Here is a 456,438-nt window from a genome sequence, read left to right as displayed (position 1 = left end):
TGTGTAGCTTTCTGAAGAAAAGTGATGGGGCCCAGCTTAAGTGGCAGCAATCTTTCAGGGAATTCGGCCTCAGGGGCTAGAAAACAGAAGCAACTAAACCCACCTTATACCTCAGCATCTGTCTCAACCACACCCCTGGCAGGGTGGGTCTGATGAGAATTAAAGGCATCACATCACTTTATGCCAATGGGAGGCTGCAGGTTGACAAGTGCCACCTGCCAGGAAAAGCACAGAGTAAAGAGGCTTCGTAGGAAGGTCTGACAACCTGCTGGGTCTCACCCTCAGTGAAACTTGGTACTGCATACACCCTCCCTCTGGGACTTGGACCTGTCTGGTTGTGGAAAATCTGATTGGGATCTATCATATCTGGGGAAACTCTCTTCAAAAAAAAAGGACCCATATAAGGCAGGGCAACAGCCAGAAAAACAAGAACTGAAAAATTCTGATCAGTTAAACAGAAGCTATGCTAGAGCTCTAGAATAAGTTGAACTGAATGCCAAAGAACAGAAAAAGAAAAAATCCAATTGTTCTAGTTTCCTAGCTGCCAGAATGCAACATACAAGAGACAGAATGACTTTTCAAAAGGGGAATTTAATAAGTTGCTAGTTTACAGTTCTAAGGTTGAGAAAATGTCCCAATTAAAACAAGTCTATAGAAATGTCTAGTCAAAGGCATCCAGGTAAAGATATCTTGGTTCAAGAAGGTCGATGAAGTTCAGGGTTTCTCTTTCAAGTGGAAGGGCACATGGCAAACACAGTCAGAGTTTCTCTCATCTGGAAAGGCACATGGTGAACACGGTCAGGGTCCCTCTCTCATCTGGAAGGGGACATGGAAAACACAGCATCATCTGCTAGCTTCTTCTCCTGGCTTCCTGCTTCAGGAAGCTCCCTGGGAGGCATGTTCCTTCTTCATCTCCAAAGGTTGCTGGCTGGTGGACTCTGCTTCTCATGTCTATGTCATTCTTCTCTGCTCTCTCTGAATCTCCCATTCTCCAAAATGTTTCCTCTTTTATAGGACTCCAGAAACTTATCAAGACCCACCCCAATGGGTGGAGACATGTTGTCACCTAATCCAGTTTAACAACCACTCTTGATTAAATAACATCTCCAGGGGGATGATCTGATTACAGTTTCAAACATACAGTATTGAATAGGGATTACTCTGCCTTTATGAAATGGGATTTTGATTAAAACATGGCTTTTCTAGGGGACATATATCCTTTCAAACCAGCACACCAACCAACAAGAAAACCTTAGGTAAAGGAGTGAAAACAACCTCCAGAATAAACTAATCAAGGAAATCAGATGCCCAGACACCAGCAAAATATTATGAGTCATACTGGGAAAACTAAACTATGGCCCAGTCAAAGGAACAAAGTAACAAACACTTCAATGAGATATTGAAGTTTAAACGACTAATTAAGGATGCTATGACAGACTTGCAAAATCACATCAAAAATCAAATCAATGAGATTAAGGAAGATATGGCAAAGGAGATGGAAGGATATAAAGAAAACATTGAGCAAACATGAACTCAAGCATTTGAAAACACAAATGGAAAAACTTATGGAGATGAAAGGAACAATAGAAGAGATGAAAAACATAGTGGAGATCTACAGCAGCAGATTTGAAGAGGCAGAATAAAGGACTAGCAGACTAGATGACAAAACATTTGAAATTCTACACACTAAAGAACAGATAGTGAAAAGAATGGAAATATATGAGCAGGGTCTCAGGGAATTGAATGATAATGTGAAGCACACAAATATACATATTATGGGTGTCCCAGAAGGAGAAGAGATGGGAAAGGGGTAGAAAGAATAATGGAGAAAGTAATCACTGATTATGAAAGACATAAATTTATAGATTCAAGAATTGCAACATATACCAAACAGGATAAATCTGAATAGACCTACCCCATGACACTTACTACTCAGATTGTCAAACTCCAAAGAAAAAGAATTCTGAAAGCAACAATAGAAAGTGATACATTGCATGAAAGGGAAGCCCAATAAGACTATGTGTATTTCTCAGCTGTAACCAGGGTGGCAAGAAAGCAGTAGTATGATATTTTTAAGATACTGAAAGAGAAAACCAGCAACAAAGAATTCTATATCCACAAAAACTGCCCTTCAAAAATAAAGGTGGCTTTAAAATATTTTCAAACAAAAAGACACTGAGAGTTTGTGAACAAGAGACCTGCTGTACAAAAAATCCTAAAGGAACACTACAGGTGGATGGAAAAAGACAGGGGAGAGAGAGAGAGGTTTGGAGAAGGGTGTAGAAATGCAAACTATCAAAGACAGAGGCAGAGAATAAAATATGACATTTAAAATCCAAAAGACAAAATGGTAGGAAAAAAGTACTGCTTTTACAGTAATAATATTAAATATTAATGGATGAAACTACCCAATCAAAAGACATAGACTGGAAGAATGGATTAAAAAACAGCGTCCATCTCTGTGCTGTCTATATGAGACTCACTTGTACACAAAGACAAAAATAGATTGAAAGTGAAAGGCTGAAATAAGATATTTCACACAAACAACAACCAGAAAAAACAGGGGTAGCTATACTGATATCAGACAAATTAGACTTAGACTTAGAGTCATAGAAGGACAGTATATATTAATAAAAGGGACAATTCTTCAAGAAGACATGACAATCATAAATATTTATGCACTGAGCCACAATGCCCCAAAATATATGAGGCACACCCTGATAACACTGAAGGGAGAAGTAGACACCTCTACAATAATAGTTGAAGACTGTATTAGTTAGGATTCTCTAGAGAAACAGAATTAACAGGAAACACTCACAAATACAAAATTTATAAAAGTGTTTCATGTAACCATGGAAACACAGAGTCCAAAATCCGCAGGGCAGGCTGTGAAGCTGATGATTCCAATGAAGGGTCTGGATGAACTCCACAGGAGAGGCTTGCTGGCCAAAGCAGGAAGAGAGCCTGTCTCTTCTGAATCCTCTTTAAAAGGCTTCCAGTGATTAGATTAAGCATCACTTATTGCAGAAGACACTCCCTTTAGCTGATTACAAATGGAATCAGCTGTGGATGCAGCTGATGTGATCATGATTTAATTCTATGAAATGTCCTCATCACAACAGACAGGCCAGCACTTGCCCAAACAGACAAACAGGTATTACCACTTGGCCAAGTTGACACATGAACCTGACCATGACAAAGACTTCAGTACACCTCTCTCAACAATGGATAGAAGGTCTTCACAGAGGACCAATAAGGAAATAATGATGTTGCATAATATGATAAATGAACTAGATTTAACAGACATTCATAGAACATTACACCACACAACAGCAGGATACACATTTTTTTTTTCAAGTGGATCATTCCCCAGGTTATAGCACATGTTGGGTCACAAAGCAAGCCTCAATGAATATAAGAAGATTGAACTTATGTGAAAAACTTTCTTGGATCATAATGGAATGAAGTTGGAAGTCAATAGCATGAGAAGAGCCAGAAAATTCACAAATATATGGAGGCTAAAGAACACGCTTATAAACAACCAGTGAGTCAAGGAAGAAATTAGAAGAGAAACCAGTAATATCTTGAGGCAAATGAAAATGAAAACACAATATATCAAAACTTATGGGTTGCAGCAAAGGTGGTATTAAGAAGGAAATTTATTTATTGCCCTAAATGCTTACATTAAAAAAGAAGAAAGAGTTAAGACTGAGGAATTAACTGTTCTGAAGACAAATACTAATGACTCAAAAATGTATTTAAAAATTATGCTCAAATTAACAGGCTGTTAGAGAAATGCAAATCAAAACAGAAAACAAAAATTATAAAAAACAGAAAACTACAAGTTCTGGAAAGGATACGGACTTATCACAGTTGTTAGGAATGTAGAATGGTGCAAACACTCTGAAAGGCAGTTTGGTAGTTTCTCTGGAAGCTAAGTATAGAATTGCTATATGATCTTGCAATCCCATTACTAGGCTTATATTTGGAGGACTTGAAGGTAGGAACACAAATGGACATTTGCACATCAATGTTTATAGTGGCATTAGTCACAATTGCCAAGAAATGGAAACAGCACAACTATCTATCAACAGAGGAGTGGATAAACAAACTGTAGAATATACATATGATGGAATATTACATAGCAGTAAGACAGAATAAAATCATGAAGCTTGCGACAATATGCATGAACCTTGAGTATATTATATTGAGTGAAATTGACCGTAAATGAAAGGACAAAAAATGTGTATGGTTTCACTAATATGAACTAACACTGGTAAGTGAACCTTGAGAGTTAAAGTTGAGAACACAGGTTGTAAGGAGATAGAAAGAGAGTAGAGATTGGGCATTTGATGCTGAAGGAGTACAGAATGTTCGACAGGACTGATTGTATAGATCCAGAAATGGATAGCACAGTTCTATTGGATGGTAGCTCAGTACATCTGAAGGCCCAATTACACTGAGCAAAGCTTAGTGTGAACATGGTTGAAAGAGGAAAACAATGGGTATGAATGACCCCAGAAGAAAGATAGAAGATAAAGACTGAGACTGTCTAACTTAGCAAAACTTAGAATGGTCAATGATGGTGATTAAATGTGCAAATATAAGAACACTTTTATATGAGGGAGAACAAATGAATGTCAATATTGCAAGATGTTGAATATGGGATGGTTTATGCAAAAAATACAATCAATGCAAACTAGAGTCTGTAGTTAACAATAACAGTGTAATATGATTCCACTGAATGTAACAAAGGCAATATATGAAATCTAAATGTCAATAAGAGGGGAATGTAAGGGAGGGGTATGAGATTGTTGATTCTGGTGTTGGCATTTCTTCTTTTTATTATTTTTTAATTTTTAAGTTTTATTTTTTATTCTTCATCTATCTTTTTCTTCCTCTTCCCCTTTCTTTCTGGAAGAAATAAAAATGTTCTTATATACATTGTGGTGGTGAATGCATAACTAAGTGATTATACTGGGAACCATTGATTGTTTAGGATGAATTGAATAAAACTGTTTGAAAAATAAACAGAAAGATACAAGTGCTGGAGAAAATGTGGAGAGAAGTCAGTGAGGTGGTTCCACAAGAGGCTAAGTATAGGGTTGCCATATGATCCAGCAACCCCGTTATTAGGTATATATTTGGAAGAACTGAAAGCAGGGACACAAATGAAGATTTGCACACTGATGTTTATCCAGCAGTATTCACAACTTGCAATGACTGGAGATGAGCCCATGGCACACCTATGAAAAGAACGGTGAACTGTAGTCCATACAATGGAATATTGAGTGGCTGCAAGAAGGGATGAAGTTTTGAGGCATGCAACTAGGTGAATGAAACTTGAGGACAGTATGTTGAGTGAAATAAGCCAGAAATGAAAAGACAGACACCATAACACCTCATTAGTATACTATAATGTGCAAGCTCTAAGAATTGAAACTGAAAGCAGAGATTATCAGAGGAAGGTTTATTGTAAAAGTTTCTATATTGTAAGCTCTTACAACAGACATCTATTCCTGAGTTGTAACAGTTATTTCTAAATTCCGAGATGCTGAGCTCTTTGTGTATAACCTGGTAAGTTCCTGGACCTTTGGGTAACTGTGTGACATTTAAGACTCAAAGCTAGAGTTCTAGAGTAGACATTGGGCATTTGATGCTGAAGGAGTACAAAATGTTCAACAGGACTGATTGTATAGATTCAGAAATGGATAGCACAGTTCTATGGGATGGTAGCACAGTACATCCGAAGGTAATTACACTGAGCAAAGCTGAGTGTGAATGTGGTTGAAAGAGGAAAACTAGGGGCATGAAAGACACCAGAAGAATAGTGATAGTCAGCATTACCCCGTACAGCAACTGTTTAAAAAGCTGAAAAGGAGATTAGACTTCAAGTAGAGATGTGAATGAAGCTGATCTATTTAGAACTAAGGTAAATCAGACTGAAAGGTAAAGGATGATAGAGACTGTGTTTTAAAATTTCAACCTCTGTGCAAGACCAAAGGAAGAGATGTTTATTTGGTGCACAAATTTATATTTTCTGTAGCACACCATCTAATTTAACCTGTATGATCAGTTTATTCAAAAACCATAATTACATGGAACCTTGAATAGGGATCATGTTGGTTTGCAAAGGTCAGTGTGATGCCCCAATACATCCAAGAGTATTTGCAAAGTCCACTTAAGGGGCTGGGGGAAAAAGAGGAAATATTAAACTTCCCCTTCTGAGGAATTCCTGATATTCTTGCAAGCATTACAAACTACCAATTTAATGAGCTGAGCCTTCAATCTTGGGGCTTGCCCTTATGAAACTTATTCCTGTAGCAGAGAAGCTAAGTCCACTTATAATCATGCTTAAGTATCACCCCCAGATAACTTCTCTCTCTTCTTTTTTTTTTTTTTTTACATGGGCAGGCATCGGGAATCAAAGCCTTCTTTGAATCAAGGCAAAGCATTCTTGCCTTCTGAGCCACCATGGCCCACCCCAGGTAACTTCTTTTGTTGTTCAGATGTGGCCTCTCTCTCTCTAGGCCAACTAGGCAGGTGAATTCACTGCTTTCCCCCCTACATGGGACATGACTCCTTGGGATGTAAATCCCCCTGACAAAATGGGACATGACTCCTGGGGATGAGCCTGGACCTGGCATCATGGGATCAAGAAAGCGTTCTTGGCCAAAAAGAGGAAGAGAAATTACTCAAAATAGAGTTTCAGTGGCTGAGAGATTTCAAATAGCAGCAAGAGGTCATTCTGGAGGATAATTCTTGTGCATTATATAGATACCCCTTTTTAGTTTTTAGCTGATTAGGATAACTGGAAGGAAATACCTGAAACTGTTGAATTGCATTCCAGTAAGGCTTGATTCTTGAAGACAATTGTATAACTATATAGCTTTTACAGTGTGACTGTGTGATTGTGAAAACCTTGAGGCTGACACTCTCTTTATCTAGTGTATGGACAGGTGACTAAAAATATGACAAAAGATAAATAAAAAATAGGGGGATAAGGAGCCTGTGATGTTTTGGGTGTTCTTTTTCATCTGAATTTTTATTCTTATATGTATTTTTTTGGAGTAATGTGATGTTCAAAAATTGATTGAGGTGATAAATGCATAACTATAGGATGATACTGTGAACTGTTGATTGTGCACTTTGGATTATTATAGGGTGTATGAATATATTTGAGTAAAATTGCTATAAAAATAATTTTAAAATACATATGGGACTTCTCCCAAGATTGATTATATACTGGACCATAAAAACAAGTCTCAACAGATTTTGAAAGTAAACAATCTTAGAGAGTATATTCTCTGATCACAATAGAATGAAATAGAAAAGGAAAACAATAAAGATTCTAGAAAAGTCTGAACATCTGAAGAGTAAACAATCCATTTGGTCAAAGAAGAAATCAAATCACAAAATAAATTGAAATTATTTTAACTGAATGTAAATAAAATTTAAAATATAAAAATTTGTGAACTGCAGCTAAGCAATGCTTAGAGAGAGATATATAAATTTGAGTATCTATGTGATGAGAAAGAAAGGTCCAAAATCAATAATCTGTACTCCCTCTTAAGGAAACTAGAAAAAGAAAAACAAATTAAACTCAAACCAAAAATAGAGGGCATAGAAATAGATGAACAATAGAGAAAAATCAATAAAACCAAAGCTGATTCTTTAAGTGATCAATAAAATTTATAAACTTCTAACTATGTTTATCAAGAAGAAAGAGAAAACACAAACTACCAATTTCAAGATTGAGAGGGCAACAATGCAGATCTTAAGGACATTAGAAAGATAATAAAGGAATAGTTTTAAAATAAGTTTATGCCAATAAATTTGGTAATTTAAATGAAATGAACAAATTCCTTGATAGACACAAATATTAAAACTGACAGTAGAAGAAATAGATGATATGAGTAAGCCCTATATGTACTATAGAAATTGAATTTGTAGTTTAAAAACTCTTTCACAGAGAAGATCTCAGGCTCAACTTCACTGTTGAGTTCTATCAAACATATAAGGGAGAAATAATACCAATCCAATCCAAAGGTTTTTAGAAAATAAAAGGAGGAAATATTTCCTATTTTCCGGACACTATTACCCTGATACTAAAACCAGACAAAGACATTAGAGGAAAGAAAACTATATATTCATATTCTTCATGCATAGAGAAAAAAATAAAAGTATGTATTAATAAATTGAACCCAGTAATGTATAAAGAGGATAATATATCATGACCAAGTTAGCTTTATTCTAGAAATGTAAGTTTGGCCTAACAATAAAAAATCAATTAACATGATTCATCATAGTAACAAAGGAGAAAACTACATAAGTACATTAATGGATGAAGCAAAATATTTGAACAATTCAATATCCATTCATGATTTAAAACATTCATCAAACTAGGAAAAAAAGGGGGAGAACATCCTGAACTATTTCAAGGGCACCTATGAAAAGTCCACAGATAGCATCGTATTTAATGACGAAAGACTGAATACTTTGTTCCTAAGATCTAAGACAATGATATCCACTTTCATTACCATTTTAAAACATTTTTCTGGAGGTGCTAGCTAGGGCAGTAACATAAAAGAAAATAAAATTAAATTAAAAATCCAGACTGCAGGTCAAAAGATTCCAGGTGTTCTATCTCCAAGAAAATAAAATACACACACAGAACCATATCTGTCATGTTTCCTTGTATTCAGAGGAGGTTTAGAAAACTGGGGAAGATGTTAGGGGCTTAATTCATGATTGAATACATAGACAACTAGAAGCCAACCTATCAAACAATAAAAAACGAACTCCATGAAAACAATAAGAAAAGAAAATGAGGAATAGAATCATAGTATATTGCATAATTCTACTATAAACAGTATTTACATAGTTGTAAAATTGTAAACATGGACTGTTAATTTAATCAAAATTAGGATACAGCTATATTGATTTGATACAGAGATAAGAAGTGTGGATATGAGTATGGTTGGGGTGGAGGAGGATCCTGAAACAGAACTGATTGCTCATCTTCCATGTGGAATGTCAGTAGATAAAGCCAAAATTGAAAAAAAAAAAATCATGATTTAGCTTATTATTTAGAAGGCTAGAGATGAACACCAAAAGGCACAGAGAGTTGAAAGCGTCTGTCTTTGGTGGAGTAGTGAGTGGGTGATGATGGATAAGGACGAGGGACTGCTGTGCTGTTGTTTCAGGTAATGTCCTGTAGCTTTACATGCATCTCTTTAACTTAGTCTTGGATATTTGACTTTTTAAAAGTAAACAAAATTTTAAAAGAAAGAACATTTAAAAAAAAGACAATGTTGACTCATTAATATTTTAAGACCTCAAGATTTAGAAACGACAGGACAACTGGATGATACATTTTATAGCAGTTTTCAGAGACATGTCAAAAAGTGTCATTGTTCCATCAATACACATTTATGGGCCCTCTCATTTCCAGGTAAACTGTGCTGGCAATTGCAATCTTCAAAATGAAAGACACCATCCCTACCTTGGAGAAGCTCATATTATATGAAAGTAATGAATACTAGTGATACAAAGTAGTAACTGCTATGATATGTATCAAATTCTATAGAGTCACAGTGGAGGAAGGAATTCTGCCTAAGGAGCAAGGGACCGTTTCAAAAGGAAGCAAGATAACATAGACTTAAGAAATGAAGTTTTTCAGGTTAAGGCTCCTATCATGTGGGTAACTGCATCCCCCCTCCCCCCCCCCACTCCTCCAGGACCATCATCACCCATTCCTTTAGGACCTGCAGCTCAGCATGGTTCTTTCTTACATACACCCCTGAACTTTTCTGTGGCTCCCTCTGATACATTATTCAATTTGTACTCAACTGTAACCTCTTCAAAGAGGCTTTTCCCTGTCCTTCTGTGGTGGTTTGAAGTTGCATGTACTCCAGAAAAGATCAGCTTCTCTTAATCCATTCCTGTGGGTGCAGACCTATTGTGAGTGGGACCTTTTGATTAGGTTATTTCAGTTGAGGCGTGCCCTAGGTGGTTCTTAATCTCTTACTAGAATCCTTTATAAGAGGATAAAATACAGAGGGAAGACACAGAGAAAAGCCCCAGAGAAGCTGGGAGAGAAAAGCCAGAGGAGTTCAGAGAGAAAAAGACAGAAGCTCAGAAAGATAACTACGGACAGAGAAGCCAGAAGCTGAAAGCAGCGAAGCCCAGAAAAGAAGCACCAGCAGATGCCACCATTGACTTGGCCTGGACAGAGGCGTCCAGATACTGTCTGATGATGCCTTGATTTGGACATTTTCCAGCTTCAGAACTGTAAATTTATAAGTTAATAAGTCTCCATTGTAAAACCCAACCCATTTCTGGAATATTACATTTCAGCAGCTTCAGCAAACTAAAACACCTACTTTAACTAAAATATCACCATGCTACCATCACTCTCTTGTCCCCTCACCCAAAGTGATCTGTCTTCAGAGCACATATCTACCTGGTATTTTATTACATTATACATATATTTCTTGTTATTTTGTTAGTTGGCCTCCCAACCCCTCTGCTGTTATCTTGACTTCTGTCATCCTTATCTCTTGCCTGGATTGCTGAAACAGTCTCCTCCTAATTTGTTTCCTTGGCTTTCATCCCTCCACCTAGTCTCCAAACTGGAATGAAAATTCTATAAGAATAAGAATTTTGTACTTTTATTTGTCACTCTATCCCCAGTGCTCAGATTGATGCCTGGCACATAGACATACTTGTTGAATGAGTAAATAGATGATGAATGAATGAATGTCTCAGGCCCGAATGTCTCTGGCCCAAATGTCTCACCCGAGTGCTGACCCATAGACTTGGATGCTATCAGACATCTTGGCCAAAAGGCATGCCTCCCCCTACCTGACCCTCCCCCTGCCTGACCCTCCCCCGGCCTGACCCTCCCCTGCCTGACCCTCTCCTGGTCCATAGCCTCAAAGTTTTTCAAGGGGCTGAAACTAATCATTGGCTAGACAATTCTGAACATCTCCCTCTCCCTTATCCCTCCCACAAGCATCCAAATAGGCAATCACTAAACTAAGTTTTATTGCTAAACGTGTCTCAAATCTGTCTGCTCCCCCACCCCCTCTGCTGTTACCTTGATTTGATCATCCTTACCTCTTGCCTGGCTTATGGAAACAGCCTCCTTCTAATTTGCTTTCCTGGCTTCAGTTTTTTGTGCCTCTACCGAGCCCCCAAACCAGTGCTATTCGTAAGATGCAGATGAGCTCATATGACTTTCCTGCTTGAAATGCTTGCCCTTGGAAAAAGGTCCAAACTCTTTTGCATGGCTCCTAAGCTTTTCACCGTCGCTCATGCTGGCTTGCCCAGCTCTTCTATGGTCACTTGCCCAGGCTTGCTGACCCGAACATGGTCTACACCATCCAACTAACTTTTGTCCTTGCTGCTGCCTCTGCTTAAAATATATCCCACCTCGCTATTCCAATTTAATCAGATGGCAGGGGCTCTGAGCACCTTCCTTCTCTGCTGGGTGTGGCTACAATGTCCTGTACCCACCCCTATGAACTTAAATCCCCTGGGACTCTAAGCTCCAGGAGCACAGTGCTGACCTATGAAAATAGGTCTTTGTACTCCCAGTTCCCAGGAGATACTTAATGGGTGATGGAGGAATGAATGTATGAGTGAATGAATGAATGAATGAGTGAATGAACTGATTTTAGAATTTAGCTGTCAAATGGAAAATGGACGGCAGTGGGCTGAGTGGGAACACACTGTCTAGTGAGGAGTTAATTGACATATGTCAGACAAGGTGGAGAGGGCTGGACTCAGACACAGGCCACAGGGATGGAAATGAGGAGTCAGAATCAAGAAACTTTTGTTCCAAGAAAACAAAAGATATTTTATGAACAAATGAAATTGATTGAGCACTGTGTATTTTGTGAAGGATGGTTCTGGTGTTTTAAGTTTAGACAAAGGGCTGGAAAGCCAGACATACCCCGTGAGAAGCAATCAATCAACAAACTTCATGAAAGCGAGACAAGGCAACTGAAGTAGAAAAAGAGGTTAGCAAGGCACAATGAGTTTCTGATACAAAAATAAAAGAGGGTGTTTTAACTGCTGAAGAATTGAGAGACTGACAGGGAGAGGGAAGATTTTAGTGCAGAGGAAGCAATAACAAGAAAAGTTTGCTTTGGCCCTTATTATAGCCATAAAATTTGCAGACAGCCTACAATGTTATACTGCTTGGAAAATAATCCATTATTCAAGCCACCTTCTATTTGGATGAGAGAGATATAAAAGTAAACAAGCAGGATTCTTGGATTTATTGGGGGGAATAACTAACTCCCAGGGTATACCATAGGCTCAGCACAGCGGCCTCCTGCCATTTGCACTTGACAGCTCTTGACCCCCAATATGATGGTGCTGCTGAAGGTGCCCCTGGAACACAGAAAGATTCCCTTGGAACATAGAAAGATTCTGTTTTGTCACCTGCACTATTAGCTAACGTGAGGAGACAGAAAGGAAATGGAATTTTCCAAGGGCCTATTGTGTACAGGAGACTATAGTTTATGTACATGTTTCCATCCCCACTTAAAAAAAAATAAACACGAATGATTATGCTACCTTAGCTGACTTCAGGATATTCTTTTGGGGGATTATTTTCTTCAAAAACATTGTAAACCTGTGAAGATATTCTTTTCTGAATAAAGAACACGCTATAAAGCATTAATCAGTTTAAAAAATGTGCAGTTAAAAAGAAATCTTCTCCCACTCCTGATATTGAGGTCCCATTTACTCTCTCTAACATCCTTCCAAGATGATCATATTCATTTAATCAATTTTACATATGTATTCAAAACCCATTCAAAGTACACCGGACAAACATCAGTTTACTGTGTGTCTGTTCTACAGTTTATATTTTTCATTTAATAAATCTTGGAGAGTTCCCCATCTTAGCACAAATTGGCCTCATTCCTTTTTCTGGTCACATAATATTCCACTATGTAAATGTATCGTGTTTGACTTAAAGAAGCCTCTATTCATAAATATTAAATTTATGAGTCTTTATATGTACGTAACCTCTCATATAGCTAGCTATAATTGGGTATGCTAATACTGTCCATTAAAAATATAATATGAGCCACACAAGTAATTTAAAATTGTCAAAAAAAAATTAAAAAAACAAAAAAAAATTGTCTAGCTCTCACATTGAAAAAAGTAAAAGGAAGAGGTGAAATTAAATTTAATAGACTACATTTAATCAAGCATATCCAAAATATATTTCAACATGCAAGTGATGTAAAAAAATTACTAAAGAGATAGTTCACATTATTTCATTTGCACTAAGTCTTTGAAATCAAGTACGTATTTTACACTTAAAGGACATGTCAATTCAGGCAAGGGCTCAGTAAACAGAGGTGGCCAGTGGTTATCTTATCGGACAGCACAGATATATACATTCCTTGAAGTGAAGTTGCTCAAAGGAATAAGAGTGGTTTAAATGTTTATAATTGTGGGGCTGTGTGACAGTGGCTCAGTGGCAGAATTCTCACCTGCCATGACGGAGATGTGGGTTCGATTCCTGGTGCCTACCCATGCAAAGAAAAAAAAGTTTGTAACTGTGCCAAATTGCCTTTCAAAAGACATTACACCTAATTACACTACCCTTAACAATTTGTGAGAGTGGTTCCTCACACAGTTTACCTGTTAGGTGAAAAGTGGTAAACCGCTAAGTTTTAATTTGCATTTATTTTATTACAAGTGAGATTGAGCATCTTTTTATATGTTTAAAAGTCTTTTTTTATTTCCTTTTCTATAGACTGCTTACATCCTTTGTTCAGTTTGTTTGAGTGCTTCTTAGTAGATTGGTCCTTCTTAATTTTGCATTTTTTCCAGCTTATCATCTTCTGACTTTGGTTATGGTTTTGTTTTGCCAAGGAAAAATGTTTAAATTTTTATGTAGTAAAATACAAATCTCTTATGGCTTCTAGTTTTGCCAAACTTGTAGAGGTCTTCATCTAAGTTCTTTAAAAAAAAAAAAAACTTTTCAATGACCTCTTCTTGTTCTTACAACACACTTATGAAAGAGATGTCATTATTTCCACTTCTTCCCAACTTTGCCAATTCTACCAAACTTGGTCTATAGATTTAACACAAACCCAGTCAAAATCCCAACAAGTTAATTTTTGGATATCAACAAACTGATTCTAAAGTTTAAATAGAAAGGCAGAAGAGACAGAAAAGCCAACATAAAGCTAAAGAACAAAGTCAGAGAACTGACATTATCTGACTTCATAACTCACTATAAAGCTACAGTGATCGAATACTACAGTATTTCCAAAAAAAAAAGGACAAATATAATAATGGAACAGAATAGAGAGCCCAGAAATGGATCCACTCAGATATAGTTACTTGATCTCTGACAGCAGAGCAAAGGCAATTAACTGGAGAAAGAATGGTCTTTTCAACAAATAGTAGTGGAGCACTGGATGTCCACATGCAAAAAAATGAATCTGGGCACAGACCTTACACCATTCACAAAAATTAACTCAAAATGGATCATAGACCTAAATGTAAAATGCAAAATTGTGCAACCTCTAGAAGATAACTGTTCTAGTTTGCTAGCTGCTGGAATGCAACATACAAGAAACAGAATGGCTTTTAACAAGGGGAATTTAACAAGTTGCCAGTTTACAGTTCTAAGGCTGAGAAAATGTCCCAATTAAACAAGTCTATAGGAATGTCTAATCAAAAGCATCCAGGGAAAGATACCTTGGTTCAAGGCCGATGAAGATCAGGGTTTTTCCCTCAAGTGAGAAGGCACATGGCGAACACAGTCAGGGCTTCTCTCTCATCTGGAAGGGCACATGGTTGAACACGGCGTCATCTGCTAGCTTTCTCTCCTGGCTTCCTGTTTCATAAAGCACCCTGGGAGGTGTCTTCCTTCTTCATCTCCAAAGGTCACTGGCTGGTGGACTCTCTGTTTGTGGCTATATCGTTCTGCTCTGCTCTCTCTGAATCTCCTTCATTCTCCAAAATGTTTCCTCATTTATAGGACTCCAGAAACTTATCAAGACCCACCCAAATGGGTGGAGACATGTCATCACCTAATCTAGTTTAACAACCACTTTGGATTAAATCACATCTCAAGAGAGATGATCTGATTACAGTTTCAAACATACAGTACTGAGTAGGGATTATTCTGCCTTTATGAAATGAGATCTTGACTAAAACATGGCTTTTCTAGGGGACACACATCCTTTCAAACCAGCACAATAACATAGGAGAAAAATCTCAGTGACTAGGTTTAGCAATGACTTTTTAAATACAGCACTAAAAACACACTCCGTGAAAGAAAAAAATGGAAAGTTGGACTTTATTAAAATAAAAAACTTCTGCTTTGTAAAAAGGGGGTGGTGGTGGTGGTGCGAAGGTAGTTAAAATTCACTGATAAAATTCTCGCCTGCCATGCTGGAGACCCAAGTTCAATTCCCTGTCCATGCACTTCCCAAACAGACAAGCAAACAAGCAAAGGAAAAACCAAATAAAGCAAAAATTCAATAAATGGTGCTGCAATAAGGGGATACTCACATGGAAAAAGAATGAAATGTGACCCCTGCCATACAGCATACAAAAGAAAAAAAAAAACTGTAAAAAAGTTAGGCTTTATTAAAATAAAAAACTTCTGTTAAAAACGCTGTTGGGAAAATGAAAAGATAAGTTGCAGACTGGAAGAAAATATGTGTAAGACACATATCTGTTGAAGAACTTTTTCCAAAATGTGCAAAAATCTCTTAAAACTCAACAATAAGAAAACAAAGAACTCAATTACAAAATGGGAAAAATACCCATACAGACACCTTACCAAAGAAGATAAACAGATGGAAAATAAGCATATGAAACAATGCTCAATATCATCTGTCAACTGGAAATTGCAAACTAAAACAACCGTGAAAGACCAATGCATACTTACTAGTATTAAATCCAAATCACTGAAGACATCAAAGGCGGACAAGGATCTGGAGTAACAGGAACTCTCATTCATTACTGACAGGAATGCCAAATGGCACAGCCACTTTGGAAGACAGTCTGGCAGTTTCTTAGAAACCTAAACACAGGCTTACCCTACAATTCAGCAATTACATGCCTAGGTATTTACGCAAATGAATCAAAACCTTATGTCTCCACAAAAACCTGCACATGAATATTCATCACAGCTTTATTTATAGTTGCCAAAAATTGGAAGCAACAAAGATGTCCTTCGACAGATGAATGGATAAGCAAACTGGTTTTTATCCATACAGAACAATATTATTCAGCAATAGAAAGATACGTGCTATCTAGCTAGGAAAAGGCATGGAGGAAATTCAAATGCGAGATTGCTAAGTAAAAAAACAGTCTAAAAATAAAAATGCTACATACTGTATGACTCCAACTAAGTGACGTCCCAGAAAAGAGAAAACTATAGAGATAGTAAAAAGATCAGTGGTTGCCAGGGGTTCAGTAAGGGGAAGTAGCAATGAATTAATGAAGAGTCAGGCATTTTGGGAGGGCAGTGAAACTAAGCTGTATGATGTATAGTGGATGCATGATATTACGTGTGTGTCAAAACCCAAGGAGATGAATAACACAAAGAATAAACCCTAATGTAAAAAACTATGGACTTCAGTTAATAATAACATATCGATGTTGGTTTGTGAATTGTAACAAATGTACACACTAATGCAAGATGTTAAATAATGGAAAAGTCCCTTGAGGGATGGGAGAAAAAATATGGAACTATTAAACTTTACCACTAGGGAAAACCCTGATACTATGTTAAACATTATGACACCCACATCAATAGGCCTTGATCTTGAACTTGCTCTTGTGAAGCTTATATATGTAGCAGAGAAGCTTAGCCTACCTATAGGTATGTCTAAGAATTACTTCTGGAGGACCTCTCTTGTTGCTCAGATGTGGCCTCACTCTCTCTAAGCCCAAATCCGCAAATGAAATCATTGCCCTCCCTCCGATGTGGGGCATGACATCCAGGGGGAAAAGTCTCCCTGGCAACATGGGAGATGACTCCCAGGGGTGAGCCTAGCCCTGGCACTGAGGAATCAACAATGTCATCCTGACCAAAAAGGGGAAAAGAAGTGTGGCAAATAAGGTATCAGTGGCTAAGAGAGTTCAAGTAGAGTTGAAAGGCTATTCTGGAGGTCACTCTTTTTTTTTTTTTTAAATCAAGAATTCTCCACTTGGGGAAGTTGAATTTTCACCCTTTCTCACCATGCCCCCCAAAGGGACTTGGCAAATACTTTTTTATTCACTGTTCTAATCAATCTGGGATTTATCGGGGCATCACTCTGGACAAAGCTACAAAATCTCATGCCCTACTGGAGGTCACTCTTTCACAAGCTTCAGTTAGACATTACTACCTATCATAGCTTGCCAAACCCCAACCAAAACCATTCCTGCCAACCCTAAAGAACACCTAGGGAGTTCTATAAGATTCTACAAAGGTTCCGTGCACTAAGGTAACTTTCCCAAACCTACAACCTCCAGATGGGAAGGCATCAAAAAGGTAGGGAAAAAGAATAGAAAAGTAGGGGGAAAAATCATTGCAAATGAATAGAAGACTTTCAAGAGTTGGGGGCTGAAAGGAAAAGCAAGTAACAAGCTGCAGTCACATTGCAAAGAGCCCTGGCTTCCAGACCATAGAGTTTGCACATTTTTTGCAATCAGCAGGAAGTCACTGACAGGTTTTGTAAAAGGTAGTGACATGATTGGAATCACACTTCAGGAAGATTAATCTAGCTGCAGTGGGTAAGAGCTACACACTGAGGATGGAAAGAGAGAGAGGGAGAAAGGGATTAGAAAGAAGCAGTTCATCAGGACACCAATGCAATGGGCCATGAGAGGAAAATCAATGCTTCTAATTATTGTATTATAAGAACATTTTGTATTACTCAGTCGGAGCATTCACCTTTTCCACCAAATTTTACTCCAAACAGTGACTTCGGTTATTTTCAAAACTCAAATTTGTCCTTAAAAGACACAGGCATTTGCCCTTTCAAGCTCTGATGCAACTTCAAAAAAAACCTTAAAAAAATTGTTTTGTGCAAAAACATCAATGCTGGCATAAATGAATAGCCTCCCAAGTGAATACCTTGGGATATGTTCTGTGTTTTCTGGTTTTGTTTTTTTTCTCTTCCTTTTTAATCAGCCACTTTATAATCTCATCTCATGCCAAAAACAAATTTCAATTACCATTAAGGGAGAAGAAAGTCTGCTTTTCTTGTGTGTGACTCTTAGAGAATATATACTTGTTAACCCATATGTCTAGTTAATAGGTGAGCCTCTTCAAAGCAGACTGGTCTTTGGGAATTGTCTTAATTTTTAAAGCAGTATCTGTCAGAGCTGAGTATGAAAGAATGAGTAGGTGTTACCCAACTGCAAACTGGCTTCCACAATCGTCAATCACCAGATTGTAGACATATGTTGCTTTCTCTTATCCTCCATTTCTCCCCACATATTTTGGAAACAGCATCTATTCTTCTGCTTCCATTTGGGTTTATTCCTCCTCTCTCAAGCCACACGATTCTGCTGGGGCCGTCAGGCACAATGTCTGTCCTGGCCTGGAAATAGGTCCACGCTCTAGACTGGACCAATCAGAGTCCTCTCCTGAGAGCTGTCTGTTACAGCGGCAGAGAGAAGTCGCCCCTCTGTCCTCGGAGATAACGTGAGGTTGGACCCACTTATCGTCTTCTCTCTCTCCATGGACAGGAAGCCTGTCCCCAGTAGAGGAGAATGAGACCAAAACACAGAAAGACAGGAATTGGGCAAGAGATGGGGAGAAATTGTAATAACATCATTTAAGACCCTGAATTCTCCCTTCTCCTTCCCAGTAGTAGGAATGAACAGATTTTGTAAGCTGATTCGATTTGTATTTCAGTTACTTGCAACCAAAAGAGGCCTAACTGCTGGTCTTCCTAAAGAGTTCCAACTCTATGCAACAGATGACGTCTGTCTTCACCTACTCCAGATTTGTGATGAGCAGATCTTCGATAGCTTTCTCTTTCTTACTCGGTCTTTTCTCCGTATTCCCTTAGTTGTTATTCCACTTTTCTGTCTCCTCCACCTTGGGCTCCTCTGGTACTCTGTCTGATAGGTGGATTCCTCTGTGGTTTCCACCCAGGCACTGAAGTTTGGAATAAATTCCAGTGTATCACTCAGCATGGTTTTAAGAATAGGACTTATTGGGAAATACGGGGATTTACAAGCCAGGGTTCATCAAGAGAAAGAAAGACATAGATACTCCTCTTCTCCCTTGAACCCTCAGAGAGGTATGCCTGGGCTGGGCAGTCTATCGGATGCTCAGTCTGGGTTAGTATCCCAATCCAGAGTCTTTGCCTCCTGCTAGTCTGTCACTTTTTAGGGCAAGCATTAAGGAATAGATATGTCAGTGAAAGAATGAATGATTCGGACAGCAGGAAATCAGTATTTTGTTGCTAATTGATGACAACAGTGATCTGGGACAAACCAGAGTATCTGCAGCGCTAGCAGTGCATTCATGCTGCCAAGAAAAGGAAGCCACCAGACCCAAGCAAAGAAAAACAGGGTGCAGTCCCCTCTCTAGGAACAAGGGAGCTTTGGTCCTTGGCTCCAGCTAGCTAGGATGAATACCCAGGATCATCTGGGGGCCCTCCTGGTCTTTGTAACAGAGGCTTCTTGTCCTCTACTTGACCTCTAAATATCTGTGTTCCCCATGGCTTGGCCCTTGGCCCTCTGACTTTCATGCTATGCCTTTCTTCCAGGATGATGATATCAAAGCCTATGGCTTCAGCAGTCATTTTTACGTTACTGATTCTAAATCCGATATCCCACAGGCATCTCGAACCTTACAGTAAAGTTGTTTTTGACACCAAATCTGCAGGTTGACCCACCACCCTCCATAAAGACTAAAGTAATGATATTTATCATTACACTCTCCTCCTCCACCTCCTTTCTCCCTTCACAATCTCCAATCACGAGATTGTATGGATTTTAGTGTCTAAATATCCTTCAAATCAGACCTCTACTGTGCACCTTAACATGCCCTTCCTGAGTTCAGACTATCATTTATTCTAGGCTGGGATATCAATGTTATTTCCTAGTGAGTACTCTCCCTCCAGTTCTGGTCCTTTCTAATATATGCTCCACACTATTGCCACGGGATCTTCCTATAAGGCAAATCTGATAATGTCATTCATCTCCTTAACATGCTTCATTGGTCCCCTTCATTTTCCAGATCAAGTTTTAACTCCTTAGCTCAGTATACACATCCTCTCATTCAATCACCCAACAGTCATTAAACACTTAGCATGCCCCATGAGATGAAGTTGATGGTATAGTTACAGAGAAGGAAACAGAAAACAAATCATAAATATGGTTTCTGCCTGAAAGAACTTCTACTTTTGCTTTTGTGCAATGGGTTTCAAGTTCTTTGAAGAAAGAATTTGAGATGTCAATAGCAGAGATATTATAGAAACTTATAAGACAAATGTGGTGATTCAGGCTTTCTTCACTCTTTCTAATTCTGTGGAAAAACAACATCAAACAGATAACCCAAGAGACCCCAACCAGGTACCTGCTTATTCTTACCACTCATACTTTTAGCCATTTTGTTTGAGCTGTGATGAGGCGCTTCCAGAAAAGATTAAAGGAGGATTCAGCCCAATGCGTGACCTTTTGCATTTCCTGCAGTTACTGACTGATATTAGCACTTATGGGGGCTCTGTCACAGTAGCTTAGTAGCCCCTAGTCCTCCTCGGAGAATGCTTTGCCTCCTTCCATCCACTTAGGTTCGCCTTTGGGTCAGATAACTGTCCTGTGTTTCCTAAACACAAAATAAAAGATGCTTTTGTATCACTTGGTTTCTAATAACATGCCACAGGCTTTGATGCAACACTATAGGATTATAGTATCTAATTGATTCTGTGCATGCTTTGTGTCTACTCCTATAATAAAAGGTTCATTAGGTTTGCTTTATGGGTTTTTGCATGATTCTGAATAAGAACAGCTGTTCATTTTAAAACAGAGAAAGAATAGGAATTATATCAGAGGGAACAATCCTTCACCTGATGACCTAATGGATTTTTTTCTCTTCTAATTTCCATTAGTCTAGACGCATCTTTTGTGGGAAAAAACTATTTGCTGTTAATTTGACAGCTGGAAATGTTCGCTGTGATTCACCTGGACTTCCGTCACCGATTTCAGCTGGTGAGGAGGGGGGCGCTGGCTCATAGAAACTATTTTTGAGGACTGACTAATGATGGTTTGAGGGTGACTCACAACCCAGGAAGGTGTGCATTAAGTAGATTGTTGAAGTAGAAAAAAAGAGTTGTTTGGTATATTTCCTTCCTCCTGCTGAAGTACTGCCTGGGAAAGGGCTTCCTGGGTGCTAATAAAATTGTTTTTATCTGGATCCTTGTTATTATTTCTGCTCAATTGGGATAAATTCATTGAGCTGTATATGTAGGATTTGTGCAATTTTCTGTATGAATGCTAAACTTCAATAAGAAGTTAAAAAATTAAATGGTGACATTCCCTCCCCTCCACAGGATAAATAGAAATATGTGCATGCACACATGCTTCCCTTTCACACCAAAGTTTAATTTTTCTAAATGCATCTTTCTTTTCTATTAGTCTATACATTCTTTTACTTCTTAACTATACCCTAAATTCCTTAAGGGTAGGGCAAATGTCTTATTTAATTTGTACTCTCTATGGGACTTGGACATAGAAGATTAATAAATAGATGCTGAACAAATAAGAAAGAATAAATGACTAAATTAAAGAAATTAGGAAGAGGTTTTAAATGACTTGGAATAGAGTAAGTCAGCATCCTTTGCAGTGTACAATACGATATTGCTTATGACTATCTTAGCTTTATAGGCAGGTTGAGTCTCATGAATGTGATAACAATGAAAAATAATGCCTGATCAACCAATCTAGACCATTCTTCAATATTCCAGATAAGTGCTGGGAACAGTAAGGACTCTGTTATTTAGTGACTTCTTCACAGTGTTATAGCTACAGATCCGGAGGGTAAGGAGGAGTGGTGACACAGCACAGCATGGGGGCCTGGCCTGACAAAGCTCAGTTGATTTTGTTGGTTATTTTTTAAGTCTTTTTCTTAAAATAGATTCCCATGCTCAGCCCGTTGAAGAACACAAAGAACAAGTAGAATGTTTAAGATGTTTCTAGCGAATAGCCTTTACTACTGTTTTTATATTTCATTAGGTTTTAGAAAGTCCCTCTGGAACCATGGATATCATGCCATGATCTGAGAAGCAGGAGGAGGGGAAATATATTAATTATCTGTTGCTCTGTGACAGATTACCCCAAAATGTAATGTCTTAAACCAACAATAAACATTGATTTTCCCTCCTCATTTTCTCAAATTCTCTTTCTACAAACCCCTAGATATATTGGATAAATATAATAAATATTCCTGAAAAAAAGAACAATAAAGGGTGGTGCAATAGTGGCTCAGTGGCAGAGTTCTTGCCTGCCATGACAGAGACCCAGGTTCCATTCCCAGAGCATGCCCATGCCAAAAAAAAAAAAAAAGAATAAATCTCCAATGAAAGAAAGGAAGAAATGATACCTAAGACAGTGAGCATGTAAGCTGGCAGTCGCACTGGGTAAAACTTTTGGATTTGTTGCCCGTAGGTGGCAGTGCCCGGGAAGTTAGACTTGAGATGCGTGCGTAAAGCTGGGACCCTCAGAAGACTGTACGGCAAGAGAACAGCGGCCCGCCCTGTAGCCTGCGAAGGTGTGCTTGTCCTAGTCCTCAGAAACGGAATATGTTCTCCTGTATGGCAACAGGGACCTAAGGCTGCAGAGGAAATTAACGTAGTTAATCAGCTGACCCTAAATTAGTGAGATTATCCGGGGTTCTACAGGGTGGGCCCACGATCATCTCCAGGATGTTAAAGGAGGGAATGAAGGCAGAAGAGGTCAGGGCCTGCCACGGGGGAAGGCCCCGACCCAGCGCTGCGGGCTTGGATGGTGAAAGGGAACCACCAGCCTCCTCCAGGGCTAGAAAAGGCAAGGAAATGGCTTCTCCCACTCAGCCTCTTGGAGGAGTTATAAAATGCGACCCCGATTTGAGCACAGAGTAGCCTTCTAACCTCTAGAACTGTATGACATTAAGTTTGTGTTGTTTTAAGCTCCCCAGTTTGTGGTAATTTGTTATAGCAGCATCAGAAAACTAATACAGACTTCATCCTCCATAACATGTTGGGCTAGAAAAACTCTGTTCATTAGCATAGTGAAGACCGGGAATTGTATCTAAGGCTCCCAGGGCTCTAGGGAAAAAAATCCCCCGAGAGTTGTTACCATGAGCTTGCACTTTGCTACTTGTAGGATCTGGGACTCTCAGGATGAGAATTTATTAAATAATTGCTCCCAGGGAGAGGTTCTTAGAAAATGCAAAGGCCCCTCTGAAAAGACACAACCACAGCCCTGGCCAAACAATATTTACACAGATGAGGTTCAGATAAAACCTGGTCAAAATGACAATCTGAACTAAAATAAACCAAAAAAAAAAAAAAGAGGAAAAAATAATCCAGCATAAACCAGATTAAGCAGACACACAAACAGCAGAATCAATACCCCAAAAGTATCCTAACATACAAAAATCTGTTTAAAATGCTTGATAACATAAAAGGAAGAAGTGGAATCATTAAACAAGATGGTTTGAGAAAAGAACAGGCAGATTTGATCCAAAACCAATTAGGAGTTCTAGAACTGAAAAATGTAGCTTTGGAAATGAAAATGATATGGTAGATGGGTTGAACAGCAGATATGATAGAGTTAAAAAGAGAATTATCTAACTGAAAGATAAATCTGAAAACACTATCCAGAATGCAACCTAAAAGGGAAAAAGAAGAATGGAAAATCTGAGAGCAATGAAAAGACAGAGAAAATAGAAGGCAAAAATCTAAAACATACTTAATAAGAGTTCCCAAACAAGAGAACAGAGTGAATGGGAGAGAGGCAATTCTTATAGAGTTTATTGTATATATCTTAAAACCAATAGCCTTGCCAGGTAGATGCTGATGAAGAAAATGAGATGATTTTAAATGGTCTCGTGACTCCCATTCCTAACATCATTCAGATACTGACAGCACACATTGAATAATTATTGCCATTCGCCCCTATATTGCATCCTATAGGTTCATCTCCCGTGAAGTATAATTTTCCATACTTAAAAACCTGATACTTTTAAACATATAAAAGGAATGTAGGTCAAACACTTTATTCAACCCATTAATTAATGAGGGAACTTGTAAGATGGCAAGACCTATTCAAAGAGCATTTTTAAAATGTCAGCATAAGATTGCTAGATTAGACACGAAACTGGCTGACATCCTACAGGGCAATAAATGATAACCTTTGGGTGATCTTCTCAACATCTGGCATTTCTCAGGGCAAAGTTCGCTTAAGTTGCTGTTAGACAAGAATCATGGTACTGTCATCAGTTTTGTACACGTTCACTTCTATACTTACCGAGATGTCACATTTCCTAATCAGTAGTAAATAGCCCAGTTTAAGATTTAGATAACTATCCCCAATCCTACTCAAGCAATTTAGACAATGCCCAGCACTGCACTGAAAGGATACCCAGTAAGAGTTATCTGTTTTGCCTATTTCCAAGTTTTGGTTAATTTTCTTAACACTTCATTGTGTTAGAAATACTCCTCATAAGCCCCACTAATACATTTACTATTGCTGAGATGAGCTCTTCATTGTGCTTCCTGTAGTAGGAAATAATATGGATGGACTACTTAAATAAAATCTGCAAAGTTAGTGCATGACAAGATGCCTGCCTTCTATGATAAATATTAACCTCAATGCCACAATTGAGTGGCATTGAGTACAGGGTGGCTCAATGCAGTGGCAAAAATCACTGTGTTTTCCCTGCCCACTTTCAACCCAATCTCCCTATTTCAGCCAAAGTGATCTGAAATGCAAATCCGACTTGGTGATACTGGCTTCAAATCCTTCTGTGGTTTCCAAGACTCTGTTGTTCCACTCCAGCCCCTTTTCTCACAATCCAAACACCACCATCCCAGGCTTGGGCTCCAGCCAAACTGATCCCTCCATTTCTTGAAAAGTCACACTTTAATTTGCCTTTACGTCTCCAAGTATTTTCCCAGTCTAGAATATCTTTCCACCTCTTCATCTGGCGGTTTCTTATTTTTGTACCTGGTATTAGTTTTAAAGTTGTCTTAACCCAGGTTTCCTAGACAACAGAGTCTAAGGCGAGAAATCATCTCTGATGCTTTATGGAGCTGTGGCAGAGTGTATAATCCGAGGGCAGCAAGTGTGAGAAAAACATTGAGTGAAGCAAGAAAGTATGTGCAGCAATGTGGAATGTGTTATCACGCTGGCCGCTGCTTCATGACGAGCCCAAAGAGATAGCTCAGTCTGCTCAGCAGAAGCGGCTGCTGCGTCTTTCGGACTCTCAGGAGGGCGGGACAGAGAAACAGAGGCTCGGGGCAGGAGGGAGAAGGGGCATCTGCATGCCCTCATCCTGTCTGTTCCTTATTTACCACTAGGCACATTCACTGTAGTTAACTTCCCCACTATCCCAGTTTGCATCTTCTGACCCATTCTGCAGCCCCCCACGAGAGCACATCCTCTACCCAATGGTGGAGTGTTTGGAGCAGAGTGGGAGGGTCAGGATGTGCTAGTTCTGGTCCTCTGAGAAGCTGGTGTCAAGACCAGGTTAGATGGCAAGAACAGGAGAAGCTACAAGGAAAAATGGAAAGAAGTGGGAGAAGGCAGGGAAATGATATCAGGCTGTGATGGAGAAAGGACCGAAAGTTCTAAGAAAGCTTCAGTCAGGTTGATGGGGAACCCTAGAACCGAAATGACCCATGAAAGGCATCCCAAGTCTCACAGAAATGGGCTTAGCACCCCAGGATCCCTGCCTGGCTTAGTGGTTGGCTGAGAGCCTCTGGGGAAGCCTGGCTCAGTGCCGATGCAGTGGTGCCTTCTCAAGGTGCAGAAGCTGGGGCCGTGGGTCAGCCCTGCTCCTCTCCGAGGTACATTTTCATGGCCTCCGCAAGGAACTCAGATCTCTGGCTGAGTGGCAGATGCGATGAGGGAGAGCCTGTCACTCCCAGGGCCCTTGGGGTGAGTTCGGGGTGTTTTCAGCATGGCCCAAGGTAAGGAGTGGAGAGAATTTGAATTCTTAAATGAGATTTGTGCTTGACTCAAAAGTCAAGGTAAGTGGTCACATAGATTCAGGAGTCGTAACTGTTATTTCTGAGATACTGAGCTGTTTGTCTAGAACCTGATCATTCCCAGAAACTTTGGGTATTTATTTGACAGTTGAGACTCAGAGTTAGAGCTCTGAAGCTATGAAAGTCAGCACTATCCCGTACAGGAGCTGTTTAAAAAGTTGAGAAAGCGATCAGACTTCAGGTAGAGATACGAAGGAAGCTGATCTGGATAGGATTGAGGTAGAGCAAAATATAGGGTAAAGGATGACATCGTCCATATTTTAAAATATCAACTTCTGTGTGAGACCAAAGGGAGAGATGTTTATTTGGTGAAAAATTTATATTTTGGGTAGAGCATTACCTAATTTAACTGGTATGGTCAGTTTAATTGAACACCACAAGTACATGGAATCTTGAAAAGGGTGTGAAATCTTGTTGGTTTGTCCAGGTTAGTGTGATGCCGCAGTATATCCCAGAGTAATCTGGGCAGTGAATAAAGAAGTATTTGCAAAGTCCTCTTGGGGAACTGGGGAGAAAGGAGGAAATATTCAACTTACCCATTTGGAGAATTTTTTATACTCTTGTAAGCAGTGGGGAAAACCAGATCATTAGGCCGAGCTCTTGATCTTGGGGTTCACCCCTATGAAAATTATTCCTATAAAGGATAGGCTAAGCCAACTTAAAATTAGGCCTAAGAGTTACCCCCAGAGAACCTCTTTTGTTGCTCAGATGTGGCCTCTCTCTCTAAGCCAACTTGGAAGGTGAACTCATTACCCTCCCCCTATGCAGGACATGACTCCCAGGGGTGTAAATCTCCCTGGCAATGTGGGACAGAATTACTGGGATGAGCCAGGATGTAGCATCAAGGGATTGAGAAAGCCTTATTGACCAAAAAGGGGAAAGAGAGAAATCAGACAAAATAAAGCTTCAGTGGCTCAGAGATTTCAAACAGAGTTGAGAGGTTATCCTGGAGGTTATTCTTATGCATTATATAGATATCCCTTTTTAGTTTATGGTGTATTGGAGTGGATGGAGGGAAGTACCTGAAACTGTTGAGCTGTGTTCTAGTAGCCTTGATTCCTAAAGACAATTGTACAAAGATATAACTTTTACAATGTGACTGTGTGATTGTGAAAGCCTTGTATCTGAAGCTTCTTTTATCCAGGGTATGGACAGATGAGTAAAAAATATGAATAAAAAATAATAGGGGGGTGTTCTAGTTTGCTAGCTGCCAGAATGCAACACACCAGAGATGGATCAGCTTTCAATAACAGGGGATTTTTTTAGTTAACATATAGTTCTTCAGAGGAAAGGCAGCTAACTTTCAACTGAGGTTCTTTCTTACGTGGGAAGGCACAGGGCAATCTCTGCTGGCCTTCTCTCCAGGCCTCTGGGTTCCAACAACTTTCCCTGGGATGGCTCCTTTCTGCATCTCCAAATGCCTGGGCTGTGCTCCAAGTGATGAGATGAGGTATGCTGAGCTGCCTGGGCTGTGCTAGCTGACCTGTCTCATTTAAGCACTAGCCAATTAAGTCAAACATTATTCATTGCAGCAGGCATGCCTCCTAGCTGACCGCAGATATAATTAGCAACAGATGAGGTTCACATGCCATTGGCTCATGTCCACAGCAACAGAACTAGGCACCTTCACCTGGCCAAGTTGACACCTGAACCTAACTACCATGGGGGTAAGGGGTAAAACAGATTGGATAAATGGAAACATTAGTGGTCAATGAGAGGGAGGGGTAAGGGGGGTATGGGATATGTGAGTTTTTTCTTCTTGCTTTTTATTTCTTTTTTTTGAGTGATGCATTTGCTCTAAAAATGATCATGGTGATGAATACACAACTATGTAATGACATTGTGAGCCAGTGATGGTACACAATAGATGGACTAGATGTGTGTGTTTAGATTTGTCAGTAAAAATATATATTTTTAAAGCCAAGGGGATTCCTCCAGGAAGCCTTCACACCATCCTCCATTCTAAGTTAGGGGCTCCTGGCTAGTGATCCGTGGCCCCTCTATCCAGCACTGCCATGCCTCCCTGTGCTGCATGTTCACTGGCCGTCTCTCTTACAGTGGGCGCATGCAGGCAGCGACCACATCTGTCCAGCTCACGGGCCTGGGAGGGGCACAGGAGGGAAAGCTGAGCAGAGAGCAGAAGCCCGGCCTCTGCCATGGCACTGACTGTCAAGACATCAGTGAGCCGCCCAGTCTTCTGTACGTGAGCTTCCCCATGTTTAATGTGAGTCACCCTGAGGTGTTACGAGGGGAAGGCTTGTAACAGATATGGGACGGAATTCTGCATGGCTTCTCAGAATTTTGACCAAAGCCCCAAAGATGGGATCACGGTGATGAGTTCATTCACCCCCCTCCCAGGACCTGTAAAGAGACGGCCAGCAGCTCCAGCCCCGCTCTTTCCCACCACCCCCATCCACTCTACCTAAGCAAATGAGAGTTCATTTACAAGGAATTTGTAGGGGAAGCAGAGCACTATGGCTTTTCTCCTCTCTGCATGGGTGGGGCAATGAAGACGGTGTTCTCCGTTGTAAAACAAGGGAGCTGTAGGAGAAGTATGGTGAAGAGTGGGATGCCTGCAGTAGAGAAAGATGGTAGTAACTTAGCTTCATCTGGAACCACCAGAAGCAGATGGAGATACTGGGAGATAAGAATCGGTGCGTGTTCCCTTTGGTTAGAGGCTTCGCTTTAACCCAGAGTGTGTGTTTCCTGCCTTCCGCCTCTGCAGGCGGGTCTGGCTGGGGTGGACATTCACATCAGGGCCAGCGCGAGGACAGGGTGGGCGGCGTGAGCACACAGTGCTGGGTGGGGCAGATGCCATGGACAGGAACCAGCTCTGAGCATCTTGAAGGAACCCCTTCCCCCGAGATGGCAGCCTTCCTGAGTTAGGGGACCCCACAGTAAGCCTCTGGATGTACCAGGGGGCGAAGATGTGGACGCTAAGGGGGCACTGAAGAGGTCAGCTGCGAAGTGAACTGCCCCTATCAGGAAGCATGCAGAGGTCCCCGTGGAGCCTCACAGGACCCTCAGGTTTCCCCTCGGCTCTCCCAAAACCAGTGGTTGGGGGTGCCTGGCAGAGCAAGCCAGGTGAGGGCATCTGAGCACGCGCCCCACACCTGGGGGCGGCCACTCAGCGGGCACCCATCACAGCACCACAAGCCACATCAGACCTTCACCCCCACCGCATCATCCATCTTCCAGGGCCTCATAAATCCAAGAAGGCAGAAGCTTCCAGAAGCAGCAGGATGAGATGATGAGCGGAGGGGAAATAGTGAGGAAGAGTTGAGGAGACAGTCCATGTCCCCTTCTCACTGGGTGGCAGGCCTGCTGGGAGGACAAACAGAAAAAAATTTGAATCGATATTTTTGTTTATTCTAGACTTGGTTTGTAATACTTGAAAATGAATCTGAACTACCCAAATGGGATATATATTCACATATTGAAAGTGACTGAAAAACAAAAGGGAGACCCTGGCAAGGGAACCTCCAGGGGAGGAAGGCTCAGCAGAGCGGATCGGAGGGTGGCATGGGTGAAAATAAGTGGTCACAGCACCCCCACCCCCACCCCACCACCCCATTTGGAGGACTCAGGGACAGTGGAGTAAAGAGAGAAATACAATATTTAAATTTATGAAGCAACAATGCAATTTCCACTCTGGTTGCCAAAAATCTTTTATTGCATTTAAAAAACAAATTTGAAAAGTTACAGGATTTCTGAGGAAATGACAGAGTAGGAAGCTCCAGGAATCCGTTTTCCCACGAAAACAACTATTAAACAGGCAGGAACTGTCTGAACCAACTATTTTGAAACTCCAAAGTCCAGAAGAGAAGTCTACTGCATCCTGGGAAGAGTGGGAGGAAGAGGCACATAAATTATGGTAAAAACTAAAATTGCTCTGTCTGCATGGCGGCTTCAGCCCCCATCCCCCGATTTCGAGGCAGGCTGCTGCTGGGCCCATCCCTGGCTAGCTACTGCTGAAAAAGAAAGGCACGTGCAAATGCTCCTCCCCAACAACTGGAATGGTGTGGTCCATCGCAGATCACATCTTTTGATTATTGAGTTCAGGTGGCTGGTCCATGCCCTGAGGCCAGTATTATTTCAACCCCACCCTGAACAAAGGCAGCCTGACTGGACAGAGGTGGAGGCAGTGGAGATTTAAAGATGCAGCACTTCTTCAGGGCTACAAGAGACAGTTAGCTGAAGGGCTGCAAGTGCTAGGCAGGCTAGGAAAGCTCAGTTTGGGAAGCCCTTGGAGAAACTTTTGAAGTTTTTCCTGCTCCTCATAGCATTTTGGAATTGGTCTACGACCTCTTCACGGGTTTCTAGTCCTCTTTTATCTGGGAAAATCCTTTCCATTGTGTCCCTCATCCAAGAATTTGCCCTCCATACAAAAGCAGCAAGGGACAAGGAAGGAGCTTTTAAAACTATAGAAATGGACAGACTGGGACAAAGTCCTGCCAGTGTCAAATACTGAGAGAGGGGTTTCTATCTTCTGGGAAACAGAAGGTGTGTTATTCAAGATTCTCTAGAGAAACAGAACCAATAGGAGAGATCTGTAAATAGGAGATTTATAAAAGTGTCTCGTGCAACCATGGGAATGGAAGAGTCCAAAATCCAAATGGCAGGCTGTGAAGCTGGTGGCTCTGATGAAGGGTCTGGATGAACCCCACAGGAGAGGCTCACTGGCTGAAGAAGCAGCCAAAGAGTCTCTCTTCTTCCTTAAAAGCATCAACCAACTGGATTGTCTTGTTGTGGGAGACATGCCTTAGTTGACTGCAGATGTAATCAGCCACAGATGCAGTTAACTGACTGATGATTTAATACCAGCCTTCCAGTTTATCAACGAGCCATGAAATATCCTTGCAGTAATGGTCAGGCCAGTGCTTCCCTGACCAGACAACTGAACATAATTACTTGGTCAAGTTGACACCAGAAACTAATCAACCCAGGGGGAAGACAAATTTCTGGAAACAGGGGCACTCCAAAACAACTAAAAAACAAAAGTCCAGGGCAAGACAGAGACCCAGAAGGACAGTGAAAACCCTGCACGCGGCATTCACCTTGGCAGACTTTCCTGTTAGGAGGGCCAAAGCTTAAGAAAAGCCATCTTATCACCAGCTGGTTACAAAACCAAGAAATAGACATCACAGGGAGAAAGTCCCAGAATTAGCATTTAAAAATATTTAAAATGTACACTGTGCAACAAAAGAGTACAAACAACAACAACAAAGAAACAGGAAATGATGGCCTATCCAAAGTAAGAGGATAAAAATCCAGAAAACACCAACAAAGATGCATGTGTGCACATACTGAACAAAGCCTTTAAGAAATGATCTTAAAAATGCTCAAGGAGATGAAGGAAAGTCCAGAGAAAGAACTAAAGGATATCAGGAAAACAATGAATGAGAATCTAAGTTAAGGAGGTGGAAATTTTAAAAAGGGACCAGATAGAACTACTGCACTTGAAGACCAGAATAACTAGAATGAAAAAATGCCCAAGAAGATTTCAAGAGCAGATTGGAGCTGGCAGAAGAAAGAATCAGTGAACTTGAAGAAAAGACACTTGAAAAGAGTCAGACTGAGGAGCAAAAAGAAAAAGGAAATACTATAAGTGAAAGTAGCTCAAGACAGCTCTGGGACGCCACCAAACACACCCCCACAAGCAGGACGGGATCCCCAGCATGAGCAGAAGGAGAGAAAGGGCGGGAGGAATAATGGCAGAGAACTTCCCAGACTTAGTAAAAGATGTGAATATTCATATTCAAGAAGCTCAGGGAACACCAAGCAGACTAACAGGAAGGAAAACACACCCTGTCATGTACTGACTACAGTATGGAACGCAACAGGTGAGTAGAGAGCTCTGAAAAACTGCAAGAGAAAAGCAGTGTTACACACGTGGGCGTCCCAATTAGATCAGTGCAGTTTCTCATCAAAAACCATGGACGCCAGAAGGCAATGTTTTGAACTACTTAAAATGCTAAAGGAAAAGAACTGCCAACCAAGAATTTTATATCAAGGTATATTTTTCTCCATGTTTATCCTGTTTGATGTTCTCTGGGCTTCTTAGATGTGCTTATTCACATCTTTTGTGAAGATTGGGAAGTTCTCTGTCATAATTACTTTGTATATTCATTCTATAACTACCAAAATGGTCACCTTACACGAGTGTTTATTTCTTTATGCTGCTTAGAACCAATGTCTAGTGTCCTTTCCTTTGAGTCTGAATAATTCCCTAATCAGGAAGACTGCCATCTCGGGGGAGGGGGTTCCTTCAAGATGCTCAGAGCTGGTTCCCATCCATGGCATCTGCCCCACCCAGCACTGTGTGCTCCCGCCGCCCACCCTGTCCTCGCGCTGGCCCTGATGTGAACGTCCACCCTAGCCAGACCCGCCTGCAGAGGCGGAAGGCAGGAAACACACACTCTGGGTTAAAGCGAAGCCTCTGACCAAAGGGAACACGCACCGATTCTTATCTCCCAGTATCTCCATCTGCTTCTGGTGGTTCCAGATGAAGCTAAGTTACTACCATCTTTCTCTATTGCAGGCATACCTTGTCATATGCAGACCATACTATAGAATGCAAAGGACAAGGAGAGAGTTCTAGAAGGTTCTTCCTATAGGAAGCATAAAACTAATGATAAATCATTAGTGGCGTAGGGGCAGAGGGGTATACGGCAAAAGTATTTGTGCATGCTATGGAAGTTAAGTTGGTATCAAACCAAATATGATTATATATTTAGGATGTTAAATTTTAACTCATTGTAACCACAAGGAAAAGAGAGGAAAAACATATCCAGATAGAAATGAGAAGGCACTGAATAGTACAACACAATAAAGCAAATAAATAGAGGTAGGATTTAACAAAAGTAAGGGGAAAAAAAGGCATAAAGCTTACAAAAGCTAAATAGCAAAATGGCTGAAGAAAATCCTATATTAATAGTAATGACTTTAAATGTAAATAGACTAAACTCTCCAGTCACAAGGCAGAGGCTGGCAGAATGGATAAAAAAGCCTGAACCAACTATATGCTATCTGCAAAAGACTTAATTTGAAGTCTAAGATACAAGTAAGCTGAAGGTAAAAGGCTAGAAATAAAATAAACCTTGCAAGTAGTAGCCATAAGAAAGCTGGGGAAACAGCCATCTTTGTCCTTCACAACTGTTTTTGACTTAGAGTCTATTTATCCAGTACTAGTATAGCCCCCCAGCTTTCTTATGGTTACTACTTGCAAGATTTATTTCAACAGTCGTGAAGGACAAAGATGGCTATTTCAGTTTGCTAGAGCTGCCAAAATGTAATGCACCAGAATTGGGTTGGCTTTCTAAATGGGGATTTATTAGTTTACAAATTTACAGTTCTAAAGCCATGAAAATGTCCAAATTAAGGGATTAAGAGGAAGATACCTTCTCTGAGGAAAGGCTGATGGCATTTGGGTTTCCTCTATCACATGGGAAGGCACATGGCGACATCTGCTAGTCCTTCTCTCTTGGTTTCTGGTTTCAATGACTCGCTCTGTTTCTATAAGTCCTTCTTTCTACCCCCAGGGAATTTCCTTCTTTCTCTTTGTGTTGCTGCCTCTTATCCTCACACACAGGACTCCAGTAAAGGATTAAGAGCCACCTTAAATTGGGTGGGTTACATCCCAATTGAACCAAAAGGTTCAATAGGTCCACACCCACAAGGATGGATTAAAAGAACATGGTTTTTTCTGGGATACATAACAGCTTCAAACCAGCACAATGGTCATTATATACTGATAAACAGGACCATTCAACAGGAAGCCCCTAAGAGTAGAGCCCATAAATATATGAAGGTTTGGAGGGAGAAATTGCCAGTTCTGCATTATTTGTAGGAGACTTTAACACACCACTACCAATAATGGATAGAACATCTAGTCAGGGAATCAAAAAGCAAGTACAGATACACTAAACCAACCAGACCTAACAGTCATATATAGAATATTTTACCCAACAACAAGGAAGACACATTCTTCTCGGGTGCACATGGATCATTCTCCAGGAAAGACCATATGTTGGGTCACAAAAGAAGTCCAGTAAATTTTAAATATTGAATTATATGATGCATAGTCTATGACTAGAACAGAATGAAGGTAGAAATCAATAACAGAGAGAGAAATGGGAAATTCACAGATATGTAGAAATTAAATAAATTACTCTTACAAACAACCAATGGGTTAAAGGGAAAATCAGAAGCAATATTAGGAAACATCTTGAGGTGAATAATAATGAAAATACAACATGTCAAAACTTATAGGATATAGCAAAGGGAAATTTATAGCTCTAAAGGCTTAATTTCATAAAAGAAGAAAGTCTTCAAATCATGGACCTAACCTCAAAACTGGATGGACTAGAAAAAGAAGAGAAAACTAAACCCAAAGCAAACAGAAACTAGAAAATAATAAAGATTAGAGCAGAGATAAATGAAATAGAAAACTAAAAAAAATTAGAGAGACTCAACAACATTTTAGCTAGATTGATAAAGAGAAAGAGAGAGGGGATACAAATAACAAAAATCAGAAGTGAAAAGGCAGACATTACTACCAAACCCACTGAAATAAAAACGACTATAGAAGATACTATTAACAACTGTATGCAATGAATTAGATAACCTAGATAAAATGGACAAATTCTTTGTAACACTCAAATTACTTGCCTTAACTGAAAAAGAGATAGAAGATCTCAACCAAACAATTTTTAGTAAAAGGATCAAATCAGTAATCAAAAACCTCCAAAGGAACATCCAGGACCAGATGGTTTCACAAGGCAATTCTATGAAACATTCCAAGAAGACTTAACTCTAATTCTGCTCAAACTCTTCCAAAAAATTGAAGCGCAGGCTTTACTCCCTAACTCATTCGGTGAGGCCAACCTCACCCTCATACCAAAGTCTGATAAAGATAGTACAAGAAAAGAAAACTACAAACCAACATCTCTTATGAATAGACATTCAAAAATCAACAAAATCTAGCAAACCCAACCCAACAGCATATTTAAAAAAATTATACACCATGATCCAGTGGCTTTTATCCAAGATATGCAAGGTTGATTCAACATAGAAAATGAATTGATGTAACACAGCACATTAACAGAATGAAGGGGGGAGAAAAGATCATCTCAATTGAGCCTGAAAGGCATTTGACAAAATCCAGCACCACTTCTTCATTTTGAAACACTCAGAAGACTAGGAATGGACACTTCCTCAACATGATAAAGAGCATATAAGAAAAGTCCACAGCTAACATATAATTAATGGTGAAAGACAGAAAGCTTTCCTTCTGTAAACAAGAACAAGACAAAGATGCCCTCTATTAACACTCTTACTCAACATTGTAATGGAAGTTCTTGACAGAACAATTAGGCAAAAAAAGAAAGAAAAAAAAAGAATTAAAAGGCATCAAAATAGGAAAGAAAGAAGTAAAATTTCCCTATTTGCAGATAACATGATCCTATATACATTAAAATCCTGAAAAATCCACCACAAAAGTCCTAGGGCTAATAAATGAATTCAACAAAGGGGCAGGGTAAAGGAACAACACCCAAAATCAGTAATGTTTCTATACGTAAGTAATGAACAATCTAAAGAAGAAATAAAAAAAAATTCCATTCACAATAGCAACAAAAAGAATCAAATATCTAGGAAAAAACCTAAGAATATAAAGGATGTGTACAAAGAAAACTACAAAACATTGCTAAAAGAAAATAAAGAAGACATAAACATATGGAAGGCCATTCTGTGTTCATTGAGTAAAAGACTAAATACCATCAAATGTCATTAGTAGCCAAAGCAATTTATAGATTCAATGCAATCCCAATAAAAATTCCAACAACATTCTCAACAGAAATAGAAAAGCCAATCATAAAATTTGTATGGAAGGGTAAGGGGCCTGTATAGCTAAAGACATCTTGAAAATGAAGAATGAAGTTGAAGTACTTGTACTTCCAGATCTTAAAACTTATCATAAAGCCACAGTAACCAAAACAGGATGGTACTGGCACAGGGACAGATATATAGGTCAATGTAATTGAATTGAGTGTTCAGAATTCAACCCTCACAGTTATGGCAATTGGTTTCTATTTATTTATTTTTTGGCACGGGCAGGCTTCGGGAATTGGACCCAGGTCTCTGGGAAGGCAGGCAAGAATTCTGCCACTGAGCTACCATTGCACTGCACGGGACAACTGATTTTTTGACAATGTGGTAAAGACCACTCAATTCAGAACGAATTGTCTTTTCAACAAATCGTGTAGGGAAAACTGGATATCCATTTGCAAAAAAAAAAAAGGAGGACGACTCCTATCCCACACCATAAACAAAAATCAACTCAAAATGGATCAAAGACCTTAATATAGGACCCGGAACCATCAAACTCCTAGAACAGCATGTAGGGAATCATCTACAGGAACTTGTGTTAAGGAATGGTTTCTTAGACTTTACACCCAAAGCACAAGCAACAAAAGAAAAAATAGATTAATGAGACCTCATCAAAATTAAAAACCTTTGTCCCTCAAAGGACCTCATCACGAAAGTAAAATGACTTGGGAGAAAATATATGGAAACCCCACATTCAATGAAAGATTAATATCCAGAATACACAAAGAAATCCTTCAACTTTACAGCAAAAAGACAAACAACCTAATTTTAAAAATGGGCAAAAGACTTGAATAGACATCCCTCCAAAGAGGATATACAAATGGCCAGAAAGCACATAAAAATGCTCAACATTATTGGCCATCGTAGAAATGCAAATCAGAACCACGATGAGATACCATTTCACATCCATTAGAATGGCTGCTAGTATAAAAAAAACAAAAAGGAAAGTAACAAGTGTTGGAAAAGATGCAGAGAAATAGGAAAACTTATTCATTGCTGCTGGCAAATTAAAATGTGTGCAGCCGCTGTGGAAGACAGTTTGGTGGGTCCTTAAAAAGTTTGGTAAGAACTACCATACGACCCGGCAATCCCACTTCTAGGTATATACCTAAGAGAACTGAAAGCAGGGACTCAAACATATATTTGCACATCCACGTTCAAAGCAACATTATTCACTGTTGCTAAAAGATGGAAGCAACACAACTGTCTGTCAACTGATAATGGATAAGTAAAATATAGACACACACACATACACACACAATGGAATATCATTCAGCTGTATAAAGGAATGAAGCCCTGATACATGCCACAACACAAATGAATCTTGAAGACATCCTCTTGCATGAAATAAGTCAGACACAAAAGGACAAATACTGTCTGACCCCACTGCTTTGAAACAATTAGAAGAAGCAAGCTCATAGAGTCAGAGTCTAGAATATAGGCTAGCAGGGTCAGGGTGGGGATAGGGATTAGGGAATTTAGGCTTAAAATGTACAGGGTTCCTATCTGGAATAATGGAAATGCTTTGTTAATGGTAGTGATGAAGGCACACATTGTGAACACAATTAACAGCACTGAAATTTAGATAGAATAAGATTAAAAGGGGGAAATGTTAGATTGTATCTGTGGTAACAGAATAAAAAAAATTTTAATCCATAGAGCTACAATACAGAAACAGTGAGCCCTAAATTAAACCATGGACTTGTACAATTATAAAATTATAGTACCATCAATTGTAATAATTGTTCCACACCAATGCAAGGTGTGGTAGTGGGGTGGTATGCAGGGACCCTGTATTTTATGCATGGTTGTTCTGTAAACCCGCAGCTTCTTTAATAACAACAAAAAAAGTTAGATATGTAACCATGCCTGTTTTCTGCAAGGACTTTCAGCAAAGAAACTTTTAAGTTGTAGTTAAAGTTGTACAAGATGTTTGTTTAATAGAATTCACAGGAATCTTTTAAATGTGCCTGAGAGAAGAATTTCTAAATGGTCTAAAGTTTGTGCTGTGTAAACAGAACTCAAATTCTAAACCTTAATGTTAAACTCAAAGTAAAAAACAGATTTAAATTAATAAACACATTTTGGTGTGCAAATATTAGGTGCGTTACCCATCATTTAAGACCAAAATTGGCAGTGACTCCATCCAGCACACTACAGAGATCCTTGCCCCCTGCCCTCTCACAGTCTTTTTGGGAACCATTTGGGAATTCTAGGTTCCCGCCATTCTTATAGCACCTCTGATTCTGAATTCTTCTGTCTCTTCCCTTACTAAGGAAGGCATCAGCCCACCCTCACCATGGAACAACCACATCTCCCTTAATCCACTATGTATTCCTTATCTCACCGAAGCCCTCTCTGTGGGTAGCGGGAGAAGGGGTTCTGGATCTCTCTGCTGCTTCCCGCCCTTTTCCCCTCAAGGTCGACCTTTTCTCTTGTCACCTCCCCTTTGGCCTCCCCAAGAAATTAATTTCCCATTACCTTGACCTTTAAAACAATTTAGGCCACCGATTCCCACATGCTCTGGCATTCCATTACCTAGGCTTAATGAGTTAGAGAAACAATTGCCCATTTTCTCCAGTCTTACCCCTCAGCTGCTCTGAGAGCAGACAGAAGTTTAAAATTTCAACCTTGCTCTCTTCTGCCTGCTACCAGTCTCTGAATTTGCTCAGCTGAAGCAAGTGAACAGATTCAGAGGTAACCGAAAAGTAACAAATAAGTCACTCCCCAACACCCCCTTCCTTATTTTGCTAGAAGGCTGGCTGAGGGGGGGATCCTGCTTGCTGTCATACTTTGGAGGGGCTTCAGGGAAATTTCAAAGGAGGGAGAAAATAATATATTTATTTTTCCATTAGATGAGCTATGCCCTTCCTCCTTTGAAAGAAGAAGCTGTTAAAGTCAATTTTGGTTTTAAATAACAAATTGTTGTCCTCTTCACTTCACATCTGTCACGTGAACTCCTGCCAGAATACATTTAATAAAGAAGTTCACCCTAAGCATTAATTATGATACCAATATACCAGTTGTATTCCATTACAATATAACCTGCACTGGTGGATTTCAGAGCTTCCCCAGATTTAATTAATCCTCTGATTTGCTAACAAAATCATTGCTTCTACCAGATGTGAGTTTAGGTATCTAATCTGTTCCTTAAGGTCACCTCATTTTTCTTGAAAATGTACAATTATAATTTAACATTTCAGATCTTTCACATTCCCTATTAAGCAATTATTTTGATTACTTCATTATCTTTCATGTTTTCTCCTAGACTATTTAGATTGGTTTCTGCCTACTGCCAGCCCAGTGTAATTCCGACGTTCTCTCACTCCCTTTATTAGCACGATCTGCATTAGCAAGGGATTCATTTTCATTCTAAAGACTGAAAACAATTTCATTATCTGATAAAAATTATCTTCTCATTTGCCATAAGAAGCAATTCTCCTCATTTATGGTCTCATTAAGCATTTCATCTGCCCAATAAATCTTCTCAATACTTCCTCTTTCCGGGAGTAATTATTCTTGTGGTTCAACTAACACTATCTTAGGCTAGGGAGTCCCATTTTTGCCTTCTTTCCCTTCTTTTCTTTTCCTTTCCTACTAGAGGAGCTGAATTATCTCCTCTCTGAACCCTTGATGATTTTCCTCTGTTGCTAAAACATTTCCTTCAGTCCTCTGCTCTAATCTCCATGCTGCTGTATTGTGAATAGTACGTTTTCTTTTCTGGTTCCCTTAATGAGCATGTTAAGCGCTGGGGGCACGGCTTACAGGTCTTCATGTTTTCAGAGCCTGAACTGTGCTGGTACATAGCAGTGTTAAAAAAAATGTATATCAAATAAATAAAGGACTAAATATGTGTACACACTCATTTTAATCAAAATGTGATTTTCAGTTACTTGAGAATTTATTCTTTTCAAGATACAGGGGAGAGAGATAGGGACACCAAAACAACTTGATACAGAAATAGATCAATTTCTGGGCAAGTTGGAGAGATATACAGATATATAAGTGACCAAAGAGAGTAAACTGCCTTAGTATGAGCTCAGACATCTTTGAAGCTACAGGAAGCCAGGTGAGCAAAAGCAAAAACTCAAAACAACATCTGGGATATTTGGAAACATCCTAAATGATCAGCTGAACTGGAGCCTTCTATGCAAGCGAGATACTGAATCATGCCTATTTCTTCTCAACAAATGTCTAAAGGCTGAAAGATGTTGCTGGAAAAATTCCTCATTCTGATGTAACACTCTTGGATTCACTTCTCAGTTTTCTTCATCTCTAGAGGAGGAAAAAAGGGAAATTAGTACTTCATTACACCATGAGTATGTTAAAAATATAAGGAATGCTGAAGTAGCATTCTGTGGCATTGGGGTCAATCTCATGGGAATGCCACCGAGCTTCTGTTTGCTGCTTGAAAATGGGCCTCCTAAGGACCCAGAAGTAATCTAGCAGATTTTGATGTGTTAAGCTTGAAATGCTACTGAACCTCTAAATGGAGATGTCAAGTAGGCAGGTGGCTGGAGATCAGGGGAGAAGTCTAGGCTGGAGATAAAAATTCGGGGGATTTTGGCAGATAAATAGTATTTAAAGGTGCAGGAATAGATGGCAGAAGCTAGGAGTGCATAGAGAAGAGTAAAGGGAACATATGCCAGAAGGGAAAGAGATTTTCTTGTCTAAAATTCTAGTCAGTTAGCCTCTTAAGCCAAGGGTCAGCAAACTATGGCCCATGGGTCAAATGTGGTCTGGCATCTGCATTTGTTTGGCTAGTGAGCTATGAATAGCTTTTACATTTTTAAATGGTGGAAAATAGAAGACTATTTTATGATGCATAAAAATCGTGAAATTTGTGGTGGTGCGACAGTGGCCTGCCATGCCGGAGACCCGGATTCAATTCTCAGCGCCTGCCCCTGCCAGAAAAAATCATATGAAATTCACATTGATAAATACAACTCTACTGGAACGCAGTCAGTCATTTGTTTCACAGCTGCTTTCACATTACAACAGCAGAGTTGAGTAATTGCAACAAAGATTGTTTGATCTGCAAAACCTAAAATATTTACTCTTTGGCCCTTTAAAGAACAAAAGTAGTTGACAAATGGGATTGTGTGAGAATGGGAGTTGTGGAATTGCTATGACCACTGTTGCTACAATGAGGAAAACCAGCCCAAAGATAAAAATGTCATAAAAAAAAAAAGGGTGCTAAGATACTTGCTGAGAAATAGAGCCAGAGCCCAGAAGTGATCTTGATCTTCTGGACTGAATCAAATCTGAAACCTACCTTACGTTTGGAGTTTTAATTACCTGAGTGAGCAAATTTATTGTATTATTCAGTAGAGGGTAGATTTGTTATAACCCAAACCAAAAGATTCTTAACCGTATGTTATAATACACAGATGGAACCTGAGCCATTTTTGCTCTTAATATATCCATATTTGACTCAACTCTACCATTTCCTAGCCATGACAGTCCAAAGACTTTCCCATGATTTCTATGAATTTGTGCAGAATGACATACTCATGGTCCTTGTTCCATGAATACCATGTCTAGGATAGACACTGTCTATTTTTCACTCATATTACCCCACTAGTGGTTTCCAAACACACATTCATATTTTACACCTATCATTTTGTCAGTTTACTGATTTTTCTTAAGGTTTGAAGGATCATTGAAAGGGAATGCTTCGTCCACTGTCTAACCTCCTGCCATCTCACGGCTATCCCAATATGCTCTCCCTCCTCTCCATACTCTGTTATTCCTCCACTTCCAAAGAAATGAATTGCTGTCTTTGTAGGATGGCCAAACTGTCTCAGTTTGCCTGGAACTGTCTTGGTTTGGGACTGTCCTGGTTTTAGCACTGAAAGTCCTGCATCCAAAGGAATACCTCAGCCCGGGGAAAACTGCGAAGGCTGGAGTGGTGGATGGACTTGTGGACTCCAGCGTGGACAAGTTCTTGGCTTTGGTCCACTTTCTGGTGGGTGTGGACCCATTGTAAATAAGATCTCTTCAAGGGGTCACTTCAGCTAAGGTGTGGCCCCGCTGAATCAGGCTGGGCTCTAACCCAGATCACTACTGTCCTTCATAAGCAGAATGAAAGTCAGACAGGGGGAAACCATGGGGAGAAGCTGGAAGTCAGAAGTCAACAGAACACGGAGGTCTTTGGGTCTCCAATGTTTCTGATGAGAAGTCAGCCATAATCCTTACTTTTGTCATTTTTTTTTTTTTTTTTTTTAGTACTTTGTGATGTGTCTTTTTCCTCTGGCTGATTTTAAGTTTTTTTACCCTATGTTTGGTTTACAGAAGTCTGATTATGATTTTTCCAAATGTGTTTTCTTTCTATTTATTCTGCTTGGAGTTTGCTAAATATCCTAATGTTAATGTTTTTAATCAAATTTGAAAAAATTTGGGGGCTATCTTTTTTTTTTCCTGTTTGCCCCCATTCTGTCTCTCCTTCCTTTCCAGTACTTCAGACTCACATGCGTTAGAATACTGGTTATTGTCACTTAGGCCGTTACAGCTCTGCACATATTTAAATCATTTTTCTCTCTGTGCTTCAGTTGGCTAATTTATATTGTTTTGTCCTCTTTTGTCCTCAAGTTAACTGATTCTTTCTTCTCCAGTGCTTAATTTGCTGTTAAGTCCATTCAATGTTTTTTGTTTGTTTGTTTGTTTTATAATATCAGATATATTTTTCAGTTCTAGAATTTCCATCTGGTTTTTTTTCTAGTTTTCATATCTTTTCTGATAGTCTCCATCTCTTTATCTGTTACATCAGTAGCTTCCAGTTTATTCTTTTATGCATGCATATAATAGTTATTTTGAAGTCTTTATCTGATATTTATACCATTTGGGACTTCTGTGGCTCTACTTGCTTTGACTGATATTTTCCAATGCAATTTTATTGAGATATATTCACATACCATGCAGAATTTAGCAAGCCTCTTTTCCTCTGCTGGACTTGAACTCCAAAATTTAATTTTCCAGCTCCAGGTGTCTCCTGAGGCTCTGCACAGCTCCTACAGCCTTCCAGCACGGCTTTCCCTAGGTTCCCTGGAAGCTCATCATGTGAATGCACAGTTTGAGAATCAGCTGATGATTTGGGAGATATGTTTATAGATTTAGGGGTGCCCCAGTTTGTGGCTCCCTTTTCTGGCACATCCCACTTTAATTTCTAGCTGCTCTGACAGTCTCAAACTGACTTCTGAAACCTTAGTCCACAGAAACAGTCTCTCCGTGATTGAGCACTCTCCCTTCTATGCCGTGCAAGGTGAGGAGCTGCCCTCAGGGGAAAAGCTGTCCGTGGCTCTCACTGAGTTTGCTTCCCTGATTTCAAGGAGCATGTCCCCTCCAGTCTCTGTCTATTTTTGGTCACTCTCCAAGGGCTTCAAAAGTTATTTATTTATTAATTTATTTACTTACTTATTTATAATATTTTTATTGAGAAATCGTCAAACACATGCAGTCCATCCATAGTATACAATCAGTGGCTAACAAATTCATTATATAATTGTGTATTCATCACCATGATAATTTTTTAGAACATTTGCATCATTCTAGAAAAAGAAAAAACTCGTACATCCCATGTCCCTTACCCCTCCCTCTTATTGACCACTAGTATTTCAATCTACCCAGTATTTACTCTTTATCCCCCCCATTTTTAAAGTATTTTTTATCCTTATTTTTTTTTAACTCATCTGTCCATACGCTGGTTAAAAGGAGCATCAGACACAAAGTTTTCACAATCACACTGTAAAAGCTATATAGTTATACAACCATCTTCAAGAATCAAGGCTACTGGAACACAGCTCAACAGTTTCAGGTACTTCCCTCCAGTCACTCCAATATACCATAAACTAAAAATGGATATTTATATAATGCATAAGAATAACCTCCAAGGTAACCTCTCGACTCAGTTTGAAATCCCTCAGCCATAGAAACTTCATTGTGACTCATTTCTCTCTTTCCCCTTTTGGTCAAGAAGTTTCTCAGTCCTATGATGCTGGGTCCCAGCTCATCCCAGGAGTCAGGTCCCATGTGGCCAGGGAGATTTACACCCTGGGGAGTCATGTCCCACACAGGGGGAGGGCAGGGAGTTCACCTGCTGAGTTGGCTTAGAGAGAGAGGTCACATCTGAGTAACAAAAGAGATTGTCTGGGGTGACTTTTAGGCATAATTATAAGTAGACTTAGCTTCTCCTTTGCAGGAATAAGTTTCATAGGAGTAAACCCCAACATCAAGGGCTCAGCCAATTGAACTGGTTATCCCAACTGCTTGCAAGAATATCAGAAATTCCCCAGCTGGGGAAGTTTAATATTTCCTTTCTCCCTCACCCCCAAGGGGACTCTGCAAATACTTTTTTATTCTCTGTCCAAATTACTCTAGCATATATCAATCGGGGCATCACACCAACCTCAAACAGTTATTTTAATTCCATCTTTATGTTTACAATGTATTTTTAAAATGTATTTTGGTTTAGAGTTCATAATTGTTATTGGCTGATGGTAGTTCAAAGAAAACTACTCTATTATCAGAAGTAGACTTCTTATTACTTAAAAAAAAAAAAAAAAAAAAGTCCTGGCCTTTAGAAATTCTTTCAAGGCAGAACTGTATTTCTCTGAAAGTGTAACTAATAATATAAGAATGTAAAAATAGCAACCACTACTTGTTATTGAGCATTCAATAGGTGGCAGACACTGTTTAAGGTGTGTTATCTGTCTCTACTTTACAGATGAAGAAACCGAAGTACAGAGAGGTTAAGAAATATGCCTAAATTCCACAGGTGGTAAATGGGAAGGAAAGCCAGGACTCTAACCGAGACTGTCTGATGACAGAGCCAGCTTTCTTAACCACTATACTAAGCTTTTATTCTAGTATTGGCCAATTGCTTCTCAGTGGAGATGGTTTAAAGCAGATTTACACTTATCGTCGATAATTGGACTGAAAAACCTTTAAGATGCTTTTAAACCTATGAACCATGGTTCCATGAAAACTGTAATCCCAAACCAGAAAAAATATTAATTTTATCTCAGATAAATTATTTTCTCTCAATCAGAAATCCTGAAAAATGTATGCATGAAACAGCATTTCCATGTATTCTCAGCTACTGAAGAATTGCTTCTCTTTTCTCCATTTTAGACTTTTTTCTAGCACCTCATGCAGAAACACATATTTGTAGTTGTGTGCTGTGTTCTTTCTGAATGTTGTGTCAAGATTGATAAACCAACTTCAAGCAGGTCAAAGAATCAGACTTTGAAGTTCTGAAAAGTCACCTATTTCAGTTTTCAGTGCTATCCTAAAAATATTTGAAAAAAATTTTCAACCAGTAAAATTGCTTTAAGAAAAAAACAAACTGCGATGAAGTATTTCTCCTCACACAAAAATAAAAAGTGATCAGTAAAAAATGATCCTTTTATTTATCTCTCTTAATTTCCTCCCAAATTGTTTTAAACTAGTTGATCTAAAAATTGATATTGTTTTTGCAGAAATAAAATAAATTTTAAATTCTTGAATAGTCTACAATCTTTGAAAGAGTCTAAGAAATATTTGCTATTCCCTGTGAGCAGTTTATTCTCCTGAAGACCCACAGGAAAAACTATTTCCTGTATTAGTACTAGGAACGCCAGCGTTTCTATTGAACATGTGTTGTGCTTTTTCCCTTACACGGTTAATTTTGGATTGTATTGTATCTGCTTATTAGCATGTGGACATACAGCCAAATCTGTGGCTGATCCCTAGTTCGTGTAAAGGATGCAATGATATCATTTTAAAAAATTAATTCAATTTTTTAAACTGGATCCATCTTACTTTCCTGCCTTTATTTTTTCTTATTTAAATTAATCCTATCTTTGCATTTTGTTAAAAATGAACCTTTGAACAATAAATGAAGAATAGGCAAATGAGAATCTGAAAAAAATATTCACAAACTATATGAAAAGGGCTAAAAGTCTTGATAACCTTGGAAATGAGCAAGAAAAGGTGAATATATAAGCAAAAATTCAGCAAACTCCTGACAAGGTATAGAAATAGAAAAAAATGCTGTGGACCAATAAAAAAATGCTAAAAACATTTAGACTCAGTAATAGGCAATGGAATGCAAGTCCAATCTTTTATGGGAAACTCCTATAAAAATTTGGAAGGGAGATAAATTCATCGCTCCATGTTAATCCACCTAATTTCGGCCCTGAGATCAAGGAGGGAGACAGTCACGCAGAGAAGTATGCACAGTAAAAAGAGAGCATGACAAGAGCACGTAGGAGACATGGAGGCCGCAGGGAGGAGGCGGAAGAGGAGGTGCCGGGCAGGGTCTGGGATGAGGGGCTGGGATCATTAGATGTGGTTTTTGACGCAGGTACTGCCTAACTGGCAAACTTCACATGCACAGTCCTTTGAACATAGCAGGCACTTCATGCAATATTTTCTAAATAAAAAGAGCGAGTGCTCTAGTTTGTAAAAGGTCCCAGAATGCAATGCACCAGAAATAGAGTGGCTTTTAGAAAGGGGAATTTACTAAGTTGCAAGTTTACAGTTCTAAAGCCATGAAAATGTCCAAATTAAGGCAAAGCTATTCAAATGTAAAAATTAAGGAGTTCAGGTAAAGATACCTCAGGGTTTCTCGCTCAGCTGAAAGGCACATGGCTTTCTCTTCAGACTTCTTCAACGGCTTCCCCAGGGGTGTTTTCTTTGCTCAACTCCAAAAGTCTCGGGCTGTGTGGGCTCTCTCGGTTCTGGTGCTTCTAAAGCTTTTTCCCAAAATGGTTCCCCCTTAAAGGGCCCCACCTTGAATGAGAGGAGATATATTTCCATGGAAATCATCGAATCCAAAGTTAGCACCCACAATTGGGTGGTGACATCTTCATGGAAAAAATATAAAAAAATCCCACCCAGCAATATTCAATAAAGATTAAAGGACGTGGCTTTTCTGGGGTACATAATAGCTTCAAACTGGCACAGTGAGGAAGGGCGTTTTATCAAGAAGTGAAGGATTTGATTACATATATATATACATGTTGGGTTTTTTTTTTGACTTCCTGTGACCATTACCATATACTTTATTATTAGCAAGGAAAACTCTGGACCATTTCTTTTGCTCTAATCACATTCAATATTTTATCCAAATTGTAACAATATTTTATCCAAATCATGAGACCCAACACCCCCAACTTGGGGATTTCCCTGTCCACCGGGCTCTGAAAAGGGCCATCTTGCCACCTGAGGCCTCTGGGTAGCTGCTGCAAACCTCAATATTCGTTGTCAGTGTGAATATTGCTTTTTCTAGCTACTTGGAAAGAAAATTAGATGTACTATAGGAAATACATTAAAACGTTAACATTTGTTGTTTCACAGCCGTGCACTCCAGCATAACTTCTATTTTCTACTTTGTACCTATTAGTACCCTACAAGTTCTCTACAATAGGTCTGAACTGCTTTTTATCATGATGAGAAAGAAATCAGCTGAGGAAATACTTAGGAATCTTGTGGGGGAGAATTAAATTTAGAAAATTGTGAAACTACTTAGGAATCTTCAAATTACTTGGATAGCTACTGAGTTGTCACTTAGTGGACCATTTAAAGGTATGGTCTGGGGTGGTTTGACCTTGGTCAGAATCTGGTTTTAAGGCTTCCTCCATTTTAAGATATTAAATAGAAAATGTATAAATGTTATCTTAATCATGAAGCAGTATCAACCGTCATTTGTTTGCAATTAATCTTGTGTGCCTCCAGAGCTCTAGTTAAAAGTGTTTTACTTGTTGCAATAAAATTTCTATGTCACTTAACCCAGCCTTTTTAACTAATGAATTTAATTATGAAGAAACTGCCATCACTAGAGCCTTCTTAATCATGCCTGTGTTTATGGCAAAAAACCAGTCTGTTGCCATGGAAATTTTAGTGTCGAAGTTTTAACTAAGGCTGTACTGAAGCGTAAAGCAAGAACAGGGAATGAGTCTTCCCTGCAAAGAGAAAACTCTTCCTTAATGTATATATATATATAATATATATATATATATATAATATATATATATTTAAATTCTTTTATTGTATAGTATAACATATATACAAAGCAAAGAAATTAAAAAAAACAATGGTTTCCAAAGCACTCTTCAACAAGAGGTTACAGGACAGATCCCAGAGTTTGTCATGGATTACCATATGATCTTCTCACATTTTTCCTTCTAGCTGCTCCAGAATATAGGAGGCTAGAGGGCTTAAATATTTTTTTATCATCACAATCGACTTTTTTTTCCTTCTTTCTTTGTGGAAAATAACATATACAAAAAAGCTATAAATTTCAAAGCACAGCAGCATAATTAGTTGTAGAACATATTTCAGAGTTTGACATGGCGTAGTAATTAGGTGCAGGTGTCAACCTGGCCAGGTGAAAATGCCTGGTACTGTTGTTGCATACATGAGCCAATGGCACATGTATCTTATCTGTTGCTGACTACATGTGCAATCGGCTAGGGGTCGTGCCTGCTGCAATGAATGATGTTTGATTTAACTGGCTGGTGCTTAAATGAGAGAGCTCAAAGAAGCACAGCCCAAGCAGTCCAGCATCTCTCATCTCAGCACTCGCAGCTCAGCCCAGGTCTCTGGAGATGCAGAAAGGAATCACCCCGGGGAAAGTTGTTGGAATCCAGAGGCCTGGAAAGAAGGCCAGCAGAGATCAACCTGTGCCTTCCCGTGTAAGAAAGAACCTCAGTTGAAAGTTAGCTGCCTTTCCTCTGTAAAACTATACGTTTTTAACTAAATAAATCCCCTTTTATTAAAAACCAATCCACCTCTGCTGTATTGCCTTCTGGCAGCTTTGGTAGACTAGAACACATGGGTTACAATTTCACAATTTTAGGTTTTTACTAGCTGCTCTAAAATACTGGAGACTAAAATAGAGATCAATTTAATGATTCAGCATTCATAGTCATTTGTTAAATTCAATCTTCTCTGTATAACAACACCATCACCTTTGATCTTTCCAACCATCTCTTTAAGAGTGTTTGGGCTATGGCAATTTTAAATTTCTCATATCAGAAGGGTCTGTCACTAATATGGGGTAGGGAGATGGAACTATCTGATGTTCTGGAAAGGTAGGGCTAGGTTTCAGGACTTACCTGGACTAGGGACCCATCTGAAGGTTGTAGGTTTCTGGAAAGTTACTCTACTGCAAGGAACCCTTGTGGAATCGTACATATTTCCCTTAATATATTTTTTAAAACATTGAAATTACGGATGGGAGATGCATTTTACAAGTGAACCTCATTTTGCATAACAGGCAGTTATGTGAAAAGTTCTGCATATATCTAATGTTGGAAAAATCAAATAATTTAAAATATAACTGGGGAACTTACAATTGATAGGAATTATAGGGAACTCCATCTCCATTAAACATTTATTGAGATTCTACTATCATATTAAAAATTGACATTGTCATAGATTGAATTTTCTAAAATTGGAAACATGTATAGTTTAACATTAGTTTCAAAATGATTTTTAGTTGTCATTAAAACCCAAAATAATGGAACCAGATGTGAACTACTCAATTATAGTTGCATAATGAGAACAGAATCTTAACTCATTTAATAGTTATTTACTTATAACTATAAGAAAATAACTATTTTATATGTTCATATGCCCATAAACATACAAAATTTGCCAGTCAAAAAATTCAGAGAGGTAAATGATGTGTTTGCTTTTAATTTGTAAAATATGTCATGTATGTGAAAAAGTAGGGATCAAAATAACAAACACCAGCTAAAGAAAAGTTTACAAACACAAATGAAACTTTGTGAGAGTTCTTCCCAGACCTCATCCCCTCATCTTCATGTAAGAAATAGCCACAAGCCCAAATTTGGTGTTGACCATTAACCTGTATTAAAGAAACATTTTTACTGCATATATGTGCATCCATAAATACTATATTATATTGTTTTCCCTCTTTTTAAACTTTTAATAATGATATTTACCTATATATATATATATATCCTTCTATAATTCATTTTCTTCTCACCTTGTTTGTGAAGTTATGTCTAGTTCGAAACATGTTTCTTTAGTTAACTCACTCAAAATAGTATTCTACTCATTCCTTCATAACTGCCATATAATATCTATTGTATGAGTATTCCATTATCTATCCATTCTCCTCATGGGGCAAACTTGGTTTCTTTTTTTTTTCTTACTACTGTAATCAGTGTATCAGTGAACATTTTGTACAACTCTCCTTGGGCACATGGGTGGGAGATTCTTTTGGAAATATACAATAAGCATTTCAAATATGAGAACAAGGAAAAGACTGTTGGGTCCATCTTTTCTCCCTCCAACCCAGAGTTAGGGGCTTATCTAATCCTATGGACACGCAGATATATCATTTTAGTTTTTCACAGATTGAAGACATCCTTGGTGACATTATGTATATTCACCTAAGTTTCCAGTCTTTATGGACACCTTGGAGGAACCAAGATACATTGACAAACAGTCATGTACCCAGCCTCAAGCTGAAGGGAACTCAAAGGAATACGAGCAGGGCCACACTCCTCTAACACCCTTGGGCTAAGGGTATAAAATTATGCTATGAACTTACAGCGATCCAAATAGTATGTGCCAAAGGGCACTATAAAGAGCCAAACAAGCAGGACACCATGAAATGCCCTGGGAGTTCTCACAGGCAGACATTGTTAAATCCTGTCATTTGAAGTGGCATTGAAGAATTAGCGCTATTCTGTCATTTTGTCTGGAAGGAGAAGGGTAATGCAGACCAGAGGCAAAAAACAGTTCCAAATACGTTCCAGAATTGTACCATCTTTTTTTTCCTCTGCAATCCAGTAAAGGAGAACAAGTCAGCTGAGATGGGGAATCGTGTGAAGTGCCTCCAGATGAACAAGTGAACTGAGACCACTGCATTTAAGCCCCTGGATAGTTGGCAGGTGGTCAATTTCCAAAGCAATCCCTTGGAGATTGATATGGAGAAAGACATGGGAAGCACCCGAGTTTTATTACCTATCTCTTAGCTGCTGTGCTGGTTCCTATTTCCTTCCTTTGCTCTCTTCCCTCCCTCTTCTCTTTTTCTGTTTCCCTTCTCCTCCTTTCAGTTTGCCTCCCATCAGTCTCTGTTATAATTAAAACAAGCAGAAAATATTGGAGGTGTCTACTATCAAGCATTTTCAGATATACACAGATAGTGTATATTACAGGGGAAAAAAAGCAGTTGCAAATTGTGTGATTTTGTCTTTTAAAAAATTGAAAGACATTTCTGAAAATAAGCATATCTTCCATCCTGGTAAATTTTGAATTTATTTTTTGTTGTTGTTGTTGGTATTTCAGCTCAGTTCATTACCATTTCCTCACTGCTGTACACAAAGTTTCAGCCTCAAAAGTGAGTGTTATTCCTATTTTAGAAGAAATGGAGGATTTCTGTGATGATAGTTTAAACTCTGGAAACTGTGAATGCAGGGTCTGATGCAGTTTTAGACAGTGTTTCTCTCAGTCAAAACAACACCCAAGAATAACAGTCTCTGTAAGAAACTGTAAAACTGGAGAAAAAGTAAAAATGTATTGCAAGCTTTCTGTAGTAGCTGGAAGAGCTCTGTCTTCCCCAGAACAAACCATTCAACTGGATAAAGAAAACATTAGAGTTCATGCTCCCCTGGGATGTCCATTCAGGGCCACAAGTCATTTTAAAAAATCTGGTCCCTGGGCCGATGATAGATATTCCGCTTTTAGCTGAGACTCAGTTACTGTCTTTTCTACCTTGACTTCCAAGTTTCTCAGAGCAGTGGAATGGGTGCAGTGGCAAAGAAAGCCAGCTGGCAAGTAAAAGCTCAGTTTCTCTAATCAGGCAGACCTGGCATTTAAATCCTGGCTCTACTTGTCACTGTGATTATTGGGCAAATTAGTTAACTGTCTCAAGCTTTAGTTTCCACATCTATGAAATGGGTGTTACTCTGCATCATGGTTGGGATTCTTGTGACAACAGAGGGAAACGACTCACTTGCAGTACTTAGTAATACTGTGCCTGGCATGTGGAATGCTCCAGAAAGGGCAACTGGGAGTGGCAGTGGTCATGATGGTGGCGGTGGTGGCAGTACCTTTTCCCCTTCCTTTTAGGGCCCCACAGTGCCATCCTGCCAGCGTTACAGCCAGCCATCTTCAGAGTTTGTGATGAAGAATGGAAACTGGGCATATACATTCCCCGGAAATTCACATTAGGCTGATGTGAGTGGCCTCAGTTCTCCATCATGCAGCATTTCCCTACCTGTGTCTGGTATGTAGGTAATTTGTAGGGCTTTTCTTTCCCCTGGAGGCTAACCTTTTCATAATAAATTAAACTTCCTGTTGAGAGACACAAATCCCTTCAAAGCATTCTCTATCGGGCAAAGAAATCTCTAAGTCCAGCTCCTGAAGTGGAGGCCCTGGAAGACCCACTCTGTAAGGAATGGCTTTTCTGCTTGGACCAAACTGATTTCACATGAAGGAAGACCGGCAGGCAGATATTTTCTGCATTCACTGGTAACATATTTTGCTCTTTCTCTTTTTCTTGCACCGTAACATGGTTTCCTATTGCTCTCCTTCACTTTCATTTCTCACCCTTCCGTTGTACCTCGCATTCTTGATTTCCCTGAAAGCCAGGCCATTATTCATTCCATTCATTCCTTTCACTCATTCAACATTTTTTGAATATTTATGAGTGCCAGGAACTGACCACTCCTCCCCCTAGTCACCTGTGTATTGGTACCCTATCACTTACTGCATCAAACCCAAACGTTTCATTCTAGTTCCAATCTCGGAGTTTGTTGTTTCCCATCATGACTGCCAACTCCAGATAGGTTGTAGGCGAGTCCTTTGCACATACGCTATATCCATTTTCACTTTCATACTTCTGTTCTCTTATGGCAAATTTTCAACTCTCAATACTCTTTTCATCATTAAAAACCTTGCTCAAGACTTGATTCCTGTATGCAATATTCTAGGATGATTCTAGCTTGTTTGTTTCTGGACTTTGGAATTTCACCGTGTGTTAATTTCGTTAAAAAATCAGGGACAAGAGGATATTGTTTTTTTTTTTATCATCAAGTAAGAACATTTTAAAATGCCAGTACCATTTCCTATCACCACTACTTTATACAAGAGAGCCCATTTTTAACACCACTAAGAAGTAGGAAGCTAATAATCTCAGAATAAAATGCAATATGTTAAACACATTTAGCTTTAGAAAAATCCATTATTTATTTTTTCATTTTACCAGAGTGTCATTCCTGGGCCAGCATGTGCAACATGTTCATGTGCGGCATTGTTGGATAACAAAGGGAGTCAGAAATACATGGTCCTCTTCCATTGTGGCAGAGAAATGAAACTTTTAGCAGTCCAAATATTACTTTATATTGGGCACTGTGCTAAGAATCTTATTACATCATCCCAGTTAATTTGATCCACACAGAAGTCCTTTGAGTGGATAGAATTATACCAATTCTACAGATGAGGAAACAAGGCTTAAGGAATTTAAGTTACTTCCCCAAAGTAGCAAAACCAGTCAGTACTGGTTTTGAAGTTAATATTCAAATTCAGGTTTACATCATTCCAAAGCTGAAATACCATGCAATAATGCCTCTCAGAAGTATAAAATGTGAAAGGCCTAATTTGCTACAGATTTATTCTCAAACTATCTAGACAAACTGCCAAATCTGAACTGACCATATGTGGAGGTTTAAGCCGCCACTGTGAGATGTTTAGCAGCATCACGGGTCTCTAACCACTGGATGCCAATAGCGTCCCTTCAGCCTTGTGACAACCAAAAATATCTCCAGACATTGCCAAATGTCACCTGAGGGGCAAAACTGCCTGGATTTGAGAACCAACCATTAATCTAGTCTTGCACTTTGGACATGTCCAAAAACAATCCAAACACAAACTACCATATACACGAATAACTGCAGTGTGCATTCCATGTTTTCTAGGCATAGCTCTTTAAGATAGTTTTAATAAGCAACAGCATTGTCAAGGAACCCAAATATAACTTAAAATACTCCTCAAAACCTTGCTTTTTAAAGAAATTTATCTTGTGTTAGAAAATGACTATATTTTGGTTTTTATAAGAGAATAGTCCGTAAAATGTATTTCCAACCAAGAAAAACAATATAATTAAATTCGTCATAAGGTTACCATGTGAAGGCTGTTCATGGAATAATCGACACTATCCAATTGAAAAGGCTTCCTCCTGATATGATACAGCCATTAGCAAGATCAAAAAGTCTCTCAAGGTTCAATATAGATGGCAGCGAGACATCAAATGGAACCTGAGGAAAAGCACAAACGTGTTCATGAAAGCCACTGTTTAAAACTGTTGACTGAACCTCTCAAAATACCCAAATTCCATACAATTCCATACAATAGTTGATATGAAACACATTTAAATTCTGCCTAAGATAAGACCCCAAAGTTTCATAAATCTACTCTGCTAAAATGTTATGCATGTCATTCTATGGCCTGCTAAGATTCAGAGGCTGGTCTACAGACCAGCAAACATTTCTGAAAATATGGAATACTTGTATTTTTATAGTCATTGTACACGGTTCTAAACATAGGGCTTTTGGCCCCATTCCTTTTCTTGTAACACACTGAGCGGTGGACTGCCCCCCTCCCAGCCTCCTCTGAGGAAGCCCTGCAGCAGGGCAGCAGCACGGCGAGGGGAGCCGGACCCCACCATCCGCAGAGGCGCCAGGGACAGTGACCACGGCCAAGGCCCCGCGTGGCCACGTCAGGCCGGGCAGGCTGCAGGCCGGGAACTGACCTCGTGCGACCACAGCGTCGGTGAGCTGGCTGGGGGAAGCGCAGGGGGAGAATAAAGATGAAGGCGGGGAGACGCGTGTTTACAGGGACCCACATCAGGCCAATTCTGACAAATACTTTGGAAGACGAATGCGCAAATGCCATTTAGATGGCCCACAATGAATTAGCTGCTTGGGGGCCTGACTCCTGGTAAGACATCAGAGGACAAGTTTTATTAATTTCTTGTCTACTTGTTAAATGAACCATCTATTCCTTTTATTCTCAAGCAAGCATAATGAACCTAAAAGGAGAGGCTCATTTTCATTTAATGTTTCTTTACTTTATTAGATTTAAAAAATGACAGTAGTATGGCACTTTATATAACTTCAAACAATCAAGAAGCAGATACATAAAAAATTAATACTATTCCCCCTCCTTACTCCATCTTGACCTGATCAGTGCTAACCTGTTTGGGGAGTATCTTTTTTAATCCTGATCCAAATGTATATTCATGTGAGTTTTCGTTTCCTTTTTTTCTTTGTTAATTAGGTTGCACTATTTGCTTTGTCAGTTAGCAGTAAGGTAAGAAAAATCCCTCCTTAATCAATTCAAGGTAGCAGAACTACACAGAAGTTAAGGGTGGCATTCAGGGGTAAGACTGCCTGGTTCAAATTCAGACCTCCCCACACATCAGCTACGTGAGGCTGGGTGAAATATTTGATCTGTTTGAGCTTTACTGTCCTCACCCATAAAATGGAAATCAATAGTTCCTCTAGCATATTGCTGTCACAGGACTGAATAAGTTTAGACATGCATAATACTTAGAACGGTATCTAGCCAATGACAAGAACTCAGCAATAGCTATGTATTGTTATTATTGTTGAACACATCCCTTTTAATGGCTACATAACAATTCATGGGATGGCTGCATCCTAAATTGTTCAGTCATTCTCCATGGAGGTGGTTTCTGGTTTTTGTACCTGCTTGTTCATCTCTATATATCTTTGGGTACAGGTGCTTTTATTGCTATATTAATGATTCTCCAAAGTGGTCTGGATTAGTCAAACAGTATTTATATTTTACATTTTCAGTTATTGCCCATTTGTTTTCCAAATAGGTTATGGCAATAAACACTTCAACCAGCAATGTGTGAGGGTTTTCCCATACCCAAGGTACATACTATGGGATGTTATGAATCTTTCTTTTTTTCAATTAAATTGTTATTTTTCATTCAGAAAAAATAATGGGGAATATTTTGGCAAGTTAGTACTAACTAATATGTTAAAACTACCTTTATTTATCATGATTATTTAGATTACATCTCATGATCATTTAACTACACAGAATATTCAGTCTATTATATGGTAATTAAATATCTCATATTCAATTCAATATCCTTTAGTAAATGATTTTCAAAGTAGTATACAAAGAAATAATAACCTTAACATATTTGTATTTTCTTTTGTGCTAAATCTCTCTTATTGTGGACTTCTTCCCATGTTAAAAAATGGGATGGTATGAGACAAAGTGACCAAGTAGCAGTCCTCAGCATTAGAGCTATCTCCATGACATAATTCACGTACTAGTTACAAATAGAGCGCTTTGGTCTGTGACCCTTGTCACTGAACCTTCAGAAACAAGTGGCCATTTATCTAAGGATGAAGATTAATTGCTGACTTTATTTATGAAGGTCACAAATGAAAGCTTTGGATCAGGAAGACAAGATAAAAATAGTTGTCACCCAAGAGTTATTAATCCTTGTATGTCCTAAAACGTCAGGACCCACCCTGGTGTTATTTCTCTTCTCTTTCTAAACACTCCAGGCATTTTAAGCCCTTTCATCTTTTAGCAAACAGGTCAAATACTTCAAATTCCAGCTATTTCTACCATGCCAAAACATAGCATCTATATTTTCCTATTGCTGAACATAATTTTTTAAGTAAACTTTTGTTTGAAGTACAATATAAAGGTAAAAAGAGCAAAGAAATCATAGGTGCACAACTTGATAATCTGGGGCATATTATGTAACCATCACCCCGGTTAAGAGAGAGAACACAATCAGCACCTAAGAAGTCTCCCTGGAGCTCCTTCTTAGTCACTAGCCCGACACCCCACCCCGTCCCCAACAGAGTAACCACTATGTTAGCTTCTAAATCATTAGTTTAGTTTGAGATGATGATGATGACGATGAGAGATGATGATAGATACACACATACAGTACTGTATATAAAGTCATACTACTATTAGTAGTATATTGTGGTATACTATATTATATATTACAGACAATATCACATAATATATTATATACTATAGTATATATATTATATGCTATATTATAAAGTATACTACATTAGTACCATACTAAGAGTAGTGTGTGTACTAGTCTTTTGTGTCTGCCTTTTTTGCTCGATGCTATCTATGCTCCTGAGATTCATCCATATTGTTGAGTGCAACAACAGTTTTTCATTCTTATTGCTCCATAGTGTCCATTGTATGAATATATCACAATTTATTCTCCAGTGGATGAGCATTTGGGTTATTCTGAATTTCTTGCTATTAAGAATAAGCTACAAGGAACATTTCTGTGCATGTCTTGTGGCGCATGTATGTACACATTTCTGTTAGGCAGATGCTTAAAAGTGAAATACGCTAGGTCCTTGGGTATGAATATATATATTTTTTTCACATGGCCAGACATCGGGAATCGAACTCAGGTCTCCAGCATTCCAGGCAAGAATTCTGCCAATGAGCCACCATTGCAAGACCCAAATGTATTCATTTTTAAGCTGATTCTACCAAGTAGTTTTCTAAAGTGGCTGGCCAGTTTGTATACCCACCAGTAATGTATGATGGTCCAGTTATTCCACATCTTCACAAACATTTGATAATATCACTTTTTAATTTTAACTGATGGTATATATATTCAAATATATCTTTATGCTTTAAGTGTCATATCCTGAAAACTAATAATACTGAACATGTGAGTATTGGTTACTCAATTTATATTGAGTTGTCCTTGACAACTTGTATATGTAGATATATGAATTATTAATATATTCTTGATACCAATCTTTTGTTGGGTATATGTAGAGTAAATGTTTTCTATCACTCTGTGTTATGCCATTTCACTCTCTTAATGGTGTCTTAAAGTATAGTCCATTTGTGACTCTTTTCCTTTATGATTGGTTCTTTTTGGTGGGTTCTACTTATGAAAGCTTTTGCCACCAAGGAAGTCATGAAGGTAGTCTCCTATGACTTCCTCTAGAAACTCTATTATTTTTCTTTCACATTTAGTTGCACAATCAGTTTGGAATTGATTTTGAATCTGTTGTGAGGTAAGGGTCCAGATTCATTATTTTTTTCATAGAGCTATTCAATGGATCCAGACCCACTTGTTGAAATCACTTCTTTCTTCACTGTACTGCAGAGACACCTTTGTCATCAACCATGAGACTAGATACATGTGGATCCATTTCTGGACTCTCTATTCTGTTCCATGGATCTATTTATCTATACTTCTTCCATACCACACTGTATTTTTGTAGCCCTTTGATATGGCTTGATATCTGGAAGTATAAGTCCATCAATTTTGGGCTCCTTTTCCTGGATGGTCTTGATTATTCTCCAACCCTTGCACGCCCATATACATTTTCTGATAACACTGTAAATGATAGCTTGTTAAAATGTTCATTTTCAAATTTCTTTTTGGCTTTACAGAAACAAGATTTATTTTTGCATCGATAGAGTACATAGCAATGTTAAGTTCACGTGTTCATTCTAAAAGTTTATTTAAAGATTCTTGGATTTTCTATGTGCATAAAGAGAGCTTTATTACTTCTTTTCATAGTGTTTTTGTTTTTATTTTCTTTCCTTAGTTCACTGGCTAAGTGATGACAGAATATCCATAATACTTGATTGACTTTTCAATTCAAGGCAAAGGGGAAAGTTTACTTAATAATTGGCATTGTAAAATTGCATCATTTGGGCGGGCCGCGGTGGCTCAGCGGGCAAAGTGCTTGCCTGCTATGCCGGAGGACCTCGGTTCGATTCCCGGCCCCAGCCCATGTAACAAAAACGGAGAAACAGAATACAATAAAACAAGAAAATGTTTAAAAATGTTTCCCTTTCTTCCTTCCTTCCTTCCTTCTATCCTTCCTTCCTTCTCTCTGTCTTTCCTTTAAAAAAAAAAAAAAAAAAAAAATTGCATCATTTTACTTTCATCCTGTACTACTTTATACCTAGGTATTTTATAATTCTGTCACTGTTGTAAACGCAGTTTTAAAAAAATTTTCCATTTTTAAAAGGTTATTCCTAGTGGAAAGAAAGTTATCAATTTTTATATTCAGGTACTTTATCAGATTTTTAGTTTTAATCATTTGTAATCTAATCTTGGGTTTAGATTTTACAACTATATTATTTACAAATAAATATAATTTGTGTCTGTTATTGCTTCATCTTTATGCTGCTGATTTTATTTTCTTCCCCCGTTGCACTAATCAAAACTTTCAAAATTATGTTGGGTTGCCAAGGTGATATTAGGCAATATTGTCCTTAAACCTCTAAGTAAATTAGCAATAGAAGGAAACCACCTAGACACGGTAAGGGTAATTTATGAAACAAAGATCTTATTAAACAGTAAAATACAAAAGCCAGTGTCATCAAAATCATGAAGACCAGTTTTAAAATGCACTGGGTGAAAATGCTAAATTCCTATCAGATCCAGAGCACATTAATACTATAAATATTAAAAGAAAATGAATGCGCTTTAGGGAGTCAAAGTTCTATCTTCCTCTCAGAGAATTCAAGATGTAAAAAACTAAAATAAAATTTACAAGATTTAAAATGAAATCATACAGTTAAGAGATTGAAGTACTCATTTAGAGATATTTCTTGACCCTGCATCCATTCCATCTTGATTTATCAGGAAATCTAGAGTGTGCCCGCATCAACCTTTAGGCAGTGAACACACTGTGTGACTTGCCCTGGTCCCCACAGCTGGTCTGTCTCCGAGCCAGGACTCAGGCCCTGGAAAACTGTCCCTCAGAACCTGTTCCCACTACCCTGCAGAGCGCCCCTTGCCGGGGGCCTCCGCTGTGCCCTGAACTTCCTTCACCCTGACTGTCCCTCTGAGGGGTCCAAGGCTCCCCAGGAAATTTACCTTCTCCCTCAGTCTCTCTCTGCCCACCTGACCTCAGTCTCCTGTACTCTTCTTGGCACCCTGGCATCCTAAACACCTGCAATTTCCCAGCTGCAGCTTTTGGAAACTTGCAGAAGGTTCCAGGGCTTCGGCGGACAATTTCTCAAATGAAATTAGGTTTCGGGTGAAATTACTGAATTTCTTTCATTGTCATTCAATAGAGACAAGATTGGCAATTGTATAATCATAGAGGATCTTTCATTTTTTTTGTAAATCGTTTGAACACAAAATGTCCAATGTAAGGTACCAGGGAACCTTGGCTCCTTTCCCTGGAAGAAGAAAGACTTTGTGGAGAAAAGGGAAGAAAACAGCTTGACAGGTAGCAGGCCGTAAATTAGTTCCAGTAGGTCATGCATTAGAACTTTATTACAGAAATGGTGGTGATTTTTGCCTGCCGGGAGAGCTTAAAAGTCTGAAATAGTCAGAGAAAGGGAAAGGAAGTTAAACAAGTTGGGGCACACTCCAGGGGTTCATTAAAATCAGGCTGGGATTTGAAGTTGTTGGGGAAGATTTGACAGCCATTGGAGAGTTAAAGGTTATCTGCTAATGCTTTATTTTATATGAGTTTCTAAATGCAAACTAGAGTCTATAATAGCGAACAATGTTATTACTTCTGTTCTTTTGTTTCAAAAATTCTCCTTAATTGAAAGGAAAAATCGCCATCATCAAACTGCCTATGATTTTTCTCAATCCAATGAGTTCTTATTGAGCATCTACTTTGGGGTCTCTTCCTCCTTCTTTCAGGCTAAGTGTCAGTTCTCATCAATTCTCAGTCTTCAATGACTGGGAAAGAAGGGAGGAAGCTAAATTTCCACTGATCAATTTGGTTTGCTTGCTCTCGTAATTTTTAAGCGGGAGACTGATCAACTGCAAGCTTTGTGATGTGGATGGATTTAACTTTGCCTCCTTTCAAGAACTTTAAAATGCAGAGAGAGCAAGCCATGAAAAAGAAATTTTAAATAGCTTCAAGGTAGAAAAGCGAATACTGTCTTCATCCAGCATTTTCACATAAGTTTCTCTACTATGTTTTCTATCTCTTCTTAATACATCACCTGAGTCTTTGAAGTTAACGATTTATTGGATTTTGTTGGAGCTGGGGAAAAACACACCTTCCCATGTAAGAAAGGATAAAATGATACTCGGCTCACTTAGGAATCAATATTGAGTCTGACTGGTAACCCATCTAATAAAAGTTCCAGATGAAAGGGAACTAGATATATTTGGCTTCACTGTACTATATATGATCAAGAGAACCCTAATGCCAGAGAGAATAGATATTCTCCTTAATCTACCAAAATAGCATGTAACTCTTAGAAAGGAGATAAGGGCTTTTATACAACTCTACTAGACCACAGGAAATTTCACACTCTGCTGAAAACAGTATTATGTCTTCATCATTCTAATTTTTTGTATTAAGAAAACTTTAAATATGACAGAAGCAAGTTTTTCTTTTTTACACAATTAGAGATGAAATGGTCATATTGGTGAGATGATGGGAATCTTCTAAAATTAAATTTTAAAGAAATAAACATTATTATAAAAGGCATTTTGCAGAGAACAAGAAAACGGAAAATTAAAGACGGATAAGGCATTTGTGCAGGGAATGGGTTCAACTGTTACAGTGTCTAAGAACAGAAGGATAGATTTTTCTTAAATTGTCATCATCATCACCGCTTTCATCATAATTACTCTATGAGGACTGAGCCCTGGCAGTGCATGGTGTTGCCTTGCTCTCTTGAGCAGAGTTTAAGATTTCATAAATGGCATTTCTTGCTCAGACACATTGTGACACATGCACAGAAAACTATTTCAGTTGAATCCCAAACATTTCCACACATCTCACATCTAAGTGGATTCCAAAAAGGTTTGATTGCACAACAGCCACATTACTGGAATACATGCATAGCACCTCCATGGGAGGAGAGCTATTGAAGGAGAATACATTCAGTGGGATGTATGTTTAAAAGTCAATTTTATGTTATATTCATAGTTCAGAGTCACAGCTGGCATAACCATTAGGGAAGTGCTCTACCAGTGAAGGTCTCTGGGACTAGGGTTCCTCCTCTGTACTCCTCCTCCTTCCCTGCCCTCCATCTCCTCCCTCCCCTCCTCCTCCTCCCCTGCTCCCTTCCTCTTCCCTGCTGCCCCTTCTGCACACTGTGCCCTCTGACTCCATCACAGGTCCACCCATGCATCACCTTATGAAGTGACAGAGTTGACTGTGCTATCACCATTACAGGTCTATGCTTTTCATAGAGAAATATGAAAAAAAAAAAAGAGACAATCCTTCAAGGGCATAGTGAAAGTATAGGCTGTACATGTCCTCGCTTATTCTGACTTTAAAGACAAGTCCCAGAGAAAAGAGCCTTTTAATTCTGACACTATTATGGAGAAGAACAGTTGCTTTCTCTCCCAGGAAAGCATCTTTTATCACATAAAGAAATAATAAAGGTGCCACTCAGGGGAAATTCCCTTTACAATTTCAAAAGTTCTAATTAGAACAGGAAGCATTAGTAACACAATGAATGAAGTGCAAGGGGCAAAAAAATTGGATGCAAGTTCATGGCAAGTTATAATCAGGATTTAGAGGGGAAAAGTTAAAGGAAAAGGTTTCTTGGATAGAGGATTAATGGAAACACATAAAACTGAGTAGCTATTCCTCATTCCTTTGGAGACATGAGAGTCTAAATTCTGATACGGCACTTTGATGGATGCACCATGCCCGCCACAGAGGCAGGCTCTGGTCCTGGCCCCTGAGTCCATCTGTAAACAGGATCTTGGGAGATGCTATTAGTTGAGTGAAGGAAACTGAATCAGGACGGGCCTTAATCCAGGACGGCTGAGGCCTCACAAGCAGAAGAGTCTGGACACAGGCAGGAACAGGCAACAGAAGGAAGCAGAAGGCCCCACGACAGGGACAGACTGGGTCATGGAGTCCAGCAAGTCCACAGCAGAGTGCCACAGACTTCAGAGAAGGCTGCATCCGGTCGACACCCTGATTTTAGACTTCTAGCCTCCGAAACTGTGAGACAATAAATTACAGTTGTTGAAGCACCCAGTCTGTGGTATTTGTAGCAGCCCCGGCAAACTGAGATGCTTGATGATTTTAAAGTGTTGCTATCACCCTCCCCATTTTTACTGGAAAAATTGTTCCTTTGGGAAAGAGAGTATGCATTTATTGAGGACTTGATAATGTTGGAACCTGCATTTTATAGAGTTTATTTCACTTGTAAATGAACTGTTATAATGGAGCTCAAAAGAAAATGTGATTGAACCATAGGTCACATTGCTTAATGTATTTTTAATTATGAGTGGGTGTCGTGTGCAGAATATTTTTTTTTACTTCTACATTAGAAAATAAACCTTAAACCAGAAAGCATATTTCCTACTTCCCTTTGAAGTCTTCAGATTCTAATTAATAAGGATTAAGTAAGTCCTCTTATGAACTCATCGCTATTCAGATATCCTTATGTTTTATTAGTTTAGTCATTACAGCAGGTCAGGTTTCTGGGAAGCAGACGCTGAGGTGGAACTTGGTTTGCAGGACATTTATTAATGAATATCCTTGAGACCAACACCTATGGGGAAAGGAATGAGGCAGGATGGGGCAAAGGGAGAAGTGGGGCTGTGATGTCACAACAAAGGGCTAAGCCCCCCTGAAAGGTCCGAATCGCGGGGAGAGGCCAGGCCTTCCATCCCCAAATGAGCCAGGGCTTGGACACAGGCTTCCCCTGGGAAGAGGCCCAGCCGTCAGCAGGGGGCACTTTCCAGAGAGGGCCAAGAGCTGAGGGCTGTGAGCCAGAACATTCCCAGGATGAGGAAAATACATTCTTCAGTCCTAAAGGGGAGCTAGAGCTGGGGGTTCAGAACAGGGTTCATGGCAGGGATGCATATTTAATTCAGTGGTAAACCATATAAACATTAAGCAAATGATAACAAGACAAAATGCATACTTGTTTATAACCAATGCAGAGTAAAAGGAGATTTAATAGTAACTAAGTAAGAAATCTTGCTCCAAATTTCCAGGTGCTTCTTTTCTGGGTCATGGTAAAAACAAGTCTAATACATTTCCAGTCTCGCTTCTATCAATCACTTTCTTTGATTACCCTTAGGAACACTCACCCCTCTAGAGTGTGAGGAGGAGAATTGATTAAAGAAAAGTAGGAAGTAGACTCAGACATAATATCTTCCCTCAAGTAACATCTTCCCACAAATTTAAATATGAAGAAATTCAATAATTTTACTTGAAGCCTAATTTTACTTGAGAAATTCCCCCATGGAAGCCCTGGGACCGTTCATAAAATTTCCGAAAGCTGAAGCCAGGAAAGTGCAGATGTTCAGAATGCTAGCTTGCGGACAGAAGGATCAGGAGACTGATGTCAGCTGGGAGTGAGAGGATTAGATGAGTTAATATATGAAAATCACAGCACCTGGCTCACAGCAATTACTACATAAATGGTATTTGTTATCATTTGTCTTCTCATTGTTGTTGTGAGGCCTCAAAGTGAAACATAACCACAGCACGTGTGGCAAGGCCAGAGGTGGAGGTGGCTCTTGCACAACCTCAACTAGAAACAGGAATCTGAAGTCATCTGTGTATTAATTTCCTATTGCTGCTCTAATAAAGCTAGTGGCCTAAAACAACACAAATTTATTCTCTTACAGTTTTGGAGGTCAGAAATCCGAAATCAGTTTCACTGACTGAAGTCCAATAGCAGCAGTAAAATATCAGCAGGACCAGTTTTCTGGAGACTCTGAGGGAGAATCTGATCCTCTACCGTTCCCATCTTCTAGTGGTTCTCCATTCCTTGGGTTGTGGCTCTTTCCTCTGTCTTCAAGCTGCATCTCTCCAATCTCTGCTTCCATCATCATGTTGTCTTATCTTCTGTTACCAAACTTGCCTCTCACAAGGACACTTACAATCACATTTAGGCTCACCTGGATAATCTAGGATATTCTTTTTATCTTAAGATCCTTAATTTAGTCACCTCTGTAAAATCCCTTTTTCCATGTAAAGTAGCTTCACAGGTTCTGGAACTTAGGGCATGGACATCTCAGGATTATTCAGCTTAGCACAAAGTGTGATTAAATGAGATAGGTTAGTTAATAAATATCTCATATTTATATCATATCTACTCAAAAGAATTTTGGAAATTGAACTTACTGAATTATTTCTGTTTATAAATTCATGGCGTTCCTGCAAATGTCTATTGTGCAGGGAAATATTAGCACTCACCATAATATATACTTGCTCCCTTACAATTCTCTATTTCCCTGCAAGTTAGATTGAGACCAATAGGGTAAAAGCAAAAATTATGATAGCCATCCCAGATTGACTTTTAGGAATGGTCACCCTAGTTTACTATACAAACTAGGATATTTTTTAGAGTGAAAGGGGAGTATATTAATCATTACTCCAAATGACGTGGCATAAATTGTGACTATCTCAGGCAAACAAGGATGTATGGTAACCCTACTTAAAAGCAACCCATGAAATTCCCCAGTCCTCTCTTCCCCTGCAGTAGCACCTTGGAGATCAGGTAGTCTATACAACATAGCCGCCAGTTGAAGGAGAGTTGCCCAAACCACACTAGACTTTGAATGAGAAAGAAATATTTATTACTGCTGAGATTAGGGGGGTTATTTATCACCACATCATAGCCTACCCTTATCTTGACCAAAACACTTATAACCTGGGGAGCTAGTTCTTCCCTTGGTGCACTTCTGAATAGGGGAAAATTCCATCAGCCTAAGGACTTACCCCCACTTAAAGGTCAAGGCTTTGAATCTTAGCATCAGAGTTACAGGAGCAAAAGCTGTAACTGGATCCACTGAGCTGGGCTCTGTCCTAAAGGACTTCCCCAGGTCTGTCTGTGGGCTTTTGACCTGGGATACAGAAATGGAACTCCAGAGTTCTGACAACCCTTGGCATTTCTTGATGCTGTTTTCTGAAGGGCTCACTGGGCTTAACTTCCGGCAACTAGAAACAGCAGGCTCTTTTGTAGAGTGAAGGCATTATTAAGAAGGTGGACTGAAGCTTTAATTTTATTCATGGGACTTTGTTGTATAGAATCAAAGCATGACAGACTTTGTTAATTAGCAGCTCCTACTGCAGTAGCAAGCCAGAGGGCAGACCTATGTGCACGGTATGGAAAGAATTACTGCTCACGCTGATATCTTTTTTTTTTTTGAGAGAAAGTATATTTAATTTAATTATATAAATTGTAAAATGTTATGAAAATAGTTACTTTTTTGAAATTAAGGTTTCTGCTTTAGTGGATCCAATGAATAGAGATGAGCTTTCATCCCCAATAAACATATCCCAGTCCCAAGAGGGCTGATAAACTTCATAGATACATTATTTACTTTCTTATAGTTGCCAGGGCCTCTAGGAGACACATCACATCTTGCTGTTTTTCTGGATAAATCAGTCCTTAGACCCAAACTTCCAGACAGTCTAAGAAGGCCAACAATATCATCCCATATGATTTTCAGTAATACCACTAATTTTTTGGATTTAGGAAGGAGGCATATGATGGGGAGGGAGAACTCCTCTATTTACTGATATCTGGAAAAGCTGTAATACATTTCATAAGGTAATTATCAGTTCCTTTTAATAATTGCTTTGAAATAATAAATGACATTATATTAAATAGTTTATATTAAATTTCCATGTACTTGTAGATTTTTTATGGCCCTTCTTCATGATAAACATGACTAGGTAATATCAATACACCATCTGTCTTCATTTGTCATTACTTTCTCTTCTAACTTCACTTTTTTACCCATATATCCGGTCTCTTTTCTTCCTTCTCTTTGCTTACCAAAACATTTACAGCTAAGTGAGACAGTCCTGGGCTGCCTTGAGAGCAGAAAGAATGAAGAAATGACTCCTTTCCAGAAACTGGCCAGGACCTCTCAAAAGTGGGTTTATCAGCTTGTATAATCAACAAATCCTGGTCAAATTTCAAGTCACAACTGCATTCATATTTCTTTGGCACCATTCTTTCTCAAGACTTTGATTTCTTTACTGATATCAGTATACATCACAAGTGACTACAAACCACTCTTAGAACGTGGCCCGTACTGATTCATAATTTCTTAGAATCTGAGTTTTACAATTTGCAAAACAAAACAATTACACATAGATTATTTCCATTAACTCTTCTTAATATTTCTATCTTCAGCCATCAGCCTTTGTCAGTTAATATTAATAAGAGGACATGGAGAAGAAGGGACAATAAAAGAGGAGAAGGAGGGAGAGGACGGGCAGGGCTGGGGGGTAGGGATACCATGCTAAGCATCAGTGACGTTTGCTGGGTGCCAGCTCCTGGGTCAAGTTCACTCACTAATCACAATTCAATAAAACAAATCAATTCTAAATATTCATAAGGATTTTTCAGTTTGTCAAAAGATAGTTTAGGCTCTCTAGGGAATTACGCTGAGTGAAAAAAAAAGGCCATTCTCAAAGGGTTACATGCTTTATGATTCCTTTATACAACATTCCTGGAGTGACAAAATAATAGAAACGGAAAACAGATGAGTAGTTGCCTGGGGTCTGGGACATGGGTGGGAGGTGGCATGAGGAAGTTAGGGTAGCTATAAAAGAGCAACAGGAGGGATCCCTGTGGTGAAGGGACTGTTCTGGATCTTGACTGTATAATAACATCAATATTCCAGTAGTGATTCTGCATTTGGAGTCTGCAGGATGTTGCCATGGGGGAAAGTTGGGTATAAGGGACACAGAATCTCTGTATTGTTTCTTATGACTGCAAGTGAATCTATAATTATCTCAAAATAAAAAGTTTAATTAAAAAAGGATGGTTAAAAAGGGCTTAAAATAATATTAAGAATATACCTATTAATGGTCATTTAGTCTTTTGAAAAATTTGAAAAATTATCCAACATTTAGATGGGCTAAAAACCAATAGAGAGTTGCTAATGGTCAAATGAGCAAAAAGTTCATTTCACAGTGCTTTAAGGGTGGGGAAAAAAAAGATGGCCACAAAAAATAATAAAAAAAATAAAGACAGCCACAACATATTGAATGTTTACCATCAGCACTGTACTGGCACTGTACTAAACACACTATATGCTGTTTCTAATGTAATCCTACCTGAGGAGAAGCTATCATCCATTTACAGGTAAGGAATGGGGAGCACAGAGAAGCAAAGTGACTTTCTCATTGCCATATAACTAATAAGTGGTGGAACCAATGATCAAGCCATATTTTATCCAACAATATGCACTGCTTCTGAGACCTTCAATACCATCCAACTGATCTGAGGCCTCCAAGGATAAATGAGCTGCCCATGAGGACAAAACTGGGACTAGAACTTGTGCTCAAGTACTCTTCCCACTGTACCATGCTACCACAACCGGGTAAGCAAAGAACAAAAAGATGGACATTAACGGTCAGAGATAGAGGCAGAATAATGCAAAAATCCCAAATAATAAGGATCCAAAGTAAACTAGGAAAATTGGTGAATTTATACCTGCTCCTTCTTTGTGTACTTATTTAAATAATTATAAAGAACATCTATCAAAAGAATTTCAAAACATTTGCCAAGTGACTCAGAATTGTGAGGCAAAAATCAAACCTCCTGAAATGAAAATACAATTTCATTGGCAAAGGTCCTGTTTTTTAATCAAGGTAAAACAAAACCATTTAGGAAAATGAAGTAAATGACACTAAACACTTAAATAAGTTTTTAGCAAATGAGAGAATGAACAGGTTTGCCAATGATCCCTTGCGTCTTGCCTACTTTGAAGTTCTAAAGTGACTAAAACTTCAGGAAATTGTCCCTTTCCTGAAGTTTTAGATCCAAAAGGAAGCCGGACTTGGCTTATCAAGCACTTCCAGCTATTTTTACAGTAAATACATAATATCAGGTTCATGATTATATCTTGTTCTAAATTATATCCAAGTATCATTATACCCCTAAATTGCACGCATAACAAAAGTACTGGTACTTTGGAACACAGATGACACAAGGCTCTTGGTTTCTTGAGAAATGAGAGCATATTTCACCTTGATACTGTTGCTGGCAAATCTGGGAGAGATGGGCATTTTGAAAACGCTATAAACAGCTTAGCCTTTTCTTAGCATTTTTGAAGAGTACGTTAATAGCCTGGCCTTTTCTTAAAGGCTTTCTTTTTCCCTTAGCCAAATTTGACAGTTAGAAGTGAATAGTTAGAGGATGGAATCAAAGTCAGCACTGCGTTTTAAAAGCTGTGTGGAACTGATGTCATTTGGCATTGTCTTCAAAAGAATATAGGAATATTAAGTGGATGGCTCATGAACTTACAAAGGATACTCTTCACTTGAGGACAGAATGATAAAACCTTACAGAAGAAAGATGCAATTCTATATGCCTAGAAAGCCTATTCAGACAGCTATTAGCAGGTCAAGAAAAAAAAAAAAGAAAAACTGTAACTCTCAACTGAAAGAAGCTATATTCATATAATTAATTTTTAATACTTGGTAAACACTTGCTACAGCATATGTTGAACTCTGTGCTTGATGCTATAAATGACAATTAAAAAAAATTTGCCATTACTATCATGTGGGAAGTTTTGTTAAAAAGAAACCAAGAGGCAGATAGGGGCTTACTAAAATTGGCCAAAGGAAGTTAAATAGCCTGCCACCACCTTGTAGGATTTAACAACCTAACAGAAATGAAACTGCAGCTGTCCCACACAAACAGGAGCATACACAAGGACATCCAACACCCAAAGGAACTATAGATTATTTCATAAGTGCTTTGAGGATCCACCTAGTTTACTGTCTCGACCCTATAGACAGAAACATAACCAGAAACTCCACGGTCATTTCCCAGCATAATTTTGGAGGGTTGCAGACTAATTTAAAAATTTCCTGAGCAGGTTCCCGGGAGCAGCTGCTGCTGAGTAAGAATAGGCCTAGAAAATGGGAGTGTTTTATTGGATGTTGTGGCAGATTGTATTTTCCCCAAATACTGACTATAATAACTCCTGTTTTGGGTGTTATGTGGAAGTTCTTTCAGTGATGAGGCACAAACACAGACAACCAGCCAGTAGAGAAAGCAAGAAAACATAGCTTTGTTAGATCAACAGCCAACCCTAAAGGGGAAGAAAGGAGAATGAGGGATGTGGAGGGGCCCCGGGCTTACTTAACCTATGCCACTGCCAGGGTACAAGGGTAGGTGGAGGAGGGGGGAAGACAGGAGCTCATAAAGGCCCCAGGTGCTTGCCTTTATGGTGACCGGAAGCGGAAGGGCAGGGCTTTTCTGCACACACTGGGGATTGGAAGTTTCATACTCAATGGTACAAAAACCCGAAGCAGCAAGGGTTGTATGGAGAAGTTGAGAGCAGACTCTTATCATCCAAGCCACATGGAGAATTAGGGCTTGCTAGTAAATTATGTGGCTTGGAAGGGCAGAAGCAGCATGCTTAGCTGCAGAGTAGCTAAGGGTGGCTCTGATCATCCTAGCCATATGGAGGTGTGTGCTTGGCTAGTTTTGCTAGCTGGAGTTGCATCCAGGGCCGGGCTAACTGGGGAAGCCACTTAAGGGAAACTTAGAACTAAGCCGGGCAGGATGAAGTTTTAAAAGAAAAAAACCTTTTTTTTATGCCATTACAGCCCCCAACCCACCTTCTCACAATCTGACTGTCACACTCCTCCCATCAAGGGTGAGGCTGTGTCCAACCTTGGACCTGGGTGGATTTATAACCACTTGGATCTGCTGCCTCAAGACCTAGAGAAGGAGGGCTCCTTTCTTGGCCCCCAGGTCACCTATTCTTCGCGTGCTGTCAACGTCTGTTCCCTACCATCTTCCTTAAGGACTTGCTCTCTCTTCTACATAGGTAACCCCCATCTCACCTTATCACTTTTAACTGCTCCTATCCTAACATCCTCCTATCCTAACATCCTCCCTTAAATCTGTTGTCTCTCACTAGCTGCTCCTTCTGCTCTTTCCATCCATTCTTATTCAAACCTTCTTAAAGATTCCTCCACAAATGCAGGTGGGCAGTGGTGGCTCAGTGGCAGACTTCTTATTTGCCATGTCGGAGACCCCGAGTTGGGTTTCCCGCACTTGCCCACGCAAAAAAAAAAAAAAAAAGATTCATCTACAAATACAACCTTGACATTCTCACCTCACACTCAGTCAACTCCCTTTAACATCTGCTCCCTCCCTTCCAGGAAAACAATCACTGAGTGGTAGCTAATTTGAAAATGCAGCTTGCTGCTTCTGCTTTTTGTACCATATAGCACAAAACTTCTAATTCCCAGCGTGTGGAAACCCTGCCCTTCCATTCCGGTCACTATAAAGGCAAGCACCTGAGGCCTTTATGAGCTCTTCTCTTTCCCCCTCCTCCACCTATCCTTGTACCCGGGCAGGGGCTTAGGTTAAGCCGAGTTGGATTTGAATTCTGCCTCCTCTACTGACAAGCTGTGGGCCCTAACTAAGCTGCTGCTTCACCTCCCTGTGCTTCAGTTCCTTCATCTCTAAAATGGGGATAATAATCGTAACCAACTTCACAGGATTCTTGTGATATTAAATGGGGCAACATATTTAAAACACATAACAGTGTCTGCATATGCCACATGCTCAATAAATATTAACTACTATTATTAGTAATATTTCATGTTAATAATTATCAGATTTTTTGCCAGGTGCTATGCTAGGTCTAGCTAAAAATCTGAACTTAAAAAATGATCCTACTTAACTCATGCTGTTCATTGCATCTAAAAAACAACAAAAAAAAACCCAAAACAAAATAAAAGGAAAAACAACTAAAAAAACCCCACCGACTTTAAAATCTTATGAGATCCATTTTATCTCTTGGTCTAGGATAATCTATTTTATCTTAAAGCCAGTATCTGCTTCTAGAAACCTCCTCTCTATACTGATTCTTTAGGATATTATCTTTGCAGCAGTGGAGGTTTCTATATCATTGTTCTAAGTAGCTGTTAGTCAGCAAGTAGTGATGGATAGGTAGCTGTATAAAATGACTTAGTCCTTTCCGTGGTCAGTCTCCGCAAGAACAGAAAGTATATGCATCATATTTGAATCCTTCCTAACATCTAGTAAACTGCAATAATTCAAACCTGCACAGGCAATGAAAAGGAGGCTTTATTGCTGGTTCACCAGAAATCACATGTAATGTCATTCCTACTTCCTGATTAATCACTAAGGCCATGGAGCACATATTCCCTTCATCTCCTTGCTATCTCAGTTTCTTTTTGTCACAAACTGTGTTCAGCATTACTGTATTTCAATTAGGAAGAGGTAATACAGGCAGAGGTAGTTTCTAATAGGCATGTTCTGTAAGAAACAAAATAGCACAGCAAGATATCATCCTGGTAAAAACAAACAGCTTTACTAAGGCATGCAATTTTATTAGTCTAACAGTTTACTTCTGGCAACAAGCTCATAAATGCCCAAGTTCCATCACAGCACTGTGAGGTAAATCTTGCTTTCGATGGAAGGGGGGCATGGGGTTCAATTGGGATGCACCTTCTCTTGGATAAAGAGGCCTTTTACTCCTGGAACCTCATGCTGGAATCCTTCTAATCCTTCCCTAACCTAATTCCTATATGATTCAACAATGATTTATCTTACAAGCAAGGAAAATGATTCCTAAGTTTTTTTTCTCTACCTTTACACATTTGCTCTCCTTTTCTATCAATATTTCAATAAAAGTTTGGATCCTGAGTATCTGTGTGCAGTTCACTGAATGGGGGTGCAGAATCCACACACGGAAGTTAGGCCCACGGCGGGACGAAGAAGGACATGAGGTGGCTAACAGCTCTTCAACACTTACGTGCCCTAGGCCGTATGCCAATACCACATCATTAGGTTTAACCCTCACAACAACTCTAAAAGATTGCCTTTATTGTCCCATTTTACATATAAAAAAATCAAAGCTTAGGGAAGTTAAAGAACTTGCTTAACGTCACACAATTAACAAGATTCAAGAGTGCTAGGTCTGTCAGAAGCCAAAGCACATGATGCAATACATCCCGTCTTATGATGACAAATTTTTTCCTCTTTTTTAGCTCGCATCAAAGCTTTATGTTTTAATTTTATTTTTACAAATACTCTTCCTTCCGTCAACATGCCCATCCCCCAATCTGCTTTTTATCTCTGCAAATTTGCTATTTCTAGTTATCTCTTATAAGTGATATCATACAAACTTTGCATTTAACTTTCTGAGGAACTGCCACATTGCTTTCCACAGTGACTGCACCATTTATATTCCCCCCAAGAATGCACTGGAGTTCTACTTTCTCTGCATCCTCTCCAACACTTAATTTGCATTTTAAAAAATAGCAGCCAGCCTTTTAGGTACGATGTGGTATCTCACTGCGGTCTTTCTCTTTTTTTAAAGAAGTTGTTGTTTTACAGAAAGATCATGTTGAAAATATACAGTGCCCATAAACCCACCCTCATTGTTAACATTGCATTAGTATGGTACATTTGTTACAATTGATAAGAGAATATTATAATTGTACTAGTAATTATAATCCATAGTTGACATTAGGATTTTCACTGTGATGTACATTCATAAGATGTTTTAAAATTCATATTCTAGCAACATATATACTACCTACAACTTCTACTTTCAACCACATTTAGATATATACTTCAGTGGTGTTAGTTACATTCACAATGTCGGGGTATCATCAACACTTGTTTTAGTTTGCCAAGCTGCTCAAAGCAGATACCATGAAATGCATTCGCTTTAACTATGGGAATTTATTAATTTACAAGCTTACAGTTTTGAGACTGTGAAAATGTCCAAATCAAGACATCGCCAAGGCGATGCTTTCTTCCCAAAGACCAGCAGCGGGTGGCCCTGGACTCCTCTCTCACATGCAAGGCACATGGTGGCTCTGTTGGTCTCTTCCTTCCCTCCCAGGTTTTCTTGCTTTCAGCTTTTGCTTTCTTGGCCTTCTCTCTCTTTGTCTGAATGTCATTCTCTTATAAAGGACTCCAGTAAAAGGATCCAGACTCACCCTGAATGAAGTGGGTCATACCTTAAGTAGACTCACCAAAAGATCTCATTTACACTGGGTCCACGCCCACAGGAGAGGATTAACTTGAAGACTATACCTTTCTGGAGGTACACACAGCTTCAAACCACCACATCACTATATCCTACTTTCACTCAAACAGAAACTCTGCACCAATTAAGAATTAACTCCCCATTGCCCACCTTGGCTCCTGGTAACCTGTATTCTAGTTTTCAACTCTATGAATTTACTTCTTCTAATTATTTCATATCAGTGAAATCATACAATATTTTTCCTTTTGTGTCTGGCTTATATCACTCAATATTTCCCCCATGGCTACTGCTGTTGAATATTTTTTCATGTGTTTATTGGCCATTTGTATATCTTCTCTGGAGAAATGTCTACTCAGTTCCTTTGCCCATTTTTTAATGCCCATTTTTTGCCCCTTTGTGGTTGCATTGTCAAAGTTCTTAATACATTCTGGATCTTAAGCCCTTACCCAATTATGGTTTGTAACTATTTTCTCCCATTATGTATATTGCCTTTTCACTTTCTTGGTAATTTCCTTCAATGCACCAAAGTTCTTAATTTTGATGAAATCAAATTTATCTATTGTTTCTTTGGTTGTTTGTACTTTCGATGTTATATCTAAGAATCCACCACTGAATTCCAGGTCATGAAGATTTCCCCTATGTTATCCTCTTGTATTTAGGTCCTTGATCCACTTTGAGTTGGGTTTCATATATGATGTGAGGTAGGTGGCCATCCAATTTTCTCAGCACCATTTGTGGTACAGACTATTCTTTCCCCATTGCAAGTACTTAGCACCCTTGTTGAAAAGCTATTAGCTATAGATTGAGTGTCTATTTCTGGAGTTTCAATTCCATTCCACTGATCTATTTGTCTATCTTTATGCCTGTACCACACATTTTTTATTATAGAAGCTTTGTAGAAGAATTTGAAATCTAAGTCTGCATTCTCTAACCTGTTCTCCTATTACAAGATTGTCTTGACTCTTCCAGGTTCTTCACAGTTCTATATGAATTTGAGGATTAGTTTTTCCATTTCTGCAAAAAACGCTGCTAGAATTCTGATGAATTTGGATATTGCTTTTGGTACTATGGACATATTCTTCCACTCTACGAACACGGGATATCTTGCCATTAATTTAGGTCTTTTTTAATTACTTTCAGCAGTGTTTGTAGTTTTCAGTGTACAAGTCTTTTGTATCCTTGGTAAAATTTATTCCTAGATATTTTATTTTTTAGACACTGCCATAAGTGGAATTGTTTTCTTAATTTCCTCTTTAGATTGGTCATTGTTAGTATACAGCAACACAGTTGACTTTTAGATGTTGATTTTATACCTTTCCACTTTGCTGAACACATATTATTTTTCTGTGACCTATTTTTTTTTAAAGCTTAACAGATTCATCGAGGGGAGAGAGCAAGGAGAAAGCAAGTGGAAGAAGGCAGGTGGGAGAGCAGAAGGGAGAAAGTAGGTGGGAGACCGAAATGGCTCCTAGGGAGCCAGCAAAAAGAAAGAGAAAATGGCTCCCTCTGTCATCTACTTTTAATTTTTTTTTTTTTTTTTTTTTTTTTTTTTTTTGCATGGGGCAGGCACCAGGAATTGAGCCCGGGTCTCCAGCATGGCAGGTGAGAATTCTAACACTGAGCCACCACCACACTGCCCTCTGTGGCCTGTTTTTTTTTCTCTGTGAACTATTTTTAACCACAGTTTGCCAAATTAGATTTATGCTTGGATATATTATCAGTGGGCTGCCACAATAAATCTACATATTTCAATTATAAAATATTAAGTTCCACAGTTAAAAACTGGGAAAGGAATGAATAGCCAAATGAATAAAAAAGGAAAGATTAAATTTCAGATGTGTAAAGGGAAATCGATTCAATTCAAAACACAGTGACCAAATGATGCAGTGCATAACACACTTTGAGAATTCAAAGATGAAGATAGCATAGTCGCTGACCCTAAAAAGCTAATGATAAAGTGGGAAGGACAAATAATTCCGGTTTTACTTCAAATGTTACCTCCTCAGAAAGATCTTCCCTGACCATCTTATCATAAATGTCACTCCACTCTCCACTGCTGTCTATCACAGTGGTCAGCAAACTAAAGTACCAGATAGTAAATTTTGTAAGCTCTGTGGACCATACAGCTCTATTAGAACAACTCAACTCGGATATTGTTAGTACAAAAGCAGCTATAGACCATAAATAAGCCAGTGAGCATAGCTGTGTTCCAATAAAACAAAATAAGTGGTGGGTTGGATGCAGTTTTACTGGCTAAATGGATGACTGCCATTCACAAAAAGAGAAGCACAGATTGCCAACAAACCTATGAATTACAATAAAATAATCCTTTTTCTTTTGTCAGATTGACAAGGGTTAGAAGAAAGAGATGAAGGAGGAAGAACTGCAGAAGGAAGATAGGGAAGACAGAAGGGGAAGGAGGAGAGAAGGAAAGAGAGAGAGAAGAGGAGGGGGAGGGTGAAGGAGAGGGAGAAGGAAACTAGTGCAGATGAGTATGTGGGTAAATTGGCCTCTGGTCCACCACTGATGGGAGAGGAAACCGGTGCACCATCTCTGTAGGGCCAGCTGCATTTATACACCAAAATGCATATATACTTTTCCCCTCCAGATCCTATTTCTAAGAATTAATTTCAAGGAGATAATGCAGAAGGGTGAAATGCGTATGTAGTCAAGAATCTAACAACCTCAAGATCCACTAATAAGGATCTAACTTGGCAAGGAATAGTGGAACAAATTTGGCCTGGTGGAACAAATACTTAGAAGAGAAAATTATGCAGACATCAAATACAATAAAGTAGAGTTTTCACATGAGAAAACTCTATGACATTTTTGTTGAAAGAAAAAAAGCAAGTCACAGAATGCATGTAAAGTAAGGTTCCACTGATGTAAAAATTCTAAAGTTTATATATACATAGGGAAAATTCTAGATATTCTCTAAAATATTGATAGTGGTTATTCTCCGTATGGTGATTTGAGGTGATTTTAAAATTATCTTCATAATATTTTGTACTAGTTGATTTTTTTAACAAAGAATATTTTTAACCAAAGTTAACATGTTATTTTCATAAACTCATACTTATCACTTTTTCACATTAAAGAAGATTAATCTCTGATATTTTCATAATAGACGTTTCCTGTATTTCCATTTTTATAGCAACAATAATATTTGTGACTGAATCAGATAAATTGTTAAAGGAGAAGAACAGACCTCAGATAGTGACACTGACTCTCCTTCCATCAAAAACAGAGATATTATTTCACAGCAGCATTCAATAATCATGTCCTAGAAATAAAAAGAAAGCAATATAGTGAGGCTTATCTTAGTGGTAAAAATTGGGTATTTTAATTATATTTATTTTTTTTCTTTTCTTTTGCCATGATCTAATCCTAGTTCTGAGGATGAGACTTAGAGGGATTTCAGACGCCACAATCCCTTAATTAATTAGGGCAATTTCAAAGGACACGGATGACCACAGAAGATCAGATCTGCAATCTAATTATGAATAATATGTTACTTTAGGATTATGTTCCTCTTTTACGCACTATTAAAATTCATATACTTTAGAAGAATGACAAATTCACACAAAGGTAAGATTTGGAAAAACAACTTTTCTTCTGACAATAGAGCCCTGGGAAAAGGGAAATTCAGGTTGAAGCAGGGAAGAATGACTGGCGCTGGGGAAAGAAGTGAGACGAGTGACAAAGAGGAAGTGAGAGAGTCCTGCTCACCCACCGTCCACGGTTGCTGAAGCCCCTCACAGCCTCCTGCATGGCCTCTGCTAGGTGGATGTGTGACACCTGGGCTAGGAGGGCTCTATCCACAGGTGGGCTTGAGTCTGCGACTCTCCCATCATCAGAATTTCAAGTCAGGAAGAACAACAGAGGACCGCGATGGTTAGGACCGGCCGTGCGAGCGGAGAGGTCGCATGGAGAAGTCGCCCACCCGGCGTTAGACAAATGAGAGGACAGTGTGGCCCCACTGGACTGAGTGCAGCCTCGGCCTTGACCCTCCAGTTCCAGTTTCTGTGAGGCCTGCTGTACTTTATTTCCAGTACTTGGCTGTGCATGAACTTCTTACTGTATTGTAACAAATCCTGCCTCCTCATCAAACCTATTTTACTTAAGCTGGTGTAGTATATCTTTACCTATAACCAAAGGAATCGAGACTAAAAGATTGTCAGACAAACTATGCCTCCTTCATTTTGTTGCCAGGGTCCAGCCCTGGAGGAAGCAACAATTTGCTTTTATGGCAGTATTGATCTATGCATGTACTAGCATTCAGAACATTAAAATGATAGAACATGTTAATTTTTAAATTGTTACTGAGCAGGGCTGGTTAAAATAAAGCAGCAAATAACATCTGAACTCACAACCCAAACCCCTGATATGTTTATGTTTAACAATGCATAAAAATAGGGCAGGCAACAGTGGCTCAGTGGCAGACCTGGGTTCGATTCCCTGTGCCTGCCCATGCTAAAAAAAAAAAAAAGAGAGAGATCACATTTTAGAGTTCCGAAACAGTGCACAATTACTGAAGAAAACAAATTTGTATGCAACTAAATAAAATAGCAAATAGACTGTGGTCAGGACAGGTAGTAATGATGTGTTACAGGAGCCTAGAGGTGTGAGAGAGTAATTCTAGTCTGATGAACAGGGAAGACTTCATGGAGAAAGGGCCCAGTGAATGAGCCTTGAGAGAGGAGCAGGATTGCAAATGGCTGAAAGCAGGGACAAGATCATTCTGGGGAGAAGAACCTTTGAGCAAAGAGCAGCGGGTATTCAAGGAACATAAGGCATCTAGTATGCCCTTTGTTGCAGTTGTGCCTACAAAGCATGGCAGTGAGAGTGGGAGACAGATTCATAGTTAGAAATTGGCTAGAGACTTAAGTTAATAACGATCCAAGTAATAGTAAGGAATCTGGATTTTATTGAGTGGAAAATTTAGAAGCACTGGACTGAGAAAATGATGATTAGAGATTTTTTTTAAATAAATCATTCTGGCCACGGTTTAAAGGTGAACTGGGTGGGGAAGTATCTAGAAGAAGAGAAGTCAGCTAGGAGGCTACTCAAACCATTTGGGCAAGAAGTGATGATGGTTAGAAGCAGGCTATCTTCAATGGGACTAAACAAGATGGAGAGAAGGTACAATGCCCATCACAAATTACAGTATACTAGCTTCCTATGACAAACTTTCCAGGTTCCTGGTCTACTTTACCAGACAGAGGGAAACACATGCCTACCTACACTTCTATATTCCTAAATGAGGTCTTAGTCCCGGTTAAAGTATATTTCTGTAAATACATATGATTTCAATAGCAGCCATGATGAGTTCCTGTCATTATTTCATCAAGAGCTATTCATCAAGCAAAGTGACAGCATCTCTATCATTAATCATCTCCACATAACACATGAAGAGAACAATGCTACCTGATAAGTACCCTCAACTGTCTGTCTCAACATTTATCAAAGAGAAACTCTGCCTCAACAATATTCTATTTCTCTGGGCTTATTTGAGGCAAACCACATACACACATCTAAGACTGGCTTATTCTCTGTGCAACTGTGGGAGTACCATACGTGACCTTGAGACCACAGAAATGAAGAGAGAGAAAGCACAGATGCTCATCCATCCCAGATGGAAAGCTTACAGAGATATGCCGCAGTTGGAGTGGGGGCAGGTAGGCAGTGGAATGACCTTTGCTCAAATCTTTGCCACTCCTCCTTTAAAAGGAACCTCCATTCATTCTATGAGGGATGGTTTTCTGAGTTACTTTAAGGATAAGGCCAATTCTTTGACTTAGCTGAAAGCATCATCACATTTCATATGTAATATGGAAAAAAAAACTTTCCTACTTGTTTTTTCTGGTCTCCAAACTCTCGTCCCCTTCATTCCTCCTTCATAGGCCACCAGAGTGATCTCTGTAAATGTAGTTGGGCCATGGCATACCCCTCTGGGGGCAGCCCCCATCCCCCACCCCCAATGAAAAAATCAGTCACACTTTCACATGGTCCTTTCCTACAGAACAAAATCCATTTGCCATCAATTATTCCTTCACCAACATTTACTGAACGTTTCCTAAGTGCCACAGAGAGGGTAATGGGAGCTGAATAAGACACAAAGAGAGCCCTTACAGAGCTCATTGTCTAGTGGAACAGAAGAGAAAATCCCTCTATTATATACAAAGTGCTGATACCAGAGAAGAGAAAGTACTTAAACCCACCCATTTTTCCAACCCCATCTTCCAGAACTTTCACCCTATACTCTTGTCACACCAGATAATCCATTGTTCCATGAATATGACTCAGTTCCAGGACTTCATATCTCATCTCTTGCTCTATCTTTAGTCTGGAATGAGTGCCCTCCCCAGGTCACCAACTAGAATTTTCACAAACAATTCTTCAAGAAGCAGTATGTTTCAATTACTGGGCTAGATATTGGAGATACGAAGATGAAAAAGATGCCTGAAAGAAATTCATAGTCAAGAGAGGGAAAGAGACACATAAACAGATAGTTGCAAAATTGATATGTGCTAGAGCACAGAGGACATGGAGATACAAGGAACTCTGCCCTTTATTTCAGTCTACAAGGGATATAAAATCCTGTCTGAGCTTTTTAAGCAAGTACAAAGTACACACACACGTGTGCGCACACACATACACTTTTTACAATATCTATGTGAATGAAATTTAAAATAATAGAATTATAATACTTTACATCAATAACTCCCACCACTGAAAGGTAAGGATTCCAGCAGCATCACTCTCCCGTACAGTGCAGTATTCAGATAATGGGGTGGGGGTGGGCAATAGGAAAACTGAAGTCCAAAAGACTCAGTTGAACTATGTAATAAAGAGCGGAGCCAGAGCAGGAAGGGAAAAGAAACAGAATATTGTGCAGACTGAGTTGGAGAGAAAGTTTTAGGTGCTTGAGTCAAATGAGATGGCTATTCGAGATCTGTCATGGATGTCAAATACTGAGAGCAAGATAAATGGGGAGAAGGGAATTTAAAAGAAGTTTTGTCATGTCTTATGAAAGGATTTCCCCTTGGATGGTTCTATGAGAGTTTCTGTAAAGACTAAGATTATTTCCAAACGTTTTGAACACCAGACTGATGTTTCATTGAATGCCACACTTTGCTAAAAGAGGGCTACCAGCTGCCTGGCATCATTATGAATGACATCTGGGTACCTGTGGCCATTCTCATGCAGTGATTAAGCTGCTCCTCATGACAGGGACCCCAGTGAATTGATTCCTATATGTCTTAACCTCACCAAGCCTGGGAAGTTTTGCATATAGTAGTTTCTCAAAAAGCATTTGTTGATCGATCCTAATGTCAACTGTATTTTGCTCTGTGTTTTCACAGTCCTTTGGTACGTGGAGTATGCTGACTATATGCTAATTTTAATTGCCTTGTACAATCCAGACATTCAATAAATGTTTGCTGAACTAGCCTAAGGTAACTTGATAAACGTATTTAAATTATTTCATATCCGTATGCAACCATTCCATATAAGCTGTCTGTGTCTTAAAATCAGGATACTTCACTTGTATCTTTCATATACTGTAAAGCACTTAATATGTTCTAGAAAAACTCCTTAAGGAGGGAATGATAGATTAAAATAACTCAGCCATTCTGAGCCAGTTTTGTTCATTTCAGAAGAAGGACATAAAGGGCTTCAAGCCAGAATTGATTGGAACACCTGTTCTGAAGCCCTCCCAATACAACTTAAATTAATATCTGTGTCCTGAAGTTCTTGGCTTATTATAGATCCTAGGTATTTAGAAGCGGGGGTAAAAAGGAAAAAAGTGAGAAAAAGAAGAAGATTGGCCACCCCTCCCCTAAATCAACCAATTTTCTGAACCCTTATATTCTATCATCTACCAAATATCTGTACTGTGGTAGAAACAATATGTTAGATAAGAGAGATTATGAAATCCTGTCCAATACCAGACCAGAATGAATCTCTTCAAGGGTCTTAGTTAACTTCTAATTAGTTCCAAGTGAAGGTTACCATGACAACAAACTTGCAGTTTTAGTCAATGAGATTTAACTGATAATAACCAAGAATCCAGTTTTTTTTTTTTTAATTTCTTAGTGCTCGTTAATATTGTGGAAGGAAAAAAAATTTAATTGACATCCATTTCTCAACTTTCAAGTGTTATCCTCTAATTTTCTTGCCAATTTACCTAAACAAACATCTGTTTTCCTTGCATATAGTGATGTTCTTTCATACATAGCACTACAAAGCTGCAGACATATCTTAAAATGCCCTACTCTGAAGTTGAAGAAACACTTTCTAAGTTGGAGAATAAAACGAATTTTAAAATACAGAAAAGAAGGTCAGAATTGAGAGGAGTTTTCTCTACTCAAGGGTTAAGCCACCTACACATACATTTCTAGCCAGGCCATGAAAGCAAGCCAAAACCCTTGGTTAAGGGTTTTGGGTTAAGGGTTTCTCAGCCTCTGTTTACATTAATCCCCTCCTTCCCTCCTTCTCCGCATTTTCCCCTTATTTGTTTATATTCATAGTCAGGCCAGGCTCTTGGTTCAGACTCTGGGCATCTTTGCTGAATTTGATACCTGCATCCAACCCCCATGGAAGCTGATGACTCTCATTCAACTGAGGGCCTTTCTCCACAATTCAGAGAAGAATTTGAGTGAAAAGATCATTTAGTTTAGAGATGATAGGAAACTAAGTCCCAAGCAGGGCTAAATGACTGACCCTCGGCAGTTAAAGCTGAGTATCAGAGCATAATCTAGAACCCTTATGCATTTGGAAGCTCACTCTCCTGCCCCAGATAATCTAAGCTGAAAAGATAAATGGGTTCAGGGGCAAATAATCATTTTTCATATATGATCTATATAGTAGTGGATTTAGAGACAATTTTAGCAAACAATGTTCTGGACTATGGCTCAAAGGCAGTCATCTGATAAGCGTCATCCATGACTGAAGAACTGTGAGTTTAAGTGATCTAGAAAAGAAATGTAAAAATGAAAAGAGGCCCGACTTCTCCTTGAGACATGAAAAAGCAACCTTCACTTTATGGGAAATATATATATATATTCTGGGTTTAAGATATCCGGTGTGTACTGGGTGAATTTATTCTGAGCATTCAGTGCAGCTTTAAGCAACTGATATTCATGTCATAATATCTGGGGACATTAGAAAGAGTATGCAGCCAATATTCAAGACATCACTTCTATGAGAAATCCAAGTACAGAGCACAGGAGATGTAAATACTGGAAAGCGGCACTTTGCAAAGACTAACTGTACTCTCCTGATGGAAACTTACAGGAGGGTTTGTTACCTTTTCAGTAATGAAAAACGCATTCACTTACTCTACTGGTAAATTTAGACTGAAAATGCCAAGAATAACCTGAAAGTCAGGAGAGCTGCTAACTTTCGCACTTTCACTTTAAAAAGTGCATAGACAAAGTAATTAAGAAAACCAAAAGAGCTATACCAACATCCTTTCAGAATTAAACATGTATTGTTATTAGTAAAATATTAACTTAGCAGGAAATGATTAAAGGAAAAATAAAACAGACCAAAAGTAAAGAGAATTTCCTAAAAGCTTTCAGACAAGAAAAGCAGGATGGGATCTAAGTAGCCAGGAATTCAACCAGGAAAGCAGAAAAGGGAGGGCCCAGAATTATAGCTACACAGCAGACTTGGAGGCCACCACAAGCAGGAGGACAGGTAATTCCAGAAGAATGCATAAAGCTGAGAGATTATTTGATAAGTATGAGTGCTTGGGTAAAGATCTATGGATGGAAGTATGAAAGCTCTAATGTAACAACCTAGAAAAAACATTACACAAGAAAGGAAACTAACCACAGTACACTACTTGACCCAGCTATGAACAATGTTTACAGAGTATATTCCTTGACTCAGCCACAAACAATGTTTATAGAGTTGCAATAATATAAACACTGAATCTTGAGTCACCTAAATTTTGTCATATAGAAATATTGAAGAGAAGGGAAAAGGACAAGTTGGAGAAAAGTGTAAGTGAGCTAAATCCTTATCTACCATGATCATATATCAACAGATGTAATCTGAAATCGATACGTCAAGAAAACACAATAATAATTTGTGGTTGACATTAGCACTGTTCATCAAGGTTTCTAGCTTTTCTCCTTCCAGGCCTGGAGTAGAACTGTACTTCCCTGCCCACCTTGTTGATATGGCACAGGGCTTATTTGGGCAATGAAATGTGAGTGACAGTGAGGCAACAGGAACTTTAAGAGCCAGTGTGACTGCCTCCTTTCATCCCTCCTGGCAATGTTCCATTTGACAGCTGCACCTGCAACCTGGATCCCAGCAGGATGAGACATGGAGAAAGCCCCAGCTGACCCACCAGGATTCAGAGGTTGTTTGTTACCTAGCCTGTTTTGACAGACAGTGCATATTATTAATAGACGCGGAATCAAATAAAAAAAAAAAAACAGCTCAAAGAGTTGAAAGTGGTAGTTGCCTCTGCAGAAGAGTAGAGAGTAAATACAGTTAGAACAGGAAATTGTTTTACTTTAAGCCTTTTAGATCTTTTTTATTTAAAAGAAATCAGTAGCCACATCTCTAAATTAAGATTGAATTAATGTACAATTGAACACTTCCAACTTCTTCTGGCCCCATCACTAATTCTTCCCTCCCTTCCCCCAGGAGAGTGGAGTGACTTATCTGATAGCTGAGTTTGGGAAAGCAACAGCCTCTTCTGGGCTGTCTTCATCTATGTTTTTGAAGCACCCTGCCTACAGGACTATTGTTCTCTATGTATAAGCCTGGTGGGGGACTGAAGAGGAATGGGGGACCTGTGGTTAGCCAGGTGTGCCAGACGACTGGGCAAGCAGCTGGGCAAGCCTGTAAAATTCAGGGGCGAAATAGTAACAGCCTCATTTGACCGCAGATCTAAAGCCACATTCACTAATCACCTTTATCTATAATGAGGCTGACTTTTGGATCTTCATATACCTGCCTCCTGCATCCCATTCCTCAATTGCTTCACAACTCAGGAGGAGTCGAGTCTGTCCTCCAAAACCCACACATCAGTCATCACATAAACCTCTCAACTATGTGATCAGATTAATAGCATATTATAAGGATAAAACCTCTATTTTGTTAGAAAAATACATATGCATAGAAAAACCTTTGAAAGAATACATATTTATGTGTGTTTTCTAGTTTTTCTTCACGTATTACTTGGGTAAGAAAAATGTTTAAGTGATAGACTGGGACTGCAAAACTAAATGTAATGGTATAAAGTTACAGAACATTGTTTCTTGGGATTCCCAGTTATATCAATGATTTCTCTGGATTGGTTCTGTTTTCATTCTCTGTCATATTCTTGCAATCGGTAGGCTTAGAAGAGCTTCAAAGGAAACATTATGCATGTGTCAAACATTGAGTCATAGCTGATGCTCTAAGTAGAGAAAATAGAGAGCAGAATCACAAAGTTCAAACTTAGTTACATAGCTCAGCTTTGATGAATGGAAAAGTAAAACCTATTTCTCTCTAATGCCATCCACTCCACAATAGCAATGTAATTTTCCAGTATACAATAACTTACTTCCATTTCTTTATCAATAGATTTCTCTTCAATCTCAATTACATTTTCATCTGAAGGAATTTTGGGAAATGCTGGCAATGATATTTCAGCTATTTGCACAAGATTAGATAATTTCTGATGAATTGAAATAACTCTAAAAACAAAAATATATGCATTTTATTAGGTAATTAAAAGAGGCATTCATTTATTTTCAGAATCAACAATATATGTACAGTAAGCCCTCAGTTATTTAAGGGTTAGACCTCCAACATCTCCAAATATCATTCATTTAGTCATTCCTTCTTTCAACAACCATTTACCAAGTACATGCCAGCCACTTGGATCTCTTCTGGGTACTAGGGACCCCATCATGAGCAAAGAGATGCAGCTTTAACCCTCATAATGTTTAAAGTCCTGTTGTATATGTCAATAAAAATGTAACTAAAAACTAAGGTAAGTACACAGAAAGAAAGGTACACACCCAAAATATTGCTTAAGATGAAAATAAGGAAAATAAATAATCCACATGGGCAAAGAAACTCCAGGGAAGAACAAAGGGATGTCCTACTATGTAAGTTCTAATGACATGCAGTGATTGATTGACTGGCTGAACTGAAAGTAAGCAGAGCTATGACAAATTAGCAATACCTCTGGAGGGCCAATCAATGAGCCCACAGCAGTTGAGTGTGTTGTTGGGTAGGGAGTTAAGGAGATAGAGAAAAGAATCAAGAAAGAAGGAAAAGCAAACAGCCTAGAAGAAGTGAAGAGTGGATCCCTTGAAAGCAGAGGTGAGCCTGGGGAGCGGAGCCAGAAGACAGAGCTCTACAGTCTGAAGAAGGCAAACAGCCACCTGCATGGCCTACTCCGCGCCACAGGCACATGGCGCATGTGTGTGTGTGTGTGTGTCCATCTGAGGAAGAAGGGGAATATTTATTAAAAAGAAGCAAGTGGTCCTCCAACAGCAAACTCGCAGCAGAACATAGTCAAGAAGGTCAATTCTCCAGTTTCTCACAACAGCCAATTCATCTGAAACATGGCATAATGCTTGATTATCCTAAGCATGGTTCTCAGCAATAAAAAGCAAAGTCGTAGCTTTAATTATATTTAAGGGGTTCTGAAATTATAAAGCATGTTTGGAAACTCTTTTGATAAAAAAGGCAACAGTTAAAATGTGAAGATCTGTTGTTGAAATGTAAGAGCCTGCTTTGTATGGAAAACTGACCCATCAAAAATGAGTCATGCCCCAATCATGCTGGAAAGGCTGCTGATGTGTGGGAGGACAGGATTGGTATGCAGAGAACTTAGGTGAATCTGTGCTTGGTTCCACCACACACTCACCAGGGGACTTTTAGAAAGTCATTTAACCTCTCCAACCCTGAGATTCCTTCTACTGCAAGGTTGGAACAAGAAATTCAGCCTCATCTAATTCATTGGGTTTTTGAAGGATCCAGTGACAACTATATATACTCTTAACCATAAGGAATCATTTGAAATGGTTTCTAAAGCACCATTCTTCAGCCTAATACTAGAGAACAAATTCTTGTTTCTCTTCCGAAGATAACATAGCTCTCCTTTACAAAATCTGGAGTTGAAGGAAGAATAAGCTATTCTTCTATATTTGGGTTAGAGATAGTTGATGAATGTCCAGTGCTGCACTGGCTGCTCCAGCAGTAAATGGCCTCATCTAGCTATGTAAAGAGCACTCTGGGACCAAGTAACTTGGGCCTTTGAGCAATGACCATCCATTAGAGGACCTGCAGTCTTAGTTTTAGGCTCCGAACTCTTTGACCTCACTTGCTCCTTTCCTTTGCTCTCTGGTCTTTGATATCAACTTCCCCACCCCAGCCCCATGCACATCTCCACTCCCTTCCAGGTCCTGTTCCAGCTTCTTTGGGGCTGTTCTAGTTTGCTAGCTGCCAGAATGCAACACACCAGAGATGGACTGGCTTTTAATAAAAGGGGATTTATTTTGTTGGTTCTTCAGAGAAAAGGCAGCTAACTTTCCACTGAGGTTCTTTCTTACGTGGAAGGCACAGGATGGTCTCTGCCGCTCTTCTCTCCAGGCCCCTGGATTCCAACAACTTTCTCCGGGGTGACTTCTTTCTGCATCTCCAAAGGCCTGGGCTGAGCTGCAAGTGCTGAGATGAGGAATGCTGAGCTGCTTAGCTGTGCTACGTTGCAATCTCTCATTTAAGCACCAGCCAATTAAGTCAAACATCACTCACTGCAGCAGATACGCCTCCTAGCTGACTGCAGATGTAATTAGCAACAGATGAGGTTCACGTACCATTGGCTTATGTCCGCAGCAACAAGACTAGGTATGCTCACCTGGCCAAGTTGAAAACTGAATCTAACTAACACAGGGGCCCTCCATCTTGGCACCATAAACAGACAACCACCAGAACGTTTGGGCTTGACTAGTTCTCCACAGCCTCTGTTCTCATTTACTGACATGGGCACTCTCTCACCAAGTCTGCCATGGCCCGGAGGGTGGACCCCAGCCAGAAATACAAACATGGATGACCGGAGGCATCTGATGAATATGGCGTTTAAAGGCAAAGATAGCGGGTAGAGACCTTGATCTTGGTCAAATCAGCATAATTACCATTCAGATAGAACTTTATAAATATATTTCCTACAGAGAAATCGTTATGTATGCTTTGTTGAGGGAACTATCTTTTCCTTTGTTTCTATAAAAAATGAAAAGAATTAAAATATATTTTTCCTTATAAGAACTTAACTAAAAGATGAGGAACTAAAGTGAACTACAAAAGGAGGATTACCCAATTTATAGGTGATTCAAGTTCTGTCTTCTCTAGACTATTTTTAAAATACCATTTTCCTCTTTCTCTGCCTACTGAAAGAACACAAGAAACGCTACCCTGATGAGAGAAATAGCCCTTTATGGCAGTGCCACAGAGGGACAGTTCAGAGGAGAAATTGTTGGGTACCCTCCTTGGAAATGGCTTCAATGATAGAAGCATGTCCCTAATTTTAGAAGCCCTCATCACTCATAAAGACACCAAAATTAAGAACTTTCTGGAACAAAAAAGGAAGCCTGTTATTTTGATTACATTCTATTCTGCAGAAATTATAATCATCTTCATCATGTGATTTTGAAAAACATACCCTGAAATGTTTCTGAATTTATAAGGTAAGTGCATAATTTTACTAATTTTGTCACTTAGATATGCTGGTATATGATCTGCAACTAGGTTTTCTGCCATTTCACTGAGAAAAGGAAAAGAAAGAAAATTGATTGAATAATTGAAAGCATGCCAGCTCTTGACACAGTTCTTGTTTTATTCCCTTTCATGGTTAGGTCAAGAAGTACTTCAAAATTAAAATCATGGAGCCCGAACAAGATGCATTAGGTGATGACTGAGAAGCACCAATTCTCCATTCACAGAGTGCTTACGAGGTCAGGGCAGGCTGGAGGGCAGTGCATCTGCTGACAATGACAGGCCCACGAGTTAGGCATGACGACTGACATTTGCCCAGTGCTCCCGGCTTTTCAGTGCATATTCTCATACATTTTCTGGCTTGACTCTCACTTGAACCCCGGAAAGCAGGCAGAGCTGGCATTATTTTACAGCATAGGAAATGAAGGCTAAGGTCACAAAGCAGTGAACAAGGGAGTCAAAAAGAGATTATCCACGTAATGAAAAAAAATTTTAATGAAAAATTTGGTAAACTGAATTCAGAAGGCAATGAAAGCAGGCATGGGCAAAAGTTAGTGATATGTCCTCCTTGATACAGAAAGAGCAAAACAGCCTGACTGAAGTACAGACTTGATTTTGGGGAAAAATAAAAATTATAGGCAAAATATAGTATGGGCAACATTCTTGTACTCTCAAACAATCCTTGTGATATATAAGGAACTGTTACTCCAACAATGTTAAATACTATTATTACTATTCCCATTTTACCAATGAGAAGACTGAGGCACAGGGAGGTAAAGTAACCTGCCCAAAGTCACACAGGTAGTAAGGGGCATAAGTGAGATCTGAACCAAAGCAGGCTGGAGTCAGAGCTCATGTACTTACCACTGCAATTTAATGCTCCCATAAATAAAAGAAGATAGCTCTGAAAATATCTTTAAAAAGCCCTCCTGTGCTTTACCTGGTACTTTAATGAAACAGTCCACTCTCATGAGAGATAGCAGCATAGAGGGTTGAACAGTTGTAGACAAGCACCTTTACTTGCCTGTTCAGTGAAACCCAGGAAGAGCCAACATATAAACTGGTAGAATTGGGATATGTAACATCTGAAATCTTCATGGGCTTCATGTTATATGCATACAACAATAAAACCTATAAGAAAATTAAAAGGCGTATAAAATGTGACATCAAAATTATATTTCACCCCCCCAAAACTCAGTTCTCAAAATAGTATCATCACACTTAAAATCTTTTTCTTTATGAATTTCTATAACCTAGGTTTTTTCCCCAATTCACTTTAAAGAGAAATGATATGAACAAGAATTGTGCAAAGGTTGTAAGAGGAAAATAAATGCTATTTGGCAACAAAATTACCTAATTTTTGAAGAGTGACATTTCTTAAAGCCACGAGGTTTAAACTGCAGCCTTTCCAGGCCCTCTATGGCAAGTACTCAATACCACCGGGTGAATGTCTGACTGTCTCTTGTTACTGCTCATTGTTCATCTTTCCCGCTAGGGAAAGAACTGCTTCTGTGCGTTCATTTATGCTGTCCCCTCCTCTTCTCTCCAATCATTCACTCCACACCAGACCCATTTCTAACACAAAACTTCTCCTGATGACAATACTCTAGTAATTTTTAAATTCTAACACTTTTGAGAGGCAGACTTGTACAACAGCAACTATTTATAGTCAACTATTTACATTATTATCTCAGAATTTGAGATTCATAGAACTTAAAGATCATCTGGTCTAAGTCCTTCATTTTAATTATAAGAAAGCAGAGGGCTAGGGGTGCCAGTCAAAAATGACCAATTAAACTAACATAAAAGTAAAGGGATTTTCTTAAAGGCCTAAATCCACAGACAGACAGAAGAACAAGAGAGGTGCTGAAGAAGACAAGAGATGGCAGCAACAATTCGATGACAGAAAGCATGTGGAAGAGGGTTACTGACTCAGCAGAGAAGAAAGACTGTGTCCTAAGTGTCTTCAAAGGAGTTGCCAACTAGAAACATGACAGAGGTCCCTGGAAAGGCTCAGGAACTGACAGTGTCTTAGAAGGCAGAAGGATGGGTGGGGCTGCAAGCAATTAGACTCCTCAACTCCCTTCCCCTAATCCCTTCTATGAGCCCATGCAGTCCAGAGCGTGACCCTTCACTTGCCTCCTCTCTCTCTCTATTGAATTTCAATTGCATTCTTGTTGGGGTTAAATCAGAGAGGATCTATGCTCAGGGACACTGAAGTTACATGAAGACAGGGAAATTAAGGGGAAGTCTGTATTCTGAATATGCGACTTCCTCCTACCTCACTCCAGCCCAAAGAAGTGAGAGCAGGGACTCAATCAGATACTTGCACACTGATGGTCATAGTAGCATTATTCACAATTGCAGGCAAAATTACAGGCAAACTACAGGATGGGCAACATCCTCATACTCTCATGTAATATTTTCAATATATCAGGAATTGTCTTCCTAGCAATACTAGATACTATTATTCTAAAAGATGGAAGCAACCCCAAGTACCCATTAACCAATGAATGGATAACACAATGTGGTATATCATAGAGTGGAATATTATTCAGCCATAAAAAGGGATGACGTTCTGATACATGTGACAACACGGATGAACTCTGAATACATTACGTTGAATGAAATAAGCCAGACATAAAAGAACAAATATTGTTTGATCTCACAGATATGAAATAATCAGAAGAAGCAAATTCATAGAATCAGAAACTAGAATATAGGTTATCAGGGGCTGGGAATGGGGTAAGGAATGGGGAGTTAATGCTTAAATCGCATAGAGTTTCTATTGTGGGTGTTAGAAAAATTTTGGTAATAGATGGTGGTGATAGTGGCACAACATTGTAACATAATTAACACCACTGAATTATATATTTGAATGTGTTTAAATGGAGAAATTTATTGGCTGCTTTTTTGTTACTAGAATAAAAATTTTTACAGAAAACATAGGTGTGTACAGCGTAAATCATGGAGAAGTGGCTTCTCCATCGCCCAGAAGTTGCATGTAATTTCGGGCCCCTTCTGCAGGCCCAGGTTTAGAGCTGATAACTGGGATAGTCAGACCCATAAGCCAAAGGCAAGTGAAAGGCCAGCCTGGCCTGTGTGGCCTCCCATTTACAGCACTCCCATCAACCACATGGGCCTACTCCATGGCTCTGGGGTTCTACTTTTTATTATGACTCGGGAGTTTCCCCAGGAATCCTAACTCTTTTTGTCAAGCATGCTGCCAGGACTGGGCTCATCTTGAATGCCTGTTTGGGACCCTGAAATAGTCTCACTCTCATTAGGAGTATGAAGGTCTCCAGAAAAGAAGTCTCGCCCTGCGTCTCTTATTCTGAGTCTGGCTGGATTTCTGCACTGAATAAACATGCCTCCAGGAAGCATTTCAGCTCTATGCAAGTTTGAGTTTTCACTTACTAGATGGAGTCTAATTTTTCAATACTTTGCTTGATCAGGCTTCTTGTACTTGATCCTGTTTTTCTGAATCATGCCTGAGTCTACCATGGCCTCTGAAGAGCATGCCTTGGACTATCCAGCTACACTTGGTACCACTACCTTTGTGGAAGTGTTAATTCCCTCTAAATTAGCCTTACACGCCAAAAGAAAGGGCCAGCCACCAATTCTCATTGCTTCTTCTCCCTGCTAGCTCTGAGTTGCATTCCTTGAGCCTGCACAAATTATAAATATAATTCAATCTTATTCTGAATCTCAAATGGGCTGGCTTGTGATCCAGAACATTCTACTGGGACCCGTGAATGCTAAAAACGGTAAGTAGATAATATAGGATAAAGATAAAAGTTCTAAAGTTTAATCTGTAGACAATTTTGGGCCATGGAAACTGTGGCCATAGTTACAACTTTTTAAGGCTAAGTGTAGTCATATGTCTGTCTGACTTAAATTAGCCATTCATCAAAGCTATTTTTAAATAAGCCATTCTTCAAAGGTCCATCGAAATGATAGTAACTGGCAACCTCTTTACTGACTGTCTCTAAAAGATGATGAAATTGGCCAAAGGCTGTTTACTTTGTAACCAAACACTATTGAATAGTTTCTAATGTGATTCTACTGTATTCCATTAAAGATAACTTTGCCAAATATGATAATTTCTATCCCTATACTTAAAAGGTTAAGCTATTCCAAACTAAACTCCAAAGTACCACGGAATGGAGAAAATTAGCACTCAATTAAAAATGTTATGTAAAAATTCCCAGTGCCAGGGTTTCTACTTTGCTGTTTCCCTGTCTCCAACAGCAGGCACTCATTTCAGCGTAAGGGACAAAGTGAAGTGGATCGTGTGATGTTAACTGCGTTGCTGTACAAACAACCCTAGTAGTCCCAGGAAACTCTGAGTTTTAGGTCAAATATTAATTTCATTCCATTACCATCCTACCCAGAGGCCAGAACTGCCTGCAGCCAGGACTATCATCTGAGGGCTGTTTGAGGCCTGGCTCCTGGCCATAGCTTGCCTCAGTTTCCTTTTCTGTAACATGGATATCGGACCCACCTCAGAGGGTTGTTGTGAGGTTAAAATGTATAAAGTGCTTGGAATGGGGTAAGCTCTATGAAGTGTCCACTACTGTTATTATCTTATGGGTTTCGGGAGCTTCAGTCAGTTATTCAAACCCTCAAGTCCTGAAATGAGTGGATTAGTGATCAAATATAACAATGCTTATATCACCAAACAAATTTCAGTGTTTTCTTCCAAAATGCAGAATCTTAGGTATGGAATGATCTAGTTTCTCAAACCAATGTTTTTTTTATTTTTTTTACTGTGATTTATGGTAACAACTACATATTTTATCATGACCCAGTGCACACATACTTATCGCCAAAGGGGAAAATATATCCCCAAGCCAAGAAATGGGAAAATTGTATGTTCTGCATATTTGTTTTCAGCTTGAAAAATTCACTCAGAGCAGCCTATTAAGTCAGAATTTGTTACTTGGTGCTCTGCTTTACTCTCCATCTGATACTAGACCATGCGTCCATACTAATTGTCCAACACAACTGTTGATGGATGAAACCCTGCTACTCTAATTATCAGCCAGAGGTATAACGTTGGCATTTGCTTCTTAGATGCATTTTTTTTTTCTGACTGATAGCAGGGCATGGACATCTCAGATCATCCTATTCCTGATAAAGCCCCGATGTTTCCATGACCTTGTAAAATGTAAAATACTATATTCTTCTTATTTAAAAGAAAACCAAATTAGCTGATTAGGTGAACATTCTGTTTCACAACTATATAATCTTTCCATCTCCATACCCTCTCAGAATGGATACATTATTTTATCACTTTATTGGTTTTCTCCAATAAATTGTTTTTCTCCAATAGCAAGTAAATGAATTCTTAAATATGCTGAAGATCAACTTAAGAAATTATGTTTTTAACAATATATATTATTTAAAAAGTTTCATAAAACACTATCTTCATTTAAGGGGCGGGCCGCGGTGGCTCAGCGGGCAAAGTGCTTGCCTGCTATGCCGGAGGACCTCGGTTCGATTCCCGGCCCCAGCCCATGTAACAAAAACAAAGAAACAAAATACAATAAAACAAGAAAATGTTTAAAGATGTTTCCCTTTCTTCCTTCCTTCCTTCCTTCTCTCTGTCTTTCCTTTAAAAAAAAAAAAAAGAAAAAACACTATCTTCATTTAATATATGAGACACATTCTGATATTTTACTTCTATTTCAATTCTTTAATAAAATACTGCGCATGGCCCACTACACTGCTTTCATGACCAGTAATAAGCTGAGAGTCACAACTGGAGAACAAGCACACTAAATCCCCACCCAAAAGACCATGAATTCATTATTTTTGAATGGATACTTAGAAGTGTGGGAAATAGCTTTAAATGTTTCTGGGGAGTTATATTTTAAAACTTTTGTCTTTGTACGACTAGGAAGACATATAAAATTGACCAAGAGTTGGTAGCAGCTTGCTAGCCTCTGAGGTAGAAAAAAGGGCCAAAGTGAGTTGTGCTCAAGAACAAAGGGGGCAGGCCCAGGAAGTTTCATGATTTGACAAGAGTTACATGAGTCAAGGAGTAGCAGAAACTACCAGAAGCACAGCTAGAGGGGACAGCACTCAAGAACTGGAAAGTTCAAGAGCAGACCAATGCAGAAGTCAAAAAAAGCAAATAAAAGTGCTGAGAAGGGCAAAACTACATGTCAAACATTTTATGGGAAAAGCCTGAGGCTCTTCTTACAGAACACAATAATCAAAGAAAAACTACAGTGGAAGGTTCTTCTGCAAAAGACTATATTGACCAGCTGCTCCATTTTTAAAAGCTTGACCCATTTTCAACTCTCCTAGAATCTAAATCAGTGTTCAGTCTCCAATAGGTCAAGGGATTGCATTTAAAGGCAAACAGCATTTAAAGGCAAACTGATTTTTTTACTATTTGTTATGAACTTCAATTTTGCTAGTTAGGAAGTTTACTCTGTTTTGTACAGTCTCAGGTATTAAAGTGTCACAAGGATATATTGTTAGTAAACTTTATGAAATGCTTTAAAATAATGTTTACCAAGTGTGGTAGTTAGGTTCAGATGTCAACTTGGTTAGGTGATAGAGCCCCATTTTTCTGTTTCTGTGGACTTAAATCATCAGTATGTGAAATTCATCTATGGCTGATTACATTTGCAGTTGGGTAAGGGGAGTGCCTTTCACAATGAGTGAGGTTTAATTTAATTAGTTGGAGGCTTGAAGGAGAGAGGTCAGAAGAGAGCTTAGCAGCTCAGCCCAAGCAGTTTAGCATACTTCATCTCAGCACTTTGCAGCTCAGCCCAGATGTGTGGAGATACAGAAAGGAATCACCGTGGGGAAAGCCACTGGAACCCAGAAGCCAGGAAAGAAGGCCAGCAGTTATTATCAGGTGCCTTCCCATGTGAACCTCAGATGAAAGTAGCTGTCTTTCCTCTGAAGAACTATAAATTTGTAACTAAATAAATCCCCTTATTAACAGCTGATTCATCTCTGCTGTGTTGCTTTCTGGCAGCTTTAGCAAACTAAAACACCCAGTGTATTACATCTACATTTGAAGATATTAAGCTTTACAACTGAATAATTTATTTAATAATTAAATAACATCATGTAATAATAGTGATAACTACAATTTATTGAGGCAAGGAGCTTACACAACTATGTCTAATCAGAGACAAAGGAACTATGACACACAAAAGTTAACTGACCCACTGAAGGTCCCAAAACTAACACATGGCAGAGATGGGAGTCAAGACCAGGTATTTTGGCTCCAGAATCTGTATTCTTAACCACTACACTAATGTAAGTAAAATAAATAAAAAGAAAACCAATCCCAGCTAAACTTAGCAAAGTCAAAGAGCAAAGTCTCAGCCCATGAAATAAGTGAGAACACCTTCAAAGCAGCAACTACTTAGCTGACAGTTTAACTCTCAACAATAATGAAAGAAATGTGCTGAACAATTTTCAATGTACTGAAAAAAAGTAATTGCCAATCTTAAATTCTCTACCCCATAAAAATATATTTTACAAGTGAATGCAAAATAGACATTTATCAGGAAAACAAGAATTGAGTGTTAGCCACCAGATTTTCTCACCCAAGGAAATTCAAAAGGATGTACTTTAACAAAAAGGAAGTGATCCTGAATGGAATGTCTAAAATTCAAGAGGGTGTAAAGAACAAACAAAATGGGATATATGAATTCTAAAGAAGACATTTCTTGTATAGAAGAATAAAAATAATAATGTATTTTGGAATAAAAAAGAAAATGTACATTATCATATAAGTTATTAGGGGGGTAAAGATAACCATTAGCTTTAGATTTTGATACATGAAGTATGTATGTTGTCTTGAATGTTACACTAAAACCAAAGAAACCAAAGAAACAGATTGTAAAATTTCCAAACCCATAAAGGTAAAAAGGCAAAGATAAAAATAATCAATCCAAAAGATGATAAGAAAGAAGAAAAAACAGAACTGCTGAGGCAAATAGAAACACAAAATAAGATAGTAGATTTAAACCCAAATATATTAGTAATTACGTTAAATATAACTGGATTAAATTCTCCGGGTAAAAAACAAATATGGTTAGACTGTATTTAAAAATATCAAACACACGCTGTTTATAAGAAAACTTAAACTTTAAATCTCAATGGGAAATCTAGCTCTATAATAATATTACGTACCATAGGTTCTGTTTCTGTCGGTGGTCTCTCCAGGGGTGGGATGTACCACTGAAAACAGAGTTCTTTGTTTAAAGCTTGTATTGCCGTATCAGGCGACATGTCATCAATGCAAGAGGTGCTGTCCGTGAACTTTAAAGATAATTTGGAGTGCAGAGAACCTTCATGCCCTAACTAGAGAACAAACAACAAAAAACATCGGTGTAATTACCGGTAATGCTACAGGAGACATTGAAAACAAATTAATTGGTAATATTGGAAAATGTGGTAATTATCTCAGCTTGTTTATAGAGGTAGATCTCAAAACTGTCCCTGGATTTCCACAGACAAGATTCTCCTGCAGCAGAAATATGCTTCAAAGCCAAGCGGACTCAGCAAATATCTCCCACTTGGGTGAAGCTGTCAAGGGAAAAATGCTGATTATATCATTTCAGCCTCAAGGTCCCCAGTGTTTCTACGAACATCAATATATTTCTGGTTTATTCACTGGTGAATATGCTGAGGGTGTGGTCATAATTTATCATTTATTTTCTAATAGCACTCTTATTTGCAGTGTTATATGCAAAAATGAGAGAGTTTTTGCCCTAAAGGATTAAAATCCATTGTTTCTCTTCCATCTGGGTCTTCAAATGAATGGGGCTGTTTTGTAAATTCAATCTGTGGTGACTCTGGGCCCAGCGTCTTTTATGGAACTTGGTCGCTGAATCAGGATTCTTCAAGAAGCATAAATGTGTAGAATGCAATCGGCACTGTCATAAATAATCTACTTGGCTGTTTAAGGTAATTAAAATAGTAAAGCACGGTTACAAACTATCAACTAAAATAACAGACCAGCCAGAGAAATAAGTGACACAATACCTCAAGTTTGAAAAGCACCTTCTATGGGGTGCAAACTACTCTCAAAATTAACTTCCTGTAACTCCCTAAATTAAAGCATGGTAACTGAGAAGCAGTTCCTCGAACACACTCTTTTTGATGCCAAAAGCATCTCAAGATTTGGTAATGAAGAGGAGCATGTCAATGGCCAAAAATAAATGCCTGGTATTTCTGTAACCCTGTCTCCCTTTTATTATTTCTGGGCCTATTCAAAATGTGATAGAAGACTGTCAATTCAAGTTTTCAAAATAAAATAAAAAGGGAAATAAAGACATTGACCTTTTGAGTTGTCCACTGATACAAGGAAAAATGTCTTGACTGAAAGCTAATGTTAAATGCGAAAATTTTTTCAGAAATGTCTACAGACTGTCATAAAAAGATATTACAATGGCAGAATCTTCATTTATTAGCCCTATGATGCTTACAGTATGAACCAAATGTATAATAAGCAAGACTCCTAAGATTTAATAATCATTTAAAATGCCAAATTAAGAATAATGCTGTGTTAGGCAGTTCACAAAATTCAGGAGAAAAAATTCTCATATACTTCTTTTTCATATCTTTCCACTTTCAAAGGTTTTGACAACTATTTTAACAAAGAATTCATATTTTATTACTACCTAAGTGGAGAGAAACAAAAAGCAAATATCTTTTGTGGACAGATGCACTGTTTATTAACACAGTCGTCTAATAAGCAGTAAATTGTAACAGAAGTCAGTTATCAAAACAGGCCTTTGACTTTCCATTTTCTTTTTTAAATAAAACACAGTATCTAGTTGCTAAGGGGATCAATTACATACTAATTGATGGACTATACACTGAGTACTTTTAATGTGTTTGCTTTATTCTTTGATTGAAATGAAATGACAGATCTACCAGGAGAACTGTAGTAATTCCCAATTCTATAAACAACACACTACTCTGCACTAACTAGTCAAACACATCGCTCTGACCTTACACCAAAGTTTCATAGGCACGCAGTCTAAGCACACATAACCCAGCATTGCACACAATTTTAATCGCATCCTTTTGCGGAATTTTTAACGTCATTTGTTTGGCACCTTTGTTTTTCCATCACAAAGTCTCAATAGACTTGACGGCATGCAGACGCACAACTGACCGAGCACAACTACGTAGCAGTGATCACTCTGGAAAGGCATCTACTTCTTTATAGGGGAAAAGCAGGTTTGAGCATCAAATGATGGGAAGAGTTTGATTGAAATAGTCTCCTGAGCGATTAAAGGCTCAAAAATGTTATTATAAAAATCAACGAGGCTTGGAGTTGAAAAAAAATTCTAAAAAGCCTCATGCTCATTAGCTGTCTAGCACGGTGAAGCGAGCACATGATTACATGGCGTGCACCTGTCAGGCAACGACAGTGATCTCCAGAGCTGATTATCCTGGGAAGGTGTTATACTAATTATATCAAAAAAGAGCAAACAGGGGGAAACAATTCTTCGATAACACAGCTGTCATGGGAAGTGTCACATGCATCTACAACGCATTCAGGATTGTGCATTTGGACCATCACCCTTAGGAAGTGGGTAAGAGAGGGTGCCCATTACACTGCAATACACAAGCACAGCTCCTTTCTGAGCAGCATTTCAGAAGTCACACATCATAGTTTCCAAACTTTTATAAAATATCCATAAGAATAGACCCATCAAAACTATTGTTCCCAAACTTCCTCACCCCGTCCCCTACTCTAAAACACCTGAAGCAAGGGGGAACACATGGTGGTGAGCCTCAGAAGCGTCCTGGGTTTGGGGGTGGGGGAGGGGTGAATCCGAATCTGGGGTTGGATGGAAACAATTCCAGTGCCCTCCGACGGTTTCCTTCCATTTGGAGGACCAGATGTTATCATTACATTCCTGATCTTTCTACTTCTTCCCTCATTCTTCTCCTTGGAGAAATTACTTGATTAGTGAATTTAGGAAAAAGGAATTTGGGGCATGCATGGTTCTGCCCCTTCTTCTTGGGAAGGAACTGTTTGCAGGGGGTGAACATTCGCTGCCCCTGGACAGATTTTAAGGGGCTGCCCCAACATGAAGGGCCTGTTGTGAGCCAATGAATACCTGTGGCTTGGACTGGGAGATCTGTCTTCTTCAGTATTCATAACTAGGAAGACCATTTGCCAGAAAAACCCTATAATACCAACCTTATGACTCATAAAGGTGTCTATTTTGTAATACCAATCTGTCTTCTTTTATTTCTCAAATGATTTAGAATCTGGGTGTGGAATAGGGGTGCTGAGTATGGGCATCTCCTAATACCCCGGATCTGAGAAGGGGTCAGGGGGAAGTGATTTGAGAAATCCTCCTGTATGATTCCAATACCCTGTCCTAGGAGCAACCTTACAACCTCAACTGAGGTGCACTGAATTTTAAAAAATTCCTTGATGAATCTTTCCACTACTTTTTAATAAAAATTCACAATACCAGTCACCTGCCTCTTCTTAGTGGAAGGGCAGGGAATGTTAATAAGAGTGACATTTTAAAATTTATTATTATCCATTTAAAACACAAGGCTGCAATAGTTTGGTAGGACAAGACGAGTGAGGGTTCCCATACTGGAACAAGTCACATTTTCTTGTCACTTCTCTGGGAATAGAAGTGGCAATAGAAACATGGTCATGTCCAGTATGGCCAAGTCTATAAGGAAAGATTACAGAGCTACAAGTTGAAATCCAAAGTCGAACCAATTCAAAATAAATTAGTGCCTTTTTCTAGTTTCCAAAACATTCTATGCAAATGGGTTGATTTATTCATTTCACAAATATCTGAATGAGAAACTAAAATATGCTATGTCCACATGAGTTTTCTACCAGAATCTCAAACTCTGTACCTACAAAGCAGAACATATCAGCGTCTTCCTAAAACCTGGTGTCCTCCTGCCTCCCCTCCATCTCTTAATGGTGTCACCATCCCCCACGGGCAATCAGGTTCCCAATGGTGAGCTTCCCTCTACTTCCCTCCAAAAGATCACTGTTTCGCTTCTTTGTTCTTTTTCAATTTTACTTAAGCAATATATTTTATATCTTCTCTTCCTTCCCATTCCTGCAGTTATAAATTTCAAGACTTCTTCATCTCTCTTATGAATAATTCTCTTTAATCTATCCCTTTCCAATCAGCCCATACACTATTGGTATCATATTAAAATATGAAACATTACATTTAAAATTTCTCATTCCTTCTCCTTTTATTAACCCTGTCATTTTCTCTTAAAAAGCATCTCTGAAATAGTGTAGTTTTCTGTTGTCCTGTTTTTCTACGACTATGTCAAGGCTACGTACAGGAACTTTGCCTTACCTGCCGTCTTTCTCAAACAATTAAGTGTCTGGCATGTTGGAGATTTCAACATATGTTTGCTTTTTTAATAAAACCCTTTAATGCTCCAACTCATCAATTTTGGAAGTTCACTGAAACACTATTATTATTCACAACCTGGAAGCTTTAATTTGGTAAACATCTTTACTTACACTCCTCTTTTTATGTCTCTTCGATAGGTACCTTAAAAGAAGTTTCTATAATATATATTTTGGGAAAGCCTGTCCAATTTAATAATACTGTTCAAAAGTAAAAAAAAAAAAAAAAAACTCAAAATTTTATTTCATTTAAAAATTTACCTCTATTGTTTATTCATGTTCACAGTTGTAAAAAGTCCATTCAATAAATGATTCTTACTATACATTTAAAACCAAAGTATAGAAATTGTGTGTGTATTTAGAAATTCTCAGGTTAGTTTTCTTACAGGATAATAATATTGAAATTTGTGTAACTTCTTTGTAAAATGGCTGCCTGAGAAATGCTATTTGCTGTGGGGATATAGAAAATTTCATGACATTTTGAAGGTCTATGAGGACAACCTATAATATATGAAATATGAACTGTCCTAAAACTCCAAAATGTCTGGTTGACCTATCTGTATGCTAAAGTAGAAATGAACCCTCCTCCGACCTCTCAAGGAACTAGAAATCTTTGTGCCAAAATTGGGGTTAATATGCTTCCTTCTGAAATCTAAGAATGATTCAAAGAAGTTTTAGATAAACATTTAATGTTTAAAAACTTTACCTTGGTTGATGAGTTGTGTAAGACTTTTTCTGAAAGAGGTGGGTTTTCCAGTCCTTGAAAAAGTTCTTTTGGAAATTTTTCAATACAAGAGGAAGAATACAGCTGTAGGAACTTTTTAAGGAAAAAATGTATTTCTCTTTGGCGCAAAATCAATCCAGAGTTGAAAAGGGAAGTGAGGAGTGTATCATCTGGCAAAGAAATTCCAGATCCTGGTTTTGCAGATGCTTCAGAAAGAAAAATACCTTAATTTAGAGTCATCTTAGATAGCAGAAAGGTCTCTCCAGATTGTTGGCATTCACTTACTAATTGCTTCACCCCTGTATCCCACCCTCAGCTGAGGGCAGCCAATGGGGTCTCTCCACTTTTAGAGCTCACCCATTAATAGAATTGCTTCTTGCCACAGGAAGGAAAGAAAATCCCAGAGCATGTGAGAGTATTGTTTCAGGTTCCAAGGTTTAACAATGGTGCCAGGCATTCTGTCTAGCTGTCTTATATGGGTCTACCCCAAAAGAGACCCTTAAACAAGACGCTGGATGCAAGGAATTTATTTGAAAAGTGATCTCAGGATGCACAAGTGGGAGAATACACAAAGTCTGACAGGGAAAAGGAAAGAGACACAAAGCGTGAGTTAAGGTAAGGACCACTGTAAGGCAATGAGGGTTAATCCCAGTGGGTACATTGAAAATAAAAACAGGTAAAAAGGAATGGGGAAACTGTTGTGTGTATCTTCTAGCTCCCTATCTCATTAGTTGGAGATCACTTGCAAGAGTGTGGAATTCCCGGCATTTCGGGGCAGCCCTGCTGGTGGGTTGGGCAATCTGCAGTAGCTTCAGAGGAAGCCCGCTGGCAGAAAAGCAGAACAAATAAACGTAATGTGAGATGAGAAGTCTCAGTATTTGAGTTCAGAGGTGAGAAAGGCATCAAGAGAATCTGCTTCATTGCCTAATAGCCACCAAAATTCCCTTGTTTTTGCCCCCACCGTGATGCATCTTTTACGCCTGACACCCTTGAGTGCCTGTTTTCCACACTGCTAACTCGTGAAAATTGTGCTTAGGCTATGGCTCAGCCCTTTGCCCTCCCAGCGTCTCTGTCACTGGTCCTGATATGGGTCAAGCTATTGTCTGACTATGTGCACTGGTGCACCAATTTCATGGGCACAGTTGCATGTCTATCCTCACAAAGTCACAAGAGGGATCAACATGAAGCCAATTATATCATTTTTATTGGATATTCTTTAGCCAGCATCAGTGATAAAAACTTCATGGAGTTAAATCTCCTATCTAAAGCCACACATTAAGTGGGCCACTGTGGCTCAGCAGGCAGAGTTCTTGCATGCCATGCCGTAGACCCACCGGCTCAGTTCCCAGTGCCTGCCCAAGCAAAAAAAAATTCTTGATACCAGAACACTCTTCTTAAGGCCAATATTTCATCTTGTTCACTTTATAAGTTGTCACATTGTGATCACTCTGGTTCTTTTTTTTGAGCCATGAACCACTTTGGCAGTCTTACGAAGGCTCTGGAACCCTTCTTTTTACAACACTTTTAAATACGTGAAATAAAATATGAGGAATTTCAAAGAAGACCAATTACATTGAAATATTACTATCCAAAAGTTAGTAATATCCCAGGTTAAGAATCCCTGAATTTTTCATCTTCTCATGAGAGTACATTCAGAAAGATTTCAAAAGTGTTGTATAGTTTTAAGTAAGAAGCAAGACTTAAACAGGACTAGAAAATATTTCCTATTTAACTCACACAGACCTACCCAGCAGTTTGCTCATATTGTTAATTCTTTGCAGGTGAATATAGTAGCGCAGTAGAAGGATCCATGTAATATCCACTTTGGTCTGAGGCATTTTTTTAGCATCTGGAGTCTCACATGTGTCATCATTTTGGTATGAAAACGTACAGCCAGTAGGGAAGTCAAATTGGTAGTCATCTGAAAGTTAAAACACTTTTTGTTACAAATGTTAGACTTTCCATGAAACATGAACCCTTATGAACAACAACAACAACAAAATACAACCCATGAAGGAAAAGACTGATACATGGGGCTATCTTCTATTTTTGAAATTGTATAAAAAAAGACACTAAATGCAAATTAAATACCAAACCACATTCTGAGAGAAGATATTTGTATCACATATGAATGGCAAAAGATTACTTTTCCCTAATATGTGAAAAGACCTCCCACAAATCAATAAGAAAAGTCAAACAATCCAACAGAGAAGTGGGCAAAGAATTTCAACAGCCAACTTCTAGAAATGGAAACCCAAAAGGCCAAAACTTTTCATGCCTTTAAAAATCAGGGAAATACAAATTAAAATAAGATACCATTTTAAATCCATTTGGAGTTGACAGATTAACATCTGAAAATAATAATGGTTGCTATAAAAGGGAAGGAATTCTCATATACTTCTTGGGAGAGCAACTTTTTGGGAAAAAAATTTGGCAGGATCTCATGAAATGAAAGGTGCAGAAACTCACTGGTACTCGTGTAGCAGGAGTCTTGCACAAACTTTTTCATGACAGCCTTTGCGCTACAAACAATAGAAACTTGATGAAATAAGAATGGAACCTTGGAAAACTAAACAGAGATCTAACCATTTTATGGAACTTAAAGTGAATGAACTAGATTTATGGGGATGAAGGACTTTCTTTTTTCACTCAAAATTGTGCTTTTAAAAGTCATCCAAGCTGATGCATATAGCTGTAATTTATTGACTTTTCATCACTATATTGTATTCCATTATATGAATATACCACAATTTATTTTTCCACTCTAATGTTGGCAGATGGATGAATTGTTTCTAGTTTTTGTTTGTTTTGTTCTTGTCTTTTGTTATTACAAACAATGTTGTTATGAATAATTGAGTACATAGTGTCTGGTGCATATGTGCACAAATTACCTGGAAGTGGAATTCCTAGGTTGTCCTAGTTCAGAAGCCTTTGACTAATCATGCCTTCTGCTCTTTCATATCAGTTTTAGAATGAATTTGTCAATTTCCACAAAATAAAATCTACTGAATTTGTTACTGAAATCTATAAATCATTTTGAGAAGATGGCATCCTGCAAATTTTTTGTTTTATAGCTTTTGCTAGATTAATCTCTACATACCTACACTTTTTATAGTTATTGTAAATTATATCATTTAAAAATGTGTTATCTGTTTGAGGTGTATAAAAAATAACATCTTACATCCAACAATCTTGCTAAATGTTCTCATTGCTTATAGTTTTAGGGAACTGGGTGTTGGGATAATCTGTAGTTAATGACAGCTTTTTTCCTTCTTTCTCATTTCTCCTTTTTTAAAATTTCTTTTCCTTTTATTACTGTGCAGGGTAGGGACCCCATAACAATTTAAAATAGAAGTGGTGATAGCAATCTTACTCCTGCTTTTAAAGGTAATAGTTTTAGCATTTGAATATTGAGTATGATATGTGTGTAGTAGGGTTATTTTTTTCACCCAGTTATAATTTTTTCAAGTTTAGGAAATCCCTTTTACTTCCTAGTTTTAAAATCATGAATTGTCGTTGAATTTCATTAAATTTTTCCGCACCTATTTGAGATGATTACTATTTTTATCTTTTAATCTGTTAAGGTAGTTATTTAGCTTAATGGATTTTCTAACATTGAATTTTATTTACACTCCTGGAAATAATGCAACTTAACCTGATGTATCTTGCAATATGCCATTTACTTTGTTCAAAGCCATACATTTACATGATGAAAGACAAAATTTGCTCTCCCTGCAGGCAAACATTTTATCCATCTCTGTTGTATGTCTTCTAATGGTTAGTTATAGCTCTTAAAATAATTTCCTCATAGCATTTTTCCTGAATCATCAGTTTTAGAAAATATACCTATTGTCTTTCTTCTGTGACAGATGGTGAATTAGCTCACACAACCACTCTTCTTCATTTCAAAATTTTTACACTGGTATCACCATTTATAGTTCACCTATTATTTCTCTATAACTATATATGATGTTCTAAATATCCTTTCCTCTAGTTCCGCCAAATATTGACAATATCTCTTGATGTCTTACTTTGTAATCAATGGTATTTACATCCATTCATTTCCTTCACTTGCTCAGCCACACCTTTAATTTTATATTTTCAAAGGGATTAATACCTATACTATTTTCTTATAATACACCCTTCTTTGCTTTGACTATAAGTTGAAAAGCAATAATAATGCTTGTCATTATTGTTGTAAAAGTATTCTTCACTACAATATGACTAAACTTTTTTTATAAAAATCAGATGTCACAATCTTGTGACCTGCCAAAATAAAATTCTTATCAGGATTATTTTTACTTAGACCAGTTTCTCAACATTATATCATATTCTAATTTGCTTCATATATGGATCATGAAGTTATTGAAGAATATTTTTCCCTAGAATTTCTAAATGCTTTCCTTAAGAGAAGCATTATTTGCTTTCTCCACTATATTCCTAATATCTTCTAGCTTTTTCATCATTCTTTGTACTGCCTAGACTACATTCATGCTTTCTGAAGACAATCTTGAGATCACAATTTGTAGTGAAGTATTTCTAGGCCACTTCATCGTTGTCAACCTTAAGCATTTCTTTCATTCCCCCCACCCATCTTACATTTAGTTTCTTTGTCTATAACCTGTGTGCTGGCATACATTCTCTTTTACACACAAAGTCAGCAAGGTAAATCATTTGAGTCCTTTCAAGGCCTTAGCACCTGATTAATTGTTTAGCTACATATATGGCTTTGATTGAAACTCATTTTCCCTTAAAACTTTTAAATCCTTTTTCTACTGCTTTCTAACATGCATTTTTGCTGGTGAGAAGTTGATGCCAGCCGTCTTCCTATTTCTTTGTACCTGACCTGCACTTGCCCCCTCAAAAATATCTTTTAATGAACTCCTCATTATCCATGATGATTTAAATTTTTGCTTTTGTTTCTAGGTATTTTTTTCATTCATGCTGCTTGGAACAAGGCAGGCCATTTCAACATAAAGGCCTATCTCTCCCTGTATCCCTGTGAAATATTTTTGTATTTATTTCTGTGATGACTGTCTCCTATCCATTATCTCCCTTTTTTAAATCCTGAATATCTATTAGTGAAAGCTCAAACCTTCTTTGCTGAGCCTCTCTCTCTCATTTCCCTGTGTGTGTATATGTGTGTATGTATATTAGTGTTGCTGCAAAGACACAAAAATAAACAAAAGATTAGGAGAGAGCCCAGAAACAGATTCTTATATGTCAGGACACTTGATTTAGTACAGAGGTGACTCTGCAGTGCTGGAAAGAAGGGTGGTCTTTTCAGTAAATGTTTCTGGGTTAACTGTATATCCATATGAAAAAAAATTAATACTGACTTCAGCTTCACACTGTACACTAGAATAGATTTCAGGTGAATTGCAGATATAAATAACTGTGAAAGGCAAAACAAATAAAGTGGGCAACATATGAGGATATCTTTATGATTTTTCATGAGAAGATATTTCTAAAACAAACACAAAAATCACAAAGCATAAAATAAAATATTTATAAATTGGGCAATGTTAAAATTAAGAATTTCAGATAATCAAAGGATACCATTAGTACAGTGAAAAGAGTCCACAGAGTGGGATAAGATATTTGCAATACATGTAATCTATAAAGAGGTTTTATCCAGAATACATAAAGAACTCCTTTATATATAGACAACTCCAAGGTAAAATGGGCACGATTCTTAAAATAAGCAGTCCCCACAAAGGACTATGCAAAACCCAATAAACTATATGTAAAAGTTCTCTGCTTCATTAGTAAATAATTAAAAATTTAAATTAAAATCACTTTGAAGAATATGACAGTACCTCCTAAAGTTAAAAACAAGTAACCCATATGACTCACAAATTCCATTTCTTGGTATATATATATATATTATACATATTTATAAAAATGGCATGTACAATATAATCATAACAGCATTATTCATGATGACCCCAAACTGGAAATAACCCAGATGTTTATCAATGGTAGAAAGGACAATAAATTGTGCTACTATACCCATCAAAAGGATGACTCACGCAAAAATAGTTTTGAACAAAAGAAACTAGGCAAAAATAAATAAATAAAACTATTATTTATTTATGCAAAGCTTAAAAGTTGGCAAAACTAATCTATTTAGTTAGAAATCAGGGGGATGTTTACAGGAAGTGGGAGGGGGCATGAGGTAGAACTCTGGGGTTTTGGTTATGTTTTATTTTTTTGATCTAGTGATGTCTATAAGAACGTTTCATTTGTGATAATCAATCAAGCCGTTTCTTCATGGTTTGTGTTCTCTTCTGTATTTATATCATACTACAATAAATCACTTATTTTCAAAAAGTTTTGTGGTGATTTCCAGCTTAAAGATGTTGGTATAATAATCCCCTTCTTCTCCTGGAAATTATTTCAGAACAACACAATACAAAAACACAAATTCTCTTTTCAATGAGTCAAAGAACTAAAAGACCCAAACACAAATGCAGTGGTGCCCCAAATGGTGCCATCAAGTTGTCATCAAATAGAGGGTACAAAGAAGGAGGGAGAGAGACGATACTGGGATGTAAATCTCAGAAAGAATTAGTATTCTGGATGGTGCAATGTATATTTTTGAGTACTACAATGGGACCATTTAAGTTGAGGCATCACTTTGTTGACAGTTTAAAGGAAAAGGAATACAAGACTTTATTTTTTTATTATTATTTTTTTCTTTTTTTTTTTTTTACATGGGTAGGCACCCGGAATCGAACCTGGGTCCTCGGGAATGGCAGGCAAGCATTCTTACCTGCTGAGCCACCATGGCCCACCCAGGAATAGAAGACTTTAAATGTATATGTGATAGTTCTTTAAAAAGCAAAAACTTACTGGTTACAGCTTTTTAAACTAAAAATGAAAAAGCCAGGGAAACATTATACAGAGTAAGTTATGAAATTGTACCGGCTAGAGAAACACAAACAAAAGCTTAGAGATTAATAAAGCCTTATACAGTTAACACTGTTGAATGTACATCTTGAAATCGAACCCCTAAATCTCCTATTGGCAATAATCTCCATTAGGTGAAAAGTCAGTAAATGGAATCACGGCCTTTGCAACAAAAAACTAACTTGTTGGACTAAAGACTTGGCAGTAAATATGAAGATTAAGTTAACATCTCATTCTGCAGAATTGCACTTTTGCCTTACAAATGAGCAAATCTATAGCCATGGAGAGACGCAGTTTTGCTTCTATTTGTCTAATAATATTAGCACCAATTATTCTTAGAAAAAGATCTTCTCTTACGTGACTGACTGGCAATAGTACAAGTGATGCTGAGACACTCAAAGTGTTAAATAACTTTTCTGAATTCATGGTTTGTCCTGGAACAACTGTCTTGACATTTGCACTGATGGTGCAAAAGCAGTGACAAGGAAAATTACTAGTGCCTTACCATGAATCTAGGAAGGTAGTGGCACCAACTATGCTACTGGTCCTTGGATTCTTCATTTCCATGCACTGAGTAAAATAAATGAGTGAATGGATTAAAATGCCTGTTTCACTTAAGAAGATACAGCAAATTAATGTTTTAAGGTTAAAGAGTATGAAAAGTTCAATAGTATATTTTAGATTAATTCTACTCTGGAACCAACCTTTAAGAAACTACCACTTGTCCAGTTTAGGTTTCATATCAAAGAAGAATATAAAAAATTATTTGAAAAGGTTTTTAAAATGTTCTTCCTTTTCCAACTGTATATCTGTATGGGGCAGGGATATTTTGATATAGTTCAACCAAAACAATATATTGCAATAGATTGCAGAAGTAGATATGAGACTCCAACTATCTTTCATTAAGCTAGGCATTAAAGAGATTTTATAAAATGTTAAAGGATGTTATTCTTCTCAGTACATCTTTTTTGCTTTCGAAAATAGAGTTATTTTTCATAATAACTTGTTAATTAAGCTTCCATGTAATAGCTTTAGTTTTTTAATTAATTAAATATAATTAAAAATTTTTCAGTTTCAATTTCTAACATAACTTTGATTCTTCTATGGTAATAGACTTGCCTAGATTTTTTAATCTAATCTGTACTAAGTTTGGGTAAATTGTAAATTATATTTTTCAAGAAACATAAATTTATATATAATTTTATATATAATTATCAAATTTATTTGCTTGAAAGTAAGCCGAAAAAAAAATCTATTCTATTTTGTCTATATCAGCTATCATGTTTTTCTTATTTTCCGTTGTTTCTTTCTCCATAATTAAGTTTTCTAAAAAAGCTGTTAACAGTTTATTGTTTTTTTCCCCAAAGAATAACTTTTGCTTTTACTGATTTTGTTTTCTAATTTATGATTCAGCTATTTTTAATTATGCAAAATAATGTCAAGAATACATCTCATGTGAATAGATTTAAATGGATTAAAATTATCTATTACAAGAACTAAACTGTCAGGTTTTATAACAAAGAATCCAACTCTATGCCTTATGTAAGAGGCATATTTAAAAAAATTATTTTGAAAAGTTTAAAATAAAAGTATGGGCAAATGTGCACTAGGCAAATGCAAACCCAAAGAAAGCAATATTTGTGATTTGGGTATCATATAAAGGAGAATTCTGGCTAGAAAGAATTAAATGAAATAAAAATCTAACCTTTGTAATGTTAAAGGATACAATTCACAATAGAGACATAGTAATTATGAATATGTATGCCCCAAGTGACATCACATCAAAAATAAGAAAACAAAAACCACAGATGTAAGAGAGGAAACAGAAATATATTAGATGTAGGTGACAATTATCACCATGTCCAGGGTTAGTCACACTACAGCCTGTGAGTGAAATCAGACCCACTGTATGTTTATGTCTGACCAATGGGTTAGCAAAGGTTTTCTTATTTTCAAATGGTTGAAAAAGTCAAAAGAAGAGTAGTATTTGGCGACACGTGAAAATTACATGAAATTCATCATTACATATTGTCTATGGCTGTTTTCACACCACAACAGCAAAACTGAATGGTTGCAACAGAGACTATTTAATGTACAGTCCGAAATATTTCCTACCTGGCACTTCAGAGAAACAGTTTCTGACCTTGTTCATGAAACAGCAAGTAGAAAAAATACCTAAGGTTAATAAACTAATACAGACACATCAATAGCCTTCAAATATACAAACAACTAGAAGAAATATAATGAAAAAAAAAACTGACTAAAAATAAAAAGATCAAAATATCTAGAAATAAACCTAACAAGAAATATATAAAATGGATTCCAAGAAAATATTAAAACACTCCTAAGGGATTAAAATAGAAGACTTGAACTGAAAAATATAAAGGCATATAATAATCTTGGCTGAAATGACTCAATATTATAAAAATGTAAGTTTGCTCTTTATGTCTTAATTTAATGCAATTTCAATACAAAATAAGAAGGTTTTTTAACTAGACGAGCTGATTCCAAAGTTCAAACAACAAAAAAAAACAATTCTGGGGAAAAAATGGCTAGTGAGTGGGGCCTTATCCTCACACATACTAAGTATATCATAAATTACACTGATTAAAACAGCACGGGGTGGTGCGATGGTGGCTCAGTGGCAGAGTTCTCACCTGCCATGCTGGAGACCCAGGTTTGATTCCCAGAGCCTGCCCATGCCAGAACAAACAAACAAACAAGCAAAAACAGCATGGTATTGATGAATGAATATATAGATCAAAAGGAATTGACTAAAAAGTATTTTAAAGGAGTAGTCATCTGGAAAAATTAAATTTGTATCAATCTGCCACACCTTTATATTTCAAATTGATTTAAACTTTAAATTTAAATACATTACCACAAATTATTAAAATAACCCATGGAAGAACTTGTTTATAGTTTCAGAGAAGGGATGACCTTTCTAACTATGACATTAATTCAGAAGTCATCAAAGAAAGGATTAATAATATATTATGCACAAAAATAAAGTTTCTTTGTGGGCTAGAATCATGATTAAAAGGTTAAACAACAACTGATAAATTGGAAAAATATATTTTCAAATAATATGCCAGTCAAAGGGTTTATTTCCATTAAAAAGGGTTTTCGCAAATAATTAAGGAAAAAGGGGGAAAAAAAAACCTCTTGAGAAAATGGGCAAAGGCTATGAGCAGAAAATTCACACAAAAGATGCTCAACTTTATCTCTACTAAGGGATGTTCAAATTAACATTAAACCTTTTTTCCCGCACCAGATCAGTAAGGTTAAAATATAAGGTAACTGTGTCAGCAAAGGTATAGGAAAAAGAGATCTTTCTTTCACTAATTGCTGGCAGGACTAAAAACTTATATGACTTTTATGGAAGGCATTTGGCAAAATTTATCAAAACTAGAAATAAATCTACGTTTTGATCCAATGATTTCACTATAGGGGAACTGACCAGATAGATATCTTAACCCATGTACAAAATTATTATACAGGTATAAGGTTATACACACCTGTGATATGTCACATATAACATCAATGAATGTAATAGTAAAAGTGTGGAAACAACCTAAATATCAAAAGGAGACTAGTTCAACTAATTATGGTGCATCTTTATAAAGGAATATTATGTAACCATTTTAAAGAGCTGTTTATGAACTAATTTGAAAAAATTGCCAAGATACACTTATTAAGTTAAAGGGAAAAAAAAGAGCAAGGAGCATAATGGTGTTTACACTTTACTACTATTTTTATTTTTAAGGAAAACTATAAAAATATATTGGCATATATACCAGGTTGGTTCACTTGACGTGTATCCTAACTTACTAAAGTGCTTTCCCATAATGAAGTTACAAAGATAAAAATCATATTTCTTGGAGTTCTTTGCAGCTAGGATCCTGTATATAGTTTAGGTATCACAAATTTAGCATATACATTCAAGACATGAAATTGGTACTGTGTTAACTGGTCAGGGAGGCAGAATTCAAGGCATCTCTTCTGCTGGCATGGGTTCTGGCAGGGGCAGTATACTTCCTGAGCCTGCAGCTGTAGGAGGGGCTTCCCATTTATAGGCAGATCTTGATCTACAGCTTCCTTGAAAACAAACCCAGCGGCTCCCATGGCAGCATGGTTATGTGTGGTTCAGTTATTTCTGGATGCTCAGCCTAGAATTTGTTCCAAATCATTTAATACTCTGTAATAAATCTCTTTCTGCTTCCAATATCTCTGGTAGGGAACAAAAGAAACCAATCATGGTGGGCAGATAATGGCCCTGCAAAAAGGCCTATGTCCTAATTCCTGGGACCTGTGAATATGTAAGGTTACACAGCAAAGAAGAATTAAGGATGCAGGTAGAATCATGGTCCTGACCTTGAGATGAAGAGCATCCTGGGTTGTGCAGGTGGGTCCAGTGTAACCACAGGGGGGCTTCAGTGTGGAAGAGGGCAAGGGGAAAAGCAAGAGTATCAGAAATTCAGAGAGTTTGAAGATGCTATGCTTCTGAATGTGAAGACAGAGGAAGGGGCCACAAGACAAGGAATGGGAGTGGCTTCTAAAAATTGGAAAAGGAAGGCAACAGGTTCTCCCCTAGAACTCCAGAGAGGATGCAGCTCTGCCAACACGCTCATGTCAGCCCGATGCAACCCATTTTGGACTTCTGATTGACAGACTGTAAGACAATTTATGTTGTTTTAAGTCTCTAAGTTTATGGTAATTTGGTACAGCACCAATAAGAAACTAATACATTGATAATACTGATTACCTCTGGGTATGAGGACTAAGAAGACGAAAAGGGAAACTTTGGCTACCTACTAATCTATACCTTGTGAACTGATTCTTAAGAATAAATTTCTATTCAAAAAACTTAATGAGATTAAAAGAAAAAAACTCCAATTATTTGACCAACATTGTCTGGTCTTCAATATCACCAAGAAAAATTAAGACCAGCTCCATTTTTGTTCCTTTGCAGAAAATCTGCTTTTTCTGACTGAATACTTGTAACAATTATTATTCTTTTAATAATCCAAAAGGGGTGTAAGGATATGTTCAGGTATAATATGTACTATAAAATTTATCTCAGAAGACTCGGCATGTTTTTCTGTTTCTACTCTGGTGAGTGGGCAATGTTTTTCTTGTCCTCATTTCATGTACAAGCCCTTTATGAATCCAAGCTTTATGCAGTTAGTGAGGCGGGGACGTTCCCTCCGGCGGGCACTTTTCCAGATTCCCTGCAAGAGAAGCCATGGAGTACCACCCCCCGAGTCCCTCAACTTCAGTTCCTGCTTACAAATCCTCCTGCCTATAAATCCTCCATTTTATTTCAGTATGTCGAGGTTTCCTTTTTTTGTTTTTTTTGTTTCAAGCTCAGTTATAAATGCAAACAATTTCTGTGTTTTATTTTATTATTTTTTTTAGATGGGAACAGTTCAATCAGTACAAAAGTTGACCAGAAGCATCAATTCTGCATTTTGGGTCCTGGTAAGTAATTTTTTTAAAAAATCACATCCAACATAACAATTAAGGACACAGCCATTTAAACTGGATAGTTTAGGGTTTGAATTAACAGCAGAATATTATTCAAGCTACATAGACTCTCTGAGCACCTGACCCAATTTACAAATGTGCTGAATGAATCCTCACAGGACTTCTCTAAAGGATGAATGAAACTGTGTAAGCGAGCACTAGCACACAGCATCAGTGCCACTTATGTGGTTATTATCTGACACTTCCTGTATTAAAGCTTTCTGCTCCGTTTCAGTCTTTATACCTGTACCCTGCTAGGGGTATCAAACCATTCAAGCTTCCTTTGAATCCCTGAAGGGTAACTCTTGCTGGAAGTCTTCAGGATAGCATTCCATTGTACTGGTTTGACAGTACAATGACAATACACATCTATTGTGTCTTATTTTCCATTGTTGACTCTGTCTTATTCTACAGAGGGCCTCTTTCTACCTGATGTCAGGCAATTGATGGCGTTTGTGTCTGCTCTTGGCCACACCTGTGTTCCTTCTCAGATTTCTAAATGGAATTTCCAAACTCTTGCAGGCCTTGGAGCAGGAAAGTCTGCTTCATTGAGGTTAGTCTACAACCTGAACTGATGCAATACAGTACACACACCGACATGCAAATTATCATTGTTAGCTCAGATGACTCTTCTCCATTCTCATCTGTAAGTGGTTTAACCATTTGGGATTTGAGGATTAATATGGCCCTCTAGTTCCCATTGCTGGGAACTGGAGAAGGGATGATAGTAGCAAATGGCTGGCAACCCAGCTTTTATTTGATATTGACCTTGTGTCTCTGAACCAGAGGCAAGGCAGTGAGGCATGAATAAATTATATATTTTTCAGGCTGGGAAGTTTGCTCATTTCAAGAGGCAAACACATAGTAGAGGTCTGTCATCATTCTCAGTTGTGCTCCATAAGTTTCTTTTTATATTCTGACAATAGGTTACCAACATTATTATTTAGCATCACAAGACTTGGTATTTTTCTACACATCATGCATATTTAGTCGGGAGAGGCCGCATGCAAGACTACTAGTCCTAAATGTTACTTTTAATTTGAAATGTCTTGTAGAATTTAACTGTTTTATTTTTTATATTAGCTGACCTTTTTATTAAAGTCACACACAAAAATCAAGGCAGAAAGACTGAGCATATTTGAACATTACTTAGTCCAAAACAGGCATCCAATAAATGTTTTTTGGATTGAATCTAAATATGGTCCTACATTGTCGATATCATTTCAGAGCCTCCGTTACTATGAGGCAATGTAGAGAAAACCTGAATCAATTGGACCAGCGGAACCATTCTGTTACCTTATTGCTCTATAGATGCCATACAATTGCTCTGGCTCTGGCTGGATGGCCTAGATTTCATCCTGCACACCTGACTAGTCTATCCTGCCATCAGCCTTTTGACTGCTCTACAGAGAAAGCATGCCTCCCCAGCCCCACCTGCCCCACCATACCCATGACTCTGAGTCCATTAACAACTGCCCCACCATACACTTCCTTCAGAAAAATGTTAACTCATTTGCCCCTCCTGCCTGTGCTCAGCACCCCCCAAAGTTGTTCATTTAACTTTTGGCATATTAATTGGCCCTTATTAATATGATCTCTTAAAAGAGGAATTTGTAAAATTTCAATGTGCAGGCCTGTCTGACTGTCCACGGCTGGAAGCTCATGGGAGGCAAGAAGCCTCTTCCTTGCTGTGTACTGTTGACTCCTCCTTCCCCACAGGTGAAAATGTCTAGTACAGTGCTCTGCACACAATAACAATTAATACTGGTCACCAACTGGTACACAGATCAATACTGGCATTGTTTTAAGCTAAGATTACTGAGTAGGTTTTCCTCTGGACATTAATTTATGCTAATGTAAAAAATATCAAACAAGTTTTTTTGCAGTTGTTAACGGATTTTGCCCTTTAGCAATTCATTATAATAAGAACTTCATTGCCATCTGGGTATTTTTGGCAATCAGGTGGGTATTCAGAACCTCCCTCCAACCCGAAGACTAAAGTAAGGGAAATCGTCAGCATGAATTAATTATTGGCTGCCAAGAAAAGACTAGAGGGAAAAATTATTATTCTGAAGAAGAAGCAAAATGCAAAACAGGTCAGATTTTAAAATTTGGTGATTTCACAATTAAAGTAGTAGAGAAGTGCTAAGTGTACAAAATGGAAACTGAAAATTGGAATATGCTATGAAAGCCAAAGAAATGGAAAAGGAAAGCACACATTTTAGTAGGAAACAGAACTGAGATGAAAACTACCTGACCAACTTGATCAATTAAGACCTTTTCTTTAGGGGATGGCAATCCCCATGGTACACCTGTGGCTAACTTCATTAACTGATCACATTAGCTCCTTTTCCTGTCTTTCTACATAGGTGTTCACCGTCCTCCTCAGCAGCCCTAGACTGAATCTGCCATATGTAATTCAGCAAACATTCAAGACCTACTCCCTCCCTTGGTAAGCAGAGTATAATTCCACTGATGTTGGACTTGGCCATACAGCTTGCTACCACCAAAGGAATGGGATGTGACTAGAGGACTTAAATGTGTTCCTGTGATTGGTTCAGTCCTTATGCTCTGGTGATCCATCATGAGAAAAGCATGCAGCCAGTAACTCCTGTCCCTTTAGCTTGGTTCTCATAATAGGTGTACATGGAGGACAACTGAACTCCGGTGCGTAACAAAAACTTGTTGTAAGTCACTGAGTTTTGGGGTGGTTTGTCATATAACATAATTCCTGCAAAAACTAATACAGCATGTTAGATGAAACTCATCTCTTATCCCTGCCCTAAAATCTGGTAGAAAGCAAGGAAATGAATAAAGTAAACATAGCATAATAAGGGGTGTGTATCTAGAAGAAATAGATGCGTTGAAAGACTGAATCATAGAGTCATGCCATGTTCATATTTGGGACTTATTCATAATAAATCTAAATTTCTTAGTTTACAGACTAGGACAAGGAGGTTGAGAGAAATTAAATTATTTGGCAGAATCAGGATATCAACTGAAGTCTCTTGATTATTTATATTATATTCTTTTTGTAGCAAAACCATCATGTGTGCTTCTAGAGGGCTGCATACCGGACATTCCAACCCAGTGGGGAGTGTGCTTCCAGGCAGTTACAAGCACAAGTGGTGAGCAACCCCTCCAGCTGCTGCACTGCCAGCCTTCCCCGTGCAGGACCAATGGCTGTGTCCCTAGACAACCCCTCCATAGGGACCCTGAGGAAGACCATGCACCCAGTTGAAGGCTCAGGCTATGGCCCAGAAACCTGATGAAGGAAATGGAAATAAGAAAAGAAGACCTCAGCATAAAAAAGTGCATCTAATGATTTAACTTAACACAAACCATTTCTAGGTTTGAAAATGGTCTGGGCCACCTATTCTTTTGGAAAGAGTCAAGGAAGGGGGACATTCAGACACTAAGTCTTCAGCGATGACTCAACCCTTCATTGCTGCCTATACATGATTTCAGAAGCTGCAGGAAGACTACGTCTGCTCTGATCAGATTAAAGGGAAAATTTCTCATCTACTTTGGCTTAAGAACAGTCTGAAGTCAGATTTTTAGTACCTTGCTTCTTAACACCTATCATACAAGAAAGACTCAATGAATATTTTTCAAATGAATGAATGGGCAAACATATAAATGAACATTAAGTACTTATGTTATCATTGATCTGATTTAGTGATTTATATTGTAGTTTACTAACTAACCCAGCAGCCATAAATAATGTAACAAAAGTGAGGCCAAGTTTAAACTCTAGTAATCTCTCATTCATTAATTCATTTAACAAATATTACTATTGAAACCCACTCTGTGTAAGCACTGAGATTTGCTGTTGATGAAAGAGCAATTCCAATAGTCAAGGTCCCTGCCTTCATGGAGCCGATGGCAACTTAATGGGAAAGGTTAAACACATACATGGACATACAAGCAAATATATACTAATTAAGGAAAAGAGCAGGGAGCTGTATGAGAGTTTGAGAGTGAATATACATCTTAAATCAGAGAATCAGAGAAGGTCCCTCAAACATTTCCAAAAGGTCCTACTTTCCTATGTGAACTGGAAAGTAAACAGGAAGAAAGATCTTTTTCAAAGAAACATTCATCTGAAATGCAGCAGCTAATTCAGTGTCACGATGATGTGCAGTGAGCTGAGGACCCTCTGTTTTGGTGGCTAGGCTCTTTGGACCTTCATTGTCCCCAGGAGGGTCCCTAAACCATTATCTCGTCGAACCTAAAAACTAACGTAATTATCAACCACCACAGAGTGGTTTGAGATTTGATCAGGGTTTTGTAAAATGTCTAGACATTTAAACTTACCAAGCAAATAATCTGTATATGAAGACAAAAGGTCCACAGCTGCAAATTCTGGGATATTTGGTAAAGTCATCTGGTTAACTTTATCAATTCTAGTATTCTTTTTTCCAATGAGTAGATTAATAGTCAGCACAGCCTCACTAACCTATAGTTAATATATAAATTAAAATTCATAAAGTTAAGCTTTTTGATTTACAAATTATCCATTAGGTAAATGTGAATTCATAAAATAATATTCAGTATGCATTGGGAGAAAAAGTTAAGACAATCTGAAAAATAATGTGATCCCTTAACACATACTACATATCATAGTCAAACAAATCATTACAGTTGAGAATTTAATGAAAATATTGGCAGATACATATATGCATATATCTGATATTTTGGCAAATATCTGTCATAGCTATTTAAAGTGATGTGCATTAGTTAAATTTTTAACTGTAATGAAAAGCTGAAACAAGCAGAGTTATGTCTGGCAAACAGAGATTAAAAACATTACATATAAAAAGAGTATTTCTAACCCTTCCAAAGAATCATCATTGGCACGAACCCCAAGGAATGTGAAGTTTTCTCTTCCCCTGTATACATGCCTTGTGTTGCCTTTTCAGCTGGTACGCTGAAAAGACAGCGATAACAGTGAAAACAAAGAACAAACAAAAATCCCACCAACCTGTGCAGCAGCTCTTATTGCAATCCAGGCCAATGAACTGTACATTTCAAATGTATTTGCTGTAGTTTCTTTTATTGAGCTCTGCCTTCTAGAAGTAACCTAAAACATGGCAAAATTTTCATGACAAAATAGAGTAAGGCAAATTTTTCTTATCTTCTGAAGATGATATTTTAATGGAATGCTATGTAGCCACTAAGAATAATGATGTTTCTATTGACATGAAAAGACATTCAAAATATACTAGAGAAGAAAACTATCAATACAGTATGCAAAACAGTATGCAAAATTTGATCACACACACGGATTTGCTCTGTACATACAAGCAGAGAAAATTACCAGTGGTTAGTTACCCCCAGGTTTTAAAGGTGATCAAACTATTTTATCTTTTTTTCTGATATCTACAATGAGCTTGCGTAATTTTATCATACCAAATTCCATTTTAACAAGGACATGTAAATTATGTGTACAGATGTTAAAAATGTGACTATTACTTAAAAGTTCTTGATAGGTATTTGCTATTATCTTTCTAACTTTGAAAATGTTAAAGGGACGATGTTATGAAGTTCCATAGAATAGTAAAAAGCAACAGTGAATGACAGTTTACCAGTACTTATATATATTTTTTCAGTTTTTAAACGTAATAAAGTCATGTTTACAAAAATAAACAGAAACTCCACCTGCAATATGGTATCCATTTTACATTGTTAAAGATGACCAAAATAAGCATTAACTGTCAATCGAAGATTCAAATACTCTGGAAAGAGCTAACTATTCAATTCATATATTGTCTAGACCCATTGGTTCTAATTCCTTGCTGCTCATATTTTGACCAAATTCTTTCATCTTCATCAAAACTGCAAGATAAAACAACAATAATAAAAATATCTTTCCTTGATTTCTAGCTAGAAGACTCCCAAGAAAAAGGAACTGCAATAGAAAATCCTGATTCCAAAGCAGGAATACAATGTGCAAATGTCGTGCCTAAATCATACGGGAAGCTAGAGGTAAATGATATCTGGAGGGTTCTCCCTATTCAGAATCTGAGCAATGGAGTCCTGTCCCAAGACAAGAAAACCTGAGTCACTAGTTGCAATGGAACCATACAGGTTCTGGGGTAGCAAAGGCCAATTTACTTCCTATAGAAGCTTGAGTAATTTTACCTACTCAAGTCCTGGGAACAAAAACTAACAGGCATGAAATGAAGAACACTACAGAACAACATCAAGTAATAACTAGACTTCAAGTACAATTAGGATAAAAGAAATTTAAAAAGACGAAGTCATGTTGAATTTAGATAAAGACTTAATTGAGGATTGGAGCTCAGAATGGAGAGCTCCAATTTTGACTAGGGAAAAATATGATGGACATTTTTCAGGTTGGGGAGGTGTTATGAAAAACCATCACTTAAAATGCTTTGTTTAATTGTTGTTAGCAGTTTTAAGAGTCTTCAGAAAATAGTTTATTGTATTATAATTACATTAATTATTTATACTATTTTTGTTATTTATATCTATTATATTATATATATATTATAGATGTAGCATAAAAATAAAAGTGTATTTGATAGAATAACTAGACAGAAAATCAGCAAAGATACAGAAAACTTGAACAATACAATCAAACAACTTGACCTGCCATCTATAGAACATCTACCCAACAACAACAAAATGAACGTTCTTTTTAAGCACACATAGAACATTCTCCAAGATAGATTTTATGCTAGGTCAGAAAACAAGTCTCCATAAATTTAAAAGAATTAATATCATATAAAATATGTACTCCAATTACAATGTAATTAAATTATAAATCAATAATCAAAATAACTTTGGGAATCACCCAAATATTCGGAAACCAAAGGACACATTTCTTAATGGACAATGGGTCAAAGAACAAATCACAAGAGAAAGTAGAAAACATTTTGAAACAAATAAAAATGAAAACACAATATATTAAAATTTATGGGATGCAGCTACAGCACTGTATAAAGGAAATTTAAATTTATACCTTTATGAGAATTTTCATCATAAACAGATATCAGATTTTGTCAAATGATTTTCTGCATCTATTGAAATGATTGTCTACTTTTTCTTTTATTTCTTTACTATGTTTTCTGATGTCAACCTACATTAGAAATTGAATCAATAACCTAAGCTTCTACCTTAACAATCCAGAAAAAGACCAAACTAAACCCAAAGCAGGCAGAAGGAAAAAAAAAAAAAGATTACAGCAGAAATCAATGAAACAGAAATCAGAAAAACAATAGAGAAAATCAATAAAACCAAGAGTCAGTTCTTTGAAAAGATCAACCTTCTTAATCCACCAGCTAGCCTAACAAAAAATCAGGACTGAAAGAGGGTACATCACTACCAACCCTATAAAAATTAAATAATTATAAGGTAACACTGTAAATAATTTTATGCAAATAAATTATACAACTTAGATGAAATGGACAAATGTCTAGAAAGAAATAAATTGCCAAAACTGACTCAAGAAGAAATAGAAAATCTGAATATACTTATCACAAGCAAGTAAACTGAATTGCTAATTAAAAATTTTCCCACAATGTAGGAAGGGCCCAGTCTAATGCTTCACTGGTGAATTCTAACAGATATATAAGAAGAAAAAATACAATCCTTCACAATTTTTTCCCAGAAAATAGAAAAAGAGGGAATACTTACCAATTCATTTTATGAGGCCAGTATTACCCTGATACCAAAGCCAGAGAAGATGGCACAAGAAAACTAGAGACCAATATCCCTTATGAATATGGATGGTTAAAAAAAAACTCAGAAATATCAGCAAAACAAATCCAGCAGTGTATCAAAAAGATCATATAGCATGACCACACGAGATTTATTCTAGGAATGTAAGATTAGTTTAACATTGGAAAAAGTAATACAGTTCTTAATAGAATAAAGAAAACCCCCCACATGATCATCTCAGTAGATGGAGTAAAAGCATTTGACAAAAGAAAACATCCATTTCTGACCAAAAAAACTTCTGGCAAATTAACAGAAAAGGGGAATTTCCTCAGCCTGATAAAAGGAAGTTATCGAAATGTAAGCTAAAATCATTCTTAATGGCAAAAGACTGAATGAAAAAATTAAGATCTGGAATAAGATAAGGGTGTCACTTCTCGTCACTTCTCTTCAATACCATACAGCAGGTTCTAGCCAGGGTAAGCTGGCAAGAAAAAGAAATAAAAGACAACTAGATTCAAAATGAAGTAAAATTGTTTTCATTTGCAGAAAACATGATTTTATAAATAGAAAATCCTAAGGAATAGACACACACAAACTACTAGAACTAATAAACAGAATGAACAAGGTCACAGGACACTAAACAATATATACAAAGCAATTATATTTCTCTATATATACTAGCAATGAACAGTCTGAAAATTGAATTAAGAAAAAAATCTACTCAAAATAGAAATATACTTAACAAAAGAAGTACAAGGCTTGTACAGTGAAAAGTACATAACATTGCTGAGGTAAATGAAGCAAGATCTAAATAAATGAACAATTATCTAAACTCATGTGTTGGAAGATTTTATAAAGTTAGGAGGGCAATTCTCCCCAAATTGATCAGTAAATTCTACCTAATCCCAATCAAAATTGGCCAATTTTTTTTGCAGATATTGATGAGCTGATTCTAAAATTTAAATGAAAACACAAAGCACTTAAAATATTCAAAGCAATCCTGAAAAGGACAACATAGTTGGAGAACATGCACTTTCCAATTTCTGAACTTACTATAAAGCTATGCCAACCAAGACACTGTGCTATTTATGTAAAGGTAGATGTATAGATCAACGAAACAAAATTGTGAGTCCAGGAATAAACACTTAAATTTATGATCAATTGATTTTTTTTTTTTGACAAAGATGTCAAGGCAATTTAGTAAGGAAAAGACAATCTTTTCAACAAATGGTTCTGGGGCATTTGGAAACCCACGTGTAGAAAGATGGATTTAGACCTTTACTCCATGCTCTAGCCATATATTAATTCAAAATCTCACAGCCCCTGACACTTCATTTTGCCTCATTTCTCTCTTTCCGCTTTTGGTTGAGAAGGTTTTCTCAATCCCTTGATGCTGAGTCCCAGCTTATTCTAGGATTTCTATCCCATGTTGCCAGGGAGGTTTACATGCCTGGGAGTCATGTCCCATGTCGAGAGAGGTAGGGCAATGAGTTTGCTTGCAGTGTTGGCTGAGAGATAGGCCACATCTGAGCAACGAAAGAGGTTCTCTGGGGGTGACTCTTAGTCCTAATTTTAAGTAGGCTTAGTCTATCCTTTGCGGGGATAAGTTTCATATGAACAAACCCCAAGACTGAGGGTTCAGCCTATTGATTTAGTTGTTCCCACTGCTTATATCAGGAATTCTCCAAATATGGAATTGAATTTTCCCCCTTTCTTGCCATTCCCCAGAGAACTTTGCAAACACTTTTTTATTCACTGTTCCAATCAATCCTCTATCTTTCTTTCTGGTTTCATTTGTGCCCCCAGCCCTCCTCCCTCTATCATTCTCACATTCAGCTTCATTAAGTATATTAACTTATTGTGCTACAATTAGGTAGTATTGTGCTATCTATTTCTGAATTTTTACAATCAATCTTGTTGTACAATCTGTATCCCTTCAGCTCCAATTACCTAAAATCTACCCTATTTCTATCTCCTGATGGCCTGGTCTTAACTGAAATTCTCCAAGATCATTCATTAATGTTGGTTCACATGAGTGAGACCATACAGTATTTGTCCTTTTGGTTCTGGCTAATCTCACTCAGCATAATGTCCTGAATGTCTATCCATGTTGTTACATGCTTCATAACTTCATTCTGTCTTACAGATGCATAATATTCCATCATATGTATATTCCACAGCTTGTTTAGCCACTCGTCTGTTGATAGACATTTAGGCTGTTTCCTTTTCTTGGCAATTGTAAATAATGCTGCCATAAACATTGGTGTGCAAATGTATGTTTCTGTCCTTGCCCTCATGTCCTCTGAATAGATACCTAGCAATGGTATTGCCGGATCATACGGCAATTCTCTACTTAGCTCCCTAAGGAATGGCCTAACTGCTTTCCACAGTACTTGTCCATTTGACATTCCCACCAACAGTGGATAAGTGGGCCTTATCTGCATCCTCTCCAGCACTGGTCATTTTCTGTTTTATTGATAATGGTCACTCTGGTGGGTGTGAGATGGTATCTTATTGTGGTTCTGACTTGCATTTCCCTAATAGCCAAGGAAGTTGAGCATCTTTTCATGTGCCTTTTACCATTTGTGTTTCCTCTTCTGAGAAGTGTCTGTTCATGTCTTTTGTCCATTTTAGTAATTAGATTCTTTTTCTGATTGTTGTTGAGTTGAACAATCTCTTTGCATATTCTGGATACTAGAATCCAGAATCCTTATCTGATATATCATTTCCAAATATTGTCTCCCATTGTGTGGGCTGTCTTTTCACTTTCTTGACAAAGTTCTTTGATGCACAAAAGTGTTTAATTTTGAGGAGTTCCCATCTATCTATTTCTTTCTTCAATGTTCATGCTTTGGGTGTAAAATCTAGGAAACCGCCTCCTATTATAAGATTTATAAGATACTTCCCTACATTTTCTTCTAGAAGTTTTATGGTCTTAGATCTAATGTTTAGGTCTTTAATTCATTTTGAGTTAATTTTTGTATAGGGTGAGAGATATGGATCCTCTTTCATTCTGTTGCATGTGGATACCCAGTTGTCCAAGCACTACTTATGGAAGAGACTGTTCTGTCCCAGCTGAGTTAGCTTGACTGCCTTATCAAAGATCAATTGTCCATAGATGAGAGGGTCTATATTTGAACACTCTATTCAATTCCATTGGTCAGTATATCTATCTTTATGCCAGTACCATACTGTTTTGACCACTGTAGCTTCGTAATACGCCTTAAAGTTAGGTAGTGTGAAACCTCTGACTTCATTTTTTTCTTTCTCAGGATATTTTTAGCTATTCAGCTAATCTGTCCTTCCAGAAAAATTTGGTTATTCATTTTTCTATTTCTGAAAAGTAAGTTTTTGGGATTTTAATTGCTATCACATTGACTCTATAAATCAATTTAGGTAGAATTGACATCTTAACTATATTTAGTTTTCCATTCAATGAACACAGTATGCCCTTCCATTTATTTAGATCTTCTGTGATTTCTTTTAGTAATTTTTTGTAGTTTTCTTTGTATAGGTCTTTTGTATCCTTAGTTAAATTTATTCCTAAATATTTTATTCTTTTGGTTGCAATTGTAAATGGAATTTTTTTCTCGATTTCCCCCTCAGATTGCTCATTACTAGTGCATAAAAACACTACAGATTTTTGAGTGTTGATCTTGTAATGTGCCACTTCGCTGTACTCAATTATAAGCTCTAGTAGTTTTGCTATGGATTTTTCAGAGTTTTCAACATATAGTATCATATCATCTACAAAGAGTGAGAGTTTTACTTCTTCCTTTCCAATTTTGATGCCTTGTATTTCTTTTTCTTCTTTGATTGCTCTGGCTAGAACTTCCAACACAATGTTGAATAGCAATGGTGATAGTGGACATCCTTGTCTTGTTCCTGATCTTAGGTGGAAAGCTTTCAGTTTTTCCCACTGAGGATGATGCTAGCGGTGGGTTTTTCATATATTCCCTTTGTCATGTTGAGGAAGTTCCCTTCTATTCCTACCCTTTGAAGTGTTTTCAACAAGAAAGGATGCTGACTTTTGTCAAATGCCTTTTCTGCATCAATCAACATGATCATGTGTTTTTTCTGCTATGGTTTGTTGATATGGTGTATTACATTAATTGATTTTTTTATGTTGAACCATCCTTGCATACCTGGGATGAATCCTACTTGGTCATGGTGTATAATTCTTTTAATGTGTTGCTGGATTCGATAGGCAAGAATTTTGTTGAGGATTTTTGCATCTATAATCATTGGAGATATCGGTCTGTAATTTTCTTTTCCTGTAGTAATTTTTTCTGGCTTTGGTATGAGGGTGATGTTGGCTTCATAGAATGAGTTATGTAGATTCCCTTACTCTTCAATTTTTTTTGAAGAGTTTGAGCAGGATTGGTACTAATTCTTTCTTGAATGTTTCGTAGAATTCACATGTGAAGCCATCTGGTCCTGGACTTTTCTTCTTTGGGAGCTTCTTAATGACTAATTCAATTACTTTACTTGTGATTGATTTGTTCAGGTCATCTATTTCTTCTTGAGCCAATGTTGGTTGATCATGCCTTTTAGGGAAGTTGTCCATTAAATCTACATTGTCTAGTTTATTATCATAAAGTTGTTCATGGTATCCTCTCATTACCTCCTTTATTTCTGCAAGGTCAGTGGTTATGTCTCCTCTTCCATTTCTGTTTTTATTTATTTGCATCCACTCTCTTCTTCTTTTTGTCAACCTTGCTAAGGGTCTGTCAATCGTATTGATTTTTCTCATAGAACCAACTTCTGGTTTTGTTGATTTTCATGATTGTTTTCATGTTCTCAATTTCATTTATTTCTGCTCTAATCTTCATCATTTCTTTCCTTTTGCTTGCTTTGCTCTTAGTTTGCTGTTCTTTCTCTAGTTCTTCCAAGTAAACAGCTAATTCCTCAATTTTTGCTCTTTCTTCTTTTTTGATATAGGCATTTAGGGCAAAAAATTTCCCTCTTAGCACTGCCTTTGCTGCATCCCATACATTTTGATACGCTGTGTTTTCATTTTCATTTGCCTCAAGCTATTTACTGATTTCTCTTGTAATTTCTTCCTTTACCCACTGGTTGTTTAAGAGTGTGCTGTTGAGCTGCCATATATTTATGAATTTTCTGGCCCTCTGCCTATTATTGATTTCCAACTTCATTCCTTTACGATCCGAGAAAGTGTTTTGTATGATTTCAATCTTTTTAAATTGATTGAGACTGGCTTTGTGACCCAGCATATGGTCTATCCTTGCGAATGATCAATGAGCACTTGATGAAAAGGTCTATCCTGATGTTGTGGGGTGTAATGTTCTATAAATGTCTGTTAAGTCCAGTTTGTTTATTGTATTATTCAAATTCTCTGTTTCTTTATTGATCCTCTGTCTAGATGTTCTGTCCATTGATGAGAACAGGGAATCGAAGTCTCCAACTATTATGGATATTTAGATGTGTCTATTTCGCTTTTCAGTGTTTGCTTCATGTATTTTTGAGCACTCTGGCTTGGTGCATAAAATATTTATGATTGTTATGTCTTCTTGTTGAATTGTTCCTTTTCTTAATACACAGTGTTCTTTTTGGTCTCTTTTAATGTTTTACATTTGAAGTCTAATTTGTTGGATATTAGTATAGCTACTCCTGCTCTTTTCTGATTGTTGTTTGCAAGAAATACCTTTTCTCAACCTTTTACTTTCAACCTATGTTTATCCTTGGGTCTAAAATGCATCTCCTGTAGACAGCATATACTTGGGTCATGATTTTTAATCCATTCTGCCAGTCTATGTCTTTTGATTGGGGAGTTTAATCCATTAATATTTAGTGTTATTACTGTAAGGGCAAGTACTTTCTTCTACCACTTTGCCTTTTGGATTTTATATGTCATATCTAATTTTTCTTCTTTTTACCTTTACTGATAGTCTTCATTTCTACACTCTTCTCCACACCCCTCATCTCCTGTCTTTTCCTATCTGTCTCTAGTGCTCCCTTCAGTATTTCTTGCAGAGCCAGTCTCTTGGTCACAAATTCTTTCAGTGATTTTTTTTTTCTGAAAGTGTTTTAATTTCCCCCTCATTTTTGAAGGACAATTTTGCTGGATATAGAATTCTTGGTTGGCAGTTTTTCTCTTTTAGTATCTTAAATATATCATACCACTGTCTTCTCACCACCATGGTTTCTGCTAAGAAATCCTTGCATAGTCTTATTGGGCTTCCCTTGTATGTGATGGATTGCTTTCCTCTTGCCTCTTTCAAAATTCTTTCTTTGTCTTTGACATGTGACATTCTGATTAGTGTCTTGGAACACATCTATTTGGATCTATTCTGTTTTAGGTATGCTGCACTTCTTGGATCTGTAATTTTAAAATTTTAAGTCTTTCATAAGAGTTGGGAAATTTTCAGTGATAACTTTCTCCATTAGCTTTTCTTCTCCTTTTCCTTTCTCTTCTCTTTCTGGGACACCCACAACACGTATATTCACGCACTTTTATGTTGTCATTCAATTCCCTGAGTCCCTGCCCATATATTTATTTTTTTACATGGGCAAGCACTGGGAATTGAACCTGGGTCCTCTGGCATGGCAGGCGATCATTCTTGCCTGCTGAGCCACCATGGCCCGCCCCCTTGCCCATATTTTTCCATCCTTTTCCCTATATTTTCTTTTGCTTGTCGGACTTCAGATGTCCCGTCCTCCAGCCTACTAATGCTATCTTCTGCCTCTTGAAATCTAACATTGTAGGTTTCCATTGTTTTTTTCATCTCTTCTACTGTGCCTTTCATTCCCATAAGTTCTGTGATTTTTTTTTTCAGACTTTCTATTTCTTCTTTTTGTTCATCCCTTGCCTTCTTTATATCCTCCCTCAATTCATTGATTTGATTTTTGATGAGGTTTTCCATGTCTGTTCAAACATCCTGAATTAATTGTTTCAACTCCTGTATCTCATTTTAATTGTTTATTTGTTCCTTTGACTGGGCCATATCTTTAATTTTCCTAATATGATTCATTATTTTTTGCTGGCATCTAGGCATTTAACTTACCTAATTAGTTTATTCTAGAGATTGTTTTCACTTTTTTTACCTATGATTTTCTTGCTGGATGACTTTGCTGTCTATCTGTTCTTTGACATTCAGTTCAGCTTATTCTAGACTTCTAGCTTAGGTTTTGTTTAACAGATCAGAATTTTTTAGTTCTTGTTTTCTTGTTTCTTGCCCTTCCCTTAGGAGGGTCTACTTAGGTATTATAGACCCCAGTTAGATTTTCCCAGACCTGACTGGCCTCCTCTCAGGAGGAAAGTGTCACCTGAGCCAGTGTTGGGTGAGACTCAACAGGTTGAAAGATTTTCCTATGAAGCCTCTAGACTCTGTGTTTTTCCTCTCCTGCCCAGTGTGTGGTGCTTGTCTGCTTGTAGGTCCCATCAGCATAAAGTGATGTGGTACCTTTAATTTCAGCACACTGTCATTGCTGGGGACATGGTTGAGACAGAAGAGAGGTTGTAGGCTGGTTTTAATTGCTTCAGTTTTCCAGACCCTGGGGTCTGAATTCCTTGAGGGAGGGATTCCACCTGAGCTGGGCCCCACCAGGCACAGACCTCAGACAAGCTTAATTATACTCCTGCCTGGAGTAGTTGGAGCATGATAAGCCTTGCAGTTGTATCCAAAGAGCAGTCAAGCCGTAGAAACACAGCCACAAAAAAAGAAAAGGAAAAAGAAATCCTTTTCAGAACAGGACACCCATTCCTTGGGTTTGCCAATCAAGAGCTTAAGTTGGTACACTGCTCTATGTATCTCCAGGTCCTATTGTACCCCCTCCTTTACTTCAGGGCCCAGACCCTTTCAAGTATTTTGTACTGTCCAATCCCAAAAAAATTCTGTATTTTTTTTTTCTTTTTCCGTCAGCCCTGCCTTCACTGTGCTTGGGCAAAAACCAGCAACCTCAGATTTTACTCAAGGTTCAGCTGAGCTGGGGGCCTATTTTTAGTAGTCAGAATTTGTTAATTCCACAGTTGGAGTTTGGTTGTGCTCAGACCCTGCTGTTAGTAAAGTCTCTTTCCTTTCCCCTCTGGGAAGAAGGCTGGGGGGAAGGGGCACTGGCCTCCATGTCTTGGGGGACTCATGGTTCTGGGTCAGATCACAGCTGGTCCAGCGTGTCCATCTGATGTACACTGTGTGCCTAGTCACTGATGTGGCCCCAGCAGTTGTTCTGTACTGTTCCTGGCTATTTACTAACTGCTCTGGAGGACAAACTAAATCCCACACTTCACTAAGCTGCCATCTTGGACCCCTCTCCTCAGTACCTCCCAATTTTTTAAATGGGCAAATGATCCATCTTGAATGGACATTTCTCCAAAGAAGATTTACAAACAGCCAATAAGCACATGAAAGTTCTCAACATCATCAGTTATGAGTGAAATGCAAATCAAAATAACAATGAATACCACTTCACACCCATGAGGATGGCTATAATCAAAAATATAGATAACAAAAAGCATTGATGAGGATATGAAGATATTGGAACCCTCATACATTGCTAGTTAGAACATAGAATAGTACAGCCACTTTGGAAAACAGTCTATCAGATCTTAAACACAGAGCTGCCATACAGCCTAGCAATGGAACTCTTGGGTATAGACCCAAGAGAAATGAAAACGTTTGCCCACTGAAAATTCTGTATATAAATTTTCAAAGCAGCATTATTCATAATATCCAAAGAGTGGAAACAATTCAAATGTCCATCAACTGTTGAGTGGATAAAGAAAATGTGCTGTATTCATATAATGGGATACTATTTAAGAATATAAAGGAAAGAGATACTGATACATGCTATACAATGGACGAACCTCAGAAAGACCATACTAAATGAAAGAAGCAGATGCAAAGACTACAAGTGTATGTGATTTGATTCCATTTATATTAAATATACAGAAAAGATGACTTAATAGAGACAAATCAGATTAGAGATTGGTAAAGTTGTGTTGGAGTAGGAGTAGGACTGGAGAGTGACTACAAAGGAACACAAAGGATTTTTATAGGATATGTTCTAAAATGGCATCCTGGTGATAGGTGCACAACTCTGAAAATGTATTAAAAGTCTATGAATTACAAACTTAAAATGGATGAATTTCATGGTATGAAAAATTTTTACCTCAGTAAATCCACTTCTAAAATGAGTACATGCTTTTACCTCTATTTTGGACTGTCTTTCTCCTACACAATTGCTTGGAAAACTCCTACTCAGTCCTTCAAAGTTCACCTCATCTCTGAAGACTTCTCCAGCATTGCTCCAAAGCACAATTAGTCCCTGCTTTGATTAGTCCCTTGATTTAGTCATCACACTGCAATATGGCTCTCTTCCTTGCTAGACTGTGCTTTTATGAGAAGAAAGCAATGTGCCTAACATTCATTAAGCACTCAAGTGTTTAGGTAATCAATGAATAAATGAATATTCAAGAATTAGTACATTCAACTTAAATAAGAAGTAATTATTAATATCCACTATGTGCAAAATACTTAAAAAATAATGTAGCTATTTAGCCAAAGTTACATAATGTTAATAATAGTTGCATGTTTTTTTGAGTACTAACTTTGTGCCAGGCCAATTATCTTGCTTAACTCTCTGAGCCACTCTAAGGGGTCAGATCATCATTTCCATTTCATAGGCTTAGAAAGGCCACCCAGCTAGTATGTCATGAACTTAGGATTCAAATGCACTCTTGCTATATGGACTCTCCATACTAGTGAAATGATAGTGCTTTCTTTTAAGGGTTTATAACAAATTGCATTTATTAGGACACATTTTAAATGTTATATTTTAATGGTCCATGGGCATGGATGAATTTTTTAGTTCTTTTTGGCTGTTTACTGTGCCTTTAGTAACAGTATGACTTGCTAAAATATTTATAAAGTGTCAAGATTTAGAAAATAACGATCATATTGTTGCCTTTCATTCAAATTCTAACTTTTTGAAGCTCTTAAGTATAAATACTTCTCCAATATAATAAAGGTCAAAAAGGTGATATATTACTATCCTAGCATCCTATTAATTAATTTGCATGGCCACTTGGTATGGAAGCAAAGATTTCTTTTCTCTTACCAGAAATAAATATGTTTTTCACACTACAAAAAAGGAAGTTTTCTAGTTGGAAATTATTCAGATTAAAAATAATAGCTGCTATCCACCTAAGACAGCTACCACATGAATAACTCAATTTTCTGGATGTCCATTTGCCCAAAGGTTTTAAATCAGGTTTATCCTCTCTCAAACATTAGAAATGTGATGTCCCCGCAAAAAAATTCTAAAAAGATCTCTCGGGATGGGGGTGGGTAGCATGTCAAAGAATTATTTAGGATGAAATATAAAAGCCTACTGAAATTTTAAAAGAAAAAACAAGTAATTGAGCTTATACACACATCTCAGACCTGCCCCGTGCGTGGCCGCCTCTCCAGCCTCACTCACTTTAGACAGTTACCCATGAGATCCATAGAACAGCAGCATCACCACGCCTGGGAGCACCTAAGAACCACTGAGTCTCAAAGCCCAAGCCCAACCTACTGAATGAGAATCTGCATTTTTCACAAGGCTTTGGAGATAGCTCTGCATCTTCGTTTGAGGTCGACCTCCACCACTGCAGGTCTTTGCATGTCTCCTTCACCCATCTATCCCACTTTGAGTATCATCTCTTCCCACCACAATCATTCCTGTTCCCATTATCCCAAGTTTCTCCCCAACCCTGAATTTCACTGGCCTAGGGTCATCTCCATACTCTTCTCCTCCACAGCTGGTTTATTGTCTGCCTCCCTCTACTGGAAGGTAAATTCCAGGAAAACAGGGACTGAGTCTGTCATGAGCACTACTTTATCACTTTCCTCTAGAACAGTGCCTGGGTCAGATAGAGCAGGTGTTCCATAGATATATGATGAGTGAATGAATGACTCTATCACACGGTGACTGGTTTATTGGCCATACCAGTATTGAGACCCTTATTTGTCAATCTGCTTAGTAACATATCATCTCCTTCAATTTCCTGACCAATACCAATGACCCACTGGTTGAATATATACATATACCTGTATGTCATGGATAACAATTTAACAGGAAAAAATATCTATGTGAAATCTATTTCCAGAACCCTACATAAAATATCCAAAGAGGTATCTAAAGCTAAGTGTGACTGTAAAGAAATGAAATTTATTTCTATTAGTTAACCAGGAAAATCAGACTCAATATTTCAATCACACCATATTACAGAAATAACAAGATCAAAGGCAATTAACTTATAATTTTTAATAAAGGTTTATTACCTTCAATGGTACTGGTATTGTTGAAGATTTGCACTTTGGCTTCCTCAGATATAAATATAATAGGGCCATCTCTAGGTAGGAGTCTCTTATCAACCTAAAATGATACAGTATCATACTAATTAACAGCTTCACCACTCACAATCATATTGCATCACTTGACGACAATTTCTGAGTCGATAAAAGGTAAATAGAGGCAAAACCAGCATCTGTCACAATGTCACACCTTCTTTTCAAAGCACCTTTGGCCGCAAGCACCAGCCTCTTTCTCCCCACTGAAACTGGAAGCTCATACAGAGAGCTGAGTGTTCTACCTTGTCCTGTGCTAGTGACACTCTGTGCCATGACTGCTGCGCTATGCCCAGCATCAAGACCATCCCAGAATACTCTAGGACACAAGGTACTAGAAATGTAAAGGTCAGGACTGGAAGAACATCCCTTGAAAACTGAGCCTTTCTTTTTCCTCCCACACCAATCAAAAGGAGAAGCGAAGCACAGGGTTATATAGAAAGCAGGGCTTGGTATGGGTTGGGTGTGTCGTCACTATCAAACTTCTCCGGCAGGGCCATTTTTCATCACTTTAGGAGTAAGGATGATGGCTTACTCTCAATCTAGAGGTGATTTTTATAATTAAGAATTTAGAATTAAGTTGGCCAGCCATGATGCTGATGACCCAGAGTGAAGAACCACATAAATCCCCTCTAAGTACAATTTCAATCCTGGGACTGTGCTTCACAGTCCAGTATGCCACCGTGATAATGGCCCTTGTCAACCAGGACCACAAATGAGGTTGTAGGTCAGTAAACCTAATGGAACTAGCCCTGACATGAAGGGAACTTCCAGTCATCCCAACCGCAAATACTTAAAGTAGTACCAGAACATGGGACTAAACCCAAAATACACATATTGCTATGACAATGGGAAGATGGTTTGACTTTTATTTTTACCCTGAGTTTTGATCATTTCTCAGGCTTAGTTGTATAGCCTCAAACAAACTCTCAAGTTGTGAGGTCGGAGATTTCTCTTCCATCAATATTTGACGTTCTATTTTGCCTGAAAGAAGAACAAGATATACAAAGTTATGTTTTTTTTTCCTTTTGCTATAGTTTAGAACTTAGGAACAAATAAGTTCATGCTGAAATTCAGGAACCTATGTGCTATCCTGTTTATTTTTTTCCTGCTGGAAAGTAAGCCAATCAAGAAAGACCTATTATGTCTTTCTCCAGGATTTCTGAGGACTTAACTAAGCAGGGCTCTTCTTCCTAAAATTAAGTTTGTCATCACCTAACCCTCTGTAAAATTTGTATTTTTTTAGTCTGAAATTTTCAAGAAGATTTCCAAGAAGTCTACTGTCACTAGAAAAAGAAATTCACAAACTGTATCATAGTTCTAACCCCAAATATATCTTACCTTTGAGAAAAAGAATCTCAGCTTCCACCTCATGTTCTTCTGTTGCTGATAACTTACAAAGCTTCAATGCCGTTTCAAAGACATGAAGAGCAGGTAACCACTTTGATGGTTCCTTCTTTTTAAGGGTATAATATATTTGCTTTGCCACTGTATGTCCTAAAAGACAAGCAGTTGGATGAAGTAGAAGTGATACAGTTCATAGTGTTCCTAAAAAGCCTTCATGCAGGACTTCTTTTACACTAATGGCATTGGCTAGGAGCTCTGGTGGTGTTTACAGCTTTTAGCATCTAAGAAATGTTTGAAAGAAACAAATATCCAGTATTTTAATGAACCCCAACAAAAGCCCTTTGCAATCTTATATCTGATAAATTTCCAACATGCAGTTTCATTTTTTAAATGAAGGATACTCTCTAAAGTATCTTTTGGTTCTAAAATCATATGATGCTTCACAAAGCAACCTTCATGTTCTTCCAGAAAAAATCTGAACATTTTATGTGACTGCCAATAAAATTTGCATACAACAATAGCACACCATTTTCTTTCTATTCGCCACTATAGTGTCTGCTTACTATGCATACGGTTCAACCAGACATCAAATCCATTATGGACAAGGGCCACTGAATACTTCTTGTATGTCCTCATCATCACTTGTCAAACATAAAGGACTGAAAGGGGCAGTGCAAGGGGCATTAGATTTATTCTGTGCAGGCTCAAAGACAGACAGACATTTATTTATTCAACAAATATTTGCTGAGTGCTTAATGAGAGTCAAGTGCGTTCCTAGGCACTGGATGAAAATGAGAAAAGAACTAATAAGAGCTAAGATTTACTGAGTATTCCCTACCTGTAAGTCTCCATCCTATGTACTTTAATGAGTATCTTCTGTAATCTCACAACTCTGCACCCATACTATCATTATGTTCGTTTCACAAAGAAAAAAAGGGGAGGAGAGGATGCAGGCACAGCAAGATTTATATAACTTGTCCAGGATCACGTGGCTAGTAAGTGGCATGGCTATGATCTGAACCTTAGCAATGTTACCCCAGGACTTAGGCCTTACACTACAAATCTGCATTGTCTTGTAAGAGGGAAGTCATGAAGCTTAGTGTTTACTGGAAATATAAACAGGCAGACAGGCAGTCAAAATGCTTTGTGCACGAGGGAAAGAACCCCTGGGCATTTGGGTAACAGATCACAGGGACCTGGGAAAGGTTAGGGAGGGCTTCCCAAAGAATGAGGATGTCTAAGCTAACAGATGATAATCCCCTTGGCTTTTGATAATTTTAAAGAAATTAAGCTAGGATAAGAAATAGAAGACAGCTGTGGGAGATACTACATTGACTGGATAATTTAAGAGTAGAGGACTATACACAGTATAGGGCTGCGGAATGATGCTGACTAGGGTTCTAGTTGAAGTGCTGGGTCCTGGCCAGTTATTGGCACTACCATGTCATCTGAGACTTTAGACAAGTCCCTGTATGCATCTAAGCCTTGGGTATTTTCCTCTGAAAAATAAGGCAGCAGAACTAGGAAATACCAAAGGCCCTTTTCAGTTCTGAAATTCTTTGACTCCAAGATGCTATGCCCTACAAAGGATTTTCAAGAGACCTAGAACTTTTTTAAATTTTTAGTTCAGGAATGTGCTAGAGGATCAGCAGGAACTAGGGAAAGCTTTCTCTCTTTTCCTCTCTCTTCCTCCCCTTCTCTCTTTCATCCATAGAGGGGTTACTGAGCCCTTATTGTGGGCCAGGCAGGCTGAAAGTACAGAGACGGAGAAGCCAGAGTCCTTGCTCCCAGGGGCTCCAGGGGAGTAGGAGAGCCGGGCCTGGAAGAGTAAGAATAGCTAAAACCTACAAAGCTCTTAGACAAGCCAGGAGCCCTTCTACATACACTACATGTTCAATCTGCTCAATCCCACAAGTCAGTGAGCCTGATACTTTTCTTATCCACATTTTACAGGTGAGGAAACTGAAGCACAGAGAAGTCAAATCATCTGCTTGAGGGATTTGAACCAGGGTTCTTTCTCCAGAGAACTAGGCCCTTAACCCCAGCATTATCAGTTGCGATTAGATCCCAGGTAAGAAGGGAAGTAAATATAGGCTATAATACTATTTATCCAATAAAAGCTCATACTTCAAAACATCTCCCATATTTATAAGTTCTTAACATTTCAAATTGTACTGCAGCTGTTTATTAGTATATGTATATGTATATGTATGACAATTATACTCATGTCATTAAGACACCTACATATAACAACACTTGAATTGTGTAGATTTTTGTTAGGATTTTAAATGAACTATTACAGAAATTACTATTTTCTCTCTCTCCCCATTTAGGTAATAGGCTCTTTGAGGGCAGAGATGGAGACTGGCTCCCTATCATATCCGTTCTCTCTAGTATCATTCTTGCATATAAGTAGTGCTCAGTAAAAGTATGCTTATCGAATGACTGAAAGAAATTTAAGCGACTGTCATTTACTCCTACTATACAATTAGTAGTTTACTTTTTCATCTAATAAGGAAAATCAAGATTCAATCATTGATGGGAAAAATAATCTTAAATAGCCAGGGTGCTTACTTTTTGTTTAACAAAAATAATCTCATAATGTCTTTTTTGGTCAGAGGTACTCATAAAGGAGAAAAAAAATAAATGACTCTCTTCTTATGATGCAATCCATACTACCACTATAAAGGAAAACTGTTGAGAAAGTATCAAGACACAGATTATTTTATGCTTCATAATATTTAAGTGTTCTTTTTTCCAATAAACATCAACTCTGAAAAAAGAAGTTGTGAGGCTGACGTTGTTTTGACAGAAAAGCTGCTTTCGGTTTTGTTTTTTTAAGGCTGTATTTAATATAACAGAAAGCAAGCTGTTCAGCTTCAAGCGAGTTTTAAAAACAACAACAGTATTGTCATTGAGTGGTGACACATCTTCAAGATTAGTAAGGCAGGAAAGCAGAGAATACATTTGATTTAGCACAATCTGTACAATTTAACACAATCTGTACTTTAAGCTCCTGTAGAAATCAAATACTCTAATAATACAACAAATTGTGAACTAAAAATGTTGAAAAATAGCTCTCATGAATTAAAGAGCTTGAAAGAATTATAGAGGCCAGCCAGGCCAACCAGATTTCATAAATGAGGAAACTCAACAACATAGAGATAAAATGATTTATCTAACGTAATAAAAGTTCCAACTGATGACAATGATAGTCATATAATAACAACATTCAGTAATAATAATAAAGAAGAGGAGCAGATGGAGGTCAAGGGGGAAGATTCTGGGTGGATGAGGTCAAGGGGGAAGATTCTGGGTGGACGACGATTTGACTGCACCCCTCTGCCCTCCTTTGCACCCTCCTGTTTCAATCATCAGCCTTGCCTGAGCTGAGTGGCTACTGGTACAGGAGCAAGTGGGTCAGTCCTAGAAGGTGACGGGTAAGAGCAAAGAATGTCGGCGCAGGAGTTTTCTGCTCTCTGGGCTGGACAACAGCCTGGGAACCAGAGGCATACAGCCTTGGGACAAGGTTCAGGACAACATCCTGATGAGAGCCTGAAACCTGATGAGTCTGTGAGCTCCAGAGGAGGGCTGCCTTCTCGGTTCCTGAGATGCTGTGAGGCATCTGCACAGACAAGCTGTGTTCTCTCTATACCTGAGGCAGGCCTTTGCAGCTTCTCCTGGCACCTCTACAGGGAACTGAACTCTTGAAGGCTTATACTAAACCACCCATAAAGGCAGAACTAGTTATTCTTATCACCAACCGCAGCATTGCCACTGCAGAAGTTAATCCAGCAGCTGGACCTAAACCTCAGCAAGGAGACAAAGTGAAATGGCCCACCAAGGTAAACCTCGAAAGCAGAAAGAGAAAGAACAAGTTGAACTCCCAGAAGAGGTGATAATCAGTGAAATAAAACAGTCGATGACAACATGAATTTTTAAAAATAAGAGTATGTACAGAGATATAAACATAGCACACAATAGATATTCTGAAACTAAAAACTAATTTTTACTTTAAAAGATGATTTTGTGAAGATGGTTAACATAGAGACTTGAATTAATGGTCTGAAAGATCAAGTAAAGTAGAAGTATGTCAAATCATAGATAAAAGATATAATAAATAAATGTAAATTATAAGGGCAAAGTTAATAGACTCAGAAGGCAGATTTCAGTCTTGACAGAGAAATAATACTAGGCAACACTTAAACAGTGCTTACTAAGGACCAGCACTGTTCTAGGCAATAAACCCATTTGCTCTCCTCAACAACCCAGTGATGTTTGTTGGTGCTATTATTATCCCCATTTTAGAAATGAGGAAACTAAGGCACAAAGAAGTTGTCATATGCTTAAGATCTGAACCATAGCAGTCTAGCTCCAGCTGTAATAGTTGCTGAAGAATAAAAAGGAAAAGAGATAGTGATAAGGCAATAATTAAGCAAGAAGAAAAATTCCTTGAGCTAGCAAAGACTTGTCTGCAGATGGAAAGGCCTACTGCAGTTTCCACAGGCAAAGAAAGAAAAGACACATACCCAAACATATGCTGGTAAAATTCCCAAACTACAGGCATACAGGGCAAAATCTTATGGGTTTTCAGACAAAAAAAAAAAAAAAATTTCTTACCAAAAGTAAAGGAGAAATGAATTAGACTGGCATCACAATTCTTATCTGTACCATTTAAAGCTAGAAATGATGGAACAGTATCTAGGGAATCCTGAGAGAATGCCACATCCCAAGATTTTGATACTAACCTGAATCAATAGATCACACACCTGACAGAGTGCAAGAAATGCATTTGCAGAGAACAAGTGATCTGAGAGACTATCAGCCAGGACCACATCTGAGGAAAACACTCAAAAAAGAAAAAAGAAGGACCCAATCAACAACCTGTGAAGCAGAACACAGACTGATAGACAAAGAAGATGAAAACAAGAAGGAAGATAAGCAATAGCCTTTCTGCCAGAAATGGTTAAATAACAATAGATAATGGTAGAACGACTGGGATTGGATAATCTAAATAATAGAATTTCCTTTAAAAGGGAGGAAATAGTCCAAAGGAAAACCTGAAAATATTTTGGATCAAAAATTAGCTCAGTAAAATCTAAGAGTGGACAGAAGGAAAATTCTAAAGGTCACTTCTAGAAGGTGAGATTTAAGTAGGAAAGTAAAATTAATCTAAAGCTCTCATGTAACTAGAGAGAGCTTATAAAGGTACCAGTTAAGAGCATCATTGTGAGAGGAGACAGGCGGTTCTGGTTATCAGATTAGGAAAGAGATGTGTGAATCTGGAGACTGGAAAAGGAAAGGAAAGGTTATGAAGTATGATAGAGCTTCTAAATTAATAAGCCAAAAGGTAATAAATAACATCTTGAAAAAACAAAGAATAAGTAGTAAACATAAAGATGGTAGGTATAAATTGTATGATTACTATGAACTAGGCACTGTCATATACAATTTACACTTTATCTCAGCTGCTTATTCCAAAGATACAAGGTAAATAGTCCCAGCACCATTTTGCAGTAAGGAATCAGAATCTACGAGCTTCAGTAAATTCCAAGATCAAACTAAGAAGTGGTAATGCCTTGACCCACACATAGACCCTACAGACCCCAGCCCTCACTGACCCAGCCTGCTATATGCGCTCCACGTCACGCTTTCTCGTATTTGCTCACTTGGGTGTTAGTCGTCTTTTTACAGAACAGTCCACTGATTATTTTTATCCAAATATTTGAGAAGAATCTAACATCTACTAAGTGCATACTATGTGCCAGATATGGTGCTAAATCCATAGTTTCCATCATCTCCTCTCAAATTTAATGTAAAGATAAACTTAAAAACAGAGAGAAAATAGGTTTATACCTGGACTAAAGAATATTTCTTAATTTTTTTTATCACAAAAGTTACATGATCCTTGCAGAAGATTTAAAGAGGAATGATCAGCATAAAGAAGAAAAGAAACTTTAGCCACTATTACGCCAGCTACCTCTGTGAAAATCTTGGTATAAATCCTCCTTCTCATCTTTATTTTCCAATGCTATCATGATGTACATAATGAATACTTTGTAATTTTGTATTTTGTACATTTTTCCATAGAAATGTGAACATCTTTCCATTGGATAAAAATTATCCCATAACATTGTTATTAGTAGCTGCACAGTATCTCACTGGAGGAATAAAGTCTGAATGCACCATTACTGATTGGTTGGTTGGTTGGCTGATTTCAGTCAAAATCATTGTCTCGAGAAGTTTATATTCTAACAGAGGCCTCAGACAAGTAAACTGTCCTTTATGTCCATGTGGTGAGTGTTACGACAAGAGTAATCACTTGGAAGAGCGGGGATATCTCAACTAGTTGGGAAAACGAGGAGGTTCAGGAAGGCTTCCTAGAGGATGTGAGCTTAACTGAGATCTGAAGGATAAACTGGGTTAGAGGAAGCATGTTTGAATTTGGGTCGGGGGTGGATAAGAGAAGGATGAAGGGGTAGTGGAGTTTCTGCGGAAGGTTGTTCCAAATGAACAGATGGAACAAGTGAACAAACAGCACATGTGCAGGTCTAAAGGCACGAGCACAAAGCTACAGTGGTTGTGTGGGCTGGAAGGTTGAGATGGTTAAGAAGGTAAGAGGGTGGGCAGGTAGGTCTGCACCACCTTATACGAAGCCTTTTAAGTCAAAATAAATGGGGAGCATTTATTTAAAACAGTCTGCGAAAAAAGAACTCATAAAGATGATTAAGATAGCAATCAAAGACGGCAACTGGGAAGGTAGTATCTGGGAACCCAAAGGCTCGGAGAGCAGTTTCAGGAAGTTGTGATCAATGTCAGCAATGTCAAATGCCGCAGAGGTCAGGAAAGTGCACAGTGAACTAAGAGCTTGGTGACCTCATCAAGACTGATTTCTCTGGTCAAAATCCAGAATGAGGTGGGTTAAGAAGCAAAAGGGAGGTGAGGAAAGAGGAAAGAATGAGCAGAATTCAGCTGTAAGAAGTCTGGCTGGAAGGGAATGTAAGAGTAAGAGAGGCTAAGGGGTTGACTTATTAGTTCATTGACTTGTTTTATTTATTTTGCTTGTTTGTTTCTCAATGATGGAAATTTGAACATATTTACAAATTGAGAGGATGAGTGGAAAAGAATCTCTTGATCAAGAAGGATAGAAGCTGTATGAGACACTGGTAAGTGTGAAGCAAGGTCCTGGCAAAGGAGGAGCCAGGGTAGAACCAGAGCGGAGGCTGAAAGGCTGGGTTTGAATAAGGAGAAACCTGCTCCCCTGAAGTAAGAGGGAAGCAGAGCTGGTCTAATTCATTATGCTGATTAGAGGGACTCTGCAAAAGGCTGTGGAATAGCAGACAGGCCCATGCACAGTCTTTCAGCATATGGAGGCACATGTTCCTGAGGTTTAAAACAGTTATTAGCAAGTTTATTATTTAAGGACCTGATGAGTCTACTATGAAGGAACATAAGACACTGTGTCTTCGAGATACTTTGTTTTACTAAAAAAAACAAATACTTACAAAAATCCTACATTTGTAAGATACAAATATATATTTGAAATATTTCTTAAAGTTTTATAAGCAAGTTAATAGAGCTTAGAAAAAAAGAACAGCAATCTCATCACTACATTTGTTAAAATGTATTTTTTGTTCATGGACACTTAAGTCAAGGATTTTAAAAGATACAATACCAAATTGCAACAATTGTGATCTAAATAGATACAATGCATTTTTACACATATTCTTCTCCAAAATCTTCTTTACCAGTCTATAATAAATTTAAAGAAACAAGGTAATAATTTAGCAGACAAAAATGGCTTTACTTAAAGTTTGTGTTAATATGATGTTTTGGTCAGTAAAGTAGCTGAAATGTACAGTAATTTTAAAGTAGACTGTTTGAGTATAATTTAAATCCAAATGACTGATTAACTGGATAAAGTGCAATAGGCAAAAGTGCAAACAGTTACACATGTTGTGATTACTGTAATCAACTTCATACTTTATTTATTCAAAAAGACCATCTATACCTCCAACACAAAGGATTCTTGGAGTTCACATCACAAACGCAGTCCAAAAGCTGAAGAAAACCAGAGTGCAGGAGGGATAAGAACAATAGAGAGGAAGACAAATGATGACGGAGCTCCTCAGAGGACGTCTATGGGAACGTTCTCGGCAACAGGGAAAGGGCCTAGTACGAGAGTCAGGGACAGGTGCTAGAGGAGTGGACTGGAAAAGAAAGTCCAGGGCATGAGAGTGGAACTAGGGCAGCTAGGACTAGGTGAGAACACCATCTATTAAAAGTTGGAAGCAGAAAAATATATACAAAAATTAAGAATTACAAATAAATAGTTCAAAATTAATTTTTTAACTTTTTGTAAATTGTAAAATATAACATATATACAAAAGAGCAATAAATTTCCAAGTACATTTTAACAAGTAGTTATAGAACAGAGTTTGAAGGTTGGTATTTTGAAGGGTTACAGCTTCACAATTTTTCATTTTTCCTTCTAGCTACTCCAAGACACTGGAGACTAAAACAAATATCAATGTAATGATTCAGTAGTCATACTCATTTGTTAAATCCTATCTTCTCTATTATATTCCTCCTTCTTTTTTTTCTTTTTTGTGAAAAATAACATTTATATATATATACATAAGCAATAAATTTCAAAGTGCATTGCAACAATTAGTTATAGAACAGATTTCAGAGGTTGATATGCGTTACAATTCTACAATTTTAGGTTTTTGCTTCTAGTTTCTCTAAGGTACTGGAGACTAAAAGAAATATCAATATAATGATTCCGCAATCATACTAATTTGTTAAACCCTACCTTCTCTGTATAACTCTACCATGACCTTTGATCTTTCTCCCAACTCTTTAGGGGTATTTGGGCTATGCCCATTCTAACTTTTTCATGTTGGAAGGGGCTGTCAATAATATGGGATGGGGGTAGAACTAGTTGATGTTCTGGAAAGACTGGCCCCTCTGCATTTTAGGACTTATCTGGTCCACAGTTCTAACTGAATTTTGAAAACAGTACTATAATGTTCCTTTAAGAGTAAAGTCCAAGATTCAATGAGAAGTGATCAGTTGCTCCATGAGAAAGCCATGATGGCATTTGTGGAATAACATTTGATCCAAAAGTGTACTGTTATTATTTCATAGCCCTGAGCTAGATTTCTCATTGATACAAAAGAAATTTAAAACACTGTCCCAGTCTATGGGAAGTTTACAATCTACTGGGAAGATAAGACACAGATAATATGAAGGATTTAAGCCTTAATGAATGTGAAACAGAAATTAAAATGGGACTTTTTCCCCTCTTGATACTGCTGCTGAGAATAGGTGACAAATTTTCTTATGTTCAAAAGAGGGGGACTTGTTCATCTAGGTAAGACTTGTTAATGTTGGGCCAATAATTGATAACTGGCTTTGCCACCTGGATCCCAAGGCCAACCTTTAGAGGTATGAGAGGAATATATTAGGAGGCAAGCTTCCTGCGGAGAGCTCTTAGGTTCAACACTTGTCAGGGGCAAATGAAACAGGATTGGGCAAAGGGAGGACAGACATGATCAGGGAAACTGGGGAGAATCATCAGAGGTCTTAAACGAGGGAAGAGGGGATTTGGGACACAGACTAAGCTGGAATGAGGAGAGCCTTATAAAGGGAGATCCAAGAGGAAGTTCCTGCAATCACTTATACCTGAAGAGGTATTTCAGTGGCAGTTAGAACAGAAAAAAAGGAATAGACCAAGGGATTTTCCAGAGAAAAAGGACTTGGCACCTGACAGGACATACATTATGGAAGGTAGGGATAGGTCAAAGATGAGCCAAAGATGCCATAGCAGACCGGTCTTCTGGCTCCAGACTCCTGAATCAGCCACCTTCCTGAAACCCACCTTCTTTCAGGCCCCGAGCATCTCCGTCTGGCACCCCGCATGGTCAGTGAACGCTTGCTCCTGCCCCTCCCAGCCTTGCTCTTCTCCCTGGCCTCCATCACAGTACACGGCACCCCACACGGCCAGCAGCTCAAGCCAGAAAGCTAGGAATTGTTTTTGACTTCTCCTATTAGTCCCCGACAACCAATTGCAAGCCATCAGCAAGTCCTGTTGATCCTACTGCCAAATTCTATGCCAATCTGTTCTCCTCTCTCCACTCCACCTCCACCACCATTCCTGACACTCCATCGTAAAAGCCTCCTGCTTACTGGTCTGCCTGCTCCGATCAGGTCCACTCTCGCCTGGCCCCAGTCTTCTCTCCAATCTATTCTTCACCCAGCAGCCAAGGAAATCTTTTTAAAAAATAATTTGTGCTTTGGTTTTCTCCTTGTAAAACAAGAATTAGTTGTGAGGATTAAATGAGCTAATATTTTAAAGCCCTTTTGAGAATAGTTCCTGGTACATTCCTATGCTCTACTAGATTAGTTAATAAAATGTCATGCACCTGCTTAAAACCTGCCAGTGGCTGCCAACGTCCACATCATGTTTATAGAGCCTGCAGGCCCGTCCCCAGCTCACCTCTCCTCTTCTCCCTGCATTAGGCTGCCACTCGCCCACTCTGCTCCAGCTGCACCAGCTTCCTTTCAGCTCCTGACATCAGAGCCTGTATACAAGTCATTGCTCCCTCTGCCTCTGAACACAACTAACACATCTGCATTTCAGGTCTAGGATTAAATACCACCTCCCCAGAGAGGGCTTCCCCCATTACTTTACTTAAATAGGCACTGCCCCTGCCCTAGTCTTTCTTTTTTTAATATTTTTATTGACAAATATTTACACATATACAGTCCATACATGGTGTACAATCAGTGGCTCACAATAATATTACATAGTTGTGCATTCATCACCATGATCATGTTTTTCAAGCATTTGCATCACTCCAGAAAAAGAAAGAAAAACTAAAAAATTCCATATCCCTTATTGCTCCCCCCCATTGACCACTATTATTTCCATCTACCCAATTCATTTTACCCTTTATCCCCCCTATTGCATCTTTTATCCATATTTTTTTACTCATCTGTCCATACCCTGGATAAAAGGAGCATCAAACACAAGGTTCTCACAATCATACAGTCACAGTGTAAAAATTATATGTTTATACAATCATCTTCAAGAATCAAGGCTACTGGAACACAGTTCAATAGTTTCAGGTACTTCCCTCTAGCCACTCTAATATACCATAAACTAAAAGGGATATATAAATAATGCATAAGAATAACATCCAGGATAACCTTTTGACTCTGTTTGAAATCTCTCAGGCACTGAAAGTTTATTTTGTCTCATTTTTCTCTTTCCCCTTTTGGTCAAGAAGGCTTTCTCAATCCCATGATGGTGGGTCCCAGCTCATCCCGGAGTTCTGTCCCACATTGCCAGGGAGATTTACACCCCTGGGAGTCATGTCCCACATAGCAGGGAGGGCAGTGAGTTCACCTGCCGAGTTGGCTTAAAGAGAGCAACAAAAGAGGTTCTCTGGAGGTGACTCTAGGCCTAATTTTAAATAGCTTAGCCTATCCTTTGCAGGAATAAGTTTTATAGGGATGAATCCCCTGATTGAGGGCTTGACGTATTGATTTGGTTGTCCCCACTGCTTGCAAGAACATCAGAAATTCTCCACATGGGAAGCATGATTATTTTCTCCTTTTTCTCCATTCCCCCAAGGGGACTTTGCAAATACTTCTTTATTCATTGTCTACAGGATATATCGGGGCATCACACTAACCTGTCCAACCAACAAGATCTCATGCTCTACTCAAGATTTCATATAATTATGCTGTTCAATAAACTGACCACGCAAGTTAAATTAGGTCAAATGCTACCCAAAATATAAATTTTGCACTAAATAAATATCTCTCCCTTTGGTCTCACACAGAAGTTGAAGTTTTAAAATATTCCCTACCTTTTTCTTAAAAGCAGACTTTATCTACTTTTATCATAGTACTAATCACAATTTATAACTTTGTTTATACAAACATAATTCATTATATTACTTAATATAAAATATTATTTTATATAATTCATGTATAATACACAATATGATATGATGCATGCATGCCTATATATGGTTTGTTCAATTGTTTGTATCTGTCTTCCGCACTAAAAGCAGGCACTATATCTTTTATAATCTCCAATAACTTCCCAGGGCCCCACACAGAGTTTGGCTTATTGTAGACAAGCAAAAAACTATTTGTTGAATAAATAAAACACAATTATTCAGAAAATTGCACCATTTAAATGCAGCCTGAAAACAACAATTTTTAAAGTAATATGTTTAAACATTCTTACCAATTCTCATTTTTATTTTGGCCAATAAGATGACATGAGGAAGATAGACATTTTTCAAAGGCAGTAGTGGATTTGCATATTTAGTGTTCGATAAAGGAAATTCAATTGTTTCTCCAAAAGTAAGCATCTATAAAAGCAACAGTGCAAGGAACAATTGGTTAATGTGGTTTAGAATAGGAAAAGAGACAAAAAAGTAAGTTACTAAATCTTGTGGACACAAAAATCATTTTCACCTGTTCAATAAGAATGTTGTGAGCCTGAGTCAACAGGTTTAATTTATCTGTTTTTGAAGAGGGAGATTCTTTGAATTTCTCAGCTTTTGTTAAGTCATCCAGCAAAAGTATGCTTCTCACCAGCGTTAAATGAGATCGAGGAGAAATGAATCGATTTCCTTGGAGCAAATGCATTATATCCTATTTAAAAAGAAAATTATTCCTTTTGATAGTATAGTTTCCAAATTCTCTGAACCAAGAGCTGACCATGTTGATTGTAACACATTCAGTGCATAATGAAATGTAAACACCCCTCCTTTTGTTCTAACTAAGATCTTTCCTTAAATATAATGGTAAGCAAGGTTTCTTCATACCTGAAGGTTTGTTATGATGTCTGCCTTTAAATGTTTTTCTTGCAGGCCAAGGATTACAGCTTGCATCAAGATTTCAGCCTGCAGCTCTGTGTCACCTGCATTTTTTGCCTCCACACAAACCTCATTGATGAGGCTCACACAATCTGTCATATCATTTTCTAAAATAAACAAATGTGGGTATTTAAAACACATTGAGAAAGCAAGAAATTATGTGTGTGTGTGTGTGTGTGTATATATATATATACACACACACACATACACAGGACAGGAGCATATAGAGACTGAAAACAGATTCTACATGAAACACTGAAAAGAAATGCGTTGTCATTTGGGGGGAGATACTTAAGTATATTCCAATGTTGCAAAACATAATGATATTACATGAAATAATTTAATTTGGGAGATGGATAGAGATGGGTGGGTAGAAGGATATACAAACAGATGACTGCAAATCACTACAAGAGCTAACACTCATATGGGCCAAACTTCAAGAATTTTACCAATTTTAACATGTTTAATTCTAACTACACTTAAGAGGTAGGAACAATTATCATCCGCATTTGAGAGAGGAGGAAACCGAGGCACGGAAGGGTTTAGGCACGTGAATAAGGCTACATAGCAAGTCAGTGGTGGAGCTGGCATCTGAGCCCAAGACGGGGGGCTCCAGAGCCCGTGCTCTTAACCCCTCTACTATGCTGCCGACTAGATGACCTGGGCATTTGTATTTTGAAATCTCTGCCCATTTTGCATAAATCACTAACTCATATGCCATTTTCATTAATACAATGGACTGCTGAAAATGATAATTCTTACTTAATAACCTGAAATAATTATTCTGGAAATAGATCAAGCTAAGAAGTTAAAAAATGTTAGTGTTATAATAAAATATATCCCAGTAAAACTCCCTGCATCTAAATAAACTTAACTGCTATGAAAACATTGATTAAGAAAATAGAATATTTGTACCTTTCACAATTCCAATGCCACGAATTTGCATGACAAATGCAATCACCAAAGCTAAGCGGCACCTCAACCACAGATGAATATTGAAGTATTCTCGGGAATTTAGGGAAATAGGATCTAAAAATTCATTATCATCTTTATTTTCAGTGGCCTACAACAATATTAAAATGATGGTTATCTTCCCATTTAATGTCAAAGTTTTAGCGTAATGTTAAATACAAGTTAAGAGAAGTAGTCGATATTATTTAATGGTAAAAAATTTTTAATTTTAGAAACTATTCTTGCATTTTCTATAAAATACACAAAATAAACATTAAATAAATAAAATCTCCACAATCCTTCATTAACATTTTGGTATTCTGCTTTGCAGATTTTCTTTTTCTCTATGTATCCATTGTTGAAAAACAGTTTTGCATTCTGCATTTTTCACTGTGAATTATATTATCATAATTTTCCATGTTTTTGTAAACATCATTTTAAGGGCTGAAAAAGAATAAATAATATCAGCTAACATTATGAGGTGCCTCTTATGTGTCCAGCACTGTGCTAAATGCTCATTTATACACTGTCTCATTTAACCTCCTAATGAAGCCAAAGAAGGGTTATTAACTTCCATTCTAAAGAAGAGAGAACTGAGACCTACAAAGTTTAGCTATCTAACTTAAACTCCATCACCGTTTCCAGGAAGCAGGGTTCAAATCTATGTCTTTCTGAATGTACAGCCCACACTTTCAACCTACTGCGTCACACTGTTGTATGGTGCTCATGCTCCACCAGAACAATGTACTACTTTTGATTTACATCCTCATTATTACACTTCATGAAAAGGTTGGGAATGACCAGAGCTCCCGGGAGGCAGGTGCAAAGCAAGCTTTTTTCTAAGGGGCAATCAATCTTAGACACTTTGTTTGGAAAAACTTTAAAATCATCTAGAACAACCTCCATTTGATCTAGGAATTTCTTGCCACGGCATCCTCGACAGCTCGGCACTTCCCAGCCAACGAGCAGCACCTGCTAACAAGGAGCGGCTGCTCCCCTGGGCCCTGAAGGCAGCTAGAATTGGATAGGGAGGTTGAAAGCACAGGGAGAGAAACAGAATGAGAGAGGACAGAGGCCCAGAGGCAGGATGATGATTAGACTGGTCAGACAGAATACCGGAGGAGTCAAGTCTTTTAAATTAGCACTAAGAGATAAAATATCCATCAATATACCTTAGTCTCTCCACCACTACATATTCTATTACTATCGAAAAGTCAAAGTCCATGCCATCTAAGGCACAGGTGCTCAACTTCAGCACTACTGACATGTGGACTGGATACCTCTTTGTCACGTAGGATTTCTTGAGCATCGAGGATGTTTAGCGGCATCCCTGGCATCTACTGCTGGATGCTAGCAGCAACCCCTCTGACTGTGACAACCAAAAATGTCTCCAGATTTTGCCAAATGTCTTCTGGGAGGCAAAATCGCCCCCAGTTAACAATCATTGCTCTAAGTTAATTTTTAGAATTAGGTTGCTTTTTAAAATTTCTATAGCTTTTAATATAGTAGAAAAATGAGTTTCTATTTAGAACAATTGGTTTTGCTGATTTATAATGATGCTAGACAATGGCATGATTTATAATGATGCTAGATTAATTTATAACGATGCTTAATAAAGCTTAAAATAATGAACAAAGATTCTGTGTATATTATATTTTAATCTTAAACAAGCCTACATTAAAATTTACATGGACTTATCAAAGTCCAAAAAATTCCAACAAATTTGTGACACCAGTTGTCAAACAGGTTTAGGAGATTAAATGTGAAAGAATCTATCTACTAGGAATCCATAGTAGTTAACAGCACAGGTGTCATACTGTTAATGTCAAAGTAATAAATTCAAAGTGAAATAAAGAGCAAATCTTGTGAAATAATTTTATTTACCAGTGAGGTCAGACAGAATACTAGCGTGATAGCGATCAGTACATCCAATCCCATCAGCTCATAAATGAGATAAAATTTCAAAACAGCTTAAGGGTCTTGCCCCAGGTGTGCCAGTTAATAAACAGCAGAAAGGTCAATTAAAACACAGATCCTTTGACTTTGAGTTCAATGGTTTTTTTCTTTATCACCCCTTTGCTGTATCTAAATAATAAATCAGACAATCTCCTGGCATGCCAATAGTTATTATATAATAAGTTAGAAAGATAAACATTAAATTCATACATACAGAAGTTCTGGGAGAAATTCCTGGAGAAGTAGCATCATCTTGTACTACCTTCTTTTTAAAAAGTTTTGAATCCTGGAGAAGTTTAAGTGTGGAGAACACTATTGCAGCACTAAAATAGAGAAGATGTTTTATATGTTGCTAGTATTATAAACGTGGTTTTGGTATGTCATTTCCTTAAGTCTTACTCAAAACAAAATAAAACAAAAAAAAACTTTCCCATATCCCCACGCACCCCCAAAACTGTTAGGTTCCCCTTTTATGTTCCCTAATAGTCCTGGTCTTAACTTATAAGGTAGTATATATATCACTCTATATAAATGCCTGTAAGTTGCACTAAGGCTAATTTATCTTATTTCCTATTTTTAAAAGCATTTTATTAGAGAAGTTGTGGATTTAATGAACAATCATGCATAAAATATAGGATTCCAGTATACCACCCCACCACCAAGACCTTGCATTGGTGTGGAACATTTGTTACAATTAATGACCGCACTTTTTTTGTAATTGTACTATTTTTTAACAATAGTTACCTTTGTTACGATTGATGAAAGATTATTAAAATAGTAGTATCAACTATTGTTCGTGGTTTACATTAGGTGTATTTTGCCCCATAGACCACCCTGGTATTAACTCCTTATATCACTGCCACACATTCGTTATAATTCATGAAAGAACATTCTTAGACTTGTACTATTAACAATAGTCCATCGTTTACAATAAGGCTCACTGTGTTACACAGGTCTGTACTTTAATCGCTTACTTTTTATTCTAGCCACATATATGAACTGAAGTTCCTCTTTCAATCACATTCACCTTTATAATTCAGTGCTGTTAATTACACTCATAATAATGCGCTGCCATCACCACCAGCCATTTCCAACCCTTTACAATCAACCTTAATGGAAATTTTGTGCAAATTAATCCTCAACTCCCATTCTCTTACCCCAATCTATTCTCTGGTAATCTATATTCTAGATTCTAACTCTAGCAGTTTGCTTATTCTAATTAGTTCATATTAGTGAGATCATACAATATTTGTCCTTTTGTGTCTGCCTTACTTCACTCAAAATGATGGCTTCAAGGTTCATCCATGTGGTCACAAGCATCAGGACTCCATTCTTTTTATGGCTAAGTAATATTCCAGTATTCCATTCATATCCATTATCAGGACATATGCCTTTTTCTTGTTCAACTGTATTATGACTCATAGGAATTAAAGAGTAGGGTTGTATATTGAGGATACAGTACTACTATGTTTTGCATTTATCCTCTTAGTAACTCTTACTGATAATCTTCATTTCTTCACATTACTCCAAGCCACTCCCCTCTCTTTTCCTTTCAACCTGCAGAACTCCCTTTAGTAAATTTTGTAGGGCACATCTTTTGTTGATGAACTCTTTCAATTTCTGTTTATCTGTGAAGGAAGGACAGTTCTACTGGATAAAGAATTTTTGGCTGGCCATTTTTCTCTTTCAGTCCCTTAAATACATTAAACTACTGCATTCTTGCCTGCATGGTTTCTGATGAGAAATTGGAACTTTCCCTTGTTGAAGCATGCTTGTATGTGACAAAGTGCTGTACTCTTGCTGCTCTCAGAATTCTTTATCTTTGGCATTTGACATTCTGATTAGTATGTGTCTTGGAGTAGGTCCATTTTAAAATTTATTCTGTTTGGAGTGTGCTGTGCTTCTTGGACGTTTATATTTATGTCCAAGAGAGTTGGAAAATTTTTGGCCACTATGGCCTTAAATATTCTTTGTGCCCCTTTTTCCTTCTTTTCACTTTGGGGATACCCATGATGCATATGTTTGGGCACTTTGTGCTGTCACTCAAGTCCCTTAGACAGTGCTCAATTTTTCAGTTCTTTTCTCTATCTGTTCTTCTTACTGTTTGATTTCAATTGTGCCATTTTCTAGTTCGCTGTTTTTTTCTTTGGTCTGTTCAAATCTGTTTCTATATGCTTTTAATGTATTTTTAATCTTTCTATTGTGACTTTCATTCCCATACATTCTGCTAAATTTCTTATATTTCCAAGTGCTTCTTTATGCTCACACATTGTATTCTTAATATCTTGTATCTCTTTATGCATATTTTTCATCATCTCTTTGAATTGATTCTTTAATTAGTTGTTCCAAACTTTGTCTCCCTGAAGTTTTCATCTGTTTCCTTTGCTAAGCCATACCTTCCTGTTTCTTATATGGCATGCGTTTTTTTTTTCTTTTGATGTCTAGGCATATGACTTATCTTTATTGTTAACTCTGAAAATCAGTTCCTCCTTCTTGTCTAGGGTTTTAATGTTGATTGCCTTTGTACTAAGGCTCTTTTCTGACACTTGGTCCAACTTATTCTACACTTTTAGAATAGCCCGTGTTTAACGCCGTGTTAACTTTTCAGATTTTCTCAGCTGTCTTTCATGTGATCCATGCCCTGGATATGTGGTACAATGCTGAAGATTGTACTTTTTTTGTAATTGTTTCACCACCAGGAGAAAGCTTCCTTTCCTATGTTCTTTCTTCAAGAATCTTAGTCTGTTCTGTTTATTTTGCTGTTATTTTTGTTGTTTTCCCCAGAGAGAAAATTTCCTCTTCCTTTCCCTTTCTCTCTCTCTTGGTATGCTGCCCAGGGGAGCTAGATGGGGTCAGTCCAGAAAGGTGGGTTGTTCTGGAAAAGTTCATTTTGCATTTCGGTGGTCCAGCCCACAGAAACTGAACTGAGCAAGGGCACAACCCTTCTTACCAGTCCTTCTATCGTGTTCTCCCCACTACTCCCACAGAGGGTCTTTTTGTATGCAGCCCTCCTTAGGGTCATGCTCTGTCCTGGGTCTCTGTGGACTTGGGTCCCCGTGCCTGGAGAGGCATTCACGCTGCTGTGAGCACCTCTGGAGTCCGTGCCCCTTGTGAGGTGGAGGGGGCCAGGCCACTGTCTCTGGGCAACCCCCAAGTTGCAAGGACTGAGGGAGGGGGAGGGAAGAGGACAGGCAGTCCAGGAAGAAGTTTCCTACCTAATATTTTTCTTTTTCTTTGAGTCAGTTTTGTAGAGTCCTTCTCCAATCTCACCAGAGTTTCAAGCAAGTGGGATTTGCCCTTCTATTTGCTGAATCTCTAGGGTTTTTTCGAGGGAATGCCTTACACAACCACCATGATGATGCCCTCTAGTGTATTTTAGCATGAGCTGCTTGCTCCTGTCCTTTCTCTGGCACCACCACGTCCACAGTGCTGCAACTGCTCAGGTATCTTCTTGACTATCTTAATCCCTATTGAAACCCAGCATCAATTATAGTGGCTTGAACCTAATAGAAACTCAACAAATAGTCTTAAATGAAAATGGGAGAATAAAAGAATGAACAAAATTTTCCAGGATATGAAATAAGACCTATTGACTTTCTCACTTATAAAATAAGCACATATATATTTTATACACATTGCAACGTGGCTCTCAGTTTTTGAAGATTACAGAACTGTGTTACACACTCTATCCACTCGGAAATTCTTAACCTAATTTATTATTTAATCAGTGTCTAGCAGAGCCAGATGAGAAATGTACTAAATTGAGGGAAAAGGACAGGAAATAGGAATTCTCTGTATAAATTCCTGTTGCTCCTTACATAAAAATGTCTACACTTAAAACATGATATCTTCCGCTATATAAAATGATAACATTATAACTGACAATTTACTTTTTTAAAATATTCTAATAATATATTTAAAGAGCATCTTTCTCTTGAAAATCTATTCCAAAACAAAATTCAAAATACAGAACAATCTATAGACCTGAGTTTGTTCACTGTAGTGTTATTTATAAAAAAAGAAAGGTAGGGTGAAAGCCGAATGAACAGCCACATTTAATGAGAGAGAGAGAGAGAGAGAGAGAGAGAGAGAAAATGCCACAGAAACAAGAAGCTGAAATCAAGAAAACCCGGAAGAAAAGGGAGAGACTGGCCAGTGCTGCCATGTGTGTTGCTATGTGGCACAGGTGGCAAGGATCACCAGCAGCCAGTCTTCAGGAAGAAAACATTGCCTTGATGATGTCTTCATTTGGACATTTTCCCAGAGTACAACCATGAGTGAATAAATTCCCATTGTTTAAGCCAAAGCATTTCATGGTAATTGGCTTCGAGCAGCCTGGGAAACTAAAACATCTTGCCTTACCCTCCCTTTATCCAAACCTGTTTCTCATCCATGTTCTCCATCTCAGACCCGGAACCCCGGAATCACCACTGCTTCCCCTCTTTGTCACACACCCTATGTTCAACCCACCAACAAGTTCTATCAGCTTCACCTTCAAAGGCATGGGTGGAATCCTACCACTCCTCACCTCCTCCACAGCTGCCACCTTATTGCAATCCAACATCCTCTCCAGGCTGGACCACTACTATAGCTTCCTAACCAGACTCCCCTGCTAGCGCCACTGCCCCTGAAGCCCTGTTCTCCACACAGCAGCAAGAGTGACCTCTTCAAGAGGAAAATCAGATCACATCACTTCCTTCCATAAGCGGTCCTAAGGCCCCTCCCATCACTGTACAGTACGCCTTCTTTGAGGTTTCCAACCTAGCATAAAAGATCAGTCTTATCAGTGGCACAGATGCTTGAAAGGTATCATCTATTTTGTAGCCTGTACGTGTATGTGTTCAACTTTTAAATTACATTGTTAAATTCTAACAGAAGTTGTTTTTAATCTTTTCAAAAAGATGCTTTTTTATTAATCCATTTATAAATTATAGCATCTCTAAATTATCAAAGTTCAAAATGAAACAATACATGTCGATTCTTAAGATGAAGAATTTAGTAGTCTTTCATTACCATCTCTCTCCTACATCTATTTGGTTAATATAATCTGCTGTATTAACTCTAGGCCATTATTAATTATTCTCTTTATATTCTCTATCAGATTTTTCAGGAATTGGTTTTGACATTTGCACTCAATTATGAAACCGTATCATTATTTAGATTGAGCACAAGCTGGTCTCAAAGCTCACCACCAGTCTTTTTTTTCTTTTTCTTTTATTGTATAGTACAACACATATACAAAGCAAAGAAAGAAAAAAGTAATAGTTTCCAGAGTACTCTTCAACAAGTAGTTTGTCATGGGCTATATACCATACCATATCATCATCTCAGATTTTTCCTTCTAGCTGCTCTAGAACACTGGAGGCTAGAAGGAATATACATATTTTTATCATCACTTCTTTATTGTGTGTGTGAAAATAACATATATACAAAAAACGCAATACATTTCAAAGTACAGCACAACAATTACTTATAGAACAGATTTCAGAGTTTGGATGGGTTACAATTTCACAATTTTAGGTTTTTACTCCTAGCTTCTCTAAGATACTAGAGACTAGAAGAAATATCAATATAATGATTCAGCAATCATACTTGCTTGTTAAACCTTACCTTCTCTGTATAGCTCCATCATCACCTTTGATCTTTCACCTACTCTTTAGTATTTAGGCTATGTCTAGTCTACCTTTTTCATGTTGGAAGGGCTTTCAATAATAAAGGGTCAAGAGATGGAACTAACTGATATTCTGGAAAGGCTGGCCTCTCTAGGTTTCAGGACTTATCTGGTCCAGGGACTCATCTAGAAGTTGTAGGTTTCTGGAAAGTTACTCTAGTGCATGGAACCTTTGTAGAATCTTATATAATGCCTTATATAGTGTTCTTTAGGATTTTTCCACCAGTCTTTTTCACTTTTCTTTCTTTCTTTTTTGCACGCTGTATGGTGGGGTCATATTTCATTCTTTTTCCAGGTGAGTATCCCTGTATTACAGCACCATTTGTTGAATTTTTTGTTTTTTGGGGGAAGTGCATGGGCAAGGAAATGAACCCAGGTCTCCTGCTGAACTACCCTCACACCCCCACTACCAGTCATTTTTATGGAACAACTTCCTCATTCCTGAGTTCTTAATTGTGAGATTTATCTCTTTTGTTGACTGAAGTATCTCTTCAAGTCCCCACATAATGTTGAGGCTACTATCAGATTTTAGGATGATGAACACCTTCAAAATTAAAGGTTTATCAGTAGGACAGGCAGGCTTTTTCCTCCTTACTTCCTGGCCAGCAGGACTGCTTCTCTCTGGGGGTAACATGGATAGGGAATGCGCCTTGTGACTCTTAGTCCATCTTCATCTGCATGTACAAAAGTTTCCCAACTCTTTTGAAAGATTATTATCATTAGTTTTTAGTATTATTAAAGCTTCTGCATTTTTCTATATACTCATGGGTCCTCATGTCTTTCAGTGGGAAGCTGGGAGAGAAAATATTAGGAAATATTATCCTAATCGTATCTTGAAGTGAAAATCTGTACCTTACTCACTGCTTTAATTTGTATTCTTTGTGAAGAGATGAATATTTTTCCCTATGTTTATTTAGTGGTTTTAACCTCTTCTTTTTGGGGTGAAGTGTTTATAGCCTAGCAAACAGATGGCACTGTATATATGCCAGCTATTTTCATTATTAGAGTATTGAGTTGATGGAGCAAGGGGAACTAAACTGATTGCTTTCTAAGTTGTTGACCAGTATCCCACTATTTCAGCAAGTATTGAATTAGTTTTAAGTTTTCAAGGTTTTATTGGTTTAGATACAGGTAGAATATTTTCTAAGGTATTGTTTGAGATTAACACTAGTGGCTTTAACGTTAAGTAAAACTAAACAAATAAGCAAGAAAACAACCAAAAAAGAGAAAAGGAAGAAAAACCCATACTCTGATTCAGCTTACACACAAGTACATTTCCTCTTCACACAGCGCTTTCCCACAACATGCTTCCCCACCCCTACCCCACCCTCCCTCCTCCCAAGGCTAGACACAGGTTTCAAGGGTACCTTGAAAAAACAGCTTCAGAGGCTGTTAACTACTTGGCTACTAGAGAACCCTGGGACAATGGTGCCCATCCCATTCCATTAATTCTGAAACCCAAATTCTGATTTCAAGAGAAATGATAAGGGGTTTGGAATCTTTCTAAGCAGAAAACGTAATGAAGAAAATTAAGAAATACTAGTACTTCCTAACCAACCTCATACTGCTTAGTTGCACAATGAAAAATTTCTTGTTTCTCTACTACACTAAGGAGAAAGAAAGAGAGAAAGTAGGAGGATTATTCACTGTAAACAGCCTAAAATCCCATAGGAAGGAAGTTTTATCCTGACATAAAATTCAAAGGCTCAAATGTTTTCCATTTAGACAATAAATTAAATATAAAGGAGAAGAGGAAAGAAATAGCATTTTAAAAAAGAAGACAGTATTCTGAAAGAGAGGCAGCCTTATTAGAGGTAGAAATATAATTCAAATAACTTTTATCCCATTTATTTCTTATTAACATTCATGACAAAAAATGGTCAGTTTTTTCTCATAAGATCCATGCAGCTCGCTCTACCTGTCACCCTAGGGAATGTGCCTTTCAATTTCCTTGACACATAATTTTATTAGAAGTATCATGAAATGTCAAGCTAACCATCATTTGGAAAAGGGACTGTCCAACACTCTCAGCAGTATCCAAACAGAACCTTATGGGGGGTAAAGTTCACATAAGAAAAATTCATTCATCCTGACAGTAGGCTTCCTCCAAATGACAACTCTGCTCCAAAATGGCAATAATATCAAAGTTTTTGTAGTTTTTATCCCAAGAGCTAGATTCAAGCATTTAAAGTAGAAGTGATTCTGATATATCTGCACCTTATTTGCATATGTCTATCTGGTCTTCAAATTAAAGTTCTATTACAACAGCCCTTTTGTGGCCATTTTGTAATTTTTAGTTTCTCTTTTCCATCTTCCTTCACTCCAAAATCACCCATATCCTCCATACCAAAACGGTTTAAGACATATATAGAACTGAGGAAAGAACAAAGGTAGATGACAAGAAATATTCTCCAGGGCTGTCACTGATCACTGGGAGACATTTGATTAAAGTGTTCTATAAGAAATAATATAGTGAAAGTTTCCTCTCCCTTCAAACATCAATGAGGGAAATAGTATATTATTATGTTATACTTATTTTAACATCAATCATCTACCACAGCCCCCGGAAAGTCACCTTAAATATGGCAGTACTCTAAACCAGTGGATCTCAAGCTTTTCAAGCTGAGGACCCCTCATACCCCTAAAAATTATAGAAAACCTCTAAAGAGCGCCATCAATTTTTACTATATGAGGAATTAAGCTGAGAATATTTTTAACCTTTTTAATTTTCATTAGTTAATTTCAAAATGAAAATTATAATCCTATTTTATGTTAATATGAATATATTTTTATGAAAAATTTTATGTTAATATGAATATATTTTTATGAAAAATAAGGTTTCCAAAATAAAACAAAATTTAAGAGTGAAGAGTACCAGTGTTTTGTAAGTTTGGAGGCATACTACATAATAGATGACATTTGTATCTGTTTCTTCAGTCTGTTGTGAGATATTGTTTTGGTTGAGGTATATAAAAAATTAGATCTCACACAGATAGTTGTTAGAAAAGGAAGGGATATTTTAAACATTCTCTTCAAGTAATTGTGAACACTTTTCTTTGATGCTACACCAAAATGTGGCAAGTGACAGTTTCTCAAATCGGGTTGCAATGCACAGTCTAATACATATTGATAAACTTTTTCCTACTCCATTATATTATAACCTATTAGTCAACCTTGCTCCTCAAATGGATCTGTTAACCAGAATTTTGTAACAACATGAACTAGTCATTTGGAAAATATTGGTTTCTTGAGCTATGTAAACCTTCCAAATGTTGACATATTTTATTATGTAATATCCAAAAAATCACATTTGTTAATATGACTTCCAATCTCAAAAGAAAAATCTAAGTATTGGAAAACTGTCAAGCTCATGGTGGTAATTATAAGTTTTTCAAAGTTCTAATTTTCTCATGAAAGTTCAAATTTTATCATTAGCAGTAAATAATAGCAATTGCTTTCCTGAAGTGAAATGATCCTTTACTCATTTTCAACAAAATGTCCACCAAATACCCAAATCTGAATAACCACAGTTTGTCTGGTGGTTGATTTTTTCAATTAAAAATGATGTTCTTTGATAAAAGTGGTTCATTCTGCTCTCAATTCAAAGGCATGCTTTTCCTCAAGACAACCATCAGACTTCGAGATGCAGCAGAAATGCTTTAGGCGTATTTAAATTCCCACTAAATATTAAACATATAGGCAAGGATAGGAATTACAAATTTAATAGATTTCAGTGTTTCATCAAGGACATTCTTAAGTGAAACTTGCTTTAAAGAAAAACTGCGAACAGGTGGCAGTGAGGAGAACAGTACACTGGTACATGGTACAGTTTGGCTCCACTGCTTTGATTCACGATGCAGCACCCCAGGTTTTACTGCCAATGCTTTTGCAGCATTGGTGCAAGTACCAACACAGGGAAGATGGCCAGTGGCATTTGGCAATACTGGCAGTCCTGGTTTTACCTCTGCTACAGTCCTACAATATCATAGCCAGTTTTAAGGTTAACTTCTCAGTTTTCACATTTCACAGGCAGTGCCAATTCGGACACCACAATTACTAATGGCACTGGCCTAGGGGACTGATTTCTCTTGGGGATTCTTTTCCATCTATACCCTGGGAAGATAGCCAGTTTTCTTGCTCGCCTTCCGGAGACCATTCTGGAATTTCAAGGTAGAGAAGAATTGTATTTTGCATAAGAGAAAAAGAGGAGACTGGACTAGCCTACTCTACTGTTGTAGTTAATTACACTAGAACATCAAATTTTCCCTCTCTACTGATTCATTTTCATTAGTATACTATATATTATCTCTCCAATCTCAAGAAAATTTGTCCTCACCCTACTTTTACCAACTATTGTCATCCCATTTCTCCACTCCCTTTTATAGTAAAACTCAAAGAATCATCTTTATTTACTTACTTTACAATCTCTCTCCCTCCATTCTCTCATAAATTCCCAGAGGTAGAGCAGAAGGAAAAAGGGGAACTAGTGGTACTTGAAAGTTGTCAGCCATCAAACATCAAAATAGAGTCAGACTCTTTATTACAACCATGCGATCTTAAAATAACTCTTCTTCTTTCTCCTCCCTACACTCTTGATATGCTCCACAGTACATATCACTTTGGCACACATAATTTCTTTCTGCTTATTGTCTCCTAGAATACAAACTCCATGAGGACGGGATTTTTGTCTGTATTGTTATATATTTTATTGTATATATAATATATACTGACATATCCCAAGAGTTTAGAACAGTGGCTTTCATATAGTAGGTGACCAGAAATTATTTTTAAATGAATTAATGAATGGTAGCATAAAACAGTTTTATTTTATTAAAAGAATCATTATTGAAAGTGTCAGAAAGCCTCATGATAAATGTTTATCATAAATTATATGAGAAATTCTAGAAAGTATGTTTCTATAATATTAAATGTTTCTATAATATTAAATATGAAAAATATAGAAAAGTATGTTTGTATAATATCAAATGAAAAAAATAGTATTATTATATTTTACTCCTCTAATTGATTGTTTCAAATGTCTGTGAACATGTGGCTATCACAGCTATATTCTATTCTTTGCATCTCCAGTACCTAGATCAGAGCTTGGCAGGAGGTAGTCAGACAGTTCTTATTAACAGATATTAGTTGAGTAAATAATGAATCAGTGAACAGGTAAAATGAAAGACCTGACACTAACAATCACAACACATTCAAATAATCAATAACTACAATGGTTTCTTAACTGGTTCAGCATAACATAGCTCAGAAGGCATTAATTTTTCAAAACATAACTTGTTTTTACTATTTTACTCAAATGTTTAAAAATATGCTCCATGGTCTTTAACTACAAAAAAGCTATAAGGGATTTAAGTGTGGTTTTTAAAAAATAAATAAAATTTTAAAAAGCAAAGCTCTATTACCTTGTACATTCTTTATGACATTTCCTAGATGTGTACTTTAATAAAGCAATTGTTTTGTTGACAGCTGTAGTTTTAGTTGTAATAAAATGTGAAAAATCCCTTGAATAATAAAAGCGAGCATGCTCTATTGACCTAGGAACTTCTAGAACTTATATAAAATATGTAATAAATTAGCCTGAGGGAGAAAACTCTCATCAAACCTCTGTTAGTACTTGGAGAGACCCACCTGTACGCTGCCTGGAACCTCTGCAGGGCAATCGCAGCCTGCTGAAGCCTGGCCTCCACGATAATCTCCAAGTCACCAGCAGAACACTGGGGGAAGTCCTTTTGGCCTGCACATTCCATCTCTGACACAAGGAGGTTTATCTTGTCTTCAGCTTCCATCAGTAAAACTGACTAAAGAAAGGATACTGCACAATCATGTAAGTCCAAAAATAACATAATGTCTCATTCTTAACCGTTAAATTATTTTCATTGTGAAAAGTCACAATGAATAAAAACCCAAAAAGGAAAACTATATTTAATCATCGGAGAAGAGAGCCCAGTGAACAGGAAAAAGACAATAGAGAATGAAAAGGTAAGTAACAGCAAGAGTAAGCAGGTACAACAGCTACCACTTATTGTATGTATTTCAAATTAAATTACGGTCACTTAATTTGTAATGGGAATATACTGATTTTTTCCAGCGGATCAACACTAGCAAATGACAACCTGGCATGGCAGAAGAGAAAGGAATCCACAAATCTTTGAAGCCACAGGTCTCTAAAAACTCATTTGTGCAAAGCAGTGAATGTTATATAAATACGAGGGCAACTTAGTATAATGCTTAAGAACATGGTTTTTTGAATAAAAAAGATATAGGTCCTACTCTTAGATTTGTCATTTATTAGTTGTATAAAGTTAGTGAAACTGTTATACTCTCTTAGCCTCAGTTTTCTCATGATTTGGGCACAACATAGTTCAAAAATGAATTATGCCTATATTACAGATTTGTGAAAATTAAATAATCAAGAAAAGTGACTGTTGTGTAATAAGCACTGAATAAATGGTAGCCTCTGTCCTTGCCATTGTTGTCACCATTACTGTTAGGAAATGAGACACAGAAAGCATGGAATGCTCAAATTACATCAAACAATGAAGCATACTTTCTGCAACACCTTAATCAGGTTATAAAGTCAAAGGCTGACCCCTCTGGGCATCTATTTCCTCATGCGGAGTAGACTCTGTCTCCACCCCACCCTATATTTAAGCAAGAAATGCTCCTGGGGTCCCAAGAGCACAGCACTGAAAGGGGGCCTGCCCTGGGCCTAACAGTGGACATTCGGGTAACTGCATTCATATGACTTGTTTTAATGTTCAAACTTGCCTTTAGCGTGTTTAGAGTGAATTCATCTTTCATTTTTGTAAGCTGAGAATTGGAGCTTCCATCATCCCTTAACTGTAGTTCTATAAAGACACAAAATTTTAGAAGAACAACGGATCTCCGTAGTTAGTGTAAACATTCTTTTTTTTTTAAGTTTGTTATTTTTGAGGAAACTATACATAAATTTAATAATAAAAAAGCCCATAATGATAATGAGAAACATATTCCTATATCAATTAATCCTTAGGATTATACCTTAGTAGGGTGATTTTTACAACAAAGAAGGCAATCCTGAGAGGATCTCTGGGTCCTTAATGAAGTTGCTCATATTATTAGCTAATGATCTAAACCTCTCATTCCTCCCCTGGGTTACCAAGATTCTTTAAGGCCCTCAAATTATTTTGGGTCATCCAGATATTTATATTTCAATAAGATCTCCTTGGAGCATGAGTTCTTCTGATTTGCATAAGCTCCCTCACTCTAAGAGCAGAGACAGAGAGACCATTTTAAACAGCACAGTCTGCAATCCTCAAATATCTCTTAAAATTCCCGCCCACAATCCAAAACCTGCACTTATTCTATACCAGGGTGAAGTGAAATAATTTAGATCACAGATTTTGCCCGTTTCAGTAAACCTAGCCTATGGATCAAAGGAGAGCAAGAAAAACCACAAATCATTATTTGGCTAGAAATTACTGAAAAAATATCCCCCCCCCCCCCCAAAAAAAGGCTATGTTTGTGAGTGAGAAGGAGTCTAGAATAACATGGATCTGAACATACCTGACTTCTCTCCACTCCCAACCCCAATCTACCTGGCTCTTTCCGTAAATTAGGAGGTTCTTAAGCTATTTATCAGCCAAGTGTGAGGGAGAACTTGAGCTTTGAGAAAAAAGCCAGCAGAAAGAGCTTGGACTGGCTTTCTCCTCTAAGGGTAAGAGTTAAGAGTGATGGAGACAAAAGAGACAGAGACAGAAAAATGCCTGGACCATATGGAAGAACCCTAGATCAGAACGTGGGAGATCCTAGGACGAGTCTGACCCACAGGTATCAATGGCCTCATCAGATAAGGTTAACAGGGGTCCCACACAAGGTTTCTGGTGTGTCTGGTTCCCAAGACACAAAGATGACCTGCACAGGTGAGCCACATCCTTTCTGTTTGGAGGTAAAGAGATGTAAGAAGACCTGGAGGCTTAGTAGAGACTGGTTACCTGCCAGTCACTGTTCTTGGCATGCTTTATCTTCTGTCATTTCATGACTTATGTCAACAAGACTGGAACCCTAATGAGCTGATCAGGAAGCATAATATCACATCTAAGAAGAGTTGTGGTTCAGTTCACTTATGTTCACTCATAGACAGTCTTCTCTCCTTCCTGGACACCTGGTGAGACTCTACTTCTTAGCCTCTTTGCTTTTAGACTGGGCCTTTCAGCAATTAAACTGGAGTTCCAGGCTGAGGCATTTAAGAGCTCACGTGCTATTCTGTAATCTCTTTTGCTTTCCAGGCAATTTAGAGGCAATATGTTTCAGATGGTTTACCTACAAGATGGTGGCACTTGCTGCCTGAGTGACTGTGTAAAGCATGTCTCCTTGTCAATACAAACAAATAAACTTTCTGGGTTAAGCCATACAATTTTAAGATTGATTTGTTAACACCAACTAGGGTAGGCTGACTCCTTCGGAGAGTCAGAGAGAGGAAACTCAAATGGAAAATAAAGCTTTTTGTAACAAACAAGGTAATTTGAACCCAAAATAATTAAAAAGTTTAAGGAGATGCAAGCAGAGCAGTTTCTGAACTGAAAATATGATATTTAAAACTAAAAGAAATACTAGATTTGAAGGAGAGGAAGTTCACTTCAGTTGCCTGGAATGGGGGACCAGGGACACAGAAAATGTACAAAGATAAGGAAAGTAACAATATAAAATTCATTCTCTCTATAACTATGAATCTAACAATATTTCAGCCCTTCTGGAATCAATTTGCTACTACCTGTTTTTTCTGTTCCCTCGCCCTCATACGTCTTCTCATCCCTCATTAATCTTAAAGCTTCAGTTCCTTAGTCCATCGTTACAGTCTCTCATACACCTTCATATTCCTTGCCTCTCACTCCTTTATTGTACTCACTTGGCAAAACTCTAAGTCCCATTAAAGCCACTTCTCTGCCTACCTCACACCTGCACCCCTGAATCTTAATGCGGTTGGAGAAAAAAACAGGCTGACTGTTCTTACTCTAAATTCATACCTAAGAATGCAAAAAGATGCAGTGCTACCCAGCGGTCCTGCTACATTCCCTAGTCAGTTTGCCCCCTACTCTAAGACAGCTTTCTCATCCCTTCTCTTCTCTCCCTAACCTCCAACACCTCTTTCCCCATCCTCACTTTCAGTTAATTCCTTGTTTCCTATTCCACTAAAAACTAGAAGATAACTCACACAAAGTCCTACAGAGTATAACTCTGCACTCTGTCCTTCAGCCTGTCAGTAATATGCCCATACACTAGATGCCATCCCCTCTTGCCTACTTAAGGCTGCTATGCCAGAGAGCCCACATAAACGACCACATGCACAATCATTTTTTCCTCTCAACAAATCTTTCTCATCAATTCACAAATATTTCATTATTTCTTCAATTTATAAAAAACTTCTTTTGTCAGCTTCTGCCTTTAGCAACTTTCACATTCTTCTCCTCAAGGCAGAAGTCCTCAAAGCTTATTTAGACCCACTCACTCCAATACCACTCCATCCATTCTGTCTCTGAACCTATTCCTAAGAGTAGGTTCACTGAAATGCATCCTCTCAAGTTTTCTAGTGATATCCTTTCTGTTAAGTTCAATCTCCCTCTTACACGTCCTCTTTCCTTCAACTGATCCCTGAAAACACCTTGCTCATTCAGCTGTTATCAAGATCCTTTGCAGATTCTTCCTCATTCCTTTACCCTCTTCATGGTGGCAAGCATAGAATTTCATTCCTCTGATCTCTTCTGCACTTACACTTACTTCCCTGGAGATACACATCTGGTCTTACGCTTTTAAATACTATGTATAGGCTAATATTTATTAAATACATCTTTAGTCTAGATCTCTCTCCTGAATTCCAGAAGGATATATCAAACTACTTATACTAATATGCAACAGCAGAGGCTTAACACTGCAGGGGGAAACAAACTTCAAAAGAATCCAGAAAGTCAGTAAACCAATAAATAAGCAAATAACAATTGCAAGCGCCAGAGAAAGGGTGCAGTACCAAGAATTGCTACTAATCCAGTATATAAAATTTCCAGCTAAAAAAAAATGCATAAGACTGGCAAAGAAACAGGAAAGTATGCTCAACACAATGACTATAAAAGCTGGAAACAAATTGCCTTTGAGAGCAACCAGATGTAAGACTTAGCAGACAAACTTCAAACCAGCAATTATAAATACGTTCACAGAACTAGAGGGAACCATGATGAAATAAGCAAGGGAAGGGATGATAACTATGTTACATATAACATAAGTATGTTATATATAAAATAGACAGTATCAATAAGGAAATAAAAACAAATGATAAAAAGAATCATAATGAAACTCTGGAGTTGAAAAGTACAATAACTGAAATGAAAATTTACAAGAGGAGCTCAATAGTAGATTTGAATGGGCAAAAGAATCAGCAAACTTGAAAACAGATAAAGAATATGCAAGCTAAAAATCAGAGAGGGAAAAAAAAGAAAAATTAACAGAGCCTCAGAGAAATGTGAGACACATGTAATGGGATTCCTAGAAGGGGAGGAGAGAAAGAAAGGAGCAGAAAAATATTCAAAGGAATAACAGCTGGAAACTTCGCAAATTTATTGAAAAACATTAACCTATACATCGAGGAAGCCCAACAAACTCTGAATAGGATAAATGCAAAGAGATCTACAGCAGATACATCATAGTTAAATGCTGGAATCATAAGACAAGGAGAAAATCTTGAAACCAGCAAAAGGAAAATGACTTGTCACTTACACAGAAACTCCCACAAGGTTAATAGCTGATTTCTCATCAGACACAGTGAACACTAGAGCCAGAGACATAACACATTCAAAGTACTCAAAGAAAACTGTTAAACAAGAAACCTATATTCAACAAAACTATGTTTCAAAACTTGAGGTGAAGTAGACATTCCACAATAAATAAAAACTAAGAGAATTTGTTGTTAGTAAGCCCACCTTACAAGAAATACTAAAGGAAGTTCATTTGGATTCCTGCTGAAGGCAAGTGTCCCCATTCAATTCTGAAGGTGATTATAATAACAATATTTGGATTCCAGCCTCCAAAAAGGGGAAAAACAATTAGAGTAATGGAAGAGTAACATTTTTACATCTCACTCATATTAAGCTAGTATCTGAAACTGATTCTGATAGGTTAAGACATATATGGTAATCCCTAGAGCAAATACTAAGGAAATAAAAAAATAGGGAGAAAATCATTAAAGAAATTGATCTGCTACATTAGAAAATATTCACATTGCAAAAGAACACAGAAAGATGAAATAGAGAAAAAAGACGACATATTGGGAAGAACAAAAAAGAAACATACCAGACATAAATCCAACTATATAAAGGTAACATTACATGTGAATGGATTAAACTCCAGTCAAAAGGCAATAACTGTCAAACTGGATAAAAACAAGATCTAACTATAAGCTATTTTGAGGAGACTTTAGAGTCAAAGATACAAATAGATTGGGAAAAAAAGATGGAAAAAGATGTATTATGCAAACAGGAATTTCCTCAAGAAAACTAGAATGACTAATACTAGATAAAATGGACTTTAAAACAAAAGAGGTCACTAGAAATAAAGGAAGACATTTTATAACGATGAACGGATCAATCCATCAGGAAGATATCGTAATTATGAACGCATAAAACTAATAACACAGCACCAAAACACATGAAGAAAAAATCCATAAAACGAAGAGATATTAGATAGTTTAACAACAATAGTTTGAGATTGCCAATGTCCCTCTTTTAATAATGGACAGAACAACTAAACAGATGATCAATGAGGTAAGAGAAGACTTGAACATAACTTAAATCAACTAGACCCAACATTCTCCAAAATAGAACATATGGTAAACCACAAACAAAACTTAATAAATTTAAAAGTATTGAAATAACATCAAATATCCTCTCCAACCACAATGGAATGAAGTTAGCAAATAATAACATAAAGAAATTTGGGAAACTCATGAATAGGTGAAAATCAAACAACACACTCCTTAAAAACCTTGGATCAAATAAGAAATCAAAAGTGAAGTCAGAAAATACTTTGAGATGAATGGCAATGAAGGTACAACATATTAAAGCTTACAGGATATGGCTAAAGCAGGCTTAGCAGGAAAACTGTAGCTACAGTTAAGGGCTATGTTAAGAAAGAAGTAAAAGCTCAAATCAGTAAATAATCTTCCACTTTAAGGCATAGGAAAAACAAGAACAAACTAAACCTAAAGCAAGCAGAAGGAAGAAATAAAGATTAGAGTGGAAATTAATGAAATAAAGAGAAAACAATAGAAAATCAATGAAACCAAACAGTGGTTTCATCGAAAGGGTGAAAAAATTTAACACACTTTTAGCTAGATTGACCAAGAATCAGAAATGAAAGAGGTGATATTACTACTGATTTATAGAAATAAGTAAGGATTATAAAGGAATACTATTATTTATTATGCCAACAATTAGATAACTTCGACGAAATGAAAAAAATTCTTAGAAAGGGACACTACCAAAACTGACTTAAAAAGAAATAGTTAGGGCAGTGCAATGGTGGCTCAGTGGCAGAGTTTTTGCCTGCCATGCCAGAGACCCAGATTAGATTCCTGGAGCCTGCCCATGCCAAAAAAAAGAAATAGAAATAGGCAATCTGAAAAGACATACAAGAAGCAATGAAAGTGAATTAGTAATTTACAAAAACTACTCACAATGAAAACTGAATCCTACCAAATATTTAGAGAAGAAATAATAACAATTCTTCACAAATCCTCCCAAACTAATAACAGAGAACGGAACACTTTGCAACACATTCTGTGAGGCCAGTATCACCCTGACAACAAAACTAGACATCACAAGAGAACTACAGACCAATACCTCTAATGAATATGGATGTAAATATCAACAATATACTAGCAAAACAAATCAGCAACATATAAAAAGAGTTATACAACATGAGACCAAGTGGTATTTGTTCCAATGATGTAAATGATATGATGTATTTCATAGATATGAAAATCTATGCAATACATCATATCAAAAAAAAAAAAGCAAAAACTGCATGGTCATCTCAACAGGCAAAATAAACACATTTAACAAAATCCAATACCCTTTCACAAAAAAAGGAACATTCAACAAATTAGGACTAACGAAGCTTCTCTACCTGATAGAAGGAAGCTATGAAAATACACAGCTAATATCATAGTTACTGGTAAAAAACATTTATTATTCTTAAGGTAAATAGTGCAATGGAAAATTTATACATCCTGTGACCCAACAATCCTTTCTCTGAGTATCTATCACACAGAAATATTCACCATGTCATATGGATATGCAATTCTATAACATTGTTTTTGGAAGCAGAATGAATGTACATTAAGAGGGGAATGGTTGAATAAACCACAGTATTTTCATAGCATAGAACATTATACAGCCAGTAAGAAAAGTGTACCAAAGTAAGAGCAGTTGATTTGGTAGAGTGATCTCAGTGAAGTTTTGCTGCACAACAAATGCAAGATTTAGAAAAATCTGAATTACACTGTTTGGTAAAAAATCACAAATCCTATTATGCATGTGCATATATATGAAAATGTGTATGAATATGTATATATAGGATGGGTGTGCATATACATATACCTAGACATAAGCACATATGTGTATCATTACATAAGCTTATATATGAGAAATATATACTAAATTATTCATATGGATCCTCAGGGATGGAGCTGAGAATGGTTTAGGAAAATGAGGAGAAAGGGAAGCAAGCAATAAATATAACAAACGATTACCTTTTACACTTAGGATGTTTGTTTTGCTTCTTTCTGAAACAAGTCCATGGGGGGATGATTTCAAGGTATTTTCTGGAACACAATTTATTGTTGCAGCCACACCAATGAAAAAATGTGTTTTCACTAAACAAAACTTGTTTAAGAGATGTTGTTGACCAATTGTAACCAGAATAAGAGGCAAGCCTCTATTTATTAATTCATCAATTGCCTAAAAAAAAAGAAATAAAAAAGGCAAATTAGCAAAACAATTTTTCAGATATCTTTAGCTTCAATCCCTCTTGCACTCTACACAGCTGGTATTGGAAAAAAGAACACAGGGATGGCATGAGGTATCATAAATGGCAAATCTATCAAGAGAAACATGTACTGTCAGGACCACCCCAACAGCACAACACTGCATCTGCCCTTCCCCACGATCTGTGACCTGTGTCTGAAGAGAATGAATCTAGTGGCAAGAGTAAGGGAAAGGACACCTTATCAAAATAGAGAAACAGCTAAAGCGCATCAGCCATACACACCTGCCACTCTGCTTTAGCCTGAGTAAATTACATCTAGAGCAGCAACAGGGGTGGAAAAGCATTCCCCTTACCCAGCCTAGAGACTATGGTTGATCATTATAACTCCTCCTTGCATGCACTCTCAACTCCCTGGCTCCTCTTCCACACACACAAATTTCTTTGGCAAAATCATACCCCTCGTGAAATTCAACTCTGAACTTTCTCAGGACCTGCAACTCTCCAGTTGAAAAAACGCTGGAGAATATCATCAACCATGCCAAGTGCCTTAAATTACTGGCCAAACCCCAGTGCTGCCCAGTAATCCTCCAATATTTCCCCTAGTCCATTCACTCTCTCTCTCTCTTCTAGACAACCATTTCACACTTCTTTTTGTTTTTCTAAATTCTAACCCTTTCTCCATCCTGGCTCTGAACTGATAACCTTGCTTTGACTTTGCTTCCTTCACTTAACAAAGGAAATTGAAGCTCCATCTGTCCTACTTACCTGAGCATCTGGCCCCCTCAGCTCTACCTTCGTTTCTGCTTCTAAGGATGCTGCCATCACTTAGGCCCTCAATCCTCTTCTTCCTCTCCTACATCATAAATGGGCATCTTTCTACAAAAAACTGCCCTTAGCACATAGCAATTCTGTCATTTCTTCTACCTTCAAAGACAAAAAAGTCTATACATTCCCATTTTCTCCTCCAATTACTACCCCAGTTCTCTGCCCCCCTTTATAGTAAAGCTCTAGAAGGTTGTTCATATCCCAGTTTCTCTTCTTTCATTTGCTGTTATACCCACTCCATCCCTAGGGTGAGACTCTTAGGTCAATGTCACCAATGGTTTACACTTTCCTAAATCCAGTGGTCAATTCTCAGTCCTCATATACCATAGTTCTTCCAGATTGCTATTATTTTACATGCCAATTAAAGTGTCACATGTCATCAACTATAAAATGTACTGTTTCAGAAATATTAAATGTGAAAAAATGCTAGAGTCAATGAATTATGGTACATGATTCATCAGCAAAATTTGATACTGTTGATCACTCCACTCCCTCCTTCTGAAGATGCTTTCTCCTGGCTTTCAGGTCACCACACACTCTGTTTCCTTCTATCCTACTGGCTTCTCCTTTCCTGGTTCCTCCTCTTATTTTTTTGTTGCTGTTGTTTTGTTGTTTGTTTATTTATTTTGTATGAGCAGGCACCTGGAATCAAACCCAGGTCTCTGGCATGGCAGGCGAGATCTCTGCCTGCTGAGCCACCGTGGCCTGCCCTCCTCCTCTTGTTTAAAACTCTTAATATTCAAATGTCCCAGAGCTCATCTTCTCTCTCCTCACTCCCTACCCTTTGATGTTCTGATTCCTGGTCCTCCTGGTTTTAATTTTATTGAAATGCTGATGACAAGTTTATCTCTCTGACTCCAACCTCTTTTCTAAATGCAACTTGTACAATCAACTTCTGACTCAATACATCTGCTTAGATGTCTAACAGACATCTCAAAATTACTGTGTCTACAAATGTGTTACTAGTTTCCCCACTCCCTAATAAATATAACCTCTAAGAAGTTTGCAAATTTGTCTGATTACTGATGTGTATGACTGCACGAGAACAGTACCTGGGACACAGTAGGCTCCACAGATTAGTTAAAATGATCCCTTTAAAATATATGTCAGGTTATACCTCTGCTCAAATTCTCCAGCAGCTCCCCATTTGGGTCAATGTAAAAGCCTACGTCACAATGGCCCTTCAAGGTCCTTCTCCATCTGGCTCCCTGTTAGGTTTCTGACTTCTCTTACTACTGTCGCATCACTCACATAGCTCCAGCCATCCACACTGGCTGAGCAGTTCCTCAAGCAAGCTAAATGATCCTACCTCAAGGCTCTTGCCCTTGCTATTCTTCTGGAATGTGCCTTTAATCTCTTTCAGGTCAGATCTCGAATGTCATCTTCATATGGACTAATCTGATCAACCCATTTAAAATTCAGGTCCACCCCAGCCCCAAGCTCTCAAACCCCTCTACACAATGCTGATTGTTTTCCCCCATAGCATGGTCCAACTTCTAACATATTTAATAATTTACTTATTGATAGTATCTACTGCAACATCATGGTTATTACTAGCCTTCCCCCACTAAATTACAAACTGCATGAGGACTTATTATTTTTCTGCTGTGTTGATTGAGTGACTTGATTGACAGCACCAGAACAGCACCCGCACACAGTGGCTAGTCATAAATATTTGTTGAATTAATACAAAAGGCAGCTCCTGGGGCTATTTTAGAGAGGGGGGAAACTATTTATTTGCCTTACATAAGCTAAGATTTTAAAAATCATATTACTTGGGAGACACTGAGGCAGTGTTGGTGATGGGGAGGCTGTTGTCCTTTCTTAACCTCATCTAAAGGCTGGGGATCAACACACAGAAGAGTCGGTCAGGAAGCAGCCTGACAACAAAGGCTGAGCTGACACCAAATTACTGTACAGGAACACGGCCACCCTTCCCTATCTAGTCAAGGTACTTTGGACTGGGGCAGAGAGTTTCCTCTTCTCTCCTTTCTCCACAGCAAACAATGATTTAATGAGCCTTGACAATTACACACACACACATAGTTGAGGATCAAAAGAAGATTAATTAGTAATGGTATTTAACATCCCTTTCTCTCTCTCTACACAGAAGAGTCAAGCAGACCAACAATACTGTTTTAATTAATTAGCTAACAGACACTGGTTTTTCATTATACTGTCAGTCTCTTTTTGTATGAAAAGAAATGATCAGTCAGATCTTCCCTTTATACCAAAAAGAAAAGCACACCTTATAGAAGTGTTTTCAGGATGCCCTGGAATTTATGGCTGGAAAGAAATACTCATAAACATTCCAAACTCTTGAACTATCTCAATGAAGTATGAAAATGTATTTATATCTTGCTAATCTCAGTCCTCTCTTTCAGGTAAGACATGGATAACTTAAGACATTTTAAGGGAAAACCATGGATCATCTGAAACACAATTGAAAAGTGAAATTTGTGGCATAAAATGTACAATTATATAAAAGTAATGTCTACATGTTTACTTGTCACTCTGATTATGTGAACCCCTTAGCTGTCCTTACCTGTCCAGAAACGCCTTTACCCGTGGGTCCACTCCAACTCTTCCACATCAGTACTTGGTAGTGAACAGACTGATGACACCCCTTAAGGTTTGTGGAAATGATTATTTCAAGTATTTAAATACTACTAGGTTATCAAATGCTTAAATCCCAGTCATTCAATTATTGACAGCAATTGGCCCTTCTTAGAAGTAGAAAAGCACATTATGTAGCAGATTTTCAAGAACAAAGATTATACCTACCAAATAGTTTGAAACGGCCCCCAAATTATCCACACTAAATATCCAGTGTTCATACCTATTGTTATTCCTACCTGTAAATTTTCTTTGCTATGAAGAGGTTTTCCTGAGTCAAATGATTGAAATATCTGTCAATATATAAAATAATAATGTTAGGAACAGGCTTATTTGAGTATTCTTTTAAATGAAGCTGTTAATATTTTCTAAAATTATTTGAAATATTTTTATTGTAAAAGTAATACATGCTCTGTTCAGAAAAAAACAGGTATTGCATAAAGAAGAAAGTAAGAATCATCAAGAAGTCTACTTCTTTTAGGCTGTCACTGTTAATACTTTGATGTCTTTCTTACCAACATCTCTCCAGTATATTTAAATTTAAACTTTTATACATAGATTTGTATCCTGTTTTCACTAACCATTACATTACACTTTTTCCCACACACCATCAAGATCTTCATAAATCTCAGTCTAACAGGTAAGAAATACTTTATCTAGGAATGTACCATAATAACCTCTTACTCACTGAGAAATCTAAGGGTTGCTTCCCACCCTCATCCCACCATTCACTCCTAGTTTAAATAACATTGATGGTTCTTTTGTCTGTATTTCTGATTAGTGCCTTGGGATAGATTCCTGGGAGCAAAACTGCTAGGTATAAAAAATAAGAACATAGTGAGAAAATTGAAAAAGGATGGTTCACTATTCATTTCCTTCCACATTCTGTGAAAATGCCAAGATCACTGCACTTTGAACAACGTGGATTATTATCACTTTAAATTTTTTTGCCAACTTGAGGCAAAACTACCTTACTATTCAGAATGACTATTTTTTGTGAGTTTCTTGCCTTGTGTGCATTACCTGTTAATACGTTTGGCTTTAAATGCATCTGGCAATATTTCATTTATTTGTCACAGAAGGGTGTTGTATTGTCTAGTAGATAATGTATCACTCTTCCTCCTTTTTAAAAGATGCCCACTTGTCAAAGCCAAGACTGATACCCAACCATATCCCCTTGGTCACCGGCAGCTTCAGTAGACCTGTCCCACACATAGGAATGGTGTCCTACTTCAAGCACCTGTACTGCTTTGTCTGAGGGATTCCGTGACACCAAGGGTGTGCAGAACAGGCTGGAAGTGGAGGGAGCAATCCTGACCAACGAGGGATGAAAGATGTGTTCAACCCAATCTCTCTAAGGCCCCACTGCCCACAGCAGCTACCTTCTCAACCTTCTCAATCTCTGGAATGCTTTTCCTCTTTCCCCTAACTTTCCCACCCACTCACCCAGCTTCCTGGAATCACCCCCAAATATACTACTTGTACCTAAACCCTTGTCTCAGGATCCTTGTCTCAGGTTCTGCTTTTGATGGACCCCTAACCAAGATACCATATATAGGCTTGAAATTGTTGGTAAGTTTGCTTTTTTTTTAAGTTCTTTTTTGTGGAAGATACTCTTTCTGTCCTAGAACACTTTGAAAAGTGAGTAAATAAATCCAGGGAAGATCTTCCATGGTTTAAACTGAAGAGAGTTGATAATAGGGCTTTAGATTTGATGATGACAGCAGAATCTCCATAAGAGGATAGTTAAAATACAGACTTTTTTTTTTTTAAAGGTCTTTGAAAAGTCCAAGAGCAATCTGTAAGACTTTTACATTACTTCTCTTGCAGCCGAATAATCCTACCTTTAAATAACTAGGCTGGGGCCTAAAAACTTTGGCACCTATTTTAATTATAAATCCTGATTGCATTTCCTCTTTAAATTACACTTTTTAAATTCCTAACTGGGTGGGCTATGGTGGCTCAGTGGCAGAATTCTCGCCTGCCATGCTGGAGACCTGGGTTTGATTCCTGGTGCCTGCCCATGTAAAAAAAAAAAAAAAAAAAAAATTCCCAATTGGACCTGAAAAGCTGCAAACTGACTTGGAGAATTCGAAATTTGAAGTCAGAATCCATTGGGAGACAACTCACCATACACATACTTGTCTTACAAAAACTAATTAATAAAAAAAAAAATGAAGTTTAGAATTTATATATAAAAATTCATTTCAGATTTTTTTGTTTGTCTGTTTTTACCAAAGCAGTGGCTGTTGAAGGCTTCAACTTGTTTCTCATTCTACCCACTGGCTTCTCTTCCATTGTCCTGTACTGATTCTTTTTCATCTTTCTGGCCTCTGAAGGTGGATGACCTAAGTCTCCATCCTCTGACTGCTGCTTTTCTCTATCTTCTTCATTTCCCAGCTGATTTCAACCAGTCCCATGATTTAAAATCTCCATGCGAATATCTCCCAGTTTTATACCTACAGCCCCAACCTCTCCCCTGAATTCCAGACTTTTTATGCTAAATACCCACTTACTCTCCACCTGGTTGTCCAGTAGGGATTTCATACTTAACATGTTCAGTCTTTGCCTCAAGCAGTATTTCCCATCTCAATAAATGAAAACACTCTGGGGTCACTCTTAACTCCTTTCTCTTATATCTCACATCCAAAATACCATCAGCAAATGCTCTTAGCATTACCTTCTCACAATACTCAGAATTTGACCACAGCTGACTCCCTCCACCACCTCCCCAACCACCATCATCTCTGCTAAGAGTTGAACTGTGTGCCCCCCACCCCCGCCCCAAAATACATTCAAGTCTTAATACCTGGTTCCATGACTTTGACCTTGTTTGGAAATAGGGCCTCTGAAGATGTGATTTAGTTAGCTGAGGCCAAACTGGATTAGGGTGGGCCTTGATCCAGTAGGATTTGTGTCCTTATAAGAAAAGGAAATTTGGACTCAAACTCAGACAGATGGTGAGGAGAAGATCATGTGAAGAATGAGGAGGAAGATAGTGAAGTGATGCATCTACAAGCCAAGGAATGCCAAGGATTGGCATCAAACACCAGAGTTAGAAGTGACAAGGAAGGGTTCTGCCCTGCAGGTTTCAGATGGAATATGGTTCTGCTGACACCTGGATTTCAGGCTCCAGAACTGTGAGACAATAAGTCTACATTGCTTTAATCCATCCAGTTTGTGGTACTTTGTTATGGCAGCCATAGGAAACTAAGACCAACTTTCACCCAGATTATTTGCAATGAACTGACTGTTCACCATACTTATATACATGCCCATCCACAGTCTATTGCCTACACGGCAAAATGGTTCTTTCAAATATAATCCCTATCACATCTCTTCTCTACTCAAACCTCTGCAAGGTTCCTCATCTCATTTAGAGTAAATTCAGTCCTTTTCAAGCCATATGAGAACCCATTTGACTCAAGACCTGAGTCTCCATCCTCTGCCCCTCCTCCTTTTCCTTTTGATTCCAGCCTTACTTGGGCTCCTTCATTTTCCTCAACCATACCTTGAAGTCCTTGCCTCACAACCTTGCCCCTGCAACTTCAACTTGTAAGCAGGTTGTTCTTCCAGATCTTTGCATGGCTCACTTCCCTCAAAAACTCCCTACTTGAGAGACTTCCCAAACAACTCTGAGTAAAACAACAACCCATCGCCCTGGTCATGCTCTATTCCCTCAACCCACTTTGACTGTCCTTCCTAGTGTATCATCACCTGGCATTTATTTATGTGGTGAATTTTTTATGTCTGTCCCCCTCACTGGACTATAAGCTCCAGGAAGGTAATAATTCCATTTGTCTTTTTACTGTTCTATCCTCCCCCACCCCATCCCATGCCTGGAATAGTACCTGGTATTCAGTAGGCCCTCAATAAATATTTTTTAATGAATGAAATGCAAACCCGTTAGAATATAGAAAGGCTGTTGAACGAGAAGCAAGCCAAAAGTACTGCTAATTTAACCCAGGTTAAAAAAAAAAAAACAAAAAAACAGAGTTAATTCACTCCACAGAAAATGAGTCAAATGAAACAGGAAAATTAACTGACTTCATGTACAGAGGTGAAAGAATGGGATGCCTTGAAGCTAAAAAAATGGGTAAGAATCTTAATAATGGTCTTAATAACTGACAAACTGACCTGCAAGATAGTAGGTTGTCTACAAATGATTAAGTCTGAGGTGGCAACTGCAATGATGCAAATTAAAGATGTCATTTACACAGAGAGATATAGAAGCAAAAGAGGCAGGAATTGGAGGAGTTAGTCAATTTTGTAACTTCTCACACACAATCAGCTTTTTGCTTACAACTTCTTGTTATCAAAATTAAGGACAGAAGGGGTTCATGGGTGGTTCGGTTGTAGAATGTTTGCCTTCCATATGGGAGACCTGGGTTCAATTCCTGGACCATGTACCCCCCAAAAACAGAACAAAACAAAGTAAGGACAGAGGAAAGTCTTGAAGCCACTGAAATTTATGCTTGAATCCTGGCTCTGTCATTTACATGCCTTGTAAATTTGTGCCAATCACTTAACCTTGCTGGTCTTGTTTCCTTATCTTAGAAATGGGGATTAAATTTCCTCTTTGGCAAGATGCAATTTCCTCTGAATACAGAGAGAATGGACATAAAGCACATAGCACAGTGCCTGGTACTTGCAAGCATGGGATAAAAGATAACTAAGGTACACTTCCATAGGCCCAGTTGGTTTCATGCTGACCTTGATCACAAAGTACGGCCTTCACCTTCAGTTCCCCTAGGAATATCGGTAAAAGGCTTGAGGATATTGTGTGGACTTCTCACCACTACAGCTGAACAAACTCAAAATACATGTGTCATTTATGGTAGATAAATGGCATCTTTTTAAAACATGGGTCATCCATTAGGCTATGACATCCTAAAGTTCAGGATAGGAGACAAGGCTAAGAAACACTCTGTGCTTTCTGCTGACTACCAGGGGACACCCATGTGAAAAGTTCACTTCATTGAATTCTTTCTTCTGCCCCTCCCTAAATGCTGCTGTTCCCCATAGCTCTTTCCAGTGCTCTCTTACTTTCTGTGCTCTTCCTGAGAAATCTCCTCCACTCCCATTATATATAAAAAATATCTATTTAATGGTGATGGACAAATGTCTCTAATCCTGGTCTTTCTCCTAAGCTTGTTCTCTCTCAATCTCTCTCTTTCTTTCACTCTCTCTCTCTCTAATACACACACACCCTATAGCCTACTGCATGTCACCCTTCACCCTATTACAATGAATGAGAATGCTGTAACAGTTACATTGAGCAATAAGCAAGGTCAATTTGGGGGAATCCACTGAAGGAATGGACATAGTATGTGCCAATATAATTTCAACTTGTGCAAGTAATTCTTCAAGACTTACAACTCATTCCCCAAACTCTTCTAGGTCCTCCAAATTTGAACCAAACCAGCAGGTTTCACATCTGTCAGTGTCAGTCATCACACACACAGTCTCCCCCAGGCAAGCTGACTGGCTCCCTCCTCCCATCTCCCTCACTAGCCCTTGAGAGTCCAAGCATCTGCCTAAAGCAAGATTACTCCGTGGTTCCCAGATCACTATGAAAACTGAATCAAGGGACATTAATAGTTCACTCTGATTTAATTAACACTTTAAGCATAAACTCCAGAATTCACTTTCAAGGCTGCTTCAATCATCTAATTTATAAATACAGATTAAGCAAGCTGGGTAAAACTATCTACTAAAGCCAAAAAAGATTAGACAAGATGGAGGAAAGTTCTCTTCTCACAGAAATGAGAGTACATTATCACAACTCCTTGGCATATAAATAAAAAATATCCAAATAAGATATAAGGGTGATGATTTATTTAGAAAATTCACCAAAAATTATAAGATGAAATTCCAAAGTCTAAGAGGTCGTCATGGTGTGTCTAATGAGACAGCCCATTACCACTAAACAGAGAGTAATGTGCAACATTCCCGAGCTAGAATTTGATGGCAAAAATCTACTGCAAAACCCGGCATCCCACCCCTGTGACACCCTTTCATTCCAGACATACTGCCAGGCCCTGACAAATGAAGCCACATAAAAGCTGGAGGTGAGCTACAAGCCATATTAATAAAGAGATCTGGAGTACCGAAAACTCATAAATATACTTTTGTGGAAGTGTTTCCTGGATTTTAGGAATGTAGCTTTCTAAAGTAAAGAAACAGCTTTGAATCAAATTGGCAGGTTTACCTTTATTTTTCCAGTAGCTTTACAGCCAGCAGGTATTGTGGAAGGCATGTTTCTTCCATAAAAAATCTGGGACATCTCATAAAAGGCTTCAGAAAAGAACCCTAAATCTATAAGAACTTCAATCTTTAAAAGAAAGAAAAAAGTCAATGAGATTTTAAATTAAACAATTTGTTTCATTTACAAAATAAAAATTTTAAAGAAAAATCATCCACTTTTTGAGATCCACAATTTCTGTGTAATGTTGGTAATGTATTATGAATTAATGCTCACTAAATATGAATGGACGGAGATGCATGTTTCTGTGTGTAAGCCAATTTGCATGTGCCATGGACCAAGAAGCTAATAAACAGCAGCAGGACAAAGTTTATCAGATGTTGCCTCTTTCATCAGAGGCAAGCACATAAAAATATGATAGGCACGAAAGCTTTAAAAATCAAATTTATCTTTTTGCTCCCATGGTGAACTATGGCTCAAAAAATAAACAAACAACAAAACACTCCTAATATTCTCTAAAATAAACCAGAAGACTAACTTACAATGTATCAACATACGGACAACTATTAATTTTCTTATTCATAATTATTAAACACTGCCAATTTTACAGACATACTCTTAACGTTAATAAACTGATAACTACACATTGTACATGATTTCTTTTAAATATAATCCAGCAGGATTTTCAATCAGAAAATAAAGGAAGAAAAGCTCCTGTTCAAATTAATTCATTCAATGATTCAACACATTACTGAGCAACATCTTTGCACCAAGCCCTCTTTGAGGTTACATTCCATTGAGATATATTTTTAGCTCTGTTTAAGTGACACATGAAGACATACACAGTTTGAGAAGAAGTAGTAGGTACTAACAAAATGCTATTTTCTATATTGTGGTCAAGGAAGACTTTTCTGGGGGGAGAAGATTAGGAAATGATGTGAAGGAAAGAGCCATGTGAAAACCTGGAGGAAAAGCTTTAAGATGAGAGGGTCATGAGTGCCAAGATGATTGGAGGGTTGGCTTGCTCAAGGAACGACTGGGTGGTTAACCTCAAGGAACAAGGAAAGAGGGTTAGGAGACAGATGGTAAAAGTGGCCAGGGAAGATCATGCAGTACCTGTGGACCAGAGTGAGGCTTCTGGATTTTAGTCTCTGTGCAACAGGAAGTTATTAATACAGGGAGGACCCTAACCTATGTTTTGAAAACACCTAATGACTTCGCAGGGAACAGAATAGAGAAGGGTTAATGTGGAAGCAGGGAGGAAAATACAAAATTAAATGAAGGTACATTAACAGAGAAAGAGAAAAATCTATTTATCCTCAACATTTCTACACCTCTTACTCTCTCTTTTCCTTTCAGCCCTATCTTAGAAATATCAAGAGTACCTGAATTTTAAAGAAACTAACAAGAAGGTAAGTGAAGGGGAAGTAGGATGCAACAATAACATGAAAAGAAAACATAAAAGATCAGGAGAACATTTTCAATGGAAAAGGAGAGATTAACTTATCTATTGAGTTTCATTGTATGGTTCTTGTCTCAGACAACTTGGGCTCTAACCTCCCCGGTGCCATATAATAACAAAGTTGGCATTTAAGGAGACACGTAACCTCTTTCAGACTTCTAGATGACAATTTTGATCATTATTCTTATGAGGAAACACTTTCTAATATCTGTGCCTGGTTAGCTTTCTCTTGACTATAAGCTTGCTATATACAGACTACATCTAACTACCTCAAGCTGTCTCCTGGTTTCAATTTACCTATACTAATTAGACCATTTGAAAAAGCCATAGTGATGGATAATAATGGACATTTATCTTCAGAAGTGACCAACACTGTGAACACAAACAAGCCGACAGCAAAGAGAACCCCCTGCAAATCAACCCTTCATTCAGACAAATACAGAACTGTCAGTTCTCTTCCTAGAAGCATCTGATGTGTGGAAAGTAATAAATCTTTCAAGATGTTGGCAGTTCTAAAGTGCAACCAGACCAGCTGATCATAGAGGTCTTAAAGCCTTCCCTGAAAGACACTAGCACACTATAGAAACTTAACAGCATGATCTATTGCTGTTTGATTTGTTAGAAAGCTTCACTGTTTGCTATTTGCTGCCAATGACTTTTTCTCTTCCCACTCACTGACCCCAGTTCACTCCAGAAAAGGTCAGGCAAACTTTGCTCACCCAAGCTGTTATTCCTTTCTCTGTATGATCCATCACTTGCCCTTTGTCATTGTTTCTGTCACAGCCCTTCCAGCTCTTCAGTCCTATTACAGCAGTAATGCTCCGTTTCCCAATCTTACTCTGCTCCGCATACTGTCATTATATACATCTGATCATTTCCCCTGATCAAAGTTCTATAATTAACTGCCACCCCCCCATATCCTCCCCACACAAGGCTACAGTATAGAGTCCACAGTTCTTGCTGGCTTTTAAGCTACTCTTGGGCCAAAAAAAAGTTACCAAGTGCTGATGAGTCAGTAAAAGATAAAACTTTGTTCTATATTATGTCTTTCAATGCCTTTCCCGATCTCCTCGTGATACACTATTAATGATCTTTGTGATGCTTCCATATATCTTGCCTCTTAGACAACAGATGAGGCTAAACCAGTACCCCAAATCTGAGTTCGTAATCTACAATTTCTGTCACTGTGCAGACTCCACATCACGTCCCCTCAGGCTGGACCTGAAGACCCTCCACATCATGGGACTCTGGTATTCTTACGTTGTCTTCTGCAATGTCCCCCCTCCAAAACTCCACTCCAGACCACTGACCCACTCCTGCTCTCAAATTCAGTATTTCCTCACTGCTGTACCTTTCACATGGTTATCTTGCTGAGAATGTTTTCTTCTTCCTCTGTCTTGCTCTGTTCATTGCACATTTTTCAAGTTTAAGTCTTATCTATTTAGTGAAATCTCAAGATTCAAAGACATTTCTCCCTCCTTTTAAATCCTGGAGACTTAGTACTCATCATACCCAACTAGAAACAATCAAGTGCCAGGTGCATACTTTATTGCTTCTATATATGTCACGTCTCTCTCTACTTCCATACCAGCCAATACCATGCATTACATTTCTTTGTATTCCAGTTACTAACACAAGTACTTTATATAGGAGGTACTTAATGAATGTTGTTTTAGACTTAAATCAATAAATAATTACCAAATATCTCTTAGGGGAATTCTCACTAAACACTAAGGAAACTATGCACAATAAGCACATAATAAAAGCCTGTCAATTTGACAAAAAATATTGGCAAAGTCCCTTGAGGAATGGGAGAAAACATACAGAACTATTAAACTTTAACACTGGGGAAACCCCTGATACTGTGTCAAACATTAGGGACACCCAAGTCAATAGGCCAAACCCTTGATCTTGAGGTTTGCTCTTGTGAAGCTTATGTATGTAGCAGAGAGGCTTAGCCTACCTATAGGTATGCCTAAGAGTTACTTCTGGGGGACTTCTTTGGTTGCTCAGATGTGGCCCCACTCTCTCTAAGCCCAACTCTGCAAGTGAAATCATTGCCCTCCCCTGATGTGGGATATGACATCCAGGGGTGAATGTCTCCCTGGTGATGTGGGAGATGAGGGCCAGGGATGAGTGTGGCCCTGGCACCATGAGATCAACAATGCCATCCTGACCAAAAGGGGGAAAAGAAATGTAACTAATAAAGTATCAGTGGCTGAGAAAGTTCAAATAGAGTCAAGAGGTCACTCTTACGCAAGCTTCAGTTAGACATTGCTACCTGTCATAACTTGCCAAACCCCAACCAAAACCATTCCAGTCAATCCTAAAGAACACCTAGGGCAATATATAAGATTCCACAAAGGTTCCATACACTAGGGTAACTTTCCAGAAACCTACAACCTCCACATGGGTCCCTGGGCCAGATAAGTCCCGAAACCTAGAGGGCCCAGCCTTTCCAGAGAATCAACTAGTTTCATCTCTCAACCCCATATTGCTGACAGCCCCTTCTAACATGAAAAAGTTAGAATGGCCACAGCCCAAGTACCCCCCAAAGAGTGGAAGAAAGACCAAAGGTGATGGTGGAGTTACACAAAGAAGGCAGGGTCTAACAAATAAATATGATTGCTGAATCATTATATTGATATTTCTTTTAGTCTCCAATATCCTGGAGCAACTAGAAGTAAAAACCAAAAACTGTGGAATTTTAACCCATACCAAATTCTGAAATCTGTTCTACAACTAATTGTTTTGCTATGCTTTGAAATTTATTGGTTTTGAATATATGTTATTTTCACAAACAAAGAAAAAAAAAAGTCAATCATGATGATAACAAAAATATTTATTCCTTCTAGCTTTCAACGTTCTGGAACAGGTGAGAGGATGGTATGGGAGTCCATAACAAACTCTGGGATCTGTCTTATAACTACTTGTTGAAGAGTGCTTTGAAAACTATTACTTTTTTCTTTCTTTGCTTTGTGTGTGTGTGTGTGTGTGTATATATATATATATATATATATATATATATATATATATATATAATACTATACAATGAAAAAAATTTTTAAAAAAAAGTCTGACAATTTGAAAATCAATAATTACCAAATATTAACTGTGATTTTTTTACTCTAGACCACACAGGGAATTAAAAGATAAATAAGATAGAGGCCCTCCCTCAGGATTTTTGCAATCTTGAAGAAAGAGCTATTTAAAAATGAAAGAAAAAAATGTTATGCAGTTTATTAATAAAAATGTTACTGTAATTCAAAAACAAGAGAACTCTTAAGAGTATAATAACTCAGAAAAAGTGATCCAGAAATTTTCATGGCCAACAACTAATTATTTACATATTTACTCCAGGGTTAAAATATATGATCTTAATAGTTAGCACCAGAATTCTTCCTAGGGAAGGTATTGCCTTTACTTTGAAATATAACACAATGGACTTTTGGCATCTGTTTTAGTCTGCCAAAGCTGCCAGAATGCAACACACCAGAGATGGATTGGCTTTTAATAAAAGGGGATTTATTTAGTTAAAAATGTATAGTTCTTCAGAAAGGCAGCTAACTTTCATCTGAGGATCTTTCTTACATGGGAAGGCACAGGGCAATCTCTGCTGGCCTTCTCTCCAGGCCTCTGGGTTCCAACAACTCTCCTTTCTGTATCTCCAAAGGCCTGGGCTGAGGAGTGCTGAGATGAGATTATGCTAAGCTACTTGGGCTGTGCTAAATTGAGTTCTCTCATTTAAGCATCCAGCCAATTAAATCAAACGTCATTCATTGCCGCAGACATGCCTCCTAGCCGACTGCATTATGTAATCAGCGACAGATGAGCTTCACATGCCATTGGCTCATGTCCACAGCAAAAGAACTAGGCACCTTCAACTGGCCAAGTTGACACCTGAACCTAACTACCACAACATCAGAAAACATAAGCCCGAGGGCTGGTTCTGGATGGAAAGAGAAGTTCAAAGGGAAGTCTAATTTGCCTTTTATTGGGAAATGGGAAGGATTTGGGGAAATAGAAGAGAGGTTAAGACACTGTGTGACAGTCAATTCATGCTGAATTGCAAGAGCCAATTTGGCACATCCTGCCTTAATTCCACATCCAGTGGCAGTCCACAATCCAATGGTAGTTTTAGTTATTCATAGTGAGAATATTTACACAACTGAAATTGACAATGCTACAAATCAGTGTTTTTTATGTGTGTGTGTGTGTGTTATAACAGCCATTTGTGTAACACTTGCCAACACAGTTGATTTAGCCATGAAATGTGAAACATATGAAATACAATAAGTTTGGACATGTCAAATATACTCTTTTAAACTGTGTGTTTTGTCTCAATTTAAATTTCCTTTTCATCCTAAATTTCAGTGAAGTCCACTACAGACATAAAAGCATTGGTGAATATGTTGTGCATGTTTCTGTGTGAGTGAGAGAGTATGTGTAAAATATGGAATAGGAGTGAAGGAGTTAAGGAAGTCCAGGAAGGGAATTAATTTGCTGGATGTTTAGATAATTTATGAACAAAATAAATGCAACTGAATTTGTAACTAGGTTACAAGGAAAATGGGCAGAGGGAATGGCAGTGCTAGGATCCTCACGCCACATGGGATTCAAGGGAATTCTACCTAAATCCCATGGGTGGAGAACCTCAGCTGACTACTTGGTTACACAATTAATTGTAACCTAGTGGCTGTCTCTCTTGCCCATTCAATTCCCTGTGCACTGAGAGATTCGAGTATATCATGATACACAGAAAGATCTTTAGCAACAAAATTCACAGAAACTTCAAAACCCCGACTCCTTGGTCTCCACCAGTTAGTTAATAGCTTAAAAGGGGTGATTTCTAGGTTTACTGATGCTGGGTGGGCTTTATCTCCAGATGAAACTATTCCTTACTTTACTGTGACCCAAACCTAAAATGATCTAAAATTTTCTAACTTTCACACTTAAATATAATGATAGGTAAGTTATTTTTACACCATATATTATAATGCCATGTTATTATTAGTTTATCATTAATATTTTAACCAAATTAATGCATGAGGCCATCCTTTAAAGTCTGAGAATATCAATTGTCTTAAAAGTTTATGAGATACCTTGAGGATTCTTGCTTCTAGGCTTCTGACTAGGTCTTGGCAAATCCCAGAAACAAAGTATTGATACAATGCAAGGAGAGGCAAAGCCTATAAGGAGAAAAACATTCTTTAAAAATTAAAAGAAAAAACAAAACTACTTTATCATATGAATAATCTAATTAAATTTAGCCAAATATTAAACAGGAAATGTTATATAAAAAAGTTACTGATTATCCATACAAGGAGACTCTACTGTTTGGGATAAGCAAAATGATCTGCTCAGCATATGCTTCATAATTTTATCAAACTTTTAAGGTGTTTTCAGGGACCTACAATTCTGAGTGGGTTCCATTTGTTACCCAAGCCCTAGGTTTCACATTCTTTAAACAAGGAAAAATAAGAATACAATTATCTTTCTTGAAAAAAATAATTCAGCATATATGCATGAATCATATAGATTCCTGTAGAAAATTTATAGCTGTGAGTGATCAAATGAATAAATGCAAAATTTAAAGCAAAGGAACTCACCTCCACTGTCCCCCTGAATACTTCCACTCCATGACAACTCATGTGAACTGCTATTTGTCTTCATTCAGGATTTCTCAACAAAAAATATTTATGGCATCCCACTATGTGTCAGGCAGAGCCAATTGAGAGCAAAGCCTAGTAAGCCCCTGCCTCACAGAGCACACATTCTACTGACTAAAAACCCAAGCTAATCGTCCCACAATCACCTTACTGTTGTAGAATTGACCCCAAAGCTCAAGTGTTCTTGCAGTCTCATGGACATACATGAGGCCCTGTGGCAGGGCCTCTAGCCACCATAATCCAGCCTCTATAGAAAAAGGCAGTAAGACAACATTCTGCCAAGACAGCTGCCTGCACAGTAGCTGATCTCAGTTCAAACCTGCAGCTCAGTTCCTGCAACTACATCTGCCTGTCAAAGGGAGCTGGAGCAAGAAGGGGGACTGAGGTCCCCACTATTTAGCAAACTATCCCATGGCTCCACAGCTCTGGGTCCCACAGCAGATTTTATATGTGGTATAAGTTCCCTAAGCCTCTGGGCTTCTTCTGGAGAAGGTTAATGTGATACAGAATGGAAATTTTTATATTTTGCAAGTTCAGCTAGGGAACCTCTAATGTCAGTCCATACTGGCAGCTGTTAATAGCAATTAAAAGGATTAGCGCTGGCCATAAATGATTTCAAATATTACAATACATTTTCTACAATTAGGGACTACAAACATAACAGAATACCTTTTTCTACAATTAATGTGAAACAAAACATTAGGAGTTGGTGATTACCTGTGAGATTTAGTTTCCTTTCTTTAGTAAGAAATAAAATACACTGTTTCTACTGCTGGAGGATGCTCAATTATTCAGAAAATTTTCTCAATTTCTTAAGCTTTAGAGAACAAAAAAATCCTTCCTCTCCTTTCTAGTACAGTGCTATGTATTATATATGACCATGGCTGGGCAGCTCGGGTACCCAGGGGACAGAATCACTTTCTATATCCAAAAACGAATCCTCTTAGCAATGAGAGGATCACCATTTTATTTCTTTCTAATAAACAATTTCTTGACAAATCTGCCACATGTTAAAAGCAATTATCAACCTCTTCACTTTGGCCCAAAGCTTTGTAATTTATAACTCACATCAGGGGGCATAAATATTTTCAACATACATAGAGAGTCTAAATTTAGAAGAACAAATATGTCAAGAGAATAGGAAAAATTGTGAAAAAAGGAATGTAGGTATGAAAATTATGGAGGATAGGGAAGATAAGCAAGAAAAAAGAAAGAATAAAAATTAAAGCACAAAAGTAGGGAAAAAAGAAATGCATAAAATAGAGGAAATAGTATAAAGGTAGAAAACAGAAAAAACAAAGGAGAAAAATAGAAATGCCCAAGTTTTCATATATACTGATGTATTTTTAAAATACAACCAATGTCAAATTACAATATATACTGTGATTTCCAAAGGGTAGGAAGGTTGTATTTGGGTATTTGACTTTCTTAGGATTTTAAGAAATGTCTTTTATTTCTCAGTTATAATGTATTATATTCTTTGACATTGACATATTAAAGACAAAGTTTTCTCAATAAATACTCTCATATTTCTGGTATTGATATGAACTGAATAACTTAATGCAGTGAGTTAAATGTGTTTTAAATTCTTCTGGTGAGATCACTGACATTCTAATCAATTTCATCAAATATCTTAAGGACAAAAAGATAAAATAACAGACTGAAAATATAAAAAGGTAGACCAAAATTAAAAAGGCATTGCTTTTATATCCAAACAACAATGCAATTGTATCAAAGCAAGAATATTTGGTTAATTCATTATATTTCATAGCATAAATAAGAATCATAATTATATAAGGTTTAAAAGTTAAACAAGAAATGACCAAAATAATATTAGCAAAATTTTAAACACATAAATAAGACAAAATGCCATATGAATGAAGATTAACTGATCTCACAATTTACTTACCATTAGATTTTGCTTAGCAAAATGCAGTTCACGTATAACATAATACAGAGTTGCAACTACAGAGGAAATGTCAGCTCTGTATCTATCTGAGAAGAGTTCAATGCCTGGGAGAAGCTGAGTGACTTCATAATGAGCATAACAACGTTCAGTTTTGGGGTGTGGAAGGGTGGTTCTGAGCAAACCCTGAAAATGAAAAAGGGGGATGTAAAAAGCTATCAAATTGCACTGTAACACTGGACCAACAACAACAAAAAATAGGCATGGATTACTAGCATATGCCTACTACACTACACCCTGTAATAAATGGTACTTATTACAGGTTCCAAATGCTTTTATTACTCAAGATGCACCTTTTGAATTCCATGGTAGCTAGATACTTACTACTCTCAAAAGAAATTATTACTGCATTTCCACCCACTGAGGGTGAAATGGGTACTTGGGTTATTCATAAACATTATCTCATTTAATCTTCATTTAACCCATTCCTAGAAGGTAAGGCTTATTATTTCACAAATGATATCACTGAGGCTTATAAAATTAATGTATTCAAGGTAACACAGCTAACAACGACTGAAAGAAAATTCAAAGTCCTATCTATTTACCTCAAAATCTATGTTCTTTCCATTATACCAAGCCATGAATAGAAGAAAGATGACAACATTTCAGAAGAACCATAAATCAGACAGAACTCTTAACTGTTTAATTTTACCAATATTTTCTGGGTTACTTACATGATCAATATTGTGCTAGAAGTTGGAGAAATAAGATGAATATACAAAACAAAATAATATATTTAGGAAGGCTTCTTACATTATCTTAAACAATTAGCACTTCAGGAAAAATGAACTATAAACTTATTTTAATGTATATCTCAGCTTGCCTATTTTTACAGTTTTCTCTTTTTTTAAAATTAGAGCTGTTTTAGTTTTACAGAAAAATCATGCAGAGAATACACAGTTCCCATATATCCCCCTCACATATACAGTTTTCCCTATTATTAATATTTTGCCTTCGTGTGGTATCTTTGTTACAATTGATGAAACAATATTATTATAATTCTATTATTACCTATTGTCCACAATTTACATTAGGGCTCTCTTTGTATTGTACAGTTCTCTGGCTTTTTTTTTTTCTCTTTTTATTCTGGTAACATATCTACAACCTAAAATTTCATATTTTATCTACTTTTGATTCAATGGTGTTAATTGCATTCACAATGTTATATCACTATCATCACCATTCATTACCAAACTTTTCATCTCAAACAGAAACTTCATACTAACAATCAGATTGCTTATTTAAGCTGTTATTATCCTACACTAAAAAAAAAAAAAAACATGTAGCTACACAAATTTTTCATTTTACAAATTTGCTTTAAAATCATAAGAAGAATTAACAGGTTTTTGAAGAGAATGCCACCAGCTCGTTTTTATTCTAGGTACAGCATTCTTAAGAAAGTACATCTATATTAAGTAGTCAGTTAAATGTTTTTCAATAAATTATTCTCTAAAACATGAACCAGATTGCCTTTAAGAACAAGGAGATTCAGAAAGTAAAGCATTCTAAGGAGTCAGAGCCTGATTATCATCTCCTTTGCACCCCGGCTGCCTCCGCCTTTGAAGCACAGGCAAAAGGTGAATGGAACACAAGAAAACTGAAAAATCTGGCTTACATTTAAAGAAGACTTTCTGAAAGAACTGATCTATTTCCAGATTCATAGGCTAATCAAACTCCTCTGATACACAGAACAAAGATGTTCATCCTTCAAAGTAAACAGAACCTTTTTGTAGATTTCATAGGCCCATGGATACATTCCAGATTTCCAAAATGTCTTCTACTTCAGGAAAAAAAAAAAACATCTTTCTTCTTCAGTAAAGTCAAACCGAAAGACTAAGAACTATACACACTCCACTCCTGAGTCTTTCCTGTTTTCATTATAGGATACATTTTACATCATGCAAACAGGCAAAACTTTTTTTAGAGAAGAGGCAACCTAAGTCAACCATTTGGGGTCACAGCTGGCGTCACTGCTCACTAGCAACAAGACCCACCTGGGAACAGGAGATCCGGCCCTACAGGACTCTGACGTCCACTTGGGGCCCTACAGGACTGACGGAATCCCGCCTCTAGGGAACACCAAACACGAAGGTGGCAGAGGGCTTCAGCTAGCAAAGGAAAGAGGGGCTTGTGCCATTTAATCATGGCACACGCTATTTTCCTACCTGTGAGTTTTATGACTAAGACAAACTACTGCACCTTTTTACTGATCAAATGAATGGTCATGCTCACTAGAGAAAAAACATACATAAAGAGTTACCTGAAAGAGTAATGCAGACAGAATGCAACAGTTGATTCGCTTTTTAACATCTGATGTCTTAATAAATCTAAATAAGTAGAAGAGAAAGAAACTGATTGGTAGATAATTTCCAAAAAAATATTTTTATATAAATATGTCTAGAGACTCATGAGTTCTCCAAAATTAAAATAGTTGGTATGATTCTGAAAGTGCTACAAATTCATAAAATATCTAGAACATAGAAAAATATAAAGAAAATGAAAAAGCACCTATAATCCTACCACATAAAGATGACTACTGATAATATTTCAGTCAATTCTCTTCTAGATTTTTTCTGTAGTGGTTATACATACATACACACACATAGAATTTTTCAATAAATACGATTTTATAAACAAAATTTTCTATTCATGGGCATAAAGAGCTACATCATTACTTTAAAGAACTTTAATATTCTATCATACAGATACACCAAAATATAAAAATATTAACTTCTATTCCTTTACCAAAGATGAAGTAAACATTCAGTTCACCTAAATTCTTGAGTATTCACTCAGTTCCACTGGACAAATCTCTAGAAATGGAATTTTTTGGTGAAAGGGGTGCACAATTTTGAGGCCTTTGATGAGTGCTGCTAAATAATTCCCCACAAACACTGAACTGATATAATGTTGTCACTAACTACTAACAACATTAAATCTCTCTACCAAGGACCAAAGTGTTGTCTCTTCATTTACATCCCTTAGAAGAGTACAAGATCTCTTCTGAAGGGTCTTGAAACTCACATTTGCAACTATAAACCATCTTCTCCTAAGTCTTACTTAGATACAGCCAGTCAGTTGCATTGTATCAATAACAATGCCTGAGTTCAGCTTCTCTGTGTAGAGATTAGACTATGGTATTTTGCTTTTCTGAGCGGCAGGGAGAAGAGTTTCTTCGGTTCAGGGTGTCTACAAAGGCAGCCAGGAGGCTTTGTAGAATCACATGTCCTGTGGAAGTCAGAGTTCCAGCTGGTAGGCAGGAAATGATTTTCTACTTGCTAAAAATCATAAGTTAGTGACTTCAGAGGCTCAGAGCTAAGGAGCCCTCTGGCAGGAATGCTATAACTTTTCCAAGCTCTGAACTTTCCTCAGTGCTTCCTTAGTGTTTCTGTTCTTTGCTGACAAACTCTACTAAGTCATCAACTCAGACTTGTGGGATGTGTGTGTGTATTTCTGTACATGTTTAAGGATGAATTTCTTTCCAGAAGTGGAAAAAAGAAAAACCTGACAGGTTAAAATAAAAAGCCCTAAATGTAATACTTTTTTGGGGGGGTGCGTGGTCGGGAATTGAACCCAGGTCTCCCACATGAAAGGCGAGCATTCTACCACTGAAGCACCCGTACTTCACGTTAAATGTAACACTTTTAAAGTGGTAATTTCCTACTTTCATGCCCAAAGGTGTTAATTTTCTGAAAATATTAATTTACTCATGTCCTTACAGATAAGAAGACAGCAATGTAATTATTAACTAGGAATATTTGCTTTTATTTTTCTTTTTTTTAAGTTTGCTCTACAGCTCAAATTTCTAGGCAGGTTTTGCCAACTATATCATGTAGAAGAATTGAAAAGTACATGGATAGATGAAGGAAACTTGTATATCTACTCTCTCTATACAGCCACAATTTCTCACATCAATAAAATAAGCTATGAGTGCTAACTCATAATTGTAATAGGCTTTCATATATGTAATGTGTGCTGGGATAAATAATGGCTCCCCAAAGATATCCAAGCCCTGATCCCCAGAACCTATAAATATATTACCTTACATGGCATAAAGGACTTTGCAAAGGTGATTGAGTTACAGATCTTGAGATGGGGAAATTATCTAGAATTATCCAGGTGGGCCCAATGTAATTCCAAGGGTTCTCATAAAAAGGAGGCAGGAGGGTCAGAATCAGATGAGATGTGAGGACACACATCAGAGAAAGAAACAGAGATTTAAGATACTATGCTGTTGGTCTCAAAGATGGAGGACAACACCATGAGCCAAGGAATGCTGGAGGCCTCTAGATACCAGAAAAGGCAAGGAAACAGATTCTTCCCTAAAGCCTTTGTGTGAAGTATGGCCCTGCTGAAACTTTGACTTTAGGATTTCTGAGTTCCAGACCTACAAAATAATGAACTTGTATTGTTTTAATCAACTAAGTTTGTGGTAATTTGTTACAGCAGCGAGAGGAAACTAATACATTACGTAATATAATTCTCACCACCTCCATTTACAGAGGAGGCCACCACGGTTCAGAAAGATTGACTTGACAAGGGTCACAAGTTAGCAGGAGGCTCTTGAATTAGGCCCAAGTATGTCTGCCCCCATACTGTTACTCTCGCTCACATACCAACTGTTCATTCATTCATTCATTTGTTCAGCAAATAGTTATTGAATGCCGACTCCATGTTAGGTACTTGGGATACACAAGTGACCAAAACAACGGCTTGTGCCATGTAGGCCTCACCTTCATGGGGGTTGGAGGTGTTATAGGAAGGGGAGATGTCTGTAGACAATAAATATAACAAATAAGTAAACCGCATAATCGTACATTCATGTTTTTACAATATGAACATAATTGCCCAAGTATCCAATGCCTGTGAGGCACCTGGCCCTCCTCCTGGCACAATGTGGGTGGCCCAAAAGGGAAGTCGCTATGTTATTATGCATGTCATTCCACCATCGCACTCACTGTGCTATCTTTGCTGATATGACCGCTCCTTGCAAACATCCCCAAATGCCAACATTAGACAGAAATTCATCACTATAGTCTTTGGAACTCAGAGGAGAGAAACTGTCAGCAGCATTAGAGAGGGCTGGACCAAACTCCTTCCACGCATGTAGAATGTCTTCTTTTCTGAATATGTCATCAAGGGCTTGACACCAACACTTAAAAGCAGCCCTAATAACAGAAACACAACATACTGAGACCTGTAGGTGTTCTGAGACCTGTGTTATTATATCTCCTTCCAAAAGGGAAACCAAATCCACATAAGAAATATTTTAATTAAAATATTAGAGAATAAATTAATACTGTTCATCTCTTATAACAATTTCTCTCAGACAGCATTTGATGAATCAAATGAAACAATACAGTAATACTGCATAACTAAAATTTATGAAAAGATACTTTCACCATAGTTAAAATTCTCTCAAACCAAAACAAGTTTACCCTTGTTCTACCAACTCCTAAAATTCTACCTTTTCTTTTCTGCGAAGACAAGCAGACTCCCAAGTTCATGCAATGCCTGAACCTTCAGACTTCTTTGATTGCTGGCTTGGAGAACATCTGTATTTTTAATCAAGCAAAAGAACAAATATCAGTTCCTGAAAAATATTCCCTTTATATTTGGAAGAATACTTAAACTGCATTATTCTTTAACTGTGGTAGATTGCAGTGAGCAAACTGCAAGCTTATAGTGCCTTCAGATGTCACACTATATACATAGGCAGAGAAAAGCAAATGTTCTATGAAAACCCAGAGGAGTGAGAAATTGTGCTTTCATGGATAAGAAACAAGAAGGATTCAGGAGAGAGAGAAATACGAGTCAGGTAGGTAGAGGCAGTGGAGGAGGGAAATTCAGACAACGTGTGGAAGGGAAAGAGGACTACGTATCTATGGGACTGTGAGGGTGAAGTGGGAGAGAAGTCTGAGGAGGGAGGCAGTAGTTCCGTTATGGAGGCCCGGGAATGCCACTTGAAGAAATGTGGACAATGTCCAAGAGCAAATGGGAAATCTCGAAGGGTTTGCTTTTGCGCAGGAAGGTGGGGAGGTCAGAGTGTATCAGATTTCTCCTTTTATCCGAACATAGACAATTATTCACTTGAATTTATTTTGGTCTGGTTTTCTAATAAATGCTTGCACTCGGGATGTGTAACCAAAAAACCTGACTGACATGACAGTGGTTTTTAAGGAGAGCAGTGCTGATTCCTAGAATCTTATTTCTGAAATAAGAAATCTAAGGAAAGGCTTTGTTGATTTTTACAATGGGATCGCCCTGGTATGTCACAGGTGAAATCCTGGATGGCCAACGAAGAAGGTGAGAAACCTGGTTCTAATTACTCAAGAGGCACCTAACTCTGTTTCATACCTAAAAAGGGGTGTGTGTGTGTGGGGGGGTATCTATGACTTCAAAAAGCCCTAAATTTTCCAGAAATGCAACCACTGCAGTACTTTGTTCTGCTCAGACTTGATCAAGATTATTTAGCACTTTAGAAAACTCAACAATGCTGAGTAGCTGAGTCAGGCTACAACACATCTGAACCACCTGTGCACACACCTGAGCCATGCGTGTTCGCCTGCATCTCTAGCTGTTCTGTTCTTGGTGGTCCTACAGGTAGAATGCAGGCTTCTGACCACCTCGCTCTACTTTCTAAGGCCCGAGCATTTGCATATTGATATATAGATCCTTTTATTAAAAGCTGGTTTTGTTTTATCTCCCATATTCTATATTTAGAGCTTTATATTGACTTTCTGGAAACAACGTGTATAGGAAGGGTATAATAAGTTAGTAAAGGGATAACCACAAAATACCTTTTTTTAAAAGGGTAAACTGGTTCCGCAATTGGAGTTGACTAGATACTTCTGAATTGGTAGAAAAGCCAAATCAATCAGGAGGACAAGGAAAATGGAATCAGCTAGGGCAGGGCAAAGAAAGTGGCAGCACGACAGTGGCTCCATCCCCTCAAAAGGCTCACAGTCACCTTACCGGGGAGGACAGAGCGCAGCCTAGAAAGTAGCAGTGATGACAACCAGGCAGGGAAAGTGAGTGGCGGAGGGGCCTGGAGGCCCCTTCCATGTCTTCACATGCTCTGCCACCTTCAACAAAGACATGAGGAATGCATTCTATTTTCAAGCTCTTTCATCCCGCTTTTAAAGAAAATTTTTCAGGACCAAATGCAATCTCAGCATCCATGTGGAAATTATATTGAAAATGAATACATAATTAATAAATCTTACCAATAGTTTTATAATAAGAAGAAATGACAAGTCCGAGTTGTGAATAAGGAAGTTTGCTTTTCTCCACAGAGCTAAAAACTCGGAAGTGCTCCTGAGAAAGGTCAGGGGGTGTTGGTAAATGCATCTCCTCTGTTCCCAGGCAAAAGTCCACCTTTCCAGAAATAAATTTTGAATTGTTTATTCCTCCTCTGTCTCCTAAATCTATGAAAAAATAAAAAGGAAGAAACGCTAAATGGAGGAGAAAGGAAGGAAACTAGTGCGGAGGAGAAAGGGTAGAGCAAATGAAAAGGGAAAAGGAAGGAAATCTTTTTACATTGCTAAGCCTTAGTTGCAGTTTGAGGAACACTATTCATTTAGACTTAGTAGCTGAGATCATTTCTCAAGAGCTCAGCTGTGTGTGGGCTGTATACCATGTTCTTTTGTAGAGCTCTCTACAGAGGGGCAATTAGCCACAAAAAGTTAATGTTGAGATAACGCTTTGCCTCTCTTGGGGACTGGTGGAAATTACACAATTTGGGTTTGCCTTTGTTTAACAGTTTCCACAGTAAAATATTAGCGTGCCCCTGGGGCAGAGATCTCTGGGACAGAAGCAACACATAGGTAGTTCTGACCAGAAAAAAGAAAAAAAATGGAAAAGAATCTGTCTCTTTATAAAATCAGAGAATACAGAGGAAAAAAAGAAAATAGTCTAGGAAACTAGCCAAAAGCAGAAGAGAGAGAAGTTAAGATGGATTTTGAAGTTTACATCCTGAAGATAAACCGCCAAACCGCCAAGAATATTTTGGCATAGGTGAAATTCAGAGTAAGCTGGTATAGATCATTCTCAGAAACTGTATTTCCTTTTAAATATCGCTCTAAAGAAGTACTGTCTCTAAGGCACAGTTTAATTAAAAATACATAATTTAAGTTTAGTTGTTCTACTAAAGAATTTTTTAATACACATTTATAGATGAGTCTTAGATCACAGACTCAAGAATTTCATGAAAACCTGCCCCAAATAAAAAAATTCACTGAATAAATCATGGCTCTACTCTACCTGGTGATAGTACCCTTAAATTACTGTAAAAATTACTGACAGCAAAGTTTAAACATTTTAGATCATTTGCTGGGAAATCTTTATGCATGTGAAAGCATGAATTCTTATTCAAAAATCCCAAAAGTACTACAAAATCAGCTCTCCAAAAAAAAAAAGTCTAACCAATTTTATTCAAAGTGTAACATTAACTGGCTAATGTTAGTCATTACTCAACATGCAAGTTGGTAAGAGCATTCGTGGTCAACTAAACGATTCTCAAGAATTGAAATGTGTATTCATTCAGGACACTTCTCAATTTAACTCCAGATTTATGTCACCGACTGGGACAACTTCATGAAAGAGAATGAAATAAACCGTCATATAGCCAGGATACCCAGTGCAAGAAATTTCAGGCTAGTTCTGAGATTCATAGAATGTGCTGCAAAATTCAAATATCCCTGCATCTTCCTGGAAGACAAACTTACTTTGTATTCAATCAGTGACTCTTAAATCTAGGCAACATTGATAGGGCAGATGTTTAACAAGCCAGACATATTCTTTGGCTTGAACTCCATAAACAACCACAGGCATCACATCTCGGATTTCTTGTACCCTCTCCCAGCTCTGTTTTCTTCAGTGCTGGTGCCTTCTTGACCACATGATGGCAAAGATGACTGCAGACTTACTTATAGGATTCTTAGTGTCCACAAACACAGAAAGAGAAAAAGTACCTCCTTTCCAGTGTTACAGCAAACTAACTAAAACAGGCATTAATCTTTCCAGCTTGGGGCTTGTGCTCATTCTAATAGCTAGTGGGTCATGGTGGTAGCAGGTGTGGGAAGAGAAACAATCAGCCACAAAACTTTATTTTTTGCCCAGATATTTAGATATTGTTCTAATTTCTTTCTTGGTTGGTGGCCAATAAAGTATGTGGTTGTTTTCTGTGAAATATATGTATAAAACAACTTGACAGGGAGGTGCAATAAGAAATGAAAACTAATTGTATAATATCAATAAAATACTTCACAACAGTTGGCAAGAAAGAAATTTATTCCTTTGATTAATTTTCATGGTTTCAATAAGGCAAGTTATCTATATAAATTAACCTTTTTTTTTGGGGGGGGGGGGGTACATGGTCCAGGAATCAAAACTGGGTCTCCCGCATAAAAGGCGAGCATTCTAACCAATGAACTACCCATGCACCCTATATAAATTAACTTTTGTTATTAACTTTTGTTATTGCACACTAGATTTGGTAAGAAAGTATGCTCTATGTAATATTCTTCATACGTTTACAAATGAAAGTTCTGGAATAGGAGAATAAATAAGTTAGGATGTCTCAGCTTGCTAATTCAAAGCAATGTCAATAATTCAGCAAGCTGAGCTCCACCACCTCATTCTACTTCCAGGTCACTTAAGACCTAACTAGGGATTTTATGACATTTATTAAGTGACTGGAAGTTTCAAAGATAGCATCATTCAACAACATATTTTGGTAACCTCTTCTGAAGGCTATAAAATCTTGCATTGGTTAATAGCATCACTTTCACCTTAAAAAGCAAAAGAAAAAAGGAGGAAGGAAGGAAGGAAGAAAAGAAAAAGAGAGAGAGAAAGAAGAAAAAGAAAGATGGACGGTCAGAAGGAGGGAAGGAAGGAAGGAAGGAGGGAGGGAGGGAAGAAAGGAAAGAGGGAAGGAAGGAAGGAAGGACAATTCAAGTACAGAATAGAGAATATTTTTAAAAGTCCATCAAGTTCTCATCCAGATGCTTAGGATATTTGTTACAACCTCTATCAAAGGTGAGATGAACCTGGAATATGCATCTGGCCAAAGGAAGCAAACCTCTTCAGAGGTCACAAAACTCTGCCTAAACATCATAGAAATTAAAAATTTTTTTAAAAAAGCAAACCTCATTCATAGATGCATAATCAAAAAGGAAGCTGCACAATATCTATGTATTATATTCAACTAGGAGGGGAGAAAGGGAATAGAAAAGCAAATGAAAGATAAAGAATAGTGCTTGAAAAAATATCTTCATGAGACACATTAAAGTTATCACACATTTCACCATTAATTTAGAAAAAAATTTAATGAAGTAAATACTTCTAGAATACAGAAGTACAAGGCAAAGATACAACTCATAGAAGAGATGATGCCCAAACCGAAATAAATGAAATGAGAGACAGGAGAGTTCAGCGAAATAATAGGAGAAAAAAAATCACATGAATGCAGATTATATTTTTTAAAAGATCAATTCTGCAGACTATACAACCATCAACCGTGGACACATCTCACAGCAAGTGCTTTGGGAGGGAAACAACAACGACAACAAACACAAATAAAAACAAGGAAAACTTAGTGATTAAAATATATTAAGTCAAATTTTTAATGATCAGTTCAGTGGAAATTAGTAAAATCTAATATTGAAAACTTTATTTTTATTTATCTTTTTTTGCATGGGCAGGCACCAGGAATCGAACCAGGGTCTCTGATACGGCAGGTGAGAACTCTGCCTGCTGAGCCACCGTGGCTGCCTGATAACTTTAAAACATAATTATTTCAAATATTTATTATTATGATAATGATAAATTTGAACGGCAAGGATCATAAACATAAATTAGGATTTTAAGTAATTTAAAATAACCTAAATATGGGTATTTGGGGATTTTTCCCAGCCTAGGTTTGAGTATAATCGTCTTGTCTGGGATAACTGGGTAACCACTTAAAGCCTGCTTTGTTTGCTTGAGTTCACAAATTGATGGATGTGGAGAAAGAACAAATAAATGTAACTAACAATAGTGAATATCTTGTTTTAAGCTAAAAGGAATCTCTAAAAATCAAAACTAAAGTATTAATGAGAAATCTTGTTGAAGTTCATTTTTAAATGTAGCCATCCGTGTCTTTGACACTGATGAAACAGTGCTTTTGGTTAAAGGTTCTAATTAATTCAGTCTGAATCAATCCATCTACTTATAAAACAAGCCCAGAGCACCACATCTGCTAAGAAACATGTGAGAACATAGACATAGAATCAAAAAATTAACAAATAGGGATTTTTGTATTTGCTATACTCAAGGGAGTGTGGTAGTTTCACAGAAAGCATAAAAGCCGGCGAATGAGGAAGTACCTTGGTTGGAGTGAAGTGTGTTAGAGAGAAGAGTGATCCACTAAGACAAGAAGGAAGTGAAAGGTAATAGTGGGCATGTAAGTGGGTGAAAGGAAGAACACTTTGCAGAATATGACAGCTCCACAGGGCAGTAACTGCACATCAATCAAGTTAAGGGTGCACATCTATCAACTTAAGGATATAGGACAAGCATTTTTTACCTTGTGTCTGAGCAAGAAATAACGAAAGCAACTTTCTGCTGTGTCGGACTGATCTGTTGTGATATTTGGATTTTTCCAAAGTCTCTCTAAAACATTGCAAAGAGTTTACCACATCCACAGGCACACAGACAAGTTCTTTGGCATGGCTGTACTCTGAAAGGAAAGGGAAGAGTAATTTGGGGGGTGAAATGCTACCCTGAGTCAATTAAGTTGCAAAATAGTTCCTACTTCAGAGAATGTCTTGGTCCCAAGCTAAAGCTGCTCAATTCAAAGCCCCCAGATCTGCAGCAAGTGTTCAACATTCAAATCAGGTTTTTTCCCCCACATATTTGAAAGTTCTTCAAAAAATAGAAAACTTTTGATTCTTATGAAATGCAAATAGCATTAGATCTTGCCAATTTTACTTAAAAAGTCTTCCACTTTTTCTTTTGCTGATCATAAAAGATGAAATAATCTACTCTATTTTAGCAGCCTCCTTCAGAGCAAGGGTGCCTTGGGAAAGAGACTAAAGAGGGTAACAAAGAAGCTTAGAAGGAAAGACAGATTTCTAACACTGGGCGATGCAGATGAGAGGAAAATGAGGGCCTTGAGGAGTGGGTATGGAACAAACGGACAGTTCTGAAAATGGCCCAGAAAGGGGAGCTCCTGGGAGAGTTCCTGCGATGTCCCTGGAGGGGAGATGACCGTCCTGGGAATTAGGCTACAGATTTGTGGCATATACCATGAAGCAGGCATGGGAGAAAGTAGAATTTCAGGTACCAGGATTGGAAATTTACTTCTTCAACAATATAAACAAGTGGCATGCCCCCTCTAAAATCTGAGGTCCTGATGGTACAGAAACTTGCTAGAAAGGGCTATGACCTTTATCTACGAGGCATGACCTCTGCCTTCAACGACTTTACAGTCTGGCTGAAAAGAAGGAGCATTCCAACAATGGATATTAAAATCACATTGACATGCTAGAATGAAGCAAAGATTGAAAAGAGAGATCAGCGTAGGATGGAAAGAATGAGAAAGAGAGACTTTGTGGAGCTGTGATATAGAAGGTAGGAGAGTTAATTATGAAAAAAGTGGCAAGGGGGTTAGACTGTCAGAATAATAATAATAACAACAACAGCTGAGGTTTATTGAGAACTTACTCTGTGCCACAAACTATTCTAAATAATTTACTAAGATAGTCTCATCAAATCCTAAAAACAATCATAAGAGATATGTATCCATTATTTTCCCCACCGAAGTATAAAGAAGTCTGGCAACGCCTCTTGGGTCACAGAACTAGTTGACACAAGCACAGGTATAGACAGAAAGCAAAGGGTGGTGAGGTTAGAGCATAGAGAGAGGACATAACTAATCTTGCTGAACAAAGAGGAGTTTGCCCAAGTCCAGAGCCCTCACTGAGGGCCAAGGGGGCTTCATCCTCTTTAATGGGGAGCAAAGAAGGCTTTTGCAGAAAGAGACGGAGTTTCAGGAAGAGTTAGCTGACAGCTGTATTCAGACTGCAAGAGAAGGAGACTGGTGGCTGAGACTGGTAAATTACAGCCACAAAGGCATTGCATGGCTTGGACTCAACTAAGAAGGTACCAATGGAAAAGAGGAAAGGATACAGGAAACATTCCAACGTTAAAAGCAACAGAATAGTGCTTAATTGACTCGGCGGCGGTGAAGAAAGTAAAAGGAGGGATCCCTTTAACCCCATCCTTTCTTAGCCAATGACTTTGCTTCCTACCCCACTAAGAAAACTGAAGTGCTCCAAAAAGATTGTTCATAGCTCCTCCCAACACCTATCCAACCATCTGTGCCTATATATATATCTCAAGGACATCACTCCAGCAATTCTGTTCTCTCTCTCCCAAACTATCAGTTTTCTCCTCTGCTGAATCATTCCCATCAGCATATCCTGCTGTTACTTCTTCTACCTTTAAAAAAAAAAGCCCTCTCTTGACACCACGTTCCCCTCAAACATTCATCCTATTTTTCCACCCCACTTTACAACAGACTTCTCAAAAATGTGTCCATATTCAGTTTCCTAGCTTCACTTGAACCCACTCAAATCAGGTTTACTCCTTATCATTCTACCCCAAAAGTCTTCATGCGGTAAAATCCAGTGGGCAATTTTTAGTCTTCATTTCACTTGATTTTTCAGCAGCATTTGACATGGTTGGTGACTTCCTCCTCCTTGAATACTTTTTTCACCTGGCTTAAAGGTTCTTCTCTTACCTCAACTGATCACTCCTTAGTCTTCTCTGCTGGTTTATCCTCAACAACCAAACCTCTTAGTTTGGAGAACCCAGGGCTCAATTCTTAGCTTCCTCTCTCTTCTCTATTCATACTCACTTCCTGATTATTTAATCTAATCTCATGGTTTTAATTTCATCCATACGCCGGTGGCTCCCAAATTTATATCTCTGGCCTCAAGTTTCATGAAGTCCAGAGTCATCTAGTCCCAGTCTACTCTGCCACACTTTCAATAGGCACCTCCAGCTTACCATGTTGTCAGCTATTTCCTAATCTTTCCTCCTAAGCCTGCTCCTCCCCAGTCTTTCCCCACCTCATTAGGTGGCAGCTCAGTCTTTCCAGCTGCTCAGTCCGAAAGCTGGAATCCTCCTTGACTCCTCCTTCTCTCACAATGCAAATCACATCCACAGCCAATCCTATGGGCTCTCCATTCAGAAAACATCCAGAGTCCTAGTATCTCTCACCAACTAGACTCTCCAGTACCACCTTCCCTGTGTTCGAAGCCCTCATCAAATCTTTTTGAATTACTGTAATTACCTCCTAATCAGTCTCTGGTTCCATTCTGGCCACTCCTACTATGTGTTCGCAAAAGAAACAACCTGAGCGCTTCTTTTAAAATGTAAGTCACCTCCTGTCACTCCTGTGTTAAAACTCCTCCACTGGCTCCCCATCTTACCTGGCACAAACACCAGAGTCCTTAGAGGGACCTATAAGGCCCTGCGTGAACTGATCCTTGATGTCTGCTCTGACCCTTCTCCTACATTTCTCCCCCTCACTCACTTCCACACCAGGTACGCACCATCTCAAGATCTTTGTATTACCAGTTCACTTGGGCCTAAAATGATCTTCCCTCACTATCCCCATGCTGTGCTTCCTCACCTGCTCTTGCTCAAATGTTAACTTCTCAGTGAGGCCTTCTTTGATCATCATAAGCGAAATTGTAACAGTTCCTCTTCCCAGCTTCTCTTTTACCAGAGCATTCATCATCTGACATGCATATACTTTACTTATTTATCGACTGTCTCCCTCTACTAGAATGTAAGGTCCATGACGGCAGGGATATTTGCCTGTTTTGTCCACTTCTCTATCTCCAGCACCTATAACAGTAACTACTACATGGTAGGTGCTTAATAAATATTCATTGAATAGATGAATGACTATGTTTGCAAAGCTGTATAGCAGAGATATACTTTATTATTAAGCATTTCTTCTACAGTTCTTATTTTCAATTGATCCTCACAGCATCTTACAAATTAGTAGGTGAGATATCATTCACACTTCACAAAGGAGGAAAAGTGAAGTTGAGAAACATTAACTTGTTTTAAGCCTCTGGAAAAGATAAGAGGGAGAGCCAGGTCCCTTGCCTTTCCCAGATAGTTCATCAAAGGGCATCAGATTCCAGGTAGTAGGCAATGACCCACATTTGAGCCTTGTTGATTTGAAGCACAGAGAGGCTTTGAGGATAGGACAGGAATGAGTCTGAGGAAAAAAAAAAAACGAACAAGGGAAGAAGCGTGGGGACCCTTATAGTCCCAGAGAACAGGGAGGTCCTGACACAAGGTTACATTCTGCAAAAGACCACATCTTTTGGTATGCCCTAATGTGCAGAAATCCAGGAGGCTCTAGTCAAGCCAAGAGCATGGCCACACAGAAAGAAGCACTGGCCACTACAGCAAGTTCATCTAGATACAGTTCTTTTCATAAATTTAAGGGAATCAAATACTTATGGAAGTGTAGTTCCTATTAACTCCCTGAGAGCTCTACCTCTTCTGTTTTTTACTCTCCTGTCCACACCATCCCTGTCCCACCATCTTGCTCCCTCAAATCATTTTCCTTCCAAGTCATTGGCAGTCCTGCATGATTCCAGACAAGGCATGCTCCACTCCTCCCACTCCCATCCTTATCACAACACCCTGAGGAGGGCAGAACTCTCTTCTGTTTTTCTATTTTTCTTGTAAGAATTCATGAGCTTGGCTTTTAGTTTTTTAGCCTTAGAGAGTAAGATCAGGGAAAGAAGTTTAGCAAGCAAAGGAAAAGGAATAAAGCTGTAAGCTTCCACATGGAGCATGCCTTGTCTGGGATCATGCAGGACTGCCAATGACTTGGTAGGAAAATGATTTGAGGCAGCAAGATGGTGGGACAGGGATGGTGTGGACAGAAGAGTAAAAAACAGTAATCACTGGGGGGAGTTATTTATTTTCTCTGGGCCTTAGTTTTAAATATCCGTTAAAATTGGGATGATGATGTTTACCTCAGAGGACCACTGCTTTAATGTCTGGCACAGTGTCTGTCACAGATTATGATTTCAGTAGATGGAGGCTCTCATTTTGGTTGCTAATTATGCATTTTAAAAAATATACAATGAGCCGTTACCAATATCAGGTACCAGGCTGGGTGCTGAGAAGATGAAAGTGAAGGAGACAGACATGATCCCTGCTCTAACAGAACTCAGATTCTAGAATAAAAATGCACAAGGGCATGTCAGTGATTGGGAGAAAAGAAAGACAGGAGCATGGGGAGATATTTGCCATCTTTAAATATAGGGTTTGAAATAAAATTATCCTGCTACTTTTTACCATATATCTGCTGACCAATTACCCCTCTTTGTTTTCTTCCTAAACTATATTTTCAATTCTATGTTCCTTACTTCAAGCTCTATTATACCTTTTATCTTGTAGTCTAATTAGGGATCTGATGGTGTTTTTGTGGCTGTCTACATCAGATAAATGATGCAAAGCAATGAGGAAATATCATTAGCTCTGGAGGACTCTTCCTGACAGCTCTGTCTCAAAGGAGTTCCTCTCTGAAAACTTCCATGGATAATTCAAGAAGCTACATCAAAAAACTAATAGCCTCCACAGTTTGAGATAGGTCAGTAACAAAAGAAAAAGATTACTATGTCTCTCACTGTACAATGTAGAAATTAAAGCTGAAATGCCAATGACTCCAGAGAGATGGGCCCACCCAGGAAAGATCCGAGTGAGTGACTGGAAATTTGGGCCGCTTTCTACACACCTGATTCCCATCTATCCAAATGCCCAGAGGCACTAGTGAAACACATCTTCAAAGGGGTGAAAACTCCAACACATCTGAAGATTGAATAACCCTAACAGAGAGCCTAAATACCAAAAGGTCAATATTCAAGAAAAACATTCCAAACAGAATACAAAAACAGCTACAATAAAAGGCATATCCATGGAGTTATCTTCCCTATGGAGCTTAACAAGCAGGCAAGTTACTCATTCATACAAGAATAATCTATAAAGTGAGGTATGCGTGCTTCTCCAAATCCTATGGAGACTATACCAAATTGCACATGCATTATTAAATAGTTATAGGGAGAACAGGATGTTGTTAAATAATGAGAATGCCAAATGTTCCTAGGCAGTGGAGCATTACAATAGCTGTTCTAAAGAATTAAATCTATCAAGCAATACCACCAAATGCTGTTATGCCAAAAGAAAATCTATGATGTTCTTCTAAAGCAACAATCTAGTGGGGAAGCCATGAAGAGTACACTCAGTCTTTCAAAAAATGAATTGCAAACTATGTGTCATGGTGATATACATAAGATCCAACATGCTTATAAATGTGTTCATGATCTGAGTTCAATATACTGGAAAAAAAATTCAGTGTCCTGAAAATTGCCAGATAAATCCAAAAAGGTAGTCCAGAAAATTTTTCTAGTCAAAGAAGCCCTAGAGTCTTATAAAGAGTTTTATGTTGGATGCCAAGTTTTTAATAAATTAGAGTCCAATATAAGTCCTATAATTAGTGTGCTATTATTCAGAATCATCCAAAAATTAACATAATATCATAAGTAGAATAAAAACTCCTTTCATCCCATAACCACTGAAATAGAGCAATTTTTTCTTGGGTGCTCTGAAGTTTCGAGGAGAACTGAACCTGAAAGTGAGCAATGGTGAATAAAGTATGGCAGCTCGTGGAGTGCTCATGGGTGCAGCAGTCAGACAAACCAGGGTTTGAATTACAGCCCCACTACTAACTGGTAACATTCAACTTTCTCTTCTACAAAGTGGGCATAATAGTACCTTTTTCCTAGGATTGTAAAAATTAAATAAGATAATGGTTATAAAGTGCTAAATATAGTGGCTAGCTTAATCAAAGACTACTGTCATTACAATATTTTTAAAATTGTATCTAGTCAAATAGTCCTGCTTTTATCACTGCTCAAACTGACAATGTCATCACCACCATTAAAAAATCACCAGAAGGCTCATGGTAGCCTCATTCTACCTACCTTCCCTCTGTCCAGCAGCTACCATCTTGCCTTTCCAAATGTAACTTACAAAGGAAGCAACGTTCTTTTCCAATATAATGTAAGTACCTATCGGTCTTCACAGATTAGAATTTTGCTAGGTGAGAATTTTGATAGGATATATATTTTTTATCCCTTAGTTGCTTGTCATCATTTTGATAATGATCACTTTTTCTGGGATTTGTTGCCAGCTCTTCTTAGGATAGAAGGGATAATGTAACACACTAACAGCCATAGAACCCACGGTAACAAATGCAGGGGACCCCAGAGGTCTGACACACAAGATCAAGAAGAGAACACACCCAGGAAGAACCATACTCTTTGACTTAAACTAGTAATTGTGACTGAACACAAGAAGGCTATGTCCACTGTTTACTGACTATGATGGGTGAACTTGTATATCTTTGATAGTAAAGCCTACAAATGTACAGTCACCAATCTCACTCACCTGGATCCTCAACACTGCTGTGCATTCCTTCTATCTTCCCTTTTATTTCCCTGTGTGGCCAGTCAGGTCTTTTTGCATTCCTCCTGAAATATCCTATCCAGTCACCTTTCCCTATGCTCTCAATCCTCTACTTCACCAGGAAAATCTCCATCAACCAATGAGAACTCTACCTTCAGCCCTTACCACCTACAAACTTTCCTGAATTGGGACCTATTCACTCTGTGGTAGCTTGGAGTTATGCACCCTAGAAAAACATGTTCTTCATCCATTCTTGTGAATGTGAACCCATTGTAAATACGACCTTCTGACGAGGGAACTTCAGTAGTATAGTCCACCTCAATCAGGAAGATTTTAATTCTATTACTGGAAGACTTATAGAGAAGGCCACAGAGAGAGAAGCCAAGGGGACAGCCAGATGTTGGAAGTAAAGGAAAACCTGGAGAAGACGTCACCATGTACACTGCCATGTGACGGAAAAGCCAAGGAACCCAGAGACTGCTGGCCAGCCACAGGAGGAAATAGCAAGTCTTTCAGCCTCTAAAAATTTGAGCCAATAAATTCCTGTAGCTAAGCCAACCCATTGCACGTTATATGTTTTAGCAGCAGGAAACTAAAATACACTTCTTTCTTTCTTCCCTAGCAAAGGGCTGTCCCACTCTCCTGTCCAAGGCTAATCCCCCTGCTTGTGCCCTGGATCCCATCCTCTGCCCTCCTTCTCCTTAAGGTCCTGGCTCTATCAAATCTCTTTTTCTCCTGTCATTAAACTTGCCCTCTCTAATGGCTCTTTCCTTTTAATATGTAAATATATGTGTGACATGGTCAGGTTCATGTGCCAACTTGGCCAAGAGGTGGTACCTGTTTGTCTGGTTGGGCAAGTGCTGGCTTGTCTGTTGCGATGAGGACATTTCATAGAATTAAATCATGATCATGTCAGCTGCATCCAAAGCTGATTCCATTTGTAATCAGCCAAAGGGGAGTGTCTTTTGCAATGAGTGATGCTTAATCTAATCACTGAAAGCCTTTTAAGGAGGATTCAGAAGAGACAGGCTCTCTTCCTGCTTCAGTTGGCGAGCCTCTCTTGACGAGTTGGTCCTGACCCTCCACTGGAATTGTCGGCTTCACAGCCTGCCCTGCAGATTTCGGACTCTGCGTTGCCGCGGTCACGTGAGACACTTTTATGATTTTCATATGTGCAAGTGTTCCCTGTTGATTCTGTTTCTCTAGAAAACCCTAACTAATACAACGTGTTTCCTACTTTTATAAAGACATGCATACAAACACATCAAATCCCTCCAGAGTCCTCCTTAGCTCAACATTTCCTTCTAGCTGCTGCAGTCTTTCTCCTTTTCACTGCTAAACTTGCTGAAAGGAAAAATCTCTATTCAATGACTCTGAAGGTACAGCTCACCATGACTGCCCCATCACTCAAAATAGGCCCACTCCTTTCTCCACTTCTTTGAATCTACTCTCATTATGGTCACAAAAGTCATTCATTGCACAAATAGATATTGAGTTCCTACTATGTATCAGACACTGATACAGATACTTGGAATATATCAGTGAATAAAACAAAGTTCCCTGCCCTCATGGAGCTTACATTTTAGCAGGGGAGAGAAATCAATAAATACAATAAAAACTAACCAAATTTTACCACATAAGAGACAGAATTAAGTGCTTCAGAAAACAGCAAAAATGAAAAGCAGAGTAAGGGGATGTGGGAGGAAGAAGGCAGCATGTAGGCTTAAATAAAATGGCCAGTATAAGCCTTATTGAAAAGATAAGATTTGCACAAAGGAGGTGCAGAGTTTCTCGGTCCGTTATGTAGGTGGAGGAAGAGCATTTCAGGATTAGGAAATACCTTAGAGGAAGGTCCTAACGTGGGGGTGGCATAACAAGAAGACCAGTGCCAATGACATCCCTTATTGCCCAACACAGTGGATTGCTCTGTCCTCATCTTACCAATCCTCTCTCTGATTGTGGCTTCCTCTTCCTTAACCCTCGCTTTAGCCTTGTTAACACTGCTGTCATCTGTGTAACCTCATACCTCTTGGGCCTGGTCCCAATCTCTTGCAGAGGTTAGTCCTCATCTGCTTCCTCCTGTGGCAGTATGGGGGCTCCCCATACATTCTATTTCTCTTCATCCTGGGTGCACAGTACGACCACACTCCCCGCCCCTTTTGAGCTTGGATATGGCTATGTGACTTCAGCCAATGAAATATCAGTAAAAACGCCATGTGTCACACCCAGTTAAAGCTTTAAGAGCCACCATGTGATTTACCACAATTTCTTTGGCCTGCTTGAGAAATGGAAACAATAACAAACCTATCTCATTAGGTGGTTTTACGTTAATAGTCACAAAGATTTTTTAAGAGCTTGATATACAACACCAAATATGTGTGCACTGATGTACACTGCATAATAATAATTCTTATATTAGAGCTGGTATACTGATTAAGCAAGATAATCCTTGTAAAGCCCTATCCCAGGACATATAGTACATGCTCATGTGGTGTGGCTTCAAAGTTTGTCCTCTGAGCCACCCACCAGGCCCCTGTCAGTGTCACATCCCTATAGGGTGACCTCAGTGTTCTGTTTCTGCCCTGGCAATCACTGAAACTTGTGCCAAGGTGGAGAGTCCATCAACTCATGATGAGTGAGAATCCCCTATTCAGCCTCACTGGACGCAAAAGTATGAGCAAGAAATATACTTTTTCTTGTGTTAAGGTAATGAGATTTAGGGTTTGCTTGTTACTGCTGATACCCCAAGCCTGTCCTGACTGACATCTTCTAAATGTCGGTGTTATCCAGGAGTCCATCCTCTGTCTACGTTCCACTTAACTGTCTCTGAGTGATTTTATCCAAGCCCCCTTCTTCAACCACCACCAATATATCGATAACTAAAATACAGATCTCCAACCTTGCTTATTTCTGAGTGACTTACTACTATCTAACCATATAATGGATCCCTTTACTCCATTATCATTCAGGTCTCTCAAACCCAGTAATTCCAAAATAACTTTCTCCTCTCCATTCATTCATTCATTCATTCATTTATTTTGGCCTGGTTGAAAGTCATCACTATCCATCTAGACACCTAAGCCAAGGCAACTTAAAACTCCTCCTTTCTCCATTCACCTCCCATATCCACCCAGCTCAGACCCAGTCCTGTGGATTTCTTCTCTCCCTCTCTCTCATACCTGTTCCCTGCTCTAATCTCACTGCCTAAGTTCAGGCCTTCATCATAGCCATTATCAGGACACAGGTGAGTAGCTACTCTCACAGCTTCCATGTGGTCTCCTTCCAACTGATTCCCCAACCTACTGTCAAAGGTTCTTTTTAGAATGCAAATATGATTACTTCAATTTTCTCCTTTAAATCCTTACCTAGCTCCTTCACCTCAGCTCTTCACACAAAGCTGGATCTCTTTATCCAGACCTTGAAGACCCTTTATTATTCAACTCCTGCCAAGCTTTTGCCTTTAGCCCCACTGAATTACTTGCAGGCTTTCAAATACAGATGCCACCGGTTAAGCGGTATTGTTTATAGCACCACCAGCAGCAACAGTAATAATATGATAGCTCTTATCATGCTATACTAGAATCTCTGGTTTATTTATTGATCTTTTTCGATATACTGTTAATTCCTGGATGACAAATTTTTTGTTTCATTCGTCTTTGTATCATCAGTACCTAGAATAGCATTTAACACATAGGTGGTAGTCAGTAAATGTTGGCTGGATGACAGAATGACTAGCTGAATAACGAATTAATGGATTAATGAATATACACATGCACACATAAATAAAATAGATAGATAGATAGAAAGATAAAGAATCCTAATACTTCAAAGCAAAGAGTTACATTTCTTTCCTATACCAGATAGAGCGATACACTGAAAGTGCAATTCAGAGCAGGCATTATTTCCATTTTCATCTCATTCTGTTGCCTTACTGTACTGCACTGTTCCTATAAGCTGCACTGCCAAAAACATCCCAAGAGGGCTTCTCAGTTAGGAACAAGAAGTCATGGTGTTTCCAAATCTTCTCCTATCGCCTAGTTAAAAACCTATAACTTAACTGTGGAAAAGCCAATAGAAGAACAATCTATATTGATTATAGAAATGGAAGTTATTGTGGGAGTCAAAACAAAACAAAGAAAATAGCAAAAGTTCAATCTGAAGAGTTTCCCAAGGGAGAGATAAAATCGGGGGAAATGTGCAAAACATTTTTTTTATCTTTAGATTTTCCCATCAATTTCCTATCTTCTTTCCTTTTACTTATTTTCCTTCTTTAAATTACAGATTAAACTATCAAGAATGTGTTTTTATGTATCTTAAGTGACATTTATAGCAATGTAAGATGGTAAATATCAAATGGATTATTTTCAGTCAAATAAATGTGCAAGAGAGATTTTATGAATGTTTTGATTATGGAAGATTTGACAGGCAGAGCATGATGGCAAACCTTGCTTTAAAGGAAATAAAAAGAGCTTCAAGCTAAAGTTGGTTCTAACCTGAAAGGATCAACTTTTTTAAGAAACCTGCACCACAGTGTCCCATATTTGTCAATGTATTGCTTAGAGGATTAATCTTGAGCTGCTTCCCAATGAAATTTCGGCACGTTATCTTTAAAAAGAAGAAAATAAATATTATTTAGTCAGGTATTTATAGCTAAAAGTTTGTCTTACTTAAAATGTTTATCACCATTTGCATTTGTCAAAATAAAGATACACAAAATGATGATACAAATAAAAGCCAGCAGAACTGCATTCAATCATGAAGAACTTTCAGGAAAAAAAACGACTCCATAATTTTTCATAATTCTTTTGTACAGCACAACTGGAAAAGTATTAGGCAAGTTATGTAGAGCAATTAGAGTATGATTTTCCAATATTCTATAAATTCGCTGGACTAAATATATCTTACATTTTCTAAGTAGAACGCTATTTAAAATACAAGCTGCTTTTTCAGAGAACATTTTTTCTATCCTAGTCATGATTAATGCAATTTAAACTTGCCTGGTGAAGTTTTTCAGACTAACTTTCTCTGCTGTATTTTGATTAACAGATATCTGAGTACTTAACAGATAAGTCCTCTCTCTTTCCACTTCCCCACTACCACCCCAGTAACCTGTCTCTGAAAATATAGTCCTCCTTGAACCCCAGTCCAATTTAAATGCTTCCTCTCCACTGTCTCTTGTGGATACTTCTATAATGAAATATGTACATGGTGTACTCAAACGCAAATTCATTACCGCAGCTTCATAAGGCCCTAATTGTCTTGGTCCCTTCCCACCTCTCTAGCTTCATTAAACAAATGTTACTTAACTCCCACTACGTGCCCCGTACTGTCCCAAGCTTGAAGGGATGAGACAGCAGAGAACAAAGTAAAAAGAAACCCCTATTCTTACGGAACTTACATTTTAATGGGGTAGAGAGATAGACAAGCATCTTACATAGTATATTAAGCAATTATAAATGCTATAAAGGGAAATAGAGTCAAGAGACATAATTTTTTGATGCAAATGTTCTAAGAAATCATAAATATGCAACTAAGTGATGATATTGTGAATTACTGATTATATATGTTGATGTTTTAGTTCATTTGTTAATTTTTTTTAATTAATAAATAAATTTTTTTAAAAAGAGACATTATTTTAAATAAGATAGTCAGGAAAGGTCACCCAGGGAATGTGCCATTTAGCAAAGACTGGGAAAAGGTGAGAGGGGGAAAGCCATGTGGATATTAGAGGAGAAGCACTCTCAAACGGGGGCAACAGCAAATGCAAAGATCCTGAGTTGGGACCATCTTAAAGAACAGGAAGGCTGAAACCCAGTGGAGTTAGAGATGAGTTACTCGGGATAACAAGGGCATAAACCATGAAGGGCATTAGTGATAATCCATGATGAGGATGTTCACCTTAACTCAGGTAGGACCTTAAGCAAAGGAGTGACTTGGGTCTGACTTGGGTTTTTAAAGAGCTGCTCTAGCAACTCTATAGAGAACAGACTAGAGGCTGGGTGGAGGGATTCAGGGGGTTGGAAGCAAGGAGACCAATTAAGTGGTCATTGCAATAGTCTAAGCCAATAGAACAGTGGCTTGGATCAGAACAGGAGTGGTGGAGGTGGTGAGAAGTGGTTGAATTTTGGTCATATTTTAAAGGTAGAGCCAACAGGATTTGGTGACCAGTCTGACAAATGAGGGTGAGGTGAGGGCAAGAAGGAAGTCTGGGTTGTCTCTGAGCCCACGCCTCTGGAAGGAGGACACTGCCATCACCTGATATGGTGAAGGCTGGGGGCAGAAAAGGTTTGTTTGAGATGCTTATCAAACTCTATGAGGTGATGTTGACTGGGTTGCATGATGGTTTTTGACATGTCAACTTGGCTAGACTAAATTATAAAGACTAAAGGGAGCACAGCAGCCAATCTGGAGTATGCACACACCTCCCAGTCATTCAGTCAAACAATAGCCTAGATGCTTCCTCCCTTGGTAAATTTATAATAATATTTTATTTTATAATACTAATATTACAACTTAAAACACTTTCTTTGACCTTGAAGTTCATTTTTAGTCCTGATTCAAAGAAATTAAAAATGTTCATCAGACCCTTAAAACACTTTGGGCCCCAGGAACGGTGCCTGCTGTGCCTAATGGAATATACCAGCGATGACTCGTCTATAAGCTTCTCGTGGGCAAGGACTTAATTTTGTTAACCCTGTACCTGGAAAACACTGGCACATATCAGGCTGTCGATAATATTTGTTGATTAGAATGCTAAATGCCTGAGTGCAAATCGCATTTATATCGATTACCTGATTCACACATCTTTGTGCATCTGACATGTGGGCTCCTATGACCTCACTACTGCATGAATAATAGAACCAGAGACTCACCTTCTCTTCATTATCAGCCCCATACTTCGTGCTAGGTTGTTGGGCAATACCTGGCCCCTTGAACTTTTCCATTCTTAGAAGAAGCTGACGTTGAGCAAAAACCAGGAGAGGTGTCACTTGCTCTGTATACCTCTCACTACACAGGGAATATAGTAAAAAAAACAAGCATTAGCTTAAAACACAGTTTTTTCCAATCAAGTCCATTACTTTTAATTGCTCCTTTCAGAAATACTTACTGTGAAATTTCATTGAACTGAATGGCGAGAGATACCAGTGTTTCCCATTTTTCTACTTGATATAAAACTTCCAAAGATTTTAACACGAAGTCATGGATCCATTTCAGATCAACCACATTTACATCATCCAAAGGATCTTCAAAATTAAGGCTAGAACCACCATTATCATTTTTAATATTTCCATAACAACTTGGAACACTGAATTCTCCTCTGTCTTCAATAATCTACAAATAGCACATTGCAAATAAATTTGTGTAATTTCGGATTTTACCACACATTTTTTCTGAAAAGTAAATGTGACAGATAAAAATGTAATGTAGAAAATAACTGAACACAAAAGAAAAAATTTTAATGTTTTTATTATGCAAACAAAGCCTTGCTAATTTAAGGGTATCCAATAGAACAATCGGTAACAATGGAAAATGTGCTATATCTGTGCTGCCCATATGGTATACAATAAAATACAATTATAGATACACAAAATACAATATAATACAATATTCCTACTGTATTAGACAGCCATATTGAGATTTATTTTGTTTCCTCAAAACCCACACAAATTGTTTGATCAGAAATACCAAACAATGAGTTGGCTTAAACAACAAACATTTTATTAGCTCGCAGTTTCGGACACCAGAAGTCATCAAGATTTGGACAAGGCTTGCTCTTCCCAGAAGACTGCAGCCTTGTGGTGCTGGCTGCCAGCAAACTTTGGGGTTCCTTGGTGCTCCGATCACATGGATGTCCTCTCCTTTATTGTGCTCTTCCAGTCTTTTTGCTGACTTCCAGCTTCTGGCTCTTTATAAAGCTGCCAGTAATCAGAATTAAGACCCACCCTCATTCAAGTGGGTCACACTTCAGCTAAAAATAACATCTTCAAGAAGTCCTATTCACATTGGGCTCACATCCACAGGGATGCAGATTAAGATTAAGAGCACATCTAAATTGGAATACATAATATAATCTACCAAACTATCTAAGAAAGAAATTGACAAAAATTCCTAAAATCATGAATTGAAAAATTACATTGAATAGTCAGTGTTCACATTTCCCTGTCTTATAAGTTTATTTTTTAAGAGTGAGTTAGCTTGAAATGGGATCAAAATAAGATCCAAACATTGTAATTGGCATTGTCTCATGTAATTTTTAATCCATAGTTTCCATCTTCTTCATTTCAAGTTTTTGCTGAAAAACCAGGTTATTTGTTCTGTAGCAGTCTGGATTTTGCTGAGTACATCTCCATTCTTTCATTTAACTAGTTTCTCTGTCCCTTGTACTTCCTGTAAATTTTTCTCAGATCTAAACACTTGATATGATTCAGGTTTGATTTACTACTTTTTGGCAGGTATCCTTCATAGTACCATTTGTCCTCTTATTAATTCATTAAGAATTACAAAATCCTGATATTTTAATTCCAACATCCTTTCTTTATTTTACCTGAATACTTGTATAAAGAAAAATTTTCCTTCACAACAATTTAGTTACCCTTAGGTATAGTTCGTATAGTAAAGGTAATGAGTCTTTTCTGCACGGAGCCCTGTTTCCTTTGGTGAGAAACAGCTTCTAGAGACCACAATCTGGTGTTAGGAGTTGCTGTTTCATTTTGAGCCCTTTGAATTGCTTTGGCACAGTTGTAAAAAATTAACGATTATATTAATAAGACTATTTTTAGATTCTTTATTCATTGAATTGATATATTTCCCTCTATGTCAATATCATATAATCTTAATAACTGTAGCTTTAAAAAACTGCCTTGATATTGGGTAACATGAGACTTCCAACTTCGTTCTTCTTTTCAAGATTTCTTTTTCGAGAAATTCACATTTCTTTGCATTTGGCTATAAATTTTAGAATTAATGATCAATTTCTACAAAAAAAAAAGCCTATTCAGATTTTCATTGGGATTTTACTGAATCAATGGATCAAGTTGGGAATAGTCAGTATCTTAAAAATACTGAGTCTTCTAGTTCCTGAACATGATAAATATATTTACTTGGGTTTTCTTTCATTTTTTTCATCAATATTATATAGTCTTCAGTGTGGAAATCTTGTATAACTTTCATTAGATATATCCATAGGTATTATCACTACAAGTTTTGTTTTATGTATTTTGAATGTATAACTAGATACATGCACATTTATGATTGGTATGCCTTCCTGATCAGTTGAGCCTTTTCTCATTATGAAACATCCCTTTTTATCTCTAGTAATACTCTTGGACTATTTTATATAGTATTAATATAGCTCACCGGCTTTTTATATTTATTTTTTCTGGTATATCTCTTTCCATATTTTTATTTTCATTCTGTTTCTTTACATTCAATATGTTTTTTCTTGTAGATAGCATATGAGCATGTCTTCCTTGTATCTAGTCAGACAATCTGCCTTTTAATTGAGTGTTTAGTTCATTTATATTTAATATTATTATGTATGGATTGCATTAGTTTACTATTTGCTATTTGTTTTCTATTCATCCCACATGTTTTTTGTTCTTCTGTTTCTTCTTTCTGGCCTTCTTCTGAGTTAACTCTTACTTGGTCTTGCATTAACTTCATTGGCTTTTTAGCTATACCTTTTTTTCAATAGTTACCCTACTAATGTTAATAAAATATATCATTAATTTGTCACATTCCACTTAGAGTTAATATTGTACCACTTCACATAAAGTGTAAAAACTTACAACAGTTTAATTCTATTTACACACCCTGTCTCTTGTACTATGTGGTCATATATTTTACTTCTAGAAATATTATAAATTCCACAATACAATGTTAAGACAAATATCCTATCCAATGTGTTTAAATGTTCACAAATTTTCAATGTGTTTAGATTACTTTATGTTTGCATTTTATCAATTTTATATCCATGCTTTAGACCACATTGTAGCAGATTTTAAATGGCTGCAAATTTTACTAGATTTAGAGTAATAAAATAGGGATAGAAAAGCAGGACACTAAACATCAACTGAAAAGCTATGTGATCTCTTAGGGAATGTTTCTCTATCAAAAAGATTATTGTGAGGATCAAATGCATTAAGGTTACTTTATTTGGTAAATGGAGCATACTTGCTGTAAGGATAAAATTCAGTAAGGTTACTTTATTTAGAAAACAAGGCTCAATAAATGTTACTTTCCCTTCTTTTTAATAAGTTGAATTTTCAGGCTAAGATATTTTTAATTAACATGACACATTATATATAGTGAACCATATAATAATGAAATGCAAGTGAAATATTGACAAATCGAATAGGAACTCAAAAAATTAATTTTTACTTATCCCAAGCTAGATGGTTAAAAAACGTATTTTTGGGACTTCCTGGAAGATGGCGGCTTAGTAAGACGCGCGGATCTTAGTTTCTTCTCCAGGACACCTACTAGGGGAGTAGAAACGATACAGAAAGCGCCCAAAGCCACAACAGAGATAAAAAAGACAGCGTACCCCATCCTGGAACGGCTGGCTGGCTGAGAGAAGCAGCTCGGGTGAGATCGCCGAGGCGCGCGGGCCTTACCGGGCGGGGTGGCAAGCGGCCGGAGTTACTCCCTTCCCCCTTCCCGGGCCAGCTGGGAGAATTGGAGAGGTGGTCCCCTGAAACCAAGGCGACTGGCGCCCACACCACGCGCAGCCCCCGGACCAACTGAGAGAATTGGATCGGAAAACCCCAGGCCGCGGAGAACGGTGACCCCGTGACTCCCGGGGAACGTGCACTCTCTCGGGCGGGCCGCTGCCGCTGGCGCCCTCCCGCCACGCGTGTTGCCCAGGGCCGACTAGGAAATTCGGACAGGCTCTTTCCCTGGCTGCGGCGACCAGCAACCCTCCCTGCGTTCGGACCCCGGGCCGGCTCAAGCCGCTTCGGCTAGCGAACCCCCAGGACGGCAAGAGTTTTCCAAAGTTTAAGGTCCCACAGCACCTTTTACTGGTGGGACCCGCAGACAAACGTGTGCCACGAGCGCCACCTACTGGGCAGGATAAGAAAAACAGAACCCAGAGATTTCACAGAAAAATATTACAACCTTGCTGGGTCCAACACCAAGAGAAATCTGAATAAATGCCCAGACGCCAGCAGCAGAAGATAACTGTCCACGCTCAAAAGATTGAGAATATGGCTCAGTCAAAGGAACAAACCAATAGCTCAAATGAGACACAAGAGCTGAGACAACTAATGCTGAATATACGAACAGAAATGGAAAACCTCTTCAAAAATGAAATCGATAAATTGAGGGAGGACATGAAGAGGACATGGGCTGAACATAAAGAAGAAATAGAAAAACTGAAAAAACAAATCGCAGAACTTATGGAAGTGAAGGATAAAGTAGCAAACATAGAAAAAATAATGGATAGCTACAATGATAGATTTAAAGAGACAGAAGATAGAATTAGTGATTTGGAGGATGGAACATCTGAATTCCAAAAAGAAACAGAAACTATAGGGAAAAGAATGGAAAAATTTGAACAGGGTATCAGGGAACTCAAGGACAATATGAACCGCACAAATATACGTGTTGTGGGTGTCCCAGAAGGAGAAGAGAAGGGAAAAGGAGGAGAAAAACTAATGGAAGAAATTATCACTGAAAATTTCCCAACTCTTATGAAAGACCTAAAATTACAGATCCAAGAAGTGCAGCGCACCCCAAAGAGATTAGACCCAAATAGGCGTTCTCCAAGACACTTACTAGTTAGAATGTCAGAGGTCAAAGAGAAAGAGAAGATCTTGAAAGCAGCAAGAGAAAAACAATCCATTACATACAAGGGAAACCCAATAAGACTTTGTGTAGATTTCTCAGCAGAAACCATGGAAGCTAGAAGACAGTGGGATGATATATTTAAAATACTAAAAGAGAAAAACTGCCAACCAAGACTCCTATATCCAGCAAAATTATCCTTCAAAAATGAGGGAGAAATTAAAACATTCTCAGACAAAAAGTCACTGAAAGATTTGTGACCAAGAGACCAGCTCTACAAGAAATACTAAAGGGAGCACTAGAGTCAGATACAAAAAGACAGAAGAGAGAGATATGGAAAAGAGTGTAGAAAGAAGGAAAATCAGATATGATATATATAATACAAAAGGCAAAATGTTAGAGGAAAATATTATCCAAACAGTAATAACACTAAATGTCAATGGACTGAATTCCCCAATCAAAAGACATAGATTGGCAGAATGGATTAAAAAACAGGATCCTTCTATATGCTGTCTACAGGAAACACATCTTAGACCCAAAGATAAACATAGGTTGAAAGTGAAAGGTTGGGAAAAGATATTTCATGCAAATAACAACCAGAAAAGAGCAGGAGTGGCTATACTAATATCCAACAAATTAGACTTCAAATGTAAAACAGTTAAAAGAGACAAAGAAGGACACTATATACTAATAAAAGGAACAATTAAACAAGAAGACATAACAATCATAAATATTTACGCACCGAATCAGAATGCCCCAAAATACGTGAGGAATATACTGCAAACATTGAAAAGGGAAATAGACTCATATACCATAATAGTTGGAGACTTCAACTCACCACTCTCATCAAGGGACAGAACATCTAGACAGAGGATCAACAAAGAAATAGAGAATCTGAATATTACTATAAATGAACTAGACTTAATAGACATTTATAGGACATTACATCCCACAACAGCAGGATACACCTTTTTCTCAAGTGCTCATGGATCATTCTCAAAGATAGACCATATGCTGGGTCACAAAGCAAGTCTTAACAAATTTAAAAAGATTGAAATCTTACACAACACTTTCTCGGACCATAAAGGAATGATGTTGGAAATCAATAATAGGCAGAGTGCCAGAAAATTCACAAATACGTGGAGGCTCAACAACACACTCCTAAACAACGACTGGGTCAAAGAAGAAATTGCAAGGGAAATTAGCAAATACCTCGAGGCGAATGAAAATGAAAACACAACATATCAAAACTTATGGGACGCAGCAAAGGCAGTGCTAAGAGGGAAATTTATTGCTCTAAATGCCTATATCAGAAAAGAAGAAAAGGCAAAAATTCAGGAATTAACTATCCATTTGGAAGAACTGGAGAAAGAACAGCAAGCTAACCCCAAAGCAAGCAAAAGGAAAGAAATAACAAAGATTAGAGCACAAATAAATGAAATTGAAAACATGAAAACAATAGAGAAAATCAATAAGGCCAGAAGTTGGTTCTATGAGAAAATCAATAAGATTGATGGGCCCTTAGCAAGATTGACAAAAAGAAGAAGAGAGAGGATGCAAATAAATAAGATCAGAAATGGAAGAGGAGACATAACTACTGACCTCACAGAAATAAAGGAGGTAATAACAGGATACTATGAACAACTTTACGCTAATAAATACAACAATTTAGAGGAAATGGACGGGTTCCTGGAAAGACATGAACAACCAACTTTGACTCAAGAAGACATAGATGACCTCAACAAACCAATCACAAGTAAAGAAATTGAATTAGTCATTCAAAAGCTTCCTAAAAAGAAAAGTCCAGGACCAGATGGCTTCACATGTGAATTCTACCAAACGTTCCAGAAAGAATTAGTACCAATTCTCTCCAAACTCTTCAAAAAAATCGAAGTGGAGGGAAAACTACCTAATTCATTCTATGAAGCCAACATCACCCTCATACCAAAACCAGGCAAAGATATTACAAAAAAAGAAAAATACAGACCAATCTCTCTAATGAATGCAGATGCAAAAATCCTCAATAAAATTCTAGCAAATCGTATCCAACAACACATTAAAAGAATTATACATCATGACCAAGTAGGATTCATCCCAGGTATGCAAGGATGGTTCAACATAAGAAAATCAATTAACGTAATACACCATATCAACAAATCAAAGCAGAAAAATCACATGATCATCTCAATTGATGCAGAGAAGGCATTCGACAAGATTCAACATCCTTTCCTGTTGAAAACACTTCAAAAGATAGGAATACAAGGGAACTTCCTTAAAATGATAGAGGGAATATATGAAAAACCCACAGCTAATATCATCCTCAATGGGGAAAAATTGAAAACTTTCCCCCTAAGATCAGGAACAAGACAAGGATGTCCACTATCACCACTATTATTCAACATTGTGTTGGAGGTTCTAGCCAGAGCAATTAGACAAGAAAAAGAAATACAAGGCATCAAAATTGGAAAGGAAGAAGTAAAACTATCACTGTTTGCAGACGATATGATACTATACGTCGAAAACCCGGAAAAATCCACAACAAAACTACTAGAGCTAATAAATGAGTACAGCAAAGTAGCAGGTTACAAGATCAACATTCAAAAATCTGTAGCATTTCTATACACTAGTAATGAACAAGCTGAGGGGGAAATCAAGAAACGAATCCCATTTACAATTGCAACTAAAAGAATAAAATACCTAGGAATAAATTTAACTAAAGAGACAAAAAACCTATATAAAGAAAACTACAAAAAACTGCTAAAAGAAATCACAGAAGACCTAAATAGATGGAAGGGCATACCGTGTTCATGGATTGGAAGACTAAATATAGTTAAGATGTCAATCCTACCTAAATTGATTTACAGATTCAATGCAATACCAATCAAAATCCCAACAACTTATTTTTCAGAAATAGAAAAACCAATAAGCAAATTTATCTGGAAGGGCAGGTTGCCCCGAATTGCTAAAAACATCTTGAGGAAAAAAAACGAAGCTGGAGGTCTCGCGCTGCCTGACTTTAAGGCATATTATGAAGCCACAGTGGTCAAAACAGCATGGTATTGGCATAAAGATAGATATATCGACCAATGGAATCAAATAGAGTGCTCAGATATAGACCCTCTCATCTATGGACATTTGATCTTTGATAAGGCAGTCAAGCCAACTCACCTGGGACAGAGCAGTCTCTTCAATAAATGGTGCCTAGAGAACTGGATATCCATATGCAAAAGAATGAAAGAAGACCCATCTCTCACACCCTATACAAAAGTTAACTCAAAATGGATCAAAGATCTAAACATTAGGTCTAAGACCATAAAACAGTTAGAGGAAAATGTTGGGAGATATCTTATGGATCTTACAACTGGAGGCGGTTTTATGGACCTTAAACCTAAAGCAAGAGCACTGAAGAAGGAAATAAATAAATGGGAACTCCTCAAAATTAAACACTTTTGTGCATCAAAGAACTTCATCAAGAAAGTAGAAAGACAGCCTTCACAATGGGAGACAATATTTGGAAATGATATATCAGATAAAGGTCTAGTATCCAGAATTTATAAAGAGATTGTTCATCTCAACAACAAAAAGACAGCCAACCCAATTACAAAATGGGAAAAAGACTTGAACAGACACCTCTCAGAAGAGGAAATACGGATGGCCAAGAGGCACATGAAGAGATGCTCAATGTCCCTGGCCATTAGAGAAATGCAAATCAAAACCACAATGAGATATCATCTCACACCCACCAGAATGGCCATTATCAACAAAACAGAAAATGACAAGTGCTGGAGAGGATGCGGAGAAAGAGGCACACTTATCCACTGTTGGTGGGAATGTCAAAGGGTGCAACCACTGTGGAAGGCAGTTTGGCGGTTCCTCAAAAAGCTGAATATAGAATTGCCATACGACCCAGCAATACCATTGCTAGGTATCTACTCAAAGGACTTAAGGGCAAAGACACAAACGGACATTTGCACACCAATGTTTATAGCAGCATTATTTACAATTGCAAAGAGATGGAAACAGCCAAAATCTCCATCAACAGAAGAGTGGCTAAACAAACTGTGGTATATACATACGATGGAATATTATGCAGCTTTAAGACAAGATAAACTTATGAACCATGTAATAACATGGATGGACCTAGAGAATATTATGCTGAGTGAATCCAGCCAAAAACTAAAGGACAAATACTGTATGGTCCCACTGATGTGAACGGACATTCGAGAATAAACTTGAAATATGTCATTGGTAACAGAGTTCAGCAGGAGTTAGAAACAGGGTAAGACAATGGGTAATTGAAGCTGAAGGGATACAGACTGTGCAACAGGACTAGATACAAAAACTCAAAAATGGACAGCACAATAATACCTAATTGTAAAGTAATCATGTTAAAACACTGAATGAAGCTGCATCTGAGCTATAGGTTTTTGTTTTGTTTTGTTTTGTTTTGTTTTGATTTTACTATTATTACTTTTATTTTTTTCTCTATATTAACATTCTATATCTTTTTCGGTTATGTTGTTAGTTCTTCTAAACCAATGCAAATGTACTAAGAAATGATGATCATGCATCTATGTGATGATGTTAAGAATTAATGATTGCATGTGTAGAATGGTATGATCTCTAAATGTTGGGTTAATTTCTTTTTTTCCGTTAATTAAAAAAAAAAAAAGAGAAGGGATAATTGGAGATGAAGGGATACAGACTGTACAACGGGACTGGATATAAAAACTCAGAAATGGACAGCACAATACTACCCAATTGTAATGCAATTATGTTAAAACACTGAATGAAGCTGCATGTGAGGTATAGGTTTTTTGTTTTTGTTTTTTTTGTTTTTTTTTCTTTCTATTATTGTTTTAATTCTTATTCTGTTGTCTTTTTATTTCTTTTTCTAAATTGATGCAAATGTACTAAGAAATGATGAATATGCAACTATGTGATGTTATTAAGAATTACTGATTGTACATGTAGATTGGAATGATTTCTAATTGTTTTGTTAATTCTTTTTTTAATTAAAAAAAAAAAAACGTATTTTTAATTGAATACAATAAAAATAATTACCAAAATGCCCTTACCTTAATAGATTTGATTTTTTGTAGTTCTATTAACATGTCAATTAGTAATTCTGCTCCCAAATAGAACGGTAAAACAGTTGTACAGAGGAAACTATCCTGGCTAATAGGAAATGATCCAGAAAGATCCACTGTTTGTTGAAGAAGCATTTGTAGCTCTTGAGTAAAGTTCCAAAAGGCCCGACAGCAGTTCTGAAGCAGAGTCCAATAGCCGCCACGATGAGCAAGAACCTAATACAGAGACACCATTTGAAAGATTCCAAAGTTCCAAAAGTTACAGATCTCTGAACAGCTTCATCATTCTACAAATATACCATCAATAATTGAAATAACTAGCACCATTTATTATGGGCCACTAGGTGACAGACACTGCGTTAAGACATTTACATGCATTATATCATTTAATTCTAACAGTATGCCTCTGAAGTAAATAGGCACTAATGTGATACTCAATTTACAGATGAGGAAACTGAGGCAGGAAGTCCTGAGTCGACTAAGTGGTGGGAATTGCACACCAATGGTCTAACTCCAAAGCTCCCCTGCTGTAGGTGCTGGGGATACAGCAGTGAGAACGGGAACTGAGATCTGCCTTCTACTTTAGTAGGGAAGACAGACACTAGAACACTAGACAAAAATATAATCTCAGGGAATAATAAGTGTTGCACAGAAAAGAAAAGCAAAACATGGGTCAGAACTTAACAGAGGATGAGAGCACATATTCTTTTCGATGGGGAGGTCAGCGATAAAGTCTTCTCTGAGGAGGTTACATTTGAGCAGAGACCTTAATTATGAGTTGAGTAAGTCATTGGAAGGTTGGGTGTTTGGAAAAGGAGAGCATTTGAGGCTGACATAATAGCAAGTGCAAATGATGGAGGATAAAACAGAGGCTGTGAAAGGAACAAGCTTAGTGCTTTCAAGAGCAGAGAGTTGGGAGTAGGGTGAGCAAATGAGAGGCTGAATTCAGAGAGGCGAACCAGGCCCAGCTCCCATAAGGTCCTGAAGCCACTGGAAAGGAGGGTGGAGTGGAGTGCAATGCTCAATGTCCAGGGGAATGATGAGGTTTTAGCTTGCTCTTTTTTTAAAAATCACTCTGTCCAATACATGAAGAAGATGGGAACTTAACTGCTCCTTTCCTGCTAGAAAGAACAGATGCAAATATTTCCCCTCATCCCTTGAGACATTTGAAATTTATTCCCATTCTACTATGACAAAAAAGAAACTAATTTCTTAGTAGCTAATGACTTCAATTCTGAGTTTAATATAAAACATGAAAAAGAGAGAAAAGCAGGTTGGAGAAGGCACAAGTGGCCTGGGGAAGCAGGAAGTTGAGGGTGGAAGACATGGGGCAGGGCTTTCCTAGCCTAGAAAGACCTTCTTCTGTGCCAAGGGGTAGAGAGAGGTTTAAGGTTCCCAGAACAACCCTAGCAGGGAGCAAGACCTCAGAAAGGAAGCAGTGGCAGCATTAGAGAATTCCAATTCCAAGTGTGGCAAGAAAGCAGCAGAGAGGTACCTGAACAATCACAGGGACTGTGTGGACAGAGATAAGAGCCACCTCAGCCTGAGTGAATGGGCCACTGATGACTAAAGGAGCTTACCCCTTCTCCAGACACCTTGATGTTGCATAGGACCTCAGTGAGAGGCAGGTAAACTTCAGAACTGCCTGAGGCTCAATCCAGCAAGATGAGAGCTCAAAGTCAAAACTAAAATTATGTATACTGATTAAACAAAGCAATTTGTTATGCATGCCTAGGTTAAGAAATGGAGATTTATGTCTACTACGTCAGGAATAACAAAGACCATATTACCATTGCTCTCCTGCAATATACAAAGATTTTCATAAAATGTTCCAATGGGCCCAGATGTATTCGATCCCTTTCTTTAGCACTAAGACATGACTGAGAGTCTGAGTCATAAACTGCATTTGTCTTGAAAATACCTTCTTCATTCCCTTTGGAATTACTAAATGCCAAAAATTCATCAGCATCTGCAGTACAAAAAAATAAGATATAACATTATTAAAAACAGAAAATTAAGTTCCAGAAGACACAGTAGGTGATAAATGAGTAATTCAGATAAAAAATGTGATATAAATTTGGAGAAAGGACAGGATTATCATGGACTTAATGAACCAGGAGAAGCTTCTAGAGGAGGAAGCACTTACATTAGGTCTTAATGGATGGGGCTGACTTGGTTACAAGAGTACTGCAGGCAAGGCGGATAGTAAAAGGAAGAATGTAGAGGCAGGAATTTACATGTGTTTGGAGGAAACAGTGACAGGATCCCACAGTTCCTTGATTTTCCCCCATAGCGGCCACAACCAGTACACATTCACTAGAAAACAAGTGGGATCCCTGGAGCTGGGTAGTGTGGAAACACCAGCTGCTTATTCTCCTGCTGGCGTGGCATGAAAGCACTGTGCATTTTTCCCGGCACAAACCTTCTCTTTGAACTCTGTAGTACTAAGTCTCCATAGTAGAATATTCTATTGCCAATTTCACGGTGGTCTTGGGTAGGGAGTTGGCTTTCAAAAACTCTGAAAGCTATATAATATAACTTGCATGAAAAATGCAGTCTCTTTCAACATCTATGGAATTTACTTTCAAATACCTCAATATACATAATATGATATCAAGTACCATTAAAGTTGACATATACCCTAGCAGAGATGAGAAAGCATATAAACGACCACTAGCATGAATCAACATAAGAAGGTCTGCAATAGCATAAAAATGTTATGAATTTTTTCACTTGGTGAAATGTCCAGTATTCAAGACAAGTGATTTGTTAGGAATAGTGTACAGGTTCCATCACCTCTGCAGGAAGGAGGAGGTACAAAATCAATCACATCCAGCAGATGAAAGTCCTCAGAGCAGCACCAGACTGGGAGCCCTGTTGACCTACAGCCCTCCACATCACTAAGGCCACTGTCACCTGACCACATAACAACATCCATCGGTCCTGACAGGAGAATACTGTTGCATTCATCTTGGAGTAAGTATTCATGAAAGGTGCTAACTAGAGATCCCAGGGCAAGAGAGGGATTGCCCAAAGTATGGATAGGCTGGGTGTATCTCCATACATAAGTATGTTTGATGGAAGTTATTCTGAGACTAGTTTCCATTAAAACATAAAATGTGTTAACAAGGCCTCACCTATCTTGAGTCACTGGAATTCTACCAATATTTAACAAAAGAACATTACATTTGCCAAATGGCCAAATTGGTTCAGGTCAGAAAACAACACAGATATTTTCAAATATATAGGATAATAGCATAAAAATATAGAAACATTTTCAAAAGAATCTTGTACAAACTATCATACTCAATTGAATTTCAGGATCTTTGGGAAACGGTACATATATACCTCTGTATCTGTGGCATGTATGTAAAGACGTGTGTGTTGTGTTTGTGAGTGGAAATGTAGAAGCACTTTAATAGCATATTAACATGTATGTATTACCTGATGGTAAGTTGGCCTTTCTTTTTTTAGCTGAAAGAAGGAAATCAAGCATTGCTTTATAATTTTCTACAGTCAATTCTCCTGTTGGTAATACTGTTCCTGAATTATACAGTGAGAATATATTAGGATCAAATGACCGGAAACTGCAAGGAGAAAAAAATAACATTTAAAAACAATATAAGCAAATTGAATTAAATCTGTAGAATACAATCTGGTTTTATTTTTTTAACATTTATGAGTTGGTGCTCTCGAATTATGAATCCAAGTATTTGTTACTTAACCAAACCTACTTTCCCATTGATGTTTAAAATTATACAATGCAACTTAACTTTTATGGATTTTAACATCAATATCTATTTCCCTGAAAAGGTCCTTGAAAATGAGAAAGAAATACTCTCCTCATTTGATGAGCTCTGAAACAGTAATTTACACCACGTTAAAACCTTCTGATTTAAACAAAACTCAATAAAGATGCTTACCAAATGAAGCAATGCATCCATGGTCATTATTTCCATGGTCATTATTTCCTTTTTAAAATAAGATCTAAGCAGTAAGCAACCACAAAACATAGAAAAATAAATAAATATTGAAAAATATAACAGTTTTAATAAAATCAAAGTTAGCATCAAGCTACCATCGGACAAATTTGGTCAAGGTCTCGTTGTGCTGTCAAGTAATCTTGTACACAACTAAGTTTGGAGAAAACTTCTTGGTGTTGAGAAGACAGTAGGGAAGCCTGCCTGGTCTGAACCACTTTCCCTTTCGTGGCCCCAGCAATAGCACCTTTGCCAAAGCCTGCCCTGTTGGTCATGCCAGCATCTACAATGCAGGTCTCGTAAAGCCTACCTAGCAAATGGATCTATCTGGAGGCATCTTTGGACAGATTTACTCTCATGGTTTCTCCAAGATACTAGAGAAATATAAATCCTTATTTTCGCACTGGACTATTGAAATATTCTCAATTTGTATCCCTATCTCAAGTCTTTTCTCCTTTCAAACCAGTTGACACATTGCTGTCAAAGAAACTTCTTCTCATGGCCCTGCTCAAAAAGCCTAAATATTAGTTTTCCACTGTATACAAAATTAAGTTCAGATTTAAAAGGCATTTCAGATCCCCCTGATGTGGCACTGAACTACTTCTCTAATGACTTCCCAGCACTCCTTCTCACTTGCCCTAGATCCCTGTCAGACTGCTTGTGGTTCTCATCCTGTGTTTCCACGCGGGCTCTCACTCATGTTTTTCTATCTGTCTAGAATGCTGATTTCGCAATCTGTTCATAGCTAAATCTTGCCCAGCCATCAAGACCCAGGCCAAGTGCCCCCACTACATGAGGCTTTTCTTCTTTGTCTCGGCTGAAATACCCTCCATCCCAGGAACAAAGAAGACTCTATGGGAACTTCACACTTCTACCATTAACCATAACTCCTTGCAAACATCTGTGATCTTCTCTACCAGACCACAACTTACATATCCTGCCCATTTTTGTAAGCCTGTTGTAGATTAAACTGTGTCTCCAAAAAGACAGACTTAAGTCCTAACCCTTCAATACATGTGAATATGACCTTACTTGGAAATGGGGTCTTTGCAGATGTAATCATGTTAAATGAGGACATAGGGTCCTGATAAGAAGAGGGAAATCTGGACACACACAGACACCTAGGGAGAATGCCAAGTGACAACAGAGGTAGAGGTCAGAGCAGTGCAGCTACACGCTGAAGTACATCAAGAACTGCCAATAACCACCAGAAGTTAGAATGAAGGATTCTCCCCTACAGCCTTCAGATGTAGGATGACCTGCTGAGACCTTGCTTTGGGACTCTGAGCCTCCAGCACCATGAAAGAATACATCTCGGATGGCTGAAGCCACCCAGCTTGTGGTACTCTGTTATCAGAGCCTTAGGAAACTAATACAGAGCCCAGTGCCTTGCATCTAATAGATACAAATGGTTTTTTAATGAATTACTCTGTCATCTTTTTAATTCTTTCACAGTATTCCATATTATGTATTTATCTTCAACTGCTTTTTATCTCCCACAGCACTTAGCCTAAAGACACTAAATAAGAGCTCAAAAATGTATGATGAATTAATGACAGAAAGTTCACAATGTATGAGAAAATATAATCACTGTTTATAGAGATTTAAAATATACTTCTAAATTAAAGAGTTTTGCCTAATGACTATTATTATCTCCAGTTATTATATTATTACTATTAAATTTCTCTTGGAATTAACATTTTACCCTTGTACTGAAAGCTACATTAATAAGCATATTAAGATATAAGTGAATCTTCCATGAAGGAGACCCGGGTTCGATTCCCGGACCATACATCTAAAAAGGAAAAAAAAAAAAGGTATAAGCAAATTAGTACCTCATAAGTGTTTATATGCCTGCTTGAGAAAGATCTTAAGACAAGAAATCAGGAAATACAACCACGGCCAGCATAAAGATAGAGACACTCTGCAAACCTCTTGTAGATTAGTATCAGCACGGGAGCCTTACACATGCAAATACATTCCATCCATGTGGAACTAAACTGGCAGTATTCAGTGATGATATACTTACCTGACCATTGTCTGTGATGCGCCTGCTTTCGTCTTCGTCTGCTCCCCTAACTTTGCTAGAAGCAGGTTGAAATGTGCACTTGCCAGATAGAGGTTCATCTGCGATCTCCAGGGCATCTCCTCAAGAAATATTTGATGGAACCTCCTTCTTTTAACATAATTGTATATTAGAGGGTTAAAATTGTCCACCAGGAATCTAAATGCTGTTTTTCTAACGTCGGCCCTCTTATTTCTGCCAAGAGAGAAAGTTTTGAAATTACACAAATGTCCATATATTTGGTTAAGAAGAATGAATCCAATTTTTAAAAAATACATCAAGAAAGCACTTGGCTGGCCTTATGCAAATTTTTTGGCTTATTTATCCTTTGTGTTAAAAATATGAAATGGGGAGGTAAATAAGGCATAACGGTAGGCTCTAGGGACAGAAGCACACGTTGCTTTCAGCTTTCTCTGATTCCTGTTTCCTAAACTCAAACCCTTGAGAGCTTTTATTTTCCATAACCAAAGGCCACTGAGATTAGACAACTAAGTTATGACATAATGTTCACATTCATCAACTAATTTCAATATTAAATGATAAAATCATTTCTCTGTATTGTTTCTCAAGGGAAAAAAATAAGGGAGCAAGATTTTTCCTAATACTAGCTAGACGATAGAGGAAATAAAACATAGTCAACTATACATGAAATAAAATCACTTCATTAATACATATTCAATATGACCTGGTAAAAATTCATAAACAAATTTTAACTAATAGATCAGACTTTAAATACAACATACATCCAATTCAAAAGAATTCATTCCTATCAAAATCTCAAAGTACTCCAACTATTTATAAAGTTACATAGTTACTTATCTATATTGACTTCATTTCTTCAGTATGGTTTATCAAATTTTTTATTCTTACAACAATGCCACCCCACTGGTCAGTACCATTCTAACTGATTCATATTGTGTGGGAAAAAAAATTTACCAGTTTCCGACTGGTAAATTAAAGTACCTTGCTCATTTATATAGATACCGTATCTGAAAAATGAATTCATGCACATGTGTATAATAAAGAGAAAGAAAAGAAAGGAAGGAGAGAAGGAAAGAAGAGAGACATTTTTGCATCAAAGGAGCAGACATTTTGAAGAAAAAAGGAAGGAAGCAAGCTTTAGCTTCAATGTATACATTCTGACATGCAGTGTTTACATTATCCTTCAGTTTTAAATATTTCACATTCTGTTAATGATTTCCTTTTTAATCCAAGATTTTGAGGGCTTTTTGTCATTGGTTGGATGATTTAAAACATATTATTTGGATTCCTAACAAATGAGAATTTTTTAAATGACTATCTTGGAAATTAAAAATAGGATTCTGAAATAAAAACCAATCTTGTCCCTGTATGAAGAAGTCAAGTCTCCACAAAAGGCCAAGAAAAGCCTGAAAGGACTGGCTGCATCTTCCCTGTCACTGAGGCCAAGACAGTTCAGGGAGACCAGCGAAAGGAGAGGCTCCTTCCAGGAGTCTTGGCAAAGTATGGCAGACTCAGGTGGGCTGGAAGCGAGCTACCAGCCAGCCCACAGAGGCTAGACAACCCTTCCCCACCTACCACTGAGCAGTTTCTAACATTTAGGGTACTCCAGGAACCAGATCTGTCTCTCCTGAGGAGAGACCTGAGGAGACCCAGCAGTCAGCGGGGAAGCAAGGAAGAAGCATCAGTATACATGCTTTGCGAGACAGAAAAAGCAGAGGAAAACCTAAATTAGAAAAACATCAAGGAGTCCTCAAACTACCTTCGGTGCATTCTAGGCCCAACCAAATGGCTAGTATTTTGAGGTTAATGGAACCAAGATTCTCACTACTAGGGAAAGAGTTCAAAATCTGGAAAGGTAAAATACTGGAAGATATCCTACAGTATTGAAGTTGGAGAGAACAATCTGAACTTATGGTTTTAGAACAGACAGATGATAGATTATAAATAGATGGACAGATAGATTTAAATAGCGATATTTCTATAGATATTTATATAAAATACTTAAATAGATGATAGAAAGACATACATTGATAGGAAAGACATATAAATATATTTATTTGGATGATATTTCCTAGCTCTGTCTACTAAGAGAGCCTAGAAGCAAAGACACATCAATAGCTCATGGATTTTAGGTTGGGGCAGCTAAAGCACAAGTTGAACCTCTTGTGGTAAATAAGGAGCTCAAAAAAAAATGATGGGCACATGTCAAAAAAGACACAGAAGTCAGCCTGAAAGGGCTCCTGTTAGACAAATCTAGGATCAAAATAAATGATAATTTTAATTTGATAAAGGATATCCACAAAAACAAACTGACCACAAATATCATTCTTAATGATAAAATATTAAAAACTTAAAAGCTTTCCCTCTGAAACTGCAAATAAACAAAGATGCCCACTATTGTTACTTTTTTCAACATTATATTGGTAGTCTTAGCTGGAGCAATAAGGCAAGAAAAGGGAAATAAAAAGCATAAGCTTGGAAAGAATGAAGACAGCAATTAACCATAGACAATGCAATTTTATGCTTATAAAGTCCAATATAAACCACAGATAAAGTATCAGAAATAATCAGTGTATTTTATTAAGCAACTGACTACAAGGTAAATGCAAAACAGCAATTTCATTTCTATATGCCATGATAACAACTAAAATGAAATTCTGATAAGATATTATTTGCAGTAGCTTCAAAAATATATAATTAAATACCTAACAACTAACCTAAGCAAATACGCATAAGCCTTATTCACAGAAAACAGAAATTATAAAGATAATTTTTAATGTATAGAATGAAATGAGACTAAAAACATTACCATATATTAAAATTGTAGGATGCAGCTAAAATAGTGATTAGAAGGAAACTTATGGCTATAAATGTTCATGTTTTCTGATTTAGAACAACCACAACCAAACTAAGCAAGTTCTTTATATTTTTAAATTATCATAGTAATTCCTATTTTATTCTATGAATTATTTCTAAGTGCCTAGTTAAGATTGGAATGCATTGAATCTCTTTTAAAAAGTGATTTCTACCTTAATTCCATTGAGGTAAGAAAATATGGAGTATGATTCCAATTCTCTGAAATTTCTTGAGACTCACTTTATAGCCTAGTACATCCCACTATAAATGTTCTATGTGTGCATAAAAACAATAGCTATTCCCAGGTTACTGCCTATTCTTGACCCTTTTCTCATAGACTTAGAATAAACTTGTCTATTTTCACCAAAAAGAAATCTCAAAATTAAATGAGGTAAGCATCCTAATTTAAAAGTTAGAAAAAGAACAAATGAATTAACCTAAAGAAGGTAAGTATCCAATAGAAATGGAAACATACGTCCATGTAAAAACTGGTACAGGAGTATCCATAGTATCATTATTCATAATAACTCAAAAGTGAAAACAATCCAAATGTCCATCATCTGAAGAATGGATAAATAAGGCATGGTATATCATAAAATCATAGTTTATTTGGCAATAAAAAGGAATGAAGTAGTGATACATGCAACAACATGGATGAACCTTGGAAAGATTTTGCTAAGTGAAAGAAACCAGTTCACAAAAGCCCAATTGATTCCATTTCTATGAAATGTCCAGAATAGGCAAATCTATGGAGAGAGAAAGAAGTTTAGTAGTTGCTCAGGGGTGGGAGGGATGTGGGAGAGGTAGTTTGGAGAGTGACAGCAACAGAGTGCAGCATTTCTTTTAGGTCTAGTGAAAATGCTCCAAAATTGCCTGTAGTGATAGCTGTGAATACACTAAATGTCACTGAACTATACAATTCAACTTTTTTTTAAAACATGGGCAGGCACCGGGAATCGAACCCAGGTCTCCAACATGGCAGGTGAGAGCTCTACCACTGAGCCACCATGGCCCACCCTGAATTGTACACTTTAAATGGGTGGATTTTATGGTATATGAAATACATCTCAATAAACCTGTTTGTAAAAAGAAAGAAGGTAGGAAGTAACAAACACAAAAGCAGAAAATATGAGAATGAAACAAAATATTATCAATGAAAACAAATTTTGGTTCTTTAATAAGATTAAAGAAGAACCGACAAATCCCTGGCAAGATAAATTACGAAAATGAGAGAAAACAAAAATTAATAAAATTAGGAATGAAAATGGGATATAACTATAAATCTAGAGGAAATTGAGAAGATAATATGATAGCATAATGATATTTTTGTATAAATTTGAAAACCTATGGGAATTGTATAATCTTCCCCAAAGAAGACAAAAATAGAATGAAAAAGAAACATTAAAGGTCAATCTCCTTTATGGACATAGATGTAAAACTAATCTAAACCAGATGCTCTATTCTTAAAAAATACACAGTTGGCTGAATCCCAAAATAAACAGGTAAAAGTAGACATTATGTAATGTAGGCACAATACACAAAGAGTCTATAAGAATTATAAATCTGTACCCATGAAAATAGAAGTTAAATATTCTACCATGATGCAATTTATGAGCAAGAATATTAGGTCCACCAATAATTAAAATAATTTACCGATTTGGTCTCAAAAGCACCCTATCAACTACCACTCCCACCACCCAGGCCGATTACTCTAGAACACATCATCTTGTTCACTTACTTCCTAATTTAAACTATCTTGCTCATTTGGGGTTTACTTGTTTACTGAGTTCCCTTTCTTTAGCATATAAGCTCCTTGAGGGCAGGGATCTTACCAGTCTACACCATCAGTGTATGCCTAATACTCTAAACAATGCCCAACACATAATAACCCTTAAGTGAACATTTAATGAATTAGTTAATTAATTCATACCTTTCCTGTTCCACCAACTCAGAAATAGATGGATTTTTTGAGAAAAATTCTCTTAGAGTTTCCTTTCTTCTTTTCTTTTTTGGTGCCATTTCTGAACTCTTAATAGAAAAGATAACAATGTTACAAATCAAAATAAACTTTGAGCATAATATTCTAATGTACTCATTCTGCAATGCTTATTCTTATGACACTGAAACACAGCATTTCTTTATATGTCCAATTCAAATAGCTGTCAAAATTAACAGAAATACCACTAAAAATGATTATAAAAATATCCATATAACTTAAGAATTATGAAATATTATATAATTATAAAGTTATGCTTGTTTTTAATTTCCTCTTGTTTCATATTACAGTAAATTAAAATGCTGTCAAATCACCTCTAGATACATGAATCTTAATCTCACTAACGTAAAATCCAGGTGGAACTTACTCTTCCAATCTCCAACACTACGGCTTTGAACTTCTTCATAGACTTGTTCTGCTTTTTACACAAAGCATGATTTTGTTTTATTTTTATTCCAAGCAGGGTCTCATTCCTCCTAATACAAAAATATGAAGTCAGTCTAAATGATTGGAAATTTTCAAAACTACTCCAAGGCAATAGATCTTTAATGAGTGTTGTAACTGAGATTATGCAAGATGTCCAAAATTGCTTGTTTTCCATGCTTAATTTAGATTGATATCTCTGGTCATCAACTAGAGGTGGCCCCTCAAAAGAGGAAAATGTAAATCATACCATAATATGGGATGAGGGTTAATGCTGAAAAGGAGGAGGAGTTGCAGGCACAATGTGGAAGGAAAAGTATTGGACTGGAAATAAAGCAACTGGACACTTCCCTTTACAACTGAGAACCCCAAATAAGAGTGATCCTAGACAAGCCACCCTGCTCCCAACAGCTTTAAATCTCTTCATTCTATGATGTGCAAACTCCCAGCCATTATCAGCTTCTGGATGCCAATGAGAACTAAGCAACTTAGATGCCACCTAAGCTTTCTCCCCTCTCCCAAACACCTGCCAGGGTTCTTTTTTTTTTTTTTCAAATGCAATTTTATTGAGATATATTCACACATTATATAATCATCCAAGTATACAATCAGTGGTTCACAGTATCATCATATATCACATCATGCACACTGTGCATTTTAAACATTTTCATTACTCCATAAACAATAAAAATAAGAACAAAAATAAAAGTAAAAAAGAACACCCAAAAGATCCCATGCTATTATTTATTTATTGTCTTTATCTTCTTACTTATCTGGCCATACACTGGATAAAGGGAATGTCAGTCACAAAGTTTACACAATTACATGGTCATGCCATAAAAGCTCTACAGTTATACAATCATCTTTAAGAACAAGGCTACTGGATTACAGTTCAACGGTTTCAGGTACTTCCCTCTAGCTACTCCAATACAGCAAAAACTTCAAAGGGATATGTATATAATATATAAGTACAACCTCCAGAATGACCTCTAGACTCTATTTGAAATCTCTCAGTCACTGAAATTTATTTTGTTGCATCTCTCTTCCCCTTTTGGTCAAGAAGTCATTCTCAATCCCACAATGCCAGGGCCAGGCTCATCCTTGAGAGTCATGTCCCACAATACCAGGGAGATTTAAACCCCTGGGAGGCATGTTGCCTGCCAGGGTTCTTAATCTTATAATACTTAACCTGCTATGGACCTCTGTGGTAATATAGTTTCTTCTCTGAAAACTGTAAAGTCTCTTATTATTCCTCCATTGATATTTGTCACCTATTTTTTTCCTGAAATTTGTATTTCCTTTGGTAATTATTTGCCAGATACAGCAAAACTATAGTCCAACATGGTAGACTGGATCCAAAAAAAAAAATGCATAAACTACAAGGCTAATGGAATGACTGGGCGAGTCTGGATAGCTAGCTCCAGTAGCTGGGGAGCATGATACAGGTCCCCATGGTGGCTTGCCTCTCACTTCAGTTTTGATGGAGATGATCCTGAATCTTGTGATTGGTTGGGACTCCAGCCTCACTGTAGCAATTTCAAGAATTTACCAGTTAACTGATGTTCATTTTGGCAAGTGTTCTATGACTAAACTAGGAAGCATGGACCAATGACCACTGAGAACTTGGGGCTCCCTCCTCCCCTCTTTGCATCCTGAGATTGGTGCCTTGTTTCCCAACAAGCTTTGTCTCTCCTCTCATCTTCCCTCTTCCATTCCTCAGGAAACCAAAATTTTGATCTGTCCCCATTTAAGAATGGGGCTGAAGGAAGTACTGATGCTAATAACCAATAATGCATCTGTTTTTTTTCACTGAAAAAGAGCACATTTTCACAGGGGTTTTCTTTGTATTATTATCCATTCCTTAATTTTCAACTTCTGTATCATTTTTTTTTTTAGATACTGTCTGGTAAACCACATTTAATTGGATTTTTTAATCTAGTCTGAGTTTAATCCACTTAAATTTACTGTGATTACTGAAATATTTGGGTTAGGTGGAACTAAATATTTGGGTTAGTTCCACCAAATTTAGTGTTCTACATTTTTTTCAGATTTTTTTCTTCATCCTTTTTTCACCTTCTTGCCTTCTTTCTGATTGACAGAGTTTTCTTTACTTATTTTCTTTCCCACACTATTTGACTCATAGAAGTCAGTCTACTTCTAATATCAAATTTTAGTGGTAATTCATAAACTCTGACCATGCACACTTGACCTAAATTTTTTCTAACAATGGTTACTTGGTATCTCTATCCTTTTATGGATCAGCATGAATATAGTCACAATTCCTCTCTTACCTCTGGCTGCTTTTTTCCTTCTGGATGATTATTCTTTCAAAAGTGTTTCTCATTTTTATGTTCACAACAGGAAAGTAGGGACTCCTGTGTCAGAAGTCAATAATTTAGAATTTTCCATTCCTGACCATTTTAAGATTTACTTTAAAATATGCCTCCTCTGTTTTCAGGCATAGCATAACCACCCCTTTAGATGTAACTATACCTAAGCTTCAAGGTTTATTGCTTACTCCCTGCTTGAGATTTGCACTAAAATTCCCCAGATGTTTGCTTAGCATACTTCCTCAAACAGAAAAAATGGAAAGTAGACTCTCTGAGGTCATACATGTCGAAAACATCTTTTTGTTCCCTGTCAAGTAATCTTGTCAGTGTATAAGATTCTTAGATCCTATCTCTTTGCTTTAAGTAGTCTGTAGATAACCTCTACTGTTTTCTACCATCTACTGCAGGAGATGATTTCCAGTGCTAATCTGATTCTCTTTTGTTTGTGACTTTTTTTCTTTTGCCTGAAAGCTTGCAAAATTTTCTCTTTCCACCTGAATTTCATTAATTTTACCAGGATATCGCTAAGCTTATGTCTTCTTTCATTAATTCAGTTAGCTCTTTGGATGAGCAAGTCTCAAACACTCATCTCAGGAATATTTTCTTCTATTATTTCTTGAATTATTAGTTTTCCTTTAGTGATTCCTATTTCCTATTTAGAATGCCTATTTAGGGGATATGAAATCCACTGGATCTGTTGCCCAAATCTCTTGTCTTTACTCTCCATGTTATATGACATAATTTATTCCGCAACACAATATGCAACTCAGCAGTGATCAGGCATTTTCAGTTTATCTACTACATGTATAAATACAGAAATAATATTTCTTCATTTCCAAAAAGGCTTTTTAGTGAGCTCTAAATTTCTATAATCTTTGTCTCCTGAAAGATTTTTTGCTCTTCTTGTTAAATTTTTCTTCTGTTTCTTCCATTAATTTTCTCCAGTAGGAGCCAACTTTACCATTAGCTCAGCCTGACCTTTTCCTCATGTTCCAAAGTCCCTTTAAGTGAGTTGAAGTCCTTTTTCCTATTAATAAACCACATAAATCAGAATGCTGGAATCTCTCAAGCAGTGGCAAATCATAAAAGGTAGAAAATTAGCTGTCAACATTCTACCCCACTGTTGAGATAAAGAAAAGTCCTCTGCTCTTCAGCTTCTGGCAGTGAAAATCACAGTCCTTTCTCAACTCTAGGGATTGGAAACTGTTAATTATATGTAGCTTAAGTTAAAAAAAATTTGCAAATATCAATAATTATATCTTCATTTATAGAGTACTTCACTGTGGAATTCATTTAACAAACATTTTTGAGACTCTATTATGTGATATTCACAAAAGTTCTAATTCTTATTTCTCTTCCTGGTCTTAATGCACTGGTCAGAACTCTCAGAACAATGTGAAATGAAAGAATGAAAAAAGCAGGCATCCTTGTTTTAGAACAATTGATTTCATCAGAAATACTGCTCTGATCCTAACTTGCCAGAAATGATTGTTGACTTCACCACACGTCATTTTAGTATCTACTTATCTTTTTTCATTCCATGTTAGTTACATTAATAGATTCCCTAGTATAATTTCACTGAGAAAAAAATCTATAGTATCACTATTGAACTTCTTTGCTTCTATATACTGCTAAGTAAAACTGATCCATGTTTTCTATTTCTAATCACTTTGGATAGGATTCTGTCACACACAGCCAACTTTGTTAAATTGACTAGGTAACTTGACAGATTTTTCCATGTTCTAAAATAGTTTTATATAAGATGGAAATTATTTGTTCCTTAAAAATATGAAAGAACTACCCTAAAAAAATACTTGGACTATCCAAATATTTTTACTGCTAAGAGCAATTTTTATCATTTAAATTCTTCCAGATAATAGTCACTTTCAACTGGAATTTCAAATGTATTAATATTAAATCGTTCATACTATTACCTAACATTTGTTTAACCTCTTCTAAATTAATGATTATTTTCTCTTTGGATTACTTAGATTCCTCTTTTCCTTAATATATCAACTAGAATTTAGTTAATTTATTCACATTTTCAAAGAACCAGCTCTAGCAGTTATCAGTTACACTATTTTAAACCACTTTATAATTTATTAACTTCAACTTTTAGTTTAATTTCCTTCTTTCTGATTTATAGTGTGGTTTTTTTTTTATTTCTCTAAGTTCTTGAGTTTAATAAAAGTTCATTTAATTTTATTTTTCTTATTTAATTATAGAAGCCTCTAAAGCAAAGATGTCTCTAAATCCAACTTAGGGTACACTTGATATATAGGTTTCTCATTATTATTATTTTCAAAAGGTCTGTACTTTTATATAGATTTATTTTTTATCGAACCACTATTTGTACAAGTAATTTTTTTACTAATGAAATTTTAGTTTTATTGTGCTGCAAGAGAAGGAAGCCTTTACAAATTTTAGTCTGAATGGCATACTGAGGTTTATTCTGGAGCTTAAATAAACTGATTCTTTTTAATTTCATGGGTGCTTTAAAGAGTGTTTAGTGTGCACTGGCATATCTATTAAGTTGATCTTACTTGTTATATACATCTTCTCTGTTCTTTTTAGTTTGATCTTGTTTAAAGAGGCAAACTTGACCTCCTAAAGATTATTATGTTTCTGTCAAATTTGTCTTATCTTTTGAGCAGGTATTGCCTTATACATTGACTTTTTTTTTATATAAAGCATGAAAGTTCATGAAATATCTACATTGTGATTTGTAGGCATTAATATAGAATCACCCACTTTGAATGTGGAAAAAAAAAGGTGGCATTAAAAATAAATTATAAAAAGCCATATTTTTTTTTATGTTTTATGTTTAATGTTACCAGGAAAATTGAATAGTTGGAAAAAGCTAGAGTTTTATCAAAATTGTCATACCAAAATTAATCCATATGGATTTTAAAAAGTAAACGCAAACCCTGAAACTATAAAACTGGAAGAAAATTCAATTTGAATTTTTTATATTTGCCTGTTGCAGGATGGGAAAAAAAAAAAACCTTATGTATAAAAACCTGTTAGGCATACGAAAGTAGGAATAAAGCAGATAATACTATCAAAGTAGAAGTAGAGGCATTGAATCTGTACTTCCTCCTACATTCCCTGAGTTAGTAAAGAGCATCCTAAAACACCTGCTCAATCTTGAAAACTGAAATTATTACCTTTGTGTTGACTGAGTTACACTGCTCAGTCTGTAACCTCAGGTCTTTACGTTATACCACTTCCACTGCTCAATGCTTCTAAGCCACTCTGTTTTCCTCTTTCAGAATATCCATTATTCTCAGACTGCACCTCCACAGTCTGTGCTCCAAATTTCTCCTCCACACACTGAAAGTGTCTTGTGATTTTCTTTGATATCAAGAATATTATTTACAGTTCCCAAACATCTCATTTTGGCTATGGTATTTTTTTTATTTAATGAACTCTCCAATTCTGACCAATTCTCTTATTACCATGCCCTCTCTTATCTTTAGAAACAGAAGAAATTTCCTTAAGCACATATACTATATTCAAAATTTTTCGTCCAATAAATGAAATGCCTATTTTAGGAAGAATATTTTCCTATATGTTTTTAAGGAAATACGTCTCTATTCTTTGTTGCCATTTTAGAAAACAGATCTCATGCTAAGGATGTTTACTTTTATTAAAATGGGATAGATAAAGCTATGCTCAATGTTGAAAGAAAAGACCAGTTGTCAGATGAAAATTTGGGTCATTTGCCTTCTCTCATAACTGACATGATACATAAGACTCACTTTAATTTTCACAAAGGACAAGGAAAATCAATCTGGCTTAGAGAACAAAAGGGAAGAATAGCTTTAAGTTTAATCAGTTCTATTTGGGGAATTCCCCATTCACAGATACAAATGGAAGCCCAAGGGATGGCCCCTATCCTCTGAAGATGGCCTAAGGGTGCTACTTTCCAATTAGGCAAAGAGGCCTAATCTATTATACTGCTCGTGATCTGAACTTATTCTATTTTTATTTCTGATTTCAGTTATACACAAATATTTATGTTTATTTATACATACAGAATAAAACTTTATCTCCCAGGTGATTGTTTTAAATTGCATATACCCCCTCATACTATTTTTCATCTACCTTACCTACCTTAAGATGCCATTGTTATTCATGTTTGAATGTTATTAATATTCATAAAACTGCTGTGATAAGTACCTCCTCAAGAAGTCATTGACAGGCATTGTTATCTCCAACACAAGATGAAATTTTTCGTCATTCATGCATTTCAGCATAACTTGTGTAAAGAATTCCAGGAATCTAGGTCTATGCTTAAATTTCATAACTGTAAAAACAAGGGATTTCATATATAGTTACCAATACACTTAGTTATTGGTGCTGAAAGGTGACTAGTGCTAAAGTCATTTTTTTTTCCAACAGGCAAGTTTATTAATTGCTTTTTCAGATTCCTCCCTTTTAAAACAATACAGGGATAAATACAGCACAATCATCGTTTTTCTAAGATAAAATAATCCCTTATGGTCAATATTTCATTCATTTTCCAAACATCTCAGTATGGATAAGGATTTCATAAAAGTTGCCTAGAAAATATGATTGGCTGGGGGAGAGGGAAACTGGTTATAATTACAAGAATTAACCTGGTATTCTCATTTTTATTCTATTTCATCGAGTTAAATAATAATACTGCCATTTCCTCACAGCTGAGCTCAACCAATCACTAATGCATTTATCAATGCACTCACTTCTGCAGCTTTATAATAACACTGTTCACCATCAAGCAACCAACAAGATTCCATTTTTCTAGACAGTACTGATTTAGGTCTCTTTCATTACTTAGCAATCAAGATTCTGCATTATTCTGAATGGGTAAAAACCCCAAATCTTCTGCCTAAAATGGTGAAATTTTAAAGCAGTCTACATCAATAAAATCTACACAATCAATAGTCTCCAACAGTAAATGGAGTGAGCAACAGCACACACACAATCAGACCACCTACCTTCCTTCACAGCACCTTTGACCACCCAATTTAAAACTATAGGGTAAAGAAATATAGGGTCCTCCGATCCTGAGAGTTCAGTTGAAATATCTAAGGTTGAAAAAATTAGTAAGTTGTATATTTTGTATAATACATATAACCAAAAACAACAAAAAATATTGACTATATCTTCACTGTTTTGGGATAAAAAGAATTCGAAATCTCAATTATTTTCCTTTCATTTTTCACCCCTAAAAGGCAGGGAGTCCACCACCAAATAGCTGAAGAGTTTGGAAGGCATGATTCTCTCGTCCTAAACAGTTGTTCTATAACAGCAAACTCCAGACTCAGAAACCTACTAATTATAATAACCCCATTTTAATAGGGTTACCTATTAGACAGTAAAATATAAAATGAAGAATGGCACAGCCACTGAAGCGAGGCTTCCTAACTTCAAATTGTAACACTGACACTTATTAGTTATGAGACCTCAAGAAGGTACTCAACTTCTCTGTGCCTCAGTTTCCTTATCTTTAAAATGGATATAAAAATATCTTCCTCATACGGATTTTATTTTTATATATATATGTTATATTGGTTTTAATATGTATAAAACATCTAAAATAGTGCCTGGCACACAGAAATGACTTTACAAAATCATTATTGGTGGTGCTACTGAATCTGTTATTTAGCTAATAACCTTACACTGTGCTTCTTAATATAATGTTGATTTTTATTAAAATTGTCAAAATAAATAATTCACATTACTAAAACACTTTACATTTTAAGGAATTATTTTTTGCTATGTAACAAGACAACTACAGTGTTCCCAAAACTACGTTTACTGATTATGAGAATACTAGAGCATTGAGTTGAATGAATCAATTCAGCCTGAAACTAGCATACTGAAGGACAGAGAGAGCCAAGGCAAGGTACCTTGAAACAGTAGGAGAGAGAGAGGAGATGAGATAGTAACATGGAATTCTACAAGTGTGGCCAGTTCCAAAAACACTGTGAAGCAAACAGAGCCTCCCTGGAAGAAATTTGGGTGCACACTTATTCTCCTAGATTTAAAGTATCTGCTTTTTAAAAATGTGCTAATACTTATCATCAGTAACTAAATCAACTTCCTAAGCAGCTTTCCAAAAAGTAAGGTTTTTCCAAACTCCAAAATTCCAAACACTGTGGTAACATATTGGTCCATTATAAAATTAATACAGCACAATGGACAAAAATTAAACCAGTCTTCCTCTAGGGTAGACCATGTTTCAAACCCCTCCCCCATTAGCCCTCCTCATAATTCCCTTTATTTCACAGTGACATTTATGCCTTCAAATTAGTCACTGAACCAGGGAACAATTTTGTCCTTCCCCATTACCTGCCCCCCCAACCAGGACATTTCCCAACATTTGTCTCCCGTACTAGGTTGTCACAACTGGGGAGGCAGGTGCTACCGACATCTAGCCAGGGATGCCGCTCAATATTCTAGCATGCTCGGGACAGTCCCCACAACGAAGTGACAACAGTGAAATCCAGTCCAAAGTGGCAAGTGCTAAGGCTGAGGAACCCAGCACTGAGTCCAAAGACTTAGACTCAAGTCCAAGCCAAACGTGAAATCCTAAGTAGTCACTCCATCTGTGTGTGCCACATCTGTAAGAAGGGGCCAGCGTTCCCTTATTAATGGGATTTTGTTAGGAATAATGACATAAGGGAAAAGCACTGTATAAACCTCAAAGGGCTCACCAAATGCTTGTCTCATCTCAATCCTCTTTAACAAAATATTTTCTAATTTTTAAAAATATAATGCTAAAAAGAAATATGCAGGAAATAAAAAGAGTACATTGCTTTGTCAGTCTGAGTAGGTGTGTCTCCAATAAGACCAGCTGTTCATTTATTTTTTCAGGCAATAATATCTGCTGCGGCTTCTTAGTCTTTGAAAGCTTCTTAGAAGGAGAATCCTGGAAATATTGGTTAAACGTCAGAATGTGCTTCAAGATATTTCAACAATTTGTCATTTTCAAATGACATTTACTGAATTATGTTTTCATGCTACCCTACTTGGTAGACAAAATCAAGACCTATAGGACTAAACAATACTAATTAATAATAACAGTTACTGAGTCCTAACTAAATGTCACTAGGTACTTAAGGAAGATTAACCAAAACGTTTCTTCTTCCCAGGTACCTCCGCTCCTCTCACCAGACTCCTCAATACATACTCTTAAGGCACCTAAGAAAATTCCAATCTGCCCTCAGAAGTGTATCACTTTTCTCCTTTTTTAAATTTCTTTTCCTCACGAGAAAAGAAATCTTTACAATTGAGCTAATCGCCTTTGCTTTTCACTGAAGCAGAACAGAACAGTAATTAGCCGATTAAGGAGCAGCAAGTCTGCGCGCAGGCGCCCACGATGTTTTCACCAGTCTGAAGCCAGAGAGTTGGTTGTCGGGGCGTCTTCTCTGATAGAAGGTGCCCTTTGGGCTTAAAGGGACCTTGAATGGCCGTAATGCTTTCTGACGCCTATAAATTACCAGTTTCTTCAGTTCCTTCTATCTGAGCCAGAAGGAAGCAGTCTAATCTCCTGCGGACTCTAGGCTCCTACGACGACGTGGAGGGGCAGGACCTAAGTCACAGCCTGGATGACATAAAGGGACTGGCCAATGGACTCACAGTTAACACCTGCTGAAAAACACCTCAGATTGCCCCATTTCAATTAAACTCCCTCTAATCGAAACTACAACAACAACAAAATAGGCACCATGGCTAACAACTTCATCCAGTACAGCAATGGTGATTCTGAAGCATGTTGTGGCAAACAAGTGTTTACTAAGAAACTCAGTAGATAACAGAGCTAGAAATGGAGTCAGTGAGGGTGCTTCAGAAATTTCTATTGCACTTCAGAAACCCATTTCACAATGTTCCAAAAAAGGTAAAATTTCAAAGCATTGGCCCAGAAAAACATTTAACTACATAGTTTCAAGAAAAGGCAATGAAACAACATTCTGGTAGGATCCATGGGTTGGAGGTAGATAATGAAAAGTAGTCTAAAAAATTAACAGGCTCATAAAGAAGACAATTTAGATGTCACATTATGTTTCAGAAATCTACTTTGAGCACAGAGCAAAAGACTCTGACATGTATTTACTACATTCAACAACCTTACAGAGCAATAAAATCCTACATTTGGAAGCAGTTTTAGAAGGCTTGTAGCCCAACTGGAAGCTACCATCTACTAACTGATGCTAAGTACTGGAGATGGGAACTAGCCATTTGGATTCTCTTTTCATTTTTGTAACTATATTTCGGTAGAAAAAAAGAGAGAGCGAGAGAGACACAGAAAGAGAAAAGAAGCTCTTCACTCTAACACTTTCCTCCTATGAAAAAATGAAAATTTAAAACTCAACAATTTTCTAATAAATATATAAGAATGCTATGTGACCCCTAAAAGACCCCACTAAATATTTGTTAAAAGATAAAAACAAAAAATAATTACCTCTTCTGGTATGTCTTCCTGTTCATTACTGCCAAACAGAGATTTGCACCCTGGTGTGATATCCAACATCTTTTTTCCATAATTTATAATCATTACTGCTAGATCATATTCCTTCCATGAACGCAGAATCTAATAAAAATATTCATTCATTATTTTTGTTGGGGACTCTTGTCTTTTTTCTTTCTTTCTTTTTTTTTTTTCACTTTTATTTTGAAATACTTTCAAGCTTATAGGATAGTTACAAAAGTAATGCAATCCCTACACAGAGAACTCCAACATGCCCCCAAAACCTGTCTATACCGATTCCCAGTTCCACCAATTTTAACTTTTGCCACATTTGCTCTATCACTCTATCATTCATCTGCCCATCTATTTATTAACCGTTTTCTGAACACTTGAGTGTCGCTTGTATATATCATGCTCCTAGAATACATACTGCCATGTACATTTTCCAAGAACAAGGTTATTCACTTATATAACCACTCTAAGTGCAGTTATCAAGTTCAAGCCATTTAAACTGATATAAAGCTTACAGTCTATATTCTAATTTTTATATGTCCCATTAATGTTCCTTTGAGCTTTCTTGCCTCTCTTCCTAGATCACATCCAGGATAACGTATTACATTTAATTGTCATAACTGTCATTGTCTCTTTAGCGGCTCTTTTTTTTTTTAATTGTGGGAATATGTATCCAATATACTTTTCATGACCACTCCCAAGCATAGCACTCAATGGGATTAATCACATTCACAATATTGTAGTACCCTCACCACTTTCCATTACCAAAACTTTCCAATCTCCCCAAACAGAAACCCTATGCCTATTATGCATTAACTTCCCATTTCCCTTGTCCTCACCCCACTCCCTGGCAACCTGAACTCTAATTTCGGTTTCTATGAGCTTGCATATCTTCTGATATTTTCTTTGAAGTTAACATGGAGCTTAAATTGAACACCTTAAATCTGTAACAATCTTGTTTGCTTTGATAGCAACTTAATTTTAATAGCATACTCAACCTATGATCTTATATTCCCATGGTTATGTAATTCTTGTCCAAATTATATGTTCATATATTGAGTCCAAAACAACTGATTTATCATTACATTTTATGCATTTGCCTTTTAGATCCTGTAAAAAGTAAAAAGTGGATTTACAAACCAAAGATAAATTAGCACTGGCATTAATATTTACTCATGTGGTACCCTCACTTGAGATCTTTATTTGTTTATGAAGTTTAGATGTATTGTCTATTGTCCTTTCCTTTCAACCTATAGAACCCTCTTTAGCATATCTTAAAGGGCCAGTGTCATGGTGATGAACTGTCTCAGCTTTTTTTTTTTTTTTAAGCTAGCAATATTTTAATCTCTCTCTCATTTTTGAGAAAGACAGTTTTGCTGGATATAAAATTCTTGGGTGGCAGATTTTTGCTTTCAGCACTTTAATATGTCATCCACTGCTTTTCTACCTCCATGAATTCCAAGAGAAGTTGGCACAATTTTATTGAGGCTCCATTGTATGTGACACAATGCTTCTCTCTTATGGCTTTCAGAATTCTCTCTTTATGTTTGGCATTCACCAGTCTGATTATGATATATAGTGTGAGCCCATTGTGGTTTATCCTGTTTGGAGTTCTCTGAGTACCTTGGATATATGTATCCAGATCTTTCATGAAATTTGGGAAGTTTTCAGTCATTGTTTTCTTGAATATTCTCTCTGCTTCTCTCTCTTTTTTCTCCTGGGACTCTCACAGTGCATACACTGGTACCCTTGATGATGTTCCACAGGTTTCTCAGCCTTTTTTTCCTTTTCTTCTTTCTGCTCCTCAGACTGAATGATTTCAATTATCTTATCTTCAAGTTCTTTCTTCAGACAGCTGCAATCTGCTATTGAGCCCCTCTGGAGAGTTTTTAATTTCTGTTACTATGGTCTTCAGCTCTGTTTGGTTCTTTTCATAATTTGCATATCTCAATTGATATTCTCTTTGTGTTCATCTATCATTTTCCTGATTTCCTTTAGCTCTTTGAGCATATTTAGGACCATTTTTTAAAAGTCTTTACCCAGTATGTCCCAGGTCAGGTCCTCCTCATTGGTTGTTTCTTTAATCTTTTCCTTTGCCTGAGCTATCAGTTCCTCTTTCTTTGTATATTTTGTATCCTTTTGTTGAAACCTGGACATTTCGATATTTTAATGTTTTACTGCTGAAATTCAGACTCTGCAGTATCTGTCCCTTAAGCTTGTATACAGCTAGCATTATGACAGAGCTTTTCTTGAATGTCAGGAGGTAACAACAAAAGGACAAAAAGAAAAACACTTTTCCTAGTCTTTGTAGATTGACTGTGCAAGTGTTCTCCTTTCAGGCTTACCTATTTGGTGGGTTGTATGAGACTAGCCCGGGGACCATCACATAGGGGCCTCCCTGATCCTTTCTGTACATGCTTCTAGTCTGCAACATGAACGTATGGCCTGAGGAAGTCCCCCATTTTCACAGTTACAAATGTCCCTTCTTCTCTAGGAAACAGTTTCCTCCAGTCCCAGGTACTGTACTGTATGTCCTACAGTCAGCAACCCCTTGTCTCAGGCAGCACAACTTGACTACTTTCCCACAGCAGGCTGTAGGAGAGCTCTCTGAGCTGTCATCTACATACAGGACAAGTTCTGTTATGGCAAGTCCCTCAGGCCACCACCAGAAAGATTAGACCAGACATACATGCTCCCAGCATGTCCACAAGGGCCATCTGCTCATTCTGGAATGGGGACCAGGAATCCATACTGGGAGCGCAGCCTGGCTCAGAGGTAGGGAAGGATAGTAGGAGCAGGAGATCCTACTACTTTTAAGAAGTCTTTTACTGGATTCCATGTTTGCCCTACTGCTACAATATTTTAACTGTTTTTTGAGCCCTGAGAAAAATGTTTCTGTCAATTCTTGCCAGTTGTTCAAAGCTTTGCGGGGGGGTGAGGGGTGGGGAGAAGCCCTACAGTATCTGTACTCTTGTCTATTTTCAAGGGTCATACATCATCTTTCATAAATTCTAAAATTGCATGAATGTGTTGAATCTAAGAACCCCTCTGTTTTTGTTAAAGAAACTGAGAGTTTAGGTACAGACCATATTTCCCTAGAAGTAAAGCCACATGATTTCACTACTTTAAATAAAGAACTAACAACTACAGGATCTCATCAATAGTGAATTTCTCATATCTCTGGGCCATATACCTTTTGGTACAATAAATACATTATTAAGAAATTATTTCTATTAAAAAGACACACGTTATAATAAATATATTCTCTTTTGTTCATAGATGGTGGTGCAGGTCACACAACATTGTGAATGTAATTAACAGCATTGAAATACATATCTGAATGTGGTTAAAAGAGGAAATGTTAGATTGTATATATGGTAACCAAATAAAAATTTTTTTTAAATCCATGGACTTGCACTGCCCAAACAGGGAACCCAAGTTAAACATGGACTATCATTAATAGTACAAGACTAAAACGTGCTTTCATCAGTTGTAACAAATCTCTCACACCAATGCAAAGTGTTAATAATAGGGTGGTGTGCCAGTTTGAATGTGTTGTGTACCCTAGAAAAGGCATATTCTTTAATCCTCATCCAATATTGCTGGACGGGAGCTTTTTGGTTGTTTTCATGGAGATGTGACCCACCCAGTTGTAGGTGGTAACTTTTGATTAGATGGTTTCCATGGAGATGTGCCTCCACCACTCTAGGGTGGGTTTGCTTACTGGAGCCCATTAAGAGGGAACCATTTTGGAAAAAGCTTAAAGCCCATGCACCCAAAGATCTCTGGAGATAAAGAAGGAAAATGCCCACAGGGGAGCTTCATGGATCAAGAAGCCTGAAGAGAAAGCTAGCAGACATCACCATGTTCACCATGTGTCTTTCCACTTGAGAGAGGAAACCCTGAACATCATCAGCCTTCTTGAACCAAAGTATCTTTCCCTGGATGCCTTAGATTAGACATTTTCATAGCCTTGCCTTAATTTGGGCAGTTTCAAAGCCTTAGAACTGCAAACTTGCAACTTAATAAATTTCCCTTTTTAAAAGCTGTTCTGTTTTTGGTATATTGCATTCCAGCAGCTTGCTGGAACTAAAACAGGTTGTATATGAGAATCTTGTATTTTATGCATGATTATTCTATAAACCCACAATTTCTCTAAGAAAGAAAAACTGAATCTTAAAAGCCACAATACTATCATTTCTTGGCTCGAGTTACTCTGTATATGAAATGGCACAATTAATTACCTCACTGAAGTCTTAGGGGTGCATTTACAACAGTAAATGATCTATAAGCCATTCTGGTAGAGGACTGGGCTAGAGATAAGCTGTTTTGGACAGATTGCCCATGAACCCTAGGAGATCCAAACACTCCAAAAATAAGGAGAGGAAAGCCCATTCACGCTGTTTTTCTTGCCCATATTCTCTATTAACAATTGTCATTCGTTGCCCTTTCTAGTCTGGCCCTTATCTACCTCTCTAGATTAATCTTCTACCATTTATCTCCTTGAACTTTAAGCTTCCAAAATATTGGACCAAGTGTAAATTCTGACATCATCATGGTGTTTTAGGACCCCGTAACTTCTCACAGATGAGACACTTTCCAAAACAGATTTCTCCACTTTATTTGTACAGCTTCACCTGTCATTGAAAACACTATCATTAACTCCAGGGTAACTTTCCCATCACTATCTGATTTGCATATTCCCTGCTGTGGGATAGTATCACATGAAGGGGATGGATGCCTTCATTGTGAATCCCATAGGGCAATCATCCAAGAGAATAAATAAGTTTATATGAGTTTGTCCTATATAGACGTATTCTGTTAAATTGAATAAGTTAGCACTAAAGTATCAGCTGTGCTTTACATGCAGAGCAGGCATATATATATATAAGGTAGACGAAAAATACTGAGGGCTGTTTAGACCTGATAAGACCTATCTTGTGCAAGGTTCTGAGAACTGGAAATATCTCTATTGGATCAGGGCAATGGTGCTAAACTAACACCAGCTGTACAGCAGTGGGAGGAAAACTGTAAGATAAATTTTGAAAGGGCTGATGGGATAAATCATGTAGGGCCTTGAACACCAGGCAAAACAGTCCAATCTCTTTATAAAATTGAAACGTGAGGAAATGAACTACTGTTTGTTCTCCTCTTTACTGAATTTTTGCTTTCCAACACACTTAGGGCTTAAAATTATTAAAAATTATTGTCTTTCTCCTTGCTTTCATATGTTAGTAATAAATACTAAATGATAAAAAATATTTCAATCAAAAGGAAAAAAATGCAGAACCAATTCTATTTAACATACCAAATGATGAACAGAAATAAAAACACTACACCAGATGTTTAATATAATTTTAAAACAAAATAGTGAAACATTTAAAATGATGAATCTCAGAAATGGTCTTTATTTGAAATTCTAGCAACTTTTAGAAAAAATACTGCTCAAGAAGAAGGACTGGGTTATCTGAAAAGATTAATAATTTTTAAAACAGAACAGAAAAGAGAAACAAAGCCACTTGGCTAATCGGACTTTCATATTGTAAGAGAAAATCTAATGTTGTTCATATCAAATGAGTATCTGAAATCTGGGATTAGGGACAAGTCCAGAGTTCTGGGACCATGGACCAGACATGAAGAAGTTTCTTGAACGGCAGGTCTCAACACACCAATTTGGTCAAAACCAGCTCTAATACCCAAATCCTGACATTAATACATACTTATTTAAAATACGTCAAGAATACATTTGTGCCATTTCTCTAACTCACTTGGATTCCAATATATTTCCTCAAGTGGGAGAAAAGGGACAGAGTCACAGCAGGGAAGTTAGGCAGTGTCCATAGCCAGCCTTCAAGCTGCTGGTGCTAATGGAGAAAAATCACACAAGACTGAGAGAAGCGGCATGTGAATTCAAAGGCGAGGCTCCAGATACCGGCTGGAGACCTTATTTATTCTAGGTCAACACTCTCTCCTATCTTCCACAATGGCAGTGGCAAACCCTCCCATTCTTCTCAAATCTCTGAAATCCACCTCTTCCCACTCTGCAAATGACTTTACTTCTTTTCCACAGAGAAAATGTAGGGACACTAGCTTATCTCCTGCCCAAAAGCCTATGTGCTCACCTGGATGGAAACCACCTTTCCCTTTCAGAAGCGGGGAGAGGCAACTCTCCCATCCAGACTAACCTCTCCACATGCTTTGGTTGCATTGCCTCTGGCCTTCTGGGCATCTTGCTCTAGTAATCCCTCTTCTCCTGTAACTGTACCCTTTCCCTCTCCTCACTCCTCTCCATCAATAGTCAAATGTTGTGGGATGCCTGGATAGGCAGAACCAGTTTGTTTGTTTGCTTTTTGTCTTTAGCAGAAGTTGCTACTGGCAAGTTGACAGTGACTTCTCTATCGCAATGAAACAACTAACTACCTTGGAATAGGGCTTCTTTGTTCTTAAAATACACTGCAGCAGCCCTATAGGTTATTTAAATGTAAACTGAGTGGCTATCCATTGCCCTGGAAGAAGGATGTAACCCGACCTTTCCTTAACAGAAAGACTCCACATCCCCTGGAAAAATTCATTTATGAAAGGGTTTAGGGGAAATAGCCAAGTAAACGAATAATTCTAAAGAGAAGTAACATTTGAAACCCAGGTAAGGTGCACTTTTGGTCCAGCATAAAACTAATTGTGTGTGTTATTAATCGTGGCACTGGAAATGGAAAGGGTGCTTTGTTTGGGAATCCCCTGGTTTTCACAGTTACACCACGTGACAGTGACAGAACTAATCATAGCAGGCAGATTCTCCAGGTTGGGGTGGCGGGGATCAGGACAGAACAGCTTTGAATGAATCACACTCTCCAATTCTTCCTCTTGCCTGGTGTTTGGCGGCAGGACTGGCCCCTTGGACTGTGTTCCTGAGATTCTCAGATTTTTTTCTGCTTTTCACATGATACACACTATCCCAAAGTGGTATCATTCCTCCCTATTATTTCAATTATAAACCACATGTGGAAGACTCCTATGCCTTTATACATATTTGGTGTCTCCTGAGCTCCAGGCCTATAATTTCAATTATATAATGGATATATCTCTTTGGAAATTCTACAGATCCCGAAAATTCAATATATTCAAAACTCATTATCTTCTCCTTCTTTCCAACACAAAATCACTCCTAATCCAAATTTCAGTGAATAGCTTTGTATTCACCCAGTTTAATATATATATATATATCCTTTCCCTGCTTTATCACCCATATTCAATAGGTCTTTGGGGAGAAAGCATCACCTTGATGATGCCTAGATTTGGACATTTTCCTGGCCTCTGAATGAATAAATCCCAATGTTTAACCCAATTCATTTCATGGTATTTGCTTAAACAGCCTAGGAAACTAAAACACTTAGCTTATCATCTCTCACCTTCTACCTGATCTCCTAACTCAGGTCTCATCCCCCTCTTATCATTACTTATTGTGCAAGCAGAGTAATTTTCTTTTCTAAAATGCAAATCTCATGTCATTTCCAGGCTTGAAACCTTCCAGTGGCTCCTCACTGAACTCAGAGCAAGGCCATTCATCATCTGGTGCCTGTTTACTACTCCCCATTTTAAGGGGACTGAAGCATTGAATCATACCTCCATCATTAAAGATAAATCTGATTTTTCTTTTCAAAAGTTGTAAAATTATTTCCTATTTTCTCATTGATTACTCCCTAACCTAATCAATATTATTAATCCAGCATCTGTCATATATGTTTCCCAACTTAATATCTGCCTTTAGGCTTTGTTTACAGTGTCTCACCATAAAAATTTGTTTTTTTAATTATCATGTAATCTAATTATATACCTTTTTTTCATATCCCTTGAATTTTGTACTTGTCAATAAAGATCTCCCCCTGGTCCCAAAGCCAAACAAATACCCTTGATACCATCTGGAATTTATTTTGTTTTTGGTGTGAGGTAAGGCTCTGGCTGTGGTTTCTTTCAGATGAATAGTTAGTTACACCAATACTTTTCATTAAATAAACTATCATAATAAACTAACAATTTGCAAGGAATCAAATGCTACATTTGTCATATATATTAAGGAATTCTGTAGACTTAAGGCTATTCCTGGACTTAATTCTATTGACTGAATTTTTACTCTCACTACTTTGTTAATACCAATTTCACTAAAGTGGCTTTATGGTAAATTTTAATATCTATTGAGAATTTCTAAATTATTCTATTCGGCTCCAGAGAAACCCCATTGGGATTCTGATTAGAACTGCATTAAATTTAAATATTATTTTAGGAAGAATTTACATTTCTATGATATTAAGCATTTCTATTCAGAAACTTGGCATCACCTGCCATCTGTTTAGATCTTATTTTGTGTCCTTCAGTAAGATTTCACAGTTCTTTTATTTATCTTTTAATATTTTATTAAGTTTAAAATATCATGCATTATAAATAGTATATTTTCTCCTCCCCATTTCTAGTTATTGCCAATATAAAGGAAAAATTATCAGTTTATATTTATCTTACATTCAATTATTTTATACACTCTCTTCTCGAAACTTGTAATTTTTTTACCAAGCTTTCATGGGTTTTTGAGACTGCCACAATTACAGATAAATTATACTCTTCTATTTATAAAATTATTTCATAGACATCTATTGTATGAGACAGAATCTCTAAAAATATTGAATTGCACTGTTAAGAGTCAGTATCTCTTACCTGTGCCTGACTTTTAAGGAAATGGCTTCAGAAATATGCTACTTAGTATAATATTGACTGTAAAATTTTGGTAAATTACTTTCTCATTATTCAATAGCTTCCCTACTTACCTAGCTTATTTAGAAAAGTGATTACGAATGGTTGTGAAGTGTTATCAAATGCCTTTGTAGAATTTTTAATATAATAAGATCATTTTTTCTTTAATATACTGATGTAACAAATTAAAGTTTTGTTTAAATTTGGACTTGATTCCTAACACTTAACAATGAGACTGTTCTAATACTGGAAAGTGAGTAGAAGCTATCTGGCAGTGGAAAATGGTGATCTAAAGAAACAGACTGGAAAGGCAGTGGTGGGAGGGAAAAAGATATCTTCATAACTGCCACCCTACTAAGTCCAGCATGTTCAAAGTTTTATTTATTTTAATTTTTTGCTCTTATTTAAAAATGAACATACACCTAACACTTATATACATACATTTATATTTACATGCATACATATAATATATTAATATAAATTCTGCTCTTTCTGATATTAAAATTGCCACTCCTACTTTATTTTTATTTACATTTGCCCAGACCCTTCATCTATCCATTTATTTTTCAACCATTATTTGTTACTCTGCCAGGAGTACTTTTTGAAACAATATACACTTGGATTTAACTTTTTTTGGTTTGGGTTGCTTTTATTAGTTGTGGGTTTACAGAAAAATCATGCAGAAAATACAGAGTTGCCATATACCCTCTTCACACATGCAGTTTTCCCTATCACTAACACTTGAAATTAGTGCGGTACCTTTGTTACAATAAACAAAGCAGTATTATTATATTATTAACTATAGTCCATAGTCTACATTAGGGTTTACTGTGTTGTACTGTCCTATAGGTCGTTGTCGTTTTTAATTTAACTCATCTGGCAGTCTGTTTTTTATGCCTTTCCACATTTAGTGAAGTGACATACACTTTATTTTACTCCTTATATCTCAAATGCTATCTGTTTTTCCTTCTTACTTTTTCTAAATGCAGATTTCTGTGAGTTTAGAAGTTCAACTATAGTTTAAAGATCTTCTTATGGCTCCATATTACTCTGAGTCATCACTAATCATACATTCGATCAAAATAAAATAATTTCATATTACATATATTTTGTTTTGTTTTGTTTTGCATGGGCAGGCACCAGGAATCAAACCCGGGTCTCTGGCATGGCAGGTGAGAATTCTACCAGTGAGCCACTGCCTTACATATATTTTGTTTCATATACATGCATATATACATATATATATATATATCATCACCATACACCAAGAATCTTTACCTGCTCATGCCTCCACATTCCAAAACAAAATGGGAGTTTTAGTTCTAGGTCATGAATAAGTTTTTCTTTCAAGAATCTCTCTCTTCTATTTCAAGAATCCCTACTTAGCATTTATATTACAAAGTCCTAGATAGATAATTATTGCCTGTTTAATTTTAATAGTACATACACTGCAAGAGTCACTGCTCCCATCATTCCTCTCCTTTTTGCCCTTCCCTGTCTAGGGATTTGTGTTCTGAATCAATTGTCATTTGATAGAGTAGTTCTTCAAGCATTTTCCTCAGATAAGTACATGGGCAGAATACTTTTTGAATGCCTGCCTTTCTGAAAAAGTTCATTTTGCCCTGACAAACCAACGCTACTGTTCTGGTTATTAATTATTGCCCCTCAGTCTTTTTCCCTCGGGATTCTACAAATGTTGTTCCACTCTTTTAACTTCTAGTGTTGTTGATTAAAAAAAAAAAGTCTGAAGCTAACTGATTCTCTCCCATTGTAAATTACCTGTTTTCAAATCTCAAAAGCCTTAAGATTTGCCTTTATTCTTGGAATTCAAGGATTTCACTAACATGACATGCATTCTGACACTAATTCTTTCTGGTCTCAAGAAGCCTATTCCTTCTCCAAATGTTTCTTTTCCTACCTTCAGAACTCCTTTTATTTTCATGTTACAACTTCTGTATTTGTCATTTGAATTTACTTTCTAGCTCTATGTAATTTTACACTTTGTTCTGAGCTATTTCTTGAGTTTCCAGACTCAACTCAAGAAATAGCATAGCTAATATATAAAGAAATCCTTCAACTTAAAAACAAAAAGTAATCCAACTAAAAAATGCACAAGACTTGAATAAACACCTTTCCAAATAAGATATACAAATAGTTAAAAAGCACATGAAAAGATGCTTGTCTTCAGTAGCTATTAGGGAAATACAAATCAAAGCCACAATGAGATACTATTTCACACCCACTAGAATGGCTACTATTAAAAAAAAAATTTAAGTGTTGGGGAGGATGCAGAAAAATCATTCATTGCTGATAGCAAAGTTAAATATAGAACTACCATATGATCCAGCAATCCCACCTCTAGGTACATATCCAAAAATCCAGACTCAAACAGATGCTCATATCAGCACTATTCACAACTGTCAAAAGATGGAAGCAACCCAAGATCCCATTAATCAATGAATGGTGATATATGAATACAATGGAATATTATACAGCTGTGAAAAGGAATGAAGTTCTGATACATGCAACAACATGACAGAACCTTAAAGACGTAATGTTGAGTGAAATAAGCCAGACACAAAAGGACAGATATTGTTCGATCTCACTGATATGAAATAACTAGAATAAGCAAATTCATAGTGTCAGAATATAGAATATAGATTACTAGGGGAATGGGTGGGAATAGGGAATAGAGAGGTAAGGCTTAAAATGTACAGAGTTTCTATATGGAATGATTGGAAATGTTTTGGTAATGGACAGTGGTGATGGTAGCACAACATTGTGAACATAACTAACAGCACTCACACACACATACACACACACACACACATATATAATGCGGATAAAAGGGGAAATGTTAGGTTGTATATGTAGTGATAGAATAAAATTTTTTCTAAAATCCATTGAGCTATACAACACAAACAAGGAACTTTTCTGTTAAACTGTAGCTATTAGTACAATTATTAAAAAGTGCTTTCATCGATTATAATAAATCTACCACAACATTGCAAGATGTTAATAAAAAAAAGTATGGGAATCGTGTATTTCACGTATGATTGTTCTCCCCATCCTTCTCCCCTCCCTCTCCCCTTCCCCTCCCATTCCCCCTCCCTTCCCCATCCCCTCCCCCTCCCTCTCCCTCTCTCCCTCTCCCTCCCTCTTCTTTCTCTCTAATTCCCAACACAATGAGCACCAATTGTTTTGGTGTTTGACATGCTCTTCCTCCGTTGGGATACTGAGATGCCTTAATTGAGTATTTTTCCTTCCCTGCTAATCACTCATACTCCCTTCACATCTATACAGACAGCTCACAGAGGTCTTCCCAATAGCGATGAACCATAAGCAACGGAAGAAAAATGAATTCTTTTCCTGAGTTTAGGGCATGAAGAGACAGCACATCATGGCCTCTCTGTTGGCAGGCCTTCCCTGAGGCAAGGCTAAGCCACAACCACAGTGGCAGATCACATCAGCCCACAAGCCAGTACTCTTCCATATCTCTGGCCAAATCAGAAAGGCCCTGGGAGCGCCACGTAAAACAGGCCACCAACACGGGGCTCTTCTTTGAGGAGAATCACTGGCTCCTAACGACCAACGTCTTTGAGGAAACACAAAATGCTGGGTTTTGAGCCAAGCTGTGAGAATAAATAAGCCTACCTATCTGCCTCTAGTCTCTTGGCTCTTTCCTATTTTCAAGGTGAATGAGGTCCTGTAAACTGTCCTTTCCCCCAGGTGCCTTGCCTCAGACATACCCTCAGATTTTACCAACTGGCCTGACCAGGCTATTGTAAGAACCTGAGCTGCAATAACTTTTCTCCAGTAATTCTTCTCATCAACTAAAACCCAAAATGAATTTAGTTAACTGTTGCAATTGCTTATACATATATTTGCAAAATGTAAAACACATATGTAAATATACATTGATTTGATCTACAGTCAATGCTCAGAACACTCATAGGTATATAAACTTACAATAATTCTCACGTCAACAGGTTGGGAATCATTGTTCTAGATTAAACCAGCCTACTCATTTGCGGGTTAATATTGGCTGTGAGTCCCTAAGTACATTTGCTCACCTCATTCCCTCTGTCTGCAAAACTGCTCTTTCCTCCATCCATCTTGGTTCTATTCTTCTTGTCGCATGGCTCAGCCAATCTAAAGTAGGCTAAACCTCCATAAATCTGTTTCCCCTTAAATGCTTCTCTTTTTGCTTATAGCACTTGTAGATTCATGGAATTATACTGTACATGTTTCTTTGTCGTCTGACCATAAGCTCTATGACAGCAGGAAATCAATCTTATTACCATATCTTCAGTGCCCAGAACACCAGCACTAAAGTTATACTTGTTGAATGTTGAATCCATGAATTCTGTTCAAACAAGCTTCTATTACAAGGACAGTGTGTTTTTGAATGCATTGAAATGCCTATAGGTAGGGTACCTACTCTCCAATTTGTCTCAGGACCCAACAAACCTTGTCTTACATACAACAAATTCACATATAACGTGTCCGCTTGGCCCCAGCAGCCATTTGCATTTATAAGAGCATTATCTTAAGTCTCATCTCCTAGGTGAAACCTTCCCCCATTGCCCCAACCCTTCAAGTTCTTTCTGCATCCTAATCTGTGCCGTACCATCCACACATTACCCAAGCTTGAAACCTGGGTGTCATCATGATTTTTTCTTCTTCTCCTATAACTACTTTGGGCTTCTCTCTACTCTCCATACATATGACAAGTAACCAGAACCGTACCTTTGTTGAATGTATGAATGAAACGAAATTAAAAACTAGTTTACATTCTATCTAACTAGGGACGGATACCTTGTTACAGAACTGTAACATATATATTTAAACAAAATTATATTACTTTAAGGATGATGATATTGAAACAAGTCTGTGTTTAGTGTTTTTGTCAAAGAGAAACTGATTCAGGAAACTCAGATTTGCTTCTTCTGCCTTAAAAGAGAAAGCTCAGCATGAAGAGCAATCTTACCTACAATCACCAGTGTCTCTTAGCTATTCTCCTAGTGGTTAAACTCAGACAGCACTGGCCAGTCTCTTGACGACCATTCTCTCCATAGCCAGTTTATTCCCTGTTATCTCATCATGACATGTTTCTCCCTCACTTCCATCACTTGGACCCTTTACCTAGGTCTCCAGTCTTTACTGTTGATCACTAACTCAATTCTCACACCCTACCTGACTATCCCAACAACCTATGAATTACAAATAGGACCCTCAGTACTATTTAAACCATATGGTTTAAACTCCATCTGCCTTACCTGTATACCTCCTTAATCTACTCTATCATATATATATATGATCGTATATATATATATACGATCGCTTTTGCCAAGGTCTTGCTCTTGGCCTCAGTCTCCAAATGTCACTCCTGGTAGGCAGGCACTGCCCACACCCCGCAGCTTGCCCTCTGTTTGGTTCAGGACCCAGAACACCAACGGCAGAACCATCCTTAGATTCTGCGCCTAGTCTATACCCCTTTCTTCTGGCCTAACCTCAGCTTTTATATCTGACTTCCATGGGATTATCAGACATCTACCACTTTGAATGGCTGACCCTTCCATCACAGCCCTGCTGCTGAGTCTCTTCACAGTTTCCAAGCCCCAGTGCCCTAACTCAACTCCTAAGTTTAGATACTTGGAGTCTGCCTACAGGTTCCACTGCCATCACAGCCTGCCAAGACCATATGTGGGTGCACTGGAACATAATAAATATGTAATTAATGTTTTAGGGTTTTGAAACAAACTTATTCTGTGTGACTATATATAATACCTATAAAAATACAAATGCTATTTTAAGAACATCAAATTTTAGTTTGAGAAGCACTACAATATCATCAAAAAAGTTCTACAACACACACATACACACCAAAAATTCTACAACAAAATACTACTCTGTAATATTTATACTTTACATTTGCTTTTGATCTAAAAATGCTTTGGGGTGCTATAGTAAGAAATGTTTTCATTGCTGTGGTGAAAAGTACCTTAATATTCTAAATTATCTGCTCTTAAATTTTATGAGAGTAGACAAATAAGGAGATGAATACCTTTGTGATGTAGAAGATACAACAAGCTATCATGTGCTGTACACTCTCAAAACTCTCAGTTTGTTTCCTTGAGTAGTCAATATTTGGTAGTCCCTGCAAAACCACTACACACTTTATCAAGATCTAAAAAACAGAATCACAATGAATTTTTTAAAATATCACTTACTGATCACAAAATGTTCTACTCAAGTCATGCAAATTTTAAGCCATGAAATATTATCAACAAATATTATTATTTATAATGTATAAATGAATATACTTTGAGATAAAACTGATAGATTCAATTTTAAGATGAGTTCCTTACCTTAAGTAAAACTAGTGGAGAAGATCAAATAACTACAAAACAAATCACACTTTGGGAAGTGCCATAAAAAAAACAAAGATAGAACGTTATGTGGATAAAAGAAACCAAAAATCACACCCAAGCTTGGGAAAACAGTGAAAATCCACATGGAGGATGTGGCATATTACATATGATCCCATGATACCAGGTACTTGAAATAATATTTTAAAATTAAAACCAAACACTAATAGCCCAGGAAATCAACTAATATTGGTGTTTGTTTCCTATCCTTGTGGCTTTGTATTATATGTCCCTGAATTTGATCAAGAGCTAGACAATTTAGTTTAGAATGTTACATATTCTAAGCAATATTCTTGTCATAAAAGTATAGCTGAGATTGCAGGAATCTATTCATTCTTGAGTTTATCCCAAAGGACAAATCAGCAGACGGGTATTGGTCATGTTCAGACACATTAATTATTTCAAGTTGTCATTCTAACAATATCGCAACTATTGTTACAGAACACTTAAGAATATTTTTAAGACTTTATATCTTCTTCCCTCCACCATCACCCTCCCCAACCCTGCCACACCATATCCCCAACTCATATTAGCACCCTAAGAGTTTCGTAGTTTTCTCCAGGCTCATATAATCATATATATATGTATAAATATACACATGAAAATAGAAAGAGGGTGGTTATCATTTTACAAAATAGAATTTATATACCCTTTACTGAAATGTGTCTTTCTCCTTTAACAATGGCTTGTGAAAAAATTCTTCCAAGCCTACAGGTATAGCTTTAATTCATTATTTTTAATGTTTGCCTAATATTCTTTGGTGCAGATCAACTATATTCAGGCCCTCTATGTCACACAATTTTATAATCGAAGTTGTGCAATCTGGCAGAACTGGCCACCCCTTTAGTACACTTTCTCTGTTGCCAGCTTTCTGACACTACCAAGAATGCCACAATAAACATCCTTACGCCTATTCAGCTGCCAACTCTGGGTGGCAACCAAAAGCCCAGCTAAGAGATGACACCCAGGGAGGATGAGGCGCCATCTCCCAGGACACACTATACACTTAATTTCAATGACCATTATGTGGCCCAGTATCTCCAGTAAATAGACCATATGGGTCCAGAAGCAAATGGGTGGAAGTAGAAATAGCACCTACCAAGTGGTCATTTATTCTATCAAATAAACTAGGAAGAGAAGGACTGCTGTGTCAAATACAAGAATTTTTAATTTTATTCAAGTCTATTCTGTGGGAGTAATTTCTAGTAGAGGGATTTCCATGTTCGGTATATGTGTTTTTAACTTTAATTAAAACTAGATTTAATTAAAATTAAGAACGATTTCCCAAAATCCAAAGCCTGAACAATTCACATCTCCTCCATCAATGAATGAGAATGCCTTTGCCCCATATTCTCATAAGCAATAGGAGTTATAGATCTTTTCAATTTTTCCAATGATATTACAGTATTAATTTAATTTGCATCACCCTGAATGTTAGAAATTTGAGTAGCTTTTCATATATCTCTCCTGTGAACTGCCTACTATTGTTTTTATATCCTGCGCCCACCTTTCTGTTATGATGTTATTTTATTGTCAATGTATAGACTTTTCATTATATGCCTTTACCCTTTATTAATGTTGGAGATATTTTAATTAAATTGATTATTTTTCTACACTCTTTTTCCTAGTCTCTTTTGCCACACATATGCCATACATATAGTTAAAACTATCTTAGTTTCTTGCTGCATCCAGAAGTTCTATGCTGATTAGAAAGGTTTCCCCCATCCCTAGATTACACATGTAATGTAATCTCCAGGGACTTTTTTCCCTAAAATTGTATACTTTATTTATGTATCAGTCTTTAACACATCTGGATATTTTGTATACCATACAAATAGATTCAAGTTCCATTTTCTTCCATATGAATATCCAGGTATTTCAACACCATTTATTAAAAATGTCCATTCTGTTCCCACTGAAATGGAGTGCCAGCTTGGACATACAGTACTTTCTCATATATATTGCGGCCTGCTTCTGAAACCTCCCTTCAGTTCCACTGATCTGTTCCCATTCCAAACTGTACAATCTAATTGGAGACTCCTTTCCTAAGACTCTTCCGCATCACTCTAATCCGTTCTCTGAGCCACAGCCATGCCAGGATTTCCCCTCAGAAGTATGTCTGACATCTGGTGTCTCTCACCTCTAAGAGGAAAAGAAAACGCCAGGAAGACTTCTTGGGTTGTAGAGGAAACATTTACACACTTCGGAAAATTGTTCTAATACAAATACACTTACAAGTGGCACAGAAGGCTGTTAACTCTGAATTGCAACTGAGGCGCCAGATCTGAGATGATACCTAGTGAAGATGATGTACCATTGGCAGGGCCCAGTTCACTCTAAATCAATGTCCATTATGTGGTATCAGTGTGCCCCCAGTCTGGAGAACAAGTGATTCAGGAGCCGAGGGGTGGAACTAGGAGCACTGCTTACTGTCATTTCCAGTGAACCTGTCAGGGAATTTGTTCTTCTCAACCCTACAAATCTACGCTCTGTGGACCTAGAGGCCCTGCTCCTGTGAAAAGAAGCACTTCCACCAGGGGACACATCAAAAGTCCCATAAACGTCAAGCTATGGCTGATGCTCAGTCATTTCAGCTACTTGGGCTGAGAGACAGGCATACAAGAAAAGGAGTTAACTGTTGGGGTAATCAACCCTGCTCATCAGGAGAAACATTGCTTTTTATCTTTTCTAAAATGCATTTTTGAGTTACATTTGTAAAAATATCTGTATTGGGGGTTAAAAATTACACTTACCTGTACGGCAGGTACCAAAACAATATTGTGGTAGATTATAGGAGCAAGGAGGCCATAGCACTGAGTCACAGCTTGAAGGGCATAACTGGAATCATTTAGGAAATTGCTAAGTTCCAGTGCCACTAACACTCTCTCACATTCAGTCAGCCTAGCAATCTGTAAGGAAATAGGCATTGTTTCTCAAATTGAACATCAGGTGCTTAACTTACATGTCCCTAAGGAAAAGAGGTAGCAAATGTGATCCCAATAGCTTAACAGGACCATAAATACCGGCATGAAGAAAATTTAAATTCAGAAATAACTCTAATTTCCCCAGTACTACACGCGGATAACATAATCTTAGAACTAAACTTTTGAGTTTTTGTAAATAATACAAGTACGAACAGTGATATAAAAAGAACAAATCTTATTTTAATTGGTAAGATAAAATCTTGGCTATATTTTCATGTTTAAAAGTCTAATTTTTAGAAAATAAAATACAACAAATAATAATTAAAACACCTTCGTAACATTATCTTTACTTGACTAACAGATTCCCATTTCCCTTTTTTATGTGTGAGAAAATGCTAAGTTTTCAATAGACCAAACTAATCATCTTTTATACTTCTACAACTCACATAAAAATAAGAATAAAAAGGTAAGTTTACTTTTAAGATTAAATGCCACTTAAAAGAAATAGGAATCCTCATCTACTCCTCCTTTCTCTTTCCTGGGGAAAGATTTCAATATTCTTCTAGATATACAAAAGAAGTTATATACAAAAAAAAAAAAAAAACCCTATATGAGTGGTGACAAGAAATTTCAACATAACCAGTTACTACAAAAATGTTCTAAAATTCTGTAATTCATTGAATAATTAAATTGTCTTTAGTTGCAGACTGGATATGCAGAAAGAGGAAATTCAATGCAGAAATTGGTTAATAACTGTGAGTTCTTGAGATCTACAAGGTCATGAACTCGTCTTGGGCAAAGGGCCATGTTTTATAGGCTGCATTTCCCCCCAGACTGGCAGTCACATGTAACAATTGTATGGGGTAATTAACTGAGGGGTAGGAAAAAGCCACTGTGAAGAAATCAGAGGCAGAAAGCCCCCATAGCTAAAGTGAGAAAAGGAGGGGAGAGAGAAAAGGGTGAACAAGCTAGTATGAAAACTAATTAAGATCATTATTAAAAGTAAGAGCATTACGGGTTTGCAAAAATGTACATAGAGCAATTTTTAGAACCATCCTTAGAGTCTCTTAATAGGAGATAAGTTAAATTCCTGCCTCTGTTTAAGAATGCAATATTATTTTACAACTAATATAGCAGATTGATATGAATATGGCATGAGTATTTGTCCAATATATATATTATTAAAAGGTGTTAAAAAGCATGTTGCAGAATGGGAGAGAGAGCAAGATTCCATTTTTTTATAAATAACAATAACAGATTCATCAATGCATTATTAGGAAAAACTCACATGAAAACAAAACCAGAATTGTTAGGGGTAATAGGATTACAACAGGCTTCACTTTATTCATTATGCATTTTTGAATGGTTAAAATAGATATTTTGTACACAGAAAAAAAAAACAAAGATAAATGAGACAGAGAAAGAGAGAGAAAGAGAGAAAGAAAAGAAAGAAAGAGAGGGGGAGACGGAGAAAGAGAAAGAAATAAACAAGCAAACAAGTAAGCAAATATGAACGCCGGCCTGGTTGAAATACACCAGCATGTCAAATAAACCAGCACAGCCAGATAATAGCTTCTCAGCCCATCCACAAGCCAGAGTACGCACTCCCAAAAATGATGTCTGAACTCCCAAAATGAACATAAAGTTCAAACATCAGGAAACAAACAAAGGGAACCCACACACATTTTTAGTCACTTTAATACTTACTTGTTGAGAGGGGAAAATTTCATTGCCTTTGATATTATCGCAGAAAAGATTTTCTTCTTTAATTTTAATGTCACTTGTGACAAAAATATTTCTAAGAAAAAGGTACAAAAGGATTGAAGAAGTCTCTGCCAAAATATCTGAATGCAATCTGCAGAAGGAAATAAATAACGTTACACATACAAAATGGTTTAGCATGTAAACTCACCTTTTTAGATGGATTTGTTTTTAATAGCTGTACAATGATCCCAAGATAGCAATAAATATTTGTGGAACAGCTACTTTTTTATACAGCTACAGACTGTACAATGAGTCTAAATTAAAATTGAAAACCATATTTAAGTTCAGAATTAAGCAAATTAAGCTTGTGACATATTATGTCATTGATACACAAAGATAATCATTGGCAACGTTTTCTGGCTCTGACAGAAAAAGTTCTATTGATACAAGGAAATCACAATAGATATTGGGAAGCTTGGAAATTAGGCCTGACATATCACTTAATAAAACTTCTGAAAATGGGAGTAATTTAAAGCAAAATTAGTCATGTTCAAAAATAAAAGACAGTAATTCTTGGATTATTTGTAATTGTCTTTTCTAAATTACAGTCAACAGTGCCAACCACTGACAAATCTGTGAAATCTGCAAAATTCCTTCATTTTCAATATTCCCTTCCTTGCCCTTAGCCTTACACCACAATAAACAGTCCCTTCTATGCTATCTACCCTCCCTATCCCTACAGAATAGAAAATGATCTGTCATCAACAATTGACTTGACCATTATCTGTTTCACAGCCCCAGTAAATTCTGAAAATACCTTTACAGGAGACCTGCTTCCCCTCAAGCTTCTGCCCTCTTTCCTCTTCTCTCTACCACCAAATTCATGAGTCGTCAATGCTTGTAGCAATTTTCATTTATTCCACAGCCAATTACAAAATGGTTTCTGGCCCATCATGCTACCAAAATGGCTTTCTTGAATCCACCAATGGCCTCCTAATTGCCAACTCTAAAAGCTTCTTCTTAGCTTTCATCCTACTCATCCTCTCTGTGGCACTGTATCAAGGACCGTTACTCTGTCTGATCTTGTGAGAGCACTGAAGGTTGATGCTCACTTCCCATGGCTTCTGAGGAAATGCACACTCCTGGGTCTCCTCCCAGCTCCTGGACTATCCTTGTCAATACTCTTCCTTGGTTCTATCATCACTTCTGTCCCTTAAATTTAAGTAAGGCCCAGGGTTCAATTCCCATCTTCTATCTTTTTTGCTAAACAGTCATTTCCTTGAAGATACCACTCATTTTCAAGATTTTGATGTTGGCTTCTGTGGACAATTTCTTAATCTGTATCTCTAGCCTTGATGTCTCTCCTGAATGTCAACTAAACATAAATCTACCTACTTGAGATCTCATACAAAATTGCTATACTGGAAATTCAAACTCAAAATGCCCCCAATCAAATTATCCTCCCCCCGAAAACTCATTCCTCCTTTCATATTCCCTTTGTAAATGCCATTGACTTCCCGGTCACTAGAAATCTCAGTCAACTTTTACGCACTCCTCTCACTTATTCCCACAAAGCACATAAAACCTTCCAAATCTGTCTCTTCCTCCTCCAAAGTACCTTTCAAATCCACCACCACTCCCAACATAGCACCTAGTATCCTGGTATATGGTAAATTCTAAGTGTTGTTTAACTGAATAGAATTATACTTTTATGTGACTAAGCATTATCAATTCCTTGTCTCAACCAGCATTTGTTTCTTTAATCTCATTATCTTTGATTGAGAATGAAGAGCTTTATCTTCTTATTCAAGGAATTTCAAGTATTAAGAAGCATGTGGGAGAGATTGTTGTATTTCACTGGGACAGCTGGAAATCATGCTAAAGCTCCTTTCTAAGGCTGCCCTTAAACTTTGTTTTTTTAAGGATAAAAGGCTGCAAAGCCTAAAAGGATGACCTTATTTATTCTTTTTTTTTTACATGGGCAGGCACTGGGACTCAAACCCGGGTCCTCGGGCATGGCAGGCAAGCACTCTTACCTGCCGAGCCACCGTGGCCCGCCCAGGATGACCTTATTATATGGACTACTGGCCTTTTTGTGTTGAGCATACCCCAATCCTGGGAGCTCTTCAAGCAAAGGAAAAGCCTCTCACCGTAACAGGCTATCCCAGACTCTAACCTCAACCAAACCTGGCCTTTCCCTGTTACAAAAGTCCCCAATGCATGTTTGAGTATTCTGATATAAATATTGCTATGCTGGTTGATATTTAATTTTTTTTTTCATTATCTTATATTCAGGATGCATTCATAGGCCTCCAATATCTTTCTGCAACTAGCAAGGAAGTTTCTAACAAGAAACAGACCTCGGAATATACTTTTATTACAACACTTATTAGTAGTTTTATGTAGACATCTTAATATGAAATTGAAAGTTAATGGATTTTAGGCCTTACACCAGATATCTGTATTATAAATAAACAAATTCATATTTTAAAATAATATTTCTAATTACCTTCTCTGTGTAACAGTCATTGCACTGCTTAAAGAAATAACAGATTGGTCATCACAAAGTGGTGAAGCAACAAAATAATCCCAAACTGGTGAAAAAACTCTCTTAGTCAACTCATAGTTACCAATCTGATAGGCAACCTGTTAACAAAAAGCACATTATCTGATGCAATATTTTTATTTGTGAAATATATATTTTAAATAAGAATTCTGAGAAGATTCTATTACACACTAATTTCATATACAGTTGTTCACATTTGCTGTTCTCTGCTACAGTGCTATCATAAGGTAAGAACGGCCAGTGGGAAAGGATACAGACACATTTTGAAATCTCTTTTATTTCTAAATTGCATGGAAATTTGAAACTCTGTAAGGATGTTTAAAATCCTCATAAGCAAAACAAAGATCACATCTAAGCCAAATTAATTTCATTTCCATCTATCTCAGCAGTTCACTCCATTTATTATAGATACTGTTATAATGAACAATCTGCTCCAAGAGAAACAATCAGATTTCCCAAACCCAAAATATGAAATATACTTCATTCTTTTCTGGTTCTGAGTGACATTTCAAAGCTTCTGTGCAACAAAGGTTTCACAGCTGAAAAGATTAAAGAATAAAGCAGAAAAGCTTCCAGAAGCCATGATATATTTTAAGTTTAACACATTTAACTTTAGGAGAAATAACTGATTTCATTGATAAAACCCGAGAAGCTCAGGGGAAAAAAAATCATTGATATAACATTTACCTATTTCTTTTGATGGAATATGCTTCTTTAAAGCTATTTCTAGAAATTATTCTATATAAATATGTATATAATATTAAAAATCTTACCAAATGAGTTAGCGATGCTCAGAATCCTTTATGGAAGGAGATAGGGTATAAAGTACAAAAAAATGCATTGGATTAAGTATGTAAATGACATATTAATAGATATATTCCACTCAAGGGAATAACTTGTTGGGCCAGAATGTTTTAAATCACCACAGTACATTTAGGAGAGACTGAAAAGACAGGTTATAATTTGAAGAAAAGTGGGTAATATGACCGGTCAGGCAAAGTGAGATATGATGACAAAAAGCCTTGACTATCAAGTGGGCATACTTAAAGACGCTAAGCCCAGCACTGAGCACTCTCCATGCATCCCTGTGTTCAAGCTGCACTGTGACTGTGGGCAGCAGGCTCCATCACCATCCACCCTGCCGATGAGAACACTGGAGTACGGCAAGGCTGAGAAACTTGTACAGAGCCTCACAGTCCGTAAAACAATGAAGCCAAGACTTGAAGTGGTAGCTGAGTTACTTCTCTGGGCAATTGTCAAATGAAGGACTTGGACTAAGTGGTCATGCAGAAATCATATGATTGTAAGATTTAATATGAAAAAATAACAGATGATATGTGAGAGGGTTGGTGAAAATATAATTGGCTTTCCCTTCCTTTTAGGAAACTTGTTTTATGTTAGAGTTATTTGATCAATGAATGAATATTACAAGACAAGAAATGATACCAGGATAAAACTAGGATTTGTAAAATCATAAGTCGTGGTTTGTTTTCCTTTTAAAATCCTTTCTAAAACAAAATGGGATTGGCAGAGGAAGGATTAATTTAACCTCAGTTTCCTCAACTACAAAATGAAGGTAATAACACCACCTCACAGAGCAGTGGTAATTAATGGGAGATTTAAATGGTAATAAATTTTAAAATGCCTGACAGAGTAGTTTTTTAATAAATGATATTCACTATTTCCTTATTTCAACAAGCTATTAGGTCGACTCATTATTTGATTTAGTAGTTCAAAAATCTAGTAGTATAAAACTTTTGAGTCTTATATCCATTTTACAGAGAGGGTAATTGAGACAATTTAGCTAAAATCATAATCTTTAAAGCCAAGATTAGAATCCTGTTCACAGATTTCTAATTTTCTATATATTATATCACATTATCTACCTATTTCCTAATAAAAAAGGAAGAATAAAAAGAAATGAAGCAATAAAAAGAGGAAAGGGGAAAAATATACATAGAAAATATATATTTCATAAGTTTCCTCAAAAAAAATCCCAGATAGCCTCATTAGTAGCTTCCCACACTAAGGGAAAACATAGTGGGCAGTCACCTGACTTTAGTAATATTTACGGAATTTGCTGACTAAAGGTAGATAGAACTTAAAATCCCAAAACCTTTTAGTAAAATATTTCCATATTTTACTATACTTATTATTTTTTAAAGAACAGAATCATCCAGAAACTAAAAACTAACCACTCTCATAAAAATTAAATTGCAATTTCAAAAGAAAGGTACATTTCATTGCTAGAACTTAAAAGCTTAAACATAAATTGTTAAATTAAGCATATTTAATAGGTGAGAAAATTGTGCTTTAGCCACTTACCATTCTGAGAAAGAATGCTTAAAAAATGTCATAAAAGAACAGTAGGACTGCAAATATGACATCAATTTAAAAATACACGTCATTACTTCACAACACTTCTCATTAATCCAACAGTATAGCTTGCACTTAGTTTTATTACGTTTCAATGAAAGTTCTCCCAAACAGAGCCCTTAAGATAAACCATTCCCTAGAGAAAAATTAGGCCTTGATAGAATATTTAATTTCTCACTTGAAATAATTCCATCACTGCAAATTAGGGGACACAATGGATTACAAATAAATAAAAACTTTGGGCCAATATGACATGCTAAGCCAATGCTAAAAAATCCTAGCAAAATCTTTAATTTTTTGAAAGCTATTATAACACAAAATGCTCCTAAGATTTTAGTTTATAATACTAATAGACTATTAAGAGGGAAAAATAACACTATAAGAATGTGAGAAAATTTAGAAGCATCATCTACAGCCAACTATAGGCTTAAAATTAAATGCGTGAGATTTAGTGCATTGAGCGGTTCTTTCTCGTGTGCCATTCACTGCTGAAATGCTTTAAGTCAGGCAATCACTATTTCAGTTGAAATGTTAATTCATGGATATATCCACAAATAAAAACAATAATAATTAAGTATCTACTGTATGACAGGTGTTATGTTTAAATATTTGACATGCAAAATGTCATTTAATCCTCAAAATATCTCTGGGAGGTGGCAGCCCATTATTATTCCCACTTCCCAGATGAAAAGTACTGAGGCTCAAAAAGATTGCTTATTTGCCCAATATTACACAATTAGTGTGAGGAGCTGGAATTTGAATTCAGGTCTGTCTCTCTCGATTGACCCAGAAATTTCACTTCTGTGAATTTATCCTAAGAACGTAACCATAGATGCAGGTAAAGATTACATACAAGGATGTGCATCACAGCTTTGTTTACATATAGCAAAGGATTGGAAAGTATCTAAATGCCCAATAATGAAGATTTACCAAATAAACTCTGATATATAAAATGCAAAACTATAAAGCCATTAAAAATTGTTTCTGAAGAATACTTAAAGCAATAGAAAACGACAATTATACATTAAATTAAAAAATCAGGATGCCCAGTAATATGTATACAATGATTAAACTATATATAATATATAAATTCATCCATACATGTTTGTATGTAGATATATGCTTGCGTGGGTGCATGTGTGTATCTCTCCATCAGAATTTCAGTCTTGGCACTACTGACATCTCAGGTTGGATAAGTCTTTGGCATGAGGGGCTGACCTGTGCATTGCAGGGTGTTTATCAGCATCCCTGGTCTCTAGTCACTAGATGCCAGGAGCATTCCCCTAGCCGTGACAACCCAAAGATATCTCCAGACATTGCCAAATGGCCCCCAAGGGTCAAGCGTCCCCAGTTGAGAACTTCTGCTCATACTATAGGATTATGGTAGTTTTTATTCTTCCATTGTACATTGCAAGATTTTCCAAATTTTTTAAAATTAGTATGTGCTACGTTAGTAATCTAAAAAATATTATAAAAAGCAAATTCATTCATAAGAGAAAGAACAATTCCTGTTTTATGGGACTAAACTGCAAACATGGAAAATATGCACTATAGAAACTTCAGAATATTTTTCTGTGATTTTTTTCGATCAGAAATTACTTAATAATTGCTTATAGGAAAGAAAACAGAGAAAAAAATAGCAGAGTTCTACCTGTGTCAAGAACATCCGAGCAGTAACCGCAGAAAGAGGTGGGTAAACCAGAATTGGCTTAGTTGTCTCCCCAATGGCATCACCAATAAGCTTCCCATTACAGGAATAGGCAGCAATGGCAAATATGTATTTTTCATTGGTTTCTAAACCTTTCACTTCAAAAATGCTTTTACCATCAGCTGGTATCTATTAATAAAATGTACTTCAAGTTATGTATGGGAAAGTAAAATAACATGTAACATGACTTTTAAATATAATTAAGTAAACCGTGTCTGTAAAAAGCAAAACCTTTTTTATTTGCTGTTGGGTTTTAGTTATGACGTAAGTTGAAATTAGATAGATTCACTGAACAATAATATCATAAGAAAAATCAAATTAGTCATCATTAAAGAGGCTTTGGGTATGATTTCCTGAGAATTAGAGGTATTTTTATTTCAACGTGACCTACCGCTTCTCCTGAGTTTGGGAGATGATTATTGTTTAGCCTTACTTTTCCATAGCTTCCTTCTGCTTTGCAACCCAAAATGCAGTACCAGGAGACCTGCAGAGGAGAAAAACAGCCTATCACCTATAGTCTGTTGAACAAAGAATTCAATTTATTTTATCTCACTTGGCAAAAGGAATACTTTTCTAAATAAGAACACAACTATTCAAGTTTTAAAGCATGAAATCTAAGTTTACAAATATTCTTAGGTTTAATCTTAGACAAGTAAAGGTAAACACATGGCTAATTTACCTGGGACTACCAAGAGTAAAATAATATTCATTATTAATTATTTTTAACTCCCATTAACTGAGCAATTTCTATGTGTTAAGCATTGTTGGGAAATTTACATATATCTCTAATACTCACAACATTTCTTATGAGATGGGTATTACTATCGTCATTTGCTTTAGAAGAAACAGAGACGCAGATATGTTACATAATTTGCCCATGTCGGACAGACAGCAGAGGATAACTCCAAAGATGACTTAATCTTGATGGAAAACAGCTCAACACTGAAATAATCATATCTTATTTCATGATAAATAACAGAAAAAGCAAGATGCTAAATTTTAGTATTTAAAATAAAATGCAAAAATGCATATGAAAAAAAGCCTGAAAGAAAATGCCCTCAAATAATTATAATGGAAGAATATGAACAGTAAAACAGTAAGATTGTGGATTTTTTTTTTGCTATTTTTCTGAAACATGCTATTACATTGATAATTTTAAAATAGACATAAACCAAACAAAAAATCCAAATTCCACAGAAACAGTCAAAATTAAATCTGGCAAATGATTAAACAATGGTCCTTCTGCCAAGTTGTCAAAAATAATAGAAATTCCTTACAAGAATGAAGTTGTCCCACTAACAGATCAGTGTATGGAAAAGGGTGTAAATTGATACCCGGGGAGTAGAATTATGAAGCAGCTACACTGTCCTGGGGCTTCGGCCATCACTGTGGCATTCCCTTTCCCCAGAAGCCCCACTTCACAACATCTCAACTCCTAAACTGCAGGGGAAGCTTGAAAGCAGAGGGAGAATGTGATTCTCTATAAAAAGAAATCAGATGACAGACAAATTCTAATGGTGCCTAGTCTGCACCAATGGTTCTCAACTCTGTGTACCAGAATCGCTTTATAGAATCAATCTTTTGTATAGAATTGATCTTTAAAATTAATTACAACTACCCAAGCTGCAACTCAGTCTTATTGAATTAGAGTTTCTAGTGCAAGTGCCCAGACCTAACTACTTCCAGAGAAAATTTTTTAGGTGATTGTGATATAAATACCTAGTTAGAGAAGCAGTAGTCAAAGGCAGAAGGACTTCAAGACAGAGAAAGTACAAAAGGAGCTTGGAACCTGAAAGCCAGGGGAAAAAAATCAGGTGAACTTCAGAAATATTTAGCAACTACTTTTCCTTGAATTCCCATGCGAAAAAGAGTACCATTTTCCATGGGGGGGGGGGGGGGGGACAACACACAAAGAATGGTATATGACTTAGAATATAATTGCTGTAAATGAAGCTCTAAAATATAAATCAGAATTAGGAAGGTACAATTCTCTCTAAAACCAATTTTAAAAGCTGGATTTATGTGTTTATTTTGTTCAAAGATAAAAACATCTTAGTTGTGTAACCATGAGAAGCAATGTATAATCAGAACCTACATAAAAGACACCGTGAACAAATGACCACTAACTTCACTAACTTTACAAGTACAGGTTATAAATAATATAAAAAGCACCAGCATCTTCAACTGTAAAAAGAGATCTTAATGAAATGAATGCTCTGAAAAAGAGACTTTGATAAAACAAAAGATGGCTGAAGCCACAAACATGAAGCTTATTTAAGCCCATAGCACCATCTAGTGCTTATGTGTAGGTAAAAGAGGGGGATAATTTCCTGATGGACACAACTCTACTAACGTAAAACATGTATAAACTTCATATAAAGTACAAGTGACAAGTCTCCAACCAAAAGGTCAATGTATTCCTATTTCCAAGCATGATGAAATAAAATAATTAGTCAATAAGCTGAAATACATCAAAAAGAAGAATTTGGTTACATCAGTCAAAACATTTGATTAAAAACCAACAAAAACTCCTAATAAGTCATCCCATCTTAATTCCATCTGAATTTCCAAAATCAATGATGCCCTAGTATTAAACAGATTTATAGGAATTCAGAGTCAAAATTTAAAACTGCTAGCAATAGCAGCAACACATTTATGGTAGCACATTTATGTGTAAGGAGGATACTACTTCTATCCCCCCAGCTCTAAAGCATTAAGAAGGTGGTACGTCTCACTGATGCCCATTTCCCCTTAGTCTGACGCCCACAGCATAGGCTTCACGCTTTGAATTTCTCTTTGTAACTCAATTACCTTGCACAGAGCTTCACAGGTAATAGACACTCAATGATATCAGCAAATAATATAATCACAGTCTATAACTTTATTAATTGTCTTGAGCAAACCAGACTACATATTTTTTATACAAGGGGTAGTGAGCTATCAGTTAATAACCAAGAATGTTAGACGTTTTTTTCCTTTAAAATTTTTTTCAGTAACCACATTTTACAATGAAAAGCAAAAATCTCAGAAGGTGTACTTAATAAATTTCCTCAGGTCATACTGCTAATAAGGGGCAGACTAAATTTTAAAGCTCTATCTGTCTGACTCCAGAGGCATTATCCTAAGTTGATGTTAACATCAAGCAGAACATGCCGAGAAAAATCCAAGAAAGAATTTTCTTTTTTATACATCATAGGTTATGTTGTTGATGATCCAAAAGAAAAAAAAGATATATTTATGTATATATTTATATATAAATTTATATATATATTTAAAAGATAATTTATATTTAAAATATAAATTAGGTGGAACCAAATATTTGTGAGGAAATTAAATCTCAACTTTTAGTCAGTCACCTTTAGGCCAAAGTTCCAAGGCATCAGTATAGGAGAAAAAGCTCACCCTTTAATACATACATAAAGATTTGTGAATTATAACATGGTTGGAATTGTGATTTGTTTGCACTGAAAGAATCCCCATTTAGTTGGAAGGATTTGGGGAAAAACCTCTAGATTCGCCATTCCCAAATTTCCATATTCTGCTGCCTCATTGCCATCACTAATCCTGAAAGTAGTTCTACCCAATTCAAATGTCTGAATCCACTTCAAGTGAAATCTCCTCGATCTTGCACATACTAGGATACTAGCATTCATCTGTGTCATGATGATGAAGACACTTAAAGGGGTATGCTTCTCTATTGTTTCTGCTTTCTATATATTTGGGTAGAGCAAGGCTATACGGAACTCACCAAAAATAAAACATAAAGGGAAAAAAGTCATGAAGAAACTAAATACACTTAAGAAATCAGAACACTATCTCAGTGGTCAGTGCTGAGACCTAAGACCAAAGTCTACTCAAGTCCTCAAGACAATAAAAGTATCAACCATTATAGTCATAAATGTTCTTATGTCACTTTGCGTGAGTAAAAGATCATAACGGACACCATACCTTGACATCTGAAACAAATGGCGCAGGCTTGAGCGTCACAGAACAATGAGTTCGGGACAGCAGGATTGGTGGAGGGGGGATTCTGCTTTTCTTTTTTTTTGAAGCTTCCAAATCTTTTTGATACAAATATAGGGCATTTTGTTCTGCTTCGGTCTTCTCAATTAAAGAATATGCTTCCTATAATGAAATGTGAAAATACAGAAATACATTTTAAGAATTCTAGTGATGTTAAACATTACCTTGCTATATGTAGTTTCTGAACCACAGAGGTATGCATATTTCAAGCATGGAACGATTTTGCAGAAGTTAAAAACAAGGGTACTAAATAAGGCTAAGTATGACCACAGTATTATATTTAATGTTTTATATGCTTACCACTATTTTACATTAATGATATATTTCACCTTTTAAATTAAACTCTGAATATCTGCCAACATATTTCATTATCCTTTAAAAATCCATAAAATCTGCACTTATAATGATGAGCTGCACCCTTAATACAGCTTGAGGAGCATCTCTCACGCAATGAGACTACTGTTATACGTGGTTTATGAAATGAGTATTATTGAGAGTCTCTTACTATAAACAAAAATAATTAAAACACATAAAGCTACTTATTTCATAAACCTGAAGGAAAGGTGTTCACTCTGTCTTGTACAACATATAAACAAAAAAAAGAAGCATAAAAGATCATATTTAAACCGTAGGCTAATTACATCAGCAATAATAATGCATATAAGTAGATGAAAGTTCCCTTTTTAATTAAATTAAGAGGCAAGGATTCTGTAATTAAGTTCTGAAGCAAAAATTTGGAGAGATTAAAAACAAATGAGCAATGGGGAAAAAACACTCTTTACAACAAATAGTGTTGGGACAACTGAATACCCACATGCAGAAAAATAAAGTTGAATCCTTACCACACACCATATACAAATATTAACTCAAAATGAATCATAGACTGAACTGTAAGAGCTAAAATTATAAAACTCCTAGAAGAAAACATGGGAGTAAATCTCATGCCCTTGAGTTAAGAACGGTTTCGTAGATATGGTACCAAAAGAATAAGCAAGAAAAGAAAAAATAAACTGAACATCCTCAAAAGTAAAAATTTCTTTGCTTCAAAGGGCACAATCAACAAAGTGAAAAGACAACCCTCCCAACTGGAGAAAATATTTGTGATTTATATATCTGATATGGGACTTGGACCCAGAATATATAAAAAACTATTACAACTCAATAATAAAAAAAAAATAGACAACCAATTTTTTTAATGGGCAAAGGATTTCTCCAAGGAAGATTTTGAAAAAGACCATTACAAACATGAAAAGCTACACGATGTCAGCCATTAGAAAATCACAAATCAAAACTACAATGAGATAGCACTTCACACCCATTAGGACAGATACAATTTTTAAAGGACAGGCAAAATAAGTGCTGGTGAGGATGAGGAAAAATTGGAACCCTCATACACTGTTGGTGGAAATGTCAAATGATATAGGTACTTTGGAAAACACTTTGGCAGTTCTTAAAAATGTTAAACATGGAGCTATGATGTGACCCAGCAATTCTGCTCTTATGTATATAACTAAGAGAAATGAAAACATATGTCCATGCAAAAATTGTACATAAATACTCAAAGCAGTATTATTCAGGACAATCAAAAAAGTGGAAACAACCCAAATGTCCATCAAGTGATGAACAGATAAGCAAAATGAGGCATATCCACACAATGGTATATTATCTGGCAATAAAAAGGAATGAATTACTGATATATGCTACAACATGAATTAATCTTGAAAATTTTATAGTAAGTGAAAGATGTCAAAAACAAAAGACTAGAGGGTGCAAGGGTAGTTCAGTGGTAGAATTCTCACCTGCCATGCAGGAGACCTGGGTTCAATTACTAGCCCATGTACATCAAAAAAAAAAAAAAAATCAACAAGTGTTTCTGCAATAACAGGATAGTCACATGGAAAAAGAATGAAATGTGACCCCCACCATATGGCATACAAAAAAAACAACCAAAAAGACTACATATTGTATGATTCCATTTATAGGAATAGGCAAACCCATAGAGAGAGAAAACAGATCGCCTAGTGGTTGCCTAGAGTTCAGAGTGGGGATGGGGAAATGGAAGTGACTGCTAACGGGTTCTTTTTTTGTTGTGATGAAAATATTCTAAAATTAGATAGCAGTGGTCATTGCATGAGTCCAGGAACATACTTATAGCCAAACAATTACATACACTTTTAAAAGGTGAATTTTATGTTACATGAATTATACCTCAATAAAACTGAAAATGAATAATAAATAAAGATAAATGGATGAACAGATGGACATATCTTTTCATGAAAAGGCAAACAAAATCCAAAGAAAATAAAATAAATCAGAGTTCATAATACAAATATTAGACAAGTTACGTTCAGATGAAAAATATTAAGTGAATTAAAGAAATAACATTATGCTGATAGTGGATACAGTTCAGAAAGAAAATATAGCTCATAAGTCATTACGTACCATAGCATCCAAATATATAAAGCACCAACTATTAAAATTCCAGGAAATAAACAGAAATATAATTGGAATGGGATACTTTGATTCACCTCTTTTCAGTTTTGATAATTCAAATAGTCAAAAAATAAGCAAGGAATGGAAAGATAATAACAATTAAGGTTCATTTTTAAAATTTGTATATAATATCATATCATTAATGATATATAATAGAAAATACACCATCTTCTCTGGTGTTCATAAAACATAATATCAAGGTACAACAAAATCTCATTTTATTAGCTAATATTCACAGAACACTCATTATATGCCACATACCATGCTAAAGCACCTTATACACATCATTTCATTTCATCTTCATAGTTACAAACTGGGAACTATTATCTCCCTTCTACAGAAGTGTACTTGGTATATTCAGGATTTAAACCCAAGTTCTGACTCTGGAACCCATTCTCTTAACAAAAATAACCTAAACCTTCAGTAATTATAATGATCATATTCTCTGAATATAATGCAACAAAATTAGGAAGATAAAAGATTAAACAAAAATCTCTAACAAACTTCTAAATAAATATTAAGTCTAAAACAAAGGAAAAATGTAATTACAAGCTATCTAGGAAACAGACTTAATCCTAAAAAACACCTAGGGCAATATATAAGATTCCTCAAGGATTCCATGCACTAGTATAACTTTCCAGAAACCTACAACCTCCAGATGGGTCCCTGGACCAGATAAGTCCTAAAACCTAGAGGGCCCAGCCTTTCCAGGACATCAGATAGTTCCATCTCCCTACTCCATATTAGTGACAGACCATTCTACCATGAAAAAGTTAGAATGGCCATAGCCCAAACATCCCTAACAAGAAAGATAGAAAGATCAAAGGTGACGGTGGAATTATACAATGAAGATAGGATTTAACAAATGAATATGAATGCTGAAGCATTAAATTGGTATCTCTTTTAGTCTCCAGTATCTTAGAGCAGCTAGAAGTAAAAATCTAAAATTGTGGAACTGTAACCTACGTCAACTCTGAAATATGTTCTATAACTAATTACGGCGCTATGCTTTAAAATGTATTGCTGTTTTGTATATGTTATTTTTCACAAAAAAGAAAGAAAAAATCAATTGCAGTGATACAAAAAATACTTAAGCAAAAAAAAATCATGGCTTGAAACTACAGTTGTATTCAGATATAAATCCATAGTTTTAAATATTTTCATTATTAAAAAAGAAAGATTTTTTTTTTTTGGTTAATGTTTCCCAAAATGTGAGATAACATGGTATACTGGCAAGTGTTTTTCAGCATAATTACTTGAATGTGAATATGAAAAATCAGCACTTCTACCCTATAATTATTCAGCTATTATTCATTTGGATAGGACTAGAATTGATAAGTTTAAAAAGTAAAATTGGGAAATATTGAAATAATGAACAATCAACTTAAAAGAAAACAAAACAAGAAAATTTGAGAAGCATTTAAAGAAATGGTAGATGTTAATTTTAAAATGCTAAAGCAGTTAAATAAATTCAAGATTAAGCCCAAATATAATCTAATGAGCAAAAACAATAAATGGTCACCACCAGATCAAAATAATGGGAAAAAGAAACATATATTGAGGCGGGGCCAAGATGGCGGCTTAGTAAGGTACGTGCATCTTAGTTCCTTCTCCAAAGCAACTACTAGGTGAACTGAAACAGTGCAGAACAGCTCCCGGGGCCACGGCAGGGAATGGACACACGGCGTACCCCAGTCTGGACTGGCTAGTCTGACTGCGAGACTCGGCTGCGGTGAGATCCCCGAGCGGCGCGCGATTTCCCGAGCAGCGGCAGCTGTGGCGGTCCAAGCTAATCCCTCCCTCCTTCCCGGGCTGGCTGAGAGTCTCGGAGAGGCAAGTTTCCCAAGCCGAGGCAGCCAGCGCCCCTCTTTTGCGGGTGGCTTCCTGGTCCGGCTAAGAGTCTCAGATCAGAGGGCTACCCAAGCCGCGGTGGCCCTCCCCCGAGGGTGGCTTCCTGGTCCAGTGGGGAATTCACCAGGCCGCGGAGGCCAGTGACCGATGCCCCTCCCCCGCGGGCGACTTCCTGGTCCGGAGGCGATTTCCCCGGGCCCGCTGCGGCCGGCGACCAGCCACAGGGTCCCCTCAAGCCGCGGCGGCTGATGCCCCCACCACGCGTGGCCCCCCGAACCAACGGAGAGAATTGGATCAGAAATCCCCAGGCCGCGGAGATCGGTGACCGGAGGGAACCCTTCCAAACACGTGAGACAAATGTGTGCCACGAGCGCCACCTACTGGGCAGGATAAGAAAAACAGAACCCAGAGATTTCACAGAAAAATCTTACAACCTTGTTGGGTCCGACACCCAGGGAAATCTGACTAAATGCCCAGACGCCAGCAGCAGAAGATAACTGTCCACGCTCAGAAGATTGAGAATATGGCCCAGTCAAAGGAACAAACCAATAGTTCAAATGAGATACAAGAGCTGAGACAACTAATGCTGAACATACGAACAGAAATGGAAAACCTCTTCAAAAATGAAATCAATAAATTGAGGGAGGACATGAAGAAGACATGGGCTGAACATAAAGAAGAAATAGAAAAACTGAAAAAACAAATCACAGAACTTATGGAAGTGAAGGATAAAGTAGAAAAGATGGAAAAAACAATGGATACCTACAATGATAGATTTAAAGAGACAGAAGATAGAATTAGTGATTTGGAGGATGGAACATCTGAATTCCAAAAAGAAACAGAAACTATTGGGAAAAGAATGGAAAAATTTGAACAGGGTATCAGGGAACTCAAGGACAATATGAACCGCACAAATATACGTGTTGTGGGTGTCCCAGAAGGAGAAGAGAAGGAAAAAGGAGGAGAAAAACTAATGGAAGAAATTATCACAGAAAATTTCCCAACTCTTATGAAAGACCTAAAATTACAGATCCAAGAAGTGCAGTGCACCCCAAAGAGATTAGACCCAAATAGGCATTCTCCAAGACACTTACTAGTTAGAATGTCAGAGGTCAAACAGAAAGAGAGGATCTTGAAAGCAGCAAGAGAAAAACTATCCATCACATACAAGGGAAACCCAATAAGACTATGTGTAGATTTCTCAGCAGAAACCATGGAGGCTAGAAGACAGTGGGATGATATATTTAAATTACTAAAAGAGAAAAACTGCCAACCAAGACTCCTATATCCAGCAAAATTATCCTTCAAAAATGAGGGAGAAATTAAAACATTCTCAGACAAAAAGTCACTGAGAGAATTTGTGACCAAGAGACCAGCTCTGCAAGAAATACTAAAGGGAGCACTAGAGTCAGAAATGAAAAGACAGAAGAGAGAGGTATGGAGAAGAGTGTAGAAAGAAGGAAAATCAGAAATGATATATATAATACAAAAGGCAAAATGTTAGAGGAAAATATTATCCAAACAGTAACAACACTAAATGTTAATGGACTGAATTATCCAATCAAAAGACATAGATTGGCAGAATGGATTAAAAAACAGGATCCTTCTATATGCTGTCTACAGGAAACACATCTTAGACCCAAAGATAAACATAGGTTGAAAGTGAAAGGTTGGGAAAAGATATTTCATGCAAATAACAACCAGAAAAGAGCAGGAGTGGTTATACTAATATCCAAAAAATTAGACTTCAAATGTAAAACAGTTAAAAGAGACAAAGAAGGACACTATATACTAATAAAAGGAACAATTAAACAAGAAGACATAACAATCATAAATATTTACGCACCGAACCAGAATGCCCCAAAATACGTGAGGAATACACTGCAAACACTGAAAAGGGAAATAGAGTCATACACCATAATAGTTGGAGACTTCAATTCACCACTCTCATCAATGGACAGAACATCTAGACAGAGGATCAATAAAGAAATAGAGAATCTGAATATTACTATAAATGAGCTAGACTTAACAGATATTTATAGGACATTACATTCCACAACAGCAGGATACACCTTTTTCTCAAGTGCTCATGGATCATTCTCAAAGATAGACCATATGCTGGGTCACGAAGCAAGTTTAACAAATTTAAAAAGATTGAAATCATACACAACACTTTCTCGGATCATAAAGGAATGAAGTTGGAAATCAATAATAGGCGGAGTGCCAGAAAATTCACAAATACGTGGAGGCTCAACAACACACTCCTAAACAACGAGTGGGTCAAAGGAGAAATTGCTAGAGAAATTAGCAAATACCTCGAGGCGAATGAAAATGAAAACACAACATATCAAAACTTAAGGGACGCAGCAAAGGCAATGCTAAGAGGGAAATTTATTGCCCTAAATGCCTATATCAGAAAAGAAGAAAAGGCAAAAATGCAGGAATTAACTGTCCACTTGGAAGAACTGGAGAAAGAACAGCAAACTAATCCCAAAGCAAGCAAAAGGAAAGAAATAACAAAGATCAGAGCAGAAATAAATGAAATTGAAAATATGAAAACAGTAGAGAAAATCAATAAGACCAGAAGTTGGTTCTATGAGAAAATCAATAAGATTGATGGGCCCTTAGCAAGATTGACAAAAATAAGAAGAGAGAGGATGCAAATAAATAAGATCAGAAATGGAAGAGGAGACATAACTACTGACCTCACAGAAATAAAGGAGGTAATAACAGGATACTATGAACAACTTTATGCTAATAAATACAACAATTTAGAGGAAATGGACGGGTTCCTGGAAAGACATGAACAACCAACTTTGACTCAAGAAGACATAGATGACCTCAACAAACCAATCACAAGTAAAGAAATTGAATTAGTCATTCAAAAGCTTCCTAAAAAGAAAAGTCCAGGACCAGACGGCTTCACATGTGAATTCTATCAAACATTCCAGAAAGAATTAGTACCAACTCTCCTCAAACTCTTCAAAAAAATCGAAGCAGAGGGAAAACTACCTAATTCATTCTATGAAGCCAACATCACCCTCATACCAAAACCAGGCAAAGATATTACAAAAAAAGAAAACTACAGGCCAATCTCTCTAATGAATATAGATGCAAAAATCCTCAATAAAATTCTAGCAAATCGTATCCAACAACACATTAAAAGAATTATACATCATGACCAAGTAGGATTCATCCCAGGTATGCAAGGATGGTTCAACATAAGAAAATCAATTAATGTAATACACCATATCAACAAATCAAAGCAGAAAAATCACATGATCATCTCAATTGATGCAGAGAAGGCATTTGACAAGATTCAACATCCTTTCCTGTTGAAAACACTTCAAAGGATAGGAATACAAGGGAACTTCCTTAAAATGATAGAGGGAATATATGAAAAACCCACAGCTAATATCATCCTCAATGGGGAAAAATTGAAAACTTTCCCCCTAAGATCAGGAATAAGACAAGGATGTCCACTATCACCACTATTATTCAACATTGTGTTGGAGGTTCTAGCCAGAGCAATTAGACAAGAAAAAGAAATACAAGGCATCAAAATAGGAAAGGAAGAAGTAAAACTATCACTGTTTGCAGACGATATGATACTATACGTCGAAAACCCAGAAAAATCCACAACAAAACTACTAGAGCTAATAAATGAGTACAGCAAAGTAGCAGGTTACAAGATCAACATTCAAAAATCTGTAGCATTTCTATACACTAGTAATGAACAAGCTGAGGGGGAAATCAAGAAACGAATCCCATTTACAATTGCAACTAAAAGAATAAAATACCTAGGAATAAATTTAACTAAAGAGACAAAAAACCTATATAAAGAAAACTACAAAAAACTGCTAAAAGAAATCACAGAAGACCTAAATAGATGGAAGGGCATACTGTGTTCATGGATTGGAAGACTAAATATAGTTAAGATGTCAATCCTACCTAAATTGATTTACAGATTCAATGCAATACCAATCAAAATCCCAACAACTTATTTTTCAGAAATAGAAAAACCAATAAGCAAATTTATCTGGAAGGGCAGGTTGCCCCGAATTGCTAAAAACATCTTGAGGAAAAAAAACGAAGCTGGAGGTCTTGCACTGCCTGACTTTAAGGCATATTATGAAGCCACAGTGGTCAAAACAGCATGGTATTGGCATAAAGATAGATATATTGACCAATGGAACCGAATAGAGTGCTCAGATATAGACCCTCTCATCTATGGACATTTGATCTTTGATAAGGCAGTCAAGCCAACTCACCTGGGACAGAACAGTCTCTTCAATAAATGGTGCCTAGAGAACTGGATATCCATATGCAAAAGAATGAAAGAAGACCCATATCTCACACCCTACACAAAAGTTAACTCAAAATGGATCAAAGATCTAAACATTAGGTCTAAGACCATAAAATAGTTAGAGGAAAATGTAGGGAGATATCTTATGAATCTTACAATTGGAGGCAGTTTTATGAACCTTAAACCTAAAGCTAGAGCACTGAAGAAGGAAATAAATAAATGGGAACTCCTCAAAATTAAACACTTTCGTGCATCAAAGAACTTCATCAAGAAAGTAGAAAGATAGCCTACACAATGGGAAACAATATTTGGAAACGACATATCCGATAAAGGTCTAGTATCCAGAATTTATAAAGAGATTGTTCAACTCAACAACAAAAAGACAGCCAACTCAATTACAAAATGGGAAAAAGACTTGAATAGACACCTCTCAGAGGAGGAAATACAAATGGCCAAAAGGCACATGAAGAGATGCTCAATGTCCCTGGCCATTAGAGAAATGCAAATCAAAACCACAGTAAGATATCATCTCACACCCACCAGAATGGCCATTATCAACAAAACAGAAAATGACAAGTGCTGGAGAGGATGCGGAGAAAGGCACACTTATCCACTGTTGGTGGGAATGTCAAATGGTGCAACCACTGTGGAAGGCAGTTTGGCGGTTCCTCAAAAAGCTGAATATAGAATTGCCATACGCCCCAGCAATACCATTGATGGGAATCTACTCAAAGGAATTAAGGGCAAAAACTCAAACGGACATTTGCACACCAATGTTTATAGCAGCGTTATTTACAATTGCAAAGAGATGGAAACAGCCAAAATGTCCATCAACAGACGAGTGGCTAAACAAACTGTGGTATATACATATGATGGAATATTATGCAGCTTTAAGACAGGATAAAATTATGAAGCATGTAATAACACGGATGGACCTAGAGAACATTATGCTGAGTGAGTCTAGCCAAAAACTAAAAGACAAATACTGTATGGTCCCAATGATGTGAATCGACATTCGAGAATAAACTTGGAATATGTCATTGGTAACAGAGTTCAGCAGGAGTTATAAACAGGGTAAGATAATGGGTAATTGGAGCTGATGGGATACAGACTGTGCAACAGGACTAGATACAAAAACTCAAAAATGGACAGCACAATAATACCTAATTGTAAAGTAATCATGTTAAAACACTGAATGAAGCTGCATCCGAGCTATAGGTTTTTGTTTTGTTTTGTTTTGTTCTTACTATTATTACTTTTATTTTTTTCTCTATATTAACATTCTATATCTTTTTCTGTTGTGTTGCTAGTTCTTCTAAACCGATGCAAATGTACTAAGAAACGATGATCATGCATCTATGTGATGATGTTAAGAATTATTGATTGCATATGTAGAATGGTATGATTTCTAAATGTTGGGTTAATTTCTTTTTTCCGTTAATTAATAAAAAAAAAAGAAACATATATTAAAAACCATGAGGAAAGAGAGGGGAAATATACACAAAGATACAGAATGTTTTTAAGTAGTCGAGAATATTGAAGTAATAAAGTTAAAATTCTAGGTAAAATGGAAGACTTCTGATGAAAATACAAAATCAACAAAGTAATTCAGGAAGGAGAACCCCTGAACTTATGAATAATGATGAAAGAAACTGTAAAAAGGACACAAAAACTACTTCCCATTAAAATGTCAGACTCAAATTATTCCATAAAATATTTCGAATCTCAAGGAATTGATAGTTCCTATGCCATTTAAAATATTTTTACCTACAAGGGAAGGTAGTTTATCTTCTCGAGTAATCTGCAAAACTATTGTAATTCTGATAACAAAATCTGAAAAATGACTGCACATAAAAATATAGCACAATCTTCTTACAAATATAAATGCAAATATCTTAAATAAAATACTAATACTTTGAGTCCAGCAATATATTAAAAAAATAATGTACCATAATCATACTGTTTTCATCCCTGGAATTCAAAGATAATTTAATATTAGGAAGTCTATGAATATAATTTAATATATCCATAAATCAAATGAGAATAAGTATATATGATTATAGTGTTAACTGGCCTAAAAGATATTTGAACATTTTTAACATTCATTACCAACTTTTTCAAAAACTCAAGGAACTAGGAAGGCTGTGTCCTTAGCATGAAAAAATATATTAATTTTAAGCCAATAATCAAAATCATACCAAAGAGTGGAGCAACGAAAAAATTACCAACAAAATCCAGAAGGAGAGAGAGAATGACCAATATTCCCTTTTTTCCTGCAAGTTCTGTCTAATGTAATAAATACATTTTAAAAATCCTGGAAAATGAGAAGACAGAATGTCTGTTTATGACATTTCAAACCCATGATACAAAAACTGGGCTACTTCCTCTACAGCAAGCATGGTGAGTTTGAGATTTCCATTTGGAAATCTGGACTTCAAGCTCAAAAGAGAGGCTAACACGGGTGTGCTGGTTTGAAATGATGTATGTACCCTAGAAAAGCCATGTTTTAATCCTAATTCCATTTTGTAAAGGCAGCTGTTTCTTCTAATTCCTATTCAGTATTGTATGTTTGAAACCATAATTAGATCATCTCCCTGGAGATGAGATTTAATCAAGAGTGGTTCTTAAACTTGGATTAGCTGGGGGTGTGTCTTCACCCATTTGGGTGGGTCTTGATAAGTTTCTGGAGTCCTATAAAAGAGGAAACATTTGGAGAATGAAGGAGATTCAGAGAGAGCAGAGCAGAATGGCATAGCCACGAGAAGCAGAGTCCACCAGCCAGCACCTTTGGGGACGAAGAAGAAAAATGCCTCCGGGGGTGCTTCATGAAACAGGAAACCATCTGCCCTTTCACTGAGAGAGAAACCCTGAACTTCATCGGCCTTCTTGAACTAAGGTATCTTTCCCTGGATGCCTTTGATTGGACATTTCTACAGACTTATTTTAACTGGGACATTTTCTCAGCCTTAGAACTGTAAACTAGCAACTTATTAAATTCCCCTTTTTAAAAACCATTCTATTTCTGGTATATTGCATTCCAGCAACTAGCAAACTAGAACAACTGGAGATAGGATTTGGGAGTATTATATACATCAAATGTGATATTTAAAGCTGAGTGAGTAAACCAGCTGTCTGTGGGAATGTAGATCATAAAACTACAGTTTTTCATGCATTTTTTTCCTAAAATAACGAAGCTTGGCCTAAACTGAGATCAGAATTAACTTCTCATTTTTACTTTTTATTGGAAATGGTCGACATAAAGGTCTAAAATCATTAGTCATGATTAAAATGTATCTCTAACGATGAATGATTTTTTAATTCTACTTGGTCTGTGGCAAGAGACCCTGGAAAAATTTTATTTGGCATTTGAAGGCCAAGAATCTTAACCATATGTATAAGACAATTGTTGCTTCATGTGGGAAGGGATGTATTATATAGATGTATGATATAGTAACATGTTTCTACAGCCTAAGTGCAAAAGACTTTAGGAGTTTTAAACCAAAAGCTAACTTACATACAGTAAAGGAGAAAGGGCAGAAACATGAAATGCTCTTCAGAATTTCCAGATCCCTTGCTCTGTAGCTATTTTGCAATAATTCTGACAGAGGACAGAACAAACTTGCTAGTGTCCAGCAAGGACAGTTGGAATTGTATTAATCTCATCACTGTCAATCATCTCTATTGTAAATTAGGTGGTAAATTTAGTTGTTAAGTTAGGAAACACTCCCCTTTCGAAGTTGTTTGCAGGTCCTGTCCACAGAGTTTGCCCATAAGAAGAGTTCCTCCTTATATGCTCCTTCTATATGAGAGGGAGTTAGTAGGCTGGAAGGATGGGCATAGCGCAACACCATGGAAAATTTCACCAAGAGAAGGCTGAAAAACCTAAGTATGTCTTACCATAATTTAATATAAACTGGAGAAGAAAGAAAAGATCCTTGATTGGGAGAAAGGTTTGATGTCTGTTTCTTATGATTCTGAGTGTTGTCTCTCTCTTTTATACAAAAGAACTAATTAATCAATTATAACCTGGCACAGTGAAGGGAATCACCCTTTATCTTCGGCCAGTAAAATTCCTAAAACATTTATCTCACTAAAAGTTTTTAATGGTATTAAATTCCTTTATATTGACATAATTTGTGCTTATTTCTACCACTGAAAGGAAACATCTTCAGCAGCATGTGCTTTCTAGGTAACTTTTTAGTCTTTACTGCCATTAATGTTTGCTTTCACCAAAACAAACAAACAAAAAAGAAACAAAAAAATCATTTGGATAGAAAATGTTTCCAAAGTGGAAGTAAATGCTTCAAAGATGTCAGCCAAATTGAAAACTGCTTTTCAGAGAATATCTAATAGAATCTAACATTTTCAAAACATTTCATACCAACTCAACATGGAAAATGGAAATAGGACATCAGTGATTTCTTACACTTAAGGGGGCTATCCTCAAAGACATGTATCAAAATATTCAGAGACTGCCTGCCTCCTATGTGAGACATGACTTCCAGATGCGTAAACCCCCCTGGCAACATGGGACAGGACTCCCAGGGATGATGAGCCTGGCCCTGGCATTGTGGGATTGAGAAATTCTTCTTGACCAAAAGGGGAAGAGAAATAAAACAAAATAAAGTTTCAGTGGTTGACAGATTTCAAATAGAGTCGAGAGGTGATTCTGGAGGTTGTTTTTATGCATTATATAGATATCCCTTTTCAGTTTTTGGTGTATTGGAGTGGCTAGACAGAAATGCCTGAAACCACTGAACTGTAATCCAGTAATCTTGTTCTTGAAGATGATTATTTAACTATAGCGCTTTAATGGTGTTACCATGTGAGTGTGAAAACCTCGTAACTGACATTTCCTTTATCCAATGTATGGAAAATGAGTAAGAAAAAAAAGACAATAAATAAATAAATAAAAGGGTGGATAGGGAGATGAGAAGTTTTGGGTGTTCTTTTCATGTTTGTTTGTTTTTTCACATGGGCAGGCACTGGGAAACGAACCTGGGTCTCCAGTATGGCAGGCAAGAACTCTGCCTGCTGAACCACTGTGGCCCGCCCTACTTATATTTTTATTAAAAAAAAAAAATAGCTGTGGGAGCTTGTGAAGATCACGAGTGCAGTTCACAGCTACTCCAGCTCTCCAGTCCTTGTCTAAGCATCTGGTACTTTACTTCCTTCTTGGAATTGGGTATGGCCATTTAAAGTGCTTTAACTGATTAAATATGAGCAAATATTTGCTACTTCTAGGCAGAAACTTTAAAATCCAAAGTCTGCTCTGCATGGCCTCTTCTCCCTCCGCTTTGATGAGCAGCAGCATAAGCTGCTTGGTCAGCCAAGGTCCTGGAGTGAGGACTCTGCAGAACAGAAACCCTACCTGACTCACAATGGGCACATGGGTGTACAAGAAACAAACGTGCTATTTTAAGCAACCAAGACTGGGGGATTTAATTGTTACCATAGCAAAACATAGTCCATGCTGACTGACAGAGTTACATAGCTTTTTGAAAACTATTCTAAAGATTATGGCCATCCCCATTTGACTTGAGGGAGAGGTAGGGGAAAATATATGCTTCTCCAGTAGAGAATCAGTGGACTAAATAATTCCTTAACAACTCAAAAAATTCTGATTTTATAATTTCTTAAGTCATTAAATTGATTTAAAGCATTTCTTTATTTAACATGAATGTATGTATTTTTCACTCACATCCATACTGAATGAAGAAAGATCAACATTATTCTTTCTCTTATAACATCTAACCATTGCATTTCTCATGTATCTCATTTAATCCTCATAACAACCATGTGAGGAAGGTATGACTGGGCTCAGAAAGGTTAAGAGCCTAGAGTAAGGTTAAGTAAAGTTAAGTAACTTATTTAAGAGGTTAAAGCAAATAGCTCAACAGCAATTTGCACAGTTATCAGCAGGGAGTAGAATTGGAATTCTAACTCAGGCTCTCAGAAGCCATAACCCATTCTTTTCCTCTTGTAGAATTCTATTAGAGATATAATTAAGCATTCCTATATTATATAATAATCCAACCAAAACCAATAAAATGGGGTAAATTATTTGTCACTATCTATCCTTCATATATAATACATGGAGGAAAAAAGTTTACCCTAAAGAGAACTTCAATAAATTAATCTTATGTTCTCATTGTTTTCATTTACAAAACCATGAACTCATTCTCCCAAGTCAAAGGCTGGTAGAGGAAGGTAAGGAGGGCAGATAACTAAAAATTGAAATAGTAACAAATAAATTTAGATGGTAAAACTTTAATGGCCTAACATCTTTTACTATACAGTACTAGGATGAAGGTTTATAAAAAATTACTTGCAGGCTTACACCCTTACTTAAAAATTAAGCTTAGATAAAGCTCTTTTCTTAAGCAATTCTGGGTGAACTCATTGAGCCCAAACTGGTATTATTGTGGGTGAACTGATATTCATGAAGGCTTTTGCCTGAAGGAAGGGAGAGGAAATGTATATGAGTGTACAGGAATAAAGAAAGGGGGGCCACATAGCAGATGCTCAGTGTTACTGCTGAATTACTGAGTGAATGAATCAGTTAATCAATCAAGGGGAAGGATTGGCATAGGTCATCCTCCAACATCTCTACTTCTTCACTCATTCAGTCAAATTGAGGGAAGTAAAAAATGTGGGAAACTGATAAAAATGGGTCAAGGCCCAATGTTGAAGGAGCTGAGACATAAACAGCAGTGAGAGAGTTTAGGTAGAACTAGTGCCAAAACCCAGGGGACACAACCAGCCCAGGTTGGGCGAAGACTCATTAACCCTCTGTGCTCTACAAGAGAGCAGCTCTGGCTCTGAAAGAAAAGATGTCAGACAGAGCAGGCCTCCCTTAAAGGGCGACAATACACTGGTGTCTTGAGGAAGAGGAGACCAGAGCCAAGAAATGTAATAGACTACTTAAATAACTGGAGGGAATCTTTGAGGGAAGTAATTCCTACTTGAACAGAAAAGAGATAAAAGCTATTATACTTTGAAGATTAAATGTTAATGTGCTTTCATTTACATCACAGGCTATGGAAACCAAGATATTCGGGGTTATATAAAAACAAGTAAAATGAGTGTAAGGGAAAATTATACCACACAAGGCAAGTGAACCAATGCCTAGAAAATTTAGAAGTATTTCCTTCTTCTGAATTTTACATTTGAAACCTGTAAAATCCACCAGAAGCACTGGACTGCTGTGTGCTTTGTCAACGCAGACTACCTTCAGCTCACCACCTCAACTGACATTGGTCTCCCCACATTTAATCCCAAAATTTAGCTCAGTAGTTTCTGCTCCACGGAGCCAACTAGATACAAATCTCTGACTGATGCTAACATTTGTAGGACAAACAGCCTTCTACCTTTTCTCTCAGTCTTTAGTCTCTTCAACTTCCAATCCTCCAGCCTATGGATGACTCCTCCAATACTTACTGGATAAAGTGCTCTTTTCTGAGCATGTCTATATGTTCTATCCCCTTTTTGACCTAACCTCCAAAACTAATTTTTTTAAAGTCACTTCATCCCTGATATGCTCTTTCATGCCTCTGTCTTTGCCCATGTAATTTTCTCTTCCAGGAGGGTCCAATATCCTCTTGTTTCTCAATACCCACTCAACCCTCACCTCCTCTGACATTTTCCTGATAGTTCCATGTATTCAGATACTCCACTCCTTGCATTTTATACATAAATCTCTGTTATTAGGTATTAATAAAATATCTCTGTACATGACTCTCTATGCCCTCTAAACCATGGATATCTTGGTGGTAAGGACAGTGCCTGATTTATCTCTTTAGACCACTCACTCAGATCCCATGGCCTAATTTGAAATAGGTTAATAGAAACATTAAAGTTTTAGATGAAAAGATACCAAAAGAAAGCCTAAAACAAATAAATTGGATAAATTCTTTAATATAACTCAAGGTAAATCCTAACGCTGGTTAGAAATTAGAATATCAACTTTATGAGCCAAATCACTAAGCTGCCAAGAAAATGTCATCTATAAGTAAATGGTTAATTTTCTTAAAGGTATTTCCAACTGAAAAGGAGGAAACATCATCAGAAAAGCCATCTCAAAATATTAAGAAGAAAAAAATCCTATGAAACCAGCTCTACTCAATTGTAAGGAAAAAAAATGCTACCAAAATGGACATAAATTTTGCCTGATAGCAATGTCCTACAAAACCAAAGTATCACAATTACAGAATCTAGATGAGCATACCCTGATCAGCAGACAAAGAGAAGTTAGTTTTCCATAACATATCATATAACAGAAAATAACTATACCCTTATATCTTCTATCAGCTAGCAAATTGGGAGAGCTAACTAACCTGGAAAGAATAAACAAGTCTTTTACTCATCATAGTGAAAGGAGTCTCAATGGAAAAGGGTTCTATAGCAACTCACAAGTAAAATACGTTCTGAATATTCTCTTTCAGTAGTGTTTTGTGCTGTAATGTACCCCAAAACAATAGTACTGAAGTCCAGAGTACCACTGTCTGAGTCTAATTTCTCATTCAATAATTTCCATTTGAGAAACTGAGACCTGCCTCTTTTCAGAAGTTACACAATGCTTACCTGGTGAGAACAGATTGACATTAAATACATTAGATGATAGCTTAACACCCACAGCACAGCAGAAAGCTAAGGAAAAGATGTGATGTAGTCTTGGAAGACAAGATTAAAATTTACAAAAACAACTATCATAAGACTGGAAAGATAAATGTCATGTTTACCACTTGCCTAGTAGATCTCCCTGAGGTATACTTTGCATTCTCAACATTTTAACTTTTATTTCAGAAGGAGATCAAAAGTAGATTAAGTCATATCAAAAAGAATCCTGGGTAGGAATATTGCTGAGAATAAAATATACACAACAAAAGACAAATCTAAGAGAAAACACAGAACGAAATGTGTAGAAGGACAGAGAAAAACATATCTGAAGCACCAAAAGACAGTTCTAATATGACAAAACAGTGTCCCAGGATGCTTAAAGTGAAGGACAGAGTAAGGGTGTTATTTTTAATAATAATTATTAATAATAATAATGGCTAACATTTATTGAATGCTTACTCTGTGCCAGATGCTAAGCACTTTATATGTATCACAAGAAATCCTCCTTTTACAGATGAGGAAATTTAAGGCTGATAAAGCAGGAGTAAATTGATTTAGGACAAATTTGACTTACGTCATGGCAAAACCAGAGCTCTGATCTAAGACCCTTATACTCTAACCACTATGCTAGGTTGTCTGACTACAAAGCTAAATTTAGCCACTTAGAAAGTCGGCCTAAATTAAGTTTCTGAAGCAAAAGCCTTAAAGCAATTTCAAAGAAAAAAGCTAAAAGGTAAAAAAGCTTAAATTTTCTGTTTGTAGGAGATGCCTAGGGTCAAAACACGATCTGCCTCATGGGAGGATTTGCTTTTTATGAGGAATAAGTCACACGGAACAACTTAAAAGAGCAGTGAAGAATCTCTGATAAAAAATAGTTCACTATATTCTTTAAAAAAAAAGCAAATAGAACTGATGTGACTGAAATGCTACAAAATAGGGAAAATAATGAAATTCAATTACAGTTAAAATAGTCTGCAAAATGGTACTTAGGGTACATCAAGAAGTAAATTCAGGAAATATTAAAGTTGGAAGTTATCAGAATTTCTAGACACCTTGGGCTTCTTCATTAGGTCTGATTCTAAAAGGGGCCATACAATTAGATTCCATGTCAATTATTTTTAACTATGTGTTAAACTATATGTTCCTTTACTCAGAACTGAAGCACTATTTGAGGAATTTAGAACTACTAAGATCATCTTGACTACAGATCTATCTGGGTTCCAACAAATAGTATTGTGAGAAAACTGTATATATCAGTTTGTGGGTCTCTGCAATAAAAACAACAGGAAAACCAGGCTTGGATAAAGGCAGCTCCAGAAATGCAGGAGGGTCTACAGAAAGCTGTTATACAAGCACACCTCATTTTATTGCACTTAGCTTTACTGAACTTCACCTTATTGTGCTTTGCAGATGATGCACTTTTGACAAATTGAAGGTTTGTGACAACCCTGCATCAAGCAAGTCTATTGGCACCATTTGGCCAACATCGTACGCTCATTTTGTGTCTCCGCATCATATTTCGGTAATACTCACAATATGTCAAACTTTTTCATCATTATTATCACTGATACGGTGATTAATCCGTGATCAGTGATCTTTTATTGATGCTACTATTGTAATTGTTTTGGGGTGCCATAAACCGTACCCATATAAGATGAGGAACTTAATCCATAAATGTTGTGCATGTTCTGACTGCTCCACGACTGGCCATTCCCCTATCTCTTAACCCCTTCCTCAGGCCTCCCTATTCCCTGAGACATAAAACATTGAAATTAGTGCAGTTAATAACCCTACAATGGCCTCTAAAGTGTTCAACTGAAAGGAAAAGTAGTATATCTCTCGCTTCAAATTAAAAACTAGAAACGATGTAGCTTGGTGAGGAAGGCAAGTCAAAAGCCGAGACAGGCCAAAAGCTAGGCCTCTTGTGCCAATCAGTTAGTCAAGTTGTGAATGCAAAGGAAAAGTTTTTGAAGGAAATTAAAAGTGCTACTTCAGTGAACATATGAACGCTAAGAAAGCAAAACAGCCTTATATCTGATATGGAGAAAAGTTTAGTGGTCTGGGTAGAAGATCAAATCAGCCACCACGTTTCCTTAAGCCAAAGCCTAATACAGAGCAAGGCCCTAATTTGTCTTCAATTCTGTGAAGCTGAGAGAGGTGATAGAGCTGCAGGAGAAAAGCCTGAATCTAGCAGAAGTTGGCTCATGAGGTTTAAGCAAAGAAGCCATCCCCATAACATAAAAATACAAGATGAAGTAGCTACAAGTGTTGATGTAGATGCTGCAGCAAGTTATCCAGGAGATCTACCTAAAATAATTGATGAAGGGGACTACAATAAACAACAGATTTTCAACACAGATGAAACAGCCTTCTATTGGAAGAAAACACCATGTAGGACTTTCATAGCTAGAGAGCAGCTAAACCAATGTCTGGCTACAAGGCTTCAAAGGACAGGCTGTCTGTCACGTTAGGGGCTGTTGACTTTAAATTGAAGCCTGTGCTCATTTACCATTCTGAAAATTCTAGGACCCTTAAGAATGATGCTAAATCTACTCTGCCTGTGCTCGATAAATGGGACAACAAAGCCTGGATGACAGCACACGTGTTTACAACACGGTTTACTGAACATTTTAGTCCCAATGTTAGACCTAATCCTCAGAAAAAAAGACTCCTTTCAAAAGATTACTGTTCACTGATAATGTACCTGGTCACCCAAGAGTTCTGGGAGAGATGTTATGATATTCACATTGTTTTTATGCCTACTATAACAACCCATTCTTCAGTGCATGGATCAAGGAATCATTCTGACTTTCAAGTCTTATTTAAGTAATACATTTCATGAACCTATAATTGCCACAGATAGTGATTCCTCTGATGGACCTGGAAAAAGTCAATCAAAAACCTTCTGGAAAGGAATCACCGTTAGTGATTCAAGGGAGGTGGACAAAATATCAACATGAAAGGAGTTTTGAAGAACTTGCATGGATGACTTAGAGGAGTTCAAGACTTCAATGGAGGAAGTAACTTCAGGTGTGATGGAAATAGCAAGAGAACTAAGATTGGAAGTGAAGTCTAAAGATGTGAGTGAACTACTGCAATCTCAAGAAACAACTTGAACAGATGAGGAATTTCTTCTCAAGGATGAGCAAAGAAAGTGATTTCTTGAGATGGAATTTACTCCCAGTGAAGGAAGTGCAGGCACTGTTGCAATGACAGCAAAGGATTTAGAATATTACATTAACTTAGTTCATAAAGCAGCTTCAGGGTTTGAGAGGACTGACTCTAATTTAGAAAGAAGTTCTACTGTGAGTAAAATGATATCAAACAACATCATATGCTACACAGAAATCTTTCATGAAAGGAAGAGTCAATCGATGTGGAAACTTCATTGTTATCTCATTTTAAGAAACTGCCCCACATGAGATTTTGTAGGTTTGTCCACAGTGATGCCCCAATAAATCCCTGAATGATTTGAACAGTGAATAAAAAGTATTTTCAAAGTCCCCTTGGGGGAATGGTGAGAACAAGGGAAAATTCAACTTCCCCATTTGGAGAAGGCCTGATATTCTCACAAGCAGTAAAGACAACAAAATCAATAGGCCGAGCCCTCAGTCTTGGGGTTTGTTCATATGAAACTTATCCCTGCAAAGGACAGACTAAGCCTATTTAAAATTAGGCCTAAGAGTCACCCCCAGAGAACCTCTTTTGTTGCTCAAATGTGGCCTCTCTCTCAGCCAATACAGCAAGCAACTCACTGCCCTCCTCATCTCTACATGGGACATGACTCCCAGGGGTGTGGACCTCCCTGGCAACATGGGACAGAAATCCTAGAATGAGCTGGGACTCAGCATCAAGGGACTGAGCAAACCTTCTCAACTGAAAGGGGGAAGAGAGAAATGAGACAAAATGTCAGTGGCTGAGAGATTTCAAATAGAGTCGAGAGGTTATCCTAGAGGCTAATCTTACATTATACAGATAACCCGTTTTTAGTTTAAGGTGTATTAGAGAGGCTAGAGGGAAGTGCCTGAAACTGTAGAACTGTGTTTCAGTAGCCATGTTTCTTTAAGATGATTGTATAATGATATAGCTTTCACAAAGTAATGTGTGATTGTGAAAATCTTGTTCTGATGCTCCTTTTATCTACAGTATGGACAGATGAGTAAAAAATATGGATTAAAAATAAATAAATAATAGGGGAACGAATGTTAAAATAAATTGGGTAGAGGGAAATACTAGTGGTCAACGAAAGGGGGGGTAAAGGGTATGGTATGTATGAGTTTTTTCTTTTTTATTTCTTTTTCTGGAGTGATGTAAATGTTCTGGGAAATTATCATAGTGATGAATATACAACTATGTGATGATGGTGTGAGCCACTGATTGCACACAAAGTATGGAATGCTCATACATTAAGAAAGTTCGTGTTGTATGTTGACTGGTTTTATTACTTAAAAAAAAAAAAAGAGAGAGAAAGAGCCACAGCCCCTCCAACATTCTGCAATCAGCACTCTGGTCAGGTTGCAGCCATCAACATGGAGATAAGACTGTCCACCAGCAAAAAGATTATAACTTGCTGACAGATCAGATGATGGTTAGCATTTTTTCGCAACAATGCATTGTTAAATTAAGGTACATACAATTGTTTTTTAAAAAGATAAAATGCTATTGCACACTTAACACACTATGGTATAGTGTAAACATAACTTCTATATGCACTAGGAAATCAAAACTTCTTGTGACTTGCTTTATCGTGAAATTCACTTTATTGCAGCGGTCTGGAACCAAACCTGCAATACCTCTGACGTAAGCCTATAGTCTGATGAAGACACAGCCATTAGAATGAGTGAACACCAACTACTTTTAGTCTTTTATTCCCTCTGCTCAAGATTCAGATTGCAAGTAGGAAACAGCCAATTGGCCTAGTCCTGCTCCTGGCTGGGAAAAGAAAATAAACTGAAAAGACCCGCCTAATTATACTGAGGAAGAAGAAATTCCTCAAAAGATGATGTCTGGAAGGGGAAATCAAAGCTGGATAGAAAACAACAGCATATAATCCTGCGCTGGCAACTCTGTACTTGGATTGGGAAGTATTCCTGGTCCTTCCAATGAGCAAAACACATCTGCAAAGATGCTGAATGTTCAGCCACTGGACCTTTACGTGGACTAAAAGCAATTTTGTAAGCTATGTGATGACTACTGTGTTTGATCAGAAGCAGAAGATCAGGGCATCCGATTCATTAAAGTGAACCTGTTGTACAATGTGTCAAAAGCCAATATGGACTGCAAGAGGTCAAATAAGCAAAGCAAAAAAATGGGAAAAATATATCCCCATAATCAAGAAAAAAAGCCAGTCATCTCATTTGGAAAGCTAATAGGCTATTATAAAAAAAATTGTCCCTCATTTGTAGTGAATGAAGTTTGTCTACTTTTAATTGATTTGGAATAAAACAGACATGATGTAATTATCCAGACTGACATCAGGAAATTTAATAAACTAAATCAGGGTATGAATTATTTAAGAGTTCTGAAAAAATCAAAGCTTTTCAAACCTTTTTTTATAGTTTCAGGTGACACATCAGTTACTGACCTGGGGATAACTTTATTACAAGATCATGACAACACAAAACATTCCATAATATACCTCGTAGAAAATGACTGCCAAGGGAAACAAATTTATTTATCTTCTTTATGGAAAGAAACACTGGTGATTACTCGAGCCATAACTTCGTGGTTAGGAGAGTACCCTGAGGATTGATCACTGAGTCTTGACACTTGGAAAAAGAACCACCACTGAGTAGCTGAGGTGGCTAGAGACGATTTCAGGACATCTAAATAAATATTCAACACTTTTCTGGTTGGTGAAGATCCTTGTGGAGGATAAAAAGTAAAACCACTGAATGCATCTCTATCCTAATAGGACATTATATTCATAAGTTTTCTTAAATTGAAATAGTTTCACTTAAGAAGTAGAATGAAAAGACGCACAAGGAGAAGATATTCTGGAAACTTGAGACTTTTCAGGTTTCTTGCATGTTCCCCACTCTCAATGGTGGGAAGACAGACATGCAACAGGGGAATAGGCATCCTTTATGAAATAGCCTCATCTTACTCTCTGGTCTCACCTTCTCTTACCAATCCCTCCTTGCACCAAAGCAACAGTCACACCAAATGACCTGTATTATTACAAATACCCTATGACTTTGCTAGCCTCAGTACCTTTGCATATGTTGTTCTCTCTGCCTGGAATGTCCTGCTTTCTCTGGCTACTCCAGCCATCTTTCAGTAGTCAACTTCATATTACCTCTCCTGGATGTTTCTTTAAACATCCCCCACCATTAGGTTAGTTACTGTGTTGGTCTGAAACAGCTGTGTACCCCAGAAAAGCCAAGTTCTTTAATACTGATTTGATATTGTTTAGGATGGGACCTTTTCATTAGGTTCTTTCCATGAGATGTGACCTACCCAATTGTGGGTGGAACCTTCTGATTAGGTGGTACCATGAAGATGCATCTCCACCCATTCAAAGTGGGTCACTTACTGCAGTTCTTTAAGACGGAAACATCTTGGAAAAAGTTTCAGAGCTGACACAGCAGAGACATCTGGAGATGTAGAAAGAAAACACCCCTGTGGAAGCTGACTGAAACCAGAAGCTAAAGGACCAGCAGATACCAGCCATCATGCTTTCCCAGCTGACAGAGGTGTTCCACACCACTGGCCTTTCTTCAGTCGAAGTATCTTTCTCTGGATGTCTTTAGTTTGGACATTCATACGGCCTTAGAACTGTAAACTTGTAACATAATACATTCCCTTTATAAAAGCCAACCCATTTCTGGTATATTGCATTTCTAGTAGCATTAACAAACATAAACAGATTTTGGTACCAAGAGTGGGGTGCCACAAATTGCAAATAACAAACATGTTAGAATGGCTTTTTAAATGGATAAGGGGGACATTCTGGAAGAGTTGATACAGAAGGCCTAGAATGTTTTGAAAAGACTATTGGTAGAAGTGTGGATTCTAAAGATACTTCTGATAAACACAGAAATAATGTACATGTCATTGTAAACTGGAAGGAAGGCCATCCTTGTTTTAAAGTGGTAGAAAATTTGGCAAAATTGTGTCCTAGTTTTGCATGGACAGTAGAATTTAAAAGCCACAAGCTGGAATACTTAATTGAAAAGATTTCAAAATTAAATATGGAAAATGCAGCTTGGCTTCTCCTTGCAAGTTACAGTAAAATACAATAGGAAATACGTAAGCTGAGAACTGAACTCTTGGATACAAAGAAACGAGAAACTGATGGTCTGGAAAATTCTGGAATTCCATAAAGGAAGATCCCAGAGAATAGTGGCCTACATGAGGATTTAACCAAGCTTGGAACCAGTCAGCCATTTCAGAAAAAGCCAGAAATGGAAACGGATTTATGAGAGGTCCTATTATCTGATGGGTGTGGTCCAAGTACTGTGCATGGAAAACTGACAAATATTTTGCAAGACTTCTATAAACGGAACCACTGCCAGTCTGGACTAAAAGGGACAGAAATGGGACAAACTGAAGGAAAAACTACTTCAAAGGCAGAATCATAGAAGCTAAGGTCTGAAACCAACAAATCTCAAGCCAGGAGAGCAGACCCAGCCATACACTGGAAGAGGGTGAGTTTGCCCCAAAGGCAGAGGGTGGGCCTTCTGCCTCAATGGCCAGGAAGAATTTTGGTGCCTCAGGCCTCAGAGAGGGTGGAGCACATTCCTTGGGAATTTGGGACAGCTTTGCTGCTGCCCCTTTGTTCTGAGATGGTTGTGTATAAGGGTTGTGCATGTGCCCCAGAGATGGCAGAGAGCCTGGGTGCTGCCCCGATGCTTAGAAAGGGTGGAGCCAAGAAAATGGTGGTCTCCCCAAAGTTCCCCAAGGTTGAAACCCTCACCCTGGTGTTTGGAGAAAACAGGACCACTGTGTTGGAAAGGGTAGGACTGCCATTCTTCCAAGCCCTGAAGATAAGTGACTCTCAGACTTTGAAATCTAATGGAGTTTGCCTTGCAGGTTTCCGGGACTGTTTGGGTCCAGTGACCCCTGTGTTCCTTCCAATTTCTCCCTATGGAAATGAGAACATTTATCCTATGATGGTCACTCCTTTCTATGCTGGCAGAAGATAACTTGCTCTAAGTTCACAGGTCCACAGCCAGAGGAGAATTTTGCCTTAGAACAGACCATGCCTGTAACTGCCTTTGATGGGATTTTGTACTGTTCTGACTTTGTATTGCATTCGTATTGCTACTGAAATGGTTTAAGGCTTTTGTGATATTATGACGGAATGAATGTATTTTGCATTTGGAAAGAACATGTCTTTTGGGGGTCCATAGGGTGGAATGTACTGATTTGAAACTGTTGTGCACCCAGAAAACCCAAGTTCTTTAATACTGATTTCATATTGTTTAGGGTGGGACCTTTTCATTAGGTGTGCCAATGGAGATGTGACCCATCAAATTGTGGGTGGATTCTTTTGATTAGGTGGTTTCCATGGAGATGCATCTCTACCCATTTAAGGTGGGTTGCTTACTGCAGTCCTTTAAGAGGGAAACATTTTGGAAAAAGTTTCAGAGCTGACACAGACACAGACATTTGGAGATGCAGAAAGAAAATGCCCAAGGAGAAGCAGTTTGAAACCAGAATCCAAAGGTCCAGCAGATGGCAGCCAGATGTCTTCCCAGTTGACAGGTGTTCATGCCATTGGCCTTTCTTGAGTCAAGTTATCTTTCACTGTGTGCCTTAGTTTGGACATTTTCATGGCCTTACAACTATAAACTTGTAATTTAATAAATTCTCTTTATAAAAGCCAACCCATTTCTGGTACATTGCATTTCTGGCGCCATTAACAAACTAAACCAGATATTCTTACAATTAAAATGCCAATAAAGCTGAACCATAATTATTCTTTACTTGACAATACTTCCATAGTCTGGATTTGTCTTTAAGACAGGGACCACAAAGAGAAGGCAATCAATCAATATTTGTTGAATAAATAAATGATGATTATTTGCCTGTTTGGTTTTTTTCATCCACTGCACTCAGAATAATTCTAAGCCCATAGTGAACTTTGAATAAATATTTGTTCCATGGATCATAGGCACTCAAAAAATATTTGCTGGATAGGTAAATTGATGGACAGATGACCAGGAGTACTACATATCAGAAATCTATAGCTCAAATATTCTAATTCTTGGCCTCAAAAACCTATCTTTCTAGCTTTCTTGGACCATCATTTTCTGGTTCCTGTCTTCACAGAAACATCCAGTCCCTTCATATCTCCTAGTCACCAGCTTTTAAATGTCTTGGTGGTATCAATTCCTTCCTTATTCAGTCTGAACCTATTTTTTATTACCAAAAACCTTCATTAAAAAACAAATCTAGCCCTGGGCAAATCCCATATTCTACTTTCATGACTTCTACGTAATACCACACTAGGAAAACATTATTCTCCGTGCAGATGGGACCCCTTAAAAATTTATGGTCTCCAGCCCCTTCCAACATGAAAAAGTTAGAATGGCCATAGTCCAAATATCCCCAAACAATGGGACAGAAAGATCAAAGGTGATGGTGGAGTTATATACAGAGAAGGTAGGGTTTAACATATAAATATGATTGCTGAATCATTAAATTGATATCTCTTTTAGTCTCCAGTTTCTTAGAGCACCTAGACGTAAAAACCTAAAATTGTGGAACTGTAACCCATGTCAAACTCTGAAATATGTTCTAAAACTAATTGTGGTGGTGTGCTTTGAAATTTATTGCTTTTTTGTATATATGGTTTTTTTTCACAAAAAGAAAGAAAAAAAGTCTATTGTGGTGATAAAAAAATATTTAAGCCTCCAGCTTCCTATATTCTTGAGCAACTAGAAGGAAAAATCTGAAAGGATGGTATGGAAGCCCATGACAAACTCTGGGATCTGTCCTGTAACTACTTGTTGAAGAGTGCTCTGAAAATTACTGCTTTTTTCTTTCTTTGCATGTTTGTTATATTAAACAATAAAAAAGTAAAGAAAAAAATTTATGGTCTCTAACTTTGGCTACAACTTCACGATATTGGTCAGTCCCTTTACTTGCAGTCAATTTCCTCATCCATTCCTCTCCACTCTTCAAATCATCCCCACTCACTTCAGTTCAACACTCCATCTCCCATTCCTTCATTGTTAGCAGATAATCTGCCTCCTCCTTTATCAGACGATTGAGGTGAGAAACATCAATTCAATCCCCTGGCTCCACACCAACAAATTTATTTATATCTACACCTATCCATTACTCCTTTCCTTCTGTATCAGAGGATGAGGCATCTGCCTTGTGGCCCACCAACTAATGAAGATTAATCCCTTTATTTGTGATTTTCAATTTTGCTCTATGAATTAAGCCCCCCTCTTTCTCTTACATCTTCTGTTTCTCTCTTTTTACTGGCTCTTTATCTTCAGCAGATGACTATGTTCAATTTTCTCCCTTATAACCCCTCTCTTAATTCTTAACTCTATAATGCCAAGCTTTGCCTGCTTTTTTCCCTCCCTCACTGACCAAGATACTTGTAACATTATTCTCTACCTCTTCGTGAACCATTCACTCCTCAACACATTGCAATCAAAGCTTTAAGAAGATTCCATAACTTGGAAATACAATTGCCCTCAGGTAGTTAAATTCTAAAATCAACATATAATGAATATGTCTCCTTACAGAGACAACAATTTCCAGGCCAGAGTGAGACTGGATTAGAGATATAAACAAATTTAAAGAAAGAACAAATATAGTAAACTCAGAAAGGAAATTGGCCCAAAAATTAGCAACATGTAACTGAGGGAGAATGAATCTTAGCCAATGGGCTTTAAGCATTTTAATTCCATAGATATTAATACATTAGAATGGCACAGTATCACTTAAGTTCTATAATTTCCCTTGTATTGAGTCCTTCTGATTTTTAATTCAGTTTCCCATGTAGGTTTTCCTGACAGAAAAAGAATCCCATGCATTTCAAAAGAGTTTAAAACTGGAAATATAGATTAGTTTTCCCTATTCAGAACTCAAAGAAATTCACTTCTCAAAGAGACCATAAACGGTGAACCTAAAAGTTCATATTCAAATGTTAAGGGCAACACATTTTTTTAACAAAGGGAACTAAATCATTCATTGTAACAGAAATGAAATATTGTTACCATCAAATAGTTTTGTGAAGATGTAGAAGCTGCATCTTTCTCAAATATTAAAAGAGCCTTTTGCATCAAAAAAATTGCTTCAGATAGTTTATTCTTTTTTATTTTATTCATTACGTTTAATTCTGCAAAAGCAAACAAACATTTTACCGAAAGGGAAAGATAAAAACTGACTTTAAAATTTGTTGAAAATACAGGTTACCCCAATTTTAATTACCTGTAAAACAATCAATATTTCCTGATTGTTTTAACTTTCCAGGACCTTTGGTAGAAACATTTTTGCCCACAGATGAAGTCTTCAAAACTGAAGAAGAAGAAAAAGAAGACTGTCATTACAACTGGGTTTGAGTCCAAGAAAGGAATGATTTTAAAAACGTTAAAGCACAGCTATACATTTGTAAAATTATTGCTTCTTCTACATTTGTCTTTTTTTTCTATTAATGGATAAAAATTCAAACAAATCTACTATGATGCAATTTTATTGACAAATCCTCTTTTATTTGCAAACAGTATACATGAGGACATCAGGCTTTTCAAATTATAAAAACATTTCATTTTCTACTGCATCTTAAACAAAATCACCTTACAGGTTGATAAACAGGATCTAACCTACTTTATAATTCCCATTTCATGAAGATTTTAATTTCCCTTTTCATAAAGAATTGATGGCAAGTCCTGATACTAATTAGCTATCACAACTCTGTGCTCAGCCCTTTCTAGAAACACTGGTTCATCCATGGTCCCTGCAAGAGGCAGCTCTGGGTGCCACATGAAGACCTCCACTCTCCTCTAATGGTAAATGACAAAATCAGGGCCTCTCTTTTTCAAGAGTTTCAAACAACACAGAAATTGTTGCCACTTGATAGTGGGCAGTACAGTTGAGAAAGTCTGGTGTATGATTGGGACTGATCATCACGGGGGTTCAGTAGAGAGAGGAAGCTGGATAAGGGAGGAAAAAGATAAAGCTCTGATGGCCTGGAAAGAGAAAGAATTTAGTGGTGATATTTGATTTTACAGATCTGGTCCTCAGGAGACGTGGCAATATTTGTTTCTGCTCTGAGAGGAATGTGAGAGTGCCTATAGTAACAAATAAATACCTTTTATGGAGGCTTAGTTATTTGTGCTAATGCACCATGGAATGGTTACTGATTGATGAAAAGATGCCAAAAGACACCATTAGAGGATATAAAGTTTATTTAATGGCAAAGGATAAGGGAACTTATCTGCATAGAGACAGCAGCACAAAACAGAAAATACATCTTTCTCTCATTAGCTAGGATATTGTAAATGCTCATTAAGTGGGAGCTCTCCTGATTATAATCATCGCAGTTAAGAAGGAGATGGCAAGAAAACTTTCAATGCCAGAGTCATATTTAATGACATGGTCGTCAACAGGCGACTATTGTAAGGATGTTGAATGAGAGTGGCAAAAGCACTATTTAGGGAATGTTAGTCTGGCAGCAGCACATAGGAAGGAAGAAAGACAGGGGAACAAAATGTTAAGGTCCCATAGAAAAAAAACAAGAAGACCCAGAGATGTAGAGGAATAACAACTAATTCCATGTGAACTTAAGTCTATGATCAATATCTTTAGGTGGGCACTGATTAAAAACTGAGAGAATCAGCTGGTGTTTTGAATCAGCTGGTCTTCAAAAAGTTGAGAATCACAATTAGAGAATGAACTATTTAGTAATTCTATGAGTAAATAAGACCCTACTCCTTCATGAAAGAAGACAATACTAAGTTGGAATCAAGGGCTCATTTTCTTAAAGAAAACCCGACACCAGAATACTATTCATATTCTGAAATGCTTTTCTAAACCAAATCTTCTCAGCTCACAGAATGTTCAAGGTTATTGTTCTTAAGAAACTTCACTTATGTATCAGAAAAATTTTATGAATTTTTTCAATTTATATGTGATGGCACAGGAATAATTCAATAATTATTTGCTTCTTTCCACACACCCCAGCATTTCATGAGAAACAGTTTTTGAAGCCACTTTTGAAAGTTTTTAAATGTGCTAATTGTTTAAAATAAAATGTAAAAATATTTTAAAATGCAAAAGGATGAAGGAATAAAGAAAAGGAAAATTTTATGTGAGCAGAGTGCAAATAGAAACAAGTGTTCCTAAGTGTATGTCAAATTGGTAACATAACCCACAAAAGAAATAGAATTAGTTCAAGCAAATTTGAGCAAAGTTCTCTGGTTGTGTGATATATTTTAAAGACAAAATGAACTGCAAAGACATCCTGAATTTATTTAGTAGCTTTGTTGTTGATTGTGGCACTGGCTTAATAATTCTGAAACTACTATGTTAATATATCAGGACAAAGCAAATGATTGATGGCCTTGACATTGTTGCAAACCAGAGTTCTCGATATAGGAGAAAGAAAAATACTAAAATAGAATGGGTAAAGTGAGGAAGACCCATTGGTGTTTTTCTTTGAATTGGACATATCAGAAAGAACTTGTGATTAAAATATATGTATATAAAAACATATATATTTATATACACACATTCAATCACTATATATAGATAAATATATACTTAGGTATATACATAAATGGAGGGTTGGATGGACAGATAGGCAGACAGACAGAAAGACATATATTTCTTAGCCCTATCTACTGAAAGGAAGTAATTGATAACCCAAAAACAATGAGCACTACTTCCTCACTGGTTTTCTTTCTAAATACCATTCCCTACCAAAAGGAACCAGTATTGGATTATTGGAAAGATGGTTGATTTCAGGTCTTGAGTAAAAAAAAACATAAAGTAGGTATAGAACATTTTGCTGTTCAGAGACTAAGAAATTGCTCAAAGTATAACAGGGACATGTCAAAAGAACATAGGATCAGTCTGAAGGCCATCTGCTGGCAAAATATGTGACTTAAAGAATAAAAAAGAATAGTGATGAGGTACTGATTTGAAGGTGTAATGTACCCCATAAAAGGCCATGTTCTGTTAGTCCACGTAGAGGCAGACCTATTGCTGGATGGGACCTTTTGATTAGGTTGTTTCCATGAAGATGTGACCCAGCCCATTCAAGTTGAGTCTTAGTCTCCTTGCTGGGGTCCTTTATGAGAGCATAAAAGACAGAAACACCAGGAGAGAGGGCTTAGAGAGAAAATACTCTGGGAGAGGCAAGAAGGACCCACAGAAGCTGAGAGAGCCATTTTGAAACCAAAATCCAGGAGAGAAGAACCAGCAGACATCATCATGTGCCTCCTCATGTGACAGAGAACCCAGGATGCCAACAGCCCTTCCTCAGAAGGTATCTTTTCCTTGATGCCTTAATTTGGACATTTCCGTGGCCTCAGAACTGTAAATCTGTAGATTAATAAAGCCCATGGTGACTCCCAATCCATGTCTGATATATTGCATTCCAGCAGCTTTAGCAAATGGTAACAGAATTTAAAAGACTGAATTTTAAAAAGGAATCCAATCATAGTGTTACTGAGGAAATAAAAAGGGGGCAGATTAGGTACAGCCCTTCTTTACAAAAGAATGTCATCAAATAAATGTAATAGGAATAATTCAATTAGAAAATCATATTGTATAGCCATTGTAATAATTGATTCAGGAAGAATTATCAAGAGTGAAAGACTTCTGGAGAACAGGATATTCATTCCATCTCAAATTATCACTCTACCTCACAGATCAATTTTTCATTACAACAGGGAGAAGGTACCTTTACAATGGAGAGATCCTATCACTTTAACAAAGTGATAGCACTTTGTCTCATTGATGATAGGACAAAATGACATGTGAAGTCTAAAATGATGCAATGAGATATACACAACATGAAGAATCATGAGGAATCTACCAGGAAAATCCAGATTGTCTGAACATGTCTTAAAATTAGCATAGTCATAGAAAACAAAAAAGTTGAGGTAACAGTTACAGTTTAAAAAAGAACGTAACAACCAACACAAAAGCATGAGTGATCCTTGATTGCATCCTAGATCATTTTTAAAGAAAAACCATTTTCCCCAGAAAGGATATTCTGGAAACAATTATGACAATTTGAAAATTAGCTGTAAATAAACAATATTATTGTATCATTAGTTACATTTCTTAAGGGTAATAATGGTATTATGGTTAGGTAGGAGAATGCCCTTGTTATTAGGAGATAAATGCTAAACCATCTAGGGGTAAAATATTGTAATGTCTAAAACTCACTTTTCAATATGTATATAAGATGTACATATATATGTACACATACATATGTGTATTAGTTAGGGTTCTCTAGAGAAACAGAATCAACAGGGAACACTTGCAAATATAAAATTTATGAAAGTGTCTCACGTGACCGTAGGAATGCAGAGTCCAAAATCCACAGGGCAGGCTGCGAAGCCAATGACTCCAATGGATGGCCTGGATGAACTCCACAGGAGAGGCTCACCAGCCAAAGCAGGAATGCAACCTGTCTCCTCTGAGTCCTCCTTAAAAGGCTTCCCATGATTGGATTTAGCATCACTAATTGCAGAAGACACTCCCCTTTGGCTGATTACAAATGGAATCAGCTGTGGATGTAGCTGACGTGATCATGACCTAATCCTATGAAATGTCCTCATTGCAACAGACAGGCCAGCACTTGCCCAATCAGATGAACAGGTACCACAACTTGGCCAAGTTGACACCTGTCCCTAACCATGACAGTCCACCCCTTGTCAACTTGGCATATATATATATATATATATATATATCACCTTAGACCATACTTAATTTCCAAATGAAAACAAATAAGCACACATTTTTTCTTTTACCTGACAATACTCAACTGTCCTGCATATAACTGGAAACACATTAAATCTCTCCAGAATAGGGTGCAAATCCTTGGGCAACATTCATTCTTAAACTTGATATCTTACAACTTAAATAGTATAACACAAACAAAGCAGCATTACAGTCCTCGTTTCTGAAACTGATCACGTGGTCGAAGTTCATATTTATCACTACCTTCTTCCACTACCCATTCCATGTTCCCTTTCCCCTCAGCAAGCACTTCAGCTGGCCGTGGTTCTTTGCCTGGTGGGGTGACCCAAACCTTCATTCCTGAAGTCTCAGAGCCATTAGTGGTCCTGCCTGGATTGTGTTGTTGCAGTTTTCCATTGATTTTAATCACAGGGCATGGCAGTACTAATAGACGCCCCAGGGGATCTCCTATATTCCAAGAAAACTCTTCTTTACCTCCATTATGTAGTTGCAGTCCTACTTCCTTCTGATAGTCAGGGTCAATTACCCCAGACAATAATGTAATCCCCTTCTTGGTGTGTTGATCCAGAGGCATAAGTAGCCCAAAGTGGCCAGGTGGCAATCTTAACTTCCAGTTCAGTGGTATCACTGTTGTTTCTCCTGGAGAAAGCACACCCTGTTTTGGAACTAAAACCTGTAGACCAGCAGAACTCAGGGTAGCAGGGACAGGAAGCAAAAATTTTCCTAGTGGATCACTAGGAGTAATAGTGAGTGGCACCACACCCATTTCCACCCCTTGGTTCCTGGACCCATGGATCCTGGCTATGGGAGAAACAGCACCATACAGCGGACGCTGATTCAGAGCATACACAGCTTCCTGGAGAACATTACCCCAGCCTTTCAAGTTTTTGCCACCTAGTTGGCACCGTAATTGAGTTTTCAAAAGGCCATTCCACCGTTCTATCAATCCAGCTGCTTCTGGATGATGGGGAACATGGTAAGACCAGAGAATTCCATGAGCATGTGCCCATTCCCGCACTTCATTTGCTGTGAAGTGTGTTCCTTGATCCGAAGCAATGCTATGTGGAATACCATGGCGATGGATAAGGCATTCTGTAAGCCCACGGATAGTAGTTTTGGCAGAAGCATTGCGTGCAGGGAAAGCAAACCCATATCCAGAGTATGTGTCTATTCCAGTTAGAACAAATCGCTGCCCCTTCCATGAAGGGAGTGGTCCAATGTAATCAACCTGCCACCATGTAGCTGGCTGGTCACCTCGGGGAATGGTGCCATATCGGGGGCTGAGTGTGGGTCTCTGCTGCTGGCAGATTGGGCACTCAGCAGTGACTGTAGCCAGGTCAGCCTTGGTGAGTGGAAGCCCATGTTGCTGAGCCCATGCATAACCTCCATCCCTACCACCATGACCACTTTGTTCATGAGCCCATTGGGCAATGACAGGAGTTGCTGGGGAAAGAGGCTGACTGGTATCCATAGAACGGGTCATCTTATCCACTTGATTATTAAAATCTTCCTCTGCTGAGGTCACCCTCTGGTGTGCATTCACATGGGACACAAATATCTTCATGTTTTTAGCCCACTCAGAAAGGTCTATCCACATACTTCTTCCCCAGACCTCTTTGTCACCAATTTCCCAATTATGGTCTTTCCAAGTCCCTGACCATCCAGCCAAACCATTAGCAACAGCCCATGAGTCAGTATACAAACGCATCTCTGGCCAGTTTTCCTTCCAAGCAAAATGAACAACCAGGTGCACTGCTCGAAGTTCTGCCCACCGGGAGGATTTCCCCTCACCACTGTCCTTCAAGGATACCCCAGAAAGGGGTTGTAATGCTGCAGCTGTCCACTTTCGGGTGGTACCTGCATATCGTGCTGAACCATCTGTAAACCAGGCCCGAGTTTTCTCTTCCTCAGTCAATTCACTGTAAGGAACACCCCAAGAGGCCATAGCTCTGGTCTGGGAAAGAGAAGGTAATGTGGCAGCAGGAGTGGAAACCATGGGCATTTGTGCCACTTCTTCATGTAACTTACTTGTGCCTTCAGGACCTGCTCTGGCTCTATCTCGTATATACCATTTCCACTTTACAATAGAGTGCTGCTGTGCACGCCCAACTTTATGGCTTGGTGGGTCAGACAACACCCAACTCATGATAGGCAACTCAGGTCTCATGGTAACTTGGTGGCCCATGGTTAAGCGTTCAGTCTCTACTAAGGCCCAATAGCAGGCCAAAAGCTGTTTCTCAAAAGGAGAGTAGTTATCTGCAGCAGATGGCAAGGCTTTGCTCCAAAATCCTAAGGGTCTGCGTTGTGATTCTCCTATAGGGGCCTGCCAAAGGCTCCAGACAGCATCTCTATTTGCCACTGACACTTCCAGCACCATTGGATCTGCTGGATCATATGGCCCAAGTGGCAGAGCAGCTTGCAGAGCAGCCTGGACCTGTCGCAGAGCCTCCTCTTCTTCAGGTCCCCACTCAAAATTAGCAGCTTTTCTGGTCACTCGATAAATGGGCCGGAGTAGCACACCCAAATGAGGAATATGTTGTCGCCAAAATCCAAAAAGGCCAACTAGGCGTTGTGCCTCTTTTTTGGATGTGGGAGGGGCCAGATGCAGCAATTTATCCTTCACCTTAGAAGGGATATCTCGACATGCCCCACACCACTGGACACCTAAAAATTTTACTGAGGTGGAAGGCCCCTGTATTTTTGTTGGATTTATCTCCCATCCTCTGACACGCAAATGCCTTACCAGTAAATCTAGAGTAGTTGCTACTTCTTGCTCACTAGGTCCAATCAACATGATATCATCAATATAATGGACCAGTGTGATGTCTTGTGGGAGGGAGAAATGATCAAGGTCTCTGCGAACAAGATTGTGACATAGGGCTGGAGAGTTGATATACCCCTGAGGTAGGACAGTGAAAGTATATTGCTGACCTTGCCAGCTGAAAGCAAACTGCTTCTGGTGGTCCTTACTAATAGCTATTGAGAAAAAAGCATTTGCCAGATCAATAGCTGCATACCAGGTACCAGGGGATGTATTGATTTGCTCAAGCAATGATACTACATCTGGAACAGCAGCTGCAATTGGAGTTACCACCTGGTTGAGTTTACGATAATCCACTGTCATTCTCCAAGACCCATCTGTTTTCTGCACAGGCCAAATAGGAGAGTTGAAAGGGGATGTGGTGGGAATCACCACCCCTGCATCTTTCAAGTCCTTAAGAGTGGCAGTAATCTCTGCAATCCCTCCAGGAATACGGTATTGCTTTTGATTTACTATTTTGCTTGGTAGGGGCAGTTCTAGTGGCTTCCACTTGGCCTTTCCCACCATAATAGCCCTCACTGCACGAGTTAGAGAACCAACGTGGGGATTCAGCCAGTTGCTCAGTATGTCTATGCCAATTATACATTCTGGAACTGGGGAAATAACTACAGGATGGGTCCGGGGGCCCACTGGACCCACTGTGAGATGGACCTGAGCTAAAACTCCATTGATCACCTGGCCTCCATAAGCCCCCACTCTGACTGGTGGTCCAGAGTGACGTTTTGGGTCCCCTGGAATTAATGTCACTTCTGAACCAGTGTCTAATAATCCCTGAAATATCTGATCATTTCCTTTTCCCCAATGCACAGTTACCCTGGTAAAAGGCCGTCGGTCTCCTTGGGGAAGACTTAGAGGAATGTTAACAGTATAAATTTGTGGCAGTGTAACAGGTTTCTCCCCCATAGGGACCTGGCCTCCCCTTCATTCAAGGGGCTCAGGGTCTGTAAACCGTTTCAAGTCTGGAAATTGGTTAAGGGGCCGTGACTCTGGGTTTTTGTAATTCAGGTTAGACTTCTGTTCCCTTGACCTAGAACTCTTTTGTTTATACAGCTCCAACAAGAATTTTGTAGACTGCCCTTCTATTGTATTTCTAGGCACCCCATGATTTACTAGCCAATGCCACAAATCTCTGCGTGTCATATAATTTTGATGCCTCCTTTGAGTTTGTTGTCTATTATAATACCCACATCTACCCTGTCTTTGGTGATTAAGTGCTGCCACCTGGCTTCTGCCAACTTGGGATCCTGTCATCCCCATTGTGTTTAAGGATTCCAGCTCAGTGACAGCAGTTCCTACAGTAATATCTGACCTACAGAGAAGTGCAACCACAGAGCTCTTGAGGGATGATGGTGCTAGTCTCACAAATTTATTTCTCACTGTTCTGGTAAAAGGTGCATCCTCTGGACATTCCTGGGGTGTAAGAGCAGGCTTTGCATGATAAATCCACTCTAACATCCCAATCTCTCTAAGCCTCTGGATCCCCTCATCTACATTATACCAGGGCAGTTCTGGCATTTCAACCTCAGGTAATGTTGGCCACCTTCTGATCCATGTTTCAACCAACCACCCAAACAAGCTGTTAACACCTTTTCTAACTGCTCTAGCTATAACATTGAATGCAGAATCTCTGCTTAGTGGGCCCATATCAATAAATTCAGCCTGATCCAGCCTTATATTCCTTCCACCATTATCCCACACTCTTAAAATCCATTGCCACACATATTCCCCTGATTTCTGTCTATATAAATTGGAAAACTCACACAGTTCTTTTGGAGTATAACGCACCTCCTCAAGTGTGATACTTTGCACCTCACCTTTAGGGGCCTGTTGGGACTTTAGTCTAGTTATAGGTCTAGAAGAAATGAGGGGTGGTGGGGGTGGGTCATGAAAAGAATTAGAAATATCTTCCAAGCCATTTGCTTCAGGGCTTTCATTTGCAGTTTCATCTGGTGAAACAGGATTAATAACTCTAGGGCTAATCCCTTCAGGAGGAGGTTGGGTGGCCAATTCCTCAAGGCAGGCAGGAGGTGGGGCGGCTATGTCCTCAGGGCAGACTATTACAGGGTTATCTAAAGAAGGCTCAGCATGGTCTAGGGTTTCAACCTCACCCCCAACATCATTATCAATCCATATGTCACCATCCCATTTTTCAGGGTCCCACTCCTTTCCAATCAATGCCCTCACTTTAACGGCAGACACCATGCAAGACTGAGATTTCAGTTTACGTTGTAAAGTTGCTACTCTAACAATAAGATTCTGAGTCTGATTTTCAGAGATCTCAAGTCTACGGCTACAGGAAATAAAATTTTCCTTCGGGATACTCATAGAAACCTCTACATCTTTCAGACGGCACTTAAGCTTCTTGTTTGAAGCCTTAAGCCCATCCCTTTCACCCTTTAATGTAGACAGTGTATCTAACAACAACCAACCAACATCTCTATAACTCTCATTCCTACAAAACTGTGTAAAGGTGTCAAAAACATTATCCCCCAGAGTCTGGCTTCGTACAAGCGAAGCATTAGGAGAATCGAATGATGATATTTTGACTATCTCCTTTGCCAACTCAGTCCATGGATTGGGAGTGTCATTCTGATTACGGGAATCAGAGTCCTTAGTGTCTCTGAGCCCAGTCAGAGTAGAAAACCATTCATAAAAACCCATTTTTAAGATTCTGTTCCTTAAGAACCACTCCTGGTACCAAGATGTATTAGTTAGGGTTCTCTAGAGAAACAGAATCAACAGGGAACACTTGCAAATATAAAATTTATGAAAGTGTCTCACGTGACCGTAGGAATGCAGAGTCCAAAATCCACAGGGCAGGCTGCGAAGCCAATGACTCCAATGGATGGCCTGGATGAACTCCACAGGAGAGGCTCACCAGCCAAAGCAGGAATGCAACCTGTCTCCTCTGAGTCCTCCTTAAAAGGCTTCCCATGATTGGATTTAGCATCACTAATTGCAGAAGACACTCCCCTTTGGCTGATTACAAATGGAATCAGCTGTGGATGTAGCTGACGTGATCATGACCTAATCCTATGAAATGTCCTCATTGCAACAGACAGGCCAGCACTTGCCCAATCAGATGAACAGGTACCACAACTTGGCCAAGTTGACACCTGTCCCTAACCATGACAATATGTCAATGTGTAAATATATGCATGTATCTGCATTGCAAAAAACAGTAAATCTTAATAAATGGCAAATTACTAATAACTGGTGGTTATGATAGGTGGTGTTCATTATACCATTCTTTTTAATTTTTTGTCGGTTTGAAATTTTTCAAAATAAAAAATTAGAAGGAACAGTTTTCACTGTTAAATCTTCCAGTACTCTTTAACTTTCAAGGGGGAAAGTTCAATTTTTAATTTTCTTTTTACACTGTATTTGATAAACACAAAAAACACATTTTTGTATTTATGTTATAAAGTATATTAATATAATTAACACATATAAAACACCACCCATCCCCAAAACTAGAATATAACCAGTAACTTGCATCTACCTGTATGTGCCTCTCTTATGCCATTTCCCTGTCACCTCCACAAAGCAAGCATGACCCTAAATTCTATACTATCATTCTCTATAATTTTATATAAAGAGGATATCATTAAATCTGAAAACATAGGTAAATATATACAATGTCATCAAGGATATCGTCAATTCCTGTTTCCAGACTTTACAGACCACCTGCCATTTTACCATGCTAGACAACTATAATTTTCTACAAATAGTTTATTTATATACAACCATGCAATTTGTTAATTATATAGTTTATTGATTATCATATGTATTAATACATATTAATCACACATAATCTATTGTATGCCTAAGGAATACCTTGATTAGTTCTGTTTATTTTTATTCTGTTTAAAATAGTACCATACTGAATGTAGTCTTCTAGAACTTACTGTAATAAAATCAAAACTATGTTTCTAGGATTCATTCCTGTTGGTCATTTTTTACTGCTACGTAAGATTCCTATGTGAACATACCACAGTTTATTCATCAATTCTCCTATTAATGAACATTTCAGTTATTCCCAGTTTTTTGTTATATGAACATTGTTTCAGTAAACACCCTAATGTCTGTCTTTGATGAACATGTTCAACAAATTTTCTTGCGTATATACCTAGATGTGGCATTTCTGGGTCATAATGTAGCTCAACCTTACAAGATAATTTTATTGACCACAAGTACTTTCTCTTCAATGAAAGGTATACTTATGTGTTTCACCCATTTTTCTATTTGGCTTCTTCTTTTATTGATGTATTGTAATTCTTTGTACTTATTTGTCAGTTAACTGACATACTAATCATATTAATTTTTTGTCAGTAATATAAACCACAAATATATTCTCCTAAATTGTGGCATGTTTTTCATTTTAGTTCAAAAAATTTTTTCATTAATAATGACCAGAAATTCTTAATTTTAATACAGTAAAATTTATAATTTTTTTTCTTTCAGGATTAGAACTTTCTGAGGATTAGAACTTTCTGAATCTAGAAATATATTATCCTGGGCTAGAAATATATTCTCCTATAGATTCTTCTAAAAGCTTTAAGAATTTTTTTTTTACATATAACTCTTTAATACATCTGGGAGATATTTTTATGTATAGAAAAGTAAGGAATGTAATTTCATTTTTCCTATATGGATATCCAACTATTCCAGTGGGATATATTATTACTTTGAAACAAAATTTGAAATACAGTAGAATGTGACCACACACACTCACACACACACACTTGTTTTTTTCCTTCAGGAAAATCTTAGTTATTTCAGGCCCTTTTTCCTTCTATCTATCTTTTGTAAAAAGTTTGTCAATGTAGTAGATTCAGTTGTCAACTTGGTCAGGTGAAGGTACCTAGTCCTATTGCTGTGGACATGAGCCAATGGTATGTGAACCTCATCTGTTGCTGATTACATCTGCAGTTGGCTAGGAGGCATGCCTGCTGCAGTGAATGACGTTTGACTTAATTGGCTGGTGCTTAAATGAGAGAGCTCAATGTAACACAGCCCAAGCACCTCAGTATACCTCATCTCAGCACTCGCAGCTCAGCCCAGACCTTTGGAGATGCAGAAAGGAATCACCCTGGGGAAAGTTCTTGGAACTCAGAGGCCTGGAGAGAAGGCCAGCAGAGATCATCCTGTGCCTTCCCACGTAAGAAAGACCCTCAGATGAAAGTTAGCTGCCTTTCCTTTGAAGAATTAACAAAATAAATCCCCTTTTATTAAAAGCCACTCCATCTCTGGTGTGTCGCATTCCAGCAGCTAGCAAACTAGAACAGTCAAGATCTAAAAAAAAATACTCTACTTGGATTTTTGTTGTAATGCATTGACTATAGCAATTTGAAGAAAACTGTCATCTTTATGATATTTGGTCTTCTTGTCCATAATCAAATGCTACATATCATAATTCATATAGTTCTTTAATATTCTTCAATACAGTTTTATAATTTTTGCATTCTTCTGGATCTTTGGTTAGATTAAATCCTTTTGAACCTCATAGTTTTTTAAAATGTTGTCTTTTTAAATTATGTTTCTAACTGCTTGGTATTGGGTATAGAACTACTATTATGTAGTATAGTATATATGCTGCTATATATATATATATATTTCTGTGAATACCTGGTAGATTCTTTTGCATTTTATAGGTGGACAATGATATCATCTGGAAATCATATAGCTTTGCTTCTTCCTTTTGAATCCTTATCTTTAGATTATTTTTCTTGTCTTCCTGCATTGGCTATTATCTACAGTACAGTTATTTTTTTCATTTTCCTGCACTGATCAGAGTCTACAATGTACTTATATTGCACTCTTTTAAATTAACTACAATCTGATTAAATGTATTTAGTTCTGTATATGATGTGACATCCAAATGTTTTGGGTGGAAATCAAAGGTCATGTTAGGCTGGAAAATTTAGCTCTATTCCATAATTACCAATGATTTAAAATAGGATTATGAATACTGGCTATATAATCATGCAAAGAGTAGTACAGCATTGTCAAAATTTAACCTAATACAGAAAAGCTTTTAGACCTAAAGATGTTAAACTTTACTCTGAAACTCAGACATATGTGTTATTTGTATATATATTAATATTACTGCTGGCATTTTAAAAATATATATTTTGACTTAATTACTGATAATGAGGTAATAACAACCTACAACTTATATCCATCACATGTGTCCTCTGATACTGCCATTAGAGACAGAGATGCCTTTCTAAGTTTTTTTCGACAGCTTGCAGGATGAAGTACAAACTTCTTAGGTCTTTCAGATTAAACTGTGACCTACCTCTCTAGGTTTAACTCCAGCCATTAGAGAATTCCAGCAGTTTCTGATTTGTACTATGCAATTGTCTGCTTCCAACTTCCCTCTAGCTAAAATGACTGCTTCTTTTCCTCCCTTCTTCATAAAGATAACTTCTACTAGCTTTCTGACCAACCATCACTTCCTCCAGGAAACCATCCTGACTTCCTTATCTCATATATGTGTCCCTCTTCTGTGTGTCCATAACAAACACTCTGAGCACCTCTCCATAACAACATTTATTAATCTCTACTCACAGCTGATTTACTTCCCTAGAAGCTCAAAAGCAGACACTATGTCTTATTTGTACTAACCCTACTATGGTATGTGGATCTTCACAGGTACTCAGTAAATGTCTTCTCAATTGAATTAACAAAATACCAATAATTTACTATAATGCAAGCAAACATAATTAATTAAAGTATTTTTAAAAGTGTACTAATTAAAAAAAAAAGGGCAGGTCACAGTGGCTCAGCAGGCTGAGTTCTCATTCACTATGCCAGAGACCCAAACAAAAAGGAAAAAAAAAGTGTACTAATTGATTTCCTATACAAATAGGAAAGGAATAATGTAAGTTATCTATAGTGACTAGTCAGAGAAGTTGAGAAAAAAGTAAAAACAAACAAAAAAATGTATTTGGAAAATACCTAGTCAACAAGAACACAATTTACAAATTAAATTGATTCTACACTTAAACTTGCTTAACACTGATTCAGGACAACATTTTCACTTTGAAGACTCTTACCTTTCAGTTGGTCAAGCAGCACAACAGCTATTCGGTGCTGAGCTTGAATTAATTCAAGATGTAAATCCATCATGAAACTATTTGTTGTTACTGGTTTGTAAGTATTACCACACACATCTTGGATGTACTTTGGTCCAATAGAGTTGATGTAAAAATAAAAAAGAAATACAGTTATCAAAACATTCTGAAAATAGCTCTATCCTCTTATCCCTCAAGTTATCTTTAAACACTAAATTCTTCACTCTTGACCCTTTGTAATCTGGCTACATGGTAATAAATCTGTTATTAGAAATCATCAGTAGTTTCGTAACTGACAAATCCAAAGGCTGCTCACTCACTTTGATTTCTTCTGGGAAGAGGGGAATATATTTCTGACCTATGATAGGGGAAACATCACAAATCATACTTTACTCAACTACTTTCAAGGCCAGTCCTTCTCCTAGCTAAAAAAATTTCAATCTAATATAAGATTTTTTCCCATTCTTACCTTGGTATAGCAGTGGTCAATCACTGATGATCCATTTGGCAAAGTCACTAACATGCAATTCACATTTATCCCACCAATTACTTTGTCAAGAAGCTCATAAGCAATATACAACTGTTCCTCAGGTTTTTTCTAAAATAATATTATAAACAAAAAAAGAGAAAAAATAGAAAAATCATATGCAAAATTTCCAAACACCTTTTAACAATAATCTAAAAGCAACAGAAATTTAAATAGTTTACCCAATATCAACAACATTGTATATCTTAGGTTTGTCTTTGATTAAATGTGGAGTACTATCAATAAAGATGAAAATGTTTCATCATTTTTTCAAATATAAGATAAAATTTTCACATACATGTACATAATTTCAATTTGTAGTTTTCAAAATTCTGTTTGTGCCAAATGTACAAGTCAACTTTAAAAACAGAACTCATATAATTTGCCATTTTCACATATTTTATTTTCAAAAGAAACATAGGTTGACTTTTTTTTCATCTGGAATCTCAGAGCTGGAACTTAAGACTTAGATTGGCAACAAAGCCAATCGTCTGCATCATGATTTTCAAAAACTAAAAACCCTTTTAATATAATTTCTCACATAGATGGATAAATATGGAGAATACTATAAAGAACAACCAATTTTTCTCAAACTTTCAAATTTTCTCCAGATTCATTTTAGGAAGTAAAACACGCATGCATGTAATTGAAATTGCTCGTATAATTGTCCACAGTGCCATTCTTCTCTGCCCCAGAGGTGGCCACTATCATGAATTTGGTGTTTACCATCCTTTGCATATTCTAAAAGTTTTACTACATGCATACGTGTTCATTAACAATACGGAGTGTTGCTTTGTGTATTTTTAATTCTCTCAAATTCTACAGTCTGCTTTATCCACTTAGCCATATGTTGGTGGTGTATGCAACTCAATGTGTCAGTCAGAGTTCGGTCATGAATACAGAGCTACTCTAGTTATTCCAAGCAGGGAGGGATATAATGGGAGAAGCAGAGAAAGGTATCATCATTAGAAAGCATGAGGGGCAAAGATCAAGGAAACTGCCAAAGACAATTTTCCTGCATGCGATTCTCAAAAGCCTGCTTAGAAGCCTCTGGGAATTTAAGAATCTCTAGAGGACTGTTGACAACAACCACAAATACCCACCAGACGGAAGGAGCTGAATTACAAGAGCTTGCAATTCACATCTGCATCTGCCACTGGAGAATAAGAATTCTTTCTTCCTTTCTGCATTAAAAATTAATGCAAATGTCCCTCACTGGAAGACTAATCTAGAACCATATGGAAATGAGACGCTGGGAAATGAAGTTCCAGGTTCCCCTATACTTCACAGAAGACTATAGAAGGAGGTGGCTTGAGAACAAGGTTACAGTTCAGGCCATTGTAGTTCATTTTCTTCAGGTAAAATGTAGTTTATCCATTCTTCTGTTGATGGACATTTATATTACTATTACTTAAGATGCTGCCATGCATTGTATTTGCATGTTGTTCTAGTTTGCTAGCTGCCAGAATGCAACACACCAAAGACGGATTGGCTTTTATTAAAGGGATTTATTTTGTTAGTTCTTCAAAGGAAAGGCAGCTAACTTTCAACTGAGGTTTTTTCTTACGTGAGAAGGCACAGGGTGATCTCTACTGGCCTTCTCTCCAGGCCTCTGGGTTCCAAGAACTTTCCCCAGGGTGATTCCTTTCTGCATCTCCAAAGGCCTGGGCTGAGCTGCGAGTGCTGAGATGAGGTATGCTGAGGTGCTCGGGCTGTGCTACATTGAGCTCTCGCATTTGAGCACCAGCCAATTAAGTCAAACATCATTCACTCCTAGCCTACTGCAGATGTAATCAGCAACAGATAAGGTTCATGTACCATTGGCTCATAGCCACAGCAATAGAACTAGGCACCTTCACCTAGCCAAGTTGACACCTGAATCTAACTACCACATGTGAATAAAAGAAAGGTTGATACTTTCTCTACAACCCTTATACATTTTATTCCCTCTTCTTTTTACTCAGCTGTTAAGACCTTTACAACACACTGAGCAGAAGGATGACAGAAATCCTTATGTTATTATATCAATGTAAAGGGACTGCTTCTAATCTTTTACTTTAAGAATCTGTTGAAAGTCCTTGGATAATAAATACCCTTGATTAAATATATAAATTATCTTCTTTCCTAAATTGCTAAGAGTTATTTTTAAAAGGATAGTTGTTGAATGTCCTTTTTTGCATCTCTTTATCTAATGAGGTGAGTATATTTTTTCCTTTAATCAGCTAAGGTAGCATATTGTATTACAAATTTTCTAACTTTAAATCATCTTGTATTCCTGGAATATATTCAATTTGTCTGCGATACATATTCATTTGAATATTTATATATATATATGTATATGAACATATTTTCCATATATACTTACATATTTATTTTCCATTCTAGAATTATAGGCCCAGGATCCCTTTTTATTTTAATGTATCTGTTTGGAGATTCCCAACCACCCAACTAGTATAAATTCAAATAATCCACCTACTTGAGGACAGGCCTAAAATTATAAATCATTAGGAAAGACTTTCTCCCATCTACTCCCTTCTCATTACCCAAATTAAGATATCTCCTTACATAAATATTCAGATTTTTTTCCTAGTCTACCTTTCCTGAGATGTGATCATCTGCAGGTTTTAAATTTATGTGGGCAGTCTCAGTTCCCAGTAAATTTATGTGGGCAGTCTCAGTTCCCAGTAAATTTATGTGGGCAGTCTCAGTTCCCAGCCTCATCTCTTGTCCCCGGATGGCTGTAAAAAAGCCACGTTTCTTCGTAATTGAGTCTCTCGACTCCAGCCCTGCCAGCTTCTGCAGCATCTGTTCATGAACTCACCATTCTAGTTTTCAATTCTCCTTTCTACCTTGGCCCCTGGGATTTACCTTGCTTTCTTATGGACTCTTATTATACACTTGAGATGGTCCATTAAATTCTGTACAAAATTTCTTGGTATTTTCTAGCAGGAAGGTTTTCCAGTAATTAGCTTGCAACATTGCCAGAAAAAAAAAGAAATCTCTAAAGGTGTCATTTTAACATCAAAAAATTTCAAAAACCCCACATACTTCCACATCCTTTTACCATCATCATTGTAATGATCATGTTTTGTTCATCATCATCACAGCTAAAACTTGCAATCACTTCTCGGCCTTTTGGCTAAGATCAAGTGTAAAATTTCCCATGTGCCAGATACTGTGCTAAATGCTTTACATAGATTAATCATTTAATTTCACACCCCCATGTTGTAGATACTTACCAGTTAATATAATTTTATAATCCGGTGATTGAAAAATAGCTATTATGTATTCAGTGAGCTATTAAATAAATTTTTATGTAATAACAATAGTACCTCACATATTTAAAAAAAATAGTACATACATATTTGCAAGACACACAATTTATCCCATCTACAGGTTGCTAAATTAGGAAATGGATTTGTGGACTCTGCTTGCAACAGTAAATTCTATCTTCCTCTTCCTACTTTACTCCCTTCCATACAGGTTTGAGAACCCCAGGCAGAGGTTAAGTGTTCTATATGAAACAAAACAGAAAAACCAAGTAGCTACCATGTATCAGGTACTGATTTCCATAGCTTTACAAATATAGTTCATGTAATCTGTATAACAATCCAATGAAATAGTTACTACGCTATTCTAATTTAACAGATGGCAAAACAAACTGAAATAAATGAAATAATTCACTCAAAATCATACAAGTAGTCAATGTCAGAGTCAGGATTCAATTCCAGGTCTTCCATCAACAATTTCTGTGTTCATAGATCACACCACTAAATCATCTCTAGCACATCCACCATCCACTCCAGTACAGCTGTGCAGGCTGTACACTGAACAATTTTAGAGAGTGCCATTTGCACTCTAGGAATCACAGATTTGTACCATTTATTTTGACACTCTCCCAGCAGATGGTAGGAAAGGCATCTGGAGGAAAGGGTGCATTTTTCTAAGCTAAATAATAGCAAAAAGTCATAAATAGCCTTTGGCTTCTAGGTTGTGGAAAAATAGCCACCTTCTAAGAAAGCCAATTATACTAATTGCTTTGATTGCTAGAAACTGTGCATCACAAACCAAAATCTAGCCCTTCGTAATCTCCACTAATATTCCTATTCTTCCCTCAGAGAAAAAGTGCTGGCCCACCAATGCAGTCGTTCTCAAACTCTAGTGCCCTTAAGAACTACCTAGGGAACTTTAAAGAGGCATATTCCTGGAAATAGGAACTTTTAAGAACCCCACACCTGAAGTTATGATTCAATATTTCTGGAGTAGGAAATAGGAAGTTGCATATTTAAAAGCATCCTAAGTGCTCCCTGGAAAACCATTTGCATACTTCTGTTATACCTCCCTAATTCCTTACACAGGTCCAACACTCTCTGTTCTCAAGGTTTCTCAACTCTAGCCCTCCAAAAAAACACAATACAGCCCAATACAGTCCTCCAATACAGTCATAATGATATTTGATTGGTACACAGTTTCTTAAGATTGTATCTGTTATACCAAGTGTGGCAGAGGTATAAATAAAACAACACTTCTAAAATTATACATATTCTTATATTTTAAAGGGCTGTCACATATTTCTCTCAAAGGCTGAAAATGGCATACTATTAAAAGCCAATAAAAGTGGTTTACACCGATAGGTCCAGCGCCGACCCTGTGTGCGGGACGGGTGTGGTAGCCGCAATGAATTGATCTGTGGCCTGTCTGACACCCAGCAGAAGTTTACCAGCCCAACTTCATAGTGAAAATGCATATTAAGACAATCATTCTTGAGGGATTCAAGTCCTATGCCCAGAGAACAGAAGTCAATGGTTTTGACCCCCTCTTTACTGCTATCACTGGTTTAAATGGCAGTGGGAAGACCAACATATTGGACTCCACTTGCTTTTTTGCAAGGCATCTCTAACCTGTCTCAGGTCAGAGCTTCTAATTTACAAGATTTAGTTTATAAAAATGGGCAGGCTGGCATTACCAAAGCCTCAATGTCAATCACCTTAAATTAAATTAAATTAAATACAGCTCTTATCTGAATGTATTACAATCAAAATGTCATTAATTCGCTTACCCTAGAGCACAATTATTCTTGTCTCAGGACATTTATCTTTCCTGTCCTTCCTACCGTCACCAGTGCTCCCTCTGCTTGGACCAGTCTCAGTTAATGTGGGTCATTACTATTCAGTATTCTACTGGAAGATATTTTCCTACCCACAAAAAAACGTAAATTTTTCCCATTAAAAGCATTCATAAGCCAAAAAAAAAAGTGGTTTATACTTATACAGTAGAAAAATATTTGTATACCAATATCATGAAGACACTTTTTTAAGCAAGAGGCAACATAGCATAGTGCTAAAAGCTTGGATTTTAAAGGCAATAAATGTAAGTTCAAATCTCTGCTCTATTATTTATTGTACAATCTTAATCAAAATGGATTTATCAGTGAAAATGATAGCTCTATGCCTATGCAAATCAATGAGTATCAGAAACAAATTTGAGAGAAAAAAATTAAGCTGCAGAAGAATACATGCAGGATGACACTATTAAACATAGGCAAAACAATATACCCTACTGCTTAAGAATACACATTTTTTGTAATAAGAGTTTCAAAACACCTAGACTTTATCATCACCACATTTAGGTCATCAACTACTCCTAAGGGTGATGTGAGAGAAAAGGAATTAATGGGGGAGATGGATTTCAACTACACTGGCAATGTTTTGTTTCTTAGATTAGCAGATGAGAAAATAAGTTTTTATCATAATATTCTTCATAATTTTATGTCAATTTAATTTTTAAAGAACATATAGTAAACATGAGGATCAATGTTTAACAACAAGGAAAGTACTGATGAAATAATGTTAAGAAAAAATCAGAATGCTACTTAAAAATGCAAAAGGATGACTAGAAGAGATTATAGAGAAAGGATAACATTTTGATTTGTATAGTGAAATTACAGATTTTTTTCATTTTTTATGCCTTGAAACATCCCCTAATATATTACTTTTGTAATTTAAATTTAGAGTTTATAAATTAAATCTGGCAGACTAAAATATAATTAACTGGATTCCTTCTTAGAAAAATATTTTTCCACTGAGGTCCACAGAACACTCCACAGGGAGCATAAGGGGGTTCTTTCTCCAATAATGGAATATACGGCATTCCATCTGTACTTGGAGAATCACTGCACATAAATACACTAATGCCTCTGACACTTACAGGGTTTAACACAGTTATTCAGGATGTCTCGACCACGGCCTACTTTTCTGAAGCACAGAATTAGGATCACATAGACAGTTCGGAAACTACAGTTCTAGATCTAGATCATGAATAATAATAAATGAATGCTGACTCTATATATATGAGGCATTTCCCTAGACTCTCATTCAGTTCTTTAGAACAAGACAATACATGAAATAAGAAAATAATTAGAAAAGCATAAGCAAAGGGAAGAGGAAGAGATACTTATCTTCCCATTGCCATTCAAACTAAAGCTCACTGAGCACAGACCATGCACCAGGTTCCTCAATGAATAAAAGCAAAGGTACAAAACTGTACCATGGTTCTCCATGTATGCAGAAACCAAAAATTCTTAAAATTTAAATATGCAAAATTACTTCTAAAATTAACCATTATATATTTACAAATATATTAGTTAAAAATTAAAATTTAATGTTTTAAATATATTTTCTAAGATATTTTCTAATACCTTTAATATTGGAAGAATTTCCAGGTCATGTTTCTGAGTGACAATGTAGTCACTGCTCCCTTTTCTTAAAAGCACATCTGTCAAATCAAATGGGGGTAGGAGAGGAAGAAGGAAGGAGAGAAAAACGGGAAATGGAGAACGGGAAGAAGAAAAAGAAGGAGGTGGAGGATAAAAAGAGCAAAAGGATAAGGAGGAGGAGGAACAGGCAGGAGAGGGCAAGAAAGAAAGGGAAAGAGGGATGGACAAGAGGAAAGCAAAGGACAAAAAAAAAGATGGACATTAGCAATGACTCATAATTATTTAAAAATTATGCCAAATTTTTATCTTTTTAATTACTCATGATCTTAGAAATGACTAACACTTTAGAAGTTGACTAAATTCAAAATTACTTAAAAAAATATCTAGCAATATAATGTTTATAACATACTCAAAAATAACCAGAGCAATCAAATAGCTGATGAGGTAAGTTCTTCATTGAGGAGTTCAAAATAATAAGTGCAGAAGGAATTTAAAACCTTTCATTAGGGAATCACTTATTTTGTAACCCCTAATAAAACAGATTAAGCCATGATTATCAGCAGATATTAAAACCATTAGGTACCAGACTGATAGTAGACTTTTAATGCTGAATCCAGCTGACACTGTTGGTACCCTGCCTTCATCCCCTTGGCACTCATGTTTCCCATATCCCCACTCACAGCCTCTTCTGCAAGCACTAGGGACTGACTGATGGTGCTCCCTGGCATACGAAGCTGTCTGCAGGGAAGGCCCGAAATGCCTGTGTTCATGCCCTCGCCCCCGCCAGCCCTCAACAATGACAGCTGACAACGGTGTGAGTATAGCCCACCAGCTCCCTGAGACGCAGCCTACACAATCTCCCAGAGGTCTTCACTGGAATAAGCCCTGTACCCACAACAGTAACCTGCTCATTAACTTTTTGACTCTTATATTGGTTTCCTTTCCTTCCATGACTCACTTCCCATTCCCCCACTGAGCTCCCTTAGATAAAATCCCAAAGAAACTACTCTGCTCAGAGTCTGCTTCTGAGGAAACCAACCAAGGAAAAAGGACAAGATGACAGTTAAACTCACTTATAAATCTTTACATTGCAAAAACTGGAACAACCAGGTATCAGGTATCTCCTGATGCAATGCAATAGGGAGTAAATAGCACCACCTCTGAAGTATTCTTGCCCCCCCCCCCCGAAAAAAAAAGATATTTGGCAAGAATTCTTTTGACAGGATATTGCCTACACCTAAACAAGCTTCTACATTTACTACGATATAGAGAAACAAGTTAACAAATACATACGCAGGCAAATCGCCAAATCTAGAATGGGGGGAACCTGCAGGGTAATGACTCAGTTTCTTCAACAAACAAATAGCTTGTAAAGAAGGAGGAAGGAGGGACTTAAGAGACATTAAGGAAATACAATGAGTGGTCATTGATAGGAACAAATTATCTTAAAAGACATTTTTTAAATAAAATCAGGGACATAAGAATGACCACTAATTATGAAAAGTTTGATAATAATGACATACAGTTTTAGTTTTTAAAAAACTTATCTGTTAGTAATATATATACAGAGGTATTGGCTGGTGGAATGAAATGATATCTGATTTAAACACTCTAGAGGGAGAAAATGAAATAAATTGCAGGGAAAGATAAAATAAGATTGAAAAAATGCTAACTACTGTCAGTGCTGGGTGATGGTATAGGGTAGTTTATTTCATCTCTCTAGTTCTGTTTATATTGGAAATTCTGCATAATTAAAAACTAGAGAAGTAAAAAACCTTTAAAATAAGGCATTTCAAAAATAACTTCAGGAGAGAATGTGTTAGCTGGCCAGAGGTCGCCAAACAGTAGTTCTCAAACTGGTGCATATCAAAATCACCTAGAAAGCTAATAAAGGATAGAAAAGCCCACGTTAGTGGAAGCAGTATTGGTTAGTTTTACCAAACTCTACTGCTACCCATCAAAGTTTGAAACCTGTGGCTCTAAAACTCCTTCTGCAAGGCCACACTCAACAACCAAGGACAGAGAGAGTGGATTAGTGAATCTCTGGAAAAACAACTGCTTTGCTACAAAATTCTCCAAAAGTCATACAGACCTGACAAGTGAGATGAAATAACAAAGTAAACACCTCATCCCCACCATGGACACGCCCACCTCGTTTTCTGTATGAGTAATCTAATAAAACAGATAGTTCAGGACTCTGATCAAAGGCAAAGGAAATAACAAAGAGGTCATACGGCAAATCTTTGAGAGATGACATCTTCTGGAAGAAGAGAATGGTGGCAGAAAGGGCTGGGACAGGGAGAGTAGGGAAGTGACTGGGAAATGAAGACAGAGAAGGAAGGTAAGAAGAAAGGGGAAAGGAAGAGGAGAAACAGAATAAGAAATGAAGAAAGAAGAAAAATTTTAAAAGGACAAGGGAATTGGAAGAAAAGGGAGGGGAAAAAAGACATAAAAGATAGAAGGACATTGACCCCATTCAACAAATACTTATTTGTGCTCCCACTCTGTGCCAGCAGTATGGGTGGGTACCCAGGACATGCCACCTTCCTTCAAGAAGCACACATTCTATGGGGAAGCAGAAGAGGAGGAAATATGAAAGGGAACACAAAAGGGAGAAAAAAGAAAAGAAAAGAAAAACAAAGAGGGGGAAAGAGAGTAGTAGAGAAATAGAGAAAGAGAACAAATGAGAGAGGAGAAGACAAAAAGTTTGTCTAACATTGAACCATTGAGCACAGAACATACTTTTTGTGACACACACTTGGTTAAACATTTTTTATTTCTATCAAGTTATGAATCAGCAACAAAGCACAATACTGAAATGCCTAGTTTCCATTAACAGAAGTTATCCTGTGTTCCAATTTATACTTATATTCATATTAGTGTGCATTTATAGATGTATATTAATAACCTCTTATATTTTCATTCTATTTTACCTAGAGAGTTTTTTAATGTTCCTGTGGGATTTCCTAAAGACTCCAATATTTCACTTAATCGTAATGTGACTTCTGCTACCACCACAATGTCAATGTCTTCCATTTTATAGCAATGAATTATCTCATTTATCTGCCACAGAAGATAAATCCACTAGAAGGAGAAAATATACAGCAAGAATAATTAAAAGTGGATTACATTGTAGAAAGATTCTCATTTTTCAAAACTCACTACTTCCTTTAAATCACTATCTTCTAATCATATGGAAATGTTATACAGGTACCACCTTCTTAATAGTGTGCCTCTGAACTATAATCAATGACCCAAATAAGACGATCGTTAACAATCAGTCTGTTTATATAAATCCGTAAAGAAGATTCACTTAAGCTTATGGTCTTCGTTTCTATAGCCACACAGCAAATTCATGACCTGCTATTTTGATATATCAGTGAAGATTATCTGTACTCTTAAATTTTTCACTCTCCCTTCAAAACAGCTGTTACGATCACTATCAAAATCCGCCAGTGAGGAGGAAGCAGTAGAGTAACGCATTCCTTAAATATTACTACGCTTCAGGCTCCACATTTGATGCCTTGGAAATTGTCTTCCATGCCCATATCCCCAAAGCTTAGCACATAAAACTAACCATCGGGGTGGGCCACAGTGGCTCAGCAGGCAGTTCTCACCTGCCATGCCAGAGACCCAGGTTTGTTTCCCAGTGCCTGTCCATGCAAAAAACAAACTAACCACTGCACTTTGGGATATAATACAGTAAACAGCTACATCATCACTTTATCAGAGTACATGATAAAATCACTTCATGCATCCTAATATATCTAATCTTAGATACCCTTCAGGAGAATCTGTTGTTTGTAAAATATTTTCTCCTCAGCTTCCAGGTTATATTTAACTATTCAACTTTCTCCTCCCATGAAAGAGGTTTTTATTTTAATAGTCTAAATAACATTATTGCAGAAAAAAACCTGAAACTCCTTAGTTATTTGTATTCTTCATTATTAAATTTCTTGATGAATTTATCCAAGCTTATGTAGCTTTAGACACACTATATATTTATTCTTCCCTTGAAAACTTGAAAGACCTCCCCACTCCCCAAAACAAACCAAATCGGGACAGGGGTTCAAGGAAAGAAATTCACTCAGCAATACACTTAAACAATATCTTCTTCTTAATACAAACATATGCAAATGACAGTTGCTACATAAGCGGATAGACAGGAAATTTAGATTTGTAACATGTATCACAACTTGCATTGGCAATAACAAAAAATACGTGAAAGGAAACAAAAAGGAATACTTTGTTAGTACTGATTTTCTGGGTGAATTTCACAAAGTCATTTCTGGACATACTGATCCGCTGAAGTCCTAATTTGCATTTCTGCCACAGCAACATTATCATATCCACCACTATTTCTTTATCGGGCTGAATATTCTAAAAGCAAAAGATAAAGCAAGTGAATAAGAAATTTTAAAAATACATATGGGAGAAAGAGAGATGTAGATATACACACATACACACACATTTACCGGGTGCTAGACAAGATTCTAAGAGCTTTATAAATACCAAACAATTTAATCCGCATAACAGCCCTGTGAAGTAAGTATGATTACTATCACCCCACTTCCAAGATGGCCAAACTGAAGCACTGGGAGATTCAGTGATTTTCCCAAGAAGAAATGCCTAGAAAACAGCGGTCCCAGGATTCAAACACAAGGAGTCTACCCGAAAGCTCTCCCTCTGACGAATGTTCTATTCTGCCACTGCCTTTCCAAAATATAAAGTTCCTAGCATTTTCAGTCAAGTACACAGGCCAATTAGTTCTATCCAAATTTGAAATTTAAATGGACTTTTTTCTTTTTAAAATTCCTGCATTAAATAATGCAGCGGGGGTGAGCCATGGTGGCTCAGGGGCAGAGTTCTCATCAGCCATGCCAGAGACATGGGTTTGATTGCCAATGCCTGCCCATGTAAATAAAAATAATAACATTAATAATGCAGTGGGCGCTTGCTTCAGCGGCACATATACTAAAATTGGAACAATACAGAGAAGATTAGCATGGCCCTTGCACAAGGATAACACGCAAATTCATGAAGCGTTTCATATTTTTTAAAAGAGAAAAATAATAATAATAATGCAGCAGTGGGGAGATGAACTCATGAGAAAAGAGGGAAAGCATACACACCAGAAAAAAAGGAGAACATGGAGAAACTAAGCAGAACTTCATATCAGGACTCAAAAGATGACCCAGAATAAGGATGTCTTCCCTTAAACCAAAGTTACTAAGCTCTTTTCGAAAGAAAAATAAAGTTATTCATTGTAAAAAAAAAAAAAAGGATAAAAAAATAAATAAATGCAGGGGGGACAAAAGGTAAAATTAGGTAGATGGAAATACTTGTGGTCAATGAGAGGAAGGGATAAGGAATACAGTTATGTATGAGTTTTTTTTTTTCTTTTTATTTCTCTTTCTAGAGGGATACAAATGTTCTAAAAAATTATCAGCGTGATGAATACACAACTATGTGATTATATTGTGAGCCACTGATTATACACTATTTATAGAATGTATGTGTGTGATTTGTCAATAAAAATAGTTTTAAAAATAAAAATAAACAAACTTACTCATTATAGCTGAACTAAAGAGATAATGAGTTTACGATTAAAATATATCAAGCTCTGAGCCCTTTTGAGGCATATGTAAGATGCAGTTTGCAAATACGGCTGCTTAGCATAGTGACTGGAATACAATAATGATCAATAAGTGTTCACTTAATTGAACTGAACAGAACTAAGAAACATACAGCAAAATAAACCAAAAAAGGACATAAAAGCAGACGGTCAAAAATTCCTTGCCATTTTAAGCCTTCATTGTTATTTTTGAGGTTTGGCCCCTTCATTGCACTTGCTACCAAACACATTTCTTAAGAAAATTAAGTATCTGTCACAGGTTATAACATGTTCTAATAAACCAGACGAAATGGAAAATATCATTGCAGTAGAACATCTCAAGTCTCTTACAGTGTTCCATTAAACTGGCCAAAATTAACACATTCTATAATTGAGGTTTTCAAACATTTTCCAACAGTAAAACAAAGCTTTCAAATGAACTTCTGTGAAAATCTCAATCTAATCAAAATAGATTGGGGTGCTAATACTCAAAATCAGGCTCCCAAGAAGCCTCAGAGAAGCCCGAAGAATTTAGCTTTAAAACCTGTGCTGGGGCCACGGTGGCTCCACAGGCAAGAACACTTGCCTGGAATGCCAGAGGACCCAGGTTCGTTTCCCAGTGCCTGCCCATATATATAAAAAAGAGAAAGAAAAAAAAAAAAGAGAAGTGCAAAAATAAATGACTAAGCAATAAAAATGATAAAAAAAACAACTGTGCTGTCTGGTTTTACCCAGAATATTTATATCTACATATGGACCATTTCTAAATAGTGACCATTATATGCAAAGTGCCTCAAAATAGCAAGCAGGCTTTGTACTCAGGAACTGAAAAGATAGATTTTGTTAAGAATAGTAACTCTTCATTAAAACCATTGCCTCATTTCCTTCATTATTAAAAATATAGCTAGCTTAAGAATTTCTAAAAAAGGAACAGGTTGACACACAAAATAATGATTACATCAAGCCAGGATCTAACTTAATCTCTTCACACTAGTAATTAAACTATACCGAATTGGAGCAAGGAACAATTCATGTCATATTTTAAATCTGCCTTTAAATTAGATTTAAAACAACCTCCTTCCACACCATTGAAAATTATCCAAAAGAGCGATTTCACCTGGGGAGAGGAGCAGACACAGGAATACAAAGTTGCTGCCAAGTGGAAAATGTCTTCTGAATATCCATCAGTTTTCATACAAGAATCTGAATTCATAAAGTAGGGAAATATGAAACAAAAAAAATCAATTACAAAGTTTCAAATAGAAAAGGCACAGAAACAGACACTCTACAAAAATGGTACAAAACAATATCTGGGCAAGTATCATGTTGATAATACCCTTTAAATGCTTCTATATGAAAACTAATCTAAGTGGGCTCTAATTCAATTAAGATACATGATGTTATGATTGTAATTATTATTATTATTTCACAATCTGTATACCAACTGTGACCAAAAGGGAGTTGAAAATGTTTATAGTATTAAAACACATAAAATATGACAGGTGAAATAAAAGCAATAATGATATCTATTCAGTAATCACTAGAAAGAAAAAAACTGAACTATTACTTGGTAAAAATTACTTACTGCAATTGAGCAGTCATGTAGAATCTTAAGATCATGGCAAAACATAAAAATACATGGATTAAATAATTCTCATTGGCCAAAAAGCAGCACTTCTGAATTTCTACAGAAGAGAAGCCCAGAAGACATAATTGGTAAAGGAGGGCTGAACTGTGTTTGCAGTGTTGTACACAAAATGGGGAGAGAAAAGTCAGTTGCCCATTTAAAAAATGGATGGGGGTTGATTTTAGGAACAATTTAACATGTGGATCTTGAAATAAGGGATTATGCAGAATAAAATAGACAACATCTCCAATGGAGGCTTTGCAAAAGATACAGAAAATTCTTCAAACAGGTTTCTCTTACATTTAACCAGTATATAGCCTGTGATATAAAATTGAATCACGGTTAGCAAAAGCATATATGAATGTGAATTTGAAAACAGATAACATGGGACATTTATTTACACTGATTTTAAATTATATATACAAAATAACTTTTAAGACGTAAAGAGTTCTAGAATGGAAAAACAGCATGCTGGGAAAAAAAGAGATCATCACCAAATCCTCCCAGGTTCACCAACTGACTCACTGTCCTCCCGGCCTCTCACTTACTCTAGCACACCAGCAGCTACTGCTGAGCCTCATTCCTCTACTCAAAGCCCTCATTTAGAATAAGATGCAGTATCCTTAGAAAGCCCCGGAGCCTGCATAACCTGGAGCTCACTACTTCTCTGACCTCATCTCTTACCACACTTCAGATTTCATCACCACTACCAACGCACCCCAGCCGCACATGCCTCCTTGCCATTCCTTCACCAGACCAACCACGATCTCACCCCAGGCCCTTTGTACTTTCTGTGCCCTCTGCCTTGAACATTCTTTTTTCCTACCTTACCTGTAAAGATCATATTTCACAATATCTATAATATAGATAAAAGTATCCTAATTTTCAAAACGGCAAATACATACCCTGAAAAGCAATTCTTCTTACATAAACTTGAGCTGCTTGTCCTTCTTTATAGTTTTCCAAAGGGAAGATTAAACCTTTGCTTCTCTTTACATTGATTACAGGTTCTATTGCAATAAGAAGAGTTAAATCCATCTCGGCTGCCTTTAACTCTGGATCATCCTGCCTCTAAGAGAAGTATATTACATAAATTAATTAGGAATTCAATGTCATCTTAACAAAACAAAAACAAATTAATGGTTTTGTTTATATTACCTGGAAAAAGTCAATAAGTTGCACAGCTATAGATTCAAATAAACTCCATTCCTCATAGGTAAAAGCTAATTTTGTAAATTTCACAGCAGCATCCACAGAAATAAGATTTTTTCTTTGTATAATAAGTTCCAGAAAAGATGATCTTGGAAAATCAAGCCTTCCATCTGTACCAGTATTTGAAACTAGAAGAGGAAAGAAAGGCTCAGATCACATTCATTGAAGAAGTATTTACTAAATATTAGCTATCAAAGATTGCCAGGTACAATGGAAAAGAGAAAAGACACAATCCCTGCCTTCACAGAGTTTACACTTTAGTGGGGAAGACAAGAATTCTGGCATGACACAAAAGGATTAAGTATAAAGGGTATACTGATAATATGAACTACATTAAAATTAAGAATTTCTGTTCCTCAATAGATACTATTAAGAGAATGAAAAGGCAAGCCACAAATGGGAGAAAATATTTGTAATACATGCATTAAATAAAGGACTTTATCCAGAATATATAAAGATTTCCTGCAAATCAATGAGAAAAGGCAAATAACCAATAGAAAGATGGGCAAAATATTTGAACAGGCACTCTACAAAATAGGATACCCAAATGGCCAATAAACATATGAAAAAGAGCTCAACTTCAATAGTCATCAGAGAAATTCAAATTAAATCCACAATGTGACATTTAAATCGCACTGGAATGGACAAAAGGAAAAAGACAGATAATACAAGGTGTCAGTGAGAATTTGGAACAACTGGAACATTCATAAAATGCTGATGGGGTGCAAATGGCAAAACCACTTTAGAAAACAGTATCTGCTAACATGGAACATACACTAATTTCTTTTCTCCCATGATTTCACACCAACAGAAATACACTGCAGAAGACATTTAACATACCTATCCCTGGAATTTATAAAACAAGGAGAAAAAGAAAATAAGTAGTGATAGATAAGATTTAACCAGACGATTTACAACCTTCACCTAATAAACCCATACAAAGCAATGCACCCAACAACAAAATAAATACATAGTCTTTTCAAGTGTATACAGACTATTTTCCAAAATTGACCACAGATTAGGCCATGGGGCAAGTCTCAACAAACTCCAAAGGTTACAAATGATAGAGTATGCTCTCTGACCACAGTTTAAGTTAGAAATCAATAACAAAAAGATCACTAGGAAACCTCCATATGTTTTGATTCATAACCAATATATATCAAAAAAGAAATCACAGTGGAAATATTTTTAAGTGAATGATAATGAAGATATGATCATTCAAAATTCAGAAATATAGCTAAAACCACACTTAGAAAGAAATGTCTAAATACACATATTTTAAATAACACAAGAGACTAACAATCACGTTCCAAGTCAATAAGTTTTACAATCATCAAAATAAACCCAATAAAGTAAAAGGGCAATAATAAAGAGCAGAAATTAATAATGTGGAAAACAAAACTACAATAAGAAGGATCAACAAAGTCAAACATCGTTTCTTGGAAAAGATTAATGAAATAGGTGGAACCTGGTGAAAATGATGAAATAAGAAAGAAGGCAAACTGACCAATGAAAACCTCTTTTTCCATGCACAGATCCCACAGACATTAAAAATATGCTGCGATAATATAAATTTTATAAAATTTTGAAAATATTTGATAAAATAGACAATTTCCAAGAAAACACAATTAACCAAAAACTGACAGATTAAAAAAAAGAATGGAAAGAAAATTTGAATAGTTTTGCATCTATGGAGGAAACTGAGTCCATAATTAAAACCTTTTCCACAAAAAAACTCCAGGTACACATAGATGCCTTCACCAGTAAATTCAATCAAACATTTACTAAGAAATAACCCCAATCTAACACAAATTTTCCAGATAATAGAAAAAGAATATAATTCTTAACTCATTTTATGAAGCCAGCATTACCTTGAAGTACAGGTAAAAGGACATTATGTAATGCAAAAAGACACAAGAAAGGAAAATCTGCATGAATGGAGATGCAAAAACACTGAATATTGGCAAACAAAATCTAGCCATATGTCAAAAGAATAATTCTCATGTCTAAGTTAAGTTTATTCAAAAAATATAGAGTGGTTAAAAACTAGATATGCAATCAAAGCAATCCATCACATTAACAGAAATAAAAGAGAAAAGCCATATGATGAATTCAATAAATCCAGAAAAGGCTTTTGAAATTTTTTGAGAATTCAGCATTTGAAAAAACAAACTCCTAGCAACCTAGAAATAAAGGGAAACCTCCTTAATCTGATAAAGGGTATCTACAAAAGTCCTTCAGAAAATATCATAATCATTGGTGAAATGCTGATAGCTTTCCATCTGAGATCATGAATGACAGATAAGGACATCTGCTCTCACCACTTCCACTCCACATTTTTTTTTTGGAGATCCTAACTAGTACAGAAAAAAGAAATGAAAAGAACAAGAACTAGAAAGAAAGAACTATAGTTATTATTCACAGACAATGTAATTGTATACGTAAAAATGCAAAAAAATATCTGATAAATTATTTGAACTATGCAGGTTGGCAAGTCTGCCAAAGTCGAGGTCAATAATAAACTGAGTATGAGTTTCCTGTGTGTAAACCACCATTTCAAAATTTTTGTTAGGCAAGTTCTATGTAAAATATAATCTAGCACCTTATTTACTTATTAAAAGTTCTTTTCCTGCTATAAACAGTTCTGAGACAACATCACGAAGCTCTACTTCATCTGTAGGCACAGGTCCTGTTTGCAGTGTTCGCCTATTTGAATCAGAAAGAGCTTCCAAGACAGCCAGGAAGCGGGATGCACTGCTGTCCAACATCTCATCCAACAGCCGCTCAGTGACTGTGCGTGGCCACGGCAACTGGAGCAACAACACAAGAAGTAAAGTGCATTTCTGTTAAAGTTCTACAATGTAATGTAATGCGGAGAGTGGCTGGTCTAACAATGGGACTGCTGCTTTTATGGTTTCATTTTTGAGGTGTTAAGCCTGACTCCATTAAAGTTTCTGTCACACTGCCATTACATCAGAGAAATGCGCTGCTTCTTTACATGGTTATGTTTCCAAGGCAGCATATAATGGCTGTTTATTATATCTTTTTATTAGGTAGGCTGGCATTAATCTCCACATGCTTTATGGTACCTTAATAACAGCCTGAAGAAACAGTTACTCAAATTCTAGTCACATAAGAATCCCTTAAGAGTGATGTTTTTCATTCCTGAATCAAGTCTTCAAAGATTCAGGGACTCCGGGTGGAGTATTTTTAATAAGCACAGCAGGAGACTCTAACGTAGAAGGTCCTCAAACCCAACTTTAAAACACTAATTCATGGTATAAATAACCAGGCATGCAGAAGTTCACTGAGAAAGAGCTGAGCACAGCATCCAGGGACTTTAGGACACTTTCTGAGACCCCAGCCACTCTGTTTTGCACCCGCTCAGAATGATTTCACCTCCTTCAAGTAACTGCCCCCACCCTTTATTCTCTCTTAACTCAGCCACAAATGACCTATTCTCTGTCTTTAGACTGCCAAAAAATAAGAGAGGTGGCTCTATTTCACTTTTCCAGAATTCGTGTCCAGCTAAAAGATACCAGCAATATTTCCCCATGATTTCCTTGCTTCTTTCCTCTTCTTGGGGCAAGGTCAGAGAAATAGAAAAACAAAACCAGGAATAAACAGCCTCGTATTATTTTCCCCCAAATACCAACGTCCTCACTCATTAGCTTCTCAGGCTTTCCAATCCATAGGTTAAATAACATATTAAAACCTCAATAAAATGCGAATTTCATGTCTTGCCCTCTCTCTCCTTACAAACAGAGTTAAGAACTTATTCTTAAAAATATTATCTAGGTTAAGGTTTGCCATGTGCCTTTCCAGTTGAGAGAGATCCCTGAATCTCATCGGCCTTCTTGAACCAAGGTATCTTTCCCTGGATGCCTTAGATTGGACACGTCTATACCCTTGCTTTAATTTTGACATTTTCACAGGCTTAGAACTGCAAACTTGCAATATAATAAATTTCCCTTTAAAAAAAATATTCTCCAGGTTAAAACAAAGCTTTAAAATATATATATTAAAACAGCATTGGGGTGGGCCGCGGTGGCTCAGCGGGCAAAGTGCTTGCCTGCTATGCCGGAGGACCTCGGTTCGATTCCCGGCCCCAGCCCATGTAACAAAAACGGAAAAACAAAATACAATAAAGCAAGAAAATGTTTGGAAATGTTTCCCTTTCTTCCTTCCTTCCTTCCTTCTATCCTTCCTTCCTTCTCTCTGTCTTTCCTTTAAAAAAAAAAAAAAAAAAACAGCATTATAAACTTTATAATAATTTTAAGTGTACAATAGGAATGGCAAATCCCATGTGGATTTAAGTGTGAAAGCAATTTTAAAAATATCACAGAAAAACTATCAGAAAGTAGAGTAGAATATTTATCAGAGCTGTTTAAAAACTAATAACTATGTGTGCTGGTTTGAAACTGTTGAGTATGCCAGAAAAGCCATGTTCTTTAATCCTGACTCAATATTGTTGGATGGGATCTTTATGATTATGTTGTTTCCATGGAGATGTATCTCTGCTCATTCAAAGTGGATCTTAATCTACCTACTGAAGTCCTTTAAGAGGGAATTATTTTGGCAAAAGCTCCAGAGCCAACACAAGACCCAGATTTAACCTTTCTTTTCAGACACTGCAGAAAGAAAGCATCTCCGGAAAAGCTGTTTGAAACCAGAAGCCAAAGGACTAGCAGAGGCTGGCCACTTGCCTTCCTAGGTGACAGAGCTATTCCAGACACATCGGCTTTTCCTGAGTCAATTATCTTTCCCTGGAAGTCTTAGTTTGGACATTCTTATGGCCTTAGAGCCATGAACTTATAACTGAGTAAATTCCATTTTTAAAAGCCATTTCATTTCATTTCCAGCAGCTTTAACAAACCAAAACACTATGAGACTTTTTTTAATATAAATATTTAAAAGCTCTATAAATTAATAATTAAAGCTAAAATAATAAGAAGAGCAAAAGATTGTCAAGCATGGCAAGTAAAATATTAATGTCTATAAAAATAATGAACTCATACAAATATAATTTGAAAATTAAAATCTCTAGCAGATACATGGTCAGAGTGAAAGATAATTCACAGCAAAAGAAACACAAATAGAAGGAAAGGTTGGATCAAAGAAATGAACCTAAAATGACAAGCCATTTTATGAAAACTTGAATTATCAAAAAATTATAGAGTAGGAGTACCCATTTTTGGAAATTAATTTGGCAATATATATCTAGAGAAATAAAGGTCTTTATGCACTCTAGTGGGTTGAACAGTGTCCTCCAAAAATTCATGTCTATCTGGAACCTCAAAATATGACTTAATTTGGAAACTGAGTTTTTACAGATTTAATTAGTTAAGGTAAAGTCATACTGAATGAGGGGAGACCCTAAATCCAGTGACTGGTCTCCTCATAAAAAGAGGAGAGGACACAGAGACACACAGAGAAAGCCAATGAAGCCAGAGGCAGAGACTGGAGCGGAGAATCTGCAAGCCACGGGACACCAAGGAGTGCCGAGAACCAGCGGAAGCCACGGGACACCAAGGAGTGCCAAGAATCAGCGGAAGCCAAGGAAAAGCAAGGAGGGGTAGAAACCCTCTGCTTCTGGAGGGCGCAGGCCCTGTGAGGGACGTCTTGATTTTGCACTGCTAGACTTCAGAACTGTGAGAGAATTAATGTGTCATTTTAAGCCACCCAATTTGTGGTCATTTGCTTCAGCAGCCCTAAGAAACTAATGCATATCCTTTGATTCAGTAATCACACACCTCAAATTTTACCCACAAAAAATAAAAGAAAAAATACTGTACCTAAAGATGTTAATTGTCAATATTAATATAGCAAAAAAAATGGAAACAACTAAAATTAAAATAACAAAATTATTAGATAAAATGTTGTACACATACTACATAGGATATTATATGATCTTTAAAACTGCCAGAAAGGCTGAAAGACTGAATGTGATGATGCCCAACAGTCTGTTCCACCTCTAAATACTCTGACCTCCATGACATCTACTCATCTACCCGACATAATATACTTTACCCAAGGCAGCTAGCTCAGTTTCTCATTAACCTACAACAAACTTTGCTTATTCCTGCTTCAAGCTATGATCATGCTCTGGTCCATTATTTAGAATGTTTTCCCCTATTCTATTCTCCCTGGCCAGCCAAATCCTGCCCATTATTCCGAAATCATTCAAAAAGACAGGAGTGAGACTTGGTCTTTTCTATAGACTTGGTCTTTTCTATACTCTGCCATATTTGGAATGACAGTAGGCATCCAGTATATGGCTGTTGAATGAATGAATGAATAATAAATAATAACTAACATGAGGACCTCCTACATGCTAAGAACATTCTAAGGGCTTTTCCCGTAACTCATTTAATCCCCACCAACACAAATTATAATTATTTTGCTTTTTTATTATATAATTTCTCAATCTATCTTGTTCACATAATAAGTACTTAAGAAATATTCACTAAATGAATCACTAAATCGTTGATCACTAGGGGAGTATTAATTAATAGTCTTTTAAAAGAGTCCTGTGGAAGTCAAAATGATTTATTCTGAGTTGACAATTGATAAACAAACACAAAAACATTTTAGAAAACAGAGTTAAGGCATACTGAACATTACTTTCTTTAATAGAAATGAAATAAAATTATTTCATACATATAAAGCAGGACATTCTGTAAAATATACCAAGGTAATTAGTATGACACTATAAGAAAGGAATGTTAACTATTTTCAATAAGAAATACTCACTAAACATTTTTTTTCTAAAAATATATACCACCACAACATTTTTCCACATAAGAATTATCTTAAGGAAATCAGAAATAAATGTATTTTGTAACATAATATCTGGAGTTTTAAACATTTTGGTAACAAGTTGACTATAAGTCAAATCTTAATATAATAATTTGACAAATCAAACCCTAAAATATAGTATCAAGGCAGTATGTCTTATTATCTTAGACCTTTGATTTAATCTGCAAACTAAACTCTAGGTTGATAATGACTTGTAACACAGTAGCTATCCAGTTTTGCAGCTTTAGATATTTAAATTTGGCTTGCTCAAAAAAAAAAAACTGCTGGTAAGAAAAAAAAAGTGTCTCCTGCTCTCTTAAAAAGACCACAACATTACTACTTAGCAGTACTAGATGCAGGTAGTTCAAATGCTCATCCAAGAAACTGCCTATTATATACACTATTGGCCAGCAAGGGACATGATTTAAAAGGGACATATAAAATATATTTTCAGGCTCAGCAAAAGGTATATCATAGTCATACTAAGTATCAACAGAGAGCTACTATGCCCAAATATTACGATTTATTTTAATAATAATAACTACTCCTAAGTACCACAAGAAGTGAGGAAAGAGAACAGCAGCCCTTGGTGTAGGGGGAAAGCACTGGATTTAGGAGTGTGGACATCAGGGTCAGGCTCCAGCTCTGCCAGCAGCTTGCTTTGTGACCTTGAGCCAGTGACTTAAATACTCTGAGGCTTATGTTCCCCATTGGTAATAGAAAAGGATTGAACCAGACGGTTTCTAAAATTCCTTCCAGGTTCTGAGATTCCATACCTCTTCTGTCAAATACGGCTCATCTTCCCCTCCCCAGCATTTTCAGTCCCTATGTAGAAGCTCTCAGAAGAGGGTACATGGCCATCAGGACAGGGGGGACCTTCTTAGACATAGACAACTGAGCCTTCATATAAAGCATATAAACATATAAATCAGGACATTCTGCAAAATATACCAAGCTAATTAGTATGACACTATAAGAAAGGAATGTTAACTATTTCCAATAAGAAATACTCACTAAACATTTTTTTTTTCTAAAAACATATACCATATATTCCGAGAGTCAGAAAAGCAAAGGGAGAGAGTGGGGAAAGGATATAAGAACTACTTCCCACTTCCTCCCCGTAGGGGTCCCTCGCACTGTTGGACAAAGGCAGCCCCTGTGGTCAGAAGAGGCCAGCTGACCAGTTATGACAGGTGGGGAGAGAGACTTCCATGCTGAGAATTACTGCCTGTAGGGGAGCCACCACTGCTCTCTTTTTCCCTCTGGCAGAACAACCAGCAATCTTCAAACTGAGGGCTGTTCCTCAGCCTGGCCCTGGGCAGCTATCACAGCAGAGCTCCCTGCCAACTACAAGGACGTATCACTCAAATGGGAAATATATTGTCATTTTAAGCCACTAAGAGGTGGGGGGTATGCTATAGTATAACCTAGTTTCTGAACACTTCCAAAAGTAAAACCTGAAACTGATGAGATGAGGTCTCCAACCTCAAAGCCTTCTAAGCTAACACTAACAGTCAAAGTCAAAGGCCTATGCAGAACTATGCAGATGCCTGTTCGTTTGTATCTTTCCCAGGCCTTCTACAGCCTCTTCTCCTTTTCAAATTACAAAACCTATTAGATGAAGGCACAAAGGTTTTGAGAAAGGGATGAAGTAAGGCCATGTCCAAACAGGGAAAAGCATTCTTCTCTATATTTGCCCACTGGTGCAAAGAACTGGGGGCAGGATTTAATATTTAGTGACAAGACTTTAAAAGATACAGAGGTATATAGCACATATCCCACAGAGTCTTAAATAGAGAAGGTATTCTTAGACTTACAGTTTGTACTTCCCTTATGTTAACCCTTATCTTTGGTCTAAAGAAAGACTTGTTTTTTCTTCTCGATTCAAATACTCCTCTTTTGAAGATCATCACTGCCATCTGCCTCAAAAAGAAAAATTATACATGAAGTAACAAGGACATACACTTCCCAACTACTAAGATACTTGATCACCTGCAGAGTGCAGCAATTTTCTTTTAATCTCATAAAATTGTTATACCTTTATTGTGGCCTCTCTATAGTATCTTCTGGATTCTTCCTCTGATTGTGAGGAACTCATTAATTCCAGTTGTCTCAACTCATCAATTTTGGCTAATGCACGCCGAGCAAATGCCTATATGGAATTAAAATAAATGTGATTCACAATAAGTAAGGGTATAGCGATTAAAAATGAATCAAAGATGATATGTTTTATTCTTCTAGACATTTGATTTAATCTGTGAATTAAATTCTAGGCTGTTATTGACTCCTTTATATTGTAATACCGTGGCTATCCAGTCTTTCATCTCCTAAATGAAAACTCTATGTCTCGATCCTGGAACGGCTGGCTGGCTGAGAGAAGCAGCTCGGGTGAGATCGCTGAGGCGCGCGGGCCTTACCGGGCGGGGTGGCAAGCGGCCGGAGTTACTCCCTTCCCCCTTCCCGGGCCGGCTGGGAGAATTGGAGAGGTGGTCCCCTGAAACCAAGCCGGCTGGCGCCCACACCACGCGCGGCCCCCCGGCCCAACTGAGAGAATTGGATCGGAAACCCCCAGGCCGCGGAGAACGGTGACGGGTGGGGGAGGCCCCTTCCAAACCCGTGACTCCCGGGGAACGTGCACTCTCTCGGGCGGGCCGCTGCCGCTGGCGCCCTCCCGCCACGCTTGTTGCCCAGGGCCGACTAGGAAATTCGGACGGGCTCTTTCCCTGGCTGCGGCGACCAGCAACCCTCCCTGCGTTCGGACACCCTCCCTGCGTTCGGACCCCGGGCCGGCTCAAGCCGCTTCGGCTAGCGAACCCCCAGGACGGCGAGAGTTTTCCAAAGTTTAAGGTCCCACAGCACCTTTTACTGGTGGGACCCGCAGACAAACGTGTGCCACGAGCGCCACCTACTGGGCAGGATAAGAAAAACAGAACCCAGAGATTTCACAGAAAAATATTACAACCTTGCTGGGTCCAACACCAAGAGAAATCTGAATAAATGCCCAGACGCCAGCAGCAGAAGATAACTGTCCACGCTCAAAAGATTGAGAATATGGCTCAGTCAAAGGAACAAACCAATAGCTCAAATGAGACACAAGAGCTGAGACAACTAATGCTGAATATACGAACAGAAATGGAAAACCTCTTCAAAAATGAAATCGATAAATTGAGGGAGGACATGAAGAGGACATGGGCTGAACATAAAGAAGAAATAGAAAAACTGAAAAAACAAATCGCAGAACTTATGGAAGTGAAGGATAAAGTAGCAAACATAGAAAAAATAATGGATAGCTACAATGATAGATTTAAAGAGACAGAAGATAGAATTAGTGATTTGGAGGATGGAACATCTGAATTCCAAAAAGAAACAGAAACTAAAGGGAAAAGAATGGAAAAATTTGAACAGGGTATCAGGGAACTCAAGGACAATATGAACCGCACAAATATACATGTTGTGGGTGTCCCAGAAGGAGAAGAGAAGGGAAAAGGAGGAGAAAAACTAATGGAAGAAATTATCACTGAAAATTTCCCAACTCTTATGAAAGACCTAAAATTACAGATCCAAGAAGTGCAGCGCACCCCAAAGAGATTAGACCCAAATAGGCGTTCTCCAAGACACTTACTAGTTAGAATGTCAGAGGTCAAAGAGAAAGAGAAGATCTTGAAAGCAGCAAGAGAAAAACAATCCATTACATACAAGGGAAACCCAATAAGACTTTGTGTAGATTTCTCAGCAGAAACCATGGAAGCTAGAAGACAGTGGGATGATATATTTAAAATACTAAAAGAGAAAAACTGCCAACCAAGACTCCTATATCCAGCAAAATTATCCTTCAAAAATGAGGGAGAAATTAAAACATTCTCAGACAAAAAGTCACTGAAAGATTTGTGACCAAGAGACCAGCTCTACAAGAAATACTAAAGGGAGCACTAGAGTCAGATACAAAAAGACAGAAGAGAGAGATATGGAAAAGAGTGTAGAAAGAAGGAAAATCAGATATGATATATATAATACAAAAGGCAAAATGTTAGAGGAAAATATTATCCAAACAGTAATAACACTAAATGTCAATGGACTGAATTCCCCAATCAAAAGACATAGATTGGCAGAATGGATTAAAAAACAGGATCCTTCTATATGCTGTCTACAGGAAACACATCTTAGACCCAAAGATAAACATAGGTTGAAAGTGAAAGGTTGGGAAAAGATATTTCATGCAAATAACAACCAGAAAAGAGCAGGAGTGGCTATACTAATATCCAACAAATTAGACTTCAAATGTAAAACAGTTAAAAGAGACAAAGAAGGACACTATATACTAATAAAAGGAACAATTAAACAAGAAGACATAACAATCATAAATATTTACGCACCGAATCAGAATGCCCCAAAATACGTGAGGAATATACTGCAAACACTGAAAAGGGAAATAGACTCATATACCATAATAGTTGGAGACTTCAACTCACCACTCTCATCAAGGGACAGAACATCTAGACAGAGGATCAACAAAGAAATAGAGAATCTGAATATTACTATAAATGAACTAGACTTAATAGACATTTATAGGACATTACATCCCACAACAGCAGGATACACCTTTTTCTCAAGTGCTCATGGATCATTCTCAAAGATAGACCATATGCTGGGTCACAAAGCAAGTCTTAACAAATTTAAAAAGATTGAAATCTTACACAACACTTTCTCGGACCATAAAGGAATGATGTTGGAAATCAATAATAGGCAGAGTGCCAGAAAATTCACAAATACGTGGAGGCTCAACAACACACTCCTAAACAACGACTGGGTCAAAGAAGAAATTGCAAGAGAAATTAGCAAATACCTCGAGGCGAATGAAAATGAAAACACAACATATCAAAACTTATGGGACGCAGCAAAGGCAGTGCTAAGAGGGAAATTTATTGCTCTAAATGCCTATATCAGAAAAGAAGAAAAGGCAAAAATTCAGGAATTAACTATCCATTTGGAAGAACTGGAGAAAGAACAGCAAGCTAACCCCAAAGCAAGCAAAAGGAAAGAAATAACAAAGATTAGAGCACAAATAAATGAAATTGAAAACATGAAAACAATAGAGAAAATCAATAAGGCCAGAAGTTGGTTCTATGAGAAAATCAATAAGATTGATGGGCCCTTAGCAAGATTGACAAAAAGAAGAAGAGAGAGGATGCAAATAAATAAGATCAGAAATGGAAGAGGAGACATAACTACTGACCTCACAGAAATAAAGGAGGTAATAACAGGATACTATGAACAACTTTACGCTAATAAATACAACAATTTAGAGGAAATGGACGGGTTCCTGGAAAGACATGAACAACCAACTTTGACTCAAGAAGACATAGATGACCTCAACAAACCAATCACAAGTAAAGAAATTGAATTAGTCATTCAAAAGCTTCCTAAAAAGAAAAGTCCAGGACCAGATGGCTTCACATGTGAATTCTACCAAACGTTCCAGAAAGAATTAGTACCAATTCTCTCCAAACTCTTCAAAAAAATCGAAGTGGAGGGAAAACTACCTAATTCATTCTATGAAGCCAACATCACCCTCATACCAAAACCAGGCAAAGATATTACAAAAAAAGAAAAATACAGACCAATCTCTCTAATGAATGCAGATGCAAAAATCCTCAATAAAATTCTAGCAAATCGTATCCAACAACACATTAAAAGAATTATACATCATGACCAAGTAGGATTCATCCCAGGTATGCAAGGATGGTTCAACATAAGAAAATCAATTAACGTAATACACCATATCAACAAATCAAAGCAGAAAAATCACATGATCATCTCAATTGATGCAGAGAAGGCATTCGACAAGATTCAACATCCTTTCCTGTTGAAAACACTTCAAAAGATAGGAATACAAGGGAACTTCCTTAAAATGATAGAGGGAATATATGAAAAACCCACAGCTAATATCATCCTCAATGGGGAAAAATTGAAAACTTTCCCCCTAAGATCAGGAACAAGACAAGGATGTCCACTATCACCACTATTATTCAACATTGTGTTGGAGGTTCTAGCCAGAGCAATTAGACAAGAAAAAGAAATACAAGGCATCAAAATTGGAAAGGAAGAAGTAAAACTATCACTGTTTGCAGACGATATGATACTATACGTCGAAAACCCGGAAAAATCCACAACAAAACTACTAGAGCTAATAAATGAGTACAGCAAAGTAGCAGGTTACAAGATCAACATTCAAAAATCTGTAGCATTTCTATACACTAGTAATGAACAAGCTGAGGGGGAAATCAAGAAACGAATCCCATTTACAATTGCAACTAAAAGAATAAAATACCTAGGAATAAATTTAACTAAAGAGACAAAAAACCTATATAAAGAAAACTACAAAAAACTGCTAAAAGAAATCACAGAAGACCTAAACAGATGGAAGGGCATACCGTGTTCATGGATTGGAAGACTAAATATAGTTAAGATGTCAATCCTACCTAAATTGATTTACAGATTCAATGCAATACCAATCAAAATCCCAACAACTTATTTTTCAGAAATAGAAAAACCAATAAGCAAATTTATCTGGAAGGGCAGGGTGCCCCGAATTGCTAAAAACATCTTGAGGAAAAAAAACGAAGCTGGAGGTCTCGCACTGCCTGACTTTAAGGCATATTATGAAGCCACAGTGGTCAAAACAGCATGGTATTGGCATAAAGATAGATATATCGACCAATGGAATCGAATAGAGTGCTCAGATATAGACCCTCTCATCTATGGACATTTGATCTTTGATAAGGCAGTCAAGCCAACTCACCTGGGACAGAGCAGTCTCTTCAATAAATGGTGCCTAGAGAACTGGATATCCATATGCAAAAGAATGAAAGAAGACCCATCTCTCACACCCTATACAAAAGTTAACTCAAAATGGATCAAAGATCTAAACATTAGGTCTAAGACCATAAAACAGTTAGAGGAAAATGTTGGGAGATATCTTATGGATCTTACAACTGGAGGCGGTTTTATGGACCTTAAACCTAAAGCAAGAGCACTGAAGAAGGAAATAAATAAATGGGAACTCCTCAAAATTAAACACTTTTGTGCATCAAAGAACTTCATCAAGAAAGTAGAAAGACAGCCTTCACAATGGGAGACAATATTTGGAAATGATATATCAGATAAAGGTCTAGTATCCAGAATTTATAAAGAGATTGTTCATCTCAACAACAAAAAGACAGCCAACCCAATTACAAAATGGGAAAAAGACTTGAACAGACACCTCTCAGAAGAGGAAATACGGATGGCCAAGAGGCACATGAAGAGATGCTCAATGTCCCTGGCCATTAGAGAAATGCAAATCAAAACCACAATGAGATATCATCTCACACCCACCAGAATGGCCATTATCAACAAAACAGAAAATGACAAGTGCTGGAGAGGATGCGGAGAAAGAGGCACACTTATCCACTGTTGGTGGGAATGTCAAAGGGTGCAACCACTGTGGAAGGCAGTTTGGCGGTTCCTCAAAAAGCTGAATATAGAATTGCCATACGACCCAGCAATACCATTGCTAGGTATCTACTCAAAGGACTTAAGGGCAAAGACACAAACGGACATTTGCACACCAATGTTTATAGCAGCATTATTTACAATTGCAAAGAGATGGAAACAGCCAAAATCTCCATCAACAGAAGAGTGGCTAAACAAACTGTGGTATATACATACGATGGAATATTATGCAGCTTTAAGACAAGATAAACTTATGAACCATGTAATAACATGGATGGACCTAGAGAATATTATGCTGAGTGAATCCAGCCAAAAACTAAAGGACAAATACTGTATGGTCCCACTGATGTGAACGGACATTCGAGAATAAACTTGAAATATGTCATTGGTAACAGAGTTCAGCAGGAGTTAGAAACAGGGTAAGACAATGGGTAATTGAAGCTGAAGGGATACAGACTGTGCAACAGGACTAGATACAAAAACTCAAAAATGGACAGCACAATAATACCTAATTGTAAAGTAATCATGTTAAAACACTGAATGAAGCTGCATCTGAGCTATAGGTTTTTGTTTTGTTTTGTTTTGTTTTGTTTTGATTTTACTATTATTACTTTTATTTTTTTCTCTATATTAACATTCTATATCTTTTTTGGTTATGTTGCTAGTTCTTCTAAACCAATGCAAATGTACTAAGAAATGATGATCATGCATCTATGTGATGATGTTAAGAATTAATGATTGCATGTGTAGAATGGTATGATCTCTAAATGTTGGGTTAATTTCTTTTTTTTCCGTTAATTAAAAAAAAAAAAAAAAAGAGAGAAGGGATAATTGGAGATGAAGGGATACAGACTGTACAACGGGACTGGATATAAAAACTCAGAAATGGACAGCACAATACTACCCAATTGTAATGCAATTATGTTAAAACACTGAATGAAGCTGCATGTGAGGTATAGGTTTTTTGTTTTTGTTTTTTTTGTTTTTTTTTCTTTCTATTATTGTTTTAATTCTTATTCTGTTGTCTTTTTATTTCTTTTTCTAAATCGATGCAAATGTACTAAGAAATGATGAATATGCAACTATGTGATGTTATTAAGAATTACTGATTGTACACGTAGATTGGAATGATTTCTAATTGTTTTGTTAATTCTTTTTTTAATTAATAAAAAAAAAAACTCTATGTCTCTATAGCCATTAAACCCTATATATCTAATAACTGACATATAAGCTATCTTTATGATTTAAGAAATTCGAAAAAGCAAGGAAAACAATTCTGGGTTAAAGAGTAGCTTAATATAAGGGATCACTTCTCTGGCACTGCATGCACCCACACACATTCACACACACACACACACACACACACACACACACACACACACACACACAAACAACCCTCAGTGCTCTCCTCAGATCCTAACTTCCTACCACAACACGCTGTGTTATATAACTACCTACTCAACTGTTCACACTGCCCACTAAACTGTGGGGTCCTTAAAGGGTCTTATTCATTTCTGTATCTCCAATACAAAGCATAGAGGGGGTATTTGATAAATATCTAAGGAAGGAAAGAGGCAGGCTTGCTTATTAATTAATCAGATCACCATTATTAGAATATTCTAATGATAATAACAAGAGTTTAATTCATACAATTTATTTTAGCAATCTTTGAAAATTTCCTATACAATTTGTAACTTTTCCTGATGATGTTTCTAAATCGCAACATAAACATATATGAAGGGTTAAAATTTCCAATAAAGAATTTCAATAGAAATCAAATAGTCAAAAATACTCCCTGATAATTTTAATTGCTATAGAACTAAATATACCACCACTAGTACATGAAAATGGACTATATATATGGTGAGTAGTTTCTAGACTACGTACAGGTTTAATTAGGCTAATCCCCTGCCTTGGGCCACTACCATGCAACCACTCAGAATTAATTTGGGCAGGAAGAATGCAAAGGAACCATTAACTTGCCAGATGATCCTGTTTTTATGTCTCAAATAAGAAACAAGTATTTGTAGAGCTGTGAAAGCTGTGTCCTGTACAAGATCCTGGTCAAGGAGTGGAGTGAGGGCTGAACTCTATCCTGTGTTGCACTCACCAAGCCATGCGCCCTGTGCAGAGATGCACTGACCAAAAGGAAGGGCTGCCTGTCTACTTCTCATTAAGGCTCCAACCACTGACCAAGTCACAGCCTGTGTCCCTGAAGAGAGCACCTTTTAAAATATACACAGAGATGCTCCATAGGCCAGGAAAAGCCCTGACCAGCAAGTTACATTTCAAGTATTAAATCTAAAAGATATAGAGAAAAAGAGGAAAAACAAGGAACAGAGTGTATCAAATGGTGGCTAAAAACAGAAGAAAGCAAGATAAATGGATAATAGGTGGTATGGAATACAAAAATAAACGGGACAGTGAGTGGCCTGCATAGAAGAACAAAATGACAAGGGAAAAATAAAAGAAGAATAAAATGACAAGGGAAAAATATAAGAAAGCTGTGAAAATCAATAGAGAATAAAGGAAAAAGCAGAAAGTGGAGAGAGGTATCGACGGAACAGAGACACCAAGCAAATTTCTGAACTTTTATCTTTGTTTCCTTTCAATTCTTTTTTTTTCTTGCCAGACATCTAAAGGAGAAAACCCTCAATAAGTTGTATTTTAAAATACGGGAATCCTCAGAATCGCCAAGTTGCATACCTCTCCATGAATTCCAGCTTGACAGTCATAGTAACACTGGCAAACAGCAGCATACAGAGTAGCCCTCCAGGTCAGGTACCTGATGGCCAGGAGTGGCACCGAGGATTCCATACACATACTAGCCCACAGGAGATATTCTAAGGCCTGAGAAAGAAAGACAGGCACAACTGAATTTATTTTCATTTTAAGCTAACCATGATGAATTTATGTAATATGATTAAGTTATAATTTATGACCACAAATTGCTAGCTACTTAAACCAAAACTATCATAGAGAAATAACAACCTAAGAAAAAAATTAAGCATATAAACAGCAAAACTAATTGGTGAACTCAAAATCTTAAATTACCCATTTTAGGATATTTTCCTTCTTAATTCCTTCAGTTGCCCTCTGAACTCAAGTCATTGTTAATATTTATTAAGTATCAATAATGACCTAGGAACTAGCACCAAATAATGTTATCATTATGTTCTGGCCTGAAACCAGTATATAATTCCAAAAGTAGACTGGAATAGGAGGGTAAAGGAAATAAAAAAGGTAACAGCCTAGGGCCTATGATGCCAGTAGAAACAGTCCAAGATTAGAATAAAATAGACCTGGGATTTAATCCCAATTTTACCACTTAGTAGTATGTTACTTTAACCTCTCTAGGTCTAAATTTTCTCATATAAAATGGGTATTTTTTCACATCACAGCAGTGTTGTTTTAGATAAAGTGCTAGGATGGTTTGGGGCACATGATTAGCACTCCACAGTGGTACCTATCCCCAGCGTTACGAGAATCAAGGAACAATTTGAAGGAAAATGAGGGGAAAATGATCATCATTGTTAGTGGTTTAACTACAGGAACACAGTCTCCTGTGTTCTAGCTGAACGACTTTTTCCCACAAATTCACTGATAATCCTTTTTTACACATTCTTCCCACAAACTTTATACTCAGAAATACTATTTGACAATGCAGTTAAATTTTTCAACTTTTTTCCTGTCTTCAAAAATATTCTAAAAGTCCAAAGTATAATTTGCTAAGATTGCCTTTCACTTGATTTAACATAAGAAGGAAGTGCGTCGGTGGACACTTCACATATTATAATAATAATAAATAATTCTAGAGTATCTTAAGTATCTTAAGATACTCTAAGTATCTTAAGAGGTGAAAGAGGAAGAAGGAGAGGAGATGGAGGAGGTGAAAAGGCAGTAGAGGAGGTAAAGGAGGTGGAAAAGGAAGAGAAGGAAGAAGAGAACTAATGCTTGAAGAACAAGCCTTCTCGAATGCTCCTAGAGAGAAATGAGCATTGCCCCTACTGGGGGGTTTGTATTTGGATTGTATGTGTATATGTATTTGTATCTGATATTTACACATATTTTATAAAAGTATATATATCACATGGCACACTCAATTACATTAATATGTTCACATGTGCAATTCCAAAGCTAGACTGTGACCTCTTTGAAAATAGGAACAATGCCTTATTCACTTCTGTATTACTAGCATAGCATAGTGCCAGGTACATAGCTGATACTCTCAAGTATTATTAAATGAATGTAACAGAACGTTTTAAAGTCAGCAGAGCCAAGTGTGGGCAAGCTAACCAGCATTCTAGGTTTGTAAGAAAATAATGATAAAATTTTGGGACAGCAAAATAGAGTCCCTCTTCCAAAAACCAAAGCAGGCCTTCAATAATTGAGGAAATTAAGGAAAAATATGTCCGTAGTAATTAATCCGTCTTGAAAAAGCAATCATCACAAAGAACCAAGAGCTTCATGTATATATAGCAAACTCACCAGAATGGGCATTGTATTTAATCGTAAAACTGGGTAAAACACTGATAGTATTCAAACTCTATTACCATCTTTGAGACTTCAAAGGCCGTGTACGTAACACGTGCAAGCAGCTCAGTGGAAATCTAAGAGCAGGAAGAAGTCTGAAAGGCCAGGATTCTCTATGGTCTAGTCAGTTTTGATTACAGAAAAAGAAACTTGTGGAAGTATATCAGGTTTGACACAGAATTGTAATATTCCTTCCTATCTACTGGGATGTAAGCTCCCCCAAGAAATGTAAAATCTAAGTTCCTTTAGGGAAGGCACTTTATCTGTCTTGTTTACCACTGTATCCCCAGCTCCTAGAACTTTATCTGGCATATACCTAATATACGATAAATAGTAGTTGACTGTCCTTTATTGAAAAGTAGGAGCTCATGGTGCCAAATATGGAAATAGTTAACCAATCACACAATCAAACAACTGAAAGTAAAGTCATGCTAACTGGATCCCCACCAATGTCACCAAACGCTACCACCTGATGCTTCACAGCTTCCCTGCCCAATCCCCTATCTCCCGTAATCAGGAACATGCCACGTGGCATTGGAAGATAATTTTAGCCATGAAAAGCACTCTCTTAATCTGAAATGAAATCCTCCTTGCTGTCCCTCCAGTGCATTTGTCCTAGTCATGCTTTCTGAAACAGCACAAAACAATGCAAAACTCATTTCCAAATTACAGCCTTCCAAGAAGTTGAAAACATCTATGCAGCCTGGCCCCGCCCACAGTCTCTGCCCAGAACAAATATCCCCCAGCACTTCTACACCTCACCAAATTGCACTTCCTTTCTCCATCATGGTTGGTCTTCTCTGGCTTTGCTCCAGATTGCCAATGTCCCTTTAGCATACAGGACTAGACCACAATACAAAGAAACTCTCAGTCCCTGGCTCTGGACACTGCCTCTACTAAATCAGCTAAGACTATTTGCTGCTGCCTTTGTTGTTGCTGCTTGTTTGCTAATCTTGTCACACTGTTAACCATACAGAATTAAGCCTCACCAAAAACTCGTGAATTTTGCTCACACTTGCTGCTCCCTAACAACACTTACTTCGGGTTTTGCATTTGGATTCCTGTGGCTTGGCAGGTATGAGATAAAGCCCATGTAAATTCCCACTTAAATTCACACCAGGAAAAACTGACTTGGATTCCTGGTATTTGAAATTCCATACTTCAAAATACAAACTGTTTCTGTCAACAGTTGCTCACATTATTTTGGTTTGGGCTGTAGACTCGGAATCACAAAACCTAAATCACGGATTTTAGAGCCAGAAGGGATCGAGAAAGGAACCTAATCTGACTCCCGGAGGCTAAACTGCCAGTTAAACTATAGAGCTGGAGCATAACTCAGGTCTGCAGACTCCAAACTCAGTGGTCTTTCTGCTACAAAGTGCAGCCCTGACAAAGGGAAGAAGTGCTCCAAAAGCCAGATAGGACTCTGAAAATCAACATTCAGGTAAAGAAATGAAAGCCATTTCCAAAGATTGACTCTTATTTGTAATTTTTTTCTTGCCCTTGAAAGTTAGGAAGAATTGTTTCTATTACTAACAAAAAAATGAATAATTACAGCATGGATGCTCTTTTCATTAAAAAAAAATCTCTGAAAAAAACAAATTATACACATATCTAAAAAAAAGGCCCCAGTAAGAGCATGGCTCAGGTGCTGATTATGAAGCACAGAATTAATCAGATCAGCCACAGGATGGCACTGCAGCATCATTTATATCAACTTTTATATTGGGAAAGTGTCCCAGGAAGCATTTGAAAGTTTGGATTTAATGTTTATGTAATAGTATCTGGAGTAATTTAACAATAACTGTTCAAGCCACATATTTTAACAAACTATGTCACTATTATAGCAAAATGAAACAGAAATCAGTGGTCTCTGAATGAATCAAGTCTACTAACTTCTTAAAGGTTTAAAAAGTACTGTATTGCAGATTTAAAAGCCACAGAACAAACTGCAGATTATATTAGAAACAAAGCAAAGCCGTCATGTGTCTTTAGGGAAGAGCTTTCAGAAATCTGATCTCCCTCCATTCCCTAAACTTAGGCTGATGACCTGTACCTGGGGAAGAGCCCCTGTCACTCTTGGTCACCAAGATCTCTTTAGGAATACAGGTTTGTGTCAGAAAGTATCAAGCCCTCCCACGTAGCTCCTCTGTTTGGGTAGGTAAACAAAAATAGGATGGGTCCTCCAAGATTAAATTTAGCCGACAGACATATGCTAATCTAATAATAGGCAGCCTGGCATGGCACTGGGTCCTGCCCCAGCTACACCTCTAAGTGAGCAATCTTGAGCAGATCAAACTTTCTGAGCCTCAGCTTCCTTATCTGTAAGATGGGAGTAATAGTGCCTTCCTCAAAGCAGTGACGTGGAGTTTAGATGAGCTAATACATAGAAAGTGCCTAGCAGCACATAGGTATTCAGTAAACATTAATTTCCCACGATCATGATGATAACACCAACATCATAAGACCAACCTCCCATCTTGGCTTATATTCCAATGACTAGACAATTAATACAGGGGTTAAATATATCTCCTGTGGAGGGTGTTATACTTAATTCAAGTTCTAAGCACAGTAGCTAGCACTCAAGAGGGATTCAACAACAATAAATGTAGTCATAATGTCAAATCCTCTATCTATGGGAGGTTAGATGACACTGGAGTGACACCAAGAAAGCCCTGAGGATCCTGTAGCTATTTCTACTTCTGGCTTAGGCTAAAACAGACTTAAATTCTAAGGTAGCTAAAGATTTAGGGTCACTCAGAACCTGGATGACTCAAGATGTGGCCGAATCTCCAAAGCTCTCTCCTCATTACATAGTAGACCCTTTGAGTTCTTTTAGACCTATAACCTCAGCTCAGGAATCAACTGACCCGCTTGGGACTGGTGGGGTCTCTGGGGGAAAATTATTCATTTTCCTGAAATTTATTATATTGAACAAACTGAAAGAATCCCATACTGATCTGCAAGCACAAACTTTAGGACTATTCACCACCCCAAACTTCTCACATCTCTCACTCTCCCCACTCATATCCCACAAGACTAGGACTGCAGGCACACCCTCCTGTACCCCTTATTTTGTCAGGAAGAAATTAAAGCTATTTGGGGGTAAGGGAGATGTCTTAAATAGGGTATAAATAAGAAATTATTTTACGATAACTCTCACATTAAATTAAAATTCTCCCAGCATTAGCAAATACAAATACTAACAGTCAAATATTCACACAGATGTCTCTGTCCTTCTAAATTTGGCAGGCAAATGTTGTGGCAGACCAAACTCTGGTGGTACTGTGAAGTCGTGTTTGTTGCTACAGCAAATTCAACAGGAGTATGCAAATTATGTTTAGGAAATCATCCAGAACTAAACAGAACTGTTGGAATCATCTGTAGGCTAAATTTATATTTTACATGGGAGAGTGGCCCCATTTTAATTCACACTTGAAAAGCTGACACACAGCTTCGGTCACTGTCAGTAACAGGGCCTTTTATTTTGAGGAGCAAAACAGAGAACACACAATTGTATTATCCAATGAACATGAAAATATCTTTGTTTCCATTTTTAAGTGTTGCCAACTTTTAATATACTCAGCTATGTTTTGGGGAAATAAGGGGGAAAAAAGCTGTCTTGAGTACTAGAATATCTGAGCTAAGGTTTTACATGTCATAAAGAAGAAAGCAGGACTGTTTTCAGATGCCAGTGACAACTCCAGGATGGTCTCGATGGAAAGATACTCTTCTGTCTTAGCCTACATTCCAATGACTGGATAATGAATACAGGGATTAAATATGTCTCCTGCAGACAAAAGTACCAACAATTCAACAGCAGTGTAAGCAACTTTTTCAAGCTAAAACAAAGGTGAGGATTTTATCATAAAATAAAGGTTCCCTTGAATTCACTTCATGACTGGGTTAGAGAGTTTAGGTTTTCATCCATCAAACTAGCATGTGGGTTATAAGGAAAGTCCAAGCACTTCAACCAGAATGAAGTTCAAACTCCACAGCGTGACATTAGTGACCATATGATTGATCATCAAAGTAGGACGCTTTTAAGAGTGAAAGGAGGTGTCATAAATAATTACGCCAGGAGGGTCCTGGATAAGCCAGAACAGATGGTCACCCTACCTAGAGAACTAGATGAATGTTTAGCATCAGTTTGACAAGTATGAGTACCTAAAAGACAGAGAGATACTGAGGAATACCTATCAATTTTAGGAATTCCCTTTCGGTAATACTTTACGAAGTATTAAAAATGAATACTTCACTTTTTTGATGATCACTGTTAAAGCCAAACTAAGAACAATAAACTATCAGATAATTCACTAATTTTTTTTTTTTATTACCATGCAATGATTTGTGCAACTAAAAGCCTCAAAAGGAAAAATGGGAAAAAATACTTTGTCAGTACATTTCATACCTTGGAAGACTGGCCTATGATCATCAGTTTTCTGCAAATAGTGTAAATGTAAATGGTACCTAGATGAAGAAAAAGATTGTTAAATGTTTTGCAGTTAATCGATGGAAACTGGATATTACAGTTTCTATGGTTTCAGTCTGCAGTTCCCAAAACAAGTGATCTCATGTCAAATTCTGATAATGGTACAGAGTGATAATCACTATGACTATTTTTGTAACTGGTAGACAAAACCATTAAAGGAAATAATAAGACCAAATTTTAAATATGCTGATTGGTACAGGAATCTTTCAGTCTCAATTTGAGGTAGTTTAAGTTTTGTAATACGCCGAACAAGAGAATATTTTAGGGACAGTACTTAGGTACCCTGTGGTTTTATTAATTCATATGGAAAGTTATTGGTTCTCATAGTTTCCTTACAGTTCAAAAATTAAAGATTTATCCCCCAAATAAGATCAGAATACATAATTAATCATAAAATTCAACAAGGAAGCTCATAATTTAAAAATAATACCACATAACAGGTCTTATATAACATTTATCTTATTATTAAGGTACATACTATAAATGCTCTAATGAAAAATAGCATTCCCAACACCTATTTAAGATGATTCAGTTATGCTAACGCATCAGACCATTAATGAAATGGGGATTCCAGGCTGGTGTCAGGGTTAGGTAGAGAGGTAGGAGACATCATCATACATCTCTCTTTATACAAAGGACATGATCATGCTGCGAACATACCCCAAAGATAGCTACACGCTTTAAAAGGGGTTGTAAGTATCATGACAAGTAGTCCAACTATTTCTTATAGAATATCTGCTCTAAAATTCACAACCATCAAAATTCCACAATTATGAATCCTATGGTCACATTTAAACCTTAAAAGCTTCTGAGAAAACAGCATCTGCTCCAAAGCACACATCGCTTGATTAAAATATACCTGCAAGCATAATAAACGGTAATTTCACAATACAGTGACAAAAAAATTTAATAAAACTTTAAACTCTGAGAGCACCATAAACTTCACAGAAAACGCTCAATTAATCCCTTAATGTGCATGGATTCAACATTCTTGGCGTTACTGTTTCCATGACACGTAGCTGTTTGTTTCACTTAAGGTCCACTGGAGAAGAAACTGCTCAGTTAATAGCAGCTCAAGCAAGGCTTCTTACCTCAACTTGGCTTTGTTCACCCCTGCTCTTAATCTTAAAAAAAGGATGCAGAACTGTCTTTATTAATTAAAAAAAAAAGTCATCAGACAAGGATATGCACAGGAAACACATGCCTCTCCACAAAACACGATTCAGGTACAAGCCAGGAGTCTGTGTAAACATGCCAGTAATGGGAAACTTGGGTATTTAAGAAGGCCTCAAGAATGACAAGACCCCTCTGTCTTTCAAAAATATGGCTTTACTCTTTCTAGCTCTAGTATGTCCTGACTATAACTGAATCCTTCTTTGAGCGTTCAGGATCTTGACATGGTTCACAAATACCCACTGCAGAGACCTAGCAGAGAGAGCAAATAGATTCTATAAACACAGAATCTTTAAAATCTCAGGATTATCTCTGGAAGTTTGTTTTGCTTTGTTTTCTTTCTACCTAAAGCCCTAATACGAGCTTATTGTCTTACCACATAACTCCTTTTCATCAAAGATGGCCACAACCAAAACAATCAGGCTATTTGAGGACTGAAGTTAGTTGCTTTCAGATTAGTTAAGAATTAAGGTGTTAACCAGAATTTCAGGCACACAGGTTTACTAAAGAATCAAGATTCATTAAATACCTTTGGAAACAAGGGTATGTGTGCATGTAATAGTCAATTAAAAGTATACATTGTAAATATTAAAGTCTATCTGAGAAAATCAAATGTATTTTGACTAAATTGTAGGTCAATTTATCATATGTTTTTGACTACTCATTTCTCGAAGTTTCAAAATTGCAGGGTCTTTTGCACTTGCTATTTCCCCAGCTGGAGCACCCTTCCCCCAGATATTCAGATAGCTCACTCCCCCTTCTCCTTCAGGTCTTTGCCCAGATGTCATCTCAGTAAGGTTTTCCTTGATGATTCCATTTAAAATAGCAGCCCAGCCCCTATTCTCTCTATCCCTTCCTGGCTTTATTTCTCTCCAAAACATCCATCACCATCATTATTTAGCTTTGTTTACTCCCCACCATAAAATATAAACATGAGAGCAATGTTTTTGGTCTATTTTCCACTCCCATATTCCCAGCACCTAGAATAAGACCTGCGACATTTTAGATGAATAAATGAACACAGGGATAGCAGTTAGTGAAACTGAGTATGTGTGTCTCCCACAAGCTGACAATCCCACTCCTGGGCAAAGATCCCAGAAACCTCTCATGGACATCCATAAAAGGACAGGTAAAAGGACATTCATTGCAGAATTGTTTGTGCAACTAGAGAGATGGGGCAAACCAGGAGCCCATCATTAACAGTGTTTAAATATCTGGAATACAGTTCTATAGGCTGAGTTACTGAACCAGATTTATATACTGGAACCTGGCTAGAATCTAAAACCACATCGTTGAGTGGAAAAACACGCAGGAAACAAAAAAAAAATGTAGAGCACAATGTGAAGTATATAAATAAAATATTCACACCAAGAAAAGGATGTAGGAGATAGAAAAAAACGTTTAATCTTTCTTGTTTTAAGAATAGTGTAACTCTTTGTGATCTTAAAAGGACGAAAAACAGGAAGTTGAGCTGCAAAGTTTCCACCTCTCCAGCACAGTTCGACCACCGGGCGAAACCGTCAGACCCAGCTCCCGCCTGAGCACAGACGCTCTGCTCCTGCTCCATCCCTGCTAGATTCTCACAGAGAAGACCTAGGAGCAATCTGGACCGAGAGGTGGCACTGACAACTCAGGGAATCATGGATCCTCTGGAGGATGATCAAGCACAAAAGCTTAACAGTCATGGAGCTAAAAAATCTCATCAAAAGTCAGACTTATCTCTGGTAGCCAAGGTAAAGTTTAATTTCAATCAAAACATCAAAAAAATCATTTGGAGTAAGAGACAAAGGAAAATGTGTTCATTTGACATAGATGAAAAAAATCTATTATGTTTTCTTTCAAATTATTTTACCCTGGTCATATGCACATCAAACACGATGCTATTATTATTTTCCTCTTAAGAATGTATTATCCAAGAGAAATTGTGGGAAAATCATGGAGGAGGATAATACACCAATCAATCCCTAGACCAGAACAAACTATTAAGCAGGCAGGAACTTTCTGAATCAACTACTTTAAAACTCTGGGGCCGAGAGAAACACTATGCAGCATCCAGGAAGAACAGGAGAAAGAGGTTGGTAAATTGTGGTAAAAAACAGCAAATTGCTCTCTCCACACAGGGGCTGTCACTGCCTATCCCCCAACTTACAGAAGGAAGCATTAAGTTGTGGGGTTTTTGCTTGTTTGTTTTGGGCATGGGCAGGCTCCGACAATCGAACCCAGGTCTCTGGCATGGCAGGTGAAAATTTTGCCACTGAGCCACAGTTGCACCACCTTAAGATACTGATTTTGATGAGACTTAGTAGTTTTTTACTTTGTATTGTATTTGTATTGTTACTGAAATGGTTTACGGATTTTGTGATATTGTGATGGAATGCATGTATTTTGTATATGGAAAGATCAAGTCTTTTGAGGATCCAGAGAGTAGAATATGCTGCTTTGAATCTGTTACATACCCCAAAAAAGCCTATGTTCTTTTAATCCAACCTTGTGGGGGTCAAGCAAGGACCCACAGAAGCTCAGAGGGAAAACCACTAGAAACAGAGACTGAGAGCAATGGATCATGTGCCTCCCTTTGTGGCAGAGGAACCCTGGATGCCATTGGCCTTTCTTCAGAGTCAAGTTACCTTTCTCTGGATGCCTTAAGTTGGACATTTTCATGGTCTTAGAATTGTAACTTGTAACTTACTAAATCCCTTTTGTAAATGCCAATCTTTTTCTGGTATATTGCGTTCTGGTAGCTTTAGCAAAACAAAATAAATAGCAATAAATGTACCACACTAATGAAAAGTATTAGTAATCAGGTGGTATTTGGGAACCCTGTATTTTTATGCATGATGTTTCTGTAAACTCATAATCTTAATTTAAAAAAGAATATGTCATCCGGAATACAGTGCATGATTCATAGCTTTAAAACAGAGGAAAGTGCTACATTCTGATAGCTAAGATTGATATCATCTTACGAGCTATGGCACATTTTCAGAGGTCCACCCTCAAAAACAAAGCCATCCCAGCCATGAGTAGGAGAAGGTTGGTATGTAGAATGCCAAAGACACTGGCCAAACCGCCTGAGAAGAGAACCAATAAATGGATGACCCTTAGAACCAATCTAACCCCTTGATCTTTCCCAACTTCTATTTACTTATTAATTGTACCCACGCTTTTCATAAGCACAAGCTGATTATCTCATAGGCTCTGATCCTTTCTTCAATGTAAAACCTAGAGACATGCTTTATAAATTTTTGTTCTTATGGGGAAACATTGACATATAATAAAAATTTAAAACAATCATTCTATTATAAAATGAGTATGTTTAAAATCACAAGGTAATCAAGTTATTTTCAAACTTGGTATTTAATAACCTTCTGAAAGACAAAATGGAAAATAAAATACAATGGTATATACCATTGAAAATAATCCAGCAAAGGTGCTCCTGTGGCAGAGCCACTTGCATGATAAGTCTTAAGGAGGACAAGATATTCAGACACTGGATCACAGATTCTTTATTCTGCAGGTTTACATCACTGTCACAGACAAGTTGGTAGCTGCAAATACTTTTGCCGCTCAAAGCATGAAACTGAAACACATTGGAAAATAGAAATAAGAATATGAATAAGGGTCAAGTAACTTAGGGAAATTTTCTTAAAATGTAGAAAACTAAAATGGAAATAATTCTACTTAGTTTCTTTAATAAGTTAATACATAAAATAACAGGGTAAGACAGTTTTCCTCAAAACATGCAGTTAGTTAAAACTAACTTTCCTTAGCCAAAGAAATACAAAATTAAAGTACACAAATCCTCTTACTAAAATCAAGAATTGAATCCATTTTTATAAACTCAGCCAGTGGCATTTTAACCTATTTATCAATTCATATGTAATTACTACCTTTTATACAATTCATTCAGCAAATGTTTGAGCACCTCTATTTGCCATGCTGCTAGGCAACAGGGACTCAGAGATGGAGAAGATACAGCCCCCACCCCACTGCGGCAGTGGGAAAAGAATTCCAGGCACATGTAATGTCAGGGATGCTTAAAATGGCTGGAGAGGTCAATTGAATTAGAAGTCTTTTTGAAAGGATAGAGAAAAAGCTTTAAAATGAAGAGATGAGACCATGGGGTAGCCAGAGTCAGAACCAAGGAATATGGACTTTATTCAAAGGGAAACAGGTTTTCTTAGAATAAAATTATTTGATTTACACTTTAGAAATTAATTCTAAACAGAAGTATGGAAGACAAAAAGATGGGAAGGAGGGCAACTGTAATCCAGAGATATAGGACCTGAAATGGGATTCTGGAAGCAGGAATAAAAAGAAAGACTTAAGTCTTTTTTGAGTCAATAGGACTGAGTGACCTATTGATCAGATGTGGTCAGTAAAGGAAAGGAAGAGGTCTGCAGTGATTTCCTGCTAATTATGGAAGAAAGTTGAGTTCAGCCTGGGTACACTGAGTGTATGATACTCAAGATATTGTCAGATAGATGGGGACTTCAGAAGAGAGATTTATGGCTAGAGAATCATGAGTACTATTATATCATGGGAGTAAACACTCTTTTAATAACACAAACGGGCCTTACTCTGACAAGTAGACTTCCTACTTGAATACACACACATTATTTCTAGCCACCATTAATTAGCCTAACAGAGTAAGATATTTACTGGATGTACTCATGTGTAAGAATAATCATTATCTTTCAGAGTTTCTCTCTTTTAGAAGCAAATAATTATACCTAATATCTCTTTCATTTCAGGTACTCTTCTAAGCCTTCTGTTATCTCATTAACCCCAAAATAACCCTGTGAGGTAGAACTTTCTGTTACTTCCATTTTACAGATGAAGAAACTGAGGTACAAACAAATAACCTAACTTTCTCAAGGTCACACAGTTTGGAAGCGGCAGAGCAGAGAGATAAACTGTGCCATAATGTCTCTCTCTGATACTACACATAAGAATCATTAAATAACATGTTATGTATCTTTCTGCAGAATTTACAAATAAACTTTGCTGTTAATATTTTGACAGCAAATCCTCCTTTATTAATGCTTCAACTATGATCCCTTTGCATTTAACTTCCAAATCTATTTATCCAACAAAACTTTTCTGAAAACCTCAAATTCTGCATTGTCAGCTCCCTACTGGACTAAATGTTTAATCCGTTCATTCTCTTACTCAATTGTTAAATGCTAATTTACTGAGAACTAGTTTGCCAGTGTCTTGTTAACACTCCAAACTTTGCACATCCAAAACTGAATTCTTTTCTATATTCTGGAGCAACTACAAGGAAAAATCTGAGAGGATGGTATGGTAGCCCATGACAAACTCTGGGTTCTGCCCTGTAACTACTTGTTGAAGAGTGCTTTAAAAACTATTGCTTTTTCCTTTCTTTGCTTTGCATATATGTTATACTATACAATAAAAAAAGTTTTAAAAAATGATCTCTATATCTCTTTCCATTCCCAACACTGTAGTTCTGCTGGCATAGTCTTACATAGCCTTCACTGCCTCTTATCTTCCTACTGCCAGTCTTCTTCTAACCTAGTCTGTGTACTGCTTCTGGGTGAATAATTCTGATAACATCACATCATTTATGTCATTCAATAAATGTTTACTGTGTATCTATTACACACCAGGCACTGTTCTAGGCATTAGAGATACAACAGTTTCTTCTCCTCATGAAGCTCACAATATAGAGTACAAGGCAAGCAACAGAAAATTAAAGATATAAAAATAGGTACTGCAAAGAAAAATAAAACCAAGAGCGTAGGAAATCTGAAGGAAGTGAGGGATGAGCCATGCAGATACCTAGGATAAAGCCTTTCTAGACAGAAGGGCTCACCAGTGCACTGGTCCTTAGCTAGTGAAGACAGGAGCAAGCAGGATAATTCAGCAGTTCGAGAAAGAGATGAGGGTGGCCTGGGCCAGGGTGATGGAAGGGTCTTAAGAGTCCAAACTCCTAAGCTCTTGACTCAGTAATCTTTCCAACACAGCTTCAACCCACACCACCCAGTATTCTAATTCATGCTCCTATTGTACAGCCAAGCGGAACTGTTCAACCTTCTTCCAAGCAAGCCTGGAGACTTTCTGCTTATTAACCACACACTATTTCCAAGACCTTGAAAAGTCCTTGGGCCTGAAATAACACAAGATAGCACGGTGGTCTAGGGAAGATGTCTTAGAGCTAGACTGACCAGGGTTCAATTACCGGCCCTATCCCTTGCATTAACAGGGTTGGTTTCTTCATCTCTAATAATTAGTCTCATTTCTTCATCTGTAAAATAGTCACGGTGGTACTATCCCCTCCGGACTGCAGTGAGACTGTAATGAAGCTGCACCTCTTTGGACTGTAGTGACAGCAGTGATTTATATTACGCATTTACAACAGCAGCTAGCACATGGTAACTGTCACAGACTCGATGGTAGCAAATATCACAATACGACAGGTATAGTCAAATAAAGCAAATAATTTTTGTATCAAAAATCTATGTTTCAAATACTGGTGGTCATTGAGATGGAGGAGTAAGGGGTATGGGATGTATGAGCTTTTTTGATTACTATTTTTATTTCTTTTTCTGGAGTGGTGCAAATGTTCTAAAAATGATCACGGTGAGGAATACCCAACTATGTGATGATACTGTGAGCCACTGATTGTATGTCATGCATAGACTGTATGTGTGTGAAGATTTCTCAATAAAAATATTTAAAAAACAAAACCTATGTTTCATCTCAAGAGCCATTTGAGCCTTATTTTTCTCCTCTGTAAAATAGGAATAATAATATCTAATGCATAAGGTTATTACGAGGATCAACATATCCAGAGTAAACTAAAAACACTTTACAAAAATTAATTATGATAAAAATAATAATGTTTTGATGGATGAATGAAGGATTATAATGACACAATCTCCAAAGCACCTTTACAAAGTTTAATAAATTCACTTTTTTTACCCAGGACTAAAAGCATTTACTAAGCAACTTATAGCACACGGCTAGATGTTATGCATGGCAAATGAAAGACATCTAGAAGTTGTCAACTAAATAAGACATTGCCTATCTAATCTTAAACTGTAGCTGTTTTAGCTGCTCCTCTCGTCTTACTGTAAGCGCAGCAGTTTCGTCTGCAAAGCCTTTTGGGAAAAAGACAGTTCTGAATTGAATCACATCTGCTTTATCCTCATCAAAGCTGGAACTGAACTGCTGAAGATATCGTTCATAGCACTGTAAAAGGGCCAACTTGTACTCCTGAAATAAAGACAGGGCTTGGTTAATATTTCAAAACATCACTCTGCTTATCATTAAGATGAGATACTATTCACAATATCACTGCTGATTATCACTATTACTACCAGTGCCACCACCACCCTTTCCCACATCCGTATTGTGACCGAGCCCAGGCTAAGCAATTCACAGGCCTTATTTCATTTGATTCTCCTCACAAGTCTACTATGAGGTGGAACCATCACAAGCCCAAAGATGAGAATATTCACCATGGCACTGTGAGTGATAGTACCTATAGATACTCAGAACCCAAGGCCCCAGAGTTCAACATCCCCAGCCCACAATAACCCACTGCTCAGTCAGAGTAGATGAAATGCCTGACTGGCCTTGCTTCTCTGATACCTCCAAACCTCAAGGTGGAAAAAAAAAAAAAGAGAAGGAGGAGGAAAGGGGAGGGAAGGGAAGAGGACAGGGAAAGGGAAAGGGAAGGGAAGGGAAGGGAAGGGAAGGGAAGAACAGATGGCGACCTGGCTTGCTCATCTGTAAACACTTTCTGAAGCTGCAGCAGGACAAGTCTAAGAAGCCTGAGCTATGGGCTTCTTATTAGTTCTAGTTCAAATTTATGCTCCCATTATGAAGTAAGATGCCATATTTCTGCAATCCCCAAGGCACAGTTGGCCTGGAGAGTTTCAGGGAAGTGGATGTGAGCAGTGCCTGTGTATATGAGTCAGTCCACAAGCCTCCCTGAGCTTCCTCTCCCTTTACTCTGTCTTCAGGAAAAGCAACCGCACTGGGTGTAAACGGAATGTCTAGTCACCTAACCCCTTGGGAGGCATCCAGAGTCAAATGTTTGTATTTCTGTTAACTTTTTTGTTATTTGTTCTCTTATTAATTCAGAATCTCTTCAGTTGTCATTTCATCCATCTAACAGATTCATACCTAAGCTCAAAACAAGAGCTTTAACAAGATGATCTTTAACATAACTAAAATAAAAATAAAATAAAAACAGTTTCTTAGAAACCAAAGTTACAACTCAAGTTCATTTTCAGGATTATAAGCACCTCAGTGGCCCACTTTCCCATCAGTGAAAAGTAGATGTAACATTTCTTTGTGTTTCTTAAATCAATTTTTAAATATCATCTCAGGGCCTTTCTACCTGAAACATTCTCAACTGTTAGCATTACCAATCATTTCCTTGCTTTATCAACTTCTGATATGCGTTTTCCTTTCTCCTCCTTCCACAAATACCCAGTTCACCAACTGGCCACTCCACAAACAACCTCAAATTGTCCTATTTAGAACCAGCTCCTTATATGGAGGAAAAGCATAAAGCCGGAGGGGAGCTCTCCTTGGAGTCTTCCCAAACCGTTATTTCACTTCACATGAATATAGCTTACAAGTTGGATCTTACCTGACTTTTTCCCTGCAATTTTCCAAAGCCTGTATTCTCAAGTTTCTAAGAACCATGGTTTAATTACATGAGCTAAGATAACTCTCTAATTTGTCAGCAAAAAATAGATCTTAGTTCTTCATTATGAAAATTCCTCCACATCTTATCCTCTATTTGGTAAATTTCCTTCCCAGACCAGCAGGATTAATAAGGTCCAGAAAACAGAAAAGGAGTAGGAAACTGAAGCTGAGAAGTTGAAGGCTGAGAAAACACTGAATACTGCTCCTGTGTGGCCTAAAATCCCTTTGGATAAAACAACTCTGTTCAAGGATCCTAGAGGTGCCAAATAGTCCTACTTCACTTGGAATAATTTGGGCTTACGCCAGAGCCCACAGTATCACCAACTAAAAAACCCAGACGTGGGTGCAGTCTTAACAAACAAGACTACAGGTTCACAAAGACCCAGGCACAGATGCAGATCTAAAAGTAGGGGGTCCAAACTCAGTTTGGAAGTTAACAGTGAGCAAGCAGCAGACTCAGGTGGAGAAAGCGCTATCATCACATTCAGTAAAATATTCAGGGTGGGCTGAAGTCACTGAAATGGGGCGCTGGGAAGGAGGGAGCAGAGCAGCAAGGCCGGAGCCTTGAGGGTTGGCGGCTGGGCAAGTCCAGCTCTGTGAAAAACAACAGGAAGTGGTGTCTGGGGCCTTTGTGCAAGGTGGGAAGCCGATGACTCAGCGGTCCTGCGGGCGCTGCCACACCCCTGCTCACCCCAGGCTGCTCTTGGGCCCAGCCCAGCCAGCTTGCTTTCCCTTCAGGAATTGCTCACCTCTTGTCCATCTCAACTGCAAAATTTAAAAGCAAACTTTTTTGGTTATTGTGCCTCATGAGAATTTTTATTTATTCATTTTTTTTTTCTAGGAAAAAAAATTCAAAACACATGAATAGGAACATCATCAAACAAAAAAATAAAAATAATAATAATTAGCCAAATGAGTTTCATTTTGGCTCTTTTTACTCTGCAGTTACTTACTTTCATTTGACAAAGGTTATCCCCAACCTTCAGAAGCTTCTCATTATAATAGTCAGCTGGCAGCCGGGGGGCATATTTGGTCCAGATAGTAAACAAAGTGGTGGCGCTGTAAAAATTAAAAAACGCTATCTTTAAAGTCAGCAGAAAACTTCAATTAATGAGTACACAATCCTTAAAGATATACTTTGTGCTAAGTCTTTCTAATTGAGCTTTATTGTTAATGTCTAATTATTTTAATAATAAATATTATTATAGTTCAAATAATAGATTCTTACATGCCAAGCACTGATCAAAGCACTTTAGAAGGATTTTTTTGGTTTAAGGTTCACAACAGCCAACTGAGAGGGTAAAGCAGCATCTCAGTGCTGCACTTGACGGAGCTGGAGCTCAGTGTGCAGGCCTCTCATCCACTCCATCAGTACTTCCCTGAGGCGGCTGCTTCATCCACTGCTCTGTCCCTGATCCCAAGAGCAGTGAACGTCTACCACAAGTAATTACTCAATAAGTATGTGCTGAATGATTTTTGCATAGGAAAAAATTTTCTTTGAGCTTACTTTAATCTTTTCTGAGAAGGGTTCCAGGGCTCAAATATCCAGAAGATACACTTAAGTTTATGCTCCCCTCCATCAAGTAAAATAAAAACAAAAAACATACAGCCTTCCCAAAACAGGTTCCAATCAAAGTCTCAAAGAGTGGCAGGTCATTGTTTTATTTTATTCATTCATTCAATTAACCTTTACTCCTTTCCTCTCTCCCGGAAATGATAAATGCCAGGTTTCCTCTAGCTGCTGTCCAATCCTATCTCATAAATTACTAGACAAGGACAAATACTTAAACTTATAACTGAATATGGCTTAGTACTTACCATGTACATATTATAAAATCAGTAAAACAATCTCAACAGACATATGTCAGTTAACTGGGGTAATTAAATGATACTGATTGAGCGACGCTGAAAGGAACAGGGCATTCCTACCTCCTTGGGCTGCTGAATTATTCATTTGGGTAGGAAAATATATACCTCTACTAAGGAATAAGTAACAATGCCAAAGTATAGCAAATCCAGGCCATTGAAGTTTTAAAAGGAAAAGGCTTCTGTTTTGTTCTGGTTTTTCATCTTTTCACTCTTACTCACCACTTTATGAAATGACACAGTATTAGAATAAATACAACGAACCCAAGAAGCTCACCAAGTCTTGCTAGAATTCTTAAATTATATCTACGAAATAGTTAATTCTTCCGAACCTCACGGATGAAATAACGATGACTAGGTTTGTTACTCATAAAAGAAAAATACTGGCTTCGCTGAATCAATCAAGGTTATATAATAAGGAAGTGAGAACTTTTTTTTTAAGTGAACTCTACATACAGGTTAAGACTGTTGATAATGGCTTATATAATGATCAAATAAGAAAAACATAATATATACACTATGTAATGTACATTAACTAAGAAGGAAAAGCTAATGTACTTTGGATTGCTGATTATAGCTGCTGCTGGAGGTTTCAAATGTTATAAAATAGCAAATCATAACTGTACGCAGAGTATCTAAATCTTAGGTGCTCATAACAAAGACATACTTCTTAGCATATAGTGCACTCTAATGACATTGCTGTTATGATCAAAATCTATATTTTAGATATTATGAATTTTTATGCTTATGGGAAGTTCCTGTAGTTATTTAAGACACAAATTTTTATTTAAATAAACAACCATCTTTCAATTATATTATAAAAGCAAATATTAACTCCTGGACTCCTAAATGATCTTCCCACTGCCATTCTTACTTCATCTTGAACCAATCAAGAAAATAATGTTTTAAAACAAAAATCACATACGGTCAATCTCTTGCAAAAAAAAAACAAACATTCAATGGTCTCCCATTGCATTTGGAATAAACAGAGACTTCAAAATAGCCTCTCAAACCTCCCAAAGCCCTACTTTCCCTTTAATTCCACCTCATACCACCCCCACGCTGACCACGCTTTAGCTAACCTGGCTGCTGTCTGTTCCTCCAAAGTACCTGGCTCTTTCCTGTCAAAGATCATCACACCCAGATTCTGGTTCCCTCTGTTTATCTCTCTCTGTCTTGCTGACCCCCAGGCATCCTTCTCATCACAGCTTAAGGGCCCCTCCCCGACCACTCAGAGTAAGCAGGTTACCACTGCATTCTCTTAAAGATCGGCTCATGTCATCTACTTCGGGTACTGCAATCTCCTGTCCCCCACTCCATAATCCCTTCCCCTCTTCACTCCCATCCCACCCTCCTCAACATTTATCACTTTCCAGGTTACCAAAAGTATACTTAGTTATTAGGTTTATTATCTATCTTCCCCTCCAGAATATGAGATCCAAAAGGGCAGGGATTTTTGTTTGGCCCGTTGCTGTATCCGGGTGCGGACTTTTTTTTTCCCCACAAGTAAGAATTTTATTGATTTCTAACTTTATCAGTGATACCAAAACTTCTTCCAAAAAGACAAAATGACATCTTGGAATGTACCCTATTTCTTTTCTGAAAATTTATCATCATGTTAAGATGAAATCAGAAGTGTTACATGAAATTATACATGTAGTTTGAATATCTGCTAACCTTAATCCCAAATTATTTTATTTTGTATTGATCCCAAATAAAACATAAGAGCATAAGGTTGTTTCTGCTTTTTATGCATATTTTGATTAACCTAGCATAATTTTCTATTTAGTTTCGATTGAGTAAAAGAACAAAATTGATTTTTTATATCTTCTTCACTTCTATACATGCTGCCAGTGAGAAAAAAAACAACAAAATATACATAAAATCCCTTCTGTACCTTCTTGTATACTTATTACTTTTAGAAAATGATATCCCATCTTTTCTTCTACATAATCCTCATATACGTCTTATTGATTGAATGGCTAATTAGTCTAAATTGATTTCCCAGATGAAGTTGTGGCAACAAGGAATCCATTTAGTTTATTATTAATTTACATACATTTAATGAAGGACCTAACTTTTTAAACATAAATCGATACAAGTTAGGTATATAATAAGCTCTCTTTTGTCAATTCTTGGTTCTCCTCTTAGCCTGCCTGCAGGATTTACCAGTTGATCACACCTTCCTTGTGGAAACACTTCCTTTATCTAGCTTCTAGTATGCCACACACTTAGTTTTCCTCCCTCCTTGACTACACCTTATAAATCTCTGCTGGTTTCTTATCTCCCCAATCTGTCAATAATGGAGTGTCCCAGGGCTCAAAATGGAAAGAGTATGGTCCAAATTTGTGATCATAAACTTCTGTTTCTGATATTTGCTGACTCTTGGTTAAAACCATGTCTCTATTCTCCTTTCATACAGGGATGTCTGCGGGCTAGAAGGCAAAAAATCTCAGAATTTTTCCTTTCTGGACACAGGTATTTCCTCCCCTTCCGGACAGGGGCCGCTGTATTTTCAGTAAATTTATTCTCAGTTTTGGAGGCCAGAGGTTTGAAACCAAGGACCGTGCTCTCTCTGAAGCCTCTATGGAAGAACCTGTTCCATACCTCTCTCCTAGCTTCTGGCAGCTGTAGGCAATCTTTGGCATTTTTTACTGGTAGTTGTAGGCAATCTCTGGCATTCTGTAACTTGTAGACACCTCACTCCAATCTCCGCCTGTTCACATAGTTTTCTCTAAACTGTCCGGCTCTGTATCCAAATTTCATTCTTCTTATACGGACACCAGTCATACTGAATTTAGGACCCACTTTAATTCAACTCATCTTAAGATGAGTTAAAATCTCATCTTAACTCATTACTTCCGCCAAGAGCCCGTTTCCAAATAAGGTCATATTCTGAGGTTTTGGGTGGACGTGAATTTTTGGGAGACTCTATTCAACCCAGGGCAATGCCTTTGAGAAAGACAAGAACAGCATGGGAGCAGAGTGAGAATTTCTGTGCAGAGTATGCCCGCAAGGAGAATGGCAAGTGTAAAGGTCCTGAGATGGGACTGTGACTGCAGAAAGCTATTTTTCATAATTTATATGAAAAATATAAGTTAAAGCTAGTCATTAGTCTGGTATTCTTTGTCACTTGTCTACTTTTTTTTCAGGCAGGAGAGAGGGAGACCAAGAGTTTAGTTTTAGAAATTTTAATATTGAAATGTACAACATCCAGGCAGAGCTCTTTTGCAGGTAGTTGGACATGTGAGTCTGGGAAGTTAGGGGAGATAAACATTGGGATTCGCCAGCATATTAATTTAAATTGTGATACCTAATGGAACAGCAAAAGAATTAAATGTAGATGAAGAAGAGAAGAGTCCAAAGTATGTGGTAAATTGTTACAGCAGCCCTAAGAAATCAATACTGGCCACTTTTCCTAACCATAGCCCTTGCCTCCCTATTTTAAATTGCAACAACCATCTCAAATTCTTCATCCCCATTCCCAGCCCTATTTTTCTCTCTAGCACTAACTTCCTCGTAAAACAATTTACTTGCCTATGTGTTTAGTGACTGTCTATGCTCATAAAGTATACCCTCTATAAGGGCAGGGTTGTTTAGATCTTTGATTAACTTTATGTTTTCCTCATCTCTCCTAAGTTATCTGATAAATAACAAAATAAATAATAGGTGCTAAATAAATAGCTTTAAAATGCATGAATGAATAAAAACAAGTTACAACTATTTTTTCTTATCAAATGCATGAATGAATAACATAAGATAAAATCATTCATTTATTCTGGTATTGTTTGCCACGTGTCTACTTTCTTAACTGTTTACTTTGCAGTAAATTTGACTGGGAAAGAAAGATGATAACATAAACAAGAAAGAAATTTAAAACAGCTAGTTTGCAGCTTGGGCAAAAACATGGTGACAGAACCAAAAAGAAAAACAAACACAAATGTGCCAAGTCAGTCACAAAATCAAGGAAAAAAAATCACAATATAAAAAGGAATTCAAGTCACATGTTCAAGGATGACATACTTCATAGCATCAAGAACTAACTTCTCTAGGCAACCTCAGTCATTCCTTTTTCTTCCCACACCACATTGCACCCGCAACACGGAAAGTTGTGAAGCAACCCCTGAGGGAGCCAAAAACTTGCTGGCCTAAAGCAGCAATCATGAGACACTCAGAAATAGACCGAAGGTGAGTTACGAAACATTTGTGTTGATTTTTACTTGGATCTGAGCAGGAAGCCGAGATATAAAATTCACTAGGAATCAAAGCTGGGGACAGCGACGCGGCTCCACGCCTTAAACTTGGTTCCAATCTCCAGGGCCCCGGGGCCTGGCGCGGCGGCCACCGCCGGCGTCAACTTTTCCGACCCCAAAACTGGCCCGTGTCCGGCCAGCGCCACGCCTCCGCTTACCAACGTCGCTGGAATTCATGCACTTGGTCCTCTGTGGTCGCTAACGTCTTCTTTCTCTTCATAAAGCCTAGCAGCTCCTGAATCTCCTTCTCGAACGACGCCAGGAGCGGGTTTTTGGCGTCCAGTGGTCCATAAAACACGGCCAGGGGCAGCGAGAGGTCGGGGCAGGTCAAGCGGCGGGGCAGCAGGCTCGGAGAGCTCCCCTTCGACTCCACCGGCGACTTCGAAGGCGACGTCGGGGATGAATTCAGGGTTACCGTCAGGCCTGTGGGCGACACCGACGTGGGAGACACGTTGGAAGGAGGGGTGGGGGAGCCGCCCTGCGCGGCCATGTTGACGCGACCCTAGCCCAGCCTGGAACGCGTGGACACGCGGTTACCTAGTGACCGTCTCGCGGCAACCAGGCGTCCCGCGCGCTTTCCCGGAAACACAGCGGCCCCTGTCGGGCGGAGGAGGAAAGACCCGGGTCCCTTAAGAAAGGATGCTACTGAGTTGTTTTTTAGTTTGTTTGTTTTTTTGCCTTTTAGCCCACTGGCATCCCTGTATGAAATGCGAATAGACAGAGAGCCAGCGAATATCAGAGCCGAAAATTTAGGACCACAAATTCAGGCTACATTCTTTTTCCGTTTTGGCCTGCTCCTCCTCCTCCTCATCAATATGTGCCAGAAATACTCCTAAGCATTTGACGCATGTATCTCATTTAATCATCATACCAGCTTTACTACTTAGGATACTATTAGTATCTCCAATTCACAAAAAAGAAACAAGAAAAAGCTTACGGAGTTCAGTAATGTGTAGCATTGCAGAGTAAAGGTAGCATCAGGACTCAGCCTTACAGCTCCAAAGCCTGTGCTCAAAATGAATAGGCTATGTTGATCCCTTGTCAGATATTTTCCACCAAAAGAGGAAAATATCTGACAAGCCAGTTTAAGAATCAAGTACGTACAGCTGACCCATTTCTTTCCATCTGTTTGTACCTTGAGGTCTGTAACTATAGAAATGGTGTCTGTGTCTAATAATTATGATCACATAATATTTATTCCTCTGCAATCCAGTCTTATCCTAATTATCACTATATTAAAAACTAATTAGCATTTTACTCAACCTTAACCATTGGACATTAATGTATGCTAACAACTTGCAGTGTTAACTCTAAAAATATTTTTTTTCCATTTTAAATAGATTAAACAAGGATTTTAGGAAAGTTTGCTTCTGATGGGGAAACTGCAGTCCTCAGAGTGAAATACTTGGGGACAAGGGAAGTTTTTTCCATGCATATTCTGGGCAACAGTAAAAGTTGTGTTTGTTAATTTAAAGTATGAGTTTCTGACTAATAGGGACACTGTTTTCCTCTTGGATTATGTAATACCAAAAGTCATCTAAGAGGAGGACCAGAAACATTTGATGACTTAGAAAAATAGGTCTTTAACACTGAAAACTGCTACCAGGGCTGTCACACTTAAAAATAAAGACAGTGAGCCAAACACCCTGTGAGCCCAATTTCCCATTTAAGATTAAGAAATTTATTGGCCCATCATCTGATTTCTTTCTGATCTGACCTAATTTCATGCAGGCTCTGTGGACCTGTGCTAATTTCTGAGGCTGGCCTAATATGCCATGGGTACTGTACTCTAATATCCTATGAAGGAAGATGATTATTTTACTCATCAGGGCAGAGAATTATGGGCAGAGAACCTTCTGGCGAGTAGTGAGGTATTGTGGCACCATCATGATGTAGAAATCATCCTTTAATCAACAAAGATTGTATCTCGACTCCAAGTGAGCAATGAAAAATTTTAAAACCATTAAAGAATTTAGACCTAAGGAAATAAATCATCTTTGGGGCATGTATGGAAAATATTGAAGTACTTTTTTAAAAATCAGTGTGGTAAATTCTTTCTCTTTTCATTGTCCCTTTGTTCTCATATTGCAGACTTCAGATCAAAAGCTGGAATAATTTGCAGTTGAGTACTATCTACGCTATTGATGAAAGTGGGAAGAGGATAAAATTAAATGAAAATGTTCAGAGAGAAGGAAAGAAAATAAAAATAAAACAGATGAAGTGTTTTTCCCCTGATCTGGAGGCTTTCAAAAATAACCCACTCATAGGGCAGATAATAACTCACTCATAGGGCAGATACTTATATTTCAAAGTCAACTGGTAGATGATAATGTAACTAATTAAATTCAAATACTTGAATTATGAAACATTCATTTTAGTCATTTTCCTCCTTGCACATACTAAAGTTAGCAATTCTTACCTTTCAATAGTTTTTGGAAGCTTGTCTGAATAATTAAATAAGTAATATATCCTGAATCATCATCGTGATAAGATAGAAGTTTCCATTTTGTACAGTTTAAATTATATTTGAGGCATGTTTAACATTGTAGAGGTGCTATCTTCCTTGTAATGAGATGCAGCTATTACAATACTTTTCTATTTTCTTGTCACTTTGCTTTATTCTTTCCACTGTAATGAAAGAATGGAACTCTGCAGCAATTGTGTCTGACAGGGCTAAATAATGTAAGTAGCTGCCTTATAAATAATGTAAATTGCTGTTTCCTTATAATTAATGCCTTTGTCAGCTGCAGGGATCCTTGTCACAATTCAAGAATCTTTATCATCTAGAGTTACCATCGGAGAAGTCGGAGAAGAATAAATAACGGTAGTGCTCTTTCTACCTAATTTAGTTGTTAATCGTTTGGATTAACCCAAATATATTCATAATAGTGGCTTTTAAAAAAATTACAGTGCTCTGGTCAACCAAGATGGCAGCACAAAACATCCGAGGGTGACTCTCCCCTGCTAGAATCTTTGAATAACTACCAAAAACTGAAAGAGCCATCTTCCTCAAGACTCCAGAAAACAATTGTTGCTCAGTTATTGCAACAAAGGGTTGCAATAAATGAGTAAGTGCTGAAACAAGCTAACCCACCTCCAAAACCAGCAGGAGAATCTTATGGTGTCCTTACTGGCCCCTCCTCCAGGCCCTCCTGGGCACCCCTGGACCCAGCCTGGGCTCCCATTATGGGTCCCTGGCCCTGCTCCACAGGGCATAAAATGTGCATACTGTGGGGCCTGTTCAGTGCCAACCCACCTGGAGTGAGTCAGGAAACTCCTCCCTTGCTCACCCTTCCAAACATGCAGCTTTCTTACAGTAAAAGCAATGTAAGAAGCAAATAACTCAAAGTGGTCTAGGGTAAAGTAGTAACTGCTTTAACATGTACAAAACAAACAAGAGGGAGAAAAATCTATTTCATAGGGAGTGGAGGGGCATTCGTATTCCTGTAAATGGGGGAATTCCTAAGACCATGAGTGAGTACAAGCCCAAGGCCATACCCAGGCTCAGAGTAAGTGGAGAGGGTCCGGCGTGTCACTTTCACTTCAAGCCAAGCTTCTCCCCAGGGGGGATAACCTCTGAACGAGAGCATCAGCTGACACAGAGCCAATTTGCAAAAACTGTGAAAGATGCTTTTTGCATTGGATTATTTGTTTTTGTTAGCTCTCCACATTCAAGGAAATCTCTGTCATATCACTAGCTGGTTAAAAACTTAAGAACAGACAGCTCAGAGACTAATTCCCAAAGTCAACATACTAAAATATAAAAATATACACCCAGCCCATGTATTTTTCCCACCAAAAAAAAAAAAAAAATCAACAAATGGTGCTGCAATAATGGGATATTCACATGAAAAAAGGAATGAAATGTGACCCCCACCATACAGCATATATAAATATACATAAAAATGTACAATGTGCCACAAAAGATTATAAGAAGAAAAAAAAGGAAATGATATCCTATGCAAAGGAAGAAGATAAAAATCCAGAAGACATCAACAAAGAAGACCAGACTTTGGACATAATGGACAAACATTTTTTAAAAAAATGATTTTCAATGTGTTCAAAGAGAAAATGGAAAACATGGAGAAATATCTAAAGTTATTAGGAAAACAATGAGTGAACAATAAGAAAATTTCATTAAGCGATAAAATTTTTTTAAAGGAACCAAATAGAAATACTGGGGTTTAAGACCACAATTACTGAAATGAAAAATTCCCTAGAGGGATTCAACAGCAGATTAGAGCTGGCAAAAGAGTCAGTGAGCATGAAGCAAATAAGACAATAGAAATTATTCAGGCCAAGAAATAAAAACAATAAAAATTCAAAAAGGAAACAGAACCTAAGAGACCTGTGGGGCATCATCAAGCATACCAGTGAAAATACTATGGAGGTCCCAGAAGGAAAAGAGAGAAAAGGCAGAAGGAAAATTAAAAAACACAATGGCAGGAAGCTTGACAAATTTAATGAAATACATGAATATGCATATCCAGGCATCCTTATAAACCCCAAGCAAGATAAACTAGAAGAGAATCATGCCCAAGCACATAGTAGTCAAACTGTCAAATGCCAAAGACAAGGATAGAGTTCTGAAAGCTATAAGAGAAAAGTAACATTTTATGTATATGGAAGTTCCAATAAGATTTGTGTTGATTTCCTACAAGAAAACATGAAAGCCAGAAGCAACAGGATATAATATTGAAGGTGCTGAAAGAAAACAATTACTTACGAAGAATTTTATATCTGGTGAGACCGTCTTTCCAAAATGAGGGAGAGATTAAAAAGTTGTGAGAATTTGTCACCACTAGCCTGCCCTATAGGCAATGCTGAAAGGACTTCTTCAGAGTGAAGGGAAAGAACACTAGACAGAGGACCAAAGTAGTACAAAGACATAAAAACCGCCAGTAAAGGGAACCATGTAACTAATTATAAATGCCAGTACTCTTATACTGAACTTTTTGGTGTGTAACTCTACTTTTTACTTCTTACAGACTCTAAAATGCAAGTGCATAAAAAGTCATGGGCGGGCCACGGTGGCTGAGCAGGCAGGAATGCTTGCCTGCGATGCCAGAGGACCTGGGTTCGATTCCCAGTGCCTGCCCATGTAAAAAATAAAAAATAAATAAATTTTAAAAAGTAATGATAAACCTATGGTTTTCATTGTACAATGAATAATAATATAATTATAACAAATACAACCAAAAGGTGGGGGATGGAAGGTGTGATGGTTAGGTTCATGTGTCAACTTGGCCAGGTGTTAGTCCCCAGTTATCCAGTCAGGCCAGCACTGCCCTAACTGTTGCTGCAAGGACAGTTCATGGGCTTAAATCATCAGCACACAGATTGCGTCTATGGCTGATTTTAACTGCAGGCAGCTAAGAGAAGTGTCCTCCAAAATTAGTGATGTTTAATCTAATCAGTTAAAGGTTTTAAAGGAGAAGTCAGAAGAGAGACTCTCTCCTCTTCAGCCAGCCTCTCTGGGGGAATTCATCAAAGGGCTTCATTGGCATGGCCAGCTAGCAGTATGCCCTATGGAAGTTGGACTTGTGTATCCCCACAGCTGCATGAGATACTTTTATAAAATCCTATATAAAATCTTTTATAAAATCCTGTTGGTTCTGTTTCCCTAGAGAACCCTGACTACTGCATAAGGATATAGGAACATCATATGTGTAAACTAATGATGGTAATTTAATATCAAATCAAACATAATTGTTACAGATTTAGGAAGTTAAATTTTAGCCTTATGATAGCCACAAAGAAAATTTTGAAAAAGATATACAGAAAGAAATGAGAAAGGTCTCAAAATGGTACAGTGCAGAAGCCAAATTAATATGAAAGTAGGCATTAACAGAAGAATTGAGGGACAAAAGAGGTATAAGGCTTACAAAGAAAAATAGCAAAATTCCCACAGAAAGTCTTTCATTATCAATAGTTACTTTAACCGTTAGTGGATTAAATTCTCTAATCAAAAGAAAGAGAGTGGCAAAATGGATTTAAAAAGCATGGTCCAACTACTATTTACAAAGGATTAACCTTAAATGCAAATACACAATAGGTTGAAAGTAAAAGGATGGAAAAGATATATCACGCAAATAGTAATCAAAAGAGAGCTGGGGTAGCTATACTAATATCAGATAAAATAGACTTTAAGTCACAGACTATTTGAAGAGTTGGAGAAGATCACAATATACTGAAAAGGGGGGCAATTCAACAAGAAAACAGTAAAAAATAGAAATATATATCCACCTAATAGCAATGCCCCAAAATAAATGGAATAAATATTGACTTTTGAAGGAAAAATAAATACTTCTACAGTAATAATAGGAGACTTCAATATACCACTTTCAGTATTGACAGAACATCTAGACAGAAGATCAATAAAGAAATATGGAATATTTATTTAGAAGACTTGAATAATAGAAGATTTTAGCAATACTCTAAACGAACTAAACCTAACAGATACATATAGAACATTTCACCCATCAGCAACAGAATTCATATTCTTCTCTAATACACGTGGGTCATTCTCCAGGGTAGACCATATGTTAGGCCACAAAAACTCAATAAATTAAAAATACTGAGATCATAAAATATATGTTATCCAGGCACAAAGGAATGAAGTTGAAGTCAATAACAGAGAACTAGAAAATTCACAAATATGTAGAAATAAAATAATGCACTCTAAAAAAACCAATGGGTAAAAAAAAAAAGAAGAAGCCACAGGGAAATTAGGAATAATTCAAGCAAAAGAAAATCAAAACACAATATACCAAGACCTAGGGGATGCAGAAATTCAGTGCTGATAGCAAAATTTATAGCTCTAAATGCTTACATTGAAAAGAAGAAACACTTCAAATTAGAAGCCCAACTGCACATGTACTGGATCTTAAACAAACAAACAAAAAGAACACACAAACCACAGTGAGCAGAAGGAAGGAAATAACAAAATTGGGGTAGGGCTAAATAAAGGACAATAAAATAACTATAGAGAGAATCAATGCAATAAGAAGGTGGTTCTTTGAAAAGATCAATAAAATTGCCAAAACTTTAGCTAGACTGACAAAGAAAAAAGAAGATGACACAAATAATAAAATAAGAAATGAAAGGGGGGCATTACTACTGGCCCCAAAGAAATAAAAAAAGAATTATACCAGGATACTATGAACATCAATATGAATAAATTAGATAAGCTAGATGAAATGGACAAATCCCTAGAAAATCACGAACTATCTACACTGACTGAAGAAGTGAAGAGATTGAAATCACTAATCAAAACCCTCACAACAAAAAATCCCATGACCAGATGACTTCACAGGGGAATTTTTCCAAGCATTCTAGGAAGAATTAACTCCAATCCTTCTTAAACTCTTTCAAAAAATTGAAGAGGAGGGAACACTCCCTAACCTATTCTATGAGGCCAACATCATCCTAATACTAATGTCAGATAAAGACACCACAAGAAAAGAAAATTATAGACCCTTATAAATATAGATGCAGAAATCCTCAATAAAATACTAGCAAACCAAATCCACGAGCATATTAAAAGAATTATGCACCATGGTCAAGAGGGATTTATCCTAGGGATGCAAAAGGAATTCAACATAAAAAAATAAATTAATGTAACACAACACATTGACAGAATGAAGGGAGAAAAACTGATAATCACTTCAATTTATGCAGAAAAAGGTATCTGACAAAATCCAGCACCCCTTCTTGATAAAAGCATACAGAAAACTAGAATAGTAGGAAATGTCTTCAACATGAAAAAGGGCATATACAAAAAAAAAAAAAAATGCAGCTAACATCATACCCAGTGGTGAATCCTATACCCTCTAAGATCAGGAATAAGACAGGGATGCCCACTGTCACCAACAGCTATTCAACATTGTACTAGAAGTACTAGTCAGAGATATTAGGCATGAAAAAAAATAATAAAGGCATTTCAGTTGGAAGGAAAGAAGTAAAACTTTCCCTATTTGAGGATGACATGAACCTATATATATATAGAAAGTCCTGAAAAATCCACAACAAAGCTCCAGAAGCCATTGAGCAAATTCAGCCAAGTGGTGGGTAAAAGATACACATACAAAAATCAGTGTGTTTCTACACACTAGTAATGAACATTCTGAAGAGGAAATCAAGAAAAATTTGCATTTACAATAGCAAATAAAGGATCAAATATCTTTAGGAATAAACCTAACCAAGGTTGTAAAGGACTTATACACATAAAACTACAAAAATTGCTAAAAGTAATTTTAAAAGACATGTTCATGGATTGGAAGATTAATATCGTTAAAATGTCAATTCTACCAGAAATGACTTAGACTCAACACAATCCAATCACAATTCCAACAGCCTTCTTTGAATAATGGAAAAAGCTAATCATCAAATTCGTATTAAAGGGTAAGTTGCCCCGAATAGCAAAACCATCCTGAAAAAGAAGAACAAAACTGGACTACTCACACTTCCCAATTTTTAAAACATTAAAAAGTAATCAAAACAAAGTGGTCCTGGGACAAGGACAGACATATAGACCAATGGATTTGAGAGTTCAGAAATCAACCCTCACATCTATGTTTAACTGATTTTTAATAAAGTTGCCAAATCCGTTCAACTGGGAAAATACAGTCTCTTTAACAAATGGTCTCAGTATGCAAAAGATTGAAGGTGGGCCCCTACCTCACACCATATATAGAAATTAGCTCAAAATGGATTAAAATTAATAAATAAATATAAGAACCAAGACTATAAAAGCCCTAGAAGAAAACAAAGGGAAACATCCTCAAGACTTTGTGTTAGGTCATGTTTTCTTAGACTTTACACCAAAAGCACCAACAAAGACAACAGCAAAAAGATAAATGGTACTTTATCAAAATTAAAAACTTCTATGCATCAGGGGCTTCATCATGAAAGTAAAATTAAAACCTTCAGAATGGTAGAAAATATTTGGAAACAGGTAAGTGCTTAATATCCGGAATATATAAAGAAAACCTAAAACTCAACAACAACAAAAAGACCTAAAAAAAAAAAAAACTGTTTTAGTTTCCCAGCTACTAAAACCATACATTTGGGTTGGTTTAAACTATGGGAATTTATTCACTCACAGTTTTGAGGCTAGGAGAAGTCTAGAATCAAGGAGTTTGCAAGACGATGCTTTCTCCTTGAAGATGGTAGCATTCTGAGCCTGGCTGCCAGCAGTCTCTGGTCCTTGGCTCTTCTTTCACATGGCAATGCCTCAGCATCTTCTCCTTTCTCTTCCAGGTTCCACTGACTTCCACCTTCTGGCTCCTCCTTCTGGCTTCTCTCTTTCTATCTCTAGTATACTTTGCCTATTAGGATTTCAGTCATTTTGGACTAAGTCATGCTGTCATTCAGTTTGGGTACACCTTAACTAATAACATATTCAAAGGTACAATTTACAAATGGTTGCCATTCACAGGACCATGGGTTGGGACCTTTTTTTTTTAGGGGGTAGGCATGATTCAATCCCCAACACAGCCTGATTAAAAATGGGCAAAAGACTTGAATAGACATTTCTCCAAAGAAGATATATAAATGGCCAATAAGCCATGGAAGAAACGCTCAACATCATTAGCTATTGAGAAAATGCCAATCAAAGCCACAGTGAGATACCATTTCATACCAACTAGAATGGCTAGTATAAAATCATAACGTGTTGGAGAGGATGTAGAGAAATAGTAACACTTATTCATTGTTGGAAGGAATGTAAAATGGTACAGCTACTCTGGAAAACAGTTTGGCAATTCCTAAGAAAGTTAAGCATAGAATTACTATATGACTGGGCAATTCCTCTACAGGACACATTCCCCAAAGAATTGAAAGCACAGACTCAAGCAGATATTTGCTCATTCATGAACATAGTGGCATTATTCACAATTGCCAGAAGATGGAAGCAACCCAAGTGCCCATCCACCAATGAATGGATGAATAAAGGATGGCATACACATACAGTGGAATATTATTCAGCTATAAAACGGAGTGAAGTTCTGATGCATGCAACAACTTGGATGAACCTTGAAGACATAATATTGAGTGAAATAAGGCAGACACAAAAGGACAGCTATTGTATGATCTCACCAATATGAAATAATTAGAATAACCAAATTTCACAGAGTCAGAATCTAGAATGCAGGTTACCATGGGCCAAGGTGGGGTAGAATTTGGGGAGTTAATCTTAATTGGTACAGAGTTTCTGTTCAGAGAGATGGAAAACTGTGGTGATGGTGCACAATTGTGCTATGTGAATGTAATTAAAGTCGCTGAATTATATATTTGAACATAGGGAAATTTTAGGTTGTATATATGTTACTAAAATTTTAAAAATTAAACTGTAGGACTGGGCAACACAAACAATGAACCCTATTGTAAACCATGGGCTATAGTTAATAAAATAATTATAATAATATTGTTTCTTAAATTGTAAAAAAGCTACTAGACTAATGCAAAGTGTTAATAATAGAAAAAACTGTCGTGGAGAGGACCATGTGAACTCTCTATGACTTTCTGTGATGGTTTTTCCCCTAAACTACAACTTCTCTAATAAAAATAAATATATATTTTTAAAAGTACAAAGCTCTCCCTTTCTCACTTCACTATCTAATATTTTGGCATGTTTTTTTCTTTTAACTTCTTTTCATTTGGTTAAATTCGACCATGTCTTTAATGTATCCATACAAGGCATAGATGAATCAGATATTCTCAACAAGAAACAGATGACACATCACAATTAGCCATGATAAAAAGTCATGCTGTGAAATGTGCTGTGGTAAAAATTTTAAAAATGTTATAGGAGTCCCAAGAAGCTTGAGGCTGGAGAAATAATGGAGCATTCCACAGAGGAGAAGACATTTTAGCACTGGACTGTAATTGCCCCCTCGTTAACAGATCCTTGCAGTGGAATTTGCTTATTTATTCTGGTAACTTAGCACCCCAGCCTGGCTCCTGGCACAGAGTATGACTCTATAAATCTTTCCTGGAGTGAGTGAATGAAAAAAAAAGTGTATATATATATATATATATATATATATATATATATATATATATATATTTTCTGGCATATATATATATATATATATATATGCCAGAATATTTAGAAGGGTATTCTTGACTGACAGAAAAGGCCGAATAAAACGCAAAGTCATATACGCAGCAGATGAAATGAACTAGCTGTCTAGTGGGATGAGGCAGAGACTGCAGACGATCAAGAGAAAAAAAATAAGACAGAAAGGGAAGCATGAGTAATACAGAGAGTAGTTGGAAGGTGTGCTAAGAAATTTTGACTTGGTTCTGTGCTCCTTTGGGAGTCTTGTTTAGAGGGACAGCATAATGCAGTGGTCCAAAGCCCAAATTCTAGGACCACACTGCATGGTTTGAATCCCCAGTTTTTCCAAGTTACCTTACTGTGCCTTGGTTCTTTCATCTGTTAAAATGGGAATTGAATAATAATAATAACACCTGCCTCACAGTTTTCATTTGTTTAGAATTAAAGGAGTTAATATGTGTAAAACACTTCAAAAAGTCCCTGGCACATAAAAAAGTACTATATAAACATTTGTCAATATAACTGCTCAGTTGAGAAAAATTGAATGTTCCTAAACAGGGAAGAGCATGATCCACTCCGTATTTTAGAAATAAAACTACTATGGCAGAATGAAAGATGACTTGGCGGAGTTATAGTCTATCTCAGCTGCACAGATCATCACATCAATAACATACAGTCAACAAGGCAGAAATAGCCAAGCTAAAACCACAGATTCTGAGGCCAAATTACCAGGAAGCCAAGACCCAAACAATAACACAAAGGAGAGTCAAGGGGTAATTTGTAATTTATATGTATAAATAAAAGTATATATACATGTGTATATAGATATGTATATACATGTATACAATTGTAGAAATAATAGAAGAAATTCTAGCATGACCTCAAAGTACTTTCCTAAAATCTACAAAAAGGAGAAGATTAATCAACTTGAATGCGTTAAGATAAACCTTTGAAATGATGAAAAATACCATAGTGAAAGTGGAAGAAAAAGATGATAAGGAACAAAAATGGAAAAAGAGCATTATACACTCAGAAATATCCATGCTGCTTAACCTATTATATGAACACCATATTGACAAATATGAATAGTCAGGTCGGTTTGATGGACAGACCAGGAAAAAATACTGCTTGAGAACCTTAAACATGTTTACTTACCTACAGGATGCCAAAGGAAGTCAGTGTAGGCAGGACAAACCAAACAGAGAGCAGCAACTATCTAGGACAGATAGGATGCTATTGTAAACCTAAAATCCTCACCAGTGTGGCACAGCTGTGGATAATAATGCACCAGCATCTTTTCAAATCTTTGATGATGGCACTAATATCTGAAGTTCCTCCCAGAGTGCAGTATTGTTTCTAATTTATTTTCTGGGGGTGAGGAGTTTCAGGTACTTCCATTTGGCCCTTTCACCCATATCAGCTCTGATGCCACAGGTTGAGATCCAGTGTTAAATTTCTGCTAAATATTAAATCTCCCCTTTAATCAGAGTTCTGGGTTTGTGAACAAACTGAGATGCAGAAAGCAGGTGAAGGACCATGATTTTCATTGCAGCAGCTAATATCAGGCTTTTGCTTAGCAGTTCTTGAGCTTTCTGATCATACTAATCAGCAACATATTAATCGGCTGTCCATCTATCTTTCCCCTGGAACACCATGATCCATCAGCCAACACCAGAGATAGGTAAAGGTACTCTGGCTGCCACTGCATCCTGCTAATTGCATCAGCTTGCCTTTGCTATGTGCTACCACCTGGCCTCTGCCATTCTGGAATCCCATCCTCCCCATTGATGTTATGGAGCTAAATATCATGGGAGAAACTCCCCTCCCCCACCCCACTACCATTCCTGGCCCATAGAAGACAAGAGCTATCCAACTTCTCCAAAGACGTGTGTGGCCCTCTGAGCAGGGGGGCCTTCTTTTATCTGAGCGAAGGGAATGTCCTCTGGCCATCAGAGGGAACATAGCCAGGTGGTGAATTCTTAGGACATACATAGTAAATCTGTCCTAACAGTCTCACCTTCATAAGCCTTCTGACCTTCTCTTCAGTACAACACCAAGAAAGTTGTTCCATCTCCGCTTTGTCATATGCAGGACATTATCAGATCTATATTGTAAGAAGCCATCCCATTAAGTTTTTAGGAATCCTGAATCATGGGTTAAGAAGTCCCTTATTAATAAATTCTCCCCTATCTGTGCCTTCTGATCAAACATACTCAAGATATATTACTATACACGTTCCCCCTAGTTTCAGCTAATATCTGTTAGCCAGATCCTGTAATTCATTTAGAATATGGGCTATTTCTTCCCAGAGAAGAGCTAATGCTTTCTTACTTGGGCTATGCTGAAACTTGACTTTGGTTTTCAGTCAGGAGGCAATGAGAGATGTGGGGAGCAAATCTTGATGTAAACAGGCATCATCGTGGAAGGTGACTTCTTCAGATTACATCACTATATGTTCTTTCAGGCATGGGAGGCTGTTTTTCTCCTGCAAATGGTTAGGGGCTATTTTTGCTAGCCTGGACGGCTCAAAGGAATTGAGGAGCCAAATATTAAGGCTTGTCCACCCAAATGCCCTTGTTTATGGTCTCTGGAGCCTACTCTTTTCTTGGGATCCTTCCCACCTATATAATTAATTCCCAGGCATGATTTTCAGCAATATTCTGGCTTTCAGAGTATGCCTAAAGTTGTCAATTAACTGCACTAAGATTATTTATTCCTTTTGCAGGGATTTCAATGCCTTCCAAAGAAGCTACCCCATACCACAACCCCTTTAATTAACATTGCCCCAATACTAATTATGCATCCTAGCTCTTTAAACTCCCAGCACTTTGCTGCTGCCTACCTCAACCTCATCACAATTAAACCATGGATGAACATCCTGCATGCCAATAATGACCACCCCACTTACCACAGCTATGCAGTCCCTATCCCTTCCATGCAGGTGGGTGATGCACTTCTAAAATCTCATCCTGAGGGTGCACCTTTTATACCTCACTCCTTCTGCCTTAACCTGGGTTCCCTAGAAAACAGACTTTAAGGAAAAAACTCAAATACTACTGTTTTATTTGTTAGTCTGATTCCCAGGTATCAAGAACTACAGAAAAGAGAAATGAAGCAGGGTGAGATGAGATGCAAATACAATATTGGCCAATGCATCATGAAGAAACACAACCAATGGCTCAGCCATGTGGGCTATCTTCCAACAGGCTTTATAAATTTCTGTCTTGGAGGACGCCATAAGAGCCAGGGGTAGGGAGAAAATGTGGTTGCTGTCTTCCTTCTGTGGCCTCTGGTGATAGAACTAAGCAGACTGGTATGAAATGAATCACCACAGCAGCCAATGGAATGGAGCAAGTCATTGAGGGTCCACAGCTGCAGACAAGGAAATCCAAAGCAGTGCATAAGGTATGTCCCCTGGGCCTTTCCACTGGAAACCACTATTTTAGTTACTCAAGCCAGAAGCAATGATATCCGTGAATCATCCTATCCCACTTCCAATCCCAATCTCTAGACCTGTGCTGTCCGATATGGCAGAAACTAGCTTCATATGGCTACTGAGCACTTGACATGTCACTGGTCCTAATTGAGAGGTGCTAAAAGTATAAAATACACAGCAGAGCATATGAAATTTGTCAATGAACTTTTTATATGATGACATTTTGAAATGATAATACTTTGGATATATTGGGTTAAAATACATTATTGAAATTAATTTCACTTGTTTCTTTTTACCATTTTAATGTGGCTACTAAACAATGTAAAATTACATGTGGGGTTTTTATTTGTGGCTTGCATTCTATTTCCATAGGACAGCAGCCCTCTAGACTGCCCTCTCCTCTTCATCCCGCTGTCCCAGTCTCAGCTCAGGCTCGCATCTCCTTTCCATGAGAATTCTTCAAAATCCTCCTAAGTAGTCTTTCTGCCTCCAGCCTGGCCTCTCTCCAATCCATTTCAAATTGGCTAGAATAGCCTTTAAAATGCAAATCCAATCATGCTAACTCAACCAGTTTTATATTGTTCAAAAGTTCCCTGCTGCCTTCAATTCTGTAATTTCATATCTAAAGCCTTCCCTGGTGATTCAGACCCCTGGTTTTGAACCCAGGGTCCTCCTAGTCCTGGGGATACACCAATACTTGGCTGATTTTAAGGGTATCAATGTGTTCTAGTTTGCTAGCTGCTGGATGCAACACACCAGAGACAGATTGGCTTTCAATAAAAGGGGATTTATTTAGTTAAGTATAGTTCTTCAGAGGAAAGGCAGCTAACCTTTAACTGAGGTTCTTTCATACACAGGAAGGCACAGTACAATCTCTGCTGGCCTTCTCTCCAGGCCTCTGGGTTCCAACAACTTTCTCTGGGGTGATTTCTTTCTGCATCTCCAAAGGCCTGGGCTGAGCTGTGAGTGCTGAGATGAGGTATGCTGAGCTGCTTTGGCTGTGCTATGTTGAGCTCTCTCATTTGAGCACCAGCCAGCTAAATCAAACATCATTCACTACAGCAGGCACGCCTCCTAGCCAACTGCAGATGTAATGAGCAACACATACCATTGGCTCATGTCCCAGCAACAGAACTAGGCACCTTCACCTTCACCTGGCCAAGTTGACACCTGAACCTAACTGCCACACAACATTCACATCCTCTGCTTTCACTTTTCCACATACTTATCTGCCTACAAAGCACATGCGGTCAAAGCTCTCTTCCCTCCTTCCTTTTCACCATTGCCTTAACCTCTTGATAAAACTAAAGCATCTAGAATCCTTCTTGATGTAATAATGGTAAAATTAAACACGTCCTTTAAGCAAGCCACCTTGATGCCTTCCTAGCCATTGAAAGATGTATTGACAATACAAAACTGACAATAGCAATTACTTTAAAGTGTACAAGGCAGTACAGAATTTTTGGAAATCCCTCTGGGTGGAAAGTAAACAAAGTTTGAGGGCCACTGTCTAACCCACCTCTGGAATGTCCCATCTCTCATTACTTCCTGCCCAAACTCCACCAGCACAAATCCTACACACACACACACACACACACACACACACACACACACACACACAGATTCACATACACCATAAATACATTTCTAGCCCCTTTACTCAGGGGCTCAGCATATCAGGCTGTGTCAGTCCCACCCTTTTCCTCCAGGTAATTGCTTCCAACAATTCCTGCTTATTTGGTGGCGTCATCAGAAAAAATGTTACTTTTATACCTCTGCTGTGCAGCATTTACCAAATTTTCTCCTATTATTTGACTTTCACTGCACTTTAGAAAATGACTTTGAAGGAAGAGACAGCAATTTTTTGTTCAATTTTCATTATCATTGTAGTAGTCCTTTTATCTTTTTGTTTTTTCACACTCAAAAAGTGGTTTTTCCTTCCAGATTTGTATGTTTACTTTTTTTTTTAACACGGGCAGGCACCAGGAATCAAACCCGGGTCTCTGGCATGGCAGGCAAGAACTCTGCCACTGAGCCACTGTGGCCCACCCTGATGGTTACTTTTAAGTGTTGTGGGAAGAGTTGTTTCAAGTGATTGTTAAAACAAGAGACATCAAGATTTTTTAAAAACTTAAAATTTAATTTAATTGAAAAACAAATGCATTAAATGTGAAAATATTCAACAATAAAGAAAGGGGAATACAATGAAAGTAATTCCTCCTCTAATATCTGCCCACTGCCTCCCTCTAGAGAGCACCATCAACAATTACTTATCTTTACATGGTCAGGAAAATATATGTGCATGTGTATATATATATATATATATATATGTATATATACATATGCATATACCCATAACTGTGTATATCGTATGTGTCACATATCCTTTCAATTTTGTGAAAACTTGTGTACAGACAAAAGAATATAATGTGTAAATGATGAACAAAGATTATGAGTAGCATGTGCACTGCTGTATCAGTTGCAGTCCTGGAAACAGATACTCAAACTGGGAAGATGAGGTGAGTTTAACAAAAAGACTATTTACGAAGTTTCAGGCAGGGTTAGGGAAACCAGGAAAAGATAGTATGCAGCGGCTTACCCAGATTTTGTGGGGTCTAAATCTTATTCAATTTTTAGAACTCTCTTTAAGAAAAAGAATGCACAATTAAGGACAAATCCCAGGGGTGTACATCTCCCTGGCATTGTGGGACATGACTCCTGGGGATGAGCCAGGACCCAGCATCGTGGGAGTGAGAAAGCCCTCTTGAAGATGATTGCATAACTGTATAGGTTTTACAGTGTGACCGTGTGATTGGGAAAATCTTGTGCACAGATGAATAATAAAATATGGGCAATACATAAATAAATAATAGGGGATAAAGGATATGGATGTTTCGGGTGTTCTTTTTCATTTCTAGTTTTATTTGTATTCTTATATATATATTTTGGAGTAATAAAAATGTTCGAAAATTGATTGTGGTAGTGAATGTACAACTATACGATGATACGGTGAATCACTGATTGTACACTTTGGATGATTATGTGGTATGTGACTATATCTCAACAAAATTGCTTTAAAAAATAAACAAAGATTCAAATGCTGGAGAAATTGTGGAGAAAGATGTACTCTTCCCTATTCACTGCTGGTGGGGAGATAGAATGGTGCCTATCTGGCGGCAGGGTGGTGGTTCCACAGGAATAGAGGGTTGCTATATGATCTAGCAACCCTGTTATCGGGTATATAGTCAGAAGAACTGAAAGCAGAGACATGAATGGGCATTTGCACACAGATATTTATGATGGCAGTATTCACAATTTGCAATGGATGGAGGTGGCTAAGGGTATATCCACTGATAAACAGAAGGTCGAACTGTTAACAGTGGTGTATACATACAAAGGAATGTTGAGTGATTGCAAGAAGTGGTGAAATTGTAAGGCATGTAAGTAGGTGAATGGACCTTGAGGACAGTATGTTGAGTGACAAGACAGAAACAAAAGACAAACATTATGCCTCACTATTATGGACCAACTATAATGTGTGAACTCTGATGATTGAATCCAAGAGCATAGGTTATCAAGGGAAGGTGTATGGTAAGCTCTCTTCAGCAGTCACATCTATTCCTGAGTTGTAATGGTTATTTCTAAATTCTGAGATGCTGAGCTCTTTGTGTATAACCTGATCAATCCCTGGAACTTTGGGTATTTGTGTGCCAGCTGAGGCTCAGAGCTAGAGTTTGGCAGCTCTGAAAGTATTACCCCACACAGCAACTGTGAAAAAAGTTGAAAAGAACATCAGGCTTCAGTTACAGATATGAACGAAGCAGATCTGGTTAGGACTAAGGTAAACCAGACTAAAGGGTAAAGGATGATACTCACTGTGTTTTAAAACTTCAACTACTATGTGGGACCAGTAGAGATGTTTGTTTGGTGCAAAAATTTACATTTTCTGTAGCACACTATCTAATTTATCTTGCATGGTCAGTTTATTTGAACACCATAATTACATGGAACCTTGAGTAGGGAGTGAGATCTTGTTGGTCTATACAGGTTAGTGTGATGCCTTGATACATCCCTGAGCAATCTGAGCAGAGTATAAGAGAGTATTTGCAAAGCCCCCTTGAGGGAGTAGAGAACAATGTGGAAATATTGAACTTCCCCTCCTGGGGAATGCTTGACATTCTCACAAGCATTGGGGACCAGCAATTCAATAGGCAAAGCCCTAGATCTTGGAGGTTGCCTGTATGAAATTTATCCTGCAAAGGAGAGGCTGACATTATTATGCCTGAGTCACCCCTAGAGAACCTCTTTTGTAGCTCAGATGTGGTCTCTCTCTCTAAACCAACTCTGCAGGTAAACTCACTGCCCTCCCCCATACTTGGGAAATGACTCCCAGGGATGTAAATCTTCCTGGCAACATAGGACATAACTCCCAGGGATGAGCCTAGACCTGGCATGGAATTGAAAAAGGCTTCGTGACCAAAAGGGGGAGCAGAAATGTAACAAAATAAAGTTTCAGTGGCTGAAAGATTTCAAATAGAGTTGAAAGGTCATTCTGGAGGTTATTCATATGCACTATATAGATAGCCTTTTTAGTTTTTAGTGTATTAGAATAGCTAGAAGGAAATACCTGAAGCTGTTAAATTGTCTTCCAGTAGCATTGATTCTTGAAGATTATTGGATAACTGTATAGCTTTTACAGTATGACCGTGTGATTGTGAAAATCTTGTGACTGACACTCCCTTTATCCAGTGTATGGACAGATGAATAATAAAATAAGGACAATAAATAAATAAGTAATAGGAGAGGATAAGAGGCATAGGATGCTTGGGGTGATCTTTTTTATTTCTATTTTTAAATTTCATTCTTATATGTATTTTGGAGGAATGAAAATATTCAAAAATTGATTGTGGTGATGAATTCACAGCTGTATGATGATACTGTGAGCCACTGATTGAATACTTTGGATGATAATATGGCATGTGAATATATCTCAATAAAATTGCATTTAAAAAATTAAGTACAAAATGAATTTAGAATGAAAAAGAAAGCATATCAAATAAATTTATAAAACTACAAATATCCCAAATGATACAACATCTATGTAATATTCTCATTGTATCGTTATAAATGTATCATCAGGGACCTCTGGAAAGATGGTGGAATAGGAAAGGCTGAGTTCATCCCTGCTTGGTGCAACAAGGAAAGATGCAATAGAAAAGGGGCTGGCACAGTGGTTTTAGGATGTGAGTGGTTATAGAGGGTCTTCTACCCCATGTAGGGAGGCCCTCACTGGAGAAATTGGGATGGAGAGAATGCAGTGAATGAGCTCAGTTACAACTCTGCCTATGCCCACAGCTGGCTTGGGAAGATTTTCCCTTTGGTACCATAGCTGGGAGTTCCTATGGTGAACTTGGAAAAGAATAGACGTGCTTTTCCTGTGCACAGACTCCACTTAGTCAAGGTATATTGCCAGCTTCCTGCCCCTGTGACACGCTGCTGTTGGCACCTGTTTTTTTTGGCAAAGACTGGTGGGCCCCTCCCCAGGGAGAGGCAAAAGTAGAGTGGTGCCAGTCCAACATCCAACCAGCAAAAGAGATTTGTTTGGGTCCTGATACTGCTCCCCTTCCCCCACAGAGGCCCGGAGACTGTAGGTGAGGCCAAGGAAACCACCGAGCTGAGCCATGACTGGCTTCTAGACATTGCACCTGAAGTCGGGGACAGGTGGGCCTAAGGGGACGAGAAGACTCAAGAGCACCATTTGCTGGGGAGAAGTGGAAAATGCAGTCTGGCAAAATTGCCTGTCTGCCTAGCTCTCAAACAAGTCCTAGGTAGAATTGCACGCCCCTCAGGAGAGTAGTTTCAAGTGAAGGACTGACAAACAAAATCCAAAAGGGGATCTTCAAAGATAATACATAATAGAGTCAAAATCTTAGAAGAGGGAAGGAAATAAATCTGCACGATAACCTTATTAAGATGTTAAAATGCCCTATCTACAACAGAAGATCATAAAGCATGAGATTCAGGTAGGTATGGCTCAGCCGAATGATGAAATTAAGTTACTCAAAGGACACAGACTTTGGAACAACTAATTAAGGTTGTTCATAACGATGTAAAGGATATGAAGAAGACACTGGGGGAGCATAAAGAAGAATTTGAAGGAATAAATAGAAAAATATCAGTTATCACAGAGCTGAAAGATACCATAGACCAAATTAAAAGTATATTAGAGACTCATAACAGTAGACTTAAGAGCAGAAGAAAGATATGTGAATTAGAAGACAGGACAATTGAACTTGAGTGTTCAAAAGAACAAATGGCAAGTAAAATGGAAAAAATGCAACCTGATCTTACAGAAATGACAGCCAACATGAAGTGTACAGATATAATAATTATGGGTGTCCCAGAAGGACAAGAAAATAGTAAAAGGATATAAAGGCTAGTTGACGATATAATGGAGGAAAATTTTCCAACTCTTATAAAAAACATAAACATCCAAACCAGACAAGCCCAACAAATCCCAGACAGAATAAATCCAAATAGGCATACTCCAAGACATAGACTTATCATAATGTCAAATCTCAAAAAGAACCAAAAAGTCATGAAAGCAGCAAGAGAAAAGAGATGTATTACATACAAGGAAATTATATAAGACTGAGTTCAGACTACTCAACAGGCACCATGGAGGCGAGAAGGCAGTGGTGTGATATATTGAAGATGTTGAAGAGAAAGACTTCCAATCAAGAATTCTTTATCCTGCCAAGTTGTCCTGCAAAATTGACAGAGAGATTAAAATCTTCACAGATAAACAATGGCTGCAAGAATTTGCCAACAAGAGACCTGCCTTACAAAAAATATTAAAGGGAGCTCTGGCAACTGAAAAAAAACAGGGAGGGAGGTCTGGAGGAGGGACAGAAATGAAGAGTATTAGCAAGGGTAACAAAGGATAAAATGTGAGAGAGGGGAAAAAATATAGAGATCTGGCAAATAAAAACTATAGGCAGCCATTGTGATATTAGCTAAAACAGATTCTTACAATCAAAAATGTTGAAATAATTTAGTAACCTAGGGCATTACTATAGCAAAGTTGATATTTGTAATAACTTTCTACTTGATATTTTGAGACTATACTTGGTTTTAATAGTTAATCAAGTGATATTTAAGATAGCATTTAATATTTAGAATTGAAGAAACTCATATCTGTACCTGTTGATTTTCCTTGTTTGCTTTAATTTTAGATTGGCTTATGAAACATATTGTACAAACACAAGCTTTACAATGATTATTTAGATATTCCATTTAAATATGCCTATTTGCTAACTAAGATATTCATTTTTGGTGATTAAGGAAAAAAATATTAGGCATACAACAAATAAAACTCCCATTGTCTGGGAAAGTATGGGTAAAACCTGGACTTTCCCAGACAGAGGCAATTTTATTTGTTGTATGGTCCTGAGCTCCAGAGCTAATGGTATTCACACATTGATTGCTCATACCTCAAAAAGGTCTTGACTACTCGGCAACAGAACTTGCTGCCCTCCACGCTACATGGTACATGACTCCTAGGGGTGTAAATCTCCCTGGCAACGTGGGACAGGACTCCCAGGATGAGCTGGAGCCCAGCATCATGGGATTGAGAAAGGCCTGACCAAAAGGGAGAAGAGAGAAATGAGACAAAATAAAGTGTCAGTGGCTGAGAGTTTCAAACAGAGTTGAGAGGTTATCCTGGAGGTTATTCTTATGCATTATATAGATATCCCTTTTTAGTTTATGGTGTATTGGAGTGGCTGGAGGGAAGTACCTGAAACTGTTGAGCTGTGTTCCAATAGCCTTGATTCTTGAAGACAATTGTATAATACGTAGTTTTTACAATGTGACTGTGATTATGAAAACCTGTGTCTGATGCTTCTATTATCCAGAGTATGGACAGATGAGTAAAAATAAGAATAAAATGTAATTCATGGATACTAGTGATCAATGAGGAGTGGTAGGGGTATGGGATGTATGAGTTTTTCTTTATTTTTCCAGAGTGATGCAAATACTCTAAAAATGATCATGGTGATGAACACACAACTATATGATGATACTGTGAGCCATTGATTATATACTATGTGTTCTAGTTTGCTAGCTGCCGGAATGCAATATGCCAGAAACAGAATGGCTTTTAAAAAGGGGAATTTAATAAATTATTAGTTTACAGTTCTAAGGACAAGAAAATATCCCAATTAAAGCAAGTCTATAGAAATGTCCAATCTAAGGCATCCAGGGAAAGATACCTTAGTTCAAGAAGGCTGATGAAGTTCAGGGTTTCTCTCTCAAGCGAGAAGGCACATGGTGAACACGGTCAGGGTTCCTCTCTCAGCTGGAAGGGCACATGGTGAACATGGCATCATCTGCTAGCTTTCTCTCCTGGCTTCGGGTTTCATGAAGCTCCCAGGGAGGCGTTTTCCTTCTTCATCTCCAAACGTCACTGGCTGGTGGACTCTGCTTCTCATGGTTATGTCGTTCTGCTCTGCTCTCTCTAAATCTCTCATTCTCCAAAATGTTTCCTCTTTTATAGGACTTCAGAAACTAATCAAGACCCACCCAAATGGGTGGGGACACATCTCCCCTAATCAGTTTAACAACCACTCTTGATTGGGTTACATCTCCAGGGAGATGATCTAATAATAGATTCCAACATACAGTATTGAATAGGGATTATTCTACCATTACAAAATGGGATTTTAATTAAAACATGGCTTTTCTAGGGTTCATACATCCTTTCAAACCAGCACACTACGGATGGATGGACTATTTGTGTGTAAAGATCTCTCAACAAAAATATATGACAATAAAAAATACATATATTTATTAGGCATAGAGCCCTTGCTCCTTGTCTAGCTCAAGCCTCCCTGAGTTTGAATGGGTGAAGTCTGCTCCAAGATAGAATAAGGGGTCTAAATGGAATGCACGTGAGTAAAGCCCAGTTAACAACTACTTTATTATAACTTTGCCTCGAACTTGCCATTCTGAAAACAAGGTATATAGATATACCTTCATATAGGTATGAAATTTTTCCATGAAAATGGTTAACTCTTCTTCTGATTACTGATGATAATCTTCAGATAGATTAATAGACAGACAGCTATTATAGGGGTTAGGCAACTTTATGTAAAGGGCCAGACAGTAAATATTTTAAGCTTTGTGGGCCATACAGCCTTTGGCGTGATCACTTAACTCTTCAGGGACATGAAAGCAGCCACAGACAATGGCTGTGCTCCAATAAAACTTTATTTACAAACACATGTGGTGGGCTGGGATTGGCCCACAGGCTGGAGTTCTCTGACACCTGGACCACCCAGATATATGGGCACTGCCAGCCTATTTCAGAAGTCACCTCTGCTCCACTGTATACGATTGCATCACAGCATGCTGTGCAAGCAATGCTGAAGAGCAGCTAAAAGAAAAGTGGTGGGGAAACTGGATTATGGGGTGGCTCAGGAGAAGACAAGCAGATAGATCTCAGAAGAACCTGCATGGGGCTGTCAGCACCATATTTATATTCATATTAATCTTTATGTCAAATGTAAGCTGTTAAATTGAATTTTATTGATTTAGTAGTTTTGTTGTGTTTAATTTGTAATTTTATTTTGGTGTTACAGATGAGTATGAGATAAAAGCATCCAGTGTTTATAACTAGTCATAGATTTAGTTTTAGAAATAACATTCTAATATAAGCAATCTGTCAACACCCTGCCCCTCAAACAGCACCCAGGAACCAGCTTGATGGGTTTCCACAGTCCAAAAAATTTGAGCACCAAATAAATAAACACTATGATCCACAGATTAAAATAGGAATCCATGAGTTCAATCAATGGACAATAGATAAAAAGTAAGGAAGGAAACAAGGAAGAGAAGAGCACTCTTCCTTACATTAGAATCAACTGAAGAGGGGGAGTTAGAGAATTACCATTTTACAACAATCATAGCAAAGACTGATTAGGGAGGAAAATTTGATGAGGACTGGGACATTTGCATGGTCTTGATGTGTTCCCCACAGTGGCTTAAATGCTAAGGGATAAAAAGAAACTAATCAGTAGGAGTCTAAAGACATATGACAAATACCTGACCCTGGATGGGGTCCATTACCAGTGGCAGTTTGGCGGAACTCCGGGGCTCTACAAAGATAATTGGCCACCTCAGCATATGGTCTGTAGATTAGAGGGAAGTAGTGGATCCCTGTTAAATTGGTTGAATTTGTCTCTTGAACAACCATAGTTGTTCTTAGGAAACCCACCAAACTGTTAGGGGTAACGAGGTATGATGTACACATTAGTCTCAATGATTCAGGAAAAAAAAATGACTAAATGCATGTGATAAAATGTTAAAAATTCAATGTACCACCAGCCAACACACTTTTCTCTGGCGTGTCTCATTCTAAACTCTCTATTCTGCTCATCTGCTCCAAGAGTTTCTCCCTACAAGAGAAGGAGAGCAGCGCAGTGTCCCCAGCTGGACAGGCAGTCCTGTCACCTGCCCTGCTGAGCACTGATCTGAAGTGCTCTTTCTTTAAGCTCATTTCACAAAGCTAAAGAAACTGATTTTTTTTTAAAATGTAAACTTCAGTTTTTAAAGCAGTTTTAGGTTTACAGAAATCCCTTAGGGAGTTTAGACAATTGTTTACCTGACTGTCACCCCCACCCCCGCTCTCAAATTTTCCCCACGATTGACACCTTGTATTAGTGGAGACACCAAGATTTAATGTCTGCTGATGTCTTGAGAATAATCCAACCCCTCTAAAAAACATGCATGCAGCTGCCTCTTATCATTGATCCCCTCAGTGTGGTTGTCACAGTGATCTCATCAAAGTCACTGTCCATGTCACTGCAGGAAAGGTCACAGGGGACCTGAGCGTAGCTGGGTACAGGGCTCAGGGCTGTACTGTCGGGCACACACAGCCACCTGCTAGTGCTATGACCTTGAGAAATTAATTTAACCCCTCTATCAGTTTCCACAACTGTAAAATGGGGTTGATAAGAACAGTAACTACTGCACAGGGTCGTAAGAAAGAAATGAATTAAAACTAGTACAGGGGTGGTGCAATGGTGGCTCAGTGGCAAAATTCTCGCCTGCCATCTGGGAGACCCAGGTTCAATTCCTGGACCATGCACCCAAAAGAAAAAAAAAACCTAGCACAGTGCCTAGAATGGTGTATGGTATAGAGGAAGTACTGAAAAAATGGTAGCCAAAAAAAAAAAAGCAGATACTACCATGTTTGTTGCAACTTTTGATGACTTCAGATTGTTCAGAATTCCCCTCATTCTCTTGAATATTTCAAACTAACATATCAAACTTTTGGTTCTTAACCACGAATCCATTTTTGTAATATTTGAAAAGAATAAATAAAGATTGACACTAAATTTCCCAAACCCAGAAGTCTCGGTATTTTTATCTCATTGCATACTCCCTGTGACCTGAAGTACCAACTGTTGGTATGGATTCCAAAGGTGGGCTGATTAAATTACAATTCTGCAGTATAATGTGCTCACTATGGGACTCTGGCCAACTTAGTTGATTTCACTATGATTCAGTGAAATCATCAGTGAAATGGAGAGTACTCGACACTTGTCTGTTTGCTCTAAAATCTATTCCTTCCCAACCCCGCTCTGCTCTATGCCAAAGGCAACGTCATTTCCCATTTTCTTTGCTAATTGAACTCTAGCTGGTTCTCCCCTATGACTCCAATTCACTAGAAAGGTTCACTATGTCCAAGCTTCAGCTGAGTAGTTCCAGGAATCCCTTTCATCTCCTTTATTGGAAAAATTGTGAGTTTACAGAACAATCATGCGAAAATACAGGATTCCCATATACCACCCCAACAACAACTTGCATTGGTAGTGGAATATCTGTTACATGATGACAGCACACTTTAATCATTGTGCTGTTGATTAAAGTCCAAGGTTGAACTTAAGGTTCACTGCATACTGTAGTTCCATGGAATCTTTAAAAAATTTTATTCAGTTACCATGTAAACACATTCTAACATCTCCCCTTTTAATCATATTCAGATGTATTTTCCATTCTGTTAATTGCATTCACAATGTTGAACTACCATCACCACCATCCATTATGAAAACATTTCCATTATTTCAAATAGGAATCCTGAACATTTTAAGCCTTGACTTCCCATTTCCTATCCCTGCCCCATCCCCTGGTAAACTATATTTCAGATTCTGACTCAGTTAGTTTGCTTATTCTAATTGTTTCAGATCAGTGAAGTCATACAATATTTGTCATTTTGTACCTGGCTTATTTCACTCAACATGATGTCTTCAAGTTTCATTCATATTTCACATGTATCAGGATTTTATTCCTTTTTACAGCTGAATAATAGTCCACTGTATGTATATGCCACATTTTATTTATCCATTCATTGGGTGATGGACACTTGAGTTGCTTTCAATTTTTAGCAACTGTAAACAATACTACCATGTACACTGATGTGCAAATATCTGTTTTAGCACTTTCAATTCATTGGGGTATATACCTAGCAGTAGAATTACTGGGATTGTTAGGTCAAATGGTGGTTTTATACCTAGCTTTCTGAGGAACCGCCAAACTGTCTTCCACAATGGCTGCACCATTTCACATAGTCACCAGCAATGAATAAGTGTTTCTATTTCTCTATATGCTCTCCAGCACTTATTTCCCATATCTGTAATAGCAGTCATTCTAATGACTGTGAAGTGGTATGTATGTCTTTGTGGTTTTGATTTGCATTTCCCTAACACCTAATGACGTTGAGCACCTTTTCATGTGCTTTCTGGCCATTTGTATATTCTCTTTGGAGGGATGTCTGTTCAAATCTTTTGCCCATTTTTTAATCAGGTTGTTTGTCTTTTTGTTGTTAAATTGAAGGCTTTCTTTATATATAGTGGATATTAATCCTTTATTGGATATGTGGTTTCCAAATATTTTCTCCCATTGAATGAGTTGTCTTTTAATTTCATGTTAACATTCTTTGAGGGACAACATTTTTCTAAATAACATCTAGACTCTCCTAACATAATAGCAAAAAATATCTAGATTTCAAGTGAAAATCACTCTACATACCAAGAATCAAGAATTTCTCAATTTGAATGAGGATATGCATCTATTTTGTGTGTGTGTGGCTTGTGCCTTGGCAGTGAAGTCTAAGACACTATTGCCTAACACAAGGTCCTGAAGTTGCAGCCCTACATCTTCTTCTAGAAGTTTGATAGTTCTACTCTTATATTTAGGTACTTAATCCATTTTGAGTTGATTTTTGTATATGGTGAGAGGTAGATTTACCATTCTTCTCCATAATTTATCAGTTTCTGCTTCCGTTCTTCCCTGGATCTATACAGTGTTCTTCTGGCTTACAGAGCTTCAAAATAGTTGTTTCAGACAGTTCCTGCCTGTTGAATTTCTCGGTTGACTCATTCTCCTCTGCTTTGCTTGTCAGCCATTCATATAACTTCACCTGCTTTAAATTTCTGATCTTAGTATTTAAAATACCTGGTTGAAGAATTCCACTTCCAGAGAAATAGCATATATATACTTTTGCCTATTCCTCCCACTAAGTAGAGCTAAAGATCCTGGACATTAGATACACTAGAAATATTTGATGATTCTGAAAGGTGAAGGTGGAATGTAGACCTGAGAAACAACATGGCAGTGAGTTCCCTGGATTTTTGTTTTGTCTTTGTTTCCCAAATGGTGTGCTAGAGAAGCCAGCAACCTGGACACACGAATGGGTTGGGTACAAACAAAAAAATCACTAAGGAAAACCTTATCTCTCTAGGCAAAGGATCAGGAAAGGGGCAAGCTAGCAAGACAGTAAACTTTTAGACAACAGCCACTCTACTCCAGCCAAACACCCATCTCCAACTCTGACAGCAAAGGCCAAGTGGGAAGACTAGATTTTTACCCACCCCAGAATTGTGTCAGAGAAGAACTAGCGAAGAAGCAGTACTTTCATCACTGCCCCGTGGTAACAAGGTAAAAGTTCCAGCATTTTAGCATGTGGGGAGTAGGATAGAGGCACCCCTGCAGCCCTCAGCCAGAATGGTATCAGCAAAGGCATAATGGGGAGCCTGAATCCCCACCTTCAGCAGTTAAATGGATCCCCTCTCCCTTGCCAGGTGTCAACAGAAGCCATGTGGGAAACTTGGCCTTTTCCTGCCACAGCAGTGTCAGGGGAAGCCTGCTAAAACAGAAGATTTAAGTAACATCCAGAGTCTCCTAACATAATAGCAAAAAATTATCCAGATTGAAAATCACTCTACATACCAAGAATCATGACTATCTCAACTTGAATTAGAAAAAAAAATCAACAGATGCCAACCTTAAGATGACACAGATGTTAAAATACTGACAAGCATTTTAAAGCAATTATCACAAAAAAATGTTTCAATTAGCAACTATATACATGTGTGAAACAAATGAAAAGATAGAAAGCCTCAGTGAAGATATATTGAAAATATAAAGAATTATACAGAAATTTTAGAACTGAAATTATAATAAAAGAAAGTAAAAACTCAATGGATGCACTCAACAATATAATGAGGAGGACAGAGAAAAGAATCAGTGAACTTGAAGACAGAACAAAAGAAATTATCCAACTGTGACAACAGGGTGAAAATAGATTGAAGGAAAATATGAATAGAGTCCCAGGGACCTGCACAACTAGAACAAAATATATGACATTCATGTCATCAGAGTGGCACATGGATAGGAGAAACAGAGGATTCAAAAAGATATTCAAGGTAGAGTGCCTGGGTAGTTCAGTGGTAGAATGCTTACCTTTCATTCAGGAGACCTGGGTTCGATTCCTGGACCATGAACCTAAAAAAAAAAAAAAAAAAGGGTATTCAAGGTAATAATGTCTGAAAATTTCCAAAATTTTACAAAAGGCATAAACCTAAAGATCAAGAAGCTGAGCAAACCCCAAATAGGATAAACCAAAAAAAATCTACACCTAGACATATCATAGTCAAACTTCTGAAAACTAAAGACAAAGGAAATATCTAAAAAGCAGTGAGAGTGAAACAACATCTTACCTACAGGGAAAAACAATTTGAATGATGGTGGATTTCTCATCAGAAACCATGGTGGTCAGAAGGAAGTAGCATGAAATTTTCAAGTGCAAAAAGAAAAGAGCTGTCAACCCAAAATTCTATATACAGTGATATACTTCATTAATGAAGGAGAAATCAAGACATTCATAGATGAAGGAAAACTAAGAGAATTTGTAGCAGGCAAACCTACCCCCCAAAAAAGAATGGCTAAAGAAAGTTCCTGAGAGAGAAAGATAATGATAAAAGAAAAGATAATTGGACATTAAGAAGAAAGTAAAAGCAACAAAAAGAACAAAATATGGACTTTTCTCCTTTTCTTGAGTTTTTTCAATTATGTTTGAAAACGTAAGCAAAATCATAACCCCAATGTGTTTAAGAAAAGACACATGCATGGAAAGGATCAGGGTGGCCTCTATGCTTAGGCCTAGAACTGCTCTCTAATCTCATTGTGTGGATAAACTCTGGAGGAGAGCACTTTCACAGGTCCATCTGTACAGACTAGGAAAGACATTTTCTTTTTCTTCCTTTTTTTTTTTTTGTTAGATCCTTGCATTCGTGGAAATCTCTGTCATAACACTAGCTGGATACAATCTTAAGGAACAGATGCCTCAGAGTCTAAATTCCTGCAACAACACATAAAAATATCAACATCTCCAGCCTTCAACAAAAGATTAGAAAACATACAGGGAAACAGGAAGTGATAGCCTAAGCAACAGATAAAATTAAAGCATTTGAAAACATCAGTGAAGAGGACCAGTCCTGGGACATAACAAGGAAATTTTTTATGGTCTTAAATATGCTCAAACAGCTGAAGGAAAACATGGTTAAAGAATTAAAGGAAATCAAGAAATAATAAATGAACATAAGAGAGTATTAATAGAGATAGAACTTATTAGAAGGAGCCCAACAGAACTAAAGACCATAGTAACAGAAGGTAAAAATCCTTTTGAGGAGCCCAACAGTGGATTAGAATAGGCAGAAGAAAGAATCAGTGAATTCAAAGGCCAGACGGTTGAGATCATCCAGTCTCAGGAGCAGAAAAATGGAAGAATGAAGAAAAGTGAATAGAGTCTGAGGAACCTGTCAGACACTATCAAGCATCCTAACGTATACTTCCATGGACATCTCAATAGGAGAAGAAATAATAGAAAGGGGTGCAGAGAATGTTCAAAGAATTAATGGCTGAAAACTTCACAAATTTAATGCAAAACAAGAATATATGTATCCAAGATGCTCAACCAACTCCAAGCAAGATAAACCCAAAGAGCACCCACTGCAACATGTTATAATAAAACTGTTGAATGCCGACGATAAAGAGAGAATTCTGAAAGCTGCAAGAAAGATGCAATGTGTCATATACAAGGGAGCCTTAATAAGATTCAGTGTTGACTTCTCATCAGAAATCATGGAGACAAGAAGGCAGTCGGATGACATAAAGTGCCAAAAGCAAAGGATTTCCAGCCAAGAATTCTTTATCTGGCAAATCAGACTTTTAAAGTGGGGGAGAGACTAAGACATTCCCAGATAAACAAAAGCTAAGGCAGTTTGTCACCATAAGACTGCCTCCCCACCCCCCCGAGATACAAAAGAGAGTTATGTACATTTAAAGGAAAGGACGATAGTCAACTGATAGAGGCTGCATGAAGAAATAATGATCCCCGGTGAGAATATGGACACGGGTCAATATAAATGCCAGTACTGCTGTATTTTGGGGTTGTCACTCCACTTTTTATTTCCTATAGGATCCAAAAGGAAAATGCATAAAACATCATTATAAATCAATGATTTGAGACTCATAATGTATACACATGCAATTTGTGACAAGAACTACATAAAGATGGGGGCCAGAGGGGTAGAGGAAGCGAGTTGGCATGTGCCATTGAAGTTAAGTCGGTATTTAAGCAAATGAGAGTGTTATAGTTTTTAGAATGTTAAATTTAAGCACCATGATAAGAACAAAATAAATGTCAGAAAATATGCAAGCTCAAAGAGACAATTAAAGTTAGGTTTCCAAGGCCAGAGGACTGGGGGCATGGGGAATTAATGCATAATAGGTATAGGGCTTCTGTTTGAGGAAATGGCAAAACTTCAATAATAGAAGGTGGTGAGGCCCCGTAACAATGCAAATAAGATTAATCTCTCTGAATGATGCATATGAGAGTGGCTGAGATAGGACAGTTGTTGTATATATGTTCATACAATTAAAAAAAAAAAAAGAATGAGCAACTAAAGAAACAGTAACAATTAAATGCAATGAGTGATCCTGGATAGGATCTAATAATGGAGGAAAAAAGGCCCAAAAGGACAATATGGGGATATATGAAAAAATTGGAATATAGAATGTAATCTTTATATCAATGTTAAATTGCTTGAATTTGATAACTGCACTTAAGTGGTTACATAAGTGAATGTCCTTGTTCTTAGGATGTGAACATGGCAGTATTAGGTTTTCAAGGAGCATGATGGATACAAGTCTGCTCTCACGTGTTCAGGAAATGGATTGATAGAGAGACAGGCAGATAGATAAACAGGTTGATAGGTTGGATGGATTGATAGAATAATGCAACAAATGTGGAAAAATGATAAAATTGGTGGATCTGGGTATCTGTGAGGTTAGGGCTATGATGGATTTCTCTGTATGGGTTTTGGATTATTTTTATACCTGGCCTGTAGCTTGAAAGTATTTCAAAATAAAAAGTTAAAAACAAAACATGACCTAGCCATAGGCTGCCTACAAGAAACTCATGTCAAATATATTTACACAGGCAAATCGAAAGTAAAACGATGAAAAACATATACAAGCAATCAAAAAGAAAGTACAAGCGGCTGGCTATATTAGTAACAGAAAAAGTAGACTTCAGAACAAAGAACAGTGCTGTAGACATTACAGGCTAAAAAAAGGATAAATCCACAGGACGACATAGCAATGCTAATGTACCTGCACAAAAACTAGAGCTGCAAAATTTGTGATGCAGGAACAGAAAAGAGAAATAAATCCACAATAATAGTTGGAGATTTCAATACTCCTCTCTAAACAATCGATAGAACAACTAGACAGAAAATCAGGAAGGATATAGAACTAAATACCATCATGAACCAGAAAGATCTAATTGACATTTATAGAGCATTTCACCCACCAACAATAGAATACCAATTCTTTTCAAGTGCCCATGCAACGTATTCTAAGATATTTGACATGACTTTCTTGTAGACAGCATATCCTGAGCCATAAAGTAAATCTCAGCAAATTTATAAGAACTGAAATCATACAAAGTGTGCTCTCTGACTACAATGCACTCAGATTAGAAATAAACTAAGAAAATCTCCAAACACTTGGAAATTAAACACATACTTCCAAATAATCAATGGGTCAAAAGAAGAAGTCTCAAGAGAAACAGAAATGTTCATTGAACTAAATGAAAATGAAAATAGAGCCTATCAAAACTTGTGGAATATAGGCAAAGCAGTGCTGATAACTGTATTTATAGCACTAAATGGCTTATATTAGAAAAGAAGAAAAGCTCCAAGTCAATAATTTAAACTCCCAACTGAAGAAACTAGAAAAATAAGAGCAAAATAAATTCAAAGCAAATAAAAGGAAGGAAATAATAAAGATAAGAACTGACATCAGTTAGTTTGAAATAACAGATTGAACCTAGATGACACACAGGCATAATATTAAAACTTATTACCCAGATTTATTGTATGAAATGAATTGGTATGTGTAAAACACTTACAATAGTGCCTGGCTCAAAGTAAGTGTTCAATAAATGTTTATTTTTATTTTTTGTTAACATAATATTTGCAAGAACAATTGGCGCGAGAAGTTGTGAATGCCATTATTTTTTTTTTTGAAGAACAATGTAAAAGGGCAGTTGGTAAGGTGACAAGCTCACTTCCTCAAAAGATTTATTGCTTTTATATATATATATTTATGTATTTATTGCTTTTTTATGTTATTTTTCACAATTTATTGCTTTTTATGTTATTTATTGAAATAAATTTATTTATTGCTTTTTTATATATGTCATTTTTCACACAAAAAAAGTCAATGGTGATGATAAAAAATATTTATTATTCTTATATTCTGGGGCAACTAGAAGGAAAAATCTGAGATGATGGTATAGTAGCCCACGACAAACTCTGGGATATGTCCTGTAATTACTTGTTGAAGAGTGCTCTGAAAACTACTAGTTTTTTCTTTCTTTGTTTGTACATGTATTATATTATACAATAAAAAAGTTAAAAAAATTTTTAAAAAGACAGTGGGCCAGATTGGCCTGCAAATCATAGTTTGTTAATTCCTGTTTAAGAGGTAATTCCGTATTTATCTTGTGATGTTGATTAACTCTAGTATTCAGCAATATACCATGGCAGCAACAACTTGTTAAGTAATAAACTACCAAAAATGATATATAAATACAGTGTGCAGGTGCATACAAAGTAGAGGAAAAACAGATGAGGAATATCTGTAGGTGAGAGCAGATTACCTGGAACCCCAAGATGATAATTTGGCAGGAAACACATTAGCTTTATTTTCTGCCTTGGAGTTCTCACTACGTACATATTATACATGTACTTATACTTATCAGTCTCAACTTCCAGGTCAGAGACACCCCCACCCTCTGTGCCCCAAATGACATCATCAGCCCAGTGAAATAATATACTCTTATTCTCAGAGCTCACCTGTGAATCTTTCATGATCTTACCTAGAATTTCCTTTTCATATATCTAAATTTCAGGAATAAACAGAAGCTATATATGATATTAAGAGTTTTCCCAACATTTTCAGACCCTTTGATTCCTGGCTCTGTTTCCAATGTTAATAGTTACTTCCAAGTTAAATAAATTATGCACCAATCTCTAAATCTTTAATTATGATACCACTAAACCTTAGGATCAATCACAACACTTGAACCATGGTTGTCATAGAATGATTTAAAAAGTGAAAAGAAGCCAGAAGCAGTGAAGAATTGACAGCACTTGGTAATAAAGGCAGGGATTGAGTATGTGTACAAGTGTGATAGTTATTGTATATAAGTGCTTAGAAGTGTCACTCTATAAATATTTCTTGAATGAATGAATGAGTAAGAAAATGGATGACTGCTATGGTTAATACATGTGTCAACTTGACTAAATTATGGTGTCAAGTTGTGTGGTCAAGAAAACACTGGTCTGATCATGTAGGTGGTTTTCCTAGGGCAAGGTTTATCCATTGCACTCTGGATGTGTTGACCCCTGAAATTTCCCCAAATGTGAGCAACTTGACAGCATAATTTGTGGTAGTGGGAGGCTGCGTTCATGCTCTCCCCTTTTAAAATAAAATTTAAAAATAAAAAAAGGAAAGCACTGGTCTATTGTTATTATAAGGGTATTTCAAAGATGGGTTTACATCATTAGATAGTTGATTGCATCTGCAGCAATGACAGGAATCTCCTTATCTTATCAGTTAGAGGTCTTAAAGCAAGAACTGAGAATTTCAGAAGTCAGAAAGAATTTCTGCCTTTCCTTTGGCCAGCAGAAAATTTGGTTCTCCTGGGAAATATAATTTCATCTTCGCCAAAGTTTCCAACTTGTGCCCTGCCCTAAGAATTCAGACATGCCAGATTTCAGAATCACCTTTTTTCAAGTTTGCAGCTTCTGGCTTGTCCTACAGAATTGGGGCTTGCCAATCAATGGCCATGGGGATTCCTAAATAAATCTCAATTCCTAAAATAAATTATATATATATATATATATATATATATATATATATATATATGTGTGTGTGTGTGTGTGTGTGTGTGTGTGTGTGTGTGTATATGTGTGCATGTGTATCCAAACATTCTATTTCCATAGAGATCCCTGGCTAAGACAATGAGAAATGTGGAGGTAAAGGAAAATGAAGAATTGAAAACGAATCTAAGTTTTCAAGCCTGAGCCACCTAAAAAAATCTTAATGATGTTAATAGTCAATTTAAGGACTGTAAGGGATGACTTGTGCTTGCAAGTTGGATAACCAATGCATGTAACTCCTTGCTCCAAAACCATTCCCCATCCACTGAAGAGACTCAGGATATGCTGTGACCTCACCACTCATCACAGGTGCTTGGCTCAGAGATGAACCCTTGACCTAGGTGGATCAACCAAATTATTTTTCCTGCAGAATCAGAAATTGGTATTCTGCTAGGCTTGGTGGAATTGAATATAGAGATGGTTGGTTTCTCCCAAGAGCTTGAAGAAGCCAAGAAAGCTGGCTGGAAAGAAAGAAGCAAGATGTTCTGATAAAAGTAAAGGCAAAATGTATGGAGAGAGCATTGTCTAAATTAGTGAAAGTTTTCTGGCCCTGGTTCTAATTCCCCCTGAGGCCTTTGTTTCTCAATAGCCTCATAGTTAATTTACCTTTAGTGGGATGAGGGTAAGTAACCAGATTTGTTTTGTGATGCTCTGAACCAAAAAGCATTGATTAGATGGGGAGGGAAATGACTGAGTCATTTTGGGGGTATGTGAAATCTGAGTTTCCTTCCCTTCTTCAGAAATATTGGTGCTTCTTTTGACCATAGCTTTCCTATACTCCTCATCATGTATTCAATAAGTTTCCAGGCTTTTTTCTTCCTTTATTTAGGAGATACCCACTCTTACAACGTGGATGAATTTTTATAGCTTACCCTCAGAAGAGAAAGTATCTTTTCTTTCCTGTCCATCCTTTCGTAGTGCCTACAAATCCAGACGGGTACTTCATGAGGGGTATGATCACCGGAGACAACTCTAGAAAGCGGGTTTTCACTTGTGCATATTGCCACAGGCATGATGGCATTCTCTTGGAACATAAGAAAAAAACTGGGACAGAAGAGGTAAGTAGAGAGCAAGGAAATCTGAGCTACAGAATATTATACAGGCAGCGAAATGCATGTCACTTTCTCATCACAATTTGGCTTCAACACCTCTTCGCAACACCTTGGGGGAAAAAAAGCCTGCACATTTCAAACCACCTCCTTGTCAATTGATTTTTAATGTCACTAGGCGCCACACACTCACCGCCCCCGCTCTGCAGTTGCTCAGTGCACAGGACTGTCACAGGATGTTCCAGAGGCTCCAGATTTCTCTCAAATGCCAAAGATGTGACTCTAATGAAAAGCAAGGTCCTTGTCTTCTAATCCAATATTCTCTAAGAACAAACAGTTCCCATTAGATTTCAGACAGTCCAAATTAGAACTGATTTCCCAAAGCAAGGGGAAGTATATAAGCCCTAAAATTCAATAATACTATTTTACAACTTAGAACTCAAGATAATTTATAGGTTGGTTTTGTATTACTAGCTTCATTTCATTAGGAATTAAAATCATAAAATGCAACTAAAATATTTATGCCTAACATAGACGGATAGCTTGTTACCGGGTTATATTACAAGAGGCTTTCAGTTTTCTAAGTCAATAACATAAGTAAAATTTTAGGCAAAACAGTTTAAGATTGATAAAAAAAAAAAAGAGAGAGGGAAGAACTATAGCAAGATATGCGAACACTTAGATTTAATGGGTATATGTGCATAAATTCAACAAGTATTTATTGAATGAGAGCTCTATAAACAGAGTGAAGACCAATGAGATATAAACCCGAAGAGTTTACAATCTAGTAGAAGAGTTTGGTTATTTTTCTTTCTTTCTTTCTCCCTTTCTTCTTTTCTTTCCTTTCCTTTCTCTTTTTCTTTCTCTCTTTCATTTCATTCAATCAATTAATCATCCATCTATCAATCCATGCATCCACCCATCAATGCATTCAACTTTTTATCAAAGATTTGCCGTAAACAGGATGCTTCACTGAGTACTAAATCTTATTTATTGCATTGTAGCATTAGATCACTTCAACATAGATCATTAAACTTATAAACTAAGATTTTATCATTTTACAAGTCATGCATTTAAAAAGAAAAAAAATCAAACCATACAGAAACAAAAAGTGAAAGACTTGCCATGGCTATCACCACTAGGCAGGGTAACCAGTGTCGCATTTTAGGGTCTCCCTCACTTAAAATCATCATGCACAAATACACACTGTGATGGTTAAGTACAAGTGTCAACCTGGCTAGGTTATGGTGGACAGTTGTTTGATGAAGCAAAGTGGAATGATAGTTATGGGGAGAGTATTTTGTGTATTAAAATGATCAGTCAGTTCATTGTCTCTACGGGTAATTCCATCTACAATGACAAAGCAGGTGGCCTTCAGCAAGGAGAAAAGTCTCTCCAATCATTTGAAGGCCTTACAGGGAGAACGGATGATTTCAGCAGTTACAAAGAATTTCTGCCTTTTCTTCAGCCAGCCAGCTTCTCCTGGGGAATACAACTTCACCTTCATCAGTGTGTCCAGCTTGCGGCCTGTGCTACAGAATTCAGACTTGCCAATCCCCACAGTTGCTTGAACCAAAAACATAATAAATCTCATAATATTTACATACATCTATATCCTTCCAATTCTGCTTCCCTGGAGAACCCTGACTAATACACACATAAATACTTTTTTTTGTTTTTTTAAAAAACTGCATCATTCTTTACACAGTCAGTCTAGTATAGTGCTTAGGACATGGACTTGAAACCAGTCCAACTCCATACAAATCCCATCTCCACCACTTACAAGCTGCGTCACCTTTTGCAAGTTATTTTACATGTTAGAGACAACTTGTATTAATCTGTAAAATGGGAATTATATTAATACATATCTTATAGCATTGTTGTGAAAATTATTATAATTATTTATAATAGAGTCAAACACATAGTAAGAACTCAATAAATGATAGCTACCATTATGCAACTTGTATTTTTTAACTCAAGATTATTGTGAATCTCCTTCCTAATAGCACATACAAACCCATCTAATTTTTTCAAAGATGTAATAGTATTGCATGTTATGGATTGTCATAATTCATGTACTACCTTCTTATGTTGTTGCACACATAGATTTCCTCAATGTATTCACAGAGAATGCTGCAAAATACCTTTATGCCTATACCTGAATATTTCTGAAGATACCTAGATAAGTAATCAATGGGTCAAAAGGGATAAAAATTTTAAAGTGATGTTTAAATTTCCTGGGCGGCTCAAGCAAATGCCATGCAATGGAGTGGCTGAAACAATGGAATTTGAATGGCTCATGGTTTTGAGGTTAGGAAAAAATGTTCAAATCAAGACATTATCAAGTTGATGCTTTCTCCACAAAGACAGTGGCATTGTGGGGCTTGCTGTCGGGGATCCTTGTCCTCAGCTTGTCACATGGCAAGGCACATGGCAGCCTTTTCCAGACTCTCCCTTCTCTTGGGTTACATTGATTTCACGTTCTGTCTATTCCCTCTGTGTCTCTCTCTCTCTCTCTTCTTTGAATTTCATTCTGTTTATGAATGACTCCAGCAGTAGAATTAAGGCTCATCCTCATTAGGCTGGGCCACACTTGAACTGAAAGCAAACTCATCAAAAGTCCTACTTACAATGGGTTCACACCACAGGAATGGAGCAAGTTAAAGAACATGTTTTTCTGGGGTGCAAACATCTCCAAACCACCATAGTATGTTTCAGATATTTCTGAATTTCTCTTCCCAAGTGTGCCAATTTATATTGTCATCATAATATACGAGTGACCCTTTTCCCATACATTATATATGGAGGCTGGTGGAGAAGGGTGGCAAGGCAGATAAATGCTTAAGGAAATATTCTCCTTTATTTTCTTATGGTCCTGTGGTCCTTATGGTGCCATAAGGACTCCAAGGAACAAAGATGAGTCCAGGGCCACAGAGCAGAAGATGCCTGGTCCCCAAAACGCTCATATGGTGTGACCAGAAACTCTTGCACTGACCTATGAGGCGAGTGAGAAATAAGCCCTTCATTTTATTAAGCCACTAAAATTTGGGGGTCTACTACTTTAGGTAATATAAAGACGATGTATTGCCAAATAGCATTTAAAATCCAGTTAGAAAAAAATCCAGTTAGGATTTTAATTGGGATCACATTTGCTTTCTCAATTAGATGAAGGAGAACTGACTTTAACAAGATCAAGTTTTCACATTTGGGAAAAAATCACATCTTTCCATTTAACTTGATCTCCTTTTATATCCTTCAATAAAGATTTGCTGTTTTCTTCATTCAGATCCTAACATTTCTTAAGTTCATTCCAATATATGTTATACTTTTGTTGTATTGTGGTGGCAACCCTCTTTCTGCTACATTTTCTATTTGATAATTATAGATTGATATTCATTTTTGTAAGTTCATTTTCTTCAGCCTTACAGAATCTTATCATTAGGGCCATTGGTTCTTTCATTTCATTCCTTGAGATATATAGCAAATAATGACAGTTCTGCCTCTTCCTTTCCAATACTGATGCCTCTAAGTTCTTTTTCTATATTATCACATTATCTAGGATTTTGAAAATAATATTGAATAATAGCAGTGATAGCATCCTTTTCCTGTTCTCCCTTTAAATAAAATATCTTTAGTAGTTAACCATTAAATATGATGTTTCATTCTGAGTTCTGACAAATGCCTTTTATCAAGTTATGAAATTTACCTTCTCTTAATACCTTTAAAAAAATGTGTTTTTTTAACTACAATGGATTTTAAATTTTATCCAAATGTCTTTTCTCTCTCTACTTAGATAATTTATTATTTTATTTCTTTGATGTAGTTCATCATAGTAATATATTTCCTAAATATTAAAACACATTTGCATTTTACAGAACCACTCCTTGATCAAGCTACATATCCTAAATACATGCCATTATTCAGTTGTTAATCAGTTTGTACCTACATCCATATCAGAGATTGGTTAATACTTCTACATGTATGTGTGTACAATCTTTGCTTAGTTTCCTTACAGGAATAGTCTATCCTGTAGAACAAAGCTTGAAAATTCCATTTCTTTCTAGGTTTTATAAAGTTAAATATGATCTCTTCCCTAAAAATTCGAAAAACTCACTTTTAAAATCATCCAGAAAGATTGTCTTTTGGTGGGGAAATATCTTTCCTCATGTCATGGTCAGCTTCATGTGTCAGCTTGGCCAAGTGGTGGGACCTGTTTGTCTGGTTGGGCAAGTGCTGGCCTGTCTGTTGCAATGAGGACATTTCATAGAATTAAATCATGATCATGTCAGCTGCATCCACAGCTGATTCCATTTGTAATCAGCCAAGGGGAGTGTCTTCTGCAATGAGTGATGCTCAATCTAATCACTGGAAGCCTTTTAAGGAGGATTCAGAAGAGACAGGTTCTCTTCCTGCTTCGGCTGGCGAGCCTCTCCTGTGGAGTTCATCCAGACCCTCCATTGGAATCGTCGGCTTCACAGCCTGCCCTGCGGATTTTGTACTCTGCGTTCCCATGGTCACGTGAGACACTTTTATAAATTTCATATTTGTAAGTGTTCCTTGTTGATTCTGTTTTTCTAGAGAACCCTAACTAATACATCTTGGTACCAGGAGTGGTTCTCAAGAAACAGAATCTTTTATGAATAGTTTTCTATTCTGAATGGACTCAAAGACAAGTACTCTGGATATGGGTTTGCTTTCCCTGCACGCAATGCTTCTGCCAAAACTACTATCCGTGGGCTTACAGAATGCCTTATCCATCGTCATGGTATTCCACATAGCATTGCTTCTGATCAAAGAACACACTTCACAGCAAATGAAGTGTGGGAATGGGCACATGCTCATGGAATTCTCTGGTCTTACCATGTTCCCCATCATCTAGAAGTAGCTGGATTGATAGAACGGTGGAATAACCTTTTGAAAACTCAATTACGGTGCCAACTAGGTGGCAATACCTTGAAAGGCTGGGGTAATGTTCTCCAGGAAGCTGTATATGCTCTGAATCAGTGTCCACTGTATTGTGCTGTTTCTCCCATAGCCAGGATCCATGGGTCCAGGAACCAAGGTGTGGAAATGGGAGTGGCACCACTCACTATTACCCCTAGTGATCTACTAGGAAAATTTTTGCTTCCTGTCCTTGTGACCATGAGCTCTGCTGATCTATGGGTTTTAGTTCCAAAAGGGGTAGTGCTTCCACCAAACAACCATGATTCCATTGAACTGGAATCTAAGACTGCCACCTGGTCACTTTGGGCTACTCATGCTCCTGGATCAACAAACCAAGAAGGGGATTGTACTATTGTCTGGAGTGATTGACCCTGACTATCAGGGGGAAATGGGACTGCAACTACATAATGGAGGTAAAGAAGAGTTTTCTTGGAATATAGGAGATCCCCCAGGGCGTCTTTTAGTACTACCATGCCCTGTAATTAAAATCAATGGAAAACTGCAACTACCCAATCCAGGCAGGACTACCAATGGGTCTGAAACTTCAGGGATGAAGATTTGGATCACCCCACCAGGCAAAGAATCACGGCCAGCTGAAGTGCTTGCTGAGGGTAAAGGGAACATGGAATGGGTAGTGGAAGAAGATAGTGATAAAAATGAACTACAACCACGTGATCAGTTACAGAAACGAGGACTGTAATGCTGTTTTGTTCCTGTTATACTATTTAAGTTGTAAGATATCAAGTTTAAGAATGAATATTACCCAAGGACTTGCACCCTATTCTGGAGAGAGTTACTGTGTTTCCAGTTATATGCAGGACAATTGAGTATTGTTAGGTGAAAGAAAAAAATGTGTGTTTTAATGTTTTTTTATTTAGAAATTGGGTATGGTTTAAGGTGATATACATAGCTGACCAAGTTGACAAGGGGTGGACTGTCATGGTCAGCTTCATGTGTCAACGTGACACAGCTGATTCCATTTGTAATCAGCCAAGGGGAGTGTCTTCTGCAATGAGTGATGCTCAGTCTAATCATTGGAAGCCTTTTAAGGAGGATTCAGAAGAGACAGGCTCTCTTCCTACTCTGGCTGACAAGCCTCTCCTGTGGAGTTCGTCCAGACCCATCAGAATATTTGGCTTCACAGCCTGCCCTGTGGATTTTGGACTCTGTGTTCCCACACTCATGTGAGACACTTTTATAAATTTTGTATTTGCGAGTGTTCCCTGTTGATTCTGTTTCTCTAGAGAACGCTAACTAATACACCTCATTTCCCTTTTTTCTACAGTCACTGAATTATTCAAAATTTCACTTCTTTTTTAAATTTATAGAATTATTTCTAAAACATGCTTTTATTAACAATTCTTCACACACAGACAGTCCATACATGGTGTGCCAGTCTGACAGAGTTTGTGTTCCCTAGAAAACCTAATCAGTCTTATGGGAGCAATAGTTTCTTCTAATCCCTATTCAGTACTATAGGTTGGAAACTTGATTAGATTACCTCCATGGAATTGTGGGTGGTAAACTTGACTAGATAGAGGCGTGCCTCCACCCATTCTACATGGGTCTTGATTAGCTTACTGGAATCCTATAAAAGAGGAGACATTTTAGAGAGAGTTCCCTTTGAGAACGAGGAGAGAGCCACAGAACCACGACAGAAGGATGAGAGAACCACAGAGTCCACCAGCCCGTGACGTTTGGAGATGAAGAAGGAGAAGGCCGCTGGGGAGCTTCATGCAGTTAGTAGACATCGCTATGTTCACCATGTGCCTTTCCTATGAACAGAGAAACCCTGAACTTCATTGGCCTTTCCTGAGTGAAGGTAACCTCTTCTTGGTGCCGTCACTTGGACATAGTTATAGACTTGCTTTAATTGGCTCATTTTCTTAGCCTGAGAACTGCAAACTAGCAAATTATTAAGTTTCCCCTTTTTAAAAGACATTCCATGTCTAGCATATTGTATTCCAGTAGCTAGCAAACTAGAACACATGGTGTACAATCAATGGCACACAATATCATCACATAGTTGTGTATTCAACACCATGATCATTTTTGGAATGCTTGCATCACTCTAGAAAGAGAAATAAAAAGACAAAAGAAAAATCTCATAAATCCCATACCCCTTGCCCCCCCCCTCATTGACCACTAGTATCTCAGTCTACCCAATTTATTTTACCCCTTATCTCCCTATTTATTTATTTATTTAATATCCATATTTTGTACTCACTTGTCCATACAGTGGATAAAAGGAACATCAGGACACAGTTTTCACAATCACACAATCACATTGTAAAAGCCATATTGTTAGACAATCGTCTTCAACAATCAAGGCTACTGGAACACAGCTCAACATTTTCAGGTACTTCCCTCCAGCCACTTCAATACACCATAAGCTATAAATGGTTATCTATATAATGCATGAGAATAACCTCCAAGAATAACCTCTTAACTTTGTTTGAAATCTCTCAGCCACTGAAACTGTATTTTATCTCATTTCTCTCATTCCCTTTTTGGTCAAGAAGGCTATCTCAATCCCTTCATGGTGGGTCCAGGAGTCCTGTCCCACATTACCAGCAAATTTATACCCCTGGGAGTCATGTTCCACATAGCGGGGAGGGCAGTGAGTTCACCTGACAAATTGGCTTAGAGAAAGAGGTCACATCTGAGCAACAAAAGAGGTTCTCTGGTGGTGAATATTAAGCACAATTATAAGTAGGCTTAGCCTATCTTTTGCAGGAATAAATTCCATAGGGGTGAACCCCAAGATTGAGGGTTCAGTCTATTAATTCGATTGTCCCCACTGCTTGCGAGAATATCAGAATTCTTCAAATGAGGAAGTTTAATATTTCCTCCTTTCTCCCCAGTCCACCAAGGGGACTTTGAAGATACTTTTTTATTCACTGCCCAATTTACTCTGGGATACATTGGGGCATCATACTAACCCATATAAAACAGCAAGATCCCATGCCTTATTCAAGATTCCATGTACTTATGATGTTCAACTAAACTGACCATACAAGTTAAATTAGGTAATGCACTACCCAAAATATAATTTTTTAATTAATTTATTTTTATTGATTTATGTTATATATTCACATACCATGTATTCCAAAGTGTACAATCAATGCTTCATAATATCATCATATAGCTGTACATTAATCATCACAATTGACTTTTTTCTTTTTTGTGAAAAATAACATATATACAGAAAAGCAATAAATTTCACAGAATGTCACAATTAGTTGTAGAACAGATTTCAGAGTTTGGTATGGATTACAATCCCACATTTTTAGTTTTTACTGCTAGCTGCTCCCAGAGACTGGAGATTAAAAGGAAAATCAATATAATGACCAATACATAAATTTTGCACCAAATAAACATCTTTATCCCTTTGGTCTCACACACAAAAGTTGAAGTTTTAAAATATGAACAATATCATCCTTTACTGTGTATTCTGATATACCTTAGTCATATCCAGATCAGCTTCATTCATATCTCTAGTCAAAGTCTGATCCCTTTTTCAACTTTTTAAGCAGTTCCTATATGGGGTAGTGCTGACTTTCATAGCTTCAGAGCTCTAACTCTGAGTCTCAGTTGTCACATAAATACCTAAAATTTTGTAGAATCATTTTTACTTTCCTAGAAAAGTATGTATTCCTCTAAATTTTCAAAGCTTTCTTTTTAAAAGATAGTTGTACGTAATAATCTCTTTTCATTTTTGAAAGTTTCTTCCATATGTGTAGCTATGTCCCCTTTCAAATTTTTACTATTGCTTTTGTGAATCTTCTTTCTCTCTCCTTGATTTGATTGTTCAAGCTTTGTCTATTTAATTGGTTCTTTTAAAAAAAATTAGCCATTAGTCCAAAAGTTCAAAAAATGTGGAAACAAGAAAAATCATGTATACATTTCCTTCTTTGATTAACATGTTGATACATTGCTTTATGTTTAGAAGTGCATCATCTGAAAAGGTGTCTGAAATTTGAAGAAACACACATTGAACATATTAATTGAAGTTTATTCTATGTGTAAAAGTTTATGCTGTGTGTCTGACTGTTTGGGCATTCTGAATATTCAAGTTTATGGATTTATTAATTCTTATCAAGTGCTGACTTGTTTTTGGTTGCTTTATTTGCCAGTTTCTGAAATAGGTGTGTTTAAAATCTTTCCAGCATAATTATAGTTTCTTCAAATTCAAAGGTCAAAAGGGAGACTGTGAATTAAAAGTATTTATTACTTTATATTCAAGAAAGGAAAGCCTGTTCTTTGACCAAAGACTCAAATTGTGAAGAAGTATGAGCACAGTTCTCCTTTGATGAAAACTGGAAGGTCACCTTTTTGGCATAGCGATGGAAGCCAGTTTATTATTAGTTCATAAACTCACAGCCCTTTCAGCGGTACAAGCCGTGATTACATGAGGTGGGACTAGAGGCTCCTGTGAAATTATGAAGTTCAATCTTTTCAATTCTTGCAATGGTTGCTCTTACCTTTTTTTTTTTTAATTTGTGCATATTTATGCAAACCGAAGTGTAAATTTTGTGATGACTTTTCTAAATTAGACGAGGTACAAGTCCTTTTGAAGCCCTTCATGCAGTACGTAGTTGTTCAGTCAATAAGGAAAATGTGGAAAGGCAGATATAAGCCAACATATACTAACGACTCAACATACATATTTATCACTTCCTCAGTTATTACCAAAGAAAGTAGCAATTTTTTTTTATTCAGAAAAATGCAGATGAAGAAGATAAAATGACTGCAGCCCTAATGTGCAGTGTGGATCTTCCACAATGTATGTCAGTGTCACTCTTTCAGCTCAAATGACTGTTTCAGCTGAAGTACCTCTTTACTTACAGGAAATCATTGCATTGTGTTAAAGAAAGAATAGATGAGATATTTATCCCTTTAAGTGCCAAAACTGTTCTTAAAAGGGACAACATGCCAATGGATGGGGAAGAAGAATTTCCGACTTGAAGTAGATTGTTAGTAGAACACTAGACATGACTATTGTGCTGGGTTGAAGCTGTTGTGTACCACAGAGAGGTCATGTTCTTTCAATCCATCCCTGTGGGTGCAGACCTGATGTCAGTGGGACCTTTTGGTTAGGCTGTTTCAATTGAGATATGACCCACCCAATTCAAGGTGGGTTTTAATCTTTTACTGGAGCCCTTTTCGAGAAGATGTGATGGTCAGGTGCATGTGTCAACTTGGCTAGGTGATGGTGCCCAGTTGTCTGGTCAGGCAAGCACTGGCCTAACCATTACTGCAAGGACATTTTGTGGCTGGTTGATAAACCAGAAGGCTGGTTTCTTAAATTATCAGTCAGTTGATTGCATTTGTAGCTAATTACAGCTAGTATTAACTAAGGGAGTGTCTTCTTCAATAGAGAATCCAATCAGCTGAATTTAATCCAATCAGTTGGAGAATTTTAAGGGAGAAGAGAAAACTTTCACTCTTTTCTCCAGCCAGCCAATCTCCTGGAGAGTTCATCAATGACCTTCATCAGAGTTGCCAGCTGGTAGCCTAAGCTATGGAATTTGGACTCATGCCTCCCCACAATTGCATGAGACACTTTTATAAAAGCCCATATTTACAGATGTCTCCTGTTGGATCTGTTTCACCAGAGAGCCCTGACTAATACAGAGGATAAAAGACAAAAAGAACACACAAATGCTCAGAGAGGAGGCCACTGGAATCAGAAGCTGAAAGCAATGACACCGGGGAGCAAAGGACCAGCAGATGCCCCCATGTGCCTTGTTATCTGATAGAGGAACCCCAGATGCCAGCAGACTTTCTTCAGAGAAGGTATCCCTTTGTTGATGCCTTAACTTGGACATTTTCACAGCCTTAGAATTGTGACTTGTAACCTAATAAATCCCAGTGTTAAAAGCCAACCTATACCTCGTATATTGCATTACAGCAGCTTTAACAAGTGAAAACAACTACTTTTTAAAATTTTTTTTATTAATCAAAAAAAAGAAAAGAAATTAACACAACATTTAGAAATCATTCCATTCTACACATGCACTCAGTAATTCTTAGTATCATCACATAGATGTATGATCATCATTTCTTAGTACATTTGCATCGATTTAGGAAAAGAACTAGCAAAACAGCAGAAAAAGATATAGAATGTTAATATAGAGAAGAGAATTAAAATAATAATACTAATAAAATATATATATATATATATATAAAGGAAAAAGAAAAAAACAAAAACAAAAGATACAAACAAACAAACAAACCAACAAAAAACTATATTTCAGGTGCAGCTTCATTCAGTGTTCCAACATAGTTACATTACACTTAGGTATTATTGTGCTGTCCATTTTTGAGTTTTTGTATCTAGTCCTGTTGCACAGTCTGTATCCCTTCAGCTCCAATTACCCATTATCTTACCCTGTTTCTAACTCCTGCTGGTCTCTGTTACCAATGATATATTCCAAGCTGATTCTCGAATGTCGGTTCACATCAGTGGGACCATACAGTATTTGTCCTTTAGTTTTTGGCTAGACTCACTCAGCATAATGTTCTCTAGGTCCATCCATGTTATTACATGCTTCATAACTTTAGTCTGTCTTAAAGCTGCATAATGTTCCATCGTAGGTATACGCCACAGTTTGTTTAGCCACTCGTCTGTTGATGGACATTTGGGCTGTTTCCATCTCTTTGCAATTGTAGATAATGCTGCTATAAACACTGGTGTGCAAATGTCCATCTGTGTCTTTGCCCTTAAGTCCTTTGAGTAGATACCTAGCAGTGTTATTGCTGGGTCGTAATCCATTCTGCCAGTCTATGTCTTTTGATTGGGAAATTCAGTCCATTAACTTTTAGTGTTATTACTGTTTGGATAATATTTTCCTCTACCATTTTGGCTTTTGTATTATATATATCATATCTGATTTTCCTTCTTTCTACACTTTACTCCATACGTCTCTCTTCTGTCTTTTTGTATCTGATTCTAGTGCTCCCTTTAGTATTTCTTGCAGAGCTGGTCTCTTGGTCACAAAGTCTCTCAGTGACTTTTTGTCTATAAATGTTTTAATTTCTCCTTCATTTTTGAAGGACAATTTTGCTGGATATAGAAGTCTTGGTTGGCAGTTTTTCTCTTTTAGTAATTTAAATATATCATCCCACTGTCTTCTAGCTTCCATGGTTTCTGCTGAGAAATGTACACATAGTCTTATTGGGTTTCCCTTGTATGTGACAGATTGTTTTTCTCTTGCTGCTTTCAAGATCCTCTCTTTCTCTTTGATCTCTGACATTCTAACTAGTAAGTGTCTTGGAGAACTCCTATTTGGGTCTATTCTCTTTGGGGTGCACTGCACTTCTTGGATCTGTAAATTTAGGTCTTTCATAAGAGTTGGGAAATTTTCAGTGATAATTTCTTCCATTAGTTTTTCTCCTCCTTTTCCCTTCTCTTCTCCTTCTGGGACACCCACAACACGTATATTTGTGTGCTTCATATTGTCATTCAGTTCCCTGATCCCCTGCTCAAGTTTTTCCATTCTTTTCCCTATAGTTTCTGTTTCTTTTTGGAATTCAGATGTTCCATCCTCCAGTTCACTAATTGTAGCTTCTGTCTCTTTAGATCTACCATTGTAGGTATCCATTGTTTTTTCCATTTTTTCTTCTTTGTCCTTCACTCCCATAAGTTCTGTGATTTGTTTTTTCAGATTTTCTATTTCTTCTTTTTGTTCAGCCCATGTCTTCTTCATGTCCTCCCTCAATTTATTGATTTGGTTTTTGAAGAGTTTTTCCATTTCTGTTCGTATATTCAGCATTAGTTGTCACAGCTCCTGTATCTCATTTGAACTATTGGTTTGTTCCTTTGACTGGGCCATATCTTCAATTTTCCGAGCGTCATCCATTATTTTCTGCTGGTGTCTGGGCATTTGATCAGATTTCCCTGGGTGTGGGACCTGGCTGGTTGAAAGCTTTTTCTGTGAAATCTCTGGGCTCTGTTTTTCTTTTCCTGCCCAGTAGGTGGCGCTTGTGGCACTCGTCTGTCTGCGGATCCCACCAGTAAAAGATGCTGTGGCTCTTTTAACTTGCCAATCCGAATCTCGCAGTCGGCCCTGGAAACCGCGTGTGGAGTGGGGGTCGCCGGCCGCCGCATCTTGGGGGAGTGCCGGTCCAAATTGCCCAGCTGGCCCAAGACGCCAAGCGTGGCGGGAGGACCCCACTATCCAACGTTCCCAGTCAGACCGGGGAGCCACATGCGTGGAGGGGACCCCAGTCGCCAGCCGCCCCGGCTGGGAAGACGCGCGCCCCTCGAGTATCTCACCGCAGCGGATTCTCCCTGCCCGTTCAGCCGTTCCAGAATGGGGTACGCTGTCTTTTTGGTCTGTGTTGTGGCTCCGGGAGCTGTTTCGTATTGTTTCTGTTTCTTTAGTTGCTGTTCTGGAGGAGGAACTAAGACCCGCGCGTCTTACTAAGCCGCCATCTTCTCCGGAAGTGTGAAAACAACTATTTTTAAAATGAATTTCATCCCTAACAAAATTCTATTCTTTTACATGGATGCTACTAAATACTCTCCCTGCATTGGAATAAGTGGCATCATCATGTTTAGTATTTGAAAAAAAGGGAATAAAAATTGATGACAGAGTGCAGGGGTGGTTCAGTGGTAGAATGCTTGCCTTCCATGCGGGAGACCCAGGTTTGATTCCTGGACCATGTAGCTACCCCCACCCCCAAAAATGCAAAAACCAATTTGTTTTTTTTTTCATTAGTGAATGTCTTAAAAAGTCATTGATCCAGAGATCACAGCATAATCCTGGAGAATGGAGAAGCAATTATGCCATGCAATATAGTATTATGTGCACCAAAAAAGCAAATCTGAAGAGTGATTCTCAGAGTTCTTAACTTTATGCCAGTACATATTCAGTGTACCTCTTCCCATAATGCTAAATGTGGAGAGTACTTTCTCATTAATGAGTGGACAATGGACAACAGAATGAAATAAGTTGAATGTGACCATGGGAGAGGCTATATTATGTAAAAAGAACAAAAACTCTAACTGCAAGGAATTTTATATGAAAATTCGACAAAACAAAGAACTCTTATGGAGAGCCAAGTCCTTACGGGACTATGAAGACAGAGGTATATAATTCAGATATTTATAATATATTTCAGATAAAGAACAAATACGTTTTTAGTATAAGTATGTCCCATGAAACATTTTTCTCTTAGCTCCATGTACATTTGCATAAGCAATTCGAAATAATTAAAATTTAACTGGATGTCCTTTATTTTTACTTGCACAATCTGGCAAACCAAAGGGAGGGACAATTACTTTTTTAATTTCCCCAAACTTAGATTGCTTCTTTTAAAATAGGAACCTATTCTTGTTTTATGGCTATAATAAATCCATATGGCTCTCTCTGCTTCCTAAGTTAATTCTTTCTCCTCCCAGGAAACACCTTTTGTTTTTATAGTGTTGTGTCACTAGTGTTACTGGTTTTCCCCAGTGTTTGGATATTCTTGGTTATCTATGCACAGTCATGAATTCAGGTTCTGACTGATCCATTTAGATAGCTGGAACATTTCAACTTATGAAATTCCTTGTTTCCTTGACAGTCACCACAATGCCTTGGAGGGGAGAGAGACCTGTGTGGGCAGGTGCTGTCCTTCCCTCATGGCCTGGGAACCAAGGTCCGGGTTTGCCTAGGACAGACCCAACTGGCACCTACTGTCCTGGCATTGATTACAAATAGTGCTCTTTCACTCTCAAAAAATATTCCAGTTTGAGGCAATAAATTGCATGTTCATCCTTCTTACATCAGAAAGAAGTAGCCGGGATATAGTCCCATCTTTCTTTCTGGCCCCAGCACCCACCTTAGGATCCCCTGGCAGCAGATATCTCCATTAATTAGGGAGAAGAATCCATGGCTTTAAACTGGGGGGTAGGTGCTACTATAGCCATCTGGAGAGTAAAAGATTGATACAGTTATTCCACAGGACTATAATGAATTACCCAACTGACTGCCCACCTCAGTCCCTATTACTTAGGAGCCTGGGTTTCTTTTTCAGGGGTCATCAGAGCTGCTAAAGTTCACCTGAAATGGATTGTAGGGTGCTCATCCCTGGTGGACGTCATCATCCATTGCTCACTCCGTCTGCTTTAATATTCAATAGTAAATCTCCAGTAGAACCTATAATATCATATCAATACATTATCCTATAACAGTACAATAACAATAATTAAAGGTGATATGTGCAAACATATTACATGTCAATTATTGTTGAAAGTACTTCATCTGTATTAATCCCTACAGCAGCAGGGTGAGGTAGGTACTGTCATCTCCATTTTGCAGATATGAAAACTGAGGGATAGAGAAGGTAAGTAACTTATCCCAGGACCCGAAGACCCAAGGAAAGTACGTAACTTATCAAGTATCCCACAATTAAACTTCAGAGTTTATATCTTTAACTACCACCTAAACCCCTCATGTCAGACAACAGCCCTCTTCCTGGTTTTCTAGAGATGCTTTGGATTCAGTAATTCTATATACTTCTGTCATTTCTTTGGATTTTTGAGAGAAAGGAGAGCTCAGCTCATGAACTCAGCTAACTATTTGGAACTGAAAGTCTATCAAACAGTTCCTTTCAAACTTGGGCGTTCTGCCACACGGAAGAAGGGCTTCTGGTCTAAATGATTACTGTTGTCATGTCACATCTACCTAAACCTTCCATTAGCCAAACCTTACTAATATGCACAAACATTCACACGCTATTTCCCCTGCTTTAGCAATCTGGAAAGCTGGATGAAGATATGAAAAAATAAGCGGGGAGGGTGCCGTGGAGATTTCCACACAGCCCCTGAACCCAAGTTTCACTGTGTAGCACCCACTGTCATAATAGGCCAGCCCTTTACAGTAGAAAACCCTAAATCATTACTCGAAATCAGAAAGAAGCAGTAACCACCTAGTCCATTCCCATCGTTGTGCAAAGAAGAAAATTAATTCCAAAGAGATCAACTGACTTACCCATCATCTCACAGATCATTAGCAATAAGCTAGAGCAGCCACCCACTGTCTTAATTAACCCTGAGTTCTTTTCATTCTGTCTCACTGCCTCTTTCTTGGTTGCTTTGGGAACAGAAAGGGGGAAATCATGGACTTCATGTTATTGTATGCCTAGAAATGACTTAGGTAGGTTTGATCAAAATGCTTTGGACCTGTACTTTTATAAAAATTACTCTCTCAATTTTAAAGGAAACCCTTGAAATTTGCTTGCCACATCTGTTGTAGCCCTCTACAGTATTTCTCAGGTTTTCTATGCTATACACGCCAGTATGGGACGCCACACTGCTTTTCACCCCCAGAGGAGCACTGACTCATATCTATTCAAATATATTTCCACTTCAACTGATTCATTTAGCAAGAACAACAGGCTTTCAGGCCAATGCCTTGGGTGACGCGTGTCATCTCTCCGCTGGAATAAAAAAAACAATAAGATTGTACTATAAAGCTAATGAAATAGCTTTGAAAAATGAAAGCTTTTCTTTTTCTTGTATTTTCTAACAGTAAAAAGGGGGGTAGGGCAGGAAGTAAAGAAAAAAGGGGATAAATAAGAGGTATTTCACAATTTGTCAGAGATGACTATTTCACATTCGGAAAGAAATAAAAATGGCCTCTTTGTCCAGGACCAAAAGAAGGTGTACAAGGTGGGGGGGAAGTTCAAACGAAATAGTCTATGTGGTTACTCACTTGTTATAAGGGAGAAATTCTTACTGATACTTCATCTCTGTTTAGAAAAATATTAGGAAATAAATGTTGAAAGTTTGCTGCTCATACACATAAGTTCAAGATAAAAAGCAGTAGTTCTTGCCAAGCCATACCTCTGTCTTCTCTCCATGGGTGTCTGCAGCTAAGAATGCCACAGAGCTGGAAAATCCACTACCGCTAGCTCCAGCTCTAGCAAATTCCAGGGCACCCTGGTCACTCGTAATTCCCTCAGCGGATGCACTTCCTTGGAATCAAGCACCCCCTCCTCCCTCCCTTCCACTCACCTGACCTGGCCCTTGTCCACTGCCAACAGCCTCAAGTCCCTCCTGTTTAAGGGCCCTGGAGTAAATCCCCACCTCCGCTCCTGTTCCTCCTAGCCAAGGCAGCCATTCCCCTTATTTTTTCCCTTAATAGCACTCCTAACTATGCAAAATTCTCTGCTTCATTTACAGAGGTGTTGCAGGCATTGTCTGTCTCCTCTTTGGGGGGAGGATTTGGACTGCTTTGTCCACATACAACTCCAGGTTCAAGAAAAATCCATAGTAGGTGCTTGATAAATATTTGTTGAATGAATCATTCCAATTGGCCCCCTGGAAGTCATGCCGCTCAGGGCTCCACGGGAGAACTTAGTGAGAAAGTGGTTTACTCCCACTAGCGGGATTTCACCTTCCCCACTCTCTTTCTCGACTGCACACTCCGGCGGCTGCTGCTACCCCTCACCGAGGTCAGTATCCCACAACCCCAGCACATTTTAAAAAATGAAAATGTCTAACACCAGGTGTCGGTGGGTAGGTGAGAAAGCGGGAACCTGCATACAGTTGGACTGAAAATTGGTACACCCATTTTAGGGAGCAATGAATGGCAATATCTGGTAAAGGTGAAATTGTAAATTACCAACAGCACATCCCCTAGAGAAACTCTGCCACAGGGACACAAGAATGTCACAGCATTGTCTGTAATAGCAAAATGTTGGAGAGCATCTAAATGTCCATTGTCGAAGAGACTTCTAGTTGTTCCCCAAAACTCACCTTCCCTTCCAGGCCAGCAAGAGAACAGCCAGATTGCAGTGTGGAGTCATCTAGAATAAAGGGGCCTTTCCCATTTTCCCTTCCAACTGTGGTCATGTGATTGAGTTCTAGCCAGTGAGATGTAAACAAAATTGGGGACTGAAACTTGTTGCCTTTGCTGTAGGAATGGAGATGTATTTACCAGCACAGAAGCGGCCGTCTTGAACTGTGAAGTGACCAGTGTCTAAGGGCGATGGAGGGGGCCTGGTACCTGAGCCTGTGGCATCCACACCAGCCTTGGACAACCACCTTTGGACTTTTACATGAGATAGGAAAAAAATTTCTTATCCTGCTTAAGGTATTTGGGTTTGGGGGTGGTTTTTTGGGGGGTCACCTTTAGCTGAACTTCATCCTAATTAACTAATCAAAACCATGTATTCATAAGGTGGACTCCAGTACAGCAATAAATAAATAAAATGAGAAATCTGTCAACATGGATAAACCTCAGAAGCATATACTGCAGAGTAGTATGTACAAACATATATATTTATTTGAAGTTAAAAGTACAAAACAGGGCGGTGTGATGGTGGCTCAGTGGCAGAGTTCTCGCCTGCCATGCTGGAGAATCGGGTTTGATTCCTGGTGCCTGCCCATGTAAAAAAAAAAAGCAAAACAATACATACTGTTTGTGGGTTTACACATAGGTAATTAAAAGATACAAAATATATATGGAAATGACTTATACAACTTCAAAATAGTGGATTCTTAGAGCGGGGACTCTTCTCACTGTGCGTTGCGTTGTTAACTACCTTAGCCAAGGCCATCAAAGTCAACCCAAGTAGGAGCCGTTCATTTCGTCCTGTGAAAAGCTTTCAGGGCTGATCTGTGCCTCCCTGATAAACCATGGCCACTGAAATAACACCCTACTTTTCAGGACTTAAGCCACTCCTGAATGAGTAGGAGTGAGGCAAGCTGCTTCTAGGACATGAATTTTTGAAGATTAGGGAGAATATCCTGCTAAGTCACAGTAGAACTGTAGCGAGAAAATAGGAGAAGGCCTGTCGGCTAAGTGACCGCTGCAAATTAGTCACCATTTATTCATATTCACATTTATTCACCAACTCTTTCTTAAGCTCTGCTTCGTTAGGGTTAGGAATTTTGACCCCTCAATTAGTGTGAATGAAACACTATTTTTTATATGTGAAGGAAACCTGAGCTTAAGATAAAGGGAAAAATCAAGCTAACCATTTTCAACTTTCAAATAATGAGACTGGTAATCACCATGTGTCGAGCACTTACTATGTGATATGTATAAATTCACATATTTAAAATAATTGTCACAATTACCCTAAGTGATAGGAATTAGGACTAACATGTTTTACATTTTAAAATGGAGAATTAGAGATAGCTAGTGGTCACATAGGTAGAAAAGGGTAAAACCTGGCTCTTATTTAAAGAGAATATGGTCATTTATATATAATCCAAAGTCTATATTTTTTAATCTCATACTAGACCATTTGCCACCACTAATAGTATCTATATCAATGGGTTAATCCAATGCACAGGTAAACCCATAATTTATGACATTGTGCAATTAAAGGCCATTGAAGAGAGGATTGCGGGAAGATGGCAGAGTAGGAAGCTCCAGGAATCAGTCCCTCCTCAAGGATAACTGTACTGTCACAAACTTTCTGAATCAATTATTTTGAAACTCTGGAGACTAGAAGAACATTATGCAGCAACCAGGGAAGAGTGGGCAGAAAATGCTCTCCATGCAGCAGCTACCATTCTCAACCCTCCAGCCCCCTGACAGGCAGCAGTGGGGTCCTCAGGGTGGAATACGGTCAGCTTCTTCAGATGCCTGCGGGCCTGGCCCTGCGCAGCCATTGTTTTCACTTTGGGCAGAATTGGCAGAGGGGTCTTCAAGGCAGTGCACTTCCTCAAAACCATGGAAAATAGCCAGAAACCTGCACTTACTGGGAAAGTGTCAGATCAAGAAAACTCAGCTTTAAAAAAGCCATAGGAGAAGCTCCTGGTGCACTGCTGGCCCTTCATGCAACCTCTCCCTAGGGCAGAGGGAGCCAGCCAACATTCCCATTGTGGATCCCTGGCCTTGTTACAGCCGGGAAGATGGACCCAGGGAATCTTTTTCTGGCTTATCCCACCCCAGAATTTGTCCTCTGCAAAAGTAGCTTGGGACAGCTAAAGCTGTGTAATTATGTCAAATAGCTTGGGACAAAGACTTGCCTGCTTTAAGTCCTACAATCCAGCATCCAGGAGAAGAGAAGGTCTCCTTTCCTAAGAAGGAGAGGGGTGTTCAAATCCTGTAGACAGTGAAGTCCTAAGGCCACTAGAAAGCACAGGGCAAGACACAGGCTCAGAAAAGACACTTGGCATTTGCCTTGGTCTGACCTTCTTAATAGGAGGACTGAAATCGGAAGGAGCGCACTGGCTGACACAAGGCATTTGAAAAGACTGCAAAGGTTGTTTTTTGCATTGGTTTGTTTGGGTTCATCAGATCCCAGCATTCAGGAAATCTCTGTCATAGCAACAGCAGGATACAAACTCAAGAAACAGACATTTCAGGGACTAAATCCCAGAGATAACACTTTAAAATGTACAGTGTGCAACAAAAGATTACAAGGCAAACAAAGAAACAGGAAATGATGTTCCATTTAAAGAAAGAGGATAAAAATCCAGAAACCATTGATGAAGAAGAGTGGACATACTGGACATAGATTTCTAAAATGTTCCTCAATATGTTCAAGAAGGTGAAGGAAAACACAATGATAGAACTAAAGGATATGAGCAAAACAATAAATAACAATATGAGAGTCTCAATAAAGAGATGGAAATTTTAAAAAGAAACCAAACAGAACTACTGCAATCAAAGGCCACAGTAAATGAAATGAAAAATCCCGTAGAGGGATTCAACAGCAGATTAGAGTTGACAGAAGAAAGATTCAGTGAAATCGAAGACAAGACAATTGAAATGATTCAGGCTGAGGACCAGAAAGAAAGAGAATTTTAAAAGATGAAAAAAAGTCTAAGAGATATGTGAGACACTATCAAGCATACCAATATACATGTTACAGGAGTCCAGAAGGAGAAGAAAGAGAAAGGGACAGAAGGAATATTCAAAGATATAATGACAGAAACTTTCCAAACTTAGCCAAAGATATGAATTTGTGCATCCAAGAAGCCCAGTGAACACCAAACAGGATAAAATTTGAAGGGAAATATGCTCAGACACATAGGAGTCAAATTGTTGATGCTAAGGACATAGAAAGTTCTGAAATTTGCAAGAGAGAAGCAACATGTTGTGTACAAAGGAATGCCAATTAGATTAAATGCTGATGTATCATCAGAAACCACAGAGACAACAAAGCAGTGAGAGTACTCAGTAAGTGCTGAGAAAACAATTGCCAATGAAGAATTTTATATCCAGTGAGGCTTTCTTTTGAAAATGAAGGAGAAATTAAGACATTCCCAAATTAACAAAAGCTGATGGAGTTTGTCACTGCTAGAACTACCATCCAAGCAATGCTAACGGGAATTCTAATTCTAACAAGCAATGCTAATGGAAAGAACATCTAGACAGAGGAGCAATACAGAAATGGAAGACTTGAACAACACTCTACTCTAGACTAAGAGACATCTGTAGAATATTTCACGCAACAGCAGCAGAATATATACATTCTTCTCGAGCACACATGAATCATTCTCCAGGATTGACCATAAGTTAGGTCACAAAATAAGTCTCAATAAATTAAAAAATAATGAAATTGTACAGTATCTATTCTCCAGCCACAATGACATGAAGCTAGAAACTGATAATAGGGAGAAAGAAAGAAAAATTAGGTCCAATTCACAGTTTTAACCAGTACCAGCCCACACACCCACCTTTATCTTGTTTGGGATAGAAGGAAAGGGAAAGAGTGGGGGAGTAAGGAGTTGGCTAGGAGGCATCAGGAGCTTTGCGTCTGTTGAGAAGGAGGCTGCTCAAATCACTGAAAGAGCTGGAGTTCTGGTTTCCTCTTCCTCCTGCAAGCCCATAGCTGATCCGAGGAGGAAGAAGGGACCATTTTGATAACGTGAGGAGATGCTGCTATGATAAGAGCCTCTTGGAAAAGTCATCTAATTCACTTTCCAGCCTTATCTCCTCCTCCCTCCATAACATCCCTATCAAGATGGATCCCACGCTCTAGTGACAAGGAGCTCATCACCTCCCTGGAAGGATCTCGTTTTTGAGCCAAAATCAAGCACCCTGTGGTCCTCACCCACTGGTCCCACTGATAACCAAACAGGCAAATCCCTCCTCTACATAATCATCTTTCACATATCTGGAGAGTCATAGTAATAATTTCAATGGCAAATATTTGTAGCACCATGTGCCAGACACTATTCAACAAGCTTTACTTGTATTAACTCACTGAACTTGAAACAACAACCCTAATTATTATCATCATTAGCCCCCTTTTGCAGATGAGAAAACCTAGGGGTTGAGAGGTTAAGTAACTTGCTGTGTTCTCACAGTTGGTAGGTATGCAAGCTAGAATTTGAGTCCTTTCATGCAATCACTATATTACACAAGTTTTTCTTCCCTACTTCTCACTTCCTCTTCAGCTACTCTTCACATGAAATGATTCTGTGTACTTTCCCTCTTTCCTCTGATTCACACTCTAGTTAGTGGAGGCTGCTTTTAAACAGTCAGTATTGCTGATTGAGTTCATTGGGGAATCAGGCCTCTGACACCAGGTTTACAACATGCAGGAAATTCATTAAGGATCACCTGGGGAGTCAATACCTGAAAGAGGTGAACGGGGTGGGGGGGTGGGGAGGTGGACAGCAGACCTAAGAAATATTCTACAATTTTTCTAGTCCTATTGAAGTATATGTCGTAAGATGTTCACAGGCTATGATGAAAATGGAAAATATTTTCAGTTGACTGGATAGAAGATCAGCTCAGCTGAAATTTTGCCTACGTTAAACTAATCACATGCCCTATTCTTGTCCCAAATTTCAGCTAGGCGGGTTCAGCTAGAACCCCATAATAAAATGGGACATAATGGGGTTTATGAATGATGATGATGGAAACTATTCTACAGATTCAGGCTAATTAAGAAAAAGATGCTGGGTATAGTCACCTCCTCAGAAACAAGGTTCATCTTTAAAAATAAAAGGTGCATTGTTGTTGTTAGTGTTAAAACAAAAGTCCTTGGATTCCCTGATACAAATTCCTGGGCCTGTTATTTGTGTGCAAGATCTTTTGTCTGTTTGTTAGTTTAATCATGCTACTGCTGGTTGATCAACCAAGTTGTTTTAAGAGAGCCACAGTATTGTAGCAAGTCTGAAGAGTAAAAGATAATTAGTCTCTAGGAAAAAAAAGCAGTAGAATGCCACAGATCCCACAAATCTGTTACTTGTCTCACAACTGTTACATTGGCTGCTCCAAGAGCTATAAGGTTAAACCTTGGATTCTTACCTTTTTTAATATTATAGTCCATTTATCGACTGTTCATATTTCAGCACTCCGTACATCTGTATTCTTGTTTTTATTATGCTATCAATTTCAGCAACCACAATTCATGACTTAGCTGGGGGTGGGGGGTACTTGAACACTATAAATATTTAAAATTCTACAAATGTATAAAAAGGAAATTTGTGGGAAAATTATTTAAACAGTAACTATGGAAATACAGAAATTAGGGAAATTTTCAAAGGGAAATTAAAGGCAGGGAGGCTAAAACAACAGGGGCTAGACTGTGATGAGGAAGGACTGTCCAGCTGCTAAACTGACGTGCTCTCATTCATTGTGAACTCCAGGTCAGTATTGCCACTCCACGTTAAGTTCACTGAGAAGATATTTTAAATGGCGACTCCCATTTTCAAGCTGAATTACATCTATAAAGTAAGCCAGATTTCTCAGATGCCAGGCTCATATATTTTTTAGCAGGTTATGGCATCTCCCTCTCACACCCAGTAAAATTCAGGTAACCTGCTAGGCCAGCAGACACATTTTATTGCCTTTTGAGTAGTGCAGCCCTATGGCTTTCACTATATCAACTGGACTCCGTTGTTAATTTTGCATACATTTTCTCCATGGAAACAGCTCCTTCTTAGTCATACTGAGAAAGCAGCAAAAGAACTTGGCTGCTGGATGTAGCCAATAGAATTATGATTATGCTTTTTTTTTAACCCCTTGAACTAATGAGATTGGCAGCAGTCAAAGAAGAATGAAAGCATATCAAATAAACTCCTATATGGGCAACTTTCCCATGAATGAACCTAAGGTTTCCTATAAGAATTGCAAAAAATGCGTTGCCCCTTTTACCGAAAGTCCTTATCTTGCCTGTGATGCAGAGCTGAGCTGTAAGAGAAAGATTCAAGAGAAAGGTCAACTGGAGGCCCCAAACCAACTTTATAGCTGCAAAGGGAAACTGACTAATCTTAGAAATTTGCTTTTCCTTCCTTGCTCCAACTGGAGGAAATTGGTATTTCATGGTTTTCTTTTCAAATGAGCTGGGAGCAAGCTGCAAAGGAAACTGGTCGGGTTGGGGCAGAAAGGAAACTGCTAGGACCTTTGTCAGTTTCCTGTTGCATCGAACTGATAGCAGAGCAAAGAGGACGTGATGTCACAGGTGCTGGCCTTGGAGTCCTAGATGCTACTGATAAGTGTTTCCACCTTTCATTCAGTGGCAACTGATTCACTTTTCTAGCGGACTTAATCTAGACTCAAACTTGAGAATCCATTAACTGCCTTTGAAAGGTTCATGCTGTGTAAGATACAGAGAGCCAACGTTAACATATTTTCTTTATAAACAGCCCCCAAATGATCTGCCAAGTGCCAGAAATACACAAGATCTATTTCCAGGGAAATTAGATCCTTGAGATTTTGTTCAGGTCACAGTCATTTCCCTGGGGGAATAAATGTCTTCTGATCTTGTCAGGGGTAGGATGCATTGGAGACATTTTGTTAGAAGCTGTTTCCCAACTATTTCTCATAGGCACATGAATACTGCACTCAAAGGTCCCCATTCGCTTCCCCTTAGTTATGGGATAAAATCCTATTTTCTTTACAAAGAATTGGATGTCTTGCACAGTGTAGTCCCAACCAAACTTTCCAGACTTGTCTCAAACTCTTTCACTATTATTTAAAGAAGAAGAAAAAGAATCTACACAGGGTAGATTCAGAGCCTGGGCTTCAGCCAAATTGTCACCCAAAATGTCCTCTCCAAGTCTTATCCATGATTCAAGTTCAGCTCAAGTTGCTGCTTCTCCATCAAGATGTTCCATAAGACCAATAATATTCCTCATCTCTGCTTCTCACTTGGCCATTCATCAGTTCGCTGATGGAGCATGTCTTGTGTTCTTTTGTTGTGCAATGCTGCTTCTTAATTGCGACATTCCTGTTTAAGTTTTTGTATAATTTTATAATATGTTCAGAAGGAAGATTATATGTTTTGCTTCTGTATATGCCAGCACACCGTCCAAAACAGTGTCTTCAATTCAAGAATTCATATTTTAGATTAATGTATTGAATGCACGTGGTTTTAAGTGGGAACAAAACACAACCATATGTGAGCCTAAATGGAGAGGAATAATGCAGCACTACAATACGATCATCATTGGTTTGGGGGATTTCAATTCATTTGGTTCTTACAACCTCTCAGATCTGAAGTTTTATAGGAAATACCTTGATTATTTTAACAAACCAACCTACCAAATAAGCAAACAGAGACCTTCTTGAGTGTCTGTCGTATTGTATCTATTTATGTACCACACCAAATTTCTGAGCAACTCCTGATCCCCACCCTCACACCTTGACCACTTGCCATTCCCCTAGACATGGTTCGTGCTGCTTCTTCAGTGATAAAGCCCCAGCTTCTGCTGCCAGCGCCACCACTGTCACCACGGGTGGGAAAGAGGGAGACCCCGTGTCGGGCAACGAGCACAAGGCCAGGTGCTGCATGGTAGCTGGGCTCGACCCAGAGAGGCTCTGCCTTCACCAGACGCTGCCCTGGGTGGCTGGAAAGCACAGAAGAGGTGAAGGGACAAATGTACCCATGGGACGGACATTAACCAGCGAGAGACAGGAGACAGGAAGGACCAACAGGTAAATTCTGTCTTCCCATTCTAGAAAAGAAGTGCGTCTCTGAGCCCCAAACCACAAGCCATGTTTTGTTAGGAAGCTGCATTTGCTCTCCTTTGTTCCCTGACTCACTCCCTTTTTCTTTTCATTCGTAGGTCCATGGAATTGCACCTCTCCCTAAAATGGTGATGTGTAAGCTATTGCCCCTTACTGTGTTTTCTAGGAAGCCTGGACTAACCCATCAAATGCCAAATACTGAGCTAAGTTTCAGGAAGAATAGTGTTCTCTAGTTATAAATGCTCTTTTCATGTTTTGTATATTTAAAATAGGTAATGCATTTGCATGGTTCAAAAATACAAGGGCAAAAAGAGTAAACAGTGAAAATTCCCCTCCCACACCTGTGCCCCTCCCAATAATATATCTTGGAAATTGTTTCATATCGGTACGGAGAAAGCTACCACAGTATTTTTGTCTGCGTAGTACTCCAACGTATGGAAGTACTGTAATTTATTTAATCATTCCACTACTGGTGAAACTTTAGGTTGTTTCACCCTTATTCTAATACAAATCATGCAGAAATAAATACATGGTCTGTAAATTGTCCAGACATATGCCTGCAGAGCTATAGGAGAAATTTTGAGAAATGATATCACTGGACCAAACAGTGTGCACATCTGTAGGAGGGCGCCTGTTTTTACATATCCTCAACATCACAGTTTTTGTTTTTTGCCTGTTTGGTTGGGGAAAATGGTATCTCAGCATATTTCTAAATGGTTCTGCTCTTATTATAAGTGAAGTTAAATATAATTTCAGATGTTCGAGAGTCATTTGTTTTTCCTTTTCTGTGAGCTGCTTGTTTTTGAAGAAATCTTCACCAAGGGAACAAACTTTGGAGCCTCTATTTTTAAAACCCTGTGTACCATGACTCAGAGCAGATCAAATTGAGGACTTCAACACAACTCTCACTATCACTGCTTGAGATACTGCAATTTATTTAATCTCCAAGTTGCAAAATCTAGTCTCCACACTCAAAGAGTTCACAGTCTAGCAGTGCAGAAAGTAAGTGGGGAAAAGGGAGTAATCGAGCTAAAGATAGCCAGCTGTCCCAATTGCGATGCTCACAGAGGTCTGACAGCCTTGGCTGGTGAGGACTGATATTGGTACTCAAAGTCTCCATCAGGTAGGTGGGGAGGCTGAAGCTGCCATCTCTAAGCAGCACCAGGGCTAACATGGGGATGCAGCACAGTTTCCTGGTTCTAAACTCTGCAGAATGAAACTGGACTTCAGCCAGCAGTGGGCTGGACCAGGTAGGAAAGAACTGAGACAACGTTCCAAGTATTTGAGTCCAGCTGTATACATATTATTATGACCCTACAGAGAATAGGAAGGGCTTAAATATTCCCATAAGGCAAGATGGAAGTGAAGCCTAGAAAGGTCTCACACTGAGATGTCTTTTGAACAAGATAAGTTGGAATAACCAGGAGATGGCACTTCCAAGCACAGGGAATCTATTGAGCAGAGGTATGGAAACTTGAGGCCTTTTTTCTATGTCTGGAGACTGGTCCAATGTGTCCAGAGAACATGAAGGGCACACGTGTGTGTGTGTGTGTGTGTGTGTGTGTGTGTGTGTGTGTGTGTGTGTGTGCGTGCGTGTAGGTGAGGAGTATAAAGAATGGACAGAATGAGAGAAGATGAGGTCACTCTTTAGTTGAAAGCTTTTCTTAGGGTTCTCAACTGAGCTTAAATTTTCTTATCAGTTTAATTTGGCGTGAATGAAAAGCCCTGGCATAAACAAGGCTTGGGATGATACATGACAATTCATTCTGGGGAAAATAGAGGGAGAAGCTCACCAGGTCAGAGAGAGTTGACCCCTGCTAATCTCAAACCTTCTTGTTCCTCAAAAATCAAAAATAAGTCCCAGGGCAGGAAGACCAACAGGTATGTTTATCAGGACGGAGCAGCACAGCACTGGGGGTGAAATAAAATGAAATCTCCTAAAAGAATAAGGAAATGTACTTCCCTTTATATGTATGGTAATTAGAGCTGTGGAAATAAGGAAAAATCAAAGTGTAGATGCAAAGAGAGGTCAGTGGAGTGAAATTAGCTCCATTACAGCACTCCAATGATACTCGCTTTATAAACGCTCAATAGATTTTACTAATGAACACTCCAAAGCTGTAACCATTTAAAAATCTGCTTGTCTTTAACAACAACAAAAAATACATGATAATTATTTTTTCAAAGAAACATTGCCAAAGTTTATCTATGCCAAAACGCTGAGGGAAATTTTAATGTGAAATGAAGCACTGAAAAGAGAGGATAATAAGAGAGAGGCTTACAAAAGCTCTGTCATCTGCAGACACGTTGGCAGTCTCTATTTTTTCAGCTTCTCCTCAAACCGTTTGCCAAATCCTTGGTGTTTATTATACCCACTCCCGTAAAATTCCAAATCTTGACATAATACAGGGATGAAAAACAAAAGAGCTAAATTCCCAAATCTTTACATATAAGGTAAAACTAACAACAGAGGTTCAAATGACCTCATTAATATCCTATGGTGTCATGGTGGATACACACAATGGCCAAGTCAGTCAGTCCTTCTTTTGTAATGTCTAAATCTTGCTGCTTGAGAACTCGGGGCTAATCAGGTCAAGAAACACCCACTGGGCTGGCAGGGGAGGTGTGAGATGGATACACTGAGATTGGGGTTCCAGAAGCTAGGTGAAAAGTGATTGATCGGTCAAGGCAGGCTGAGGCTCTGCACTCATCATGCATGACAGACACTCTGAGATGCCTACACAGCTGCCGCCCCCTTCTTGCCAAGCCCCAACTCCACTCAGGAAGAAAACAGCCCAACTTGTTTGATGAATGATGATTGGTCTAAAACAATCATGGTGGACCCATTCTCCTTTGCCAGTGATTGGTGTAGGAGTGGGCACGTTAGCCAGACTTGGCAGTGCGATGTAAGGAGAACTTGGTGGGGGTTTCTGAGAAAGATTTTTTTGTCTGGTAAAATGAAAGGGTGGTGGGCGGGCCACAGTGGCTCAGTGGCAGAGTTCTCGCCTGCCATGCCAGAGACCCGGGTTCATTTCCCCGGGGCCTGCCCATGCCAAAAAAAAAAAAAGAAAGAAAAAAAGAAAAGGGTGGTAACACCCCTTTTGCCTCCCTTCCCTTGATTCCTGCTTGAATGGTGTGCATGTGGGGTGTTTCCTAGAGCATTTGTGGTCATCTTAACAATTACAAGGGGAGATATTGCTGACTCATGAAGGTGGCAGGGTGGAATTTGCCTCTTGATTCCATTGTTGAATTACCAAACAAATCTTGAGAAAGTCTACCCCCAGGGTTCTTGTTAAGTAAACCACAAATATCCTTATGGTCTTTGGGCACTATTTATCAGGTTTTCTGCTCCTTATAACTAAAACATATACACCCTATGCTTAGAAGATACTAAATGGGTAACTAGGTAAATCATCCTAGGTTAAGTCCAAAGGGTGAGGTGAAGCACTAAATGGGAGAAGGGTCCAGGAGCATGTCTGCATGCAGTGTGGGAAACAGGCTGGGAAAGTGTTCAGGGCTGGGAGTGTGTCTTGGTGAGTTTTTGGAGGTCTTGCCTTAACTGGCTTTGTGGGGCAGGGGTAGCACTGCCAGCATAAGGAACCAGTGCAGAGTGAGGTGTCTCCCAAACCCAGCATTTCCTTACTTTTTTCATTCTCATAGCACACCTTCAACCAGATTCTTGTTACCTCATGCTTGGAATCCTACACTTTCCTGAACTGGTTCTATCTGTGGTCTCTTCACCTTCCAACCCATCCTGGATATGGTGGGATTAACCACCCATCATGTGCACAATCTGAAACTTTCAATGGCTCCTCATTTCATATAGGAAAAACTCCAATTTCCTTGGCCTTATATTTTACCATCTTGAAAAGGCAAAGGAGAATGGCTTCACCATGATTGGCTTAGACCATTGGGCTTGGTTAGCAGGCAAGAAGGGAAATGGCAGTTGAGTAGGCAACTCACAGTGTCTGTCAAACATAATGTGCCTATATCAGCCTGCTCTGAGTAATCAATCATTTCTCACTCAACTCCCTGTATTCCCTAATCTTAGAGTATCCACATTTTACCTTCATAGATCCCAATCAGCATTTCCTGGTGTGATTCATCCTGAATTCTCAAGCAAGTGAGATGTAGATATTACGAAAGAATGGACTGGATGTGGCCAATGCCTGTATGCACAGAGCAAAGCTGAACAACACTGCAGAATATTAGTGAGGTCATCTGAACTTCTGTTATTATTAGACTTAAGATTGTTCATAGATTATGGAAACACAATTCCTAAGTGAGTTCCATGTCATAACTCTTTGTCTCACATTGTGCTTAGACATCTTAAATGCTTTAATTTTCAATAACTCTTTATTCATAGAGTTTTACCTTACTCTTTAAGGTAAAACTTTGTTCCTTATATTTTCAGAAGATACAATAATTGATGGTTGGATGATATGGCAGTATCTACTAATTGTATCATGAATCATTTTATAAATAAGCACTTCATAAATGGTTGTTATTCTTATAGATTCTGCCTAGATTCATTTTCCCATTCTATTCAACTGTTGTCTATTAACCTAGTAAGATTTTATAGTGTTATTAAACTCCATTAAGAAATAGTCACAAGAAAATGGTCATATGTTTTTAGTAAGTTAGCAACTTTGGGTAACTATAATATTTTGAATATGAGTCTCTCTTTGTCAATATTATTTTAAAAGCAATAACTTTGTCATTATGATAATTATTTTTAACAGGCACTACTTTATAATTTCACATCCAGATTTTTTTAAATTGCAAAATCAATTATTTCCTCAGCAGCCTTCCTTTCCTTCTCCCTGGCCACTGTCCTGGTGTAGAGTACTAAAATATCACACTTTGACTAATGCGACAACCCAAGTTGGTATCTATTTATCATTTGCATGTTCTTGATTCCACCACTTTGTTTTCACCACTCTGTCCATCTAGAGTGCTCTCTTGTCTTCCCTTAGTTGAGTCTTAAACATTCTTCAAAGCTAATTTCAAGTTTCACATGTCATGTGTGGCCTTTCCTGGCCACTCTAGTCCAAATTCCCACCACACTTAGTGCTGCATCACTCATTATACATTTCTCATATATTGTCCTGCATCGTTAGTTTTCTTTTTAAATGTCTGTGTAACCCAAATGTTTCCAAGATCTCTACTCTTCCTTTTAGTATTAAATAGGAGAAATCAAGTTCCTACTGCACATATTTCTGCTGTCCCAAGGTGAATATACTGAGTCTGTCACCTCTTGCTTCAATCCTCTACTCCCAGCTCAATTCTTGGTCCTTTCTCATCATCTCACTTTTGCAGGTTTTGTCTTTTCTTAGCTCTTATTTTACTCAAGAAGGCATGCAACCTCTTCTCCGTTCCTTAAACAGTCACTAACGTAGCCTATTTCAAAAGTGGAAGTTTATGAAACATTTGGGAATATTATAGGATAACTGAGCTTAGAACAGAAAATGATTGAAAGTTCTATATCAGACATAATCAAAATAATTAACAATGTAGCAAATAATTACTATGTGCCAGATACCATGCCAATTGTCTTACACGATTATTTCATTTAATATTCACAACATTCCTACACCCACTGTCATATAGCTGGTAAGTTAGGTAGGCATAAATCATAGCAAAGACTCTTTCACTCTAAAGTCTGCAATGACCATCACTGTTCTAAAGTCCATGGCCCTCAGAGACTCTCTTACTGTGCATAGAAGAGTGTGGTGATTGTCTACTCATTGTTCACTCCAGTTTTCTCTTTTTCTTCTCAAAGAGCCTTGACTTTGTTCTTGGATTTGTCCTCTTCCATGTAACCTTGTGCTTAGCATACTCCCTGATTGGCCTTGGCAATTACATTGTCAATAATTTGTTTAGGTATGGGCACATGATACAATTTGACTGTGGAAATTGTCTAGGAAAGGCTTCTCTTCTCTCAAGAGAAATTGTCTAGGAAAGGCTTCTCTTCTCTCAAGAGAGACACACAGAAAGAGATAGTCTATCCAAACACTGTCCTGTCCAGAGGTGACACACAGGTCTACTGCTGCCATCTTACAACCATCATAGCTTAACCTTAGGACAAAGACAATGCAACAAAACATGCAAAACGAAAAATGGAATCTGGTCTTTGTTATTACTGGTGGCCCACCAAAATACTTAATCTTGAACATTCCTATCTCTGGACTTGCTGTGAATGATAGTTTTATTACTTATGGCACTTTGAATTCTGTTTTCTGTTACTTACAACTGAAAGCATCCTAGTAGACATGTTGGCTTCTAGCTCCTGAAACTCCACCCTGCTGCCTTTGCGAGGACCCACTCTCCTTCTAACATCTGCAGCTTTCTTTGAGTCCAAGGCTCCCTAAACATCAGAAAACAATTCCGAGCATCCTATTGCTTTATTATGAAGCGCAATTGAGTTCCCTTTGGTCACAACGCATCCCATCTGCTCTAGTTTGCTAGCTGCCGGAATGCAACACACCAGAGACAGATTGGCTTTTAATAAAATGGATTTATTTCATTAGTTCTTCAGAAGAAAGGCAGCTAACTTTCAACTGAGGTTCTTTCTTATGTGGGAAGGCACAGGATGGTCTCTGCTGGCCTTCTGTCCAGGCTTCTGGGATCCGACAACTTTCCCCGGGGTGATTTCTTTCTGCATCTCCAAGGCCTGGGCTGAGCTGCGAGTGCTGAGATGAGGTATGCTGAGCTGCTCGGGCTGTGCTACGTTGCACTCTCTTATTGGAGCACCAACCAATTAAGTCAAACATCATTCATTGCAGCAGGCATGCCTCCTAGCCTACTGCAGATGTAATCAGCAACAGATGAGGTTCATGTACCATTGGCTCATGGCCACAGCAACAGAACTAGGTGCCTTCACCTGGCCAACTTGACAACTGAATCTAACTACCACATCATCTAACCTCCAAGGTCTGCATACCCACTTTCATTACCAGAATGGCCCCTTTGTGAGTTTCCCTGAAGTTCTCTTTTGATGCTGCAGACCAGGGATCATGCTCCCCGAGTCTCAACCTCGGCTGCATTTCTCACTAGTCGTGGGTCCTTTGACAAGTTCCTTAATTTTTCTAAGGCTAATTTTCATCTCTCAAGTGGGAATAATAGTCAGAGGGTTGTTGTGAAAATCAAATGAAATCATTCACACAAAGCCTTTAAAGCAGTGCCTGGCACTTGTAAGCATTAAAAAAAAAAGTGTTGATCGGAAGCAAAGAAACTAGCTAAGGTAGGCAGAAAAGGAGTTTTCCTTTCTGTATGCTAGCTCATAGACCAGCTGGATAACCTGGCTCAGAGCTCAGGAAAGGCAAGGACCAGCCCTAGAGATCCAGATAGCAAGACCTAGGACCCAGACAGCAAGCAGGAAATGAACATTTTCAGCCTTTCTGTTTCTATGCTCAAGACTCGAATTTCTAGATGCAAGCATGTAATTGGCCTTGCTTGGGCCATATGCCCATCTCTCGAGTTTCGTTGACAAAGTGCAGTTAAGTATGCCACCAGACTATCTCCAAGAGTTCCCCTAATGGAGTACTGTCACCAGAAGAAAGAATAATGTGGGGGAAAAAATCACTACATTGGTTACTCTATATTTGCCATATTATATCTATAGGACTAGGATTGTGTTTATTCACTCCATCGTCTAATATCCCATCAATATTATCAATATTTAACCATTATCAGTGTTTGTATCTACTAATCATTTACATTTTTAAGGTTCAATCCAAAAGCAAACACATGTTCTTTTTCTGAGTTTTTTAAGCTCAGGAAGTCTGTCAATGATGCTTCTAGAGGGATACAACAAGACTGTATTTGGAGGGTAGGAAGAGCAGAGAAAAGATGAGGCTGTTATGAATCAAAACAAAAAAACAGATATTAAAGAAAAACAAGGAGAAAAGCACATACAATCGAGGACTTGGTTGTCAACCTGTCTTCTCCATCTTTCTTTAAATTCTGCACAGATTTTACTAGAGGATGAAGTGAAAATGGAAAAGAAGTATCATTAGGAAAACATCTCAATGGCCTAATGGGGATTTTTGTTTAATTTTCAGAGGCAGCCCTCTTTAATCCTAAGCATTGTCAAAAGATTGCATGTTGCATCTAAGGCAAAAACCTTACAGAAATTATTAGATACACTATTTATTACTTCTTTCATCTACACATTTCTAACCCGAACTTGTGCCAATTTTTCCTTATAAACATATTTTCCCTTCAAATACATTCCTATCATTCAAGACAGTCTGGACTTCAGCCGCCCTGTGGCCGAACCATCATCTCAGCCTGCCTCCCAACAGCTTGTCCTTCCTCCATTCTTTTCTGTGAAATCACAGCACGAATCAGCTTCCTCCAGGATTATTTTGACCTCATGCCTTTCAAATCATATTTAAACTCCTGATCCAGATGTGAGAGCAATCTGCCTGAGACATCTGTCGCTCCTTTGTTCACCAGTGTCAATTCTATTGCTCTAACTGCTGAGGCAGACGCTCCTCATGCATCCATTCCCTCTGAAGCTGAACATGCAAAACACTGGCAAGAAGACAGGAAGAGAAGTCAAGGTCTTTTCTTGGGTGGGATTGCCAAAGGAGAGAGTAGAGACTACAGAGGAGAGGAGGGCCTGGGACTAAGTCTAGGGAATGCTATCATTGGGAAGCCAAGTGGAAGAGGCTGAGCCTGAAAGTATGCAGAGTAGATGTCAGAGAGGTAGCATGAAAACCAGGAAAAATACAGTGCTCTGCAAGCTGAGAGAAGAGAGGATCTCAAAAATGAAGAGGCCAACAGAGAAAGATGCTGCTGAAAGCTTAGGTATAGAGAGGACAGAAACAATCCCTTGTGGTGACTGTCATAGAGACGGCTGGTGACAAGTGGGAGAGGAATCCAACTTACATTCTGGATGACTTCAATATCCACAAGAAACATCCATTTGTATTTTCTGACATAACTAATTTTCGGTAAAAGTGAGTCACAACAGGCTCAGATCATCTTTGGTTCCATAGCTAACATCTTCTTCTCCCTTTTTCACTTGATGCATTTCCTTCTCCCTGGCTGACTGTATCCCACATATTGCACCATTTTCTATAAAAATCTGGCTTAAATGTCCTGTTTCCCCAAGTAGAGAACCTATGCCTACTCTTTCCCAACTTGTATCTCTCCTGCTTCCAAACCATGGTTAAATACTCCCCTCCTCCAAGGCCTTTTCCTAGATTAACTCTATTTGGCTTCAATAGGTCTTACTTGCTATTGTTTTCATCTCCATTATCCACATACAGGCCACTGAATGATTTTTCCTTATGAAAAAAAAAATGGTAGAATGTCATTTGTCATCCATTCAACAATTATTTATTAGTTTAATGTTTCATAAGTATTTTTAGAGCCTCTGTTATATATATAGCAGGCACTGTGGTGCTAGCTGGATATACAGTTCTTTAGCCCTCGATTAGCTCACAGTCTAGTGGGGGAGAATTTATCTTCTGCTGGGATTTGTATAGAGAAGTTTTTGTCTTGAGGTTAAATTTAAAAATTTAAATGGCCAAGAAAAAATATCCCTCTATAGAAAAATGTTACAACTATTTTGGGAGGCAATATAGTACTTCAGTTTCAGTAAGAACTCTTTCCCATTGCTAACTAAATTAAGTATTGCATAAATTCGCCACCCTGGCCCTGTTTTATGTATACGGCAGAAACTCAACAACAGAACTTTCCAGCACTAGCTCCTTCAGCTCCCCTATGCATATTCTTTGTTCAATAAAACTAAATTAGTCTATTTCTCCTTGTCTAGAATGTGACGGCTATTTACAAGGCATGCCATCAATTAAATAACATTTTAGGGAAAAAAGAAATAACCACAGTACATTCGGAAAGTGATTATAAGACACATACCATTATACCAACTCAGAAATACCAAAATGGGGGAAGAAGGAGCAAGAGGGTGAAATGTACACCTTAGGTTCAAAGAAATACACTGTTTGCTACTCTTAGAAAACTGCTTTGCATTTCTTGGGCTTCAAATCTTTGACTACGCTTTTCCATCTGTTATCTTTACCTGACCTCCAACCTATCCAGATTCTAAGGTTCTCTTTGTCTCACGAAGCCTGTCCTCCTGATCCTACCAACCAAAAGCAATCTTTTGTTCAATCTTTCGTTCATTTCAGAAGTATCTATTGATGCCAATGGTGGCGAGTTGAAGTTATGTCCCCCCCAAAAAAACCACATACTTAACCTTGATCCGTTTCTGTGGGTATGAATCCATTGTAAATAGGACCTTGTGATGAGATGACTTCAGTTTAAGAGTGGCACAACTCTTGAATCAGAATAGGTCTTAATCTTACTACTGGAGAAGACAAAGAAACCACAGAAGAAGCAAAACGCGGGACGTCAACAGACCCTGGAAGAGAAAGATGCTGCCATGTGCATTTCATGTGGTAGAAAAGCCAGGGGACCTCAAAGCTTGCCAGCCAGCCCGAAGATGCTGACCCCTGGAGGAAGCAAGCTTTCTAGTCTGTGAAACTGTGAGCCAGTACATTCCTGTTGTGAAGCCACCCCTTTGTTTCAGCCCCTGTGACACTAATACACTTACTCCGAATGGGGTAATTTTCTAGGCATTGGGGGATAAAATGGGAAACATGATAGACATAGTGCTGCTTTCATTGAGTTTAAAGTTCCATATAAAGCAGATAAAAATCAAGCAAATGAACAAACAAAAGAAAGAATTGTAAATTGTTGAATACTCTGAAGACAAAAAAGAAGAAAACAACAACAACAAGGGCTTGAGATAGAGAATTGCAGAGGGTAGTCTCATCTGTGACAGATGGTCAAGGAAGCCCTGTCTGGGGAGGTCAAAACATTAGCTGGGAACTAAAGGGGGTAGAGCTGTACATGCAGAGTGCGGAGAATAGTGTTCCAGGCATAGGGAACAGCATGTGCAAAAGCCATGAGGCAGGGCTGAGTTTGATCTGTTTGAGGAACTGATCTTTCCTTCCTTTGAACCTCCAGAGCGTTTTATTTTCCACTGGGACTTTCATTAGTTTCCCTTGGTCATAGTCTTCGTTATCATTTTCTTATCTGCATTTCCACCTTTTAGTGATTTACTAAGCAACTTGAGGGCAAGGACTGCATTTAATTCATCTATGTTTTTCTTTAGAGTGCCTACAATAATACCTGGCACAAATTAGATGCCTAATAAAAATTTTTTTAATTCCATAAAACTACAAATTAGAGCCATATTTACTTGATCCATTATATAATTTCTTACTGAGTTACATTTTAAAACTTTATATTTGGGGATTTTATGAAAGGTTGCCATAACAACCATGTTAAACCCATTACAGTATTTGCTGCAAACTGTTATTGAAGACATTATTCAATACGTTACTCAATGTACCCTCTGTGAGTTCCATTTGGAATACGGTGATAGCAAAATCTTATTTCTAAACTGATGTGCTGCTTCCCTTCCAAACTCAAGATTTATGTAACAGGTTGTGTTTCACCTCACCATTAAGGGTGCTAGGAAACTCAGAATCAATCTAGCTATATAATTTGAATCAGTAAAAAAACATGATAATTCCACACAGGTTATAATATTTGTGTTTTACTTTTTCCAAGATTCTGATTTCTCTCTGTATATTGATTAATATCTGATTTATAGACAGTGTGCCAAGTGCCTACATGAATTATCTCATTACATCCTCACAACAATCCTGATCTTTAGAGATGAAGAAACTGAAGCTTAGAGTAACATCAAAAAAGAGAGTACTTTAGCCCAGGTCTGACTTCCTCACTGAGCTATATTTTAATATCTTATCATGTGGGCTATTAACTCTTATCATGTGGGGTGTTAAATAATTTGAGAAAAGAAGACAAGCAAGAGATATACATACACTGACATGGACAGATGTATATTTGCATAAAATTATTTAAGTGAAATTAAAAATAAACTACAGTAGGTGTTGACCTATCTTATACATCATCATATTGGGTGGTCATAATGAATTATACCATATACCATAAATAAAATATGATAATTTTATATAGATGAGTAGGACTGAAATGACAGAATATTTTTATGCAGTTTTAGTGCACAATGAAATCTAAGATGTAAGAAATTTTATATTAACATACAATCAAGAAAATGAATTTGGAGAAGTAATCTCTGAAAATTTCAGTGCAGAATGTGGCTCTGCACACTGCAGTCAATTTCAAAGAGACTTCCCAGCTGCACTGCAGAAAATTCCATAGGTAATATTTGCCATGCTTTAAAATAAGATTGTTTCACAACAGGGAATTGAATCCTGGCTTTTCAAACACTCCAGTTGAGCTCATCAAGAGAATTTTACCTTGTTCAACACGTAAATAACTCTGCATTCTCTGTCAGCCAAGATTGGTTTTGCATTTTTATGGGGACAGCTTGTAGAGAGAAGGTAATTACCAGAGTTTATTCCCAAGGCAAAGACCATGTTTTAGAGCTGTATTTAAGGCTATATATTTTTTCACTCATGACAAGAGCTGCGCTAACACTAGTTAGAATATAAGGCCTTGCTAGTCATGACGCATGCAACAAGTTAAATGAATCTGGGGACATTATGTGATGCAAAATAAGCTAAAAAAGAAAAAAAGGAATAAATATTGTATGGTCTCTTTTAGAAAATACTTATAAGAAAGTTGGGATCTAGAGTGTAAGCTCATATAGCAGTCACAGTTAGTCTGAAGCTGTAATCGCTATTTCTAGATTTTGAGAGGCTGTGCTATATATGTTTAACCTGGTATTTCCCTGGAAATACTAAGTGACAGCTAAGACTCAGATTTGGAGTTCTGCAGTTCTGAAAGTCAGCATACCACGTACAACAACCATTAATGAATTAAAAAAAGACATCAGGCTTCAATTAGAGATAAGAACAGAGCCTATCGAGTCAGGACTAAGGTAAATCAGAATACAGGGGTGTGTTAGCTAGGGTTCTCTAGAGAAACAGAATCAGCAGGAGATATCTGTAGATATAAAATTTATCAAAGTGACTCATGTATCTGTGGATATGTAGAGTCCAAGGTCTGTAGGGCAGGCCACAAGCTGGAAACTCCAATGAAGGTCCTCAGCGAACTCTCAGGAGAGGCCGGCTGGACAACCATAGGAATGGAAGAGTCCAAAATCCCACAGGACAGGCTGTGAAGCTGACAACTCCAATGAAGGGTCTGGACGAACTCCACAGGAGAAGCTAGCTGGCTGAAGCAGGAAGAATGACTGTCTCTTCTGAATCCTTCTTAAGAGCCTTCCAGTGATTAGATTAAGCATCACTCATTGCAGAAGACACGCCTCTTAGCTGATTACAAATGCAATCAGCTGTGCTTGCAGCCAATGTGGTTATGATTTAAGTCCATGAAATGTCTTCATAGCAACAGACAGGCCAGCACTTGCCCGACCAGACAACTGAGTACCACCACCTGGCCATGTTGACACATGAATCTAACCATGACAGGGATAAGGAGGACATTGCCTGTATTTTGGAACATCACCTACTCCATGAGACCATAGGAAGAGAGTTTTATTTTGTCCAAAATGAAAATTTTCTGTAGCACATAATCTAACTCAACCTGTATAGATACAACCCAAACACATGGAGCCCAGAATGGGAATGCGGGCTTGTAATTCTGTATAGCTTGATGTAATGTCCAGTACATCCTGGAGTATGTTGAGCACATAATGAAAGAGTATTGGCAAAGTCCGCTCAGGGTTGGGAGAAAAAATATGGAGCTATTAAACCTTACCACTAGGGGAACCTGATACTTTCTCAAACTTTACAGACTCCCAAGTCAATAGGCCAAGCCCTTGATCTCGAGGCTGCTCTTGTGAAACTTATTTCTGCAAAGGAGAAGCTAAGCTCACCTATAATTATGCCTAAGAGTTAGTTCCAGAAAACCTCTTTTGTTGCTCAGATGCAGCCTCTGTCTAAGCCCAACTCTGCAAGTAAATAATCATCTCTCCCACTACGTGGGACATGACATCCAGGGGTGAAAGTTTGCCTGGCAACATGGGACGGGACTCCCAGGGATTAGCCTGGCCCTGGCACTGTGGGATTGACAATGCCTTCCAGATCAAAAGAGGGAAAAGAGGGCGGGCCGTGATGGCTCAGCAGGCAGAGTCCTTGCCTGCCATGCCAGAGACCCGGGTTCGATTCCTGGTGCCTGCCCATGCCAAAAAAAAAAAAAAAGAGGGAAAAGAAATGCAATAAATAAGGTATCAGTGGCTGAGAGAGTTCAAATAGGGTCTGGAGGCTACTCCTAAGCAGGATTCAGCTAGATATCCTAGTTACCATGGTTTGCCAAACCCCAACCAAAACCATTCCTGTAAACCCTGAAAAACACCTGGGGCTCTACCTGAGCTTCTACAAATGTTTCATGTACTGAGATTACTTTCCAAAACCTACAACCTCCAGATCGGTTTCTAGGCCAGATAAGTCTGAAATCCAGAGGGGCCAGCCTCTCCAGAACATCTGCTAGTTCCACTCCCCCCATCCCATATTATCTACAGCCCTTTCCAACATGAAAAATTTAGACTGGGCATAGCCCAAATACCCCTTCAGAGTAGGAGAAGGATCAAAGGAAAAGGAAGAGTTATAACAGACAAAATAGGATTTAACAAATAACTGTGACTGCTGAATCATTATACTGATATTTCTTTTAATCTTCAGTGTCTTGGAGCAGCTAGAAGGAAAAACCTAAAATTGTGGAACTGTGACCCATACCAAACTCTGAAATCTGTTCTATAATTACTTGTTAAAATGTGCTTTGAAATGTATTGCTTCTTTGTATGTATTACGTTTCACAATAAAAAATGTTATATATATATATATATATATATATATATAGAAAAAATTTCCAGCAATATTTATCTCCCTTCACCGAGCTACAGAGGTGAGAAAACTCAGTAGGAGAACCTGTTTCAGGAACAAACAAAGCCACAGAAGGAAACCCTCCCAGGGTATTCAGACTCATTAAAGGAGAGCAGTAGCTTTTCATTTGCAGGAAGAACAGGTGTTTCCCCAGAAAAGAAAACCCTGCAGAGTCACCTTGTTGAGACAACACATGATTAGAAAATGGCAAAAGCTGGATTACTGAAGTGTAATTCTAGAAGAAGGTAGAATATCCGCATAGCTACAGCATACTATGTTTTTTCTATCTGTTACTAAGATTGTCTGATAATGTTAGTGGGTGTTGGTGGTGGGGAAGTTATTGTTTGCAACCGATAGGAAAATTTCATTCTCCTCTCTTTCATTTTGGAAAGGATTAATAGAAAAAGCACAAATTGCAGCATATTATCAAAGTGGTCAGAAATCTAATGTACAAATTGTAGTGTGGAGATGTGTAGAGTCTGCTGTCTCAACCTGGGGAACCCTCCAGACTGTATTGGTTCTATTATTCAGCTGACATTTGCTGGGGGGCAGTTAAGTGCTGGATATTGTGCCAGCCTGAGGGGATACAGGGGCGAACTGAAGCAAGGAATTCAGAAAGACCAGGTCAAAGAAAAATGGTCTCATACTGCTCAAACCCCCAAAAGCCTCTACGATGTGAAAGGGTTCCATCAGTTTATAATGGAAACTTTTAAGGGTCTGAATGGTGCGCTGGGTTCCCACTCCTGATAAACACCCTCTCTGGAGCCTAAATCACAGATGGAACACAGAGTTAGAGCCAGTGGAGTCAGGTGTGTTTGTAACCCAGTACATTCTCCAAAGATAATTGTGCTATTTTCTCTTTAAGTCAATCCTGACCTCCCCCACCCCCCACCCCCGTGGCTCCCACTAATGTCCCATATTTACCTTTAGCTAAGAATTCTGCTTTCTCTGCTGGTACTGATTTGCTCACCTACATTTCTGATTCCTTTCTGTTGGTGTAGTAATTAAGAGTATAGTCTCTGGAGTCATGGACACCTGGGTTTTTATTTTGGCTCAATCACTGGCTGTGTGACTTCAGGCAGGTTGCTAGCCTTTCTGAGCCTTAAATTCCTCATCTGTAAAATGAGGACGATAATAGTACCTGTCTCCCTGAGTCGTTATGAAGATTAAATATAAGATAATATATATACAACAGCCTGTTTAGTTACAGCTAACATAACTATTAAATTCTGAAATTAATATCTACTCCCATACATAACAAGGATAGACTCTTTTTGGCTTTTGCATATCTCACTTTTTTCCAATATTCAATTTCATTTCAGTATATAATTCATTTTTATTCTAAAATAATATAATAGCATTATGGGGAAATTTGAAAATTAGAGGGAAACAGTAATTCTATCATCCTAATGCAACAATTAAAAGCATCTTGGTATATTTCTTCCAAACTTTTTGCGGCAAACAATTGTTTTTATATAGATGTTTATTTGTTAACTTTATATCAGAGGGATTTTTCCAATTTCTGTCATGCTATAGTGTCTAGATGCATAGGGTAGGTGCTTAATAAATATTTACTTGAATGAATCAACACATGTTCTTCCTGTACCTTTGAAAATTGCCTATGTAAATAAAAATTTGGTGAAACAAATTAATTTAATAAGATAACTTAATAAGAATATAATAACATACCTCTACAAATGAAGGGTGGCATGGGCTGCTGATATGCACAATAAATAATTATACATGGTAATAGCTCAGACAGTGCTGTGCTGGTAAGAATTAAAATTATTCCTGATATTATGTTTATAGATAACTGATTTACTGCATCAAGTTGACATTGGACACATGCTTAAAAGTGCCTCTAAGCTTTGGTAACTTTGGGTTTGACATGTGTTGCTGGGAAGTTATAGGGTGGGTAAGCTGGGTTGCTTCCTGGGTGCTAATGATTCTAACTCAAGGCAACAAGCAGGTAAATTGCTGACGAAGCACCTTTATGTCTCTTTATCGTGAAAATTCATGAGTCAGTATAGTGGTTTTTGTTGTTGTTTGGTTGGTGGGTTGGTTTGGTTTTGAGAAGATTCAACTGGGATAGGCTAGAATTTCCCAAAAGCTTGATTTTCCCCAATATTTCCTGTCCAAAGCATATGGCCAGGCTCCTGATTGCATTGATAGGACCACAGAAGCCACACAGAAGCCTGGTGCCTTAGATGGCAAAGTGAGAGTTATGGCTTAAATCAAGAAATAATCTGCATCAGTGCCTTCACCAGATGACACACTCTACTCTAGATTTACTGACTTTTGTCTATTATTTGGAATTAGAATGTGAAGGAATTTGCAATTATGCCATTTCTCTTCAGCGAAAAAGTGTCATATCTCAGTAGTGGTTTTATGATTTTATCTGTCATCTATGCACTACATTTTTTTTTAAAGTTTTATTTTGTGAGCCCCTTTTGGAAACCTTAAAGGCCCTGAAATCTTTGAAACAGCAAAGAGTTTCTTCTTCGAGTCAAAGCTCCTATTGGCGAACACAACTTGGAAACTGTGGTGCACACACGCTGCTTGGCAGCCCAGCTGGTTTTTCTGCTTTGATGAAGAAGGAAGCGCAACCGTCAGCGTGAGTCACGGCTTTCTTCATCACCTTTCCTAAGCAGCAGGGACCCTGCCAACAGCGCTATTAGAAGTTTTGCCTAATACTGTGGAAGTCATCAATTTCTCCAGACATGGGGACTTGACTCATTGGCACCTAAAGAGCGTTTTGTCAAGAAAGGGAAGCAGAATACAAGATTATTCACAGGACGTTCCTCCTGAAATAATTTCATAGGGAAAAGACATTTATGGTTTCATATTTTTAATCACATGAATAAGGTAAGGGTTTTTTTTCTTTTTTTTTTCAACTTAAGATCCGGAGGTTGCCATTTTGGAAACTGAATAAAAACAAACAAACTCGATGAGGCCTTTTGGCCAAGGTGCCCCTGTGGGAGCGGAGACTGGGAACAAACAAACATGAGCCACCTTTCTCATACTGGGCATTCTTCTTTTGGCTCCATTCAAAAGTGATGAAATGCGTCAATTTCTCAAGAGGCAGGAACATATAGACTCCTGGAAACACTGCAGAATTTCTCTCAAGGTTATACTCGTTTGATCTTAAAATTGGAGTGTGGCTTCTAAACCATTTTCTGAGACACAGATATAGAATTGACAATACAGCAAGTTCACTGACCTGGGGCTAGAGGAAATGATGCAGCTGTATCAGACTGAAGAGTCCTAGAGAAATCCAATGTTCCTATCCTCATGCTACAATTGTAATACTTTTGCTAACCAGGGTTTTCTTTCAGTCGTTGCTATCAGAATTAAAAGTCAAAATTTATAGAAAGTGAAAGATGGTAAACACCATATTTCCATATGAAGACCACTCCATATTTTCTTCCTCTTTAACTCAAACAGCAAACTTCTCATTGAAAGAATGAGAGAGGACAATTTTTTATAAGTTCATTTTCTTTGTGAAGGAAATCAGTTTCTAATGCAATAAAATATGTTCTAAATTTGGGAGGTGTTTATGTGCTTTTTTGTGAGAAAATGAGTCTTCTCTTTCATCAGATCAAAAGAATGGAATGACCTCCCCAAAAAAGGATTAAAACCACTGATCTAGTGCAACCCTCTCATCTTACAGGTGCATAAGTGAAGACCCCAGGACATGGAATAGTTGCCCAAGATCACACAGCTATGAAGTGTTAGAAATGGAATTTGAGCCCAGTTCTTTTGCATCTAAGGTCAGTATACAATATTGTCATTGCATGTCCTCAATGAGACATCCTGTAGTCATATTAGAAAGCTCTTTGGAACCAAACCAAACCAACAAACTAAGATGACCCTATGAAAATGCAGACTGTTCCAAATGTGGTGCTATCAGACTTTTCCGAATTTCGCTTCCTACCTGTCTAGACCTGCAAGGATTGTCAGTGGCTTGTAAAATCCACCAACCACCTATCCCATCTTGTTCCTGCCTGTTTTTCGTCTTTAATGACAGATGTTTCAGTTCAAATCTACTTGCAAACTTACATTTCTTAAATAGCCAACACCAGCTTTCACCCAGGTGTGTATCTGTTCTCTAAGCCTTGCTGTGTCCAGTTTTGCTGTTGCTTGAATTTTGCATAGAATACCTCACACTATCGTTTGGTGAAATCTGTAGTGAATTTCTTGTGGCCATATGCTGAA

The 456,438-nt window shown here is 37.6% G+C and overlaps 1 protein-coding gene, 1 long non-coding RNA gene and 2 other non-coding genes across 5 annotated transcripts; 3 read left to right on the top strand and 1 right to left on the bottom strand.

Moving 5' to 3' along the window:
* Positions 1–39,994: 39,994 nt before the first annotated feature.
* Positions 39,995–375,664, bottom strand: CFAP54 (cilia and flagella associated protein 54). Its single transcript, XM_077111714.1, has 69 exons — positions 375,269–375,664; positions 369,945–370,050; positions 367,402–367,545; positions 363,712–363,883; positions 359,053–359,111; positions 352,815–352,958; positions 344,656–344,769; positions 344,435–344,536; positions 338,431–338,629; positions 335,766–335,947; positions 335,513–335,678; positions 334,098–334,183; positions 331,612–331,746; positions 330,300–330,450; positions 327,349–327,425; positions 320,595–320,723; positions 320,108–320,234; positions 305,723–305,809; positions 305,509–305,630; positions 276,982–277,158; positions 273,425–273,517; positions 272,977–273,162; positions 268,893–269,029; positions 266,387–266,534; positions 264,509–264,664; positions 261,392–261,514; positions 246,568–246,696; positions 244,917–245,034; positions 243,098–243,187; positions 242,298–242,424; positions 235,730–235,838; positions 235,297–235,394; positions 230,493–230,723; positions 227,928–228,070; positions 226,274–226,452; positions 224,472–224,699; positions 214,715–214,938; positions 214,479–214,614; positions 212,100–212,211; positions 200,627–200,779; positions 196,287–196,487; positions 194,528–194,615; positions 194,019–194,228; positions 191,321–191,387; positions 189,004–189,186; positions 186,528–186,614; positions 179,970–180,092; positions 173,998–174,051; positions 170,082–170,289; positions 163,069–163,152; positions 161,933–162,098; positions 150,830–150,938; positions 148,624–148,771; positions 147,658–147,815; positions 147,305–147,484; positions 147,072–147,198; positions 134,801–134,956; positions 134,338–134,443; positions 133,394–133,487; positions 119,407–119,505; positions 118,740–118,881; positions 103,732–103,905; positions 101,967–102,190; positions 97,024–97,194; positions 89,882–89,988; positions 85,697–85,829; positions 77,336–77,410; positions 54,273–54,406; positions 39,995–40,409 (listed from the first exon to the last, which is right to left on the bottom strand). The coding sequence occupies exons 1-68, from the start codon at positions 375,598–375,600 to the stop codon at positions 54,287–54,289; spliced, it is 9,525 nt and encodes a 3,174-aa protein (XP_076967829.1). The 5' UTR covers positions 375,601–375,664; the 3' UTR covers positions 39,995–40,409; positions 54,273–54,286.
* Positions 308,627–338,781, top strand: LOC143642833 (uncharacterized). 2 transcript variants are annotated; one of them, XR_013155919.1, is made up of 4 exons: positions 308,627–308,780; positions 324,135–324,210; positions 328,049–328,178; positions 338,462–338,781. It is a non-coding gene; the product is annotated as an uncharacterized LOC143642833 (long non-coding RNA). The 2 variants fall into 2 exon arrangements; XR_013155918.1 differs by lacking the exon at positions 338,462–338,781 and adding an exon at positions 335,615–335,811.
* On the top strand, positions 332,317–332,423 carry LOC143642940 (U6 spliceosomal RNA). Its single transcript, XR_013155998.1, has one exon. It is a non-coding gene; the product is annotated as a U6 spliceosomal RNA (small nuclear RNA).
* Positions 375,665–409,835: 34,171 nt separating the features above from the next.
* LOC143642981 (U1 spliceosomal RNA) lies at positions 409,836–410,002 on the top strand. Its single transcript, XR_013156038.1, has one exon. It is a non-coding gene; the product is annotated as a U1 spliceosomal RNA (small nuclear RNA).
* The last annotated feature ends 46,436 nt before the right edge of the window (positions 410,003–456,438 follow it).

Source organism: Tamandua tetradactyla, chromosome 7 (assembly GCF_023851605.1).
Source record: "Tamandua tetradactyla isolate mTamTet1 chromosome 7, mTamTet1.pri, whole genome shotgun sequence".
NCBI lineage: Eukaryota > Metazoa > Chordata > Mammalia > Pilosa > Myrmecophagidae > Tamandua > Tamandua tetradactyla.
Note: the sequence above shows the minus strand (reverse complement) of the source record. Positions and strands in the feature narration are given on the sequence as shown.

Bases quoted from the DNA above. Each gene is read 5' to 3' on its own strand.
- CFAP54 (XM_077111714.1), bottom strand. From the start codon at position 375,600: ATGGCCGCGCAGGGCGGCTCCCCCACCCCTCCTTCCAACGTGTCTCCC. The intron at 269,030-272,976 runs GTAGAACTCTGC...TTTTGTTAACAG, and splicing joins CTCGGATGTTCTTGACACAG to GTTGCCTATCAGATTGGTAA. The intron at 230,724-235,296 runs GTATGAATTAAT...CTCTCTTGGCAG, and splicing joins GAGTTGGTGGAACAGGAAAG to AAATAAGAGGGCCGACGTTA.